General features: G+C 46.3%; 7 protein-coding genes and 5 long non-coding RNA genes across 29 annotated transcripts; 5 read left to right on the top strand and 7 right to left on the bottom strand.

Moving 5' to 3' along the window:
• Positions 1-37,916: 37,916 nt before the first annotated feature.
• On the bottom strand, positions 37,917-60,924 carry LOC308198042. Of its 5 annotated transcripts, XR_013953549.1 has the most exons (6): positions 60,757-60,924; positions 58,624-58,764; positions 57,759-57,853; positions 41,333-41,439; positions 38,972-39,143; positions 37,917-38,869 (listed from the first exon to the last, which is right to left on the bottom strand). It is a non-coding gene; the product is annotated as an uncharacterized lncRNA (long non-coding RNA). The 5 variants fall into 5 exon arrangements; XR_013953553.1 differs by lacking the exons at positions 57,759-57,853; positions 58,624-58,764; positions 60,757-60,924 and adding exons at positions 41,517-41,596; positions 41,738-41,874 and having other exon boundaries at positions 37,918-38,869; XR_013953550.1 differs by lacking the exons at positions 57,759-57,853; positions 58,624-58,764; positions 60,757-60,924 and adding exons at positions 41,517-41,596; positions 41,799-41,911 and having other exon boundaries at positions 37,919-38,869.
• Positions 60,925-81,725: 20,801 nt separating this feature from the next.
• TFCP2L1 (transcription factor CP2 like 1) lies at positions 81,726-119,549 on the bottom strand. The gene is made up of 15 exons (XM_080599580.1): positions 119,342-119,549; positions 114,712-114,863; positions 100,758-100,834; positions 99,054-99,159; positions 98,658-98,764; positions 97,915-98,067; positions 96,632-96,742; positions 94,809-94,900; positions 93,643-93,691; positions 93,453-93,546; positions 92,493-92,583; positions 91,730-91,830; positions 90,603-90,745; positions 88,467-88,518; positions 81,726-88,043 (listed from the first exon to the last, which is right to left on the bottom strand). The coding sequence occupies exons 1-15, from the start codon at positions 119,401-119,403 to the stop codon at positions 88,006-88,008; spliced, it is 1,428 nt and encodes a 475-aa protein (XP_080455706.1). The 5' UTR covers positions 119,404-119,549; the 3' UTR covers positions 81,726-88,005.
• Positions 119,550-133,283: 13,734 nt separating this feature from the next.
• LOC308197941 lies at positions 133,284-139,983 on the top strand. Its single transcript, XR_013953450.1, has 2 exons — positions 133,284-136,043; positions 137,203-139,983. It is a non-coding gene; the product is annotated as an uncharacterized lncRNA (long non-coding RNA).
• On the bottom strand, positions 139,629-302,293 carry CLASP1 (cytoplasmic linker associated protein 1). Of its 4 annotated transcripts, XM_080599257.1 has the most exons (40): positions 302,137-302,293; positions 291,981-292,455; positions 268,275-268,353; positions 268,011-268,114; positions 267,369-267,460; positions 267,207-267,282; positions 264,586-264,683; positions 262,745-262,812; positions 230,924-231,076; positions 229,888-229,961; positions 229,013-229,105; positions 227,708-227,853; positions 226,914-227,049; positions 226,103-226,173; positions 225,860-225,919; positions 225,101-225,178; positions 223,165-223,332; positions 222,319-222,368; positions 220,878-221,048; positions 212,171-212,278; positions 210,653-210,679; positions 208,719-208,886; positions 203,308-203,415; positions 195,305-195,408; positions 192,796-192,819; positions 191,607-191,851; positions 187,962-188,025; positions 186,401-186,564; positions 185,371-185,449; positions 184,484-184,627; positions 172,653-172,796; positions 171,264-171,370; positions 166,293-166,409; positions 162,562-162,712; positions 161,307-161,553; positions 160,320-160,513; positions 158,432-158,560; positions 147,457-147,663; positions 145,479-145,595; positions 139,629-143,745 (listed from the first exon to the last, which is right to left on the bottom strand). In XM_080599257.1, exons 2-40 carry the CDS (start codon positions 292,173-292,175, stop codon positions 143,659-143,661), a joined length of 4,647 nt encoding a protein of 1,548 aa, XP_080455383.1. In that variant the 5' UTR covers positions 292,176-292,455; positions 302,137-302,293; the 3' UTR covers positions 139,629-143,658. The 4 variants fall into 4 exon arrangements, with proteins under 4 accessions (XP_080455383.1, XP_080455384.1, XP_080455385.1 ...); XM_080599258.1 differs by lacking the exons at positions 166,293-166,409; positions 192,796-192,819; positions 210,653-210,679 and having other exon boundaries at positions 160,320-160,510; XM_080599259.1 differs by lacking the exons at positions 166,293-166,409; positions 203,308-203,415; positions 210,653-210,679.
• A 9,210-nt stretch (positions 302,294-311,503) lies between these two features.
• NIFK (nucleolar protein interacting with the FHA domain of MKI67) lies at positions 311,504-315,806 on the bottom strand. The gene is made up of 6 exons (XM_080599270.1): positions 315,627-315,806; positions 315,366-315,491; positions 314,580-314,688; positions 313,688-313,899; positions 313,156-313,233; positions 311,504-312,069 (listed from the first exon to the last, which is right to left on the bottom strand). The coding sequence occupies exons 1-6, from the start codon at positions 315,741-315,743 to the stop codon at positions 311,893-311,895; spliced, it is 819 nt and encodes a 272-aa protein (XP_080455396.1). The 5' UTR covers positions 315,744-315,806; the 3' UTR covers positions 311,504-311,892.
• Positions 315,807-315,945: 139 nt separating this feature from the next.
• Positions 315,946-321,831, top strand: TSN (translin). Of its 2 annotated transcripts, XM_080599271.1 has the most exons (6): positions 315,946-316,107; positions 316,194-316,287; positions 318,272-318,368; positions 319,036-319,151; positions 319,850-319,929; positions 320,294-321,831. In XM_080599271.1, the coding sequence occupies exons 1-6, from the start codon at positions 316,042-316,044 to the stop codon at positions 320,528-320,530; spliced, it is 690 nt and encodes a 229-aa protein (XP_080455397.1). In that variant the 5' UTR covers positions 315,946-316,041; the 3' UTR covers positions 320,531-321,831. The 2 variants fall into 2 exon arrangements, with proteins under 2 accessions (XP_080455397.1, XP_080455398.1); XM_080599272.1 differs by lacking the exons at positions 315,946-316,107; positions 316,194-316,287 and adding an exon at positions 317,950-318,182.
• LOC308197933 (uncharacterized protein) lies at positions 321,162-370,824 on the bottom strand. 10 transcript variants are annotated; one of them, XR_013953446.1, is made up of 11 exons: positions 348,802-355,228; positions 348,163-348,322; positions 344,643-344,761; positions 341,328-343,051; positions 335,948-336,122; positions 334,977-335,181; positions 333,923-334,545; positions 332,110-332,255; positions 330,085-331,258; positions 328,827-328,925; positions 321,162-327,559 (listed from the first exon to the last, which is right to left on the bottom strand). XR_013953446.1 is itself a non-coding variant. In XM_080599265.1 (9 exons), the coding sequence occupies exons 4-9, from the start codon at positions 342,881-342,883 to the stop codon at positions 330,463-330,465; spliced, it is 3,501 nt and encodes a 1,166-aa protein (XP_080455391.1). In that variant the 5' UTR covers positions 342,884-343,051; positions 344,643-344,761; positions 348,163-348,322; positions 348,802-356,653; the 3' UTR covers positions 329,566-330,462. The 10 variants fall into 10 exon arrangements, 8 of the variants coding, with proteins under 8 accessions (XP_080455391.1, XP_080455390.1, XP_080455392.1 ...); XR_013953445.1 differs by having other exon boundaries at positions 321,162-328,925; XM_080599265.1 differs by lacking the exons at positions 321,162-327,559; positions 328,827-328,925 and having other exon boundaries at positions 329,566-331,258; positions 348,802-356,653.
• LOC308197940 lies at positions 356,666-361,859 on the top strand. Its single transcript, XR_013953449.1, has 2 exons — positions 356,666-358,883; positions 359,387-361,859. It is a non-coding gene; the product is annotated as an uncharacterized lncRNA (long non-coding RNA).
• A 1,488-nt stretch (positions 370,825-372,312) lies between the features above and the next one.
• On the top strand, positions 372,313-374,932 carry LOC308197938. Its single transcript, XR_013953447.1, has 2 exons — positions 372,313-372,433; positions 372,581-374,932. It is a non-coding gene; the product is annotated as an uncharacterized lncRNA (long non-coding RNA).
• Positions 374,794-393,688, bottom strand: IQCB1 (IQ motif containing B1). Its single transcript, XM_080599269.1, has 13 exons — positions 393,336-393,688; positions 392,595-392,757; positions 390,851-390,980; positions 388,594-388,687; positions 387,433-387,532; positions 386,795-386,967; positions 384,040-384,152; positions 382,844-382,953; positions 378,002-378,144; positions 377,433-377,581; positions 376,849-376,977; positions 376,320-376,476; positions 374,794-375,253 (listed from the first exon to the last, which is right to left on the bottom strand). The coding sequence occupies exons 1-13, from the start codon at positions 393,427-393,429 to the stop codon at positions 375,024-375,026; spliced, it is 1,785 nt and encodes a 594-aa protein (XP_080455395.1). The 5' UTR covers positions 393,430-393,688; the 3' UTR covers positions 374,794-375,023.
• Positions 393,689-393,885: 197 nt separating this feature from the next.
• On the top strand, positions 393,886-406,945 carry EAF2 (ELL associated factor 2). Its single transcript, XM_080599273.1, has 6 exons — positions 393,886-394,115; positions 396,206-396,300; positions 396,977-397,113; positions 397,829-397,974; positions 401,394-401,660; positions 406,102-406,945. Exons 1-6 carry the CDS (start codon positions 394,010-394,012, stop codon positions 406,146-406,148), a joined length of 798 nt encoding a protein of 265 aa, XP_080455399.1. The 5' UTR covers positions 393,886-394,009; the 3' UTR covers positions 406,149-406,945.
• On the bottom strand, positions 406,776-417,839 carry LOC308197939. Its single transcript, XR_013953448.1, has 2 exons — positions 416,918-417,839; positions 406,776-414,007 (listed from the first exon to the last, which is right to left on the bottom strand). It is a non-coding gene; the product is annotated as an uncharacterized lncRNA (long non-coding RNA).
• Positions 417,840-426,226: the final 8,387 nt, after the last annotated feature.

Here is a 426,226-nt window from a genome sequence, read left to right as displayed (position 1 = left end):
TTTAATAAAATTGCACATAATATTACTTTCCTTTCAGCTACTGAGGAAGTATTTGTCCAAGCTGATCAGTCAGCAATGGAAAAAACCCAAACCAATGCAGTTTAGGTTCAGGGCCCAAACACCACCAGTCAGAGATGCCTTTAGTGGAGAAGCCAGAGCTTTTCATCTGTGCAAACTGAGAAAATTCAGCTGTATAGCTCAGAACATGAAATTTCTATGAAGAACTATGTGACAGTCTTTGGAAAAGCGTTTTTCCTGAAAAGCACTGGTGGTGGGAGAAACCATCACACGAATCATAGCAGTAAGTATACTAAGAAGCTGGAGTAGGTCTGAGCCCAGTGCCTCAGAAGCAATAAGCTGCGTTGCCCATGTAGGCTGGACAACTGAAAGACCACTAAAATGTACAGCACCATACACGACAGCAGGCTCCAGCCACCTGCAGGCTTCACAGTGTGCTCAAGGTCGCTTAAAACGAAGACAGCTTGGTCTGCACTCCACGTGTCAGGAAGCAGGAGATGGAGCCAGTTGGGGTATAATCCAGTTAGGTGGGACATCTGAAAGACCATATGAAAACACTGAAGGTACAATAACTCTTTGGACAGGGTTTTCTGGCTGCCATGCAAGCTTTTTTGTTTTGTTTGCAATATAAAGGATGAGACAATGCTGGTACCACCGATGCTTCAACCAAGAGGCAAATATCTCACTTAAAAGTTTATTTTAATGAAGGCCTCCAGCTGGAAAGGTTATTTATTAACCTCTTATTTACAAATTGAGCCCTGATTCGAAAATTAAGGCATTGTAATTTAATATTAACCCACATGTCAGAAAATAATGAGACAAACTACAGGGAAAATTGCATTCCATATTGCAAAAGACCCATTTTATTTATAATGACCAGGATTACAAGTCATGCCAACATTGATGGATCATACTTTAAAAATCTTGATAGCTCATTCATTTCTATAATTATATTTATTACAAATTAAATAAGTTGCGGACACCCTTGATATACAAAGAGACCAAATTAATTTGTGAATCAGTATTAATCTGTCATCAAACTAAATGAACTCTCTTTCTGGCAGCCTACTGAATGTAATGTACTGTACCAGGCTTTCTGTGATCCTTGGGACAAAGTGGTGGAAGGGCAAGTTCAAGCTGTTGAAGGAACATGTCTTCACTTGGATGTATGTCACTTCTCAGTATGGCTTTTAAAATCAAGAGCTAAGATTGCAATAGAAAACATTCTGGGACAATTTACAGAAAGCAAAATGAATTCTGGTGTTTCTGCGAGTCTTGGTACAAGGGCTCTACAGCCAGGTCACTGAATGCAATCAGAGCTCCATGGACCTCAGCTGCAACCAAGCCCTGCAGCCTGCCATCCCTAACCCAGCCCTCAGGTCAGGCGGAGAATACGGTGTGCAGCTTTTTATCACTATTCCTGTAACCCTCATATCTAGATGGAAACTGAAATGTCGTGTTTCTTACTGCTGTCCTTTCTGGAAAATGCAGGTCCTGAATTTTTGAGGCACAACGCTGCGGTGTGCAGTGGCAGCAGTGTGATGCTGTGTGCGGTGGGAGGCAGCCCGAGCGGCACGGGGCGATGCTTGCGCCCCTTGGCCGAAGAAGAAGCAGAGGCGGCTGTTGGGATGCTCCTGGATGAGATTACAGACCCTAATGCTCAACAACTGCTGCTGTGCTTAGCCAAAATGTGTGCCCATCTGCTCTGGGGTTTTGTGCCCGTAGACAAGGAGTCCTGCCAGCTTCAGGAGGACTCAGGCTCTCCTCCAAATTAGTAAATTTGAAGTCAAAAAAAAAAAAAAAAAGGCTCAGTGCTGCACATCATCCCTGCAGACACAAGCAAAGAGCAGTAGGATGGGTGGGTGGCTGCCTGATAGCCTGTCCCCTTGCCACTAGCCTCTCCATCCACAGCACTACCCCCGGAGTCAGTGCTACTGAGCTAGATAGGACACGATGCATCTAAGTTGGCAGAAGTGCTTGCAAACCCTTCTGGGGAGCAAAGAAATATCCCAGTGCTTACATTCTTCTTGGTTTTAATTTTTCACCAACTTTTTTTTTCTAACTTTCCAACTTCACAGCTCTCCCAGAGGGAGGTGCACAAGCTCATCGTCTTGGAGGCAAATTTCCAACTCCAGAAGGTTGGACCCCATCCAAAATTAGCCAAAACACACTGAACTCTCCCACCATACTCTGCCGCTATCTCCATGTCATTTAGCAGCTAGGATCAACTAATAAAGTGCGAGATGTAGAAATGTCATTTAGAGTTACCTACCCGTAACTAAATAACTTTGTAATGAATGAAAGGCCATTTTGAGCTGATGCCTTAAAGACTAACTTCACCTCCATAAAGGAAGACATGAACAGAGGCAGCCTGCATGTGGCATTAACAAACCCTCTTTGTGTTTCTATAGGAAAGACTGACAGCAAGTGAGCTGTGTGCTTGCATCATCTTCACCTTATTTTTGCTTTAATACTGATGACTCCACCTCAGAATATTGCTCCAGCTTTAGGTCTGCTTGGAGGGAGCTGGTGGGCCTCTTTTCTATGAAACGGAGAGCTGGAAAGGCGGTTTTGAGCTGAAAACTTTGTCCTGGGTTAACTGCAGTTACAGAGCAAGAATAGTACCTGGTTTAGTAATAAAACCGTAATTAATTCTGACCATTCATAAAGGAAAAGTCAGTAAGCCAGAAGAAATGATTTACACATCTTCATATGACAGTGTTTTTCCATTCACCTCTTTTTGGAGCATTTCCTTCAAAAGATGTTAAGCCCATACATTACTATTTAAAGAGTCTAATTCAACCCAGGCAATAATGACCTATAAATATTCATGATTTTGTTTTAACATTAAAATAACATCTGTTTCAAAACATCTGCAATCTGTTTTCAATGCTTCGGTAACATTTAAATTAACTGTAACTAATACAATAAACCACTATTAGGGATAATGATAATGAAAGATGCCCTATTAAGAGACAGGAACAACATGGAACTGAATGAAAAACCAAATGGGGCTGGGGAGTGAAGGAAAAAAAAAAAAACGAACAGTCAGAAACCAAAGTTCCTTGGAACTCAAAATCACTATTATGGGCGAGTTTCCTGTGTGTAGGACTATTGTTCAAGGGTCTCAGCTGCTGCGTCTCGGCTCAGCTCGGGTCCCGTTCCAGTTTCCACTGCGAGAGCCGTGATTTACGGGCCGGCAGTGGGAGCGCTTTGAAGGCGGGGGGAGGCTCGTGCTCTCCAGCTGGAGGGCCCCGCCAAGTGTTTCGGAGCTGGAGAAGCCGGCGCAGCCCGCACGGGGCTCTCCCACCAGATGCGGTTAACAAGCCCATTAACTTCACCTCCTGCCCTACGATGGCCTCGCCAAGCCTTAGTGCCATGCTCACGGGCAAGAGGGCACCCAAAATGGTTAAATTCCACCCCCCCCCCCCCCCACACACAAAAAAAAAGGGCTTTTGTTTCCTGCTATGAGGTTGTTTTTTTTTCCCCCTCTCTTTTTCTCCCATTGCCAGGAGAGATGACATCATGAACATCTGCCTACGGTTGCTGCGAGGGGAAGGTGAAGGCCGGCGCGGGACGGTGCAGGGGAGGAAGGCTGCCGCCCTCCCTGCCGGTGGGCTGACACCGGGCGCCCCCGCCAGCGCCGCGGCTTGGAGGGCTTTGCCTTCATGGCGCGTCTCGGCGGGTCGGGCCGTCGGTCATAAATCTATTTGTTTAAAAATTAGACTTAGCGCTTTGTGGTTTTCTGGTTGTTTTCTTTGAAGTCAGCCCTCCCTCTCCCCTTCTCCCACTCCCTCGCAAAAATCCAGGAGGCGTTTTTAATCTCCTGGACCAAACGCAAACGGACGGAGCGGCGTAAAGTGAGGATTACAGCAGCTGGCCTTGCTCTTTTCGGATGATTTCTTTGAAAAGGAGCAGTCTGTATTAAAAGGCTTTTTTTTTTTTTTTCCCAGTTGAAACAAAGTCAGGACCTGCCGCACATCTGTGCGGGCTCAGCCCAGCAGGAGCAGCTGCTCAGGCGGCCGCAGAGCGACACCTCCTCACCCAGCAAGGCACCCGGACGGGGGTCCAGGGCCTGGGGGGCCACCGCCGTGCCTTCCCAGCAGCGACGGGAGCCTGTAGAAAGCAAGGCATAAATTCAAACCATTTAAAGAGTGATTAAGACTTCCCCTGATTACTGCTCCGCATGATATTGAATGCTTCGGCTGGCGGTGATTTATTGAAGTAATATATAATATGCTGCATTCGGTTAACAGACCCCCATCAAGCACAATCTAGCTGAAGGAAAAATAATAATAATAAAAAAAAAAAAAAGAAGAGCAAGGGAGAGAGTGTGCTCTAAGAGGAAATCTCCCTGGATTTAAGGGAAATTGAAATATGCGCATGGTAATCTGTGTCCAAAGCTTTTAGCACTTCAAGAAGTGCCAGCTGCTGAAGCCAGCATTGCTGGGATGGCTGGTGGCCCCAGTGCCGTCCTCACCCCCTCCTTCCCTCCACCACCGACACCTGGCTCCTGCACCCGGGCTACTTGGAGGTGGATGCGTGGCTTTTTTGTTAACATCTGTTTTATTCCGTGGCAAAGTTTCAGGTTCAGGTTCTTCAGCTAAGGGGAGGCAGCACTGCAAGGCTTCGGGCACAGCCACCAGCCCCGCACCAGCGGGGGAAACCAGTGGTGACCACAGCCTGAATGGGAAAAAGCTGGGGCTGGCAGGCAAAAAAGAGAAACCAGCGATATAAGCGCTCAGTCTAGCTCCAACAGTGTTAACGCTTCAGTTCCAACAGCAGAAGTAGCTCTTAGTTATGCAGGGAAGAGGTTTATTTGTTTTCATATACGATGTTTGATGTATTATCGCTCCTTTAGGACCTGATTCAATGAGATACCTCCGCAGTGGGCTAATTTTAAGGCGTCATCTTCAATTAACGGTGATCTCAATCACCAGCCTTCCAAAATAAGGTGGCTGGGTTAGAAATGATAAGATTATTAATCAAATGTTTTATTTGACATTTGCTTTTAAGGATCTGTGCCTCCAAGTTGTTGGTTGGTGGGTTTTTTTTTTTTCCCCTGAAGGCATAAGAATTGGAAATAACTTCTACAAGCTAGCAACAATGAAAGCAATACCCCAACACAAGCGCCTTTGCTCCACAACCTGGGGCTTTTGTGAAGCCCAGATCAGATGCCCAGAAATCACAAGCGTTGTTCAACTTCTCCAGCTCACCAAAACCAGCACCTGAAAACAAACGGGGTTGGTTTCGTGTTCTTTGTTTCTGAAACTGGTGGAATTAGATCCAATAACAAATTTGATGAGAAGGACTTTTCTTCAGCTCTGATGTTCTTGCATGGAAGTCGTAGAGTTATTTTTCTTCAGCATGGCAGGAAAGAGAATTGTGGTTGGTAAATGATGGGCATCAATGCCCGTGAGTTGTATATACATGTATATATAGATAGATCTCTCTGCAGTGCATATTGATGGGAGCAACACAAGGCTCGTCCCTCACCTCAGGGCAGGCACATGCCAGCTGTAGGGGTCTTGCCCCGAGGGCCAGAAACCCTAGGGCTCCTCTGGAAAATGTCTGTCAGAACATTTTAGCCCAGGCATCACATTTTCCCTTAATCTCACTCTCAGAAATGACGGCATCATTTTAGCTCTAACTTTCCAAATCAAACTCAGCCCAAGGCATGGAAAAAAATCCTGCTCCGACAGTTACGAGTCTGGCCGAGCTGTAGGCTGCAGGGTCTCCAGAAGGGAACGCTCGGGCAGCCCTGCAGGGAGGTGGCAGCCCCAGCCCTGGCGCTGAGCCGCAGGCACCTCCTGAAAACCTGAGCAGCTTCGCCAGCCCCGGCACCACGAACCTCGGTACTGCAGCTGCAAAACTACTGCTGGTTCTGAGACCAGTAATGCAAAAAAAAAAAAAATGCATATGCAAGAAATTGCCTTTTTTTTTTTTTTTTTTACACAGTTTGATTATCCGTCATGATAAGACATTAGTTAAAGCAGTGGTGACACTGTCTAATCATTCTTGTGAAATATAGACTTCTCTCTCCACTTCAGACAGAGCCGACATTAATACACATTTATGCAAAGCAGAGCTGGAGCTGTCAGGGGCTAATCTTTACAAGTATGATAAATGATGTTTATTTTCAGTGATGGAACGAAACACCCGGGCTGACAATAATTGTAATAAAAAGGACAGATCAACTTCTATAAAGTGATTGAATTACCAGTCTATTGCATTAATGCCTGATCTTGGCTCTGTCATAAACCTGCTTTAGGTTACCGACGCCTGCGTGTTGGGAAGCATCCACCTTCAAGCAGACACCCTGCCCTTGACCTGCGGGCATGCCAGGGAGTCGCTGCTGGAGGCAGTTTTTGGCCAGGCATGCTTCTCCTCGCTCACAGCACGGTAACGTTTCCTCTGCTCAGGCCAAGAGTAAAGCATCCCATGTCTCCTGAGCCTCGTAAAGAGTTACAGAGCCAAAGCTCAGCAGCCACTTGCACCTCCTCTGTGCAGACGTAGTGCCCAAGCCCTCACACCAAGGGATGTCGCCGCTGGGTTTGTTGCTCCTGCCTGCAATACAGGTCGGCTCCACCGACACCACAAGGGCCAGCAAAAGGACAGCCATCACCAGAGCCCCCTTGAAACATTCAAAATGGCAAGAGGCTAACCTTGCCCGCCTTCTGTCTGTAGTAGAAAGGAAACACTTGTTCAGCTCTCAGAACGGATAGCTGTCATGGGAAGAAGACAGAATTTTTAAGTCACAATTCTGACTTACAAATAAAAACTGAAAAGGGAAAATGGAGCTCATGATCCATCCCTCACAAAACAACAATCTGAAAACACTTTGTTTCAGGTCAATTGAAACATTTGTTTGCATTTTGGGATTATTTCCTTTAGAGGTTTTCTATTCCGTTATGTTTATATTTAGTATAAATTTCATATTTAGAGTACTACTTGTTTCTATTCCAGTCCAGATTTGTATAGCATTATTCTGTTTCATAATTCATTTCGTATTTTTTCATACAAGAATTTATGCTGCGGCATACATTAATGCGCAGTGGTGCCAAAGAGAAGTCATTTCAGACTGAACACTTGCAATGCCCCAATCTGACAGCTGCCTGCTGACGGCTGTGAGTTTACTGAAATGAGTTATTCTCATTTTTGGTGCCCTAAACTTCAGTCTGTCCGAACCGACACGCTCCCGTGGGATAGTTTGATTTTGGCAGCGCAGCACTTTCTGACAGCAGACGTTAAGCAGGGAATTTTCAGCCTTTCTCAGGGCTGAGTGTTCATCTGCACATGTGCGTGTGTGTGGTGCCGCGGGGCAGGGCCCCACAGGGACTGGGAGCCGATGACCATGGCCCAGGCCAGCAGCGGGAGCTCTGATCATGGCCCTGCTGGTGGCTTCCAACAGCCCCAGCTCCTGCCCTGCTGATGCTGGAAGGGTGACGGCACTCCTGAAAGTCCCAACGTAGAGAGAATAATGATTTTGCAAGCAGCATAAGGTAAGTAAATAGAGTTAATACGGAGAACTGGCTCATTTTATTGAAGAGCATCCCTAGCATAAATTCCTTTATGAAATAAGCTTTATTTCTGCTGGGTCTGTCTGTTCCCAGCATTGCTGGCAGAAATTTTTACCCTTTGCAGTGCTTGCAGCATGGCTCCGGTGTGCAGACCTGGGGCCTGTCCGGTGTGAAGCCAACAGAAGGGGCGGGTTCCCATTTCCTACTTTGAGCACTGAGATTTTCTAAATACTCCACTGTCTGTTAAAAGGGGGTTATGTGCATAGGATGTGCACTTCACGAAGAGGACAGAAATCTCTAAATTACATCATACTCAAATTTTGCAGCTCCCTTGATACTCTATACCCTCCAGGCCGAACTATCATCAGAGAGAAAATTAACCTGACTGGCAGCTGAAGCCTTTATTCCCCAGACACAAGTGTTTATAGATGCCGCACAAACTCCTGATCATCCAGCACTGCCCATGCCCACACGTGGATGGCGGAAGTGTCTGAGGACTGAGTAAGAATGGCAATCGCTGTTTCTGTCATGTCCATCAAAGGGGCACGCAGCGTCCCATCACCCAGTACTGTCAGCGGGATGCCAGCATCCTCGAAGTACTGCCTCAAGTGTGCCGGACTGGTGAGCCAGCATGCAAAGTGCAGGTGCTTAGTTTAAAAGAAAAAAGGAAAAAAGGTAAAGGCAAAAAAGACAGTGACCCCCAGGTGCAGCACAGCCACAGGGTGCTTCTGGGGGGGCTCCTGGTTTCCCTCCCCCTGCTCAGGGGCAGGAACTGCCCTGGGTGGCTGTCACCAGCACCCGCTGCCTTTCCTCTGCTCACAGCCTGATGGCATGCAAAACACTGGGCAAGTGGCAAGAAAACATGTGGTATTTTCAGAGAAAATGCCTGGTTTGTTTTCTTTGGGTACCAGGGCAGCAGCCTGCATCCCTCTGCCATGCTGGGCAAGGTGAGGGATGGGCCATGCTACAGACCTCCCAGGAGGAGGGCCAAGAAGTGCAAATACTCCTCATTTCTAAAATAACTTGTTTCCTGCCATCCCAGTCAGCTTATTATTATTATTGTTATTATTATTGTTATTATTGTTGTTATTGTTGTTATTATTGTTGTTATTATTGTTGTTGTTGTTATGATTATTATTATTATTTCAACCTGCCACAGGAAAACTAGAAACAGCTCCCTGCTTGGCCAGGAACAAGACGTCCCCCCACCCAGATACGTGCAAGGGTAAGAACAGAGCGCGCACCCAGGTGAAAGCCCTAGGCTGTGGGGGAGATGCCCTGGGATGGCAGTGGGGCTGAGCTGGGCCTGCAAGAGTGGGGAAAGAGGTTTCTGATGCTGGAGAGCATCAAAAAGGCAGCACCACGATAAAAACTGCAAACAGCAGCAGTGTTCCTTTAATAAGTCTCTAAACAGAGAAATCACAGCTTAAGGAGAATGTATGGTCACTGCTGGACAATTTTTGCATCTTCACCAGCAAGAGGTAGAGAAGCAAGAAGATCTTGCACGGCAGCCAGAAACTTTCAAGCTCTCCAGGACCAGCACCAGCAACAGCAAAGGCTGCCTACCTGGAACAGGTTAACTTACAAGTGAAAAATGATTCCCATCTCTTGCTCTTGAGACAGTCCAAGATACATCACTTCTTCACTCAGAGCCCCATTTGCTGGAAGGAGCTGTAAACCAAAGGGTTTGGGCTTTGGAAATCATTATATGAGAAGCGTTAGGAACCCTTGACTGAGACTCTGCCATCATGTAAAATCCATTTTTACCTTATTCAGGCACACAGAGAAATTCAGTCCCCAGTCTACTGCCTGCCCAAGTCCTTGAACTTGCAAGAAACACTAGCAGATGTTCATTAGTGCATCGGTAACTAGAGAATTGGAGGCACTTGTCGGCTCCGTATGTGATGAATAAATGTTGGAGAGTTTCTGCTGGGGAACAGCACTTTTGGTCTGGGGCCAAGGGGACGCAGTCTAAAAGGTGTGTGAGGGGCAGGGGGAGTTGCAGCCAGCAGTTTGGCTCGCTTGTTCCTTTTATTATTAATTTAACTGGAAGTGTGAGCTGCCAAAAAACGGAGGGTACCTACCCCTACCAAAGCGTAACAGATAGCAAACTTGGGGGTGAGATTAATGATTTTTGGAGGTTTAATTTAGATTTGACAATGGAAAATGGTAGATGGTGTCCTACAGCTGCCCCCTTTCGTGCAGCACCCGTACATACACAAGCGTGCACCTCCATCCCTCAGTGCACCAAGCATCCCTGACCCTCAGCCCACGAACCTGACAGAGGTTTATCTTCCCCTGGAGCTACTACAAATCCAAGTAACGCCTGATAACCAAGAATGTTGACATCGTCACACGGTCCCGTTTGCTTTTGCAGGGCCTAGCCCAGTATCTCCTGTGCTCACTGGGAAACCTGCCAAGAGGCTGCAGGTCAGAACTTTGCTGGGGGGGGGGTCTCTACATCAAAATCCTTGCAAATCTTGTGCACACCATGCACAGCAACTCAGGCACCTGGCTGCTTGTGGGCAGCCATGTGATGTCCTCCTCCTCCTCCCTGGTGGCATGAGAGCCTGAAGGTCACAGCCATCTCATAGCCCAGGAGACAAGAGCAGAGCTGGAGCAAGAGCACCATCACTCAAGATCACAAGAGACCGCCCAACCCCATCCTCTGCCTTCCACCTACCTGGCAAACTCAGTCTTCCTTCCCTGCAAATACCCCTTGAGGGCCTGAGTCCACCACCAGCTCCTCCAAAATCTAGCAGACATCTCCTGCCCTCTGTGCAGCCGTTGCTCGCACCAACTCGCCCCTCGTAAAGGACAGAGAGATTTTTTCCTCAGCACTAAGGCGAGCTGGGTGTTTCCCAGGCTGACCTGGCACGGTGAGCAAGATCACACTGGAAAGAAAACTCCTGAACTGTGACAGAGAGCAAAGGCACCACATGGCTTGGTTGTGGGGATGTTGCTTCAATTTGCAAAACTCAAATGTTTAAGCACTTCTGCTTGCTAAAGTAATTCAGAAATGCAACGCTTGCCCACCAGGAGAAAAGCCAACGGCTCTCCCAAGGCAGCTGTCTGGGCCAGCGCTCTCTCTGAATGTGGGAGTGAGCAGCTCCGTCCAGTTCCTCATCTGTTAGCAGAAAAATAACCGAAAGTGATCTGCTGGCAACTTTCTCCGTATGCACAGACATGCAGGCACACAGACACACACGCATGGCTTTGATATGTGGGGCTGACTTAATTATAGCTGGCAAACACGACAGTTAGATATGCTTGAGAATGATGCTTGACAAAATTACACTTCACAAAGGAGAACTTGGTTTCCCAGAGAGAAACGAAGCAGATAGTGGCCACATCTGGATTTTTCTTGCTCTCACATCACTCTGCATTTCCTGGTTAGAGCTGGGATCTCCCCAAGAGAGGCTTTTCTTGTGGTATTTCTGGCTGGGACTGGACACACCACAAATCTCATGAGAAGGTCTTTCCTTCCAAGATTCATGAGCTGGAGGCTCATGAAGCACAGATAGTTCAGGGAAGTGACCGACCGTGCGGATGCTTTCCAAGCTCTCAGCCTTTTGGGGGGTCCGGTAGCACTCACGATGATGTAAAGTCCCATCTCGCTCCCTTCCCTCCAACGTGGACACTTGATGTCACAACTGTCTGGAAAACTCCTTACTTTTTAAAAAGAAACAAATGGAAAAGAAAAGCTCCACTGTGCCGGAGCGAAGTGGCAGGGTTTGGGGCACTCCTTCAAGGTCATAAAGCAGCAATCTCCCCAGAAACCCTCAGGCCTACACAAACCACTCACCCTCGTTGGCTCTGTGTCTAATGCATCTCTGTAACACACACAAAGAAACCAGCTGAGAAACCCAACACATCGTCACCCTCCTTCAGAGCTCACACCCATCCATGGTCAGCCTCTGGGTCTTCTAAAGAGGTACCCAAAAAAGCACTTTGGAAGCCGTGGGACACCTAGGAGCTCTGTCCTGCTTTGCCATGGGTTTGCTGTTGCCCATGGGTAATTTACTTAATTGATCTGTGCCTCAGCTCCCTACCCACAAAAGCGGGGGCGGGGGGGGAGGCATTACCAGCATTTCCTGGCATTGCCGGGCTGTAGTGACGATTAATATGTTAAAGAACAAAGTGCCTTGAGATGGTGCAGAAGAAAAGCAAGTTAAAAGGTCAACACAGCACTGAGAAGAAGCTGGGAAAAAAAGAAAAAGCCACTGAGAAAAGCACAAGTTTTGTTCATTCCATATTGCTGCTGTCCGAGAGAGATTTGGAGGCTAAAACCAGAGCAGAGTAAAAGCATCCCTCGCTGTGCCGAGGGGCGTGCAGTGTGTGGGCACACAGGAAAGCTCTCGGGAGTAAGAGGTTTGGAAACTGTTGTGAAAACAGAGGTCACGAAGGAGTGAAACCTCCCGAATCCCCCCGAGCGCCTTTACTGCCAAATAAGCCATGATCTATCTCCTCGTGGGCAGAGGCCACAGGATGGATGCTCCCCAGCTCCTTGGCACAAACACAAAGCCTGGAGCCGTGCAGCCTGACGGGGTTTGACCACCAGGTGCCAAAGCCATCCCCCCGCTGCCTGCACTACCCTCGCTGGGCTGTGCCACAGCATCAAGGCTACTCCCGTGGGACTCCCAGGCACCTCTTGGCCCAAAGCTCCTGCAGGGTTAGAGACCTCCCTTCAATATAACCCTGCTCCACAGACCTCCTGCCTTCCACTTCATCATCCTTCAAACCCGAAGGCTTGTGGCTCTGCCTCTCCTGGAGGAACTCTCGCTCTAACAGTGTGTTTTGGCACAGCGTGCGCTGGCCGGAGTCACGCCGCATGGGGGCTGTGGGATCGTATTTTAGCACAAGGCAGTGGGACTCCCAGGGCCTTCCCTTTTCACACGAGACAGCCGCTGCGTAGAAGTGTGGGGCCAGCTGGGAGCTGAACAAACCTCCAGCTCGGCCTGCAGTCAGTCACACACCACAGTGCCTATTTTCCCTCTGGACATATGAGTTTCCTACTCCTGAGGGGGGACCTTTCTCTCTGGGGAGGTTAATACCATATATTCAGGCCTCCTTGAACTGAAGAAATAAAATAAATAAATAAATAAACGTACATCTCAGATCCACTACCTCCTGCACACTATTATGAAATGTCTACTGTTACCACGAGCCTCTCAGAAGAAAATGAAGCTGTTTGTACTCAAGCACCCATCCTGCACACCTAAGAGCAGGACACATTGCCTCTGCGTCTCCATGTCTTAGAAACCACCCAAGTAACTGCAGGTACCTTCATTTTCGAATATATCACTGGAATATCCTCGCAGCTGGGTTAGACATCACACCCCATCCCAACCCAGATATCATGCATATGAAATTCACTGCATAGGAAACACGGGGATCCCAGCACGGAGCTGGGATCACGCAGTCTCCAGGACAAGGCCAGCCCCGACTGCTCAGCTGCACAGCTCCTGCTCACCCAGTTTGCCCAGGGAAACTTCAGAGAGTCCCAGGCTTTGTGCCGCCCGTCCATTCGGGCTTTGGATTAACTTCAGATAATTCAAAGAAACAGAGCCAGCGCTTCTACCCTCCTCTGAATTCTGGTGGTGAGCAAAAATAAGTCCGGGCATGAGGTTTGAGTGATGGGCTCCTGACACAGCCCCAGTCCGCAGCACCTGTCACCCTCCTTCCTTTGAACCATCATTTCAGAGAGCGCCAAAAATTCCTACAGTGAAATGTGATACAGCAGAGGTGGGGAGGGCATGGGCTGGGAGCCTCGTTCCCTGCCTGGGCATCTCCCCGGGGCTGGCTCTGCAACCCCACGAAGGAGCCTGGTGAGCAGAGGGGGAAAGCTCCAGCTCTTTGGTCTGGTAGGAGTCAAGGGGCCTCAGCACTGACCTGTGATGGCATCTCCTGCTTTCCCCATCCCTGCCAAGCCTGCACTTCAGGGATGATGGCGCAGGGCACATGAAGGATGAGTCTGAGGGGTCAGAACACAGGACTGATCAGAAAATACAGACTTTTGAGTGGAGGTGAGGTAGTAGGCTTCAGACCGTCCATAAACTGCAGTGAAAATGACAGCCATGTATTTCTGTGTCCAGGGTGAATTGCACAAACAGTCAAAGGCTTCAAGTGCTGGAAAAAAAAAAAAAAAAAGATTCAGGTTAGACAACAGCAAAATCTGTCTAATGATAAGGATAATGCAGATTGTGGGGATGCTGCAGAATTCCCCCCATTATAGATCTCTTAAGAACCGGTTAGACAAATAAACATGTGTCAGGCAGGGGAGGGGTGGATTTGATCCTGCCCTTGGGCTGAGGGATGGTTTGGGAGCATAGACTGATATGATGCCATGATCATACGAACCATGTTAGGTGGGACCTCCTCAGGTCTGTGCCGCTGCTCTGCTCCCCCGGGGTGCAGCCCAGGCACAAGTGTTCACCTGGGCGGCCGCGAGCCCCAGCCCTGCGCTGTCACCGGCAGCTCTCGCGGTCTCGGTGGGAAAAGTCACCTCCTTGGGGTGGCAGGGCTCCTGCTGCCAACCCGCTGCTCTCTCTGTTCACGCTGGGTGTGAGTCCTGCCTTGGGGTGAAAGGGCTGATTGGAAGAGCTGCCAATGGAGATGAGCTGGACCTGCGGGAGGGGAGATACAAGGCATTAACAGCAGAGGAACACATTACAGGGGATGAAGTGCCATCAGCAGGCAGCACAGACGTGGGACGAACCTCACCAGCGCCTTGAAGGGCTGTGGAGATGCTAAGCCTTCTCACGATCAGCCTTAACGCTTTCTACCCTCCCATGCCATATTTCCAAAGACCTATCATTAAAGGGTCATAAAACAGCCGCAGGTGACAAAACCGATGTGCCTGTTGCAGCGGGGCCGGCGGCGAGCAGGACCCCAGTGCCAGCACCCATGCCCCGCGGCACAGCGCCCGGGGTGGATTTGGCTCGGCTGGAGTTTGGGGTAAAACATCCGAGGTTTACTTTCACAGGAGCTCCCCTTCGTGCTTGGCTGTGGGAAGCTGATGGTTTTCAGCCAAGCTCTCCTCTACCACCTAGTGGGAAACCAGATTTCTCCCAGCATGGCGAGCGTCGAGAGGAGCGGGGTCGCTTGTGTGGTGCCTGGGCAAGTCCCGTGTAGTCCACCCAGGGGACATCCCCAGTGTCCCCCAAAAGGCAGAGCAGCACCAGGAGATGGGTCTCTTCCTGTCTCTTGCACCAAGACACTGTTGGGTGAAGTTGCCACCTCCAATACGCACAATTTCTACTGCACAGAGGGGAAACCCAAGCCTGTTTTCTGACCCATCACAAAGCAAGGGGGCGCCTAAACTGGCAGCACCTCAATCTCTCCAAACGTGGCACCATGAAAAAAAAAAAAAAAATTAAAAGAAAAGCTGACTTTCCCACCCATGCACAAACTCTCCATCTCCTCCTGCCACCAACCACCCAGCTGGGGCATGGCCCCCAGCACCCGCACGCTGGCCGTCAGCCTCCGGCCCCGCGGCGGCTCTGGGAGGAGCGGAGCGGGGCTCTGGCCAAACTCCGGCGCAGGTAATTGCCATCTGCTGCCTCGAATCCCCCCGCAGATACAGCCGCCTTCATTTCCTGCCCTAAACTGCAGGGCAGCGTGGCTGCGCGCTGTTAAACAGCTGCCATGCGCTCCCCAGAGGGACCCGCACGCCTCGGAAAGCCGGCAAGGAGGGCGCTGGGTCAAGCTGCAGCTTGCCTCTCCTCTCCCCGTGGCACAACTTGGGCATCGCCACCTTGCCACGCTCTTTCTCACTTGGCCAAAACGTGGATGACCCCCTCCGTCCCCTCCTTGCAGCCGGGGAAAGCCACACTTTCCTCCGACTCTGCCCAAAGGGAGGGCGCAAAGGGTTAAGAGTGTGAGCGCGGGGTTTTTCTTTCTCCTCGCAAACCGGGACCCCTGCGAGTTTTATGGGGAGGGCTGGTGGGGGCGGAGGGACGGGGCGGGGGAAGAGAATTTGCTTTATGGCTTTGACAGGAACTCCCATCATGGTATAATTATGGAAGTGAGAAGTCTGCGTGTAATGAAGACCATATGCCGCGTTAAAACACACACGCACAAATATTAGGCCCCCGTGAGGCTGCCGGGGGGGCAGGAAGGGGTGGGTGACCCGGGCCCAGCCCTCCCCCCAAAGCCTCGGCTCACATTTTCCAGTGCAGCAGGGACACGGGCGCTGGGACAGCCACCACTGCACAGCCACCCTGCCCAGGATCACTTTGGGGTGAAAAACATCCTGTTTAAATAACATTGAGTGGAAGGAGGTGCCCTTGATGTCCTAAAGAAGGGCTTTCACCCCACTTGGGGGCCCGAGGGGGGGCTTGCTGTACGCATGGGAGGGGGCTCCTCCAGCAGTGTTTTTCCTTTGGATCCCGCTGCGATTTTTCCTTTCAAACTACGCCCTCACTACTCTTTCCTCGCTGGAAATATCCACACACAGCTCCCGTTGGAGCCACCAGCCCTCCTGCTGCGGGGCCTTCGGGCCTGTTTTGGGGCTGTTTCTCCCCGTGCAGGTCCCATCTCACTTCCTGGGTCAGTTTTGCCCGTCCTCTCTCTGGCAGAACAGACCCTGACCTGCAGCAGGCCCCCATTTATCCCCCCTCTGGACCATTTTCCCTCACCTGGCGTAACCCTCAAAGCTGGGAGCCCCGCTTCGAGCTGCCTGCCGTGGGCACCATTTGCTCTTGCAACTATTTTGCAAGGGATTTTAGAAGGGATTTGTTGCTGTTGTGTGCCGGGTCTGGAGGCTGTGACCACGCTGGTATTGCTGCAGGCAGCAGTGCCGCTCTCCTTGCTCAGCAGCACCAAGGGCATCCAGCTGCAGGCCTGGCCGGGTCAGCAGGGGAATGGGAGGGGAAGGGGGAACAGAACTGATTAACTCAACGTGAGCTCTTCTTGCACCTCAGGGAAGGAAAAATACAACCCCATGCCTTGTCCGGTGGAAACGAAAGGTGAAAAAAGCCCCTTCCTGGGGAAGAAAGACCAAGTTCTAACTGGGACTCACTGGCTACTTACAGGAGAGGAGAGCCCATAAATCGTATTTTCCTGATCTTTCATACAACTGCCATAGAAAATATTTTTATTCATTTATATATACACCACTATGAGTTCTCCAAAGGAAAAAAAAAAAACAAAACAATAGTTGCTTTCCACCACCCTAAACTCCATCTCCTGGGCACGCACAGGGGCTCCATCAGGAGCACAGCACAAAAAGCGCCTGGATGAGCACTGCTGCAAGCTCAGTTTGGGATTTATCTGTCCGCCTTGCTCTGTCAGTGCAAGTTCCTCCCGCACGTTTGCCATCTGCGGCTGTGCGTGCTCTCACGCAAAGCGACAACAAGCATTTGGCGTTAGGCTTCATCGTCTGCTACAGGCAAACGCGTTGCTCCTGCGGAAAGCATCCCTCACCGTCGTGGCTGAATGCCCAGGGCCGAGGCTCACCGCTGCAAACCCCCCCCGGTGCTGCCTCTGCTGAGAGCCAGGGCCATCCCCACCCGGGTGCACCCAGCCCCACTGCCATGCAGGGAATTTTCCAGGGCTCCTGCAAACTTTTGCAGGCGGTTTTAGGGGGCAGAGCTGTCACGCGGAGGGGAAATGCAGGTGTGGGGCAAGCGGCCGTCCCCTGCCGGGAGCGACCTCTTCCTCTCCTGGTGTCTGCTGCGATCCACGATTCCCGTCATGCACAGTGTGTCATTTCCCACGAGTACCTGCCTGTTTCTGCCATCTGCCATGATTTATAGAAAATGGGCAGTGATTAATAGCCCAGTCAATGCCGAGTGAAGCCATTTTCTTTCATTTACCTGCTCCCTGACCTCCCCGCGCAGTCCCAGACACGGGCTGGGAAAGTGTATTAATCATGCACTTAAAAAATATTTAAAAGGGGAGATTGGCTGGGAGCTCAGTTGTTTTTGTGGAGTCATTTTCTACAGAGGGTGCAAGCTAATTGCCAGATAAAACAAGTGGGCTCTTTGAAATGGAAATGAGTCACCTGGAGGTGCTCGGTGTTTGGTACTTGAGCGATGCCTTAAATCCACGCTCCCCCTGCGGCTCCCCAGCACCTACCCAGGACCAAGCCAAGCAGTGGCCACGCTCTCAGACACAAAGGATTGGGTACGGGGCACAGCTCGAAGTGTGGTCATGGTGCTGAGAAGTCCCTGTCACCAGCAAGGGCTGTGCTCCCACCAAACCGTGGTGGTGGCACCAAGGTAGGATGGATTGCTTGTGCCCACCTGGAACATGCCAGCAGGCATCTTGCAACTGGGGAAGGATATTTAAGGAAAAGACCTTGATTTCCCATGACGTGGGTCATATTCCCAGAGCATCAGTAGACGTTTAGTACAAGTAGAAGCGCTCCAGACCATCTCCCTGGGCATGAGGTGGGCTCCCTGCACCATTTTTGCCAGCTCCAAGGAGGAGGACCAGCCCTGGCTGCCTCACCCCCCAGGAGGAGAAGATAGCTGTAGGGCTGAGCATCAGCATCTCTCGATGCCCCGATCCCAGGACAGGAGCCCTGCTTTGGTGAGCAGGACAGGACAGAGACAGGCACACAGCCATGACGCCACCAGACAGGCAGCACCCTGCTCTGCGTCTCAGCTGGCTTCTGGCTGCATTTGATAAATTCGTGTGGCTACAAGCAGCCCTGGGAGGTCCTTGGGCTCACGGGACCTGAGCTGGGGAGCACCAAACTTCTGGGCATAAATCTGACATTTCCTTTCCTTGTGATAACTGCCCCGGGCAGCACCACGTGCACCGGGTACAACTGCACAGCCTCCCGGAAAATGCCTTGCTGACATGGGCCCCTAAGGACAGCCGAGGCTGATAGCAATAAAACGAAAATCCCCTGTCAAGCCAAACAAAATTATTGAGTTATTCTCACCCACCGGAGACCAAAGCTTTGTTGACAACTTAATTAACTGTGTTTGTAATGAATTTTTTGGCCACATGCAACAGACTAATTATCAAAGCAAACCTTAATCTCTTTCCAGGCACATCAAAGTAGTGAGAGCAAAAAATATTTACATCAGTCTCCGATAAAATTCTTTGCACTAATTCTAACATAATTAAAATTATGTTGGGGCTAAGGTAATTATGCAAGGTGCTTATATGGCATAACAGTGTAATAGGAGCTTGTGCCTTTTTTTTTTTTTCTTACCTGTAGTCAATCAGCAAAGTCCTCAAACATTTATAATGTCTTTCGAGTGCACTTCAAAATGAGAGAAACAGCACCACGTTTTAAGCTTGGTTAAGGTATTTAAAAATCCCCACAAGGCTGGATTTAAGGTATGCTCCTTCATTATTTGTTATCTGATCTTTTCCCAGAAATAATGATAAGGAGGCATAATGAGTAAAATGGGTAAGTTTTAAGCAGCCCTTGTGAAATTGATATGTTTTGTGTTTTTTCTTTTTTCTTCTTTCAATTTTTTTGATGTGGATTCGATGACCGAAAGGTGGAGAGGACCATGTCCTTACCGAGGATTGTCCTCCCAAGTAGTGGGTACTGACAGGCAGAGAGAGGAGAGCAGAGGAGGGCTTGCCCTCTTTCTTCCTGGAGCATGCTGTGCATGACACCTCCGTGCCCTGGGGGGGGACACAGTGACTCAAGGAGGCAGCTTGCATGGAGGTGGCAATGCCTGGCCACATCCCGAAAGTCCTGGAGAGCAAGTAAGGGTCACACACCTCCCTGTTATGCCCTTCTCCTCTGTGTGGCCCCACACGTCCCCGCAGCTGGAGGACCTGCCCTTGGTGCAGCACGTGGGCTACACCTGGGCAGGAGAACGTGACCGAAGGGCAAGGCTGTTCCCACGTAGCGCCTGCCTTTGTGCTGGGTGTCACTTCTGCTGCAGCAGGAGGTGACCTAGTTTCAGTGAGCAGCTCCCAGAGATGTGACCCTGCGTCCCCCCGCCCCAGGCCCAGCACACCTGTGCTGCTGCAGCCCAGGGCATGGGGAACGCAGAGAGCCTGGGGTGACCCAGAAAATCCTTTAGCTGATGATCTGAGAGGCCAACTGCCTGGGTGAAATAATAAACAGATGAATACATAAACTAATTCATAAATAAATAATAGTGCTGCCTTAGATGCACCCCCACTTCTCTGTCCTTGAAGTACGCATCACTGAACTGCAACCACACAGCTCAGGAGGTCCCCAGCATGTCCCATCCCTAATGTAGGATGAAATGGGCTTCTGCATGGTCTGGCCTGTCATGATGAGCCTCCAGCACTGGAGACTGCGCCTTCTCCCTCCACACCAGCAGTCCATTTAGAAAAGTTTTAATTATTCCCCACTGGTGTTTGAGCTTCTTGTCCACCAGTGACAGGCAGAGCTGGAAAGCTCCACGGGCACAGCAGCCTCATCCCTCCTAGGTTGCCCATCCTGTGCCTGTCCCCAGCACCTGCCCCACAACCAGGGGGTCCCCTCACGGGGGCTGTGCCCCCAGCAGCTGACCGAGCTGACCCTTCCTGCTAGGCACGGGCCCAGCTCACCCACCTCAGCATGAGGACATTCCACAGATGCCAGGACATGTGTTCTTGCTTTCCCGGCCACTATCAGCTCCTTTCCACCGCCTTTGGAGACTTTCTGGTGGAAAGGCTGCTTTCGAACAGATTTGTGCCTGGGCTGGGCTTCGTTAATCAAATCATTTCTTGACACAAAACACCAAGGACTCGCTGGAGGTGCAAGGCCGGAGAATGGGGCTGAGCTGAGCAGCTCCAGGGGCACTTCCACAGCTTCAAGGAAAGTGCCAAGCTCTCAGCTTGGTGTGCAGAGCTTAAAAATTAGCAGGTACATTTGGAGCAACAAAAACAAATCCTCCCAGCCCTGCTTTCCCTACTATCTCCTGGCAGATGTCCTACTCCCTGCTCCTGGAAGAGCCTGGATCCCACCCAAAAAATGAGTTGGTCCGGGGCAGGACTTTGTGGAAACACAAGCACGTGCCACCCCAAGCACCCCTGCTCTCCCACCTGGGCTGAATCCACCTAAGCTCACCCCAAACAACTAGCTCCCTGTAGGTTTTAGCAGGGGGTTTTAGCCTGGAGTTATTCAGAAGACAAGCCCTATGGGATGGCCTTGTGCACAACCACACCAACTGCCCCCGTTGCACCTGAGGACAGGGCAGCAGAGAGCTTGGTCCTTCAGCCTCTGTGCAAGGACGGGCTGTAAGAGCCATTCCTCCTTCTCCCTCTCTGGCCAGTTTTGGCACTTGTGCAGCATCTGAGCAGAGAAAACTAAGCCCAAACACTTACCAGGCTCCTGTCTCTCCTTAATGCTTGATTGCCAAAAGACAACAACCACGTTCCTCAGGTCTCTAAGCAGATTGATTTGATTATTTATTTATTTATTTACTTTAACCTTCAAAGATCCTGCAGGATTAGGGCTTGGTTTAACCTCTGACAGAACCGACAGATGCTTTAGGAGCTGGAAAGACTTTTTAGGGTTCTTAGTCTTTGGCCTCTCAGCAGAGACCTGGACCTTTATACTGCTGCCAGAACAAAGGAGGAGAGGTGCTGGTGGTGCTCTCTAGTGGCAGCCTGCAAAGGGAGGAGTGGAGCAGCACGCAGATGTTACCAGAACATCTGGAGCAGCAATGGGGCAGCTGAGGTAAAATACAGCTGGGGAGATAGGCAAGAAAAACAGCAAACATCAGCTAGAGGAGTGGCAGGCTGCAGACTGGTGTTTGCATCCTCTGCCCAGGTTAGTCTTGATCAAAATGTGTAGTGCTTCCCATTAGCCATCCGAAGGCATCTGTAGGGTTTCTGTGCAATGCACTGATTTTTTTTGCTGCTTGCAAAGGGAACATTGCACCTGACTAGCTCCATCTTAGTTGTTTTTAACATGAGCAAACCCTTTTGAGATTAGGGAATATTAGCCCCATTCCAGTGATGGGAAATAGAGGCAGAGAGGGCTAGCCTTAATGGTGTTTTAACATTGGCGCAGAGGAACTTAGCAGCAGTGGAAAAAAAAATGCCCTTTTTTTTTTTTTTTAAGTTAAAATAGCTTCATAACCTAGCTTAGAGCATGGAGAGAGTTAACCTTAATAAGTTTTAAATTTTATAACCCTTTCTTCATTACCTCTTCAAGTTTCCAGATAACAGACTGAGAATTAGATAGAGAATATTGAAAGTCTCCTATTATCTAGCAGGGAAACAAATCTGAAATGTTGGAGGGAGAAGGGCTTGTGAGAAAGTTAAATTATTTTAAAAAATAAAAAATAAAATCCACAACATTCTCCACTTCCCAGCTGATTCAGGATAAGGTTTATGTTCAGCCACCCAGCAAGATTGAATGCCTTTGGCCTTTTCTCAGAAGAAAATAACAATCCCACACTAACCCCAAATTATCTCTCCTCTCACCTGAGTATTTTTTTTTTTCCTATTTGATTAAAAACAATAAAGATTGCACTTTGGGGAAGAAGCATCTCTGATTCCAGCCTCCTCAGCAGTCCCTACAAGCAGCTGCACCCCTTTTGAGGCCAGGCACAGACAAAGGGGGGGGGGGGGGGGGTTGGAGCTTCCCTCCCCACATCTTCACCGAGGACAAAACAAGGAGTTCCTGGGTCCTGGACAAGTTCCCAGGACAATGTCCAGCTGTCTGAGAGCTCTGTGAGATACCCTGGACCTCCTCACCCCCAGCCTTCCTCAGAGCCACCAAACCGCTGCCAGCATCAACCTGGAGGGAACAGAGCTGGGTGGGAGCAAGACTTGGGCTTTTGCTTCTTGCTGGATCAGCAGCCAAACAATTTTTTCTTGGTGCAAAACAAAAATAGGAATATTTATTCACAAGTATGTAAGCCCCTTGTGGCCAACAAGTAAACCTGACCCCGATCCCTATTCCAAAGAAACCGCTTCGGGGTGCGAGCAGCACCAGCAGGTGGAGCTGCGGGATCAGCAGTGAGGACGGGAGGTGCCTCGTGCAGCTCGGAGGGCAAGGCACGTTTGGTTTTGACGGGGAGCTGCAAAGTCTCGGCTCGTTGTGGCCTTCTGAAGCACCCCTCACCGCCACAAGTTAAGGAAAGGAAATGTTTGTTTCAAGCGCAGGAGGAAAGGCGGAGAAGGGGGAGAGCCTGCTGCTTCCTGCAGAGAAGAGGGATGCTCCGAGTGGGGGATGTTTAATGGCCTTCAGCTGCCAGTCCTGGTGCCACCGCAGGCCTCACATGCAGCCTTGCCCATATTGCTTGGAGACACATCTGAAATGGAGTTTCACCATTTTGCAGGGAATTCAGGTGATTGCCAAGCAAATGGACTCAGGAGCATCTTTCAGTCCCCATCTTCCCTCTTTACCTAGCAGCCCCCTGAAATGCCCTCTGTCCTAAAGCCTCGTGCAAAAGCTTTCATTGATAGGTAATATTCTCCTGTTTGTAGCCAAAAGACAGAGCCATATCTAAGGATCTGTGTGACCTGAGCGAGGAGAGAGGCAGATGGGGGGCTCCTCCAGCTCCCCAACACATGCTCAGCACACTGGTGCCTCAAGTTGCAAGAGATTTTATAGAAGAAATAAAGCAATAACTTCAGCATAACGAGCTCTCAACACAGTCCTCCTCAGCTTAATTTTTAACTGTGGGGGTGACCAACCAGCACAACAGCTTCCATGGGGAGCGAGCAGATGTGCCATCCCCAACAGATCATGGATGTGTCCTCCTCTGGGGATTTGCAGTGGTGGCAAACTCCCTTTTTGGGCAGGCCTGCCTGACACCCTGGCATTTGACATGGACATGCTCAGAAGAGTTATCAAAGTAATACATTCAAGGAAAAGCTGTATTAATGCTGTTAGATTTCACTTATTGCTTGCTCCAGCTGAGTTATTACACCATCCTGCGAGCCTGCACCAGTGGTGAGCACAGGGCTGGACCTGCTCTGAAGGCCCAGCACCTCTGCAAGACCCTGAGAAGTTTGGATAATGCCATATTCTGCAGGCCAGACCCAGCCTATCCCAATTATCATCTCATTTATGGGCTCAGGGCAGCCAAAACAGGAGGATTTTTTTGCTTAGGGTACATGGGAGCCAACATACAACTGCAACAGCTTCTCCTCGCTTTCCCATCTCTGCAGCGCTTCTGCCACATGGTAACAGTAGGGAATGAGCTATTTGCTCCACAAGCATAACCACAGCCTAACACTGCACGAAACACGTAGGAACAAAAATAAAGGCATGTTCAAACCATGTTGCAGCTATTGTTCTTCAGCAGGATTTTCATCTCACGGCAATTTCTGAGGGAGTTGAAGTCTTTGTGGTTTCTTGCATTTGGGGGGAAAAAAAGAAAAAGAAAATAAAAGATCTAAGCACAATATCCTCGGAGATCTGGCCTGGGTGACACTGTCCCCAGATCACTCGGTGGCATGTGACATTATAGCCTGCAAAACAAGCTTTTTACAGGGGAAGATGTAGCTCGGTGCTGACTGCCCCACCACAGGGCCAAGCTGCAGGATGAGGTCCCATCCCCCAAGACCTCTGTCCCACTGCGTGCTGGTACCACCTCGCGTGGGACAGTCAGCCCCTTCACAGCCCAGCTCTGCTCCCACGTGCCAAGGAACAGACATTAAGACATTTACTTGAAGGAGAGCCACCTCAGAGCACACAAGATGGTAGAGTGGACACCCTGCGGTGCCCAGCCACCTCTGCGGCCTACACGCGCTGCATGGACCCAGCAGCCATACTGCCAGCGCAGGGCAACAGGGCACGTATGGCCAAGGAACCACTCAGCCCTATGAGGCAGGGGGCATGAAGGAGTTTTGTGCCTCAAAATGTCTCCAGCACACCCTCCTGCCCACTCAGCTGCTCTGTGCTCAGCTGCAAGCCCCCAAGCAACCTGACCTCAGGTAAATTGAGCCCTCATTTGAGCAGGGAGTTGGATCTGAAACCTCCTGCAGTCTAACCAGCCTAAAGCCTGCCACGATGTGCATAATGTCTGCCATGGGAGGTCATCCCAAGCTGCCACTACCTCTTCCTTGGTCAAGCATTGGAACGGGCTGCCCAGGGAAGTGGTGGAGTCCCCGTCTCTGAAATTATTTAAGAGATGTGTGAACAGGGCACTAAGAGACATGGCTTAGTGACGGGACTTGGTAGGTAGGTCACATAGATGGTTGAACTTGGTGATCTTGAAGATCTTAGATCATTTTATTCCTATGCACCTCCTATAGAAGCCAAATCATCCAGCTCTCCAAGACCTCATGCAGCAGATCTGCAGCCAGATCTCTCCCAGTATCTAGCTTATTCCTTCTGTCAACCCAGCCGGTACAGATCATTGTCTGAGGTGGATGTAGAAAGCCCAGGACTCAGCTCTTAAAGCCCTGTTAAGTTCATAGGGCTGGAGCCTCAGGGAAAAGAGAGCAAAACCCTTCCCAGGGCAGCCCCAAGAGACAAACCAGAACTTTAAGCTTAGGAACTTTGGTCCCTTTGGTAAATAACCAGGCAGGAATTGGGAGACTGCAGAAAGAGTCCTTTAATATCCTGGTTGCCAATAAAAAGAATAGGCTGTACATTTAATAACTTTGCATGTTTTATGACATTATTGTCTGTAAACCTTCTTAGTTTCCTTAGTAATCAGAAAACTGACTCCTTTAATAGAAAACATGGTGTACTTACCACAAGAGCTGAGAAGGAAAATTGGTCTCTTATGCAAATAGTTCAATTATAATCAAACAAACACAGAAAAAGGTCGGGTTCCCAAAAGGATGTCTATTTACATTATAAATAAGGAACTGGGAAACAGGAACAACGTGACAGTTTTACTGCTCCTGAGTCGTGCCTTGCTAAGGTAAATGGCAATTTCATGAGTGGACAAGCGCTCCTGGGAGAGCGAGCTGGAGGCAGCATGGACATCTGTCTGTCTGTCCATTTGTCCTGCCTCCTGTGGCTCCTTCCTGCCAGGTCCTTGCCACTAGGTCCCCAGAGCAGGGACTACTCCCTGGTGCAACCCAGGGTGGTGTTATGGCTTTTTTTGTGTGTGGAAAACTGTAAAAAGGCTCATTCTGTTCACAAAGCCAAGAGGCTGATCCCCTGGGTAAGTCAGCAGGGTTTCCTATTTGGTGTTTGGCTAGATGATCTGAAATCAGTGCAAACAGCTCTGAAGAAAGCAATATTAGTCACTTAAACTCTTCGCTGAAGATAAAAACAGTTTCTAATATGAATCAAAATCCTCACGGACAAAGAGAAATTGGTTCCTCTTTATTATTAACACCTTTTGGTTCCCAGTCATAAACTGTTAGCACATTCTGACTAAGACATTGGAGCTTTTTTGGAATAAGAAAACCAAAACCAATAAATATTTTACTATTTATAAGTAATCTGTTACTGGTGAGTACTGTACTCCTACTATAGCTTTGAATTAATGTATAACTTAAATAATGACTAGCCTAGTGCTGTTGTGTCGGTTTACATCCGGGAAGGCTTTAGGCAAAAGCAGGACCTGATGGGGATGGTTGAATAATAGAATATAGAGACAGGGAGCCTAACACAAGGCGAGAAGCAAGCCCAGTATAGGGGAATATAAATACAAGACAGGAAATATAAATGTAAGAAAGCTTTTTATAAGAAAAAGCAAAATATTCCCTTTGTCACTTCCCAGGAGGTGACTGCAGGCCAAGCCCATAAAACGCATCCTGACCCCCACCTGTGGGAAGTGGTCAAGGCTGCAATGAATCTGCAATGAATACTGTCTGGGTATGAAGCATTCAGCTCAAGAAACATTCAAATAAGACAGAGAGAGCCCAGCAATAAGCCAAGGCTACTACAGCACTGCAAGTGTGAGAACGACACTCTGCCATAGCCACCTATGTCCACTCAGACATGATGCTGTCAGACAGAAGGCAATGCCTGTAATCTCACACCTTGAGACTCACAACAGCTTCAGGTGAAAAGGCATTCAGGTACACATTCAGCCAGGTAAAATAAGAATAAAAATGTCATGGAAAAACTGTTGTACAGATGTATATAACCTGTATCAAGTGACAGAAGGAAACCACTTCAGTCCATGCCTCTAATTCCTGAATCAACTCCTTCATCCCTAATTAATCAGGATAATCTGCAGGTTTTCAGTTCATTAAAAATCACATCAACTTTTGCAAAGTTTTCTGAGCACTCCCCAAATTGGACATTATTCCCACTTCCAAACAAGTGCAATAAAACATGCTGCCTAAGACATGCTTCCTGCCTAAGACCAAGCTTCAGACAGTGCTCTTCTTTTACCTGCCCAAAATAGACAGGGTATTTTAGGCTGGAGGGGAAGTTTGGCCCTGATCTGTCTCTGCTCCCTAGTGCAGCCTGTAGCCTGCAGTGACTGCGGAAGGGCACAGGTAGCCATATGCCAGCAAGACTCTGTGCCTGCCCCCTCTCCCGCGTTGTCGCACACCACTAAGGATCCTGCTCTGCCTCTGGCACATCAGACCAAATTGGTCCTTGGCCCAGATGCAAACTTCAGGAAGAGAGGGAGCACACAGCCCCATACTGATTTATTGGGAATGTGGCGCAGTGGGAAGGACCTGCAAATACCCAACAATCCAAGCCCTGAAAGAAGAATAAAGGGGTGTCCTGAGGCACTGAGAAATAAGGTGTCTTTCCTGCTATGAGTCTAAAGGAGATCAAACACTCAGTAAGAGAAAAATAACCCTGCTCCAACAGAAAGAGGGATTAGGGACTGCTTCCAAGGGGAGAACCCACCAATAAATTCAAAGTGAGATTCAGCAAGAACTGTGGAGACAGGTCTAGGTGACAGCAGATATTTACTGTGTGCCCGTACAGACTTCAGCAGGACTCTGCTTTCTTCTCTTCCTCCTACGTGTTAAATACTGCACAGCAACAGTAGATAACAACTACATTCCCAGATCCCTAGAGGTGACCGCACACCAGCAGGTAAACGTGTGCATATAGCACATTAAACACATACATCCCCCAGGCTAGTCTCTGTCTATACATTAACCACTGGTCCAGGCTGGCTGCATGACAGCATCTGTACAACACTCAGTATCAGTGCTGCACAACCATTTTAGAAGCTGGAGCAAAAAAAAAAGCACATATGCTTTCCAAAATCCTGCAGGATGTATTCACTGTTACCAACAGCTGGACAGGCTTTTGCATGGTAACATCACAGCCGTCTGTAATGCAGAAGAAAAGGAAGAGCTGGGGCCTGAGCTGAGCTGCCAGCATTCCAGCATGAAAGGTTATTTCAGTAAGGGGCACAAACGCAGATGCTGTTTCTGAGCAGAGCAGAATCCCGTCCCACCAATGCCCACTGCAGTCACTTGGTGTCAGGACGTCCCTAGCCCATGGTGTGCCCTCCACCATCCAGAGCGGTGGAGCTGTTGGAGTCAGGATCCAACCAGGATGCCCAGGAAGTGGAACCCATTGTATGTGTGTTAAAACTACAGGCTCTCACAAGCAGCAAAACTCTTCTGCAGGTGCTAATGTTGCTTTCACAAACACTCTGCCTCCCTTCATCACAAAGTTAAATGCTTGCCAAGATCAACATAATTGCTGAAACGAACCAAGATCTGAAAGAACTTCCTTCCAGCCACACAATATTAGCAGAATCAAAGTGACCCCTCTTGATTGGGTCTTCAATATTCAGGGGAACGTGCAACACCTTGCCACATCATTTGAAGAAGCTTGTTTCAGAAGATGTACAGAGGAGAGTGGGACAGTTATTAATGGACTTAACTCACTCCATGAAGAGATGTAATTAAAGAGTAATTGAAAAGATGTAATTAAAGAGGCTAAAGCGTATCTTACAGCGCCATGTATTAACAGATTTGCTAAAGCTCTGCAGGTGTACCCCAGGAAAAACATTACAAGAGGAAGAAACATACTTTGAGCAGTGCAAACTTATATTGTTGCATTACCATAAATGCTACCAACTTTTTTCCACCACCACAGGCAGTGTTCTCACTGGGATCAGCACTGTGGAAATATGGAAACAAAGACTAATTCCTGACCAATTCTGAGGTAAAAGCTATCTCACAACAAAAGTTCTGGAGGGCCACCCCAATTCCTATGGAGCATAGTCCTAAGTAACCTGCATTCCTCATCACTAATCCATAACGTGGTCACACATAGCCAGAGCATGAGGATCCACCCAGCAGCACTGCTTCTCTGGCCAAGCCACATCTCTCTGAGATTTGGCCCACTGTCCAAAGTGCTTCTACTCTCTGTTTTGATTGAGGAAAATGCAGAGAGTGCCTCGGGCTCCATTTGTACCAACCCGCAAAGTGATTTAGTTATAGTTTAACTCCTGCTTGAAAACGAGGTCAAGAGGTGAAGCGAACAAGCTAAGGAGAAGTCCTCCAGCAGGCATGTGGTTATTGGGTACACTGCATAAAATCAGCTACGCCATCTCTACGAATAATCTTATGATTCACCACGCACGGAAGCCTTTGGAAACTGGTGAGGACAACTGTTGTCCCTAGAAGTACTGGCTAACTTGGGTAAGAATGCCAAGACTTCTGCTGTGCTGTTAGGTGCCTTCCCCCACCAGATGTGGCACCAGGCAGCCCGTTTTGCCCCAAAAGAGGCTGAACTGGCAACTTGAAGGTTGCAAGAATTTGTATCCCCTCAGTTCCAAAACATTGCACGTTTTCACTCTGCCAGGGCTTCTACAACTCTAAACACTTTTCCAGGTATCTGAGATAAATTTTAACAGACTGCGACATCCCTCCCTGTTCTCTTCATGCAGGGAAATCCCTGTTGCTTCATGTAGGTGCCAGAATGCGTTACTCACCCTGAAACGCACAGAAGGCATTGGAAAAGCAGGGGCTTAACCAGTGAGCCTCCTGCTCATGCAGTCCTTGTCTGACAAAGGGGGAAAGAAACTACAAGCCACGTTTTCTAAAGCAAGAGAAAATAAATAAACACAGTACCTACTACGTGGCAAGAGGAAAAGCAGGGCAAGCAGATTTGGTGGTACTTCTGAAGGACACTTTCCTGCAAGGGATGTGTGCTGCCCTCCCTCAGCTATGGCTAAGGATGGGACATCAAAATTTCTGAAGTTGTGAGGTTCAAGGCTTCATTTTTTTTTTTTTTTAATCTGATCTCACACTCCTGTCACCTTGGTACCTTAGTCCAATCTCAAGTTTTTCTAGGTAAACATTTCCACAGAGCAGCTATGGTATGTGTTAGCTCTTTCCATTTGCCCTTTGTATTTCCCAGGGTTGCATGCAATTTCCCATTCAGCAAGGCTGAGGAGACTTCAGTGAAGAGGCAAGGGGAGGCTCCTCAGAGGATATGACCAAGCATAGTATGTTTTCCATCTCCTTTTCCCTGCAGTGATGGTTCTGCCCTTCCCTTCCCACAGCCCAGTTAGACAAGTCAGGCTCTAGTCTGACCTTCCTCTGCCTCCCTCACCCCTGCATATTTCCTGCTGACATTCGCCATGGCATGAGAAAAATGCATGGCTCCAGTCAGAAGTCTGTGCCTGACCCACACCTGCCCACAGATCCTTCTCAGATCCTGTTCTCAGAATTGATTTTCTGTAAACGTAGGTATTTCAGAAAGCTTACAGCTTTCACGTGGCCTTCACCTATGTCACTGCAGAATTAGTCTACAATCCTTCCCACTTCCTAGGATCCATGAAAAATGATGGGGATTTGACATTTATATCTGGATGGCTTACAAGATACTTCTGCATCTCTGAAGAGCTATTGAGCTCGGGAAGCAATTGTCAATGTAAATTACGTGTAACTGGAAGATTTCTCCATCCACCCTTCTCTGAACATCTGGGCAGATCTTCAGCTGGTGTAAATCAGTGTAGCTGTGCTGTTACTCCAGCTGAGTGTCTGGCACATATGTCTTATAGCTCTTCCAATATTAAAAACACATTCGCTTTTTACGTGAGCTCAAATATTTATATAATATTCTTTGGACAATTTTACTTTTTGGTGGAGATCAGTCTCCCACACAGAGATGGGTGTAAGTAAAATGGCTGCAGCCTTTAGCATTTACTCACCTCTTGCTTTCTGTGTCCCTTCTGAATGTAGTTTGCATCACTGTTTTTATGATGTGACATGCACATGAAAAAAATCCACATATCAGAAAGAACTGACAGGGGACCAGAAGCTGCTTACAGATAAAATTCAAAATATGAGTTTAATGCCCAGTTAACTAAAATAATGTCATTTGAGTTACACAGGTGCCATTCTAGAGTTTAAGAGAAGAATCTGTACATTTCTAAACTGTGTGCCAGATCATTGTATCAGAATACCTCCATTACCATCAGTAATGGATCTATGTTCCCTTACATCAGAGGATGAGCTGGCCACCTATGGAAGTGTATTAACAGTGTATTAACAGTCACAAAATTGATCTTCAGTCTTAGGCCACACAAAATTCAATTTAAAAGCTCTGTTTCACAAGAATATCTCAGCACCTCTGAGGAGAAGATACAAGCTCTGATGGTCTCCTGCAGCAGCCCTGTCCCCATAGCCATGCAGGTAATCTGGGGAAGCTTTTTTTCCCCGGCTGTGAACTTCTGTATCAGAAGATTTTTCTCCTGACTTTCACTGCTTTCTACATTATTTGATGACCATCCTTTGAGTACTAGGGCAGACTTGCGTGATGGCTTCTGAATCTTGACTGCAGTTCATCACTGTTTTTCACAATGGTTGCTGAAACAGCTCCATGTTAACTACTACATAAATCTCCCATTTCCCCCGAATGCAGACAGTTTGGAATCCTCTGCTGTGTGACTATAGAGTTTTTTCTTCTCATCAGTCACACTAGAAAAGTTATTAAAAACAGGGTTTTTAATAAACCCCAGAAAGTTATGTATTTCCTGTACATGCCTGGCTAGCAAAAGACTCCTTTTCAAAACTGCCATATGCAAAGCTTATATCATCTGCCAAGGAAACTATACCTAAACTCAGAGCAGCAGAAGTAAGTGAACTGAAAGAAGAACCTGTGCATATTTCCTTTACCAACCAACCCCCAGCTGCTTCAGACAAATGACTAGGAATGAGATTTCTGCACATCTTTAAAGCCCACAGGATTCCTCTGTCAGCACTAGAAAGAATCCTATTGCAAAACCCCTCTCCATCTTGTCTTGTCTGCCTACAGAATGAGCTGGCTAAGAAGCATGGCTTTCTTGGTCTGTCACAACATCTGGAAGTCATATTAACACATCCAAGCAGATGAGAGCCGGAGACCAGCGAGTTATGTAAAGAATGAACGTGTCTGCCCAACCCTCTTCCCAGACACCACATTATCGTGAGGGGAAATAAATGGAGCCCAATGGGGGAATGCAGGTGCGAGAAAAGGATGGCATTTGTACACATCTCTACATCACCTTCATCACATCAAAGACCCTGCCTTTAATTTGTGTTCAGAAGGACAACTGAAATTTCATACTACTCAAATGTGTACGTTCCCCTGCAGCAGGCCAAGGGAGATATAGGGAAATTCAATTATAAACGACTTGTGGGGCAATAACTCCCAATCTTCATTTTTAGCTCAGCAGCTGAGATAAAGAGTGGTCTATTCTACAGAAAGAGTTCACTACCCTGATAACTGTAGCTGCACTGAAGTTGCTGGTAGCAGCATCGTGCCTTGCAAATAGAGCCCTGTCTGGGCACAGTATTTCTTCCTTAGTGGTTACTGACTGGCAAAATTTCCATGTTTTCCATACTGCCTATTTTCACCACGTTGCAAACAGACACTCCAGTATGAACCGCTTATCAGCAGTGCTCACTTGTTGTTAATATTTCATCTTTTAGGTCACCAAAGAAGTGTTGCCAGCCTTGTCCTGCTGCCTGCATTTGCAGACCACCAGAGCAGCACTGATCACAGCTGCCAGGCCTGGGACTCTGACATGCTCAGAAACATCCTATAAATTCTAGCCCACCATCTGATGTGCAGTTTGATGAACAGATGGCACTGAAGAAATATCTCTCGAATGCACCAAATATTTGTCAATAGAAAGTCCACGCCTCAGAGCCATCCAACAAACTGGAATACGCTATTGCTTCGCTGACCTTTAACTGGTGTGAAGTTGAATGCCACATTGTTCTCATACTCCACACAACAACCACTGAAATGCACGATGGGTCTGCTACTGTAGTTTTGCAGCTCTCCACTAAATGTGCCATTTGCCACTGCCCTCATTCCCGTAGGTCTCACAGAGAGCTGATTGCTGTTTGTGGAGAGCCCTTGCACATTGACTGCTAAGGCAAGTGGCAGGCTGGGCAGCCTGGCCGTGGTGTGGACAAATGGTTCTGCCCCTCGGTAGGATGGGTCATCCCACATTTGTCCAAGACCACTATAATCTAGTAGAGAATAATTTAAATTCTTCCTATCTGAAGGAATCAAGGAGTTACTTCAAACACAGATACAGCCCCCCAATCATGATCCAAAAATGCAAAGTGGAGGAATTTTAAAGGCATCACTCAATGGCAGCTACCCACATCTAGTTACTGCATGGGATTCAGCTCAGGCGCCCACCTAAAAGGAATGAGGGCCAGAACTTCAACCTATACCTTAAAGATCAGAGATCAAAGAGCAACCGCTGCATAAAACTCAAATTCCTTCAGTCAGATGAGGGACAGGCTGGTCTTGGTTCGATACAAACAGTTGTAGAGCTTTGTTGCAAACTACAACCACACAGGTATTTCATTTGTTTTTACCCTTGGCTGTTATCATCTCCCCAGAGCTGGCTCAGGCAGAACCAGGTCAGTTGGTTCCAGTCAAACCTCTCGGGAGGGGAAGGAGGAGGGACCACTTATTTGCACTGCTAAGCAAAGCCAATCTTTCTATCACCATCTGCCCTGCTCTGTTGCTAGATGGGTTAAAAAACTGCATAGCTAGGAAGAACAGAAATACATACCCCACCCAGCCTCCCTCCACTATATAGCTGCCATAATCGAAGGTTAAAAATGAACTCTGGCCAATGAGATGGAAATAAAGAATAAACATGCAGAAGCATCTGAGATTTACTACTCAGATATGACTATTTTCCATGGGATTTGACTAAGAATTCCTGGCAGAGGAATGGAAAGCAAATCTCACTCTGTCCTTTGAATGGAATGGGGATTTTCAGGTCTTTCTCTGGCTGAGTAAGTGCAGGCATGTGCAGCTTTCTGTGGATGTTAGCAGATGTAAATACCATGTTCAGCAGTCAAAGGTCCGGCATAAGCTTGCTGCTTTCAGAAGGTCTGAGGTTTAAAAGAAGCCTGTAAAGACAGCAGGAGCCTTCCTTGTCTCAAATGCCTGATCCAAAGCCCACTGAACCAGCAGGTTATCTGACTATGGATGGTTTGCTCATTCTGAGCACGAGGATTTTTTGCTGAATTTGGTTATGAAGTTTGCAGGGAATATTAGAATAATTGGGGCTAAAAGGTGAGTTTCCTCTCTTCCCCTTCATTTCAGCTACACAAATCCAGGCCTTAGCAAATTGCAGCTCTACAGCTGAAACACACAAGAGATGTCTCTCAGCAGCCACAGATATGTATAGCTCTCAGTATATGCCAAAACAAAATTTATGTAGGATCCATTGTTAGAGCAATAATCCTTTTCCAGTCTGGGAACACCACATCCTAACTGACATGTCACACATCCTTAATTAATCCCCTTATAATTAAATGGCCTTCTCATGCCACTCCTGGCACCTGAGCCAGCGTCTCCACAAGGTGCCATGCTAAGAGGCATGGATGCACCAGCCTGCTCCAGAAACCCCAGCCCAGCACAGACTGACCTCGATTCCCACACACATTTAGAGGAAAGGCAACTCAGCCAACCACATCCAGAACAAACCCAAAAAAGGGACAGAGGGATAGTGATCGACATTCCTTCTTCCCCTGAAATACTGCTTCTAGTACAACCCTTCTGCTTTCCTGCATCTTTCAGCACCCCTACAGCAGCAGAGTGGGGCTCCTGCTGAGAATGGGGATGCAGTTACTGGTGTGGTGCTGATGATGAGACAACACCTCCGTTTCCTGAGTCAAGGCAGGGTGCTGGGATTCCCCCAACTCCACTGTCCCTCCTGGCTTTGTACACCTGTGAATGATCCATATTGTTTGGCTATACTGCAGGGACTGAGGAGAATTGCTCCCACCAGTTAAAAGCAGGGCAGAAGAGTCACATTGCAGTGTGGAGATGTTTACTCCATAAGGTACTACAGAAAGTATCTGCTTTTGGAGGGGAACCGGTAAGAAGTTGGGAAAACACTACATGGCCAAGAGAAAGCACTGCATCCTAAGCTGACTGCATTCTGCTTGAAACCCAGAGACCCAAATCCTCAACTGGTGTAAACCAGTGAGGTCCAGTTACATCACCCATATATCTAACCAAATTCAGTATATTCCCTGAGACTGCATCGTGCTTGGCAATAGCCTCCTATTCTATATGTGCTCTCAGCTAGCACAACCCGCATTCAAAGGATGAGATTTCCAGCCAGATCATTGTCTGAAGGTTGGGATTTGGAGGTGGCTCAGCAAGTGAAACATACCACATGACTTCAGATCACAGCAGTGGTCAGAAGCAGAGCCATGCACTCTGGCTGTGCCTGAGGAAATCCAGAGCAAACAGAGCAAGCAGGCCAGACCTTGCTGAGATCAGCAAAGTGAGGCTGCAGCTCTGTCTCTTACAGCGCACTTAATACGTGGCCATCTGGGTACTTCATGAAAGGAGAGGGAGGGAGGGGAGAGACTGCTTAGCTGCTTTTGCTTGAGCCATGAGAAATCTTCCACTCTTATCTCCTTCCCCAGATTTAAAACCTTAACATAGCTAGTGCTATCAAATTGCTAGTTCTAGTGAAGAAGTGTTGGACAGTTGCATCTCAGATTCACAATTTGATCTAAAAACTGTTCAAGCTCCTAATTTTATCAGGGCACACAGATTTCTACTAGGACCCTAAATAGCATTGTGAAGTTTATTTCAAATTATTTATTTTCAGACCTGTTGAGCCAAACATGGGATTAAATATCCCTTTCAGCCTGCATTCAGATGGCTTCTCTCTCAGTTGTGGTGGAGCTATTTAGTTTCAATGGGGCATAGAAAGAAATTCAGGCAGTGGCTCTGATCTAGCCACATCTGGGATTCCTGCACAAATTCCTCACCTGCAGCAAACTCAGTTTGGATTTCCACTGGAAGCATAAAGTCATCCATGCCACAAAAACCAAACTGAGCAACAAGCCTGCCACACCTCCCACTGCCCATCTGCCAGCTTTCACAGACAACAAATTTGCTTGGGACAACAAAGATGTCTCAGGAAGCAGTCAAATGAGCCTCCTTCAGCCTTTGGGTTCAAACCACCATAATTCTGTAAATGTATGGACTGAGTTCAGGCAGGGTGTGGTCTGAAAGCAACTGAGATTCAGCTTCAATGTTTTTATAAACTAGCTGGATACAGGACTCAAATGCATACTAAGTAAGCTTGCAGATGACACTAAATTGGGAGGACCTGTTGACTCACTCAAGGGTGGAGAGGCCTTGCAGAGAGATCTGGACAAATTAAAGGGCTGGGCAATCACCAACCACATGAAATTTAACGAGAGCAGATTCTGCACCTGGAACAGAGCCATCATGGAAACGCATAGGCTGGGGGAGGAGAGGTTTGAGAGCAACCCCACAGAAAGGGATCTGGGGGGTTCTGGTTGACAGAAAGTTGAACACAAGTCATCAGCGTGCCCTGGCAGCCAAAAGGGTCAGCCGTACCCTGGGGTGCCTCAGGCACAGCACAGCTAGCAGGTCGAGGGAAGGGATTGTCCTGCTCTGCCTGGTCCTGCGGCCTCACCTCAAGGACTGTGCACAGTTTCAAGCGCCACAATATAAGAATGATATAAAACTACTAGAGAGTGTCCAAAGGAGGACTACAAAGATGGTGAAGGGTCTAGAGGGGAAGACGTAAGGATCAGCTGAAGTCCCTTGGTCTGTTCAGCCCAGAGCAGAGCAGGCCAAGGGGAGGCCTCATGGCGGCCTGCAGCTCCCTCACGAGGGGAGCGGAGGGGCAGGCGCTGAGCTCTGCTCTCTGGGGACAGCGACAGGACCCGAGGGCACGGCATGGAGCTGGGACAGGGGAGGGTCAGGCTGGGTGTTAGGGAAAGGTTCTGCACCCAGAGGGTGGTCGGGCACCGGGACAGGCCCCACAGGGCAGTGGCCACAGCACCAAGCCTGCCAGAGTTCAAGAAGCATTTGGACAACGTTGTCAGACACATTGTTTGATTTTTGGGTGGTCCTGTGTGGAGCCAGGAGTGGGACTTGATGATGTGTGTGGGTCCCTCCCAGCTCAGGATATTCCATGATTCTATGACTCAGTGGACACATCAGGACAAAATTCACTTCCTGCAATCCTTAGTGGGAACCATTCCTCAGCTCATATGCAAGAGACAGCCCTGGCTCACTCAGGGGAGCTGACACCCTAATTCTGCTCCCTCTCTTCCTCCACACCAGCAGTTCTAGCAGCTCTTCACACTCTGGCTCAAACTGGTCCCATTCAGTGTCACGGTCACCTCTTCCAGTTTAATTCACATTGACAAAAGCAGTGTTACTCCTAAATTACAACAAATCAAGAGGATTTTCCAATGCTGTAAATAAAGAACTAACCCAGGTTCTACTCTTCCTTCCCCAGAATTAGAAACATCAGACAATGTGGAGCTGAACAAAGGAAAAGAGTACAAAATTCAGGGACTGGTTCATTATAAAGAGCTGCCAGAATGTTTTGACAGAACTTTAGAAGTTATTTTAAACACACGATAACTAGATAATCCTTGGTCGTGCTCATTGATATTAAGTTTATTTAACATCAGTCAGGTCACAAGACAGCTAGAGCATCAGTCCTCAATTGTTCCTGTTGGCATCCAGCTTCTGCTCGAGTCTGTGTCCTCAGGGACACCTTTGTGTTACTCTGTAGTGGGTTTACCCTGAAGTTCAGAACTTTTATCCTCATCTATCTGTTGTACCCAATAACAATCTTATTCCAGCACTACTTTCTTTGTGATGTTTGTAACAAATTCAGTATTAGTAGGTGTTATGAAAACAAATGTGAATGAAAACAAAGATGCAAAAAGCACTATGGTTACAGGTTCTATGAGAAAATACCTGGAGAATCTTTTCAGTTTTAATGTGGAATAAACCTTGATGTTTTCATGAACATGCAAGGCTTTGTATAGCCCAGACAGCAATGCTTTTGGGTTGCACTAGAGCAGATGGGGTGTGTACAAACATCTGAGGTGTATCATCCTGTCTACAACAGCTGCTCCACAGAAGATAGAAATTACAGAATTATAAGACTGCAAGCTTTGGATAGACATAGCCTACCCTTCTGATCCCTGACAGTACTTTTTTTTTTGCTGTCAGCCCAGAAGAGCCAAATACATCTTTACAGGTAGGATTCCTGAAAGAAGAAAAAAATCCCTTCAATATATGATAAATTCCTTAATATAGGATGTCAGTATCATGATTACTGCTTGACAGACGGGAAAACTGAGAAAGAGAGGTCATGCCTATCCATGTTTGAAAAAGGAGGTTTGAGCAGTACAGGCTCCTACTTGCTTGCCTTCGCTATCTGTAGAAAGCCCAGCTGTCCTTGCCTGAGGGCACAATAAGCTGCTGTGTGTACCTAGGTGGATGGGAACATGCATGCCCTGGAGGATGCCTAAGGCATGGCTCACCAGATGGATGTACAGCAAATGAGGATGGCCTCAAGGCACACATTGCAAAGCAGATAGCCCATAGACATCTGACAGGCCAGTTCTGAGCTAAGAGATGGACTTCAGCCTCCTGGTTCTGTTCTGACTGTATCCTTCTGTCTTCCATTTCACAGGCAGTTAAAATATCCCCCCCTAGCTAACCTAGAGTGATTGTCTTTTTAAGATACTGATATTCACTCTGAAGATAATGGTTCTTTATCAGCTAAGAGGTGGATCAGAGTATCCAGTGCTCATAGTAGCCATATTTTCAACCAACTGAATGACAGAGAACAAAGCAAGGGATGGTTGCTAAGAACATATCCTCTGTACAACCAACCCTCATAATGGATGTATCATGGAAGACAACTCAGAGAAAAGATTAAGCTGTACCATGTTATGATGCATTTTAAAGTGGGATAAAAAAGTTTTTATTTGTTGTTTTCTAATGACAACATACCTAACACCATGATATGTGCTACATTACATGGTGACAAAAACTGGGCCATTGTACAGTATAGAGTTCTCCAAGTGCTTCACGCCATTTTAGCCCACAGATTGCAAAGATTAGAAGATGTGAAAAGAAGTTAAAGAGCTCTGACTGACATACAACACATACCAATATCCACATGCAAAGTCTAAAGTCCTACTACATAAAGATTCATTGAAGCTTCTTCAGGCAGCATCCAATGCTGGGTTTGAAGGACATTTTGAGGTTTTCTCTACAAGACAAAGATGGAGGAAACCCATGACAACTGTAATCTGCTCACATTGGTGTGCTGTAGAATGGGTTTACCCATGCACAGTGAAGATGGTACTCGTACCTGTCATGTGCAGGCTGGGATAAACAGAATCATCTGCCTCTGAGCTCACAAGGCTCATCCTCCATTGGGCTTTGTAACATCTGTTGGTATAGAAACTGCTAAAAACTGTCACCACATGAACCACTTGAGAAAGACTAGGTATCAAAATGCCAGCTAGCAGGAGCAAAGACATCTGTAAAAGGTAGAGTTTGATGTTTAAACAGCAGAAGCTTTCTATATATTCTAGATATTTCTAGATATTCTGAAAGAAATTCTGCTGATGGAAGAGAGTCAAATAACATACTCATCTCAGCTCCAAGCAATGCTTTTTACGTAAGTCCCTGCTGGATAGGCTACAACGAATTGCTCATAATTGACTATGGGTTTGCTCTGGAGGCACTGAAGGCACAAAAGAAATCAAACTCTACCAGACTTCAGTCCTACCTGTGTTAATGCATGGAACAAGGACTCCAGTGCTACTTAGAAACTAATATTATTGAGAAACAGACGTTTCATGCAAGTTGCCAGTCCTATTTCCTCGATATAAAGTGCTAGAAATGTGTGCATAACACAGATGTCAAACATGCTACAGGGCTTGAAAGTTCATCTGGTGTCAACAACTCTCATTCCTTGGATGTGTTTTCTCCTTGGATGAATCATCCTGGACACAAAGTCCTAATTATCCACCCCAAATCAGATAATGGTCTTCACCTGGCTACAACAACATACTAGCTCTTTCCCACATTGAACTCATCAAATTACCAGTGATTCACCCACTACTGTATCTGGTGCAAGTCCAAGTGTAGAGGTTACTCTGAATCAATTCAGTGTTCAAGAAAATTAAAGAAGATTACTCCTGAATTGGAAGGGCAGTTATCATAACGGTATTCACTTAATTAGGACAAAACCAGTTAAATTTTACTGCAAGAAGTTAGTCTTCTTGCTCCTACACATCTACTTTACCAGCTTGACCTTCACTATTTCATCCACAAAGATGCCAGCTTTTATATTACTTTGGGTGAATTTCAGAAGGTTGGGTTAAACAATCCAAGAAAATTGGAAAGCTTGGACAAGCTATTTGACCTTCTTAAGTCTGCAAGGCCTGATACTAAGTACTTAGTCATTTACATTTCCAGCCAAAAGCAAAAGCACACAGACCTATACTGACAAAAAACAAGTGTGGAGAAGGGAACGCAACGGTTACTGGAATTGGTTACAGCAAGCCGCCACCATTACTTGTGACAATCAAAGTGAGATTTGCACACTGAAAGACATGGGTACGACTGCTACCCAAGTCAAAGGGCTTTTCCAGTTGGTTTTTGCCCTAGCTTTCTTTTCCAAGCCAACTCCTTCTTTTTCGGAAATTGCTCACAACTTTCTTCAAGGATTCCTTTGGGAGGTGAAGTTTTCTAGGCTAAGATTCAACCCAAAAGGTTTTAATTTTAGCCAAATTGATTTGACCATTTTTGAGTGGTGAAGGAATGGAAGAAAATACTTTTCCCATATGTTCCAGTCAGTGGAATATGCTTGCAGAGAAAAAAGAATCCTTGAGGAGACAGAGGGGGAGAGGGGCTAAATACCTCTAAAGGATAAAAATATTCCCAGACACAACACCACCATGAGCTAAGCCCCAACCTTACGTCAAAGAACACAGCAGCAATGGCATTTGCATTTACACCAGCTGAGTATCTGACCCATAGGAATAGAGAAGAAAGCTTTCTATTAAAATTTTGGATAGAACTCGTCAGAATCTAAACAACATGGAAAAAGCCTTCTATGTTAACTCCCTTCTTGTTATTTTTTTCAAGATCAAGAGATAGCACAATCCTATGCATGAAGAAGCATTGCTGCAAGCCCTGCCCGAACACGAGTCCCCACAGCAAGACACCTCTGCTCAGACCTTCAGCAAAAGTCAGAACCTCCCCAAAGAATCTGAGCTAATTAGCCGTGAGGGCTCATTAATGGCTGTGTGTTCCCACATGCTACTTCTGGCAGCTCAGCTGGTCAACCTCTCAGTCAGACCAAGCCTCCCCCATCCCCACCTGTGGAGGCTACATTGCCTCTTAGCTGTATTGAAAAAACATGAAGTCCAGGAAGAAAATAAGTAAAGTCAGTGGCAAACAGTTTTCACAATTAGAGTTGCCCAAACCTTAGCACTTCCAGTACCTGGAAAAAGATAAACCTCAAAACAGACAGTTTCTACTTCTGACCATGGAAACTCAAGAATCTGTGCCGACAGATGACCCGCTCTACAGTGCTGCTTAAGGCAGAGCTCACAAGGCTTGAAACATCCCACGGCAAAGAGATCCGGGTCTCACAAGAGACCAACTGCACAGCGTAAAGCCTAGAAATTCAAAAAAAACAGTAGATTTCTTAACTTACTCTTGATAGAGCCTCCAAGGTTTTCCAGCTTCTTGGTTTCACATGTCAGGCTCGAGACACTCCAGTTTCTTCAGCATCCATGAGGTTTTCATTATGTTACCTTGAAGCTGTGTATAAAAAAGCCCTTTAGTCACAAGCAGCACGCTCATTTTTATTTAATAATATCATTATTATTGTTAAATACCTATGCCGTAGGTATGTGCAGAAGATCTCAAGAAGATTGCTAGGCATTTTGTGAAAGCCTAAATTGTCTGCCTCAAACAGCTTACAATATATAAAGGCGAACATCAAATAAAGAATGAATTAGGCAAGAATATAAACAGAGCTACATAAATTTATATCATTTTGCAGTGTAAAAAACTATATTCATGCTAGCTATTACTTGTGAATTAACTCCTTCAGTACCTCCACTTGGCTGTTTCTTATCTGCTGGTTCTTAATCTCTGTATTTAATACAGACACAAACCTTGGAAGGAAAATAACCCTTTTCATATTCCCTTTCTTACACTCTCCCTTGAGCACCTGCCAGAGAGTTCTAGTGGACACAGGCTCCTTAGAAGTGCTTAAGTACAGGTGGAGGACACTGAGAATGATTGATAAACATTTGATAGGACACAGGTGAGTTGGGAGGGCAGAGGGCCAGATAATGAAGAAAGGAAAGAAAAAAAGAAAAAAAAAGGACGAAAAAAAAGCAGCAAACAAGTTGTGAAGGGCTGAAAAGCAATCCTGAGACCCTCACACTTGGTGCAGGTATAGAGACAGGAGCAATAACAGGAAAGAAATGCAAATGGACATAACACCAACACTCTAAATCAGATTTTTCTAGCAGTGATCCAGCTTCCATATCTTTAGCAGTAGTAGTCTGTGGAAGGTTAAATGAGAAAAGGAAAGGTGTAAAAAGGCTGGAAAGGACCAGGAAGATGAGAAATGACAAAAGGAGGAGGGAGGGCACTTTGAAGATAATAAAAATCTCATTGGGAAAAAGTTGTGAAGTTTTGTTAGAGATTGTTTGTGTGTAGCAGGAAAGACAAAAGTGTCACATAAGCTAGTGACATTTTGCTAGCACAACCCTATTGGATTTGAACGTTTTACCCTTCTGTCAAATCCCTATTGTTTGTTCACTACATAGGTAGGTTCTTTCAGAATATACCTGTCCCGGGTCCCAACCCTGCAACAAGATCAGCAAAGTGACATTCTAGGAAAGGTTTCCTGTATTGCAACCTGTTAATTTACCGGCTGTTGTCAAGTCTCAATGATCAAAGGCGTGAGTCATGCCCTGCGAAAGCTGTATGTTTAGGTTAAACATGATGGGGTTTAACACAATGTTCGGTAATAAACATTGGGCTTCTTTTTAACTGCCTTCTGTTTAGGGTTGCCCATTGTACAGGTAAGAACTCTGATTACAAATAAAGCTGATTTTTTTCAGCCTGGGAACTGCAGAGCTCCACCCAGCCGGGGATTAGCTCTGCATGTCCCTGGAGCAGAGGTGCTGCGATGTGCGCCTAAGGCAGCACCTACAGCCTGGCCGACCAGGCAGCCCTCCCTCCAGGCCCAGCCACGAGCTGGGACAGTGGTACTGGCCACACAAGGGAGAGACCCCGAAGCTGAAAGCAGTATAGTCCATTTTTCCGAACAATTAGAGGATTCTTATGACTGGCTCAAGGGGTGGTGGCTCCGGAGAGGACCTGGAGCTCCCTCTGTGACCTTAGCTTCTTATAGACCCTACAGTGCTGTGTCTCTGTGTTGGAGTCCCCTATCCACCAAAGGGATAATTCTACCCGGGTCCTCACTGGTCTCTTTCAACTATTCAGAGCAGCTGAATAGTACATAAAACAGGTTAGGGTAAGAGCTTCATCTGTAAACACCATTCAAACGTGATTATAAATGCTCTTTCATTTAATTTGACAGTATATTTAATTTGGGGTAAAAAAAAAGCAGCCAGTACTAAATGTGCCATGGGCAGTACTTTGTCACTTTATATGTCCTTATGTCTTGTGAGACACAACCTGTCTCTATAAGAACTGTTATAACTGTGATCCTTACTGTGACACATCCTCTGAAGACCTCAAAAGTCTCTTAAAAAAATACTGGCTACCATGAAGCTTTGTGGATTTCCCCCTGAAGAGGAAGCAGAAATGGAACCCATGAGTGGTTCAACTTGCTGATGGGGCACACTCAGCATGCCCCATATTTCTTAAACTACCATATGTCAAGGACTGTGTTGACCATAGAGCTTCTGAGAGCAATCATAATATCAAACAGATGTGGAGAAAATCTCTGGTCTGGATTTCAAGACTTCACCAGAAGGGAGCAGGAGAGGCCTGCAGAAGAGCTCCAAGTAATGTATGCACTGTGGACAGTGTTGTCCTGCACAGAGCCTGGCTTTGCTGTAGGTGCATCACAGCCAGGCTCCCAACAGATATGACAACTGCAGGAGTGAGAAACCTGACCAACATCATTTTGTGACCTGGGAAATTGTAGCTTTGCATTTTTCCCTATGTCTGCAAGGTGCTTGCCTATAAACATGCTGGTCTGATGAGGACAGTACAAGTTTTCCCCTTCCTTTCCCTCTGCTAGTGTACTTACAGTTTATAAATGCACATATGCCGGTAGTGTTCAATCTTATGTAAAAGGAACATAAATTAAGTCCAGTTTCACATACTTCTATAATTATATAACTGTACGTATGCTAACTGGTAGGACAGGTTAAGACCAAAATAGAATTCTACCCTTTTCCTACTGACATGGTCATATTGGATCTCATAGCAAATTTGCAGTCGAAGACTGAGAAACTAAGTCTTAACTGATCCCATGTAAACGATAGTAAGAAAGAATCTAGTTTTAATCATATCTAGTTAGGAGCAACATTTCAGAACATGTTGAAAAAAAATTAAGAAAAGCAAGTACAGAAAATGAAACTTTTCCCAAGTGCTGAACAGTTTCCTAGACAGCAGTTCATGAACCCCTGTCCTGGACACAAGGCTCCAGCTGCTGGCTGGCTCACAGTTGCAGAAGCAGCCCTGCAGCAAATTTTGCAACTGGTTTCTTGAAGACCAACATTAGCAAAATATGCAATGTAAATATACCAGTCCTTAGCTGCTTGGAGTCCTGCTCTTACCTACCCTCATCTGGCAGCAGCCCCCCTCAGAGCATGTGCAGGGCTACCTGCTGGAGAGTAAGTGTCCTACATGTGACATTGACAAAGTTGTGTCAGAGTTAAGAAAGGTCTGTGATTTCACATCAGGCCTAAATTCAGGGTCACAGTTTGTGGGAAGGCTTAGGACCAGGCACTTTTCCCCAAATTCTCGTATCACCACTAGTGGATGTAGCAGCCTTGGACACCCAACTCAATTTGGTTGCACATAATCCACCCATACCTGTAGGAAGCCTGACATGGTGGACATGAAGAGTCCATTAAGCCCATCCTCTCTATGGGTGAAGGTTCAGGTTTATAAGCTATCGTGAGTGATTTGACTCAAAACCTGGATTTCCTGGACATTTACTCATTTGCAAGCTGATTAAGGAGTTAAGTAGGAGAAGTGGCTAACCTAGGTGCAGGTCCCTTCTCAAGTCCAAGAGCAACCATCCCTGCTGGGTCCAGCAGGAGTAGCCGTGGACATTTATTGCCTGTCTGCCTGTCTTCACTCCCTATCTCAACACTGGTGCTGCCAGAGTTTACCTGGAGCACGTGGATGCCCCATACCTGCTCCAGTGCAAGACCAGCACACCACTGCCACCAGGCTGGGGGTGCCCAGAGGAGACAGAAGTCCATCCTCAGCCATGAGAGCCGACTTTGCACCGAAGTGGCGGAGGAGTGCCCACAAGTCCAGGCTCTGGTGTGGCAGTGGAGCCCACCCCCAGCAGAGCTGCAGGTCAGATGCGCACAGGCAATGCCTAAAACCCCAGACATCTGCAGGAGCATGGGCTGGAGCCCTGTGGGCTAAGCAATACATCCTGTTTGTCCCTTAAACTCAAAGCATGGTTAAAACTTATCAAGCTTTCCTAGCAGCTGGTTTATATACACAGAACGCTGGGTGTTGATGTTTACAAGACCCAGAGCTCATTTCGGCTCTTTTCTATGCAAAAAGAACAAAACATTTAGGTACTTTCCATCAAAAATAACTTTGCTCTTGCCCTTTTGCCTCAGCCATCCAAGAACAAGGGCTGTGTGAGACCAGGAGAAGGGAAATGCTTAGAAATCCTGCTTGTTCAACTGCTGCTGTTCCTTGCTGACATTTAGCCCAGACAATATGAGCACCACCCTCAGCTACACCCAGCTGGGCTCAGTGACTTCACTGGGAAGCCATGGTGTGCCACGGCTGTAACCAACAGCAGAAACTGTCCAAATATTTCTGCGTGGAGCATGAGATTGTTTGCTAGACTGAAATATTCTTTGCTCAGTATATTTTGAGTGCCACATAAGTTGCTTTAACCTTGCTGCACCATTCCTGGTCCCAGGGATATCAGGATGATAATCAGGACAGGGCAGATGAGCCAGGAACCTGGATTCCCCTGCTGGTGCTGCCCTGAGGACAGCTGTCACCTCTGCTCCTACCTTCTCCTTGGGGAGAAGGAGTGACCTTCACACTGCTTTGTAGGGCCCTGCAAGCTGGAGATGAAAGTGCAGGCTGAAAAGCTGGCTGCTGTAGTTGCTTTCACTTCTCCCTTTCAAAATACCCACTGCAAAAGGGGATGATGGTGGGTCACAGAGGGGCATTTATGGGGGACATGGGGACTAATGAAAGGAGCAAGGACTCGGACTGCTGCTCTGCTGATGAATCCATATCATTTCAGTGCTGCGAAATCTCCTTGTCTCTGAAATTAACCTGGATAGCTGAAATACTGACTCAGACCAAGACATGTTGAATAGCAAGACATGGCCCTAAGTGGGGGATGAAGTTGAAAGCAGGGGTTGCCTCCGTACCAGCCGCTCCTAGCCAGGACCAGGCTCAGAGAGCTCAAAGCCTGAGTGAACAAGCCACCAACCCACGCGCCACAGGAAGAAAACCCCATCCACGTTGTTAGCCCTGTGACTGCCCAACTCCCCAAACTGCCCCAGCCCAGATATTTCTCCGAGGAGCCTCGCACCTTGGTGGGGGTTTGGATCACACTGTGACAACCTGACTGCCCACATGCAGATGCACAGGTCCTGGCCTTGTTGCCGTTGCCGTGCCCATCGCAAGGGCAGGTTCTTTGCGGTGAGAGCCAGCAGCACATCACAGCGCGCACTGCCACGCACAGCGCACCTCTCAGCCCGGACCTCCAGACAACAAAACCAGAGCTCCTTGCGAGTAACAGCCAGTTTCGCTTGCTTGGTCACTGAAGCCCTGCTTTCAGTTCTGGCCAGCCTCGCGTACACGGAGCGGTTCGTGTCGCAAATAGAAGGCAAAGATTAGCCTGCGGTGCACGCCTGAGCGCCAGGCCTCCGCATGCGTTCCGGCCTGCCCATCCAGCGAGCGCCTCCCCTCACAAAATACAGAAATAAATTTTAAAAATTAGCAGCCAGAATGTCCCCGTTAATGATTAAGCGGTGACAGTTGCACAACTTCCCCGGGAATGTCTGTTTTGATGGCTGTGGTACGCTGGCAGGCAGGAATGGTAAAAAACAGTCAGATGGCGAGGAGAGGACAGGGCCTGGGTGTCACAGTAGCGGCAGCAAGGTCTGGCAGGAGACAGGCCGTCCTTCGATGTCAGGGGGCTGGTGTCCCCCCTAGCATGGCTCAGCCCCAGGCTGCAGAGATTTGGGGCGCAGGGCTGCTGGCAGGTGGCCCCAGCAGGGTGGGGGAGCCCTACCACCAGCAGCAGGGGAGCACAGCATCGCTGTGTGCTTTACGCAGCTGGTTCACTGGCAGGCACGGGTCAGTGCGAAGCAAATGCAAACCTCATGCCTCAATGTCCTTATACATGCGTTTAAAAGCACACAGTACGCTCATAAAAGGGCTGAGTCTCCAGGGCTGACTTACAAGTGCCAGACAAAAATCTGTCAAGATTGATGAGCCTTTTTTTTATGGCGTTCGGCACATCCGACATTATGCTGGACTTTAGAAAGCTCTGCAGGAACAAGGGCCATTAAACATCTAGAATAAATAGAGTCAGATAGAAGTTCAGACACCCAGCTGTTCGTTTGCATGGGCAAGTCCCGTACTTGGAAATGCAGTAATCTTTCAAGTCAAATTCCTGGAAAGATTAGCCTAATGCACAACTCCCAGATCCCACAGCTCATTAGAAGAGACTTCAGTGCAACACCTTCCGAGCAGTCAATGCATGCCCTGGAAAGGTGGCTTCTTGCAAGCAGTTGTTGGAGACAAAAGTCTGCCTGGCCTGGCTGGTCATTGGGTCATCTAGGCTTCAGAGATGTCACCCAGCCACAGACAGCATCCACCCAGAGCTTAGGGTGACCAAGAACAGGGAAACCTAATGCTCCCACTCAGAAATGGATCAATGAACTGATTCATAAAGATGATGGTCCCTGACTGCCTCTGACAAGTTGGCTTGAAGCTGAGACAGGGAGATGGTCCCACTGGCAGCACTTGGGAAGGACCATTTTCAGGCAGACTCAGACCTGCAAGCCCAAAAACTGACCCATTTTTCTTGTGCTGAAGAAAACACAGGTCTGTGGATGGATATTTGCTGTAAATCACCCATCTCACACCATACAAATACCTGAGTACCTCACAGCCCTTCTCCTTCACGTGGAAACAACAGTGCTGGATCTCACCCATCAACCAACAGCTCCCGTCAGTGGCAGAGCAGGTCTCTCAGATCCATACATGTCTACATGTGAATGTTCCTTTCAGGATTTTGCAAAAAACTTGCAAAAACTCCCTTGTGTCTTCCTCTATATTTATTTGATTTGCTAGGACGAGTGATGCCAGTGAAAGTCTGAGAACTCAGTTTCTGTACATGGTTGTGTGCCTGAGGTCTCCTTCCTGCTGCTGTCTCCTGGCATGTGGATCTCAGAGGGTTGATCTGGTCTATCTGGTAGCTCCCCACCACTCAGGGATGCTTTGGGCTGGTCTGAAGCCTGGCACATCTCCGCAGGTACCCTGGAGTGATTTGGGTTGTAGTAAATTCATGTTAGCCTGTACAGGGCTTTCTGAATGGGGACATTCCTACCCCTTGTGAGAGGACACAGAGGATAAGCCACAGTCTGGTCATCTCAGGAGTAGGGATGGTGCTGGGGGAGTTGCCAGGATAACTGCAGTTTCCCTGAGGAGCAGAAACAGAGTGCCAAACCTCAACAGGAGTTGCAAGATTTGGGGATTCTCTCTAATTTTTCATTCAGGGAGAAGGTACTGCACCTCAGCCATGCCTTGGCCCGCCATCAGACCCTTCCTGACTGAGACTGCAAAAACACATCATAATTAAAAGCAATCATCATTCTGGTTTCCACATTTCTTTTCCAAGTGGCTTCTGCCTCTTCCATGTGGAAGCAATACTTGGAAAACCCTATCTTTGCACGCACTGCATGCCTTTACAACCCAGGAGAGCCCCACTTCCAACTGTTGTCTGTGCCGGGAGCCCCAGCTAGCAGCCACTGCTGCAGCCTGCAGTACTGCACACCAGCTGCTCCGCTCTGTGGTCACAGGGATGAAGTCTGAGCTACCATTGCAACGGCTGGTAGGTGTTGATGTCCACCACGAGAGCTGGTAGCAGCTGTTCCATATGCTCCACTGCTGGCTGACCGATCTGGGACAGTGAGTGGCAAGCAGCATTTGCATTCAATAGAAAGTTACCTCTTGATCTCAGGAGAGAATGATCAAAACTAGGATTTTTTTTCCATTCTTGCGAGTTCAGGGTTTACAGTACTTTTTAACAGTGTAATGTGACTCATCCAAGTGTTTGAAAAGTACTTTTAACTTTTTTTTATTAAAAAAAAAAAAAACAAAAAACTTTCCCATGTTTTGAGTATTAGGCAAAAGGATTTCCCCTTTCATTTTTTCTGCCAGCACAATTGTGATTTATTTTTTTAAACCAAGAAGAGGACTACTGAGTACATTTGCCAAGAAGTAGAGTACAAAAAATGTGTACATCTACAGCGTTAATACCCTGAGACTTCATTTTTGAGAAACATTCAGCCCTGTATTTGCAATAGGCTGATGTCTCGTAGAAAGCCCAGGGGGCAGTTCTCCATCACATACCCCCATCCTCCCTGCAAGGCACACCCCTCTCCCAAAGAGGGGAAAACAACAAAGGAAAACACACATATGCACCTCTCTCCCCAGAGAGGATCAGAAAGGACCACCAAGGACAGAAATGTTTGGATATGATGAAGAATATTGTGGCCTAAGACCTGCAGAATATAGCAGAAAGGAATAAACTTCAATCACCAAATTTCAAGCATCTGGCCCACTATGTGCTTGGGTCTTTTCCCAGGACTGACCGCTGGGCAAGGTATACTGAACTTTGTAAAAGGCATGGCTGAAAAAAAATAAAACAAAACAAAAAGCTAATGTTCTAGTGACTCAGATAAGTTAAAGCCAAAAAGGAACCCTTTTGATTGTCAGTTTTTTTTTTTTTTTTTTTTACTTATTCAAATGGCTTTTTCTGCTTAAAATAGTGCCTCAGTCTGACTAAAACATACCTTTCAGCAGAGACCCCATCCAGTAGTTACACAAACACAGGTAATCAATGACATCAAATGGTAATTTGCGTAATCACCTTCCCAATTAAAAGTTATGCTTTATTTTTAAGTTCCAGTGCCTCTCTTTGGCTGGCTGTGGGCACTTCGTGTTAACTGCTCTCTCCAGAAGAGATGGCATGCTGCTCTTGGTTCTGCTAGTATGTAGGTGATAAAGTCACCTCTGAGCCTGACCTACCATAAATTATAAAGGTAGAGGGAGCTTCTTATACCTCTTACAGTAATTGGAGGCTTCTCGAATCCCAGTGACATTTTGGGTACATTTTTTCAGTGCCCTTTTTTTTCTTACTTTTAAAATGCTCTAGAGGTGAACGTACTCTGCCAGTATCAATCTTGCCAATGCCCGATGTAAGAAGCATAGTCCAGCTGAACAGACAAATGGGTGAGAGAATAAAAGCTACAAATCTACTGAAATTTTGGTCCCCCGTTTGTCATTTCACCACCAGTGAAATAGTTGCAGCCAACTTCCAAAAGCACTACTGGTGCTCTAAAACCACACTTCAAATACACCTCCAGTTGTTTGGGCCGTGACAAAAAGAGCACTATAAAGAGCATAGTAAAATATAGTATAACATAAGATAATACAATATAATTACTAGAATTGCGAAGATTAATAACCCACATTTTGAAGGGCCCTTTTTGATCTTTGAGTGCCAACTCTTAATCTTCTAACAATCACTTAACTTTATGGTAGTGCCACTATGTCTATGCTACTGCGTGTGATTTAGTTTCTCATACAGCCATATACAAGAGATTATGTTTTGGTTACATTTTAACTGAAGTAAAAATACAAGTCATGCAGTTGCTTCATACGTGGTAGTGTCTCATTTGTGCAATGTCATCGAGGTGCCCTCTGCGAGTTCACATGCCTGTTAAAGATGTCTCTGGTGAGCTCAGTATAACAGGACCACTGGTAACGAAGCAGCTATTAAAATTGTTGTGGATGTCTATAACACAAACCACATTAGATCACAGAACCCCAAGAACAATCTTTTCTAGGTCATGGATACATACACTTGAAATGACTGTTGGTTCTACCCTCAAAAATCTTTGCAAATTCTAGAAGTATCTCAAAATTTGTATTTCTCTGACCACTCTGGCAGGGATTTCAAGTCTGTGCTTCGTATCATCCCTGAGGAATTCATGAAACTTCACACTGCCAAGTTTTTCACTCTCAGCCACACAGTATATGATCCTAAATGCATTCCTTTTTTCCCCATGAGTACAGTATAGGAACCAAATCAAAATAATTCACAGCTTGCACTTAGATTAGAAATTAAAGGCAAGCAGGAGCAACAACCAGACTGACAACACACTAATCCCAACAAGACGATCTGACGGCATTACAGGTAAGGTTTCTATGAAGGAACCTGCAGGAACATGCACTATTTCAGAAACTCTCTGCAGAAACTCCAGCCTTTGGCTTGGCGTGTAAACGTCCCTACATGTAAAAATTGCTGTCAGCATGCATTGGTGATGAGCTGAAGTCGAGAACATCAACTGCAGACCACCTTTGCTGGGGAAACAGATCGTTTTATACAGTGCATGTAATGAGGATCCCATGCATGTGCGAGTCCCCAAGTCACACATGTGCTATCAGAAACATCACTGGTCACCTCCGTAGCCTGCTGTTGTTCACAGCTTCTCAGAACAGCTTTGAGTCTCTTTGAATGTGACACATGAGATTCTGTTCATGGGGGCTTAAAAATTTAAAACTAGGATAGAGGAGATCTATTTCATAGAGGAAGTTTATGTTTATGCTCTGATAGCAATTGCATATTGCAGAATAGATGGATTTTCAAAGGTAGATATTCTGAAATCGTTCAAAAATGAATGCCAGCCCCTTGTACAATGGGCACTGTGATAAAGGAAAGATAACATTTTCCAGTCAGTGTCAGCACAGGCACACTGCATAAACTCACTCAAAAAATAAAACAGAAGAATTCCACCAATAAACTTCAGATTAGCATATCTCTGAGCAGTTTCCAGCTTGTCACTGAAAGAGCAAACAGGGATATAACACTGAACAAATGAGCAAAACATTAAAATGTTATTTTTCTGTAGATAAATCTTTGACTCTTGAGAAATAGAGCCAGTGTTATTTCACAGAGAGCTATATAAATGAAAGCAGCACGTATATGTGTGCACACAGGTGTATGCATTATGTTCATTATGCACAAACATTCAGTATTTCCTCAGCCAGGTTGGTCTGAGTGTATGCCGTTCCCGTCTCACTATCTTTTCTAAAGAGCATTCCTTGGTTTCAAAACAGTAATACGTTTTATGGAAAACTGGATGCAACCAGTTCAAACAGGTTGAAAATTATGTCCTTTCTATCAGCAATCAGTCTCTTGCAAGGAAAGCTAAAGGGAAATGATCCTTGAAACACCACTCTGGGTGGCTATGGAAATCCTTTTAATTGCACACTACTCCCAGCAGTGACAATAAGTAGATACTACTTGCCAATAACTTTGATTGCCATCAGTTTGGGCTGCTACACTTTCACACATATGAACTGCATCTCAGAAAACCCATATATAAAAGCACGAGCAGTTGTAAACGTGTCCTCGGCTAACCTCAGCTGCAGCTACCTCCCTCAAAGCCAGAGGCGGAAGCAAACTCACCGGAGTGGGACAGGTATGCGGGGTTCAGGCAGCACGGCCACGCAGCTTCCCCTCCTGTTACACACACCGCATGTCACCCCTCCTACTGCAAAACCATGGGCACTTTTCCACAGCTGACACGGAGATTTATAGGTATGAAATCACTGTAATCATCCCATCAGGGCATTTTCTTTGTAATAGGCATGTACGCCATTTTATTTTTACTGGCATGTCACTGCCTTGAAATACTGGTAGGAGAAGTATGATGGTGCCTGACAGCATACCTCAAGCTGGGCGCTCAAAGTCCTCAATCACTTGCCGGTTTAGACCATTTCAGCTGACACACCAGAGAAGACGAGAGAAATGCAGAAGTAGCCAACAGAGCACTGGTTCAGATGGTCACACCAGTGCCCGCTGTCACCACCTGGCAGGGATCGCAGCACCACGCAGTGGGCAGGGAGTACATACACACAGCCACCGTGACATGACAAAACATCATGCCTAAAGGCTTCCAGCAAACCCTAAACTCTGCAGGCCAGTCCAAAGCCTGGCAGAAATCACAATGGTGTTACCAGGACTTTTTCCAAAGGGAAATATTATATGCACGCATGTATGTATATAAAATATCACTAATTAAGTTTAGAAACTAGGACCTGCCAGGTCAAACACTCCAGCCACCCACTATTTCTGCAAACTGCTTGAAATGAAACCAAAGGGACAGACATTCATGTCCGCTCCCGTCCTTTGCCAATTTACTTAGCTTAATACAGCAATAGTGTACAAACAAGCCAAGTTCCTACACTTGCCTGTGCAAAACAGCCCTTCTGTTGTTCTAGTTGTTCTGGGTGTGCTTCTCTGCTTCTGGGCTGATTTTAGTTCATTTTCCTTGATTAGAAGTCACCAGAGATGTCAACCAGAGCTACAGAGGATACCGCTGAAAGTTCATCTATAAATTATTTATAAACAAGACTGGAAATCTCTGTCCTATAACATGAAGCTCATATGAGGTCTCCTATTCTGATCTTTCACTGCACAGAGGAAATGCCTCCTTTTGTGTTATTAGTGCCTTCATACCTACAATATTTCTAGAAGCAGTGTTGTATCCACACTTATTTCAGCATGTAAGTAAAGCGAAGCACATTAAGCAAGGCAGTGTCATTTACTAAACCAGAAAATGAAGTCCATGTTCACTTGCTAAGAGTTTCATCGTTCTCCTCTTGTGTGGCCAAAGTACCTTCTTCCACTATTTATTTTGCTTTTGTTTGCAAAATCCAGCTCGGCTTGACTTTTGACAGTTCTCCCTCTATCCACTGACCTTCTGACCTCGCTGCTACATATGTCTTAGCCAATCCATCCTTCCAGTCCTTGCAGGCTTTCTATTTACTGCCATGTAACTTGATTACAATAACCAAGGTGACGAACAATAAACCCATACGTTTACTTTGACTGGTAGATTGTATAGCATGACAGATTTTTTCCCAGCATGTGTGCGAGAGCCAGCTCTTCTGAAGGAAGGATCATGAGGTCAAGGCTAATCAAAATAAGAGGAAACAAATGACTAGCAAATTCACGATGAAAATCCAGTAAGTGCTGGTTCTCTTAGTGTCAGGTTTCGCTAGATTGACGGCAAAGGTTGGACAGGCTAGAGGAAGTATTGCAAAGAACAACTAATTTTAGCAGCTGACTACAGAAAGAGGATCCAAAATATTTTCTTAGTAGTACAGCATCTGAGAACATCCCTTTCAGCAACAACTTGACGCTCAAGTCTAGACAAACAGTTCAGACCAGGTAAGACCAGTCACGTTTCCATGTCCCTCTTCACTGTTACTGATTTAAACCACTCAGCACACTAATGCCAAGTGGCAAGCACTGTCAGAGAAGCTTCACTCCAGTGGAGGAAACTAAACTGATGTCTCAAATCAAAGATTCCTGCAAGACATCTCTGAATTTTAGCCAGTCACAAATTAATTGAACAGTTGAGAAAAATGTAAGAGATTTCTTTGCCACTAAGGTAACACTAAATGCCTGCCTTCCCTCCTTCTTCAAGCAAGGAAAGATTGCATCAAGGTGTGTTCACCACAGACCTCTGTGCAGCTCCCAGTCCCGATGCTCTGTTGAGTTCTCCATACCCCAGGTATTTCCTATACCACACGCTGGCACCTTATTTGTAAAGGTGCAGTCGAATTGCGTGCAGATAGGTTAACATCACCCAGTCCTTGCCAAATCCTCCCCTCCTGCTCCCTGTGGCCCTTCCAGCTCCCTGCAATCCTCCCACCCGCAGCAAAGATAATAAGGCACCATAAATTACGGGCTCCACGCTTCCCTGCCTGCTGCCAACAGATGCAAACCGTGGTGACACGGGAGCTGCCTGAGCAAGCACGGGGAGAGACAGACCAGCCCTACAGCACGGGGTGGCACACCATCTCTTCCAGTTGTGCTGCTTCTTCCTGTGCCAGCTGAAGTAGAGGTGATGGAGGGAAGACACCACTCCTCACTGCAGAGGGGACTAACAGGAGCTGGAAGACAGGATCCACTGGATCCACTCTAACAACGGGAAGCAGAAATGCAATAATGACATATAGGAATGACATGAATGCTTCTTCCAAATATTGCTAATGGGTTTGGGGTATTTAGTGGGTGCATAAAGATGATGTGCTCATTCTTTAATTTAAGAAGACCAAAGAAGGTAACCAAAGCGATTAGGGGGAAGTATTCTTCTTTTTTCCCTCCACAAGATTTTGCTGAAATCAATAAAACTACAAACACATTTCCACTTCCTCTTGGCACAAAACTGTGGGATTCTGAGGCTGCACTTACTCCTTTGAACACCTGCAAATGACGCAAGAGCAGCAGCGTGGGGAAAGAAACATCACTAAAACAACTTATAAGTTCACAGGGGAGGAAACTTTGGTCCATGACAAGGATTTAAGAGGGAAGAGAGGAATATTAACAAAGAGCAGTCCCTGCAATGCTGGCCGGCGACCAGGCGGTCACTCTGGGACAGTTCTGCTGTGCAAAAGGCACCGCAGCATGGGGACACACTCTGTACCTGCGTGTTAATCCTTACCATAAACCATCACATCTCAGAGGTTTTACTGGCTAATGCTTCTGTTTATGAGGCAATAACCATCTTCTGGCCCAAGTAAATTTGATAACCATAGGCAGAGGAGATTAATGGATAATGCTATTACTGAGCAAACAGAGAGCACTCCAGTCATCGTGGCTGTGGCTAGCTACTAAAAATATCATTTGCTCTGCCCTCAAACCATACACGCACACAGGTTAAGGGAAAAAAGGCATGCAAGAAACAAAGGAGCCAGTGACACCTCCAGGTATCAGGAACCTTTAAGTGTTTTCTCTTCCCAAGCCCTGGGGCACAGGGGAGGCATACAGTACAAAGGCATCTTCTGTTCAGCAGAAGCACTGCTCCAGGATCTGCCCTGACATTTCTGCAGCCATCTCAGATGTTTCCCAGCCTCTGCTTCGCAGCTGGGGCTGAGCGTGGGCACAGCTCACTGAGGTGTGCCCACACCTGCCGCAGGCTGCTGCTTGGCTCGTGCTCGGCACTTGGTGTGCTTTACCAGAAGCCATTAGGTAATGTTTGATAGGGAGTTTCTTTTGATTCTAGTTTGATTTAAGGAAAAGCCATCAAAGTGTTTGGAGGATACGGGAAGTTTTGAAAAGAATACCAATGGACAAAGCAAAACTAGCAAAAAGAAGAACAGCATGATAATTCCAAGGTAAACCCCAAGGAGAGGGAAGTAAGCATGGGATTAGGCAGTTTGGCTGCAAGCAGGATAATGCTGTCTTCAGCATGCCCACTGTAACAGGTAAGGAGGAATACAGGGAGTCCTAAATGTGATAAATGATGTAGGGAGATTGTGTGTCCAGAATAGGAAACCGAAATCTATTTTGTAAGCGTCTGGCAAACTGAGGAGACAAATCTGAAAGAGTCGGAGTTGACCAAGCACCAATCCTGCAGTAGAACGCAGGAGCGCACAACCAGGATGTTCCCAGACGCACAAAAATGAGACACCAGTTCAGTCCACTTGGAGCAGCAGCAAAAACAGAGACAAGTGATTTGTGTACCCACGCTAACAAAAACAGCGTCACTGTGCTGAAATAAAGAAAGCAGCTTTGGCTTAGGGGTTAAAAACATTCCATCCTCATGTACAATACAATCCGCTATTGGTGTATATTGTCAAGTACTGCCCCTAGTTCAGAACTATAGAGATTATGTGCTCTGCAAATTGAAGTCAAATGTGGGGTAGAGCGAGGGACTGAAGAACTTTTCTGTACAGGGTTTGACAAAAATATAGGAGAGCAAAGACCATGTAACAGTTATATCAAGAAAAAAAAAAAAAAGTCTGATCTCAGAACAAACAGTGACTGCAATTGCCAGAGATACTGCGGAGAATTCAACAGTAATTAAAACACAGTTGGGTCAGGTAGCATATTCCCAACAATTCAAGATGGAGGTCACAGTAACAGGCAGGATTTTGTTGAAATCACCAACAAGATGCTCAAAAACACATTATGGAAGAATACTGGTGAAAGAGTCCACACAGGTTATTTGAGAATTAGAACTTAAGGAGAAAGTCCCCAGATATTTTTATTGGCCTTAGCTGAGCAGTGATGTGGAGGACACGCATCAGGTTTGCAGCATGGGCAAAGGCCTTGCACCAGTGGAATAAGAAAAGGTGTTGTTAGTATAGTGGAGCACGTGCAGTCCCTTAAAGTTAATGAGAAATTCATCTATATTTATATTCTCATGGCCTTAGGCTGGAGATAACACAGGCAAAGTGATGATTGTGCACAACAGGTGTATTTTTGCTGGAGATGGTGGGATAGCAGTGCCTTAGGCTGTAACTCTGATGAGTGGTAAAGACTTTAAGGTGGTTTTTTTAGGCAAATAACCACTTCATTTCACTGCTAGCAATCCAATCAGTCACTTAAAAACAGTTTTAAAACAATGAAATGCCTCCTTAAAGTATTTGGAGTTTGACTGATGCTTGTTTAGCCCTGTTAAGGTGTCCCATTAAAACCTGTAGACACATTGTGCAATAAAAATAAATAAATAAAAGATGCCTGGAACAGCAGAAACTGAGACCAGAGGAAGACTTTTAAAAATACCAAGAAAAGGATACATCAAGCTAAACAAAAAGCTAAACAAAAAGCCCACCTGAAAGGAGGCTGCAGGAATGCTCCCACTTCACATTGCACGTCTGTGCAATGAGCTCACAGCCAGAGACACCCACAGCCTTTACACAGAGGGACCTGTGTAAAGAGGACAGGAGAAGAGCAGGGGCATTTCTCCAGCTTCCAGAGTAGACAGGGACACACCTAGGGAGGACTGGACTCAATTAATTTCCAGCCTTTGAAAGTCATCAGTATAAGCTGATCAGCTAGGCTCCTTCTGCATATCAATGGGGAAAAAGAGAAAACTGATCTTTACGAACATAAATTAGGAATTAAATTGTGAGGAATTTATGTTCAATTATATATATGCTTATTGTTTCCTACCAGTTTTCAACCAGGGATTAGATCTGTACTCCTAGAAAATGTACCTCTGAGTCCAGACATGGTGAATTTCCTTAATCCTATGGGCAAAAACCTTCATACAGACACAAGTAGTGAGACTTATTTGGGGTCCTGCACCAAAGTCTGACGAATCATAAAACAGTCCATGTGGCTCTGCTGGCCTTGTGCCCATGCAGCTAAGCCCTCTGTCCTGACGTGCTGGGACTGGGCAGACTGTCTCCTGGGAACAGACCTCGGTGCACGCTCTCTTCCAAACTGCCCCTGTGGCCCTTGCCTGGGATGGTGACACCAGGAGTGACTCAAGGGCAGTGCCAGGGAGCGTGCTGAAGATTAGACAGCATGGACAACAGTAAGTCAGAGACTGAGACCAGCCTTTGGTGCTGTTTGATTCACCAGGTTTAATCTTTCTTTACTGGTTAATATATAGCTCCCTGCCAGCCAACATACCCAGGTCTTCCTCTCAAGAAAATCTGATGGTCGTGGGCTGATGTGTGCTGAGATCTTACCTCCACAAGGCATTGGAACACAACGCCATCAGGCACGGGGTCTGGCAGTAACCCACAAACTACTTTTGGTCCCATGTTGCTCCAGAGACACTACCTATTTTAAGCACTTCAGCTTCTCAGGCAATGGAAATGGCATTTTTCCTGGAAGACAGAGAACCACGTGGAGCTGCATTACTGAATACAGAGGGCTTCTTTCAATCACTCTGCCCATAATGACTCCCGAGTCCCACTCAGCTAGCTAAAGTTATCATCTGAATACATCTAAAATATCTTAAATTCTCCCTCTAGGAAAAACTGCTTCTCGGCACTGAAAGTCTGATAAATATCTCCCAGGAAATGCAGACTATAGTAAATCTCATAAAAACTAGGAGTTATGGACATTTAACAAGCCTGAATCTTCAGAAAAACACTGAGTTAAAATAGCATGCTTGGTAACAGCATTACACTGTCACATCCAAGCAGATACTGTGATCCACCAAAAGAAGTGTCTGTATTCCTGAATCAAAGGATTGGCATGTATTGCTTTCTGAAGGCATGAGGCTAATTTCTCATCCTTCCCAGCAACCACTAATGTCTTCCCTAATATTAGAAGGCATCTTATTCCCTTTGCACATGTCAGGCTACTCTCCCTTATTTTCCCCTCAGGAAGGCTTAGCTCCTTCTGCCTGTTGAGCTACTTTCCTTCCATAATTTCCATTGACAACAAAAGCACATCACTAGTTACTCTCATGCTAATAACTCAAAACCCGATCACTGTTTTGCCTATATAATGCTACGATATTTTGTTTCAGTGCTCAGGTCCTGTGATCAGCTTCACTGCTGATAGACTTTCCTTCTCTCATTCCTACGTCTTCATGACCTTTGCTATTTCATTGCTTTCTGGAAGAAGCGGGGTTTCTTGGTCACAAGTTTTCCATCCTTGGAACCTTTCCAACTAATATTTTGCTACTTCGTTGTGTCCTTGTGTTATGTTGAGCTGCTGTTCCTAAAGCAGTTTTACAGTATTTATTTCTTGTCCTCCCAGGATGAGAACACACAGTCCTTGTTCACATTGTCTTGAATACACTCTTCACAGCACTACATGCATTTTCAGCAGTTTCCTTCACCATAGCTCACTTGAATTGTCTGAGGATACATCCCATAACACTACACATTTTCCCCGTCTTTGTTGGTGGCTGCAGTAAACCCACGAGACCAGAACTGGCACCCTAACTCTTGCTTACTATACTCCATGCACAGAGACAATTTATTACACTAATGGATTTAGCATTCTGCGGTAGAAGATTTACATCCTCAGCCATGCCTGGTGTGCAGGGTTGGCAGCTCCGATTACATACCAGATTAGCAGACCTGAATGGCACAGCACATTCTCAGATCTAAACAAAGACCTTCTCTAAACCCCCCAAAATGAAGCTGTCAGAGGGCATAAATTATCACGGCTTGTGGAAGACAGTGGTACAGTTTCACCAGCTGGAGTTGAAGCTAACTTCATCAATTGATGAGGCCACTAATCCATGCAGTCATCTCTTTCTGAAGTAGTTCTATCACTACTTTTTTGAATCTGTTTGCACTTCCAATTCTAATGTTGATCTTCAAGCTGTCAGCTGAACTGTTCTCACTAGTTTCAATATCATCAACAAACCATTTTTGGTAACAGCAACGATTTTTGTCTGCTGGTCTAGGTACTTGGCTTATGCCCTTTCACTAGTACCAAATTTAGCTTTACTGTTATGTTGCAATTGTTGGTTAATGCCATATGTTAACATTCCTTTCTAATTAGCTTCTCTTCTAAACACATGTGACAGAGAAATCTTTTATTTTCTAAGCACACACTGCCAGACAAAATTAACATATGGCATGGCCCTTGCCTCTTAAGTGAGCGTGGCATGTTTATGGCCAAAACACTGACAAAGTTATGACAACACAACCCAGGAGATTACAACTCAAAAGCTGCCTGCTGGTGCCACAGGTTGTATTTGCTTTAACTTAGAATTCCCCCTGCCTCCTGAAATCAGGGAAAACCAAAACAAAACAAAAAGTGGAGAGAAAAACAAAGATAAAGGCAAAGACAAGAGAAGAAGAGACGAAGGGAAGGAAGATGTGGTACAATCCAGTACAGGTAAAGCCACTGACCCTGCACGTTCTCCTCCTTTGTTTAGGGATAATGAGATTGAAGGTCAAGGATCTCCTTTCCAACAGTCAGACAATCGAATAAGCCAGTGTCAGATGTGCCAGTGAGAACCGTACTCAGGACAGCTCATATATGTTGCTAAAGCCCAGGTCACACCCAGCTCCTTGGCCTCATCCGACCCCAACATAGAGGAAGATAAGAAAAGACACAGCATCATAAAGAAAACTTCCTTCTCCACCCTCTTTTCTGTTCTGGAGTCCTGTAAGTTTACATTGGCCCTTTAGAGTAGAAAAGTCTTTAAAAAAAATTAAAATATCTTTTCTCAGGAATGTCAGGGCTTTCATATAACTAGAAAACATTTACTTTTGTGCAAATAATTTGTGCATCTTTGAATTGGAGTCTCTTATCCCAGAATAAGTTGTGCCTGATCATAACTCTCTTCATGAATAAAGCCTTGTAAATGAGGAAACGGTGGTTTTGAGGCCTTTAAGTTAACAAGTTACAATACATCCAAGTACTTTGCACCTGTATGCTTCCCAAAACAAAAAGGCATACATAAGAGGGGAGCACCACATGACTGTCTTTAATCGAATGCAGTGCCCAACTACATTAGACAGAGCCTGAGCATATACAGCAACCAGCGCACCTTTGAGGTTCATGCCCCTTTCCTCCACGCAAACAGCACAAGAATGAAGAAAGGCACTTGAGCAGGTGACTCACCCAGGTCACGGAAGTCCTTCAAAGGATGAGCATTTTTGGTATCAAAATTTCCTCAGAGATTTCCTCAAGATTTTCCTCAGAGCCTGGAGTATCTCAAACAATTTCTGAAATTAGACGAGATTATGATTCGCTACCATGATAAACCTGACCTGTTAAATACCACCCCAAACTACAGTTAAGATACCTACAGGTGCTGATTTTTTCCCTAAATCTCCTGTGCCTTTTGTCCCATCAGTGTCCCCTAACTGTACATTTTTACAGAGATGAGAGCTGAGCTTTCAGGCTGCACAACTGGATTTTAGCAGCAGCCATAAACGTAACACACAGCACAACAGGTCAATGCACCTGTAGCAAATTTTTTATTTGCTTCATGAAACCTCACGTGTAATTGATTTAAGTTATCCAAATCTAAGTCATCATTTTAAGTAGCTACTCGTGACAATAAGAATTTAAAATTCAGCTTGCCATAAAATTAAAGGAAGAAATTTAGAGAATGAATAGTTCTCCCCCTTCACAACTGAAGCAAAAGAGACATCTTGATGCTTTGCTTACAGTTACCAAATGTCAGATGGCGCTCAGTACATACAAAGCACTTTGTTGTTTTGCTGCACGGTCCCGTAACTGTCAGTGAGAAAGAGGCTGCTGGCTCTCTCTCTGAATTTCAGAGTTCAGCTTAATACCAGCAACCATAAGATTGCTCAAGTTATCCGCGGCCTTCTGCCACATCTGCAAGCCCTGTGAGCTAAGGACTCCCAGAAATTAGGGAGGATTCAGCCTGGGTGGAGATGGACTTGAGCTGCAAAATCTGGATACAATCCCATGCAGACAGTGTCTCTCGTGGATATATATGTCTTTTATTAGGAGTCGCATAAGGTGGCTAGACGAGACAGTCTGATTCCCACCTTTTTCAAATCCCGCAGTAGCTTCTTTGAGGCCTCATCACTGCTGCCTCTTGCACAACCCGCGCTTTGCATGCTTTCTCCTGTCATGTAGGGCCGGGCCGTCCTCACACAATGCTCGCTACATGGCCCTGGCTTGCAGCGTGTCCCTGCCCCCTGTTCACACACAACGCTGTATATATTTCGGCCCAGGTACGGACCCCTGAGGAGGCTGAGGAAGCCATGGACACGTGCCAGGGCCAGGCCGATGGAGCAGCTCCCAGCCCACCCGGCAGCCCCAGGCCCCACGGCAGTGCAGGAGGTGACCTCTCATCGGCGGAGGAGGCCACCAGCCACTACAAAATCACCCCTGAGACACTGCAGCGATGAGAACGTGATGACCGGGTTAGACAGAGAAGGATAAGGAACCAGCAGGTCCAGCGCACATGGCGAAAGTCTGCAACACTAGCACTGGTGTGTGTGCCAGGGCCAGTCAGAAACACTGACAAATGCCTGCAGGAAGGCAGACGAGTATTTTTAACATGACTGCTAACAAAGGGTGAAGCAGAGGCACAAAGGTTAAACAGTTCACTTAAGCCATGGAGCAGAGCCTAGCTAGGCATCCTGAAGCTGGGCTCAAGCCGCTGTTAGGCCAGCAGATTTCAAATAATCATTCCCACAAACTTCTTCTGTGGTGATATTTCTAAACAATACCAGGGAACATTCCTTCATAAATTGTGCTGTGTTCCAGTTTCCACATTATAGCTATGATGTAACTCAGTAACACTTTGTCCCATCAAGCCCAACAACAATAGATTTAATCTGAGCATTTGTCTCAGAGAGACAATGGGGAGTCCTGATTAATCTGGCACCTAACTCTGTCAGTTGCCTATGAGGGATTTTTTTTTTTTAATTTTTTTTAAAGTGTGTACCCTTGGCAGCTCTTCTGTGTGCAATATGCCAAGCCTGTGGGCTGCCAGGAGAGCTGCAAAAACACCCCATTGCCATTTGACATGCAAAGAACATACTTCATTTCAGAAATGTAACATTTCTGCAGAAGCACAGGGAGGAAGCTGCTGATCAGCAGACCTCCCATCCATCAACCACATGAACATCAAGGACATTGCAGTCAGCCACAAAGGACCAGTCCCCTGAGATGTCGCCGGTGGAAACCATACTGTGGTCACTGAGCACCCAAAAGAGGGGAGTGGGCAAGGGTAACACTGCTCCGCTTCTCTGCAATGGGTTGGTTGGCTCCTTTCGCACTTCTTTTCAAGCAACTCAGACCACAAAAATCCTATAGGCTGCTGCAGAGAGGAGAGGCCCCTGCACACAAAGTAGAAGGGGATGAGATTCCAGCTCAGAAGCCAAAGCATGCGTGTCCTTGAATACAGTGACTGACAAACATCAAAGACGCAAGAGCAGAAGCTACAGCTAGGTGAGATCGCAAATGAAGGCATGACCCAATTCTGTTTTTCCACATATTTCTGCAACAACTGGGGTTGTGACAGGACAGACTAATCAAGATGTCAAGTGGCCCTAACAACTTGCAAGGCTCTTGATTACACTGGCAGCAAGCTAAGCAGCAAGTGGCACCAAGCAGTCCCCTCAGGTCTGCAGGGTGGGATGAAGTATTTTTCAGCTGGGGCTTAGCAGAGATCCTGAATCATCTCCATCCACAGCCCACTCTGCTCACATACAAGCAGCTCGTTCCCGAGTTTGCATGCAGGCAGCCTCCCGTGTCACCTGTCTGTCCGCCCCACACACCGTGCTCACCACCAGTCCTGCTCACATCCCATGGCCAGACTGGATCCCTGCATGCAGCTGCTTGCCCTACAGCACTGCAGTCCCAAAAATCTTCTCATAAAGGCCAAGGCTCAGGCTTGTCTTCAAGGAGGATTACTGCCAGACAGTAATGCTTAAGCATTAACCCTAACACGTTAATGCTTAAAAACCTCAACACTTAAGAGTTGAAACTTTAATGGGAGTTTCTATCTCTAACCAGCCCTTGACATTTGCAATCTAAGAAAATTTGACATGAGGTGGGGAGAGGATAAAATGGGGGGGGGGGGGGGGGGGGGAAGGAGGGTAAAGAAAAAAGAAAACCAGTGAATAAGAAAGAAATGTAGTAACCAAAGCCTGCAACCAGGTCCCAAAGCAATTATCAACCTCCAACTCTTGCTCCATCCACAAGGTCCTTCCACCTCCTGCTGTCGCTGCTTTCACTGCAGTAGCACAAAGTAAAGGGGCTATTTCTGATACAGCTCCAAGAGGAAGAAATTGGGCTTTCCCATTTCTCCCCATCAGAAAAAAATATAAATAGCACACATCAGCATGGCATCTCCAGCAAATCCTCCTGCCTTGGGGAAATAATAAAAAACCACACGCACAGCTTTTCCAATATTGTGAAACCAGATAAAGTTCCAGGTTGCCTTGTTCCCACCAATACCCTCGTCCACTATTATCATTTTGCCGTGTTTACACTCAATGCAAGGGGTACTTCTGTAATTGCAAAAAATCTTCTGTGTGTTGATGCTGGAGCTGAAGAAGCTTCCTCTGGATGAATCTAGTCAGCCAGAGAAGAAGCTTGAGGGTTATTATAAGCATATTACTCATCTTGGCCAGCCTCCGCCTCCCATTCATTTCAATAAAATGTTTATTTTGTTATAAATCTTGTTTTGATTTTTGGGAAGTAAAATGCCCACCTCTGCCAAGAAGAAACGGTACATTCTACATGTCACCACTATGTCTTCTTCTTAAGAGCTAGAAGTTGTGAAATAGAAAGATCAACTTATATTAAGCCCAGATTTTTATCAGGTTAACAGTTGCAATGGAAGGAATTTGTGTATGGAAAATATATTAAAAATTACTGAAAGTTACTAAAAAAAATGTCACTGCCCAGAGCATGTAAACCACTACCTTGTTTACTATATAATTTATCCAGAAATTATCCAGTTGTTGTTGTTTCAACCACCACTGAAATACCATCCTGACTCTGACAGCTCTGAAACCACACAGGCATATCACTGGTATACAGCCAGAAGTGAAGATGAGTGAAAAAATGCCTTCTCCTGAGCTTTTTTTTTTTTTTTTGGGGCCTTATGATATCAAGCAGTAACCTGTCTGGATTCTTAAAAGCCTGGTTCATCACAAGAATGAAATTCCTGCCTTGGAGATGTACAAATGTTTCCAGTTCTGAACTTTTGGAGCCATGTGATAATTAGAGTTTTTCTTCCAAGTTCAGATGGATGGAAAATCCTGGAAATGCCCAGGCTTAGAAGTCTTGCCCACATGGTTTCAGAGAGGTTTAGAAAGGTGTATTTAGATTAAATTTCTAATGCTGCAGTTTGGGGGACATTCACTATGTAGACCCTGGGTCTACTTCTTCTAATGAAGAAAGACCTACAAAAATGATGTTGAAGTTATAATACCTCTTCATGCAGGGTCTCTTTCCACCTGCAAGTTTGGTTCAGGCCTCAGCACAGTTTTTTCACTGAGCAAGAGGCATGAACCACTACAAGGGAACTATACGATGAAGATGCTGCCTGCTGATGTAAGGCACCAAGCCTTCCCAATGGATATGTCAGAGATCTGGAAAGAGGAACAAATTGCCATGACCTAAAACATAGCTCCATTGAAGAGTCAGGGAGAGCTTACACAGTGCTCCTCTGAACAGACATTGCTCCCAGAAACTATTTGTATCGGTAGCTGTACACACAGTTATCCAGTGCTCATCAGACACTTGCAAATAGCTATCACCTACGGAAAACCAGGGCCCAAACTAGTGATCCCCAGGTTAGTTCGTCTCAGAATGTTATTTATTCACCCTTCACTCTCTTTAATATAAGACACTTGAAGTCCATCTTGAGATTTCTCCTTTGGATATGCATTTCTTCTGGAGTCTAGTAGGTTTAATTATTTCCAGACCTTACAACAAAGAGTGGAATACTGAAAGAAACCTAAAACGTATGATTAGAACGTGGTTTTTTTCTTAAAACACAATGAATAATCCATTACAATTATTTATGTCTTTGGACTGGGTCAAAGTAAGTAAACAACTACGTCATAAGTGACATCTTGATATACCGCTGAGCTGCGTCAATGAAATGACTTTTAGCTTGTTCGGTTTAGGTTCCTGAGAAATCTTATCAGGATCATTGTTGGACACAAGCCAAAGTTGATATTGTTTGCTTTTTTATGAGTTGCAAATTAAGGGAAATGCAAGAAGTATTTTGGGTAACTCTTGAAGATGACTGATTACTCTCTTTGAGAAAACAGCAGTGGCTGGCATTGTCTAAAGACACTGGCAAGGCAGTATCTGTAGCGAGAAGATAGTATCCCTGAAGATGTTCTTTTGTGCCTGAAAGTCAACCTACTTTTTCCAGATGTGATAATCAGTCTAACAGAAGATGTGGCCTCGACCTAATAAATCTTGTCATGTCTACCTTTACCCTACCTTCTACCTACAAACCTTCCCTTTCCTTCAGGGAATCCAGTTGCTTTAGGTCAAGCGGCATATGAAAGAAATCAATTTATGACCTATTTTGCTTTAAGATGCATGGTCTAACAGTAGCCACAGCATATATAAATGCCGCGAGGCATGCAATGTTGAAAAGCATCGCACTCCACAGCACGTACCTTTCATCAATTTCATAGTCAGTAGTTATTGGATTGGCTTGTCTTGATTTCAGCTTTGAGTTTGACATCACGGAATAACTTCAAACTACTTTTTTCCCCCCCTTACTGAAGAGCTCGATGATAGAGCACACTCCTAGTGAAAACTGGTTCCTAATCAATTCTCATTCCACAGAACCACAGAATCATTAAGGTTGGAAAAGACCTCCAAGATCATCTGGTCCAACCATCCCCTTACTACCAATGTCACCCACTAAACCATGTCCCTAAGCACCACGTCCAACCTTTCCTTGAACACCCCCAGGAACGGTGACTACTTCTCCAGGAAAATATTCATTGCGTTCAGCAAGTAATACTCTTATGCCAGCAAGAAAATCAGGGTAAACCTTTCAGGTGTGAGAGGCAATTACCCAAATCCAATGTGATTAGCTGTTTTTTCCTTCATTTCTGAAAATCTACAGTTCCCCCATCACTTCTCTTTTTTTTGTTTAGAATTTGCAAGGATGAGCCTCCTGCCCCTGCAATCAGCATTTGGGCTTAAAGAGACCTACGAGTAGGCTAGAGCAAGTTAGTTCATTCTTTCATCAGAAATGGTCAGTACGTGAAAGACTAAAACCAAAGGAAAGTTTGCAGTACACCAAGTTCAAAGCAAAGTGAGTCTATCTTCCCACACATTAGCCATAGCTCCCGACAGAAGCAGCAGGATGGTGACTTCCTATTTTGCTGCACAAAACAGGCAGCAAATGGGAATGCAGAAATCAGGATTAAAAAAAACCTGACTGTCCATGCTGCCTTGCAGAATGACAGGAACCCTGGACTGATTTATTTTTTCCTTCTAGTTAATACCTTTCAAAAATACTGCAGTGAAAGGATTTGGTCTATGCACCAATTCCTTCACTTTGGCCAGGTCACCTCATCTCCCAGTTCATATCTGCACACTGCCAAATGCCACGTGAAAGCAGTTTTGCCACAGCAGGGCTACCTGTGATGCTGTGATGATTAACAAGCACACGCACTGAGTATCCCGCGGTCACGCTGTCTTGCTAGAACTTCATGCTGTCATAACTCAACTTGAAAGGGCAGCTTTGATTCAAACCTTATGGAAGAAGACTCTCAGAAGAAGTTATGCAAAATTAGCGGTGCTAACATTTGTGTGTCACTGCAGGTAAAAGACCATTCTACGTACACCATGAACTTTACTAAAATGTCACGTTTGAATTCTTCAATGCATTGTTTTTGGTTAAAAAAATTCCACGTCAAGCAGTTTTGCAGCTTTATTCTTAAAAACTAATGACACAACGCCTGTTGTTGCAGATAAAAATGACAGCTCTGTGTTTGAGGTTTCCTGGTTTGAGCAATCCTAAACCTTTACGCAGTGTGACGTTTCAAGGGCTCTCGCAAAGTCATCGAGAGACACTGAGGGCTTTGGCCATTTTTCAGCTTCCTCTCAAAAGAAAACGAGAAAAAGAGAGCATGCATTTGTTTGTCCTTTAAGGAGCTGTACTTAGTGGAAGCATGAAAACAGGGAGGGCTTCACTGGGTGATTGAATAATGGGACATAGCAAGTAACAGCTCTGCTCGTATTTCTCAAAGTGCAAGAATGAGGAGCTGGGGCTGCACCACCTTGCACTGCTCTCTACTTGCAGCAGAAAGCCCACAAGCCACTCTGGATCCATGCTACTGCCTGCCCCTCAATAGACTTTTGTTCTGCTTCTCTGTGGGCTTGCATTTTTATTTATTTTTTTTTAAATGTTGCCCTTACTAGTTAACTGCTTCATCCCTAGACGAGGACTTAATTCAGAGCCTCAAGCAGTTTCCAGCGCCCATACACAAACTGACTATAGAAAAACAGTCAGGGTTAAGAAGGGAGCAGGAGACAGCAAGGGCAGTCATGGTTTCTTCAGATGTCTATTGCCTTGGTCATAGACACCTGCGCCAGCACAACAGCACAGGAGAAAGCCAAAAGGACAACCTCCACCCCACAGCTCTTCTGCTTGATGCACCTCAGTCCTGCGATCCTCAGAACAGAAACAGAGGGCGGGCAGGAAGCCAGCCAGCCCCACTCCTGCTGGGAGCACCGTGCTCAGCTGCATTGTGTAATGCTGAGCTATCAGTTGCATGGTGCTTTTCACCCCTGTGGCGAGAAGGGACTATGAGAAGGGACTAGGAGGATGCAGCTTGGTCTTGCGTACGTTCTGGCATGGGGCAGTGTGTGCAGCAGCTCTGTGCTCTTCTTGAATTTACAGAGATGCCTCTTGGAGCAAGATCCCATAGCACCGGAGCAATGATAAATGCTGCCTGCTTAGCAAGCTTCAACTTCTTTATGAAGAAAAAAAAAAAAATCTCATTCAGGACATGGTAAAACTTCAGATCCAACCTTACTGTCTTCTGCAAAGTCAGCGTTAAAGATTTGCATAGCCTAGTTTCTCTGTTCTGACATTTGAAGAACAGGGTAGGTTCCCACTTTAATTAAAGACGCAGAGGGAAGACAAGATGTTTCTATTTACAAGTCTTATCAGTCACAGAGATGGATAGTCCTTTTTCACTCATACTTGTTCTGAGAAATTCATTATTGTGACTTCTGAAATGCCATAGGGCACAGCTGTTCATTAAGTCAGAGGGGAAAAAAAAGCATTCAGGAATACACGGTCATGGCAAAAATACCTGGATCTTTGTTTTCAGATAGTTTCTATGCTAGCAAGCTCTAATGATACTACACTATGGCCTATAATAGCCGTTAGGAGGCTCATTAAGCTATGACAAGCACCATTTTGAATGGATCCACTACACTTCTGTTAATGGTCTCAACATGCTTTATAAAGTAGCAAGAATAATAGATTTTCTCTATTCTTGTTATCAGCTGCAGCAGAACAATTTGATCAGTTCCCTGACCTCCAAGACCTGCAGAGCCAGACACTGGTCTGTCCATCTCCATACGCGTTGCACGTTTGTAATAGCACACGGGGCTCAGGCATATATACCAGTGCAGTTTTAAACTTCTGAGGCCAACATTTCAGGAGACGAAATTTTCAGCTGCCATGCTGGCTTCAAGCATTTACAGAGTCTTCCTCTTATTCTTTGCAGCATCTTTTGCCCTCCTGTTGTGGTTTGCTACTCCCTCAGTTACACATTAATAATCCATTCAGGCAACTGATTCTGCTTCAAAAAAAAAAAAATTCTGCCTCCAACTGATCCTCTTGATGAGGTTCAAGAACTAGAAGTTCATCTACCCCTTTCACAAAATAGCTTCACCACCAGCTGTATTAGAGATACCCTAAGCGATAAGGAAAGATGCAGGGGGGCTGAGAGAGCAGTAACAGCCTTGTTGTTGTAGTGCAGTAAGAGCGGGGTGAAGTTAAACCATCACAGGGGTTGCTGCCAGAGGCTGAGGGAGATGCTGTCAAGGCTGATACATGGAGATCTGGCCCCTCTGTCTAACTCCACTGGAAAAATACACCAGCTCCTCAGAGTGCAACACAACTTTGTTGCTGACTTCTCTGGTATTGTCTTCAGTTGGACAAAGATACACATTTTTCATTCAAGGATGCTACAGTTGTAATTGAATATGCATTTATTTCCCCAGCCACCTCAAACACACTGTCCTGGGCCAATATAACCATTTTTGCAGCTAGGTGAAGAATCCAATCAGGAAAGCCTCCCAAGTCAAAGCCAGTCATTTATTTGTAACCTAGAGCAGTCCCTGCACATGCACCGGCACACGGCGCAGGCAGCACACCACGGCCCAGGCTGGAGGAGGACATGGGGCAAGAACACGTCCCAGGTCAGCGCAGCAGCAAAACTCCTGGTACAAGAGCCCATGCCAGGTAGCCCACAGACACCTCATCCTGAGCCAAGCAGGGCAGGATCAACAGTGGGAGTAGGGCAAACCAAGTGCATGAAAGCTGAAAGGAGAAGAAAATAGAATAAAAAGAAATATACTATGAAAGAGAAAGCCTCTTTGGCAAGTTTTCTCTAATCTTACCTAGAAGTGTTTAGTGGTGTTGCATCGATGGTAAGTGTTTGACAACACAAAAGCTTGGTTGTAAATATTCACACCAGTCATGGGACTGTCTGCCCAGGTCACACCCTAACCAAGACAGTGTGATGCTCCCACATTTGCAAGAGCAGGGAGGAGGAAGGGCTTACTCTGATCTGCTAAGAGTGAAGAGGAGGCCCATCGTAACATCTGCAAGTGGATTTTACCTCTTGGCAGTTCATAAGCTTGCAAAGCCTCTGAAGACATGGGAGGAAGAGGCTAGAAGTGTCACCAGCCATGCTCCAGGTGCCCACAGCTCCTGCCATACCCATGCAGTGAGGGGAAACGCTGCTCCTGGCTGCCCAGGGCAGGGAGTCCCACCTCCAAGCCCTAGATCCCTGGTGACAGTGGGAACTGGTGCAGTCACGGCTCCTGGCCCTTTGTCCCAGGGCTCTCCCTGGCTCCTTTTTCCCATTGTGGAGGGCCCAGGCTGTGTGCTGTGATACGCTATAGCTGCTTGGTGCTCAGCCAGCATTTGTATGGCTCCTCTTCCAGGGCAGTAACCTCCATGCATGACCGTCATCCAAATTCACTCTCTGTCCACCACACTTTTTATCTTCCCAGTCGGTAATTGCACCAAAGGAGGCTCTCAGATAGAGATCAGTAGTAACACTTTCTCCCTCCCTTGCCATTGTTCTTGCATGGCTCAAACAGCTTCAAGTGACAGGTTTGAAGAACAGCCAGGGCTGGTAAAGTGTGGGAATGGAAAGTTTCTGAATGCTGGCAAGTGCTTATCAACCCCTGCATTGTAATATCAGCAACCAAGTGGCGCTAGAGCTGTGCCAAATTAGGTGGAAAAGGAGCGCACACAAAGAAAGATCGATAGATTTCAAGGCAGAATTGCTATGAACGCAAATGCTCCTGGATAATTTCACCCACTATTTGCTGCAGCAGGAGTTCCTCTTTGGTAGCATCTCTAAGTATTGCTCCAGTACCCCTTATGGAAGCTGACAAACATCTAAGCTTTCCTGCTGCAGGACAGCATATACCTCAACTAACTTTGCAGCTTTTAAGCAAAGTCAATCCAATAGCTCATTCAGTTACCCGAGGAAAATATCTTACTAATTTGTGAACCATTTCTACCTGCGTAAGAACATCAGAGTGCTCAGGCAGCCCCTCAAAGAGGAATGTTACTGGGCATCACCTGCTACATGATGCCGCAGAAGAAGTCCTTGCTCAAGAACATACACGGAGTACGTTGTTCTGAGTGGTGGGGCATGCTCCCTGACCAGGTCCGCGTTGTCTCACTGACCTCCACTGACGTGATGCCCATGGTTACTGTACATGGGAACATCAAACACAGTACAATCATGCACTCTGCATCTTTTCATCTTTTGACTGAATTTCCATAAGAATTTTTCAGTGGAAATACCCTCCATTCAAATAGAAGAGAAAAGGGGCGGGGGGGGGTATAGAGAGGGTGGAAGACTTCTTTTACAAGAACTAGGGTATTTTCACCAAGTAGGGCTGCCCCTCATGCAGTGAGAAAACCCAGCCTTGTCAATAGCAAATTCCCCCCCACCAGACATAACATCCTCCTAAGCTGTCTCAAAGGCACCCCATTAAAAAGATATAAAAAATAGAACATGTCATAGACTAGTTAGTAAAGTCAGGGCTTAAACCTAATGCCAAGTTACTGTTACCCCTACAGAGCTCCCAGGAAATCTCAACGGAGCTGTTCCCCAGGATGCTGCAACCATGGCCAGGGGGCACTCAGATGTATCCAACGTAATCCTTCTCCAGTAGGAGAATTCTGCTAGGTCCCCGCACGATGCCAGGTGCGGCCACAGCAAAGTCCACGTTATGCAAGGGCAGCCCTGCATACTCATCTCGTTCCTCCTCAGTGGGAAATGCTTAAAAAACCTGATCCAGGACTGGGCTTTAAGAAGTCCCCTCTACTTATGCCATATCTATGACATCCATACCTTTTGCCTCCAACTGCAGTTGTGTATTTAATGCTGAGGGAATCGAGACTGGTGATTTATTGCCATGGAAGTCAGGAGTTGCTGAATCTGGCAGAAAGACCTAAGCTGAAGTGCGGGCACTAGCTAGGGCTTAAGGGGCTGCGGACAAATGCCTGCTCTGCCACAGCCTTTGTCCCATGGGTAAGGTGTTTCTCCCCAAATCCCCAGTAGTATCCAGGTACCAAACGACATGGAGGTAAGCCAGGTGCCAAGGAATTTAGAAAAAATAAATCTTAAACCTCTTTGGGATTCTGGTTCCCTCACTGAACAAGGGGAAAGAGCACTTCCTTGCCACCCCAGGCTCTTGGGAAGAACCTGAGAGACGGGGGGAGACCACACAGCAATCTGCTGGTAGAGCAGCGAAGGAGCCATTTCACAATGAGGGGCATGCAGAGAGGCAAGGGACAGGAAGAGACAGACAGGCCGATCTGCCCAGAGCTTAAGTAGCAAAATGAGCAATGCTTGTTTTCTGTGCCCTTCCTTTGCTGAAGGCACAAGAGTCAACACTACTCCTGTCCAAAAATACATCCTTCCTAGGCCAGGACTTGTGGCATCGCGGCTGCAGCGTGCCAGGAGGTGCTTCGGTCTAGCCACTGGGTCAGGGGCCTTTTAGGAAGACAGTTTGCATACTCCAAGCAGTGAGAACAAAGCGTACAGGCTAAATAACTTAATAAGCAGAAATGTACCTTAGGCAATTGGTGTTCTACCCTGCTCTGCTGCCCTTCATTTGCTGAGGTGAACAATGAATTAAATTATGCTTAGCCAAGGGGAAAAAAAAAAAAAAAATCTGATGAATTGTGTGAGAACATCCCATCTTGGAAATGAGGCAGGAGTATTTTTGAATAACAAGCATAAGTGTACCGTTGGTTGAGTCACAGTTTTGGAGTAGTACTTTCACCCTAAATATAGATTACTGAAGGGCTGGGGGGTGGACTCACCAGATATGAACCAAGGCCTTTCCTTCCTCAAAAACCCTAGCAGACAGGTAAACCGTTTGAGGGAAGTTTAAAATGAAATTCCATGAGAACATATACTAATGAAGCAGTGAAGGTGACACAAGAGGGGAAAAAAAAGCTATACAACGCTATTATTTACACATTTTGGAAAACAAGCTGTTTACTAAGCATTTCAGAAGAGAAGACGTTGACATTATTTCTGTGCCAACGGACCAGATGCTCAATGCACTAGCTCGGGACCTCTGGACTACGGTGGAACAAGGTGTTTCCTATCTAAAAGGCCTCAGAATAACTAAAGGACATTTAAGTCCTCACTCCAACACAGCTGCTCAGGTTTATTCCTGCATGCAGCTCCTTGGAAGTCCTTGTGACTTCATGACTGAGTCCTGCCTATTGTAGCCTCTCTCTTCAAATTAAAACGCACCAAAGAGAAGTCTTGCATTTTAATTGACTTCAAGCCTGTAACTTAAGTGTTGATTTCTCTTATCCACCAGCTCTGCTGCCATTTCTCCTTTGACTGTGTGTTTTACCATATACACGAAAAGGTGAATTAATGCACCTCCTCAGAGCTGGGTTACATGGGACACCAAAGCAAGTGAGCAGAGCTGGAAATTTACATGCACCAGATTGCACAAGATCCTAGCTTAAACACTTAACGCACTCACAGCATGGCTTGCTCAAAACAGAGCAGACACTACCTTGTACCACAGCACACGCAGGGCAGAAGGCATCCACGCTGCAGCTTCACTCCAGCTTAAAGCCCACCTGAGCACCGACAATCCCACCTCACTGCGAAGCAGCACTATGAGTTAAACTGGAGATCTGTATTTGCAATTAATATGCGTTCGGTTCCATTGTGACAAGTTATAATATTAGTTGGCAGCCATATCTCCACAAGAACTGCCAGGCTTAGTAGAAAGTGGTTGTCAAGTTATATTTTTTTTTATTTGCTGGGAAAAATTATTAAGTAAACAAATAGTCCCCAATTCATTTTTTAAATAGTAATTCTTCATGGATGAACTGAAAGCTAATTATGGCTTGGCATGCTTGTGTTATTTTACTTTCCTCCCACCCAACACGGGAAAGACAAAAGCTTTTCTTAGTGGGTGCATTAATACATTATCTGAGGCAAAAATGGAGCATTATGATCTCTGGACAGATATCCTGGCTAGTACTGGCCGCAGGCTTCCCCTTGCTGACCCTGCAGGATGCCGAGCAGCTTCTGGACTGGCCCTGCTTTCAGCAACATCTGGACCAGGTCACTTCCAGAGATTCCTTCCACCCTAAATTATTTTACAAGTCTATGATTTTATAGCCTTTGTTACAATCACAGGTTGACGTCAGTCATACAATCTGGCAAGACAACGAAACCTGATATTAAGACTGGGAGCAAGTTTCATCCATATTGCCAGTTTTCAGGAGTAATTAAGTGCAAAATCACCAGCCTGTAATTAGTTTAGTTTCATCCTTGTGCCTTTCCCACCACTACAAAGCACCACACAACCTGCACTGGGCTGGTAATAGATCAAAGACCCACAGGTGAACCACATCGGGAGGGGCCAACATAGCACGGAGCAGTAGGCAATGCCACTGGATATCCCAAGACTTTGGCTTTATGGTTTGGGGTCTGAAAGCTATTCGCTTGTGTGACCATTTTTTGCTCTGAATCACTCAGAAGTTGTCTCATTTATGTAACCGGATAGGCAAAACCTCAGGTCACACAGACCCTTAAGGGACAAGGCAGAAAGAGCACGTGAAACATCACTCACTAGAAGGAGGCTATCACAATCACTAGAGGTTCCCATCACCAAACTTCCCCAAACTAAGCCATTAATTTAATTTCTAAGGAAGCAGCACAAATTGCTATAGAGCTAAATCCTTGTAGGACAGCCAGCACAGACCAGGTACTACCTACCCCCAAGGAAATGAGAGGAGAGGGAGAAAGACAGAGAGGTAGAGAAAATGCTGCTAGAATTGGGAGAAAAGGAAAGCAACAGGGAATTCCACATTGAGACCTTAGTACACCTGGGACAGACTTTTAAGGAGCATAGTAAAGCCCAGCACAAAGTGCAATACACACCAGCAGTTAACATCACACAAATTCAGCCACTCACCTGGGCTGGGGCCCAGCACTACTGCCCCTGCAGCCGCCTAGGAAGGGAGGGCATCTGGGTTTACCAAGCCTGGTCTCCTGACCTTGTGCAGGGAGAGCTCTATCTCCATAGCAGCAAGGCTGACCTCAGCACAGACCAACCTGATTTAACCTAAACTAACCTGAATTAGAACTCCCAGGGGCACCTGCCAGCTTGTCTGCAATCACAAGGGATTTCCAGCCCTGGCTTCCTTCCAAGACCTCCCCAAAAAGCCACATGTGTCAAGTGTAGGGAGAAAAGTGTCATTCTTAACTCAGGGCCATCATTTTCTTCCCCAAAACTTACTAACAAGAGGCTTCCCTGCCCTCAGCCCACCTGGCACCTGCTGATGGTGACAGGCAAATGTGCTGAGAAGGGACCCCAGGGATGTGACTCAGACTCGGGGGTTCAGAGCAATGCTCTGATGGGGTTTAATGTCCTTGTATTCCTGTCTACCAAAATGTCCTGTTAATTTTTTACTTAATTGTCCATCCTGGCTCCAGCTATAAATCTCCACAAAAAGAATTAAGTTAAAAATTGTCCTATGCATAGGGACACACCCTGAATAGACACTGCAGACAACACATGTACTGTCACAATGGATCAGTATATTTAAGTCAATTATTAACTCAGTGATTCACATGAGTGCAGTGATAAACATGATGGAGTTTAAGGTCTTGCCATTCTTCCTGTGCTTACTGAGTGTTAAATAAGATTTTTATTTTTTTTTAATGCATGCCTTTTATATTTATTATCTCCTATTCCACACCTGAGCTCTTCTCCGTACATATCCCCATATTCATTCAACTGGGATGGGTGGCAACCGGTCATAACTTTATCACAAGTCTGCTCATTTGGGGTTATCTGAGTTCTGCAATGCTGCAGTGTCATGGGGATTTCATTTTAAAAGCATGTTTAAAAGGGCCCCTGATGGCCCTTCCCTCCTGCTGATGGACTCTTCCCATGGGCCCTGGTGGACCTGGGCAATTTGGCTAACTCTCCTCTATGGCCACTGAGCCCTGGTGAACACAGACATTGCTGAAGGACATGTTCTCAGTTTGGGCTCCTGCTCCTTGTCTTTGCACCCCTGGGGCTCATCGGCTTTGCATTTAACTGTGTTTTTAAAGGACTTCTTCACTGACAGAGAACAAGAGAGACATCACCTGTGGGTGTGAGAGCCTGAAAGGAAATGGATTAATGCTACTTGGTGGTGTTTGAAGGAGAGGAAAAAATGTTTCATTGTTTTAAAGTGGGGGTCTCCAGGAATTAAAGTAATTGTTTTCTCAAGTGCTTTGCTTATGTAGCTGTCCAGTATGTGACCATAATCATCAGAATTAGATCAAAAATTCAACTGTTGTATCAAGAATTGGAAAGTGGGGGGAAAAAAAAAAAAAGACCAAAATTGCATCACACACGTAGGACACAGCAGGACCCTGCTCAGCTGTGTGTGTCGGGCAGGACTGCGATGGTTTCCCTCCCACGGACTCCATGCAGCTCCCTGTGGCTTCTGCTCTGCACGACGGGCATCATGCTGCCTCAGAAACAACACAGGAGGATCGATGCTCTTTTTTTCTCACAGGTTGCTTACTGAGTCATTTCTGGCAAATGAATTTTGAAGTGAGTCAACAGCTTGTTGCCACTTTGTCCTTGTGGTGTTAAAAGTGATTCATGCTGGGGTTTAGGTGAAAGGTAAGTTGCTTCCTTGCCATAGTGACTGTCAGCTAATGGTGGCTGTCAACTAATTGCTTGAATTTGCCTTGGCAAACCTTGGAGCCCATTACTGGGATTCAGCTCCAGTCCACACAGGGTTATATAAAACAGGAATACAACACCCCAGCCCTACTCCTACTGCTGCAATAACATGCATGTCCCCACATGTGAACTCCCCATCATGGATAGTCTTCAAGGTCAAGCCAGATAATTATCCACCATGAACATTGATAGACAACCCCACAATAATTTGGGGGCACATTTGCTACCATCATGAAGCAGAACAGCTACTCTGTCATGACTTTGCATGAGCAAGGACATCCTTAACCCAGCAGCTGGCTTAACCCACTCTCCAAACAATCCTGGAATAGAGCAAGCAGTTACTAGTTTGGGGGAAGATGGGAGTAAAGAAGCAGCATCCAAAACAGTTTGTTGACTGATCATTTAAAATGTGCCCAAAGACAAGACTCTGTGGAACAATCCCACCGCCCATCTTCATCCATCATTTAATGCTGGTATCATGAAGTGGCCTGTGTTGTCCATGTAGAGACACTGTGTCTTCCAGAAACCAGTAAGAAGGGCCTAACTGGGAGGCTTGGGTTCCCTATGTCCAAGCACCCAATCTAAGCAGAGGAGGCCAGTAACACAAAACTCTCCTCCCTGCCTTTGTTACCAAACCTGTGGAGTCAATTTGTTCGTTTAAACAGCTGCTAAGCAAGGTGTCCTCCTGAGCAGGCTGTCAGTAGGTTGTGCTGCTAAGCAAGGTGCTCAAGAGGGGGACACGTGTTTTTGATCAGTGACACAGAAGTGTGCGTATTTATTTGGCAACAGGAATGCCTCTTCTGCAAGTATGGCAGGGGTCAGCAGAGCCAGGAGGCCAAAGCTTTTTAAAAAGCAAGGCAGAATGCCTTTTCCTTTCCCCACTAGTTAACTTCAGCAGTCACCAAATTTGTCCCCATGCTCTCACTTGGGCTTTCAGGCCACACATGTGAGAGTACGCAAATATGGCTGCCTCAGGAAACAAAAGTTGTGGCCACATAGGCCCCACCATGAAATGAGGTAAATATGTTGGAAACAGGAAACTGTGGGCGGTTCTGGAATAATTTTTTTGCCCGGGACAATGTTCTTTGTCCTCAGGACAGCTGTGTCAGAGCATGCACTTGGCTTAATGTATGCAGTCTCCATGCTTTCGCGCTGAGCTTTCCTTCCCTTGGTTGCTGCGGCCACGCAGCCTCAGCCACTCTTTTCTTCCTGCAGAAAGTCACACGCTCGTTTTTCACTCAACTTTTCCCTGATTTTCCTCCCACGGGTTAAACTATTAGGTGATGTCATGGAGATCTTAATTCCCAAAGTGCTGCCAGCCTTCCAGAAATTCTTCCTTCTGGGAGATGCTAAGCTTTGATAACGCTTTCGTGAAGAAGTTCCTCCTGGTGTTGCATTTGCTCGAGGCCATCTTACATGTTTCTAGCACCTCTCCTCTCTAAAGCATAGTCAGAACTTCATCATTTCACAGAATTTTCACCCTTGGAAAATGATTTCTCAGTCGCTAATATTCTTGGTTAATTTTGGGTACCTGCTAATCAAATCTTTCTTCCAGATGTGTTATACTTGCTTAGAACTTGTTATCAGTGAAATCAGAACTGAGGCTTTTCTAAGCTGCAAAATGGATAGCAGCACTGTTTGCAACAGGAATATTTTAGGATTAAGAATATACTGCAAAAGAAATAAAAAAAGTGTATATATAAATAATAAATATATTCACAATAAGCAGCCCTTTTAACATATCTACCTGGCATCCTCAGAGGAAAATGGAGGAATGAGGGCCCTGTGCCTCTACACCCACAGTAGTAAGCAAGCAGATGCTAATTTAAAAGTCCCAACATAAGGACATAGCTGAACTGGCACCTGGGGGACCTTATCCAGGGTGGTGGTATACCGTCTTTTATTGCTTCATTTTGCTTTATGTAAAACATGGCGTGTTTTTTCCAGCTGTCTGTTGTCCTTACTCAACAGACCCCCAAATAGATTTCATTTACTGCTATAACTTACCTGCATAGTGTAATATCGAGTGTAATTCACACTTATGCCTGAGTCACATCACCACTCTCCATGAAATGGGAGAAGAGACTTGGTGGGGTTTTTTGGTTGGTTGTGATTTTTTGTGTGTGTGAAAGCCGGGACACTACAGCCTGTCCTGCTTCCCTAGGTTCATCGTAGCACTTGGCACCTCAGTTCCTTCCTGAAACAGGAGAGGTTGGTGCATCCCAAAGCACAGAGGCTGCCCTGCCGCACCTGGCCATGCTTCTCTGGGGAGCTGAGCAGCTTTTGTTCATCAGAAATGCTAGTTTGACCAATGTGGGACAACTAATCTTTGTTGTAATATACTAAAAATAAATAAATCATTGCAGGGTCAAATCTTTCCTACCCAGCTCAAGTAGCATTCAGCTTCTTTCACCAAACGAGTGTGAGGGAAGGTATTTTCCTACCTGCTCCATAGTTGTGACTAATTCTTTTCACTGAAAGACTGCATTGTTTCATAAATTGGAAAACTAATTCTGAAATGTTTGCTTGCTGTTGAAGATTTATATGAAATTAGGCCACAGCTTTGGCTCAGCAGCTCCAGTGTTAGGCCTTGGCTCTCCTCACTCATGACCAGCTCTTTTCAGCTCCTGTCCAGCCATAATCACGGCTGCCGCTGACTTCTGAGTGCATTCCCAAGGAGATCTTTTCCTTATAAGCTTCTCTATTGCTCTCTGTACCACAGTAATTAAAATGTGCAGCGTTACCTCTTTCTCTGCTATTAAAGTCCCTCTATCAGGCAATTCTAGATAAACAATCCTCTGACCATTTTTGCATTTAGCAATGCCTGCCAGCACACAGGTCAAGCTTATAGAAGAGGGACCATTTTGCATGGAGCTCAGCTGGAAGCACCCATGCCAGCAGCTGATGTGTGCAATCCTCAGGTGCACCTCACATGGGGTGTCAGGGAGGGATTCACCTCCATCAACCCACAATCCCTGGGGACGGCCCCTGCAGGAGATAGCCCCCCTGAAAAATACTCATCCACCTGCCTCTAGAAACATTGTCTTTGCTGTTACACTTTGCATATGAACTTACACTACACAGAGGCACATGCTACATTTTCTAGCTTTGTAATTCAAATATTCCAGCAAAATAAAGGAGCCAAAATTGCTCTTGAAGTCAAATAGATCTTGAGCAAAGCAGCTCACTTTTAAACCATCTGCAGAAAGTGCTAATCAAGATTAAGAAGCACCCTGATGTGGTAGAATATCCATTCGCACTCCTTTACCTTAATGCCAAGTTTGGCTGCTGGAAGATAACGTTTGCCAGGTGGGCTCCATCTTCTCCAGCTGGAGACAGAGGACATCTGTCTCCATCTCTTGAATGTGTGTATTATTAGAGGTATGCCTTGCCCTTAGAGGATGCTGAAATGCTTACAGCCAAACCTCTGGGAATGCTTCATGTCCAGACCTCACTGCCTCTTCTCCAGCATATCTAACAGCTACTAAACAGCACAGAGCATTGCCATCAGGAAGGACATTTTGCTCATCTCTCCTGTCACCAAACACCAGGCTCTGAAATGCCTGTGTCCTCAGCTTAGCAAGCCCACAGCCAGCTGCTGCCTAACCCAGTTTGTGTTCTCTCTGTTGCTGCTTCAGTAAGAATTAGGCACTTCTCCCCATGCCCGGACTCAGGTTAAACGCGATCTGCTCTCCGCATTGTGTTGCTGAGAAATGAATTCAGTCCCAATGAGAAGAGTATGGCTGCAGGACATTTGGCTGTTGCTGACATTCTCGCACCAGCACTTTGCAAACTGCACTCCCGCCGATTCTGAGAGGGCACTCAGCACCTTACAGCTGCCGATGCGCTGCTCTCCTGCACCCATCCATGCCAAGCAATGCAGAGATGAAACACACAGTTCTTACAAACAGGTTTATTTGCATTTTGACTGGAGCACAGATTCTAGATACAGATTTCTTCTGCACAACAGTACAATAGCCAGTGCAAAATATGCTTTTTTTTTTTAATTCATGTACAAAAAAACGAACAAACAAAAAGACAAAAAGTGTGGCAGTATTTACTCACAACTGGTACGCCTCAGCCTCCAATCTACCCACCTCCACTCGCCCTCGCCCATCACGCCAACTTCAGGGTCAGCATCGCCCATCTCGAATGGCTGCATTGTCAGTGAAGAGAGGTAACTCCCATAGCCCTTTGAAAGATAAACGCTCACCCCAAGCAAACTGGAAAAACAGCAGGCTACTTAAGGAAAAGTTAGGCACACCAGCTGCTTACCAACGCGTCCCCCCACAGGGAGCAGAAGAATTTTGAGGGAATGTCCAAAAAAGGAGGAAAAAAAAAGTACAAATCGGAAATGCACAAAAAACTAGGCACCAGCTTAACCCCTTTTTAAAAGAGAGACAAGGATGTTAGCATACACCTCCAGTCTGCCTTCTGCTATTCACCTACAGTAGCTATGATCAACACCAAACACACACTCCCCACTTTGAGTACCCTGTGCTGTCAAGCAGATTATAATCTTAAGAAAATATCTGTACTACTAGCATAAAGTAAAACCATTTAATAATTGGAGGAGAAAGACAAGCTACAGTCTGAATACAAGTATTTCTCTGAGAACAGTCAAAAACAAAAACAGAGACAAAAAAAACCTGTCCCAGTCATCCACCAGATGATTGCTAGAATTACAGCCAATGCTTAAGCAATACAACATCAAGCTAGGAAATTCACCATATGGCTGTTCAGCTTAGGGAGTAGCTCTGACTAATTTACAAAGCTTTGAGCCATCTATTTCTCTTTAACTTATTTTCAGAAGCTGCACTATAGAGCTGCAGTGCTAGTGCAAGAATATACTCATCTTCACCAAGGCCTGGAATTTATACTGCAGAAATTCATCAAATTTACATCACTCCAAGTGTACCATCTCCAAATCACCTAGAGCTGCTATTATGGACTTTTACATTTCTGCTCAAGGAATAACTGGGTTTCAAAGCTTGACCAACAAGAGTTCTTTACACTGAAATGCAATTAAACAAAGCAGAGTACCAATTAAAGCCAAAGGACACAAGTACTCAGCACATATATGTGTTGATACAGTACAGTATGTATGTGTATATATATATATGCATAAATATGTATATGTTACATTATAAGGAGAGTGCCATTCAGGACTTCTTAATTGCAAGAATCCTTTTACCACCTGCAATTCCTGAAAGTTCTGTCCATTAAATTTCACACCAAGACGATAAGAATTTCAGTGTTTTCCAGATTGGACTATTATTTAGGTTTTAGCCAATTAAACAAGCAGGGCGCTGAAAGAACAGGAGCATTAATTTTACAAACACCAGTCCTACCACCTCAGGCACATGGCACAAATTTCTATCACCAGATTATTTGTGCCCTTCCTCCTCTGCCCTGAAATGGCATACAACGGGCATTTCTAAGGGTTCTCAGACCATTGTCACAGTCGTACTAACTGATCTGTATCAATTTACTTAGTTTTCAGAGAAAATGTAACAATCAGTGAAATAATTCCAAAGAGCCAGTATGGATCTGGTAAGAACCCAGGCTTAGGCTTTGCAGCACTGCTTGGAGTCATACGGCTTTTAATCATGTAACAATTCTCCTGCCATTTCATCCCCAGAAAGACCACTTTTACTTGTAGGTTCTATGCATGATGACAGTTTGGGGTACCACACTACTTAAGTAAGGCTTAGTTAAGACTCCTAAAACCCAGAGCTGATAAAGGTCTGTCCTACAAATTTAACATGCAGAGATAAAAAAAGTCTAATTTAAATTACTTTGAACAGAAGGTTTCATTTGTTACTTAAAAAAAAAAATAGAAAGAAAGAAAGAAAGAAGAAAAAAGACACAAAATGTAACAGGCACTTAAGAGTAGTGTAAATGCAAGATACCTCTGGGACATTCACATGGCAGGGGGCAGGAGCTGCTTATCTCCCTTGCCTTTAGTCTGTCTAGAACTTAGACATCTAGCCCAGATTACTCATTTGTGCTTCCTTTATTCTTGAAGAATGAAAAGCTTCCTTCTGGAGGCTGTCAGATTTTCAAATAGGGTGAATGGGTTTCTCCAGGGATGCCAGACCCTGTGTAATCACAGGGACAGCCTAAGCAATCAGGTAATCACCTGCCACTTACACAGGTGAGACAAGCCACTCATCTGAAGTAAAGCCCTAACATCTGAAGGCTTCACCTGGTTTCTGTACAGACAAACTCACCATCTTCACTAGGCCAAGGGGCTGCTTTTGTGTTTTGCGAGGCAGAGAGGAAGGTTTGTCTGCAGCACAGTCTCACACTAACATTGCTCTGACCAATGCCACCACAAGCGCTCCTTCTCAGCCACAGTGGTTCACTGTCAGTTTGCCCACACACAACAACCTGTTGGTTACACAGCATCATGCAACAGGGGAAAAGGGGGCAATGCGTTTTTCGAGCAGCCAGAGACAAGCAGAAGTAACTTGTCATTCTTCCAGACACCCAGCTAGCTGTGTCTAGATGTTCATGGGTGTGTATGCTACTTGAGGATGAGCCTCCAAATTTCTGTTGGGACTACAGAGGTTCAACAAGGACTAGAACTACTCTGTCAAGTAGGCGTTAGCCTTACATACACATTACAGTTATACAGCTCAACAAACAAGCTAACATAGATAAAAACTGTAGAGCCTACCTCGTAGAACAATATTTATAATCTACATGATTGTGTACTCTGGTATACCTTCTTACAGCATAGAAAGGAGAGCAAGATATAATGTCAGATTCATCCCTATATCAATATAAAATTACTTGATTTGAAAAATCTAAATATAACAAAGCCCTAACAGAGTTATTTTTGTTGAAAATTAATCAAGCATTACAGAAATAGCATTAGGACTTCTGCATGTACTTCCTTATGGGCAAGATTTGTTTCTAAAATAACCAAGAACGAGTTATACTTCGTAAAAATAAGCAAACAGTTCTTAGTCCCTAACCATGACAGCAAAGCTGCCTCTATCCTTCCTTTGCACTGCTGTGTTTCACTATTGCTGTCCCCCTGAATTGCAGGGCTATCACGTGTAAGTGGATCAGGTACTGACTATATCTGGCAACTCCAATTTAAATCCCTCTGGTCAGGCCAGATCCACCTCTCTCAGTTGTATGCCAACAGCAGCAATGCCAGATACACAGTATCGGGCCAATATTACAAAATGGCATGAAAAAGTGTAGCCAATGTACATCTTCCACAGCATTTTCCGCAAGAGAAACCAGACAGCAGCTCCTGGCACACAGTGGCATGTAGGTCCCACCTATTCACAAACAAAGCTGGACTCTTCCCCATTTCGGAAGTTAACTGGAACTGCGGGGCCACAACTGGGGCCGGGGGACGCCCCATTGCCCCCTGACAAGCAGGGGCAGAGCCAGGGGGTGACACAGCTGCCTCTCAGGCAGAATAAACCTCTACGACATCGCTCAGCCTAGGCCAATAACCTTAACTTCTGCCATTTATGTACTTAATTTTTCTCAGAGTGCAGCGACACAAAAGGGACACAAGGGAAACATGGATGTAGCTCGGCAGTGCCTACAGTGCTTGGTGGCAAGTAGCTGCAGGAGGAAGGGAAGCCTGCCCTCCCATCTTCTGGGGAGTTTTGAGCTGAGAGGGTGGTTACAGGGAAGGAGTCCACTTTCCACCATGACCTGCCTTGGGACTTACAAAGTTCCTGAGTGCCACAAAGGGCAGCAAGAACAGCTCAGTCTGGGTGTGAAAACAGAATGGTTCAGCTGGAAAGGACCTTCAACGATCATCAGGTCCAAGTTCCTGACCACTTCAGGGCTAACCAAAAGTTAAAACATATTAGTGAAGGCATTGTCCAAAAGTCTCTTGAACACTGACAGGCATGAGGCATCAACTACATCTATAGGAAGCCTGGTTCCAGTGTTTGACCAGAAATAAAGGTTTTGGTCAGTCACAGGCTCCCCTTCAGTGGCACTTTCACTTCAAGGCAGGGTCAAGTTTCATGTGGCCTCATCTTCCTCAGAAAGATGGCATTTCCCATCTTCCAAAAAGGCATTTCTTCCCCCAAAGCTACCCCCAGCCTCTCTGTTTGGCACCACCTCACTCCAAGAGACTACTCACAACTTTTCTCACCTACACAACCTGATCCTCAACCAAGCAGCCTCAAGCTCTTTCACTTCACAGGGTGGAACTGCCATGTCCCAAAGCATGAAAGTCTCTTTTGGATAAATGCTACGATTCACAGAGCATCCAGGACAGCCAGTTGTGCAAGATCATGCCTAAGTATGCAATGTTAGTCAATTAGATGAGTTGGCTGAAGGTTTTCCCATTGTAACACAGTTTTTCTATTCTAGTATTATTTTTGGTTTAAAAAAAAATTGTGGGGATGGGTGTTTTTTGGTTTTTTTTTGGTAGTGGGGGGTTTGCACAAAAGTTCATGCTTTTAGTGAAAAAAAATGCTTTTCTCAGTACTTTGCTCTTTATTTCTGCTGGGAAAACTTGAAACACATCGTTTTTGTCAGAAAAATTATCAGTCCACGTCTGTCCGAATTCCTCCGGTGTCAGCTGGGAGCTCTAATTCACGGTCTGCACATCCCCCTTTCCCAGAAGGCTGGGCTCCTGGGCAGCCCTCCAGCCTTCATGACGCACTCCCCCTTTGACTAACCCATGGTAAGTGCACCATGGGATCTGACATCCAGCCAAGGAGCTCGGCCCCAGGGGAGACATGGCGCACAAGGCACTTTAATGGTAATTTCTGAGGTCTGCGACAGTAGCTAAAACTGATGCTGCTTTAAGGGTCAAATGGATTTAATTAAACGTTTCCATTCCAAAACGCTAGAACGTTTTATTCAGCGTTTTCCAACTGACAATTTCTCTTTTTTTTTTTTTCCAAAAAATTTCCATTCCAGGAAAATGTTGGTATTTCAGTTTTCTGTCTCAATTCAGGGAGAAATGAAATGTTCAAGCAGAAGAATTTGATGTTAGATAGCCATTCAGTTTGGGAGACAGCCTTATTAATTAGCTGCCAAAATCATCCATCCATGCAAGAAGGGTGTGATCCAGTTTGCCTTTGACATCACTGAAAACCACTTTTTCAGCTTCATGGAGCCTGGATGGCATCCCAAGAGACCTGGGGAGGGGTGTGGGGGTTAACTGTAGTTGAGGATATTTGAAACAGGAGTCCAGAGTGAAACAGCAAGAACATAAGAAGCAGCAACTAAGATGATCCATTACCTGGGCTCAATCTAAACTCAGTTTTACTTACTTTAATGATTTCCTCCTCCTGTTACTCACCAAGATCACAAAACGTAATTCCCAGTTACAGTAAAGACAGCAGTTAATTAACACTTTGTAGAGTAGAATAAATCTGCGATATGAATTTGTCATGAGCTCTATGGCCTTCAATGTTCAAAACATTTCCTCCGAAAACCCTTTTATACTCCATGCAAGGAGACTACTCTAAAGCTAAAGATATAATACAGTACTGAACAGCTTGCTTTAGGTTGTCTGTCCTCCCTTGAACCCTGCAAAAATTGTTCTGTTGGATAAGCATTAAAGAAGCTCTGTCGGGTCAGACTAAGGTCTTGGGACTTCAAGCACATCTACAAATGGGAAGCAGCTAATTGCAGGCTTCCAGGGTTGACACTATGGATGGGGACTGGGCACCAAATCCATCGTCTGCGTTGCTCAATCTGCTCCTGGATTTAGCCCCAAGCCCTCCACCTCAAAGAGTAAAAGAGGAGCCACAGGGAGCCTATGTCCATCAGCAACAGGGTGTGTGTTGAAAGCAAGAAACACTCAGAACTGTAAATAAAACAATTCACCCAACCATGAGGGGTCTAGAGAATTGGTTTTTGTTTATCTTTCATTTCCCTTTAGTACAAGGCAGATGTTTCTAAGCAGTAAGCAGAAACCTCAACAATTTTTAAGACTGGAGAGGAAGAGAGGAAGGGAGGAAGGAAGAAACATGTACAAGCTTTGAGGGTGTTCTTAACTCCAGCTTCAAAGAAAAAAATGTGTATCTGTAAAAGCAAGTTTTTCTTTAAGCTGTTTGGTAATTCTTAGTTCATAGGAGCATTTTATCCAGAAGGTTCTTCATGTTTCCAGTCAAGATTGTAGCAATCTCAGTGAGGCACTAAATTTTAGGCTGTTAAAGTCTTTCTGTGCAGCACGGTCATTTTAAAATGATGTGGTAGCCATCATTGCTTTCAGCTGTAATAAAGAAACGCAAAGCATTTTTTCATTGCTTTTAGAAAACAACACAAACAAATCCAGGTTTTCTTAGGTAGTTTTCACTAGTTTGCACTCTTGTTCCACAACCCATTCATGACAATCAATGTTGAACATCTAGGTCAAAACATTTATAAAAAAATACAACATTGTAATCTTTTATCATTTTACTAGAAGGCCTTCTGCTCATTTATGGCAGTGGTATTTGAGTAATCATGTAAGTTTTATAACAGTGTAACAGAAAAAAACATAGATCAATCAGTAATTTGATGCAACTTCTTGACTTACATCAAATTGGATTAGTTTCCTCTTCAGGATACCAGCACTGAGTTTGTGATAAAGTTTATTCCCGTTGAAAGGAGAAAAATATCTTTAGAAACATGTAATAGGAGCAGCAATACTTACCTTTTAATGTGCTGATAACAAAACAAGATTCATCTTGGAAGTTCTGAACCATCTGAAGGGTAGAAGAAAAAAAGCCAACACAAAATGTTTTTAGCAACTTAATTTAAGATTCTTTCAGTGTCAGTATTGCCTTTAAAGAAAAGTTATCAAATTCTGGTGTCTAGTCCTACATACTTCTCAGTAACCCTGCCCACAGATCATTAAAAGTACATGAATGATTAATCAGGGTCCTTACAGCTACTAATGTGCTTAAGAGAAACTTATACTGAAGTGCTTGCCTGGAACTGATCTGGCTTGTTCAGCATTTTACCCACCCTCTTTGCAACTCTTGATCCTGCAAGTTCTTACAACACTCTAGCTACTTTATTACAGATTATGCTCTTAGTTGACTTGAATGGCACAACTCCGTTTTAGGCTGGATAAACATAGACCCTCTCCTAAATTCTAGCAGTAGTAATACATGCACACATACACATATTATACACACACATTGAGCAGAACCATGAAGCTCAGCTACGTTTACATTAGCATCTGGGATAATACCTAGAGGTGGTCAGCCCTGATGAATGAACACTTTGCTGAATAAAGGAATGTTCTTAACATAATGTCATTTCAGAAGTGTCCACCTGGTTATTTTGACCAGACAGTACTAGAGATGCTGTGCTTGCAGGAATCATTTACCCATTTGTACTGTGTTGAAGCACAGGCATCTTAATGAAACTGCTAAGAGAGACAAGGCAGATCATGGTAAGATTAGTATCTAAAGCTATCTGAGTTATTCGTGAGAAACTAGCTATTCAGAACCTTTGCAGGTTCTACTGAGGCCCCTATCTAAAAGACTCATCTCACTTCAGATCCAAGCTGAACCACTCACTTAAGCTTGGTCCACAGTTAATGTTTCATCCCATCCTAGAGCAGCTGTGTGGAAGAGAAGAGGTGAATTACATTCTGGAGCTGTCTCCTACAGCTGCAGCAGACAGTGGACACCTAACTTCAGAGGGAAGGTGACCAGAACCTATGATCAGCCCAGAAAATCCAGCTTTAAGCAAAACAGTTCTCCTAGCTACTGAATGTCATTCAGTACATGCAGTAGAGCTCTTCCAGCTCTAAGTTCTCACATCAAACACCCTTTTTACCTTATCTCCCTATACTCTTTTGGGTCTAACAGCCACCCCCTGCTCCCGCAAATCAAACTTCACTGGCCAGTCCGTGTGTCTGTGTCTAATGATGCATGAAGTACATTCATACAGTGCCTCACTCTTGCCACTATGCTACTAAAACAAGAAAAAAAAACACACAAAAATAAAGCAATAGACATTGTTAATAATTGACTTAAGTAAATAGTTAAAGCCTTATACCCAAGCTGGTTAAGGTAATTCCCCTACCAAGAGTTGCCTCCAAGCACTTTACATCCATAAAGCATTAAGGTTTCAGATTTAATCAGGCTGAAATAGCAAGGAGACTTTAGGAATAAGTATTACAGACTTCAATTTAGGCCCCAGTTGAGACCTATGCTCTGCTTCATTTGTTTTAACAATGTTTCTTATATAGGAAGCTCCCTAAGTGATTCTGGTGCATGAATGAGTAAGTCACTTAGTAGGGGAAAAAAGAGGAAGGGCAACTCACTATTAACCTACAAGTTAATGGAATGGACTAAATTAAGCCAACATATAATGGGACACAAACAGCTAGCAGAGGTCCGTGAATCATAGTATGCATTTACACAGCGCTAACTCTGACCCAGTAGTCAGTCAGTCATTACGTGGCTGTAATCATTGGCTGAGATGTACGAATAATTGCCTTAAAGATTTTCAAACTTGCCTTCTTCAGAAAGCTTTCCTATTCATTTTAAAAGAAACTCAGTTCGGATCTTCATTTCTGAATTTGTTTAAGCAGCCAAAATGAAAAGGAAACAATCAATTTTTTTTTAATCTCTTCTATAAAGCAAAATCTTAAAATCACACCAAAATCAACGTTATGCAAGAATGATATGCTTTAAGTTATTTGTTTTAAGTTTTTGGGATTAGTGATCTTGCAACGTTTTCTTGAAAATTCATTCCATACTTTAAAAGGTCATTCTAACTTCAAGAATACAGACAACTGTTTTAGCTCTGATAGTTTGCTTTAATCCCTTACCTCATTGCTCACTAATACATGGATCCCTGTGGGTCCCTGCCGATAGATTCGATTTATCTGCTGTGGAGAAATGCTGTACAAGTTTGCAATCTTCTCAATTAATTCCAAGGTGGTCAATTCTTCCAAGAAAATTGCATGATATACTGCAACAAGTTAAAAGTAATTACAGTGTAATTATAGGATAGTAATGACAGATAACACCAAGATGCTCAATATCAACAACCGTATGGGGTTAACATCAAGGTTCAAATCTTGACAGTAGATAAGCATGCTTAGTATCTTCAAAGCAGCCCCCAAATATGCAACTTGATGATCTGTGGAAAAATAACTAACATTTGGCTACAGCAGGCAAATGGAACCCATGTCAATCTTGCCCAGAGGAAATCATAAGGACTAACGATAACATGTATAATAGGGTAAAAAAAAAAAATAATCTCTTACAAGGATGTCATTATTCTTGGATGATATACTTTAATACTTTTAAATTTTGACATTTTAAAGTAGCTCTGATTAAGCAGTAAAGCACATAATAAGATGTTGCACAAAAGTAGTATTTTATTAGATGTTATCCCATTGACACCATAGGCACAAACTAAAGACTTCAGTGAATCAGATTACTGTAGATAACAATATTTTTTAAATCTGATCCAAATGGTAGAAACAGCCAGGTAGAAAAACTGTGTCTAGATAATACTATGTGCTAGAACTAAGTAGGATCTCCATTCTTATGTGATCCTACTTCTGGAGCGTGTTATGAGAGACAGTTCAGAGCAGTGAGTCCTCAAAAGCTTTGAAATTCCAAGAACTAGAACCCCACTTTAAGACATACCGGCCTTCCATTTCTTAGGACACTTTCAAACAAGCCATATCTACAAGCAAATTGTGGATGGGATGGTAGTTTTTAATGCTACAGTAATTGTTAAGAACAGAACAGAGCCTTTGTTATGTCATTGTTTAGATAGCTTGTGAATGTAGCCCTGTAACTAAGCTAACTAACCTAACAGTGTCAAAACCGGAATAAGTATGACCTCTTTAAACACACAATACCAAGCTGTACCATGCAGAAGCTCAGGCAGAAAGCGTATTTTCAGACAAGTGCTTAACAAAATCCATACATAAAAACTTACCACAAAGACTGCCATCTCCATTCTCTCGTTTTTGGTGGAGGTGGGACCTGTTATGCTCTGGCTCTTGACAGACATAAATTGTCATCTTGGGCCTTACATTTCTACAGATTATTAAAAGACAGCAGTGAGTTATTTAGATCTAAAATTGTTCCAGTCAGCCACCAAACAATGAAAGATGGAATCATTCAGGCTGTGCATAAATAACCAACTAATTCGTGATAATGGTGACTAAATGACTTAGGGAGGTCTACTAAGAGCGCCCTGAGAGGTGGTGGTAGACTGCAGAACACCTTAATCTCTTCAGGGCCAGATAAGAATAAACAGTATCCAACATTTGCAATGCAGTTCATCATACCCTCCTTTTCTGATTTAAATTCTAAGCAGCTGGAGAATTTACAAAGTTATCGCCATCTAAATTAAGTTTTACAATCATCTGAGGCTCTGGGGTTGTTTTGTTTGTTACCTGTGATGGAGATACAAGATGAGGTACTGTAGGCAATGTCACATATGAGGTACATGGAAACTATCATCTGGTAGTAAATAAATCACTGGAAATCCACATTATGCTGCTTCATTTTTAACTCAGGTGAGTTTGGCAGCACTTGGATTTGAATACCATTGTGATCTCCAGCCTTTAAGATAACCCTCTGAAGTGTTAAAAGGAAGTCTAAATGCTACAACTCTAGGATTAAATTCTAGTTAACACTGAAAGTATCAAGGGATGCTGCCATAACAAGAAAAATAGGAAGGAAGAAGTACAAACCTTCCTTTGATTGCATTAAAGAGCCGAATTCCATCAGCAGGCCCACAGATTTGAACAAAATCTTCTTTGGACATCTTCAGTAAGTCAGCACCTACATATTTCAGATTTTTTTTTCAGAAGTTAAGCAAATCTTAGCTTCCAAATTTTGTGTATGGTCAGCAGGATAGGGGAGGGGGAGAGAATCCACAAAGCTAAATCAGACAGACTTGCCTGGAGAGGTTGCAAATTGAGAGAGGTGACACTGCAAATGAATCATTGTAAAATAGCGCGCTAGAAGAGCAGTGGTCCATAGGAAGATATTCTAGACAATACAGAAACAAGCTAGCTACTTAACACTCTCCACTGCTAAATGTCCCAATTTTCTTTTGCTGCCATGTTCACCAGGTTATTTAAGCATGATGCAAGCAAGTCAGAGAAAGGCTCCTCAAGGTTTCAACATCTTAAATACTTCTCTCTTCCACCATCTTAATGCTGTGTATGACTACTAATAGGAGGGTACAATAAAGTTGGAGCCAGGCTCTTCTCGAATGTGCACAGTAACAGGGCAGGAGACAGCAGACAGAAGTTGAAAGATGGGAAATACTGATTAGGTAAAAGGAAATAACTTTTCATTGTGAGCATAGTCAAGTATTTGAAGAGGTTACCCAGAGAGATCACGGACTACCTCCAAGGTTGGAGATACTCAGAACACAACTGCAGAAGGCCCTAAGCAACCTGATCTAATTGGACTTGTTTTGAGCTAATGAACTCAAGAAGTCCCTTCCAACTTCACTTATTTTCTTTATTTCTACAATTCATGTTTTGGTAAATGCTAACTAACCTAAGAACAAAGTAACAACCACACCAGATCCGACTAGTGATCCCATCAACAGTGGCCAGCAGCAGATGCTATTGATAGGAAGCATGAGCTGCACTTACAAATGAGAATAAAGACAAAATAATTGGACCATTCAAACTCACCCGAAAAACTTGAGAAGAGTCTACAGAATGGAGAGAACCTATTACGATGAAGCCACTGCTGGGCATCTTGAATAGAAGCAGAAGGAAGGAGATGCTACATTGCAAAAAGAATAAGAAGGTCTTGAAATGAACTGTTCACCAGTGTCCTAAAAAAGAAAAGCACCACATTAACATGATCTCAAATACTTACATCATTGCTGGGAGGCAGGAGCTCCACTTGGTGGGTTGGAGAACTGTTGCTAAAAAAAATTATATAAAGTTGGAAGAGAAAAAAACATTATTTTAAATTTTGTATTCAGTGCCCATACTCCTCCCCCTTCTCTATTTGACTCAACTGTCACAAGTTACATATTGACTTGATTTTTCTCTCCATCAGATTTTTAAAAAGATTTCCAAAATCTGGGCTAGTACAAAAACCAAACAAACAAAAACTCCACAACTCTGCTTTTGTTGCTCAGTTGAGTTTCTGCTCAACACTGAGGAAAAACTCCGTTTACTGACCTCATTCAAGATTTTCCATACAGCTGACTTACTAATGTGACCCCATCTAACCAAGCAAGTTGTGACCTACAAGTGTGGCTAAACTCAACCATTCTGAGCCAAAAATCCCCTAACTAAATCCATTGCCTAATAGTGATTCTTCACAAAAACAGAATAATAAGGGACCTTCTAAATCAGCTCTGGTATTATTTTAAGCATACTAAACTGTAGTTCATTACACAAAATTTCTAATAGACCCTCCCTAAACACTGACAGGACTTATCTTAGGTATTTCAGGACCACTACATTTATTTCTTTATGATGGCAATATTAATGAATTAAATATGCCTCCTGTTTATCTTTCATTCTTGAATGCCTTCTTAGAAACCTGTTTTGCTCCAGACAGCTTCTTTAAATCCCATTCAACTGGGAATTCAGCATACTGTCCCAAGCCATCTTAAGTCAGAAAAGAAGGGAGAAATACCAACTCAGAGGCTTTCAAAATTCAGAATCTCTTCAAACGCTCTTGTTGGAAGATACTAAGAATTGCTGGAACGGGGCATAGTATGTTGCCTGACCCCCACAGAAAAGTAAGAGAACAAATTTATGGCCTGAATTGTCTAGGTGGTTCTCTGACGCTCATCTCCCAGCCACCACATAATCAGTGGACATTCAGACCTCTGCACTACAAGGAATTCCTGCCTGTAAGGTCTTAAAACCTTTGTGGAAAATATCTTGCCCCTTCCAGGAAGGGTACTGAGAGGCTAACTGGTCCTTGACCTCTTCCAGGATATGAAATGCATAGATACACAAAACACATACACACAAGGGCTACCGAATCAACAGGAAAAACAGAGCATTTTATTTGTTACATACCCATCTCCAAGGTTGAAGCTGTTGGGAGAACTGTTGTAGCTTGGAGATGGAGCATTGTTCATTTGATAAGGCACATCTGGCCAGGGAGAGCACTGTTGGAAGAAAGGCAGCGGGGATACTTTCATGAGGTTGGAAATAAAGGATTCGATTCTCCTCTCATACCACATTCATGCTGTTGCCACGCCACTAACTCCAGCTCATCACTCCTGCTGGGAGGAGGAGACGGGCCATGGATCCTACGCTGCACTCCAAGCAGGCTGTCAGGGGGCCAGATTGATTCCAGTTGTGCATTCCACATTTCTCCCATTTCACAAAGCCTGTCCCCAAATAACACTGGGCCAAAGTGTGCACAGCTGTAAGTCAGAGCAACGCCAGTAAGTCAACTCAGACTGAAGGCAGCAATGATACAGAAATACCACTGGTCTCAATTATGAATCCCTAATTAAATCCAGGCAAGAGTGACAAATACGCTCCAGTGGCATTGCTTCAGGTTTATACCAGTGAAAAAGCAGAATTTGAACCAGCCTGTTAAAACCTCTGGCTATTAGTTGAAGAGCTCAAGTTATAAATGGATATTACATAGGGAAAATTTAAGACAAAACAGACATGAAACTACTAAAAGCCCTCACAAATACAAGTCAAACTCCACACTCCATCACAGTAGTATCAAGCCAGAGCAACTAGCTAGAATTTGTGACTTTGTTGTGAATTGATGCCACTGTAATCAGTAGAAGAAATCTAGCCCTGTGGAAGCCCCTGCCATCAAGAGCTCAAGAAAATGCTCTGTAGTGTCCTTGTTTGCAATGATAAAAAGAAGACAAGCTGTAGCTTTGGAGTTTTATTATCTCCACATAGGGCACTAGCAAATATTTAACTCTTTAGCAACCCACATCTCCCTGTGCAATATGTCAAAGTGTATCAGAGCTAATAGCAAGAGTTTAGGATCTGCCAACTCAGTAGAATTAGGTCTGTGTACACAAGAGTCTTGTTAACAATCACCACGTTGAATTAGAAAACACACTGGTCACTCCTGGCAACTTGAAAATTGAGTGGTACAAGCTGGATCTCACAAACAGGAAGTTTATTTAAGTTAAGAAAAAAAATCCTCATTTTTAGAAGTCCAACAAGCCATTTCAAAAAAAAAAAAAAAAACCTAATTCAAACTACAAAACTTTCCCACAAGGAGATGGAACAGCACTTTTAAACTATTGTCTTGAGTCTGTTTGGCTTAGCAATTCTATAGCCTGGGGTGAGCTTATACGTACATCTTGGCAACGAAGGGACTAAGTGTAGAAACACATGCATCTCTGTACCAGATGACAGTCATATCCACAGAACGTAAGACATTCAGATATTCCTAGAGTACAAGCCAGAATCTTCTGAGAGCTACCGTAATAGTAGCCTCAAAGGCACAATCACGGAAAAACAGATTGATAATTTAATCAGACAGCCTATTCATCTGCTCAACTGCCCCATCTCCAACATGAGCTTGTGCCAAACAGTTCTGAAGAAAATACCTCATACAACTGGCATCTAAGTATCATAACAAGTGCCCAGGAGCATGGCAGAAGAAAGAGAAAACATTTCTTTTAAACATAGGCTGTTGAGGACTGGTTTATACTCTGAAACATAAGAAATTTTGGAAGCTTTTATAAACTTCAACAATGAGAGACACATTATAATTTCACTAAGCTCTCGATTTCAGTCAGATCTTGGCATAAGAGTCTCCACAAGAATCTCCAAGGCTCAGTTAGACTGCATTTGCTCTGAAATCTGTTTCCCAATATGCTGAAGTAGTGCAACATATGTCTAAAACATTTTACCTCTGTGAGAATAGTTGTCTCATAGGAAGGCTGATACTTCTCCTTCTCTTGGGTGGTCTTCTTCTCCATTTTTTCCCTGTCAGTCTTCTGTTTTCTGTCTGCTCCTTTAGGCTATAAGCACAAGCACAAGCTTTCCCTTACGCCAAGTATTACAAGTTTGGAGACAGAAGCCAAGGGATTTTTTCTGATCTGTTCACAGAAGACTCCTTAAGATTTATGGGGACTCTACATATGAGGCAAGACCTGATCTGCATTTTCCAGACAAAAAATAATCTAACATCTCTACTGTTTCTATATCACCTCCCATTAATGCCTATTGCAATTCCAAACGAGGCTGACCACAATCCTGAGATTTTTGATACGTTGGTATACTGTTGAGATTTCAGACCACGAGCATACTGAATTATACACTTTAACTGGTATTTGCACCCTCTCTCCTGGAACAGGAAAGACACTGCTCACAGGAGCAGAATTGAAGCAGCAGATCCTTCAAGAAAAAAACAAGGTTTTTGTAGGCTTAAGTTGCTCCAGGTCTGCCACATCCACATTAGAAGCTTTGAAGATGGACAGAATCATCTTTCTCTCCCCCAGGAATTCTGCAGCAACAAGCTAAGGTTATTTAAGATCTCCAGTTATGTTCACACTGTTCATGGAGGATTTAATCAAAGAAACTGGAGATGCCCATGCTGTCTTGATTGCCTAGACACAATGAAACACAGTGGATACCCTGAATATCATCAGTGTAATAGGTTAACTTAAAATGACTTAAACCAGTATCCCATATATTCCTGAGAAAGCGGACCATATAGTTTTTTTTGTATGGTTTGTAACAAATCATCACCTTCAGGACAGAAGCCAGTGAAGGGCACTGCCTTCTAGACACTACTTGTCTACACTACACAGAAATTTAATTTTTGCACTGACACCTATCCAATGGGTTTTCATTCTAACCAGTCAAGGCTTGAGTTGTTGGGTGGGTTTTCTTCCTCATTATTAAGACATCCAAACAGCCCAGATCTCAGTGTTTGTATACTGTTCAAGTTACAATGGACTGGCATCAGTCTAAGTTTGGCTCTTGGGTCATTTGAATTTAATTAGAACTGCTGTGTAGTTCAGAGGTTATATTGCTTTGTGTGCAAGAGTCCTGTTTAAGATTTTAAGCATATCTAGTGAAAAGCCTTTGTTCTTTTATGCTGCAATTAGCACCACTCCTACACAATTTACAAACTGTGCATGTTCTTGTGTCTTCATCTAGTTGATGACAGAGCAAAACTACTTCATACCTTGAACACCTTGATCTGGCAGCTTGCAGAGTGCAAGTGTTCTGTGTATTCACCATTTTCATTCTGCTTAAAGGTGTCGATTTGCACCCGGAAAGGAACCCCCTTCTCTCCTCCATGTTTCCGTGGAGTAAATTCTGTGCTGATACAATGTACCTGGCAAGACAAAAGCTGTGCTTATCTCTGGAGACTGTTTGAAGCTGTGCAAAACTGAGTTTAGACTCCCTGAATTTGCAGTGTGCCTTAACAAGAGGTTTTAGCTACTCCCTAGAAACTAAAAGAGTCAGAAGAGTTCAAAATATTTTTCACTTCTGTTCCCCAAGACAAAACAATTAGAAGAACAAGGAGCCTACAGAGAAATAGGACATCAGGAAAAGCATCCTCTGACTTAAGTAAATCCCACACACAGATTAAAAACACATAGTTGGCATTTGGGACAAGAAACACTCATGAACAAGGAAAGCAAGCAAAACTAAAAGGCTGTGAATGGTTTCCTCCAGATAAAACTCGTGCTTAGAAAGCAACATCCATGTGCTTTTGGGGGGGGGTACTTTTTTTTTTTTTTAAAATAACCCAGCTAGAGCAGATATTGCTTCAAAACTAGCAAGCAAGTAACTAGCAAGTATCCCATAAACTAGTTATACATGACTGATCTTTTCCTCTTCTTCACATGCCATCTCTCTCTTCAGATCTTTATAAGATACCTCACCTTTGTATTTACCATAGGAATATCACTTTTCTCTTACCTGAATGAATGCTGAGGCTCTCTTTGATGGATCCCACAGAAATTCAACAGTGTTCAGCTGTGTGGGGCTGGCTCTGGGATCCAAGATGCCAACTGACAGCGGAATATCTGTAGAAGAAAACCCCTAAAATTTTAAAAATATTAAATTGAAGAAGAGAAAGCATTTCCATACAGTTACAAGAAGCAGGTGAAAAGCCAAGCCACCAATGATATATCCGTTTGAATGAAATGATATATCTAGGACCTATAGTCCTAGATCTCCTTTCCTCCCAAGGATATACAGGTTTTTCTAAGAGAGGAGGATAAAAAAAAAACAAACACCCAAGTAAACACACCATACACCATGCAGCACCTCACTTCCAAACACTACACAAGGACCATAATGAAATAGTCTCACCTATATCAAGGATGCGGTCCCCAGGCCGACTCCACCTCCAGCCCTCCAGCTGCTGATGCTCTGTGTACTGCAGGCGTCGATCATGGAAAACTACACGAATTATACTCTGTTAAGAAAAGATGGCAAGATGAACAATGTGATCTAGAAGCCCTTCTCTTGAGATGACTTTGGCTTTCCAGTGTAGGAGAAAAAGCTGATCTGTTCCTCCTACATGTTTCTGACCCTCATTCAAGAGGGGAGCAGAGGTTTCCCCTAAGAGACCCATCACCATGTTTCTCAAATTCCTAAGGGACCCCTGAAGCACGACAGCAGCACACTTTCTCCCTCACAGGGCACATATATACTTCATAACATAGCCCTGTACAGCTTTCTGGGATTTGGTCTGGAAGCACTATAGCAATGTCTACCTAATCTTAGGTGTCATGCCAGGTAAACATCGCTATACTGCCTCGACACCCAAAACAGCTCACATGGGGAGGTGACTGTATTTAATGTGTCTGTACCACGCCCCAATCCCAGTATATCCCACTCTGATCAGAAAATGTGAAAGCCAGCTCACCTGTCCCTGCACTGGTGGAGCTGACATGGCCAGACACCTTGTCAGTGGGAATTAAACTTGATTCCAGCCATTAACCATCAGTCATTGACACTGAATTTGCCTTTAACTTGTGTTTCTTTCAGTAAAAGCGGGGATAGCAAGATGCAAAACTTGTAGTTAAACAAGTATAGAATAGAAAAGCTACTGTAACAGGGGAACCTCGCATCTCTGGCCTGCAATGTTGCAGCCATGTCAGTAACTGAAGACAAATGGCTGGAATAAAGGCAATCCCCATGGCAGACAAGTCCAAAGTATCCCTAAATAATAAATCCTGCATGAGTTAACGACCCCTTATCTCCCGCTTTCTCAATTCCCTGTTCCTACTGGGGACTTCCATATCAAACGAATGAGCAATTTTTGCCAGTGAACCCGAGAAAGGCCCAAATCAAACCCTAGCTCCAAAGCAAGCAAGCCACAGTGGGAATGCCTGCAAAATCAGAATCTAAATCTTTATGCTTACTGAAATGGGCAAAAGCCAAATGTGCCTAAACTTGGGCAAAAGTTGAAGTCCAGATTGGAATCCAAATGTTGCAATTAAGTCCCAACGTCTCAAAAGAAATCCTATGGCAGAACAGCCAAGAATTTGGTAGAGGAAGGCTTGAAGGCTGGATCCAGAAACAAGATCTGGATCCAAGTTTTTGAATTTGAACTGAAACAACCAAGTTCTGTATGTTCAAAATCATGTCTATTACTGAAGTAAACTGGAGCTATGCAGAACCTGTGTGGCAGAACAATGTAGACACCAGGGTCCTCCGCATGACACGTAACAACACAGGCGTGTTGCTTGGGTTAAGAAGGGAGACAAGCCTGCCTCTCAGCAGTTTTGACCATGTTCACCTCTGAACTTTGGGATTCCCCCGAACCCAATATTCACAGTGAAACTCTGGGGTCAGGATCACAAACAGAACACGGATTCCCTTGAAGCCCTGTAAAGCCAAGCTGCAGAGTCCCGTGGAACTCCAGCACTCAGAGTAACTCCATCAACCCTGCTTCCATTAAAAACAATGGCAAAGTATTTTCCATTGCCTCAGCGTGAGCAAGGTCAGTCCCTTCATTAGAGGCTGTATGTAGTAGCAGGAAGAAAAGAAATCTATATTTCTCCTTACCTTTACATATTTTGTGTTTAAATCTTGAAACTCTCCCAATTTCCTATTCTCAAGTAGACGGATTTCATAAGACTGACCTAGAGTTTAAGGAAACATTTCCAAGGTGTTTAATATGTTGTAGCAATGAGAGAGTCATGCTGGCATTTACGTGGCTAATAAAGCATACGTCTGATCAGGGAAAGTTCATTTTTGGTAACATAATGCATTTGCCCCAGTAATTGAGTAGGCACTAAAGCACAGCAGAAATCTGAGGGGAAGGTTTGTCTTTTGGCTGCTAAAAGCACTCAGTTAGGCAATTGCAGTCTGTCTCCAAGGGCTGCTCGGCCTTCTGGTCACCCTCCACAACATCACTGAGGTGTTCAAGGCCTTCCCCCCACCCCGTGCCACACAGCTGTAAGAGCACAGCCTTCATCCGCCCCTTCTACTGCAGCAAAGGTTGGGTGAAGAGCTGCTGCACAACAGGTCCAGGCACTGTTCTGCAGAGGATAGCAACTTGGGCCAAATCTCGCCTTCTTCAGAGCGCAGTCAGGTCTGCGAGGTGTTCCAGTGCACCAGCAATACCAGGCCTTAGGTGTGGCTGCCCACTGCACAAATACTCCTTCAGACGTGTGGAGCAGCAATGGATCTTACAGTATGTACAAGGACCAATCCTGACCACTGGAAGGGATTCAGACTCAGGCACCCACCACCACCACCCCTCAGTATAATGGTCTTAGTCTGTTCAGTAGAATTCAGCTAACTGGTTTGTGAAGTATCATCGAGTATCAAGGCTGACAGCAGACAAAGGAGACTGATGTCCCAAAACCTTATGCACAAATGGCTAAGACAGCACAAAAACTCATTGAGTAGGACCAACTATACAATAAACCTATAGCTGTTACAGAGGCAGGACAGGAACATTAGGATTAACGAAGCATATATATACTTAATATAGTTAGGTTAGCTTTTCTTGTTCATCTTGCTATCCCCCTTTTTACTGAAAAAAACGCACAGGTACAACAAGGCAGACACCAAGAGGGCCATCAGTTTGGATCTTCTGGGTCAACCAGCATCTCCTCCAAACTGGCCCTGCAGAAAACTGCAAAGCAGATATACCTCCCATTGAGTAGTTGTTATCAGCAGACAAAAATGCTACATTTCTGAACCTGGATCTAGAAATAAAATACTTTTGACAGCTGATGTATCAACAGTGCACTGCATTTCAGTCAGGTTCCCTTCTTCTGGGTGCTTGTGTGAGCACAGAGATACATGTGCATACTCAGCCAGCTGGGGCAGGGGGTTGGAGGACAAGAGGGGCTATGTTGGAGCCTCAAATGTTTGCACAACACTCCTAACTGATGTCAATAGGAGTTCTGCAAACAGGAAACGACCCTTGAATCCAGCACACGGCTTAGGGGATGTGGAGGAAAGCATAAACCATATGAAGTGCCAAATTAAGCACTGGAAACACACAGATCTTAACCCCTCTCTTCACACATAGGTAAACCAAAGTAGAAAGTGACCTCCCTTTCAAGACTGCTGAACAACAAAAGCGGATGCTGTAAACCATAGCGCTGAAATTGAGGTCTTCCACACTAACTCAAGAAACTCTCTAATATTCCCTCTGATAGAGGTTATTATTCACTTGGCAATTTTAAGAGAGAAGTACATTATCTCCCCACAAAATCAATACTATTGTATTAGCGTAAAAAGATCAGGCTCAGGTTCACAAAATCAGTGATACAGTTCATTGCCTAAATGGATTTACACAGCCAAGAATCTCTTGCACTTGCAATTTGCTCCCAAGCAAACGTCAGGCTAATTAAACATTATGGAAAATTAGTTTAGGATTCAAGACCATGAGCTTCCAAGAGACAGTAGAATACATCTATGACTGTACTCAGATGGTGTAAAGGACAGAGAAATGGCATGAACTGTGCTGCAGACGCAGGCAATGCTAGAGCCACAAGCACTTTCAGTCATTCAGCAAGCATCTGGGGACTTAGCAGTTTTTTGGGACAACTTTATGCTCTGCTATATTCCTTCTCTTTGGGCAACCTGATTTGCTTACTTGCAGTTCCTAGGAGACAGAAGAAAATAATCAGCATGAAAACATCGACCACATTCCCTTCAAACTAACATCGAGTACTCAGAAACTCCTCAGCGTGCATCTTCCAAGCACTCACATGGGATGGGAGCAATTCTGCAACCCAGCGAACAACAAGCACCACACATCTCATACTGACAGGAGTAATTCTGCTTGGAATGAGTTAGAAACAGATCCTGCCCGCTGGTAAGAAAGAAACTGTTGTGGAGACAGAGTTAATATTGAATGGAAAGCCAAATAGGAAGTAAAATGCTTTGATGAAGGATATATGGGTCATCTGATGTAAGCCCTGGAACTCAGTTTACACCATGAAAAGCCTCATTCAGAATGGTATTTCATGCTAACTGCTTTCCCTTTAGCATCCCAATGTTCGACTCCGGTTACAACACAGGACTGTTATCAAAACAACACAGCTCCCAGCTGAACTTTAAACAGTTTATTTCACTCTGTGGAACTCTGAGTGAGAATTTGGTCCTAATTCCTCATAATTCCTTCGTATAAAAATGTTCCAGTATTGATTTTGAAAAACTTATTCTCCCTATAAATTATTCCAGCAAATTCATTGCTTCATGGCTAATGTTACCTGTAATTCATAACACCAAGCTGTTGGAGATTTCTTCATTAAAAGCACTTTCCAAACCCTATGTTTTCCCGCCCTCGCTACCAGCAAAACTCTTGAAATAGCAAAGTACAATGCCGGTCCTAAAACTGTAACAACTGCAGGGAAAAAAGAAAAAGAAAAAAAAACGAAAAAAAAAAACCACTAAAGAATCGGTGCTTGGATTCTGGAGAACAAGATTGCTTTGCAAAATCAATGGAACAGTGACCTAACCTGAAGAAAGCTGAACTCCCACTGGCACCAAAGAGGGCTTAGAAGTTGCCCAAGGCTCTGGTACACAGATCGTCTATGAATCCTGCACTACTGACTCTCCAGCCCTAACATGCACAGGCTGACAGTTTTCTGCACAAACTAAATCATTGTTACTTCAGTATCTAAATCTGTAAAGAAAAATGGATGCAAGCGTGACTAAAACCCTATCTTTCTGTCTTCGGTTCCAAAGAAAGACTGCAACTGGCTAAGCTCAAAACATGGCGAGTTCCATTACACTGAATTTTTCCATCTACCTCATTCATTAATACAGGTTAGACTAGGTATTTCCAAGTCAACGCTTGGTGGTAAAGCTGAAGTGCTTTAAAGCTGAAGCATCAGGTGCTGATGCTGAGACTTTGCAACGATTCGACTGAACAGTCCGACCTTGAGCAGGGCAGCAGCCGGTCCTCAGCCGACGAGGGTTTGGTATCCACTGGACTCATACGGTAGGAAGAACCCTAAGAAAATGTCTGTGGTGATGGAGAGCAGTGGTGGCAGTTTCACAGCAGCCCCCCTTTACCAGCATGATATTCAGTACTGCTGAACATTCATCTTAAACCCAGTGCTAAAGGCCAGCAACCTGCCGAAACCCTTCCCCTTCTGCGCTCTCAACACTGGCCACAGCTGCGCCACCAAGGGTTCACAATGGCCTCAGAGCTGGTGACCTACCTGGTCTCCAGCACCCAAAGCCTGGTATTGGTGTCTTTATCACTACCTGAAATGAAGAGGGCGTTTTGAAAACAAATCCCCAGCACAACTGATGCCACAGCAGCCTCCTGCCTGCCTGCGCGACCCGGTGCGCCTCGCACAGAGCTTGCCACAACCCTTCTTCCCTACCTCAGGCAGGGAACAGAATGGTAATAAATATTTGGATAACCACATTAAATTCCTGAGATGCAATTTGTCTCCTGGCTTCACTGAAAGCTTTGGGGGCACCAATAAAAACCTGGGCGGGTGATGATACAGTGTAATTTGTATTTTGAGCAGACAGTCCCTGAGCAACAGCAAATTTATGCAATCACCTCCTATGCTAGAGTTTGAGCAACTCTGCTTTACAAGCACGAGTAATATCCAGCAAAGTAGTAACCACTCAGGTCCACAGAGTTCCTGCTTGGTGATTCATAAAGCAATTGCATCTATTCTAAAGAGGATTTATATAGACTGTTTATTTTCTTCACTTCTATTGTCTAGCAATTAATGTACATTAAAAGCAGGTATGACCACTTAGTTTGGGGACAAGAGAACTGAAAGCCAACAATTTGCTGCAGCTGACAAATAATTTGGTTGAAAAAAGGAATGCTTTCACATGCTCAAAAGGTACAAGATGTAACAGTTTCAGATATCAGCGACTCTGGACAGCTTCTGACCTTAAAAGATTATCCTAATTTCAAGCTCAAAAGTTACATTTTGTTCAATGATTATTTGCTACACAACCACAATATCCTGCTTTCTTTTTGTGTGTTTTGGTGTTACGTTTCAAGAGCCACTTACACTATGCATTTTGTGGTTTTCTGCACAATACATCAGTACGATACACTAATTTTCTATTAGGCAGCTGATGTTCCAGACCAGTATGACTCAAGCCTTACTTAACCTAGCCAAGTAGTCTGCTTGTCTTTCCAGCAATTAATTAAAACCTAACCTTATACTAAACAGTATCTGCGACAAATGTCAGTGGACAGAAAAAAAAAGAAATTGCGAGTCCTCTTTCTCAGAACGGATCCACACAGCACTAGACAGAACCAGACTGAAAACTGTTTGATTATTAAGCCAAGCTGACCAATAAAAATTCCATTTAGCAACTTTATATGGACATCCTAAACAGTGCACAGATAAAGGCAAAGGAATGCTGACAGTTGAATGCAGCACACAGAAGGAGGGGGGAGGAAAAGGAGGAAAAAAAAAAAAAGCTTTTCTCCTCCCAGACCAAAGCACATCCAGCAGGCAGGAGGATCACCTTTGAAACAACCAAATTCAAGTATTCAGGGCATCAGGAACACACAAAGATTCTTCTGACAAGAAAGATTAATGAATCCACAGAGTAAACAAGACAAGAGTGACTGAGCTGGCATCTGAGCTTGCGTGCTTGATTGCCCACACCTTCTTAGCCCAACAAAGGCAGAAATAAAACTTAGCCTAAGACTTGCCAAAGTGTCCCGTGTGCGGACACTCAGCACGAGGAACAACAGCAGAATCCAGAACCCTCCCTTCCCAGGCCACAAATGGCATTGGATATCCTGCAGTTGCTTGCTGCAGCCTCCTTTGACAAGATGCTCTAGGAGATGTTTATCCAGAGGATATTGTGAATTCAGCAGCTACACAATAGGCCACCCTGAAAGCTCCCACTATGCTAGGAGCATGGAAATCCTGCAGAGGAGGACCAACTGTGCGCCAGGCAAAGCAAAAGGAACATAAGAGTCATCCTGACACACCAGATCCATCTTGTCCCACATCTCATCTTCAGCAGCAGGCAGTTATAAGGGCCCAGGGCTGGAGCAGGGTGAAGACAGCGAGCCCTTTCCTGGCCACGACTTCCCAGTTTCTGGTATTCAGTGCCCAGGTTTTATCCGTACCAAGCTGCCCAGTCAGACCAATGCTCACGAACTCCTCTTCTGCATGATCTCCATCTGAACTGGGGCTATAAAAGTCACAATTTATATATGCCCTGCTTTAGCATTTGCAGTCTGATCCATCCCTTCACCTGCCTCCTGCCTGTTCCTCTTTGCAGCAAAGCTACCGGGGCTCCACTGTGTTTTGGTACCCATGCGAGTCCAACACCAAAGATTTGCCATTTCCACCAGAGCAACGTAAAGGCCCAATTCAACAGCACTTCTCCTGGTTCTACTACCACACCACAGAGCTGCACTGCCATCATGTCTTTTCCTGGGGTTCTCCTTTTACAATCTACCCCCAGCTCGGGTGTGTGGGGGTTCTTTGTCCCCTTCTTTTCTCTTTCTGTGCCTCTTTCTTGTGGGAAAGCCCAACACATGCCTCAGAGCCGAGTTTGCTGGAGGAAAACTTCAGTGCTCATTTACTATATGAACATTTGGCTGAGCCCTTGTCTTCCCAGACTTTTGAAGATGGTCCATTTTACAGTGGTGACACTTCATAGCTAACAGGCATTAGAAGAAACACTCTTCATTTAGAGTGGTTTCCAAAGAGCGGGATGTATATTTAATTCCTCCAAGACTAGTCTAACTTGAATCAAGTACACAAAACCAGCCAATGAATACAGAAACACTCTGAGTTTCTAAATTCATTGTGTGTGCTTGGTCTTCTCTTGCACAGACCTCACCTACTTTGTTGGATCTTGGCAACTCATCCCACCTAATCAAAGCCATGGTACATGCTGAGATTTTTAATACTTATTAATCGGTGAAGGAATGACAGACTTCTGAAAGAAAATGGAAAAAAAAAATCTGTCCCGTGAACATAATTTCTTCCTGTATTTCAACTTCTCTAGCATGTACTTGAAACACCCAGGACTATCTGGGTCACATCTGTCCAGCTCAGAAAACCCCAGCCCCCTCTGTGTAAGTAAAAAAGGCAGGCTTTTTCTGGTTTCAACCTGTTCTGAGTCAATTTGGACAACAGGTTTTATAGCTCTGCAAGACTAGCTGTGTGTGTAATATTTACCTGAGTCCCAGATAACTAAGAAGAATGGTCCCAGGTGAGGGTGCAGAAGAGGGATGCAGAAGAGCTGAGTACAACTCCTGACCCCCTCCGGCCCTCAGGTAAGTCACTTCCTCCACCACATTTCTGCAGTAACGTAGAGAAAGGTGCAGCAGAAAGGAAGTCCCACAGCACCTGGCTTCTCATTGTGCCTACTGCACAGTGGGGGAGAAGATGTGATTGACAAATGCCCCATCAAAGCAGGCTGTACCTTGGGCACGTGTCACAAATGTGACACCAAGCCAGGACAAGAGAAATCTTACTGCTCAGATACTTGCTGTATAGTTTCAGAAACATAAATGCTTGGTATGAAGCAAAGAGGAAAAAGGGTATTTTTTTCCAGCCTCTTTAGAAACAAGGTGTCATACATATATTACTCCTATACAAACAGCTAACCACGTCAAAGTTACAGTGCTTCCTAAGTTTCAGATTGCTACACAAAATATGATCTTTTAGGACACCACAAGTTGAGAAAAGGTAGCTGGAAAGCTTACATATCACCTCAGGCTGCCAAGAACTTTGATACAGACATCATATGTAGAAATTCAGGCAAGCTTCACTCTCAAAACTACAGGAATTTCAAGGTAGATATGGATAATGGAGGAAAGTAAAAAAAAAAAATAAAATAAAAAAGCGACAAGGAATAGTAGGAAAAAATCTTGGCTATATTCTCTGAGTTTTCACAACACTTGTAGCAACTTCTGAGCACTTCCTTCACGGATATTGAAGATTTATGGAAGCGGGAGAACAAAATGCAGTCTAGGGGCTTCCAGTAGGAGTTGTGCACAGCCTACAATCCAGCAAGTTCACAATCCCACTTGAATTTCATCCAGATGTTAGCAACAGAAGTATTCCAGAAAGAATAGAAAACAGGCTCTTGATTAAAAGACAACTGAGATTCTAGCTTCCTAGGGACAACAGAAGTCAGATGCTCTACTTATGCAGAGGTGCCCTGTCATCTGAAGCAAGATTCATAGTGAGCTTAGGGATGGTGTGGTTTGGAGACAGGGTTGTTTATCCTGGGCTGCCAAGTGAAAATGGAGCTGCCAAGCATATGGGGAAATAGCTGCTAGCACAATTAATGGCTTCAGCTGAGACATCAGAACCTATTCAGAGCTGTCTTCAAAGTAAGGTAGGAGAAAAATTCTTTCTTCAAAGCCAAAGAGGTGCACCACAAGAACCAAAAATGCCAAATAGCAGCCTCAGATGTAGAAAAGACAAGCTTTGTTAGCCATTTCTTGAAGCTATCTGAACCCAGAAAAAGAGTGGTAAGAGGGAGGCGAGCAGCAGTACAGCATCCCACAAGGATCAGCGATCAAGGATGGGCAGCCACCAGGGAGCACTTCACATTCACAGCCTCAATGACACAAAGTCATGTATGTGTCCGTGATCTCAGGCAAAGGTAAAGTGTATGTTCACGTGGGACAGGCCACCAACAGCAGAGGTCCTTGAGATACCCAGGATCTGGTCAGTGGTAACAGCGACTGATAAGAAGAGAAGCAATTCTTCAGATGGGACAAAGCAAAAATATCCCCGCAAGCAGAGCTATAATTAAACCAGAAGCACACCCAGTCAGAGCTGGTCACTCAGCCTCCTCTACACTTCATTTAGGCAAATAAAGAATTGTTCCAGGAAAACTACAAACATTCAGACAGTTGTGACCCCATAAAAACTCAATTACGTACGAGTTAACGTCAATACAAAACAGCTTTTTTCATTTACTGTAAATCTCAGTATTTAAAACTGAGTTCTTTGGCTGTAGAAGATTAGACAACTATATTTGAACTTTAGACTTTTCAAGGGAGACAAAGGTTCTCTTCTGCCTTCTTTTGCTGTAAGCAACTCCATCTCCTACCCAAGCAACCAGCAATGAGCTTCCAGATGTCCTCTTCAGCTGATCACTGCCCTGTGCTTTCTGCACCTTTCTTGGAAGGGTAATCGGAGAACGTCTGCAGTGAGCTGAGGCAAGACAACAGCCAGCAGATTTTAAAATACAGCACAGTTTACCAGTTAATGCACACGCATATTGAACTTGGACACATGCCCAGAGACTGATATTTGGGGCTTTCATTCGTGTGTGACAGAATGCAGCTAAGTCCATCTTTAGCTTCGTGAGGCATCTGTTGCTCATGCACCACTACAGCAACGCTCCCAATATCATCACAGGTCTTCTCGGATGTTAGTGGTTTTCTCTCATGGTTTGGGTTTTTGGCTTGTTTGTTTTCTGAACTGTCTAGGACTGGCAATAAAGATAACTCTTGGAAGACACTGCAAAGCAGAGATGGCCAGCCTTCCTAACCCTAACCAGCTGTACGCTGAAATGCTCCCATGGCTGAGACCCACAAGTCACATACCGCAGGTCTGGAGAGCCGAACAGAGCCCAGGAAAGCTTTACAGGCAGGTGATGGCTGGCTACTCTGAAGGACCACTGGGGGCCAGGGTTGAGTTTGGCACACAGCTGGGTCTTAGTGACTGCGGCCATCAGCCCGAACCACCCTCTATTTGGAGCAATTTAGATCTCTGGCTCTGAGCCAACCCAGCACTGGGCATGAAACAACATCATGACTTGAGCAGCTCACAGTCCACATGTGGTTCTGGTGCTACAAGCCAATTCCCTTGGGCAACAATTTTTGCTTTGTGCTTTTTTTTTTAAATGAACAATTTTATTTCCTCACATTTATTAGCATTCAGATCTGCTGTACAGTGCTTGTTTCCTCTGCATTCCTCCTGGTGCAGTTTCTGGAACCACCTTCATTACTCCCATTTCTGTCCATGTTTGAAACTAGTTTCAACCAGCCCTGGTCAAACCACACCCCATATGACTGCAGACCATGGAATATGCAACTGCATCAAGACCTCTTGCTAAAGCAGTGGTTTGTAATATGGTCGCTGGTTGATTGTTTGTCTGAAAATCCTTATCCACAAGAGACACTGAAATAGTGCTGAAAGGCGGGCTAGTTCCAAAAACGTTAGGCGATGTTTGTGCTGCAGACTTCTGGACAGTGTAGCTCTGCTGACAGATGTGCTCCCTGACCAAGGGAGCAACGCCAGCAGCAGCAGCTCCCCATGAGAGTACACAGCACCTTTAGCAGCTTTGCGGACCAAAAGGGTAGTGGTTTACGACACCATTCCAGCACATCTATACTTCCTTTGTCAGATGAATAATCCTCCTGCGGTCCAGTAAAGATCTCTTACCTTATAAATTGCCTTCAGGATTAGCACACTAAGATCATGTTCAATTCAGACTTACAGGGCTCTGGCTCCAATTTCCCAAGGAATGTGGGACGCAAGGGGGAAGAGATCAGGAAAGACAAGTGTAATGAGTCAGTCTTTGGAAACCAAGCTAAGGATTTGACTCTAGATACTTGATTTACTGGCTAGTTCTAGAGCAGCAGCCAGTGAGCATTCATGGTTTCAACCTGGCGCAGACAAGCTTGGGAGCCTGCCACTGCTGAACGTCCCCAGGTCAACTTAATACAGCACTCCTTAATGCTCCCTCACAAACGCCTCCCCTGCCCTTGCTGAGAACAGCTTCTCCAGCTCAGGACTCCTCTTGGATTTCTCCTTTATCCCTGTGGGAGCCCAGTACCACTGACCATCTGTCTGGGTCCACCCAGAAAAAAGCAAGGTTCATGGGATGCCATGCTGGTCCACAAGCCTGGAGTCCTCTCGTTTGCACATGAATGCAGCCACCGGGCATCCCTTCCTCCTCACCCCTGTGAAACCCTTTCAGACCTTATTTAATTCTCTACTCTCTCTACTACTATGCAACTTTACCTTCAATTTGCTGCCATTTTTTTTCCAGCTCCCCCCCCCCCCCCCCCCCTCCAGTGCTCCATCAGAGCTGAGCTTTCTTCTATCCATTTCTGTACACGGGCTATCTCCTGCGTTGGTCCACTCACAAACCAGCACTGACCTAGTAACTACTCATGCAGAGTGAGCATGGGCACACAGCTGCTTCAGTGACAAAAGGTCAGCTACTGAGGGGTGAGCAGCTTCAGTCAGGAAGGAACATTTGGACAGCAGGTGGCAAGAGTCACCCAGCCCAAGAGCCAGGAAGCTGAAAGCCCCAACACAGTCTTCATAGTTCGGCTGCGTGACTGCACTGGATGTGAATGGCTTTGCTGGAGCTGGGACAGCCACTTTTTCTTTGTATCTGTGCAACCAGAAGCCAGCTGTAACTGCTAGAGGAACAGGTATTAATAAAGTTACGTATTTCCTCAGGTAACCTGATTCAAAACTCATGCATACAGGGAAGAGGGGAAGTTTTGTGTAACTGGCCAGATGCAACAGGACAAAGAGAAGGTAAGATGCAAGAGGTGTCCCTACGCTTACAGGGAGTGTAAGGCGATGAGATGTAGGGTAACAGTCCTAACTGCTTCATGAGATGGCATGGTCACAGCACACCAGGGTCAGTCAGCTCCTCTGCCATGCCATGACCAGCAGTGGTGTAAGCCTGAGCTGCCCTGAGGTTCCCTTCATGTACCTCCTCAGGCTCATACAACACAAAACTCACAGAAACTTCAGCACCCTAATACATTAACTTACACATAGCAAGATCATTGAGATCAGCGTGGCAGCACCTGTGTGGCACTCCCTGGCTCGTGTTGCATAGATTTCAACCCATAAGGAGTTGTAATACTCTCCTCTGGCTTTGGAGGAGTAAGGGGAAAATACCTACACAAAAGGTACCCACTGGGAAACTATACAGCTCATAAATCAGAAGTAGTTCCTACAGAAGAGTTTCTGTTCTGCCTCAAGCACTTCAATTTTTAATTTTACAGACATCCTATTTTTTATTTCAGAGGTCAATAATAGACAAAGAACATGCTTTTGACACAGATGTTAAGAAAAAACACTAAATACCCTTTTATGTAGATGTTCCTGAACACAAAAATGTCTTGCAAGACAAATCCTCATTGCTTTTTAACCCCAGGCCACACCCTCACTAATACTGCACCAACGGAACGCAGACTCCCCAGTTATGACCACCGCTGATTGAGATGTGTGCCCAGCACCTTCTTCTCCCCATATGTAACCATCCTCAGTGATGACAAGCTTCTCACAGCAGGCCATATCCTCATGGGAGCAGACTCCAGTCCCTTTTTCCTAACTAGCACAGGCAAGGGATTTTGGTCTAAGGGTCATCGCATCAAGGTAGACTACAAGTCAGATGACTTTAGGGCCAAGGCTCGCCCTTGCTACCAGACAGGGTCAATGCTGGGAACAGAAGTGCAGCTGCTGGTGTGGAATATGAGGCAACCTGCTGGAGTAGAGTAGAAAGGCTTTTAAGGTAGGCACCCCACAAGATCTCAGACAAAAAAAACACACATACAGAGAGCCACCACATCCGTCTACATACAGAGAGCCTTGGCTTTCAACTGAGTTTCGAGAGGATCTCAAAGAAACCCAGAGGATCACAGCATAAGGATGAAGATGAATTGCCTGGGAGCTTAAAGAAATGAGGTGAGGATGCTGATGAGAAGGTGGCAGGCAGTTGTGATGCTCCTGCCAAGAAGAACAAAAAGCAATGAGACATTCAACTCGGAATGAAGGAATAGAGGCACCACCTTTTACAACTAATTACCCCTAAGACCCCCTTAGGAAAGCCAACAGCACCAGAGTTCCCACACTTCTTACCCCAGCCCCTTCCCAGCTCTACCCCACCACATGGCTCCTGCCAGCCTCATCCCTGCTTCGTTCTTCTAGGCCTGTCCAGCCTCATGCTCCCGAGGACATGTTCTGCAGGGGCACATCCCCACTTTCCCCCTTGGGGGGTAAAAGACAGGTGCAGAAGATACCTGAACTGGCCTATCAAGGAAGTAAGTCAGTATTGTGTCAAGGTGGAATAGGAAATAACTTTTTGCTATAATAAGCCTAGCACAACACAATCTTATCTACAAAGGCTTAGTCTTTGTAGACTTAGTCATAGTCTTAATTTCCATAGTAAAACCTGGACTGATCTAGTCACACGGTTCCATTGAAACTCATGGTATTGTGTAGAGAGTTGTGCAATTTTTGCCCTTCCATGGTTTTCAAAAAGAGGTGCTGCCTGAAGTATGCTAAAGTATTTGGCAGACAACTGCTTCTCACAACAGATCTTTTACTCTGAAACTGGAAATAATTTTGTATTCACAGAAAGATTCATGCTCATCTCACTCTTGATATGCCCCATGCCACCTCCTGGGGTTTGCTGTACTTGGATGGGAATCTGAACTGGGAATACACAGGCACAAACCCCAAGCATCTTCTGATGTACAAGACACCTGGCTCCTTGGGTAGAGCCTGCAGCACATGGCAGATCTTTCTAGTGGGGCTCTATTGATCTACCAGTGAGCAACACAGATCCAGTAGCCAGCCGCATCTGCGCTAAGAGCCCCAGGGAGGTCAGGGCTCTGTTTTGTACAAGCATTGAGAGAAATGCATCCTGAGACACTTCAGTGAGCTTCATGCTCAGTGCTGAGCTTGAAGAGCTGGGACAATATTCAGAAGAGGGAGAATGTATCAGTAACATGGGGCAGATAGCCTTCAGCTCATGGCTAGTATAATGCCCTTGTCTACAACCTGGCAGGCAGCATAGAAAGTTTTCACATAATCTGTGCCTGGAGAGGTCTGAACCCTCTGGGACCCACATGCAGGAGGTACTGCAAAATGACAGCCAAACTCCAACCACAGATGTGTACGCACAAATTCTGCCAAAGGGGAAAAAAAGCATAGAAAAAACATGCAGTGTTTGTTTATCCAGGAGTAAAAATTAGTCTATATGATCATTTATGGAGGACCTAGCTGTGGTGAACCCCAGCAATTTGTCAAGCTAGGGACTCAGCAGAGCAGAGCCACGCCACCCAGCCAGTAGGAACAACATCAAGCTCTGCCCAGACCACTGAGAAGCCCATGAGTACTCGCTAGCTCATCCTCTGTTGCAATACCCTCCAGGAGCACTTGGGGACTTGCAGTGTTAAGGACCCTCCCCAGTCCAAAGCTCACCCATCTGCTAAATTCATCTGGCCTGTCAAGATGAAGGTAGGAGGCTGTATTCCAAATTGTTGAAGATCAAGCCAGTACCTGGCCACGTGGTGCATGCTATAAAGCTGCTTTAAGTCAACAATTAAAATCAATGGTACTTCATCATCTTACATCAGTTGACAATCTGGTATACAAATGTGAAAAACTAAAGATTCCTCCTTTCCTCCATCCCCCTCCTCCTATCTTTCTTTCTTTTCCCCTTCCCACTGCCCTCCCAGCGAGGTACATGTATTGGATTCATTCTCTTTCATGAATCATTCCCAGGAAATTTGCCCTCCTTCACGTAGTACAAACCCTACCTTGGTTGAGGTAGGTCAGGGTTTCTTCGTGCAGTTTCACAGCAGGTGATGTGGCTGTGCAAAGGACGTACTGAAACGGAGGCAATTTGGCTTCATTCTCAGGAGACAGCTGAGGTTCTTCCTGCTTGAAGATCGGCAGTGCAAGGACATCTCTGAAACATACAATTCACACACATTTAGTTACAAAGACTTTATGGAATATTCTACTCTCAATCTGGATTTGATTCTCGTGCTCTGCAATAATGGAGATGATCTCTGGAGAAACACTGAGTTATGATGGCTAAAAAAGAAAGAATTTGGCCTGTATAATGTAACAAGGCAGCTTCTGCCGCTAAGATGTCAGCACTGGACACAAAAGAACACAGCATTAGCGAAACACTATTTCTGAAAATTAAAATGTTTTAAAAACATAAGTTAGATTTACTTTTTAGTTAAGCAGGTTCCCCTGATAGAAGTATCAGAATGAGTCCAGAAGAGAGCCACGAAGATGATCTAGGGGCTAGAGCACCTCTCCTATGAAGGCAAGCTGAGGGAGTTGGGGCTGTTCAGCCTGGAGAAGAGAAGGCTCCGGGGAGACCTTACAGCAGCCTGCCGGTACCTAGAGGGGGCCTAGAGGAAAGCTGGGGAGGGACTCTTTGTCAGGATGTAGGGATAGGACAAGGGGTGATGCCTTTAAACTAAAAGAGGGGAGATTTAGATTAGATATAGGGAAGAAACTCTTTACTAGGAGGGTGGTGAGGCACCGGACCCGGTTGGCCAGAGAAGCTGTGGCTGCCCCATCCCTGGAGGTGTTCAAGGCCAGGCTGGATGGGGCTTTGGGCAGCCTGGGCTGGTGGGAGGTGTCCCTGCCCATGAAAAGGGCTGGAATTAGATGGTCTTTAAGGTCCCTTCCAACCCAAACCATTCTGTGATCTTGTGAACCAACCTCTCTGATAAAAGCCTATCAGAAGAAAAAAAGCTAGAAAGGACAGCTAAATGTCAGTTTAGTAAAAGTTCTGCAAGCATCAGCAAAGGGTCAGAAGCACACATAGGCCTGTTGTAAAAAAGGAGCTGTGCATGTACCTGTCATGAACTGCTGGATTACTCGACTCCTAACATCTCCTCACACCTTAATAAATCTGATCCTGAGAAATAGCATAGCCCTTCAGACATCAGACTACCCTCACAAAAGCAAACAGGCGCTCAGCAGCAGCTCCACAAGGAGCTGTGCAGTCCCAGTTCTCCCTCCCTTACAAGATGTTCGTGCTGACTTACAGCCACACCGACCCCAGCTCGCACTAATCCCCAAACAGAAGGGATGTCAGCGATGCTGACAGCACAACAGAACGATTAGCACAAAAAGATGCCAGGAATAAGCACCCTCATCTCAGCATGTCTAATGCTGGAGAGCCCCATTAGCCTTTCCTGCATCTCTAACATTTCAGATCACTGTATCTACCCTACTTAAGACATTAATACCCTTCCAAATTAGGAGGATTATATTGAACACAGACAGTTCAGAATAAGTAATCAGGTTTCTTTTCCTCTGCTTCCTCCATATGTGTGAAGACTCAGAATTCCCATCACATAGGCTGCAGTTCTGCTCCCTTCAGTAATCCCCACACACCAAAAGCTTTCAGAAAAGCTGCTCAGGAGAATGCCAGTGCATATAGGCATGCTGCCTACGGAAAGAGCGTTAAGAATTTTTCCTTGCCTGCTCAGTTAATGATCCACCTCGCATTCACTCATAACACCCACGACCTTGAAGGCTACCCAGGTCATCAGTGAAATGGTGCAGCAGTTTATAGCAAACTGCTGAAGTGCCTGCTTCAGGTACTCCTGTTTATGGAGAAATAAAGCCAGAGAGCAAACCGTGCCACTTCAGGAGAAAAGAAACACCCATCTATTTCCATTCCCTCTTCCAACTGCACCCCCTCCATATTATCACCAACTTGAAAGCACCCAGCCCCATTCACTTACTGGCATTACTGACATAAACCACTGCTCTTACCCAACTGCGACCATAGAGAGGTTTTTTTTCCCTTAGTGATGATTTACTACAGTAATGAAGTGACAGAAATGCCTCCAGTAGATTTCTGAAATAGATACCATTGCTCCACACACACGCAGGATCTGATACTGCTCCAGCCATCTCGCTCACCCCGGATGCCAACATTTGCTCTCAACGCACTCCTCTGCGCAACGCTAGAGGAATGCACACTGCCTCACGGATGAGAGCAGACCGAAAACCCTCAAGTCTGAGAGCTTCTGCAGCTCTGCAAAAATAAAGAGCGTGCAAAATCTGGCCCAGGGTTAGCAGCTAGGTGTATCAATTCCTCCCCTTCTGCTGAAACAGTTGAGAAACTTAGGCAAGCGGGGGTTGAAATTCAAAATACTGTATTTCACGTCAGGCTCTTAACACCCCTACATTTGCCAGAACAGCTGTCTGATCGTTGACGACCGTAAGCACTGACAGATACATGATTTAGTTTCTGGAAAGCTTAACCATATCAAAGCACTAATGAAGCCACAGAGATAAGTCACCTTCTTATTCCTGTAGCATTTCAGCCAGTGGTATCCCTAACTTTGGATCAAGCCCTCATGAAATATTTCACCTTACTAGAACTGTTTGGAACATAGAACATGTGAACAATAGTTAAAGGGTTAAAAGGATTTCTATTATGTAAGTATATAAGACACCAATATTTGTTCAACTCCCTTCACAAGTGCTACAAATCAAGTTTTGGAAAAAGCAATTATTTTTTTTTTTAAAAACAACATCCTTTGCCCCCTGAAGAATCCTTTAAAAATAGGGCGGGGGAAGGAGGAGAACCTTAAAACTCTCCCAAGTTTCATCTTCATGCTAAAGCTTTAGTATTCTCATCTTCACTAAAGGTTGGTCCACTTACCTGGGGAAAGGGAGAAAGTTTGCAAGACAGACGGCTCAGCCAGCTGGCAGAGCAGAGATCGAAATACATATGTTTCTATGAAAATGAAGGAAGACTTGCAAGGATTTATCTGTAGTATTGTCTCACTATAATTACAAATACCCACTGCAACCACATCACACTGAGGTATGCCAGAGTTTACACAGATGTCTCAGATATGCACAAAGCCTTTGATCATTACAAAATTATAATCCATACAAACTTTTCCCATAGCTACCTCAAGGACTGTAGTAATTCAGCTTCCTCTGCACAGTCTCAACCAGAGGATACGGACAGCCCTCACAGTCACAGCCCAAAACAAAGTGTCCCTCTCTAGGAACGTATGTCTTGACATCCTCCCATCGGTTAGTCAGAATTAGAGGTCTCCACAAAAAAAAAGTGTTTTATTCAACTGACCTTTCCTGAAATGCCTGAGGCTATTGCTTAATGCTGCCATAAATCTGGTTTTAGGGCTTTTAGTCCCACGGTCACAGTGGCAAACACTCACTAAAGGCGACTCTTGTTGCTGAAGCACTGGCAGGTTACCTGCACACCAGCAGCCTTCCTGCCAGACCACGAACCTCGCAACTGAGAGCATCAATCAGCAGAAATAATCAGATGTGTTTTCTGGCCAGTTCAAAGGAAGCTGAACTGTGGGCTTGAGCCTGACCCAGACTCGATGATCTTGTAGCACTCTGATGCTATGAACCTATAGCATTAGATCAACCTGAGCAGCATAAGAGCAATCACAGCAACCATGGGCACAAGTTGCAAGGCTGAGGCTCGCCTGCTACTACTGCTCTCACTGTCCTCATCAGCTTTGTAAGCACAGAGCACAAGACTTCTGCCCCAAGCACATAGGTAAAATATTTACTGGGGTAGAGGAAGGAGGTGAAGCACCCTATATGCAGAAGCAAGGAAGGCTGCTGGCAAGCAAGAATCTCACGCTACCGTATCACTTGATAATGGAAAGTGATTATTTGGTTGAAAAATTCCTTTGCAAATACTGATAAGGAGCAGGAATTGTTACAACTGCATGTCACGTTGAAAGAGCAGCATTATCGGCGTGTGAGGTGCTTTGCCAGACAAACTGGCCGTCTCTCGGGAGCAGCTATTTGGGGTGCATTTGGAAAGCACGGCTGTTGGGCCACCGCCAGAGCCTCCACTGCCGCCCGTCAGTGAAACCGGGCTCCAGCGGAGCAGCAGCAATCGACACCAGCTGAGAGCCCAGCCTTATACATTCAGAGAAAAATAATTCATAAGCACCCAGCGAAAAGGAAACTCCCAAAGTTGCCTGCTTTGTTGTCTTCTGGAGGGAGGAAATACGAGTTTGCGCTAACACATGTTGCAGACTATTGTTCAGCAGCCCTTGTGCTTAAATTAGGCACATTTAATTAAACGCGCCTGTGTGGAGGCAGGAAAAAGCTGGTTTAGACAAGTTCAGAAAGTGAAATTAAGAGCTTTTCGCTCCTTGCCCCAAAAAGAAGAGGCAGAAAGCCCGTCCTGAGCAAACGGGGCGCCCTCCGAGCCCTTCTCCAGGCTCCCCCTCGGAGCCCAGCCAAAGCCCCAGGGGAGGAGGGAGCCGGCGGGGGCCAGCGGGCGAAACTCCCGGCAAGGCGTCTGTGGCGGCGGTAACGTGGGAGGGAGAAAGGAGCGAGAGGAAGCCCACACCTCCCAGAAAGAGGGGTTTCTGCGGGCAAAGCCGCGCTCACGCCGGGACTCACCGCAGGTAGCTGCCGGTGGAGTGCTGGTTGTAGTGCTCCGGCTGCGTGTGCCAAAACAGCATCTTGGGCGGGGAGGGGGCCCGCTGCTGGCGCTGGGGGAAGGCGGCGAAGGGTGGGGGCCAGCCGGGCTGCCCACCCCGAGACACCCCGGGCACCGCTCCCGCCAGCTCCAGCCGCGGCCCCGCCGGCTCCCGGCGCTTTTATGGCCCGGCCCCGGCCGGCGCGGGTTGGCTGCGTTCGGCGCTGGAGGGCGGCCGAGCCCTCCCCCGGCCCGCCCCGCTCCGCCTCGCCCGGCCGCAGGTGGCTGAGGGCGGCCCCGGGGCGGCGGCACAGACACCGACACCGGGAGCGGGAGCGGGAGGAGAGGCGAGGGCGGCCGTGGGGAAGGCGCTCCCCGGCCGGGGAGAGCGGCAGCGGGGTCCCGGGGCAGCCCGCCGAGGGACGGGGGAGAGCTCGCGGTTCTGTCGCGACATGGCGGCTCTCATGCCCGCTCTGTCACAGCGACCGTGGCAATGTCCCCACCGCCCCGGTTGGCATCAGTGAGGCCAAGCGTGAAGGCACCGTTGAGGCCCCTGAAAGTCCCTGTGCTTTAAATTAAGGACAGATGATTGGTTTCACTCTGTGCTGCCTCATACACCGTCCTTCCCCTTGTGTTATCGTGAACGTTCCTTCAGGGGGCAAAGGGCTGGTGGAGGACCAGCCTTGTGGCCACAGGACCAGCCTCACGGCCAGAGGACCAGCCTCAGGGCCCAAGGCCCGAGCTGTGTGGCAGCACAGCCCCAGCCTCCCATGCCCTAACTCACGGTGCCCACTCATCACACATTCCTGTCCCACCAATCCTTCAATTGTTGGGACAGAGGGAGCCACAGGATGGAGGGGGGTTCCCATTTGGCCATGTCCTATTGCCTATCTGCCAGCAGAAATGGAAAACAAACTCTTAATTACTTCGAGTCATTAAACATCTTCTGATCTGTTTTGTAGAAGGCTTCCTGGTCAAGTTTCAACTGAGAAAAAGGCAGCTGACGCACATAACTTGCTGCTTGCAGCAATTTTTCAAGGTAGCTGTCGGCATATATCATTATGGACTGCCATGCTTCACAGCCGAGCTAGCAACGTTTCATTGTCAGGTGGAATTTGTATTATCCTGCCATGATTAGAGTATCTATATTGTCACAGCACCCATAGATCATCATTAGGTCCAGCCCCAGAAAGTTAAATGCAGTGTACCTATAGGCATGGGCAACTGATATCCACATGCATCACAAGTAGAACAAGGTAGTCTGAAGGGTAACCGAGCAGTTTCACAGAGGTGCTATGAGTCTTCAAGTATTTAAGAGATATTATTTAAATCTGCCAATCTCTGTTAGTATCAGACTGAGAAATAGCAGAAATAAACATACCTTTAAGGTAGTTTCTCTTTCCTCTGCTACTATACAGCTAGACACACACCTGCTTCTTTCAAAGCAAAATGGCTCAAGTTATGTCGGAACTGTCTTATACTCTTAACAATATTTAGCTCTGCTCACACAACATCTGAGCGGGAACAGCTGTTCGGACCTCAATTGAGCAAAGTGTCTAAATATAGCTTCTGGACAGAGAAGCAAGACAAAGTTTGTGGAGGTGTCCAAGGACTCTCTAAACAATAAATATTCTTCCACAGTTCTGAGCATTTTGCTGTGCTGACTGGAGAAATATGTAGTCCAACTGAAGAATAAATGACCGTACTGTTCCAACTGAAGGATCCCATCAAGTCTGGCATGTCAATATTTTCTTTGCTCTCTTTCTAGAAAGTAAATGTGTTGGAAGGAAAATGGCATTAAAATGGCTTTGTTTCCTCTCTGGTCTGTGCTGAATGTAGAAAATAAGGTTAGGTCTGCTAATTAATTTTACATAGTCTCCACCACCACCCCTGTCTTCGAAGTCTTCCTGTAAGCACAAATCTGTTGATAAAAATACATCTTTGTTCTTTGTCTACCTCTTCTGAAATAAATCTCAGCCCTCTTCTGGTCTAACTTCTGCTCTTTCTCCAGTGTGGAATTTTGTATCGCAGCATCAGGAACCCTCACCTGATTTTCAAAATCCACCATATCACATGGCCCAAGTCCTTCTCTGCTAACCTCTGGGGCTCCCTGAATCACCCAGCACCTGCTCTTCCTCTTTCCTTACTACAGCCCCTCAGGAAAGAAATCTCCTTTGCCGCAGCTTTCTCACCTGAACCTCCCTTCACTCTCCTGCTCACTCCCAGATGAAAGTCTTTCCTTCCCTCTGCTGTGCTTTCTGCTCTTCATCTCTCCTTTTAGATGCGTGTTCAGTTGGCCACAGTAAAATGCTTTGTTCATATGAATAAAAGTGACTGAGTGAATATTTTGTTTGATGAACTTTCTACTTGAGATAATACTGTGAAAGGACTTTGGGGTATTTTTGCAAGAAAGAGTATTTTAAAAATACGTATCTTTTCATGTGGATATTTGTGCCCGGGCACACAAGTGCCATGTCAGTTAGTTCAAGCTGACATAAAGATGAACTATGTTTTTAAGTACGTAAGTCCTTTTGACTTAGAACAAACAAACAAAACCTTCAAGCATTAATATGTGCACTTTCAGTTTAAGATGTTATTGCCCCCCCAGTTTTGCTCTGCTACTTTGCTAGTCATTACAATCCCCATAGCTGAGCACTGAGCAGAAAGCACCTATGCCCTTCATCTGCTTCGCTGGAAAGTTGAGAGGTTTAGATCAGTTTCTTGGCACTTTGAGCCAAGCCAGTAGACTTTGTGCTGAACTGACTGAGATACAGCCACGTATTCTCCCCCTTTTTCCCTCTAGAAAAAAAAAAAAAAAAGGCCAGGGGGGTCCTTTACCCAAGAGGCTAAAGGGAGTTGAGCACAGGAGCATTATAACACTGCAGCGTTGGTAAGTAAAAGCTGAGATTGGCAAAAGTAATTAAAAGTAATCAGGCACTTAACTGCCACCAAATTCGAAGGAAACAAAGCAACCAAATACCTTTGTGGATCCTACCACAATTATTTAAATTCCTTCTGAAAAATCCAACATCCTACCTCAGGTAAGCAATTTTGTATTCAGGAAGCCCAAAATAAACCGAGTTGAAGGATCAAGGTTAAACATTACACTGTATTGAAGAGCTTCCAAAAGCTCCCATTAGCTTATTATGGCATTAGTCAAGGTTATTCAGGGATTACTCCAACCCTCTCCTTATGCATGGGCCAAGCTGTCTGTTTCTGCGTGGGCCCATATGCTCAAATATAATCTTGTATGTAAAGAGGAAGAGCATGCCCTCTCCTCTCACTGTCCTCAGGATCTCTGTATGACTGACTCTTTGTTTGCCAAATACATCCTTAATAGCTTTGTCCCTGGCAAGGAGCCTGTACAAGCAGAGAAGCTCCCTGCCTGTAGGCAGTGCGGTGCAGGCGAGGACAGCTACAGGACTGCTACAGTGTGAGGCAAAGAGTTAATCCAGGCCGGTATCTGCCAAGGGAAACCAAAAAGGAAAATGTGGCCCTGTTCTGCTTGCCCACCTCTGAGCCACCAGGCCCAGACCTTAGAGTTGGAAACTGTCTGGATGAACTGCAGGGACCCGAGATGATCTGCAGGGACTTGGGAAGGCCTTCTGGGTGGCCACCCAAGCACTGAATGTGCTTGAAGGAAAAAGTAGCATGGTGCCTTTTGTGTTGCATGCAGTTTATCTCACAGGTATCCAGCCTCTGCTCTGGGGATCCTTGGGGGAACTATGCGCTGTATCTAAGTAGGCTCTGCAAGATAACCAAGAAACAGTCCGTGCTGTGACTGGTTTATTTGCTCTACTTTTCCTGGAAAACACTGAAGGCACCAGAATCTAGAAAAGATTGAAAACCCATAATTCTAATCAGCTTTGACATGTAGTCATTGCAATGAGCAAGCTAGAGAACATGAAGTCATTTCCCTACCCTCTGCAGAGAGGTCAGGATTATCATATGGCACTGTGCCTTAAGAAAGGAACAGCTTTTATATGGCCATTCTTCTAAAAGCTGGCAAAATCATTGCTATGCCTTTGACTGGATTTGGGACATCTTCCAGTGGCAAGTGCTGGCTCTCACAGGTAGCCCACCATGCCCCAAGGTCTCCTCATCCAGCCTGGGCAGATCCATGTTTCAGATGGAGACCAGCCCAGGTGGTACGAATGTAGACTTGGTGTTACAACCCAGAAGGAGGACACTGAATTGGGAAAGTTTCCTGATGAAAAACTGAGAATGACTAAGGTCCTGAAAATGTGAAAGAGACAAGGAGCTTAGTTTGGCTTTCTCCAGCCAAAGATTAACAGGTGACCCAATCGTCATCTGTAAATACTCAGATGGGAAATTAACATTTCATAACTAATGCTTCTAAACCTCACAGAAAAGACTCAAGAGCCACAGAATAAACATCAGAGATTAATAAACTGGGGCTAAGACCAGACTGCACAATCTAGCACGGAAGTTAAACAAACGTGTGAGCAACTTTGCCAAAGTCTGTGGTTAGCCCCCTTTCTCCATCCCCATTTTCTAGATGTATTAAGACTAGACTTTCCTCCCTAAAAAAATATGTTCTGGCCTGAACTGCAAGGAATTCATTTAAGTCCTGTGGCCTGTGTGACAGAGGAGAAGAAAGATGCTCACTAGGATCCTTTCTATCTTTATGATCTCTGACGTTGCCTCACCAAAGGCTTCCAAACTACTTCCTATTACAATAACCTCCCTGTTCTACCTTGTGTGTCTAAGGCGATGTATCTCCTTCCCAGACAGCCAAACACCCAGAAATGCTCATATGCCATGATGCTTTGTCAACACAAACGTCATGACACAATGAAAACTGCACTAACTGGACTTAATAGCAAAACAAATATCAGAAAGAATACTCCACACGGTGACTTACTTATTTTCGTATTCAAATAATTCATTAAAACTCCCACCATTTTCTCGCTTATCAGAGGTCACCATCAAATTTCCATTTGCCACTGAATTTCCAGGCACAACCAAGCACTGATGAATCCACGAGGGTTTTTTGTTGTTTTTTTTTTTTGGTGTTTTTTTTTTCCACAGAAATTAAGCCTCATTTGCAAGCTTTCATCAATATCACATTAATCATTTTGACTGTCCTGATTTTATCAGCAGAATCAATTTTTTTTTTTCTTCCTGGTGAACATTTCTTTTAAAGTCATTTTGTTGTGGAAACAAAAATATTTACACAATGAGGATGACAGATGATTGGATGACAAAATAAGAGCTTTTTAAATGCACATTATACATCTATTGGCATTGGCTTTCTCATTGTGAGCTACAGGCTGCAATTACCAGGCCGGGCACTCTCCGTATGAGCAGACACAGTAGCTGTGTGTACGTTGCAGCGAGAGGTGAGCGAGGACTCCAGAACCGCCAGCACTGGTAGGAAAGCAGCACATGTCTTAAAAGAGAAAAGAAAACAACAACGACAAAAGAAGAGCATGTACTTTTTGGCCAGCAGCACACCCTGACTCTGCAGACAGCTGTGCCCAGCACAGCTCTCCGGGGTTAGTTATGATCCCGCTGCCTGAGGTCGCTGCACGGAGCCTCCTGCGGCCGCACGGGCTGTGCGTGAGTGTTTGCTGTCTGCTTCTTGCAAAGGCAGCTGTCTTGGCTTGCACGACCTAACGACATGGGGTGCTCGCACACCCCGTGGTGGCAGAGCGGGGGGATGTCACCACCCGGTGCTGTGTGGGCAGCAGAGGTGGGAGGCGAAGCATCTTCACCTAGAGCCGAAAGCAGCCCAGCTCTGCTTACTGCCAGAGGCATTTTGCTTCACAGCAGAAAAATGTGTAGCCGGGACAAAAATATCTGTGACAGCTGCGTGCATCCCACATCCGCCCACCAATCTGGTTTGCCAGCCTGCCCCCAAACAGCTGTGTCAGCACAAGTGGGGAGGGAAACGGGAGGGAAGGAGCGGCCAGGGGCCAGGCTGCAGCAGGGACTGCTTAAACCAGCTTTGCCAGAGAGAAGTGTGTGTGTGAAAGCACAGGAAAAGGTGCCAGAAGATGTCTAGTCTTAGATCCCACTGACCAAGGCTGTGTCTGCTCCTCATGGAGAGGGAGTCCTAAAAGCCCGAGCAAGAGACGGAAGGCACCCTCTGCAAATGTGCAGGCAGCACCAGATAAGGTGGTTGGCGAGGTAAACATCAGCACTTCAACAGAGCAGGACCTTGGAAAACTTCAGGCCAATACAAAGAGCATGAAGCCGAGCAGAGACATGGGAAGTACTGCACTGGGTTGAAATAACCCCATGTGTCAGTTCAGGCTTGAAAATAACTGGCTGAGGAGCTGCGCTACAGAGAAGGACCCATGCGTTACCTTGAAAGCCAGCTTAAATAGCAGACAACACAACAAATGAGGCAAACCACTCCTTGTAATGCAGATCAAGGAAAGTTCTTGTCTGTCTCACAGTGCAGTGGTGAGCCTCCACTTCCAGAAGGATGTGGAGAAGCTGGACAGGATCCAGCAGGTGAGATGCAAAAACATGCAAGGCCTAGAGCACTCGTTTTGGAGAGATTGACGGCATTGGGCTTGCTGAGGCTGCTGAAGATGAAGTTAAGCCAGGACCTAATAGCAGCCCACAAGCTATGCAAAGACAGTTAAAAAGATGATGGAGCCAAACAGCAGCGGCAGCAGTGACCGACAAAATGGCCACAAGCTGTGGTTTGTGGGGGTAGATTGAACACTAGGAAAAACTTCAGTAGGAGTAAGTGCAACACTAGAACACATTACCAGACAGGCTGGGGCATCTCCATCTGTGGACTTATTCTAGATTCAACCAGACAGAGCCATGGTTGACTTCCCAGTGTAGACTCCAGTCCTCTTTTGAGGTGGAGGATGGATTAGATACATCCAGAGGTCCCTTCCCACCAACATTTCAGTAAGTCTGTGAAACCGTGCTGCAAGGTCCTGACAGGTTTTACTGTACATACCCCACTGTACTGCTCCTGCTCAAGGCAATATCCAGGCCTCACCACACAGGGAATGTGCGCTAGGTGACCCCGCTTGGCAGGGGGGTTGGCCTAGATGATCTCCAGAGGTCCCTTCCAGCCTCAACCATTCTGTGATTCTGTAATGCCCAGGCACGGGGGATTGATTCCCACAGCTTCTGAAGAGACTCACAGTGAAAGGTCTACATGCTGCTCTACTGCATGCGCTCTCCTGCCCTGTTGAGACTTCTAAGCAAAAAACATCTGAAAAGTTTTTTTGTTGTTGTTGTTGTTTTGTTTTAACTCTGGAGAAAAGGCGTTACTATAATTTCAACCTGGCAGAGCAAAGCAACAAGCAGACACATCCTCTCCAAAGTAAACTCCTCAAATGCGAACTGATTCCAGGGCAATAATTAGACACAGTTGAGCATGTAGAAGGATCTGAAATGCTCCACCCCAGGGCATTTATCTGTTGTAGGACAGCATTAAGCCTGAAAAATTACATCACAGAGCCTTTCATCTCCCCTTAAACACTTTAGAGACGGTTTAAATTCCTCGAAAGGAAAACATTTTAAGACCCTTCATGTACTCAAATATCTTTCAATAGCTCCTCAGAGAACCCTTTGTACCTTAATAGTATCACAACTGACAGCTCACACGACTACTAGCCCTTCACAAATACTACAACTTGTAAAAACTCAAAATATGAGAAGACAATGAGCATTATTATTATAACTTTTAGTCTTTACTTCAAAGCACTCTTCCATCAAATGATGTTTTCCATATAGAAATGCTCTAATTAGATGATTCACAAAACAAATTCATAACGAAGAGGAAGATGAACTGGAAAAGGAAGTGTGGTTTCTGAATATTAGCTACATACAGTCTGACTGTAGTTATTCTCAACTGCTATATCCATATATAAATGCAATTTACAATGACAGTAATTTGTACAATTATTCTAATAACATGTTATTCCCTTAATTTTTATAAACCCAGTTTAAGACTCTTTTTTATTTTGTTTGCACAATGATTCCTAAGTCTGAGTAATGACACCTCCCAAGTCCCCTGCAAGGCAAGGAAAGGTGAGTAGAGACTGATCTCTACTCACAAATGCATTTATTTCCTCAATATTCCTTGCTCTTGCTGGTGCAAGGTGTCACCTCTCATCTCTGCAAGTCCTGTGGGGAAAGTTAATCCATTTGTATTAACGTCATATGGTGGTGAACAGTGTGGATCTTGTCTATACAATAACCTTGATGAGATCTGTAGAAGTTTGCTTAAGATTTGACAAATTTAACTCATTCCCACACAACCTGGGGCAGGCATCCTTGTGGTGGTTTAAGACACAGTTATTTCCAAATCTTTTAAGATAGATCAGCACCTATTTCAAGTCACTTTAACACACAAATCACCTGATTGCTGAGGTTTCCCTCTAGTGTTTGTAAAATTTCCAGGAGCAGGATGGGATGGCAGTTTGAGGGCATGAACCACAATGAGTATCCTCAGATAAGATGATCTAAGCAATCAGAGTTCAGAACTGTCCCAAACCAAGGCTTGCTGGTTTGTTTTGATAGTGAAAAAACTAACCTCACTGCAAAATCCTCCTGGGCACCAGTGCTCTAGCTTTTCACATGATGTAGTTAGGCAGGGTCAGCGGCAGTTCAGATGCACAGTATTCAGTACTGGTAACCCTATCGTGGCAAAAGCTACCTGCTTCTTGTCTCCTCTTTGTCCTGTTTCCTTGATGCAGAACAGCTGATGGACTGGTGACACGCTGCACACTGAGGGTGTAGCCAAGGCACGGTGTGCCAAGCAGAAACTGTTGTCTTTGGTAGGACTTCATCTCAGGCTTGACGTGCTCCCTTACTTCATAGTAACGGCAAGCCTCAGACTTTCAGAGGAAGTTTTCCTTTGTCCTACGTTAATCAGTATCAATTAATCAACATTTAGTTTCAGCTCAAGGAAGTAATAATTGTGTCCTGAGACAGACATCCCACCAGCTTCTCCAGATCCTATTAATCACCTCAGATAAACTGGCAATCAATTAACTGAGATTAAAGAGAGAAACATCTAACACATAGACCATCTTCTTTACAACATTCTGTACTACCACCTCTACAGCACAGACAACAAAATTACTACCCAGCCTCCTCTGTGTATGTTCATATAAATACAATATTACTTTTTCCATAAACCAATTTTAGTGGTTCATCCCAGGACATGGGTTCCTCTGACACTAAAATACACCACAGACTTGTTCCAGGCTGTCTCTAACCAAGGAACAGAATAAGACACTTCTTAGGTGGCTGTTCATATGGCATCAGCTAAATATCTGTTTTACCACAATAAAGTTCAATCAAGTGTGCTATAGGTTCAGGTTGCCCATTGTAAAAGAAATGTGCAATCCTGAAGATAGGCTATTATAGATGGACTAAATAATCAAAGATGTGAAAAATATGAATACTAGTGTGAATAGGAGGATAACCTTTTCTCACTTAGTTTTAGACATTTACAGTGTGTAGGTCTGCCTTTCTTACTTGACCTAATGTAAAAATCTGTTTAGGCTAGGATGCAGCATCCTAGACTCCCTGGACTGTGCTAGTGAGATCCCACTGCCTATAAACATTAGAGATTAATCAGGTGAATCCTGCCAAACATCTGCTTTCATTTATCAAAACAAGGTTAAGAAACTTGATCACAGTTTATAAACATCTCTTGGGGAAGGGACTTACCATAACACAAACTGAACTGGGAGCTGACCCCAGCCCACAGAGGGTCCAGTTCGTAACATCTGGTGCGAGCAGTAGCAATCACAGAGAGTATTACGTGAGATAACACCATCATCTTTCATACGAATAAATAGAATAAACCTAAAGTGACAGTATATATTTGGCAGTGTCAAGGAGTCAGATTTATATCTAATTTTCATAGCTGCATTTCAATGTTCTCCATTTATTTGGAGTGCCTCACATTTTGATTTTGTCTTTATATATATAACCGGTGCTTTTTTCCTTAAAAAAAAAAAAAAAAAAAAAGTTTTGGCTGTAAGTTTCCTGTTTGGGCTTTTCTAACACTAGCAGAGAGTACGGTAACACCTTTTTAATCCAGCGAATCCTAGCATTGACTGCATTGATGATCAGTCTGTAACACTGGTGGGAAGAAAAAAAAAGTGTGTTCTAATACTGCCAAGCAGGGTCACAGGAGATGCATAGGGGCAGAGAGCATCAGCCACACTCAGGGGGCTATCTGCAGAGGAGGTCATGGGAAACGTTTGGTAATGATGATACAGTAAATCTCAAGATGAGACTTTGGAGGATGAGAAGGGGATTTTATTTTAAAAACAAGCCTGCTTTCATTCACCCTCTTGTACCCACATACTCACAACCAGTAAAGGCGTCCATTATCCAGGCACCATGACATGTGAGTTCAGGGTCTGCTCAGAACCTCTTGCAATGACACAGCACGAGGTCCTCATCCTGGCTGCTTCTGTGGGTGGTGGTCATTTGCTGCCTTGGGACGTGCTTTGTGAATGCTGCAGCTAACAACTGCCCCCTTTCTTCTCTCCATCCTGCCCCACCTCTGTAGGCCAACAGAGTGATCGAGACAACATGCTGATGAGGGTGCCATTAAGCCGTGCCTGCCTTGTACCCTTTCTTCTGCCCTTCACAACCAGCCACTCCCATCCAAACCAGTGGTGACCCTCCTGTTGCAGATCTCAGCCAAATGGGAGTTACCAGGAACAACCCCCCCTAATGTGCATGGCCCAAATGGAGCTGTGAGCCTTTCCTCATGTCCTCCTGCCTCTGTCACAGGTGCCATTGCCAGCTCCAGCCCTGATCTGACTGGATAAATGTGACCAGAGCTGTTACCAGATCACCTATGGTGATTTAGGCGCAGCAATTACAGCTACGATCCCCTGGCTTCTCCTGGATGGCTGCTCAAACCGCAGCAGAGGACCCAGAGACCTGCAAGGGCCCAGGCTGCTCCACAGGTGTCTGTGGAAAGTGACTGCACTGAGCCACCCAGCTGGCTATAGATCTGACTTTTTGGGGATCCCCATCTCTACTGGAAATAAAAAAAAAAATTAATAATAAATTTTGAAAACCATAGAACTAGATAATGCAAGAGCCTTCCAGTGGCCCTGAATGTGCTATTCATTGAGGTCGGAAACTGCTATGGAATTTTTCAATGCATAATTTAATCTCCACAGCCTCAGCTCCAGAAGCAGAGGGAAGGAGCCCAGGAGCCAGCAGCAGCCAGGCCCTGGGGCTGGGAAAGGGAGCAGTTCAGTGGCATTTGGTGGAGGCATAGGCCAAATCACACGTTACAACATCTCACTGGCAGCGTTGTACGGCTGGAAATGCAGCGCCAGGTGAGCTGCCTGAAAGGGCAAAACCGTTCCCTGTAACGTGTGTTTGGCCAGCTTTCTGCCCCTCAAATGCCAGCAGCCTTTTGGTGGGGGTCTTTCACTGTAGAGACTCACTAGCCCAGATATTTAGAGTTTGCACTCAAAAATACAGGATTATTGTCAAAGCAGAGGGCAGTGCCAGCCTGAGAGACACAACATGGAGGAGATAAGCCATGGACATTCAGAGGGGAGGTGTTTTGTTGACAGCTGCTCTGCACGTGCCTTCCTCTGCCCAGAGCAGCTCGAGGGCACACGGGCCTGACTGATGGCAGGCAGTCTGGTGGGGACACAGCCATCAGTGGGGCACATATTGGTGAGAGGATTTTTAGTTTTCAAATTAGAGTTTGCCAACAGAGCCCTGGCCTCCCAGCTCCCCATCCCCAGACGGGCTCCGTGCCACGTCCCCTGGCTGTGGTGGGCCTGCCGGTGGGGTGGGACCAGGCCTCTGTGCCGTTACATGGGAGCCACCTCAGCGCGGGGAAGGCATCACACATGGGCCTGAGCGTTGTTAGAAAATAACCCCTATGACAAACAGAGCTGAAGGGAAGACAGAAAAATCATTTAAATGTGCTTTAGCAGCAGCAGGGGAAGGCCACGTCTGAATGTGTGCTCTGTCTCCCTGCAAATATAGAATTGCTGCGGAGGGCCCTGAGAGCACAAGGAAACAAGAGGGCCTTGCCACTCTCTTGGTGATGGGGTGGCCTCGAAGGAGGACACGTGTCATGTCCCCACATAGCTCTGGGCACCATGGTGGGGCTCCACATGGCCATGCAGGTGCCTGCACTGAGCACGCTGCCACGGCCATGGGGAGTGGAGCACGCCACAGGGATGGCTGGGGTGACACCATGTCCCCCACGGGTGCTCTGCCTGCTGCCTCTGCTCCCTGTGCTGCAGTGTCAGAGCTGTGCTGTCACCTCTCTCACCTGTGGGCAGTTCAAAAATTTCAGATCTTTCAATCAAACGTTTTTGTGGCAGTGAATTGTTTTGCCCTTGCTAACTTTGTCATTTTGGGTGCAGCTTGCTTGCACCCGTGGGCAAGGCACGTGTGGCCTTCTCCAGGGAAGCATCTGGCCAGGCCCCGTCCTTCGCCTCTGTTTCCCCATCTGCACAGCCAGGGAGCTGGGCTGTCCCCACAGGAGCGCCGGGAAGATGGATTGGTTAATATTTGCTTAGTGCTTTGGAGATAGCACTATATAAATCTAATTGCATTTTGTGCCCTCATGTGATAAGGATGTCATCTTGGATTAGAGGGGATTAGATGTTAATGACATTCCTGTACATACCGGTCCCCTCCAGGGCTTTGATATCTGCTGAGAAGTTTTTTCACCCTGTGTTCAAATCAGCAGGCTCCTACTGATTACGCTAGTCAAGGAAATCAAGTTTTTTTGGTGGCTTAAAACAATGCTCAGCAGATACCTGGGTATGTCTCAGCCGCCTGCAGGCAGGATCTGGGAACGCTGGATGACTGTGGGACTGTGTTGCCCGTGCTTCAGCAACCCTAAACCCTTAGCAGGGCTGGGGGATGCAGGCTGAGTGCGTCCCCTGCCTGTGTGCTGGGCTTCAGACACAATGTCAAGTTATTAAGTGCAAATCTCAGTTAATATTTAGCATTCACAGAAAACATGCAGATTACGAATTCCAAAGAAAATGAAGTGAAAAAACACATGCAATCACTGGGGAAAATCCTACAGAAATGACATCCCAGCAACCAGCATGTCTCCAATCTGCAGCAATGTTCCAAGGTAATGATGGGGAATCTGGCTCCCAAGCTGCATGACGAGAGGAAAGTGAGTAACAGGGATTTTGATTTTCTAAGCCCATCTTGCACAGCATCCACCCATACCCTGCAATGACACCAACTACTCTGGGAGGGTTGTTGGGGTCCAAGCCCCTCTCCCCCAGCAGGAAGGGAGCTGAGCTGCCCCCAGGGATGCCTCCCAGTGCTCCCACCTGCTCCCAGCATTGGCTGACCTGTACCATGGGCTGGATTTCAGCCACCCACTTGGAAAGAAAGGGGCTGCTCTGTCTCCTCCTTTTGCCAGCATGGGTTTGACCCAAAGGAAGCCCTGGACCTGTCACCTATTGCTGAATATCCCAGATTACCCAGGAGAGTGAGGCAGGCTGCTATCAGCAGAAGGAAAAGAGAGGGGAAAAAGGAAAAGAGAAAGGGAAAAAGTAAAGGGGAGAGGAGAGGAGAGGAGAGGAGAGGAGAGGAGAGGAGAGGAGAGGAGAGGAGAGGAGAGGAGAGGAGAGGAGAGGAGAGGAGAGGAGAGGAGAGGAGAGGAGAGGAGAGGAGAGGAGAGGAGAGGAGAGGAGAGGAGAGGAGAGGAGAGGAGAGGAGAGGAGAGGAGAGGAGAGGAGAGGAGAGGAGAGGAGAGGAGAGGAGAGGAGAGGAGAGGAGAGGAGAGGAGAGGAGAGGAGAGGAGAGGAGAGGAGAGGAGAGGAGAGGAGAGGAGAGGAGAGGAGAGGAGAGGAGAGGAGAGGAGAGGAGAGGAGAGGAGAGGAGAGGAGAGGAGAGGAGAGGAGAGGAGAGGAGAGGAGAGGAGAGGAGAGGAGAGGAGAGGAGAGGGAAAGGAAGGGATGCCACCTCTTGCCTCCAGCCCCGAGGTGATGGAGCAACTTTGGCTCACCAACACTGAGAAAAAGCTCAGGGGAAAGAAAAACCTACAGGGACATCTTAAGCTACACTGAACTTCCAGAAACAGAGGCCAGGGGGGTCCTTTTGTGGGGAACCTCCACAGCCAGATATAAAACAGGGACCTGCAACAAAAAGTGGTCAGAACAGGTCAGCAGGGAGCTCTGCGTAACAGCAAAGGTCTTGCAAATGTCCCTAAAGCGTGAAACTGGTATTCACCTAGGCTGCATGCTTATGGCTGGGCAAGCCTATCAACACGTGTTGGCAAGACTGATCGATTGAAGAACTTGCCAAAATACTGGGAGGAGATGGTCTTCCCTGAAGCTAAAGCTGGGAGCAGAGGCTCATAGACTTGCCATGGTGCAGCAGCAGCAGCACCCATCTGAGTGGAAAGATGCCCCCAGAGAGCAAGGTGAACCACATCATATCAGAAACTGAAGATATCAGAAAGGCTTTTGGAGAATGCTCTCCAGGGCATCTCCCAGCTCTATCAGGGAGCTGAAGCTACAAGAGCTCTGGAGAGCACTGGTGAAGAAAATGAGCTTGTGTGTACCGCATGTGCTGTGACGAGATGCCTGGCCCAAGCAGGCATTAGCAGCCACAGGATTTTTCCTCTCTGAAGAACCCAGGTGCCGTGGTTTGAAGCTTTCTCAGGGACGTTGGAGGACAATTAGATGCCTAATTAGGCATCTCAGAGATGAGGAGGCAGCCTCACTGTGGCTGCTGCCATCAGTCCAGGCTCAGTGCTCCCTCTCCTTCCAGGGCAGGAGGAGCTGGAGCACAGCCGGAGGCCTCCAGCACAACGTGCTCAGCTCGGGCCAGTCCCACAGGGCAGAGCTGAAGCAGGCCAGGAGACTGAATTTTCACTCAAAAAAAAAAAAATCAAGACTTTGAGGAAAAAAAGGTTAGATCAGCGTCTGAAACAAGCTGTGTTCCCTGGAAGCTGACCCGTGGCACAGCCAGCACTGCGGATGCCACCAGGGTGCACAGCCCATCCAGAGCTGTGAGCATCGCGCTCCTTGGCTGCCGAGGCCGACCTCCTTCCCAGCTACTTCGGCGCTGCTCCTCCAAACGCAGGGCACGGCGCCAAGCCGTCAGAGAAGCCGGCAGGGTCCCATTAGCAATTTTTATCAAACTCGACGCTTTTTGGCAGAACATTTCCCTTGGGGTGAGTCAGCAGCCTTGGAAAGCCGCTGTCGGCTGCAGCGGAGCTCGAGCCAGGCGCGTGGGGGAACGCCGCCGGGACACGCACCTGACCCGGCGCACGGCGCTCGGGGGGAGCCTCGCAGCGAGCTGCCTGCCCCGAGCCCCAGCTCGCCGCCCTCGTCTCTGTTCCTCGTCCCTCAGCCCCGCGTCCTCGCAGGGGGGCAGCCCGGCAGAGCTCCTCCAGGCTGGTTTCAGACTAGGTGGAACAAGGTGCCTCAGGTGTGCTGATGGCTTAAGGAGGCACTCACGGGCTAAGTCACCCTGTAAGAACTACCTCCCTTTCAGCATGCTCAGTCACATCGTAGGTTTGTCAAAATCAGCCCTGGAGATGAGGCAACAAAACTTTCATCACCCCTAGGAGGGTTTTGCCCTTACCTCAGCCCAAAGCCCTGCAGGAATGGAGTTTTCCCCCTTCCACACAGTTTGTCCCAGCACTTTATTACTCCACCAGCAAGTTTTCCTCTCAGGCACCCCGCCAGCGCTGTGTTTGGTCTCCCTCCCCTATTTTTGGATATCTTTTTTTTAATGAGGATCGGTTATGGGGAGGCCGAGTCCTGTGCAGGGGCCTCTCCCACAGCGTTAGGGGAGCGGCGGGGCCGACAGCTGCCCGGGGCTGCAGGCACCTCCCTGCAGGAAAAAGCAGGAAAAAACTGGCAGGGAGTGGAAAGCAGTGGCAAGCAGATTAGAAAGCCAGCTCCTATTTATAGACCGGCAGCGAGAAACTGCCCCGGCGGCGGGGCCACGGCTGTAACTCTTCCAGCCCCGAGCACCAGCCCCAAGCGAGCCCCACTGGTGCCACGTTGGGGCTGGGGGAAGCAGGGGAGACCCCACACAGTGCTGGGGCTGGAGGCTGCACTTTATGGGGGTCCTCCAAGGCAAGATCATGATGGCCGAGGGCTGCGTTTCTCCAGGGACAGAGGTGGGACACAGGGCAGCTCCTGGGAAGGACCGTCCAAGTGTCTTGCTACAAGCAAGCCAAAAATGTTTCCTCTAAGGAAGAGGCAATGAGGATTTGGGGAGCAATGCCAACTTTTCCAGCCTCGTTTGCGACCCCTGAGCTCTAGCAGGGTTGAAGGTAACGGGTGCCAAGGCTTTGAGGGCCACCACATTTGCACCGCCTGCAAGTGGCCACCGAGGCTCCACCTCAGGGGAGCTGCTGCAGCCCTGACCCCGCACTGCCGCTTGGCGCTGTCACCCCAGAGCTTACGGACGAGCCGAGAGCCAGAAGTTGTCACCAGCTCCTTGCCGAATTCACGGTGCCAGAGGGCTTTCTGAAACCAGGCATCTCCGCTTTTCACACAGGAGCCCCCTCCAAGCTTCTCTTCTTGCAGAACATGGAGTGAATTTTTTTATTTTTTTGGTTTGGTTTTGGTCAAATCTATTAATGTTGCCAAGGAGAGGTCACACCAACGCCAAAACCCACAGAATTCAGATCACAAGTGCCCTGCACACCCAAAGGCTGGGACCGGGAGCTGAGCGGAGCAAAGGGTGAGTCCCAGCAAGAAGTGGTCAGCACATCTGTAGGTCTGAGGAGCACACCGGTACCGTCCTCCCAAAGCTCTGCTTTCACTGCTACGCTACCTGCTGTCATTTGTGTGTGCCTTCACGCCATAAATCATCATTAAATATACAGATTGAGCATTGCCAGCTTGCTCAGCGCTCTGCTTTCCCAGGCCTGGATTTCTCTAGATGCTGTGGCAAGCAGAGGCACGTCTGGGGAGGGAGACGCTCCCCCAGGCCAGTCTCATCGTGCAAAAGCCCCAGCGTCGGCCCCTGGGGCACCCCAAACAGAATGAAAGAAGAGCTGCTCAGCTCTGCCATACTCTGTTAGACCTCAGCACAGCCCGGTTTGTTTGCATGAGAAGACAAAGGGCTGCAAAAAAGCATCAAAAAGGCATCTGAGCTGCTCGAAGCTGCCGCGTGCCCCCAGCATGCAGACAGCAGGGGCTCGGGCAGGCTGCACCACAACGCCCCGTCCTGTAAGAACCAGCACGCCCCCCTGCCCCCCCCAGCTATAGGTCTCAACCAGTTGCTGCCTCCTTCCCAACAAGATTTTCCAGCTATTCTCTCACTAGCTCGTGTCAATAGCTATTTTTTTTACAAGATTTCTTTTCTTAATTGATCTAAATCCTTTCCCTTGGCTTTCTTGTTAAAGGTGGATTTAAAGAGGAGCTCATTATCTCAGCCATTTTTGAGTCATTATTAATTCCATCCCTCTGCTCATTAATTACTCATTACCCCTCACACTGGCAGGCTGCTTTGTCCCCGATGTGCTCGCGAGCAGCCTCCCCGGCACCCTGTAATCCCCCCGGCCCCGCGTTAGCTCGTTCTGGTTTCCGCTGCCTTCGCTTTCCCTCGCCTGCTCCCCGTCTCCTCCGCTCCCCGGCGAGGCTTTTCCTTTCGACTGCGCCCGAGTGGCCGCGTCCTGCTGGGCTCCTGGAGCTCCCAGCCCTACGAGAGGTGCCTGCTCCTGGCCAGGGGCTTGGCACTCACCCTCGGGTAGGGTCCTGGGTTTATTGGGCTGATATTTACCAAGCCTTTGGCTGCGGTCAGACCCCCAGGAGAACCTGCCATCAGGCTGGCTTCCATGCCTGCGTTGCCCCAGCAGCTCCCCAAAAGCCTCACAGGACATTTTTTCCCTTTGCAGCAGGGAGGTGGAGATTTACAGCCCCCGAGGTGAGCGCAACGCGCGTTTATTTCCACGCTGAGCCTCCTCCACGCAAGGGGGCACGCCGGGCAGGGCCCTTTCCAGGCTTCATTGATGCACACGAAAAGGCAAAGCAGGAAAAATGCGTTGGGCTGGTAAAGGGGAGAGAGGGGGGTGTGGTGTTTGCCTGGGGAGGCTGAACGAGGAGGGTTGCACAAGCGAGTCATTGGGTTGCACAATCAAAAGCAGCGGAATGACTTTAACTGAAGTTACCACCGATCAGCTGAGTTGCACTTTCCCAGGGGGTTTAAGCTGAAAATTCCTATTCTTTAACTGGAGGAAATTAAGATAAGGTAACTGGCCCAGAAGTGGGACTCTGGGCTTGTGCTAAGCCGCCCCTTGGTGCATCCCTCAGCGGGAGGGAACTGGTTGCAAAGTGCCGGGCTACCGAGAAGTCGGCAGCAGTTGGGACCCTCCGGGACAGAGAAAAACTAAAAACTGGGCTGCAAGTGCTCAGAGCAAGGAAAGTGCCAGCAAAGTGCTAACTACCTTTAATTGCTGGCATCAACTCCCTTCCTCCACCGCGGGGGAGAGCCCAGCGAAAGCGTCCAAGCCAGCAATGACATCCATTCCTCACTTTCCATCTGTGAAGCAACGGAGTAGTTTGGGACTGCAGGGGACTTCACGACAAAAAGAGCTGCAAGAAGAGACGCTTGGAGGTGGTTCAGCGAACAAACGCCCCCTTGTCAGCGTGCAGCCTCCTCCTGAAGGACGTGCTGCAGCACGTGCAGGAATTGAGGACGGGAGCCAAAGACTGAGCGAGATTATTTTCTTCTGCTCCTGTATTTCATTTGGAGAAACTGCTCCAGGATGCTCCTGTCGGACCTTTCACTTGCTGGAGTTGCAACACCCAAAACCATTGCCTCTGCCACGCTGCTTCCTGTAGCACTGAGGGGAGGCCTGTGCTGGTACCCCTGGAAATGAAAGTCTCTGCACTAAAGTCCGTCTCTGTTTCTGCCGAGGAGATCAGCAGAGGGCCAGGCTAGGGCAGCGAGAGCCTGCAGGCCCAAGCCATCGCTGGGGGAAGACAGCGTCTGGGAGCGGAGCTCTGTGCTCTGCCGTGGTTGGGGATGAGCCCGCAGCTGCAGCGCCACCTTAGCATTTGTTCTGCGTCACGTGCAACAGAGCAAGGAGTGGGTAAAAGCCAGTTGCAGAGTACGGAGGGATGCTCTCTGGCGATGGAGCAGGCAAACGCCCGGCCTCCTCCAGTCCAACCCTTGCTGCCTGGTGCTCTGAAGGAAAAGGAGACCTCCAGCCTTGCAAGCAGCCCCCTGCGCGGGTCTTGCACAAACTGCCAGAAGGATCTATTTCTGCATGTGCAGGATGTCCCTCTCCTCAGCCCCCAGAAAGGGTTTTGCAAGGACTGACCATTTGAAGCACGTGTCGGTGAAATCCAGCTCCCTGCCTTGGCTTGTCTAATAATGAATTTGCAATGCCTCAGACTTCAGAGCTTTTCCCAAGTCCCCAGGGCTCTAAGGCTAATTTAAGCCAGCATCTGGAGTTTTACAAGGCACAGAGAAGATAGCACTCTATTCATTCTCTCTTCCCTTTCTAATAACCACAGGTACCTGGCACTGCTTGAGAAAAACAATGTGGGAGGTGCTCTGGGAAGAAGCTGGGGTCACAGGGCATGGCTGGACCTTCCCTCACACTGTTCTGGTACGTAGCAGAGTCAAAAAAAGCCCCTGCCACCACAGGGGGGAGATGGTCCATCTGCAGCAGGGAGACCAGCCACTGCTCCTCATCCCAGGTGGGCCCAGGCCCCAAATTCTTCATGGGTGGCATCCCACGTGGCAAAGCCCTGTGGCTCCTCCCTGGGTCAGGCCCAAAGCCCTCCTTGGGAGGAAAGAAGGCGCGACGCCAGAGCTGGCTCGTGGCCCGGCTCCTGCAGAGGCAGCACGTCAGGCAGGTGAGCGGCTCTGGTCCCAGCAGCGGGTCCTGCCCAGCGCCGACGGCGAGCTGAGCTTCAGGGCACGTGGGGCAGGGCAGCTGTCTGGAGCTGAAGGACAGCAGGAAATGTGATGGGGAGACAACAAGATGCTTCATCAGGACAGAGCTGCTTCTCCAAAATGTGCCGAGCCCCCGCTTTCACAGCCTTGTGTCCAGTCCCCCCGAGAGATCCGCTCCTCCGTGAGTTTTTCCCTCGTTCCTCTGCACACCATGGGCAGGGGCATTTCCATGTTAGCAAGGCAGCAGCAGCCACTGCCACAACCAGACTGTCCTCGCGCCAAAAGGCTCGCCGTGTCCTCAACAAAGAGCAAACCCATTACCAGCAAAGGCTGCTGGACTGACACGTTAGATAATGCATCCATTTTCGTATTTCTCCCCTGAAAAAAAAAAACAACAACAACAACAACAACTTCCACTTTTTCTAGGGCAAACTCAAAAGGTTTTAATTTTTTTTTTTAGCAAATTCTATCACGTAAATGTTAACAAAAAACATCTGTACAATTGCCATGATACACTCAAAAGTGAAACAAAAGATATAAATACAGATATGGATGTAACATGACAAAAGCGGAAAAAATAGAAAAAAATCCATGCGCATGAACACGGTGCCAACAAAGTCATTTCTCATGGCTGGCATTTTTCAGAGCATTTTTTTCACTTCCCATTTAAAACATTGTTAGCAACGTCCTGCTGTGTTCTACAAAGGTCTATTTTTCTGTCCCTTAATATGCAATATTATGCTTGATAAATAAAGGGGTGGGGAGAAAAAGGTTTCGATGACAAAGATGTGAGTTATGTTACTTATATAGGTTATCAGTAAGCTAGTAGTAAGCAATAAAAAAAGACAGTCTCGTATTGTATTGTAATCCAGGCAAGCACACATAGTGTACCTTAAGAAAGCCACATGCCTCGATAATTCTGCACTACATGAGAACTACAGTACGTAGACCTGGGGGGCAGATGGATCCGGTACTCGCCCATGCCCATGGAGCACTGGTGCAGCCAATGGCAGAAAAACACATCCACATCTGAGGTTTTCGGCAACCTTACAGCCAGGAGCCGCTGTCTGCTGAGAGATTTCTCCCATTCAGACTTTTAAAGCATGGTGGGCAAAAAAAAAAAACAAAAACACTTTTTTTTCTTTTTTCTTTTTTTTTTCTTTTTTTTTTTTTTTCAAAGGTATGAAAAAATTGAAGCCCTGCATAACGGGCTGCAAGGAGAAAAAACAAAAAAAAAGGCAGCTGCAGTAGATGGCTACTGCTGGGAGAACGTGAACACAAGCTTCACCGGTGCGGTGAGGCACTGCCAGCATGCAGATCTTTCTCTGCAAACGTGCGTGGACACTGTGATTTGTAGCCAGAGAGACCTTTATGCTTGCTGAAAACAAAATGATTGTACAGCTTTTTGAAGTCAGAACGCTGGAGATCAGAGAGGTGACATTCAGAGCTAGCCCTTTGAGTACTTCAAAGGAGAAAAAAAAAAAGGGATCAGGTCATGTTCAACATACTAAACAACCTCACTATGTACATTATACGCAATGTTTTATAAATACCTACGCAGAATGCTCCCTACTGCATACAGGTCTAACATACGTCTAGAGTACTCAAAGGATGAACAGTCCGCGACCGACTCACGTAACGAAAGGAAGGAACACCTTAATGAGCATCTGTTGAAAAACAGGAACAGAATCTGATTAAGAAAGTAAGGCCTGGTCCTACCATTTTGCAGCCCCAAGTGTGCCAATTGTATCTGAAAAATACGCGCTCATCTCTGTAGCCTCAGATCAGCAGCGGATCTCACACCTACTGCCCAGGGACGAGCTGGTAACTCCTACCGTAGTGTCAGCGCACGCGCTGGGGTCAGTTCGGGGACGTTACAGTGCGTTCACTCTCAGTGCATACTAACAGGATTTTATAAAATATATAAAATCATTTGAGAAGGAATTCGATTCCTGGAGGTTTGCTACAGTGTGCCATTCAAAAAGAAAAAAAAACAAACAAGAAAAAAGAAAGCAAAGAGTGATGGACCAAGCTCCATCACAGCTGGGAGGGACTAAATGCCACCCGGTCAGCTATGCTGACCTCTGAACCCCAGAACTGGAACAGAAGATGCTGAACTGAGATGGGGAGAAAAAGAGGCATAAATACTAAGCAGAATAAAAATAAAAATTAAAAAAAAACAACTACTAAAAATTCGAACAAGACAGCTAACTGCTGCCAACAAGTCGGCTGAATATTTCCTCAAAAGGGAAAATAAATTCATGTTAAACTAAAATAATTTGAATCATTCAAAAAAAATTAAAAAAAAGAATATTGTAACAAGTGTACTGAAAGATGTTGAAAAGGAATGGTCCACGGAAAGGGAGACACCAACCATGGAGCAGCCAATCCTCCCTCTAGCAAGGAGAGAGCCCGCAGGAATCCCACCGCCAGGATCACAGGGCTCCTCCTGCCACGGCATTATCCACCGGGGAGCACGAGGGAAACCAGCCCTGCAGCCAGCAAAAGCCTGGACACATCCTCGGGAGCAGTCACCTCCTCTGCTCCCACACCAGCCGGGAAAGGGGCCAGGAAGCTCTGAGCCCAGTCCCGCACAGCCCTCACACACCTCAGCCCCTCCTGAGCTGGGGACTTGGAGCAGAGCCGGCTCCCAACACGGCTCCCTGGGGCTGGGCCACACGAGCAAGGACTGATGGAAAGGGAGGACAACAAGGCCTCACCCTCCCCGCTGCAGTTCTGGCACCTCTCATGTTCCCAGTGTGCTGCCGGGGTGTCCCTTCAGCTCCTCCAAGGGGAAACGAAGGAGGCTGGAGAGAGACTGAGGCACTGGGAGAAGCCAGGGAGCACACATCTATCGACACAGCTGCAGGCCACCGTCCTCCTGCATCGCTGGGGGCAAAATCCCAGCTCTGATCCGCGGCAGGTGTGGGGCAGGCCTGCCCACCAGCCAGGATCCGGCTTCAGGCCGAACACAGCACTGGCATCCTGCTGCTTCCCCCGGTCACAGGCAGAGGCAACAGGACGGGGAGCTCGCCCTCTGCGCCCAGAGGGGTCTCCCTTCGGTGCAGGACGGTGCCATCGGGTATCTGACTGCTGCTGGCGTGGCTCTGCCTCTGCCTGTGTCATCAGGTTGCAAAAGGATTTGCCCCGCGGCGCCCTCAGCCAGCACAGCACCCCAAGCACCCCCAAAATGCAAAGCACCCAGCGGGGCTGTGCCTGGGGCTGGCTGGGAAGAAGGAGGAGGAGGTTTCTGAAGGCAGCAAACAGCACTGCAGGCTCTTCAGGCACAGGAGGGGAACTGCAGCAGGTGCCCAGCACTACCCCAGCCAGCCCTCAGCTTCCGCGGGGTCATTTTGTCCAGTTTCAGATTCCCTTTCTGTCCTCTGGGATGAACAGTTTGCCCAAAGCGCACAGGATTTGTAGGGAGAAAGCAAGCCATTTTTAACCAACATCGGCGGGCCCGGTCAGAGCGGCAGGTCAGCCCTTTGGCGCTACGGACCTGGGTAAAAATACGTCCAGCCTCGCAGGGCAGCGCTGCGACACCGCCCTGCCAGCTCCGAGTGCCCACCCGGGGACACGCTCGAGTCTGATCCGACACCCACCGAGCTCCAGTGCCTGAACACAGGCATCAGTCCCAGAACTGTGACTCAGGTTCCCTTTGGGGAGTAACAAGTAACCTGAAGAGTCTTTTTTAGCGCATGAAAGAGCCAAATGGGTTTGGGAGAGGGGAAATATTTACACGGTCAATGAAAGGAGCGACAGCCCAGCTGCTCCACACAGCACAGCTGGCTGGAGAGCAGTTACAGAGAAATCAGCCCATCGGAGATCTGTCAAAGGAACTATATACAAAAACTCAGATATTTAAAAAGAACCTACTTTTTCATTACTCACTTGATATCTCCTTATTAAAGCATCAAAGGCTGGAACCACAGCCACACTGGCAAAGATCTCCTCCTGGAGAGCCCTGCATGTTAGGCAAGCTGCGATGGGAAGTACAAAACAGGACGATGAGACTTTTAAGAGGAGAGCCTAGCCAGAAGGGCTGCGGCTGCAGGGAGACAGCGGGTAACTAGAGCACAGAAAGCAAAACTGGGCATGAACTAAAACAAGATTTGTTTGACCTTTACGCACGTCCAGGTTTTCGGACTCTGTTTTGGAACGCTAACCTAAACATATTTCCGAGATTTCAGCAGGCTATACAAATATGTTTAAGTATGGCTTTCTGTTGTTCACTTTTAATGAAGACTGCAACACAGACCTTGCTTCCTTTACATTCAATACCAGTAAGATTCTACATAAAAGCTTTAAGGGACTAAAATACTGATTGCAATAAATATCTGCATGGCCTCCTTTAGCTGATGGAGCGCGCCGGTGAAGAGTAGCAGAAAGGTCTCTGAGAGGCACCGTTGATTGCTTCTAAGTCTACACATATGTCCACACATCTCCATTAACTGTGCGTTGAAACATCTGAAGAGGAACTGCTGTTGCTGTTGGTGGTCTGGGCCCTCTTTATGTACAAGTTTAGTAGTTTCATCTGAAAGAGACAACAAATATTGGAAGATGCCAGGAAAAACAGACGGGCTGCAAGCCTCAAATACAGACTCTGCAGTGAACTCTGTTTTGGGCAAGCTGGCACCAGGCTCTCTGGAGGAAAAGCAGAAGCAAAGCCGAGCACATTTCAGAACATGCAGAAACAGGAGGGGAGGCCTGGTCCCACTGAAGTTACAGCCAGATTTAACGGGATTTTAAAAAACCATTTGTTTCACTTCAGCAGCTGTCAGTTCAGACCTCAGTCCCACAGCCTGCTCTAGGTAAGCAGGATTCCAACAGAGGTCAGTGGGGCCGCAGGTAGGCCCCGAATTCACTCACACCCCAGTAATCCAAGAGCCATGGTCCCCATGCTTAGGGAGTAAAAGCAGGAAGGGTTTTGTTCTTTCCAAAACATTCATTTCAAATGACATTTAACTATCTTCATTAACTTGGGCCATCTAGTGAAACTGCAGCTGTTATGATTATACACTTCCTCTGCATGGGTTTGTTTTCTTATTCTGCCTTACCACCTTAGCTCCAGATCCTGCAGTGACTCACGCACACACTTAACTTTAAACATGCAGGCAGTCTGCGTAAACTCGGAAGAATTACTCACATGTTTATAGTTAGTTATGTGGTGGAGTAAGTCCACGGCACCTAGGATACTGGGATAATAAAGTCTCTACGACATTTTATAGGGGAATTTCCCAACTGCCTGAATATAAATGAGGTAAATCTCAGCACCCGTAGCTCTTTTTTTCCAGAGCAAATGGGAGGTGCAAGTAATTTAAGGACAAATCAACTCAATTCAGAAATAAAATCCAGGTGTCCTCAGTCTCAGATTCTGTTTCAGCCTACACAACACTTCCTACCCATGGAGGAAACCATTGCTTCAAAACAACCAGATGAAGCTCTCTGAACTATGTAGCTATTCACATTCAGAGACATATTTCAGAGACAACAATGCAGAATTCATCTTAAAATTGCAAAGAAATCTCAGGTGTTACGACTTCAAAGAAGAGAAGTCTTGTAACAGCTTCCTGAATGCCAGTTCTTGTCTGAAGGACAAGGCTGAATTAAAGACTTGAATTCATTCGCAGCATCAGGTCATAACTTGGGTTTTGCTTCTCACATGAGCCCAGGGCACAAAGGCTTCTGAAAGATCGCTCAGACTTGCTGGTGTCCCAGGAGGAAAGGGACACATCTGCCATGCTAGCAGGAGTGAAGCTCTACCTGCATTTCTACCAGCCCTCATCATGACCTGCTGCTGCTCTCCTACCCATCCTAACCATGCATTCCCATCACTCTGCATCACGTTAACGTCTCAGCCAAAGAGCAGACTGAAAAACAAATAATTTGTATTTCAGATTTGTTTTTCAGCCACAGAAGCCAGCTGATCCAGTTCACTGCATTGTCACCACCTCGATGCAACGCAGAAGGACCAAAGTAACCATGGCTGTAGTGGGAAGGACCCGCTCAGAAGCAGCTCGCGGTTACACAGCATCAAATGCAGCATGATAGCAAACCCTGAACCCCATTCAAAATTTGCTCTGCAGGGTATGAAATGCTCACACTGCTGAGCAGGTGTTGCCTTGTTCTAGTGGTGCTCGGCATGGTCAGATAGTCTAACCCATTCGGATTTAACAGAGTACAGGGAACTTGATCCAGAGCTGCCATTGCTCTTACTCCTATTAGTAGCTGGCTGTTACCAAAATACCAGAGGCATTACTCACATACCTTGCTTCCTGTGAGTTGTGCGAGATGAGGTTTCAGTTCTTCTCCAATTACTGAGTAAATTGCCACTAGGCAAAATACGCTAGCTTTACGGACGCTGCTCTCTGTGTTATCATAACCCTAGGAAACAAGAAAAAATGGTCACAAATCAAACAGCACTTACTAACATCCTCACAGATCAATATACTAAAAAGCTGATTAACTTTTTGCAAGCGTGGCTACCAACCTAACAAATCAATAGAAAGGCCTTGCTGAATGTAACAGTTTGCAATATGAGTGCTCAAAGGGCAAGAAAATACAAACATCCAGCCCATCCTATTTGTTTCTTAAATTATGTTATTACTGTAAGTTATTAATATCTTGGGGTTTTATGTCATTAAGCAGGAGCACAGATTCTCAGCTTAGGATTCTATCAGATGTACACATTCCCATGTCCAGTTCAGATGACCACGTGCTGTATGGGACGACTTCTTGGAGTGGAACACCAGCGTTCCCAGCTTGCCTGCAGATACATCCTTCCCGAGCCAAATCTAACAGAAAGTAAATCAGTTCTACACCTGAGCAAAGTTACAGATTGAAATGATTTTTTTTTAAAAAAGTGGCCTAATATTTATATCCATCAGAATATGAAATCCAGAATGTTTAGTGAATAGATGTTCTACCCAAATAGGTATTTGCATAGAACAGCTCTATCTAGGCACTAGAAGCTGCAAAAATCATTGTCATGGATTATTTTCCAACCCTTTAAAAGCACTGGGCTTAAACGTTGTACAGAGCAGCGCTACACCCATGCTAGTCCATTAAATGAACTGCCTTCTGTAACCAGGAGCTTTTATTATTATTAATTTTTATTACCTATTAGGTAGGAAATACCATGGAAAAGAACATGTTGAGAGACCCCTGTGGGTGTGCTGATTTCCAGCACATGGTTGGGGCTGCCAGGCTGCCTGCCAGCAGGGCTGATGTTCTGGCTGCAAGGCCCAAAATACAGTCTGAAAGGACTGTTTAAAATCCCAAAGAGCAGGAGACCTAGGTGAGCTCAGAGAAATATTAAGCTGTGGTGCTCTCTGCACAAAGCCCTTCAGCCAGAAGGATCCCCAAATGCTTTCCAAACACGAGTGGATTCTGTTGATCACTGTGACTTCCTAAGATGAAGAAATATCACTGGCTGCTCCAAGATAAAAAAGTCGCAAACTAGGATCCAAAATTAGATTTGTTTTAAGACATTAAAGCAATCTAATAAAACGAATATAACTGTGTTTTTAAAGGCGTGCTGCTCCCAAACTTTTCTGGTGTGAAGCTACACTGTCCAGATTGTTGTCACCAGCAATGAGGGCTAAGAACTTTTCACAACAAAAGTTTACATCAATACAGAACTGCCCGATTCCCAGAGGTTGAAATATAAGAAAACAATTGCAAGAACTGACACGACAAAGTTTTGACAAATGCTAGGACGCACAAGGGAAATTTCTGACTTTGCTCTTATCCGTCCACTCTTCGTGCTTCACAATGAGGCAGCTTCTTTATCCCAGTTCTCTACTTCAGTCCGACCACATCCACCCTTTCACACTGACTGATTTGCTCCTGTCACAACCCCTCCCCAGTACACACCCACGTTCTCTCTCCTCCATTGCTGCTACCTCCCCTTATTTCTGTCGTGCTTTCAGTCTCATCCCAGTTGCTAGCACTGCCAGCTGCTTGTACGAGGGAACTGAATACAGCCCCGCTACAGCCAGCACCGAGAGAGAAATTCACTATGTAAGACCAAGTCTTAGCACTGGCAAAAACACAGCTCCCCACCCAGCTTGAGAGGGTTATGAAAGAGGCTGAATGAAGTCACTGAGCAGTTCGGTCCTGATTTCAGAGAGAAAATAAGAAGGACCATCCTGCCTGCTGGGCTTCAAATTAAAGTACACCCAAAGTGCACAACAGTTCAGTGACGGTTTGCACTCAGGAGCATTTGTGATAGGGGATTCTGTACCTGTAACAATCCAGGAATGATATCCGGAAGGAGTTGATGCAACGATTCCTTGGAAATCCTCTCAATAACTTTCGTCTGCATTTTGATGGCAGCTAAATTGATTGGATAATCTGCAGTCTGAATGATGGGGCAAAGCACCTTGATGCACTGCTCAGGGTGGATGGAGCTTGCCAGGGTGGAAGCAGCTTCCTCAGCAGCTCTGACGACCTGCAATGAAAGCAGAGCAAAACCTTACATTAATGAGGTCGCACTTAACAGACAAAACCACCTGTGTGTACTAGGAATGAACGCCAGGAAATACTTGGGGATGTTTATTAACAGATCTGCAGGAGGCTCTTCTGAGAGGCAACCGACTCCGAGAATTCGTGTTCTTCACCTCCCGTGACATTTGTTCCAACCAGACAGCGGTACGCAGTTCGTCCTGCCTGAAGGAACTGTGTCAAAGATGTGGCTAGTTTGAAAGAATTGATTAAGGAAAAAAAAAGAAAGAGTATCTTTGTCACCCAGTAAAGACAGGCATTGCTATCCTAGGAAAACCAAGAGGAAGGTACCTCTCTAGCCACTGTCAGGGAACCTAAATCCACCAGCTTAGACTTCAGTGCTAAATGTAGCTCCTTAAACATTATAGTGCCACACACTGCATAGACACTGTCATACTTTTTAATATGCATCTACCCTGCTGAGTGCTTGGGTGCCCAAGCTGAGACAACCGTGCCTGCACAGATGTGTCCTGCCACGTCCCAGCTAAGCCCTGCTGCATTCAAACCCAGGCTGTGGAGCCAAGAAAGCTTCAGGATAATCCATGACCAGGCAGGAGTGCTCTGAGCACATCTAACACATTAAGGCAGCACTGGAACACTACAAAACACGGGAGGAAGAACAAGTGGAAACTGGGGTAGCATCCACCTTTTGTTTTTCTAACTAGCCCACACTGTAAGGCAGTCACGCAGGATGAAGGATCCTAAACCCAGTTCTACTCTTCACGTAAGGGAAAGCAAATCCACATCTTTCACACTTCTCCCCAGCAGGCAGGACAGCAAGCTGGAAGAGGAAAGACCTGATTCTCTCCTCCCATGAGAGTTTATTCATTTCATACTCCACAGTAATTGGATAAAAAAAAAAACAGGATGGGAAGCAGGTTTTCTTTTTTCATGTGTCTGCACTAATTGCCAGGCAACAAACTGAGGTTCTCCCTTGCCTGCACTCTTCCTGGCCTCAAACCACACGCTCCATACTCCCCATGTTCTGTTTCAGCACACGAGACGGAGGATGCCTTTGCCCACCACATCCCCTCTCTTCTCTTTTCACTGTTTACCTTCAAGGGAGGGTAAATCCTGTGCGGACAGAGATGCCCTAGTGGACAGACTTAAATCACAGACCTCAGCTCTGAGAGAGCAGCATTCACAAATCCTTGAACTTAGAGCATCTCCAGCTGTCCCCAGGCAGTCCTTAACTCCGAGCCAAGGAGCAGCCTTGGAAGACACCTCCCTGTTTCCCGATTGTGTGGGAAGCTCATATCTAGCAGCAGTTCTCTAACGCATCCTAAGCCAGACTCCTCAGGGTTGTCTGAAGTCAATATTTTGAAACCAGCAAAGGAAAATCTGTCCCAGACAATGTGCACAAACAAACAAAACCTCCCACAACAAATAAATAAATCGATCCACAAGTCTCCCATCACTTAGACTCAAGCCACGGTTGCTGGATTCTCTTCATTCCCCTCTTCCACACACTATCGTGGTATCAAACTCAGGGATTTCTGTTTGACTAAAGCAACCCATGGCCAGCTCTATCTGTAAGGAACTAATGTGGACAACACGTGTACCAGGACAACTTGGAGGTTTAACCCAGTCCTTACTAGGACAAGGATATCTCCCTGCCTTGGCTACAAATTATTTTCCAGAAAAGACTACTTGATTTCAAGGCAGCAGCCGTGAAGAGTGAGCAGCTCATGCAGACTACTGATGTAACAGAAGAGATCACCCCTGCCTACACAGCCTTCTTCACCCACGGTCTATCAGCTCATCACGGCTACGACACCGGCACTAACCTTCTGCTCATGCTGACAGCTGCCTCCCTCAAACAGGAATGGCCAAAGGCTGCTTGTACGGCCCTGAAGTAACAAAACCCATGCACTTGTTCTGGGCATCCCCCTCAGCAAAGCAACGAAAGGGATCTCAGATGCTTCAGCAGAACAAACACTAAGCTCAGGCAAGGCACAGGCAAGGCTCTGTAGCTGACCTGAGACCTTGATAGCTTCTGTATTGGTACCCTATTTACCAAAGCTGTCCAACTGCTCCATCTACCTCGGGCCTTTCTCAGCAATTAGATATAGCGTTAAAGCATATTCCAAAAAGGAATGGCAATCCACAGTGTGGTCAGTGTTCAAAAGATTTCATCCTGAAAGCTCTGTGAATGAGTAACGAAGCAGAACAGAGTGCTTGTTTAGGTCTTCCAGCCATTTCTTGGCTAATTCCTTCTCAATTTCACACGCGAGAAGCATGAAGGTTTCCACGTCAGCCACCTTAGGAGGACGTACTATGCGACTTTTTGGGAAAAGGAGAGAAACATCCAAGTATTTAAGGAAACCTAATGCCATGGTTTGGAACCATGGCACTGAATTGCTGGACGGGATGAAGTCAGGAGCTCCCAGGAGATCTCCATTGAATCCGAGGAGGTTTCCTGCAAAGGAATTCACTGCTTGGCACTGCAGCTTCTGACGTCGTTGTTACTAGTGCTGAAACACTGCTAGCATCAAGCTCTCCGCGAACAATGCGGTGGATAACAGAGGGTGCAGGTTATCTTGTAATCAACTTAATGTTTGCATGCAAGTCACTTTATATATATTAATATGCATATTTTAAAAAGCCTCATAACTGTTTGGACACAGGCCATTTGAGGATTTTGCTTTTTTGGCAACTCCAAATATGTTTAGTAAATGTTATCAGACATATGAGAAAGAAAAGCTTGGACATGTATCACAACTTCCTAAAAAGAAGTATTTATTTTTAACCCCCACGGTATCTTACTTATAATAAAAAGGCAGTAATATTTTAGTATGCACCTGCAGACAGACTGATCTTAAAAATACTACTGTAAATTTGGGAGTAGGCAAAAATTTCAACAACTCCTTTTGCATTTGAACTCCACGTACTGTTCGCATAGTTTACCATGCACATTAAGTTGCAGATATGAGGCCAGCACATGAGACAAAACCTTTATTTTAAAAGCCTATTACCATTTCCGAGCACCAGGGATTAAAACACAGCTGTAATTCTTCACAAAATGATCCAGGATTGAAATCGCAACAAAGGTCATAATACATTTTGCACATCGTAAGGTCAGCAAGAAAAGCTGTAAAGGTACAAGATTATTTATGCCTGTGCAAGTCCTTCTCTTCCAGCAGAGCTGCCCATTTCTAGCTAGGATCTGGCAGCATTTGCGCAGCAGTTGGGTATTTCACATCGCTGCATCTCCTCTGAATTCAGAGGGGCACATTACACATGTCCAGTAGGGTTCCTGCTGATCCTAGCTAGTAAATGTGACAACACCAGGGAGATTTCCATGTCTTCCAAGAGCACATCTGGCAGACAGCATCTGCATCCAAGCCACACTCCAGCAACCCCTTAAGCGTATGTTTAGCTTTAATAACATGCTTAAGTCCCACTGACGTCAATGGGATTCAAACATGTGCTTACATGCTTGCTTGAATCAGAGCCTCGGCAGGTAACTCGCTGCCTTGGAAAGGAGCAGCAGGGGACAGGCTGCAGACAAAGGGGCAGGCAGGGTAGTACCAGCGGGGAGCGAGCCAGAAGGACAAGCTCTTCCCTCATTTGTGCCCGCTGGCACAGAAAGCCAAAATGCCACCACTCTGCAATGCAAGTAACAGCCTTGCCCAAAAGGTCTTTCCTTCTGCCTTTTGACAGAATAAAGCATTTCGGCACCCAGACCTGCATCCCACGAGGGAAAACTTGTCTCTGAATACTTGCACAGCACTGTCAGTCACATTCACCTGGTACCACCCGAGGAAATCAGCAGCATTCCTGCAGAGAGGGAAGTGTATTATCGAAAGATATGAGCTGCCAGGTCATTTGGCAACGAGGGTACACAATTATAGCTGAGTTTAGTGAAGATATTTTGCCTTGAGGCACAACAACCATGTCTTGCAAATTATACATACCGTACAATATCAAAAAATCAAAAATCTTTTTTTAAATCAGGGCTTTAACCTGACCAACAGAGTGAAACAACCTTAAAAGGAGTGGGAGAAACAAGCAAACATCCAGCAACAGCTCTTCTGCCCACCTTTGGAGGGAGGACTGGCAGATACGCACTGGGAAGCAATAGGAACGGCTCCATTAGGCTCGGACTAACAGCAGACACCACAAGAAGTGGTGGCTGTGAAATGCATCCTTTAAATTTGAGAAAAAGAGTGCTGTTCACTACAAGCGCAGACTGAGGAGCTTGTTGTCACAAAAGGATGCAGATACTAAACAGATCAAAAAATAGACAAGTTTACTGAAGAAAAAAAAGGCCAGTAAACACGAAGGCAGACAGAACCTTTAGTATGGGAAGACGGTAAGCTTCAGACAGCAGTAAGGAGGGAGGATGCCCTCAGTGAAGCATCACTGCATGCTTCCTAGTTGTTGTCTGAAGCAGGGTATGAAGTGAAGCAAAGTTTTTATTTAACCTAGTACAGTTATGCTCAGTTATCTCAGAAACGTGAAAGAAAACTAGCAGTCTTCAAACAATGATACCAGCTGGAAGAAGCAAGTTCAAAAGGGTGCCTCTAAAGCAAGATCTGCAAGACTGGAGAGCCTGCAGTGCTTTAAAAGTACTGACACCAAGCTGTGTGTAAGGTATGTCACAAACACAATTTTACCTCCCAGTGAAAGCTTAGAGCAAACCACGGCTGGAACTGGAGAGTTTGATGCCATCGAACACAAGGCAGGTAGCCCAGGAATGCAGATCTAAAAGATAGCACTCTGCCTTGCAGAAGCAGGTTTTTCTCCTTTCCAGAGGCTTACTTTATGCTCTACGCGCTGCAGACTAGATTCAGCCTGACTTCTGCCGGCATAACATACGCTGCGCTTTCTGGTGGGCTGGCTCCTTGAAAGACAACTGCAGCATGTTAAGGCCTTTCTAGTGAGCTCTCCCATGAAAGAGAAATAGTTATAATTCCACCCAGTTTGCTCGAACCAACTGGGTGCATCAAGCCACACAGATGTAGTGGAGGTAAAGAGCCCACCTGTGTAGCAATGTCTGCCTTAATGCTATATACAAGGGAGTACCCTTCGAAGTAACAGGTCAGACAGTCCCAGGAATATAATATGTGCATGAAATGCTTTCTGATTTCAATGGGAGGGGACATGCTAAAGTGCAGCGTTAGGAACAGCCACCTGTCACAGATCCCTTTCTTCTAGTAGAAAAGCTGACACTACAAAGTTGCTGGACAAAATTCAAACAATTCCCACCGGCTTACCTGGCTCACAATGCACCGCGGCCTCTGGACGCTGTTCACTCAAGACAGACAAAACCAAGAAACCAGGACTGCATCCCTTCAGCACCATTTCTTCTGCTCAGCTACTACCCTCAGTGCATTACAGATGTTGCTCGCTGCCCACTGCTGCAACAAGCAGCTTGCCTCTGGTAATCCGCTCTTGGCTTTGGTCAATACACGGCAGCTTTCTAAAGGGTTTTGATGCTTTCATTTCTGCTTTTAAATGACACATACTGGGCAAATAAGTAAAGAAAAATATATGCCCTGACTCCTCTAAGGAAGAACATGCCAGCTGCATAGGCTGTGCAGGGAATGAGTGCAGCGTGCTGGGATCTGAGCAGAGCAGTGCTTGCGAACCTAGATGAGAGTTGTACGGGACTGTGTGTGAGACCACAAGCTGGAGTACTTCACCACAAATGCTAGCTGCACGGTCTCTGCAGAAAGTTGTAGGGAATTAATTATTGCAAAAAACCCAACCAACAAACAGCAACAAAAACCACAAAAAACTTGGAGGCTTTTTTATTCCAGTGTGAAATATGCAGAGCCCCAGAAGTTTACTAAGCAGAAAACAAGGTTTTTGCTTTGGGGCTTACAAGGCACACAGCTATGTTTTTGAAGCAAGCTTTGCTATTTAGAGGTAGTTACTTAAAGCCTGCATAATTTAGGCTGGAGGGAATGGAGGCTTACCAATACCTAGCCAGGCAAACTCCCATCCCTGAAGGGTATACAGTCTGATCCAGACAGGAACAAAGAATTAAGCGCTACGTTTCAAAGCAGGAAGTGGACTCAGCAATAGGGAGTGCTAAGCAGATGAAAAAAACAATGATTTTTTTTTAAGGGATTCAGAGGAGATGAAGTAGATTAGGTTGCTTCTCCTGTGTACTAAATATTTCAAATGCGTTGGGAATTAGAGAAAGCACAAACGCATACTATAAAACATCAACAACTGCCAAGCTGCAGCACCTGACAGCTTCCAGCACAGACTATGCATCAATTAACCTTAAAAACTGATCGTTTGGTGCTTTTCTTTAGGAAACTGCATTTTGCAGAAACAGATACAGAGTGTACCATAATCATCGGAGGACGGTTGCAAATCATCTTATAAATGTCAGCGTCAATCTAAAAACACCCCAGCAAGACAGTAACAAGTATTTAAAGTTAATGGATAGCTGTGATTTGTTCTTCTTCACCTTCTCTTAGAGGGTTACAATAGGGAATGTTACATCCCAATTACGCTTACGGGCTTCCTGGATAGTGAAAGACCAAAATTAGGAATTTAAGACATGGGACAATATTCTTTGCTCACCCGAAGCACTGATCGGTTAGGCCTATAGGCTTAGTTGCAGAGAAAAACAGAGCTGCAGAGAAAAAGCAAGGAATTTGCTATCCAATGATTTTCACGGGTAAAGATGTTCTGTACCAATTTCCCAAGATAACTATTTCTGTTTTACTGCACTCAGTAAGAACAAATTCATTTTGCTGGTATGAATCTGAAGTAATGCCTTATCAATGGCACTGGGTCAGCAGACAGCATCTCTCCTTAGTTACGGGTGAGTAACTACACTGGAACAAATGAGTTAATATTAACTGACTGGCAACAGAAAGATGGTTCTCTTCCAAAAAACTCCAAACAAAGAGTGATAAAAATCAACAAGATTTAATATCGTCCACAACTCCAATTATGTTCTAATAACCCCAAAGTAAGTGAAAGGCATTTACATGTCAACCCCCCTAAATATTTACAGTTATTACTGAGGCAGGCTTGACTCTTCACATCACCCCATTCAAACGACAGCATTGACTAGACTGTTATAGTACAAGTAGCATAAAAACAAGCTACAGTTAAAAAATGCAAACTGAACATGGATCCCAACCCAGAGTCTTGTCTGTAAGCCCAGGGTTACAGGAATTTTGAACCCCCTTTGAGGTCAGAGCTTTGCCAATCGCCTGTGTTTGCACCCACAGGACACGACACTCAGCATTCAATTGAGTTTTCCTCCCTGGCGTCCCTGTGAAGGAACGGGGCTCTCAGCTGTGCTGCTTCGCTGATCCTACACCTTACCTTCAGCAATGGAAGGCAGAGGTGTTCTAGCTGTAGCAAAGATCCAACCATCAGAAGGCTTCAGCTTGGACTTGGAAAAATACCCAATTATCCAGGCATCCCAGGATATCAAACTATGCTAACACTACGCTTTGATGCTTCCAATTGTATCATCTGGGAGCAGGAAGAGAGTAAAGCTGCATTCCTTTTTGTTTCAGACTAAACCTTTTAACTACATATTGGCACTGAAATGGAGGAAGGGACGGTATTCGTCAGGCCATGAATATGTCGATTACGATTTGTTACTTGACCATTGCTGGCCATGCTGAACAGAAGCAATATTGGAATCTGGGAAGACAAATCAACCTTCCAGTTGACTTCCGAAGAACTGTCTCGATACAATGACTTCTTGAAGACAGTGCCTGAGGTTAACAGTTCTTCTGTACTGTGCTTATTTTCAAACTCCTCTTTCTTTGCTTGGTCACTGTACACTGATTGTCCACGGGCTCATACACAACAGAAAATGGGAGCAATAACTTAAGGGCAATTAGCAGTCCCTGTGCTATAGGGGAAACTCAGGTAGGTAAGAGTGAAGCAGATACAGATCGCTCAAAACAATCATTTTCTACTGATTTACGCAGCCCGTTTCAAAGGATCTCAAACTACAAACCGGGGTCACTCCTGTCTTACCACAAGGCAAAAGCAGACCTGAAACAAACCCTGACGTGACATCCTACCAGGGCATTACTGGCACAAGGATTAACACTTTTCTAACCCTATTATATAGCAGCTTTCCTCAAAATAATTTTTATAGTATAAAGGAAGATTTTATTTACTCTAGACAGTATAACCACTGCCTTTAATATTACTCAGTTTTAGCGAAGGAGGACACTGTAAGACCACTGCCATCTTCCCATTTCCCCCTCCAGCTATTCTTTTAACACACCCTTCACTCACAGACCTGTGAATCTCCACTGCAGCTCTCGCGGCGTGGGATGCGGTCAAAGGGCAGCTCCTCCGAGCCCCTGGGGAGAGCAGTGCCGCAAGTCAGCACCGACTGGGAGCTGGAGGGCCACCAACGGACCGGAATTTGTGACCTCCTGGCCCAGGGCTATATGAGTTTGACCAACTGAGCCATACCCAAACGGACTCAATTAATTTTTCACAGACTTAACAGAACCAGCAAGCCCCAGCTAAAGGTAAAAATACCTGAAGCGTTTTCCCGGGTATATCTTTAGCCTAGCTCATGTAGAGACCCAAGTGCAGACTGGGAAGCTTTTCTTAACTTCAGGAATGCTGATATTCTCAAATTACTGACAGACAGACACAACTTTCACGGGTTGCATTATGGTTCTGAGAGTCCCATTTACACAGGTATCAGAAAACATACAAAGAATGAAAAATCCCATGTCCCAGGGCAACACCTTGAAAAAGCTCTGCAGATAAAGTGAGCAGAGGCACAAATATCGTGATTTTTTTTAGAATTATTTTATTATTTTTTAAATATTAACACAGGAAACGTAGTACACACTTCCTTAAGCATACACTGGGGAAGACCAAACGCCCATGGCTGCAGGTTGTTCGCTCCTATTGCGGCACCAGTGTCACTACTTAATACAGCTGTGCAAACAACTTCTTTTTAAAAGCAACAGACAGCAAAACGGGACTACACCTGCAGCATCCTGCTACGACAGCTGTCACCCAAAGGTCTCATTGCAGCAGTAAATCTCATCTTTTTTAATGACAAAGATGTTATGCAGAACCATTGACAAATCAAAGGAACGCCACGTGTAGCACAGCAGCTACTTGCTGAGAGCATTACAGCTCTGGCTTACTCTTCTGTAAAGAAGTGCCAGAGCTCTCATCTCTTCGTTCCTGGCCTGAGCTTTGCTTTCTGTTACAAAGACTTATTCTTCTCTGGTTTTCCTCAGGAGGCATCTCACATGCAAACCCTGAAGAACCTTTCCATACTACAAGCATGAAGAACATGGTGTGGGGAGTACAGAAGCATAAAATGTCATGTTTTCAACATTACACCTACTTTCTGAAAAAATGTGCCAGTCACACAAGCGAGCTTTGAAAGGGCATTAAAAACTATGTCAGAGACCATCTGGAAAGGTGCTGCAGCTTTGGAGGACTTTCAGAAAAAAAAAAAACAGAGGGCACTGAGTCAAGGTGAGCTGAGAAGTATGTAACCAGGAAAACCTGCCAATAAAAGGCACTCCTTCAGAACACAATGTTTTGTCTGACTGCTTTATCAGGAAATGAATTTACAACTGCTTATTACTCTGAACTGAAAATGACAGTAGTGCAAAGGCTCTAAATCGAGGAGAGGAGGATAGGCAGCTTACAGCAGTCTTCATTCACTAAAGGATTAAACATTTTCTACTTTTGCATTGTGGAGATATATCCAGCCTGTTAGGTTCTTTCTTCCCTGGGGATGTTTTTGTTTTGTTTTGATTTTTAAACAGTACAGTTTTGCTATGCACAGGTAAAGTAACCTTGCGTCAGTTATGCAATGCCCTGGAGCAGCCTGATCTATACAACGATCTTTTTCATGGCCGAAAAAGCTCTCCAGAAAGAGACACCTAAAACTGTGAGTTTAAGACAAGCCTTTTGCAGAGAAGACTAAGAGTTTTAGATTTCAAAGGAAGGAATTTATTACCAAAGCTATCACAGAAACGTACAGAAATTCACGCGGTGTTTACCATGGTTCAGTTCAAACTTGCAACATGCACAAGGTGGAAAAGAAGATCCAGCTTGGAAGTTAATCTGCAAAGACTGACCTTTAATGTAATTTGATCTACTTTGTATATAACTATCATGTCCCCATATTTTTTAGTCTAGAAGAATAATTTCATTTCAGTTTTGCATATGAGTTCTCCCACATTAGGAAAATGCAATTCACCTTTCCCTCGGCTTCCTCCTCTATTCCCCAAGCTTCTTTTCAGCAGCACGCCCTCTTTGTCTGCTTTCTGCTGTTATTCACCAGTTCTGAGTACTTCATCACGGCCCAATTTCATCATTGTTTTCACATGCAGCTCTGTTTGAACACGGCCTTTGTGTTCATCAGTACATTTCCTACCCTTCCCTGCACAGATGGAGGGACCACAGTGCCTGTAACTGTGCTCCACAAACTTCTGAAAGATGCTTTTTTCTGCCACAGGGCTTCAGTCTGCCCCAGAACGAACAACCAAGTCGTGGAAAACGGATAAACAATGGCCTACAACTCTGGATAGCTCCAAACACACTTAACCAGCTCTGTCAGTCCCACATTTCTTCTTCCTCCTTCAGCAAGTATAAACCCACCCCCTTAGTACTTGTGAGACTTACTATCAAATTTTTCTACTGTCAAAATGAGTCAACATGCTTGCTTGTTAAATCTCCCATTTCTTCAATATTGCTTTCTTAGTAGTAACACTGAAAGGCTCGCTCACCTCCTTGTGGGAATCCTTATGGGCTTCCAGTGTTTTCATGATGGTCAACTCCGCGTAGTTTTTAAACCTTGCTGGCTGATTCCGTAAGATCTCTCTAAGGACTCGCAGTGCCAGGGCTCTTATTGAATGCTGTGTCAAGAGAAATAAACGTTAGAAAAAGTCATTTCTCATCCAAATTGTATTTTGAAGTAAATTCTCAAAGCTCCCTATGCCATCAGAAGTCTTATATAGCTCTACCAGTTCCAGTAGAACAAGCAGCGTGCTCAGTAACTAAAACCAAAATTGGTCTCCTTGCTTGCTTTTGCACAAAAATTCACACGACTGTTCTCACTGACAGAAACAGAACCTTTTTTTTTTTTTTTTTTTTTAATTCCATACTGTCTTGGCAATGAAGTACAAATTTGTACCCAAAGAAGCACATTTCCTGTTTTGCTCTTCCTCTTCTGCTTAGCTTTGTGAATGTCAAACTGGGCTCCATCCATGCAACAACGCTGTTTCTCATGTACTGATGCAGTAAATCAATGCTGTTCCTGTAACTACTATGGAAATTACTTTCAAGAACAGTCAGTCATTGTAGTCACTACTGACCTATGTGTTAATCCTTTATATCAAAAGACCATTAGCAGAAGGGATTTATAACACCTGCTTCACTTTCACAACTGTTACATTAAGTTTTTGGCCTGCAGCCATTCCAAATAGATTCTATCATTTCAGCAGAGGAATACTTTACTCTAACATAACCTTTAAAGCATGCCCTCTGCTATTCATCTGCAAAACTCAGATTAGCACAATTTATTTGTACTTAAAGTCACCATATCTTCATACATGTATGATGCTGCTATGATTAAACATGTAGGACTACAGCAGTTCATGCTAATACTAAGAACGATTGTGAGAATGCACCAACCATTTACACTGCCTTAGAATCAAGATTTTATTTCTACAAGAGCACCGTATACTTTATAAGCAGTATACAAAATACAATTGATTTTGAATCAGATTAAACAGAAAAGAACTGGGAGTGCTTTTGCGCCTACATGCTGTAACATTTAGATGGAGCACGGCTCTGATTTGAAGGCACAGCCAGGGTGCTGAGCCTTTATCAAAATGTCACAGTGCTGCAAGCTGAACAAACAGCCCCATCTGGAAAAAGTAAAAGCCTCGCCTGTAAAACACCACTTTGATCAACTACCAAAGATAAAGCTGTGATAGTAATGCAGCATGAGTTCCTCCTGTCCACATCTGTAGCTTCTTTTAATACTTTAGAACAAGATCCCCTGTAAAAGCAGTTTGCTCTTGATGAAATCCATCCTCTAAGATCTAATAGCCTGGATCTTTAACCTACACAGAGAAAAAATTTAAATATTCATCTAGGCTGCCTTCACTCTCCCTTCTTGGGGAATGGGTGCAATATGGCTAAGAGCTATTATTATGCAATAATGTGTATGCATTACTTTGTATATGTATTAGGTAATAGTATTCATTATTATAATATGTATTATGTGCTACATAATATGTATTATGTAATGATATTATGTAATTTCATCCTAATTTGGAAGTGAACAACATTTTAAATCTTAATTCTTACAAAATTAGAAAATAACTTCCTTTCCGATTCTAGTTCAATTTCCTAGTTATTTGCTACTAAACACTCAGAAGGGAAGGGGGAAAACTGGGACACTTCAGAGTAGCTTGAAATTCATCACTGAGCACACTGACAATGAAAGCAGAGTCAACAGCCTTCAAAGGAAAAAAATGAGCGGTGCAGCATCACTGAAGAGTTGCAATACAAATGCTACAAATTTGATTTAATCTAATTTGCAGAACCTATCACCCTAGATAGAGGCAAAAGAGTTGAGAAGAGTTGAGACAAAAATCTACATCTCACATCTTTGTCTCCAAGTGTTTCCAGCAGCAGGAGCAAAATGGTTTTGAAATGTTCCTCCCAAACTCCGAGGTTATCTTCCCTTGTGATCTTTAGAAGTTCCAGGAGAGCTCCTTTTCGCTCCTCCACCCGTTCATTGTGGTTAGAGAGCTCTTTCAGAAGGTCAGCCACCAAATCCGAATGGTCAATGGGTACTTCTAGGACAAAGGGCAGCAAATCATTTGGGGAATGGGGAAAAGATCAAAAGATGCCCGTATTATTAATCCTCTACAGAACAAAGTGCACATAACAAGTCCCCCCACCCCCCACCCCTCCAGCCCCCAGCCATCAAATCCCAGGTGGCCTCAGTCAAGCAGGGAAGAGGACCTGACTAGCCCAAAATTTTACTCAAGTTCATAATGCTGCTCATGAGTCTGCACACAGTTTCTAACAAACGAAGAAGAGATGACGACTGGATTTCATCCAGTTCCAATAATTACTTCTACAAGACGAGAACCGCCAGAGTTTGTCCTAGACACTCACACCCAAAACCGGTGATCACATGTATGACATTTAGATCAAAGTACAGTGAGTCATCAGTACACTGCGAAGGGATAAAGCGAAGGTGCAGCATCCTTTAAATGAAGTGGAACACTCAATAACAGCGAGCTAATGAGTCATTTCAGTTTTAGAGTAGGAGGTCCCCAGAGTAGCGTCCCTTACAGATACACTTAATTTAGACTCTTAAGGGACTAGTTTGAGACAAACTCCAGGAGGAGGAGAAAAAACAAAACCCACGTTCAAACTGCAGTTTAACATTTTCTTAATTGCCACAAATCAGGTTCTGCTGTTACATGAGAACACAGAATACTTCATGCCAAGCCTTGACTCAGGTACAAAATAATACTCAACATATACATTGACAGGCATGTACCTGAGAGCACCGCATGCATACAAATACCAGGAACAGAACAAGCTGCCTGCAGTTTTACAAGATAAGCTAATACAAACCATCCCGAAGCTGATCCATGTCATCATCAAACACTGCTTCCTTGAGGGCAGTCTTGTCGTAAGTGTTAATTGTGTCGGAATAAGGATAGGGGTTATACTCTCGAGCACGTGGCCCTGAAAAGGCGCGTGGAGGCTGGGTGTTCAGTAAGGAGGTTTTGTTATCTAGAGCCATCCTTCCTCCTTCTACAATGTCACTACTTCCACGGACATCACTAGTAGGTACCGCAAGGCCACCATCTCGAGACACCTGGGGATCCAACACAAAAAAGTCGTGAGACTCCTCAAATTCTGTAGAAGCTGTAAGACTTTTTGAATCCACTCACCATAGGATCATGCATCAATTATTTTGTATAGAATCCTTTACGTGCACATAATTCTTGAATAAAACTTAGATTATCACCTCTTTCCCTAGCTTATGTAACAGAAGTATCTCATGATCACAGGGCAAAACGCTATGCTAACAGTCCTGAATATGAATCAATATTTATAAAACTACAAGCTAGCAAAAATCAGACAAGCTCTGGGACAGGACTAACTTGCTAAGGAAAAGAAAATTAAGAAAATCAGTATCTTGCTTATGAAACCTCATGACCGACTGATAGAGGACGTTAGATGATTGCCATTTTTTTCCCCACGGTAGCCATAGAGGCTACCATTGCCTAGCCATTGCCAAGGGAGATTAAAGGTTGGACTAGATGATCTTAGAGGTCTTTTCCAATCCTATGATGCTTAGCAAGCTAATGTGAAACGGACAATACAACAGTCCCAAAGAAAAAAAATCAGACCACCAAGAATTTTTTGCTTTGAAGGCTAACAATCTACTAGCCTAAGCTTGTTCGCCCGGAGAGGAAGCAAAAATACCATTTAAAATTGACACAAATTTTGAATTCAGTATATTTTATTAAAACAAATGGTATCTCATGTAGTAGGTAATTCTGTAACTAGTGATGCAGCATAAGGCACCACATGAGTTGGGCACTCAGAGCGATTTCTTCACACATGAGACATCCACAGTAATCCAGTAAGCATATTTCACAGGAGGTTAAACAGAGTTCTAAGGGAGCAAGGGATTACGTTACTGGTACCCCAAAATTTAGGGATAGGAAGTTAGTAACCAGGGAGACTAACACTTGAAGGAAAAAACAGACCAAGAATAACTGGATTTTGTACACTAGCTAACAATCCAAAGCCAGGTTTGAAAACAACGTTGTGAAACTTTACCTATCTCCAGATGTTAATCAAAACAAATACTTACAATGTCACAGTCTTTCTTTCCATCACGTTTGATTGGCTCATTCAGATCCTCTTGACTACGGAAACTAAATTTTTCAATCGCTTCTGTGACTCCACGAAGAGAGCTGTAGATTTCATCAGAATTTAGGTTCTCCGTGTCATAATCCAGCATACTAAAGACCAAACGTATATGAAATGTTACATATGAAACTGGAAACAACTTTTCACTCAATCAAGAAATGCCAAGTTGGAGACAGATGATTTGGTGTACCATTTCTAACAGTGACTTGTAACAAAACATGAATGGGATCAAAGCTGACTTCAGGTCTGAGTCTCCCCTCAAACTGAGCTAAATCTAGGAGAGGCTCGACTGAAATCAGTGGTATTATATTGCTGTGATTGAGGGGTAATCAGGTCCACCGTTTGTTAGTTACCCACAGTAGTGAGTGTGCTAGCTTCTATAAACCAAAAACCTAGCGCCATCATGGTAACGGTGTTATTTAAAAAGAAAAATAAAGAAAAATAACCACTATGAGAACTCAAAGGGTTGTGACAGCTGGAGGAAAATAAATCAACAAATTAAGTTTCATAATATAACAAATATATTCTGGCAATGGATTCAAATGCAATAGATTTAAATGGAAACAGAAATGTACCTTGACATAAAAGCTTAATCTAACATATTCCAGTTTTCACTTCTAGAGTAGAACAAACAAAACTACTTGCAAGATGCCTTGATAAGAACTTCTGAAATATTGAGCCTAAATTTGAGAATTCTCTCACTCAAATAGAATACCTCCTTGCAGACAGTTTCTCAGAAATTCCTCATCAGCGTAAAGCCACATAAGTTTTGGGATTCCTTAAAGAGTTACCCAAAATTAAGTACCATGAAAAAAAATGCCTAGCATGCAAGGGCAGATGATACAAAAAAAGACATGACTAGGAAGAGAAGCTCCTACATGTTTGGAGGAAATTACAAAGCAATATTGGCACGGCTTTGCTCTATTCAGGGAGAAGTTGAGTTTGCATGACAATCAGTTTTCCAAGAGAGCCTTTACGAAGAGACCCAGTAACTGAGAACAATTTCTCTGGGGGAGTCTCTGATCATAATAGAGCCAGAAGCAAAGAAACCAAAAGAATTTAAGACATTTACATCAAGTTGTTTGTCAATAAGTGGCAAGAAGTGGCTCCCTACAGGGGTGAATTACTATTTCTTAGCATTTTGGGAAGAATTACAGGATGGGCTTGGAGAAGGATGGCTGAACAAAGAGCTGTGCTCCTTTCTGACTAAAGAAAGATTCCCTGTGAGGTGGTGGGGAAAAAGTATCAAAAATAAAAAATCTCTCTTGAATCCTGAGTACACAGCCATTATTTTCTATAGAACTGAAAGTAGGATGTTAATTATCTAGAACTACTACTATTTTTTCTGGAAAAAACTCGAGAACTTTAGACAAAGGATAAAACTGGTGTTGCCTAATTCCTTTGGGATTAACACACTGAAAATAGCCATAATCCCTGGCTCCCAAGCAATGCGCTCGCTCTACAACCACTCAAACCCCAGCACGATGTATTCTGGCAGAGAAACCAAAGAACAAACTCCCTGACTTTAAATAGTGCCTGTCAGGCCAGGCCTGGCTAGGAAGAAAGACAAGCCACTTGAACAACAAATCAAGACCAGGAAACAAAAGCTGTTTATAAACCTACAAAAGTCAGAGTATTTAGGGCCTTTCAGATAGCTGAATGAAACTAATGCACTGTGATTGCTTTCCAGACAAAAAGAACAAAAAACAGTGGATGCAAATTTTTGATTCTTTGTAAGTATCAGTCAGGGCTAGGACAACATTTGCTTCATACCACCTTGAAAATATTAATTTTGCACTCAAACATGTTTAATTCATAGATCTTAAAGGGTTCTTCACACAATACTTAAGTGAGCAATGGAACGGCCATTATTGAAGGTACATATATATGATTGTAACTGTGTATCCACGCCAAGAGATGGAATGACTTACCAAAAGCCACACAATTAAATCCATGGAGAAAAATACAGAAATAATCACAGATGTACTGACATTAAATCTTCTGCTAAAGTCACTGCTTCTTTCCTCAGGAATGAATTTTGCCCTATACTGCTCCTAAAGAATAGATCAAAGCACATATGCTGCAATGCTAAATGACTACAGAAATTTCTGAATGAAAAAACACCGGATCTAATGAGTTTCCCAAAACCACCCCAAACCACCTCTTAATAAAATCTGAAGAACCCAGTGATTTCATATGTCAAGAATAAGCCTGTGTGAGAGATCACATTATGGCTGTGCTTTATACAAAATAAAATTCTACATGTAAACACACGTCTACTGACAGCATGAGTGCTGGAATACTTCACAGACAACATGATGGGGGAATAAAAAAATAAAAAATGGATCTACACCCACCTGCCAGGGGTGAAAAAGGCACAAAAACGAAAGAGTGATGCAGAAAACTAGAAGAAAGTCACAGGATGAGTAAGAAGTGAGTAGAGATGAGTAGTGTTTAGGGATGTCACAACATTATTTTCCACGTTGTGCTGCACTAAAACTGTAAGCGCTCTACAAGTTTATCAAGATACAGTTTTGAAGTTTTCCAGTCTGACATGAAACGTTTTACTTCCATAAACTATTATTCAGCTCCCAGTCCAAACAACGTGTAAGTAATCAACAGTTTAGGATCCTGAAGCAGTACACAGTAACCCACTTCCTTGCACTTTCAGGCTCTGTGCTGCAATATGTATCAAATTATTCCAAAACCTGTCAGCTAATGAAATGAGGAAAAAATTATTCTGGACTAGTTTAACCCGAAAAATCAACATGGATCTCTTCCACAGATTTTTCAGTATTCTAGAACAGAGTCGTAACATGGATTTGATGTTTTAAATCTGCTGGTATTCATAGAATCCCATATTCTGTATCTCCATATTCCTTCTCAGTCGTCACAGACGCCCAGATTTTCAGTCCTCCAAGAGCTGTTTGTTTGGTTTTGTTTCAATAGTTTTCATATAGGAACAGAGAGACTGCTGCTAGGGTATAAACTTAAAAGATAAAATCCAAGAGGTCTGAAATTAAATTTGGATTCAGACTGTTTTTTGATTAAAACAGTATATAGCTTTGGTCTAGTATACTGATTAAATACCTGTCTCCTCTGCACAAGAGGAATAGCTGTTAAAATTAGCTGTCAATAACCTCCAAACCTCGTGGCAAGGACACAGGATTACAATTCTAATTCCAATACTACCCATTTCCAAGATGTTCCACAATCACTGTGCAAGCAGCTGGTGAAATCCCATACACGTCCCCTCACTGTCCTAAATGTTCACTACTGCAGTTTGAACGTGCTGGTGTGCCACTTGCACAGTGAATTGGAGGATGTTGCCTGCACTATCACAACGCAACAAGCGCCTGCAGAAAGTGCTCAAGAACTGTGTTCTGCGTTGGAGTCTAACTGTGAAACCTACACCCATTCAGGAAATCCAGCAGGGAGAAGTCATCTGGAAAAAGCCACTTGGGGTTTTTCCACTCGTGTGCCGCGTCTTCCCAACTGAGTGAAGAAGCGGCTGACTGCCCTCTCCCCGCTCTGAGAGCTAACATCAGCCCATTTGCTTTTTCGACCAAATCCTCTGAAAATCGTTTCCCACGTTTGAACAAATCCTGTGGTATGAAAGGTAAATAATGCTGTGACATCTCAGACAAGTTGGTTTAACAGGTAGCTTGTTACCTGGGAGAATAAGAGCGCCTGAAAGTCTTGTGGGAAGGAGCGGTGGGGATGGAGTTAGGCTGAGAAAGGGGAGGGGGGTGCTTCGACAGCCCGTCTGCACTCCAACCCCAGAACCGACTGCAGTGATCAGAGGAGAAACGAAAGAGAAAAAACAGAGAAAGGAGAGGGAGAAAAAAAAGAAACTATAATCTGAGTGGCTTAGTGCTGTCATGCTGCCTTGGAGAGAGAAAAAAATTAATAGAAACAAAATTAAACAAGAATACTCCATTAAGCCCCTTAAGTCATTGCTTTGGCCTTTATTTCTCAGTTCCACTTTTTTTTTCTTCCTCTAACACAAGGATACGGCTCACACAAAAATAGTCCCTGGTAAATTGCATAAATGGTTATAGTCACTATGAACAACATTTAAAATGCTCTAAGTGAACAATCCCTGACCATGCATCTGTACCCAAATGCTACACAGACATTTGCAATCAACAGAATTTCCTGGAAGAAAGGAAACCCGGAGCTGGACTTAACGAGTAAATGAAAATCAGTCTATAGGGTGTTAATGCATCATGTAAACTGGAGGCTTGGCCCTGGTCTTCGCAGACAAACCTGGGAAGACTGAGTTAAACCCAGCCTCCAAGTCAGTTCAAATTTCTTTTCAAACTTCTGTGTGTACCTTTGGGTTAGCAAACGATACTGTGCCTCTGGGTCAAGGCATCTGTGTGAATTTAACCTTTGCTTTTGTCCTGCTCCCTTTACATCACATGGATTTTCAAAATCATCATCTAAGCAACAATATAGATGCTGGAGATGGTGGAATATTCAGGATACCAGTTTGTTTCTATTAAGTACACTTATCTCACGAAGTCACATTTGTGTACACACAAGTGGAAGACTCGAGGAGAGTAGAAGTGGCAAACAAGCCAAGAATTGCTCCAGAACAAATAGCAGCAATGCCAGCTGAAACCCCAGCGTGAAGCGTTGTGTCAAGAAATGCAGTTGTTAACCAGAAATAAAAACCAGCTATTACAATCAACTATTACAGAAACGCACACGACAACCAGACTGCTCCCACAGCTCGGATCTCACCTACCTGCAAACAGGCCACTGAACAATGCAGGCTTGTCCTTATTGTGTAAGGTGGGTGGCTTATTTTAGTTCTTTTTCCACACCCTGCCTTGCTCAACTTAATACAGAAACTATTAAAGTTTACTTTTAATGGTATTTTCAATTAAAAAACAAGCATGTAAACTTTTAAAGCCAAATGAAATTATGTAGTTTCTATGAAAAAAATAAGCACAAACATATATAACCAAGTTTTCATCCTTTTATTTTGATATTTCCTCTTGGAAGAATGAAATTTGTTCTTTTAGTAATTGGAACTATGCACAGATTTCTGAGCTACTAATGAAGGCAAACTTATTTATTGTTATTACTTCAAATATTCCTAATGAATTCTAAGTGAAAATTCACAACCTGCGTGTGACATCTTGGCTCAGAAGATCATTTGCTAGTCAGAATGGCATTCATACACTGGAGCAATTCACAGGCTAGTATTTTCCTTTTTGTCATACTGTGCCACTTACTAAACCTAAGAAGATTCTCTCCATCCAACACAAACTCATATCCGTTCATCTGAGCATTGCCCAGGAAACAGTCTGTCTTCTTAGTCAAGAATGTTTTTTTTCCCCCCCCCTATTGTCTTCAGTCTTCCCAAGTGCCCTCCCCTGATTTTCTTCTTCTGAAAACACCTCCTTCCTCTATGACTCCCCTCCCCCAGGACTATCAGGGCAACAAAAGCAGGTACAAATGCAGAAGCAACTCACAGATGCAGTGCGTATGTCCTAGTGACCATGAAAGCAGAACAGTATGGAGCAAATGCAAGCAGAAAGAAGGGCTTTGTCCAAGGCCGTGAGAGCAAGTAATCCTTCCGAAGACACTAACAGCAGGGACTACACAATGTGTGGGGCACACATGATCATCTTGGTCAGCAGTTTAGCTCGTAGCATCAGCAAAGTCCACTTCAACCAGAACATTCACTATCCAGGCAGTTCAAATACATGTAATGTATGCACAAAGCTAAGTCGCTAGGAATTCATTTGGGATGGCAATAATACATGAGAAGTAATGTGACCTGAGGGCAGGGGCAGACATACTTGCTATAGATAGTATCAGTAAAGCTTTGCTGATTCATACCTAGAACATGGCCCACAAACCATTAATTATATGGGACAGCAGCTATGCTCAGCAGCTTTTTTTTTTTTTTTTTTTTTAAATAACCCTACAAAACCCAAACTATCCTTTCTACATGGAAGGCTAGACACCCCAGCCCCCAAAACATAGTCATCTTTATACATGACTCCTCCAATCTGTGTATCACAATAAAGTTCAAAGGAAAATGTAATCCTCAAAATCAATGCTGGCATTAAGAACTGAAGATAATCTTTTCAATCAGCTGCTCTTGAGCTGCCCAGACAAGCCATAGGCATAGACAAGGTAAGCAGAGCCTGCACACGGAATACCCTAATAGGCAATAGTAAGATACTCAGACAACCTTCCTACAACCCTTTGGGAATGGGCCCCAAAAGAGGTATGGCAAACCTGGTTTCAAAGAATGGCCCTGCAGAGAAACAGCAGTAACATTTATCCTTTTACACTGCTACCAGAATGACCTGGAACAGCTCATTTTTCGGGTTTGTAGAGAAAAAACTCACGTTCTGCATCACAAGACGAATTGCAAACCACAAGCATTTACAATGGGAAGATGACATACAAGCATCTATACCACCATCATCTGCAGTACTGCAGTACACTCTGCTTCCCAAAGTCTATTAACACATCTTCCAAAGCCTTTTTTCTTAAAGGACTGCACATAGTCTTCAAAACAACCAAGTTCTCCTTTGTTCTTTAAGTGAGGACCATGCTCAAACCGCACTACACAACACACCTTCAGGAGGGATGCAATCCTGCAGAATATCAGAAATGACTGCCCCTGATTTGCAACACCGCTTTTTCTGCAAGTGGTGAAAATCTGCAGCTACTGTTACTGCTTATATGATACCCACAAAAATGGTAGGAATCCTTCCCTCAATATTTTAAATGGCTTTTAAGCTTTTAAAGCAGCTTATAGCTTCACCTATCATTGAACAGTAATTTTTACATGTCAGTTTTGATTAACTAAATCCAGCAAGGAAGCAGGACACACTAATAGAAAAGATATGTAAAATTTTGGATCAACATCTCTAAGAACTCCCTATCCCACCCAAAAATTGAAGGAATGATTGCTTTTGAAAGGAGATTCCTGGACCACTACACCAGTGACAATTTTGGTCTTTGCAACTTCATGACAGAATGCTCTAGGTTTACATGCCCTCTCTAACTATTCCTCGAGAACATATTACGTGGGAAAAATCCATCTTTTCCTAAACTCCAAATGCTAAAAAGAGCAACACCAAACTATTGAGTGAATGATGAAAGCTATCAGCATTTTGATACATATATTCTGACATCAGCAGGTGATAAGAATGTAAAGACAAACTGAAGAGCAGTGAGTGAAGTGGCAAAAACGAGTTGTGTCACAATGGCAAAACTCAAAATGTACTGTAAAAGGTTGTGAATTTATAAAACGTGCCACGTGCAAACATGGCCAAAGACTCAATCACTGGGAGACACATATCTCAGTTCGTAATTCCCATGACAAACATCAATCAGCACAGCAACAATACTCAAGCTAGCAGAAGAGAAAGCAACATTGTTGGAACCATTCCCCTGAAGCTCTACCACTTAATTTTTTAATGAAACCTTTGTTGAAAAGCCTCATAATAGGCAACTCGACCTTGGCTTGCAACCTGTCAGTCTAGTTTTGGATTACAGCAGATCTAGGGTCACAAAGATGTATTTAGATATCCAAAATTTCCTCAGGAAACTGTGTCTTCCTCATATGCTGCTGGAATTAGTCTAACTGCTGCATTAAATGCTAACAACCTGTGTTTTAACTGACATGTGGAACTCAAATGCCTAGGCATCCCTCCAGATAAGGTTTAGCAAGTCACGACAGGGCTGATCAAGAGATTTCAGCACCAATTACTATACAGGACTATGAACTGCAGTCCTTGCCCAGCATGTTTCCTTCTGTCTCTCGTTATGACTTAGTGAAGTGATGATGCAGGGCAGGCAGGCAACAGCAGCAGCTTTGAAGTGTCCTCCAATATTTCTATGGCCCCAGAGCACACTGTTTAAATCCATTATCTCCTCCGCTCTAATTTTTTCTGTAACCCCAAAATGTACATTCCCAACGTTCAAGAGTCCGTGTTTACTCAGCACAAAGTTTTGGAGTGGATTAATATATTCTAGCACAGCATCTGCAGCTTCAGCAAGACACCTAATTACAACAGACACGCTGCCCAAAGGATCAGGACACTACTCTGCTAGTGAGCAACCAGGAGGGTGATTTGCAAGTTGTGCAGCAATAAAATACCATCTCTGCTTGTTCTGCATCCTCAAAAAGCACAAGAGGGGAAGAGGGAAGACTTAGCATTTCTCTCAGCAGCACAAGAACTGCACTAGTGAGATGAATTACTGATCACAAGGGTACACCTAAAAAACAAACTCCCAAAACCCTTGACCTGGAAGTTTTCATGTACTTTGTGATATCTGAAACCTAAACAAGACCTCATTTCTAATGCTGCCATTCAATATTACCTTTATTAAATCCACAAATGTGATTCTGGAGAAGGCCTAGCTATGAAAGAAAATTAATATAAGAACAGACTTTAAGGTTACACAGATCAACACGAGGACTCAAACACTGAAGGCAATCACCAACCACGTATTACCGTGTTCAAAGCCTGTTCCGTTGGAGCAATTTACTGTAAACCTTTGGTGTCTCCTTTGTTTTCAAAGTGAGTCACATTTTGAAAATGCACGCTCAGTGTTGAAACCCTTTAATATTTTGTAAGTGGTTTAATTAACCTGCCACATTACCTTGGAGACAGCCCACCATGGGAACAGTTGGTAGGTGAAGTTAAGGGGCTGGTTCTGCTGCTGGAGTGCCGGGAAGGAGTCCGACCAAGGGTATTGCTGGGAGAACCCTGGCACAGAAGCAGGAAGACAGGGATTAGCAGTGTGTTGCAAGACACAGAGTCGTATACAGCAACAGGTCCAAATATTGCCTTTGTTTGCGCTAGACAAGCTTAGAGGAGTTTTGGTTCTTGCTCCTAACCTAAAAATCTGCAACCATGGCTCATGTAGTCAGAAATACATTCTTGAACATACTGCTAGAGGATCGAGAAGCACATACACACTTTCCTACAATCCAAAGAAACTGTAATTTTAACTCTGCAGCATGTATGCCAACATAGCCAGAAGAATGGTTTAGCAATCCACCAAGCTACCCAGGTTCTCAGACACTATTTTCCAGGCTCCAAAGTATGCAGACCATTACCCTGGCAATTTAACAATTTAATTATGCAGCTATTTTACGCATTGCCTAACGCATTCGGATTGTGCTTGTTATGAGCATAAGCAAGCAATCTAACTTACCATTTTTCCACTGGCCTGCGTAATCATTTATATTGCAGCAAAATGAGTAGAAACCGTTCCCGATTCTGACTCAATTCACACAAGAGGAAGTTAAACGAGGTAGAAGGGACTAGAGACTCCAGTCCTTTCTCCTGGAAGCCTAACACTGTAATTCTAGCTTACACAAAGGTCTATTTGTCTTTATGGAAGGGCAAAGATGGGAGGGTTCAAATTCCAGCAAATTTCACAAGATTTCACATGAAAAAGACAAAAAATATCCTAATCCTTCCTGCTGTGAGGGGAAAAAAGGTTTAGAAGCACAATTTAATTTTCTATTAATGTATTTTCAGAGAAATTAAAATATGCAAGCGCTCTACATAAAATCAAAACAGAAGGTAACAATTGTCAACTGAGGAGACCTGGTAGGTCAAATTAAAGATGTTGCAAGCTTTTGTATGGACAATATATCATCAATTAAACTGATTTTAATAGTAGCAGTACACCCAGTAAATCTGAGGGATCAGGATCTCTGCTTTAGCCAAAAGTTCATTACTGGCAGAATTTTCAAAAGCACCACTGACTTGAAAGCACAAACCCAATGAACCCAATGAATGTTCTTCTCAGCATTTTTTTTTTTTGAAATCTACACTTGTAATGGCTGTATTAAACTTAAAAATAACTGAATTATTAGTTTTAACAGTCCCTATTAAAGCAACACCAAACAGAAGCCTTTGCTGTCCTATTGCTTCAAGACAACAGCTACAGACAGTTTATACTACTGAACATCTGCAACAGCTTATCAGGGAGCTGCCGCCTTAGTGCTCTGCTGTTTGCAATAACACAGGCTCTCACCACACTGGTGTTACTGGAGTTCTTGAGGTGGTTGTGCAGGAGCTTGGTAGCACCGTCCTGGAATGTTTTTGGCAAGGCACCAAGTAACATGGTAAACTCAGGAGTGTTCAGTTCGAAGAGGGAAATCAGGACTATTTGCGCTGCCTGAAAAGAAGAAAAGATCACCGGATTTTAGTCTGAGCATGCATTCTGTTGGCAACAATCGTTATGGTAAATACTTGTTTCATTTAAACTCCATATTAAACTTCTGACATATTCCTCGTCATGCATCGCAAGGAATTACTAACTGCTATCGTTACCTTTTCAGTTCTTTGAGCTTACAATACACTTTGGCGTTTATATCGTTAATTATATCAGTAATTCCTCAGATGTGTACGGTGTACTCAGGTGTGTACTAGCTCACAGCTAGTGAGAAAAATCTTATTCTCTTGTCCAGCACATATTTTCATTGAAAAGTCACTGCAAAAACGTTCAGATAAGTATGAAGAATCTAGAACTACAATTTGTCATTCCCATACTATTTATTCTAAGTGCAAAAGGGATTAGAGTTCTCTTCCCACCCCACTTCTCTTCCTAAGGATCCAACAACTTTGTTGTATCAGACAATCCCTGCTCCTGTTTTCCCACCTTTCCTTGCCTCACCATTGAGGCTGTTTCAGCAACAGAAGTCTGGCTTAAGTGGAAGATCTACCAGGAGGGGGGGAAAAACCTTTCCCTCTTCCCTAGACAGGCTAAAAACCCCACCAGACTCCCTAAATTTAGGGAGTGTAACCAGCATACCACCAAAACAACTGGCAATTTCACCATTACTTTCACTGTAAAGGGTTTTGCCGTATCTGTCTGAAGAGCTGCTGGCAGAACAGGATCTCCACTAACTCCGTAAGTAAACATAAAGCTCTGCACGTCCTGAACTAAGACAATGGGATAAAATGGGAATGAAAGCAGAATAAATCACCGAATGCAGATCTACAGGAGTAATTAATATCACATGTTCCTAACTAGATTTCCCCAGCAACATATAACCCATGTGGATTGCACCAATCCTGCTTCCTTCTGCCCCTGCCTTGAGAATATATTAAGATACAATACAAAAAAGTGATTATAAGAACAGTAAAAATAAAGCCATGGTGGAGGACATCTGCAGTACCACCTTCTCCAACTGTGGTCTATCCATTGACACACCAAAGTCCAGAATACATATCTGGATACAAAGCAGTGCCTTAAGCTAACAGGGTAAGAAGTGAGACTACTTGTGCTTTTATTTTGGAACAGCACACAAACAGGCTTAGGAAGAGGAGACACTTGTGTCTTACCCTGTGGGAACTTTCCAAAATTTCCTAAAAATGAAAAATAACTTTAAAGAGAGCAAAAATATAGTTCACTATTGTGGGGATAACTGTACATTCATTATTCTCATCAACTCAGAGGAGAAGGAACTTTTAGTAAATAACGCGTTTGTAAAGTTGTGATAATTAAGTGTATCTGCAGTTCCCTGTGAAGTGGAATCTGTTAGCAGATGATGAACTTGGGTACACAGAAACCCTTTCATAGTGGAGGAGCATCAAAGCACCTCATTGTTTCAGTATACAAATTGCAGTTCAAGCTACGCTGATCCTTCTGCTCATCTGGTCAATGTGCAGCAACACAGCTTTGTGTATAAAAACATTTTCCGTCTGTAGATCTCAAAGTTTAACAAGTAACATCCTTTCCATATAGCCAACAAAGAAACTGAGGCACACAGCACTCGATTGGCTTCCACGGACTGCAACAAACAGGTCTTCAGACTCTTCATTTCAGATAGATCATGCTGCCTCCTGCCAGAACTCCCACTGACTTGAACAGAAACACAGCACGTCATCATTCACTTTGCACTAAGATCTACAGATGAGAAGCAGGGAGATAATTTTTTCCTGTGGCTTTCTTAACTGCAGGCTCTACCATCATCTGGCCTGAGTTTTGGGCAGCTCTGTCAGGAAGCTTGCATGGTATCCAACAGGCACGTGTATTTCTGTCAGCCGTGATCAAAGAACTTTAAAGGTTTCACCAGCACACTATTTTCTGTAATAAAAATATTACTGTGAACAAGACCTCAAGATCAGCGTGTTGAACTGAATGCAAAGTGACAAGTCATGCCAACATACAGTCACATTTGTGAACACCATGCACATCCTGAACTGTTAGGAAATGGACATGCAGATCTTGTGTCAGAACAAGCAGACCTCATGGACGTGAGGATAAAAAAAAAAAAAGGAAAATTGATCAAGAAGGTTCCCAGGTTTAAAGATTGCTCAAAGACTAGAACACCTGGAGATATTCTAGCAGCCAGGTGCTGCCCAGGGCACAGCGAGGCAGGAAAAGATTTAAGATACCGTTGTACCACGTGTCATCAATGGGTTAAAAATAAGATCAACCTTGGAAAACTCCTGTGTAAAAACAGCCAAAAAAGGCACAAGACCATGCGCTGTCTATAACGCGGTATTCTGGAAGTATCTTTCTTGTGGTGTGCCAGAGGGGCCAAAAAGCATCTCACAGATCTCTGAGCAAGAATTTCACCAAAGCTCCTCCAGGGACTCTGATCCTGTGGCTTCCCATTGAAGCAGAGGGTTACCTAACTGGTACAGGTTAACCCTGACACACAGACACCGACAGCACTGATGCTGCACTACAGGAATCGCTGAAAACTTTCAGCTCCCATAAATCAACTCAGTTTTGTTTCACTTCTTTGTCTTGGCTGTAATGAAAACAGAACTGTGTCCACCCTCCCTCTTTGCACAGACCACAGCTTGTTTTTAGCACTCTCTGCCAGGCTGCCAGTATTTTGTGTACACTGTGCTCTCCAGTAGCTTTGTTACTGCCTGCAAGTAGGTCACTGGGCTTTGAATGGGGGGCTGCACAGTGGCTCACAACGCGTATACTCTTATGCAGCCTCAAAGCAAGCAGACCTATGGTCTATATTGTTTGAAATAAAGCCAAGGACTACTACAGCCTGTGAGTGGTGCTCCAGTAAAGCTCTCAACAGCAACGGCGGAGCTATGCAGTTTAATCTTGGCTGTGTTGTTTTTAAATAGTCCTCATTTAGTATACATTACCTAGTCGAAGGGCTTTTTTTCTCCTTCAAATAGCCCTTTGAGCTTTAAAATCTGTGAATTCTCAGCCTGTGACTGATTAGAGAGCATTTTCATAATCACTGGTCATTTCTGAAAATCTTGGTCCTTGTTTCACTAGATTACTGAAGGAAATTAAAACAAACCCATAACAAAAATCTTACTTCTGTACATAACATACCAACATTCTCCATGCAACACTCATGCTTGATGACATATAATTTGAAGAGAGCAATACCTGAATTTCCCTTTGCCCTTGCGTTCCTGTACTATTACCATGGAACACCAATCCATCTCCTTTCAGCAAGAAATAATGTAGACCCTATAGATTATCTAATCTTAACGAGGCAGTTCTCTGCTGGCTCGAGCTAGAGAAACCCCAGTAAATAGCCTGCCTGTGCTAGTGAGGGGGTCTGGCTCCATGTCAGGTTGTTGAATCATTTGCAAAGGATTGCTTATGCAACTTCATTATTTTCCTTATAACAATGCAGCAAGAGATCAGGTTCCACAAGCTGGCAACAGCTCCCAAAGTTTCATATTTATGCCAATGCAAAAGTCATGCTGTCTAACTGCCAGCTGCTAAAGGGACACAAGTGCTTTTGCAACTTGGTAGGTTTTGTTGCTGTAGTTGTTTCGCCTTTTTTAAAAATTATTATTTTATTAGAATCCAGTAACCTCTGCAAATTAGTTGAAATATATTAAAGACCTTTTGAAGCAGCTTGGGCTCATTATGCAGAATGATCAGGCTAACTGGAAAAATGTTAAGGGGTAATGCTGTCAGTGGCCTAAGCTGAATACAAGCACCTTATGGTTGCTACTGCAGCTGGTCCGATAACAACCAAGCGGAATGAGCAGCTACTTGCCTGAACTATTTGAAAACAGTTTTCAAGTTACTCAAATCTGTATCAGTGATGGGCTCACCACATTATCAGCCCCATAAAAGGGGAGGACCCCAAACTGTTGAGACACAAAAACAAAAAGTAACAGAAAAGCACAAAGCCAAAAATTACTTGACACACAGACACACTTTCTTCAGGCACCTAGTCAAGGTCTCTTTACACAGCTAGACCATTGAGACTGCAAACTAGATTAGTGTGATTAGTACACATAGCTTTTAGTCTACCTGTTTACATTTCTCTTCCAAGTTTCCTTCACCGGGCCCTGAGGAAGCTGCAGTTGTCCTAGCTGGCAAATCCTCACCTACCCAACTATGCATGGTCTGGGTTTAACAAACAGGAAAGTTGATATTATTTAAAGAAGGCATTTCAACTAAATCATCTAAACAGTACACATGCTATCTTTTTGCAGAAGCGTTTTAATCAGTTGCTTGCTTAATCTCAAGAAACAAAAAGCATTAATATTTGATTTACCTACAGGAGCATTCCTTTCAGCAGAGGGCAGCAGTGACTGAAAGTTAAATTCAGCCACAACTCTCATGTTTACTGATCATCCATCCCTTAGAGCTCCTACAAAGTGTTATTTTGGCAGCTTCCTGACAATCTCCATAACTGCTTGAGAAGCCCTGCTGAGGTGCAGAGCCTCGGTGGCATGCTGCTCTGAGATGGCACCAGGGCATCCCAGGAAGAGGAGCCTGCATCTGCCCGTGCCCATCCTTGCAGACGGGCCTCAGAGAGTTCAGAGGAAGATACATTTGAGAACTTGCAAACTCCTGACTCCAGCCTGGACGTCAGTCTAATAGACCAACACTGTCTACAGACACCTTCTATAATGTGATTAGTCTGAAGAAGGTGCACGTCTACTCACTTTTGAAAAATATACTCCGTATGCTTTATTCATTTCACCATCCAGCCTAGGGTAAATGTGGTTTTGGTAATGTAAGGCATACTGGAACAGAGACACACACTCTCTCATGTCCCTTGGACTTACACTAAAATGCAGATCAAATATAGATCCACAAAGATCAGGAGGCAACAGAGACACATTAGGCAGATTGTATTAGCACACATTGGCATATGGCAATGCTTCAATCCTCTGATGAGCGCAGCTGATGTTAAGTGAGTTAATTCACTTCCACTGAGAGTGTTTAGGGGCTTTAAACAAGCATTATTGAGGTGTATTTTCCAGTAGAAAATTAACTGTGATTGGGCACTAAGCTAAAAAAAAAAATGGCTGCCAAACAAGACCGCCTCTTTGTTCCCTTTTTGGGTCTATAATCAGATGAGAAGAGACATCCACATTACTGATATGGTAATATGAAACATCTTCATCAGTTCATACATAACTCAAGCACGTTAGCTTGATTTCCAGTTTTTAAATACACATATTCCCAAAAGATTTGTATTAGAATATGCTGTTTACATCCATATCCTGAAAAGGAAGAAATTGTTTTTAAACAGATTTACATATAGAATTAATATACAGATTAAATCCACACTGTTTTATACAGCACACAATATATCATGAAAGGTTTTTACAAGTCCCAGATGGTTGCATTACATGTGTCAAAGGCATCTCAAACAAGTGCCAACTAGACCTATGCAGCACTGAATCACCACATTCTCATTACAGCTCTAGGATGGATTACGACTCCTTATCCATGTTGTTCTTTTGTCACCTGGTCACAGCAAAGACTTGTGTTCAGATTACTTCAGGAGAGCCAGATGTTATCCCAGAAGTAAAGCTGATGAAGGCTACTGTGAATAACTGCTTGTTGTGAAATGGCATGTGAAGTAGAAATGGGTTGAAGGAGCTCCTATGGTACGCCTGGCATGATGTAGGTCTGAATTCTGAGGGGGTGATTCCCACATGTAAACTTGTAAAATGGAGGAAGAAAGGAGTAAGCTTGTAAAAGGAGGAATAAAAGTTTCTGAAGATGGTTTGTAACAAAAACATGCCCTTTAAACTGCAAGGAGTTTCAAATCCTGATTTTCAAAATAGACCTGTCACTTATACCTACATAAGGTGTGCATATATTTTTCTATACATGGCACGTACACAAAAATATTATGCCCATGCACACAATATAAGCATGAGTATTCACATTTTATGAAGCAATTTCTTATCTCATAACATCAGGCACTTCCAGTTTGAAGCAAACTGAGAAAAGGTAACTGCTTCTATTAAAAGCTGAGCATTAGAGGATCCTATAAGGCTGTACAAATCCAAGAGATTCACTTCAAGGAAATCTAGCCCTGAGACCGTGTTTCCAACAAGCATGCGATGATTTTCTTGCAACTAATGCTGGGAAAAGCGATTTACCTTACACTGCGTACACTAAAAATATTTGGGCTCTCATAGCTCTCTAGCATCAATTTCAAAACAAACAGAAAACAAGGGCTACTGTTTTGGAAACATAGTTAGAACACCAAGATCTTTTTTGTTCTAATAGCATTAAACCAAGTAAATACCCAAGTCCACCAAGTGTCAGTTTTGATACATTACACTATTTTTCCCCTAACACCAACTAAGTTAAAATGCCTGAAATGAGCTGTTCTTTGCATTTAGACCTTGTCTGACTTCTTTAGAAATCTCCTTTGACTAAAAGGCTGGTCTCAGAAGTACGGACACAGTCCGTAAGCCTGAGATCAAACCCTAAGGCCTGGTTCTCTGGTAACTTGATCCTTAACGGAGTCAACGAGACACGCAAGTTGTAGGCATATTGCAAAAATGCTGGAGAGCCCTCCAAGCCAGAGAGGCGAGGCCCTGCCTACTGGGGAATATTAAAACGATTTGCCATTCAAAAGCATTGGTGTAAATGCCCTCTCCGCCACTGCTACTGTAACAGGCCTTGGTCAGCAGTATTCATTGCCTAACGCTTAAGGATGAATGATGCCGTGTCAGCTCACCAGGAGTCTTTGGGCGTGCTTTTGCAGTGAAATTTCTGTCACAGAATTGCTCGACTCAGCCTGACACTAAATAGAAAATTCGAGCTCCAGCAGAGATTTTAGAGGTTTCGTGACATCAAGCTGCAAAGGAGTCCAATTTCATTTCCTTAGCAGTGTTTGCTCTTCTGTCTGTTGCTAGTCCTGTTATAGACACTGAAGCATTATTTTGCCCAAAGTTTCTTCAGGTTTTAGGTATCGTTTCCCTTTCAAAGTGACAATATTCAATATTTCTTGAGAAACAACATCTGGGACTACTAGTTGAAGAAATATCTGTTTCTTGTTTGAGCATATTGCTGCGGCTTTCTTTGAAATTTTCCAGACTAACTCAGTTTCCTGACTAATCAGTTATTAAAAGAATTGGTCCCAAACACGTTTTCTTTGGACATCTCTAGACTTCACCTGCAAGCTAAGTGACAACCCAAGGACCACCCTACTACCCCTTGGTCTGAGGAGGACTTGATCTTCATGAAAATCCAAGTAATACAAGCACTCTACTGAGCTTTTTGATTCACTACAACACGTCTAGTTTCTTACCTAGTCCCATGCACTGTCTGTACTCAAGGGCAGCCCAGCCAAACCCAGTTATAAGGGTGACAGTTGGGGAAAAAAAAAGTTTCCCCAGTTACGTAAGTGGAAGGCAGAACACGATGTGCACATGACACAAGGCTGCCCATAATGTGTAAAAATAAAATCAGGCTTGTAAAATAAAACTACCATATGAATGTTTCATCAACAGAGAAGCGAGGCAGGATACCTGGCACAAAGGACAATTTCTTCTTCCCTGAGATTTGTAGCCCAAATCATAATCATGCAAAACAGATCTTTTCATTTACTGTTACGAGCAGGCTGATTGCCAGGACAGCAGGCAGTGGCACTGGCCCTTCACCTTGGGAGGCCTTGTTCCCCTTCAACCTGTGCCAAGTCCAAATACCAAGATCCTGCATGCCCTCACAGACACCCCACCCCTCTGCGACACTGAGTGCTCATGTTTAATAAAAACTTCCATTCACCCGAGCCTTGGACACAAGGCTTCCTTAGGCTTTGGCCTAAGTCAAATTAGAAGCCCTCATTCGGATTTCCACTCCTAAATTGATGCCTCCTTTCCAAAATCAAAGTATTTTCTCACGCAGAGCCCAATCCTGCAATCCAAATTCAGTACGAATTTTACGTTTATAAGGATTGCAAAATAACTTTGCTAGCAGTATTAGTGATAGCACGGTGCAGTCACTGACCATGTCCTCAGACCGGTCATTAACTGGGTTACCATTTTGTGCTCTTTTTCTGTGTGGTAATTAACTGCCTTTTGTAGAATGATTTCACCAAATCCTATATATATATATATATATATATATATATATATATATATATATATATATATATATATTATTTATTTTTTACAAAATTCAACATAATTAACACCCTGTTAATAGAGAGGAAAACAAAATGCAGACACGTTTAGACACTAGTATTTAGTGTCACGTAGATCTATGCCCTGCCCAATGACATGTTCTGCTTAGGAAAGAAGCAGGATTCAGCTGCATGTGCAGAAATTACCAACAGGTGCTCTCACTGCATCCGAGGGCAACATTTGAACCCCATCTTAGTTTGCTGTGCAATGTAGCACAATCTGTTTCCACCTAATAGCTTTTGTTCAGCATAAAGGACAAATGTCTTTCACCTTTCTTCTACTGTTTGCAGGAAGTGACCCTTAACTTAAATGCATGGTAAACACCCAGAAGTATTAACCATCTTTAAAACAAGACAAATATTTACCCCCAACACATTGCAGATCACCTTATTTACAACTTAACGCCTGACAGTAATTTTGACCATACATAATTCATTGCTATTTTCAACAGCTTAAATGGTTTCTACCCTGAGAGGGAATCATGCCATTTTGTCAGTACCAACTCTATGTTCATCAGAGTACTTTTTTTTCTTTTGGTAACAGAGTTCATGTTTAGCTAGATAGATATTATTTAATATGAGAACATAAAGCACTTTATGCACGACAGCATTTCCTTTGACTAAGTTTCTTTCTCATTTTGACTAGCTATAAAACATGAACCATAGTCCAAGTCAGACGTCAGACAGGTTAATGGTGCCCATTAAGTGTGCTTAAGCTGTCATCATAAGAATATGCAAAGTTTATTAATAAAGACATATTGTTCAGTTTGAAAAAGGTCTTCGGACTAGATGCCACTTTTTGTTCTATTTTTCTCCAGTATCATAACACTACGGCGGGCTGGGATCTCCATGACCATCACATACAAAACAGTGATGGACACTGATATCACTAGTAGAAGGATAATCCTACTACTGGCTGATAATATAAGCCATTTCTTGAACAGATTCCTTGATTGCTACCATAGGATAAAATCTGCATGACAAATTGCCATGTGCACATAATAGCCACATGCTTTACATATTAACTGACAGCAATCTTTTATATATTTTGCTACTAGCATGAGCAACTTTGTTTTACCATCTCTAGTAAGGTAAAATCCAGACAGGATAGTATGGCCACCACACACCCAAATGCTACTTGCATTAAGATAGCATTCAGTAATTTAAATCTAGGTAAGAACCACAGTGCCTGTGTGACTAAGTTTCTTGTAGGAAGAGCTGTTGCCTTCACAAGCAGTTGAGCACTGGCATTGCTGTTCTATCATCAGTTGCAGTGGTATACAAGGACTAGACTACGACAGCCAAGACTCCTCAGTACCAAAAATAAAGTTGGCGCCTGTCTTTACAGGAGCTGAGTCAATTGCATGGATTATCTCAAATCCAGATTCTATTGGAAAAGTATCTTATTTTATAGTTGTTACAGGCCTCCTGTAGTACCTGAAACTCTGTAGTCTTAGTTGGTTCTCTTTCTACCCATGTTTAGACTATGACGATGTTTTCAATCGCATGGTCTGCTCTGCACTTAGAGAACCTCAGACCTTGAAGGTTATCTGCAGTAATCCCTTCCACGACAATGAATCTTCCTGATATAAAAAGCGGTACTTTTTTCCAGGTTGTAGCCTCCAAAAAATGGAGGACAATTTTAATTGTGTTCTTCAGAACATTTCACCTGTCTGGGTTAGCCCTTGTAATCCTGTTCGTTACTGCATAATGAATTTATTAGTCTGTTAACTATAGTCCTGACAGAGATTATGGCCAACGATTGCTTATAAATCCTTTCTAGCAGTGTTTCTTCTAAAGCCTTTAGTTTGTACTATGCTCTTAATAAAATCATAGTACAGCAACTGTATGATGAAATAGAGATCACCTGGGCATTCATTTTTAGTATCCTAAATTAGCCTAACTGTGCAATAATTTGAAAGCTATAGGCATCAGAGGCAAATCCAAGTCACGTGCAGATTTAATAAAGAGAATTTGGATTCAGTAATCTCTTATCAGCCCCCAAAGCCCAGGTACTGCTCAGGTGGAGCTTGTTGCAAGTTTTTACCACAGCTCTGCAAGTCTTTGAGACAGACACTGCACTGTGAACACACACTTCCCACATCATGACTTCACAGCTAACAGCCAAATTTTCAGCTGCTGCAGAGATACCGTTCACTCAACTTTGCATGCAGCAATGATGACCTCTAATGGTGGAATATTTCTTCTGCTGAGCAACATGCAAAACTTTTGCTATTTGCTTTTCAACGTATTATTCTAGTTAAATTAATTTATAACTCCCTCTTGCCTGCCACTAGCAGAGTCAACTGCTAGGAGTTTACTTGAACTGTAAAAGGGAAGAAACTGCTCTTTTGTTAATTCTTTCTGACTTTGTATACAAAAATATCAAAAGGAAAATGCACATTCCAGATTTAATTCTAGGAGTTAAGTCACTCTTTTAGGACTCTCTGAGACTACTTTGTACAAATTGCAGTCATGCTAGAGCAAATAACCCCTGGAGAAAGTCTTCTAAAAAATAGATGAGACATTTTTCTCTAGATCCAATCAAATGTATGCAAGAAAGCAAAAAGCGTGCACACAAAAAGCTTCTTTGAAGTCTTGCCAGCTATCAGATAATGAATATTGAATATCCTATATATTGAATTCATATATATTCACATATATTGAATAATGAGGTGCGGTACCTTTGATACCCAATGATCAATTCATCAGAATCAAATAATCAAAAATAATTTTATTTCTAAAGTTATAAAATACTAATCTAAGTGTATGTAGAGCATAAAAATTTCACACAATTTGTATATTCTGATATGACTTTTTCTCTTTTATTTATTTATTATTATTTTGGGGGGAATTGGAGGTAATTTTAGTTGTTACAGATGCCAAGTACATCAAACAAAGTCTCATTTTTCTCTTGGGAGAGATGAGTATCACTACGTGCTCCATTTTAGCTTACCTGGCACTTGCATCTACAGCAACGAAAAAAAAGAACAAGTTAACTGTATTATCTAGGACTGACCTAAATGTGTCAATTTTAAAAACTGTTTATCTCAATCTGGAAAAAAGAAAAGAGTTGAGAACCCTTGGCAGCTTACTGATTTGTTTAGTTTCTTTTAACAATATCACAATGCAGAAGCTGTGCTAGATTTCATTTCAGTCTACAAAGCATCTAAATAAACAAAAATCTATAGATATTTCCAGACTGCTCAATAAAAAGCACATTTTTAAACTGTGAGCCCCTTTGTGTGGTAATAGTAGTTAAAGTCAGACAGCTAAGTACCTAACTAGATAAAAATATCTATGAAGAGATGCTTCAGAAATGTGTCTTTACTGAATAGGCAATTTGGTTTGGAAGGCAAGGTATGTATGACTCAAACCACTGAATTTTTAATTACCTTTACGACTTTTTTTTTTTTAATCTTTTTCTCTTTTTAGAAAGAATAACTACTTCCAATACTTCATCATTCTGCCTTACCTTTCTCACATCTGAGCTCTTTGGTTCTGTTGTCCAAGTTATAATTCTAGATACAGCAAGTCTTGTCTCACTGGAGTTCACAAAGTCTGTTGGATCCATCTGTCTTGCCAAGGACTCAATATACTTCAGGATAGCAACTTTCACCTGAGAAGTGAAGACGTATTTGTTAATCCCATGAGCTGGCAAAAATAGAATTATCCCGTAATAAACAGACATTGCTGCAGATTGACAAGACTTATGCCTTACTTGGGAAAAAATATCCCTGTGCCGTGTCTCCATGTCACATTTCAAAACCAAAAGCAACTTTCTACCCAGGAAAAGTTTTGTGTAGTGAGTCTGGAATGGCATATCAGAACTGGCTTAAAATATGTCCACTTGTGCAAGCAAATCACCACACTGTTTCCACCCATGTTGAATATTTTAAAGTTCTGCAGGGTGCTTCATGCCCATGGTTACTGTTCCAGGTGCCTCTCATGAGGCTGGAGCCTCAAAAGATTTAAACTTTGGGACATGGGAGAAAGAGCACTAGTCATTTGGCATCCTGTACATTCCTGTCTCTGAAACAATTATGTATCATTTCCAGAGTTTACTGTGTACCTATAGCCTTGGAACGGCAGCCTCCTGAAAAACAATCTGCACAACAGTACGCCATTAAGAAGATTCAGTAACAGAAAGCTCTGTTTCTTCCCCAAACCCTACATGCATTATGTATGTTCTGTGCAACAAACACTTGTTAAGGTTTGCTTAGGGTCTCAGCTCTCTAGCTGTCCAGACTGAGCCTGGTCCCTGCTGTCCTGCACAGACAGGTTTCTTCCACTTTAATTATACCTGCCATGGCAAACTAAAATAACCACGTTTATGCTTCAGCGAAAAGGCCTGATACTGACCTTGAGGTTTGGTGTTTGGGTCTGATCCACAATAAACCTCATCAAAATGTTAAACTGTTGATCAAATGGAAAAGAATCCCTGTCCAAAGAAAACAAAGGCAAAAATGTAATGCTGCACACACTTCCAGGGCTAAATTAACTCAATACATAAAAACTTACATAACAGAGTTCAGCACCTATCATGCTTTTCTTCCTAAGTTTACCATCAACCATTCAGAGAAACTCAAGTTTAAGGGTCACCTGATTACTCTTTTAATACTGACAAAACACTGCTAAATCAATACCTTTATATGCTGTTACTCTAACTGACTTCTGTACACTTAATCCTGTTTTTGGCACACCTGCCCATCCCCTCTTCATTTCTTCCCTTATCTCTAGTAGCAGACTGGTTTCTCTTTCCCTCAGAGCTCCTGCCTGTTTTTGATTTCTCTCTTCTTCCTTTTTTCTTCTCTGTCTTGTTTCCTCCTGGATAACTAACTATTCCTACTAGTATGATCTCCTACTACTACTACTTATTCATTTATTATCTCTTTTCCAGGACAAGCTGAACTTAATTGTAACTATGTCCTGTGCCAGTCATCCTTAGAAGAGGGCATGGACTACAGAACTAACTGGTGTGCAAAAAGAAGTAGCTTTCAAGGTCTTATTCTGACGTTAGCATTATTGTTTGAACACATGTAAGATGCTCTGTACTTTGTGTTAAAGCACTGTTCATATTGTCAACACTGCAAACAATTATTTTCAATCAGTCAAAAAGAAAACTGATATCCAAACACATGCACACCAAAAAAACAAATGTGATCAGTTACACACTTTAATAGTTATGCTTTAAAGTTATCTATCAAAAACGAAGACCTTTTTAATTCTATGCTTTAAATATTGTGACATAGTTTTGTTCTCATTTATACTGGTGTTCCTTAGGATTGAGACCTCAAAATGTATGGCACTGCTGGCTTTCTACAACGTTCATCAGATGCCCTTCTGTAACCCTGTAAAAAGCTACAAAGTATTTGCCACCTGAGTACTCTACCTGGTAACATCCAGAGCTTTTTGAACTTTTGCTTGCACAGACCCCAGCAAATCTGCTCCCATTTTCTTTAGCAACTGTGTCAGGAGAACAAAAAGCCAATCCTGCAAGTCATCTTTATGAATGATGATGAAATCAACCAGGGTTTCCAGAAACATGCTGAAGACCTATAAACAAAACAACTGTCACAAAAAGGAAGGCTGTGCTTTAAATAGAAAATAATCAAAGGAGAGGGATTTAAAATACGAGTTGCAGAATGATTGTTATAGACAGTTTCATGAATGAATGATTTTAGTGACTACATTTTTCGGAAAAAAGAGACAATACACATCTAGAATGTGCTGTATTAAAATACCACATGAAACAAATGAAGGAAGAGGGTAGAATACACTTACTCTCTGTTGTGAATTCCACGGCAAAGCAGGCCATGCAACAAAACAAACCACTCGTTAGCACGCAGTGATCAAACACAACTGTTCAGATGCAATTTGTCAACATAAAAGATGCATTCACTAAGAGTTCACATTTTCTTAACACAAAATACCTTCTCAGAGTTACTTAAAACATTATATACCTTGGATCAGATCCAGTTTCCTCTCATGAAAAGCAATGCTTTTAAAGTCAACAAGTCAGGAGAACTTCTCCAATCTTTACCAAGATTGGTATACCCTTCTCCAAACTTTACCAAGTCCTTTCCCACTTCCCAGTTTATTCTGACTTCCAAGACTCCAGTCCCACATGTCATCCCAAATACAGAGTTCAGAAAGGACAGTGGGCAGAAATGAACCCTGAATTTACAGCAAAGGACCAAACTTTGACTTCAGTTATATTGAATCAATTTAGTGGCTGATATTCACACTTAAAACTAATGAATTTGCAGCAGTAATTCTCTAAAGGCAGTGAAGATGAGAGATGGCCACTGTCACATAGAACATACATTGGTCAAGTGCGTAATAAACCATCAACTTATCTATAAATGGGAAATATTTTGCAAACAAATAACTCTGGGTCTGAACAAGCTTATGGGCCCACCTTCTCCATTCTCTAACCTGCTTCTTTCTAAGAAATGCCTGTAAATTCCAGGAACAGCCTTCAACTTCAAAGGACAATGTTAGAAAGAAGGCAAAGTGTGTATATTGTTGTTGTTTTAAAATAAATAAAACAGATCCAAAACAACATCTTGATGAGAATCCATACTGCTTGCAGGTATATACAAACCCCAGAGGACAAGACACTTAACTATGGTTTATTACCCTTTAGACCTCGCTCTATTGCACATCACCAAGAAAATCCCTAGAGAAGTACAGATAAAAGTGAACCTCTCACTTAAGGAGCTGACACCCGAAAGTGTTTATTTTGGAAAGCATGGAGTAATATGTTCTTAGCAACAGGAGATAGATTGAGACACTTGCCTACAGAGTAAAACAGATAAAAACTGAAATTGATAAATGCCAGTTTTCCCCAGCAGATGGCAGGGGTAGAAATAAAGAATATTCATCTTGGAACAACGTAAAACATACACACATGCTAATTCAAGAGAATGAGCCAGTCATCGTGATCTTACCTTGCTGTGAGGGTCAGCAAACATGCGAGTAAATATTTCACAAAGCCTTTTTAACTCGACTCGGCTAAAATACATAATAAGACAATAATATTAATGCTAAAGCTCCAGTTGCCAAAAAAGAGCTGATAAATAGTAACAGCTGAAATATCTAATTTTGTTTGTTTAAACATTACTTAAGTCACACTTCTAAAAACCCTGTTTCGAGGTGAAGCCTTAACTGGCATTCCAGCTACTGCGATCACCAGGGTTATGACAAGAAATCCAATAAACAGGCTTTAAAATCATGAAGCCACTTTATTTTCTGTTGCTTCCATTTTCTTCTATAGATTGCAGAAGACAACTTGAAAAGAGAGTACTTGGGAGACATTTCCTTTCTGCATATATCAAGGTTGCTAATTCACAGAAAAACTGTGCTTTTGCAGCTTAGGAATAGGTTCCTCAGGCTTCCTTTCTGTCAGGTATTTCAATTTTTCAAGTGAAACCAGAACTTCCATGCTGTTTGGGTATATACTAATCATATATATTTTGGTAGCTCTCAGTAGCTTCAATGAAATCAGTCTAGAATTGCATTGTATTAACATATAGCAGAACAGACTCCAGAGGCTGAGAGTAGACAAACATACAGAAATTGAAGACAATCTATCAAGTAGGCAACCTACTAAATCAGAAGATAATTAAACTTACTTTCCTATTAGTAAGAGATTAGGTGCTCAGTAATACTCTTTTTATACAATTAGTAAAGAGTGGTCTATTCATAAGATACCAAGCTTGAGTCAAATGCAAAACTGGTGCCAAAGCTCTTATTAGCAATGTATTGAAATACACAAGTCCTACTCCTGCTGCAATGCAAACTGCCAAAGAATGTCAAAATTTTGCTTGTTCACTGTCCAAATGAAAACAGAGCAATTAGGTAATATTTCCTGCATACTATGGATGTGATTAGGTATTTTTCACAACTACTGTGAAACCAGAGTAACTACTGAAATGCACATTGATTGCTCAGAGAAGAGCTGTTTAGATCATGATTACATATACCTTCTTTCCAGAAAGATGTTAATTTACATTTCACCTATATATTTTCAGATATATATAGCCAGAATATGAGTAGTCTATAACTGTTTCATGTTAGCTTGTTTATAGTAATAAGTAGTTACTGTAAACTATTATAGTAGTTTATAGCATAGTAATACATTTTTTCAAATAGATTTGTAATCAGATTTTAAAATGGCACAAAGACAATGGTCTGCCCAAGAGCTTGATGTAAAGAAAAGGTCCTTGTAACGATGCCGAAGCAAGCTGTCAGCTTCATTCAGGTTGAGACTGCGCTGTCTCTAAACTGCCCTGCCATGCTCTCTTCATACAGACTGCTGCTCTCCGAATGAACTATTTATTACTTTAATATTAATTTCTTTGGGGACAACTGTTATACGAAGACAGCATGCGTAAGCATCTGTTTTCCAAAATCTTGCTGAGGTGACAAAGCAAGCGCTAAACTGAAAAACAAGCAGTGGAAGAACATTTCCTTAAGGGATTTGCTGGCCTTGTGTTGTTCGGAAGGCCTGACTGGGGAACCCTCAGAGAACTAGGCCACACGAAGCTAGATGAAGCAATGAGGATAGGCGTGTGCTTTGCAAGCTCATCTTTCTGGATATATAATTCACTGCTTACATAGGATCTTTCAGATCCGAGGACTAAAGAAAACCTAGCCACATCACTGCTTTATGTTAAACTGGTTATACCACAACAGAAGATACCAGGTTTAATTAAAGACAGACAGACTTGCCACTTGGACTAATGACCTTGGTGATGTTCTCCATGATGCCGTGAGAACACGGTGAAGCAATCTGATCATTAGTACAGACACCAAAACAACCCTGAACTAAGGTGTAAGCAGAACAAAAGCAAACTGAAAGGAAATATAAAGAACTAAAAACAGTATCATTTTTTTTAAAAAAATAACTCTGCAGGGTGTAGTTTCTGGGAAAGGTTTATAAACTATTCAGAATCAGTGCCAAGAAAACTTGCTAGCTTAAGGGACTAGTGACAGCAGCACAATTCAAACACTGCAACCAGCAGAAATGAAAACAACAGTTTAGTTCCATTGGCATTTCTGCTAAGAATTACTAATGTGGATAAACAGTCCATCGCCCGATCTTCTCAGCATTTCCTGCCTTGGAATTATCACCCAACATATACAAAACCTTGGTTACTCTCTTGCACTTTTGTGGCCCAGCCAGAGTCTCACCCAACTTTTTCATGCAAGTATATGAGGTGCCACAGTTTTTTCAGACACCTTGTTAAAACAAAGTAAAAGAAAAAAGACAGCATTCATGTAGGAAGTATTTTTAAAATACTCATAAATAGACCACATCAAAAGGCATCTCTGACCTAGGAACTGTAACTACCATATTAAAAACCTGAAGCACTTCCCACTTACAGACTGCATCACATCATGTGAAGTGCTAGAATATACTTACTATGGCAGGAGAATAACCTTTCCAGACTAGCTCTCAGTGCATTTTTATTCAGCCTGTTATCAAGGGCTGTCAAATATTTTCAGCTAGTGTGAAGACCTTTTAAAAATGAAACAACTGCACAAATCCAAGAAGGTAGGCAGTAAGCTATTCAACAATCATTTATAAACTTGGTCATAATTTAAGTTTTATATAAAACTTATATTAATTTATATTAAGTTTATAATATTCATAACAAAAATTAAAACATCAGAGCTATTTGTGAATGCTATCTTCAAGGGAGCCAAAAGAAGCAACTTGTTTCCAAATTCTTTCACCATAAACTTAAGAGTAAAAAGCCTGTAGCATGAAAGCCAGTTAGTTAATGGGATTTGCTGTCTATAGCTAGCATGACATGGCTGTATTAAGTCTCCCTGTGACTACTGCGTAATTCTAAGATCTGTTTTAATGGGTGACATGCCAAAGGCGTTTGAAGGGTTTATTTGGCTTTCTACAAGGTGAAAATGTCTCTCTCCTACTATAGTTTCAGAGTCGGTACACCTACTTCATTGCCTTAAGAAATTTCCCTCTACATTGTAAATTACACCATTTACAGGAGACTCAAGTTTCTGATATAAGATTTTTCAAGAGTTACAAATAATTAAACCTGATGTGCTCACAAAGAGTCACAAATAATTATGCCTAACTCAGACCTCATAAAGAGCCAAAGAACACCCAACACACTGAGAACATCATTTGATCTCATCTTTGAAATACACACACCCTGAGTGGTTTTTAGAATAATGAAGTGTTTGCTTCACCAACTAAGCTGCTGGGAAAAAAAAGTACTGAAGATTCAAACGGTCTAATGTAAAAATAGTACCACCCTTGGAGTAAATTTACATTACCATCATTGTGGGAAATCTCACTGTGCTGCAACAAACAGGAGGCAGAAGGCAGAGCATAGAAAACCATATGCCTGAGTCCCATCTACATTACTACTACAAATTTCACACAAACAGTAGTGATGACAGCTACATTTTTTTCTGAAAGCAATTAACTCCCACACTGTGGAGACAGCTTTCACAGCTGTTAAAGGTACTATCTGTCTACACGAGGCAAGTACATATACTGACTTCTGGCTATAGCCATCTCCCTTGAATGACAGACAGTACAAAGCTACGAAGGTCACCTCAGCGTCCGCTGGCTTTTCAGTAAGTTCTGAAGACCTATGAGCCCCTCCTTCCTTTCAGACCAGTTGGAGCTGGCACAGTGGTTCAGGACCTCAGCCACATCTTCAGTCTGCCGCAGGTAGTGTGGAATGCCCCCATTCCTGGAACCATAGGAGCGCTCGGAGCAAGCACTTGATGCATCACTGTTAGCGTCATCATCTGAGTACATCCCATAGGGTTCATATCTTCTTCTCACAGGCTTTTTCTGGAAGAGGGGAAATTCAGTGTAAGTAAATTATATATAATTACATCAATTCCCAAAGAAAAGTGTTCTATCTATAACCACTAACAAAGGAAGATTAATGCTATTGTTATAGTGACATACATGTATATAGATAGATGTCACCGAGCACTGCCTGCTTACCTCTCTCAGTAGAGCAAGACAGATCCCAGTGATTTCAGGGAGAACATTAAAATGAATGGGGGAGCAAGGACTGCCTTCCCCAGCACAAGAACTAGATACTTATGCCCAGTGGAATTAGCTACAAGTAATGAAAACACATGTTGTTTTATTGTAAATAAAGGTCAGTTTCATTGTTACAGATTGTGATGATATAATCTCTATTTCAAGAAAAAAGATAAGGAAGAAAAAGCTGAAGGAATCTGTGCCGGCATGCACAGTCACTTTGATATTGATAATGAAGTGACTCTAGAAATGCACTGGGATACAGGCCATCACAATTTCTCTGTTAGTTTGGGCAAGATTTTTATTTATTTATTTTAAACAGAGGTTCCTAAGGGAGTTGAGTAATCAAATCCCACTCATTTCCACAGCATGGCATAAGGGGACCTAATTCCCTTAGGTAACATCTTGAACAACCTCAGTACTTACAGAATGGGTGTTACAATAATTTTGATAGCAAAACAAATTGTATACTACAATGTAAACTCTTAAATGAACCTAAACAGAACAGGATTGATACAACAATGTATCAGAGAAGATTGCCTATATTCTACAGTGTTTGCTACAGAATTCCTTCCAGTGTCCAGTCCTGCAGTTCTCAGACTTGTGAAGCCAGCAGAGTTTTGCTTCCACTAGGACTGCAGGAATGAAGCGTAGAAATTAACTCAAGTGCAGTATCATGGGTGTTAGCAACAGGCTGGGGAAAGTTTGAAAGTAGAAATAAAAAGTCAAGAAAGCACTAGTACCTTGCTCCTGGAGTCTCCTAACAGCTGTAGAGGCAGGAAAATATTGAAGGGTGGGAAAAAGCATAGAGAATTATGTCAGAAGCTTATGTAGGGTTTTTGTTTTTGCAACAAAAATGTATAGCAAATGTGTCTTAGCAAATTAAAAAAAACACAGTTTACGCAAAATAAAAGTGGGTATAATAACGCCTGGCATTATTTCCTGTCTGCTGCACTAACACGTATATCCTACAATTTCTATTAGAGAGCTTGGAAGTGAAATTATCTGTTAATAAGTTTCAGATGGCAGATCTAACCGCAGCACCTCTCTGCCTGCTTTTCAGAAACATTGCTTCTGGAAGATACCGGTTTTTGGGAGTGATTTATTTCCCTACACGTTATCGCTAGCTTTAGATTTTAGAATCTTAAAGAAATTCTGATGTCAAGGAACCACTATCTACAATACAGCACATTTAATCAACTTCACTTAACCAGATTCTCTTTCAACCCACAGTTCTTACACTGCACTTTTTTTTGAAGCTTAGCTCCTTTAAAGACAACCTGGCTGACACCACTGACTTAAAGGCCTTAACGCCAAAGTTTCCATCACCCTTTGAGCTTTTCTGACAGATCCGAGCACTGATTCACAGTACAGACAGTGTGCTTTTAGGCCAAGTCCAGCTCCTGAACAGAAGCAGTGGATCCAATGAGAACTGTAACGCATGGAGCAGAGGTCATAGAATGACCCGCTGTGTGTTTTGTTTAAACTTGAGTATTTGGCAAAGGACATCTCTGGAGTTCTTTTCACTTCCTACTGGAGGAAAAAGAATACTTGTCTGAGAACAAGGCTGCTGGGTAAAAGCTGGCATCACGCTACTCTCTCAAAAGGAGCCCAAACACTGTCTGTAAATTGCCTGTTGAGAGAAGACAACTAAGAAAGAACAAATTGGGGTGGTGGGAAAGAAGGGGTAAATAAGATCGTATTGCATCCCCTAAGATCATACCAATTCAGACTGATCAGCCAAGGTAGCAGAATTACTTACTCTCCAGCTAGACTCAAGGCTTTCCCTTTTAAGCGTTTAACTCTTTAAATAAGATTTTAACATTCCAGTATAACGTTACCTAGTTTAAAAGAGTACAATATTTAAAAGAAAACTCTGTAAGTATAGCTGCAGATTAAGTCACACCGAGAGATCTTGGTGACCAGCAGTGAATTGGAACACCACCGTGACCCTCTTCTCCCACAAGAAACCAATATTCACCAACAGTTCACATTCTGGGATAAGGTCTCATTTCATTTACACAGGCAAACCATCACCTTTAATTATGCTGTGAAAAACTACAGTGGCAAATTTGAGGTGCTGAGAGCAGAAACCGGCTCACAAGCTGCTGAATTTGGTAACGAAAATGCCCGGCTAACAATTTAGCCCCCTGAATCTAACAGTACCATCTATGATATGCTGTCCTAACTCTGCATAATTCAGAAGCACTTTTTTATTTTTATGAAAAGAGATTTATTTATTTTTCAAGACACTTCTCTGAGTACTCTAATAATACTCTAGAAAAGGAAGCGACGTGAGCTGGTTGACAATCAAATACAAAAAGGAAAATGATGTTAGCCATCATTAGAGAAAGTAAACTAGGAAATGGAGAAAAAAGAGCATCTTTCACAAACTATGGGGTAATGTTTTTTTCTTGAGGGAAGCTCTAAGATATCTGCCTTGGATACATCAGGAAATCCTACCCTCAGCTCAGGTCTAGAGCTGAGGAAGACCCAAGGTACACTGGTACCCAGATAATGCTGTAGAATAATTGCGCCTGCCTCTACACACTCTCTTTCCCCTGAGACAAATGCAAAGGCTTGTGATAACACCCATCTTCGGAAGAGCAGAAGACATTTTCTGGGTTCTGCCCAAGAGATTTTATACTACAATAAGATTATACAGGACAATAAAAGTTAAAAAATGGTAATAAATCACCAAATGTTTAGAAACCACTGGTAGCACACTACACAAACACACTTCAGTTTAACTGCATGAGATGGTACCAGTTACAGACAAGCCAAGCTATGAGCCAGGTGCAAGTAACAGAGCAGGAAGTGGCAGAGCTCTCAACTCTTCTTGAAACCGAATCCAGAATCGACACTAGAAGAGAAAACTGCGTTTTCCAGACAAAATCCTCATGCAGTTAATGGAATTAATGCAAATCCCTTCACCGCAGGCGCTGAGCACTCCTATGTTGCTGCGTATGTCTTCTGACAGCAAAGTTAAAGCCAAACAGCTGACTCAACCCATCCCGCAGCTCAGCATTGAGCCTCCTCAGTCTGTTTGTTAACTGCGGAGAACTGAGGTGGAACAAGGAAACGAATGCTGCTGCCAATGTACCCAAACACAACACAACACAAGGTAACTAACTCTACAGCATCAGACACTGGCACATTCAGAACAAAGCTACTTAGAAAGAGGAGAACGTACGTACAGGTAACTTTAAGCCACTTTCCGGTGTCGGAAGCATTTTGTATTTTTCCTCTTACCAGTGCATCAGCCACAGCAGCCTCCAGATCTGTGCTTGTGCTCAGGACTCGCATGGCATTCACAGAAGCAGGCAACCTGCCTGGCTGTCCGAGTCCAAACCGGTCTGCACAAAAGACAACATTGAAAGGGATTGTTAAATGAATTCACATTCACTTGGAATCCTAATCAGGTGTCTGAGCAGCACTCCCCAAAGGCTCTGGGAACTCTCAGTGCTTTTTCATTAAAGACTCTTTTATCCACAACTCTACAGAGTTTGCCATGACAGTAAGAAATAAACTATTGTTTGGTGGCTCACAGAGACAATTCCAGATCCTCAGGGCATGTCTTTTTCTTTTTCTTTTTTTTTTTAAGCTGGGAAGAAGGGTATCTATTTTGTGTTTCCTTTTAACAGAAGTTGTTTCAGTTTTATTTTAATGTCGGAGGCAGACATGCAGGCCCCAGCCTGGCTCTCTCAGAAACAAACAGAAAACTTCTCATTAACTTCAGAGAAACAGAATCGTGCCCGGTGTCAGGACATGTTAATACCAGAGCACTCATCCATCCATCCTGCAGCTTTTTCTCAGGCAAGGACGTGAGATTAGCAGCAGCAGATTAGCCTATGTTGTAAGGCTTGATTAACCGGTAGAATATCACCCTATGCCCCCCAGAATAAAAATAAAAGGTTTATTATTTGTTTGTGAGGTGACTCCAATTTTTGTTTTATTACTGTTCTGGAGAAGCAGCTTAAATGTACATTGGACTGAAATACAATTTTAAAGTTTTGTGACAAACCAAAACTGATTTTTTTTTTCTAATCAAACAATACCATCTTTCTCCCCTTGAATTTGATGGCAAAGCTCTCAATGGCATCCAAAGCAACAGGATTGGGTCCAAAGTGCCATTTACATTCCCAGTACTAATTAGCTTACTTTATCATTTGCCCAGAGTCTGAGAAAAATGTTACTGAAATGAGTATCTTTGAGCAAAAGCCGAATTCAGAAAGCCATCACTAGCAGGGACATGGCAGAAAGAGCGACTTGAGGATCACAGGCCGGGCTCTGGCAGCGCGGCACTTCCAAATCACAGGAGATGAGATGCACTATTTCTGGACTCCTGGCTCGTCTATAACCAGAAAGAGATGGTTTTTAGCAGAGTTTTTGCTTCCACCAGGGGCTGTCTTTGCTCACTCCTTCTGGGACATACCTAACACCTGTCCCCTGCCAATAAGAGTTTTGCCAGCAATTGCAGAGGTGCACAAATCAAGCTGCCTGAACCCATTTAATAGACCTTCATCTGACCCACACTGAATGCAGTCATCAAGCAGCCAGAGAGAGAGAGATCAAGTCACGTAGGACTTTTATTAGTTCATCTATATTTAATTTTATGAAGGAGAACAACTGTTTCTTAAAATATGTAACTACGTTGTGGGTTTCCACAAGAATGAACGTTATATTCAGCAGCTTACTGTATTTATTTTCAAAAACTTATCACAAAGCTGCATGCTTTCCTCTTTAGAAGCCTACTGCACTGAGATCTCTTAAGGAAATCAGCTCACACTGACCTGCGTAAAGTAAATCTGAGACTGAAGCTTGCCAGTCTCCCGTCCTAACTTTAAAGCTGTACCTGAGTATGTCAGAGCAAGGATTAAGCTACTGAGGGGAAAATAAGGAAGATTTGATAAACCTAAAATATTTTACTGAGAAAAAAAAATGTAGATTAGCATGTATTTCAGAAACGTTAGCAAAACTTACTGTTTCCCAGTTACGCAACCAAACAAGACATTTCTGATTTACAACAAAAGCACATTTTCTACAAAACACATTACAAGAGGAAAACAAAAACAAAAACAAACATCTTAAAACTACTGCCAAAAAGTAATCAAATCATGACATTTCACAAAGAAATAAAAGTTGTGTGTGTTATTACTATCCCCTTTTTTAATGCACTTGGGTTGAAGATTATTTCCAATATTTAGTTGAAACGGTACTTCATCCCTAACATGGAAAGATCCGTATGCTCTTAATGGAAGCACAGAGAACATGGCAATGCATTAAGTCAGATTGAAGCTAAAGTCACTGCTACAGAGATAAATACTGCAACGACGTAGAGAAGACAAGTATTTTCCTAAGTGCAAATTACACCTGGTATAGTACGAGGGCTGCAAAGTTGTGGACTCGGTTTTATGTTTGAACCCAACTAGATGACGTTACTTAAGTCTTCCTGAGATCAGAATTTGGCTTTATAGCTTAGAAATAACATAGCATCATATAATACCATTGTTACTTGTTTTCACGTTAATTTAGTATTACATTAGAAAAGGGTAGATAGTTTGTTTTTTTGTTGTTTGTTTTTTAAATGAAGAACAGAATGACAAAGTAATTCAATTGTAGATCAGTTTAAATACCCAGCATAAAATAAAATGAAGCTGTTTAATCAAATTGAGTAAGTACAATATGGCATGCTGACTTTTATCTGACCCCATAGCTATCAGGATTTATTTTTTTTTATTTTTAAATAATTCTTTCAGTGATCTTTAAATTCATAACACCCAAGTCACCCTGGGGTTCTCCCACACTGCTGCCACACCTGAACGCAGGAATTAGATCTTAGGAAGGACCTCAGCATATCTCTAACGTAGGGATGGGGACACATTTGACTCCAGGAATAACCAGTATAGGCAAGCCCGATCTTAATATCAAGAAATAAGCTGGGCAGTGTGAGCTCTGACCACATTTGCTTGTCTCCCTAGCTAGATTAATTATGCTCGTTACTTGACGAAAAATCCCAAACTTTTTTTTTCCCCTGATTTTGCCACTTTTAGGGAGATTTGGGCCTACTTTAGGACAAAGATGACTGTATATAATTTTATCATGCCTTATATCAAACCACAGGAGCCAAGCATGAAGTGATTATCATAGGAAGTTGAATGTAAAAAAGCTTAAGCTTAGATCTGTATTAGAATTGAGGGTCTTTTTTAATCTTCAGTGCTATTTTATTAAATACAAATTCTAATTGCCGCTTTGAAAAACGCAGGAGTCAAATCTGCTTGCATCATTTCTGCAGTTACCTGATAAGGGAAATGTTTTGAAAGTTTTAGTTAATTGACAGCAATTTAACTGCACTTAAGAGAAACAGAACATTTTTCACTCCCTACCTGAGGGGGGTTAATTAAATAACTTTTAGTGTCACTAATTCCTTATGCAATTTTAGCATCCGAGCAAACACTGAAGCCCTCATTCATCTTCTACACCATCTTTGTCCCCACAATTAAGTTTCTATTGACCCCAAACTAGCAGCCCTCATTAATCTACTTTTAAGACTTCTAGTGAAATACCCTGATTTCAAGGGAGCTTCAGGAACTGCAAAACTGCAAATCCAGCACTGGGATGGGGAAGAAGGCAACTGGAATCTGCAGATTTTTCTCATTATATCTATGCATTAATCTCCTGATGCAGTGCCCCATGAAATTAATGGATTCATTTTTCCCCACAGCTTCCATGCTCTTTGGATAAGGTCTTCAGTATTATATGGAGGATGGATCATGTATTATGCTCCAAAGTTCATTTTGAAAGCTCATCAGGTGCTTAATTCTTGCTGCTTTTGTGAATTTTGGACAGGATCCTGCAAAGCACTTCCATTAACAGAGACAGGAGTCTGAAAAATTTAGTAATAAATGGGATAAGACCCACTGGGATCCAGTCTTAAACATTGGCAACTGCTACACTGCTAAAGAGGAACTATGAACATAAATTGCAAGGACTCTGCGTCATTCAGGATTTAGCCCAAGCTGTACAACTTATCCAATTTTCAGGAGAATTGAGAAAGCCCTGGATCACCCTTTGTTTAAACACTGCTCACAATGTTCCTAAAATACACAAAATTAAAAAAACATTCAATAAATGAAATTCAAAAGAAAAAGTCACGTTGAACAGAACAGAACAAAAAGCCTCACAGCGGTGAGAAGCACATGCCAAGTGCTGGCTGATGCACATGACAGCAAATGTTAAAATGGTGTAAAACAAGACTACATATAAGAAGCAGAGTCATGCAGTTAGCGCTTGTTCACCTGACTGCCCAACAGAATCAGCAGTGGAGAGAGCACTAGTGGACCTGGAATGACGTCGAGAAGCTGCAAGTAGAAGGAATGGCAACACCCACAGGATTAACATACATTTAACCCGAGACAGAAAATGCCACAATCCAAGGGGGATGCAAGTGACCACTACCAGTAAACGTGTCTCGTAGCGACATGGAAATGACGCTGTATATGAATGCATAACAGATATAGTGCAAGCCCCACAGTGATACCTCCGTCTGTAGCTTCTCCTCCCTCTCCCCCATGACCATAAACACGATGCATGACAAAACTCGTTTGTAACGGTCCCAAACCCGGTGCAGTTCAGCAAAGAAAACCAGTGTGCATTAGTCCCGTTCCAGAAGCACAGGTCTGGAAGATGACACCATGAGGACGTGGAGCATATACCCACAGAGCAGGATTTAGATTTCTCTGATCTAAACCCCACAGTGAAGCCATGATCAATGATTAGAAATTGTGCTTGCAGCATTTTTCCAAAACACTGGAGCCTACGCACAAGAAAACAACGTTTACAAAGAGAATGAATAACCACAGAAGTAGGAAGAGTGCAAGGAGTCATACAGGGAGGCCACTCAACCACTGCCTATAGGTGTTTTGGTTTGGGCTTTTTTTTTCTTCAAGTAAACATCCATATTGTAGCTGTTGCTACTACCGATGGTCTCTTGCTTTAACAAATCTTGCATACATTTTTTTTTAATCTAATTATACACCTATGTGCCTACACAGATATTGATCTGAATATGCACATACGTGCATCGAGGATCACACCGTTTGTAAACAAATTGTTAACAGCAACAGAACAGGCAGTAGCAGAAAAGCTGAAGCCAAATATAGCTCCCACTTCAATTCCCAACTGTCAGCAGCAATGAATCACAAAATGCCTTTGGAGAGACTTTCAGTTCTTGGATTCAGCATAAAGGTGAGATACTTATGAAGGCAAATGGAAAGCCCAGCCATTTCCAAATTACAGCAATTTAGCTTCTCAAAAAAGTTCTTGCCTGTGTCTAGCAATGATATGCTCACTTAACTCAAAGCAACTGACCCAAGAAACTGCCCGTGTGAGCAGTTTGTCAGACTCACTGGAGGCCTTGTTGCTTTAACATCATGACTAATACTGTCAAGAAACTGAAAAAATGAACCCAAATCACCATGTAATACAAATGAGATTTGTCAGTAGCGCATATACAAGTGCAATAGAAAATGTGTAAGGCTTCTGTTTAATACAAAGCATTTGTAAACAAATACTAATATAATATAAAGGAGAAATTAGCAAAATGAGAAAATTCAAGTTCTCTCCCAGCTATGACAGCTTGGCTAAGAGCTCTACACAATATGCAATATGGTCTTTAAATATGTAGAACACATGCGTTTATTCAAGAGAACAATCCCGCTGACACCGTAAGTAACTTCGGATCAGTGCCGGATTACAGACTGAACCTCACAATCAGAATTCTGAGCTTGCGATTGCTTTCTTCTGCGCCATCCAACTGTGCCTCTGTGGATGTCACTGCAAGATCAAGGCCCAAGAAGGAAGAGCCATAATCAAATAAAAATTAAAAAATCACATTTCTGCAAGGAGACTCAGCGTACAGTGACTCTTCACTGGTGTTTCCTAACTTCAAAAGCAGCGTGTTTGGTGCTTAGACATGCCTATTTGCACAGCAGCCTTGAAAATAAGCAATTTGCAAGGCCAGGACGTCAGTGTTGACACTGATCATAATAGCGCTAAATGCAAGAATACTGTCATTTATATATAACTAGCTTAAGTATAATTCACTAATATAAAATTAATCTTATATTAAGTTATTTCAGCATTAATGTAAGATGAACTGGATTCTAAAAATACTGTAGTGGAATCATCCTGTTTTAGCTTAAATTGCTATATATACACACAAATTTCTTTGAGATGAATTACAAGTTACAGAATTAAGCTGACATACACATTTAAGCCTACAACATTTCAATGAAAACACAAGAAAAAAGACAGCAGGATAGCAACAATACTGGCGTATTATTATATTGATACTTTCTCCCCACTTTCAATCTTCCCTTCCATTAATTACTTCTCTAACAACTGCATTTCTAGAAATGCAATCATCTTCAGATAATTAAATATCATTAGTTAAAAATGAAATGCTCCTCCTCCCCACAATGAAATTTGTTTCAACCACTGTAATAGACATCTGTAACTGAAATTTCATATTCAGTGTACAAGTCAGACTCTGTGGTGCACCAAATTCACACCAACTGTGATTCTGGCACACTGCATTTATTTTTCAGAGCAAGGGCTCAGAAGACTGTATCTCAATTAATGTATTTTCACTAAAATAGAAGAGAGACAGTACAATAATAGAATACTAACAAGTTCACCCTGAAATCCACATGCCTACACACACTGGGTGAAGAAAACAGCCTCATCCAAAATTGAAACAAGACAGGTAACTATAAAAACAAGCATATTTACCACACCTTCATGGCTCTGGTATCAAATCAGCTTCGTTTAGTCAATAGAAATTCATTAATCTATCAAAAGGAACTATGAATGAACTTCTGAGTACTAAGCTGAACTCCACTCATTTCTCAACAAAAATTGTGATACTTGCAGATAAAGCAAATAGATCTCATAGCTCAATAGATTGAATGAAGTTTTGAACCCAAAAGCCTCTTGAAGATTCCACTCTACGTCACTGAAGTCAATGGGAATTTTGCCAATGATTTCATATGGATGAAGACAATGAGCCTCTCCACTGATAGCATTTGAAGTTGAGATGAATAAATGAATGACAATAGCTATGTAGATTTAAACGATTATGCAAAGTACAGAATACTTACTATGAGAACCAAATCAGAAATTTTTGTCCATCTATCCATATTTTTAATAACTTTTTCTTACTATTTGATTTGTTGGAGAATTAGGCCCAAAATGCTACTTAGTACTTCTTATAGCTGTATTTTGTCACTATGTGCAAAATAAATCTTGTAATAAATTCTTCAATCTTGACCACATCTCTAAGAGCCTTTTTCTCACTTTTAATATCACTATATATAATATATAGATATAGATATATTCTATCTATAGATATAGATATATTCATAGATATAATATATCTATGAAATTACTACGTAAAGGAAAAGGGCCTGGAGATAAACTACATTTCATTACGTCTGAGATGACAAATATTTCATACAACAAGCGATGTATTTGGTTGAATATATATGATATGATATTTGATCAGAAACATTAACTATTCTGTTTTTAGCCCTGTGCAGAATAAAACTTCTGCATATGTTAAGTGTAATGAGATTTTCTATTTGTACTGTACACTTAAGCTGCATGATGATGATCCTTTAAAACTTCATCCTTTCCACAATTTTAGTTGCTTGAAAGTCTCCTGCACATGCAACTTGTTAAATTCATGACTGACGTTGTAAAAAACCTCTACAAAAAAAGAGCTTCCACCTCTTTATTGTAGGATTACTAAAACCTAATAATAGAAACGGAACTTTTGCTGTACCTAGCTTTAACAAAACCAGATCATGAATAAATTTACCCAACAATAGACTACGATGCTACTGACTACTTCACTGTGACCTAGAAAATAGAGGCTTGCTCTCCCACAGATTACCATCCGTGCTGTGAAGTGAAGCAAAGCAGCCCCACACAAGCTGATTTAATGAAATTGAAAAATACAATTCAGGCTAAACTATTTTCATTCTAATCATAAATTACTGCGAATCAGAACTGAAGCATGCAGAAGAAAACAGAAAGGAAACAGGGTTGGAAATAGGGATTGTGTCAGGAATCCAACAGAGGACAGAAAACAAGCTCATTCCACCTGGCAGTGTCTTGAAAGGGCAATAAGAACAAGGAGAAAGAAAAAAGGAAAAAAATTGACCCTTAGAGCTCCAATGCCTACGTGTACTCACCAAGTGGAGGAAAGCCCCGAGCAGGGCTTGTATCTCGACTGCTCTCACGGCTGGTATCGCGGCTGCACCCCTGACTCATGCTGGGTCGGGGGATACGACTGCTCCGTGCTAGCATGCAGCATGGAGAGTTTCAGAGAAGGTGAACAAGTTTAATGAGGACAGAAAAGCTCAAAGTCAAGTCACATTTCTGTTAGTTATGGTAATTATTACATTAGTAATTATCACTTGCAGCAGCCAGCTCAGGCCCTTACAAACCAACTACGTTACACGCCGAGCTGTGTTTGTAAGGTGAAATTTCAGCAGTATTAAATGTCTGGTTGACGGTATCCTTTTTTCTTAAACAACCTAAGTTCTGTCATTCAAGTAGAGCAGAAGATCTTCAATCATTTAGGGAAGCTCTACAATTACAAAGCATGCAAAACAGATGAAGATAAAAGAAACCTTTATGGAAGATTTTTTCCTTAATTATAAGATAAGACAAACAACCTTCTGGAACAAAGAAGAAGCATTCTTAACCAGATTAAAAAATTTATGTCACAGTACCAGTATAATATCTTGCATAGATTTGGCTTTTGCAAGGATAGTTTTGTCATGAACAAATATCCTAAGAAAAAAGTATTGTACAGACTTGGAGAGAGATTTTTCCCCAGCGAAAGACAGTGGGAAAAATCATCAAGACCCTAAGTACCTGAAAGGTAAAAAGTGGTTTGAATTTTAAGACAGTTTCTTTTTCTTTTCCCTTTTTTTTTTTTTTTTAATGAACGCTAACTTCTGATCCTCAAACATTTCTAAAGCCTTATAATTATGGTTTTATATGCAAGCATATTGAGACACATGCATACTTAAGGAGAGCCTTTATATTCTTTACTTTGACAAAACCCTGCATCAGCAGGGCTTATCTGTGGTCTGGCAGCTACCAAATGTTCAATTTCCCACAACCTAATGGGATCCTGCCTGTCAGCTGTGTCACAAACTCATCATATGCAGTCTTCGTTTGGCCAAATGCGTGGTAGAAGACAGAGTATTAAGCTGCTTTCATAGTGAAAAGCAATGCCGTTGGCTCTAGATGAAGTTTTGTCCAAGGAGGAAAAACAGAACTAGACCCTCAAGAAGGTTACTTAACATCAAGGATTTGAATTTTACAGTTTTATAAAGGGAGTAATTCAGGTATTTAAAACTTGTTTATTCCTCTGCAACACTTTTGTATGTAAAAATGGCACTTAATTGTCAGGAGTTTATCTTAAAGAACTTAAGTGCTTCTGTGGGCTCACCAAGAAAGGGGATCACACTTATTCATGTAGCTCCTCTTTTTGATAAGGACATTTATATACTTGAGAAGAACCACACCAAAATATAATGCCTAATTTTGAATGGTCTGTTATACCCTAGGTGTGTTAGTATCCTTTCAAGCAAAACAGTACAGAACAAAATAGAAACCTTCATATTTAGGCTTTAAAATTCAAATATAAACTACTGCCAGATTCTTTGTCAAATCCCTCCCAAATTTGTAAGCCCCAACTAATATCTTAGATGAATTAATGGTTCTGATGGCTGAACTTTGATGTCAGACAATACAAGATGAGATACTGACCAAGTTGGATAGATCACCATGTCTAAAACTTCGGAGTGAATTACATGGCCTTGTAATAAGACAGACTAGATAATGAAGTGGATGAAATTAGGGTCCACAAGTACAATAATCCCACCTCAGGTTTACAAGAAAAAACAGCTGTCAGGTGAACTACAGGTGAAAGCAATACTTTGAAGTCTTCCACACAAATACTTGCTTGAAATTGAGGGCTCTTTAGAAGCCAACTTCTCATTCTTGGGTCTCATGCTTCTATGTAGATAATGGTAGCCTTCGCATCACATTTGCACAAACAGTCATTTCTCTCAACGGAGAAGATTTGTCATTCTTTCTGTAACACAACCCTACTAAATCTAGCAAAGGCTCTCTAGAGAGGGGAAGATGTAAATGATTAAAAAATGTAATTAATGTACACAGTGCATCCTCCTTCCATTACTGACGATAATAGAAGTATGAATTAAATGCACTTTAACTGCATTAAAACTGTCTAATAGGACAATGGCACAGATGAAACAATATTGACTGCACAAACAGAGGGAATACAAAACTCAGCAACGTGTACTTCATGAGCAATGGTCAAACAAAAGATTTGCATGTTACTGGACAGAGATATAAAAGAAAAAAAGAATGGATTTAAAAAAAAAAAAAACAGAATGATGAGTCTGTTGTGGACTCCCAGGCACCTGCCCCATGTTTTGCTTGCTGTGTGGTGCAGAGAAGTTGAGCTATCAGCTATTCAGAGCATTTCCTTTGGGCACTGTCAGAATTAAGGGCCAGCAGTGTTGTCATTTAGACAAGTTTCTCATACTCTTAGAGCCTGTGTTTGCTGAACAGGCAGCAAAGGAAGACAAGACAGACATAAATCTCAATTTCAGAATTCCCAAACTTCAAAAGCTGAACAGAAATTAGGTAAATGAGTAGCAAAGTTAATTAAAAGGAGTAGGCAAGACAGAAGCCAACAACAAGCCAACAACCAGCTCTGGCCTGAAAGCCTAGAACAGGAACAAAGGTGGGTTATTTTCAGTAAAATCCCAGCTCTCCAGGTGTGTGATGTACATCTGGGTTTTACCCATTTTATGCAGACAGGCAGAGGAGATGGATGTGGTTCACACCATTATTAAATCACACAGGCTGTCTTACACCTGTGAAAACCAACAAATGCAAATACTACCAGCAAAACTTGATCATTCCCCTGTTTAGCAGCCCACCACTTGGAAGAACCTTCCACTTCATTACCCTTAAAAAAAAAAAAAAAAAAGTCAGTAACACTGCCAAAGCAGCTAATACAAAGCTCTGGAGCAGGGTACACCCAGCAGAGCCAAGGCAAGGACTGCCTTCTTGCTTTCCAATAAACACACGCAGCATAACTACTTGATAAATAAAGTGCTGCATGACCTGGATAACTAACTAACTGTACCTGCCTGCTTCACTTCTTGGAGAATGACGTTATCTCAAATCAATCACTTCTTTCAAATCCAACTGATTGATCAGGGATCTGGCTCCTCACCTTCTAGATTCCGAATCTGGGAGGCGTTACTGGAGCTACATTCCCACTCTGACACTGGGCCCGAGGAGAGGAGCAGGTAGCTGACCCTCAGCACACACCCACACTGCAATACCAGACAGGACACACAGCTGACTGAGCATCCAACAGCACCCAGCTCCAAGGCTTCCAGCAAACAGAAGACACACACTGCATGGATACCTGAGGTCAGCACGGAAATTAACCTGGCAGCAATCTACTGATGCTTACGGGCATCCACGTGCAGAGCTCTATCAGCTTATCACTGCCATTGCCTTCCAAGGGGCCAAGAAAAATGTCCAGTAGGGGGCTTGCATAAAGCCTGGCTGCGCACACAGACTTATCCTCGGTGTGCTTACTCTTGCACACACAGCTGCAAACTCCTAGTCACCCCTACAAAATACTACGCAACACATCAACAGGTGAGTTCTGAACAGGAGCCAGGAATTACCCATTTCTAACAGCCTGGTCTGCAAGATTGTTCAAGCCCACTGCACGACAACATGAGCACATAGTTAAGGGATGCTTCAGGCCGTGGGTTATGCACGTGCATGCAAAATACATCAATAGTCCCACAAATTCAAAAATGCACATACATTTCATGCCGTATGTGCACTCAAACACTTCCTGGAATCAGAGGATAAAAAGTCGATTGATATACTTAGAACCAAGGTGAATGGGAGTCTACAAAATGAAACGAATGAGAAAAAAATGCCAAGAAAAGATGGGGACTGAAGCAATAAAATAGAAAACAAAATACTATAGCTACTAAGTTATGAAGTCATACATACAATGGGATAATGGTATAAAGATGACAGCTCAAAAATTATCTTCATCTAAGCCAATATTACCATTTTCAAGATTCAATAAAGAGACAATTTCTGCAACTCAGTGCTAAAGCCAACAGAAGCGTCAGACTGTGGCTCCCACGAGAGTCTGAAAGAACAGGCTTCGGTCAGTCATCAGCCTGGGGGGCAGCTGGAAGTCACATCTGATAGATGTCAGAGCGCTCTCTCACTCCCAAGGAACAAGCACTGGCTGTGTTCACAGGGAGCATGTCAGAGCAATCAGATATAAATTACACTTTAAAAAGAATGCAAGGCTCTCATAATATACCTGAAAGCAGGCAACCCAAGAGTGAGGATTTTACACAACGCAATTTCCCTTTAGATGCTAAACACTGTTTCAAGTCAGACCACATAACGTGATTATAAGCTTAAGCACATGTGATGGTACTATCCAACATTCCTCGTTCACTTTCAAAAGTGTTCTTTTGCAGAAAAACTGCTTCTAATATTTGGGAAACACTAAGTTTTAAAAGTAATGAACAGAAAAGCACAATGTATTAAGACAGAAGTCATAAAATGGGTCAGACATAAGAATATTGAATTTGGAAAAATAATCACAATAAACATGCAATATTTTTATGAATCATAACAGCATGTACACTCGGTGCTTTAAATGCATTTCAATGCACTAATAAGACACTTCTCTTAACAAAATGCTCTAAATAGAAAGGTAGCTTAGATTTGAAATACAATTGCTAAGGCAATAGTCAAAAATTAATTGACAACAGTAAGGCTACGATTTCAATCAATTTCATTCTACTAGTAAATTCTTTGAAGATACAAAGCACACTGAATACCTTTTTACTTCAATTCAGACAAAAAAGTTCCTATATAATGATGTTTACTCACCTGTTTGAAATAAATTACTCTGCTGATAAATTAGAAAATAAGAACTATTACAGAATATTTACATAACTGTCACTAGGACAAAAATATTGGAAGCAGAATAATTAAAGTCTAAAATTTCACCTAAGAAAGTGGCTCCAGGATATTCAGGACAAGAGAGGCAAACCACTTGAGCTGCAAAATTTCTAAAATTTCTAAAATAATCCCAGAATGTGCTCATCGCCCTTGATTCCAGCTCATCGTAAAAACTGCTCAACTCATTTTAGGACTAAGCTACTGGTGCCAAATGAGGAATTTTTGTTGTGATGTTTATTCATGGCAACTGTTCTTGTTGCGTGATCTAATAACATTGCTCATGGTATGTCTTGTGTTTGAAAATCAACATAACAGCTTTAGGCCTACTTTGAAACTATGGCTCAACCTGGAAAACTAGAATTACCCTCCAAGAAAAGCACAACCAAAACCAGAACATTTCTTGAAATAGAACCTTAACTTGCCAGAACTCAGAATAATGACAACAATACATATACATGTTTCCTAATAAACAGGAAAGCCCCTTCTCCTTTGAGCACACTGGCCAATTTGTCACTGCAGTGACTATTCTTACCTAGTCCTATTCTGTTGGGACTTGTCTCTCGACTGCATCCCTGGCTCCGAGGGATCTTGCTGCGCTTCTCTGAAGATGATGGCACTGGCTGAACTCTGGATGTTCCACCACTCAAGCCACCATAGGCGCTTCCTAACAGCTTACCCGGAGAACTAGACCGGCTACCAGCTAGGAAAGAACCAGAGATAAGGAAAAGAACAGTTAAAGAATTTTTAAAAAGATCTTATTCTGACAGCAAAAACAGAACACAATCAGCTCTAATAATCTGACCCAAAGCACAACGAAAACTAATGGGAGAGTTCCCCGGGGGCTTTCGGAGGAATACTGAGGAAAGCCTATGGAAAATAAACACTGACATCAGCAACTCTGCTTATATGAACAGTGCTGCCCAGTCAGGATCAAGACCAACACAGACACTGCAGTGCAGGAATACCCCATCTGGCTCTCTGTGAACTTGTGAAGATGCCAGGAGCAGCCTTGTTGCAGCAGCATGGAATACACAGGCTGCTTTGCCTCATCGAGCAGCAACAAAAAGTAGCCCACATGGAGCACTGTGCTGCAGAAAGGCAACTTCTGGCACAGGTAAGCTGCTGCAAGGTAGCTCGGGCATCTTCACGCCATGCTGCAGTGCAGTAGTGACATTGCATTCCTACAACAATCCAATGAAGAGCAATTAAAAAAAGAATACTGTCTCAATACTGTCTCAACAGCAGCAGATTGCCATGTTAAGGGTAAACCAAGTAACCCTGCCACATTCATAGAGACGCTCGTTTACTTGGGTCTCACTTGTTAAGGATAAATTATTTAGTTATTTTTCAGCTGGAGAAATTTTTTTTTAGAAAGCTGAATAGTTGGCCTGGTTTATTTTTCCTTGTCTGTTTGAATAGTCCGTGGCAAGTTTACATTTTTTTTTAAGCCATGCTGTCTGCAAGACAGTCTGCTGACCGAGATTTATTTACAATGTCTCCTGCAGCTGGAATGTAAATATTTCTCTGAAATACTCCCGCTGTCAAACTCAATGAGTTGAACAATATCATTATTTTTTTTGGTGTATCTCATTTTGGTAATTAAATGAGAAGAAACATGTTAAGCAATGTTAAGCTTAAAAGGTAACCAAAGAACTGTGAAAGCATGGGATTAAAGACCCTTCTTTGCTTCTTTAGGTATATAAAATAAGACACTGAAAATTTGCTGCTATTACCATTCCTGGCATTCAATTTCTTAATTAAAACAACTACAAAAAGCATACCTGAAAAAGGTTGCTAAAATATACTCAGGCAAGGTCATGTTTTGAACAAATATTCGAGTTGGTTTATTTCTAAAAAGCATCAACAAATCTCACATATTTCAGTCCCAGATACTTATACAACTAGTAAGAGTTAAAGGCTGTTCTGTCTTAATTTAAAGGTATGGAGTTTTACTAACCTGATGGACAATACCATAAAAAAGCATGTATTATTTTAACTTATTTAGTTCCTTCAATTTCTTGGCCAAAGCCATTCTGAATTGATTGAATCATGCACTCCAATACTATATGTTGTGCTGGGTCCCCAAAAAGTGAGAACACTTGTGAAAAATGCCAGTCTCTATCACAGCATTCACACCCCGAAAGCCAACACTCCCCTCAGTTACACTGCTGCAATCTCACTGATGCTGTTGGAGTTGCATCGAAGTAAATGGAAAAGGAATTTAGCACCCGGGGTTTAAGCTGCAGGAACTTCACTGCAATGAACCAGCTTTAATACACAATGTATGCTTACCATGTTTGCTTACTATGAGAAAGCTAGGGCATTTACCATACATTTGTTTTTTTAACTTTAAGAAAATGCTTTTTAATTGATAGCCAGGAAAGAGTGAGGGAAGCTAAAAGCTTAGCAGTTAAAAAAACTGAAGGAAATAACGTGAGAAAGCAAGAAAGGGAAAATGTTTCTTACCACCAGCAGGATTAGCTGATCTGGATCCTTGATTATGAGGGCAGACGAAAGGACAGGCAAAAAGTGGATTAAAAGACAGCAAGACAATACAGCGTTCAGCATGCGGTTTATGCTATACACAATACAGACAGATTTATTCACAAACATGTCACTCCTTAAGCCTCTGCAGAATGCAGTGAGTTAACATGCAGATGCAACTGACTTCATTTCCCAAGGTTGGTCAGCTTCTCAGCTACGTATCAACCAACACAGGGACCCGAGTTCTGCTGTAAACTAGACCCCAAGCCCAGTCTGTAAAACTGAAATGGGCTACCAGTGTGTGAGCATGCAAACTTTGGTCCTGCGGCCATATTACGTTTGAATTCATTAATTACTTCATGTAATGCTTGGCTTGGTAGATTAAAGATCACATCTAGTTGGTCTAGGCTGGAATCAGTATTCCACAATCTAGGCCAAGACAGCAGGTCCAGATGTGACCGTCCTAAAGCCTCGTAAGACATTCCATGAAAAAAATTAAGCCTACAATGTTTGAACTACTCAACTATTCTTTAAATATGTCTGAGACTTGTCTCATCTGATCTGATCACACCACAAGGAAAAAGGCCATTTCTGGCTTTGGATCAGTTTTGGGTTCAAAACTACAGGAATACATTCAAATCAGAACACCAAAGCCCCAATTCCTTCATGGCCTCAATGTAAAGATTTCCATTCTCAGCCCCATCCTAAATACATCTTCAGCTCACTCAGCCTAACATAATGCTCTAAACTGCTTCCCGATACCTCCAGCAAGACAGAGCAAAGCAGTGACAGCATGAACAGAGGAGAGCTATTAAATAAGGGTGCAAAGCAAGACAAGTCCTCAGAACAAACCCCCACCTCCTCTTACTCCCCAAGCTTGAAGGTCCTCCGAATTTGCATGGTTTCTCCCTCCCCCATTTCCTCTTGAAGTTTGAGTGACAAAATTCTCCTTAGACACACATGACAAACATGTAGCAGCACTGTATGCATGTTTCCTAGGGGGAAATCATGCCTTGCAAGGAAGCCAGAGAGCACATATGTGCCATGTGAATCAGAGCAGAAACATCTCCCCTGTATCTGCACAAAGTAGGCAATGCCCTATTTTAAACTGATGCTAACACATTAACTTCAGACAGCTCACGTTACATATACAGAAATACAGTAACATAAGCAGGAGAAGCTCAGCAGGGCAAGAACCCAGGACAGCAATCAGCTACAGACACGAAGGGCATCTCAGTGGAACCCAGTACAAGTAATTTAGTCTTGTATGTTGCAATGACCTGCAGTTCTGCTGCACAACAGGTTAAAAAAGGCAGCAACTAAGCACTCAGATTCGGGGCCCTATTTATCAGCAAGAGCTACACTGAAAGCTGGCTGAGTGGAGATTCATTTTGTTACATCACCAAATATTATTCAGCAGAAGTGAGCCCAATTCTCAGCTGATGCTACCACAATTCAAAAGAAATTGTTCTCCTCTCCCGGAAACAAAACACTACTTACGTTGGGACTGGGAAACCACTTTAGCCCGGCTGCGGCCTCGGGTATCAGCAGGCGTTGAGGTGACACTTGTGGCACTGCCAGAGCTCTGTCTCCTTGTACGAATCCGACCTAGAGGAATGCAAAGACAACAAAACTGTTAATAGGTTTCTTCCAAAGACAGCATCAGCTTCTAAAGCACCATCTGTTCTGTTCTATGCTTGCAGTGTTGCTATCCACAAAACTAACCAGGGTACAGAAGATAAATTTTAAAAGGAGAGGCAACTTTCATTAAACTGGCTGAAGATGCGAGTGAAAACACAAGTCCAAAAGTCTACAAGTCCAAAAACTTTTTAGCTTTCTGTTATGCTATCAGCCAGTTTAATAAAAAGAACATATTACCTCTCTTAAGCCTTTGCTTCTGTTCTGTAGTAGCTTCTTTAAAAAAGATCAACCACAAAAATTTCAGTAGCCTAAATGCCACTTCCTGTATTAAAACTATTACTTTCTGAAAAGGCGATCGCCCTTTCGGAGATGGGCACAGCAGATGCAGCCACAAACTCCATCACTGGGATTTCCAAATAGCAGCTCGGCACTTTACAGCCTGCTCTCCATGTGCACGCCAGCATGTACCACCGAGAGTCTGCCAACACAGCCTGACTACACTTTTATTTCAGGCTCAATTTTCCCCGCTGTTTACAGATCCCTTATATTTATACCTAGATCAGTGTGACTTGTAACGGTGAGTCTCACTTAACACAACATCGTGGAAAAAATGATTCCATGCGCCTGCCCTTTCTTTAAGCAGAGAATGGACATAAAGTCTCAAAGTGTTCTTGGTCCTTTTTCTGTCCTTTCCTTATGAAAAAGCTACAGAAATTCGAGCTCGCCCAGCTTACGAGGTCATCAGTTCATCCCCTTCCTGGGGCAGGGCTCTTTCCTACAGAATGTTCTTTCCAGTGCTAAGGTTCAATTATCTGTCTCTAGCTAATGGGAAAGAAATGATAATTAAGAGTAACACAAAGAAAGCCTCCACCAGCACTTTGCAACAACTCTGTTCTCAGCCAAATCTGAAGCTGTTTCTCAGGACTAATGCCAGTGCTACCCTGCATTCAGAGGATGATTTCAAGTTTCAGGAAAAAGAATAAAAGGAAAAAAAAAAAAAAACACACAACAGGTAAGAGAATAGTCTTGACAACTGCATCCACCAGTTACAGATATGTATCTCCCACCCTTTGTCTCCACCATAAGCAAACAGAGAAACAAAAACAGGGAGATGTAACTTCCCACCCAAAACCACTCCACGTAAGGTACACATGCAGAACGAGACAATGGCAAGCAGCCCAGGCTGAACAGGTTGGGAGCTCTGTTCCTTGGTCCGAGCTCTCAAAATATTCGTAACGCCGCCTCCAAGTTTCTGACAGACACAGCGACAAGGAAACGTTTAGCTTTGAGAAGGAAGCCTAGACTCGTTTGCAGGGAAAAGGCCTAAAGTACTTCATGCTGCACCGCCAGCATCTAGTTTTAAAAAATACCAGCAGGCTTACAGAGCTATGTTACAGCGAGCTAAGGTGCAGTGAGCCAAGACAGATATCCGCGTTCACACCACTGTTTGTAGACACAACAGAAGAAACGATTAGTACAAAACCGGGAAGACACCAACAAATCACTGTTTAACCACTGGCTCAGTCCAGTTCTGAGCACATCCACGGGGGTCCCGGGATGAGGACACTGGCTGCTAAGGCGCTCCTACCAGCAGAGCAGGGCGGCAGCTCTCCTCTGCTCCAGGACATTAGCTGCCCCTTACACATGGGCAGCCCCATATACAGCCCTTTCCTGGCCCGTTCCCGTCCTTCCCAGGTTTCACACGTGGGCAGTTACACGCAGACGAGCAGTCAGTGTGCCTTGCCATGAGGCGCACACCCCAAATCCCACCACAGGCCTCAAAGGCACGCATGGGGAAAAAACAGAGGCCTAAATTCATTCCAGCATTCACAGCAACACACAGCAGCACTGCGGCTTCACACACAGAAGCGCTGTAATGGTACAGAGAGTGTGACAACACGGTACACGGTCACCCTAGGAGTAATTAAATTTTTGGAGTCTATGGCGTAAAGCGAAAGACAAGGAAAAAAATCTCAAATTCAGGTTCGAATTCTTCACACAGTTACAAGGAAAGAATGTCACCTGATATCCCTCATGTATTCCTTGAGACACAAATTGCTAATATACATTCTGAACTGTTAGTTTCCAACTGTTTTTAATACAGCTGTTTAATCTTACTTGCAGCATACGAGTGGTTCAAAATGAGTAATTCAAAGATACCTATTTTTAAATAAGTTTCTACTTTTTTCCCTATCCAAATACAGCATTATCTGTAAAAAAAAAAAAAAAAAAAAGACCAAACGGAACTCATAATTGCTTTAGGCAAATCTGTATGAGACAGAAACACGGAGAGGGACCCGGGATGTTTCATACATTAACTTACGCTCGCATGTGCATGCACCACCCTTAAGTTAGTCTTATGACATCCAAAACATACTCGCTTTATAGTAACGTAAGATGAATCAATAGCTAGCTGGCTCGAAAATCTCAAGGTTTTTAATATATATTATTCCACGTATAACATGAATATATAGTAGTTCATCTACACAATACAAATGTCTTTACTACATTCCCTTAAGCATTTCATCTGCAAACAAGAGTCTGCATTCATATCCAGAAGTTATTTGCACACAGGAATATGTGCATCTTTATTCCTATCATTCTACCACAAACAGAAAAATAATTTCAGGCAAGACTGGAAGTAATATAGCATAGAGGTTACATGGGCATTTTGTTGTTAAATGCAAACAAACACCTCCCCTCCCGTACACTTCTTTGCTTTCAGTGGGGTTTGTTTCCACATCTAGCTCAAGCCACAGATGGAAGAATTCGTTATTTCCTAACTGTAATTTTTCTGCTCCTCTTAAAAAGATTCCTTTATCCTGAGAGCAGCAGCACAGCAGAGGAACAGATGAAGACTGCCCCAACTAGCTTCCAAAAGCATTGAAGTATTGACATTTTAAAAAGCCTTTTATCTAAATTTGACATGTGACACTTTGCTGGTACAAAAAGCATTTTGAAAGACCCCATATAAATGCTTAGTTTTAAGAAATCATTCGTGTTTTGCTTTGTTTGTTTTGTAGAGCTTTTTTTTTTTTCCTTTTAAAGTTATTGTCATTTTTACAGCAATCAATGGATCAGAATCAACTTTGAGATGTCTAACATATGCTTAAATTTAGGGAAGTCTTCTTTTTAAAAAGAAGACAGCAACAACAAAGGGACAAGCAAATAAACTGTGATTTTTATTTATTTATATTTTTTTTTTGCATTACAGGAGGCTTCTTTTGGCAGTGCTGTTTTAAGCTCCTCCAGGTAGATAGCACAGCACCTCTACCACAGCTCTCAGAACTAAAACAGGCTTTGTGAGATCCAACATGTATACTACACTGTGAAGAAAATGGCTTTCAAATACTCTATAAATGGTATATAACAGCTCCATGACTGAGTGTACTGAGTTTAATCAGTTCCATGCTCTGAATAACGATGCCTACAGCCACGGAAGTTGCATGTAGAAGCACTGGGATGGCAATGGTATCTCCATGAACCAGTTAACATATGCAAGTTCTCAGCACAAGGTTTTTTCCCTACTTGGAAAAAGAGAAAAAAATCCTGGGTCTCTAGGGCCCACCAGCTGTACATGTCAATTGTTGGTGATACATTTGCAAATACACACAATTAAAAATATTAATTATACGTAAGATCTGTAAAGAACCCCTTTTGCAATGGTATGGATTGCATTTGTACTTAGCACAAATCCAATGTTACTTGTACAAAACCAGACTTTGCACTACAGTTTCCTGAGATGCACTCTACCCTTACCATAAACCATCAGTATATGCTGACTTTTTTTTTAAAAAAAAAAGAAAAAAAAGTCTGCCAAAGCAGAGTTGAAGGAACAACAGTGGCACCACGCTGCTCTACACCAATTAGCACAGGCAACCAAGCCAGCACTTCCAAAGACCAAGAGAAGAAACACACTACGCTAGCATTTCAGTTTAAGCTAAGTTGTTCAGTCAAACCTTTGAGTCAAGCCTTGCTGTTGATGACAAAGGGCTTTAAAGCAAAGAAAAAAACAGGACTGGTGACTTCTTAAAACTGTGTTATTCCTGAAGCCTTTGTTAAGGCTTTAGATGTTCAATCACACAGATAAGCTCTTTAAGCCTAAGTTATCTGAAAACTATGATAAATCAGAAAGATTTTATTTCCTTTCTGGTGCATAATAAAAAAATACTGAGTATTGTGCCACTGCTTCTGGAAATCGCTGATTTGTTTTAAACTTAACAGTTCTGGGACAGAACAGCATTTATGCTTCTTTTTTTGGGGGAGGAAAGGCTCACCTGAAAGGCGTTTTTATGCTCACTTTGAAAAAAGTTGCACAGGTAACAGAAATGCTCTGAACCATTAACATGTACTGAACGTCGGCATTACGCACATATTTAACTATTCCTTGAAAAACTGTTTCATGATAAAACAAGCAGAAACTTTTCTGAGGTTTCCTTTTAATCGGGTATAACAAACAAGTTCTTGAGACACTCATGCACGAAGGGTCTGGGCAATCCAGACCTAACTGTGCACTGCGTGAAGACACAGCCTCACAGCACGGAGGCAGAAGACCTACGCAGATCCAAGCTGTACACAGGTTCACGCTACCTTCCTACAAGAAGTGCATTTCAGCAGCATTTGACAGTTGGGTTGACACTGGTTAAAACCAAAGACCCAGTACTCCGCTCTTAGCTTGCCACTGGCATAACCCACTTCTATCTTGCTCCTCTTCTGAGCCGCCTGGCTCAAAAACAAAGCACTGAGGAGAACCGAGGGCAAAGCGGATGGGAACTGCCAAGTTAGCACAATGCTGGCTCCCAGCTGAGGGGAAGGTGAAGAACTTTTACACTGCTGCTAGGGAGAGCCGTGATGGGAAACAGACTGCAGATTAAATGTCAAGCTGAATCACACACACACACACCATCAACAAGGATTTATTCTTTAAGTAGCTAATGGTGACCTGCAAAAACACAGGGATGACTCCCTCCTGCAAACTGAATTTTTGCTTTCTGTTCGAAGACCACCTCTTGCGCACACAGGTATTTGCGGAGCTCGGTGATACTTCTCTCCTGCCCTGCCATCCCCTGCTTCATTGATTTTTATGTTCATGTTGAGAATATAAAAGTTGTGCCTTCCCTACAGTTACCTACAAACTCTGCAAGATCAGAGTTGGCAAAGAGCATTCTCAGCCCTCATCTGAAGGAGGCACTGAATCTTGAACAAAGGGCTGCTTTTCCCTCAACTGTCTCAACAGACAGAAACAAAGATGATGAAGAGTTTCAAACAGGGATTAAACTCATTCTTCAAGTGCTCCGTGGCTGCTACGTGCCCTGTTATTATAATCCTCCACTCCTCCCCACCACAAGAGAATCCTACAGCAAAAGAAGAGATGAGATGTGGTATTTAACACGGAGAGAGTGGAAAACAGTTTCTGAAAGTTCATCTCGCAGCTTTCCCCCCACAGCTGACTTGCTGGTTTCTATTACAGACTTTTACAAATCCAATCTGCTTCCAATGTAGATGAATTGAAAGAAAGTTACTAAAAAAAAACCCTTTTCCATGACAACAATAGAACATTTAATGAACTAAACGAACCAATGAACTAAAAATAAAGGTGTGCCAGAGGACAGCTACTGGAACAGGCTTCCATAAACACTGTTAGTCTAGGAGAGGATTTGTAAGTTTTGTAAGAGGATTTGTGTGGGCTAGTTCAGAAGATAGTGTTAAACATTCAACATTTCTATGTTAGGCCAAAACCAGAAAACTGAAGACTGTGGGGAAGGAAAGAAGTGAAAAAGAGGGGTTAGCAGTGAATAATAAAAAGCGAAGGATTGCAACAACTTGGAACTTTCACCTAATTTGATGATTTAGAAATGCAAGTGTTAAGACCAACTCCATGTTCCTTATCACTGACAGATCACAAACCATAAACACTTGTGCATGATTCTGAGCCAGTTCATCTTTAAACACTAAGATTAAGTACCAGTTTTGAAGATGGCAGACACCTTTCCCTCCAAATACTAAGTCAATGCATCACTAACAGGAAGGAAAAAACAAAAACACGTCACAACAGCACAGTGGCACTTCTCAGAACACCACATCCAAATACAAGCAGCCATCAAGGATACGAACACAGTCCCACAAAACAGTAATAGATCCCTTGAAAAGAGACTTGCAACGGGAAAAAAAATAGGTTTGTTTGGGGGGAGTTGTCTTCATTATGCTTAGAAGGCCTTCTTGTTTTCAGTCCCTGTCTACCTCAGAAAAAGCGATTTTCCAGTGATCTTTTTTGCTTGAGAAGTAAGAAATAAAGAACAAGCTTTGACAAAAAGCCAGATAACCAGACTGGGAGGCCTCCCAAACTAGCAGGCTCAGTGTTCTCAAAAAAAGACTTTCCTCCAACTGTCTTCGTTATAAACCATCACACTCAGACAGTTAACAATAAAAAAAAGAGTGAGCTCAGGTTTAAAGAGGTTGACTAAATATTCCTTCCCTAGAGATCATTGTTTACTGTCCTCATTTTTCTGCCATGTGATCATCTCATTCAATTCTCTTGCTGCCCAGGCTCTTCCTGAAAGCATTTGGCAGTTGAGACCTGAGCTTTGGATGGAAAAACACAGCAAACCTTTACACATCGTGGAGCAAGAAAACACAAGCCCTGTTTTTTTAATCTGTGCACAGGTCACCTTCAACCAAAAGTACTGCTTTAAGTAGGGAGACCCACGTACAACTTTGTGATCAGAAATCAGTCATAAAAACAAAATAGTGCCATTAGTAGGGAGGAGCCTGAAGAGAAAGTGAAGATTACCCCATGGCATCAAAATGAGCAGGACAACCATGCAACACTTCATGCACGTCACCAGTGAACATGGATGAGAATCGGGTAACACTTTGAGAACAGGTAGGGTGGTACGACTGCAGACACACCTCAGTTACACAGAGAGACTGCTTACCCTCAGTTTTAGTGGTAGTACCATCTTTAGGCAAATTAAAAAAAATAAGGAAAGGGTTAATAGGGATGAATTAGTAACATCAGCAGAAGTGGGCACTATAAATTAGCTACAGAAGTTTGCAAAAGAATTAACGTAATTAAAGAAATGAAAAAATTTGAGTAGCAAATCAAAGCTTGATGCATCTGAAGAACAAGGCTGCAAGTTTTTCCTTCCATGACATAACTAACCTTTGCCAGACCCCATTTTCTTCATTTGCCTCGCCATTTCTCTCAAGCAGACACACAGGTGACCAATTTCCCTGCTAGCTCAAAAGGAAACAGACTCCTTTAGGAGCAGCCTTGCATTACTTAACGGAATGCAGTGCATTTCCTGCTTTTCTCCTTCAGTATGTTAAGAGCAAGACTAACACTGTACACGGTCACCCGGCTTCAAGGACAAAGCCATCTTTAGTATTTTCTTTCCCCCTTTCCTTTCTTCCTCGCAACATAAGATGGTACAAAATCACTTTCGCCACTGAAGCAACGTCACAGCACAACTAAACACAGCTGCTTATTTAAGTTTTGAATGCACACCATTAAGAGATCAACTCCATCATCTGTATTAAGAGTTCACTGCAATGCATCTAAATCTTGAACCAAATATCAACATGCAATGTAAAACAGAATAAAACATGAACTTGTGCAAATACAACCAATACATTTAAGACATGGTAAAAGACTTCAGATATAAAAACAACATATTTACAAAGGGAATCTATAGAAAGCATCCCTATGTAATTCACCAGGCACTTAATCTGACTGAAGACCAAATGCTGAACACTAAGGAGAAACTACTTTTCAGCTGACTCAGTGAAGATTTCGGCACAGATCAAATCAAGACCACTGATTTTGACGTCTACTAGGCATCTGATTTTTCTCCCTCTTGTAAAAGTAAATCAATGAAAACTCTGGAATTAGATTAGCATGAAACCAGCAGAATGAGAAATTACACTGTGTCAGTCACTGCCTTGCATTTCCTCCTTCAGCAAGTTAGCAGCATCATCTCCAGGAGAGAAAATGCAAACTGTGTTGTAAGAAACACTGGGAAGGTATCTGACAGTGATATACAATGGTCTGAGAAAACAATGGCAGTAATCCAGAGAGTCAGCAGAAGAACAGATACTTATATCCTAAGCGCGTGGTGAAATGGGAAGGCCTGCTTCTCTCTCTGCTTCTACATCTCTTTCTCTTTTGTAAAACAAAGTAATCAAGCTCAGCTAAGATGTACTATTCAAAGCATAAAATAATTCATGGAAAACCAGTTTCAATGAAGGAGGGAAGAGAAAGGAGAAAGAGACTGAGACATGTCAAAAGTAATGGAGCAGTAAGAAATTTCCTCAACAGCATCTGCTTTTCCCCAGAAAGAAGAGACAGCGACTATCAAAGCAACTGAAAAAATAAGATGTTGCTGCAAGTCAGTTCCTTTGCAAATTTTTTGCTTAATCCCAAAAGACAATAGACAGCACGTTGATGCTGTTAGCCATATCAGAGATACGTCCTTCCAGTTCCAGAGTTTTATATTCCAATCAAATTACCTAGGCACTGCCTGGTAGTAAAGAAAGCTAACTGCAACAGTAGAACGTATAGATTTACCTAGTGATGCATATGAGCCTGGGGGCAAGGCTGCAGCAGAACTGAAGGGGGTAGATGCTCCAGAAGATGTCACTTTCGACTTGGCACTAGCTGCTGCATTCACATCAACGTCACTGCGGGACCGCTGCAGAGATCCTGGTGTTGACACAGATTTTGTACTTACTGTAGATGCTGCAGATGGGAGTGGGAGACCCAGAATAAGGAAGATTAATTTTTTGAGCTGTGTTCTTCGGAGAAGAAGCTCTGTGTGTCAAGCAGTTTAACGTACTATTTTTAACACTCTTTACTTTGCACTGGAATATTTCAACTAAGAATGCTTTATCAGGACAACATGGGCTTCCCCACAGTGCCTGCAAAGATATTTCAATGCTGACCTGACGCCAGCTCCACGAACTTTATTAGACACTAACTTAAATGCTGAGATCACTGCTGGTTGCCAGGCCAGCAATACAGAAAAACTCAGCTACGGTACCCATCACCTGCTTGTGAGTTGCTTTAGCCCAGGTTCTACACTTTCCTGCAAGTTTTCCTACCTGCCTTCCCAACACCTCATCTTCTCATGAGGACCACTGTTCCCCTCACTTTCTAATGTTTAGCCTCTTAAGCATAATACTTGTCTATTCAGCTGCAAGCAGACATGCATTTGCAGGCACAATAAAGTAGGCATACTAAAAGGTATACATAAAGGTATCATCAGCAGAGTATACTGATAGGGCTAGAAGGTGGCTTACCATCTACTAACAAAGCTTTGTCTGTAATGTTCTATATTAAAATTTACTATTTAGATTATTATATGCATTTACTTAGGATAGTACAGCTGCCTGTACTCGTCAGGTATATAGGCTTGGGTATATGAATCAAGAGAATAAAGATGCCTATTAAATAAGCAAGCATTCATTCTTACATATTCCTTTGTCATTGCACGTAAGTCTTCTATGAAGTAACATCAGCCACTCTTGGCTGCACCTGAATGTTCCATCTAATGTTAAAAACAGACTAGCAAAAAGATATAATTTAGCACTGTAGGACGTTGTGCAGACTATGCCTCCAATAAGTGCTGAAACCACAGAAAATAAATGAGAGAAAAGCTGAATGCACCAGTAGGCTATGCAGCTCTATGTACTAGCATCAGCAGAAGTTAATCCCAGCTATTTCACAGCTAAACATATGTTGACTACAACTTTGAAGGCTTTTCAGCCTTCCCTTCAGGTACAGACCATAACAGGTTTACCAGCTTTCAAAGGCATTATTACATCAGAGGTTGTAGTACAAAAAGGGGTGTACAACCCAGAACAATTAAAAAAAATTACATAAGGTTCCATTTTTAAGGAGCAGTAAACAGCAAAGTTGTCCTTTGCACAATGCAGTATCAAAAATTCTCATTCTACTTCGTCGCATTTCCTCAGCAACACCTCACTGTATTTTCAGCTACTACTCTCACCTCTAGATGTAGTACTTCCAGTAGGACTTCTTTTGGCGGACAGTGGACGGCTAGAAGTAAATAAAAATATTTATTAAAACAAAACTGGTATTTCACAATCATCAGTAATAGTACTACTCTGTTCCCTCAATACATAATTGAGTTAATGGGAAGTTATTCACATTCAGGAATAGACTGACAAAGCTTATTGTGTAAAAATAAATATAGCACCACCATAAAATTCTTTACAAATGCACTAGGAAAAAATTATTACGTATACTACTTGAGCAAGAAGACATCTTTAAGAACACTTTTTGTGGATATAAAGAGTTGTGTTAGTATATTATGGGTATTTTTCATATGTGTCTAACACTTCAGCTGCAGACATTTGCAGCTTAATTGACTATCTCTGCAAGAGAAGCTAGAAACATGAATGTTTCAGAAAAGTTACATACTGATTTTGCAATTACAACTCTAAGTTAGTTTAGACATTTTTTCCTCTTTTACAGTAAGAGGCCATTTCACACCTCTAAGATGAACGCTGAACAAAGAATTTCAATCCAAGCATTGTTTTCAGCCCATCTGGAAGGAATGGCTAGCAGTGTCTTCTGAGCACAAAAAGCACCCAAAAGTTATTTATGGTGTCAAGATTATTATTTTTTTTAAGCCAGTAATGGAGTTTTCCTGCATTTTAATATACTGTTAACTGAAAAAAAAATTGACAGAACCAAGTGTTGAGGCCAAATGAAGACCAGGTGAGACAAGCGTAGCTCAGAGTACCCAAAGTAGCTCCTCTGAATTTGAGGAAGCCATCGTTATCTCTGCAGTTCTTCACACCAAGAGAGGTAGTGATACTGAAAGACTTACTTGAGACTCTCCTGCGAGCTGGAGGAGGAGCGATCTGATTGTGGCAAGGACACAATGCTGTCAGAGTTCTTCAAATGCGACTGCAGGGCCTTCTGGTAGGAGGACTCCAGAGTGTGGTACAAATGCTCTGCCTCTCGGCTGAAGTGACTGTGGAAACCCCAGTAACACCTGGAAACAAGGCACAACGCTAGTAATATTTCCTTGACATATTTTAACGGACAGTGGAGCACAGGAACAGTCAGAGCCTTTTCCACTAATGGCACTAGCGGGCTCATTAACTTATTCATTTCAATCATCTACTGCCTCCATGATGCACTTCAGACATGTCGCTGAGTAGCGCGATGGACTGGAGGAACAACTCCAGAGAAGACAAAGCAAACAGAAATAAGAAGAGGCACACCATTTGTGACTTTGTGAAAACACAAGTAGTCAAAAAAGCTTTAATAGAAGAGAAATTGTTGTATCTCTGTCTGTCTAATGTACATAGGAGATAGACCCAGACTAGACCCATAACTAGACTGATGCTAGTTTGAGACTAGGTCCTCAAAGCTACTTCTAAAACAAGCCAAAAGCAGAACACACATGCATGGGCCTGACTCAGGAAAAGCACCGGCAGGTGTTTCTTAAGTTTAACAAGCAGCTCATATACATGCTGCAGAGACAGATCTTCCATAGTGAGCTGAAGCTTCTGATTGTCTTTCGGGAAGAAAAAGAATGAGATGCTCCTACAGACTTCCAGTCAGTGCCATGCTGAAAGTAAAAGAGCATTGCAAGATGAGGGAAGGAATTCCTCTCTGGAACAAATCTCCTGGCTGATGCTAAAACACCATTCACTCTCATCACAAAGGAGATGAAGGCTCTCAGCGCTTTTCAGGAGGCAACTAATGGGCAGTTTAAGAGTGAGACTGTTAGCTGAAATGAATCAAGAATTGTTTGTATGTGCCAGTCAGTCCTCAGAGAAGTCACATGCGTTCTCGCATCACTAGAAGGAAACAAATTTGTCTCACAATCAGCAACACCTAATCAAGAACCATGTGAAAAGAGAATTAAGCTTGTTTTTTATAGTCTCATGCCGTTCTCCTTGCTCTCTATTCACCTTAACTAGTCACCTGTTGTGAAGTCTCAGTGCGTACTGTGTTTTTCAGTGATGCACATTTTCCCTTTCAAAAGGATTTAAACAGTCCTACCATGAAATAGCTCTGCTTTTAACACAGCATTTAGATTAACAAAATTCATTTAGTGATTTAACAGCACCCTCTTTCTGAAAAATGTTCCTGTCATCTTCTGTTCACAAAAACATGATGGTAGTATAGCAGCACAGTACTTTAAGTGCAAACACATTACTGGCAATGCAAGAGATCAACAAAAGAAAAATGCAAACGTGTAAGTTTCCTATAGATATGCACAAAGATATTATTTCTGTGTCAAAATATTTCTTTAGTTTAGAATACCATTTAGCAATGTACTAGCACATGGGCTTTTGTTTCAGGAGTAGCAGATAACCCAGTCTTGCACACAGGCCAAAAAGAAAACACATAACAGCATTGTTGTGTTAAGTAGAAGAAATCTCAGTTAAACCCAATCACCTCAAATGTCAAATGACAAAGCTACTAGTTGTCGACACTAAAATCTTGTATGTTAAGCTCAGGTACATATTTTACCTGCTCAGACAGGTAAAAAGACAATAAACAACCAGAGAACAAAGCAAACTAAGCACCATTAGAAACCAGGAAATAAATATATAACTGAGCCCTATGTGATCACTTCACATGACATCTCCTGCTAAGAGCACACTCCCTCAGCTTTAACAGAGTGTTAGCTTCACCTGCCAGTAGAACATTGCTTGTCTGGACTTCAGTTTCCAACATGCAACACCTTAAACTCACAATATAAGGGTACAGAAGGGGAAGAAAAGACACCAATAGCTTCTACTTACTTTCTTGCCTCTATCCTGGCTTCAGAGTCTGCATCATGAATTCCCTTCTTTATCGTTTCAGCTAACACTGATATGTGTCTGAAATAAGAAGGAAGCATTATCCAGCAATACAGAAAGACGTGCTACACTTACAAACAAATCAATAATCTGATTTTGCCTTGGTCTCAATGAACAGAGTTCATCACATCCTCCTGTTTCCATGCAAGAACATTTGGAGCCTTGATTTATTTACTCTAACCCAGTTTTATTTCACTCACATTGCTGAGTAGGAAAAGGCAAGCAGCATTCTTCATAGGTCAGTCTTTAGTTGGTTAGTTTAAACTACTTGGGTGTAAAAACACTCTCTTAACCCTTAAATAGTCTTGGACAGTCCAGGGGCTAAGGAAACTGGACCGTTCCCAATTGTATCCCCAACAATTCCTTCCACTGTTCATTAGTGTGAACTGTTGTACAAGCCTGAGATGCTCCTGCTAGATGTGTAGCAGCCTTGACCTCATCATCGCACTTTAGGGTACAAATCTATTAAATTCATAGATTCATTCAGACAAGTGTTCCAGGGCTGGCATAAAGAGATTCACTGAACTCTGCCTGCCAGAACTACAGGGATGAATAGCATGCGTGTACACGTCGGTACTTTTCTTACCACAAAAATCTCTGCTACATGACAATCTCAACTCCAAGACTGTCCTTTCTACAGGCCTAACCTCCCCAGACATTAGTAAGTGAGAATTAACCCACTTACCTGTTTTCAGAGCTTACCTTTCTAGGGAGTGAGTTTGCCACTCCTGCAGCAGCAGGTCTAAAAATTCAAAACAGCGCCTGAGAAGAAAAAGGAGAAATGCTGAGTTCTTTTAAGTTAAGAAGCACCCTGAATTCACCATACCTGCCTCTGCACAGCAGCAGTCGTTTGTTATGACACTGCTTGGGACATGAGATTTCAGTAAAGACAACAATAAAACAATAACAGACAAACAATAGAAGAAACTCAAACTAAATGCTCACCTTCTAACTGCGACAGACTTGGAGGTACAATTACTAGTTATGATGGGTATTAGTCGAGGGATGTGCGTATGCTAGAACAAAAGGAAGAACAAAAACAGGAAGAAAGCTTTACACTGCAGTTCCATGGAATGAAAAGCCATTTCCTCTAGCCACCTGAGACCTGCACATAAATATTTTTGTTCAATTCCTAAAAATAGAACTGCCAAATAAAGGAACACTAACAAATATGGACAGATTTTTATTATTAAAAACATATCTTATCTCTAAAAATATCTTTAACAAATTTTATTTTCTTCTATAATGACAGGCTCCAATGAGTCAAAGAGCTGAAGTCACCTGAGGAGGATCTAAACTGTCAGTGGTTACAACTTAAGAGGTGTCAAGCTATCTACAGCTTACTCACTGCATCATTAGGCACAGTCATCTCTGCAACCTAATGGTTTTTGGCAGCAGGTGCTGCCCAAGAGGAGTTTTATAGCACAATTAAGAGCGTCTGTGCTGCAAGTCAGGTTTAAAACCAATTTAAAGAAAAAAAGTTTGCTCATCTCTGAGGGATATAAACATCTTACTCTGTAAAAAAAGCATTTCTCCTACCATTTCTATTACTCTTTCCGACTATTTCGTAAGGACTGATCTATCATCATTTATCTACACAAGGCTTCACGACATCTAAGGCAGACAAGCTTAGCATAATCAGAAAAGCAGATTTGGCATTTGATCTAATTTTCCTTGCAGTGACATTCATATTTTCTCAGAAACACCACAGCATTTGAAATTGATAATATTTTGTTCTCTTTTGACTTATACTTACTCGAATGATTAACCTAACTGCTACAACACCAGAAGTGGCCATGACTTTGGCACTATTTGGAATTAGATTAAAAATTGTTGGCATAATGGCTTCTGCCCCATGGTCAAACTTGTTTCCCAGAACTGATGACAAATGTCTGAAAAACAGAATGAAGTCATGCTGGTAAGTGTGCTGAGGATTAAGAGTGTCAGATTGTACAGAACATCTGACATTAGCATATTTGACATCTCAGTCTTCACAGCTGGCACCTCCTCTCCAACTCCAGAGAACACTTTCAGAAATAGTTCCTTGACTTTCATTTCAAACTTATGTTCTATGTTCACCTGAACTTTGAGAAACAGTAGGTTTGTCATGAAATAAAGTAACCTGTGCAGCTAAAAATTTGTTAACAAACAAGAGGTACGATGCTGAGTACAAGTATTTCTCTGAAATTGTTAGTTTGTATTGCAGTTTCTCTGAAGTCATCGTTTTTGCCTTCGTATGTATGAATCCCCCCCCAATCTGCTAGAAATACTGCAGCACCCTTCTTCTTGTTCAATGATTCTTTTCTCAGAACATGAACACAAAGCTTGTTCATTCATTCAGCATATCTTAATTAACATCATTTAAAACTCAAGAATACAGGTTTGCACACCTTCAGTTAGTAGCCTACACAGTTTTAAATGGCTATAGCAAAATGTCCTGCCTATTAGTATGTAGTACTAACAGCGCCAGTCACATCCTGAATGTGTTTTAATCAGCATTTGTTCCTGTTTCTACAACACATTTTAAGTGTGTTTAGAAAGTAAACTTACCCCAAGGTGATACAAGCCTCTCGCACTACCTGAGACCGCAGGTCTTTAGCAGATAATTTAAATGCTCCATCCAAGAGTCGCAAGTGTTGGAAGAAGTTATCATATTCTGCAGCTCCAGCCAAGAGTAAGGAGCGGATCTTTTTCAACTGTTAGCACCATAAAACAAAGCAGTGACCGTTAATGAGCAATATACACAAGGACAGTTACGTTCAGGGCTAATACTTGGTTTCCCAGGTCCCTGCACAACTGCTAACTAGCTAACTGCTACAGGAATCCAGAAGCGCTGCATACAGCCACTCCTACTTACCATTAATAACCCTACTTATCATTAATAACCCAAACAATACTTTTTAGACCAAAAATTCTCCTCTCTTCCCCCTTAATAACTTAAAAGACTTGGTTCATACTCAGATGTGAGTTACACTGACATATCTAGAACATGTCCATTGACTTCATTAATTATCTGGCTCTACTGGAATTGCAACCCTGACCTCACCCAAATAGCATATTTGCTGTTAATACTGAGACCACAAATTTCATCATAGAGACATTCTTTCAGATAACTCCATAGGTCCCCATGAATACTGATGCATATGCACATTGCCTCAACTTAAGCTCACTGCTCTCACTAGAGCAAAGAAAAACGAAGTACACTGAATCAGCACAATTGGACACTCAGATCTGTGATATATGATTTGACAGACATGTCAAAGTTGCTATACCAGTGATGAAAGTCTACTGTGTATAATATTTATCCTATGGAACACAGCTCATGTCAGAACATAAGACTGAATCTTGCCATGCTTATAATGCCTGATTTCACACTACTACATTTCCCACAGTCATAGTCATTTATTCGAATTTTTTAAGCGTGTAAATTTTCTGAATTGTTTTGTATTTCCTTGTTGCAAAAGTATAAATAAGCTCTCTCTAGGCAAAATGACATTCTGCCTTGTCAAGAAGTTTTAAGAGATTCTGAATCCCACTTCTGACATTTTGATTTCAGCATCTGCTAGCAAATTTCTAGCTTTACATCTGGAATTCCTGCATGACTTCCAGTTCAACCTGATGTTGTCTCTCCAGACTCTTTTTATATCAAAAATAGCAATTTCCTCCACAGATGTGGTTTAAATTCAGTCTCATAAGGAAACATTTCCCCCAAGCTTGGGGAAACATAACAGATGTTCACCACTTAAAATGCATTTTAGCCTTGCTCTGAGATTTTCCCAGTATCCTCTTCATGGGATACGTTCAGTGCAGGAAAACCTTGTATTAATAGAGTTCATATCAAAAACCACTACTCACAGCAGATACTCTTTGTTCCCAGTCATGCTTGTCATCTGATAGTATCTCTCTTATTTTGTTTATGGATTCCTCAAGATCCCGGCTAGAATAAATCTGTAAATTTAAATACAGAGTAGCAACATAACGTTAGATTTACTCCAGAAAATAAGATCATTTCCCATCTACATTCTTTTGTCCTCTACCCCTCAATGCTCAACTGTCACATGCTAGTCTTGGACATGCTAGCTAGTTTTGCATAATGAAAAGAATTTACATACTTCCTGCAATCAAAAATTATTGTGTGACCGCATGATGATCAAAGGATTTTACTACAGTTTTGCAATTTTAAGCGGAATTCCTGTAGTGTCTAGCAAAAGAACAAAAGTCAGTAAGAAAAGTTAAAGTCTAATGCATAACTCAAGCTGTGCTCAGTTGTCCCAACAGGTAAACTCCGGTGAAGGAGAGGGGATACACATTTCAGCTACCCAGGTAAATCTACCAGCAAAAATGTGCTATCTTGTCAGAGCACTCAACAGCGATTCTGGAAGAACAAATCACCTTTACTCTTTTCAGTTTGCATACGGCACAGACGAAATGTAGGGAGGCTTTTGCTGACTTAAGTTTTTGTTCATCCAGACAGCGCTATTCAACATGCACATCCAGTTCCAGCTCAGCATCCTCACCACAATCCTCCTACCCCCTTTCCCTCCACTTCTAAGCGTTTCACACAAACTACTGGCAGCTACTACCACTTCAAAGTTGCCTCCACAACTTTCAACTTACCTTCCCCTTAAGATTTGCCAGCATTCAAGTGAAGCTCAATTTGTCAGTGATTAGATCCTACATCCATCTTCTGCTGTTTTGTGTTATGTACTTTAGCAGACAGTTCTACTTACCTGAACTGTTGGGACATCTTCAAATGCCTTAATGAAGTCTTCTTCATCCACAGCACCTGCTCCCTCTTTGGCTGCTGACATGCATATGAAAAAGCCTTTTCAATCTTCTTATCAACAAGAGAATCAATTAAGAAACCACTAGCTATCTATCAAGGCACCTAATCAGGAGAAAGTTCACTACCCACACAGTCTCCCAGTGCTGCAAATGTAATGAAAACAGAGGCAGGGAAATTCAATGCCAGTTACAGACTGCATATGCACAGCATCCTTCAACTCCTAGGCACAGAGGGCACATTAGGGAAGTCATTACAGTAGTCACTCAACAGTTAGAGGGGACATCCTGAAAGATGAAAGGGAATATTTGCTTTAATTACACAGGAGATTTTATTTTAAAGGATTTAATCCTATCTATAATAGATGAAGGTGCAGATCTCCTGACAGGTACACAGATAGACAAATGATAACGAAGATAAATAGACACTGGAATATTAATCATATTAGAGACTGGGGCACAGGGAACTTCCTCTGTTTCTCTGGATGTTTTGTAATGACATTTAGAATTATTGCTCACATTCAGAATTATTGCTCCCTTTTCTTTCTCACATTCACTATGAGCAATGCCCAAAGGTCTTAGAAGAAGCCAACATATCAGTTGTAGGTTGCACGGGCCAAAGTTTAGCACGTAGCTGTTAGCAGCCTGCCTCAGTCCAGCTGCAGAGTTGCAGCTATAAAAACAAAAATTCACACTCTGCATCACTGGCACGATTTACTCAAAGCCCTCAGTGCACAACTGCACAGTTCCAACCTTTCACAAATGCAACAACACGCATTATAGAGATGTGGGGGCTGTTTGACCCTCGATGATTGTGGCATTTCAACAAACACACATGTAACGGTCTCACATGGGGATAATCTGTTACTGGATCCTCAGGGCCAATCTGAGAATTACACAGCCCGAAAGTCCATGAAATAAGTTGAAACGTGAAGACTACATATACTTTGCATAAGGGTAAATTCATATGTCCAATCAGCTTACTTGAGGACTTGGATCCCAGAGGCGCAGACCCAAGTCTGCGGGTAGTCCCCATCCCAACCCTACGTGAGTTTGCAGGGGCCTTTGAAGATGTAGAGGAGCTAGCAGAGGAAGGTCTGTTCCCATCCACAGAGTCTTCATCATCAAAATTTTTATCTGCCAAAAAAAAAAAAAAAGCATAGTCAACCGTAGTCTGATGAAGCAAAGAGACTTCACAAGGAGCATGCCCACGTGATGGCAAACACATTACATGGTCTACTGACACCTGAGTCAGGTCTGTTCTGCCAGTTCCCAACTTGGCAGCTTCTTCATGCTAGAGCCCTGGTTACTCAGGAATGACTGCCAGCCACTGAACCCTCTCTTACGCTACTGCAGCCACTGCATTATAATGCTTTAATGCATGTGTCCAGATAGAAAGAATAAGCCACAGATCTACAACTAAAAGATTAGCCACAGCTAATAGTTGAGGTGTCTACAGTCTATATCTGATGTTTTTGCTTCCAAGAGCTATTTCCCCATAGGCTGCAGTAAAACCAAGAACACGAGCAAATCCAAGTATAGAAAGGACCAGGAAGAGCTGGCTGCCCCTTCACACCATCCTAACTATCCCAACCATAGCACGAGATGAAGAATAAACAGACTAACCCAGGAAAGATCATACGGCAACACCTATGCTGTTGTTAAGCTACAGATTTTTCTCTTTGGGACCATTAATCACAAACCCGACCCAGAGCTACAACCCCACATTAACTTTTTAAACTATCAGCAGAATTGTCTACAAGGAAACAGCAAAAGTTACCTTAAATCCAAAAAAAAAAATGTATTGGGTTAATTGAAGCTTAGTGAATCCTTTGTATACATCTAAAGAGAACTGCAGGCCCTACTTGCAGGCACAAACATATATCAACTTGAAATGAGTTACAGCCACTTTGATTCTTGGTGAAGGTCACTTCAATTCCAAAAGAGTGCTTATACAGCAGTTTTACACAGATTAGCTAATCCACTTTGAAAACTGGCCTTAGGTTGAAGGGTGACAAAACATTTGGACAGCTGATGTAGATGGTGTGTATATTTTATTGAGGCTAGACACACACGCACACACTCCCCACCACTTCGCTTCTCCACACTAACGCTTCATTCAAGACTTGAGACCTGGTGCATGCCCATCTCTACCCAATAATCCAAGGTATGCCCCCACTCTCCACTGTTTCAGGAATATTTCCTGAGTGAAATATCACTTAGCAAATGGCACAAGCAGGTGCTTTAATCCATCCCTGTTCAGGAAAGCACCTGGGAGTATCAAGTAACAAATACTGGCTCCTAGTTAGACACTAACGAGTGAAATTCAATACACACTGAGAGCTCTGAAAGTAAGAAAATAAATTAATAACAGTAAGACATTCTAGGGAAGGCAAAAAGAAAGAATCATGGAACAGCTTGTATTGAGCTTCGCCTTAGCTTTCCCTGCCCCAAATGGCTCACTAACAGCTGGACACAGAAGACCTGTAAGGGGATCATCTAAAAACCTAAAACCCCCATTTGTGAGCTGCACACGCACGTGATGCCATACTCCAGTCACAGCACTGAGGTAGCAGGTGGACAGCACCCAACGTGGCCAGAACGGTGCCCCAGGACTTGTTCCATTACTGTTCACGTTCAAACAGTCTGGCAGTATGGGAAAGGGCTAGCAAAAAAAGTAACTTCTAAAGGAAGGCAGGGGTAATAACAAGTACTTCAACTATTCAGGCAAAAGTAAACACACGAACTTTATCAGGAAGTGTCAGGTCATACAGCTAAGGCAAAGAACAGCCACGTTTAGGATGGGGGATCTATCACAGTACCCTAAAGCAGCCATGCAGAACGTGCTACCTCCCTATCAACACTGATAACCTTCTGTTCTGACGTATGTGAGTCAAAAACAAGATATATGGCTTCACAAGAGCTCAGGGAAGAGCTATGAGAACGATTAAAGGATTGGAAAATGTGTTTTAATTAAATTAAGCGAAAGTTCACTGCAGGGAACGGTTTAGCCTGATCTGATGCTTAACAAGTCGCTTGACTGTATGGGTGGTAACTGCAGACTCAGTAATGTACTTTTCCAGCGTGATTTATTAATAATGTTTCTCCAATAGAAAATATCCAACAAGGTGACCGGATGGAATTTAAAAACAAATCAAACATTTGTGTGGTATTTTGTTTTTGTCATTTTGTGCAGTCATCACAGGAATTACCACCCACAGGTTACGAGGTGTCTTACCCATCATATTCTACTACAAGAAGTTATTGAAAACAATTTTTTTCCCCCTGAAAGATACAGTCTAGTTCAAACAGGTAATAATTTCAAAAACATTTGCTCAGAATTGCAGAGAAGGGTATGGCAGATCAAAATAAGATTTTAAAATGTGTAAGCTCTGAAGCCTCTAGGAAGGGGTTTAATGATGCAGATAAACTTGTACAGACCTTGAATACAAAATCTTCCAGACAAAATTTGCCCTAGTTACATTTATTTCAAACGCCTGTATTTAGATACTAAACAAATGACTATTTATCATATATATTACCAGCCAAGAGCACATCAGTCATACTCAAAACGTAGTTTATTACTTCAAAATCACTTGCATCTGGTAACAGAATCCTCCGTCAGTTACATTGCAGCCTACCTAGACACTCTTATTTAACTCCCTCCCTCTTGCATCTGCATTTTTGAAACCTCATCCCTCCAAAAGGAAAAGAGGGTGTGGTTTGCTCTTTTATGTAACACATACAAATTCAGAAAAACATATTAAAATGATTGCACTTCAGTAGCATTTTAGCAATTAAATCAGTATAAAACAGGCTTCTGAGTATTAACTAAAACAACAACACTCAAAAAAAAAACCAGCAACCAACTAGCCCACAGGTTTGGGGATGTTTAGGTTACAATCACATCTTCATTAAGTCTATAAAAAATAAATAAAAAACAGTTATCTAATATTCCTTCAATAACCAAACAGCATTTTCTGGTCTGAGCAGTGTAGAATAGCAGAGACATGCAGAACTGCACACCAAGTCGTTCAGCAGCACGTGTGCAGGACAGAAAGAGAAACAAAGAACAGAAAGAAACCTGAACATGGGAGTTCAGAAAATAAGAGAAAAATAAGCTACTGCCCATTATCTCCAAAAAGCCTTCCCCCCCCCATCCACTGACCCGTGATCACAACAATCAGTTGAACCAGGATGATATTTTTTTGCAGCCCGTCTACAAATCACGAGGTGCCAAATTCAGCATGGGTGTAACTCATCACTCCAGCAGAGAGGCACCAAAGCAGAATCGGTACGACATTGTACCATTAAATAACCACAGATACTCTCCCATACACGCCCCCCCGTGCTCATTTATAAGGGACATAGTGCTCTCCATCCGAGACATGCCCCTATAAAAGAGGCCTTTGTCTGCTCACCACTCTGCTGTCTTAGGGAAGCAGAGAACACAGTTTGCTTTAAAATTTTCAATCCCTTTACATTATTTAATAAGGAAAGAATAGCTTACAAGTACATATCCTTCTGCAAATAAGCTTCCTCAACATTCCTTCATATTTTCCATAGCGTGCCCAGATGTAACGGTGCTTCTCAGAGAGCCGCGGCTTTCAGCCCAGAGCATCATCAATCATTGCCCCTCGGATTCATTAGGCATGCTGTCTTCGCACATGGATTCAAACAGCTATGGCTTCAGTCCTCTCCAGCAGCTCCGCAGGATTCGCGGGAACACCCATCTCAGCCCAGGAAACTTCAGGGCACTTCTAGGAAGGAAATTCCCTGCTCGCGAGGGGAAGCCGGGACAAACAATCCGGCTGCAGAGGAGCTGCCTCTGCCTGGCTGGGCTGGCTGGCGCTGGGAGCCAGCCTGACTTTATCCCCTGGGAAGCGCTAACAGGAGCATCTCAACAGCTGTCATCGTTTGTCCATGACGAATAAATTTAGTCATTATTCATCTCAAAATGTAACCCCTTCACGTCTGGCCAAGGTGTAAAAGAGGGAGAGGAGGCTGTGCTGGCTGCTCAGGGACCACAGCAAATCAGGGCCGGCATTTTCCCTGCCTGAACTATCAGCCTGGGACCTTTTAAAGCAAAGTAATTGGGGCTCAGATTTCCTCTCTGATGAAGTGAGATGCTTTCTGGCTTTTAAAAACGTTACGATGCCAGACTGAAATCTAGTTATTTACCTGTAGCTTTAGAGAAGAGCACTAACTGTGCTGACTAGAGACGGGGAAAACAGCTGACAATTATGTCTGCTCCCATCGCAGACGCCCTGCTATGGCCTTGGGGCCCATCTCTGCAAGGTACTTGGTCTTACTCGGTCTGCTCTAGCCCCACTGTGCCCATTTATCACGTACCCCACGTCCAAGCTGGTGGAGTTGAAGGCAGCAGGCAACTTGTACAAACCTCCCTTTCCAGCACACAGCCTCCCTCCACCCCTTCAACTACTCATTTAAATTTAAGCACTCAGAATCTCTAGCTTGATATCTAAGTGGAGTGAAGCACCAAGAAGACAGAAGCAGAACGTGCAGCAGCACTGCTTACTCTCTAGGTTTTTCCACCCGGCTTTCAGTTCCTTACAGCAAACAACCTATTTATGCCATCCCAAAGGAAATCAGCGATCTCTAGTAGAAAATATTTTAAAACCATATTCAAAAATGTAAATAGCTACAGAAATAAATCCAGACATTTTCTCCTGTAAATCCCTCGCTCCGAGACAGCTGCGAGTCGGCTGTGCAAAACCGCTTGGCTCCCTGGCACCTGCAGTGAAACCCATTAGCTGATTTTTGCTCACGTATGAGCAAACCGCCTGCACGTCCCTCACCAGTCCTCCCCCCAGGGGCAGGTGAGGCTGGGCAGTACCAGGGGAAGCCCCTGCCCAGGTCTGACACCAGGAGCACACAGCCCAACGCTGAAGCTGAAAGAGGTTTCAGCACACCACAGTCCCGTGCTCAGCCCCTCTTGGCAGGCAAAGCCCAGCCCCCTGGAGACCCACGGAGCCTCTTTAGATGCACAGGACACGCAGCATGAAAAGCCACTGATGCCAAAGGCCATGCAGTATGCTTCTCCAGCCCCTCCTTTCCCCTCGTTTTGGCAGATGTGACCCCACCTGCACTTAGTCCATGTTTTTCAGACAGACACCCTCAGACACCTGTGTATCACCATCACTTTGGCTTTCTTCGCTTATTTCTTATGTGCTGCCCTTTGCAAACTAGAATAGAATTGTGTGGGAGAGTTGTTCTTCTTAATGAAGGTTCCTACAGTGGAAATCAAGACAATATTTTATGACCATAATAAATATATTAACACAGAGACCATGATTAATCGGAGATAAGGCGGTGCTCAGCCAACCCAAGAACACTAGCACGGAGTCACAGCATGCCAGGTAAGTGGATGAATACTTGCTTTTTATTTTAATAATCCTTGGCTTTAATCCAAGGGTTTCAGTTTTCCTTTCTTAGCTAGGAAATGAGATTCATCGTTTGAACTGCTGCCTCGTTCTGTCTAATTATGAGCTAATGATCATGCTCCTAACCTAACGGGTCTTCAACTGCCACCACAAAGGGTAATAATATTCCTGAAAGCAGTAACACTTCCAATTGTTTTCTGCTCCAAATAGATCATATTTATAGGCAGGCAATTGTTTTGATATACCTCCTCCTGCTCAGTCTATCGGCACACAGCCACTGCAATCTCGCAGCATATTGTTTTCTGCCATCCCTCTAAGCAGAAAAGCAATCTGGCAGTAGCAGCAATAATAAACAAGTCACATTTTTGGTAGACAGGAATCCCACATTTTTTAAACCAATTCCAGTATAATAAAGTTAACTGAATGTGCACAGACCCTGACACAACAGCACCCAACAACAGACTAGGCAGACAGTCTACATATAGAAAGCGAATCCTAACTTACAGCAAAGAGGATAAGAAATAGCCCCTGCAAAATGGAAATCTGTTCTCAAGTACTAGCCTGACAAATCAGACAAAATCTTCTGGTAGAAGACCCATCCGAAATCATGCTACTCATGAATGATTCAAATCACTTTTCTGAGGGATTTTATGATTTCCAATCCTGGAATCAGATGGTTCCAATGCAAGTTTTATCCATGATAACAGTAGGTTGAAAACAAGAGCCTTAAAGACTTGAAAACCAGAGACAAATAAAAAGGATTTAACATTTATGAATTGTTTTGCTTCAAAACATGATTTTTAAAGCCATAAGTTCACAATATTATTGTCTTCATGCTAACAACCCATACCATGCACTTTTCAATGGCATGTGTATTAACACAACTAAGAATACAGCAGCCAAAGCACTTCTCAGAAACTTCTGTCCATCAGTTTCACTGATTATTTTAGTACCGTTCATACAAACAACGAAACAAGAATCACAAGCGCATGTGTTAGAGCTGCACAGAGGCAGACTTCGCTCCATATGGATTGGGAAAAAAAAAAATTAAAAAAAAATCGAGACAGTCACAGACATGCACACAAGGCAAAAAAGCAAAAGAGAAAAAGATTTGTTTTCCCCGAAGTCATCCTTGGAAATACAATACTCTCACAGTGCCCTTTCCAACCAGCCACACACAGCTTTCCACCAGACCTCAATTACATCAGGAAATCCACAACACACACCTTGCAAAAAAAAAAACTCCCACCCCAAAAGCCCACGTGTTCGCATACAGTTTGGGCTTAAAGGGCAAAAGCAGGCTTTTCCTACACCACACCTAGCCTCCCTGCCACCCAAGGCTTGCTGTTCGACCTCTCGGAGCACGAGCCTGCAGTTCATAGCCCGGCTGCCTGTGCAAAGATAGGATTATCTCTGACCGCAGCTTTCCACGCTCACACCAATTATTTCAGTCCATCACATGCTCAGCAACATGGTGTCACTTGTTTCGCTGCTGCAGCTCTCCCTGCTGCCTTTACCTGAGGGTTCTGCCCCTTTTTTTGTTCTAGACCCTGGAAAACACCCTTTAAATTGTGCACAGCAAAAAATTTGGCAGCGGTAGCTGCAAGCAAAGACCCCACACCTCCTCACAGCGGTCTTGCTGGCATAATCTTCACAGATAAAAACATAAAATGGGTCACATAACCTCAGCCCCAGAGATACCAATCAACGAGAAAAGCTATCTACAGGATGGACCAACGGGATCTTTTAGAGTCAGGAAATACCTTTTTCCAGAAGCGTAAGAATTAATTGCCTTACTGCAGGTCTAGGACAGCTGCAGGAAAATGTTGCTTGATTTTTGAACAGCAGGTAAAGCACAAAGCTTTCCATTTAACTAGCATTAATCCTCTGTGCTGCACAGTGCCAGTGGTAAGGTTTCTCCTCATCCTTAGCAAAGTTTCATTATTTAGGCAAATAATTCTAAAAGAGGAATCGAGTTATTCTGCCTTTTGTTCACTAGGCAGCAAAATTCTATTCCGCAGAAGCACAGGAGCTCCTTCAGGCAGCACCTCCGCAGGCACGCGTGGCAGCGCAGCTCAGGTTGAAAAGCAAGGTCGAAAGAGGTTGAAAACCTCAGGGCATTGCCAGAATCTGGATTAAGCTCCATCCCGAAACATATCTTTTTTCCTAAACCACTTTTTCTCCCTCCTGCTAAGTCTGAGAGCAGTGTTATTTGATTGTTTTCCCAATATAATCTTTAAAACTGGTTTACGCATATTCAGGCAGGATATTTGCAAGTGGCTCAGTGAAAAGTGGAAATCACATCGTAAGACACTAAAGTTTTAATTTAGTTGTTGACAGGTTGCTGGAAGCTAAGCCCCGCTTGGAACTGAGTTTTCTGTGTTTCCCGGGGTTGGGACCCAGCAGTGCTACGCAGGAGCAGCTACTGAAGCCCACGCTGAACTGAGCTCCCAGGGAGACATCTGCTGGCCAGGGCTCGGCTTTATTTGCCAAAACCCAAGTGAAAAAGCTGATACCTGGGGAATCAATAGGTGGTTTTGTTTTACCTCAACTGTCTATGTCTTCTTCGAATGAAGTGAATTAAGAGGCACACCGGGAATCTGAAGCCTTTAAACGGACGGCTGCTTTTCACCCAGGCAGGCCAGGAGCGCTGCGCAGACTGCTCAGGTGCCGCCAGCCCCACAGAGCAGAGCGTGGGTCGGGTTTCCAGCGATCGGCACCATCTGCTGCCATGACATCATCCCAAAAGGCATCTTCTTCTCCAGCCTGCACGCCCCAAATGGCATCCCCTGTGTAAATCCCTCACCCTCCCCAGTAATTATCACTAAGCGTAGCTCACCTAGGCGCTGGCTGCGCTGTACCACGCAACACTGTCAACAAAAGGAAATTGCATTTTATCTTGCTCTCGCATATTGCTTCCTGAAGGGCTGTTCATTTTCTGTAACACGCCACATCGAGTTGTGAAGTGGTGACAACTAATACACAGAGCTGTATTAGGAAGGGAAGAGCATCCTGACATTTTCAGGACAAAGCACTGTTACAAAAAGGCTGTAAGCATCTTACTGCCTCAAGTTTCCCAGAGCACATTGGGGTAGGAGAAAGGCAGAAATGCTGCAGCCGTAAGCTTCCTAAAAATACCTCCAAAGAGATAAAAATGACGAGCCGCAGCCTTGTTTCCTTTTGCAACAGGTCTCAGGATAGCTGGGTCTGTGAAGTTAAGCCAGTACAGCGCGCTGGAGAGCCTTGGGGAGGATGTAGGTCCGGCCTAGCCCAAGACCTTTCTTTCATCCTACAAGAAGCTGGAGGCATCCAAACCTTCCCAAGCAGACCCCCCCAAGCAAATAAATGCAACGTGTGCAGTTACGGATGAAAAAGGAGAAAAGCAAGGCCATCAGTCTAGCCTCATGGAGCCACAGAAAACAAGAGCCAAGGCTTCTGCCTCAAGGCGTTCATCTGCCTGGTTAAAGGCTAACGCAAGAACACAGATACTACAGCTGCAGAAATTATATGGTGTTATGCACATTACACATCAGTGATTTCCATCCAGAATGCCTGGCCTGATGCATAATTAATAGACTTTAATTAGTTAACCATTTAAAATACTGTAAAAATGCTCAGTGGGCCAATAACCACGAGATTAGACTGTCTGAAACCACAGGTGGTTGCCATGGAAGGAATAATAGGGAGTAATGGGCAGCGATTCCACACCCTACATGCATCTTGGGAAAGATTATCAACTACAGCAGGTACGATCAGAATGATGACCAGGAATTTCTATCATAAAGAAATGTTTCATCTTTTTAAAGGAAGTTATTACTGCAGCCTGAGAAGGCATATATATGCAAACACTAAAGCGTACAGATGAATTTAGATAACTCAAAGTTGGATTTTATTATCAAGCATACTCTAGATCTACAAGCAGTTACCAGAGGTTTGAGACACTTCTGCTGATGGAAAGTGTGACTGGCAATGGCATTAGGAGCTCCTGGACAACTGCCATTGAAGTTAAAGAGCTGGCTGTATGCTCTCTGCAGCATCACACTGCAACTGTTGGCAAGGGAAAGGGATGGGGAACCTGGGGATTCTGCTGAGGAGAAAGGTTTGCCACGAATCAAGCCACCTTTGTATCCTCTCTTTTGATACACTGAATTAAAAAAAAATATAGCAACTTAATAATTAGCATTTTACATTTCCCAGGTGTATTATAGAGAAGCCAGACTCAAGATGATCAGTGAATTCAACAGTAACCTGGAAAAATGTTCTTCTTTTTAAAGTAGAAACCAGTAGGTAACAGATTATGAAAACATTTTGGACTCTAAGTACCAGTTAGAAAATAAAAACACCCAGCCTCAGAGCAATACGTCATTTCTTTTTACTTTTAGTGAAGAACACTTGTTTAGTAACTTTCAGAAGTTACTAAGGCCTTTCAGTCACAGAATGACTTGGGTTGGAAGGGACATTTAAAGCGCACCTGGTTCCACCCCCTGCCATGGGCAGGGACACCTCCCACCAGCCCAGGCTGCCCAAAGCCCCATCCAGCCTGGCCTTGGGCACCTCCAGGGATGGGGCAGCCACAGCTCCTCTGGGCAACCGGGTCCGGTGTCTCACCGTAGAAAATAATTTCTTCCTAATACCTAATCTGAATCTACCTTCTTTTAGTTTTTTATTTCTAATAACACTTTGCACAATTTTCTTTCTGTATCATATGGATGGGATTATCTCAATTTTTTAACAAATACTTGAAACAGGCAAAAAAAAAAAAAAACACACCCAGAACTACATGACTCCAGGTCATCCAAAAAGATCACAACCTGACCAAATGGCAGAAGAATGCAGGTGAACACGGAACATAACCTGGCTGTTTTTTAGACACCGACACGTCAGATTTCCTTCTATGATTTCAAATAAGCATGGAGAGGTTTTAGCAAAAGGGTGGTCTATCTGATGCACGCTTCAACAAAGTATATGGTTTCCATTTAGTTTGATAACAGAGCCTGAAAGAAAACATATGTATTTAATATGGCTTCCAATATTAGCATAGTTTGAATTCCTGATCAAAAGTGGTAAAGCTCCAAATCTAGACACCAATTTCTTGGGCCTTCTTCACCCACCCCTTCAAAGCTGCATCTTAAGTAAACCATTGCCGTAAGGAAAGAAGGCATTGGGAAAAAAGCTCCAAAGCCAAAAATATGCCAGAGCTTATAAAATATTAACAGTATGCATGGCTTCTGTTTTCCCTAAGCTTGTTTGCTCCCCCTAACTCCTTTAAAACCTAAGATAGATCTAAGCACCTTCCCTCTACGTTCCTCCCTCAGACAAAATCATCATCATTAGGTAGGTACATCATACTCAGGGGGGTTGGGAAATACAAAGGGGGGAGTCGAGACATAGTTGAAACTTCTTTCCCTTTGTCATTAATGACTTTAGATTACTAAATTGATATTCATATTTCAGAGGCATTGTGAAACCCCGAGCAAGCAGGAGACTCGTATGCTACAAAGAAGAAAAAAGCATCTTTCCCAAAGAGCTTACAATATAAATAATGCAAAATATAGTTGAAAAGAATTACCATTATTCTGACTTGATTTATAGAAAAGATAAGCACGAAAATCCTCCTCCCTTTCTTTTAAAAGAAAAAGAGCAGTTAAGAAATGCAAGTCCTTGTGTCCTAATCAGTCCAATTAACATAATCCTGCATCACTCATTCGTATTTGGCCCCCATCTATGGCGCTACTCGCCTTCTCCCCGTGGCTCAGTGCCCTTATACAATCACTCTCAGGTCCCTGTGCTTTAAGTAAAACCTAAGCCTGTTGCGCAACTACCCCAAACTGGAAGTTGATCCCAAACAGGACTTAATATTTTGATGCCACCAGTGGGCATTTCAGTTCTTTGGTAGCCTCCCATGTGTTTTGTGTGTATTGGCAGTTTCCCTCATATGAGGCTACTTACTGCGTCACGAGTCAGACGAAGTTAGGAAATCAGAATTGGAAAAATGTGTTATGACAGACCATCATAGCGGTGATTCACCTGACCTGAATTCTATGAACCTGATCCGAATCCTACCAGCTCCTCTGTGGTCCCTCTACCGCTTGACTGACCCCGCGACCACCTTTCTCACAAAACACGTGAAACAAAGGGACTAGGTAGGACCGTGGGCAGGCTAATTCTGACATAAATCACCTGTTTTAGATTGGAGTTCAGAGCTTGTAAGAGGTGGTGGAAGCTCTGAATAAGCACGATTATGAGCAGGCAAAAGATCTTCTCTGGTACAAGGACAAAGTCTGTCGTGTAAAACGAAGGATGAATTTGCCTCAGGACTCAGACTCACAATCAAATTATTTCAGCTTAACAAGTTATAAGACACCATCTGAGCCACAGAAACAGCCCTTGTGCTGCTCTTAAGCTGCAGCAAATGCAAGGTAATATAATTTAACTTAGCCCTAAAGAAAGAAGGTTAAGCCAAGCCGGATCATTCACATTTACCAGAGACAAAGAATACCAGCAAGAATTACAACCCAGCTAAACATCTTACCCTGCATATAGCCATTACAGACTTCACAGAGCAAAAACAGACCTAAATGGAATTGGAGACGGTAAAATACGAAGAGGTTTCCATGCAAAAGCTAGGAACACTGACTGCAGAACCTGCCTTAGCTGTTTGCACAGCTGCTGGAAATACATATATATATATATATATATATACACATATCACTTATCTCTCCTTAGCAGTGACACTTTTTCAGAGACTACTCTGCCAACCTGCAGTAGCTGTTGGGAGAATGGGACTTAAAAAGGTGGTGAGCACTGCTGGATGACGTCCTACCCCCCTCACTTACTCAGAAAAACTACTGAGATCATTAGGTGGGGCAATGTCAATAACCACCATTTGCATTTAGGAAACTAAACGTCATAGTTCTGAAAAACTGTGAGGAATCTCAAATCTATGCCAATGCAGAGAAAATCTCCTGCCCAGTCTTACAGGGATGGGGATTTTCTCAAATTAAACACAACTGACTTCTATCTGTACGGATTTCTGGTTTCACAGTGGCATGCTTGCCTCCATGCAAGAATGAAAAGGAATCAAGTCAGAAATGAAAGAAAACATCACTTCGTTAACATAATAAGGAATCACTTTCTAAACAGCTTTAGCTATCTCCTCTCCCTTCAGCAAGTCTGGCTTGCACAGCCATTTTGTACCTCCATGACCCTGAACGATCACTGCATTGCTAAATCAAACAGGCACATCAGATAGCAACCCCTTCCCTCTTGCACTGATACATCTGTCCTGTAGAGAGCTACTTCCCTTCACATACAACATCTCCATTTTATTCCTAAATTGCAAACTGTGAAGTGTAGTCCATAATAAGACTCAGCTCCCAGAAACAAACTTTGCCCTTTTCAGCAAGCTGTTTATGCTGTAAGCTGAAGTCATCCAGGCTGCTGCAGCCTCCATTACACCCCTGTGTTTCTGCTTTGTGAAATACGGCCTCAAGTAGTAAATAACGTCATAAATACACATGCTGGAAGATAAACAGTTCCTAATTTCATTTCAGTTTTAGGATGCACAGTCTACCCTAAAGGTTATACTTGTAAAGCTTAAAAATTACAGGGCATTTTACCACTGAGCCTGAGACACAGACAAGCCAACACCGTGGCATCTTTCCCTACAAGCACCAAGTCGTTGCAGCATCACCCACACAGACCCCGCACACTGACAACTTTCCCTGCCAACTATGAGGGGTCAGGAAGTTAAACCAGGGAGGTCATCCTGCCCATTTGGCCATCAGGCACCATCCATCCGTCCATCTTTTTAACTCACTGGCTAACTCAGAGTGGGGTGCCTATGGAAATGGGCACTGGAAAGTACCAAGGAGAGACAAAGATCAAGTTTCTAAAACACAAAGGGCAGTTGGGATGCTGGGTGGAGAAGGGAAGACATGGAAATGACTGCAAAAAAAATCCTACGTCAGATTTCATTAGCTGTGTTTTATGAGATATCTTGAGAACTGATGAATAAATGTCTCCTTATGTCAGATAGACTCTTATGCTCAGCAAGGAAGATGCAAGCATCACTTTCAGTCCAGTAATTCAATTAAATACTTCCTAGCAAATGAAGTCATGAACCCCTAACCTCTATTGTTATAACGTCCCTTCAGAGAGTTTGATGTCAAAAGTGACATTCTCTCTATTGTCTTATCCAAGTGATAATTCAAATATCCAATCATCCCACCAAGAATGCCTTTTTGGTGAATATTTTCTGAGCTGCTAGACACACGGGTTCAAATCCCAGGATAACTATCTAGGATGAATCAAGGATGACCAATTTAAACCTCCTTTTTTGTCCGGATACATTACAGTGTGTCATTTAATGCACGAAGACTGTCTGGCTAGGGCACAAAACTTCAGGTCCATCTACTCCCTGGGACTTGCAAGGTTATGAGGCAGCTGGTATTGGTTCAGGTGTAGATGGACTGAGAAATCAAGACAAAGTGGATTCATAATACTGTAATAACCTAACAGTGAGGAACAGAACAGAGCACATAAGCAACCAACTGCATAACCAAGCAGCAAAGCATTTGAGCATAAATCCTAATTAATTAGGACTGTCAATAAAAATTAATAGATCGCTTTAATCTTGCACAGGGTTCTTTAAAGTTATTCATCAAATTAAAATAAATAAGCCGGGCTGAACTCTGAGGCGCTTCTACCTTGGCAACTCCATACTGGGTTCCAGGATGGAGCTGTTCACTATAAAGACCGTCACCCTGAGCTAAATATCTGCAGCTATCAGGCCACAGCGAGGACAGGGGAGAGCTGAGGGAAGAAAAGCTCCTTCAAGCACCTACTGAAAACAAAGACAGGAGGAGGCTGCTTCCTCAGGTTTGCTTCATTTCCTATAGCCCCATTTCTACTGAATCCCTATTTTTAGATGATTTTTTGTCACCTCCTCCTCACTCTGCATTCTTACCCAGGAGAAAAACGCATGACTTGAAGCAGAACAGGTACAGAAGAGTATCCTTTCTGCTTTGCAAGAAGATAAACTGATTATTTTCTTCTCATCCAGTGAACTCCTGCAGGTTCTCACCCAACTACACAACGCTCTGTAAAACACCAGTGAGCTGTACAACAAAAAAGCCTGAGTTCAGTGTTATTAAAAGCACTCTGCATCACATGCACCGCAAGGCCTCCAGATGTACCTAGAATTTACATTCTAGAGAGTAAAGAGCAAAAGAGGATGAGAGATGTCAGAGAACTAAAAATATTTGATTTTAAACACATTTAATTTCAGATATAGCATCAAGCCTGTGGCAGAGGAACGAACGTTACAGAGCTGATGCACTGAGACTAAACTGGCTTGGGTCTTCTTTCTAGCGTTAATATTGCAAAGCTCATATGAAAAACCTTTTGGAACATGACTGCTCCTTTTACACGTGTCAATAAGGAGTATATGAAGTTGGGAGAATAAGTTGTTGAAAACGAAATATGTTTTAGACAGCATAAATCTAATGAGGAAAGTAACAGTCCTTGTATATCGTTCGTTTCACAATAGGCATTTTTATTATTATTATAAGTTATAATATTGCTTAGGATCAGCAGTGGGGATTCCAGACTGTTTTGCATTTGCTTTCCATTTCCACGGATCAGAGTGGAAGGAGCGCCCATGTCAGTGTTATGCTGCAGGCAGCCAAGTGTTAATAATCCCTCTGACAGGCAGGCTTACTATCGGTTGGCACGGTAAGTAACACTCAACCTCCATGACTCAAACGCTATCAGGTATGGAACTGGTAATAGCACGGAGGAGGTGTGAAAGTGGAGGCAGAGCCGAGTACCAAATTAGCAAGTTTTTATTATTAGCAGCTGTTTCCAGGCATTGCTTAGACTATCTGAAGGCTCAGTATGAAGAACTAACATTAAAATAAATTTGCATAAACAATTGACTGCAGTCTGTAAAGACATGGACTGGAGGAAAACAGAAAAGCATATCGCTAGTAGCAGCTCAGAAAATGTCAGCAGGCTGGGTTGCAGAAGAAAGCCCCATAAACCCTTCTCCAACCAATTCAGTAATTTTTAGCATGTAGCATGGGCGGCTGCTGCCTTAACTGCAAACATGGGGATGCTCACGGGGCACTGCCTTCTGTCAGCAGCTCTTACCGAAACCAAACACGGGACAGGCCAGCAGCTAACAGTACATTGCTTCCAGAAGCAGCCAAAACTAGAAGGAAAAGGAATAAAAGTTGTGGGAGAATGTCATTTCCAACCCCCCAAGTCAAATTCTACACTCCAACAGACCTTTGGCATCTCTGGATGAACCAAAGTGCCAGTTACAGTTTGGGGGCCCCACTGGATCACTTTGCTCCTTTGGGAAGCACGAGCATGAAAGCCCTGAGAGCTTGCAGGTACCCCAGAAGCATGAGATTTTGTCTGGGGATAATGACTCGTCCATGGCCCACTGCTTTACCAGCTATCGGTCTCTTCACAGAGAAGAGGTCTGGGGGCTCCCTCAGGACATGAGAGCAGGATGAGCCTGGTTCATCTGTGGCTCATAAGTAAATCACTTGGGTCACTTGAGCCACCTGAATGACTCACCTCAATTCCACGGCGCTTTACTTCCAAGCAGCAGGAACTGTTATTTTGCCCAGACTGAAGCTGAGAAGCTCAGCTATACAATGGCTGGCAGTGGTTCATGTCGCTGTGGCAGCGTGACAGTCAGCGATCAGCACCCTCGTTCAAAGGAGCAAGGAGATGGACCCAGCCCAGAAGCTTCCAGCCTACCTGAAACACTTCAAGGACCTGAAGCACCTTAAGCACAGCACGCAGGTCCCATAGGACTACCCACTGCTAATAAAAGGGCTTAGGGCTTCTGTACACAACGGATCAATGGAGTAGAGCAAGGGGCAATGGGAGGACAAAGCTTGGCACAGCCCCCCGGTTCCCCAGACGTTGCCAGATCAGAATCCACGATGGGGAGCCACAACCCAGACAGGGAAGAGAGCACTGAACCGTCAGCCTGCATAACCACCTGCCCCGAGGGGAACTCCTGTCCTGCTAAGGTAACGCAACCAAGCTAAAAATATGAAACCATGCTCGTGCTGCCCCTTTGGTGAGGGTCTCTTCATGGCATTATTTACTTTGAAGGAAAGGGGCTGTTAATGGATGCAGGGATCTTTCCCTTCTGGCACTGCAGCAGGAGGAATCCGTAATTGTCTCTCACAAAGTTAGGCAAGTCCCACATTTGAACTTCTCCGTGCATGTCCTGTTCTCGTTTAGGCTCTGCAAACGAGAACGGCTGTTTAACAAGGATGACCAAAAGGTCAAGCAGCACACTGCTAGAATGGAAAAACCCATAAATAAGTCCCTCCACAAACTTTTTTTAAAAAAATAAGGAACATAAATGAGGAATTTAAACGGAGAACTAAAAGCAGTGACATCAAAGCAGTCTCGAGCCCATCCAAGTCTGACTCCTGCAAGCACACCACCATACTGGCAAATCATCTGGTTCTTTTTAGCAGCCATCTGTGCTTGCCTTTCCCTACAGACGGACGAGCAAACAGAGGAGCGAGCACATGTGAAGCCCTGCACGTGACGCACAACTATATTTAGACTCCCTTCGCTCCAGAGTTTGAAAACAAGTAAGTTCGGGTGTTTTAATTGGCAAGCATGAATTTCAACTCCACCTTCACATACCAGCATTAATAAAAAAAAATAAAATCAATAGTCCAAGAAATTAGCCTCATTTTTATAACTGTTTGCCATGCCTTCTTTCCCATGCAAAGATTCATGGGACCCTACTACCACACACCCTCCATTTACATAGGAGACTAAATTGAAGTTTTCACTGTCAGAACGACCCCGCAAACACAGAACATAGAACATAGGGTATTTCCCAAAGAACTTCCATTCCTTTCTGTTTTCTAGCAGTTTTTGTTTTATTTTTGTTTCTTAACATTAAAACCCAGGATCCTACTAATCCCTGCCAGCCCCGGGAAGCCCCCTCCCATTCACACAAAGAGCCACCGATAATTACTGCCTGGAACATGGGTGGGTTTGTCTGGGGAGGTTCCCCCCTGCATTGGGCACAAGGAGTATATTTAAACCAGGTTTACTTAGCTTCCTTTCGTAAACACGACAGAAAAGGGTCAAAAAATGAGTCCAAAAATGTGTAGCTTTCCTACATGGGAAACTGGAACACAGAGCTCAGCAACCCAGAGAAGCTTACAATTAAAAATAAAGGTTCAGAAGACTTAAAAAGGGTATTTTGAAGTATGGCAAGAAGATTAAATGGAACAAAATGCAGATTCAGCCATTAATACGTAGCAAGCAGATCTGCTGATAAATAATTAGAATATATCCAACGCTTAAATATCACGCTTTAGGTTTTTCATATTAAAATCAAAGCATAATCTGCAGCTTCATTCTTTCTTGAAATACTCCCATGCGCAACTTGACAGCCACACTGATGGCAGATCAATAAGACCAGAATGAAGTATTCTCATCAGCTCTCGTGTAACATCAAATCAGCAGGGGCTAATCGGCAAAAAAAGATACGCGTTGCCATTTTCAGAGGTGCCTCTGTCATGGCTTGCAGGTGTTTTATGCTGACACCGAGTTGTGCTGTTAGCAGAGGTCACATTTTCTTCTTCTGCCTTTAGCACCGTTATCACTTGGCTAAACTGCAGTGCTCAGTAAGAGGCGAACGCGCGGTATCAAATGACACCAGCAATCTTTGTCTTTAGCTTACTAACACACGGCCATAAAAGCGCCGAGTCAAAAACATCTGATTAACTTGGGGATCTTAGATAACTACTGTCTCCTACTGAATGAAAAACAAAATCATAGAATAATTTAGGTTGAAAGGGGCCTCTGGAGGTCGAGTGGTCCAACCTCCTGCTCAAAGAGCTCTACACCAGGTTGCTCAGGGCCTCATCCAGCCAAGCTTTCAAAATCTCCAAGGGCTGAGATTCTCTAGGCAATCTGCTCCAGCGTTTCACCATCCACAATACCAAAAAACCCTATCAGATCATGGAAAAAGCAAGCATAAGGCTGTCCCCTCCCAGTCCCTGCAGTACACAAGCGACTGGAACTTGCATAAAGCCAAAAGAAAATCTCTTGCTAGGTAAGGCCTTGTTTTCAGTTCAGGTTTTTCTGGAGCTAGTGGTATAAGCATTATAGGTACAGAAAATGAAGATTCTGGCCCACAAATTAAGAGACGAGACACTGGTTTCCTTTCGTCACTACTTGCAGTGCGTGCCATCTTCTAGAACTCACTTCTGTGCCGTAAGGGAGCTTTCTGAAATGGCTGGTGGGATCATCAGTGGCCAAGGGCGCAGAGCACCATCAAATACTGCTCAGGCAAGTTCTCACCTCAAACTGGCAGTATATAGCATTTTCTAGAGAATGTAACGCGCTGGTTTAGACGGCTCTGTGGTCCAGCCTTTCAGGGGGGAAGCAAGCAGAAAGGACTGAACTGTTTTCCTCCCACACATGCCAGAGGCCCACGGGGGAATTTCCCACTGTAGCTGACGGAGCACCTTGCCTGGTTATGTTCCCTTTGGCCGTCAATCACTTTCCCCCTACCAAGAGTTTCAAACAAATTCCTCAGTTTTGAACCCTGTTTTTAATGAGGACCAGATGGATAAAATAAAGGCTCCATGTTCACCTTGAACTCTTCTGCAGGATTCAGCACAGCTATGTCACAAAATTTCCCCGTACCCCAGTATCCTACCAGATCTCCCCCGTGCTCCGTCAACAGCATGCACAGGGCTGCTTATATGACGCTCCCAGAAACCAGAAATAGCTTGGACAGAAACAGGGACAAAACTGCTTTGAACATATACTAATAAATAGGCTTCAGGGAGCAGGATGGAAGGGAGCAGTAAGCAAGGAGCACACTGTATATGCATAAACAAGAACCAGCCCAGTCCCAGATTCTTGCAGAATGCCTAGCATAGCGAGACGAGGGCCAGCACGTCACAAAAACCACACATTTGAGGAAAGCACTAGAGACAAGTATGAAGCTCAAGGGGGTGGGGGGCTAGAGAATAAGTTTCAGGGAGCTGGTGCATAAACATTTTGCCTGTGGAAGCTCAGGATCAGATCCTATTTAAGTCTCAAGTGAAAAGGAGCGTGATTGTCTCTCTGCATCATAAAAGCTCGTGTGATAAGAAATCTCTGCAGATTCAGCTCCTGCCCAGCGCAAAGCTCAAACAGCAGGAGTGTAAATCAGAGCTGAAATGCACTGGCAGAGCTACAGAGGGAGAGAAGCATGCCCAGCCCCTGCCTCTTCAGCGCTGGCTCCAGGACCGCCCCTGCTCTCTCACGTTCACAAGTAATAATTAGGGTGGGAGTGCAGTGGGAGAAATCAAATCATCAAGAACAAAGTTAGACCCCTTCTTCATAAAGCAGACCTAATTAGAAGTGTCAGGTCTCATTATGAGCCAGAGCTCCACTAGATTGGAGAGCCGTTACTCAGGAGAGATGTATATAGAAGACACGTGTCATTTCTTGGAAAGATGGATGCACCTTTCCCCTACCCACACCGCATCCATGAGGAATGGTCCCACTATGTGCGGGGCAGAGGGGGCAGCAACAACTCTGCAAGAGCCACGGCCAGTTGCAGAAAGGAGACATCAGGAGAAATGGTGTTGACATCATTTCATACATAAAAGTGCTACTCCTCTGAAAGACTTAGAGTGATCTTCAGTAAAACATCCACACAAGGCTATTACAACACATAGTCGGCCAGCCCTTTACAGAGCACCCTGTTCACTGAAATCACTAGATAATCTGTTAATGTCAAAGGGAGCAGATTTGGAGTCAAGAAAAAGCGTGAATTTGTCTTTCCCATGTCTGCACTTAAGTGTCCAGCACTAACAAATTGCTATTCCAGAGAAATCCTGGAACATTTCATATTCATTAGACACGAGCATTAATATCTGCAACTATACCAGACACTTCCATGGCAAGCATCTAACAGCATTTGTTAGAGCTCTGAAGAAAAAGGAGCTGGTCTGGAAATCCAGCTGCTATTTTGCCATTCTTAAGAAAAGCACTTCAAGTGATGCTGTACAGTGAATGAAGATGTTTATCTCTTACTCTACAGTGCATTGTGTGCACTAAGATTCACCTGGCTTCACTCAGAAGGCCAACTGCAATGAAAATGCCATCAGCATTTTTTCCTCAAAGCTTTGGCTGCAGCGAGCTCCCTGCAGGCTACACGTACACTGTAAACCAAGCAAGGATTATCCAGGGCTGTCTGTAGTCTTGGGCTTCGGGGGAATAAACAAATAAAAGATTCAAACTGCTTCTCACAATGCAACAAAAGGATTCCTTTGACAGAGCAAGCAGGGCAGAATTAATTCCTTCAGCAAGCAAAAGAAACCCAGTCATTATACAGCATTTGCTGCCTTAATACTACAAAAAATAGGACACTTTTTACAGTTTGGTTTTGCTCTATTTCACATCACTGTATCTGAGCAGCAAACAAAATACTCCAGCCAAACATAATGAAGGAGGAGGGCAACATAATGCTAGACCAGAGCCAAGTACACACAACGCATTAACTGTACTTCATACTGGAGTAACAAATCAGCACTTGTCTGCTCCTGTGTTTAGAAGAAAGGTCCTCTTTATGCCCCTGACTTACAGGGCTGCAACTGCAGTTACTTGTTCTACAGCTGTATGTTAAAACTGGGTACACCATCTGTATCAGTATGTCTTTCTCTCAGAAATGAACTTGATAGTATAATCAGTCTAGTCCAGGATAAGATCAATTGCTTGAATACGGAAAATGAGACTCAACGTAAGGCTACCTTTAAGTCTGCAAAAGCATTAACTCCTAGGTTCTTTAAAAACAATTATGTGCTCTTTAGTCTAGACACTGGAACACAGTCGAATAAGATCTCATGGTTATGGAAACTGTAGCTACTGTGGGTACACTACACAAACCCTGTTCTGCAAGGGCAGGGATGCTTTTTGTCCTGCAGGGTTGCGTGTCTCATGCTCTTATTGCTGCTAAAAGCCTATCCTGTAGGTTCACCAGTTACCTAGGGATGGATGCTTTCCCCTTCAGAAGCTGACGATTACAGCAGCCAAACTCAGTTCACTTGTTAAGCTTATGTCATGCTTAGCCTGAAAACAAATCTCATCAAATAAATGAGAGCAGCAGCACAGGAATTCAAAGCCACACAAGAGGTGTGAGAAATTTCATCTCCCCCAAGCAGTCTTTGGTCATTGCTAAGACTGCTGATTAAGGACAGCAATTTAGCTCTAACTGGGACAGGGATCCTATATAAAAAACAGCTTACAAGAAGTATCAGGAGACTACTTTCAAGCACCCAGTTCCCAGGCTTGGCCACAGAACCAGCACATAAAAAGGAGATGGGCAGGACAACCTGCATGATTAGCTGCATTTGTGGAGACTTGTTGACCAAGGGAAGCCAGTAGTTGTAACCTTTTTGCATTTCAGCAAAGCTTTTGATACTGTTCTTACAATATCATTCTGGACAAAATGTCCAGCAAACAGATAGACAAAAACATAATACAATGGGTGAACACTTGGCTGACTGGTCAGGCTCAAAGGGTTACAGTAAATGGGGTTACATCAGCCTGGCAGCCAGTCACTAGTGAGGTTCCCACAGTACTCCATTTTAAGGCCAGTTCTCTTCAATGTTTTCATAAATGACTTTGATGCAGGACCTAAGGTATGCTAAGTAAGCTTGCAGATGACACTAAATTGGGAGGACCTGTTGACTCACTCAAGGGTGGAGAGGCCTTGCAGAGAGATCTGGACAAATCAAAGGGCTGGATTATCACCAACCACATGACGTTTAACAAGAGCAAGCACCAGATTCTGCACCTGGGACAGGGCCATCATGGAAACGTGTAGGCTGGGGGAAGAAAGGTTTGAGAGCAGCCCCACAGAAAGGGATCTGGGGGGTTCTGGTTGACAGAAAGTTGAACACAAGTCATCAGCGTGCCCTGGCAGCCAAAAGGGTCAGCCGTACCCTGGGGTGCCTCAGGCACAGCACAGCTAGCTGGTCAAGGGAAGGGATTGTCCTGCTCTGCCTGGTCCTGCGGCCTCACCTCAAGGACTGTGCACAGTTTCAAGCGCCACAATATAAGAATGATATAAAACTACTAGAGAGTGTCCAAAGGAGGGCTTTGAGGATGGTGAAGAGTCTAGAGAGCAAGACGTATGTGGAGTAGCTGAAGTCACTGGGTTTGTTCAGCCCAGGGCCGAGGAGGCTGAGGGGAGGCCTCATGGCGGCCTGCAGCTCCCTCACGAGGGGAGCGGAGGGGCAGGCGCTGAGCTCTGCTCTCTGGGGACAGCGACAGGACCCGAGGGAATGGCATGGAGCTGGGACAGGGGAGGGTCGGGCTGGGTGTTAGGGAAAGGTTCTTCACCCAGAGGGTGGTCGGGCACTGGGACAGGCCCCCCAGGGAAGCGATCACAGCACCAAGTGCAAGAAGCATTTGGACAATGCTCTCAGACACATGGTTTGATGTTTGGGTGGTCCTGTACGGAACCAGGAGACGGACTTGATGATCCTTGCGGGCCTTTTCCAGCTCTGGATATTCTATGATTCTAAGCTATTTGTAAGCCTCAGGCAAAGTTTCCTACCTCAAGAACAGTTCTGTAATTCTTGCCCTAGCAGAGGAAAATGTGATACCACCACTTCTGCTCAGTGAAGTACTTCACTGTGCTTCCCCAGCAAGTGCTGAAGCCAAAGTGTATAAAATACATAAACACAAGCCCAAGAAGCTTCACAAATCCAGAGCACGTGACCATGGGATACTTCTCATTCATAACAGCTTGCCCCTAGCACATCAACCTTTATATATGATATTTGAGCAATTTATACTCCTGACTCTCTTTGAGAATTGAAAGACTGACTTACATCATGGCTACACTCAAAATGATCAAGGTGTACACACATGTATGAACAATCCTACTGACAAATATGCTCCTGTATAATACATGTGAAAACTAACAGATCAGAAACATGAGATTTAGAGTTAGCCCTTTTATCTGAAAATGTCACTGGAGTTGATATTGATCCAGCCTTGACCCCTAGCTCTCTCTGGCAGAAGTGCTAGGGAGTGCTAGCTGGGCAAAGTGGCATAACAGATCCTAGGAGACTGGTCCAGAATGTTAAAGGCAATAGCTGCAGATTTGAGGTTTTGTTTTAAAGATTAAACCAACATGACATAGAAAGATATGAAAAGCTGGAGATAAAAGCACACGGTAGAGAAAGCAGCAATGTGATCATCCGCATAGCTCTACCAGATGTTACTACAGTTTCCATGGGAAGGGTATGGTATTATCTGTAATTCATTCTAAGTTTTGTTACAGACACTGGACTGGAGATCTGTCCTTGCAATGCGTTCCAAATTTTGTGTGTCCTTTAAGACAACTGCTGAGGTCTGTCAGATCCACATGGTACTTATACCAATGGGAAAGAGACTAGGCCCTGCATAAAGAAGTTCATCTCCAGACATGCAGGTTATTTATGCTTTTAACTTGCATTAGCATTAATGGAATTGTGCATGCTAATCTTTTGTTCATGAGTTCCACACTAAACAGCAGAATCTCATCATTTAGCTGGCTACTCCTTTAGCCTGTGCTTCTTGCAGGTCTGTTGGAAATACCACGAAATGCAACAGTGAAGTGGTTCTGTTTGGTTACACCAACGTTTTGGCAAAAGAGGGCTTCTGTATTCATATAAAATCGCCAAGGGTTAAGAAAGCAATGACACTGGTAGACATACAACCAAAGTAACTCTGGTCCACTGCTTCCTTGCAAAGGAATCCTATGGTCTGAAGAAGGTGCCATCCTCAAGGTGAGAGCTCCACTGAGATTACTCACACTCAACCTTTACCTAAAAACACATTGCATCCACAGAATAATACACATTTCGATGGAAAAGCCAGTAGCTTATTCCCAATTTGCGAGGTAGGTCAACACAAAAAGCACCCTGGATTCAATCCAGGCGACAATAATAGCCCTAACAACTTCTGTACTTACTTTTCCTCTGACATTATCAACTATTATCACAGCTTCAACAACCAATGGCAACCTGGAGATCAGAAACTTCCCAACCAGACGCTTCCCTTCCCAGATAAAACCAGCCGGACTGTGACCCCAGGCTCTTCATTACAACAGCTAATCCTTCAAAGCTGAGAAGTTTCCAGCATGACGAAATCATTGTGCTTCATTAACGAATACATGCTTAGTTTCTTTAAAAAAAATCTGGTATGTACATTAATTCTTCAACATACAATTCCAATTTTAGAAAAAAAGATATTCTGAATTCCTCTCTTGTCACCTGCACAGGAGGAGACAGAATGAAGGAGGTATCTCAGCTACAGATGGTAACGTGGCCCAGTGACAGGCAGTGTAGTTCACTGATGAGATTAAGAACTGACCAATACAGGTTTTTGTGTTTTGGTTCCCAGAGCTGGGAGGCATTAATTGACTGTTCACAGTTAACACCACGTAAATGCATCCCCCTGCCTCCTCTGAAAAATCTGTGTACAGATTGCCTTGCAATAGTGTTGGCAAATCACAATATTACGACAGGATCTAAAGTCTAAAGAGCTGAGTGTAAAAACAGCAAGTACGGTCACGCAGTATCAGTCCCATGGTATTCGATTTACTCAGGTGATTTCCACCTTCTAAACCCTGTACAAGAAGAGCTGCCAATTACCTCATCTTGAGAGGGTAAACACCACAAACCCAACATCCATGCAGCTCAGATACTGACAATCTCAAACTTGCTCAATTTCACCTGCTATATCCACAACATAATAGGTACTTCAGCAGGACAACACGTACATTGAATGGGGAAAATGGAGAAAAGAAGACAGCTTTTGCAAAGATGGCTAACAGAAATCAATTCCTCTAACAGCTAAGATGAAAGGCACAGGCTTACAATGTACCAGAAATAAACCCAAAACATAATTCCATCCCATAAATTAATTCTTCACAGGTGAATAGATACAGAGCTCCTCTGCCTTTCAATTTCCACTCACCTAGTCCTCCCCCCCCGCCTCTCCGACTTCCACAGGTATCCTTTTCTGTTACAAAAATGTAGTTAAAACACAAAACTACAAAAAAGCTGGTGGTATCCCCATTCAGCACATTCTTGGAACTACAATTCAATGTTACCTCAAAAGGAGTTACATCCAATTTAAATAAACTTCCCAACTGATACTGCAAAAAGAACCACTTCAGAAATAAATCTTTAGCGACCAAACATCACAAACCAGCGAGAACATCTGAAAATACCTGCCCTTCACCCCTCTCATGGCACATTCTGCGTCCTTACATATACATACTCTTCCTTTACCCCTGTCAAACAGGTCATTTATCATATTTTATAGAAGCTTAAGCTGAACTCGATGTCACCATGCCACAGATGCTTACAGGCTGTTAGTTTCACTTCTACTGCAAGATTGCTTCAGTCTCTTCGCAATATTAAAAAGAAATTTAACAGGCAAATATTCAGATGCTAACAAATAAACCCACCCACCCCTGTGGCATGTTCATTAGCACCTACCTTTCCCTGTAGTCATTATCTGCAGTGCTCCTGAGATGCTGAGGAAGAGCACTGTGCTCCGAAAGCAGCCCTACAGTACATGTCTCTCAGTAACTTAACCACCAGCAAACTCTCCACCCTCCTAAATGACTTCTCTGTGTGACCTAGCAGATGATTGCCACCTCTCCTCCAAAATAAAAGCCTGTTCAGCATGCAGCTGAGCACCATTTGTCCTCCTCTGCCTGTTTGCTCATATCACTCCCTTTTAAATCTAAGGGATTTTAAATCCAGCGTGCAGTAATAAGCTTGTTTACAAATTTGTGTAATAGAAAGGAAGCAGAGCTGGTCTTGCCCATTTATATCTTCCACAAGGACGTACAGTCAGCTGGCAGTACTGATTTTTGAATCATAGACATTATTACTTTCTCAACCCCTGTGGGGATAAAGGGGTCTTTCCTTGCTTTTTTATAGCAAGGGAATGCTGAGTCAATTAAATTAGTTTCCTATTTCATTTTCTATTTCAGCTTGAAAACAAAATAGAGAACAAGACATAATGGAAAATCAAATTGCACAATGAGGCATGAATGCAGAAAAGCACAGCACGGTGTTTGTCAGTTCAAAACCTCTCTGTGGTATCACAAAAACTCACCGCTCCTCCCAGTCTCATTCTGGTGCTCGGATGTGTGTTGACAAACAAACAATATCCCACCCACAGGCACATGGCAACACTTGGTTATTTTTCTCCTTATAATAAATAGCGAAGTGACATCCAGTGACTAGCTTTATTACTAGCATAACATGGGAATCTAGAATAGGTAATTTTCGGCTAATTGCCTCTGAGCTGTCAACTTCCTCTTAAACCAAAAGAGAATCAAGCCAACAACTAGCATTACTTAGCTTAGATTAAACAATACCTCAAATACAGAAGTGGTTCTGTTCAGGAATAACACTGTTCCTTCTTCTCAGGCTTTCAGCAACTGGAATCATCACTTGTGCTATTTAAACATTGTTTTAATCTGATTACTCCTAGAACTAACAAAACCAGGCAACTACTAAAACTGCATCCTCCTCTCACCTTACGCTGTGTAAGCATATGTGGTGGAGAGAGCTCAGCCCCAGACTGTTGGCGTTACCTCTCCTGCTTTCGTTTCCTTGCAGCCCAGGACCAATAACACCTCCACTATTCGTAAGTCTTGCTCTCCTGAGCAAATGCAAAATTCCGTGTAGAAAAGGAAGTTTGGTCCCCTTCCTACGAACAGGTACTACGTTCCCGGCACACCACTGCAGTATCCCTGCACACACCTGTGTAGAAGGGTCTCACAGAAATCACACCACGTATGTAAAATAAACATACATACAAATGTTTCACGTTAACACATTGTATTATGATACCATAACGATCAAGAGCATGAAAAATGCATCAAAACAGTTTGGTTACTAATAGCTCTGGTTTGGGTCATTTCCTATCCATCTGTATCTCTCAGCAGATCACTTAGCACGTTCCTAATCCTGAATATAAAGTCTTCCAGGCTCCTGGTAGATTCAAGACAATATAAACCCACGGAAAAAAAAAATGCATGCTTTATGCTCAGGTCCTTCCAGACATGAGGCCAAGAAAGCCTGTGCAGCATGAATTTCTTGGAGTAAATGAAAGCCTGTTTATGTCCAATAGCCTCTCCCCGTATCACATCCAATTAAAGATCATCACGCAACGCCACGCGAAGACAGCAGCTGACTAGCTGGCAATTATTGGCTCTTTCATGCTGAAAACATATTTGTCCCAGGGGAATATGGCATCTGCATAATTAGCAAAAGCAGTTATACAAAAAATAATTAGCTTGCTGAAAGCCTGAAGGGGGAAAAACTATAATTTTTGCTTCAAGAGGCTGACTAATTATAGGCCTGGTAACAAAACAGAGATGCACCACGAATCATCGAGAAACCCACAGTGGATTTTAACTTCATATTCCAGCCATAAGGTCTTGTGGTAGCCTAGCAACAAGCAGCATACTTCAGCATACCAAAACCTCCCTCCCTCTTCACGAAACACCTCGCACAATGCAAACCTCCCCCACCCCACCACTCGCTTGATTCTTCTATTATCAAACAGTGAAAACAAAACCTAGCCAAAAAAAAATAGCCATCAAGATAAATCCAAAGCAACAGCAATGGACCACAGTACAGAAAAGTAAATATAAGGAAATAATTCGTATTTTTGATTCTTTACAATGCTCACAGTCTGATTAGAGCCGATTCACTTGTTTCATACATGGGATCAGAATATATCCTGTTCTTTAAAGGACTTTTACTAGTAAGCTCAATAAAATTTTGTTCACCTGTGTATGTGTGTCATACGAAGCATTAGTTACAAGAAATCTTTGGCAACTTATAGAAACCTCACTTGTCTCCAAATTACTCCTGATATACAAAAAAAGCTGTTGCAGTTGCTTTTTTTTTTTTTAATTTGAATCTTCAGTGACCAGCAACGCTAGGGTCTATCCCACTCACCAGAGGGAGCAGTCCACAAAACTCATCCCAAGCAGTAAACTGAAATCTGAAGGATCAGTCTTAACCCCAATTCTTCTTTGACCAGATGTTTTGGCACGCTTTACCATTTCAGAAACAATTCTCGCCCTCCCACCTGCCCAGTAACACTACGTTGTGCGAGAAGGCAGCTCTGCCAACCATTTCAAACCCTGTTGTAACTGGCACGCTCCAGTTGTCCTGGGCCAGGGCTCAGTGACAAATCACGCTTTTACTCAGCCTGCTCCGGGTTACCCAGCTGAGAAGTACAGATTCCACATACTCACCCATAAGACCAAATGAAAAAGTTAGACATGATCTTTGCTAGTGTTTTTGGAAGTCGTGATACCACTTGCATCTTGCCATTTCAGAGGCATGCCTTACCCCTGCACAACACAGAGCCCTTACCCAAGGGGGTGAATTCAAGAGGCAACGTGTTTGTTTTCAGCCAGGTCTATCCTGCGGCCTCTGCTCTCTGCCAGCAGCACTAGCACCCATCCCACCAACACAGGGAGCATCCGGGGCAGAAAATCCAGCATGAGCAGGTGCTGCTGCTTCTTCTGCAGCGCTGCTTAATGCTGACGAGCGCTTACAGAGCTGCAGGCTGCGCAAACATCTGCCTGTCTGCTTCCCAAAACCTCTGGGACACGAACGCAGCCTGTGTAGAGCTGGGAATAGAACAAGGTAGGTACAGAGAGGCACCAACCTGAGTTTGCTGCTGCTGTAGGCAAGGCCTGGGAGTTACAAACCAAAGGCAGTGCTACCAATGCTAACAGGTAGGCGTCCTCATAACCGGTATCGTACTCTGCCAGAAGCACAGGACTAACGAGGCTGAGACAGCTGTTTCCTGAGAAAGGCTAATCTTTTGGTCGTGCAATATTTATCATTCTTCCTGGTGACAGATGCTGAAAATGTCACCTTTGTTCAAAAGCTGCAGGAGGCATCAGGCACACAGGAAACCCTACAGGACTTGCCTTTCGGTCATAACAAACTTGTGACCATGGGTGAAGATGAGCCTCATCACTTAGGGTTTTTGAGGCTTACACAACTTCAAAAAGATAAACTACCAATTTTTTCATTCTTGGCAAAAGATGAAGAGTATCCTGGTAGACCAACAGGAGAGCCTACCCTTCCTGCACCTTGCTCGCTCTGACCCCGCAGCGCTCCTCCACACTCCCCAACTCCTCTTCCCCCGTGCTACTCTTTGGTCTCAATGCCCACTCAGGAGTTTCAACAGAGAAGAAACGCTAACACGCCAGGGACTGCACAAGCAAGGACAGTGAGACATCAGATTGGGTTAAGCAGAGTGAGGAAGACGGACATATTTGTGTCAGGAAGCACAAAAAGACTGTTGGTGGAGTCAAGGGCACGGGACAGGGTGTGTAAGGTCCTCAGCAGTGTATATGCACGGGATTTAAACGTCACTTTCATCAGAACGGTGGCAGAGGAAGGTGCATTAAAAATAAATAAATAAATAAATAATTTTCAGTGAAGCCTAAAAGTAATAAATCTGATACAGATAGATGCTTTACTTTCTTTTTTTTTTTTTTTTTAAAAAAAAAAAAGGTCATGTTCTTAAGGAATCCTTCCTTGACTGAGTTTTAAAACATGTGGTCTGCTTTCTTGGAAAGAGATGGCACACCAAGAATCATCTGCCTACAAAAGGTCATCCCTATTGTCCCATCTTGCTTCTTTTGATGTTTTCAAGATCGCCAGCAGCTATGAATCACGTCATGACATATGCTGGGACATTCAGTCCGGAGACCAGAACCACCTCTCAAAAGCCAACCATTAGCAAGTGATGGCTCTGGTACTGTTCAGGATCCAGCATATCCTAAAATAACTGCAGAGCTGAAACTTGCATTGCAAATCCAAATTTACTCTAGCTTTTCACTCTTCACTGAAGTTCAATTCTTACACGTTATCTCACCTCTTTCATATTAATACTCTACTAATCAGTTGTGACATACCTGATTTCCTACAAAAATCACTTTCATTTGGCTTAGAAAAACCCTGAGTAAATTTAGCTTGAATTTAGCTAGTGGCACAATAACCACCTGAAACTTTTCCCCTCCTCATAGAGGAAAAACCCAGCAGGAATCCCACCCACAGACATCATCCCAGCACATCATTTGTTTAAAATGACAAAGTAGCAACACATCTCACAGGGCACAGAGAGCAGCAAGCTACACAGTATGATACACTAAGTTAACTTTTCCTGTTTTGAAAATTCAGTCCATTCCACTGCTAGCAAAACAAAAATCCTACCGTAGCCTAGCTGATGGAAAGCAGGGAAGTTGGATCAAGAGCATGCTTGTCTCAGGTTGAGCTAGGATTTCAGAATAAACATCTAGAGGTTGTAAACCTTAAGGTGTTTGCTAAGGGATTAAATACTTACTTTCTCCTTTAAAAAAAATTACAAGGAGATTTGCACCTCAACTGCACTCATAAGCAGATGAGGCCACTCTACGCATCATCTACGTGTACAGACCACATTTTCCTACATTGTGGAAAAGCATGGAGGAGTTTTAACCCATTCCAACACAGAGGAACCCATTATAGGTTTTCATCATTTCCAGATGTAGAAGGGAATATCATACGACATTTTGGAATAACCCAAAATACAACTTAATTTTCAAATAAGTCCATTTTATTCATTCCTGATGAATAAAATGAACCTGCAGCACTGAACCCGCATTTTTTCTACCTCTGCTCTACTCAGCTCTTGGCAGAAAGATGAATTCCCTCCTTTGAATCAGAAAGCATCTCAAAAATATTTCTAAAAATGAATTATATATGAAAAGCAGCAATAAGACACTTGTTTTTAAAGCAAGCAAAATCCTACGCTTGGACAAGTGCAAAAAGAAAACTCTTATAAGAGGTTTCACTCTAGTTACCAGTCATACTCATACAACGCATACAAACTTAGAAATTACAAAACACGATTCCTAAACAATATGAACATTAAATAGGACACTATGTTAATATGTACACATTGTACTTTGTAGGGCATTAAAACTGAAAAGGCTTTTCCTCCTAATTTACTATTTATTTTACCATCAATTTAAAGAAAGATGCCCATGGACTTGAAAACAGAAGTTGGATTTTCCTAATGGAAGTCAAGAGGAAAACAAAGTTAGCAATACCTTCTGTTCTTGAAATTCTCCTTAGTACTACCAGGAACACAGAGCAGACTAACTAAACATCAACTCAAGCTGTGTGTATATTTCTGAATGATCCCCCATATTTGTTTTTCCCAGCAGAATACTATTTTCCATCCATTGTCTCACCAACTGAAAATTACTAAAGGCACCAAAAAGAACGCAGGCACTTCTACTCACCCCCTGAACTCTGGATCATGTTTCCAGATTTTTGGACCTCGTCGAATTTTGTAAAAATTACATTCAACCTGTTTGAAAGTTAAAGAAAAATCTACAATCAGTAGTTGAATTTAACTTTTAGGAACCTTCCTATTTAAGATATTACAGGACAGATTTTGCTTGACTCACATTATTGGAAATGCTGTCAGAAATGTCAATATGGAAGGCAGTTGTTTTAAAATTATTAAAAAATCACAATGTCCAATGGCTGATAAAGAAAAAAAAACAGTGATACTATACAGACAAAAGAAATATGATTGGAAATACTACATTACTGAACGTGTGGCAGATCTCCTTGTAAATGCATTTCCAGTTCATTACTGCTTTGCCTATTTTTAACCGTTTGCAGAAATACAATAGGAAAAAAATGCAAACTTTGCATAATATTGTTGTTTGCCCGTGACATTTCTTTCCTAATCACGTCATGGGCCCAGCAGAGCAGATCTTTACCCCACCTCATTATTTCTCCCTAGAGAGCGTACCCCTTTAGGCTATGGTGCAGCAGATGCGTTCGCTAGGAAACAAGAGGCAACAGTATCACACCCCACCTCTGAAACCACCTCTTCCCATGCTCCCTTTTTGCGCATTGGGACACTGCCATCTCCTCCATCCTCTGATCTAACCGTGTTCGATCCTGCACGCTGGAAACTGCAGCAAGACTAGAAGCATAGAAACAAATCACCACGCAGGCAGCTGCGTGGATAGCCCAGGATGCAGCTGGGGAAGTGGAGGTGGTGAGGCTGGCCATGCCTACGTGACACTTAACTCAAGCGTAACGCTAAAACACAAGATAATAATGGAAACCCTTCTCCACCAGCCACAAGATCCCCTTAACCTCTGCTTCATTTCTACTCACCGTGCCCCTCAGGCCTCTCTAACTCCTGCCAGGCTCGCAAATGCAACAGACCTTCTGTAACACTGGCACTGTGGAGAGGGGATAAAGCTTGGCTCCAGCTGCCCTCGCCTCCTGTTAAAGCACTGAGGCTGTGCAGGAAGCCCACAGAGCACGTAGCGTACAGCAGGGCAAGGCACAACACTCCTGTAACCTCTACGTACTCCTCGATGGAGGAGCATCAACTTAAAACTCTCGGAGCTTCTATACGGTACATATATCTGTCGTGAAGTGCCGAGATGGTTTAATAGCCAAATCCCTAGAGCCTGACACCCGAGCCTGACTCCCTCCCAAACTCAGAAAACACCACAACAAACTGCAAGGTGAATGAAGGCTCTGATGTAACCACCTCACACATCAGGTCTCAGATAAGCACAGGCTTAAAAAGCTAAAAAACAAAACACAGCGAGTTCCTGGATTTCACGTTGTCAAAGATCGCAAACCCTACCCTAAGCATCTGTCCCAAGAAGCCAACTAGCACTGACTAAAATGTTTAGTACGATTTAGTGGCAGAAGCAGACAGACTGTTTGCGTTTGGCTTGTTTGTTTTAATAAAACCTTGTAACTGATGATACCGACTACAGGGCTCTCCAGATGACAACCTTGTAAGTCACAGACACCCAGGCTACTCTAAATCTCTAGACACATAGGAGAAACACCGTGTTACATCTTAACTCGGATAACTAATTAGCTTTCAAAAGATGCTGTGGCCGTAATTTTGAAATACTTAGACCAAGGTACAGCATCCATATTAAACAAAAAACCTAGGTAGGTGCATATGGAATGAAAGAAAAACTCTGATCCCAGGAAATGGTTCAATCATGCAGCACCTGAAGCCTTGCAAAAAGGAAAGGAGGGGATTAAAAAAGCACACAAAAATAGTTAAAACATAAGGATCTTCTCAACTTACCGAGACTGGGGTAATCCTTTTTTACTGAGATCAGCCCTCACACGTTCACCAACATGTCTGTAGATCTCCACAAGGCTGTTTATTGCTGCATCTCGAACCTGAACATCGGATATGAGAGGAATCAGTCATCTTTATAATTTAAATAAATAAATCCCTGCCCTACTTTGGAGAAAGAGATTTGCATATTTCCCAGCAACAACAGCTGCCCCATACACATGATCACAAAAGCCTCCGCTCCTAGCGGTATCAGTGTATTCCATTAGCAGTATCAGGAGGTCTAATTTTACCTAACTTTCCGCGCCGATGATAAAATATGGAGGGAGGGATCATCAGCCACCTGCGTCACCACGTGAAAAGCTGAGTGAGCTGCAAACAGAGCAGTTTCCCAGTCAGAACCCCCAGACCCACTGCTCCTGCACAAAGCTTGTTCTGGGCTGGATATTGCCCAGCGCAAGGAAACGGCATTCATACAGAAAAACACATGGCAGAAGAATAAGGGTGCGACAACCCCTGTAGTCCTGCTGCAGGCTTTGTGGCAGTGCTAACACCTCCAGCCCTGAGTCACACGCTTCCACTCAACAGCAAAAGCCCAGACACAAGGCAAGGCCAGCAGAAGAAGCAAAAATACCACAAGGGTCAAAGTACTAAAAACTTCCAACTCCCCGGCCAATCTTTACCCGATTGTAAATGAAATTTACCTTAACACCAGAGCAAAGCAGCAGCATGAAGCCATTAAGAGCTGCGCACCCCGTGCTCTACCTGCTGTCCGAGGTATCTCAGCAGCGCCAGGAAGGAGCACTCGGCCTAGATTCTCTGCTGAATAGTTTTGCATGTTTTCCACGCTCATTTGCAAAACTGACTGCTGGGCATATCTTTCCCTCTGCCTCCCACCAGAAGAGCTGGAAACCTGAATAAAGTGTCACCTGTGCCTACTAAAACCCCCTTCCTCCATCAGGTGCGGTGGGCAGAGGAGGTTCCGCCCGCACAAATACTGCGAGAGCCATGCACTTCTGCTTGCTTCTAACGCTAACCCTCCCCTCCCCAAAAAAGGGGGTTCCCAAAGCAATCCAGGGCAGACACACACACCCTGCTTCCCACAAAACATGACTCGCACTCAACTCACGCTCCTCTCACCCCGCTGTGCTGCTCTGCCCCATTTCCATCCAGCGGTTTTCTTCGTTCACCTCAGCCCTTCACCAGCGGCCCGGCCTCTCTCCTCCCTGCCCACCAGCCCCAGCAGGGCAGGACACACGCCTGCGGCTCAGTGCCCCCAGTGCCCTCCCAGGGCAGCCCCGAAGGGTTGCAGGCCTGCGCCAAGCTACGCAGAGGTCTGTTTGGGGGACTGGGTGAACCCCACAAGGGTGAGGCAGGCTGCCCCTACCGCCACGCTGGCTTTAAGCTGCCACAGCAGTAGCAAAAGTTTAGGGCTCAATTTTATTTCTCCGGAAGCACAACAATATTCGAATGATAACTAACTGATGCTCACCATGTTACAGAAGCTCTTAATTAGCTAAAAATAAAAACAAACAAAAAAAACCACTCCTTATGAAAAGGGCAATAAGAAGCCTCCCACATCCCCAACAACAGGGAAAAATGCTGCGCTTGCCATGGATCTCGCTCTGCACCACGTTTCACCAAGAGAGGGCGGCATTGACTGAGCATCAGCAGGCTCAGACGTCCCACGGCTCAGGAGAAGGCACCCTCGCAGATGAGATTTGTATCTGACCAGCTCAGGCATGAGATGATTTAGCAAGGGGAGGCCCTGACAGCCATGCAAATACGGCCAACACAAACCCTTTCCCCAGGTGCCCGCCCCAGGCTTCCTCTCAGCTAAATACCCGCTCCAGACCTGGATCACAAGTGTCACCCACGCTGGGAGGACAACGGGGATACTCAAAGCCTGCAGGTGCCTGTGCTCCATGGCATTAAGGGGAACCTTGCCTCCTCACCCCCTCTCTTCTCACTGACCTCGCTTGTTTACATCTAATTTCAAGTTATGCCACAAGCTCTCCTTAGCAAGAGAGGTCTCTTTGCACCAGTACTGGGAGCTGGCTGGCCGTATTTAGTAAGGTATATATAACAACAGAGCTGGGAAACAGTAAGATATGGAAAAGGGAACAGGAAGCACATGGAAGTGTCAGGCTTTTTTTTTTTTTTCCCAGTATGTATTTTTGACTTGTACTGTGGATTTAAGGCTCCCATCCAGCTTAGCTTGCTTCTAGCCCTTAGTCGCAATCTCCTCGCACAACTTGTGGCAGCACATGGCTAGGCTGTCAGACTGGTCCCATTTTGCCCTCCCTGCCCAGAGGGGTTCTTATCTGAAGGTGCTCAGATGCTGCACTGAGCCCAGAGGGATCCCCCAGCTTCCCTTGCATTCAGGTTTTTTGTTCTGTTCGCATCACCTGCAGACCGACGCTGTTCTGTTGAAGTGTTGATGCGATTTAGATGTTGTTGTAGACGTATTTCAAATCTTACCCGTTCAAAACTAACCAAAGGATTTCCCAGTCAGCGCTCACCGAGAGCAGCACAGTTAGCTACCTTGTCAGCCAGAACCCAGAGCCCCGCTCACTGACAAGGACAACCAGCACAACTTTAAGAAGCAACTCGCACCAAACGCTTACCTGGCTGTTGGGATCTCCAAGTAAGTTACAGATGTGTGGCACTATCTTACTCAGCGTTAAGCTCTGAGCTCCAGATCTGGCAATAAAGAACAAAAGGGCACCAGCGTGAATCCCAGGGCAAGCCTGCGTGCACAGCTTCCGTCTGCGGGAGGTTCGACTTACGCATTGAGCGTTGCAATAAGGCAGAGGCAGATCCCTTCTCTTGTCCGGAAATTCTTGTGTTTGAATCCTCCTAGCATCCTATCCCACACGTACTGTGAAAGACAAAAGAAAGTCAGACAGGGAAAAAGGAAACAGAGAAAAAGAGATTATTTCTCCCAGCAGACACGCATCACATCTCTGGAGCTTGTACATAAGCTTTACATCAATCGAGGCAGAACAGGACAGGTGGAAAACCATTTTTAGGTGTGACCAATTCTTTATTCTTTGCTGAATTCACCCTAACTCACCGCTAGCTAGATTACTTTTACTTAAACAAAGCAAGTGTCTTCCAGCACCCAGAGCGATTACCGTGACACCTCCCTACCCCTTCCCGGGGAAAGCCAGCTAACACTCACACCCTCCCATACACATCCTGACTTCCAGGCATGCAACAGCATTCTCAAATGAAAACTCAGAACAGAAGCCAAAGGAGATGAGTTTCAGACAGGGGCACACAGGAAGAAGCTTTCTGGTAGAAGAAAAAGCTAGGAAGAATTAACGACCCTGCAGAGCACCAGAGCATCGAAGCCATACGGTCTCGAGCAGCTCCTTGCTCAGCAGCCAGTCGCTCACTCGCGTGCTGCGAAGGCTCGTCAGGCGTACCTGCGGGTTAGCAGCTTGATCCATGATTTTCAGCAGCAAGGTCTGATCCTGCTCCCTCACCGAGTCTTTGGAGTCTCCCAGCCTGTCGAGCAAACTTGGCAGCACTGCAGGAAGAGAACAGCGACACCCCCAACTCTCAGAAGGAAACTGCCTTGATGCCCCTTGGCTCCCCAGTGCATTATTTCCCCCGGTTTATTATTTTATTTTTCGCCCCGTTACAAAGGCTCAGCCTCTTTCCAAGTTCCCCCTACGCGCAGCCCTTACCTGTGCCGATCTGGGCCTTGAAGCGGTCCTGCAGGCGCGACACCAGGGCGGAGAGGATGTCGATGCCCAGGAGCACCACCTGCAAGCAGAGCACAGGCAGCGCTTCAGCACGGGGGCAGCCCCTTGACCCTTCGCTTCCCGGGGTTCTCGCTGCCAGGAGCCCGGCCGGGTGACCGCCAGGCAGCGCTGATGAGCGCCCCCCGCCTAATTGCGCTTCGCTGGGAAGCGCTGCGGGCTGGGGGCGCCCCGCCGCACCCCGCGCCCGGCAGGGGGCGCGCTCTGCCGCCGGCCCCGCCCCCTATGCAAATCAGCCCCCCCTGCCGGCGCGGGGCACGCTGGGTAACGCCCCGCCAGCCGCCGCCGCGGCTCCAACCGGCGCCGGGGAGGGGCAGGACGCGGGCTGGGAGGGGGGCGGCGGGCACGCGGAGCGCGCCCCCGAGCCGCGGGGACGTGCGGGGGGCGCCGGCGGCGCGCGCCCCGTCGCCGTGACCCAGGCGGCGCTCGGCCGTCCCTCAGCGCGGGCGGGCGGGGAGCGGCCCCAACCGTCCTTATCTTGGGGTTGCGCGGCCGCCCGATGAACGCGTGGTGAGGGCGGCACTGCTAACGCCAGGCAACACGCGCCGCGCCCGCTGCGTGCGGGGCGCAATTTTTGGAGCCGCGCTGCGGCACGGCACGGCCTGCCCGGCGCTGCGAGCTCTGCACCACGCGGCCCCGGCCGCTGTAACGCGCATCAAGCGGGTGGGTGCTGCTTAAACCTCCGGCACTGACGGATCCCGGCCGCTGCGGGGCGCACGCAACACCCGTATGTCAGCCGCAACCCCGCAGGGGGACGCAGCGCGCCGCCCGGCCTGCCCGCTCCCCCTGCCCGTCAGTATCAGCGCGGGAGGGCTATTCCCAGCTGGGGGGGGGTATTCAGCGGAGATGGCCCCCGCAATCTCTCCTGCTGGCTCCCCGGGAACCATCGCTCCCAGCGACCAGGGCTCCTGCGAAACACACCCTGTCTTGATACTGAAAAGCTGCCTTAAAGTAATAAGAATTCATCAGAATTCACTTCCGAGAACTCAAAGCACCTGTCCATGACACCTGGGTGGCACTGAAGGGCCTGCGGGCAGCCCCACGTATCCGAGTGCAGACTTGGAGTCTCAGAGTGCAAAAACGAAACCGTAAGAGGATTCAGCCGCACAATTAATATTTTTAAATATTTCTTAGATAACCTTGGATTCACACGCAGAGGCCTGGAGGAGCACTTATGTACTCCAAACAAACACAACGTATGGATGGAAAAGAACTCTTCCCAGACGATACAAGCCACAAGCGCGGGAGCCATGGCACAGCCCCTCACCGCCCTCAGCACATGAAACATCCAGGGCGGTGCACCCAAGATCTAGCGAGAGATGTTCCCTGCGTGTGCAAATTTAGTCCTGAAGCCAAGCACGTGTGTGGGGTCAGGAGGCAGTAACACAACCCCCGGCAGACGGACGGACGCGAGACCCCAGCCCGACAGCCCCAGCACGGCCCCCGGCCACGTGCGCTACCCTGCCCGGCACGCTTTGCACGGCGAGCATCAAGCAACAGAAACGCAGCAGCAGCACAGTCGGTTTCACTGGCACGACCCCAGGACGTGGCAAAAGAGCTGAGCAGGGGGAAGAACCCTGGACTATCGATTCCGAGTCTCTCTCCGGAGCCACGAGCTGCCATCCAGCCCGTCAGACACCGCTTCCAGAAGTCACAAACAATTCTGGATGCTGGGCCACGGATTTGTCATTCAATACAGCAGTACCTCCAGGAGCAGCTGCCTGGCTGGGATCTAAGTTTTTCCACTGGAACGCGGACCACAATCTCCTGGAACGGCTTCCCAGTGGAAAAACCCGCCTCTTGCTTCTCATCATGCACAGACAGATTTCTAAATACGCAGGATTTAGAAAATTTAATTAATTAATGTGGGAATTTAAGTTTCCAAACAGAGCGGTCCTACAGTGACTTTTCTTCTGTTTTAAGATACCGACGAGAGGCCAGACATCTGTTTTGGATTTCAGAGAACAGGGAAAAACCCCTACAGAACCCTTTCAGCGGGTTTTTCTGCCCTCCAACATAGCCATTCCCCGACCCCTCTGCACATGCTGCAGTGCCAGCCACGAGGCTCTCACACACACCTCACCCGTACACCGAGGAGCAGAGCAGCTTCCCACAGGTCTTCGGGGATGAGAAGAGCAGGGAGCACCCCCGTGTCCTGAGCCCCCCCGCTGCTCTAACGCAGAGCTCGGAGCATTTCTCATCCCCTCAAACTCTTGTTTGTGAAAACGCACCAAGCAGCACCACCTAAGGAGCACCGCGCAGCCCCCGCTTCAGCCAACCAGCCCATCTGAAGCCCGCAGCGCCTGGGCCAGCGACAGCGGGCAGCAACGCCCCCGAGCAGAGCGGCTGCCTGACAAACGGCCGAGCTAGCGGCAATGAAACCATAAAACGAGCACAAGAAACGGTCAAGGAACGCCCTCCTTCGTTTACGGATCTGGGAAGAGAGGAGCAGCTCAGTAAATAATGCATAGCTCTAGAGTGGAGCAAATCCCAGGGGGCCTCAGGTCTATTGCTGGGAGCATTAAGCAAAAATTCGTCAGGAGCGATCACCACAGGGACGGTTTGTACAGCTACCGTTAGGACACAAGGGGACCTTTCTTGCTCAACAGCAGAAAATCCTAGGAACGGTTTTTCTGGGTCCAGTAAAAAAAAAGCCAACAGAGAAACAGCCCTGACCTGCTGTCAGGGCTACAGCCTGGGCAGAACGCATCAGAAATTCAAAGCAGCTTAAGGCACGGCACCACAGAGCACGAAGTCACTGCTACAGAAAACCCAGCAAGGAAAACGGGGGGAGGCCTAAAGGAGCGTGACCGGCGGCGTGTGGACACCGCTTCCAGGAGAGCTGCCGAGGGCGTCGCGGTGAAGGAGCCGGGGGCCAGCCCCAGCCCCCCTGCTGACGAGCAGCACCTCGGGAGCTCAAGGCAAAGCGAAGCATCACGCACTGGGTGCGGGGCCGTCTCTTAGGGAGATGCAACAACAGTACGGCAGGGAAAGGAGAAAACGCGTCGTGATGCTCTGCTTTGTTTTCCATGGGAAACCCGAAAGCCCTTGTCATGGCAGCCAGTAAATTGCTGGGTGTAGCAATGGGCCTTGTTAACAGCCCGGGTTGGTTTTCCTAATCAAGGTGTTTCCCACCCCACTGGAAGGGAGAGAAAGCCTGCTGCAGTGCTCAGAGAAAGCCAGAAACCACGCTGGCAATCTGCCTGCAGGCACAGCCCTATTAGCTGGGGCGTCTCAAAGCTCCTAGCACAGAGGTGCTGACCCCAACTCCAGCAGCAACACCTCCGAGAACAGAAAACGCTCAGCACATCACAGATGGAAGCAGAAATGCCTCTGAGGGGCCCGACAGCACCTGGAAACGCTGCCGTAATCCCCAACACCCTGACGGTACAACAACAAACTCCACGGAGAAAAGAAGAACCATCCGAGACACCTCTGCTAGCTGCAAAAAGAAAAAGCACACCGAGACAACTGCCCCGGTAGGCGAGGAGAGGGATGCCAGGTGCAGAAAGGAGCCCAGCCGGTGAGGGAATGCCTCCCCCACAGAGGAAGATGTCGCTTCAGCAGGACTGTCTTCCTGCACAGACGCTGCTTTGGCCCGCAGGTTGGCTGCTTCTGCCCAAGTGGAGCAGGCTGCTGGCCAAGCCCTCAGCAAACACTGCTGCACGACAGAGTCAGCGCTAGCAGGTCCCAAGTCTCCGAGAAGAGCTGAAACTCCGGTCAGCTGGCCACGCGGAAAGCCTGTAACAACCTTTAACGCAAGGGCACTGGCCTGAATTCTGCCCAAATTCCAGCTCGGGTAAGCACAAAATCCCTGCCTGGAATTCCCCCTTGGTTTCTGCCAGAAAAGGCCTTTCTTCACTTTCTGTTGCTAAAGAGGGCTGGGAAGTGCTGAGAAGTGCTGCTAGCGGACAAGTAAATAAGCAACTGATTTTATAGCTCCCAGAGAGCCTTGGAGGTTCAATTATTTAGAAAGAACAGCACAAAGCATTTACCGGGCAGTGGAGCTGGAGGAAAAGGTGAAAGCCAGGCTACATTTAACAGCCACAAAAAGCAACACAAAGAGGCTTCCCACGTGCTCCTCACCTGCGGCCATAAAGGAATGCCACTTTCAGCCACGGCTCTGTACAACCACCCTCCGGGCAGAGCGAGGGCTGAGCTGGCTCTCCCAGCCACTGGCACAGCAGCTGGCACACAGGGGCACCCAAGCAACGTTTTCGCACAGAATGTGTTCTTCCGGCACGCTCAGCAGAGCTTCGCGCAAGTTTTACCTACAACAGATCAAGCACATGCTGAACGCGTGTCCAGTAGCTCCGGGACAGCTCTTCCAGTGCTCAGCATCACAAGAGAGGAGGATTTGAAACGCTGGTGTGACAAAACTGGAAGCTGGGGATCCCAGAGAACCAAGTGGGACCCTGACATGTCAGGGAAAAAAACAGACGTGTGGAGAAGCACAAAGAAGCCAGCCTCCGGGACGAAGCAGCAACACTTGTGAGCGTGGAGGATCTCACCACATGCCGCCTCTCTGCGCCTCCTGCTCCCAGCCCCCTGGGGCCAGTGAAGGTGCAGCAGCCCAGGCAGAAGCAGTGCCCTCGAGGGATGCCCCAGGGTACACGTAGGCGGAGAGGAGACGGGGCACTTCCGAGCTGCACTCCCACCGCTGAGCTGCTGGCCCGAGTGCAAAGGGTCTGTGCCTGCTCACAACAAAGGGCTAGCTGACGGCAATGCTTTCCACACGCTCCAGAACCAGACACCACGTGCCCCAAACGCGCAGGAAACGAGCATTCTCCTTCCTAAGCTCACCCCCCTCTTCAGCTCCCCCCGACCCACGCGTCCGTCCCTCTGCCTCGTTGGCTGTCACTGCCGAGATGTGGAGCCACAGCTGAAGCGCGGCTCTGCCGAGCTCCCCAAGCCCCCCACATCTGCTCCTCCCTCAGCTGCACACAGACGGCCTCGGTCCTCCCCAGCAGAGGCTCAGCTACAGGACAAGAGTGCAGCACAACGCACCTGAGTTCGGGCACACCCTCAGGCCACCCTGCGCACGGTCAGAAACCCAAAAAGGTTTTGCCATCTCAAGCAGGCCACCTACCCACACAGACCTAGGGGCTGAGGCACCTGACGTTTCGGGTCTGAAACGGTTGGGGTCATCACCCCAGGGGCGTTGATCTGTTCAGAGGCTTTGCAGGAGTCGCTGAATTCCTGCAGAAGGAAATAAAACTGTGTGCAAATGCCTCAAGGGAAGGGGAGGGAATTCTTCACCCTGCGCTGTGTGACGGAGCCAGCATTTTCTGAAGGGGAAAGAACGAGCTCAGAGAGCGGCTGATAGCACAAGTGGAAAAATTATAGGGACAAACCACACACATTTGGGCTTCTCTAAGTACTTCTAGAAACACATTTAAGCAGGTGAGGCAAATAGCTCCCATCAACACTGCAGTGTCTCAGCTGCACTGGAAGAGCACTCTTAGGCTGGGAATCCACAGGAAGCATCCCTCACTTCTTGCGGGTTAATACTAGAAGGGAACGAATTCAGTGTTTAACTGAGCCATCAGCTCTTGGATTAATTATTTCAAACGGTTCTCTTAAGAGACAGAAATACATCAGAGGATCAGAAGCTTCCGTGTGCCACACGAACCCGCCCAGCTCAGCGCAGCCTGTACCGATGCCGACACGGCGGGTCCGCCTCCTGCGCGGGCTCCACTCACCTCCCGCTGCCTTCACCACCTTCTGCTCTCCTTCACAGCTCCAGCGTTATTTTCAACATGACAACGGGTTTTACTGATTATTTTAATTGTGAGCTTAAAAGATCAGCTGTCTTGGTTTGCCATTCAGTCATTTCTCAGAGAGGTTTACTCTCACTGGACATGTGTCAACTAGAAGCGTTGTACTGAACAGGATGCACATTATTTTACTAGGTTTTCTATACAAGCAGTTAACAGCAAAGTGAACAGCATGGCATGCTTTTATAAAAATGCAAGAAATTAAGCAACCGAATAGTTGCTTAAAGCTGAGTAAAAAGATGGTGTCACACTACGGGGGGGGAAGCTGTTACACACACAGCACAAATTTGAAGACTGAAAAAGCAACGCTGAAAAATAACTACAACCTGCTGGATCCCAGCTACATTTCCCCTAAGAAGAGGAAAGGGAACAATAATCTTCCGCATTACTCCAGTTAAAAATCACCTGGTTCCACTAACGCAGTGTAAAAATATGTGTAGTTTGCAAAGCAGTCAACTCAATTGAACCAGCCATCACAGGCAGGTTCAAAGGATTTTTGCTGTTTGTTTGTTTGTTTGGCCACTAAGGGATTCTAGCAGAGGCCTGGTGAAATTTTCTAATGTGCAAATTAGGTGCCAGCTTCAGCTGAAATCAGCAGCACCACAGGCACCAATGCCTCCAACAAGCACCCTTCACATCTTCGAAGCTTTTCCCTTCCCTGCTGCCTCATCCCTTTTACCCGTACCGGCTGGACGTTACGCAAGCCCTCCTGTTCCCAAAACTGAGGGTAGTTCCTCGGCTTTGAAGCAACTATTCCAAACAAAAAGTGCCTCATTATTTGAGATGGAAACAAAGGATGAAGGAATGTGTTTTATGCGTAGGTGAAAGCATAAAAGCTCCAAGAACCAAAAGGCGATGTCGTGGCAGATTCTCAAACAAGGCAGCCAGGATGGCGGACACAGCACCGTGACGCCGCTGAGCTGACCTGAAGAGCTCGCCGGTTTGTCTCCTCCCAGCCCTGCTGCACATTCCGCACAGAGGCACAAGACAAAAGCTCTGCAAGCTTCAGAGCCAGAAGAGGGCTCACCAGTAAAATCAGGTTGCAAGGGGGCTCCCGAGGCCAGCAGTTCAGCACGCTCCCCACCCCACTGCTCCAAATTAGATCAGGTTGGTCACGCTTATACAAAGCACTTTGGTCTGTTTGAGTCTCAACATCCAGGCCTTCAGCTGCCACTAATTTCAAGTGTTCATTAAAACTCCCAGTAGCTTGATGTATTCTAGTTAGAAGCAGTCCTGTTAATTTATGAATGGGTTTAATGAGCTCCTGTGTCACCACCAAGACCTTGCTGGCAGGAAGCGAAATAGCAACACAGATTTTTTTTTTTGGATCCTTCTCCAGGCACAGAAGCACAATACAGACGACTCTTTGAGGTCCCCGAAGGCTCCAGCTACGTGATCCGACCCATGCCCATCCCGCATTTCACCAGTTTCACGCAGGTGAAAAGGAGCTACGACACGGATCAGGCAGCACGTGTGTGTGTGTGTGTCGAATTCCAGGCAGAGCAGGAATCGCTACACTCTTCTCAGTAATGAAAGAGCACCGGGCTTTTGGTTTATTTATCTAGGAGGTTTTGTTTAACCTGACAACATGTGATAAAAGTAAAAAGTTCAAAGCCGTACACAGCGATAGGCTCCAATTGCTCTTCCTCTCTATCAGTCTGTGTCAACAGCAACTTCGCTCGGGGAGAAGGAAGAGCTGCTGCCTGCGAGCCTCCCGCAGCCCGTGGCACGGCGCCTGTTTCAGAGGAACAGAGATGGAGTTTCACACATCAGGCCAGCAAACAGCGCTTAGACAAAGAGCAGTTACGATGTGGCGATGCCCAGGGACAACACCGAGAAATAAAATATCCTTTCCTGATAACACCGCTCCTGGTACTGATTAGAGAGATCCAGTGACCGCTTTTGCTTCAGCGCAGACGTTGTAAGAAAAGTCTAACAGCTCACTTGCTGACTCTCCACAAAATGAACAGCACCAAGTGATGGCAAAGGGAATCCAACTACAGTTATACCTCTTTTGTGCCCTTCATTTATTTCCTCCGGTAAAATAGGGGCTGACAGCACTTCCCTGCACCCTCGCAAGTCGGGGGGAAAATATAAACCAGTGGTTTTCAAGAGCTTTCACATCCTCATCTGGAACTACGGAGCATTATTACTATCATAAACTTGTCACGGTGAGATCTAGCAGTACGGTCTGTATGTTGGAAAAAGTCTGATCTGGCCACCCCCCAGAGGCCTGCCTGCAGCGCTGGGGCCGTGCCAGCACGCAGCCCAGTTACACAGCGGGGCCAAAGACCCATACGTGCAGGAAAAGCGTCCACGCTGAGCTACTCCGTACGCTCACATCGCCATTTAAAGAGATTTCTCCTCCCTCCTTCAAAGGACTGAAAATATTTTGTGAGCATACATGCACATTCTGTGCCTCGTCTTCCCATTCATACATCAAAGGTGCCACAAACACAGAAAAAGGGAAGCAGAGCACAGATTCTTCTTTAACTCTTTCTCTATAGGAAAGAACCGCAAGAGAACACAGACCCTGTGCTCTTTCGACACATTTTGACTTCTCATCAGCCAAACCGAAGGGCTGGAGCTGGACGTGGCACGGCGATGCCGTTACGGCGACCTGCTGCTTGCTGCAGGACCCGTCAGACCCGCAGGAACACCGAACCCGATGCCAGTTGTCTGCACCCACATCCTTCTCCCCAGGAGCTGAACGGCAGGAGGATCAGTCGCTGCACGTCTCGTACCTTTTGACGACTTATTTCAGCCCTTTAAGGCTACCTGAAGTGTATTAGGAGGGAAAAAGAACAATTGCAGCAACAGACTTCAGACACTGAGCTCTCGGAGCCTACCAGGCAGCCCAAATGCTCTTGAAGGAGTCCCCCCGCTCCGCCCTGACCTCACAGGTGCCTTGCTGACTCTTGGATGAAGAGACTCAGTAAATAATCCAAGAGCATAAGCTTTTTATTTCAAAGGCAGATCCCCCCTCCCCAGAAGTGCCTTTAATTCATCCTACCACTTTTGCTTGCGGCACAGCAGCTAGTGTAAAGCAGGTGATTGTTCTTTGAGGATCTTTAACTAATGAGGACGTTACACCCCCAAGGGGTACTTACAGAGCCCCCCCGCCTCTGCACAGCTCTACCTGCAGGCTGGTGAGGTTCTTCTACACCCCTCAATTATTTTCACCTTTCAGGAATGGAAAAAAAAACAAACTGCCCTAATCCCAGAATCCCACCAAACGCAGCAGTGGGAAGATGCCTTCGCACAGCCAAAGCACTGCCCATGCACTGCAAGCACACGTGACGAGTCTCAGCCGGCAAAAAGCCACAGCACAACCACCAGAGACATTTCCCTAGCATGGACTTCAACAAGAAGGGTGGTGATCAACTCCTCCCTGATCATCCAAGAGAAGGATGAAGAGCAATCCTCTTAGATTAGCTGGAAAGGAAATCAGCATATGGAGCAGAAGGGCACTGAAACGGGGAAATTCAGGAGGCTTGGAAATCTTCAAAGGACCTATTTTAAGCATAGGTCGTACAAATGTCTGACAAGACATCCAGGCACATTGGGTTGTCATCTCTGAACAAGGAACTGGATGAGACCGTTTCCCAAGGTCCCCTACATTACAACACCCACAGAGCCTCCAGGTTTCTTCCGTGCCACTAGAAATACAAATAGCAGCAAAAAAGTTCATTTACTAGCTGGGAAACATTCTGCACAAACACCAGAAGGCAAATCGGCAATAGATTCTTATTAACAACCCACTGCAGATATAAATTACACTGGCAAATCACAGTTACCCCAGGGCAAAGCTGACGCCCTGGTTAGCAAAACTCGGTAACATTGGCTTAGCTCAAGAGTAATGGACAGCCACGGAGCGGGGATGGGTTGAGGTGAGACGCAGAGTCCTTCTGCCGTGCCTGACACCCAAACCACATCCATCCTTTCCTTCCCTGCAGGACCCTTACCCCTACACCAGTGACCCTAACTGAAACAGAAGCAAGAACAGGACTTTCTTTACATGACTATTTTGGGCCCAACTCAGAAGCTGGAAGCATACATGACATGAGATTTCCTGGAAGACCAGACAAGGGAGGCTCGCTCTCAGAGAAGTGCTTCTTTCTTGCTGCAAGAGGCAAGCAGACATTTGGATTCCCTCACGCTGAGCTGCTCCGAGACCCAGTGAAACTCTTCGTGCTTGGGACATTTGTTCTTTTTGTTATTTAATGGCAAACAATAGCTCTGAAACCTCTGGCTATTCAGAAGAGCTTTCTGATCACCCATACGTCTAATTTACAGACCACACGTGCCAGGCACTGCATGAAAGGAATCGATGTTGGCACATTCAGCAAGCCCTGTCTGTTTCCCTCTCAGTACAACAGTTTCCCAGCTGTGCTGCTTTGCCGCAGCAACGCCCGCTCCTAGGGCCAGACCAACCCAAAGCGGCCCCTGCCCAGTTACCTGAACCCCTTTCTGCAGCACTACACGCGAGCTGATCCACGCAGAAAGTCCCCAGGCCATGCAAAGCAACGTAAAACTCGCTTCAGTTCATCAGGGACGCGTTTCAGTCGAACTGCACGAAGCGGTGCCCCAACACAGGAATTGGCAGCTTCCCAAGCGCGATGCTGCAGGCAGCACCTTCCCTCCGTGCAGATCAGAGGCCCCGAGCGAGGCCCCTGCTGAGAAGCACACCCCCCTGCCCTGTGCTGGCTTCGGGGGGCAGGAGCCCACGGCTCACAGGGACCCAGAGGGCACCCCTGAGTCACCAGCACACAAACACCCCAATAACCACAGGGGGCTTGGCCTCAGCCCCGATTTCAACTCATCACCAGAAGCCTGCACAACCAAACCTCCGGTTTGACAAGCACGTTTTCCCAGAACGTCAGCAAAGAGGCTCACGAGGAGGACGTTCTGCGTTTGGGCAGCCCGTGCTGTACGTGGCGGAGCTGCCAGCTGCACCGAGCCCGTGCCAACCCGGCTCCCGGGCACTCGGAGCAGCCCGGCTGCGGTGCAGACCTGCGGCTTGCTAACCTGGATCGGGTCATCACGCTGCTGCAAGCTGAGAGCCAGAAGCAGGCTCCTCAGCGTCAACTGCTCTTTGCTATCGCTCCCCTCTGGCATTACAGAAAATCCACGCAGCTCCTTCCCAGGTCGGGCTCAGTGGCTACCCGGGAGCTGTAACACCAGTTTGATTCGTGCAAACCTAGAAAATGCCACACACCGAGGGGAGGACGGGGGAACGGCAGGGCTCTGCCCTCCTGTCGCCCACCTCCCAGGAGCCCGGCACGCTGGGGGCACAACCAACCGCTGCTGAGGCCACCGGCTCAGCCCCTCCTGTGGCTCCTGAGCAAATTCACTCCGGTTGTTTCAGGAACTGGGCAAACAGAGCAGGCCCAGCAACTGGATCCTGCCAGCTCACTTCTCCCCTCTTGAAGCATCCTCCTCTAGACCTGGGGGAACAAAGCATCATTAACTTGGAATGAGAAGCATCTGCATGTGGCTTTAGCTCGAACACCTGCACATACATGCAAGCAGGAGAGAAAACACCTTTTCCCCTGGAGCTAACCCCTGCGGGGGCACCTGCTTCCCCAGCAAGCCTTTGCATCAGGAGAAAGGCGCTTCCCACTCGGCTCCTCACGGTCCAGCAACCCAGACAGATGGTCTCTGGCTTGTAATTGGAATCTTCAGAGGTGCGCACAGAAGGCGGAAGAAGAAGAGTGTGAGGAATGGCCCAGGATTTCCTCCCCAGCACAGCACCTCCTTGCCTGCCAGCCTGCTCGAGGCAGACAGAGGAGGGCTCTCCCCCCACGTCTGCTGGCGGGTGTTCTCCTGACGCCGGTGCTGCGCCTCTCCCTCCAAGCAGCCGTGATGGTACCGCACACCGGCCACTTGCTCTCGGCCACGTCCAGCGGGCCGAGGAGGCTCCAAAATCACCTGGTACGTGACAGCTTTGGGCACCCAGTCCGCCGGAGCTGCGGTGGGCAGAGACCGTAGGCAGAGAGGCAGCAATGGGCCCCGGGAGCCGCACAACATGAAGGAGCTGCTGGCAAAGGAAGTGACAGGAGGAAGAGTTTCTCCACAGGAAGCAGGAGGCTGTGAGAAAGAACCTGCACGCCGCTCCACAACCAGTTGTACTTCTTCAGGGCACTTTCTTTCCCATTAAGAGGGCAGATTGGGAGCGGGGCCCACTGCAAGTATCCTGCACCACTTCCTAGTCGGGTCCCACGAGGCCTTAAGTCTGCAGATCCATAAAGAAAGGGTGGGAAAGAGAAAGCTGCTCGTGAAGTAAAGCCAAGGGAAGCAGAAGAGAGGCTCCTGCCTGCAAAGGGGGCGCAGGACGCGAGGCAGGGCACTCACCCCCTGAGCACGATGCGCTTCACCGACCTCCCCAAGGGCAGGACAGGGCCAACAAGAGAGAGGAAATCCACTGGCCTGCCTCCAAGTGGTTTTCTGTCGGATCGCCGTGCCACTGGGTGAAATGCAGACTACAAACACCCTCTGCACGACTGCCTGGTGACTACAGAGCACAGCATCAGTGTTTACAGCAGTCCCCTTCACAGCAAGCCATGTTTGTGCCAAGCTCACCATTAAAGCAGGTGAAGAGCAGCATGCTAAAGTGACGGGTTTAGCCATTTTGCTGGTTTGAAAAGTACTTCCAGATCTTTCTGGATGAAAAGCAGAGTTAAAAAAATATATTAGTCTCATCCTTCCGAAACCATTTTATTTTCTTTCTTTTGATCTAGCTTCAAAGACTTTCAGGATGTGCATAGCATTAACTGTGCCAGTCAGAAGCTCAGTGCATCTCCAACCCAACCATTTCCAGGATATGTAGGGGAAAAGAATGTGCACTAAGGATTTCTACATCAGGTCTTGCAAGACTGGGGAGAAGCAGGGGTTCCTCCTAGCAGGCAGGACTTGTTAGGAGAAAGGGTTGTTTTTTCTTGTTGTTTTCTCTTGTTTTAAAGACACCCAAGAGCACGATCTGCACTGAAGGAGCCCCCAAAAGGCTCCAGCACAAGTGTTTGAGACGGACTCAGTCTGTGCTGCGTGGGAGCACTATAGCAGCCGAGGCCCATCCCCACAGTCCGAGACCCAGCAGGCCTGGAAAACCACCTGAAGACTAACAGGTGAGGCTCAAACATCCTCAGTGCAGACTGATCACTTGTCATTCACTCCCAATAAAAGAGCGTCAACAAGAGGGAGCCCTGCAGCCCCTCTGGGACAGGCACGCTTCACTCCTTGCCTCTCCCCCAGCAGACTCCTGTGCCCAGACACCAACTTGCTCTCAGCAAAAGCTCGCTGCACTGAGAGGAAGATTAGCTGTGCAAGTCAAATGAACAACGTATGCTTCTTTTCAAGTTGCCTTTTCATCTTTTGATGCCAGATAAAAGAGAGAGGATCCATCTCACAGGTATGCAAGTGTTCCTAAATTGAGCACGGAACAGCAGAGGCTCAAAACACAGACACAAAGATGAAAACAGTATCCACAGGGAGCTTAAGTGTGTCAGCCGCAAACACACTGAGCCTGCCAGCGAGGCAGGGGACAATCTTGTGGCTAAGGGCTCCCCTCGGCCTTACCTGGGGTCCGTTCCCATCTCCCTCCCTGCCGAGCCTCAGCCCCCATTCAGAGGAGCACAGTGCACCTCCAGTCCACGACGCAGGTCCTGGGGCATCTCAGTTCTGCTGGGAGCTCTTCCACACACCTCATTCTGAGCCCCTGTACTTGTTACAGAGCAAGATCCCATTCGGATGTGATCTGGAGCACAACTCAGGCACCCAGGTGATCACCAGCACCAAGCAAAGCAAGCAGCATCCCGTACAAGGACACAACACCCCTCTGTGATCGAAGCCTCAGCTCCAAAGCACAATTCCCTTGGCAATTCTGGTCAGTCAGCTGCTTTCCTCACGGACATTTACACCTATAACGATTCTGTTCAAGTCCAGCGAGATCCTGAATTTTCTCCAAAACAACCAAGAACAGATTTTTAGAGGCAGCAGGAGCTCATGAGGTCCGTTACTGACATCCTGCCCCGTACAGCTCACGCAGTCCCAGCCAGTCCCCTCCTGCACTGACACCAGTTCTGTGCTGTGAACAACGCAGTTCTTCTGGAGCAGCATCGGGGCTTAACCTGGTTTAAGATCTTCAACTCAAATAAAGGAAGAAGATGAGAGCTCAGAATTCTGAACACTGGTTTATTTTTCATTAACAATATAAGCATTGCATGCACCGTACCAAACGCAGATGTAAGCGGTTTTCTCACCTGCAGAAGGATCCCTCCCGCCTCCCCCCCAAGACTTATGTGCAGTGGTTTTCATATCTCAGAAGTTATGTTACCTGTACCCCTTGCTGGTGAGGATGTGGGTTATTACAGCGCAAACGCGAGCCTACAGGCAAGAGCCTCGCTTCTTTTATAGCTCCCCGAGTGATAATCCGAGTTCCACGGGGCCAGATCACAGGTGGAAGCTGGTGCACTCCACCGGGCTGCAAACATGCAGAGAGGGCTCACGTTGTCCTTGTGGCAGTTCTGTGGCAGCCCAAAAAACACCACAGCCACCACAGACCAGACACAATAGATACGGTTTTTCCCCATCTTGTTTCATAACGATCTGTACACAAAACACAGCGTCTTTCACAAGGGTGCCATATTCACACAATGCCTGGTAATGGGCATGGAAGACAAGTGCTGATCCGAAGCTGCATTTAATTGGCTATAAAAAAAGCTGCTTTAAGAAAAGCGATGTGTTTTCACTTCAAAATCACTTAAAGTATCACAAGGAACTACATATTCACGAGCTTCCAATAAGGAGAATGGGAAAATCATAAATTTCAATCACACTCTGACTTGTGTAACAAAAGAGGAAATAGGATTAGTTACCCCCACTTACTTATTGCAAGCACTCCAAGAGTTAAACCTAAGAAAAATAGGAGGGGTCTTTCAGAAGCTAGCTGTGCTATTGTTACTTGCCCCAAATCATGCCCCACCTCCAAGGAGCCTGCATCTGGGGGTGTGTTAAGCAGGTGGGGTCAGTCTGAGTTTTGTCTGACTTTAAGGCAGCAGGAGCTGCTAATGAAGCAGCAGACTCCCCACTGTCCCAGCCCCACCACACCTTTCCTGATTAAAGGAGGCAGCTTTTGGAGCATTTTTGTTGCTGCTCAGCCAAGTCTGGCTGTAGAGCTGTTTCCTGGCATACGTTCCCTTACCCAAACTGCTGCTCTCACTTGCCACAAGCGCCCGCCTGATGCCCCAGAAGCCGCCCCAGCACCACCTTTCTTCTCCCTCCTCCCAGCCTGAAGACGCCAGTGCCCTACGTCTGCTGATGGCTTTGAAGTAAGCAGAAGGAACAGGCTCGAGCCGCCTCCCTGCCCTCCCCGAGGTTTTTCTTGGCTCGCCTCCCGCCCCGATGAACACCGACCGTCTCATCAGCACCCTGCCCTCAGCCGCTGCCCTTTGCCTGTGCTCACCTCGCCCAGCCTTTGCTCAGCACCGTCCTAGAGCCGTGGCAGCACTGAACGAGCCCCACAGGCCGAGAGCATGCAACCAGCAGGGACGCACCACGAACCTCTGCAGGCCGTCAGCTACCCCAATCCTGTCCCAGGAAACTCGAAGGAGATCAGTACCTCTTCCTTCTCATGTCTGAAGTCCAGTAGAGCCTAAAAAAGGCACACTCTTACCCTGAAACGTTTTCGTTCTGGTACCACTGAGGACTTTGGGAGAAAAACTAGAAGTGACACACCTGGCTGGTGGACTTTCCGACCAGGCATACTGTCTGCCGGTACACGGACTGTTCAGAGCCATTATGGCCTCAACAAGCACACGTTTCGTAAATCCTTGGCACTTCTGCTTACCACAGTGAGCAAAGCAATGCCAACAAGTTTCCAGGTCACAGAAATAACTATAGGAATTACTCTTTACAAGAAAGATTTTTCTGTTATTTTCCTCAAGAAGAACAGAAGCCATTGCACAACTATTTACACACAATTACATAAAAAGGCAGCAGCACAGAGAAGAAGGCATGCTTGCCCGTTTCAGCTCACAGCACAGGAAGCAGAAGCAAAGTGCCCGCTAGCTCTGCCCGCTGCTGGCACGGGCGAAGGCACGAGGAGATGCCGGGGCTGTCCCCGGAGGCACCCCAGGACAGCAGTCTCCAACCTCAGGCACGCGGAGCCCTGCAAAGCAGCGCAACCCACACCCCAGCAGGTACCCGAAATAGCCCGCTCCCTCGCCATGCCCCCCTGCCTGCGGTCTCTGCACACACACACAGCCAACTGCCCCTTTCGCCAAAGCCCTGGAACAGCCCCCAGCTTCTGCCCTTCAACCGTATCAGGGGATAAAACCTGCCAAAGCAATCCAGCACCTCTCTCCTGCAGCCCTGCTGAGCCCTGCCTGCTTCCCAGCCTTAGCTCTGCCAGTCTCCTTCCCCAGACCTTTCCTCCCACCGCCCCTCCAGGTCTCTCTCCCCCAAGTCTTCCACGTTCCGATGCATTTTTAGACCGAATCTCCCTCTCTGTTCTCCTTTCAGCCAGCTCACCCTCATGGACCACATCCGTCTCCACTTTCACAGTCATTAAAAAGCAACAATGACAAACTCGAGAATTAACACCTCAGGAGCAGACTATGTCACCTTACAGGCTATGTGAGCTCCTGCCTGGGACAGAGGCACGCCGCAGGAGGAGCGGGACTTCTCCCTGCCGAGGAACCCCAAGGAACTCCTGAGTTCACCAAGTCCCCAGCCCTGCAGCGCTCCCCACAGCACCCGAGATCCTGCCTTTCCCACCTGCCCTAACCCGCTGACAATGCCCAGGCAGCTCTCAGCAGCCCGTTCTGCTATGGCATATCCATTCCCTTCCAGCTTTGCCAGCTGTGGTGCTGCCCCATTTGTATCACTGCTGCTGCAGGGGGAATTTTCTCACCCCTTTATCTTGCCTAGGGTGATCCTTCTCTTCATGTCCCCATGCTCCTCCGGCATTTCCATGCACTGAGGTTTTCATCTCCGCACCTCCACAGCGCTGTCACTTGGCCCGAGATGTCTGCCCTTGCTTTCCCACTCACCTGTGCCGCCAGCTCCCCTCACCTTTACGTGAAGATTTTCAGACAAGTTTTCACCACACGTGCCCTTCTGCATGGGAAAAGCTCCTCACTCAGTTTCGTTAAGCTCACTAGAATAGGAAACTCCAGATGACAGATGGATGAAATCACACGGAGAGAATGGGACCTACACAACATTAAGGCAGCAGGCCTCTAAGATCAACGAGAAAGCCTGGATTTTGATGGGGACCAGAGCCAGTGGAGGCTTCCAGAAGGAGAGCACTGTATCTTATTCACAGTCTGGCCGTACTACACGGTGACAGCTTTCTGAAGGCACAGCTAAGGTGGACGGCAGACTTGCAGGAAGGCCACCAACTCAGGCCCGGGTGAGAAGCTTTAGCCAGCCAGCAGATGAAACAGTTCAGTCTGTAAGAGCAGGTACCTTCTAAAAGCCACGTGCGCTCGTAGCTTCCCACACAGCACCAAGTTCCTGCAGGAGAAATTCCTTCCAGGGACCAAGCAGCTCAGGCACGCACATGACGGCAGCACACCGGCGGCACCCCTCGTCCCGCAGGGTGCAACGCTGCGGCGCTCCCTGGACCTCCTCACCTACACAAGGTGCACAGCTAGCTTCTCCGGGGCCTTCACTAAAAGCCAGAAGTACACGCCAGCATCTGCCCAAGGACCATTCTGGCCACAGCAGCCTGATGAAACATAAGAACATGCCCAGCTCTGTTGCCTGTTGAGGGGCAGAGAGGGAAGCAGTAAGGCGCAGCAGGACACACGGGTGGCATCCCTTCATTCAAGCAGTGAAGACACAGAGTTCTGCTGAAAGCAGGTGTTTGTTAGCGTCACTGCACGAACTGCGATGCACTCGCTGTACCTCTTCCCACGAGACCTAAGGTGACTGTGTCACCTGCTGTCAGTCGTGCGAACACAAGGCCAAACCCAGCCCTTCAGCAGAACTCAGTCACACGCAGTTAAAGCTCTGGGCTCGCTCCCACTGATCCTCCCGTAGCTGCAGTCCCAGCCACACCGCTGGCAATACGCTGTCTTGCTCTCCGCGCTCTGGTAACCGGGACTCTTCGCTCTGGTTCTTGAATAGTCAAATGCTGCTTTGTTTTAAAGCTTCGTATTTGGCACAAGCGCAGTACCAAATGAGGAACATAGCAGGTCTCGTCTAGTTAAAAACGAGATCTGATCTAGGAAGAAAGTAATGAGCAGTTTGTGGGAGGCGGCATTCACTCGGAGAAAATCAGAGACTGCTCGTCTCCACCGTGACCCACCCGCTCCCTCCTGGGTGGGAGGCACAGCAGCCGACGTGCAGGACACGAGCGTGGGACAGCTCTAAGGGACACGTACCATGGCCCAGCCCTCGGAGCCTGGAGCACCCCGTCAGCAGGACGGCACAGGCCCCAGCGGGGCTCCGCAGCGTTACCTTGGGCAGCACATCTCGGAGCCATGCTCACAAATCTGCGACGAACCTAAGCTGCTATCCTGTCATCACAGGCATCTTAAAAGCATTTACGGGAGAGCTGATCCACGTGGGCACTGGTGACACAGGGACATTTACCATGTATGTGGCAATCGGTTTTAATAGGAAACCAAGCACTAAGCTTTAAGGCCTGGACTGTAAACTCCGATAGGGTGGATGGGGCTAGGTGGCCCCTGAGGGCCCTTACGAACCCAATTATCCTGTGTGCTCATGAACCGACCCTCCAACACGCAGGGGATCTTAATGCTCCATCTCAAAAGGCAACTGCCACCGCAGGAAGGCTGCCGGGGCCAGAGTCACCAACCTGGAAGCAGCCCTGCACCAGACCGCCTCGTCCAGCGGGCTGCTCCTCCAAGAGCGAACGCAGCTGCGCTTAAAGCTAAGGACAGAGCAGAAGCTCAAAAAATGAGCCAGGATTAGAGAAATGAGTGTTACTTCCTGTGCATCAGGGATTTTTCAGTCTGATTTTTAAGGAAAAGATGCTTATGTAATTGTATTATGCATATATTATTCAGAAGCTCTCCCCTCTCCCTGTAACTTCTGAATTCTTTAACCAATTCCAACAAACACGAGGAAAACCACAGCGTTAGATACCAACAACTCTGCACAGAGAGAGCCAAAGGAAATGAGGCTCAACAAAAACAACTCTGCTTACAAAATAATTTAAAATAGACGGAGGCAACCAGATCCCACTGCCAGGGGGATTCCTAGGAGGTGATTTTTCAGGCTGAAGTTCAGAGGGTGAGACAAGAACAGCTTTCAGATAATGGTCCTCAGCCAGGGATCCCAGCGTCAGGGAAACGAGGACTCCCTGACACTCAGCCCGCTCCCTACAAAGCCCAAGGGGAGCTGGATCGCGCACACTGACTTCTCCAGAGGTAAATGCATTGCTCTAACAGGCACGGGGCCCTCAGGCACAGCGTGGACAGGCTCTGCAAATCCCTGTGGGCTTTCTAAGGACCAAAGCCAGCATGCATTTTAATACATTCACGTTTCCTCAAAACGTTAGAGCAGTTTCAGGCACTCCAAAGAGACAAAGGACTGAAATGGACTGTCACTATAACCATGGATAATCCTGTTATTCTATAGAGAATGTAATATAGAATAACAATAAACTACTCAAAATGATTATAAGATCAACCCTAAAACCAAATAGATGTCTTGCTCGTATCTGTTCCTCTTCAAGTCTTCTTCTAGTCTGTCGGCGTTCTTGCTGCAGGAAGCTTTCATCTCCTGGCCAGCCTAAATTTACTCGTGGCCAGTCTCTACCCCCCCAGCTCTTGCGCTAACCTTGCCCTTTAGCTCCAGCAGTCCCCCTCTGATGTATTTATAGCCAGCAGTCACGCTGCCTCTCAGCCTTCGTCCCGCAAGCTGAGCAAGCCAAGCTCCCAGGCTCCTCTGGTCGGCCGGGCTCCCCCAGCCCCTGCACACCAGGCTCGCCCTTCCCTGCACCTGTTCCGGCCCGAATTCCTTCCTTGGCCGCGGGCAAGCAGCGCCGCACGGCACGTTCCCCAGCAGGGCCCCCAGAGGCCCGGCACAGCAGCATCGGCGTGCCCCCATCACCAGGGGCTGAACCCCCCCCGCCGTGACCTGCCTCTTCCTCAGGGGCATCCGCCGCAGCCAACGCGCCCGGCCCAGGTTTCCCAAGGCACGGGGAGCTGTGCCAGGGCTCCGAGCAAAGCCCGGTGGGCAGCACTCCGGCGCTGCAGCTGAAACGCTACACCGGCATTAGGGGAATAGCTTTGTCCTCTCAATTTAGCAAGCAGGAGGGCGGCGAGCCCTCGGGCTGGCTGGCGCTGTCCCACACGGAGCAGAGGGCTGGCCGCCACGCTGCCCGCACACGCCACAGCCACCACTCTTGCCCGGGGCCCACCCCAGCACTAAACCCCCCCGGGAATTCAGATGTGGGCAAAAAGCAGCAGTAGGGGTTGCAGTCCGCAAGGCAGAGGGGTAAGCCAAGGAGACATGCCCTGTGTACGCAGTCTTTCTGCTCACCTCTGACCACGGACACCGAGCTGGACAGACCTCCGGCCTGACGCAGGCGGCTCGTGTGCCACCAGGGAAACAAACCTCCGTCCTGTTTAGCTCAGCACGGGGGCTCCTCACATCCCCTCGGGAGTCTGGGGACTCTGACTGTTTACTGCTGATTTTGTAACACCTTGGTAAACAACGGAGAGCGTGCTCTAGTCCACTTCGACTCCAAGTTTCTTGCCGTTGCCTTGCACAGCACCACGGTGTACCCGCACCATACGCCACAGCCAGAAGGCAGCCCCCCCCTAGGTCCTCGCAGCCAGCTGGAGAGGGAAACCTGCCCTCCCACAGTCACTGCTACCTGGGAGGAGGCGAGGTACATCCACAGGGAAACCTTGGTGCTCATTTGCCACAGCAGCTGATTTTTTTCCTGTCCTGAGCACAAAGGACAGAAGCTGCCATTGAGTTCGATGTCTCCCAGCTGGATCAGCGCCCAGCCCGCTCTGCTGCTACCGCACAGGTACGAGCTGCACCACGATCCCATCGAGCTGCCACGCAGAGGCAAGGGCTGGAAGGGCAGGCACAGCTACTGCAGACCGGCCTGACCCAGAGGGAAAACAGCCCATCAAGCTGCTGGGAAATCACAGCTTCAATGCCTGCAGGAAACTGGACATCCTGGAGGCAAACCCCTGCTCTTTCCTAAGGTTACGGCAGGAAAACCCACCTAGTAGGAGCCCGCCAATACTGGAGTCTAAAACTCAAGGATGGGGCACATCCTGCACGCGCAGTTTGAGCCCAGCGAACCTTCAGCCCTTCCTAAGGCAGCACGTCTCCCCACACGAGAGCAATCAGAGGCCGTTTTCGCTAAGTTAGCTTTTGCAGCACAGGCCCCCACAAGGAAAAGGCACGCATTATTGATCTTCCCATAACCCTCGCCCCCAAATTCACCAGCTAACAGCTGTCTGGAAACCCTTTACTCTTTTCTTCTTCCCAAGATGGTGAAGCCTTTCTGTGCGCGCACTAAATGTTCAACAAAGCACGCACCCACCCAATCAATGCACCAACCCAAACCCATGCACATCTGCTTCTTAAATGAGGACTTCTTCCACCGAATCTCAACCAAAACAAACATGGTACAGAGAACAAAGGGATGCTTACAGCGAACAGCCACTCATCAGCTTAAGTAACTCTAATGGATTCCACTTGAAACTAAGCCTGCACCATCTGTTCTACCCCTCAATTAGAGAAACCAAAAAAAATATTCAATACAGGGTTTAAGGAAGCCAGCTAATTTATGTAAGTTTTACTTCTCTTCAGCTCAGTCAAGCATGCTCTTGTAATGCCTGATATGCAGACAGAGGTAAGAGTGGAAGGCTGCCTTCTCTAACACCATTACGAGCTCTGTCAGGGGAAATAACATTTCCCTGCAACTCTTCACTATGTATTTCATTTTTAAGAGCGTGATCTCTCAGTAAGTAACAAAACCCATTAGAAGCTAAAAGAATCAAATCAGCGGTCCTGCACAGAGCAGCAAAAATCAACACCGGGACGCAGCCGTGGGGCAAAGGGATCATCCCAGGCAAGGGTGAGACCTTCCCCTTGGCCAGCACACCTTGTGCAGTGAGGACCCCAGATCCCCCAAAAGCAATGCATTTCACCCCGTTCTTTACTGGGACCCCTGCCCGTTTTCACTTCAAACTAGCCTCTCCTACCATTTTTCGATATGAGAAAGGGTCGAGGAGAAACTTTCTTCAAAGTAGTGGACCCCAGTCCTGGGTGTATAAGAGCAGTGTATAAAAAAAACAAAACACCAAAGCCTAAAATCGTCAATCACAGCCATGCCTTACATAGCGCAAATCGATGACGAAGGCAACTTGAAGCCCTCCCTGTAGAAGCAGAGCAGCAGTGCAAACTGATGTCCCTCGAGATGTCCCTTCTCTTCGGTTCACTGATGTTTCCCCACCGATAACGTACAAGCTGAGTGAGCACAGCCCTCGGTGGGCAGCAGCCACGCACCATCCGGATGTTCTCCCAGCTACTGGGTCCGGAACCCCAAACCCGCCTAAGCCTGAGAGCACACTAACTGTTAGGAAATTCCCCGTCACGCAGATGGTCTCGATCTTTGTTTTAAGCCAATACCTTCTCAGATGAAGGGAGAGAGGTGAGCAGAGAAGCAGACTGCCAACGTAATGGCTTAAACCTTGACCAAAGAAGTGCAGTTTGACGCCCCAGAGGGCTGTTTTAAGGCACTGATGCCGGGCCTCCCACCTTAGGGCTGTTACACCCATCCATGAGCTGATCAGGTTGCCCTCCAATGGCTTTGGGTTTTTTGTTTCCTGTATGCCAAGCAGCTTCCACTGCAGTTGCTTGTTGACAGTTACGAAAAGCAAAAGTGCAGCCATGCAGAACATATTGACCAAGATACAGCATCCTTACCATCAAAATTTCCATTTAAAACAGTTTAAATTAATCTGAGGATGTTCTGCTCCAAAGGACGTGCAACACCTGTACAGTCAGCCTCTCCTTCACTTCTGCGTGAGGGAATCCTAGCACAACTCCCAGTAACGAGCATCGCCACCAGGTCTGTACGAGGCTTTACTCTCAAATTTTTCTGGACTTGCCATGAAATAACAAAACCTCCCAGCCCTCCCTGCAACAACAGGGGGAAGTACCCTACTAGTCTTGGGAAAGGACCAGGACAGGACTTTCCCAAACCACAGCTGCAAACCCCTCCCAGTGAGGAAGCCCCATGGCAGCAGCAGGACTTCCTTACTAAGGGCTGTGGGGGAACACAGCAAGGTGACAGGGGTAACAGGGCAGCTGGGTTCCACATCCCATGGCTCATTCCTGTGGATGCAAGACGGTTAAATTCAAGAGAACAAGCACTTGCTCGTTACCTTTCCTGAGCAAGCTGCAATAGATCAATTGTACTTACATTATCCCTGGACAGTAGAAAAAGCATCTAGCAAGAATTAAGAACAGTATGAAAACGTATTGGCTGCATATGCGTACTTTTTTCAGTTTTACATACCGCTTTTTATATGGCAGGAAATCATCAACGCTGCCAGGTAGTGGGATGAGCAAAGCGTCCCACAGGTGAAACGAGGTAGACAAAGAAATCGGGACAGCACAAATTATGAACACCAAGAATAAAGCCAACTGGCTGAAGTGTTACTGTTACGAATCCTTGCTACCACACCAGTTACTAACTACCAGGAAGTGGGACACGGACGGTTGACTCAGCGTAATTACCAGCTCCCAGAGCAGCGTATCAGAAAGTATGCTATCCAGCTTCCACTTAGATCGAGCATCGCTTGCCAATGAAATGTCTGACTGTAATTAAATTCCGTCTGACAAGCCTTACCTTGTAATTGCTGGAATTGACCCAAGAGGTGGCCAGTCCATCAACCATTTTATCCAGCATAGTCTGATCGTGTTCGAGATCAGCTGACTTCTGCTTATCTGAGAAGTAATCTATCAGTTCCTGGCCAACCTGAAGCCTCTTCCCAACATCCTTCTGCAGCACCTGCGCTAGGCAGTACTCCATACTGGGCTCCATGGTGTCTTAGAAACACAGCACCAGCAAGAAAGCTAGAGGGCAGACGGTCCGACAAATCCCTCCACGAACGGACGCAGGAGGTCGCCTCTTTGTTCGATGAAGGTTACTGAGGGTCTGGGTTTCAAAGATGCAATTCTGAGAATGGCAACAATGCACCATGTGTGTGTGAACAGCAGCTGGCAGGATATTAAAAGTCCAATTTAAATAACTAGCAGTAGATGAAGCAACGAGCAGTGCTGTCCTGTCGGGTCTGCAATAATTCCCAATTCAGCAGTCCATTCTGAAAGAAATAAAAAGAACAGTATTACAAGTTAAATTAAGAACGGAGCAAAAAAAAAAAAGACTGAAAGCGTGTCACAAAATAGGTTACTCGTATACAGCTGCGAGGCTGCGATAAGCTGGATACGAGCAGCGTTGTTCTATTTTAGGGAATCAGACAAGGTAGGTCAGGACAAAAACCTCTGGTTGTTCTTCACACCAGCAGTTACCCAGCAGTTCCCTACAAGGAGCTTTAGTGACAGGCAGCAAATCTGGGGCTTAACTAAGAGCTGATTAGTAATCAATATTCGTGCCGCTACCACCAGCAGCGCCCGCCCACGGAGGTGAGGACAAAGCCCTCGGGCAGGTCACTGGGAAGACACGCGAGCCTTAAGGAGTGAAAGCAGGGAGCCGCCTGGGTGCTGCTTGGACTGCTGGCCTTCAGCCATCGATGCCCTCGCTGGCCTGCAAAACGAGCAGGTTGCAAACACGAGGGGCTCGAGCTGTTCCCGGGCTGAGCCCTGCCCTGTTGCAGCCCAAAGCAGTGCCTGCGGCGTCCTGAGAACCACAGACGAGAAGGGCCAGGCTGAATTTTGCTGCCACTCAGAGGCACAGCATCATCTGTGAAGTTTTTTTGCTTTTGTTAAAGCAGGAGTGGCTGTACGCCTGGAGTTTGGTTATGTTCCCCAACCTCAGAAGCCTCTCCTGTCCTGGGACCGCATTAGGGACCCAGCTGATGCTTTTTTTTTGGGTGGAGAGGTCAGGGTCCCTCCCTTTCTGCAGCCACACAGACCTCCCAGCTGCTCCCCGGACGCCCAGGGCTCCCACCAGCACCACGCTGCTTCCTGAAGCACTTCCCCTCCCCAGGTTAGCTCTTGCGGGAGGGGGGAGATAAAAACACAGCGTGTCTTTTTGTTTCCTGTCTAATAATACCCAAAGCTGCCCTACTTTCTTTGTGCGCACAAGGAAAGCGGGTCAAGCCCAGCGCAAGGGAAGGGGCTGCGGAGCACACACCTGGCCCAGTAAATAACCGGAGGGAAGCCGGAGGCGCGCGTTCACTAACGGGAAGCGCCGGGGCAGCAAACCCGAACGCCGCCTGTTTGAGCAAATGAAGCCTGCACCAGCGGCTCAGGTAACGAAGTGCCAGGCGGACCCGACGGCGGACGAGCCGCACGAGATCCCCGGCCTGGCAGTGCCGGAGCAGCTCACCTCCATCCTCCGCGGCCGCACCTGAGAGGCGCCAGCCCCAGCACAGCTCGGAGCTGCCCGGGCCCAGCCTGCAGCCGGAGCCGGCCCAAGCGCCCGCGGGAGCAGCCCCCGGATCCCGCGGGCCCGATGCAAACTGGTTCTGTGTGCCCAGGGAGCCGCCCGGCGAGCCCTGCCACCAGCCAGGAGGCCGCTCCGTGCCCCGAGACTGAGATCCCCGCAGAACCTGACCTTCCAGAGCAGCCAGGGAGCGTCAGCTGCAGGCAGGCAGGGCTGTAGGTCGCTGCCGCGAGCTCGCCGCTCGCCTGCGAGCGCTGCCCCGACCCAGGGCTGTCTGCACGGCACACCGAACTCTCCCGCATTTGCCAGAGCCGTTCACCTACCTACCGAGCGGGAAACGCGATCGTGATTTCTATTGTGGCTTCTCTTTCAGACCGTCGGCAGGAACTCAGCTTCACGAGGGATTCGAGTTCCAACCCTGCAGTCATCAGCAACACCCCAACCCAGTTAGAGCAACTCTTATTTCTTCTTTCCGAAAGAGACGCTGGACCCAAACCAGAGGAAAGCCGGGAAAGCCGTGCCTTTTTTTTTTTTTTAAACTCCTGGAGCTGCAGTTTCCCACCTGCCCCAGCCTAGCACCAAGCGAAAGCAGTGCTGAGCTTCCCCATCCTTAAGGATCGCAGCAGACTTGCAGACAGTGAATGGCAACAAACCAAAAACAGCCAGTTTTAACCTGACCCTGCCTAGAAAAGCAATCCATTCCCCACAGTGTTCTCTGCACGGCTCCAGCTACCCACGGCAGTGCTCAGCAAGCCTCCCAAGGAGCCTCCTGCCCGCGCCTCGGACTGCTGGCCCATGCCCTGCCCTCCTTGAGCATGGGGAAGAAGTCCCCCCCTACCTGCTCTCAACACGGAAATGGGGAACTTGCCTAAACTTGAAAATTAATTCAGGTTGCAGCAGGGTGTGAGTGACTGTTCGTTACCACAGAATAGCCATTTTTGATTAACTTCACACACAGGCAAGTCCCAGCAGATCCAACATCTGTAGGAGCGGGCCATAGTGCCGTGAGAAAGGAACACCCCGAGTTTCAAGCCTTTCTTCTTGGTGGTTTTCAAGTACGAGTGCCTAAGTCTCTGCCTACGAGCACAAAGCAACCTTTTCAGCAAACTAATTTAAACAAATTTCTCCAAGAGTTCCTCATTTTTTAAAACACGTGAAGGAAGGCGGGATCAAAATCACCGTGCGCTACAGAAGAACGGGCGTGTAACCTGGACGTGAGGACTGAGCTCTAAAAAAGATCCACTGCATTGTGGCACCACCTTCAAACACCTCCAGGGGAGAAGAGCCACAAATACCTTTGAATCCCAGGGAAAATGCTAGCAGTAAGTCGAGAGGAAAGGCTCAAGGCTGGCTAGCATCTACCAGCCAACAGGTGTTTAAGTTGCAACCTTTTTTTTTTTAAAAAAAAAAAGCTTTTCCACACATGTTGGGAAGTCTGTGGACTCCCCCTCTTCCTCACAGGAGGAAGTGGAAAAAACAGCCCCTGAGAAAGCCGAGCCCCAGCTACCAAGAAGTGCACTTTTCAGGCAGGGAAGCACAGGGCTGCCGGATCGCACGTTTGGAATCACCCAGGCTCCGTACATACAAGCTTTGGGCAACTCGAGTCCACAACCTCCAAAGCCAGGGGTCGACTTCTTTCCCTACGGAATTTAAACACCTTGGGCTTCGGGGAGCCAACGTTACGGGACACGAGCAATTCAGGACTAGGATTTGGAGTACCTCCTCCTCCCCCAGAAGCAGTCACACAGGCTTCGAAACCAGCAGCTCCGTGGCTCACATCCTGCCTCTGAGCTCCTCCAAGCTTTGGGAAGAGTTGTGAATGCAGGCTCTGAGGCAAGGACGTTCTCCCAGCCCTCCAACCAGGCTTGCAGTCTGTACTCAGGGAGACAGGTTAGGCTACGTCTGGCAAAGCCAACGTGAAGACAAGATCATCCAGGAGAAAAAACTGCTTCCCCCACCACCCCGGCACAAATACAGGTCCTTCTCTCCCCGTTAAGCCATGAGAGCTAGGTGCTTAGTCAAAGCCCGCGCCAGCAACACCTACATTTTCCATCAAGAGCTATCCAGCACAAAGCCATTAGAGAGGCTTAAGTTTAATGCGGGCTTGGAGCTCAAAACGGGGAGCGTGAAGGAGAAAGCTGACACAGGCTGCACAGCCCAGCGTTGCTCAGCCTTGATACTATCACCCTAACACCATAAAAGCTGGTACCATCCACAGCAACGCGACTGGCTCAGCACGGGCAATCGGTCAGGTCAAGCAGCAATAAGGAAGCACTCGCTACCTGAGACGTGGCAACATTAACCGGGGTACGTCAGTCGATGGACTTCTTGCTGCGCGTAGGAGAGCCCCGCTCACCCAGACCCAAACTGCATTATTCGTAACGCTCAAGTAAGGCTTGATCTTAGCCTAACTTCATGAGAAACTTTGCATCTTCTTGTGCTTGCAATGAGGAAGAAAACCTGAAACATATAAAAAATGCAGCACTGCTCTGCTGGGGGCTGGTCTGTACTGAGGAGCTCATCCAACAGCTCCTTTGTTCTGCTCCAAAACTCACACCCCCCTGCTCCAGCCATCACGGTGAGTTTTCCTCCCCACTCTCCATCACCACCCGCACGCACGCCAGCCGGGGCTGCCACCAGGCCGCTGCCAGCACGTCCTGCTGTGCCAGGCCGCTGCGGTCACCTTCCTGAGGGTGCCTCCGAACCTCCTGCCAGCCAGCGAGCTGCAGGGGTAAACCACCTCCAAACACGACCCCCCCTCTTCGGCGCACCGCGCTCCGCAGGCGGCCAGCTGCGGCGCTGCAGCCGTAACACGGCACAGGGCAGCGAACCGACCGCTTCCCGGGCACCGGGACTGGGCTGCGCGCAAACTGCAGCCCGAAGGTACCTCAAGGCACATCACACGCGCGTTCCCTTGAGCCTGGACTTTCCACAAGAAGGAACAACTCCTCTGGAGACCTCCACCCAGAGGAACGCAGCAGCTCTCCAGCAGCGAGATGCTCAACGAACCACAGGGCACCAAGAGCCGGCCCTGCCACCGCGGGACGGAGGTCTCGGCAGCGAGGGCGTTCAGATCCGAGGCTCTGCACAACGGGTGGAGACTCGCAGCCCTCCACCTCCTCTACATTTTTGGGTCAGCTGGTGTGGCTCTGCCCTGCCCGGGGGGGCTCGGTTTCAGGCTCCACCACAGCACGATGCTCGCCCCGTCCCCGTATGACCGAGCACCCAATTACACCTACTCTTCCCTAGACGTGCAAACAGCAGCGGGCGAAGCATCTGCTTTGACGGCCTCCAAGCCTTAAGCACTCGTTGTTGTTCAGACTCCCAGCGAAGGAGGCGGCAAGCAAACCATCAGGCGTGCTACCTCGCAGGAGACACCTCCCAGCGCTGGCAGGGGGGCCCCCCGTTTGTTCACCTGCCTCCACAAGCGGGAGATGATCTTCCTTCAGCGCCCAGGGGTATTTCACAATCACTGCTGCTGGAAGCTTCCCTGGGTCTTCAGCCGAGCACCTCTCCCTCCTCCACAGCACCGGCCGCGCTAAGCAGGCTCCTGTGAGGCCCTGCCCGGCACAGAAGCACCTCCAGCCAAAGGGCTGCACGGCCCCTGCTGACCAGCGGCTCTTCTTCGGGCCTGCTGGGGGGCCGTGAAGGGGCTCCACGTCTGAAGCGCAGACGGTAACTGATCCACAGCAGCACGCGATTTCATAGCTGAGAGGAAAACCGAGGCGGCAGATTTCCAGAATGAAGACGTCTGAAAGATTTCCAGGGCTTACGCTAAGACCTTGCAGCCCCCCTACAATCCTTCCACGACAGATGCTAGCCATGAAAGTTGTCTTACCCTGCCCTGCTAAGACGAGAGATAAGCTTCAGGCAGCAGGAACTCCCGTACGCCCCCACCGAAGGCTCGCGCTCCTCCCAGCGAGGCACCCACCCGCAGAAGCCCCGCACAAACAGTGCTGCAGCAGCCCAGGAGCACTTGCAGGCTGAAGGCCTCGGAGTGACCCCAACGCCCACAGCAATGGCACCACTCTTCCAGAGCGGGGGGAAAACCAGAGTTTCAGCATCCTTTGTTTTGCTGATACAACCCCTCTCTCAGATTAGCCTGGTTTTAATTTCATCTGAGGCCAAGGACAAGTCCAGAGCGAGCTTACAAGGCCTCCTTCCTTTCGAAGGGTCCGAGTGCCGGGACGCAGATGGGAATCCCGTGAGGTCAGGAGCTGCTCTGGGCAAGTCCCTCCCGTGGGCGTCCCAGTCCCAAGGCACGGCGCTGAAGCACGTTGCTGAGGGCCCGCTGCCCCACAGGGAAGAGCGCCCTATCCTCACCGAACTCAGTGGCGGGCAGCACGCTGGGCTTGTGTGTCCAGACCTACTCTCTCCCTGCTGCTCTGGAGATGCAAGCACACCCCGCAGCCTGTGGACTCCGGCTCTGACACCTGCGGGCCACTGCCCAGCCAACAGGACGGCCCCGGCTCTCTGCAGCACCCAGGGAGGGCACGATGGGGGCAACAGCGGCGACCTCAATCCCAGGCAGCGACGCCCCTGCTCCGCGAGGTTCCCCAAGGTTCCGCTGGGCCTGCCCGGAGAGCGCGGCGAGAGGAGAGCGCTCACCCGGGCCCAAAGGCTGAGCGGCACGGCACGGCCTGAAGCAAAACGCAACCGAAACCAGAGCACGGCGTCCCACCGCCTGGCAGCTCGCTAGGACGAGCGGCTTCCCGGCACACACCGCAAGCCTGCAACCTGCACCTGTACCGCAACGTCAGCGCCTCAGCCCCAGCCTGCTATCGCACCTGATCCTGGGGACGGGAAGCATCCCAATGGAAACGAGAGGACAAAAAGGTGGGAGAACAGCAGGCATCTTACAGGCAGGAGCTGGGCACTGCCTCTCCCAGAGTCACGGCAAAGGAAGCCCCCAGCGGCAGTGGGAACAAGGGCAAGACAACACCTTGGGGAAAGGAAAACCCTACCACCACACGCTGGGTACGGGATCCGGATAATCCAGTCCCAAAGAGCTCAGCGGGTTTGCGATATAAATGCCATACCCCACAAAGCCTCCAGGAGCTTGCTACCCCCAGGAACGCCTAACTGGCTAGCTGCACGGCGCAGGAAGGGAAGGTTTTGTGTACGAGCCCAAGCCAGAACCACCCTGGAAGCATTTGAGGCACATGCTTGTAGCAAAGTGACACATCAGCGGAACAGTAACACACAGGATCACATCCTGGGCACAAACCCTCACGGGACGCTGCCCAGCTAAGCACCTTCCTCGCTGCCTTCTTTCTGTAGCCCGCATTTGTTTCCTCAAGAGATACAAATGAATTGTAGGCAATCTCAGAATGCAGGATGGGGTAGTAAAGAAGAAAAAAAAGCAGATGATGCAGCCTACACCACAACCACCACAGTCACACACAGAGGAAACTCCTCACAGCAAGCAGATACCAGGCTAAAGCACCTCCAATCCCAAGACAACCACTCACGCGTGTACCTGGGCAAACAGCCAGCCTCCTACCTGAGGTCCCTCGCTCCTCCGGGGACGCAGCGGGGCTCCTGGCCGCCCGCCAGCCCTCCCTGGGGGCACGGGCTGCCCCGCAGCAGAGCTCACCCTCCGGCATCTGTAGCCACACGGCAGGGGGCAGCCGAAGAAACCCCCCCAGCGCAGGCAGCACGGAAAGGCGCCGGCACTCCCGTGATCCGTAATAACGCGGCAGGCAGAGCGAGCGGGGACAGGAGGGAGAAGAAACGACGCTTGGTGATGCCATGAGTCGGGCTGAACTCTAGCGGCAGCTGAGGGACTGCGGGGCTCGGGAGCCGCCCGCGGCCACCCAGGCATGGGGATGCCTCGCCAACCCTCCCCGCTGCTCTGCACGCCCCCACAAAGCCGGGGGGGAGCCAGGTACAGGCTTTAAAACCCGCTGGCTTCCCACCAACTAACGATGCTGCTGCTTGCCTAACAATTCCTTTAGCTGCCGGACTCGGCACACCGCTTCTAGATGCGGAACGGACGCCTCCCTCCTCGGGGAGCCAGCTGTGCGGAGATAGAAGTGACAGAGCCAAACCCAAACACGAACTGAGATCAAAGCTCCCGGCAATCACCTTCGGCCTCTCACCCCAGAACCCATCTGCTGCCCTTCTACACCTTGAAGGGTCAGCACTCATCCGATGCGTCTGGGGATTCTTGGTGCAAATCCTGCCAAAAAGGGGTGAAAGCGAGCTGCCGTGCTTACGACAGAGCCGGACGCTGAGCGCAGAACGCCAGGGACCCTGCGTGGCTGCCGGGCTCCTCAGCACCCGGCTGCACAAGGACTCCGCTGCCTCGCACCGGGGCTCCAGGTAGCTCTGCAGACAACCAGCAGGTCGGCCCGATGGACGATACCCGAACCACTGGAACGCAAGGCGCAGCAACCTTCAGCACCCAGCGGGTTGATGGAAATGAAGAACGCGAGCACAGAACAAGATGAAACCCTGGGGACGAGCTGCAGCTGCTCTGCACGAGGCTGCCACGAACAGCAGCCCTTCGTCACGGCAGGGCCGAACCCCTTCCCTCAGACTGCTTGTTTACAACTTCCTCACGTCACAGTCTGAAGAAATTAATAAGATAAATGGGTTTTGTGCATTAACTCAGCAGCAAAACCCTTTTACACTCGCCAGCATGTTTAATGCATGGGCAGTTATGCCGGGAGGCGCCCCGGCCCTGTCAGGACGCAGAGGAAGCTTCGGCCTCAAGCCCCAGCCGAGGAGGAGGCGTCAGCAGCAGCACGCCCGACACCGAGGCACAGCAGCCAGATCTCAAACCCTGGCTTGGACACGCTGGGAGCTAACGAGAGGCTCGGTGTGACACGGGAGCCCGAGCCAAGTCACCCGAGGCCAGCCGGGTGCTCGAAATGGCAGCTCGGTCTCCGAAGGCACGCCGCGCTCCATCGCTGCCTGCACAAGGCGCAGGGAGCTGCGGGGCTGTCGTTGCTTTGCCCATCCCAACGATTTACGCCCAGCCCGACCCAGGCTTTTTCTCGTGATACAGCACACCCGGCCCCACCACCAAGGCTGCTGAGGCAGGACCCACCTCCTTGTGCCGTAACCCACCCCGGGGCAGCCGGACTTGCTGCCAGCTCCCATCCTCCAGCAGCTAACAGCCCCGACTGACCGGCCCCACGGACAGGGGAGGGCTGACGAACACGTGGGAGAAGGGCGTAAATCATTTCGGTTTGACTTTCGGTGTTTAAGTATCTGGCGTCCATAACCCTGCAATTGCAGCTCAGGTTTAAGATTCCTACAGGACTTCAAAGATGAAGTATCTGGAGGAATGAGGTATCTGGAGGACCAACTCATTCTTTGCAGGCGTCCTCTCCAAATGTCCCTCTAGGGAACGTCACATGAACAGGAGAAACTTATTTCTATCTCCCAAGCATGCTGCTGTCTCACTTTTAGCACTGTACGTTATCACCAAGTGAGGCAAGGCCAGAATGCCCCCCTGGCGTTTTTCTTCTTGGAACACAAGTTTTTGAAGCTGTCTGACCAGCTCCAAGCACTTCAAGAGAATGTTGCAGGCATGAGTAGAAAACAGATCCCATTTGCGTTGGCAGTCGTTTTTGTTAAAAAAAAAAAAAAGCAACAAAACAACACAAAATTACAGCAGAAGTGCGACAATGCAACAGAGGCTCGCCCATGGCGAAACAGTCAGTCACTGCTCTGTCCCTCTGGCAACTTCCAGGCTTCGGTCCCACTAATTAGCGGGGCTCAGCAGAGAGCACAAGCAGAAGCCAGGCTCTGCCAAGCCCGGGCCTGCCGCACAAAGGCTGGTTCCACACGGCGAGCAGCGCTGCCCCGATAAGGAGGGCCCTGAACGCGACGGTGCCGCAGCCGCAGCCCGCTGTGGCTCTCTGCTCCAGCAGGAGCACGCCGCCGCCCGAAGCTCCCACTGCAGAGAGCAAACCCGGCTCGGAACCCCGCAGCGAAGCGAGCAGCCCCCTCCTGCTGCCTTTCTCAAGGCCTGACCCGGGAGCAGCTTCAGGCGACGGGCTTGCACCCTCGGGCACCAAGCGCTGGGGCTTTGGCTCCTCTCCCAGCGCCCCCCCCCCCCCCCCCCCCCCCGGGTGCCGCCAGCCCAGCGCCGCATCCAGCCGCCCGGGAGGCGCGGGCGGGCGGCCCGGGCCACAAGATGGACTCCGCCGCCGCGTAGCTACGGGGCGCTGCCGGGGCCGAGACCTCCCCCCCCCGCCCCACCGGCGGGCACCTGCACCGCCCGCGCCTCCTTTACGGGGAGGCCCGGAGAGCGGCCGCCCCCCGCCCTCACACCGCGGGCGGGTGCGTGCAGCGCCCCGAGCCCCCCCCCCCACAGCCCCCCCAGAGGCCGCGCGGGCAGCGGCCGGGCCCCCCCCCCGCCGCCTCCCGCCACCCCTGAGGGCCGCACCCCCCGGGGCCCGGCCCCCCCCCGCCCCCCCGGTACCTTTCGGCGGCGCGAGGCGGGGCGGGCCCGGCGGGCTCAGTGCCCGCAGCGCTGCATGGCTGCGCCCGCCCCGCCGCCCCGGGAAGAATGGGGACCCGCCGCGCCTGCGCCAGCCCCGCGCGCACTGCGCGTGCGCGGCGCCGCCTCGCGCCTCTAGAAGGCTCGCCCGGCCCGCGGCGCGCATGCGCTTGGCGGGGACGGGGGGGGTAAAGGGAGGGGGGGAGAGGGTCCGCGCCCTGCTGCCCGCCCCGCCCGTACCATAGAGCGCGGGGGGTGGGGGGGGGGGCGGCACTCCCCGCTCCTCTCTATGGTAAGCGGGGGGGGGGGGGGCGGTGAGGTCAGCGCGCGCCGTGCGCATGCGTCAGGGCGGCAGCCGCGGGGCGGGTAGGGAGGCAGCGGGGGCCTCGCTGCGGCGCCGCTTCCGCTTCCGGGTGGCCGCCCGGGGCCGTTGCCATGGAAACGGCCGCGGGAGCCGCGCGGGCGGGGCGCGGCCCCAGGCCCAGGCCCAGGCCCCAGCCGCGGCCTCGCCTCTCGGGCCCAGAGCCCGGCCACTCGTGTTAACACAGAGCCCCGCACAGCCCCCACGGCCTTCCGTAGCACCCTGCCCTACCCTATAACCGCGTGTCTGGGGGCGTTCCTCGCTTCTTTATATTCCTCCCACTGGTGACCAGAGGGTCAGAGTTTCACAACCTAACGCTCCCTAAAGAAGTACACGGCTTTTAAGGACCTACTTCTCTTTCCTCCTAAATAAAAATTGCTCAGGAAATGTAATTCTTTGTCCTTCCCTTTTGTCACAAGACTCCAGGTACCAACACACGAAACTCGGAGGCTTCCCAGCAGTGAAATAACAAACACACCACTGACACAGCCTTTCTCCATGCATTTTCTTCACATCTTCAGCGTAAAACAGGCAGATTCTGCACATAAACTCCTCTGTCATTTAATCAGCTTTAGTGTTTTGATGTTTTTGTTACTACATCACCATTTCCCCAGTTCCTTGCAGGGACTTAGGGAATAGCTGATGCCAGTGTTTTTGAGATAATCGCATTGTTCCTTGAGCAGCAGGACTAACGAGGCCTGATTTCCTACAGATTGGGGTTCTTTGTCCCTCTGATCCCCAGGGCTACCTCGGCAGCCCTACCTTCCTTTGTGCGCCCTGTGACACTCCCCTGCAAGGAGGGGACACCACACAAGGTGCGGTTACTCCAGAGCCGTGCACATGTGTGGATCGTGTGGCTCGCCTGGCGCTGCTGCCAAAGGAATCGCACCATGCCCGAGTTCCCTCCTGCCTTTCTTCCCTCGAGGCTGGCAGTGATCTCTCCCCTCCAGTTCTCGTGAAACTTGAGATTCTTTCCTCAAAAGGGAAAAGGAGGGGACGAGCCTGACAGCTGAGTAGAAGCAGACAGACTGCACACAGAAGCTTCACTTTCATTAGGAAAAGAAGTCTGAAGTAATGCTTTATAACTTGCAGATTTTCTTCAAACTTTAGAAAAGCAGGCAGCGCAGGCACTATTCTGATTTAGAGAACCTTTAGAGAACACTATTCTGATTTAGAACCCTTTAGAGTTCTTAAAACTAAATCACTGCGTCATACAGTATTGCAAACGCTTCATCCTGCTTTCTCTAACAAAAACACTGTCCCTTGATGGACTTGTTTTAGCTTTCCTTTAGAGTTTAGCTTTCCTTTAGAGTCTCACAACATCTCAGTATTTCTCAAGTCTGCTCAGAGATGGCTTTTCTTGATTATACCATGCAGTCCGTCGGCTTTCCGAGGGACATCACACTGCATTTGTTCCACCACCATCTATGAAAGACCCATATGTCCACTGCCTTTGACAATCCAAAATGGAAACCTATCATGAAGGCACAGTGGGATACCCTGAGAGGAACCAGATCTACGCTTCCTGATATAATCAAGTCTAAATGGATAGCTCAACATTTCCCTAAAGTTAACATTAGGTGACAGCGTGTTATTCCCCTACCAGTCCTTGGCCACTATGCTCTCATTTCTGAAAGATGGGATTTTACTCACCTACCTCATGTGTGGATCTCCGGCACAGGCAGGACTAGCACAGCAGGAACAGCTGTCTCCTAAGATTATACTGTTCCCAGTGAAACAGCACAGATGTCCCTCATCCGCCTGCAAAATACACTGTTTTCTGCTTGTTGTGAAGAGGTCTAGAGTATCTTGAGTAGGAGGTGCGCGCCTATACACGTGAAAAAAATACAGTCTGTTTGCAAAACGGAAGATCAGCTTACGGACATCTGCAGTTAGGGTCCAGAATGCCAGAAGGCAGGGCAAAGTCAGAAAGCTTTCTTAATATAAAGGAATATAATGATATACGAGCTTTCCTTTAAAACACTACTCTTTCAGACAAACACATCAGTGAAACAGGACTAGTGGGAAGCAAATGGAAGGGTTGGGAGGGAGAGAGGTTCTCTTGTTTCAGTAGAAACAACTCACTCTACCTGAGCAACCTGCTCCTTCCCTTACCCCCAGGGCCCTTTTGCAACACGTCTGCTCAGGAATGTGAGGCTGAGTGCTCCAAGGTGAAACGTGTTCATTTACAAATGACATGATGATACGGAGCTGCCCTCGATAGCACAGGACTGGAGCCAAAACCCGGCTGGCCCTGGGTTGCTTTCCTAGAGCTGGGCATTGGAAAGCCATGTTTCCTTCGCGTGCTGTCACAGCTCCGCTGCCCGCAGGGATGACGGGTGGCACAACTTCAGCTGGGTCTCCGTAACGCTGGATCTCCGCCTTTACCCCTCCTGGCACTAACATCTCATGCCCCGATCACCTGAGCACACTTGTGCTGTGCTAAGGAAAAAGCTGGGCTGCTCCCGCCACAAAGATAAATCGCACGGATTAGCACAAGCTGCTGACCGAGCTTCTGAGGGATCCTGCTCGAGCACGGGCTCCCCATGCGACTCACCTCCTCTACCCCTCGCTTACCTGTGAGACAGGGAACAAGCTCCTTGCCAACACCAGAAGGGAGCAAACACGTGAAACAGACAGAGCTCTAGTCTGGATCAACACGAAATTTAATAATTCCTCATTCTTCCCCTCGCACAGGACGGTTGCTGCAGCCCTAGATTTCAGCTCAGACAATAAACTTGCCCTCGCACTGCTATCTTTAATTGGCGCTTTCCTGCCAAGCCTCAGCATTCTGCACTTAGCTCTTTCCACGTGAGAGCCGCCGCAAACAAAGCAGCCCGCTGACCCACTTATCTCCCCCGTGAAGGCACACGAAGCCTCGCTTCGGTCACCAAACAGAAAAGAAAATCCGATAGCCCAACGTTTTGATTAAAGGGAAGGGAGCAAAAGGCTTCGGGGCTAACAGCGTGCACGTGGGCACGTCTGCGTGTGTCCGCTCACTCGCACTAACGTGGCCACCCAGGGAGAAGCATCACGTATGAAGCAGGCAGCCCTCAGGCAGTACGAACTGAGTTTGATTCAGGGTTCCCCTCTGGCATCGAGGTCCTGTGAGCCATGCGACGTCCCTCAGACCCCCCGCACTGACCTGAAGTGACTGCCTCCAGGGAGGCAGGGGATGGCTCGTCCTCCTTGGCCAGAACATCGAGGAGGCGTTAATTGGGGCTTTTTTTTGTTTTTGTAACGCTGGAGTCCAAGCTGAACCCCCCCAAAACTGAACACCAGCTACCAGAAAGCTGTTGCTTCCCACCCTTTCTGACCTGAGACAGATTTAATGCAGTGGCCTAGAAGGCAAACGGTTTCCTGTCTTAGCTAGAAACAGACACCAGGTCTCGCAGCTGTACGTGCCCCCATTTTTCCTGGCTGCCCTCAGGCCTCTGGGAAGAGGCATTTACAGGCCAAACTAAGAGGAATCCTATTTTTGTCTTAGGTTTAAGCTTGTATTAAAACACATTTCAGCCCCATTTCCCCTTCCCTCATAATATTCCAGTTACACTCTTTCAGATGGATTTATCCCTTCCCGTTCTTGTTCTGTTTAGTCTTCTCCTGATTTTATTTCATCTTTTTTCCACCACCCAAGCCCTTACAATTATGCTCACATCTTCTGTTTAATACATGCACGTCACACACACATACCTTAGCAGCACGGATTCTTTTAATCTTTGAAAAAGGCTTCCTTTTCATCCTCACCCAAAGATTAAGTCAACTGGAAAGTGACACATCAAGGTTAGGAATGCAGTCTGCTCTTGACAAGGGAAAAGTGCTGAGCCCTGCAAGAGAGGCTAAGTAAGTGGATTAAGATCCTTTTCAAAGATTAGGTCACCCTTCACCCCAAATGCAGATTTCTACCGAAATTAATGGAAGCTCTTACGAATTCAACGGGAGGGCTGACATTGAACAACACGGTAAACGTACGCCAGCAGCCCACTCTGAACCGACTGTCCAAATGGCTGTTAAAAACCAACTGCTTGAATCTGCGTCGTGTCCTAATACAGCAGGATTTCACCTTGGAAAATTACGAGCCGGTGGGGAGAACAGCTGAGGCGGTTGTTCTCAGGACCAAACCTGACATTACACCCAAGGATAAGGCTCGCCTTAGGAGAGCCCGTACGGCCTCCAAGGTGAGCGTTTGGCACTCACACAGCTCTGTCCTGCCCAGCCATAAAGCTCCAGCAGCTTCGGCGGCTGCAAACCCGGGTAGTTTGTTTTTCAGGATTTAGTTCAGAATTCCCCTTAAGCATCACCCCATTAATAAACTATGAGATCGTGTATTTGCATAGGAAAGCTGAGGAAGCAGCTTTACGGATTTGTCTGACGTTTCCTCATCACTTCGGGGCAGCTCAACGGCCCAGCCTTCCCAGCAGGCAGCCAGGAAGCTCGTGCAAGCTCGGCCTGGCACCTGGAAGTCACAGCGGGTCCCTTCGGCACTGCAGAATCACAGCCTTCAGGTAGCTGTTTGCTTCTCTCCTCTGCCTTTCCCGTGCGTCCACATCCACGGGCTGGGCTCCCAGGGCTCAGGGACGTGCTCCACATCTCCCTCATCGCAGCGAAACCACAGCACCTCCCCGGCACCCGCAGCCGGGCAGCACCCGAGCCAGGTGCACAGCGAGACCCGCCTGCTGCGGGGGCTGGAATCAGCCTGCAGGGACGGTCATTGTGCGAAGGGACAGCCAAAAATACACACGCTGCTGTTTCACTGGAGAGCCAGCTCTGTACCGTGCCCGCAAGCATGCCCACATACCATGCAGCAGCTGAATAACCTACCGCACTGACCGAGTGAAGAGGTAACAAATCCTCCCCTAGCGCTCCGCTTGTCTTCGCTGCAGCTCCCGCTCTCTGATTAATTCATTGCCTCCCTTAAACCCCAGGCAGAAACGCTTCTTTTGTTTTCTTCTTTCTCCCATCCCTCACAAAGCTCTTCAGTGCTGCGCATCCCATTTTCCCCTCTGCATTATTCAGCACGCTGAGCTTTACTGGGAAGCCACACGCAACGAACGGTTTGCAATAAAGCAGCCCAACGTTTCAAGAAAGTCTCGAACCAGCATTTTCTCCCCTGATCAGAGCCAAGGCTTGTGCAGGAGCCTCCCCGTAGCATATCCTCTCCCAGCACAAGAGATCCACGTAATTACTGGCCACAGAGACTCAGGTGTGTAACTAATCCGGCCCCCCAGGACAGCCAGCACCTCTGTCCCTGCCATATGCTTAATTAAGGCTGGGTGGGAGAAGCGATGCGAGGCCTGGCTGCCCCCTGCACGGCACAAAACGTTTCACTTCAGCAGTTCTCACTCACGCAGTTAATCATTTCCCCCCTGGCTCTGAGAGCTGCTGGCCTCGGGCAGGGAGGGCTGCGCCTGGATCTGGGCGGTCAGGCAGGCGCACGAGGCTCTCCCCAACACCTCCGACCCCGCAGCAGCCGGGGTGGTCCCCTTGGCCACGAGGGTGCAGGCCTGGAGCTGGATGTTACGAGACCCTGAGGGTTTGATCGCAAACTCTGGCAAAAGGGACGTGTTTGAACAGCTTCCTGAACAACGAGGGAGTCTGGGGCAAGGGGAGGACGTGCAAAGCGAGGACCAAACATCCCAGTGCTGTCAAGGGGAAGCTGGAAGAGAAGGAGCTTGCCAGAGCTCCCCCTGCCTCTGCTGGTGCTTCCCTTGAAGGAACCACTCAGAGCCGCAGTTCCTCCCTTGCGCCACACACCACTTGCAGACTGCTTTTAGCCTTGCTCCCTGGGGCTGCAGACATTTTAAAAGCCAGGCATGCAAACAAACAGGCTCGTTACTGGCAAGAGCAAGCGTCGCTTGCCCAGCCTGCTCTCCTCCTCCACCTGGGACCCACGAGCAGGCACCTGGACCACGGCTTCCAGCACACTTGCAGTGCGCCCCACGGCCCGGGCACCCCACGTGGCATCTAACAGGCCAAACAAATACGGAAAACCTCAGACCCCGTCTTTCATTTCCAGCAGCCTAACACTGCCAAGCTCACCGACACCTTTTTCTCTAGGTTGGCTTCATCATTCCTTTCTCCCCTCTGTTTTTTCAGCCAGTTCTGCCCCTCTTTCCCTTTTTACTTCCCGTACTTCATGCACTGGGAAATACTGCGTGCTCCTCAGCTCCGTCCCCTTCCTGCACAGCAGACGAATCTGAGTAAGCGAGCAGACTTTGCTGAACGTGCAGGTGCTTCTGAAGCTGAAGAACAGCACTACGTACACGGGTGTTCAACAAAGCACCTCCACAAAGCCACTCGGTACAGAAAGGCAGAGAGCTTGCAACTTATGCCTTGAAGACAAAATCCCCAGCGCACCTTTTATCCCTGTAAAAACAGCTCACAGCCCTACAGCCAGCGGCCGGGAGCTTCACGTTTGTCCAAGCTGAACGCACGGACGACTGGAGAGCTGGGAAATGAGACTCAGCGCAAGGAGTGGAGCATAACTCCTGACACAGCACGGCTGTCCATTTGCTACGGAAACTATGTTTGGCGAGTATCAGGTGTCTGAATTTCTGCTTACGTGCATCTCCCAGGACAGCAGCGTATTAATAACACGGCAGCCTAAAAACAGAAACTATCTCCAAGAAAACTTACCCCTCAGCTGAGTTTCTTGCTTACTGACCGTTACTCTAACGGCTCTGAATTTTCCTTCCATGAGATCTGCCATCTAAGCAAATCACAGATGACCAATAAACAAGATGAAGGGAAAGGAAAATTACAGCAGGAAGAGGATCTTACAGCAGGTACAGTTTTCACAGGTGCCTTCTTCCCATCAAGACTCACACTGGCACATAAATCGGGAGAGAAAGCAGCAGCCAGGGTGCTGCGTAAAGGCACAAACCTTCTCAAGAGATCTGCAGAAGCACGCAAACAAGCCCCTGGGAGCTCTCACAACGGGACAGGACAGCCCAGGCACGACAGGCACAATGAATGAAGCCTCAGAGCCCAATGTGGAAGAAAGCAGCCAGCTCAGAGGCGCAGCCAGGTCACTCCAAACTGCTTGGACTAGGTTTCGTCATCGTTCAGGAGGTCATTTCCCAGGGAACCTCATGCTGTGTTTGTCAGAGCAGCGTCCCCACGCAGCTGGTGTGTGCTGCCCCCCTGTGTCGGACGGCACGCCAGGCACTCAGCTCCGGACAGGAAAAAGCACAGCCACATTTCCAGCTCGTCTTGACCTACCAGTCCTCTTTATTCGCTCAAAGAATGTGGATTTTTTTAAAAAAGGAAACTGTCCATTTTGGGCAGATGCATTCTGCTCCTCTTCTGTTGCCCTCTGCTGCACAAAGTCCCGTAGCATTATCAGTTCTTTCCAGAGCTGCAGGTGTTTGTACCAGTTCGGCAGCGTGCTGGTATTTCTGCCAAGCCCTGTGCATGCCCAAGCTGACAAGTGCTTGGTGTCAGGACAAACTCTCCGAAGTGGCTTCCCCACACTTCAGAGTGCGAAAGGAAGACTGTCTGATGTGAGTCCCTGTGAGCACACGATTATTCAAGCGATCAGGCCGGACAGGATGGAATTAGCCAGCCGATGGCTCAGGTTCCTCCTCCTCTGCCAGGCGCCCACCTCAGAACAGCCAAGGAGCCAGCACCAGCCACCCACCTGCGCAGGCAGTTGTTATCACCTGGGCTGTCCTCCGAAGCCTTCTGCCAGGCGTGACCTAGAGCCAGCAGTGCAGCAGCAGAGCATTTAATCCCAGGCAGTAAAAGATCAAGGCCAGGTACACGCTACAAAACTCAAATTAGAATTTCTGCGTTGCTCAGATTTGAAACACAATTCAAAGTCCAACCGCACCTTCAGACCGGACAGGTTACGTCCAGCAGTCACACACAGGGTGTGAGCACGCCTCCCACGTCTATTCACACCTCACCAACCCCCAAACGCAGGATCCTGTTTCTGGAGCAGTAAGCTAACACCTTCTCTAAGAGGAAAGCCCTCAGTGGGGGTTCTGTAGCATCTTCCCACAACAAAAGCTTGAGAGAAATGCCTGTTGCAGAAAGTTTTTAAACGCATCTCCAGCTTCTACACCTACTCCAGTAAGCGAAGGCCAGCTGGGCAAGGGGCTGGCTGTAGGCAGGCAGGTCACCCCTGTGGTCACCACGTCAGCCTTAGGAGCTTCCAGTCAGCCACGGCAGACTAAGGTGGGACAGGAACACATCTCACTGCGCAACGACAAGCTCTGCTGCTTTCTGAACTCATACAAGTGACAAAAACCTGCCTTCTGTTCCTGGCTCACCCCCCCAGAGGCTCGTTACGGTACTGCGGTGAGCTTGCCACCCCCTGCAGCGGAAGATATCCTTGTTTTACTCAGGCAGTGAAACTTCCATACAAGGAGGAGATGCTGTGGGGCCCAAAGGACAGCCCAGGCTGCTCTGATTAAGGATGCATCTTCTCAAAGGGCCTTCCTCAAGCTGAGAGCAGCTGCACATAGACAGCCATCGCCATTTGCTCCTCCCCAAGGTTAAGCAAGAAGTCCCTCTAAAGACAGCTAGGCTTTGCGGGTACTTGAACATTTTCTGACCCAGACAACAGCACATTTATAGCAATTAAAACCCCAGAGAATTAGCGAGTTCCCTCTGCCCAGTCAGCCCAGAGGTAAAGCAGTACGTCAGCAGGTGCAAGCCTGAAGCTGCTGCAGAGCGAGCGGCCCTTTACAGGAGAGAGGAACGAAAGCACAGCTGTGACTCCAGCTACGCCACCAGAACAGTGACATTCTCAACAGCAGGGTACGCTCTCAAACAAAAAACTTTTGCCTGTACGGGGAAAGGAACAAGAACCTTGAGACAGCCATCTTCCTCTATCCCTTCGCACCACCTTCCCCCCTTCTAACTGGGGGGCAAGGTTCTAAAACCAACCGCCTCCCCCCTTCTAGTTGTGTAATTACGTGAAAACTCACGTAGAGCACAGACATTCAGTTAAACAGAGGCGCTACCAAGAGCCAGTACAACCAGTAATGGTTAAAAACTGTATTTTATAAGCCATCAGCAATAAGTATAAAATACAGACCCCATCAGCAGGATCAGAACGGCCTCACAAGTTCTTTCAAAACAGGGGGTGCTGCAGACACGGCACAGAGCTAGCCGAAGGTTCCGGCACAACTGTAGGCATGTCGGAGCACTAGCACTCACGAGTGCACAAATCAAGAAAGTCTTCAGAGGCAGAGAAGACCATAGCTCCCCGGTGGCTAAACAGGAGGGGAACCGTTTGTGAATGCGTTCCCTGCCCGTGAGAGGCTGAAAAAGCCTAGTGAGACACACCGAGCCAGGGCACGAGTTCCACCTCACCAGTGTTTGAGTTGAGGGAGAAGAAAAATTCTGGTGGCTGTAGCCATGTTTTAAGTCTATTTCTGCTTCTTCAGGTTCGGTTCTTTTCTTTGCCGTTTCTTTGGTCTCTGCACAGGTTTTTTAACGCTGGCAGGGGGCAGCTTGACAGTTATTTCATTGTCCTCTGCGTCATCATCCGCTTGGCGAGCTTTCCGGCGCTCAAGCACTGTAGGAGTACAGACTGGAGTAGGATCCTGAAGAGATCAGAAAAACACGGTTCACTGCAAAGCAAAGCACCTGCCAGAAGAAGTTGTTGGGGCCTCTGTGGTACCACAAGGCTCCGCGGTTCAGCTCTCCTGCAGAACTTCCACGTATTAGGGAAAATTGTTTTGCTTTCATAATTATCTTTGGACAGGATTTCTTCAAACTAAAAGTGCCATCTCCAAAAGAGCAGATGTGAAAAATAAATGTTTTCTAACATATCATTACACCGATTGGTTTTCTGAACTTATTTCCTGACTCAAAGTGCTCAAAAATCCAAGACTGAAACAGTCAGGAAAAAAAACAGTATATTTGAGAATGGCATACAAAAACGCCATACCTGAGCCCACAGCCGAGCTGAAATATTCCAGTTTCAACATCTCAGTCATTTCTCAGAACTCGGTTGACCAAATGTGCAAGTTGCCCTGTCCCCCTCACAACCAGCCCTGTCCCCAAAAAGGGGATCAAAACATATTAAATAAATTATTAAACAAAAAAGTGACGAAATAAACATGTTAATGCCTTACAGACCTTTTAGACTGTCAGCGTCCCAAATCTCAGTCCCAATGACCTGATCTTTCCCTTCATCCTACTGCCAGTTTTCGTTGGCATTAACTTTCAAAGACTGGAAAACCACGACAAGAGAGCACAAGAGAGGAGGGACACCGGAGTATGTAAGCGGGGGTACACAGCATTAGATCATATTCACTGCTCAATTTCATTTTGGCAACAGAGGCTGGCATTAGGCTAGCGCCGAGCAGCAGAGGCTGCCAGCAGGCTGCTGCCTGGGCCACCTCGAGGCAAGCTCCACTAGTCAGGTAACAGCACACTGGACAGAAGCCTTTGCTGCTGAATACCGCAAGAGGATAAGGAAGGGAGTGGATCCAACCACCTTCTTCCTTTCAAATGCGTTCATCCACCTCAAAAGTGGTGCTTCTGTCACAAAAATCTCTCAAAGGAAAACAATACCCAAGTTTGTGGCACTGAAGCGGCTAGGAAGAAACAGCTGCAGACCCGAGACACCTGACCCAGGGCGAGTGGTCGCAGTGCTGGGCACCGCCAGGACTGTTTGGTCTTACCTGGCTGCTCAAGGAATCGCTCAGTTCTGACTTGGACTTTTTAACTTTCCTTTTCTTCACGGGAGGCCCCTGCGCAGCCTAGGAAGTGAGACAGGTCAGGCGAATCACTACAAACTTCCCAGGTGAAGATGTAAAGAGTCACCTAGCAGCACACAGACTTCTCTGCTTTGTAACTACTGAAGTGTTCCCACAGCAATCACCCCCCACACACAGCACAGGGCTTGGGAAAAGCCCTTCCGTGACCTACAGACAAATATTAAACACATGGGATACCCTCTGACTGTTGATAGCAACAGGAAAAAGGCACTTCTCCCTTTTGCTGTTCCTGGTTTACTCCTCTAAAAGTAAACCCACACATACAGAGCGCTACACTGTAATATCGAGGCGCTTCTACACAGCTCTTGACATGCTTAGGCCTCTGTGTTACTCCAGGTCTCAGACCAGTTCCAGGTGAGACATGATTTTCTTCTATTTAGCACATCCTTAGAAACCACTTTTCATAAAACACTGGTCAAAACAATCCCAAACTTACAAATCCCGGGAAGCTGTATTTGATCCCCCTCTCAGCCAGCCGCTTCCGCAGGCGGTTCTCCTTCCGCAGCAGTCGCTTTGCCATCCTGGCCTTCTCGGCGAGGGAACGGACCTTGTTGTACCGCCTGACTGCTGGCTGAGAAGGCTTCCGAAACATCCTCTCGCTGTTTTTGAACAGATCCTCATGGACCTTCTCAGGAGGCATGAAGTGACCTGTATGGGCAGCACAGGACACCAGGTTATATAGCCCAGCTGCTCCTGTCACCAAACCCGCCCACATAACGCCCTTCAGGCCCGCTGTAACATCACCCACTGCTACAGCAGAACGCTACCACAGCATTTCACAAACACAGTAGATGGAAAGTAACTAAATGCCCCGTGGTGAGACAAAGGAAGAACAGAATACTTTTTCACTTACAGCCAGAAAACAGTCAGAGAAACCTGATGTGCAAAAACTGATGCAAAGGAATAGGAGCAGTTATACCAACTCATGTTCCTTTACAAAGCAATGCCTGAGAAACTTGCTTGTTTCCTGCATCTTTAGCCAAAAAAAAAGCCTTATGTCTAACTACACGGACAGCAGCTGCAACGGTTATAAGTGAAAAAATTCCCACATGAAAGGAAACTGCTCTACAGCAAACCCTACCCCTAACCGAGACTTTGTGCTACACAATGAACACGAGCAATATAAAATAAAAAGCAGCAGGAAAAAAAGGCTGCTGAGGATATTCTCTACACATAAAGAAAGGCAAGAACAGCTCAGTCCCACAGAGAATCATGTTGGGCCAAAACTTCATAAAGAGACGAGATTCCTCCTGTAGTTCAAAAAGGTAATATTAATATGCATGAATTTACTTTTGCATTAGATAATGGACAGCTCAGTTTATACTTACACTTCAGCAGTCTTTCTGAAAACAGGTAGTTGTTCATCGTGTCCGCAACAATCTTAGCCACATCATCAGATTCAAACTCTATAAATCCATAGCCTTTACTGCCTCCTGTCTGCAAGCAAGGGCAGAGAGAGAGCTGAAATGCTGCTTCGATACGCTAACGGCAAGTACTGCCACAGAGTTCTGTGAGGCCAGGAAAAGCACCAGATTTAGTCCTAAGTTGGTCAGATAGGGTTCCTTAACATACACCCATGTATGAAACTGTCTGTTCATCGACATCTATACATTAAAAAAAAGCGACGCATTGCTGTTGTTGCTACTAGGTTCATACAGCAATATTAGAACACGATGGTACACCCAGACGTGAGGAGAAGTTAAGTTTGTGGAGCACAAACCAACAAGGAAGCTAACACGGAGCCTCCTCCGTGACAATTTGTGACCTACCTTGGATTAGCGCATTCCGGCACTTCTCACCTTCGGATATTTACTTACGGACGAAGCGTCGCTAAACCTAACGCGCCGTTAAAAACCGCCCGCTTGCGGCCCGGAGACTCACGCGCTACCGATCAGCCTCGGACGCAATTTCCGAGTTTCATTTTCAGGGCACGACGCGAAGCGCGGAGCCCCCCTCCGCCCGCTCCCGGAACCGCACCGAGGCTCCACGCGGTGCGCGTAGAGCACGGGGAGCGGGCAGGGCCCCGCGGGGCTGCCGAAGGCGCTGCAGGACGGACGGACAGACAGACAGGCGGACGGAGGGGAGGAGAAGGAGGGGGGCGCGGCGGGGCTCACCTTCTTGCTGCGGGACAGGCGGAGCCGCGTGACGGTGCCGAACTGCCCGAAGTACTCGCGGAGCTGCGGCTCGCAGATCCCTCGCGGCAGGTGCCCCACGTACACCACGCCCGGCTGCAGCGGCTCCTGCGGGCACAGCCGGCCTCAGGGCAGGGCCCAGCACCGCGGGCCGGGCCCGGCCGGACCACGCCAGGCCAGGCCAGGCCATGCCCGGCCGCCCCCCGCCTCGCCCCACCCCACCCGACTGCAGAGCCCCCTCACCTCCTCCGCCCGCCGCTTGCGGTCCCGCCGCGCCTTCTGCGGGGCACGGCGCCGCGCCTGCGGCTCCAGGGACAGGAACGAGGCCGCCGACACGACCCCGGCCTCTGCCGCCGCCATCTTGCCCGCCTCACCACAGCCGCCGGAACCACTCCACCACCACCCCCGCCTCCAGCCTGCGCGCATGCGCAGAACGGCGGGGGCGCTATCGCGTAGCAACAGCGCGCGGCGTCGCCTAGCAACGCAGCGGGGCGGGCGGGGCCCTGCCTCCCCCCCCCCCATCTCCCCGGCGCTCAGGCGGCGCGCGGGGCAGCCCGGCGGCGGCGGCGCTCAGGCAGCGCGCGGGGCAGCCCAGCGGCGGCGAGGCCCCCGAAGCGGCGGGCGGAAGGCCCCCCCCGAGGCGGCGGCGGTGGGCGCCATGTCGGTGAGCGCCATGTTCGTGGCGCTGCAGGGCGTGCTGACGGCCGACCAGGACGTGCGGGAGGTGGGCGCCGGGCACCGGGCACCGGGACCGGGACGGGTGTCGGGGGACGGGGAGGGGAGCAGGCTGACGCCGCGCTGTGCCCGCAGGAGATCCGCAAGGTCGTGCAGGCGCTGGAGCAGACGGCCCGCGAGATCCTGACGCTGCTGCAGGGCGTGCACCAGGGGGCCGGCTTCCAGCACAGTGAGTGCGGGGAGGGGGGCCCTGCCCTGCCCTGCCCTCCCTTCAGCCCCCCGCCCTGCCCCCCCCCCGCCCTCATCCCCCCTCGGCTCCCCCCCCCCGCGCCGAGCTCCCCGCCCCAGTCCCAGCGCACACCCGGGCCTCGCCGCCCTGAGCTCCCTGGGGGCTCTCGAGAGCAGCTGGGGAAGGGGCGAGACGCGGGAGGCCCGCAGCCGGAGGTGAGTACAAGCAGAAGCCCCTCGCCCGCCGCTTCGCCCCCCCGCGGAGCGGGCGGTTGCTCGCCGGCCTGACCTCCCGCCGGAGGCCTGGGGTTCCGCCAGCCGCGGGCAGCGGCACGGGGCTGGCCTCCGCCGGCAGGCGCGGCCTGCGGCCACTCGGGGAGGCTGACGGTGCTAAAAGCCCCAGCTGCTGCTTGGCCCGCTTCATCAGGCCTGCACTGATTTTTTTGGAGTCACTGAAATCGTAGGGACCGTGACAGTTGTTTTGCATGGGTGTCGACTTTAGGCATGGTTTTGCAACGTTTAGTAGCAGAGACCGGTGCCTGGCTCGGTGTGTTTTCCTATTTTACTTTTTTTTAAGTCAGGGAGAGAGCTGGTCCTGGGATTTGCAGGCTCTGAGCAAGGATGCGAGACAGTTAAACTGCCAGAAAGGAGAGCGCTCAGCTTCCCGTTCTTGCACTACCACAGATAACGAATGCAGGCTCAGTAGGCTAGGAGTTAACTCGCGGTAAGGAGCTGTCAGCTTGTCAGGTATTTCACTCACCAGGTCAGCAATGGCTTTGGTAAAGCTTTGTAGCAAGTGATGGAATGGCAAGTAACAAAGATCGCTGCGGAGAAAATAGCGCTTGTCAGGTGTCATCTGCTTTGACTACACCTTGATTTGATGACAGTTGAATTCCGGTAGCATAGTGCTCCTCAGTGTCTGTACAACTTTGTGATAGTTGGAGGCTTGAGAGAGGGCAATTTCCTGTACGGCTGGTTGGCATTAAATACCTTGTAGCACACAGTTGCTTTTCCCTGTCCTCCAGGGACTTGAGATACCTCTCGGCTGAACTTGCTCTCCCTGAGCTTTACACCTGACCTCTGTGACGGGGGGGGGGGCAGCGCCCTCCCCGCAGGCAGCGCCTTTCCGTGCTGGCTGCTCCTCCGGGGCCCTGCCTGTGCCGGGCAGGGATGCTCAGCGTGCAGCTCTGGGGTCAGCCCTTTCTTTCGCTTCCGTTTTTGAGCAGCTGCAGCGAAGGAGCAGGGACCCGAGGGGTCTGTTCCCGCTGATGTGGCGTGCCTGTAGTTGGGGCCAGGAAGCGGGAGGTGGCAGCGTGTGGTGCGAGGCCGGGAGACCGCGTCCGTGCGGAGATCTGACGTACGCTGGGCAGGCTGAAGCCCAGTTCGTTCAAATACAATAAAAGAGCACTGCAAGATTTTAAAATGGAGAGGGAGCAGTTCCTTTTCCTTGGGTTGCTGATGGCAAGTCGCCTGCCCGCTTGGGGCCTGGCTGCTGCTTTTGGGGCTAACCCTCTGGGTTGTCTCGCCCCCCTTGGCAGCCCCAGTAGGGCCCGCGCAGCCTCTACCCTTCCTGAGCTGGGCTGCCTGTTGGTATCTCCAGCTTGTGTGATCCTCCCAGTGATCCTCCCAGTGTTTTCTCCTGTCAGAACCCACTACAAAACGGAGCCTTCGTCCATGGTTTAAGTTGTATAGCAGCAGCGATGAGTCACGGTTAGCAGTGATAACGCTGGGGTGTCTTGTCTCGGGTTCAAAACTGGGAATGGCGTACGTCAGGCAGCCCAAAACCCAGGAGTGTTACCTGCCTGTGACTCGAGGTGGAACTACGAATTCTTCTCAGATCAACCTGAATGCCTGTAGACTGCCGTGGCCGAAAGGGAGCAGCGTGTTTAAAGGAGCGTAAGCGATGCTGCCTATTTTAGAGAGCTCTCTGTTTACAGATCCTTGCTCCTTGTCAAGCGCTGAATGTTGCGCTGTTTCTCTTCCAGTACCAAAGAAATGTCAGAAGGCTCGAGAACACTTCGGTACAGTACGAACGCAGATGGAATCTCTGAAGACGAAGTTTCCCGCTGATCAGTATTACAGGTGTGCAGCCCACACAGCCAGGCACGGATGTGAGCGCTGCCTGCGCGTGTTTGGCACCGTTGCTTTGGAAGAGTAATTTAAAGGTTTACGAGCCCGATATTTCTTTCTGTTTGAAAAGTAACCAGCAGTAGAGAAGTGTGGATTTTTATCAGCACCATTTAAATATGCTTTTGCTCAAGCTCTTCTCCCTTTATTTTTTCCTTTTTCACTGAAAGGAAAACATAAGAAATTGGTGTTCTATAGGAACAGCCCGTATTTCTGAAAGCAGAGCATTTGCTCTGTTAATTTAAGTCGTTAGGTTGGGGGTATTTCTGAAACCAGCTCTAAGCCTGTCATGAAATGGCTGTTTGATACTGCAGATTCCAAGTGAAGTCGTCACCCGTATATTTTATTTGCCACCAGAAGGGGACAGTGTCTAGCAAGAACAAACCAAGGAGCAAGAATCTTGTCAGCTCAAATCTGACGTGCTGGGCTGCTGAGGAGCTGATTTTAAGCTGGCGTAGTTTTGATGAGCCAAAAGTATTGCAAAGTGCTATGTGTAAAGGTGAAAAACATAATTGATATCTACTGCAGACATCTGAAATGCTTGTTGCCCAGCTGTCCAGTAATAAATGTTATTTTCTTTTTTTTTTTTTTGTTATCCTTGACTTGGTGTTTTTTCCAACAGATTCCATGAGCACTGGAGGTTTGTGCTTCAGCGGTTGGTGTTTCTGGCAGCGTTTGTAGTCTACTTGGAGTCAGAAACATTAGTGACCCGGGAAGCTGTTGCAGAAATACTGGGGAGTAAGTTAATGTTGTAACTGGGGAGAAAGTGCTTGTGAAATGTTCAGATGTTCTAGCTTGCAGAGGCGTACAGGGGAACAGCAGAACTTAATTTCTTCCCAAGAAATGGGTTCCAAAACTTACCCGGTATTGGATTTTATTACGTAAACAACAGCTCCTTTTAGAAGGTGGGAATCAGAAAAATTAATGTGACAAAAATATTTATGCATTAATTAGTTCTTCGTTAATGAAACGTATTCATGCAAATTGCCTAGTCTACCAAAAGAGTAATAAAAAGATGACAGCTTACTTTTCTCACCTTTTGTCTTTGGTATTTAAAAAGAGGGGAAAACGGGTTTTTATACTGCAAGAGAATTGTTGCCTCCCAGAGCAAAGGATTTGAAAAAAATCAGGAAAGTATTTATTTTTTTTAAAAAAAAAAAAGGACTCCAGACATCATTCCTGTATATGAACGTAAATTCAGTTATTCTGTTAGATAGCTTTTTGCGTGTGCAGCTGAGGATGTATAAGATGCTAAATCAAAATGCTGCGAAGAAGCAGTAGTTGTATCATATACAGGAGAAGGGTGACTTTTATTTTGCAGTAGTATTTCATAAATTTGATATTTCAAATTAGCTCAAATAAACAAATGCAAGTTCAACCTGCTGGTTTCGCTCATGTTCAGTATCACCCGATTGCCACCCTGTTTTTTATCTTAGTTGAAGCTGATCGAGAGAGGGGCTTTCACCTGGACATTGAAGACTACCTTTCTGGTGTGTTAACTCTTGCCAGTGAGCTGGTAAGGAAGATATTCATGCATATATTTGGGTTGAAAGTGACCTTAAAAAAATTTAAAAAAAACACATTCTCCATTCTTAAGCTGTTTGCATAAGTTACGGTTTGGAACACCTTAGTCTGAACTTCTAGCAAAAGGCTTGTCTGTATGCCAGAGTTGTTCCTCCCTGATATTTTAAGTTTTAAAGTAGTCACTGGATTGAAAATTCAGGGCTCCGGTCAGCAGAAAGGTAGATGTGAATATAATTTAGCTGACAACATTTAGCTTACAACAAGCTGTAACAACCCTGCTTCGTTTGGTGAAGTAACTGATGGGAAGAGTGAAGTGACCTGGGTAGATCCCTCTGATGTTCTCCTTCCTCTCGTAGGCCAGGCTGGCAGTGAACAGCGTCACGGCCGGTGACTATTCTCGCCCTCTCCGTATCTCAACGTTTATCAACGAGCTGGATTCTGGCTTCCGCCTCCTCAACCTGAAGAACGACTCCCTGAGGAAGCGTTACGATGGCCTGAAATACGACGTCAAGAAAATTGAGGAAGTGGTTTATGACCTGTCAATCAGAGGACTCAATAAGGAGGCGACAGGCGGCATGGCTGGAGAGAAATGAAGGGTGCTCGTTTTAACAGCATCATCAATTACCTCAGATGGTTGCCAAGCTAGGAGGCGTGCTAGCAAAGCCTTCCTCCAGTAGTTTAGAAGAACCGCAGCTGAAAGCTGCTCTCTATTTTCTTACAAAAGGTGTAGTACGGGTGTTAGATCTCAAAATGTTTTGTAAAATCATGGCTAGGTTAGTGCAGCAGGCTCTCTGTTTCCGCTGAAACTCCTCTGTCAAAACACGTTGCTGTTCCGTGCACAGCAGCAGTAGAGGCAGCACCTCCCCGAGCTGAAATTCCCCCGGGTTCCGTGGTGGTGTTTCACTGCCCTGGCAGTTCCATGCTCCTGCTGCTGCTGCTCACACACCTGTGAAGGTGTGTGCACGGCGTGCAGCTTGGTGCAAATACATACCACATTTAAAAAAACCTGTAAATATCTATGTTTTTTTTTAAACACAGTTTTTTTTCTTTTTTTTTGTTTATTACATGCTCACCTACTTAATTAAGTTGATCAGATCTGCATAGGTGTTTATTAACCAGCTCTGTTTAAATGGTTTCAGTTAACGTGTCCCCCCTTGGAATCGGTGTACTGCACCTGGGCACGTCGTTCTCTTTTATTATTTTTTTTCCCTCCAAGATACCTGCTATCAGTGAGTGCAAGGTTTTCTTAAATACCTGCTTTCACTGACTGGTGTTTGATTTCCCAACACGAGTAAATGTTGAGTTTTAACACAATCACCTTAAGAACTCTGTGTAAGATTTTTTTTTTTTCTTTTGAACTAGCAAAGTTTATGACTAGAGAAGTGTTAACTGACAAACCGCAGGTAGCATTTGAGTTTTAACAACCTATATAGGCCACAACTGTACCTGTTTCCTGGGATTAAAAAGAGAAATGATAGTTCATGTAGTAAAATCTTTGTATCCCCCAAGAGAGGGGAAATTGTTAGTTTCAAATACTTTGCATGTAAGATATTTGCAGATACCCACAGCCTCTTCTGTTCATGTAAATGGACAAGTTCATACCTCCCCGTGCGTTTGTTCTCTTGTCCTAAATGACTTGGAGTCTTTCCGTTTCCTTACTGCTTCAGGTGGTACACTCGGGTAAAGGAGGAAAAGCTCACTTGTTTAGGAGGAGGAATATTTCCAGAGGATGAACGTGAACAATCAAGCTTACGTGGGGCTTATTAGTGTTCCATTTTGTTGATAAATATTTCCCATTGTTTCAGTTAAGTTTTTATTTTGTTTATTGGAAGAAAATGGTTTCTTGGTTACTTTGGCCAATAAAAGATGTTTTTTGATTTTGGCCGTTTGGTAACTCTGCGTGTTGTCTGATTGATGTTATTCGCTTCCCTTCCTGGGAGCTTCATCTGAAATACCCTAACTCAGCCTTCAACCGCACCTAGAAAATAATGTAATTGCCAGCATTGGTGGTACGCTGCTAAATGGAGCGCTCTCACCAGCGTCACATGGAGCATGAGTCAAGCTGCAAATAGATTGGATAGTTTTGTGTTTTGTTTGTTAGTTTGTTTTGGTTTTTGTTTGTTTTGTTTTACTTGTTATACAAGTTAAAATGGAGAGCTATGAAGGAATTTATTAATACCGCATCCGAGATGCGGCAAGGTTCATCTTCAGAGCATCTTACATTTAATGTTTGCCCTCATCCATTGTGGCGTCTGTCACGTAGCAGAGGCAGACAATATTATCCCTCCATCACAGCTGAAGAAAATGAGGGTGTAGCTTCCTGAGCCCCTTGGCACGGAGGCCAGGTTTTAAAGTAGCTCTTTGTTCTTACCCTCTGCCACTGTTTGCTTCTTTCTCACTTAACCCCTGTGGAGGTGGGAGGAAGGAAGGAACTTGAGCCAGTTTACTGCCAAAACCAAATGCTCGTGAAACAACGCCCTGAGGCTCCGAGACGGGGCTTTGCAGACCAAGGTCACAGGAAACGCGTGGGAGCAGGGAAATTGGAGAGGTTTCCTGAGCATCGGTCCGGTGTCTCTCAGGTCGGAGGACCCCTGCCACGTGGGGCTGGGGCGTGAGGCCGTGTGGCAGGGCAGGTTTCTGGTTGCAGGACACGTGTGCGTTACGGCTGTGTGCTGGCTCGCGTCCAGGGGGCTCTGGATGCATTTGGTCATGCAACAGGTCTGCTTCCTGGTGTGGGATCCCGTGTGCTTAACGAAGCTTCTCAGCAGATCCTGGGGCTGCCAGCTCTTGTATCTGATGTGGGTTCTTGTAGCTGGTGAGAGGCGGCAGTGCTGTGCCACGGGTGCGGGCATGCAGATACGATACTGGGGGAGGGATGACTGGAAGAGCAAGTCTCTTAGGGCTTACGAAACGTGCAAGTTGTGGCATTTTCCTGGCCAAGGCACCGTGAAGTGCAAGTGCCTGAGAAGGGGACACCCGAGTGTTGTGTTCCTCTGGGGTGTCTAGGAAACCTCTTGTTCCTCCCTGTTTCTAAGGTTGGGGAGAGCCCGGTGTCCGCCTCTGGAGAAGCGTTATTTGCAAGGGGCAGGCTGTATAGTGTGTTCCCAAGTCTGGGGAAGGGAAAAGGAACCGGCAAGCTTTCTGCCTAAGCTGCGTCAGGGAGAGCTGGGAGCACGCATCTTTCTGCAGCTTCCTCTGGACAGAGAGCCTGTAGGGCCTCCTGGCCTTGATGGTGAATCTGCACATCGCCCTGGTCCTAAATAAGTTGTCTTTCTGTCTCACAGGCGGGAGCAGAGGAAAGAAGGGAAGAATGAGAAAGATTTAATTACGGCTCTTCTCTGACCCTTCCCTTTCCCAGGGGTGTCAGAGCAGGTAGCCGGTGGGAAGCGGCAAGGAGAGAGCTCTGAAGGCTGCAGAAGCTCGGTGGCTCATAATGGATCAGATGTTTGAACTCTAAACAAGTAACTCCTGTTTGGTATTGAACACTGCTGGCAGCGGGGAGGGGGTGAGTCAGCGCAGGAGCACTGGAGAGTCTGACTCAACAGCCCGCACAGCTCTTCTGCGAAGCACTTCAGCCCCAAGTGTGTTCCAGGGAGTGCTCTTTTGGATCGCCTTTGTATTCACGCGCAGCTTTTTTTCCCCCATCTTGACGTCATTTCTCTGTGTCTTCTTTGCCTCAGTAAAAAGGGCACTCAAATAGTTGATTAACTGTTCTTTATTTATAGCACTGCCTGTTCCATCCCTGCAGATCAATGCGAGTGCTGACCTGAAACCAGCCAGGAAACAGGGGCGAGCAGCACGGTGGCGCAGGACGCCACGCAGACCGCGGGGTGGTTGTTTAACTGGCTGTGCCGCTGGGATTGACAAACCGCAGCCCAAGTCCAGCAACCTCTTTAAGCTGGCGATTGTTAAGGGACGTTATCACCTCCAGACTGCCATTTGCTGGTGCCAGCGCACGTCGTCGTTGTGCAGTGAACTGGATTAAGGAGCTGATCTAGCTGAAACAATCCCTGTTTTTCAGCGGCGCTTGCTCCCAGCCTGGTTCACCACGCAGTGCTGCACACGCTGTGCCAGCACGCGGAGGGAGGCTCCTTCCTCTCCACCTGCGGTGCCAGCTGCACGTTCACTGAGCCGTAACACTACCTGGTAAACTGTCCGCGTTTCTTCTTGCAGTAACTGAACTGCTTCCAGTTCTGTTAGGATTGCCGAGGATTTTCTCTCTGGGCAAATAATGTACCTGCCTTTTACTGCAGAGCGATGACTCCGGTGCTGTAGAGCCTCGCTCCCGTTTTTCAGCCGGTAAGGTCGCTACATGCCAAGGAAATTAACAAGAGCAGAAAGTAAACATGGATGGACGACTCCTGGGGTCTGCCTGTGGATCCTGACCTCCGCTACCCGCCAGCAGTCCATCTCCCCTCATTAAAGCACTGTCTGCTGCTGGGGGATGTGGTGCCCCTGTGCTGAAGTGTGGGGGCTGTTCAGAGCCTGCTGAATCCATGGAGCGTCATTAAGCGAGGGTTTGAGTCTGCAAGGAGCTGTCCTGTACAGCGCAGCACCTCCTGTGCACGTGGGTCAGGCACAAATTATCCAAAGATGTTTTTGCCCTCGCAGGTTTTTCTGCCTGTGTTTGTTGTCACTTCAAACTGCGTCACTTGTGGCGTTCTCTGGGCAGCCGCTGCCGGAGGACTGCCCTGCCTGAGGGGAACATGACTGTCCTAAAACCAGCCCTTTCTTGAGAGAAGGGGGAGCACGCTGTTTGTCACACCGCTTGTTCACCTGCACCTTCACACTGTGGGTGTACAAATGTCTGAACTGCTTCTGTTGGGGAAAATGTAAGACCCCGAAGCCTGTAAGCGTGCTGCCTGCCCTCCGGGAAGCCTGCTGGCTCCTGCCCTGGCAGGGAGAGCTGTCTGCCCTTCTCCGGGTCTGCACCAGGGCCCTGTGCAGCTCCTGCCCGCTGCCGTGCAATCTGCTGACCACGTCAGGCTGCTGGCAGCTGTAAAGGTGCTGCAGAAAGCAATAAGGGGGAGAAAAAATTTGATCCTTCAGCCCCGGTGGAAGGACCTCGGGCTATAAAGGCCTCGTGCTCTTCACGTGTTTTGGCTACTCCAGACCGTGGGATCTGAGGTATGTGTGACTGCCTTGTGACCTCCGGGCTCCCCACCCTCATCTGCCAGCCCTCCCGCAGCACCCAGAGAGACACCTCGTGCTGGTCCCCCCAGGACGTGACTGGCACCACAAGGGAGGTTCCTGTGCTGGGAGGAAGGATTCGAACCCAGCGCCTGGGGCTCCACCACCGCTGGAACAAGGTTCCCTTGTCTGCTCCTATGCGGGGCACCTTCCCTGGAAGGCTGGCTTGCAGCCTGGGTCTTCTCCCAGGCAGCTGGAAATTTCTTCCAGGCATACGAAGCCTGCACTGGTAGAGGTAGTGCTAGAGCAAAGTTTGGGCTGAAGGGGTGCTAATTATCGTTACATTCATCACCGCCAATGCACCTAGAGCCTAATACTAACTAACTGTATAACTGCTCCAAATCAGGCCTGAGCAGAGATCAGCACTGGAGGATGTTCTCTGCCTGTCTTCTGATTCCTCGTCAGGATTCTTCACTCTCTGTTGAAGAGGACCCTCCGTGTCCCTGTTGCTCAAGTTTTCCATCCATGGTGGAGAAGGGTTTTCCTCAGAGGACCGCCTTCAGCTTCCTGAAGGAGATGGTGCTGTGTTTTTTTTTTTTTCTTCTTCTTCTGAGTGCCTTAGGAATGACCTGGAATCCCTAAACTGTGCAGTTGTATTCTCAAAACTTTATTTTTTTATTGCCTGTACATCTCCAGTCAAATTGATATTCTGCAGCAGCCTCTGTGAGAAACAAGGCAATTCCTTTGCCTGCCTGACTTTGGTATGACTTTTTGCTCTGTCACATTCCCAGTAGTGACAGAAGGGGACTCAAAAGTGATACTGAGACCTTTGAATGTGTATCTGATCTCTGCCAGGCTATTGCTTTTGGTTCCCAGCTTTTCTAATTGCAAGTTGGAAGAATTCAGCCTGATTGCAGATGAATCCCAGCTGATTTCCAGCATACATTTATGAGGAGCCAAGGCTGACATCCCCAAAAGACAGTCGTTACAGCTGCCTGATACATGAGCCCTGAAGGGCTATCTTGGACGTGGTGCTAGAAGATTTGAATTCTCTTCCTTTTGAGGATGCTGGGGATGAGTGCAAGAGACAATGCAAGATTCCCAGACTCACCTTCTGGAGATCTGGCTTCCTGGGACTTTAGCTTCGTAATATTTTCATGTGCATCAAATGACTGAAGTTCCCCGCAGGCAGGAAACATGAGATCATCTCAGAGCTTTTTTTTCACAGGATTTAGGATGTGCTGAGGTCAGTCTCTGTCTCCAGTGACAGCTACAATAGCTGCTTGCTGCCAGACCAAAGCTGGTGTTCCCTTTCAGATGCATTCCAGATCACATCGCGGAGATCCATGACAAACCTCACTTCTCTTAAGGACAGCCACGACTGTACCAGAGGATTTAGCCCCGGTAGCTTTGACAGCACAAACCTGACTGAACCAAATCTGGCTGCAGGCCCTGCCCTATCGCAGCCACGGCCTGTAGCTGCTGATCCCGTACCTGTGTTCCAGAACTGGACCTGACTTTCCCAGCCAAAATAGCATTCCTCCAGCAACTGTTGGATGACCTCCACCCTGAATGTGTGTCCCCTGTCAACTGTGGGGAGGGTCCCATCAGATTCACTTCTGTGGCTCAGTGCTCTGAGGGATAACAGCAAGCCTCTGTCTCTGCTAGGGTCTTCTGTCAGTACCACTGCATGTTTTCTTTCGCTATAGAAGGGAAGATCGCTATTTGTTCCCTAAAGCAGATATCTCTGCTTTCTAAAGCATTTGCTCTTCATCTCCCCACGTTTTCTCAGGCTGTCCCACCCAGCATGCTGACTCTTAAAGTGAATTTTCCTTCCTTTGGTACCTGATCTCACTGGTGGTGTCCTTTTTTTTAGCCTTTTGAGCTAAAAACTGCAGAAACTCTATGAGAAAGACTGCCGCTTTTTTTTTTTTTTTCCCCTTCCTGGTAAGTGACCAGTTGACTTTCTTATTTTTTCCCCTAACGCAGTACTTCAGAGAGGGCGTCTTCCTTCTGGCCTGCACATACTAGCAAGGTAAGTGCAGTTGGAAGGAGTCTTGAAAAGTAACCTTAGTATTGTCAGTCATTAATTTTTTGGTATTGTCATTCATGAATTCTAAGAGGTGTAAAAATACTGTAGAGCCCTAGGAAGGCCGGTTTGGAACAAATAATTACTTCCTGGGCTTGTAGACAAACCTGTTCCCAAGTGCCACGGGTTACAACAGCATTTTGTCAGGTTAATCAGAAATGGAAAAATACAATGAAGCTAATCTCTAGGGCTGCCAAGTAAGACGTGTACATGTGATACTGAAGGACCTGGAACTTCCCAGGAGAGGGATCATCCAGGTTCAGAAAGGTGCCTGAGGATTATGGAAACTTACTGCCTCGTTAGTGTGCTGACACCGCTCCCCCTTCCTGTGCAGGCTCACCCCACGGCACGAGTGCTCACAGGGCCAGAGGGATCGTTCTGTGCTTGTGCTCCCTTTCAACACCTGTAATTTCAAAGCAGGCAAGCAGCTGAGTACACACTGGATACGTAAAAGATAAATAACATTCAAAACACAGCCTCTGCCTAGTCTGACAGGTTCCACAATCAGTCTGTCGCTTGCCATAGCAGGCTGTCCCAGATCAAAGAGCTTGTACTGTTCCCCGGCCGCAGGTTTTTTAGGACAGGGCTACAGCACCGAGTACACGTCCTGTTTGTAACTCAACAGAGGGCAATTATTTACGGACCTTCTTTGGGGGAGTTTGCCTGGTTCAGAGGAAATAGGGCCTGTTTGCTACCAGCCTGGCTGGCAGGTGTTTCCTGTGATACCTAGAAGAACCCAGCATCTGAAAAACTGAACAATCATCCAAATGCAAGATTGATGCTAAAAAGCAGACCTCTTACATCTACTTATTGTTCTCTAACCTTTTGGAACAGCCTGGGTGACTGGAGATATCTCGATATAAAGGTACGACCGTGCAAACAGTTCACGGCTGGTTTTGATTGTGAATTGGAGTGGAGAAAACCATGGTGCTGGAAAGTAATGGAAAACTTCCCAGAAAGGAGCAGCTTTCTGTGGCTATGAAAGCCACTTGCTGTTTGGATAAATTATTAGTTACTGTGCTTATGTCTTCTCTTAACACGACTGCTGTTGGAGGGAATGAAGAGAAGGCAGCTGCGCCCTTTTGATCTGGGAGAGAAAAGGAAGGTGCAACAAGTTGTTGCTTTGTGCCTGGCGTGGGAGAGGAGCTGGAAGGCTGCTAGATGCGGAGCTGTCAGGAGAGCCTCAGCGAAATCTTCCTCCAGCAGCTTCTCTGCTTATGTGACAATTCATTTGAAAAACAACAAATCATAAAAGCTATCTGTGCTATTCTCTGGCCGTTCAGTGCGTATTTTGGGGAACAAACAATTTGTTGTCTAACAACTAGAAATAGCTGGGGGGGCTCCGAGTCACTCGAGGGAGCCAGGCGGCTGCCCTGGCAGGCGTTTTGCCAGCTGCCGCTCGCTACGGCGCTCAGCTGTGTGCTGCCACCCTCGTCTTGGGTACGTGCTTGCAAAGCCTCCGGATGATGCGGAAACTCCTGTTTCCTCAAGGACAAAAGGAAGCACTGAGGATGTCGAGGAAATGCAGCCAGTAAGCACGTTGCACTGACCGTGTCTGACTCGGGGTCTGGAGCAGCATATAACAAGCCCCAGCTGCTGTGGCGGAGGGACAAAGAACGGGGATACGGTTTGGTGTTGGGTTGGCGGTGACCTTACAGGACTAGGGCTACCTCCACAAGGGTCTGCCTCTGTCTGCCTTCGCCTGTGGGCTCGCTGGTGCTAGCTGATCTCTGGAGAAATACACCAATACGTTCCCAGCGTGAATCCTCCTGTAACAGAAATGTTTTGTTGATAGTGATTAGTACTGACTGGTTTTGTCTTTACCCCAGGGATGATCTCAGTGAACGTTTACAGATGACTGTTCTCTGAGATCCGCCAACCAAAATTCAGGCTCCTTTAATTTAGCCTCTCGGCCTGTAATCTGGCCTTTGCTGCGTAAGTCACGGCATGACATTTTGCTGAACTCGTAATCACAAGGCCACAGGCAGTGGGAATGTCAGGCTGAAAAGGTTAGAACCTTTCTGCCTTTTTACCATTGTTCAGCTTCAAGTAATTTTGCTGCTGAGGAGCTGAGAGAGGCCGGGCCTTACAGGGGAGCGCTTTGTGGTCTCAGTTTCAGCTCTGGCTTCTCCTGCGCTGGGGCCTGCCCTGCCCTGGCGGGACTGCAGCCAGGACGTAACGTTTTGTGCCAGCCGATTGTTGTCCGGTGATAATTAAGGGTAGCAGGGCTGCACCATTCTCCCAGTTTCATTAGGACTACCCCCTGAATTCTGTTCAGGGGATCCAAAGAACAGACATAGGCACATTGTTCCCCTGAATGCCACTCGCACTAAATGAAATAATCTACTCCAGAAAACAAATTAACCCAAATATTTAAAAAAAAAATACCCACCTAAAGTCATTGAAACATAATTATTAAAACCTTTTATGTTACTCTACAGTACAATGTAAATTGTTCCTTTCAATTAAATTTTGAAATACACTAGATTACATCATTTAAATAATTGCATCTTAAGCTCACTATTGGTGGTAGCAGAGAGATATTTACATACATTTCTGAGACATTTCAGATGCAGTGCTACGTTCCAGTCTCTAAGTCAGTTAAATAACAGACTTCCAGTGGGGGCATACTGCTCGTCCACAGGTTCTAGACGTATTTGGGGTGCATGTGTGAGAAAGCAAGAATTCCTTTTATTCTTGTCTGATTTTTTTTGTTTGCTGTGTGCATGCAGCTGAATCTGAGCAAACTGATACATACTTGATTTGGATTACAGATGAAAGACCTTTCTTTTTTAACAAGTATTTTGACTGAACATACAAAGGTGAAAAATGAAATATAGTCCTTAGGGGAGCAGTGGTGGAAAACATTTTCTCCAACTTTCCCCCTCTGCTGCATAATACTGCACCTAATTTTAACCCTGACTTTACCTAATGCTGATGAAATATAGTCAATGGTGGAAACCTCTCTCATGTTGTCGAGACTGGCTTTCAACAGAATCCATGCAAATGCAAGCATCACACATCATTCTCCCGCAGTGCAATATTAACAAGTAAAACTCAGTATTTTCTTCCAGGGGCCTGCTCCTCGAGAGAAGCCCCTCTGTGCAGGTCTATCAGCCACAAGCAGGACGGGAGTCCTGAGGCTGGAGACGAGGATTAGGCCGTAACACTCGGTTCCAGTGCTGCTGGGCAGGAGCTACAAGTCTTCCTGGGTCAGGCTCCTTTCTGTGTCGTCCACGGAGCGGAGCAAGTTGAAGCCGCCGAGGCTCCCAGGCCGAGCCTCCCCGCGTGCTGCCCGCGCAGGACTCAGGGCCGGGTGTGAGGGGTGCTGATCATGATGTTGGGCAGCGCGTTGCGCCGCTTCTTCCAGGAGCCCAGCTCCCTCGAGTAGCGCCTGATCTGCCTGAACCAGTGGTGAGTCCGTGCCCGGTCGCTGTCCCGGAACACAAACGCCTCCCGCCTGATCTCAATGAGTTCAAAAGTGTCGTCACAGTCGGGATCGGTGGAGACGATGCAATTACTCAGCCTCAAGGGCTCCCTGAGCAAATGGAACTTGCCATTGTTTTTGTCCCTGATGAGCACCAGCACGGCGTCCTTCACGGGCCCTGGCTCAGCTAGCTCCAGGCTGGACTCGGACACACGCTTCATGTTGACCAGCAGGAGGACCTGCATGTTTTGGAACTTGAGGGTCTTGCTGCCTTTCTTCACCCACTGGCCGTCGGGGGGCTGGGCCAGCTGCAGAGCCCCCTCCATCACAAAGCGTGTTTCCTCCCGCAGCCATCCCACAGTTTTGAGGGCAGTTTCTCTCATTTCGATGTTGATGACCTCCCTCTTCTTCTTGCTGTCCTGGCGAAAGGAGCGGAGGGTCCACGTGTTCCCCTCCTGCTTGGTTTTCATGTTGATGTGCTCCAGGTGGGACTCGATGCGGCTCTTGGCCTCCCGCAGGCTGCCGTGGTCCGGGTGGTACTCGGTGGTGGCCTTGATGATTCTGCTGAGCAGCAGCGGGTACTTGGTGACCCTCTGCAGCGGGGCCATCAGAAAGGAGCGCAGGTTCATCCGTCGCAGTGCCGTGTTATCGTTCTGGGACACGTTGAGGAATATCCTGCAGGGATTTAAGGAGAGGGAATGAAACGGCGGCTGTTTTGCCAGCATTTGCTGCAATCCTACATGCAAATGAACAGGGGGGTGCTGACAGCTGCTGAGCACTGCAGCCCCCGCCTGCCCCCCTCCGGTTTTAATAGCCTTGTGAATTCTGTCCTGTCAAAAATTAACCATTTCTGCAGCTGTGTTCAGAAAAAAAGGGGCCTGGAACACTATCACGTAACATCCTACCAGTCTCCTAAGCAATCACTGTAGAGCAGTGAGGGTGTGATCTTTCCGTGGTGCACACTGAGGTAGGCCCGAGGCAGGCACATCAGCTTTTATCAGGTTAGATACATTTGTAGGTCCTTTCATCACTCGATTACAAAGCTCTCTAAACAGGAATTTGGCACCGTCATCATTTTATAGCTGTTGCAGTGGAAACGGAGAAGTGACTCGCCCAACTTGGCCCAACAGGCTGGGGCTAGGAATGGGACACGATTCAAGATTCATGCACGCTTCACGCAGTGGCTTTCCCCAGCGGGAATCCAAACCCCGCTCAGGTGAGAGCTGCTCTCAGCTTGACGTTATTTAGTGAAAGTTCAGCCCCGTGGTCAGTGGGCAAACCCTGGGACCACAAAATACAGGATAGAGCTGGAGACCAACTACAGAGACCGCCTCAGCGAAGATACCAAGGGCTGAACATATTTGGGAGCCTGAAGCATGCTCCCCACCCTAAGACAGAGCAGCTCATCACTGAAGAACATTAGCAGCAAAACTGGGATCTAGCTGAGCTGACAAAGGCTTTGCCCTCAGCCTGGTGCTCTTCTGTCCTCAGAGCCCCAAAGAACACTCACTCGGCCCTCCTCTCACCTGAGCAGCTCTTTCTCCTTCTCCAGCGCATTGAGCATGTTCACGGAGGAGGACTGCTGAAGACAGTAGGTCTGGAAGGCTGGCAGCATGTTGACGAACTCCAGAAATATTTCACCGATGCACACGGTCATCAGGTCGTCATCCCCCTGCAAGCACGCAACACAGCCCCTGCTGGGTTAGCTCGGGAGAGGCACAAGCGCACAGCCTGCGTTCAGCCCTACCAGCATCGCCGTACCGCAGGGTCTGCTGGGCGCCAGACCAACAGGACACCGACTGGGCTCCCCCCTTCTGGTGGAAAGGCAGTCCCTGCAGGTCTGGGGGTGAGTCTGTGAGGAGGGGAAGGAAAGCTGCTCTAACGCCTGCCCTTCTACACATAAAGAGATGTCTTCTCCGCTTCTGCGGGCTCGGACAGCTCACCAGAGCAGGGGCTCGAAGGCTGGAGTGAGCCTGCTAGGCAGGAGGGTCTTCTGGGGCCCTTCTGGCCAGCAGGTCTGCCACAAGGGTAATGCAGCAGTGCACAGATTAACAGAGAGGGTTTAGGTTCAAACGGGCAGGGGCAGCATGTAACTCAGGCAACAGACGTGGCACTTAGCAACTTCTGCACTTGTTCTGAGCAACTGGGCTGGCTGGGAAGCAGGATCTCCTTTAGATGTGCTCTTACTGGCTACTTCGGTGCCTAAGTGAAAAATAAATTTCATGGTAAATTGCTCTTCAACTTCCAGACTAATTGGAAATACGAGAACCTGGTGGCACACAACGCTCTTAGCTTTGTCGAGGTGCATGCTGACACACTAGGCAATTACTACTCGTTTCGGCAGCAAGAGAGGGAGCACTTCTCTGTTTTTTTGATGCAGTCCTGGGCTTTGACTGCAAAGGGTCAGGAGGAGTCCTGCAAAGGACTGGAGGAGGAGGCAGGGAAACCTACAGCTGTTGCAGAAGCCACTGTCTCAAGAAATTATTCACGGGGGACATCACAACCGCAGTGCACATCTCCCTTCACTGTGCCAGGTGCACGAGAGGCTGTCAGCTTCTGAGATGCGTTTCTCAGTCTGACATGCGGGGTTTCACAGGGGAGGAGGGATGTGTTTCCTAGCAAACAAACATCCTGGTGAAACTGATAAAGCAACGAGTGGGTTTTGGTTTCTCAAAGAAAGGAGGGCGTGGAGCTGTTTGTGTGTCCTTTGCAGCAACTGTCTGCTGTTCTAAAAACTTACTTACATTTCTCTGCCCACTACGCTGTTGTGATAGGAGAGTCTTAAGTGCAAGGCAGAGTGCATCAGTAGAAGCAACTGGCACGCAGAGCTGTAAGTGCAGATTGCCTCCGGAGCAGGGAGCAGCCTGTGCTGCCTGGCCCTGCAGCCAGCCCAGAGGCGAGCTGCAATGACCTGCAACCCCAAGCCAGCTCACGGTTGGGTAAGAGCGTGGCCTGCAAGCTTGGTCCCCCACACCCCTCTGGCAGCCAGACCAAGCTGAGCTCTATGCCCCCATGGTCACGCTTACAAGTGTCCAAGCTGGGTGGCTTAAAGCTAACTCTGGGAATGGGACAGACAGGTCCTGCTGGTGGGATAAAGGGCTGATGGCCTGCTGAAGTCGGTGGCGTTACCACAGCGGAGGGGTGAGGCCAGCAGCTACGACCTGGCACAGACCCACTGAAATCACTGGTTTACAACAGCTGAGGGAGCGAGAGACTGGGCAGGTGACCAGAACCCAGGAGTCCTACCTCCCAGTTCCCCTGCTCCAGCTGCGCTGCCTTCCTAATACAAAACCTATTCCTGTCTGCCCGGTCTGCTTGCAGAGCACGCAGGCGCCATACCTGGTCAAAGGCCTGATCGATCTCTTCCTGAAGGATCTCCAGGAAGTTCTCGTTGAGGTCGATGAGCTCCTGAATGTTGCTGAAGATGCCGAGGAGCTGCTCTTGACTCAGCAGCCCAGCCGCTTGCATGGGGAGGTAGAATTCCTCTTTGATGATGCGCAGGTCCTCTCCGTAACTGGCCTCCGTGTTGACAAACTCCAGCACAGACTCCTTGCGCTCCGTCCTGCGCTTGCGGCACTTCTCGCAGAGGTCGGCCCGCCGCTGATTGCAGTTCTGCACGTCCGTCTCCACCGGGAGGTCCCTTTCTCCACAGTCGGTACAGGGCCGGTGGGCTTCCCAGGCCTGCAGGGAGCTCAGCGTTTCGGATGCCCTGCTCCTCCACTTCCTGGCCGACGTCTGCCCAATGCCGCTGTCTGCCCGCTCCACCTCTGCTGACTTGGTCCGGGCGGCCTCGCCGGGATCCAGGTCGTCGCGGACGTCATTCACGCCAACGATCCCGCTGTCCGTGCTCAGGCTGCTGACGTTGCTCCAGTGGTGCCGGGAGCGGAGGGAGCCACGCGGGGCGCGGCGAGTCTCGTCGAAGCTGCCGCCGTGGCCGAGGTTGGCTTTTGCTACCACGGGACCTGAGGAGAGACAGAAACCATTACAGGCACCGCCAGCTGCACCCGGGGAGCCCAGTGTGGCACAGCCACGAGCAGCACGAACCCTGGCAGGGAGACCTGATGAAAGCAGGGCTGCTGGCTGCCTCCGCTCCTTGTTTGCTGCTGGAAAGTTAGGGGGTGGGAAGCAGAAGTAAAGGCACCCAGGTGAAGCCTGGGGCCCGTCATCCCTGCAGTGCCCGTACCTGAGACCTCATTTGGGCTCTCTCCCCCTGCCATCTGTCAGGCAGGGACAGAGACACAGCAGAGCAGATCCTGATTTCTTGCACACCGGGGTTAAATCCATATTGCTTCCCTGCCACAGGTCAGCAGAGTTACTTCATATTTACACCAGCACAGCAGGGCTCAGCACCTGGCCCATCATCCATCCCCCTGAGAGTGCACAATGTGGGTACCGTAGTCTCGCTCCTGCCGGCGCTTCTGCGCATGCTGCCGTGCTGCTGCTGCGATCTTCAGCTCCAGCTGCTTCCTCTTCACCGAGTCTGTCGGCATGGGGTCACTGAAGTGCGGCCGCAGCCGGCACTCCCGCTGGGCCTTGGCGCCGCTCGTGCTCTCATGGACGATGTCAGAGCTGGATCGGCGGCAGCCGGGACTGGAGGTCTGCAAGAAAGGCAAGTGGGTTGGGAGCAACGCAGTGGTCAGAGCAACGTCTGCTTTGCAGCTACTGGATTTTGGTTTCCAAAGGAGGAAAAAGGCAATTATTAGCGGGGGGGTTGTAAATGCAGCTCTGCTACATGATCAGAAAGAAATCTGTCCCCTGAGGTCCCTCTGTCTTGCTCAGTCCCAGCAGCAAGGACCCCTCTCTCTCTGCAGTGGTGGAGCTGTGGGTGCAGTGGCTCAGGGGTGGCTGCATCACAGCTGTCAGATAAGCGTGAGGAGGTGAACAGCACTGCCCTGGCTAAGGCCCTAAAGGAGTGACGGAGCCTGTCCCCCAGGGATCTGACCTAGGTTGCTTCTGTTCTGGGAACGTCTCAGAGCTGCTGGTTCACGAACTCCAGCCTTTCAAGCCTCACCTACGTTAGTGGCTGGATGAAGCAGGGACTAAAGAAGGAGCCTGGCTGGTCCTCTGGGCACTGCAGCAGTGGGGGCTGGTGGCACAGTGAAAGCCACCAAGGGGTTATTGCTGAACTGCCTGCAAGAGATGCAGTGGCAGATCAGCAGGGGCACACAACTGACTCCTGTCTCATTAACTGTAATAAAAAAGGCATTAGAAATCCTGCTAACAGACTTTAACTGCTTGTGGGAGTTGGTGTGGTTTCAGATCCCAGGCTGCCCAGTTCCTATAGCAAAGGGATCCTCCAGAGCTTCTGACAAGAAAAAATCCTAAACAAACACACAAGGTGAGAGGTGATTTTCTCTCCCTTACATTCCCTGCAGGTGGAGCGTCGCTGGATGTCTCACTGCTTGGCTTCTCCTCCCAGGCCTCTGTTGCCATGGACATCGCTGTGGGTTGCTGGCTGTCCTCCGCAGGTGGGAGATCGTCTTTCTTCAGATCACACTGTCCCTTGGAGGGGGATTTGGCAGCAGTCTCAGCATTGCAGCTGCAGGGGAAGAAGCAAGCTGATGAACGTCACGTACGCGGTTCACCTGCCGCTCCTGACCTAGATGAGACTGAGCAGAAAGCCCAGGTCTGACCAGCCAGCCACAGCAGTTCAGGGGAAGTTCAGGCAGGAGCCTAGGCTGGCTGGCATGGATGTCTGTGCCTGCGTTTCAGGGGCTCTGAACACAGCCCTGTTATAGCACAGCAAATGGGTAATGGCACTCGTGTCAGCATCCGTCTGGAATATCAAGTCTCAGGTGTTCGCACGACATTTTTATGCCCATAAAAGATGAACTTCTCCCAAAGGGGCCAGCAAAAAAGCATTTTAAGTAGGCTGTATCTGTGTTTCCTGCTATTTAAAGAGATGTTGTCAACACAGAAACCATCCTGCTCATGTGGAAGAAAATCACCTGCTGGAAACCACAATGCCTTGAAAGGATTAGGGGATTAAAGGAGCTTTCCCTCTGTTCTTCATCTCATATGATCCCAAGCCTGCTGAAACCACCGGGAAGATTCCCTGTGCTTTCACTGATCAGGACTTTTGGTGCGTTTAAGAGTCCCGAAATGACTGGCAGGCTGGCAGCCTGACTTGGCAGTCCCGGGGTGCTCTTAGTCACAGCTGCCTGCTGGTAACAAGGGCCTGGCCTGGCTGCTCCAGGCAGCCCGTTCCAGCCCCACGTTCCCCTCCCTGCAGATAACACCTCTCCAGACAGACACGGTCTGGTGCAAAACCACTGACTTGACAGAGCAGTTGACAGGGTGCAGTTTGTGACGCAACTTGCGATTCTTTTTTTTTTTCTGAGACTCCCAGAGACACCTTTCTTCCATGCATAATGAATTGAAAGATTTTTCTTTTTTCATTGTGGGCTTACTTAATTTTTATGGGCTTGGCTTCCTTTAGAAAGGAAGGTTGTCAGGACTGGATGGGGATGCTTGTACATGGAAGAAGCCAGTGTCTGAGACGTATTTCAGGTCACGCATGTATTTTATGCTTACGAGTGATAAATTTATCCTGTGATAAAATCTGGTTCGTTTAAAAGGTGTCACTTGTGAACTGATGCTGGTAGGTCACACTGCTAATGTGCAATTCCAACCCCGCCAGCTACAGGCACACACACGAGACAGATGGGCGCTTCCTTACAGCGAATGGCAGCTGGCTCTGACAACAAGCCATCCGCCAGCGCTGAAACCACCGAAGAGGGAACAAATCTCCCAGAACACAAGCTGGCTCTGTTGTCAGGCCAACAAAGTTGGTTTGCAACTTTGCAGCTGATGCTTCTTCAGCTCCCTCCACCTCTCCCTTCCAGGTCCCAGCTGACACCACGGGAAGATTTACCAGCTTCAGAAGATGAAGCACGGTGCTAGCAGCAGGCTGAGGGCTTTTAGCTCTTGCTGAGCTAACCCCCAGCCAGTGACGGTTTCCCTGATCTGGGTAAAGTACGAGGAGTGCAGCAGGGCCCAACAGAAGGAGGGAAGGCAGAGCCCCAAACCTGCTCTGCTCAAACGGCTTCTGGATGAAACAGGCAAAAGGCAAGAAACGCGCCGAGGCACCGAGAGGCAATGGGGTGTATCCAAGCCCAGTAGCAATGCTCAGAACTGGAATATTATCTTCTCCTCTTGATCACACCGCCCTCAGCACACACACCATGCTCTCAGGGAGACGCTGAGCTTCCCTTTGTCATTGTTACCGTCCTTCAGTGACCGGCTGGCCGCCCAAGCTAGATGTTGCCCCTTTCCTGGCCTTGCTCCCTCAGACTTCCTTTCCCTCCTCTGTGCATTTCTCCCCATGGCTGTCCCTCCCCAGCCAGACCCTTGTTGGTGCCAGCTTTCCTCCTTCCAGTCTGCAACAGTCTCTCCTGATTCAAACCTCAAGGCTGAGCTAAACACGCTGCTTTTTCATACCCCTTACATCACCTAGACGGGGGGGTAAACTGAGTTTACCCCCAGTTTTAGAGCACCGTTTCTTTTACATCTCCAGGAATCTTCGTCTTCTCATTTCTCCCTCCTTTCACCGTGTTCACCCAGCAACTTGCTGTGCTCCCTGTGTACTTCCTAACGTTTGCTCTGCTCCTCCCCAAGGCCAGCGCCCCTCTCAGCCAGCCACAGTTACCTGCTTGTGAGGATCCCGGCTGCTTGGGCGCTGAATTGTCACACCTAATGCCGCTCCAGGATTTGCTGCCTCCTGCCCCTAGCAGTGATGTAAGGACAACGAGATATATGTCTGTGCTGAAACCACTGGACTCTCTGGCATGTTTCCTTTCGTGTGAACAAACCACTTACTGGAGTTACCTGGCTGCAGATGCTGTCAGTTTTCCCTGTTCTCTCCAAAAGGGATGTGCTTGGGCCAGCACGGGGAGGACGGGGTCTTTCTGAATGTCCTTTGACACCTCAGGGCCATCACCTCTGAATCTCGTGGGAGCAGAGGCACTGTGCCTGTGCTGTCCAACTGGAAGCCTCCCAGTCTCTATGCGACTCGTTATGGTTGCCTCATTATCCAGGCCCGTAGTCCTCAGCTTCTTCCACACGTTCCTTACTCTTTCTGACTAACAGAAACATTTTTGTCCACTCTTTCTCCACTGGTGCCTGCCTTCCCGACTTGGAGTCCTGTGCTACGGGAAGCTGTTACTGTACTCACCATCCCCGGGTCATCCCAAATACACCCTCATCCCTCTTTTCAAGAAGCTCCTTTCTTAGTCATGTCCTTTGCTTCCTTGTGCAGGTTTTTGTTGTTGCTTTGCCCCCCCCATTTCACAGACAGGAACTCCCAGTCCTTGCAGATCCTTATCCTGCGCTCTTTGCTGCTTACATCCCCTCTTGCCCAGGACTACAACCTAAGTTAAAGGTACCCAGTGACCTAGGAGGGGATGAAAGCTGCCATAATTCCAAAGCTGAAAATCAAATGTTCATTGCGAAAATAGTAAGCCACTTAAACGAGTCTTCAATAAGTAACTACAAATTACTAGGGAGGCAATTAACTTACCAGACCAAAGCGATTTGTAAAACTGTAACACTTACACAAAACCATCAGAAAAAGGAGACAAATTCAGCTGTCATGTTTTGTGATGCTCCATCACAACATCTCTATCAAAGGCTTGCTCTTGCTGAGCTCCATACCTGTGGAAATGGGACCAAATCCCCAGCTTTCAGCTCATTTTATGTACGACTTAGGAAAAATGTAGCCTGGACCCCAGTGATCACAATTTAGGACCCAAAACATCCAGACCAGAAGTCTCCTACCCGAGCAGTGAGAATCAGCTCGAGTTATGAATGAATATTCAGCACTCTACAGTCTCAGGTGAAAATGATGGAAAATGGAGAAATTTCCAGGCAAGGAAACCAGAGTTTCCCACTACTCACCACTTTGGCAATGCCAACAGATTAGTTTTCCTCTTGCTATCCTTAACAAATGACAGTCTTTATCAATAATTGTTGTTACTGTCTAAAATAAATAGGTCTGAGTGTTTCTTTGACATGAAACAATCTTCCTAATACTGTCATTCACATTTTTAGATGAATTCCCATTCTGGTGGGAATTATTTTATTTACATCAAATTCTATTTCAATAAATCCAACTAGGCAGACCGAACACATTTACAGAGACAAGAGCTACTGAGGATATCAAAAGCACAGAAACCGCACTGAAACCCTAAAAGCCCAGACCAGAAAGTACTTGGAAGTTGAGAAGGCAGTAGGAGGAAATATTCTATGCGCTCCCCAGTTCCTGTTTCCCTTGCCACGCATGCACCTCAGGCTCTAGATACCAGCCAAACCTTTGATCTGCCCAGACAGCTGTTCTTATGTTCTTACTCACAGCTTGTGCTATTCTGTGTATTTTGTTTCACATCGGTGACAAAAATAGCCTACTCAATGAAAATGGTTGCATACCAAAACTTTTTTATCTATTTCTTCATCAGGTTTTCATGCTCTAGCTCAAAGGCTGGGCTGGACAGCTGAAGGAAGTATTTATGGCTCTGACACTACTCACTTCCCTTTGGATTACAGAGGTGCCGAAGTATTTCTGCTTGTCACTCTGGCTCTGCTTACATGGGCAGCTACAACTCCATAGCAGCTCCTTCAGACGACTCTCATTGCCATGCAGAAGTCCCTAACATCTCCTCTAAAACCAGAGTCCAGCAACAGAGCTCCTGCATTCCAGAAATCCCACGCCGGTGCTCAAGGTTGACACCCTGGCATTTCACACCCCGCACCTGGGGATGCTGGAAGCTGCCAGGAACCAAGTAAATTGAATTCTTGGTAAAGCCAGTCCTGAAAGCCAAGATTGTGAAAACAAACCACTTCACCAACACTTACTCCTCCTTTTCCCATCACTCCTATCCCATAAAACAGTGAGAGCTGCCCCAAATCCCTAGCTTCCCGAATGGTGCTGATTCCTGTCAGGCCACCTGTCTGCATGGAAAAAGATCCCCATGTCTTTGTAGCAGGAAATGTTTCAACGTTCAAATGTTGCGGTGTCCAAAACCAGGACAAAGAACAACTAGTAAACATCTTACCCAGAGGAAGGAAAAGCCCCATCTGGAGAAGAGGGAGGAAGGTTTAATGCGATTATTTGCTGTTACTGCTTACCACTGGCTAAGCTGGCAGAGGGACAGTATTTGCAGGTAATTCCACTTGCTGCCTGTGCTGGTCTCCAGCGCATGATGGAAGACTCGCAGCAGCCATCCTGCCCTCAGTTTGCCAGTTCGCTGCACAAAGGCAGCAAGGGAAAGTGCTTTTTGCTGCATGCACACCACCTGAATTCATGTCCTGCAGTGCTGGGGCAGACTCCACATGTTTTCTTCTAAGGGAGCATATCCATATTTTGTATCTCTCTGCTGTCCTCTACTTTTATCAAATGTTTCAGAAATAAAATAAAATAAAATAAAATAAAATAAAATAAAATAAAATAAAATAAAATAAAATAAAATAAAATAAAATAACAGGTGGGAAATTATCAGGACTACCAATGGCTGCTGTCTGGACAGGACTGAGGTGCACAAAATGAAAATGCTTTTTGACGTTTAATCTCACACAAAGATGTAGTTTAAGCTCGATGGCTTAAAAACATGTCTATGTGGCTACAGAGGCCCTAAGATGCAAGGCTCTGCCAACAGCACATTTATGCTACAGGAGTTAACGTACATATCGGGGAAGAGACCAGATCTTTAACAAAGGAACTGCTTTCAGGTGACCCCACGGAGCGTGTTACCTTTTCTTAATAAGTTCCAGTGCTGAACCTATGAATTCATCCTTCATTTTTTGTAGTTTAGCTCCATAGCTTGACAAGTCTGTGGCTTCTAACAGCAGCGATGAACAGCAAGAGGACTGGGCTTCAGAAGCCAGCGACTGCCCTGCAAGGTGGAGGACGTCATTTAATTGGCTTGTCTCTCCTTTCTGCTGCTCATCACTGAAGATTTCCTGCCCAGCTTTGTGTATGGCTACTGCCTGCAAAGGTGATCGCGGAATAGGGCTAGAGCAAATGGGGATCGGGGATCTATCCGGGCTGGAGATCTGGAAGGTTCTCTCCTTCACCTCAGGGCTGCTCGTCCTGAAACCATCCCATGTGGCTGGATATTGGGCAAAGCCAGCGGCGGTGTTGTTTTCATGGAACACATCATCATCATCCTCTGCGATGGCAGCTTCATTCACTGCTTTGGTCCCCAAAGCTTCTGGACAGGTGTTCTTACTGCTCTCCTCGTCCAGCGTCTGGTTTGCCATCAGACCCTTATTCAAGCACTTTGTTGGCTCACTGCTTGCAGCAGATGAATTTGCCTCCTTACTTCTCATTTGCTTGAATTCCTCGAAGGTGGGGATGTAGAGCCTTCCTCTGCAGCGGCCTTTCTTGCTCTGCCCCAGCGTCGCTATTTCCCCACTGCGTTGTTGCAGGAATTCTGCTGTTCTGGATTTTGCCATCTCCGGGCTTTCCCCAGCGTGCTGAAAGGGCAAGTTGGGGGAGCTGTTCTGCCTTCGGAGCTGCAGCCTCCTCTGAGCCTCCTGCTTGATGTCTTCTGGACTGATGGTCCTGTGTGCAGCACAGAACCTCTGCCTCCCCGCGAGGCCGTGCCTGAGAGCCGTGTGTTCCACCAAAACCGTGCAGCAGCTGACAGCACAACCGTTCCTGTGCTGCCGGCACAGCTGGCATTCAGAAAACTCCTGGGCTACCAGCTCAGTCAGGGCTGCCTGCGGGCGCAGTGGCTTGCTGGGCTCTGCCACCTTACTGCTGTGCAGCCTCAGCTTCTCCTTCAGCTCTTTTTTGGCATCCCCGGGTAGGGCTCTTTCCTCTGCGGAAGGGAAGAGCCACTGAGGCACTTTGGCAAAGGGGGGGAGCAGCACATTCTGCGCTGATCGTGATGTCTGCTTAGGGCGGAGGGAAAGGTTTCTCACAGAGTCCGATGTGCTCCGCACCGGGGCCACATCCACGCAGCCTTCTGCCCACTGACTGCTGCCTCTGTAGCGAAAGATGATCTCGTTATCCAGGCTCCGGCAGTGAGAATACAGCCCCGAGTCAGCTACTGCTGCCCAGTGAAGGTTCTCCACGCTCCGATACATCCGGTTTTCCACAGGACTGGCCAAAGGTGCCTTGCCTGTGTGGCAGGAGTCTAGAGTGTGGAAGTCCCCGGAAAAAATGTGAGTGTCTAAGTTCTTTAGTGGATGCATGCTGCTAACCGGAAAATCCTTTAAGCCATGTTGTGCACAGAGCTGATTATTTTGGCAGCTCAAGACCCGGCAGTGTTCCTGTCTCTCATCAACACTGATGTATGTCATAGCAAATGCACATGGAGGCTCTAAGACAGTGGCTTCTAGGGGGAGAGGAGGGAGCTGGGTGTCGCTTAGATGCCAGTCAATGTCCACAGACCCCAGACAGCAAAGTGTGCTGCTGGGTACTCACACAAGAGAGCTCCCACACGGGTTGAGTCGCCACGCGCAGAAGACCTGTGAATGGAAGGAAAGACGAGTTACTGAAGCGGGCTGGTGATGGCTCGCAGGATGCAACAGCAGATCTGCTCACAGAATGCAGAAGCCAAACACCAACAGCTTGGGTAGAAACGGAGCAGCATAGCTAGGAGATGAGCCACAGGGCACGGGGCAAGGAACCCTTTCTACCTCTAGCCAAGCCAGCAGGGGCCTTATACTACCTGTTTTAACATGGGAGAAGTTTATATTACCCTCAACAATTCCCTCACAATAACACTGCTTTTCTGATGAATACTTGGCTTGCTTGCTGCAGGCCCAGCTTATTCCCACAGCAGCACGAAGGAGGCGCGTGGTTTACAAGAGAGAACTCAAATGGGTTGCAGACAAGAACGTGGGGGCTGAGGAAGAGGTTGCAAAGGGATGATATGACAGCGTGGTCTCCTGGGAGGCTCAAGTAGCAAGGAAGAAGAAGAAGGCTGACTGGTGGTGATTTTGTCCCTGAGAGTAACACTGCAGCCCTGCCATGATCTGATTTGCCCTTCACAGGAAGATGCATGCGATGGAGTGACTGCTGGCTAAGCGTTCCCAAGGCCTTTCCAGCGCAGAGACAGAGGTACCTCACAGACTGTGATAAAACCATTACAACCTCACAGACTGTAAATAAACCACTCAGACCCGCCGGAAACAGGCCTGAATGATCACCCCACATTACAGCTGGGTGGAGGCCCAGAAAAAAAAAGTGGGGTTTCCAGGGCTGTTCCTACATCCCCTGCTCAGCATTGTAAGGCCCAGGAAACCTGACTAAATCACATGGTCAGAGCTGCGTGAAGAATTAAAACCCCAAACTTAAGTTAAAGCCAGCAGGATGTGGCCTAAGTGTCTAAGTCATCCTTGGAAGTTGAAGGAGCCCTCTTAACCCGTCGTGCCACCTTACACTGAATGGAGGCAGTCCACATTTCCCTTAAGGATTTAGGCCTCATGGACTTGCCAGCAGTCACACAAGACATCGGTGTTCGCTAGAGACCCATCCACTCCCTTCCTTTGGCAACCAGAGGCAAAGAGAAGGATTAAGGGCCGTATGTAAAGGAGAGCAAGATTAGGCAAGGGATATGGGGGTAGCCTGAGATTCCTAAGGGCAACAGAGAGCTGGGATGGTGGAGCAATGGTATCTAATACCAAGCCGAGCAAGAACCAATAAGCTTGAACACCCAGGAAGAGGTCTTTAGGAAAAACAAAGCAGGACCACAGAAGTTACAGCCCAGACTTCGCTGCGTAGTGTGGCTGGGTCCTCTGCACGCTGCCAGCCACGGAGGTACACTGCCACCTTGACCAGGTGGGGAATAAAGAGACTTGTTCCTCCCTGAAGGCTATGTCACCCAGGCAGCGGCAGCTTGATTCACCCCTTGCTTGCAGTGGTTCAGGCTGACACACTTTCTCCACATTAATGAAACTAAGTCTAACCTAATCCCAGAGAGGGGAGGCAGAGTTGCTCCAGTGGATCACCACTGAATGAAGAACATTATTACAGTCCTTCGTAACTTCTACAAATAAAATTAAAAGTAGTTTTTAAGGTGTGGCTGTTCCCCAAGGTGTCAAAGGCACTTCTCACCCAGTCTTCTCATGGTGGGGCTGCAGTTCCCCTTTCTTCGCGGCTCTGGAGGAGCCCACAGGTGACAGCAGAGAAACGTGAGGATCAGGACTTTCTGTGATCATAGGTTATAACATGATCTGTCAAGAAAGAGAGAATGAGATGACGTGAGAGCCAGGCATGGCGCAGGGAACAGGGCTCCCCTGAGTCAGTGCTGCTAATGACAGAGACGCCACGGCCCGTCAGGCAGGTCTGTGATCAGGTCACAGCCGCAGGACTCAGAGCCGCGAGGGGCTGCCTGCACTCTGCTCTCAGACTGAGCAGAAAGAGAAAGCTATCCTTGCCGTAGCACGAGCTGAAAATAAAACGGTCCTTGCCTGAGGCAGCGAGCTCCTTACAGCTAAGTCTGAAGAGAAACTACAGCTTGCGTGAGGCAGGTGCCAGGGCTGCACGCGCAGGGCCCGTACTGTGTGTGCGTGCGTGTGCAAAAAGGTGAGCCAGGGAAGGAAGAAAGAGCACAGGCCGGAGGAGGAGCAGCCACGGGAAGAGCGAAGCAGCAAGGCTCTGACCCCTCCGGGCTGCAGGACACCGCTCGGGCGGCACAGACCTCGCCGGGAGCCGGCCTCTGTCACTCAGGGGAGGGCCCCCCTTCGCCCTGGAGGAGAGCAGAGGCCCCTTTCCCACACCAGCGAGCCCGCTGCTGCTTCATCGGGGCAGGATTTTCCGGATAGAGATGTGGGGGGGGTGACAGAAGTTGCTTTTGGGGAAGGAGCAGCTGGGAGAGGCCTGCTGCCAGCAGAGGGGAGCCGGGGGCAGGTTTGCAGAGCAGAGGACCAGAGAAGACAGAGGACAGACAGATGGGTGTGAGAGATGGCAGGAGATAGAGACCGTCCAGAGGAGGCTGCGCCGAGCTTGCTGACACACAGGCAGGCACCAGAAATGACAGGATTAAGTGGAGGAAGAGGGGAATTTTGTTTCCAAACCATTTATTTTAATCTTTGTCACCCAGATGAGTTTTCTTTCTCTAAAAACGTGACTTTTTGCCCTAATAAAACACTCCAAGCACAAAAAGTCCCTTTGATACTCTCAGGAGAGCTCAGAAGAACAGGTTCACGTGGCTGCAGCTCACGGCTCAGCACACAGCAGGAGCCTCAGAGACAGGCGAGCCCTGGCCTCACGCCTGGCAGACAGCTGTGGAGCCCTCACACAGCCAGCTCGGGCAGGAGCACCGGCCTGTCCTCCTGCTCCATCCCCGAAAGAGCCACCTTCTTCCTCCTGAACTCTTCCGATCTGCCCGTCCCCCCGTGTCAGCACCCTGACGGCTGTGCGCACCGTGTCAGGTAGCTGTGTTCAGTCTGAGCACACGGTCAGCTGCTGCCGGGCTGCGACCTGCCAAGGGGCACGGATGTGCTGGGGACGTGCCTGGGACGTGCCTGCTGCCTCTGCTGCCCAGGGGAGCGTGGGCAAGACAACAGCACTCCTCTCTGGGAAACACCAGGGGCAACCAGGATAACTCTGGGCAGGACAGCAACACAAAACACCGAGCCCTTTCTTCTCCTGTGCTCCCTTCCGGGTGGCACAGAGCATGGCGGTTTCAGCTCACACGGGGGAGTTTGTCAGGCCAGCGACAGCACCGTGACACACTCAGCTCTGAAGTAACGTTAGCACAAGCGCGCTCTAGGCTCTGTTGAAAGGGGGAGGGAGATGGAGACAGAAGAAACCATCTGAGTGTATATCCTTATGCCTGGGAAGCGACAGGTGGCCTTTCAGCACACCCTTGCAGGCTGGCTGTACGTACATACACACAGAACAGTCAGCTCAGCCCGACACGGTTACCATCAAAAAAACACTGGCAACTGCGGCGCAATAAAAGAGCTTGTCCTCCCACCGCCTCCGAGCCATAGATGCACCCTGCAGGTGATCCCCAGGATGGAAACCAGCAAATTTCACAGGAGCGTAGGCAAGGAGACACGTAAACGCTGATCCTTCACATGCTGTTCCCGTCCTGGGTCCTAACTCACCCTCTCCTAAAGGTACACAGCAGTCCCAAGGCACCCTCTCCACCTCTCCCACCTAAACCAAGCTGCGACTCCCAGTCCTTTGCTGCTCCCCGGTGTACCCGAGCACTGCGGCTTGGTGCTGCACTCCTTCATTTACCCAGCTGGCTGCTTCCTGGCTGCCCTGTCCACACTGCCCCAAAGCCAGGGCCTTCTTCTCATCCCGCAGTCCTCCAAGACACCGTGCTGGTTTAGGCCAGGCCAAACAGCAGGAAGGAGCTCAGTGTTGGCTGCCAGTGCTCTCTGACCACGCTGTCTGTGCAGCACTCGCCTCTCCCCTGGTTCAGGGGCTGCAAAGCTCCTGGCTGCCATGAGCCTCATGCCTGAAGCGAGCGCAAGACTAAAGGCATCGTGTGCTCGGCTTATTTTTCTGCCATGTGGTTCTGTTTAATGAACTTCTCCTCCACTGCTCTAAGTGCCTGCTTGGAGACTTGCCACTCACCTTCATTTTCCTGCAAAATCCTCCCAAAGAACTTATTTCTTGAGGATTAAAGCTCGAAGGATAAATCACTCCTTCCCACCCACACACACGCGGACCGTTCTGCCTGGCTGACCGCCCCAGCCGAGCGCCAGGCAGAACGTCAGGAGGACGAGGCAGGCAGGGACGAGGACAAGCTGCTCAGTGCTGGTGAAAATCAAGGCTGAGCAGGTCTGCCAGTGCTGCCTCCCAGGGCCCGCGGCAGCGAGGTTTGCCCCACAGACCTGCCAAACTGGGAAGCTTGTCCATGAGACGGCGGAGAGCAGCTTGCTATTGCCTGGTCTCTCCTGCCTTGATCAGGGATCAAGTGAGCCAGGGACATTTTTCACACTCCACATGTGCAACATCTCATCGCAAACAGATTAACTTCTGAGTCGTGCCCATCTCGCCAAGCTCCTGTGTCCAGGGGAGGGGAGTAACCGAAGCCGCCTTCCTCAAGCTAAAAGTCTGCGACTAAACAAACCTTCAGGTCTTACTCTAATTTCTCTGATACAGGTTTTGCAAAACGGACCACTGAACAGAGGTTAGTTTAATCTGAAGCACAGTCTCCCTTTTATTTCAGACATCCAGCCAACTGGAGGGATGCAAAAGGCCCACTTCCAAGAGCTGTACGCAGGATTTTAGCAGGCAGTAATGCTGGTGTGGGTTTGTGCTATCTGATACAGCAAACCCCGTGGACACAGCATGCTCTCTCTGCTGCCATGTCAGGCGCATCGCTCCACTTCGGCTGCTTAGCAGAAAACACCAGCAATCTCACGGGAGAGGCTGCCAGACACATCTATTTTTTCAAGCCAAAGGTTAACAAGAAAAATCAAGGTGCCTTGGCTGTATTTGCTTTCTTAGCTGCTCACTTAAGCAGAGCCGTGCGGCAGGGAGCCATTGACGCAGCAGGACAATTAGGTGACTCCTCCAGCTCCGTTTCTTTTTCGGTCGGTTCTAGCAGCTGGAACAGCAACAGGGCTTAGAGCGTGCCTGGTAATTGCAGGGGTACGACCACGGCAGTTACCTAAAACAGCACCATCTCCCGGGTTTCTTTTCTTTCCTAGGGTGAGCAGCTGAGCGTAGCTTTCCTTGAGCTTACAGTTTCGCCACTGCTTTCGCTGCTTGCTCCGCGGCACGAGTCAGGACTGCCAACAGGAGGAACAGCCGCCAGCTTGGGTTCAAAGCTAGAGAATATAGAGAAAACCATAACCTCTGCAGTCTGTATTCATGGTCCTGGTGTTCTCAGCTTCGTCCTAAGCATGGACCACGTCATCTCAGGGACAGCTTGGCATGGGGAACAGAGTCTCTCCTGAATCTCTGAAGGTCCTGGAGTCAAACGACCCCAATGGCTACCAACAGACAGCAAACAGAGACCTCTGCTTTACGCACCCCAGCCACAAATGAAGTCAGCCAGGCTTTTGCACGGCCTTAATCCGAGAATGCACCCTGCATCACAGTGCACTGAAGGATTTCCAGAGTTGCCATGCTGTAAATACCATACCTTTTACCGATAATATTTATAGAAGGGGAGGGGACCCCAGGCGGTGCAGAAAGCTCCCATGAGAACGTGCACGTCAGCGGTACCTCCAGATTCTCCCAAAGGCACCATCCTGAACTACTCCCCAGCGTTCCCTCCATACCGCTGCATTCAGCACAAGCTTACCCAGCTCATCTGTGGCCACTTCCAAAGCATCTCCACCACCGCCTTTGTTTCCAGAAAAAGAACGTGTCTTGGCCGCGGTCAGGGCTGGCTGATCAGAGTATACGTTTGGTATCCACATGTTCCTGAGAAGAATTTCTCTACGTTATCTGTTGTCCATCACGGGAACACCCAGCTATGGTACACACACTTCCACCAGGGACAACGTAGGAATCGCTTCACGCAAACTCCTATTTTGGTCGGATTAGCTCCTAAATCATCTCAAAGCAGCGGAAAACCTAATCTAAAACATTTATGGAATCACTTGAAGGTCTTAAGCATTCTTGGCTCCCTTTCTGTGTTGTTTTTAAGGTCTTTGGGAAAGTTCTTTCCTGACTGGACAGGTTCCACCTGAGGAACCCCACTGCTCCACACAGCTGTGCGCTTGGCAGCACTGCCCTTGATGAACTTTTCTAGCTGCTCTCTAAGCCTGAGCAGCTTCTTTTAGTGAAACAGCATGGTCTTCTCCTTGTGACCCTCCTTCAGAAAGGCTGTGATGACACGCTATTTCCAAACCGCCTCTAAGGGCAGGCGTTCCAGCACACTGATTTCAGGCAGGGGACTTTCAAGGTGACCTGAGCTCCTAATCCCTTCCTTACTTTGGGAACGGGTACCTCCTTTTGTTTCACCAGTGCACCGCTCTGTCTCTTGGACAATACTGCTCCCACAGCCCTCGTGGCAATGCAGCAGAAGGATTGCAAGGATTAACATTCACCTGCTGGCACCGGTTCCACATGCTCCAGGAGATGGCATCACCCATCATCATCCAGTTTTCAGCAGGTCCCCACCCTATTTGGCCACAAAGCTCCTTCGGATGGCTCCTCAGAAGGAAGAAAGTCCTATTTGCGGTAAAGTCCGCTCCTGGGACAGACCGCCCCCAACACCTACAAACAAAGCTGCAGGGTGCATCTGATCCACAGTCCTGCACTATGACACCATCAGCCCCTCCGCTCCCCTCCTCAGCGTGAGGAATTGCCCAGGGGGTCTATAACCAGGCAGAGCCGATGCTTGGCTGGGCTCGGCTGGCACCTGGGACACACGCGGTTTCCCCACAACGACCCAAGCACTCCCCTGCCTTTGGGTCACACGGAGCAGATCTTCCCCACTTCCCACCTTGGTGCTGGCATAGGCACACAGCAAGCACCACGAGCCTAGAGAGGAACAGGCCCCAACCCTGCTCTGTGCCTGGCTCCACGCTCCCCAGCCCGGATGCACACAGGTCTTGCAGGCAAACCCGGGTGAGGAAAACCCATCCAGCCCCCTGTGAGGTCTGGGAAGCACGAGGCCAGAGGGGAGCCCCGCAGACAGCCTGGCTCCTCTGCAGTGCATGCCCAGCAGGTTCCTGACCACAGAACCACAGCTCTTCCCACGTCCTGGTACAGCGCCTCCCAGCCCCAGGAAGGCAACAGAAACCCAGTCCCATACTGGTGGATCCACCAGGGTTGCTGAAGGGATTCCTAATTCCTTATTCTGACACTGCCCCAAGAGTCCCAGCCTACTATTTAACATGCATTGGGCAGAGGAAGGAAGTCACACTCTAATTCTATGAATAAGATGTATGTCAACAGTTTCTGCTTCCTTCCTTTCCCCAGGAAGACGTATTCTGCAGCACAGCCATAAACCTTAAATTTAGAATGCATTAATGGCTTACTGCGTTGGTATTTCCAATAAAGCGATATGAATCCTGGCAGAAAAAATCCCCCAACCTACGTCTATTGATCTCAGTTCATTAACTTTGCGCTGGGACCTAGCCCAGCACCCCCAAAGCTGACGGGAGGCGGACGAGCAGCGTCCCTCCAAGCCAACAACGTGCTGAGCTCGGAGCCACGTCCAAGGGAGGAGGGAGCCGTTCAGCAGGGTGAGGGAGATGATCTCATCCTACGCCGCGTGTGGTCACATCTCAAAGCCGTCGGGCACTGTGGCATACTGCTTGTGGCAGCAGCTTCGGCGCGAGGACATCCGGCCCGCGGCAGTGTCAGCAGTCCTGCCGGGCGTGGACGGCCACAGGCAGCCACTCTGCCCGCTCCGCTGAGCGTGGAGGTCCTCAGCAACGCTTCGGAAGGAAACCTGGGAGGACTGCTCCGGTCAACTGTCTCAGTCCAGGGATTTGTCCTCAGAAGGTCCAGCACTGCACGTTGCCTGTTTTAGCAGGCACTGAGTCCTGACAGAGAGCTGGTGCAGGTGGGCAGGTTCTGCATCAGCCTCTGAGGAACACCTCAAGCCTTCCTACCTAGAACTTCACCCTTCCTACCCAGGCGACTTTCTTTTCTTCTTGTTTGCGCATTTTCAACTCCTCAATCCCCAACTCTCCACATGGGCCTCCCTAAACAACCCCCTCCCTTTCAGATGCTGATCCTTTTCAGCTAATTAGCCCGTGGGCCAGGCCGCGAGTTGCCTGTAAATCAGTATAGCTTGTCATCGCTAATTTACACCCTCTGAGAATTTCCCTTCCTTCTCCATTTAGCAGAATTATATGACATGTCTTTTATCTGTCCTCGCAGTTTAGCTTGCCATTCCCCTTCCCTGGCCCCCGAGCTTCCCGCTTTGCTCCGAGCTCCCTGGAGGCGTGCTGGGTAAGTCGCTTATTTGCAATGTAAAGCGCCTCCCGGTGCCCCAGCCCCTCGCAAACAAACCCGAAGAGGCACGTTTATCCTTACTTGTGCAGCAAATCCAGCCCTTCTTTTCCTGGCAGCGGTTCCCTGCGCTAAGGGAAGAGCTGCGCCCCTTACTGTCAGCACCAAAGCAGGGCCTGGCCGGGGGAAGGCAGGGGAGGGAGAACCAGAGGTCTGACCCCACAGAGGCCCTAAGCTCTCTCCGTTCTCCCTGGAGCAGCCGGTGACAGCCCACCAGGCGGCTGAGCGCCCCTCGCCAGGCAGGACACCATTAACGACCTCTTGTTGCTGTGGTGATATCGATGGGTAGTCCCTGGGGCTGCTGGGGAAGCTAGGGAAAAGAAAGAAGTGGCTCAAAAAATTCGGCACCAAAGTGCGAGTTTGAGTACCGACGGGCAGTTAGGTGACAACCTAGGGGGGTGCAGCAGCACCTTGCCCTTCCCAGCTCATCCTCCCTCCCAGGGGGACATCACCGGGCTCTTCTGAGCCAAGGCTCCTGCCCGCAGCAGGCCTCTGGTGCTCCGGCACGGCGCCGCGCGAGGATTTCTGCAGGCCTTGCGTTACCAGGCGTTATTTTTGCAGCTTCACCCCGGCAATTTCTTTCACGTGCAGAGTCAGAAAAGCGTGGCTCTGGTGAAATCCCTTGGAGCTCTGCCAGCGGGCACAGAGCCAGGATTTCCCCCCAGCTCTCAGAGCGCCTTATCACAAGCGACAGTTTCATTCAGCTGCCGCCATAGCCCCTGGGAGCCCCCTGCCTTTGCAGAGCTGCTTCGAGTGTGGAAAAGCCGCTGTCACACACTGCTCTTTGCTCTGTTTTCCTGAGGTTTCACCCCGTGAAGGCGGCCCAGCCTCTCTCACAGCTTCCTTCTCCGCAAGAGGCAGCCTGGCGCCATCCCTTGCCCTTCATCCCGGTCAGGTAATGGCCGCTGGCAAGGACAGGCCGGGCTGCGCTCACAGCTGGGCCTCTCACCTTGCACAAGGCCTCCAGGGATTTGGGGGACAGGAACCGGTTTTCTAAAAAGTCAATTCTCTCTTCGGCCTTGCTCTCTCTGGGAAAAACATTTCCAATCCAGGCTGCTGACATGGTAATAAAGAAGCGATGAAGTCCCAGCGGGCCTCCCCTCTGCACGTGCTTTTTATCTAAGCCCACCAAGGGGTGGACAAACTGCAAGACACTCGTTTTGTGGGGCAGATTTCAGTACAGCTAGTAAATCCTAGAGTACGCTTTTCGTCCTAGCAAAGACTCTGCCTTTGGTTTGTCTAGGAGCTGCACACACGCGGACCCACTGCAGAGCTTTTTACTTCACACAGGGGTACCTCTCTGGGTACGCAATTGCCCGGTGGGCCCTCTTATTCCGGCAAGTTGTTACTGGACTGGATCTGGTATTATGGAATAGGGGTATCCACAAGGGAGCGGCATCTGCAGCAGTATCATTACGCTGTCAGTTTTGCCAGTAACTGCCCCAGGCAGATCAGATCCGATCAATGTGTCTTTTCCATCACTGATGTGTTCAGGTCCTTCGCTTCCACGTGAACTCAGGACCTGGAGACAAAAGTATGCTGCACCTCTCTTTTGCATCCTTTGATAAACGTGACTTTAATGGACTATGGAGTCTGAAAGCACTTTATGTCAGGAACCGATCCCAAGAGCAAAATTCAGCGAGTTTCTCTGACATCACATGTGGCTGTTCATCACATTTATTAGGCAAGGATCCTAGGCACACGGAGGCCTGGCCAGCACTGACAGAGGCTTTCTCTCGTATAGCAACCCTTTGATCACACTGTCAGCATCATTTATTTGCTTGTGTTGCATATTCTTGAACGCTCCAGTAAATTATTTCTCCCAGTTGACTATCAGAGACAAAGGCTGCTCTTTCAACTTGCATTTGCACCTCTTCCCTTCACCTCCACTTCAATTAGCTATGGAAGTGATTTTTTCCCTTAGCCCCATTTCACAGCCTGCCTGTACTGGAAGCTTTAGGAACACCGATGCCTGGAGAAGACCCCGGCTGGTGCCTTCCCTATAGGGAAGGCCGTGGCTAGCAATTAGCGAGCCCAATTGCTCTGCTTGACCTGCTGCTGGCCGGGGTGCAGAGCACAGAACCAGCTGCAGCGCCCCGTCCTTCTGGCTGGGCACAAAGAGAGGGGAGCTGTGAGCACCACGGGTGGAAGAAAGGAGGTTTCACCACAACCAGGTGTGGCTGGACAGGGATGAGAGCTGGATTATCCCTCTGGGAAGTGGGGGAGGCTGTAGGAACACACCCCCTCCTTTAAACAGGATCTGTCTGTGGGGAGCTGCTGCTACTTCTCCTGTGCGTGCAGCTATTATTTCTGTTAGCCACTTTGGGACTGCAGAGACACGGCAGGTGGTGAACCGCCCAGAGCAGCTCAGGGCTGAGTACAAGCGGCCAGTTTGGGCTGGGCAGCAGCTCTGGGCTCCTCCGCTCAGCAACACCAGGGAAAATGCCTTCAGAAAAAGCGCGTATTCCAGAGGGCAACTTGCCAGGCGGTGTCTGCCCCAAACAGCTGGTCATCAACGGTTTCTGAGAGCAGATCCCTTCTGTCCAGATATTTGACTTAAATGATATCAGATAGATTCCAGATGGGAGAATCTCTCTGGGATGTCTTTAATCCCAGCTGGACATTAACTCCCAAGTGAGCCCACGGGAACAGGATTTGGTGAGTTTGGGCTGGAGGCGATACGGATCCATGGGATTTCTCACCACACCCACACCTGGCCTCACCTCACCCTTCAAAAATATTGTCAGTAAAATGAGCATTATGTCATAAGTAGCTCACTGGCAATGTTTTAACGTCACCATTAAGAAACATATTCTGTGAAAGAATAATATCAACAAATATGCTCTAAGGATGCTCCTAACCACATCTGTATGTTTTAACATACCAACACTGCTAGGCAACTCTGTCGTCTTTTTGGTGCTCCGCAGCGACAGGTGATGCGGGAAGAGGCAGGACATGCCCTCTGTTTAGAACCAGCTGCAAGAGAATGGTTTTGTTTGCTCAAATGCATGAGATGCTTTGAGTAAGCTGCATCTTCCTGCAGCGCAGGCTAGCCACTAAGTATGCAAGATGCTGAAAAAAGTAAGAATGGATGCAGCAGTTCTGCAGCTCTTTCTAAGCAAGTAAGGGAGAAGGTAAGGCCAGTCACCCAGAGCCCCTCACCCTGTGCTGGGGACTCAGATACTGGCTATGTCACACAGTCCTCCTGAGGCCCAGTGTGAAGGAGACACAGACCCACACCGGACCCAGAGCCACAAGGACCCCCACGCCCCTTCCCAGGCCACTGGCTTGCTGCAGGCTCTGAAGCTGGCTGCTCCCAGCCAGCCCTGGGCTCTCTATTTCCCCGGCAATATGAGTTACATATCATGACTTCCATTCCATTCTGCAAAATGTTCCTTCCATATGTCTCTCATGAAGGTTGCTATATTCTTCTTAACCTCTTTTTTTTTTTTTTTAAACTGTGAAAAAAAATAAAGCACAGAGCATAGTTGCGGACGAAAGCCATTGCATGCAAATTGAAATTATGGAGACACTACTAGGAGCTGAACCAGAAGCATCACGGCTGAGCTGCAGGCAAACAACCAGCTTTCTTCTAATAACTATTGTGGCTCCTGCTCCTGTGTCACAGCACTCGAAGTCTGCAGCTTTGTGGTTGTCTCAAAGTACCCACAGCTGCCCGAAGGAGGGACAGAACCACTCTGTAGATACAACTGGGTGATATCAATCCAAAGAGGGGAAATACTGTCTGTGCAGACACCCAGTCACTCCTGATAAACAAATATGAAACCTTTGTAAATGTTTTTTAAGGAGTACCTTGAGAAGACAGGGTGCAGATGGGGCAGCCAATCTGATGGTTAGCATCTCATACACCACAGCACCTCAGCAAGGGATTTAACCTCAGCTTTAAAAATACTGCCCGTCAAGAATTCCTACACGTAGCTATAACACCTCAGAAAGCTTAATTACCACTTAAGAAGGAAAAGACAAAACGAGCTATGTGACCTTTCCCACCCCAGATCCTGTAGGTCAGCCTTATTTAAGACAACTGGGAGCCTGAAAAGCTAAACATTAGTGTTGGCAGACGAGCAGATGGATGGATGGCTGCCAGCATAATCCATCTTCCCACTTGCCTCTGTAGGGCTGGGTGACATTCAAAACTAGCTGCTTCCCCATGCAAAGAGGCATGCATGCGATGCGATGAGCAGGGCTTAAAATGGGCTCATCAGCTGGCAGGACCAGTAGCAAAATGCTTTATGACTGCTATTTAATGTTGCAGGCGAGGCTATAAACAAGAGACATCAGGCTGTGACAGAAGTGGGGAACGTAATGACCACAGTGGATTTGCTATAAGCCAACCCCTGAGCAAGTTGTAAAAATCCATCAGGATCTTGTCAGCTTTCCTTTGTGCATAAATGCTCCAAGTCCAGTTAACCTTTTAATCAGAGCAGATAAAATCATGCTATCATCAAAGGGGATACTAGCTACAGTCTCATGAAAAGTTTCCATCTCTGCTCAGCTTGGAATTTTTTGTTGTTCGAGGTTCCAAGATTAAATCCCCCAATCACTGAAAAATAAAGAGAGTAAAGTCTATTTTGCAGGAAACTTCTTCACACAGGCAAGGCTCCCGCTCCCTGGCCGAGGCAGGCGCACCAGCAGCTGTGGAGCACGGAACCACCGGGAGCTGTATTACAACCCCCAAGGAAAGGACACTGAAACTCACAGCCTCCAACATATCCCAACGCTTTCTGAGGCTCAAGGAAGATTCGAAGCTCAAAGAATTTCCTTCAGCTACTTACTGTAACAGACTGTTCTGCAGCACAACTCTTCTGTGCTTTCTACAAAACAAGGATGCTTGTGCCTGTAACACTCCAAAGGGCAGGCAGATCTCTGTCTGCCATACAGCACCTCCCAGATCAGAATACACGTTGTGAGATTTTTTTTTTCAAGGGCTGAAGTCTTCAGGATTTTCTACACCTGCCAGCAAACATCGGTGCTGGTGATAAAGTCAGGCAGAGATGCCACGTGCAGAAACAACCCCAGCAGAGATTTGGTCCCGGGACCCCAGGTGGACAAAGCTTCCTGCCTAACCCACTACAGCAGCTGGCTTCACTGAACTCGCCTGTATAAGCTGAACCAAAAAAGCGCTCGTTCCCATTGACTATTGCCCATATGCCACCTCTAAATATACTTACGTATTAGCATTTATGTGACATTCAGTACAAAATCCATATGGCTCCTTTCAGCAAGCAGGAACAGCAAAAAGGGGGAAGTGCAGAGAGAGTCTGGAGATAGAGCTTGCAAAGATCTCTCTCTGAGCACCAGAAAATGCTCTTTGCAGGTGGGCAGTGATGGAAGAGTGCGGAGGCCCCACACAGACCACATTTTCTGTTTTTGCATGAAGCTAAATTGGATTTCTTTTAGATGAAGCATCTACGAGTGATTCCTCTGGAACAGAAGTTGGGGAGCAAAGCAGCTCCAGGCCTAGGGTGATGGGTATCACAGCCCTCAGTGAAACAGCCTCTCGTTACCTTGACCAGCCTCACCTGAGCTTTCCACCCTCACTCCTACCCTCCCTTGGCCTGGAAGCTGCATTTAAATCCTTGCCTCGGCCCTTGCCTGAGCTAGGCTGTATGCACGCTGACCCTGGCCTGGCCAACCTGGCTTGCTGGGTATGGGATTAGGGTTTTCTCTGGTGGTGGTGGGATTGTTGGCTGAATCCAGACACAGCCACGGGGCCTGCTCTGCTCTTCCCATGTGGGCACAGTTATTTGCTTTTATGGATAAAGTGCAAAAGCATTTGCCGTCACTGCCTAAATCTGCCGGTCCTACCCACGATGGCTCCTGAAATCCCCAAATTGTTCCATCCCTTGTGGGTACATACTGGGTTAGACTCCGTCTTGACAGATAGCAAGGCATTGATCACAGAACTAAAACCATAGCCGGTTGCTTAGCTACCGCTGATCGGTACACAGCCAGACTCGCTGTGTGCAAACAGCCCAGCGCCAGCCAATTATCCGTCATTAGGACTCTAAAAACGGAGCTTTCCGAGAGCTGAGAACAACCATGAGCCAGGTAAACAGGGAACCTCGAATCCTCAAATAGAAAAATACAAACGATAATTGAGAGTTGGTTATTTTGGGTTGTTTGTTTTTTTTGGCTAGATGTTCAAACAGCCACAGTCCTGCAACGGAAGAAAATAAATACATTGGCTTGGGAAAAAATCGGATTCCTGTTTATTGGGAAAGTGAAAGCAAGCGTGGTATGTGTATAAACACTGGGGATATGGAGAGCGATAAATACAAATGACAGGCTAAGAATTGCAGAAAACTGATGAGGGAAAAAAAGACAAAAGGGGGAATAAAGAGCTGCAGGATTAGTGATGGCATGAAGTAGCTGAAGTACGTTGGGTCCTAAAAGCATAGTCTCATTCCAGAAGGGGAACAACCGTCGGTTGCAGTGCCATGAAGGCAGAGTAAGTAGCAAGCTGCCTCTGTCAGCTGCTCAGCACTAACTCTCTGGGGAGCTCTACAACATCAACCTGAGACCATTCACTTTTTTGGTGTGCTTTAATATCAAGACGTAAGACTGGCCGTAGATTTGGGTCAGGTTGGAAGATAGATCAGAGCAGCACATTCCTGTTGACTGGGAACAGGAGCTGGACCACAGCAGACTAGAGAAAGGTGCGTGATTTCCTAGTGAAAATCTGTAACCCCCAGAACAATCTTCTGGGGGGCTGTGATGAGTAGTGGGACTGGGTAAGACACAGGTGACAGAGCCCTGTGCCTGTGGGAGGCGACTAGAAGAGCCAGCAGGTACAACGGTTGCAGAGATCTGCCAACGTCCCTCCACCTCTTGAAACGCAGACACGTGGATATTGCTATTTAATAGACTGTGAGGAGCCTCGCGTGTATTTCTCGCTATCAGGTGCTATTCTTTCATGTTCCAGCCCCAAAGATCAAATCGTTAAATCTCCCAGAGCTGTGACCTTCCTCTAGCAAGGTCTGCCTTTCATCTCCCGGAGGCCCAGTGCCGGATCCGGGGATGAGCTGCTGCACTTGGCTGCGTTATTAGCAGCATATTCATGAGCACGCGCCGCATAGCTGCTGGCAGGTCAGTTACTCGTGGGCTCATCTGCGGGCTGATTCATCACCGTGGCTGTAAACAATTCGTGTTCAGCACCGCTGGTGTCCAGCCTCTCCTCGCCCCAGCAGTTCGTCTTCCCTCCTCTAATATTCGTGACAACAAAAGCAGCTGCAGAGATTTCTGCCTTCCTTGCATGTGCTGCAAAGCGCAGCTATGCTACATCTGGTCACGTCCTCACGACAACTTATTCTCTCTGAAGAAACTGCTAATAGTGCTTCTGCGTCACAAAGTGTTCCCTGTTGTTGGATTTGAGCAGAACCTCAGGGAAAGGTAAGTTACAAAAGTCAACAGATGAACTTTCAGTTTACTGTGGCAGCTTTCGTGCTGCGTGGGGGTTCAGCAGCACCCTGGACGGGATGCACGCAGCATGCCAACAGCAGTGCCCGCGTGTGCTACGTGTGAGACTGATCCACGTAGCTGCTTACTGAATGGGACTGGCTCACAAATACCACAGTCTGCCTGCTCTGTGGAAATATTAGAGACCTGGTACCAATTTCAGGAGAGTCAGTCTGTATGAAAGAAGGGAAGTGCCTCTGAAGTGCCTCTCAGCTGCTGCGGAGGCCAGGCCATCTGGCCGAAGGGTTACCCTCTGTCCCAGAGGCCAGCACTCAGCAGCTGAGGCCGTTTCTGTACATGCAAAGCCATCTTCCCTGCGTAAGGACAGGGCTTTGGGACCCCACGAGAGACGGGGGAGTTCTGTCGCCTCTTCTGCCCGCTGTAGATCTGCCCCGAATTAGCACTGTCTGATACTAATCTCTTGTTCGCTCTAAAAGCCCTCAGGTGTGTAAACCCGGAGACAATGAAAAAGACGCCAGGAAATAATGGGCTTACCTTATCACATCCCAGCTGGCAGCGCTGCCTAGAACATGGTGGAAATTTTGAGTTATTAAAATTAATGAAGGAACTGGCTATTCTTGAATAATTCATTACGTATCAGCTGCTGCTGAGGTAACAGGAGCTCAGCAAGATCCTCCTTAGCACTGCACAGTGCCCAAAAATCTTTAAATAAAAAAAAAATAAAATCAAAGATTAGCTAGTTAAAGATCGAAGGACTTCTCCACGTGAAGCGAGAGGCCCTTATTCCGGTTGCTGAGGTCATCCAGCTGCCATCTGTGAGAACAGCCAAGGTCTCTCACACGGAAGTCACCCAGCTATCACCACGGATTTTTACCAGGGCATGAAGCATTCTGCCTCAGCCAGCACATTTTGCAGAAGGTAACGGCTCCATATCTCACGACTCTTAGCGAAATCAAGTTCAGATTTTGATACTTACTATAAACTAAGGATGTCCGAAGATACTGACTTGCTTTTATGGTCATTATGTTTGAAAATACGCTAGCTGAACATGCAAAGATGTAGGCACTACCACCTTGAGCATGCAGTTCTTACGGTGCAAGCTTTGCTGCTGCTCAGGGCTTTCGTCAGCACGAGAATCAGATTACCCACAGCCTGGGCAGTGTCAGAGCTGCATTTTGGAAGCATGTCAGTAGCCCCGGAACAGAGTCCTGTTAACTTAATCTCGTGCCACTGGATGAAACAAGGGCTCTTTCTCAACTCTGCTGGCCAATGGTAAATGTGCAAAAGCAGCAGGAAAATCAGGCACTGTAATTAGATGGCTGTCGAGGAAAGGAAAATTGCACATTTCTCTTCCCTTATTTCCTCCTTCTGCAGAGGTCAGAGGAACTGCAGTTAATAAAGCAAGAAGAAAAACAGGTAAATGCAGTGAACACCCTCCTTCCTCCCAGCTGCTGGCACAGGGTCTCCTAATGCAATCGTGAAACTCCCCGAGAGCCACACAGCCGCAGAGCCTCCAGGAGCCCCGCACCTCCTCTCCTTGCAGCCGTCCCGCGATGGCACCCTTCTCAGCTCCAGCTCCACCTAGCACGGCCTCCCTCTGCCCGCCGCCGGGCACCCGGGAAGCTGTGAAGCCCTGCTGGCACAGCAAGGCACGTTAAGGCAGACAAGAAGGCCTTTGACTCGAGATCCTGGGGAATAAGGAGAGATCCTTACGCCTGTCAATCGCCTCAAGTCAGATTTTATTTCTGGCTGCCGTTCTTGCTTCAGCTGAAGCACATGATTTTGCCCGGGCCTCAGTGGCTGAAAGATTTTGGTAGAAGTACTCCGATGTCGGCAATCGACTTCACGAGACATTTGACCTAGCCCCATGGGAAGAAACCCCCAATTTCCTCTCTTTCCACTCCTCCCCAGAAACGCTGCTTCATCAATCACTTGCGAGAGCATTTTAAAAATTCGGGTGCGCTCCCCTTGCCCTGAAGCGGGGGCAGCACTCTCTCCTCTCGCTGTCTCCTCTCTGCGGAAGGTCACAAAGCGTCGATTTTCAGCCCTGAGCTCTTCGTTGACACGGGTTGAGACAATTTGGAGAAGCCACGAGCTGATGTTGCGTCTTCTCACCCTGGTGCATGAATGAAGCGATTGCTGTAACTCTTAGAGCTGCAGCCAGCAGGTTGTGACCCGGGAACACACTGGGGGGTCCCTGATCTCCTGGGGTCCTTCCAGGTGAGACGCTCCACTCCCTGTGCTTCAGCTCTGCTGCCTGTGAAACGGCGGTGATAAAACAACCCGCCGGCACCTGCAGGAACTGGATCCTTCCTCTCCTTGCGGTTCGTGAGCACCAAGGAAAACAGAGAAAGGTTTTCTAAAACGGAACGGTAATTACTTGAATTAACTGAACTCTGGGACCTCTGTTCGAGTGTAACAGCTCCAAAAAAGCTCCAGCAAAAGCTGCCACGGCTCTCCCTGCCTCAAAGGGCACGGGTGCCTTCCCATCCCGAGCTGTAAGGGAACAGGGAGGCGGGCAGGGACCGGACCGTGGTATCAAAGGGCCCGTCCATGAAGCACGCCTGCCTCTCGACACACCACTAGGGTAGCACGTGAGGGTGTGCGGTTGGGTCTGTGCAGATGCTTTGGGATAGACAGTTTTCCTGCCTTTCACCATTGTTTTCTTCTCCTTTCCTTTATTTTCTTCCTGTTCTGTTCCTGAAATGGCACCTGACTAGTGACGATGGTGATGGTGTACTCTGTTTAAGAGGCACAGCACCTCTCTGACTTGCCAGACAACACCAGCTGCTGTGTGGCGTCCTTTGCTTTGTTCCTTGAGGAGACCAGTAGGTTTTACAGCATTTTCTCTAAGCAAGGCATCATCCCTGAGACACGATCAGCGCTCCAGGGAGCTCCAGCAGGGAGGCAAGAGTAAATCATTAAAAAAAAAAAAAACACACCACAAAACGCCAAAGAAATCCTGGAGAGATGCTGTTTGCTTCCAAGTGATCCCGTGAGGTAGGGACTGTCAGGGAAGTAGAGAAGCAAGGGTTTTACCTTTCTGATACAATCCCACTTTTTTCGGGAAGATATTAAAAGCACATTTCAATGAAAACAATTTTGGCGAAGGGTAGAGCCTGGAGCCTGTTCAAACATCCACCTGCCTTCTCCTTTCTCAGCCTAAGCAATGAAAAAAATCAGAGAAGGGAACAAGCCCAGTACTTACTCCAGGCAGAAAGGAGGGCAGACTTGGTGTAAATCAAGACGCTTGATAATCTAGATGCTTCAGTTACATTTTTCCACCTTAAGGAAATAAAATGGATGCGGCTGAGCTGGCTGGGTCTCTGGGGAGGCTGCTGCAGCTGGGATCACCAAACAGCCCGCAAGGGGCTTGCAGAGACACATTTGTTTCCTGGGTGCAAGTGAGGGAACAGAAGGGCCCTTCTCCCACATGGGCCCTCGGCGGTGCCGTGCTCACCATGCGCTTGGTGTTGCTGAGGGGGAGCCCAGCCAAGAGATAAACTTGGCTTTGCCTAGGCAGGAAGAAGAAAAGTGAAATGCTTTTTTATTTTCCCTAAGGGCATGCTGGAACCAAGCCACAAGGATGTATTTGTACAGCTTCGCCTAGGGCGGTGTGAGCACCTTCTCTGGTGAATCACTACGTCCCCAAAGCTTTTGCTCTTCCTGAGTGACTCCGGGTGTTTTGGGGAAATGCTGCCGGGTGCAAGGACGATGTGACACTGCTGGGCTAACGCAGGACGCGTGGCTGAGTGTCTGTGGGATACTGCCCCAGCCTCCCTAGGCTGATGATGTTTGGCATCAAGAACCCAGTACCTGACTTATCACCCAATTTACCTCAGTTTTTCTGCCCACTGCTACTTTACAGCCTTCCAAAAAGCATTTCCCCAGCCTGTTGCCCGGTGTCTCTCAGGAAGCTGGTGACAGCAGTTCCTCAGTGATAAGATGGAGATAAGGGGGACAGAACCAGACCCACTCAGACAAGTCCGAGGCTTCCTTGCAGCTGGAGCAGCCACATTTACATGCACTAAACGAAGACCAGGCTCAACTGTTTCCATGTTAATTGCCCGGCTGCTTTAATTGGATATGGGCTTCTGAGCCCCGCAGTAAGCTGCGTGAAAAGACAAAGCAGTATGTACCTCTTATCTCCTTAATCTTGGCTTGCCCGGTGCTACACGATCAGCACACGTGTTCCTGTACTGAACTGGCCACGAAGCTGATGGGTTCTTTGGCAAGAGAAGGAAGCAGTGATACTCTACAGGTGAAGTTACTGTTCAGACCCTGACCTGAGGGAAGGCCGCTCCGCTCCCAGCACTGCTCTCCCCCAAGCAATTTTGGTCAGCGAATGGAGCAGAAAAGGGAACTGTAAAGAAACACTGCCACAGGCCTGATTTTATCCTTTGTTACTGATGTAAAGAACCCAACCAGAAGCAAGCAGAGGTACCCGATTTTGGCTACCGCCAGGGCGAGGAGACGCGACATGGGGTACAGAGCTACTATGGGAAGCTGCAGTGAAATTGGCAACCTCTTTGGGCCCTCCACCACATCACGAGGCAAGATGAATCAATAATACGTATCGAGCTGGGAAAGTTAATCTGCATCCAGAGCATCATAACAAATTAAAAGGAAATAAAATCAGTACAACTCCGCTGGCTCTCATTACCGGCACAGTGAAGAGTAATTAAAATCCATGGGCCAAACTCAATGCTGGAAGAACTCTTCTGAAGCCGGGGGCGCTGTACAAGGGCACTGCTTTTTCCAAATGCTGTGTGTTGCAAACAGCAGCAGGAGCGGGCAGCGGACAGGGCAGGGTAAGCAGGGAAGCCCTTCAGAGGCGAGGCATCCTGCTCCTCGCTCCTCCTCAGAGGAGTCACGTCGCCCACCCGCTGCCTTGGGGCTGAATCTCCCCAGCTCCTGGCACTCCGGTGCAGGGTTCCCGCCCTGCTTACAAGGCCCCCCCAAGCCAACGCACAGCCAGCTTCCACCAGCCCTGGCTCACCCCCGCCCTGCTCTGCCTTTTCCCTGCTCCCACCGAGCTGCACGCTCCCCTCTCATCCCGCTCCCAGCACAGCCACCCTCGCTACTCCCTCTCTTCCTCGCTAGAGAAATTCCTTTTCCCCACCACCGAGCACCCTCCGCTACCAGCCCAGGCTCTTAACCCATCTCTGCACGCCTTGCTGTGAACTCCTCTCCCTCTGGCCTCCCCGCATCCCAAAGGACTACCACCCGCCCCCCGAGCAATCCCCACTTCGCTCCCACAACAGCTTTGTTGCAGCCCTGTGTGAATTACCAGCCGGAGCCACGCTTGGAGCAGCATCCCCTGCTCACACCTCGGTACCTGCTCCTCCGTGACGCCCTGCATCAGCTCAGCTCCGTGGCTGCCTCCCACAAGTGGAAGAGGGACGCGTGACACAGACAGCACGTCCTCTGTCACCGCGCTCCGCCTGCCTCAGCAGCCACCACAGCACGAGGTGAGCGCAGAGCCACCATGCAGGCACCCAGAGAGGTGTCCTCAACATCACTTAGCCCAAACAGGATTGTGGTTTAGGTCTCCCCACCGCACCACAAGCACCACACGGCATGCTGCTGACTCTCATCCCTCTGGATGGAGCAGAGGCAGCAGGGAGCTTCTTCCCATGGCGACCCAAAGCCACCCGGCACAAAACCGGGTTACGCACCGATGCACGCGGCGCTGCTGTAAGCACGGAGGGGTCGGCTGACGTGCCTGTGGCTGTTTCTGGGCTGGGCCGCCTGTCTTACGGATTTGCTTCACGCTGCGGCTACAGCGAAGCCTGAGGTGTGTTCTGACAGCCAGGGTAGGAAGCGCTGCAGTTATCGCTCCCCCGTCTGACTGGGGAGAAATAACAGAAGTAGCACAGTGGTGTAGAGGAGCACTGACTGTGTCCGCTGGGACACGGCCGTACAGCAACCAGGTGAGAGAGACCCTGGGGTAAAGGACAGAAAATCTTCCCAGAAAGATGTGACCGGCTGTGGCAGCACAAGGCTACCAGCAGAGCTGGCTCGCAGAGCGTGGAGCTCATCCTCCCCATGTCCTGGGACTCTACCGAAGTCGCTGTACATCTTAATCTTCAAGAGCTGATCAGCACGGGGGCTGCTTATCAGCAAGGAAGGCTTCCGCAGCCTACTCCTTCCTCTTCCAAAACCAGATTTGCTTTTCTTTTTTTCCCCCCACCTGTAACTCTGGCTGCTGTCTGCCCTCAACAACACCAAGCTTCCACAGCAGCCGAGCTAATGACTTGTGAGGTCTTCCCGCTGCAGGCACGGCTTCTCCAAGCACAAGGCTCTGCCTTCCAAAGCCACGCCGTGCCCTCGGAGCAGGAAGAGGACTGCCACATCGCGGCTCGCAGGCAGGTTATCTTGCGTTGCACAAACCTGACTGCCCACAGGCAACAGAGCTGTTGCAACAGCTGCGGTAAAAAATGGGGCACATCAGTGCAAAACAGTTAAGTACCGCAAACCAGGCCTCCTGAGGGAGCGCTGGAAGAGCTCCGTGTAATTGAGAGGTCTCCGCTCAGCTCAGGCCTGAGGTTTGCCCAGGTTAAACTACCACAGCGAGGATCAGCAACGAAACCGTATCGATCCTCACAAGAAGCAGTGGAACCACATCCTAAGGCAAAGATGAATATGATCCGAGCGTGACTGCGGTAAGTTACTGTCTGTAACACAGGCTAAAACAAGAACTTGGTTAATTACAAATGGGTCTCAAGTCATGGGAAATCTCTTGTCTCTAGTGCTGTCAGGCAACTGGCTTGAATTCAGCACACAGCTTGGGTTCTCAGGCCTGGTATGACCAGAAAAGAGGAAAAAGTTTACGGTGTTCACATTTTGGGAAGGGAAATATCCTGTAAGAGATGACCTTGCATCTCCTGTCCAAGGAGTCTTCCTGCTGCCTTATTCAGAAGTGAGCTCTGAGCACTCCAGCTCTTTGTCCACGTGGATTTAGGGAGGAGAAACACCAAGAGCCAGAAGGCTCTCAGCAGACTGCCCACTCAGCACTGATTAGCGCATCTTTGCCCCAAAGCTACGTCCTCTGCAGCTTGGGATCGGAGCTGCGAATGATGCAGGAAAGGGAGCAGCTTGTCCTTTGTGCCAACATCTCGCAGTCGCTGCCTGCAGGCGGCTTTGTGCTCCGACTGCAGACTGGGGGAACCGAAAGCCCCTGCTCTTAGGAGCAGGCTGGAAGGGCTGGCCACGGCGCCCTGAGTGACGGGAACACCTCAGCACCGAGCTGATCGCTGTCACTGACGCCCTGTTAGTCCTGAGGACGCAGCTGCCATTCAGCACCGACCACGGCTGGTGCTATTTCTGCTCCACTCACACTCCCAGCTGCTGCTTTACCTCTAGATCTCTGCAGGGTGGGCTTTCCGAGCAAGGTCCCCAAGATGAGAGCAGACTTGATCACAGCACTGGCAGGCGAGTTGTCCTTGAGGCAAGCTACAAAGTCAGCAGATAAATCTGTCACAGCAGCTCTGCCCGGCTGTGACACCGGGAGCTAACGTGTATCACTGCTGGGCTAGGTCTGAGCGGAGCTGTCTCTCCTCGGCGTCCGAGGATCCTTAATTCCCTTCCTCCTGGGGGGAAAAGCCTTCCACGAGAGGCTCAGCCGTGCGCTGACAGCCCTGTGAATCACCCGCTCGAGGTCGAAGCCACTGCCACCTTTCAGTCACCGAGTGCCTTCAGGCAGAGGGGGGCTGCCCCGTCACAACAAATGAGTTTTGACAGGGCACTGCCAGCTCCACTCCCGGATGCCAGGGAAGGCCCAGGAGGGGCCGTGCAGTGCCTGACTGGAGCAGCTCTAGCCCCGTACCTACTGTGCAGTGTCTGGCTGCTTCTGCAAGCACCGACAGAGAAGCAAGAGTGTAAACTCCCACTAGCATCTGCTGAAGCTTCATCTCCCCAAGGAAAAATATTTTTTTTCTTACACGTATCTTTAAGCATTTCAGCAGCAGGGGAGGCAAGGGCGTAGACACTCTCACTAGCTAAAAACACTCGCAAAATACAAATCCGTGACCAATTCATAAGAAAGCACTGCTGCACTTTGACTTCCTGCCTAGGACAGGAGATGGAGAAGGATTTCAGAAGCATCATTAGTTCATTCCTGGAAAGGAGCCTTTAGGACATGTGCTGTTTAATTCCCCATTAGGTTATTTCTAGGAGATGAGGGGACTGTCTCAAACCCAGGTTCTAAAAGGTCTACAGAGGACCCTGAATTATTCCAGGCCCCAAGCTGTTCCATAGCTCAACAAATAATAAAAGATGGTGGATTTTTTTTTCCCTTCTCCCCTTGTGCTTCACCTTGAAGCAGCTGTTAGCGAAGCCAGAAAACTCCTCTGCCCCTCAGTGTATTTAATGCAGCCTTGGCAAAGGAACCGCAGTCTGTCATCTCATGAATATGGGAATTGCCTAATTCTCCAGCTATTCTCATTACCTCAGCCTGAGGGTCCCAGCTTTCCATAACTAATTCCTGAAATCACAGACTTCCCACTGTCCTTGCTGTCCTTGAGCAGCAAACGGCAGCTCCTCACACAACGCTGCTGGTGCCTGCTGCGGTAACGGGGAGCAGGGAGGGCTCTGGGGACGAGGAGCCTGATCCCAGCTCTCCTGTGCACTTCCCAGAACTGCCCATCCTTTGGCGATGTAACTCACAGCAGGGTGTTTTGAAACCAACCAGCGCTGCGCAGCTCACTGCAGTGGCTCAGGACCGGCCTAGCAGCCCTGACGGCTGGGCAGTGGGCTGGCAGCAGTAAAACACAACCCCGTGGCAGCAGAGAACCCCTTGCTCTGCTCCCAAAAGCCTCTGAGCTCCCCGCCTCCTTCCCCCCTGCAGCTCCCACCCTTCATCCCCACGGAGCAGGGGCTTGCAGCGCTTCCCACCTGTCGCTTCATTTCCCCCCCATCACGTATGTTCGCAGTCCACCTTCCTTCCCCGCGTCCACGCATCCATCTTCTCCTCCCTCGTCACTTCTCCCAAGCTCACTGGTGCTGCCAGCCCTGTCCATCTTCCCAAGACTCACAGCTGAAGCTGTTCCTCTGCTGCAAGGTGCTAATGGCTGCCAGGAACCAGCTGCGAGGGCTGCTGCGAGCTGCAAAGCAGATGGAAGCCGAGGCTGAGCTAATTACGAAGCAGGGACTGCGAAACTCGTGCAGGCTCTGGCCGGAGGAGCCTCGTTTGTTCCCAGGGACAAGCGGGTGCATCCTCGGCATGTCAGCAGGTGACGGCTGAGCCGGGCAGCCACCAAGCCGCGGACAGCTCTACAGACCTGGGCAAAGAAGGGGCACGTTACGCCTCCTCGGCTCACAAACACCCACGACTGCTGCTGCCGAGCTGCTCTGGACAAGCAGAACGCGCTCACACTGCAGCAGCAGCTGGGGAATCTTAACGCGGGGCTCAAGGGCCAGGCTGCTGGGGAGCACAGGCAGCAGAGCCCCTCTCAGCGGCCAAGACACAGCTACGGGGGCGCAGGTTACTGAGTCCGGATTGTGGCAAGGTGGAAAGAATCACAAGCTCTTCCCGTTCCTTTTGTGATACGGGATTTTTTTTTCCTGGAGTTTGCCAAAAGCGTATCTGCACTGACGCTAACTAAAAAGTGGATTACGTCTTCTAGAGGCTCCATCTTCATGCTTCACAACTGGCTACATGGAAGCAGCAGCAGGAATCACCTTGGAAGTCCATGGTTTTGTAACCAGAACCTCCCTTCCAATTAGTCATATTACAGGGCTGTAAATACGGTAGTTCCATCAATAGCATGGAGCAGTCATGCTGCATTTGTATTAACATAAATGAGTGCTAATGTGCCATAGAGCTAATCTGATATGACAGTAATTGGCTGGTGCCCAGCAGTGGAGGCCCTGGAGCTATGCTTGCTCCCTCTTCTCTACAGGAACTGTCCCTCCGAAACGCTGGAAAGGAACCAAACTGCGAAACCGCAGCTCGCCTGCCAGCAGTAAGTGATGCCTCTTGCAACTGCATTGCCCTGAGATGCCTGGCCTCTTGTTTCTTGGGGGGTGTTCGTTAGAGAGGAACTTTTAACTCCTACAAAGTCACACAGTAAGAAATAAGGGTTGCCAGCATATCTCATAAGGCCGGATCAGCCTGCCCAGAAATCTGCAAACACCAGCTGGGTATTAAGACCCAGAAAAGGCATAAGAGCACTCAGCCTGCTCCTTTCCCTTTCCCCTGTGGCTACTGGGAGCTATACAATGTCACCCGGTCGGCAGTAGGCGTTTCTTACACTGGGGTAGCTTTAGGCTTTGTGAACACTTTGGGGCAATCATTGTCCTGTGCTGTGCCCTACAGACAGGGCAGCGAGACTTAAACCTGAGACTGCAGCCGGGGTTCTTCGGTTAAAAACCTTAAAGGAGATCGATAGAAGCACCGGATGGGAACCAGACCTCGCACACAGCCCACCTCCTGTCCAGGCTTCTCTTTCGTGAGGCAGGCTGTCACACGCATCACGGCAGGTGTCCAGGCTTTCTGCATTTACCTTGTCAGCCCCGTGCATGCCCTGTTGTCTGGCTGCCCACTGCCTTGCCTAAAGCAACCTCACCCACCACGGAGCTCCTGGGTTCTGCCCCAGTACAAACCAAGCAGCCACCACGGACCTGCTTTAAGCAGAAACCACTCTTCTCACGCTTACAGGCACCGAAATTTTGGTATACGCAACAGCAGTATCTCAAAACCCCAGAGCACACGTGGCCTGCAGCGCCCAGAACAGCTCGTGGAGCAGCCGATAGAAATAAGAGACGATTTCATAGAGGACGTGGGGATGAATACCTCCATCAGCAGCCCTAGGATCTGTGACACCCAGTTCAGGTTAGGGACGTGACTTCGATCTCTCAGCTCCCCACTCCCCCACCTGCCCAAGGGCTCAGTAAGGCGTCTGCAGCTTGCAGCGGGGGGCTCGGAGCCTCAAAGGACGGCTGCGAAGCGTTTTGGGAGCGGTGCACGAAGATGCCCTCACCGCCCCCAGGCCTTCCCTTCCCTTCCCTTGCCGCCGGCAGACCCGTGCCCCCCCACACACACACACCCCGCCTCGCAGCGCCACAAAGGCGAGGGCTGGGGGAAGGCAGGGGTGCAGCCGCCCGGAGCATCGCCTCGCCCGGCTGCAGCGCGGTACGAGCGGCACGGGGAGGCTGGCGGAGGCAGCCCGGGGCTCCCGGCAGCCGTCCGACACGGCCCGGCACCGCGGCGGAGGGCGAACGCGGGCAAACCGCAGCGGCACGGAGCCCCCCTCCACCCCACCCCGAGCCCCCGGCTACGGAGAGAGGCGAGGCCGCTCCTCGCCGCGCTCCGGCCCCGGTACAAGGGCCGTCTGCCGTCGCCGTGCCCGTACCCACCTGCGGCTCCCGGCCCCGCCGCTCGTCCCGCGCCCGCCCGGCAGCGCCGAGCCCCGGCCCGCAGCCGCCGCCCGCCCCCCGTGCGCCCGCGGGGCCGGGCCCGGCTCAGGCTCAGCCGCCGCCATGGCAACGGCGGGAGGGGCGGGGCCGCCGGGAGGGGAGCGGCGGGGGGGGGGGTCGGGGGGGAAAAGCCCCTCTTTGGGGTCCCTTCGGGCTCGGTGCGTGCCCCTAGGCACGGCTGCGGGGTGCTGGGTGTGACCGAGCGCCGGCCTTTTGTCTGAGAGCCAGCCCGGGGGCTGCTGGCCTCGTCCCTCGCCCTGCGGCGGGGGCTCGGGGCTGCGCCAGCACAGAAACGCCCTCCCCGTGCTTCCCGCTCCGTGCCCCCCGAGGCGGGCTGTGCGCTGCCCTCCCTGCTCCCCGGTGCCTCACCGTGAGCGTGGCGGGTGCCACTCGAGCCCCTCGCAGGCCGCAGGGATGTGGCGAGCTTCGCGGTGCCCTCGGTTGCCGCTAGGATCCGGCGCCGCAGCGCTGCCCGGCCGCATAACGCCGCTCTGAGCCCACCGGGTTTCGGCTCGTGGAGCTGCAGGGCTCCGGGCTGCTGACAGCATGGGTGAGACGAAGCTTCCCAGATCGGAATTGCTTGGGTCTATTTTATTTTTTTTTTAAGTGATCTTGCTTGGTTTAAGGATGTAATTAACTTAACTCTGCAGAGAGAAGCTGATTTTGGAGAGAAGTACATAGAACGACAGCCCCGAGCTCTGCCTGTGTCCGACATCTGATTTACACAAGTGTTTTTTTTCCCCTTTGAGGCCTGTCAGACTCCTGTGCCCCCTTCGCAGAGGGGGCTTTCAGTAGCATCATGCTCACAGAGCGTCCTCCACCAAGGGCTCTCAAATCACAAACACCACACACAAAGCCTGCAGTAAGCCTCACCTCGGAGAGGAAGAGACAGAACTTGCCCAGGGTCCCAGAGGTGTTCCCTATAACCTCTTCACCGAAGAGTTTTTCACTGTACACAAGGACACCCGGAGGATGTCTCAGCATCGCTGTGCTATAAAGAAGGATGGTGAGGAGAACCTGGAGACCAATTGCCATCAATGATCTTTACAGCTCCTGCTGCTAAGGGCTGCCTCCTTTTCTTGTGCGTGCTCGTTTATAGATAGCCCTGACCCCGCAGCTTGGAGAACGCTTCCATTTCTCCTTGCGCTTGGTGTACGTGATGTTCCGCAGTGGAGAGCAGGTCTCTGTACCTGGTTTGGCTCCTGTGGAAACGGGCAGTGGAAGACCGAGAGGCGAGAGGTGGAATAGCATCTGGGCGATCTCCTGTCCCCGGCTCCGTGCTCCAGTTACGGCCGCTCTGAAAGGCCAGGAGACGCCCCTGGACTTAGCAGCGTAGCGCTGAAGCTCATGCCTGTGTCCCTGCTGGAGATGAGCATCCTGTTGCTTGCGAGTCCAATTACAGCTAAAGCTGGGGAAAAAAAAACCAAACACAGAACCAACTCTCTGCGTAAATAGGAATTTTCCTCAGCTGCAGGAGCCAGCAGAGGACACTGCTTTGCCTCCTGCTCTGAAGGGCTGTGTGGTTTTTGTTCCTTTTGCCACCATCTTGCTGCTCCATGACCTTCTGGTGGCACCTTTGGCAGGAGAACAGTTGCTGCCCGTTCTATTTTATCCACATCCGTCAGAGAAGTTTGTTTTCCAGGTTGTTTGTTGCTGCTGTAGCAATACGGCTCCTGTGTAGCTTTACTTAGGAGAGGGAAGAAACAAAACCACATGACAAACGGGCCCGATTTATCACAGCAACAGAAACCTGCAATTCAGCTCAATCGCCCCCACAGGCCAGCTTAGACTGCATCAATATTTAATGCCCTGAGTGCCGCTGCTCTCGCAGCTCCAGCTTCCCCTCTGCCCCTGCGCTCCTCACCACGTCTGTCACCCCACCAGCCGGGCAGGGCCCCCCTGTGCTTCTTCTGCCAAAACTGGGCTCCGTCTCCAGGCTGCCTGGGCAACGTGCTTCGTACCCAAAGGGACACAGCCCCGGCTGGCTGATCACAGCCAAATTCAGCCCCGTTCCCTGCTTGGCCGGACAACCTGTGCTGCAGATGTAATGCTTGAGCAACTTCAGCTGAGCTTTCTGGGCATGCCTGTGGGCTGTGGCAAGGCAAGTGGGAGCAGGGCTGGTCTCAGCTCGGTCTGGTTTGGGGTGACCGTGTTAACCCAGAGAGGTGATCATGGAAGCCAGAGTTCACCTGGCAGCAGGCTGGAGGTGAATTCTGTTCTCTTGTCTGTGTCCATTCCTGTTACTCAGGCAGGAGTATTTTATCCCAGAGGGAACCATGGTGAAATAAATCCACGGTAAAATAAATCACCAGCAAGGCAGGTAGCCTGCACCTGAAAAGAGGATTACCCGAGCCCGGTCACATCCCTCCAGCCCGTAAGTGAAGGGAGGCCACGTGGAACTCGATGGTCTCTGACTAGGTGGTGGCAGGCCAGAAGAGAGCTGCCCCCTCCGCACGGCTCGGAGTCACGTCAGGCAGGTAGGGGACAGGGGCTGCACCCCAGCACACAGCAGCAGCTTGCTTCTGGCTCGCTCTGCCTGCAACAGCAGTGGGAGCAAGGGCAGGCAGTGCTGGGAGACAGGGCAAGGAGGGCGAAGGCTGAACAGGGGTGGGAGGCAGCACCCGGGAAGAAAGAGCGCTGCGGAGGGGGCTGCGGGTTGTACGTGGCCACAGGCACGTTCCCTCACTGCCTGCCGCCTGGGTTCCCCAGGTCTGTAAAACGGAGATAATTGAGATCTCCTGGTGATAAGCACAAAGTAAGGAGAGGCATTTTTATTTATCGGGGCAGCGGTGGGGCGGAGGAATTTGCACTGCTGGGCTGGTAACAAATGACCCCACAACTTGAATTCCTCCAGCAAGGCTGCACCTTCCACCAAGCTCTCCGTTCACTTAAAAAAAAAAAACCATTATCCAGCAACTTGCATATTGCAAAGGGGGAGTTCATTATCCACTCCAATGGCAGTGAGTGGCAGAGGCCATTAACATTACAATAAGTGGCTTTTTGGTGAGATGCTCTATAATTCACTCGGTATTTAACACTGGCCAGGGGGCCTCATCTCTTTACACAAAATACATTAAGCAAAGCACCTCTGTGAACGTCACCCCGTGCTGAAGAGCTGTTATAATGAGGGTGATTAGGAATAAACATAACAGCAGACGCTGCTGTCTCGAAATAGCTTGGGTCAGTGCCTGCACGGCAGAGGGGACAATGACGAGCACAGAGGCCTGGTGGACTTGCAGGGGAACAGCTGGCCTGCTGCAGTTTGCCCGGAGGAGCCGGGCGTTTTCCAGCACTAGAGCTTGGCAGCTGCTGGGGGAAGCCTTTATCCCCTGGGACTCCCCCAGCCCCTCCACCCTGCTACTCGTAGGGCACCTGGTTTATGATAGGCATGGTCTAACAGCAGGGCTGCGCAGAACATGTAATTCAACAGCCACATGCAAGTGCACCAGTAAATAATGGATTTTTCCACCAGTTAACTCTCCAAGAAAGGAGCTCAGAGCCAAGTCGGTGCCTTCCAACTCACAGCCTGTTAGAAAATTTAACCCAGAGCACAGCTCTTCCTCTTGGCAGCTGCCCAGTTATTAATTCTGATGTATCGGCTGCCTCTGAATGGCCTTGGGCTTCTGCCCAATATTTCTATTTATTTGTTTTCCATTCATCACTAAAATTAAAACTCAAAATCTTCTAGAGAAGATGGAAATCAAACATGCTGAAGTAGTACTGCTGCCGACATACAACCGGCAGACATCACGGTGCTTTTCTTCCTCTGCAGTTTGGTACATCTAACTCCTAAGACTCCCTGCGTCTCTCACCTAATAGATACCTTTATTAATAGCGCAGGCACTACCGCAGCCTCGTGTTCTCCTTTCTTTCTACGCAGATCGATAAGCAGCAGCCTCTGGCTGGAGGTTTTTACTGTGGACCAGGCCACAGTGACTGTGCTGGAGACCTTTCTGGATTTAACACTGTCTTCATGGTTTGAGATGAAGCTGATGGTGCGAATGGCCGTGCTGAGGCTAGGAGCCCGTGCAACTGTCTGGACTGCAACCACGTTACAACGCAGCATACTGGCTGTGGAAGTAACTGCATGTTTTTAAAGGAAAATGCTTATGATCTAAGATTTTTTTTTTTTTCATCCCCTTGCTTTTTCACTTGTTCCCAAGCAAGAGGTGGAGGTTCCTCAGACAAAGCTTTGCTTGTGCTGACTGGAGTTAGCTGTTCCACCCTGCCGGAAGCACCCAGCCTGCCTAAGTGCTTGCTTGGCTTCTTACTGACGTCTTGGTTTGTTCCAAACCCATCTTTATCTTGAAGCACATCACCTGATAAAACATTTTGCTATAAAAGCCCTGGCTTTCACAATGGAGCAATTCAAATAATAAGCGGAAAGCCAAAAGTTACACACTTACTTTCAAAGCAATGTAAGTTATAAAATATCCTAATTTACAACTACAGTATCTAAATCCTCTTTGTAACAGCACAATCAATAGGATTTTATTGCAAGTTCACTGGAAAAGATTCTCAATCACGTTAGTAAAATCCACTAAAATATGGCCTTGGTCTCTTTCAGTGCTTTGTCTCCGAATTCAAGTATTTTCCTTCCTTAAAAACACATGCAAGTGAACGCACAGTGCAAGGTATGCGTCTGGATGAGTAACAGATACTTCTGCCTGTAAATGGATTAGCTTCCACCAATAGCTAATAGGATTTCCTTCCACCAATAAACAGACTTCCAAGTTCTGCATTCAGGGCATCATCAGGAATGACATCATCCTCCACAAACTCATCTCCAAGCTTCTTCCACCACGGCCAGCGAGCATACTTCAGCATAGCGTTGTGGGACTGTTTGGCCTTGGTAGCTACAGGGACTGACCGACTCATAAAGACAGCAAGATCTTTTTCTGTGGTCTCTGCTAACCGTGGAGCATCTGTAGGAACAAGGAGAAAAGTTTTCTGTTTTGTTTCTTATGCTGCAGTTTTACGAGGATTTTAAACAAAAAAGAAGGATCGCTACTCCCCCACCTCCTACTGTCCTAGCCACTCCTTTCCCCTTGCTGGCATTACAACTTCATGGCTGCGTGATAAACCAAGACTGGAGAAGCAATCCAAATTAAGGCTAACTTGAAAAAATAAATGCAGAACAAGGGGAGAGAAAGTAAGGGTGGAAAGCAGGACTACTTCGTTCAGGGCAGTAGTGCTGTACACCAAGTCGACTTCTTGTGAAACTGTGACCTAGGAGAAAGCAGAGCTCCTGGCTGCTACTGCTGGATCAGCGCTCCTGGCGCAGGGTGACATCAGTGTAGCATTTCCACAGCTCTGGCGCAGCAGCAGCACTGCGTATTCCCTGCCTGGGGGCCCCGGCAAAACGTGGGAGTGTGCTGCTGATTTGCCCGTTCAGGGAGCAATGAGCTGCAGTGACACACCATGTGACAGGCTAAGTCATGGAATTCAGTAACTTGCTGAATTTTGTCCTGCTTGGGTGCTCTCTGGTGGCTGCAGTTTGCTATTCTCCCTCTTTCACTCCAAACTATTTGTCTGGAATTTAGCTAGCACCACACTGAATTCTATTTCAAATAAAGCCAGGCTAGTCAAAATAAAGACCTGACTCAAAATTCATAGCTCAAAGGATTCCCTCTTCATCTGGGGAAAATAAGAAAACAATAAAACAAAAATGTAGAGGAAGAAGTTGTGCAAGATCCCTTTAGAAACCGTAATGCCTTTTACAAGGCCATTGCTTTTCTTGTGAACATATCAGAAAAAAAATTCTGCACTAAAATAAGATGCTCCCTGAAAAGCAGGTATATAATACTTAACCTACAGCAGTACCTGTATGATTTTTAGCAAAGCCTGAAAAATCTCAAGATAAAGCATATGGCAAAGGAAGAAAGATATTTCAGTTTTGAAATAAGACTCTACCACTGTTCCCTTTAATTTTCTCTTTAAATTAGCTTAAACCAAATGGTAATTAAAACTATGACCAGAGCAGTCACGTACTCATTAGCAGCTCCACATCAGTGTTGACCTGAGCCAGTAACGTCTCTCTCCGCTGTGCTGCTCTCTGATCCAATTTGCTCCTCAACATGAACTGTGCCAGCTTTTCCTGGGCCTGCATATGTAATTCTTTACTCATTTCTTCTGACATTTGGGAAGCCTGGAGGAAAATAACAGTTTGTTACCATTAAGAGCTGGTTATTTTAAATCTTCTGGGGACAGATTAGTGTCCAAAGGAATGCAAATGCTGTTAATTGTTAACTTAATCATTTTGCTTCCTCTGAAGTTCCCTCCAAAGCTATATGTGACGTATATGTGACTTTCCAGTTACAGTTTTGCTGTGACTCTTTTTATTCGATTAGCAGATAAAACCCCAATATCCTAGTACCTTGCTCTCAAACAAGCAGGGTTAATATATGCATACCTCACAAGGATTATCTTGATCAGAGTTTATGAAGTTGAATGTACTTCATCCCAACAGTATTTTACGTTGCATCATTAATGGAAATTATGAAATGACTAAGAAACAGACCGGATGCAATTTGATGTAGTCATCCACCTTCTGCTGTAAAGCCAGTCTCTGCTCATCAGTCAGTCCTTTGGGATCTTTCCAAGGAGACAGAGGTCTTTTACTTCTTTGTTTTTCCAAGAATTTGCAAGCCTTTGTAAAGAACATATAAAAATACAGGAATCACAGACAATAAGTTTATCTCACTTTGTAATCAGTCAGTGGAAAAAAAAGTCTCAGCACTGTATCTGTTAAAGCGTAACTTTAGCTACAATACTGAAAAGGCAACATACAATGGTCAGCATGGATGCTAAATAATGTTAAAATGCTCATAATAAATTACTGACTTACCTGTGGTGTGGTGAAATCCCAACTCTTGGTTTCAAAGTGGCAGCTCTTGTATTTTAGTTAGAAAGTTGTAGCTTTTATCTTAGGCAGGATTCAACCCCTCTACGCAATTTGTGGCTATAGAATCTATCATCCTCTGACTAATTTTTGAATAAATTATGGCTAAATCAATATTAAGAAAAGTAAATAAAAGGATCTTTTTGAGGCATCGCTATAAGGTGCTGTCCTACCTAACGTTAGAACAAAGTTTATATACTTACTGCTCTCTGAATGATGACAGCTGCTTTATGCTCCTTAAGAGACTGTCTCTGCTGATGAAAACTTCTTCTTGCTCTATACCCTCTCCAGAATCTCTGGATAGTTAATGCAGACTTTACCTCCATTTCTTTCATGTGCTTATTTACCTGACCTACAAATGTGAGAAAAACACAGTTACAAGGTCATGGCTTGTGATCTCTCAGTAATTTACATTTTTAATCCTTAAACTTGATAATATCAAAATGCCAGCTTTTTTATCAGTTAAAAATCCCTCCTTATCGAAGGCCCAGTAGCTGTAGACTACTCAAAGAAGACTTGTAGCTGCAATGGAGCTTTTTATATATAGGGTCTCCTTTTCTGCTGTACCATTTTGAAGGTAGCAGATGTCAATCAGTAGCTACTGAGCCCTTGAAGAATTAACACCTTCTCTGTCAGATAATCAGGTCAGGAGAAGAGATGGTAAATCTACACTGCAAACAGACATGCAAGATTAGGAAATACATTTGGGGAAAATGTTCTTAAGGAGACCCAGACAGTTTAATCTTTTGATATACTTTAATAGACATCATACTTGCATGGATTATTTCCAGTAAGGCCAGCTGTCTTTCATGGAAGAGTCTCATGGCCCTCTGTCTCTGAAGTTGCATTTGCAGCTTTAGGGCCTCATCTTCCTTCTGTTTTTCTAAATGCTGCCGCTCCTGTTCTCGTTTAGCTCTGCAATACACAAAAATATTGACAATTACCTTAAGTTGTACATTTCTTAAAAATCCCTCTTTATGTTGAATGGTCCAGCAGCTGCCATGCCAGCTGCTGGCTGCAGGACCAACCCAAGCAACAAGATGTTACCTTACCTGCAAGCTAAAAAATTATCACGCTATCTATAAGCAGGAAAATTCTGAGCCAGACACCCAATTTTTTGTCAAATCAAAAGATGTATTTTTACTTAGGGTACAGCTCTAAGGACGCTGAAAGAGCAATGCTTCAGGTGGGACATCCACAGCTAACATGAACTAGAACAACTGCTTTGTTTCCATCACATGGGGAAGAAGTAAAGCAACATTAAGCATCTGCTCCAGCATGCATCTTTTCCAGTGCACCCATCAGCATGCATGGCACCTGCTTTCTGTAATACGTATTACTGTTTTTGTACAGGCTGCTAAAGTAGATCAGAATGTTGGTTGTTGAGTTTCACTTTTTTAATTATTACTTTCTTCTCTTTTTTTCCTCCAGGAAATACACATTGACACATTTTCTCCATCAACTTTATTAACAGAACTCTTAAGAAAGAATTTTCTTGCAAATTCTTCTTGGTCTGTACCAGTTGTTGTAATCTGACATTAGGATGTTGCCCTACTGTGCTTGGCATTGGAAAAGCCCGAGCAACTGTTTCCCAGATGAGACAACTGAAAAGTCTGTAACTGGCCCTTAAGCGTTCAAGCCAGTAACAGGTATACTAAGATTAGTACACAGACTAATATATTAACGCTAAATATGCTCATGTGTCTATACTAATAATCACTGAGACCACGTGGACATGGTCTCAGTGAAGCTGGAGGAGCTGTAAGCTAGGACTCTTCCTTCTTCACGACCCTTTGTTGTCCCAGTGGACCTGACCTCGTGAGCAGCATAACGCTCGAGACTTTACAAGTTCACCCCATGATGAGGTAATGACGCGACTCCTCTTCTGTCGCAGCAACATCAGTTATCTGATCAGGACCCCGGCACCCCCACTGGGCCAACAGCTGAGAGTTCTGCTCATCTCTAGTACTTTTGTGGGTACAATGAAAGAGGTCTTAAGCACTAGGAACAGGGAATATGTAGAGCACAGGCATAAGGAGGGACAGGAAGGGTTAAAAAAGGCAGTAACCACCATTAGTGCCCAGCAATTCTGGTACGGCTGCATGTCACGTACCTTTAGACTCACAGTACTTACTATTCAGGTGTCTGCGCGCTTCCCAGCACTAATATAAATTTATTGGTAATTTTTCCGCCAACTACAGTTTCTCCTTAGTCTCTGTAACTGGGTGGTGGAAAACAGGATGGAAGCTGTTTTGTAAAAGAAATGCTCTGGATCTAAAGATCTGGCCCAAACTGATAAACAGCCTCTACCACGATCTAAAAGACCATAATCCTTTTATGACAGTAATGCAGACTTGAAGTGTGCCCACACATCTACCTACAGAGACAGATCGCGATGCGTGTGACTACATCAGAATGGTCTCAAGGTTTTCAGCCCACGTATTTCTGTAAACTAGAATTGTAAACCTTTGCATTTTTAATCCTAGAAGGCAATACTATGCTTCTAAGCTGAACGATGCCACAGGATCAAACAGGCCTTTTGATGCCATTTTCTTGATAAAACTATTAATAATTTTCCTCAGAAACTTCTCAGCTCCCCTAGGCAGGAAACAACAAGCATGTTTTATGAACTTCTCAGATGTGCACCTGTGAAACTACGAACAATGTTTGTCAGGTATTTACATTTCCCATGTAGTCTGTAAAATACACGTTCTTCATTCTCTGCTTCTCCCAATAATAAATAATTTGTTTCCACAAGATCACATTGACAGGGAAATGCCTCTGAACAGAAGTAAACAGAGACTAAGACCCAAGCTTCCTTCAGCAGTTCATAGCACAAATTAGCCTCCCTCTGATCATCTATGTGTATATGTGCATATATATATAAATATATATACACATACATGCAATTGTTTGATTTATGAGGCATGATTAATAACAATTATTGCCATTTTAACAGTTCTACAATTAGTTACATAAAAGGGAACTAACTTCAAGGAGAGAATGCAAGCTTTAATAGTCACTGAGGAGACATTTCTGAAACCACAGCATTTCAGAGGTATGTAACTTGTAGAGTTTAAGATCTTCTACTGCAGCTGCAGGTAAGCCAAGTCTGGAGCTTCAGCAGTATTTAAATGTACTTATCCTAAAACAAATCCATGTATACAACCAAACACTGACTGTTAAAAATTCCAAAGGCCCCTTGAAAGGTTTTCTAAAGTCATGCTCACAGCACTCCAAACACCATTTTTATTTTTCATCATAATGCTACCTGCAGCTTTGGCCTAGAAAGAAAAAAAACCACTGGAGCTGTACAGTTACTACATTGTACTCAGTACAATGGGACTGACTGGGCCACGAACACACAACTGTAAAAATATTAATACATTTCCATTCTTTTCAATGTTAAACAAACACATTCAAGAGCGCATTTAAATGATTCAAGATCTACTTATTTAAGAGGCACGCACTAATGCTTGCAATAGTGAGAACATGACACAAGAATGTTAAGCAGCTAGTTGGCTGCTGGTAGCCTCACCACCCTCTCCCTTCTGCGTTAGCATGTCACGCCTTATCCCGTCACGCAATTTTTCTGGGCTGCAAATTTTGGCTTGCAGGCTTGCAAGGTGCCTGATGGAGGCAGAAATACTGGCTCAAAGTGTGTGTATGGTGCAGTAGAAAGCAGTCACAAGGATGGCATTCTTAGTACACAGCACAGAAGCTGAAGTGGTTAGTGGTCCTCAGTGGATAACTTGCATCCCCCTGCAAATCTTCCTGAACTTGAAGATTACACCCCCAGAGAGCCCAGTATCTTCTTAATGCCAGTCTAGACAAACCACAGCTGTCTGCTTTCTAACACCTTGGTGATAATACAAAGTGATTTGACTATCTGATTTGTAAGATCTAGTCTTGACAAGGTAGTGCTTACCATGTACAATAAAAAAGATTGAATTAAACCTGCTGTGGAGTCTGTCTTGATTTAGATCCCTTAACCTATGTTAAAATTCACACTAGACTTCTGAAAAGAGTTTGCCTAACATGTGCTGAAGTTACTGAAATCATACTTCAAGTAACATACGCATTTTTTATGTAGCTTCATTCTTCTGTGCTACTCCAAAGTCAGAAGATGCTATTTCTAGGTCACTGAATTGACCCCACTTCTGAGAGTCAAAGATTTCAAATATTAATTGAGAACAAGGTCTTACAAGTGGCATATGGAGCAAGCACTTTAGTCCATGGTTTCTGCAGCACTCTGGCATGACATTAAACTCCAGGACAGCTCCACATTTAATTTATGATGGAATTTTGTAAGTCAGCTGCAAACCAGTTAATTGTTCTGCCAACAGTACATCATCTTCTAGGGCTATTTACTGCAATCCAGTGCTGCACTGTCCCACACTTGCAGTTTTCCACATGCCATATATTTTTACACAGAAAACATACAAAAACATCACAGAAGTATGAGTTTTTCTTATGGAGAAAAAGGTTGGCAGCTGGGAAAGGGACAGTTGGAGCTTTTGGCACCAGAAGTGGCAGCTTGGTACTGCTGGAAAAGCACATTGTTTGGATGTTTTTGCTAAAAGAATCTGCAGTGAAATAGTTCATATTGGCATTACATTACTTTTAGGTTTCAGAAAATACAGCTGACTGGAAAAAGGCATCTTCAAGATGGAGGACTTCTTGGCCAACCCAAACATTCTCTGGGATACAGGAACAAATCCGCAGGGAAGCTCTTCCCAGGCACAAGCAGGACAGGAAGCAAACAGGAACAGCCAGCACAGATTTATCACAGGCAAATCACATTTGACCAACCTGATGGCCTCCTGTGATGAGCTGAGTGGCTCTGTGGATGAGGGGAGAGCACTGGGTGTCATTTACCTTGACTTTAGCAAGGCTGTCATCAGTCTTCCATACGCTGCAGGGCAGGGCTGACGCTCAAAGGAAACTCCACGGATATAGAAAATGGGTCAACAGAAACCACATGAAGTTCAAGTGTAAAGTCCTACACTTGGGACAAAATAGCCTCATGAATCACGCAGGTTGGGCACTGACTACCTGGGCAGCAGCTCCCATGAAAAGAACCTGGGGTCCTGGTAGATGGCAAGTTGAAGACGAGTCAGTAGCGTGCCCTTGCAGTAACGAAAGCTAGCTGAATTGTGGGCTGCACTAGCAAAAGCAGAGGCAGCAGGTCAAAGAAAATTATTTCACTTTGCTCAACACTCTGGAGGGCACACCTGGAATACTGCCCATACTTTACTGGGCCACCCAGTAGAAGACAGATATATTGACAAACTGGAGGGACAGGGACTGTCCAGATGGAGACAGGGATACGAAGCGTTCATTATACAAGGCCAGGTGGAGAGATGCTTCTTTTTTTTTAGCACAAAGGAAGGGAAATCCATTTTTTGTCTTTCACTAACTATGGGAAGGGTTACAAAGAAGGTAGAGCCAGATTCTTAGAGGCAAACATAAAAAGGACAAGAGGCAGTGGTCAAGAGCCGTAACAAGGAATATTCCCACGAGCTCTAATGGAAGAATTCTGACCTGAGAAAAACCAAACCAAACCTTATTAGTCTACTCTCTTGAGTGCTTTTTATAAAGCTATGCTGTTTACCTGAAGCTCCTCTGTAAAATGGTCACTGCTTGGGGTAGTTTCTTCAGCCTTTTTCTTGTCTGAAATCCCCTCCACGCAGCCTGGATTATACAAGCTGCTTGATGCTCTCTCTGAAATTTATAAAAACAGTTAGTATGATATTTTCTTTGCATATAAAAACACACTACTACTGCTTGCCTATTTGGATCAACCTCAATGTTTGGCCAAAAAACAGTTTTCCAATACACCGAAATGCACAATATTTGTAATGGTGCAGGGCAGTTAAGGTCCTAAAGACAATTATAATCTCAAATCCTGTATGAGCTCCAAAGGCAGCTAATCTGATCATCTGGATCAATGCTCTCTTTGATAAACAAATGCATTCACAGCACAAATATAAAATATATATTATCTACATTACTTAATGTTAGAAATTTGAATTTAAAGTGTCTGAAGCACTTGATATTTCAAGTGCTGATTCGATCAAAATACCTACACTAGACAGGATAGAAAGACAAGTTTTGAGAACTAATAGCAGGAAAATTTTTACTTTTGCAGTATGATCATCAGCCACAACAAACACGAAAAGAAATTATATTCTTAAATGCTATTTTTTCAGGGGAAAACAAAGCAACACACAAAACAAACACCCTGCTGTGCTTAAGGTGAAAGCAGGTCTCTACAAACATAACTCTGATTTCCTTTGAAGTACTGTCTCTGAAAAACCTGCATGTAAATTTTTGGTACGTTCCTAAAACATACATCCACTCTTTTATTGGGAACACAGCACAGAAGGTGTTTTTACCGAACGTTTTCACTACATGACTTTCAATTCTATCTGAATGCTCCCAAGACTTCAGAAACCTAAATTTGTAACACTGATGTGAGATGAGCAGACACAACTCTTTATAGTTAACAAAACTAAATCACCTATAAGAAATCATACTACTTTGTGAATCTGGAAAAAAAAAAGCCAAACTCTCAAGTCACAGTCCCAACAATCCCATACCTTAATAACTGGACAATTTCTTGAGGTCTTAAAAAATGAAAGACAAACGAAAGAATATATAGGAAATTTTAAAAATCCATTGATACAATGAAAAAAATAGCACATTTTGAAAAGCTTAGACAAAGCAATATAGTAAATGCTTTCTAGACATATATAAATTACACATAACTAGGATTTCACATAGGAAAGTCTCATTAAAATTCAGCACCTGCATTTCCCTTTTTCCACTGGATTGTTCCAAGTATAGCAAGTCCAAAAGTTGACTGAGATCCCTGTCAAATCCTTTGCCAGTCCACTGTTTACTTAAAAGCACTTTCAATCCTAAGAGAGAAGAAGCATGCAATACTGCTAAGGCAAATTTTTCTTTTGAGGCTTTCAAACTAACAATTTTCAAATTAAAAAATTAAATCTGATTCTATGTGTAAAGGAAGACTAGGTTGAAGATGAACACAATCTCTCATTTTTGAGTTTACACATTATCAGTGAAGAACTGATGCTCCAATCATCACAGAAAAGTATTCTACAGTGACTGTAGCTTTGTATCTCCAAGTCACTACCTATTGTGTCTACATAACTGCAGTTAAATTATCCATGTACCTTCAGTGTCTTATCCGTAAGTCACTGTGAGGTCCTGAAAGGATGGTAAGTATTACACAAGTGCCAGGTTTTACGAGCACTGCTTTCATATTTTTCATAATAAAATCTATTCACTTATGACCGGAATTCTTTGATGTCTTATTTGTACAGCATAATCTCACTGTGGGTACATGAGTTTCCAATCCCTGGCACAAAATGGCTTTTTCGGTGCACAATAGCTACAAAGCATACTTGTGCTCTCCTCGCAACACACACGCTCCCTGTGCTGTGCACAGGACACAGAACAGACAGTAACACTTGGTTTTTTAGATCTCTATCAGACAAATGCCAGAGCTTGAGAGTTCTGCAGAGTTGGAGGGGACAGGAAGGAAGACGGGAAGTAGTCACTTATTTGGAAAGGCTCCTGAAGAACTGCAGATTCAAACAAGTTCTATCTTCAAATCACTGTCTATAAGCATATTCACATACTGGGCAACTCCAAGAAATAATCCATCGTGTGCACTTACAGGATCACATATGGACCATGAAGTCCTTCATACCAACAGAAGTCGCACCTCTGTTCTAGCAGGCATGCACCATTTTGGAACAACGATGATGGGTTAAACATGTGAGGAGAGACATGGTTGGAACTACAAATGGAGTCAGTCACTGCCTTAAACCTGCCTGAACCCTGAAAAACCACATAACTACACAAAGCAGTTCCCTCACAGAAGTCCCGTAGGTCTGACACGACCCATTTGCCAGTTTCTGCACGGGCTACATAGCCATGTGTCCCTTCCAGCCACTGACAAGCATGCCTCTAAGATGTGTCCTCCCATGCAGATAAGAAGACCAGGCCCTCCTGCAATCCTGATGTAAAGACCGTGCTGGGCTTGGAGTTGGGAGATTTAGGGTATTTCCTCATTCTAGCACTTTGCCATTACTGACAGAAAGCTTACACTGAAGCACCTCATACCAGCAACAGCTCTGAACCACTGTGAAGCCAAGCTACTTCAACGAGATGGCTGGGTGGTGGAAATGCTGGAATGCTTTCTTTGTAGCTGCTGTTCTTCAAACCATCTACAAGATTTCAAAGCCTCAGAGAAAGCTAACATAAGGACTCTAACAAAAAGAAAAAAAAAGAGGGCTTTTTTTTTTCCTTAGCGGAAACAGGAAATATATACAGAAGATCAAGAGCCTCTAAATGAATGGGGCACTTTGTCGATTCCAAGCAAAATAAAGTAGCCTAACCCCTAAACCGTAGTTCTTTGATGGAGACCTGCACCTCTTTAGACAAACCAGTGTTCTACAACTGGGATGGTCAGATCATCGCAGCAGCTTCACAAGAATCCACAACACGCTGCCAGCCTTAGGCACGTCATACTTCGTTTCACGCCGCAAGGAAGCCCTGTCTCAATTCTGTAGGCAATGAAGTGCCAAAGCTACCCATCTGATCCAGGAATTGATCTAGCTGGTGCTGCCTAACAAGTAGTTGGCACAACTGTGAAAAGGAGAATTGCGCCTTTTTGTCTCGCATAACCACCTCTTATTACCCTTTTCTCAAAAGAACAGAGGCTGCACAAAAGTAGTTTTGACCATCAGTAATAACCAGGATATAAAAGACTTGGCAAACATCAAATCCTTTTCCCTAGTCTCCATGGACACAACAGCAGAAGATAAACGTGCTTCCTGGAGCTCTCTGCTAGGCTAGAGACAGAAACATTAAATGGGATACTATATTACATAATGAAGAACATAGAGTAAGTTAAATTACATGCACGCTCAGTCTCCTCATCTAGAAGCATCAATACAAAACAATAAACTCATTTCATGAATTCCTGGAAAAAGTTCATTCCACTTGGATGTCAAAAGACAGTCTCAGCTCCTTAGTGACAGAACCGCACCTATCAGATAAGCAGACCCGTAACAGCCAGGATCAGATGTTGGCAGAAGTAAAAATTCCATGCTTCTGGACTAGTGAGGCTTGGCACACCAGCAGACGTTTGACAAACGGCTCTTACCAAGGCAGTACAGACACCCTGCTATGAGGGTCTCTTGATATCCAGCCTTTGCAGAAAAAAAAGACACAGAACATCGTGTAGAAAGTAGTAAAACCCATCAGGCTGAAGGTGCCAAACTATCGCTAGAATAGACAAGTTTCCACATGCACAGTCCTCAATACATAGAAGAAAATAAATCTAGGGAACAGAAAGAGGAGCAGCACCTTAAATTACAACAAAAACAAACAGAGAAGGAAAATAAAACAGCACTGCAGTTTTCCTTGTATTAGATGGCTAATGAACAAGGAGAGCACTGGGTAACCGCCACCGTTGTATTTTTAAGGTGAATGCAAGGCCGAGTGTTTGGTTCCACGCATATTTACAAACCTTTATAGCGAGTTGTGAGTAACTTCAGGAGCTGCTTGCAAAATTTCGCTATCAACAACAGCAGTTTTGTAGCAGCATTCCCTATGACAGGATTGGTGGTAGATGAAAGCTTATAAACGAGCTCATCCAAAACAGAGTGAAGGGTCTCTTCGTCAACCTGAAGCAAGACAGAACTGGAGAGAAGGGGAGGATAGAATTGAAATATTAGTTATAAACTGAGCTTTTTAACAGTGACTTCCTATTACAGATGTCAGGTCAAGATTCAGCAAGTCAACATAGCCAGCTAGCCGGACCAGCAATCTGAGCCACGGTGGAAGGAAAAGGAATTGAACAGTTATGTTTGTTTTATGCTGCTTTTTTTCCTGCAATGAATTGGTATTTCCACATTTATTCCAGTTAAAATGAAAAAACAAGTATTACTGACTCAGTGGCAGAGGCATTCCTACTGTTTCAACTGATTCCCATTCCCTCAGCTTAACAACAGGATAAAGAAAATAGCCAATTTTTCCACTTCTACAGCAAAGACTAGAAAAAAACGCCACACTTCTTGTATATGAAATGTTCTATTTTACAAAGCAATAACGAACTGAGTTTTATATTTAAACTTCAGAAAATCAGTAATAATAAAATCAACTAACCTATTGACCCCCAAAATACTGTGTAAAACAGACATCATTATAACTGCTGTTTCAACATTGTCTGTTACTAGCAACTGCAGGAAGTGATCGTTTTGCAGTACTGCAAAAAAACAAAAACAAACAAGAAGTCACGCAATCAGAACCACAGACTTAAAAATACCATTAAACAAATAAACTTTATTATGAAACATAAGCCATAGCAAGTAAAACTAAATACTGTTTTCTGTAACAAACGCCATCTTTTATAATTTTTACACCGAAGCTTACTGGAACAAGTAAACTACTTTAACATCCAAAAAACACGTTGCGTCCTGTTTTTCTGCCTTTGGATATCCCTTAGGCACTGGCGTTGCAATGTAATAAAAACTTTAAAACCTTCTCTGTTATACCAGCACCAGTTTCTTATTACAGCAGCAGAATTATCACTGGGGCAACAACATCGAGAAAAGATAAGCACTTCAACCTTGACAGTTGGTTAAACCAGTTTCATTTAATGCAAGTCCACTGATGTCATTTAAGCACCAATTTTTTTATTCGAGAATATCAGTTGACTACATACTTAGTAATTTTTCTAGCCATTTGTGTGTTAGCTACGTATCTTATGATCCTTAAGTTGCTGTTCTCTGTTAAAAACAAATTCTGTTTTTCATTATGAACTAAAAGTCAATGTGCCAATGCTAAGCTGGTTTAAATGAAAGCTTATTTTGGTCAAAAGCGCTAGAGAAATTTGCAGATACTTGTAGAAATTTCTGGCATGACAACGAATTGAGAAATCCATTTTCAGTTCTACCCATCAGGGCTTGCAATGTACGTTGGTCAAATTTCTGCATATATTAACCACTGACAGGTAAGAAGAGCAACAGTATTTTATCAGAAAAAAAATCTGTTTTTTAAAGGTACATAATTATAAATGGAAATTACAGAAGACTTTTAATGTTTGTCTCCAAAAGACTAGAAAAGGAACTCTTTAATATTCCCCTTTACTGGATCTTTTCCAATTTAATTATTGCTGTTTCTGCTGAATGGAATATTTTAAGAGATTGTTTTAACACCTACTCCAAATTGGATAACTCGATGCAGACTGGCTTGTGACTGATTCTTGATACCCGTAGTTGCTCTAGACAAATACTCAGGTGTTTTATGAGTTTACTTTTCCCTTACCATGCTTTGTTAGTTGAATATGCCCACCAAACAGCCAGCAGATGGCATCGGTTACTGTTTGGAAACAGCGTAAAAAATCTTGTTTTTCTTCATCCTAAACAAAACAAAAGAGAAGCAGGTAAAAGCACATGTATGCGTCTTCACTGAGGGCTTCAGCTTGATGCAGCAGGCGGTTTGTATACTTCAGCTATTTGGAGGCCAACTCCATCAACTTCCCAAATGAGGTTGGTCAAACCATAGGAACCGGTCAAAAAAACAACCTGCGTGTCCTTCAAGGCCAGAGATCTGTCAACAAAGTCTAAACTTACTAGATAACAAGCCTTACTAGAAAAGGCTTGTTTGGTCCTTAAAAATACTTGATAACAAGTGACAGGTTAGTACAAACGCATCACAGATTTAAATCACAAAATGGGAAATACGGTATTTAAGACTAAAACACAGAAACCACAGGTACAAAGTGGACAAAAATATTGTTAAAATGGAAAAGGTTCTTGTGAACCAGCATGGAGAGGTTTCAGAAGCACCCCCCAGGTGGAGAAACAGCAGCAAACACCAAACTGAATGTATTTGTGCTTGCTGTGCTAACACCGGACTGGACACAATGACCAGGAGAAATCCAGGTTTCAGTATGTGAATACACACACACACAGAGTCTGGAGCCTGTATTCCAGGTAAGATCCACAGCCCACTGGAAATCTAAAATCTTGGTGTGTGGACAGCAAAGCATCTTTTGACAGTACTACACTGCTGATAAATGTTATTATAAAGCACTTGGGTGTGGTAACTCCCATGTTGTTGAGCCTCCACCAGGGAAACTCTGGAAAGTCTATTCCTAGACCTACGCTGTAAGTCCCAGCCATCAGTCATGGTTTAGCTCTGTATTTGGTACTTACTGACAACGAGAGATACGAAATAACAGTAATAAGTTAAGGCATAATATTATCTGTTGTGTGTTTTGGCAGCGCATCAGTTTCTGAAAGCTATTTAAGTACTTCCCTTGACTTCAAAGACTTGTACAGAAAGCAAGCGAGGGCAGAATAAACTGCAAATCTCCACTGGCAGAGTGGGGTTTCCCAAGTTCCAGTGAGCAAGCATCAAGTCTGGCTGCCCTGTCACCTTTGAGACCACAAGTTTTAAAAGCCAAAATACTAGCTATAATATGGACTGCATTTGCATTCAAAAGTAATCTTTGCCCACAAGCATGACTCAAGTAGCATGTTGGCTGAGACATAATAAGAAAGTGTGGGGGAAATTACATGTTGCAGATAAGACTCGAGTCTCCTGGGATGTCATTCAGGAAGCTTGCTTCTTAAGCACTAAATGCACTTACAAAGTATTGAACAAACAGAAAATACGTCACTCTGCTGATACTTTCTGAGAAGTGATTGTATATGTGGTGTCCTGAACAAGACTCTGCAGGAAAACTATGAACAAGTCCAAGAAGTCAGTGAGACGGGAAATGAGATACGAAGGGAAACAGGCATAATAAAATAAACTATCAGAATCCATGAAATTGGGTATTCATTTTTTCGTTTTGGGGGGCTTGTTCTGGAACTCAGAATGTTTCAAAAACACGAGGGGAAATAGCAAGGCAAAATCCTTCTTCTCTGCAAAGATGGAGAGTAATGTGAGAAAGTGTTCACATCCACTAAATCACAAAGCCTGCCTTTAGGGATCCCGACATGCTGGTTCAGAAGCAGTAGGCATTTTTGGAATTTTTTGCCAATTCCACTGAAGAGGTTCTATTGCAAAACAAACTTCGACATATCCGACTTAAAGTCTTAAGCCTTCCTAAACCATACTTTCTTTTTCTGTAAAGCTGAGTAAAGCAGTGAGAACAAAGCGGTTACAAAGACTGAACTAATTATATGCAAAGTTAAGAAGACACCACCATGACTGAGATGCTGCCTTCTGTAAGAAAAAACATCTGGGATTTTATTCTCTACCTGGCTGTCCTATTTCTTCTGTCCTACACATAATTGCAATGCCCCTACCCCTTTAAAAATTCTGACACGTAGTAACAAAACTCTCTAAAAAAAACCTTATGGTAACAAACTAGTTTTGGCACATGTAACGGACTGAACGCTCCACAATGACAAATTTCAGTTTCAAAGCTCCAAGGCACAAAGAAAAAGTAATTTCTGCAAAATAAATTTTCATAATACAGCATCCCTAGAATAATATCCTTCTTATACAACACTTGAGCTTGGAAAGCTTACAGAGATTCTCTGCTCTTTTAACTATGAAATTTAAATACCTTGACTGCCCGGATAAATCGTGCTTGCAGGCGTCTTCCCAAAAACAGCAGGTTGTCTATAGCTGAAGGAAGAAATTTTGTGTAAAATTCCTCGGGATCTTCTTTCACCTCTAGTCCTACACAACAATGACTGAAATGGAAAAAAAAAAAAACCACAACTGAATAGTCAAGGGCCTGTTTGAACAGTTTTGAATGAACTTCATGTCATCAGAGAAGGAATGCTTCACTGGAATGGGACAATTCAGCACTGAACAACAGTTTGCTGTGACTAGCTCCGAGGTAGCTGCCTCCGAAGGAAGAGTTATCACCGGCAGGCTGGAGACAGCAAGTATAATACCGCTTATTAGAGCACGGCTCAGTTTAAAACATATCCAAGGAACTTTTGCCTTTAGCTTCATAGGATCTGTTCAGGCTTGTTCCACACGTCAGGGAAGGGCTCCCATGGTCATAAGGTAAAAAAGCAAAGGCAAACAGAAACGTGATAAGGGAAACCTGATGAAGGCAGTCCAGATCAGGCAACAAAAGTACGTATAAAAATATCACTCACTACAAAAAACTGAGTGAGTCTGTCTACAACTTCCCTCTAACTGGGGAATACATGTGGGCTAGAAATCAGTTTTTCAGATCTCAGTTTTCTTATTTTACTCACCACAGACACGTTGGTCATTTCTGGAAGGCTGTTTACAAGAAACTGCAAGTTTTACAACTGGAAAGATTCTCAGTTCCACGCTGAGACAAGTGCAACAGAAGTATTTTCCTAGCTTCTTATGAATTTTGCTTTCTGACATCTTATCTAATCTTTGTTAGCTTTTTGTGAATGCGTATATGTAAAGCCCTGCTTACCTAAGCCCTGCGACAGCACATTCTAAGCACAAAGTTGAGATTAAACTAGTTGCAAAAGGACATTTTTACAGCTAAATAAATTTCAGGTTTTTTTTTTCTGCAAACTGAAGTAGCTTATAAGAGATTATTTAAGTCTCATGCAACTCTTGTGATAAATCTTGCATCTCTTGGTGAAATTCCTCACATTAAAAATTCACATTGCAGATATGGCATAAATAAAAGATGGTTGCCTAATTGCTTCACGCCTTAGAATTTTGCTTCCTAGTTAAGCCAAAATCAAGTACAACTTGGAGAAAATTTAAAACTTACTATTTTTCCTGACATTGAAAATTGAGTTCGGATCATTGGGGATTGGAGTTTAAAGTTGTCTTACTAGCTATGAATTAAACTTCATCACGCCATTCTCACAATATCACCACATCAAGCTCTCTAGTCTGTATGAATTGTGCCCTCTATTATGTTTAAAATGTAAATAGATATTTAAAAATAGATATTTAAATGGAGCCAAGCCAAGCTGTGAGTTAATCACATTTTTGCAGGATGAAATAAATCTAAATAGATTTTTTTAAAGTAACTGCAATTCAAAATTAGCAATTGCTTGGCAAAAACTGAGACCTATGTGAGTACTGACCACAGAAAAGGTAAACCCAACAGAAAAACTGTTCCCACCAAACAGTTTACCCAGCTCAATGAAACACAATGAGAATGAATTAAACAGTTCCAATTAGGCTATGCCTGACCCCTCTGCTCTTGACTGCTCCCTGCACTTTAACCCTGGCCTTTCCTGAACAACAAGCCTTGTTCTGGATGGAAGCCAACGCATTACAGCTTCAAAAGAAAAAGAGCAAGATAAAAGGCCAGAAAGAAAACAAGAAGAAAACTTATTGGCAAGTTTTTTTACCTCAGTATCTCTGCTAGCTGGGCAGCAGTAGCCCAGCCTCCACGCACCCGAGAGTAGTCTTGTCTAAGGACCAGCACGCAGTAGCGAGTCAGATCATAATAGTGTATGTCTTGCTTAACTTTTTCAGATTCCTTACGTCCCAAAGAAGGACTATTTAAAATTTCTGTGGGAAGAAAGCACAAGAGTGGCAAAGGGAAGCATTAGAGTGCGATGTGCAATTTGGGTATTTTTTCCTTTTCAAAATATGAGGTAATTTTAAAAGTGCCAACAGCATAAAATATTTCAGTGTTTTTCAATCCTACAGCTACAATCTGTTTGTTAGATCCCGTGACAACTGGGAAGGGTAGTTGTATTTGGCTTTCCATCGCCTCGTTACACATCCAGCAGTGAGACACGCATTATCTGGGACACAGCCCATCTGTATGAATTTCCTAGGCCGGAGAAAACCACAACCGCTGCGAAACGTACGGCTCCCTTATAATTACGTCCCGATTTAGCACAGGCCCTGACTTGTCCCTGCCACTTCTGCGAGCAGCGGCTGGGTGGCGAAGGGGAGGAAGGACGGGGGGAGCCGCACGGCAGCCGGGCATCGCTCTGCTGCCTTCAGGCCCAGCCACGCAGGCTGCCCCCGGCAGCAGTGAGGTCTGCCCGAGGCCCTGGCCCCACCAGCACGGGCCTCACAAGCCCGGTGAGGCGGCGGGGGCCTGCCCCGCTGCCACCCCTCAGCGGCGGCGCCGTTACCCTTCAACGCCAGCAGCAGCGCCGGGACGTCCCGCTCCCTGCTCTCAGCGACCCGGGCGGCTACGGCCAGCACCCGGGGGTCCGCCGCGGCCATGGGCAGCGGGGGGCGGCCCGCGGCCCGGAGCCTGGGGGCTGCTGAGCGGAGCCGCGGGGTCCCCGAGGGGAGCCCCCAACATGGCGGCGGCGCTCTGAGGGGAGCCCCGTTCCCGCCCAACGCGCCGCGCGGGGTCGCCCCACCTGCGGCGGTGGGGGGGGGGGGATGAGGGGGGCGGGAGCGCGGCCCCGCCCGCTGTGACCCCGCGGCACCCCCCACACCTCCCCCCCGCCTCCCCGCCGCGTGGTCGCGGCCGCCCCGCGCCAATCAGAGCGCGGCGCCGAAGGAGGAGGGGGCCTCATTTGCATATCCGCGTGCCGGCTCGCCCCTCCGGCGGCGCGGTGGATAGGCCCGAGGCGAGCCGCGAGGGGAGGGGCCGGGCGGGGAGGGGTGGGCGTGGCCTCGGGCGAAGGGGGCGTGGCCTCGGGCGAAGGGGGCGTGGCCGAGCGGCGGCGAGGCCCCGCCCCCGCGGCGCCGGGGATGTGCGGCGGCGGCGGGCCCGGGCGCGGGGCCGGTCCCGGTGGCGGTGCCGGGCATGGTGCGGGCGGTGCCCGCCGCGTGAGCGCTGCCCGCCGCCGCCATGAACGGCGCGGCCCCGCCGCCGCTCTTCGACCCCAAGGAGCGGGTGCTGAAGCTGGGCGAGACCTTCGAGAAGCAGCCGCGCTGCGCCTTCCACACCGTCCGCTGTGAGCGCGGCGGGGCTCGGCCCGGCCCGGCCCTGCGGGGGGCACCGGGGAGGGGGGGGCGCGGCCGCCGTGCCCCGCTGCCGGGGGGGGCTCGGGGATGGGTTACGGGGGGGAGGCTGGGGCTGGACGGGGGGAGCGGGACGGGGTTCGGTGGGTGCTGCCCCGCCAGGGTAGCCCCGATGTTGGGGTGGGCTAAGCCCCGGTGTGATGCCTCCCACCCTGCCGGCGCGCTGCTGCCTCTCTAGTTCGGGGATCTATCCTGAGGTCTGTTCCGAGATCTCCTTTTCCGCCGAGCGGGGCACAAGCTGGCGCGTCCCGCAGCTCAGCCGCGGGCGGGGGTTTCCCTCTGACACCCGAAGGGCTCCTCAGCAAACAGGGCGAAGGCGTCTGCGGGGTGACAGCGAAGCCCAGAGCTCAGCCTATGGATCCTGAGAGCAGCCCCTCAGCTTCCCGAAGCATTCACCGCCCGCCTGCCGGGGCGTAAAGCCGATACCGTACCTGATTCCCGCTGGGGAGTTCAGGGCCCTATTTCATACTTCTCCCTATGGGGCTCTGCTGTGACCGCGAGGTCAGCGGGGGCTGTGTCCCGCGGCTCCCCCGAGCCCTCCTGCCACGGGCAGCGGCGCTGAACCCAGCGGCTCCCCGGGCAGCAGGGTGCTGTGCCCAGCAGCGTGTGCCCTGCGTGCTGGGCTGCGTGGCAGGGACAGCGCGCCGAGCTGCCGCCCCGTGGGACCCGCGGCGTGCTGGGTGGGCCCCGTGCCCAGCTCGCTGGAGCCGTGGGCTCAAGCTCGAGCCCACGTGGGTTACAACGTGCCTCCTGATGCTGCCCGACCTCTGTGCGTGCCTCTTGGCTCTAGCCGTCCCTAATTCTTTTGGGGTGGAAAAAGTACTTTGTAGGTAGTGACACCTTACGTCGCTGCAGTGCTGATGCCTGAGCGCACGTGTGTTTTCAGTGGCTCAGGCTTCTGGAAAGGGCCAGGATTGGTGTCTTGATTTTGTTTAAAACTTCTTTTAGTTGATACTTCAGGTGTTGAAAAGGGCAAAAATGAACATACTGACACGCAAGTTTTGGTCGGTCAGCTTCTGACGTGTGTGTCACAGTGAAATCAGAAATGGGGGCTGGCGATTCCTGTTGTTCTTTGCGTTTCCAGTGACTCTTATACATCTTCCATGGTTCGGATTGATGCTTCTATAAGCACAGAATGCTGTGGGTCAGGTGGAACCTCCAGGCCCACCCGGTTCCACCCCCTGCCATGGGCAGGGACACCTCCCACCAGCCCAGGTTACCCAAAGCCCCATCCAGCCTGGCCCTGGGCACCTCCAGGGATGGGGCATCCACAGCTCCTCTGGGCAGCCTGTGCCAGGGCCTCACCACCCTCCTAGTAAAGAGTTTCTTCCCTATATCTAATCTGAATCTCCCCTCTTTTAGTTTAAAGCCATCACCCCTTGTTCTATCCCTACTCCCTGACAAAGAGTCCCTCCCCAGCTTTCCTCTAGGCCCCCTCTAGGTACCGGCAGGCTGCTGTAAGGTCTCCCCGGAGCCTTCTCTTCTCCAGGCTGCGCAGCCCCAGCTCCCTCAGCCTGTCCCCACAGCAGAGGAGCTCCAGCCCTCTGCTCATCCTCGTGGCCTCCTCTGGACCTGCTCCAGCAGGTCCCTGTCCTTCTGGTGCTGGGGGCCCCGAGCTGAGCGCGGGGCTCCCGGGGGGTCCCACAAGAGCAGAGCAGAGAGGGAGAGCTGCTTCCCAGGAACTTTCAAGAACTACTTACTGCGTTTCTGACAGGAAGGAAGGATTTATCTTCTGAAGTAGAACAGAGCTAGTTCATTTTCCTGTCCATTAACACCTAAAAGCGCTTTCCTAAGTTTATCGGGAAGGCGGTAGTTAACATTTACGCTGAATACGGGGAGAAACCAGCTTGCCTTTGAGTTCTGCTGACTTGTGGAGTGATTTGTTCAGGGGAATGGTGGATGACACGCTAGCAAAAAAAGGTTTTAGCTTAATAGCCTCCAACTGCTGTATTGCTCAGAAGGTGTCTACGTTTGTAAGATTGCTGAAAAGCCTGCAAATAACCAAGTTGGTTTTTCTGTTTAGATGACTTCAAGCCTGCGTCTATCGATACATCCTGTGAAGGAGACCTGGAGGTTGGCAAGGGGGAACAGGTGACGATAACGTTGCCAAATATTGAGGTGAGTGGGGTGGCCGAGGCATGGCAGGCGTAAGGGGAAGGCTGATTTTGTTACAAATACATGCTGAGTGTAGAAGGATGTGAAGCTTTAATGCCGTTTCACAGCTGACGGTGTAACGTTTAGAGTATAAAAATAATTGTTTGAAAAGAGTAAAGTTGCAAAGGACCTACAGGTTGGACAGCTGTGCTGTAGCTTTAAGTGTACTCGCTGCATTGGAAATATGCTGTAGGATGACCCTGAAGTGTTGCGTACATAGCAGAGCTTCGTGTGGATGTTGGCAGTGCAAGTTTCCCCTTGGTATTTACTGCTGTAGTGCAGTTCTAAAGCAGGAAAGACTGGAAAGGGAAAATTTACTACCTGCCATGCTTTACTGCTCTGCTGATGTGATTACTGAAACCCCTTTTGGTAAAAGGAGTCCTACAGTGAGCGTGCTCTCATTTGGAAATAAGTGTGAAACTGATTAAACGCTCAGCTAAGCCAGGTGAAATCCCTCTCCAGTCAGTCACCAGCTGCTTTTGGCTGGGATGAGTCTAATTTGAATTTACTGATAACATTTTTAAAAGCTAGCAATGATTACTTATGATGAACTTGTCATCACTAATGGATTGCTTTCTGTTTATAATAACAAAAAAAAGACTGCAGTAGTAACACCTGCTGGACTCTTCTGATTTAACAGGGCTCAACTCCACCAGTGACTGTGTTCAAGGGCTCAAAGAAGCCTTACCTAAAAGAATGTATCTTAATTATCAATCATGACACTGGAGAATGTCGCCTAGAGAAACTCAGTAGCAACATCACTGTGAAAAAAACGAGGTGGGTGATTTACAGGAGAAGCAGCTATCCTTTAATCATTATGAAAATCAGTTTGTTCATGGGTCTAAATTGAGAGATGCTTCAGCCCGTGACTGTTTTTATTGAAACAGCATTTTTAGAAGGTCCCCAGCCTTGTTCAGCAGGGTAAAAGGCCTCTTTTCTCAACACACTGACTTTGCAGCTTTCGAGTACTGACCAGCAGAAGAAATAGGATTTTTTTTTTTTTGACTAAAAGATGTCCTGTTATTAAGAGATAGTAACAATTACCTGATGAATATAGAGGAGAAAAAAATCTTTTTGGAAAAGTAGTTTGCCTACTGTTCCCTGACTTCTCAATGATCTTTTTTTAATTGACTGTTTTCAGTGATAGTAGTGGCTTGTTTTTTTCCCCATACACGTTCATTATTTTTTTTCTGCTGCTGAATCCACAGAACTTGCTTTCAGCAGAATTACTATGACGTATTCCTGGGTAGGCAGGTATTGTAACAAATCAACTAAGAAAGGGTTTACAAGTTATTGGCACCATATTTAAAAATAAAATAAATTAAAAAAAAACATACCTAATTACATGCCAGTAAGATAATGTACCTAGAAATCTAATGATGCTGTTTAGAAAAGCATGAGACAAATAATTCCATAACTTGAGGTGCAGTATTCCTGCCTTTTTCCTTGCATCTTGTCATCTAGAGTAACTTTATTTTATTTTTGCACACAGAGCTGAAGGAAGCAGCAAGGTCCAGTCTCGTATCGAGCAGCAACAGCAGCAAATGCGAAATGCAACCAAGACTCCAAACAATGTTAAAAATTCTCCGCCAAAAGAAAAGATGTTTCTGTCTTCTCCTATGGATGACATTGAACGAGGTAAGCTCCACTGCCACGTTTAGAGTTTTAGAAACTTTGCTCTTAACTAGCAATTAGTTTTTAAGAGCCAAGCTTTGTTTTTAAGAGGAGGTTCGTCCCAGAAGCTGACTATATAAGCACTTTACCCCTGTACAGAAATGACTGCTCTGGCTCAAATGATAACTGAGGAGTATTTGAGACTTATTAAGGTTAAAAATCAGGTGAACTGTTCAGCTAAATAACCCAGTGGGTCGCCCTGCTGTCTTATAGATTCTTTCTTCCGCTGCTTCTTTAATCAAGCATGCAGTTGGTCGTATTGCAGCCCAGAAACCAACCCAGTCGCTTCCCGTTCTGACATCGCTCCTCGTTCTGTTCTCTGCACTCAGCAAACGTACAGGCTGCGGTGCTTTACATCTCAAACTGTAAATTACCGGATGGGACTCGTGAAAGATGATGTTCAAGTGGAAAAGACAGCTAAAAGCCTGCATAAATCAACCCTTGAACAGTGCTGTGTACAGCATTCTTGAGACACTGGTTTGGTGAGACACTCGTGTTTTGTTTAGGAGCAGGCCTTGTTACTTTGGAGGACAAGGGAAATGGCAGGTGGTAATTACTTGCTAGAGAAATACGACCAGGTGGCAGTTTCATTGATCGGAATTGATGTCTATCTCCCAAGATGCTTTGAATTCCTTTAAGCAGGTTTTTCAGATGTGTCATTATAAAGGTTTTTTTTTTCATTTGGGGCTTAAACTCTGGCCAGAAATTTTTATACTACAGAAGAGTACTAGAATACATCCTAAGTTGCAAAGACAAAGAACCTGAGCGCCTGGGATAAAATGACACTTTTTCTTGGTGTTTGGTTGTTTTGGGGGTAGTGGGAGTGTTGAATGTTGCAAGGCACCAAAGTGGCTGCCAAAACGCATCAAACTCTTTTGTACTGCCAGTCTGATTTTGACGGTTACTAAAGAATGCAGAGTAATTGAAAAACAGGACTGGTAGGGACCTTTTAAGGTCATCTAGACTATCCTTCTATCGTAAAGTCAGATTTCTAACATTTTTTAATGTGTTCTTTGAGCTCTCTGGTGACAGATCATGTGTTCTCTCTGGCATCTACTCCAAGGCTTTGTTCTCCTTACAGTTCAGGTTATCCTAATAAATAAAATCTGACAGTAAGCCCATTACTACTTTAATATTTATCATGCAGGTATAGGCCAGATTGCTCTGCTGCTTTTAAGCAGTGCTTCAGGTACTCAATAGCTCCTATGTCTTTCTGATTGTTTATGCAAAACGATGCCAGCTGGTTCAGTCTTTCCTTAGAAGCTAAGTTTTGTAGATCCCTGAATCATTGTCACTCTCCTGTCTTCCAACTAGTCCAAAAATTTCAAGTGTAGTGCCTAAAATGAATTAGTTTCATCTAGGGTTTTAGCAGTGCTGAGTCGAGTAAGACGGATGTTTGACAGGCACTATATATTTTCATACGAAAAGACCAAATAGGATCACGTCCCAGTTTAATGCTTGTCATTTCTGCACCAGCACGATACAGTAGGGCTGTGCTTAGCGACTCACTGTAACTCGCAGGCTCTTCAGAAGTGTTGCCTGCTTAATCATGCTTCATCCTGTGGTTGTGTAACTGACTATTCCTGTTTAAGTACACTGCTTTGAACTTGTTACTATCTTCATTTTCTGGGGCGGGGGGAAGGTCATTCTGCATTTGTCCTCCAGTATGTGTATAGCCCTTCTTTCCCTTACTGAAAATATTAAATTTTCTGTGAGAATTAAGTTCTTCCAAAATTCAAGGCAAAGATCCCATTCCTCAGTTTTTGGTATTAATTGCTAGTCTTTTGCTTAAAGCTTTTTCTTTTATTACTGGTCACAGGTGAGAGCAGGGAGGAAGAGGCATTAAATGCATAGGATTTGGGTTACATTTTGATTAGCTTATGCCCCCAGCTGGGTGGTAGATCAGTCCTCTAGAATTAATTTTGAAGTGACTTCTTGGTCTTTGTGCTAGCTGTGTCCTAATTTTCACCTTAGCTTTTCTAGCTTGTTTTATCTGCTTATGTTCTCTTCTACGTGCCCTTAGTAGCTGCAGGATGCTTCCAACTTTTTAGCTCTTTTTTTCCTTATGTTTGAGTCAGTTGGCCAATATGGTCTTTTATTGTACTTTCTGCTCTTCCTTGACATCAAGTTAGTTTTTCCTTGTACTTATAGCCATGCTATTTCAGGAACTGTCAGTCTTCCTGAATGCCTTTTTTCCTTTAGACTGGCCTTTGATAACGCAGAATTAGGAGGCTTCATGGAAGTTTGTTTTGAGGCTTATTCTCTTGTTCTCCCTTCTTCACTTGATTAAGTTCTGAACAATCTTTCTTCTCGATCACTTTCATCTTCAACCTGTTCTTCTGTATTGAGTAAATCTGAAGTGAGATGAGGTCCCCTCCTATTTGCTTTTCATGTCTGCTATATCAAAGCTGTTCCTGAAGTATTCTGAGTGCTTGTAGGGCTGTCTTAGCAAATGGCTGGGTAGCTACAATTCTGTATGATGATGAACAACTGCGCTCTGGATAACTCTTCAAGTTGCTGTATAAAATCTCAATCCAGCAGGGTTCAGTGGTCTGTTTCAGATTTCTCCCTTCAGCAGCACCCATATTTTGTGTAATTATTGTGCGCTGTTTCTGCAAAACTTAACTCTCTCTGTGTGCGGGACTTCAGCTATAATATATTAAAAACGCATACTGTGCAACACAACCTATCCAGTCATGCCATCCTAAATATTAGAGTCAGGTGAGTTTTTTGCCAAGAATACAATTTGAGTCAGACTGATGTGTTAACTTCCAGTATTTCTTGTCTTTCTCCTGTTGTCCTAGCTTTTTCTCACAAGTCTATAAACAGAATAAGGATTTGGTGAAATTTTCCTAATAGTAAACTGTAGGTAGTTCCCTAGGATATTCTGTGTGCGTTGCATTTTCAGCAAAATGTCATAGTGTCCATGCGCGTTGGTTGCTCTGCTGAACTGCTGGGAGGCATTTTGGGTGCAGCACCAGACATCTTGCTGCTAACTTATCTGCCTGATTGTAACTGCAGTGCTTAGTCAGGGAAAGGCATCATTAGGGTGCTGAGGAAAATGCAGAAGACTTGCCAGCTGCAGAAATTAAAGGCTAATGTGGGGGTAGCATTTGGGTGCACAGTTACCCTTGTTCTAATGCTTGGCTTGAAAGGGGGAAAATGCCCAAGCTCTGGGGGAAGAAAACCACATGACAGGCTAGATGTTTGCTTGTACCCTTTTCTTTGTTCTGGAGTTTTCTGCAGGGTTTTTCTTTTTGAGTTGCTGTAATGTGTTGACTAACGTACCTGATTTTTGTTGTTGATTTTTTTGTTATTTTTTGTCTTTCTTATATTTCAACTATGATGTCTGCTAACTGAGAAACAAATCATATCGTTTGCAGAGCTAAAAGCAGAAGCCAGTATCATGGACCAGCTGAGCAGCTCTGACAGTTCGTCTGACTCTAAAAGTTCTTCATCCTCTTCATCCAGTAGTGAAAATAGTTCCAGTGATTCTGAAGATGAGGAAGCGAAGCCCTCTCTTCCTATGTCAATGCCGTATTTGCAGCCACAGCCTACTGTGTCTGCCATACCACAACAGGCTGCCCCTGACAAAGATGCCAGTCATAACAGATCCCAAGAGAGCAGTGGTCATATGATGAATACACTACGTAAGTACAAAGGCTGTTCTTTTCTTAGTACACAATTCCAGACATCGAGATGCTGAAAGGAAACCATATTGTTTTTAAGTATGTCTCTGTTATAATTAAAACTGTGGGAAGTGATGCTAGGGTTTGATTGTTCAGCAGAGGTCTGAATTAGGCACTGGACTAGAAGGCTCTTGGTCCCAAGAGATACTAAATTAAAGCTGAGGTAGTTGAAAATATTTCCTAAGCCTTTTTGGCTTCCTCCCAGTTATATACATTGGGACTGCAGAACAGTAATTTTGTAATGAAAATACTTGAGCTAACAGGGCACTCCCAAAACATATGCTTATAATTTCTTGGTTAAAACTACGGGAAAGATACTACACTGGCAAAACTTTGAATGACAGAAGAGATAGTATATTCTTAGCTACTTTAGTTACTATTATTCGTGGCACTGTTCCACCAGACAGCAGGGCAAAACTCTCCTCCGCATATAAGTGAGGAGATGGTTTGCTTTCAGGTGATACTGTCTTACTCCACCAATTCAACCAACTAAAAATGCAATTTGAAGAGGAGCTGCAATGTTGTTCAAGTGGTCGCTGCACAGCTTGGAATTGAATGCTCAGTGTAGTCCAAAAAGGAGAGTTTGGACAGGGAAGGGGGGGAAAAACAGTAGGTGGGGTCTTAAGTTTGCTACCTAAATAGGAGTATTCATATGTAGAAGCTGTGAGTATTCAGCTATGGTGATGCTTTGAAAGCGAGTACATTTTTAATTAGGTGCTTAGCTGCGGGGTCACAATACGAAGAGATTCCCATAAAGCCTAGTGTGCTGTCTAAGAACTTGAGGGTTTATCATTTATATGTAAACTGATTATACTGAAATTCTAGACTCTGGCAAGTCTGCTTTCACTTCAGCGCTTAATGATAGCATGAACAGGTTTGGTGTTTTTTGTAGCTAGTATTTAAATACTCAAATATCTGTGCTGGTTATTTGTGTACTGCATTAACAGATAAGATCAGATGGAAAGGTCTTGTGACTTCATGGGTAAAGTACTAAACACTGTCTTCATTTTACTGTCACTGTGAAGAACAATGTCTTCATGTTCATAATTTGCATAATTTCAGCACGCCATTTATTTCAGCCCTTACTCACAAATGAGATTTCCCGTTCTTCGTGCTTTAAATAAAGCTGTTATGAAAACGAGATTAAGCTCTATCCCCAGTGACAAAATCCCAGCTGACAAAACTTCAACTGAGAAACAAACTCACAAGTACAGGTGGCCAACTCCTCTAGTTTCAACAGTCATAGTGAGAAAATGCTGCATAAAACATGACAACATCAAAGCTGTTACAGGGGGAGATGGTGACTTGATGGTGCTTGAGAGCCATGTAGACTGGTGGAACCTTTGTAGCATCAAGCCTTGGGCTTGTCTATCTCGCACAGATATTTAGCTTAATTCCATTTACGTCTGTCGTGGTTACAGATCTATTTACTGCTTAAAAAATCTGTTCCTAACTTGAGTACTTCTAACATTTGAAACGTACTTCGACTAGACAAAGACCAAAAAAAGTCACTTCCAAGGAGAATGTTTCTCCAGCTCACTTGTTGAGGAGATTTGGCAGGAGAGGGAAAACAACAGCGAAACCTGGGGAAACTAAATGGATAGCACATGGTTCCAGCTGAAATGGCAGGAGTTCTCTGTTGGGGTCTGGTACAGTCATCTCTTCCATCTCAAATAATGTTTTACAAAAATAAAATATTGAAGCAACAAATGTCAGCACAAGCAGTTTGCTTGTCTAATCCTGTTTGGAGGTTTGTCCGCTTCTTTGCGTGACTGCTTTTGTGCACCTCTGCAGAATCAGGGCTGTGCTGGGTAATTAGTGAAGTTCTCCTTTGGCTTGCCGCATGCAGGCGGAAGGCTGCGGGAAGGGTTAGGGAGAAGAGTTTCATCTCACATGTAGAAATCATACAGCTGAGCTTTTGTAGAACTTGGAAGACACAGGAGGTAGTATCCTAGAGCACGGTAACCAAATACTTCTGTCAGATATACATCATCTACCTCCTCAGGAACCCAGGACGCAAAGCTGCCCCACACCTTCGGCAGCAAGGTCCTCCGCCAAATCTTGATTCTTCCCTCCTTCTGTCAGAAGCTGATTGTATAAGCTCACGACTTGCCTTGCAACAGTTTGCAAACGGTAGCACTGATGAATCTCTTTGTAGATATTTGATCATACGTTGCTTTGTTTACTTTTAGTTTAAGTAAAAGCTAAATAAAGCTTTATTTCCCAAGAAAAATCAACACAGACTCTTCTGGGGAAGTGTCTTATGTACACAGCATTCAGTACAACTTCACTTCTTTTGATAGTTGGTGCTGGTACAGCAGCTGGTCGTGAAACTTGCTTTGTATTTGTGTGGTGTTGATGTAACGAGATCTGTGAAACACCGATCACTCTTACGCAAGTTGCTGGGGACAGGGAAACTCATGAATTCAATTAAATGTTTTATAGCCATTGATCTAAAAGTTTAGGAAACATAGTTTGCAGTATAATCTATTTCATCAAATTAGGGCGGAGGGGTTGGAATAGGATGAATCTATAAAGTCCCTTCCAACCCAAACCATTCTGTGATAAACTGATATTACTAATAAGCAGTTGGCGCTGTGGAAGACTGAATTCACATTTTTACCCCGCTTTATTGCTGCCTGCAAAGTACAATTGAGCGTAGATGCTTCTTCAGAGCCCTAGTTAAATGAAACTACTATTCTTGCAACAAACCCACCTGAAAACTCCCAACTCTAGTCTCTTTTATTTTGCCATCTCCCTGAAGGTGTTTTTTAGAGAGAGGGAAACTTTCTGGCCCATTTTCGTAACCCTGAAATATATCCTAATGCATCACTTCTAACTCTGGAACTCGGAGTACTCGCCTTTCCCATCTGCTGGTTTTCACAAGCACTGGTATTTTTGGCTAGTGTTACACAGTTTGTGTAATTTTTATTAACTATGTTGAAATAACTTTAAAAGGCTGCAGAGTCACTCTTTGGAAGGTTATCTTCTTGTTCTTACTCCAGCCATCTCCCGGAGCAGGTAGTGAATAATAGGGTTGGGAGTTCCAAGAACTCTTTGCTTGTTTTCCTTTGAATGATAAATGCGTGAGTTTAACTTGCTAATGCCATTATCTGCCTTCAAATATTATTTCTCAGGATAATGTATTGTCCTGAATCGTTCTTGACATATTTTTTTTTTCAAAAAAAAATTTAACATAATGTGGCTGTAAATGTTTTGGCTTTTAGGATTGGAAAAAAAAAGGCTACAGTAGTACTTTATAGATTGCTGGAAAGAGCCATCTTCACTATTCTTGTCTCATATAAACAGTGTTTTCGGCTTTGTTGCAGAGCTTCATGTACCACTTTCTAAGCTTTAGTGATGACATAGTGGAAAACAAAGGAAGGCTAAATGCAGCCATGTTAAAGACTTCAGTGTTCTGGCAGAAATGATATGCTTGATAACAAAAGATATGATCTGAATGTCTCGCTGGTTTTACCCTGTTGAGGTTGTTCTTTTATCCATCTGCAAAAGTGATCTGTGAAGGGTGCTGTAGCAAAAATGTAGAAATACTGTGCCTACTCAGCTTCAGTCGTTCTATTTGGTTTTTAGGCCACTTCTGTTCAATGAAAGAGATGCATTCTTTTTTATTCATGGCTGTTTGGCAAGGGAGGGGTGAAGAAAAGCATACTAGCTGGAAGAAATTCTTAAAATATGTGGGAAACTGCTGATACGATGTAGATCCTCTATAGCATGCTGCTGTATTTTTTGTTGTTGTTAGTTATCTATGATCCTGGAAAGATTCCTTCACTCCCACCCCACTAAGCTTATGGGTATCCATTGCAAGCACAATGTAGTCTTTCTTCTTGCTTTCCCATTTTGAAATATATACGTAGCCTCCAAATTAAAGTGCTGGGTAAAATTGCGTTTGATGTTTTGTTTGTTCGCTTGTTCCAAAACCTGTTTGAAATAGTAGGTCACTGATACATCTTTAAAAGGTACATCAAAGAACTGCTGCTCTTGATTGAGACATCACTTTGTTTTCAAGCACAGCTGAGTGCATTCAGAAGTTAAAAAAATTTTTTTTTTTTTGCAAGGCTGCATTCACCAGCAATGTTCCCATTTATGAAGCATGGAAATGTGGGTAGCAAGGATATCTAGGTGTCATCTGTCGTTATCCAGTGATATGAAATGCTTTTGTGACAAATATGTTAATGCCTTTCCTGCTAAGATTTGAAAATTGTAGAAATGTGGTCTCTCTGAGACTCTGTCACTGAGGAGTTAGGTTCTACACCTATTTATTCTCTCGCAGCCTGCCTGGTATTAGTTTTTGCAAGCCTTTAATTGGTAAAGGGGAAAAATCTCGAAAGAAGAAAAGTGTTTCCTTGAAAATGACTAATATGATGACTTTTTTTTTTTTTAGGAAATGACTTGCAGCTGAGTGAATCTGGAAGTGATAGTGATGACTGAACAAAGTTTTGGCCTTAAACGTATCACCTTTTTTGCTAAATATGTCTTAGCATCTGTTTTGCACTAAGATTAGATTACCAGAGACTGGAATGAATGTCCTCGATTTTGATAATAAAGACATCCTAATTTTCTACTGACACATCGCGTCTATAACACAGCAGCATTGATACGTTGTCAGTGCTATGGTTATGTGTTTACCTTTCAAATTACTGTATTTACAGTAAAATTGTGTATGATCTGATTTTGATTATTTTGCCTCAGCCACCTGTTGTACTTGAAACTGATTTGTAACAGCTAGTTACTTTATATAAATAGTTACGAAATGGAGGAATTTCTGATATTTATGGAGGCAAGTTTCCTTCCTATCATTTAAATGTTGAATGCTGATCTTACAGCTTTAACTTGGAGGGTGTAAAAGGGAGAGCAACTAAATGAGGTCTGCTGTGTCAGCTATACTTTTTGTTCAGTTCACAGTTCATACCTTTAAGGAAACTGCTGAATAATGTGGTCCACTAGTGCAGTTACAGTTTACAATTGTTCAACACATTGCTGAATCCTTAATTTCATTGTATTATAGGACTTTATATTTCTGAGCCTCAAGATTCCTGAGGGAACTTGTCTATTCTCTGCCTTTTTTTAATGTAACTTGAACAGGCCGGTCTTTTTACAACCTTTTTGTATCTAAATTTAGATAACTGTGGAGACAGCAATGATTTTTCTTCATGTAATTCTGTAACGGAAATCAGAAATTTTCTTTGTAGAAGTATAAAAATAATTTAATAAAGCAATATTTATCATTTTGTCTGATTGTTTTTTACTGGTTAAGAATTCTGCATTCTACTTAGAGTAATCGTGCCAGTTAAAGGGTCAGGCAAAGAAAGTAGTAGTAAAATGGTAGCTAATAAGCACTCCCCACCCAGTATGCAAGACTTAGGTGTTTGTTGCTTTTCCATACATTGAGACAAGTCCAGGTAAGAGCTTGCTGAAAGTTTAGTGATACCCGTGTGTAAATGAATGTTTATAGAGGATTATATCCAAATGCAGTACTACAGAAGAGAAGGTGTTTGCTTATGTTTTTCCCCATATTTGAATTTGTGAACCCCAGCTAAGAGTAAAAATTTAATACTGAAGTTTGCTACTGAGCAGTTTCCTAACTAACAATGGGAAATATCTGTAGGATGAATTCTGATGAGATAAATCTGCTCAGTCTTGCTGAGAAGTCTCACTTTCTAGATTGCAGTGACTGAACCACAGCTGTGTCTAAATTGTGAGGATTGAATTCTACATGTAAGTCTGAATGTGAAGACATGAAATGCATGTTCAACGTATACAATAGATGGTACTAGACTGGCTTATTCTCCCAACTGCTGGTAGTACCAGCCCATACTTAACTCTAGACAGATTGAAGCCAAAATCATGTCTGCCCCTTACCACAGGGCAGGAATGAGATATTGGAAATGCTGCTTCCTGGTCCTTCCCCACCTAGCGCGCTCTCTGCCCTCAAATTATGGCACTTGGCCATGGCCTACACCAGGTAACAGCTTTGTAGTGTTTCAGCTTCCTAAAGTTGGGATCGTAAGAAACAAAACGTCTTTCTGCTTGTACTAAAAGTAAAAAGCTCAAGTTAATGACCATGGATAAACAGGTCTTTGAGAAGAAAAGGGCTAATGGGTGACTTCAAGACAGGATGCTATGTAGATAAAGATTCCTCAAACTTTTTTGAGATTGAGTTCTCTGATGCATTATAACTGTTGCTAGGGCAACTCTACCAGACTACTTGGTTCTTGGCACCTGCTGTTAATAAAGTCTGCTCCGTGATGTGAGGACCTCTGAGATGTGTTACAAGTGATCTTAGGAGCAGCCCTGAGTACTAAATAGAAAGAGACTCAGGATAAAGCAGTGTCCTAAAGTGAAATGTCTTCTTTTCAGCTTCCCCCTGTTCTCGATGGCTTGCATGAAAGCTTTCTGCTAGGTCAATGCTAAAATCTAATGCTAGCCAGGATGCCGCTGATTTTTCTGAGCAGTTATGCATTTGGGGTGCATGGGAAGAAGCAGGTGTGTGGAAGCACTAACCAGGCTAGGATCTAATCATAATCACCTCTCCCTCAGAAGAGAGGAGGAGGAAAAAAAAAAAACAACAAAATGCCTACAACAATAAAATAAAACTGTGGCAAGTGCAACCTACCTGTACTTGATACATAATTGAACTCACATGTATACAGGTGCTTAAATATAGCTCTGGGGGTAAAGCAGCTTTCCAAGTTCTTGAGACTCAGGACTGTAAATAAGCCTATGCTATCTTTAGGATTTGGTCTTTGAGCTAGAGGCTTTCTAGGATGGGAAGAGCTTCAGTTAAGCTTTTGTACAGCACTTTGCACTAAGTGATTAGATGCCAGTCAGTCACTACCCAGTCTAAATAAGTATGTGACTTAAATGGGTGTATTCTGTTAAACGCACGGTTGTGATAATAATTCAGGAAAGGTTCCCTTCAAATATTAGGGCTGGAGATAAGATTCTGGAACAGAGTTCCTATAGAGATAAGGGGAAAAAAAGATAACAGACCTTAAACGTGTGAAGAAAAAAGTACTGTATGCTGGATCAAGCCCAAATGTGTGTTATCTGACTCCCTTTGTTCAAGTGTCAGGCAGTCAGGTAGCCTAAAGAGGTTGTCTGGTTCTGTCACTGTGGAGGGGATTGGCTTGGGTCTCCTTCGTCACCTGCTGTGGGTATTTGCTCCCCTATGGCTCAGTCTGTGAGCCGTCCTGCGCAGTGCTGAGCTACCTGTATCGATTTCTCGAGTGGGTTATCGAAGGGCAGAGGCAAGGAAGTGGTTGGGCTGACTTCTAGACTAAAAGCGTGAATAAGGGAGGTATTCTAGCAACAGGAAAACAGATCTTTTTGTTTGTTTGTTTTTGTTTGTTTTGGATTTTTTTTCTGATTTGAAAATCCTATTCCTTTCCTTTAAACTCATTTTTATTTCTGTCATGTCAATTTAACTAGTAATGAATGAGGAGAGATCTAGATTAGTTGTTAGGAGGAAATTCTTCGCTCAGAGGGCAGTGAGGCACTGGAACAGGTTGCCCAGAGGAGCTGCGGGTGCCCCATCCCTGGAAGTGCCAGGCTGGATGGGGCTTTGGGCAACCTGATCCTGTGGGAGGTGTCCCTGCCCATGGCAGGGGGGTTGGGACTGGGTGGTCTGTAAGGTCCCTTCCAACAGAAACCATTCTGTGAGCCTGTGTTTCTACGATTCTATGACCTGTATAGATTTGCTGGATGGAGAGTAGAGTGAGAGGGTACTGCCCCCAGGTTATGGACACATCTGCATATCATTTACATTCATAAATAAATATCTTCCAAATGCTACTGGAAACTTCAAAATTGTTCAGTCTTGTGACTACTGCAGCATTAAGGACTACTGCCGAAACAGCTCACCTGAGCCTTTCTCTCTGCACAGCACCTGATGCGTGCACAACTCTTCTAGTAACTACCTCTTCACGGCTGCAGTATTCAACCCTGGTTAAATCCTGAAATGGTGAAAGTGTATGCTTGCCAGTTGTAACTATCTGGCCTGACAGCTTCCAGTTTTTGTAAGATCTTTGCCCTACTTTTGTTTTCCATGAACCCTGCCTTGGGGCGGAGGGACAAGCTAAGGTGATCTCTTTAGGGCAGCCTTGGCTCTGCTGTATTCCACAACTAACACTGGGATTGCCATTTACTTGTGGTTTTACGTCTATCTGTAATTCACTCTTGAGATCCTTGCCCATAATGCTGTAATGTGCCTTTAGGAAGTTCTAATTTATAAACATCTGTCTCAATATAATGTCCATGTAGCTGTTTGGTAAGCAATAATCTTACTTCCTGCATAATCTCTGAAAATCATTTGGATATCTAAGCGTGGACTCCTGCAGTTGCTCCATCAAAATCCTGAGATCAATATCAGCTAGAGCAGAGCTCGTTGTGGAGTTTATTGTCAAGGCACCTGATATGATCAGCTTTATTACATGAACCTTGTTTGTTTGTTTGCTTGTATTTTGATTCTTTTTTTTTTTTTGAGGTAAATGGGAGATAATTTTTCAGATTAAAGGACTTCAGTTAGTCACTTCTATGCTGACAGACAGTGAATCATCTTGAGAACACAGCAACAGTATTTTGAAGAAGAATTATTTGTTAGATCATTCTTGACTGATTTCTGAGGAACCAAACATGAACAGATCAACTCAGATAACAGTTTGCTCTGGTTCTCAAGATTTTGGGCTCAGAAATTGTTGTATCATTTCTGGCCAACACTTTTGATTTTCTTCAGAATTTTCACACAAAGTTTTCTGAGAACAGCTAAAGAGATTGTTGGATCCTTCTTAAACATCGGAGACGAGGATGCCTAGGCCAGGCAAAAGTGAAAGCCCAGAGGAGGAAAGAGATGACTTGGCTTACAATGGTTCCTAGGCTGAATCCTTGTCTACATGTGAAATCTTACTCTCACCACTTTCTGAGGTCATTCAGCTAACCATGGAAAGTGCTGGGGACTGTCTAGCAGGATATGAGGTTCAGACCAGCTTTTTGAAGAAACTTAAAAAGAAGAATGAAGAAGAGAGAAGTTTTGAATAAGAGTATTTGCAGTTTTTTAAAATATATATTCCTGCTGTTTTGCGGGGAGGTAAAGGAAATGAGATAACAAGGCTGAAATTTACTGAAATGAGGAGAAAAAGTGTGAAATGATGAATTATTTCACAGTCGAGACCTAAAACTAGATAGGGGCAGTCATCCGTACCCAAGAGAAATCTGAATTGTGGAGGGAAGGATTGAAAGATCTACATCTTTCAGCTATGACTCTGCTCAGTTAAATAAATTCATGGTGACAACATCAACTGTTTGTTAACTGGCCAGCAGTTCCGTCCCACATGATCATGGTGCCCCCTGCATAAGAATAGTTCATGATGGCTAGGGGATTTGCAGGGAGGAGCTCTCTGCTTACCAGCTAACTACACACAGGAATGGGCCGAATTGGTGGAAAGCTCTAACAGGATGTTACTGTGGCTTTTACTTTACAGCTTGCAGGTTCTGGTGTTGGAGAAAAGCTCCTGAATGGAGGACTCAGAGCTCAGCTTGTGTCAGCAGGAAGATTTATTCAGCTCCTAAGTAGAGACACCAATTTCATACAGGGGTTTCGTAAGAAACCGTGCTACATTTGCTGTAGTGAAGGGTCTGGCCTGCTGGGAACAGCAAAGGCTTGGGCTCTAGTTGTTTCTGTGGTTTTCTGAATCCATAGAAGAAATGAGTGTGTTCTCAGATTTTTCCTTCTCTGAAAAGCAAATCCCTCTGCTGTGGTGAGGAAGGAATGGAGGTTAGAGGCAAAGATGAAGGAGCCTTTCATTCAACAGAGAAGGCTTTGTTGATGTACAACACATACCCGGTGAGCTAGCTGCTGAGACCTCTCCTGACTCGCTTTAAACAGGGGTGCTTGTTACAGAACCTGTTCTCCATCTCTCATCTCCCATATGCTGTCTTTTCTGTGCAGCTCGGTTTGTCTCCTGAAAATTCATACCCGGCTTGTTCTCATAAGCGTGCTTACGCATGACAGAGGATTATTTGCTCCCTCTCAGAGATGAGGCCTTCTTCATGCTGTTATTTAAAGAAAAGTGGAGTGTCTTAAAAAGGTAATTAAAGAAGACCCAACAACAACCCAAACTGTTCTTTAATCTCTTTAGTTTCACTTCCACATGCTGTGTATCTTGTTCTACCAGTTTCAATGCCCTTGCAAAACACTTGCACAATGATTTCCTCGTAGCAACCAGCAGAATTCAACTTGAGCTCATCTAATTGGCTGTACCTTTTCTAAGATCCTCGATGTATTGAGTTTCCAGTAAACTCTGCAATCCCCACTTTTTCCTGCACCTTTTCATTGCCACAACCTTTGGAATAAATACACACGGATGTCCTCATATACAGTTTTCATAGAGAAATACGAGATGGTTCAGGCTGAAATGCCAAATCATCTCTTAACCAATTTCTTTTTTACACCTAACGTGATGTACGTTGGCAACTAATGAAAAAGATCTATGCTTTTACCAGGGTTTTGATCCAAATATTTATAGGAGTGTTAAAAAATCCCCCGCAGTTCATAAAAGCTAAGGACATTTAAAGGCCAATGTCTGATTGAGATTTCCCACCTCAAATTAATAGGTTTTGTGCCAGTTTCAGATTCTGCTGGAATAATGAGAGAGTAGAGGCAGAAGGTTCAAGCACTGGAATGCAGACTGCGACATGGGCACAGCCAGGCGGCATATCAAATTGCTTCACAGCAACACTGACACCTCTGCACAGGGCTACACCTAACCCCATGGCAAAAAGCTGTCTGCTCCAAGTAGTTTCTCATCCAAACAACGGATGGGCGCACCAAGGAGCACAACGCAATGGGACACTCGGAGCATTAGGGTCAGAAAAAATAGTTTGGAATTAGCTGTCCTAATTCCGTAACTCTTCTGGAAAGGTTTGTGGGCTTTATGATCCTCCCCCATCACCGTGTAGAACAACTTCCACTCCTGTTCTGCATGATAACCTTTTTTTTTCTTCTTTTTTTTTTTCTTTTTGCCCTGTGCAAAAGTTACCATCGGAAACACGTAGTTAACATTTCATAATTTTTAAAATATATATAACTAATGTTCATAAAAATAATGTTAGGCAAATGTGACCTGAATGTAGGTGGGGAAAGCTCCATGCAGATTAGCAGCCACGCTTGTGTTGCTCCCATACTTGAGCTACTTTCCCCCTAACGAACACAGCCAGACTTTGCCTAGCTGCCTTCCCCCGGACACAGTATTTGTCAAGGATCCTGATGATCGGTGGCCGTGGCTATGTTTAGCTGAGGATGCAAGACCGTTAGGCTATTTAAGAAGTTCTTGCCACAATGAGTGTATTTTAGAAAGTACCACCTGGAAGGAGTGTACTGAGCTTAGTGGGGACTTTTTATCCCCGTTAATTTGTAAAACAAAACTACTGCTAAAAGCTTAGAACCCATCCCTGCTTGTGTACTTTCCATTTGACTCCCTCCTGGTGATGAAACAACAGCTACTCACAGGTGAATAATTGAGGTCCCCAAGAGGGAAACTTGTTAACATTTTAATAATGTCCTGGCTATATTTATAATTCTGTAGAGAGACTGAGACGAGCGAGCCAAAGAAGCCACCACGTTACATCAGAGCCTTCGATCCCAATGACCTCTGTTCTGGAAACTAGAAGTGCTTATGCTGCACAAATCTCTCTAAACCTAACACAAATATGTGTGAGGTTGTCTGTGCTACACTGGGGAGCGATCACGGTCGGGTAACTTCAGCTGCTGTCAGATGGGATCAGCTCTGCAACGGGAGGTTGGCAAACAGCGCCTGTCCATTGGATGCGTATGCTGGTGCTGGTGGATCGATCTATGCTTCCTGGGACCTTGAGAGCAACCCCAGGCAGGCGTGTTGGTTGTTGGAAGTGCAGGGACTGCAGACGGCTCCCTGCTGCTGCTGCGGTAGCTTGTGAGCCTCCTGGGTCTTATCAGCAGCTCACACCACACTGAGCCCTCCTGCCTGGTATAGATGCTCAGCTGCAAAAGGCTGCCTCGCAGCTGGGTTTTCTTCAACTTGTACTTCTTTGACAAGGAGGAGGGGCTGTACAAATGGTGAATTTGTTTTCCAAGCTAAATGAAAACTGTAATTTCAAGTGTGCTTGCCTTGGCACCTCTCAGGGCTTTCCAGTTTGCAGGGATAGTGGCAGGGTGCTCGGCATGGAGGGAAATATTTTGGCCATCCCACAGTAAGGTGATGTGGCTGTTCAAGGCTGCAGAGCTGCTCAGCTGCAGGACTTCTTGCTGCTGGACCCTGTTGAGGTGACAAAACCACGCAATTTAGCACCCTGCCGGCTTGCTGTGCTACTACAGCCCTCCCAAGCTGGCATACAACACTGTTCCAGTGAGATCAGGCCACCATCTCACAGGCTTCTCCCCAGCTCAAGCTCCTAAGAGAGCTGAATGCTGCATGAATCACGGACATTGGCCATGGTTTCTTTCAACACCTTTCATCCTGTGCTCCATCCTCATCTGTGTGTTGCTCTGGAGCTTCTACACATACAGTTTCCAAACTCAGTGAGGCAAAGCCTGAACTGCTCCTGCCATGAAACACCAACTACCTAAGGAAGCAGCTACTTCAGATAGAGCAAGGAGATGCCCTAAAGAAACAATGATTCCTCACTATGGACAGCAGAAGTAGCGCAGGCTTCGCTCCTCTCTTCTCACGGGAGAGAGTATTTAGGATGGTGCTAACTGAATCTGGTACAGGGAAGTGATAATATACTCCTTCCTGCTTTGCAGAGACCTCCTTAGCCTGGTCTCATGGTGTAAAGAGCTGAAGTTCCTCCCATCCATCTTTCTGTTGAATCCAGGGAGGAAATTAAAGCACATTTGCCATGCATGCAGCTGCTCCTCTCCCTCTGACTAGTGGAGGTGGAGACGGCTCTCCTGCCCCTCAACCTCAGTGGCAAGGACCACATCGGGTCCCTTCTCTGCAAGCTGAAGCATGACTATTCTGTAAGTCAGCCTGGAGACACAAGGGAACATCTGGCTTACTTTGCATGGTGGTATGTGGTTGGGGTGCCTCCAGTGAGGTGACAAGAGAAATGGGGTGCCTGTGTGCCCTCCCTGGTCTCCCTATCTCCTTGACTCAGCCCGGGGAAGCTCTGTAGCACTGCTTCCTTGCAGACCTGCAGCCATGGCAGGCAGCAAGTCCTCAGATTCTATGTTTCTGTGATTCGTCCCACTACTCAGTACTGGTCAGAGAAGCACAGAATCATGGAAGCACAGAATCCCAGAGGCACAGAATGCTGTGGGTCAGGTGGAACCTCCAGGCCCACCCCGTTCCACCCCCTGCCATGGGCAGGGACACCTCCCACCAGCCCAGGCTGCCCAAAGCCCCATCCAGCCTGGCCTTGGGCACCTCCAGGGATGGGGCAGCCACAGCTTCTGCGGGCAGCCTGTGCCAGGGCCTCACCACCCTCCTAGTAAAGAGTTTCTTCCCTATATCTAATCTGAATCTCCCCTCTTTTAGCTTAAAGCCATTACGCTGTGTTCTTCTGCTCTACTCCCCAACAAAGAGTCCCTCCCCAGCTTTCCTGTAGGCCCCCTTTAGGTACTGGAAGCCGCTGTAAGGTCTCCCCAGAGCCTTCTGGTCCAGTTGATGCAACAGTATTTTACATCATTGCTGTACCCCTTCTGACAAAAGGGAATAAGGCCCAGTGTTTCTAAACATGGCACTTTCAAAGCACAAAGATGGAGCATCTCCGAAGGGAGCCACGCCGTGGGAGCCATGCTGGGCAGGCCTTTTCCCTCAGGGACTGGGTTAGTCACACATCCAAGCTCTCAGTCCTGTCAGGGCATAACCTACCCAGCTGCGTGGTCTCCCAGCCTCCAGCACTACCCGTCCATGAGGAAAGAAAAAGCATAAAATACAAACGTTTGAGTCACAAACAAAGGGTGGGTGAGCAGGATTAGGCGAGGCTCTGCTGACTAACCTACCCCAGCAGCAGGCAATTATTGCTCCCATTTTGTCCCGCAGGAACCGAGCCTGGCTGTGTTGAAGCACCTGGCGGTGGTGGAAGGGGCTGCTGGAGCAGAAATGTCTCAGCTCTGATCTGGGCCACTCTGCCTAAATGGCTCCCCAGACCTGTGCCTGGCTGGATTTGCAGGGTGTGAGCACAAAATCAGCCCATCTCCCATGAAAAGCCAGGCAGGAATATGTTGTTGCTACTGTTGAATCTGACATACATGAGTTGAATCCCTTGAGGCAGAAACAATTTATCTGTGTCCCAAAATGACTCATTAGGAGCTGTTTCAAAACCGTGTCTTTGTATTGAAAAGGCATGTCCTGATGAATTTGGCAAGGGCACAATTTCGCATTACTTTACAGTCCGCTTTGTAAAGCAGTACATAGGGTTAATGATAGTTTAGTATTAATTGCATATCTCTGGAGATTTGCAGAGACACATTTTTCTGACTAGAATCTTGGTCCCTCTTTCAGCATTTCTAATTCTTAAACAACAAAACAACTGGAAATCAGAGCACTGCTTTCTCAAATGGCTTCTCTTGAGGCTTTCAGGATATGATACAATTAAGCGTTTAATTGTGAGGCCCTGCATGGATAGCATAAGATTTACTGATTTCCAACCATAATTCAGCTTCCCCCAGACTAGAGTGCGGTGGATGTTCGTTAGTGAACAGCAGTGCCAAGATAACTCTTCAGAGATGCAGCCTTAAGGCTGGAGGAAATTAGACTGTCAGGACATATTTAGCAGTAAAACAGCTTACCTGTTCAGTCACACTGACAAACATACATAAATACAGAAGTGTGGTTTCTTATCACAAGCAACATGTGTGAGCAGGGTCCGAGACCCAGCTGCTTTGAATTTCCAAGAATTAGCTGATAATGCATTAGCTCTGTTAAGATAAAACCATGTGCCTGCAAGGCCTGCTGTTAACTCTCTCTCTTGTGTATGTGTGCTGAGATACGGATAGCTCTGAAGAAAGAACATTTGGTGCAGTAGATTCTGGTCTCAACTTCAACAGGATGAACACAACTGTTACACAGCAATTGTTCAGCAAAGGGAAGTTGGTTAGTGTAAGAGAGAAGTAGGCTGATAATTTTCATTTTTTATTTACAATGGCTTTAAATGCCTCAAGGTAATAATGTGGAATGTAAATTCTGACCATCATTTAAATTAATTGCAAAATTCAAACTCACCTCAATGTGACCAAAATTATGACTTGAATTTACAAATATCCAAGTGGCATTCTTCAGGGCACTGAAAAGTCATTTCCACATGCACAAGGACGTCTGCAGTCCCCTTTCCCAGCTTATTCCTAATGACTGGTGTGGTTTGGTTGGTCTTCCTGCACTTCACTCTTCTAATGATTGCCAGCAGGGCAGGCCCTCCCTGACAAGGCTGCCATCTCTACCGGCTGTGTTACCACACTTGGCTCTCAGCTCCCTGTACCCTGAGGAACAGGCATCCCTCACTAATCTTCAGTACAAGCAGGTGTTTTTTTTTTTTGTTTTGTTTTTTAAACTGAAATTAAACGGCACTTCATCTGGTAAAAATATTTGCATTTCATGTGCTTGCAGGTTTCAAAAAGCCTAAACTTGGCATCCCACATAGTTCAACCAATTTGGCCAGATTGAACAGTTTGTACCCTCTCTGGGCAAGCATTTATTTAAGTTCAAGTTTCTGCAGTTACACACCTTTTCCCAAGAGTTTGTCTTTCTCCAGAGAGATACATCTGAATGCTGGCGAACCTAACTTTTTGCGCATAACATGGCACTGAGGGATTTGTGTGCACAACTGAAGACGGTGCAGCATTCAGGAATGTTTTGATTACCAGGACTCTTGTTCTGCCAGGAATTCTGAAGCAATTTGGTTTGGGGCCTATTCCCACAACGTTCTAGTCTTACATCTGTTATTTTAGTATGTTCCATGCTTTTTTGCTTGTGCAACCACAGTTTGATAATTGCCAAGGAAGGCAGTTTTTCCATGACCCCAGACTGAGAGTGGAAAGGCCTGGGACAGGAACCAGCACCGTGAGAGCTGATTTAGGTATCGATTAGGACTGACAGCGCTCAGAGGGTTTCACAGGGTTATTCCACAGAGCAGTCCAGACCATGACCTTTTACTAATGGATTTCTTAATGTTTGCCTGGGAAAGAAGGTGCTGTCAGATCCTCTAATCAGGATGCTGGGTATTAGGCATCTAGAAGCTGAAGTATATTACAAGTAGGGATGAAAAAGAAAAAAAGAGGAAAAAAAAAAAAGAAGAAACTACTCTTCTTCTCCTCAGCTCCTACTCAAGGAATTTCGCCTGCTTTGTTCCTCCAGCAGGGATAAGGTCTTGCACTTAGGCCAGGTGCCAGACTTGGGACAGTTGCCCAGAGTTTTGTTGTCTTTGAAGAATGCCAGTTTAGGATCTCAGATCTCTGATTCTCTTTTTAAAAGTGCTTTCAGTATTTCAGTTGCACTTGTGATGTTGTTTGCCACTGTTGAAAAATCAGTCTTTGCTGTTGATTTGTATGTATACATCTATGTGTACATGAGATAATAGCTCCTGGAGGAAACCATCTCCTTCCCTCAGTTCCACCAGAGACCTCCATGAGTCCCAAGGATCACCCTTCCAAGAGCAGCTGTGAAAGAAAAACATTTCCAAAAACCAGTCATGTAGAAAAAAAACCTTTATGCTGCATTTGTGTTGTTTGCAAGTAGATGTCTTCTCCTGTGTTTCCTGAGGTCTGTCGCAAGCACCTAATCCCTGCTGTCATATCAAGTGTTCCTTGACATAGTTCCTGTCACAGCCTGAAAGCACCAGCCTGGTTTTGGCTAACCTGGCAACTCAAATTTGCAGTGTTTCTGTTTGGCAATTGCTCAGTGGCAATTTCGAGGTGGTGATGACTGAGGACAGTGCCATGGAAAGTGTGTTACTCATTTGCAGCCAGATCCAAAGCAAAGATAAATTTGCCCGGCCTCAGATCCAGACCTAGGCGTTTGTAGGCAGTCTCACTGCTGGTTCCCCGAACTGTTCCGTGTGGTGCCAGAAAACTTGTTCCGTAGCTGGCGAACATCCTGATCTCTTTAGGTCATGGTTTAACCCTGCCAGCTGAAGGCTGTCATAACAGAAAAACTGGCATTTTCCTCAAGGGGGTGACTGTATGCTCCTGTTTCACCTCCTCCTGCATGGGGGCCTGGGTGAGCCTCTGCCTGGGGCTGGGGGAGTGCTGCTGAGCCAAGGCCAGGCTGGAGGCGGCCACCTCGGGGCTGAAGCAGTGCCTCATGTGCCAACCAGCACGTTTTTATGTAAAATTAAAATGAGAAGCATCACCCTGGCAGGGCAGGCTGCTTCCCCCTACCCCACCGGGCCCTCCCGGGGTGTCAGCGGGTTCACGTTTATGCAGGCGGCTGGCGCTCACAGGCGCATCTCACCCGGGGACCTGCAGTAAAAGCAGCGTGGGCGATGGCTCCTGTTCCCCCGCGGGCATGGCAAGGGGCTGCTTTATTTTAACCGCTGCCCCGGGGGACAAGGAGGTTTCCTCCGTCGTTTTTTATTTCAGCGCCTCGCAGGTGCCCGCCCCGTGGCTCCCTCTGCGCAGCGGGCGGCGATGGCTGAGGGGCCGGCGCCATCTTCTGGGCTCTGAGGAGGGGGCAGAAAGCGGGGCCGAGGAGCCACGGGGAAGTGTCGTTGACACCTCCATAATTCGGGCTTTTATCCTTTATAGACTTGAGTTTCTCAAAGAGTTCAGGGGCAGAGGAGCCGACGTGATACACCGTGCTTGCTGGCTACGTGCTTGCGCTTGTGTGGTGAGGTTTCATGTTGTGCAGCTGCGGTGCTGTGTCGTCCCTGTGTCCTTGGAACTCCTTGGGCTTGGTATGTCCAGCAGAATGTTAATTATAAAAAAGCAGTTAAGAAAACATACAAATCTTATTTGTGTTTCTAATTGGAGTCTAGAGAAATAACGATAATAGGTTGTTATCCGTTACAGCTAAGGAAAGGTAGAAGGGAAGGGGGAAAAGCTCTATTTGTCCTTGTGCATTGGACCAACGAAACCCAATGAGGGAACAAACTTATTAGGCATCTGGGTGCCCAATTTAACACTGCTGCCAAAAGCTATCAGCATTAACACAGCATGGAAGGTCATCTGTAAGTTATATATCTGCGCAGCACAGTGGCAAAAAGCCAGACAGAGGTACTTTGAGCATGAGCAAGAGAGGGGCAGCTCTGTGCCAGCTCTGCCATGTTTCCAGGTGGGAATGGGTTTGTGCCAGGCTGGCTGGGGCTTGGTGGCCGTGTGTCCATCTGGGCAGGTAGTGCCCACAGAGTCTGGTGAGATTTCCACTTGACAGCTGCCTGAACTGAGGTCCCCACCGAGGAAGGGGGCATAATGTTCAGTCATTGCTGAGCATTGACTGGTGTTGGGCTTCTGGGGAGCAAGGCTGAACAACTATGATGAGATTTCACAGAGCTGTAGGAGTTAGAAACAGACAAGATGTACTGTGTCCTCTCATGGTTAGCCTATAGAGCTTTCTTTGTTTTTTATTTGATGGGTTGAAAAGAAATATCCTCCACACAACCTCACCCTGATCGTTGCCAGTCTGCACGGAAGGAGGCAGTTTGCACGGAGTGATGCATTAACGGGAGTCTCCGCGGTAGCTAGGGAGAAGTGGGAGATTTGCACAAATGAAGTGCGGTTTCCCAGCTAATATATATTAGGGGAGAAAGTCTGTCCTAGATAAACTGCTGGTCTGCTGCTGTGGGAATGTGGAATGAATGCTGTGGATGCTGTGCAGCCCCAGAGTTAGTGCCTCTGTCCGCATTCAAAAAGGGCTAATGCCTCCCTGCATCCTTCACTCGTCTTCGCAGACTGCAAGCCCTCCGCACGAAGGCCTGTCTCTCACCAGGTGCAGGACTGACATCTTGCACAGAGCACTTGTTGTAACTGGTGCTTTTAGGCAAGGCTCTGGTATTTCTGCTAATGATTGTTCCTTGCTAACCCCCGTGGTGGTACTTCTGTTGCAAATCAGGAAACTGTAGAAATAAATCTCTTCCTCTCAAGGGTGTCTTGTGGTTCAAGCAGAGTGTTGCAGTGCAAGAGATCTCTCTTGCCTTGCCATTGACTCCGGGTGGCTGTAGGCAAGTAATTTCCTCTCTCTGGAGAACCCTCGGGTCTCTGAAAGCCAGAGGAGCCTGTGTCTAACATGAAAAAGTGGTCGGGAGTGGAACTGCTTGTGTAGTGGTAAAGGAGTGTTTTGTTCTTGCTTAATCGTCTTTTATTATTTGCCACATCAAAGAAGAAAATGGTAGATTCCATCGGCAGAGGGGGAAATGCCTTCTGAGGAATAGTTAATTCACTGAAAAATAGTTTAGTGGAAAGAAATTATTTGGGAACCTGCCTAAGTAAAGTGAATTGTTTGGGCCAAAAATGAAGAGGGAGAAATTTTTCAGGAAATGTTTTTCTTTGACAAGCTCAGAATAAAATGTGACGCATTTTTTAGAAAGTGATATTTATTTAAAAACGTTATAAATTATAGGGAGGGAAACAAGGCATTTAATGTGACTTGGGCAGGGGAGAAGTCTTGGAGTTGACAGAAAAATCCTGAAAAAAATCCTCAAATTATCTGGGGTCAGAATGTTTTATGGCTTGTTATGATCTTTCGTACTGCCATCATCCAAAGCCTCTGGGTCTTCAGCATGATAAACCTGGGCTGATGACAGGAGTCTCTGACGCTTTCCTTATCTCAGAGTTACAGTTTGCTGCTGCTCTCACCAAAGAGGAAGAATTTGTCTTGCACCTTGGCATTAGGAGCGCAGAGGAGTAGCATGTTCTAGCCAAAGAACTGATCAAAGCTGGTGCCTTTGTCTTCCAGCTGCTCAGGACAACGGACTTGGTGGTGTCCTACAAGTGACCCTTCAGAAGGGCTGCATGCCTTGCTTTTCCCCTCAAGTAGAAAGTGCTCAGCATCAGGCTCCACACACCTGTGGTGACACAGAGCTTTGTGTAACTTCAATAACCCTGGGAGGGAGACCCACTTTCTAAGACAAACAGTGCCAGATTGGAGCCATTTTCAATTAAGATAAATTGTGTTCTGTTCATGCTGTGCTCTAAACTGTTTGAATTGCAGATAGATTGTCTTATGGAAAAGCTCCTAATGTGCAAACCCGGTCTATCTGTTAGTTTGGTAATGAGCCCTAAAGCCCTGGAGGAAGAGGGAGAAATTGCTGCAGCTCTTTCCCAAGATCTTTGAGGTGACTGTAAGGTCTTTATGCCAGGAAATAGTACTTTTTTTTTTTTTTTCTTGAAACAGAGGGAGAATGGTGACTACAGTAATTTGTGTTTGACTGTGCTGATGGGGAAACTGAGGTATCTCTCTGTAAGGTCTCAATTATTTAGGGCCAGGAGTGACCAAATGTCTGGAAAACAGGAATAACCTCATCTTCAGAGCCTGGCTCATCCAACAGACTGCGGACGTCCATGGAGAAGGAGTCTCTGCTGCCTGTTAGACTGCGCTCCTCTGTGTCCCTGACGCAGCAGTGACTCATGATGAGCTCTGCGAGCTGGGCTGCACATCTGTAACATCTTGCAGCGGGTGGATGCAACGTTAGTGGAGCAAATGCCAGTCCCCTGGCTGGCCATGCAGTGGCACTGAAAGCACAGCTAAATCTCAGAGATGAGCTCTGGCAAGGTTTGTGCTGGTTACACAGGGGTTGCTGGACAGGTGCTCTCACCTAGCAGGGAGAAAGGAGGGGAACCGTGGAAGGCATTCATCAGGTGCACAGAGCACCAGGGGACATGTGCAGCCCTGCACCATTTGGGAGCTGGCTCTGGTAACCCGATTGCTCACAGTGTGCTCCCCGTGTCCCAGCTGGGAGCTGTATTTCGCTGAGGCTGTTACCAAAGGAAAGTTAGTTCCTTTGGTGCTTTCTTTGTTTGCCCGGCAGAATGACAGAGACTTCAGCTTTCCCTTCTGCAAGAGAGGTGTTTTCAGCCCTCTTTTTATTCTCCCTCATCAGTCCTGTGAATGAGATGCTGACTTTGCTCACGAGTGTAAGTGAATCTACGAAGTGCATGGAAGCAAAGAGAAGCTGGAGGCAGAAATGTTGCTAAAAGGACACAGAAAGAAGGGAGTCTGCAGCAGCAAAGGGTCTTACTGTAGCTAGCGACAAAGGCAGAGATTGCCTATTGATCTGCTAAATTGCAGAGTATGCACAATGCAGCAAATGGGTTTGAGCTGTTGTACTTGAAGTGACTGAAAATATTTTGATGAAATAGTTTTGGTCAGAAAATACTTCTAAAAAGGAGATGTGGTTTTGATTAAACTGCTTGGATCAAAGACATGCAGAGAAACAATTGCGTGCTCTGTTACAGTGAACAGTGTGGGGGTTACAGCACTCGTCTGGGCATCAGGAAATGTGGCAAATAGCTGAACATGAGCCGGGATGAATGTATCCTTACTTCATGCACCGGGTTCACAGCAATTTTGGGGCGGATTTTATCAGCTTGTCTACTGGAGCTGTTCCACTTTGTAGAAAAGACGTACTTGGTAGCCCTGAGAGAGCTGGGTTCAGGTCACTGTTCGGTTGACGTGATGATATTTAAGGAGTGTGAAGAGGCTCCAGCAGGCGGTGGCATGCCCAACTGGTGGATGCAGGAGACCTGAGAGGTCAGCCTGGACTTGAAGAGTCTCTCGTCTCTCAGCTGATAGCCCCTAGCCACCAGGGTACGCATACCATACATTTCTTTCCAGAAAGCAGTTGAGAGAGCCTGGGTTTTATTCTAAAATGGGGTTTTTCGAAGTCACAACAAAGTCGGTGTGTTGGGAGCCCACTCCCTACCCAGCACTTGTTTCAGCATAGCGGCCACGGGAGTGGAATGCAAGGGTGGGTTACTGTGCAGAGTGTTCACAACTAGTGGAGTAAGACAATTAAACCCTCAACGTAATAGCTTTCTCTGGTTTCCAGGTAAGCTCTAAACTGGGAGCATTGCCCAGAAGACTTGCTGAAAATCTTTGAAAATACATGAATGCAACTTTCCCTTTCAAAATTATTTGGTATTTGGTATTATCTGTTCAATAACTAGGCAAGCATAGAGTAGAGCTGAACCCCTGACCTGCTCAAATTAAACAATTCTCTCTGGGTGAATCTGAATTAAAATAATCCTGCTGGATAGGAAGGCTCCTGTTCTGCTTTGGCTTTGCAGATCAAGCACTGTGAAAACAAACAATGTCTCTAACCTTGTGGCCCTTTTCAGAGCATCCTCAGCCCTGTGCTGGTATCACAGCTATTCCCCTCCCGTGTGCAGGGACACAAAGGCTGGTGGACCAGCGCAGATGTCCCTTGGATTCCAGTTGGCTCGATTGTCAGCTCAGGCACTGCCCCAGACTGCCTGAGTTCGTGTGCAGTACTGTACGTGTGTGTGCAGCCACGTGGGATTATCACCTGCTCACACATCTTCGGTTGCTTCAAGTCACTCTTCTTTCCTTGAGGTGTCATTAAAGAAAGAATGCAGCGGTTGCAACTAGACTTCCTCTGCTCTTCCGGCATCTGGACAAGAAGATAGATGGATTTGGGCTGGTGTGTTTGGCCTTTAAATTGGTAGAAGAATCGTAGGGCTTTTACTTAGCGCCAGGTCTGTCGTACAGATGTGTGTCCATTCTGCAGCGTGCGATGATCCCTCTGCATCTACCACCTCTGCAGCAGTGAGGGGCTGTGGGGTGCCAACAGACCTGGAAGAAGCTTCTTCCTTGGCCTGTGAGCTCCTCTGGTTTGCATAGGCAACAAGCGGAGAGTCCTTGGGACAGGAAAGGACAGAACCAAAGTGGCTTAGCTGGTCCTCAGGTACAACCCAAACATTTTTAGGATGCAGAATGCAATTTTTCGTTTGGATTTATTGCTAGCTACAACCTCTCTTGCCAGGCAGGAAGGGACAGACACAAGCCTCAGCTCCCGCTGGCCACAGCCCCTGCTGCCTGTGCCTTACATCAGCATTCCCCTCACCTAGCAGGTATATTGCTTTCCTCCTCTGCTGTCTGGCTCTGATTGATACTGTCATTTGTGTATTGAAACAGCCAGCGCCTATAAATCCTTCCAAATACCCTATTATTAAAAAGGCATCTCACCTTCAACTTTGGGGTGGTGAGAAGGGCTCATTACGCTCCTGTTTGTTGGCTGTGCTTATGCAGACCATGTCTCTTGGGGCCAGAGATAAGGCTCGGGTGTGTGGTGTAATATGGTCAGCAAGGAGGTTGCATGCGTTAAAAGATATCTCGAGGGCAGGCGGAGCTTTCAAAGGCAGCAGCTTGCAGAAGCTGGGATTTTTACAGCTGCACTGCCAGGGCTGGTCAAACAGGGGTGGGCATTTGTGACTTGCAGGTGATGGCTCTCTCCGGAGAGGTTCAGAGCGGTGGCACCAGCCCAGGGACCCTTTGTAGCTCCCTTACCTCGGGCTGAGGGTAAAGGTGGGTGTAAAACCGGAGGCGCTGCTTAGCCAGCAGCAGAGCTTGGGGCAGTGCCATTTTTGGGGCACAGAAGCAGCCAGGATGAGCAGGGCAGCCACTGCCTTGAGCTGACCAGAGGCTTCTCAGCCTGCTCCCTCCTGCATCCCAGGAACCCCACGGCTGTAGGGGAGGGCAGGTATGGACTGGGCTCACACCAAGCCTACGGGGCAGGCTCCAACCACATCTGCAGGAAGAGGCAGCTCTGTACAGATCCGGCAGTATTGATTGTCTACTCTGTATCACCTCTGAAAAAAATAAGGCTGAGGTAAATGTGTATCTCTCTGCCCAATTGGATCGAGTCTTCCTGCATTCTGGAGATTTCTTCCCCATTTTTTATTATTTCGCCTCAAGTTGAAGGGTCTGTTTTAGGGCCAGCGTAATAACTATCATAACTTTGTCAGGCTGACACGTCAGTATGGTGCCAATCACAGTTATAGAGACCCTGGGACCACTTCATCACAGCAGCTTCACTCCAAGGCTCCTTTTAATCTTTCCTAATAAAATTTAAATGACAGTAGCTGTTCCAGTCATGAACCAAGAAAAGCCTCTCATATTATTTCCTCCCATTTTTTTTCCAGTGTTGGGTTCTCCATTTTATAGTGACTAATTTATGTGAGCTGACATCTTCCCGGGCCGGCAACGCGTGTCTGAAACAAGAGGCTCTTCCGTTTAGCGACTCTCTTCTTAGCAGATAGGCTGTTTCCAGAGCGATGTGCAGATTTGTATAGTTGGGCCATTGCCACCCCCCTGAGAATCCAGGCAGAGTTTCCTGACTCCTACGGGTGGTTTTGACCAGCAACAATTACTGAGCACCGATGTGGATTTGCTGCAGGTTCTTCTGACTGGCCATCGGGCATCTGGCCCGCTGGTGGCGCTGAGTTACCAGCCTGCCTTTCAGCCCAGCACTAAGTGAGGACACCCAGCAGCTCCTCTCATGCTTCCACTTTTCTCCTCTCCCCAGAGGAAGACAGTAGAAGGAGAACTTCAAAAAGACAGCACAACCATTTCCCTTTGAACACG

This window comes from Anser brachyrhynchus (assembly GCF_964034855.1).
Source record: "Anser brachyrhynchus genome assembly, chromosome: 7".
NCBI classification, from domain to species: Eukaryota; Metazoa; Chordata; class Aves; order Anseriformes; family Anatidae; genus Anser; species Anser brachyrhynchus.
The sequence above is the reverse complement of the archived record's forward strand: the minus strand, read 5'-3'. Positions and strand labels throughout refer to the sequence as shown.

Excerpts from the sequence above, each read along its gene's own strand:
- NIFK (XM_080599270.1), bottom strand. The coding sequence starts at position 315,743 with ATGGCGGCGGCAGAGGCCGGGGTCGTGTCGGCGGCCTCGTTCCTGTCC. Across the intron at positions 315,492-315,626 it reads GCAAGCGGCGGGCGGAGGAG|GAGCCGCTGCAGCCGGGCGT; the intron begins GTGAGGGGGCTC and ends CTGTGCCCGCAG. Across the intron at positions 313,234-313,687 it reads AATACAGCTTCCCGGGATTT|GCTGCGCAGGGGCCTCCCGT; the intron begins GTAAGTTTGGGA and ends CTCACTTCCTAG.
- EAF2 (XM_080599273.1), top strand. The coding sequence starts at position 394,010 with ATGAACGGCGCGGCCCCGCCGCCGCTCTTCGACCCCAAGGAGCGGGTG. Across the intron at positions 397,114-397,828 it reads ATCACTGTGAAAAAAACGAG|AGCTGAAGGAAGCAGCAAGG; the intron begins GTGGGTGATTTA and ends TTTTGCACACAG. Across the intron at positions 397,975-401,393 it reads TATGGATGACATTGAACGAG|AGCTAAAAGCAGAAGCCAGT; the intron begins GTAAGCTCCACT and ends TATCGTTTGCAG.
- IQCB1 (XM_080599269.1), bottom strand. The coding sequence starts at position 393,429 with ATGGCCGCGGCGGACCCCCGGGTGCTGGCCGTAGCCGCCCGGGTCGCT. Across the intron at positions 386,968-387,432 it reads AGTATTTTGGGGGTCAATAG|TTCTGTCTTGCTTCAGGTTG; the intron begins GTTAGTTGATTT and ends CCTTCTCTCCAG. Across the intron at positions 382,954-384,039 it reads GTGGAAAAAGGGAAATGCAG|AGAGAGCATCAAGCAGCTTG; the intron begins GTGCTGAATTTT and ends TATAAATTTCAG.
- TFCP2L1 (XM_080599580.1), bottom strand. The coding sequence starts at position 119,403 with ATGCTGTTTTGGCACACGCAGCCGGAGCACTACAACCAGCACTCCACC. Across the intron at positions 93,692-94,808 it reads AGCTTCAACCTTGGAGATGG|CAACAGTTCTCCAACCCACC; the intron begins GTATGTAACAAA and ends AATTTTTTTTAG. Across the intron at positions 91,831-92,492 it reads TTTAATGCAATCAAAGGAAG|AAATGTAAGGCCCAAGATGA; the intron begins GTTTGTACTTCT and ends AATAATCTGTAG.
- LOC308197933 (XM_080599264.1), bottom strand. The coding sequence starts at position 342,883 with ATGACATACATCAGTGTTGATGAGAGACAGGAACACTGCCGGGTCTTG. Across the intron at positions 335,182-335,947 it reads ACGCTCCACCTGCAGGGAAT|ACCTCCAGTCCCGGCTGCCG; the intron begins GTAAGGGAGAGA and ends CCTTTCTTGCAG. Across the intron at positions 331,259-332,109 it reads AAGGAGAAAGAGCTGCTCAG|GATATTCCTCAACGTGTCCC; the intron begins GTGAGAGGAGGG and ends AAATCCCTGCAG.
- TSN (XM_080599271.1), top strand. The coding sequence starts at position 316,042 with ATGTCGGTGAGCGCCATGTTCGTGGCGCTGCAGGGCGTGCTGACGGCC. Across the intron at positions 316,288-318,271 it reads GGGGGCCGGCTTCCAGCACA|TACCAAAGAAATGTCAGAAG; the intron begins GTGAGTGCGGGG and ends TTTCTCTTCCAG. Across the intron at positions 319,152-319,849 it reads TGTTGCAGAAATACTGGGGA|TTGAAGCTGATCGAGAGAGG; the intron begins GTAAGTTAATGT and ends TTTTTATCTTAG.
- CLASP1 (XM_080599257.1), bottom strand. The coding sequence starts at position 292,175 with ATGGAGCCCAGTATGGAGTACTGCCTAGCGCAGGTGCTGCAGAAGGAT. Across the intron at positions 267,283-267,368 it reads CTTATTGCAACGCTCAATGC|ATCTGGAGCTCAGAGCTTAA; the intron begins GTAAGTCGAACC and ends CTTTATTGCCAG. Across the intron at positions 227,050-227,707 it reads GAGGCTTGTATCACCTTGGG|ACATTTGTCATCAGTTCTGG; the intron begins GTAAGTTTACTT and ends TCTGTTTTTCAG.